The sequence below is a fragment of the Cataglyphis hispanica genome, chromosome 25 (assembly GCF_021464435.1).
Source record: "Cataglyphis hispanica isolate Lineage 1 chromosome 25, ULB_Chis1_1.0, whole genome shotgun sequence".
NCBI lineage: Eukaryota > Metazoa > Arthropoda > Insecta > Hymenoptera > Formicidae > Cataglyphis > Cataglyphis hispanica.
The window spans coordinates 2,353,852-2,930,567 of NC_065978.1; the positions used below are offsets into that span (position 1 = coordinate 2,353,852).

General features: G+C 39.3%; 34 protein-coding genes, 1 long non-coding RNA gene and 1 pseudogene across 89 annotated transcripts; 19 read left to right on the forward strand and 17 right to left on the reverse strand.

The window, feature by feature from the left end:
- Window positions 1-9,231: 9,231 nt before the first annotated feature.
- Window positions 9,232-19,050, forward strand: LOC126858437 (radial spoke head protein 3 homolog B). 5 transcript variants are annotated; one of them, XM_050608771.1, is made up of 11 exons: window positions 9,232-9,411; window positions 10,078-10,967; window positions 11,654-11,737; window positions 12,920-13,001; window positions 13,076-13,249; window positions 13,359-13,487; window positions 13,562-13,765; window positions 13,921-14,083; window positions 14,260-14,346; window positions 14,510-14,686; window positions 18,941-19,050. In XM_050608771.1, exons 2-10 carry the CDS (start codon window positions 10,180-10,182, stop codon window positions 14,680-14,682), a joined length of 1,884 nt encoding a protein of 627 aa, XP_050464728.1. In that variant the 5' UTR covers window positions 9,232-9,411; window positions 10,078-10,179; the 3' UTR covers window positions 14,683-14,686; window positions 18,941-19,050. The 5 variants fall into 5 exon arrangements, with proteins under 5 accessions (XP_050464728.1, XP_050464729.1, XP_050464727.1 ...); XM_050608772.1 differs by lacking the exon at window positions 18,941-19,050 and adding an exon at window positions 18,304-18,393; XM_050608770.1 differs by lacking the exon at window positions 18,941-19,050 and adding an exon at window positions 15,418-15,893.
- A 2,606-nt stretch (window positions 19,051-21,656) lies between these two features.
- Window positions 21,657-33,191, forward strand: LOC126858365 (PR domain zinc finger protein 13). The gene is made up of 4 exons (XM_050608611.1): window positions 21,657-21,965; window positions 22,553-22,814; window positions 23,375-24,216; window positions 33,090-33,191. The coding sequence occupies exons 1-4, from the start codon at window positions 21,657-21,659 to the stop codon at window positions 33,189-33,191; spliced, it is 1,515 nt and encodes a 504-aa protein (XP_050464568.1).
- On the forward strand, window positions 25,565-26,696 carry LOC126858477 (ATP synthase subunit delta, mitochondrial). The gene is made up of 4 exons (XM_050608841.1): window positions 25,565-25,706; window positions 25,918-26,046; window positions 26,128-26,325; window positions 26,391-26,696. Exons 2-4 carry the CDS (start codon window positions 25,927-25,929, stop codon window positions 26,556-26,558), a joined length of 486 nt encoding a protein of 161 aa, XP_050464798.1. The 5' UTR covers window positions 25,565-25,706; window positions 25,918-25,926; the 3' UTR covers window positions 26,559-26,696.
- LOC126858428 (zinc finger protein 148-like) lies at window positions 26,813-32,567 on the reverse strand. 3 transcript variants are annotated; one of them, XM_050608744.1, is made up of 5 exons: window positions 32,309-32,567; window positions 31,028-31,254; window positions 30,057-30,339; window positions 29,661-29,844; window positions 26,813-29,551 (listed from the first exon to the last, which is right to left on the reverse strand). In XM_050608744.1, the coding sequence occupies exons 1-5, from the start codon at window positions 32,542-32,544 to the stop codon at window positions 27,977-27,979; spliced, it is 2,505 nt and encodes an 834-aa protein (XP_050464701.1). In that variant the 5' UTR covers window positions 32,545-32,567; the 3' UTR covers window positions 26,813-27,976. The 3 variants fall into 3 exon arrangements, with proteins under 3 accessions (XP_050464701.1, XP_050464702.1, XP_050464704.1); XM_050608745.1 differs by lacking the exon at window positions 31,028-31,254 and having other exon boundaries at window positions 32,309-32,493; XM_050608747.1 differs by lacking the exon at window positions 32,309-32,567 and having other exon boundaries at window positions 30,057-30,402; window positions 31,028-31,153.
- A 3,021-nt stretch (window positions 33,192-36,212) lies between the features above and the next one.
- On the forward strand, window positions 36,213-40,852 carry LOC126858366 (uncharacterized). Its single transcript, XM_050608612.1, has 7 exons — window positions 36,213-36,649; window positions 37,398-37,546; window positions 38,717-39,009; window positions 39,080-39,148; window positions 39,884-39,982; window positions 40,488-40,704; window positions 40,793-40,852. Exons 1-6 carry the CDS (start codon window positions 36,213-36,215, stop codon window positions 40,539-40,541), a joined length of 1,101 nt encoding a protein of 366 aa, XP_050464569.1. The 3' UTR covers window positions 40,542-40,704; window positions 40,793-40,852.
- Window positions 40,853-42,512: 1,660 nt separating this feature from the next.
- LOC126858443 (orexin/Hypocretin receptor type 1-like) lies at window positions 42,513-71,042 on the forward strand. Of its 3 annotated transcripts, none has more exons than XM_050608779.1 (9): window positions 42,513-42,810; window positions 44,816-45,344; window positions 51,300-51,442; window positions 53,751-53,923; window positions 56,835-57,030; window positions 57,958-58,061; window positions 59,612-59,735; window positions 61,295-61,467; window positions 68,643-71,042. In XM_050608779.1, the coding sequence occupies exons 2-9, from the start codon at window positions 45,052-45,054 to the stop codon at window positions 69,033-69,035; spliced, it is 1,599 nt and encodes a 532-aa protein (XP_050464736.1). In that variant the 5' UTR covers window positions 42,513-42,810; window positions 44,816-45,051; the 3' UTR covers window positions 69,036-71,042. The 3 variants fall into 3 exon arrangements, with proteins under 3 accessions (XP_050464736.1, XP_050464738.1, XP_050464737.1); XM_050608781.1 differs by having other exon boundaries at window positions 61,298-61,467; XM_050608780.1 differs by having other exon boundaries at window positions 44,899-45,344.
- A 3,225-nt stretch (window positions 71,043-74,267) lies between these two features.
- LOC126858432 (extracellular signal-regulated kinase 2) lies at window positions 74,268-82,780 on the reverse strand. Of its 4 annotated transcripts, none has more exons than XM_050608758.1 (12): window positions 82,394-82,780; window positions 80,993-81,212; window positions 80,769-80,899; window positions 80,263-80,438; window positions 79,237-79,376; window positions 78,941-79,133; window positions 77,955-78,095; window positions 77,501-77,592; window positions 77,273-77,404; window positions 76,452-76,609; window positions 76,288-76,315; window positions 75,115-75,265 (listed from the first exon to the last, which is right to left on the reverse strand). In XM_050608758.1, the coding sequence occupies exons 1-12, from the start codon at window positions 82,607-82,609 to the stop codon at window positions 75,195-75,197; spliced, it is 1,698 nt and encodes a 565-aa protein (XP_050464715.1). In that variant the 5' UTR covers window positions 82,610-82,780; the 3' UTR covers window positions 75,115-75,194. The 4 variants fall into 4 exon arrangements, with proteins under 4 accessions (XP_050464714.1, XP_050464713.1, XP_050464715.1 ...); XM_050608759.1 differs by having other exon boundaries at window positions 76,284-76,315; XM_050608757.1 differs by lacking the exon at window positions 76,288-76,315 and having other exon boundaries at window positions 74,268-75,265; window positions 77,516-77,592.
- Window positions 82,781-83,390: 610 nt separating this feature from the next.
- On the forward strand, window positions 83,391-90,251 carry LOC126858429 (splicing factor 3A subunit 1). The gene is made up of 12 exons (XM_050608748.1): window positions 83,391-83,600; window positions 83,791-84,121; window positions 84,211-84,370; window positions 84,457-84,738; window positions 84,838-84,951; window positions 85,027-85,195; window positions 85,282-85,974; window positions 86,084-86,145; window positions 86,231-86,341; window positions 86,426-86,599; window positions 86,679-86,792; window positions 89,908-90,251. Exons 1-11 carry the CDS (start codon window positions 83,414-83,416, stop codon window positions 86,778-86,780), a joined length of 2,385 nt encoding a protein of 794 aa, XP_050464705.1. The 5' UTR covers window positions 83,391-83,413; the 3' UTR covers window positions 86,781-86,792; window positions 89,908-90,251.
- On the reverse strand, window positions 87,361-92,487 carry LOC126858439 (xylulose kinase). Its single transcript, XM_050608776.1, has 12 exons — window positions 92,035-92,487; window positions 90,470-90,552; window positions 90,237-90,390; window positions 89,930-90,109; window positions 89,542-89,643; window positions 88,964-89,095; window positions 88,737-88,890; window positions 88,494-88,638; window positions 88,124-88,413; window positions 87,949-88,046; window positions 87,714-87,854; window positions 87,361-87,645 (listed from the first exon to the last, which is right to left on the reverse strand). Exons 1-12 carry the CDS (start codon window positions 92,086-92,088, stop codon window positions 87,550-87,552), a joined length of 1,629 nt encoding a protein of 542 aa, XP_050464733.1. The 5' UTR covers window positions 92,089-92,487; the 3' UTR covers window positions 87,361-87,549.
- Window positions 92,488-109,372: 16,885 nt separating this feature from the next.
- On the forward strand, window positions 109,373-148,827 carry LOC126858438 (mothers against decapentaplegic homolog 6). The gene is made up of 5 exons (XM_050608775.1): window positions 109,373-110,426; window positions 117,321-117,371; window positions 125,008-125,094; window positions 146,747-146,947; window positions 147,388-148,827. Exons 1-5 carry the CDS (start codon window positions 109,472-109,474, stop codon window positions 147,735-147,737), a joined length of 1,644 nt encoding a protein of 547 aa, XP_050464732.1. The 5' UTR covers window positions 109,373-109,471; the 3' UTR covers window positions 147,738-148,827.
- A 5,971-nt stretch (window positions 148,828-154,798) lies between these two features.
- On the reverse strand, window positions 154,799-161,453 carry LOC126858442 (synaptic vesicle glycoprotein 2C-like). Its single transcript, XM_050608778.1, has 10 exons — window positions 161,064-161,453; window positions 158,195-158,260; window positions 157,950-158,111; window positions 157,670-157,832; window positions 157,478-157,599; window positions 157,090-157,328; window positions 156,817-156,998; window positions 156,261-156,556; window positions 155,867-156,154; window positions 154,799-155,636 (listed from the first exon to the last, which is right to left on the reverse strand). The coding sequence occupies exons 1-10, from the start codon at window positions 161,098-161,100 to the stop codon at window positions 155,590-155,592; spliced, it is 1,602 nt and encodes a 533-aa protein (XP_050464735.1). The 5' UTR covers window positions 161,101-161,453; the 3' UTR covers window positions 154,799-155,589.
- Window positions 161,454-163,656: 2,203 nt separating this feature from the next.
- LOC126858480 (NADH dehydrogenase [ubiquinone] 1 alpha subcomplex subunit 2) lies at window positions 163,657-164,333 on the forward strand. Its single transcript, XM_050608846.1, has 3 exons — window positions 163,657-163,878; window positions 163,962-164,068; window positions 164,186-164,333. The coding sequence occupies exons 1-3, from the start codon at window positions 163,796-163,798 to the stop codon at window positions 164,272-164,274; spliced, it is 279 nt and encodes a 92-aa protein (XP_050464803.1). The 5' UTR covers window positions 163,657-163,795; the 3' UTR covers window positions 164,275-164,333.
- A 446-nt stretch (window positions 164,334-164,779) lies between these two features.
- Window positions 164,780-166,433, reverse strand: LOC126858471 (pseudouridine-5'-phosphatase-like). Its single transcript, XM_050608831.1, has 5 exons — window positions 166,247-166,433; window positions 166,047-166,170; window positions 165,590-165,808; window positions 165,286-165,518; window positions 164,780-165,220 (listed from the first exon to the last, which is right to left on the reverse strand). Exons 2-5 carry the CDS (start codon window positions 166,108-166,110, stop codon window positions 165,038-165,040), a joined length of 699 nt encoding a protein of 232 aa, XP_050464788.1. The 5' UTR covers window positions 166,111-166,170; window positions 166,247-166,433; the 3' UTR covers window positions 164,780-165,037.
- A 557-nt stretch (window positions 166,434-166,990) lies between these two features.
- On the reverse strand, window positions 166,991-171,263 carry LOC126858434 (gastrula zinc finger protein XlCGF26.1-like). 2 transcript variants are annotated; one of them, XM_050608765.1, is made up of 9 exons: window positions 171,032-171,260; window positions 170,307-170,922; window positions 169,268-169,802; window positions 168,803-169,070; window positions 168,523-168,720; window positions 168,242-168,409; window positions 167,946-168,138; window positions 167,638-167,871; window positions 166,991-167,486 (listed from the first exon to the last, which is right to left on the reverse strand). In XM_050608765.1, exons 2-9 carry the CDS (start codon window positions 170,433-170,435, stop codon window positions 167,238-167,240), a joined length of 1,974 nt encoding a protein of 657 aa, XP_050464722.1. In that variant the 5' UTR covers window positions 170,436-170,922; window positions 171,032-171,260; the 3' UTR covers window positions 166,991-167,237. The 2 variants fall into 2 exon arrangements, with proteins under 2 accessions (XP_050464722.1, XP_050464723.1); XM_050608766.1 differs by having other exon boundaries at window positions 167,345-167,486; window positions 167,642-167,871; window positions 171,032-171,263.
- A 1,524-nt stretch (window positions 171,264-172,787) lies between these two features.
- On the forward strand, window positions 172,788-176,623 carry LOC126858472 (uncharacterized). Of its 2 annotated transcripts, none has more exons than XM_050608833.1 (5): window positions 172,788-173,044; window positions 173,598-173,716; window positions 175,227-175,406; window positions 175,493-175,658; window positions 175,999-176,623. In XM_050608833.1, exons 2-5 carry the CDS (start codon window positions 173,602-173,604, stop codon window positions 176,198-176,200), a joined length of 663 nt encoding a protein of 220 aa, XP_050464790.1. In that variant the 5' UTR covers window positions 172,788-173,044; window positions 173,598-173,601; the 3' UTR covers window positions 176,201-176,623. The 2 variants fall into 2 exon arrangements, with proteins under 2 accessions (XP_050464790.1, XP_050464789.1); XM_050608832.1 differs by having other exon boundaries at window positions 172,795-173,044; window positions 173,595-173,716.
- A 129-nt stretch (window positions 176,624-176,752) lies between these two features.
- Window positions 176,753-177,901, reverse strand: LOC126858479 (peptidyl-prolyl cis-trans isomerase NIMA-interacting 4). The gene is made up of 4 exons (XM_050608845.1): window positions 177,874-177,901; window positions 177,457-177,619; window positions 177,159-177,278; window positions 176,753-177,068 (listed from the first exon to the last, which is right to left on the reverse strand). Exons 2-4 carry the CDS (start codon window positions 177,553-177,555, stop codon window positions 176,910-176,912), a joined length of 378 nt encoding a protein of 125 aa, XP_050464802.1. The 5' UTR covers window positions 177,556-177,619; window positions 177,874-177,901; the 3' UTR covers window positions 176,753-176,909.
- A 286-nt stretch (window positions 177,902-178,187) lies between these two features.
- On the forward strand, window positions 178,188-181,115 carry LOC126858447 (cystathionine beta-synthase). Its single transcript, XM_050608785.1, has 6 exons — window positions 178,188-178,305; window positions 178,658-178,779; window positions 178,996-179,105; window positions 179,220-179,823; window positions 179,928-180,198; window positions 180,294-181,115. Exons 2-6 carry the CDS (start codon window positions 178,694-178,696, stop codon window positions 180,741-180,743), a joined length of 1,521 nt encoding a protein of 506 aa, XP_050464742.1. The 5' UTR covers window positions 178,188-178,305; window positions 178,658-178,693; the 3' UTR covers window positions 180,744-181,115.
- A 245-nt stretch (window positions 181,116-181,360) lies between these two features.
- Window positions 181,361-182,556, reverse strand: LOC126858475 (trafficking protein particle complex subunit 6b). Of its 3 annotated transcripts, none has more exons than XM_050608839.1 (3): window positions 182,437-182,556; window positions 181,953-182,138; window positions 181,361-181,837 (listed from the first exon to the last, which is right to left on the reverse strand). In XM_050608839.1, the coding sequence occupies exons 2-3, from the start codon at window positions 182,076-182,078 to the stop codon at window positions 181,436-181,438; spliced, it is 528 nt and encodes a 175-aa protein (XP_050464796.1). In that variant the 5' UTR covers window positions 182,079-182,138; window positions 182,437-182,556; the 3' UTR covers window positions 181,361-181,435. The 3 variants fall into 3 exon arrangements, with proteins under 3 accessions (XP_050464796.1, XP_050464794.1, XP_050464795.1); XM_050608837.1 differs by lacking the exon at window positions 182,437-182,556 and adding an exon at window positions 182,211-182,430; XM_050608838.1 differs by lacking the exon at window positions 182,437-182,556 and having other exon boundaries at window positions 181,953-182,430.
- LOC126858460 (cyclin-dependent kinase 20-like) lies at window positions 182,481-184,563 on the forward strand. 5 transcript variants are annotated; one of them, XM_050608808.1, is made up of 6 exons: window positions 182,481-182,616; window positions 183,000-183,201; window positions 183,313-183,501; window positions 183,595-183,831; window positions 183,928-184,155; window positions 184,271-184,563. In XM_050608808.1, the coding sequence occupies exons 2-6, from the start codon at window positions 183,016-183,018 to the stop codon at window positions 184,424-184,426; spliced, it is 996 nt and encodes a 331-aa protein (XP_050464765.1). In that variant the 5' UTR covers window positions 182,481-182,616; window positions 183,000-183,015; the 3' UTR covers window positions 184,427-184,563. The 5 variants fall into 5 exon arrangements, with proteins under 5 accessions (XP_050464765.1, XP_050464767.1, XP_050464766.1 ...); XM_050608810.1 differs by having other exon boundaries at window positions 182,505-182,646; XM_050608809.1 differs by having other exon boundaries at window positions 182,562-182,699.
- On the reverse strand, window positions 184,546-186,598 carry LOC126858454 (39S ribosomal protein L37, mitochondrial). The gene is made up of 6 exons (XM_050608795.1): window positions 186,132-186,598; window positions 185,819-186,040; window positions 185,541-185,660; window positions 185,352-185,458; window positions 185,092-185,274; window positions 184,546-185,005 (listed from the first exon to the last, which is right to left on the reverse strand). Exons 1-6 carry the CDS (start codon window positions 186,308-186,310, stop codon window positions 184,584-184,586), a joined length of 1,233 nt encoding a protein of 410 aa, XP_050464752.1. The 5' UTR covers window positions 186,311-186,598; the 3' UTR covers window positions 184,546-184,583.
- Window positions 186,599-186,704: 106 nt separating this feature from the next.
- On the reverse strand, window positions 186,705-188,373 carry LOC126858399 (very-long-chain (3R)-3-hydroxyacyl-CoA dehydratase 2). The gene is made up of 5 exons (XM_050608677.1): window positions 188,149-188,373; window positions 187,776-187,890; window positions 187,305-187,540; window positions 187,036-187,217; window positions 186,705-186,953 (listed from the first exon to the last, which is right to left on the reverse strand). The coding sequence occupies exons 1-5, from the start codon at window positions 188,226-188,228 to the stop codon at window positions 186,871-186,873; spliced, it is 696 nt and encodes a 231-aa protein (XP_050464634.1). The 5' UTR covers window positions 188,229-188,373; the 3' UTR covers window positions 186,705-186,870.
- Window positions 188,374-188,866: 493 nt separating this feature from the next.
- LOC126858392 (glycerophosphodiester phosphodiesterase 1-like) lies at window positions 188,867-228,639 on the forward strand. Of its 2 annotated transcripts, XR_007688671.1 has the most exons (6): window positions 188,867-189,873; window positions 190,208-190,386; window positions 190,570-190,771; window positions 190,870-191,099; window positions 191,195-191,442; window positions 228,626-228,639. XR_007688671.1 is itself a non-coding variant. In XM_050608668.1 (5 exons), exons 1-5 carry the CDS (start codon window positions 189,538-189,540, stop codon window positions 191,331-191,333), a joined length of 1,086 nt encoding a protein of 361 aa, XP_050464625.1. In that variant the 5' UTR covers window positions 188,867-189,537; the 3' UTR covers window positions 191,334-191,589. The 2 variants fall into 2 exon arrangements, 1 of the variants encoding a protein (XP_050464625.1); XM_050608668.1 differs by lacking the exon at window positions 228,626-228,639 and having other exon boundaries at window positions 191,195-191,589.
- Window positions 191,696-196,112, reverse strand: LOC126858379 (dystrotelin-like). Of its 2 annotated transcripts, none has more exons than XM_050608646.1 (11): window positions 195,994-196,112; window positions 195,345-195,511; window positions 195,059-195,266; window positions 194,646-194,889; window positions 194,454-194,565; window positions 194,221-194,387; window positions 194,050-194,159; window positions 193,749-193,971; window positions 193,355-193,688; window positions 192,981-193,274; window positions 191,696-192,837 (listed from the first exon to the last, which is right to left on the reverse strand). In XM_050608646.1, the coding sequence occupies exons 2-11, from the start codon at window positions 195,442-195,444 to the stop codon at window positions 192,716-192,718; spliced, it is 1,914 nt and encodes a 637-aa protein (XP_050464603.1). In that variant the 5' UTR covers window positions 195,445-195,511; window positions 195,994-196,112; the 3' UTR covers window positions 191,696-192,715. The 2 variants fall into 2 exon arrangements, with proteins under 2 accessions (XP_050464603.1, XP_050464604.1); XM_050608647.1 differs by having other exon boundaries at window positions 195,345-195,478; window positions 195,994-196,079.
- On the forward strand, window positions 196,322-198,981 carry LOC126858380 (serine/threonine-protein kinase rio1). Of its 2 annotated transcripts, XM_050608649.1 has the most exons (6): window positions 196,322-196,796; window positions 196,973-197,868; window positions 197,929-197,988; window positions 198,069-198,268; window positions 198,376-198,660; window positions 198,727-198,981. In XM_050608649.1, the coding sequence occupies exons 1-6, from the start codon at window positions 196,732-196,734 to the stop codon at window positions 198,829-198,831; spliced, it is 1,611 nt and encodes a 536-aa protein (XP_050464606.1). In that variant the 5' UTR covers window positions 196,322-196,731; the 3' UTR covers window positions 198,832-198,981. The 2 variants fall into 2 exon arrangements, with proteins under 2 accessions (XP_050464606.1, XP_050464605.1); XM_050608648.1 differs by having other exon boundaries at window positions 196,323-196,796; window positions 196,973-197,988.
- On the forward strand, window positions 199,106-200,900 carry LOC126858396 (DNA repair protein XRCC3-like). 2 transcript variants are annotated; one of them, XM_050608673.1, is made up of 5 exons: window positions 199,106-199,459; window positions 199,567-199,761; window positions 200,064-200,194; window positions 200,424-200,630; window positions 200,688-200,900. In XM_050608673.1, exons 1-5 carry the CDS (start codon window positions 199,336-199,338, stop codon window positions 200,898-200,900), a joined length of 870 nt encoding a protein of 289 aa, XP_050464630.1. In that variant the 5' UTR covers window positions 199,106-199,335. The 2 variants fall into 2 exon arrangements, with proteins under 2 accessions (XP_050464630.1, XP_050464631.1); XM_050608674.1 differs by having other exon boundaries at window positions 199,589-199,761.
- Window positions 199,681-202,109, reverse strand: LOC126858395 (RNA pseudouridylate synthase domain-containing protein 1-like). Of its 2 annotated transcripts, none has more exons than XM_050608672.1 (4): window positions 201,832-202,109; window positions 201,520-201,763; window positions 201,156-201,432; window positions 199,681-199,758 (listed from the first exon to the last, which is right to left on the reverse strand). In XM_050608672.1, exons 1-4 carry the CDS (start codon window positions 202,051-202,053, stop codon window positions 199,713-199,715), a joined length of 789 nt encoding a protein of 262 aa, XP_050464629.1. In that variant the 5' UTR covers window positions 202,054-202,109; the 3' UTR covers window positions 199,681-199,712. The 2 variants fall into 2 exon arrangements, with proteins under 2 accessions (XP_050464629.1, XP_050464628.1); XM_050608671.1 differs by lacking the exon at window positions 199,681-199,758 and adding an exon at window positions 200,653-201,085.
- On the reverse strand, window positions 203,358-283,948 carry LOC126858402 (uncharacterized). 2 transcript variants are annotated; one of them, XR_007688672.1, is made up of 4 exons: window positions 283,850-283,948; window positions 283,683-283,751; window positions 209,823-210,041; window positions 203,358-203,654 (listed from the first exon to the last, which is right to left on the reverse strand). It is a non-coding gene; the product is annotated as an uncharacterized LOC126858402 (long non-coding RNA). The 2 variants fall into 2 exon arrangements; XR_007688673.1 differs by lacking the exons at window positions 283,683-283,751; window positions 283,850-283,948 and adding an exon at window positions 210,595-210,666 and having other exon boundaries at window positions 209,823-210,120.
- LOC126858381 (pro-resilin-like) lies at window positions 204,209-207,396 on the forward strand. Of its 2 annotated transcripts, none has more exons than XM_050608651.1 (4): window positions 204,209-204,372; window positions 205,013-205,975; window positions 206,207-206,612; window positions 206,977-207,396. In XM_050608651.1, exons 1-4 carry the CDS (start codon window positions 204,229-204,231, stop codon window positions 207,114-207,116), a joined length of 1,653 nt encoding a protein of 550 aa, XP_050464608.1. In that variant the 5' UTR covers window positions 204,209-204,228; the 3' UTR covers window positions 207,117-207,396. The 2 variants fall into 2 exon arrangements, with proteins under 2 accessions (XP_050464608.1, XP_050464609.1); XM_050608652.1 differs by having other exon boundaries at window positions 206,980-207,396.
- LOC126858375 (storkhead-box protein 2) lies at window positions 211,113-281,514 on the forward strand. 4 transcript variants are annotated; one of them, XM_050608633.1, is made up of 8 exons: window positions 211,113-211,735; window positions 247,964-248,211; window positions 256,345-256,540; window positions 275,489-275,944; window positions 278,273-278,479; window positions 278,921-279,105; window positions 279,419-279,895; window positions 280,163-281,514. In XM_050608633.1, the coding sequence occupies exons 2-8, from the start codon at window positions 248,011-248,013 to the stop codon at window positions 281,336-281,338; spliced, it is 2,898 nt and encodes a 965-aa protein (XP_050464590.1). In that variant the 5' UTR covers window positions 211,113-211,735; window positions 247,964-248,010; the 3' UTR covers window positions 281,339-281,514. The 4 variants fall into 4 exon arrangements, with proteins under 4 accessions (XP_050464590.1, XP_050464593.1, XP_050464592.1 ...); XM_050608636.1 differs by having other exon boundaries at window positions 278,942-279,105; XM_050608635.1 differs by lacking the exon at window positions 211,113-211,735 and adding an exon at window positions 216,159-216,331.
- A 235-nt stretch (window positions 283,949-284,183) lies between the features above and the next one.
- LOC126858374 (cohesin subunit SA-2) lies at window positions 284,184-300,475 on the forward strand. Of its 2 annotated transcripts, none has more exons than XR_007688670.1 (19): window positions 284,184-284,644; window positions 284,738-284,898; window positions 284,990-285,168; window positions 285,258-285,431; window positions 285,520-285,724; window positions 285,807-286,136; window positions 286,217-287,165; window positions 287,274-287,507; window positions 287,604-287,787; window positions 287,871-288,057; window positions 288,126-288,430; window positions 288,509-288,720; window positions 288,792-288,958; window positions 289,638-289,689; window positions 291,408-291,440; window positions 291,577-291,753; window positions 291,874-291,958; window positions 292,043-292,125; window positions 293,933-294,118. XR_007688670.1 is itself a non-coding variant. In XM_050608631.1 (19 exons), exons 1-19 carry the CDS (start codon window positions 284,469-284,471, stop codon window positions 300,465-300,467), a joined length of 3,870 nt encoding a protein of 1,289 aa, XP_050464588.1. In that variant the 5' UTR covers window positions 284,184-284,468; the 3' UTR covers window positions 300,468-300,475. The 2 variants fall into 2 exon arrangements, 1 of the variants encoding a protein (XP_050464588.1); XM_050608631.1 differs by lacking the exon at window positions 293,933-294,118 and adding an exon at window positions 300,422-300,475 and having other exon boundaries at window positions 292,043-292,056.
- LOC126858368 (centromere-associated protein E-like) lies at window positions 292,437-300,141 on the reverse strand. 3 transcript variants are annotated; one of them, XM_050608614.1, is made up of 11 exons: window positions 300,001-300,141; window positions 299,517-299,605; window positions 299,376-299,434; window positions 295,026-299,188; window positions 294,650-294,942; window positions 294,386-294,564; window positions 294,137-294,291; window positions 293,910-293,999; window positions 293,765-293,827; window positions 293,481-293,597; window positions 292,438-293,408 (listed from the first exon to the last, which is right to left on the reverse strand). In XM_050608614.1, the coding sequence occupies exons 1-11, from the start codon at window positions 300,040-300,042 to the stop codon at window positions 293,346-293,348; spliced, it is 5,313 nt and encodes a 1,770-aa protein (XP_050464571.1). In that variant the 5' UTR covers window positions 300,043-300,141; the 3' UTR covers window positions 292,438-293,345. The 3 variants fall into 3 exon arrangements, with proteins under 3 accessions (XP_050464573.1, XP_050464571.1, XP_050464572.1); XM_050608615.1 differs by lacking the exon at window positions 293,765-293,827 and having other exon boundaries at window positions 292,439-293,408; XM_050608616.1 differs by lacking the exons at window positions 293,765-293,827; window positions 293,910-293,999 and having other exon boundaries at window positions 292,437-293,408.
- Window positions 300,476-300,627: 152 nt separating the features above from the next.
- LOC126858400 (protein cornichon homolog 4) lies at window positions 300,628-302,141 on the forward strand. Its single transcript, XM_050608678.1, has 4 exons — window positions 300,628-300,776; window positions 301,024-301,092; window positions 301,174-301,427; window positions 301,516-302,141. The coding sequence occupies exons 1-4, from the start codon at window positions 300,696-300,698 to the stop codon at window positions 301,580-301,582; spliced, it is 471 nt and encodes a 156-aa protein (XP_050464635.1). The 5' UTR covers window positions 300,628-300,695; the 3' UTR covers window positions 301,583-302,141.
- Window positions 301,515-305,039, reverse strand: LOC126858401 (prostatic spermine-binding protein-like). 2 transcript variants are annotated; one of them, XM_050608679.1, is made up of 2 exons: window positions 304,977-305,039; window positions 301,515-304,559 (listed from the first exon to the last, which is right to left on the reverse strand). In XM_050608679.1, exons 1-2 carry the CDS (start codon window positions 304,994-304,996, stop codon window positions 304,223-304,225), a joined length of 357 nt encoding a protein of 118 aa, XP_050464636.1. In that variant the 5' UTR covers window positions 304,997-305,039; the 3' UTR covers window positions 301,515-304,222. The 2 variants fall into 2 exon arrangements, with proteins under 2 accessions (XP_050464636.1, XP_050464637.1); XM_050608680.1 differs by lacking the exon at window positions 304,977-305,039 and adding an exon at window positions 304,901-304,969.
- LOC126858372 (1-phosphatidylinositol 4,5-bisphosphate phosphodiesterase classes I and II) lies at window positions 304,553-379,094 on the forward strand. 16 transcript variants are annotated; one of them, XR_007688660.1, is made up of 21 exons: window positions 304,553-304,722; window positions 305,046-305,192; window positions 305,752-306,023; window positions 306,117-306,201; window positions 306,298-306,715; window positions 306,801-306,921; window positions 307,006-307,201; window positions 307,298-307,625; window positions 307,693-307,872; window positions 307,965-308,174; window positions 308,258-308,577; window positions 308,657-308,971; window positions 309,096-309,140; window positions 309,202-309,403; window positions 309,500-309,722; window positions 309,783-310,104; window positions 310,191-310,382; window positions 323,378-323,481; window positions 337,673-337,804; window positions 360,610-360,783; window positions 378,119-378,154. XR_007688660.1 is itself a non-coding variant. In XM_050608625.1 (20 exons), exons 1-19 carry the CDS (start codon window positions 304,621-304,623, stop codon window positions 337,779-337,781), a joined length of 3,891 nt encoding a protein of 1,296 aa, XP_050464582.1. In that variant the 5' UTR covers window positions 304,553-304,620; the 3' UTR covers window positions 337,782-337,804; window positions 378,119-379,094. The 16 variants fall into 16 exon arrangements, 6 of the variants coding, with proteins under 6 accessions (XP_050464582.1, XP_050464583.1, XP_050464585.1 ...); XR_007688663.1 differs by lacking the exons at window positions 360,610-360,783; window positions 378,119-378,154 and adding exons at window positions 310,461-312,423; window positions 313,757-313,862 and having other exon boundaries at window positions 337,673-337,717; XR_007688667.1 differs by lacking the exons at window positions 360,610-360,783; window positions 378,119-378,154 and adding an exon at window positions 313,757-313,862 and having other exon boundaries at window positions 310,191-310,397; window positions 337,673-337,717.
- On the reverse strand, window positions 320,477-322,515 carry LOC126858398 (juvenile hormone acid O-methyltransferase-like; annotated as a pseudogene).
- Window positions 379,095-388,702: 9,608 nt separating the features above from the next.
- LOC126858377 (dachshund homolog 2) lies at window positions 388,703-571,649 on the reverse strand. Of its 7 annotated transcripts, none has more exons than XM_050608639.1 (13): window positions 569,267-571,649; window positions 531,740-531,787; window positions 496,171-496,313; window positions 483,838-484,066; window positions 481,088-481,150; window positions 456,056-456,132; window positions 454,256-454,426; window positions 450,465-450,692; window positions 432,809-432,892; window positions 401,108-401,254; window positions 399,780-400,037; window positions 392,977-393,063; window positions 388,703-391,360 (listed from the first exon to the last, which is right to left on the reverse strand). In XM_050608639.1, the coding sequence occupies exons 1-13, from the start codon at window positions 570,046-570,048 to the stop codon at window positions 391,308-391,310; spliced, it is 2,370 nt and encodes a 789-aa protein (XP_050464596.1). In that variant the 5' UTR covers window positions 570,049-571,649; the 3' UTR covers window positions 388,703-391,307. The 7 variants fall into 7 exon arrangements, with proteins under 7 accessions (XP_050464596.1, XP_050464595.1, XP_050464598.1 ...); XM_050608638.1 differs by having other exon boundaries at window positions 496,171-496,319; XM_050608641.1 differs by lacking the exon at window positions 531,740-531,787.
- Between the last annotated feature and the right edge of the window lie 5,067 nt (window positions 571,650-576,716).

Genomic DNA, 576,716 nt, shown 5'->3' on the forward strand with positions numbered 1-576,716 from the left:
GCGTAGTATATTTCGCTGCTAACAACCACAATGAATCATTGAAAAATAGCGGTGATAATGAATTTGTGATTTCCGAAAACAAAAATAGCGCCCGGTGTCTCAAATATTCGGGCCCTTTCGAAGACCGTAAAGATGTCAGGGTAAAATTTTCGAAATCAATCCACGACTTCCCATGAAACTCCACCTGCGGCTAAACGATATTTCACCGGCGCCATGAGGTGCCTTTTAAAAATTTCGAAAGAAAACACGCAATTAGACATGTGACGCGAAATCGTTTTTTAAAAATCATGGAAAAGAGATAATCGTAACACATTGACGCAAATGTAACTATCATCTCATTATTGTGTAGTCATAATTAATTTTATTAATTATATAAATATTAAAATGTACAAGAAATATATCTGTTACATATTCACTACCAATAAATGATAGTTCAAAAAATGCGTTTGCACAGAATACAGAATTCCGTTTTATGTAAATAACTCAGACTAAATATTCAAAAAGAACCCGTTAATAAACATATATTTTTGTACCAGCGTGTCTTCGGCAGAATTGTTTACTAAGAAAAACTTTTAAAAATATACTTAGATATCCACTCTTAAAAAAGACATGTTAAATCGATACTTGCAAGTATTGTTGCTTCTTTTCCTCAATGTTAATTGGTTATTACGCTGTACATTACTTCATATTAATAAAAATCTGTCATGGCTGCGTATTTGACAATTCAAATATTATATATATATATATAATTTTGATTTAATTGATTTTGGAAAAATCAGATAATACATATCAGTTATACATATTATTATATTACATATAACTAATTTTATAATAGTTATATATATTTTATAATAGATGCGTGCCCTAATCGCGTAGAGTATCCTATATTATATATTATGTATTATTCAAATTTTTGATTACATAGCGTATTCTATATTATATATTACGTATTATTGAAATTTTTGATAATTTAATACCGCATTAATTTATAGTATTCTAGAAAAGTCTAAAAATAGCGTCTCAAGAATATTAAATACTGTAAAAAGAATGTGCAATTTCAATATGTCCTATAAATTTCGGTTGGCAAAAAAAGTACTGACATCGGAGCATCACAAAGTATGACATTAATCGACAGAGTTAGGTTTCTTCCGTAATAATTCCGCGACAAAATTAGCGCGCAACATCTTATAAGCCGAGATTTCATTCGCTTAAGCGCAACACCGAAAATCCTTTTAGCTCTTAAACAATAGCCGCGTCGCGTCAACTTTCTCATAAATTTCGCTGCCCATCCCATTCGGGGATTCTCTTCCATAATTCGTCGGGATTATCAAAATCACGTCGACTAGGACAAAATTTTCTGTAATAACCATAACACATTACCTCTCCTGTTGATCTAACACAAACAGAACTTTTCTTGGTAAGAGATGAAATTTTTTTATTCCTCGTAATATTATTAATATAGTGCATTTTTTGAAATTTTTCCATAAATTGAAATTGTTCCATAAAAATGATGTTAATTTGACAAGTTTCATAAAATTTTATACGAATGAATATTCACCGCAAAGAAGAAGAGAAAAAATTTCACTCTGCAAGACAGCTCGAAGAAAAATCATAAGACAAGAACGTTGAAAACATCAAGCCACCTGAAAGAATATAACATAAGAATTACAAGCAAAGATATGTTAAAACAAACCTTCCTTACAACGTAATTTCGGCGATAGAGCGAGAGAGAAATCAAGATATCGAATGCAAGAAAAGTGAAAAGAAAGACATAGAGAAGAAGCAGCGAATCCCCAAGGATCCAGGTAGATACTAATGGGCGCCCATTGTTTTTTCCCCACTGTTTTCCTATCCGGCATTGTCCTTACAACAGGTCCAGTTCTTCGTTCATCAGTTAACATTGTCCGTAGCATTAGATCGTCCTTGTTCCAAAATCGTGTTGAGGCGCGCGAGCGATCTACCGCTTGCGGGGAATGCAAAGGTTCGCCCTGCAAGGGGGGGCGCACGGTTAAAAAAAAGAAAGGACGAAAAGGGAGAAAGAGTGGAAGCGAAAAGTGGAAGCGAGAATGAGACGAAAGTGGAGAACAATGAGCAAAGGTGGGACTAGCGTGTAAACGAAATCGCCCGGGTGGCGAACACGCCGTGGCAAAGATGAGGGTTGCGCCACGAGCAGGACATACTTCCGTCTCATTTATTCGACCTGTTCGGTCTGTTTACCTTGGTGCGAACAATCGGCCGCATCGCGGTAAAACAAACAGCAGTTCGTTTTCACACCGCGTCAAAATATTGTACCGCGCCGATGCAGATGCAAATGCGGGGTTGGACCGATTCGTCCCGGTTCCCCAATTAACCGTGTTTGTGTGCGACGACGAGGATCTGAAAATATTTTGACTTTGTGATGACACAAAAGTCATGTTTTTACAAAATATGCGAATAGTATTGCGGGAAAAGAGTTTTTGCCCATGATTCTTAAATGTTAATATATGAATCATTTATCAGAAATTATTATTATATCACTTGTATCAAATTTAAGAAAAAAAATATCTCTAATAATATTTTTCTCAAACATCCGATGTAATATTTTCCATCAATTATGTTACTACAAAATATGTTATTGCCATAAAAATAGGATAATACTTTAATTATTGCTGAGAGAGAAAAATATATATGCACATTCTATTTTTATATATTACTTATAACTTTTTAACAATAGATCTTTTCGGGTAACGTTCAAGTAAATCGAATATCCTTCTACCTGCAAATTGTACCGAGCACGATAATCGCGGTGGGTGCTAATTCGCGGCGCGCAAGATTGATGTCTTATCTCGAGTCAGTCTCGACGAGATGAGACTGCCAAAGAAGACGAAGTGGGTTAAGAAGAAGAATGAGAGAGCTGAAGGATGGCCCCAAGGAAGGGGATGGTGTAGTTGTCTTTTAAACGGAGCAACGTTACGTACCCCTGACGAATGGACAGGAGGAGGTGCCGATATCTCAACCGTAATTTATCACCCAGCTAGACCAGCTAGAAAACTGGCGGGCCCCGCCACTCACTCGTTCGCTCGCCCGTTCCTTATGTAGACACGGGCGGGCCCACAGAGAGAAGAACGCGAACGGAAAATAGAGAAAGAGGAGAGACAACGAAAAAGGGTCCATGCGCGCTCCCAACTGCGCTGCATTCTCTCTTTCTCTCTCTTCTTTTCTTTCGGGCCCCTCGGGGCCCCGGGCCAACCCTCATTACCACGCCTCCAGACTTCCTAGTCATTATCTGGTGGTTCCAATACCGAGATCGAATTTCATCAGGAATCCCGACACTGACATTCCAGAGAGATAATCATACCCGTTCTTTGCCCGTATGTGCAAAGTCCTTTCCCGTAAAATCTCCATTTTTTTATACTCGGCATAATGCACTTTACATAATTTCACGGAATTACGCGCACTTTACGCTGCGCCGTATTTATCATTAACGCTCAATCAATCGGTGTAAACCATTGAATGTGTCGCGTAATTATAAATTTTGTTGATAATATGTTATGCGACCATTATTGATCATTCATTATTTGCACCATTAAACTAATATACTAGTATATATAAAAAAAAAATATATTATTTCTAAAAGTCGTAAAATATTGTAAGAAAAAGATTATAATATATATATATATATATATATATATATATATATATATATGTATAATGGCAAAATAACATATAAAAAATAAATAAAAAAAATTCTTCTAGAATTTCTAAGTAATATCAAAAGAATATAACAATTATATGTAATAAGAATTATTCATTACAATTTAATAAACATGTTATACACTCCATCTTACGAATTCTTTGCTATACAAAACAAAAAACTTGATTAATATCATACAGCAGATTCGATACAAACTGCCAGACAGGGATGAAAACTCAATCATTAGTCGGTGCGTGACCTCAATTTTCCCAAAAATTTTCGAACATCCTAAGAGCAGCGAAAATTTTCTCGAGATAGATCCCGGAAGATTCCGCTCATGGGTTGGTTGTAAATAATTAAAAAGGTCTGACAAAACAAATATATCGTTTCGCGCGTGTGATAGATGATGTTGCTTATTCAGCATCCTGAGTGAAGAGAAAGAAGAAGAGACTATAGTCAGAGGATGCAATGCGATAGATGCGGGAGGAGAAGAAGAAGGATAAGAGAGAAGAATCAAGGCTCTCGGTGGGCTTTTAGTGGGACCTTACGTGGACCCATAGAGGGTTCAAGGGCGTGCTGGACATGGACGTTGCCGAGGTAAGGAAGGCGAGGCAATTAGGAGGCACAGCGGGGTGCCAAATCTCTGCCCTCTTCCTCTTTCTCTCCCAAATCAAACTACCACCTCCTTACACCCACACGTCCACCTTTCCTTCTACTACTTCTTTGATGAGGCTGCCCCAACGGACTCTTCGCCATCGAGGAAAACGTCATCGTCCCATGAATAGTATATTATCTTTGATGAACTAAATCATGATGCTATTAATGACAATTTCGTATTACCTTCGATCACACTTTTGCATTCATTTTTAGAATTTGACAGAATTTTTTGACACCATTTTTGACAGAATTTTTAGAATTTGACAAGACATTCCAGAAATTTTCAGAAATGTGATTAAATTAAAAGATAATGTTTTTAATAAAATTTATTTTTATGCTCATATATAGTTATTAAAAATCTCAATTTAATTTATCAATATATTTGTAATTATTAATAATTTTTAAACCAAAAATTAACATTGATCACAGAAAAAATATTTATATATTAAATTTATCAAACTCCTCTGTGTGTGATTTAATTTATTTAAAAAATATTTATTTAAATTGCATTATATTAACAATTTTTTCTATGTACTTATTATTATTTGTAGAATTGAAACATTTTTAATATTATGTATATATATATATATATCCTTATTCAATTAATATTTATCATTTAACATTTATCACTTAATAAATTTCGTCACGCACCTATCGACAATAGACGCAACTCTGTGCCTAACTCGGTAAAGTAGAAAAATGCAAGTCTCACCCGGTATAAGTATCAATTTGATCCTACCCCCGGTATAAGCATTGATTTGACGGACCGTCTCCCGATAGAAATCAACTTTTTCTACAGCAGCTAAATCTATTCTGATAAAGAAATAATAAACTTTTTCTAAGCTAGATAATATTTTATTATTTTATTATACGTTATAATTTTATTATATGTTATAAAATTAAATAAAAAATTAACCATATTATATTAAAATATTTTTATTATTATAATTAAACATTATTTAACATTAAATTAGACTTGTATTGTTAAATTATAAAACTTTGCAATAAAAAATTACAAAAAAAAACAATAATATTTATATAAAACAAGATATATGTCATAATTTACATATAAATAATTTAAATTAAGACAAACTTGCTTAAAATAATATTCTTGTATAAATATATATATATATATATATATATATATATATATATATATATATATAAATAACAATTCAAAAATTTAATTTGCATTCTAGATAAATTTGAATCATGAAAATTTGGGAATTTCGTATCTTAGATACGGAAACCTGCAAATCGCTATGTCAATAAAAGGAGTTTCAGAATTGACCAGTTTCTATAGCAACAGACAAAGACTTTAGTAATGAATGGGATCCGCCTTGAGAAGATGGGTTTATCTCTCTTCTTAAAAGGTTAGAAGGCCGACAATTTCCGGAATAGAATTTCTCCGCAATTAAACCGTAAAAAAGAAACCAACAATGAATACCGCAAGAACGACGGAGCGATGTCGAATGTGCAGTCGCGGATTACAATCTTACAATATACCTCTCGATGTATGCGAGAAAAAGGAGACCTACACTTTCGTGAAGAGTCCGAGGGCGATATTACACATTCAAAAGAAATACAGACATCCTCCGATGTAAGTAGAGTCTAACTCTTTTCCTAACAAATAACAAAGTAGAATTGTGCATTACTTGTGTATACAATGAAGAATTTTGTTGCAACCTGAAAAATTACTCATCGTAAACATCGGCAAACTTATACAAATCTAAGCTTTTAAGAATCAATGTGATTTTTTTTTTTTTTTTTCCACAAAAAAGCATTAGAGAATACTTTTTCTAATCTTATTACCGAGCAACACTTAAATTGTTTTTCCAAAGAGACAACGTGGCGCAAATAATAATATTGCACATGCTGCTGATAATTACGCCAAACCATTTAGCATAATTAATAGAAAAAAAACAGCCTTTTATATTGATATATTTTCACATTTATTGTCGACGCAACAAGTGTACGCTATTCTTGTTAACCATATATGCTACCTGTTTAACGATCTCGCACAAATGTACACCCTAATCATTCCTTGAATTAATGAACATCGCAGGCATACTGTACGGAAAACAGATTATGTTCGTCTCTTTACATAAAACGTATACTATATATTTAACATTAAGCTTATGTAAAAGTGTGAACTTTCAACTTTATACAAAAGACACCAAGATATATATTAAAAAGTAGAGTTATTCTATTTCTCACGCATGGTCTATCATTAATTTATTTGCCTCTGTATATTTCTGGAATATTAATGTTGGACAATCAGAAAATCTTCAATGAACTTGTTTCAACTAATCTCGTTAAATTAGAAAATTAGCTATGTATAATTACAGATAATAATTCTGTTAATTTCACGAATAAAGAATTAATTTTAAAAATTTATCTATTCCGAGGGAATTATTAAAAATTTTTTTCTCTCTTTTCTTTATTTTCTAAAGCCAAAAGAAAAATATCAATAACTGGGAAAAAGCACAGCACATCGATAATGCAATAGCCATTTAATCTATACATTATTGCGCTTATAGACGACAAGAGCGAATGACCGCGGCAGCAGTTGATTTTATCATTGACTTATCGTACACGGAAGAATACAAACTGTGATATACTCGCTACACGCGATTTCCACTTCTATATGAATATTTTGTAGTATAGTTATACTAGAAAAATCTTTCTTTAGCAAAAATCTCGCGCTGACTTGATTTAGGACAATATTTAGGACAATATTTTTATTATTATATAAATTCTGTGAAAAAATATCTAAATGAAAAAATTAGCCTTTTGCAATGAATAAAATTTTAAATTTCGTAAAACCAAAATCAAATTTTGCAATTATAGCTTGTAAGCCCTTAAATTCGAATAAATTTATTATTAAATCTCGCTATCAATTGGAAAACTATTGAACAAATAAAACTATTGAACAAATAATATATAATAAACTAAAAAATTATTTGTACGAATATATTGTCATGAAGAACTACATACAAAAGTGAGTCACTCTTACATACTTTACCATTCTACAAAGTTCTATAAAGTTAGTGGACAGTACAGCTCTGTTAAACAACGATTTTTCTAACTGCTGGATGTACTATATTTAGCGTTAATCCCTTGCATGTTACATAATAAAATAACTTGCGAATGATATTGATTTGAATAAAGAAGCGTGCGCTTTATGTTGCATTCGGAGGAAACAATCGAGCATGAATTAATAATAATGACCTCTTACGTAAAGCTACCTTAAACGAAAACGTCAATTCTTTATTAATTAATTAAGAGATCGATGAATGATCTGCATGTTATCGAGAAAAATCGTGATATTAAATAAAACTATTGTTAATTCAGATAGATTAGAAAAATAAAAAAAAAAAACATACATATAGTAAAATTGTGCGCATAAAAGTGCCTTACCATAATAATATATTTTATCGTTTTTCTAACATCAGCTTTTTACGTGTATATATATAATCGCGCGCACGCGACGTTTTACAAAACGCGAGAAACCAGTCAGAAACTTCTTCAAGGACATCTGCAGCTTATTAATATTAATGTAAAATGCGATAAAAATTCACATCTTTAGTGCACATATTACATTAATATAAAATATAATAAAAATTCACATTTCGCGATTAATTACTTCTTAAATAAAAATTAAGTTGAAAAGTTAAAAAAAGTTTTTTATTTGCTTAGCACGGATAAGACAATTTTGAAGATAGAAAAGATAATTCTGAAACACAGTGATTTCTATTTTAGAAGCTGATGGAGCGATAACGTATGATAAACTACTTTCGACGATCGTAAATACAATAGCCGTGGGTCACTATTTGTGGCACTATTCGACTATATAAATCGAACTATCAATCAAACAATTACCCTCATGCAAGAACGAAAAAATGATCTCTTATTACATCGCGCACGAACTCAGCGACAAACTTCTATAAAATTTCTCTTATCATTTTTTGGATCTTGATGATGAATTCGTTATATCAATATTTTCTTGCACTATGTCAAAAGCTTTATTGATAAGAATACTTCATCATAAATCTGGATATCACGTTAAAATTTGCAAAAAAGTTATTGTCTAATATATTATTTGTGTAGAATTCGTATAAAGAACAATTTCTTTACGAAATCTTTCTCAAAAAATATCACTGAACCAACTTTATTTGCTGAGAGTAAATTATATTAATAAATATTACATAAAATTTCGGATATAATATGACTACAATATATAAATACGACACGTAATTGTACTTGTTTTTAAAAGCTAGAATTATAATTTAATATGATTATATATAGATATAAGTAAAAATTTTATATATATTTATAACGTGATAATGTTATATAAAATATAATCTATATTCATGCTATCCCCGATCATGTTCTAAATCTGATTTTTCATGCACATTATTTGCATAAATCGCGTGATAACAAAATGCCTTACTCATCTCATAATTCATTTTCCACCTATCGTTCTATCGCATGCATATACTTATTACGGCTAAAAAGCAAAGTAATCAGTTAAATCTTCGGAAGAATTTCGAAAAATAAGAAATCTTCATATTAATATTATTTATGAGCGATTTTTTTCAAGTCAATGCGACACACATACATATGTGTAATATTTCTTTTATTAAAAAATTCAGAATTGCGCATATTTTATTCGCCTAAATCGTGATTTGAGGTACAAGCCAAGTTTTCGTGATAAACCGACGCGATCAAATACACGATTTCACCTTGAAGCGTTGCTATTATAGGTTTGCAAGTTTCCGGACAGGTTCCCTAGGCGAGTGGCGGAACCCCAACCATATTCCACCCTCTGTCCGGTAGACTTAAGCATGCGCAACATTCGCGGTGGTCAGCATTATTGAGTGGCCGGTCGCGCGGTGAAAATATATGTGCAACCTGACTGCGGTCTATATCGGTCGATTCTAAGGACATTGTCCAGTCTCTGAACTCCCCCGCGAAACGGTCAGTAATGTCGCGACCGTACTCAACGAACGACCACAACATTTACTTTTCTCGATCTTCCACGACTAGCAAAACGGCCGATCCAGCACGAGTTTCGCACAGTACGTATGTCAATATAAATCGATTGATAAGGATATCGAGATCGATATAATTTCGGGAACTTTCCAACTTTCATGTTATAAATACGCAATAATACACGCAAAATGATTTGTGTTTATTCATAACGATAAAAACATAATAATTTACATAACAAAGGCAAACGTTATTTATAGAAAAATATTGCTAATCTAAAAATTAAAATTCGTCTAATAATAATAAAAGTTATTTGAAGCAGAATAATTCCTCTTGACAATAATACTGTTTATGTCTTGTAAATGTCTTATCGTGTAATTAACTGTCCAAATAGTATTTTAGTACAAAAAATGTTCACCTTTTTTTACATATTATTTTGTCCAAATTAATACAAATATATTTTTTCGCCATGAGCGTGAAGTATCGCAAAATTACTGTTCATATTTCATAATTAAGCCAACTTGGTCGTAGCTAAATCTCGTGATTTCATCGATGAATAATTAAAGATATAATTACAAACATCACGCTCGCGTGAACTTGCTATGTTTTCACTTTGCAAATGCAGACGATCAATGAGCGATCAATTGACTATAATTGCTTCACCTGAGATTTTCGAGGCACATTTCCCTTTTTATAAAAAAAAATAAAATAATCAAATAAAATCATTCGATTAAGTAATTTCTGAAATTTTAAAGGGAAACCACGCTTGAAAGGCGAAATGCGTCGCATAAATTAATTTGTCTTCGATCGATTCACGATGTCCGCCGTGCAATCGTGCGTCTGAAAAAATTAGAAGGATGCCAGCCGGTATTTCGGCTCTGGCGCCGTCGACGGACGCGGGATCTTTCGATCATGAAGCGAAAAATCCGCCGGCCTTCACGATCCTACAGAAGGATGGTCTGGATTCGAGTCTGCCGCTCTTGCACATCAACGAGGACGATGGAATGAATCTACCACGACTCACTACCAATCTCAAGAACATGAAAAATACGATGAAAAATGATCTCTACAATTGTAGGCGCATCAGCAAATCCAACGAGCATCTGCTTCTGGCTAATCTACAATCGAATCAAACCAATCCTCTGAAAAAGAAGCACCACAGCAAGAGTCAAGATGGCTTAAACGAGGAAAGACCGCCTATAATTAAACCCAGCATCATCCTATCCACGGAGGATTTTAACGAAATACTCAACGCAAAATTAAAGAAGATACAGGAACAAACTGAGGCCGAACAAGGTCACAAATCGCCCAAGAAATCTATTTCGCCGCAGAAAAAGCCATTTATCACAACCGTAAAGACAGGAGAATTTCTAATGCCTCCACCGGAAGTGGCGGCCCTACTCGGTATCGCGCCCAGCGGAAACGACGAGGAGGCGACGGACGGATGCCCGGTTAAGGGCAGATTCAAATCGTTAATGTCGCTGACCAAGAGACCGGAGGTACGTCACAGTAGTCACAACGCCAGATGTCCGGCTGCCCTCAAGGCTACCGTGGACTTCTCTCTCGGCATGATGAACGCCACTGCCATCGCCACGGCCTCGACCTTAGACGAGCGGGCGAGAAGATACAAGAGGAGTGAACCGCCGTAAGTGACGCCGAGATTACGTAATAGGTCACGTTGGTAGACATCGTGGTCCCGGTTATTCATTAGCATATCGTCACTATCTTTTTATAATCAGTCAGGGGTAGAATTATAAGAGTGATACTATTATAAGAGCGGAATTCATAATGCTCTCTTATTTCACAAAGCGCTTTCATTCAGAGAAACATTTTCAATTTTCTAAAGTTATATATTATATAAAATAAAAGGATTAATCTTTTTTCTAATCTCTTCATAAGTATAATTATGTTTTACTAGAAAAAAATTTTACTAGTTCAAAATTAATAACCTTTGACCCTGAAAAGTCTCCTTCTATCCACTGGATTTGATTTACATCGTGCGATAATGCGACCTCGAACCTTTTCGCAGATGCAAATCGCGATATCGAATCTTACGTTCGTTTCATATCATCTCCACTGAAAATTCCATGCCCAAAACCGCCGTAGATGTTGCTGAAATATAATCGATCGACCAAAGGAACTATGCAAAAAAAAATGTCACCATCTTCTCAATAAGCACGCATGTAATGTGAAAATGCGAAAGGTGTTTCTGACTTAAAAATCAACGTGCAAATATGATAAATTCGATTGAAGCGCGTGAATGAACAATGATGAGAGGCACTTCGAGAGGAGGAAAAGGGCGTATAAGAAGAGCGGGAATTGTTTTTCTAGCAGATTTCCGCAGACGCCGCGAGCTTTACCAAAAAAGTTGGCACCGATCGAGGGCATGATGAATATGCTGCCAAGACTCCGCGGGTAACGAAAATACCTTATACCAAGTGACACCACACTTATCACTGATCTTTTATTTGATAGCAGCTGCTTTCTCCGCTTTTTTTTTCCCCCTTGTTGGCCCGATTTATTCTCATGCGCTTGCGGTCGCATTCGAATTATCTCTCTCTTTCTCTCTCTTTCTCTAAGCTATTGTTGCTATCCTGGTGCACTACGTTTTAAATACCCATAGGAATATTATTTGATGATTTAATATGATGACCGATAATATTAACTTTTACCTTGCTTTTATTATCGAAAAGTTTTTCACATAATATAAATAAATCTGGTACAATACAGGATTACATATTTCAAACAAAATGCCCGATTTTAATCTACAATAATTTAATTATCTTTTTAATAAAACAAAATAAATATTTAACAATTAATTAACAATAATTAACAATTGATTTTTGCTATAAATGTAAAAACGCAATTTATATACTCTTTTAAGAAATTATCACAAGTCATCTGTAAATGTACGCAAACCAATCTAAATGTGCTGTGTACGTAAAAGTATGTTGTCAATACATATTAAATTTTACGCTTTTTAAATTTTAAATTTTATGCTTGCGATGGACATTGTCATGATTATTATCGGAAGCATTAGCGTGCAGCAGAGTCATAGACACCACCGATGTTTTATTATTATGCGATTAGAATCCATGCTTCATTAAATGCGAGCAGACAGATGTACCTGACACGAATATAATTTTTAATGACAGATTGCATAGATACATTTAAAATCCATTTCTTTTTTATATTATAATTTGCTGCATAGCGTGACATAATCTTTTAATCATTTTATTTTATATAAATATATATATATGTATATATATGGTTAGTATATATATATACTCATCGACAATAACCGAGAGAGCAATTGGATTTCGTATTATTATACATCTTAACTCATAAATTGGAGAATTGGCAAAACTAAACGATAAAAATGGCTCAATCAAAAGATTGATGAAATCTTTATTTATATATATTTTTATTACAATCTTAAAGAAATTATTATTGCCAAGTTTGTCGATGTTTGCCCAAGAGTGACGGGTGTTGCAGCAATCGTTACTCAGCATATTAAACTCAGCTGAGCTTTTTTTCAGATTTGTTTGGTGAGCGTTAAGAAACGCATTTCACTATAAATCGATGATTATTTTGCAGGGAACAATCGATTCCTTTCGGAAACATCATGTTTGATCGTCGCGTGGCTCGCGGAACTACATGCGCTCCCGTTCCTGCTCTAGTAAGTACCCTCCGTAAGTCTTTCAAATTAAAAGAATAATAACTTTTTCTCATGAAATTTATATATTTATGTAGATCGATGGGGAACAATCGATAGCAGCAAGGCATGCGGAAGCAAGACGAAGACACTTGGTGAGGAAACGTGCTCAGATGCAAGCTTGCAAAGCATTCGTTGCGAGGAAGGGTTCACCTCCTCCGGTTCCTGGGAGAAAGCACGAACCAGTGCAAACCGAAATCTTTCTCGAGGAGGTAAATTATATAAAATTCATATATTTGTTTTTCGTTATAGCAATCAATTGATATTTTTTATTGATTAAATAAGGCGTAAATTCAAGTTTTAATATTGATTTATTTTTAGCTGATCGAAAAGCCGGATGAATCCGAAGTAGCCACACAAACCGATTACTTTTTAGAAAAACCGGAACTACCAAGTTATTGTCCCGACAAGATTGGTCAAGACGCTTGGACTCAAATCGAACCAGGAGAGGTATATGCTTAATGTGTTATCATGGCATTAGATATGTTTTGTAGAACATAAAACTAATACTATAATATTTCCAGCTATTTAATTTTGACATTGAAGTTCAACCAATTCTCGAAGTATTAGTAGGCAAGACTGTCGAACAAGCTTTAATCGAGGTTTTAGAAGAAGAGGAAATCGCTTCTCTCAAGGAACAGCAGAGAAGATTCCACGAATTGTATGCTGCTGAGAAAGCTGAAGAGCAACGATTGGCGGAAGAGGAGAGGAGACGTAGAGAAGAAAAGGTATTATTCTCTCGCATTTGAATTGTTTAATATTTCGACATTCTTCGATCTTTTAAGTATTTTGTCTATTTTTGTTTACATTATCATAGATATAAAAGTGTATCGTGCTCTTAAAGAAAAGATTAGAAAGAAAATCTGTTTTCGATTCGTTTCAGGATCGATACATGAAACAACAGGAAAAAGAAATGAAGGCTCAGCAGGAAACCGAGGAACGAGTTGCGGCGGCTGTATTGTTAACGGGATACATTGCTGAACTTTTACCCGCAGTTCTGGAAGGCTTGAAAATGTCTGGCTACTTATTGGACGAAATCAAGGCCGGTTCGTGAGAGAGAAAATACTGACTACTTTTTCTGAATTTGTTAACTATAAAGGTTCCTTAATTTCTCTTTATTTGTCGATTGTATCTTTTGATTAAATTTCTTTTCGTCCTTGATTATTTTATTCTTCCCTTTATCTATAACTTATTAAGATGCCGCGAACATGACTTGTTGCAGATGTTGAAGAAGGTTTCATGCCGTGGTTGATGAAGGAAGTTAAAAAGGAGATGGGCAACATGATCGAAAGCAGAGAATTGTTAATGGGTAAGGCTGAGCTGATAAAGATAAACCAGCAAAAATCTATATTTATTTTTTCTCAAATTTTATTTAAAATATAAGAATGAAGTAAATTGGACAGAGGTAATTTTACTATAGTAATTCTATAAATAAATTTATAGAATAATTTAACCGCACAATTTTTTTACAGAAATTATTCGAGAAATTTTAGAAAATCGCGCACAGACATACAGGCAACTCGGTGAAGAATATGATATTTCAAAGGAAAAAAGACTAATAAAAATGGATGAATTAGAAGGAGGTGGAACTGACAGCAATTTCGTGAATTATGAATCTACGATGGAAAATTATAACATAATTTAACGTGGTAAATACATATATATATATATATATATATATATATATATATATATATATATATATATATGCGACATGAAGGTTGAAAGAGATTTTATTTAACAGATCAATCTAAATTAAAAAGTAGATAAAATTAAAATCTAAGAAAATAAACAAAGGCCAAATAAAAATGAAAATTGTAAATATTTAGTAATACGTACAATCCCATAATAATTTTCATTATCGCGCAATTCGATGGGCGTTAATGATGCACTTTGTCTAAAAAACGAGCAAATCGTAGTTAACTTTCGGATTTAGGGATTCACCTTAACCAGCACAAAAGCAATTTCCAAGCCTGATACCTTCTACATTAAGCAGTGTACACAGCTGTGCAACAAATCCATCTCCTCCGCTTGTACCCCCTGACAGGTCACCGCAATGCTTGCAATCCCTATCGCAAACAGTAACTGTCGAAAGAACGCGAAAGACCCATCGGAAATTAATTATTGATTCTCGAAGTCAGTACGGCATAATCTCTTCTAGAAAGAATGCAAAGGAAAAAAAAAACTAACTTTTGCTCATTGTCAGAACAATTTATCCCAAAATAATCTCTAAGCTTTTCTTCATTATTAGAAAATTTTAACACGTATTATCTAAAAAAAAAAAAACTTGATATTCTTCTTATACGATATATTAATATAATATATTATTCGTAAAATACATATGTGTGATGTTAATGATTCATCGTTTATCTGTCCGTAGTCTAGACTGACTTGGAAATCCATGATGCTGCACTAGAGATTTCAAGACATTTTAAGAAACTGATTACATTTCAAGATGTAATTTATGGTTTGTTGGAGCCAATCCAAAGATATCTCTTTCCAAAACTTTAGTATATATTAAATAAATAAAAATATAAAAAAATTTAAGCAAAGCATATTTTTCTTATCAAGTATTATTCTCGCTTATTAAATTAGAATATTTTTTAATGATCTTGCGAGATTTCAAGATAAAAGCATCCTAATCGGTATTTTAAAAATCACTGCTAGACTTTAGTAAATCGATTTTTATGGATTATCGTTTAATCCGCAGATTGAAGAATTGAAACAGCTGAAGATATTTATCTTACGTCAAAAATAACAAATGTGACATCGTGAAAACAGAACGTGTTCTTGCTATCACTACTTGGATTATTATTTCAAATAATAGAAATTTTTCGATACAAAGTACCGAATGTCGTAGAGTAATTATATTATTTAGCATCGCAATAACATCATATCGCTTAATTAATAAGAACGAAATAAAAATAGAGATAAAAGTATCAACAGGATGGCGATTAATACATTAGAGATTTTATCTAATAAAGATTTTATAATTATATAAATTGTATAATTTATATAAAAATTATAAAATTCAAAATTAAGTAAAATTTTAGAAAAAGTTAAAAATACAAATCTTAGAATAAGCTGTAGATTAGATTAAATTTTTTTTTCTTTTTTTTTTGTCAAAGTTACGCAAACTGGAAATAAATATTTTTAATTATATTATTAAATTTTTAATTCAGAAAGTTTATCTAATATTTCTTGTATAAATTTGTTCATGAAAAGTAACATTTTTCAAAATATGTTCACATTGTTAATATATGTATATATATTGTTAAAATCAGTTAAAATCATGCTTGCATATTCACTTTAAGCATGACAGATACTATATATATGTGACGAAAGATTATTTCCGAAATCTATCTATAGACACGAACACATACCACCGATACACCGCGAAAGTAAAAAAAACCTGTCCGCTCCAATCAGGATTAGATCAATCATAATGGGATGAGGTTTCACGCTGAATTGAGATCGGCACAGTTTTAAAAAGCCACCCACCCTCTTTAACTCACCCCTGGCGATGCTGAGGGAGCGGGGTGAGACAAGGGAACATATTGTATTGGATTAAATTAAGCAGGGGTCTACCTTCTCGTACCGAGCATTATATGCACAAAACTTGTGTGCCAAGTGAGTCGTGTTTCCCGGGGGCCAGTCTACCACGCGGAGAGGGGAGAGGGAAGAAAGGGGGGTAGAAAATGTCCAATGCACCGGGTCGAACACCGGTATATGCCGCGAGGGATCTGACATTATTTTGTCATGTGAGTCGTGTCACCTGCATTTCCATGATTTTTTTTTCTCGTTGCGAATACGACACGTGCGAATTTAAAAACACTTTTATTGTAAAATTGCGCAGAATAAACATAGCGCGCGAAAACGGCATACCCTTTCGTACAAAATATATTACTATCCATTTATTTTTTTTTTTTTCAATTTAATTTCACAATTTTCACTTACACAATAAAAAAAAAAATCTTTCTACAATTTATTACATTTTACAGAATTTTATATTTTGTAAAAAAGTGTGTCTCAATTTTATATTTTTTAAAAAAGTATATATTTCTCTCGACTATTCACTCGAGTGAAGATGAGACACTATCATATTTTAATATTTGCTGAATAGACAATCATAGATTGGATTGACTTTTAAAATCAAGTAAACAGCTCCTAATGGTTAAATACTGCCTTAAAGGCGGGGTGCGTGATCAGGGATAGAAATATTTGTGGGGTATTCAATGGTCACGTGTCATGTTACATGGCACTCGTTTCTGCGAGACAAGAGCAATATGTCGATGTGGCACGTGAACAGCGGAAGTGCACTTTAACTTTTCTCTTACGCGGAATGCAAGGCAGATAGATTTGTAACACTTTAGAAATATACATTACGTCTAAATTTTTTTCTGTATACTTTTTGTATACAAGTTATTCAAAACTGATAGTAATTATTACTAATTATTACTAATTAATATCAAAGACATCAACAAAAAGAATCGCGCCATTGTATATAATGTCACAGTTCCATACATATGATTTTATATATTTCTGTATATTTATAAATATTATAATTATATATAGATTTTATCTCGAATTATATTATTAACTATTGTAGAAAAAAAAAACAAATAGCGCACGTGTAGCGTATGCTTTGTAATGTTTTATTAATATAAAAGAAAAAAACCTGAAGAATAATCAATGAAGATTTTTTAACAGAATTTTAGGATAAACAAGAAATCGCTAAATCTAGTTGACGCGATTCGCAGCGAATATTAATAATACATAAGCCATCGTCTCGTTCGTACGCGACACCATTAGGGATAGACTTTTGACACTTGCAGAACCGAGACGAATTACCTTTATGGCCACCTCCCCGCAAAGACGAACCATAATTCAGGATTGCAGTAAAGGGACACAGAACAATAGCATTGGTTCCCTCTTTATAACAAAAGGATCCTCGCGCCACCGACGACAATCCGAACTCGATACGCATATACCGCGTCCACGCATTTTTAAATGTATGCAGAATATACTTATCGATAACGATGATATAATATAGAAAATTGTATGATTAATTTTTGAATAGCTCCATGTTTTGATACCAAATACTTAATCTTGAAAAAATGTGAAAATATGTACATGTGACTGATTGTAATATTTTTTAATGTTCTTGTAATAAAATAATACACAAATTACAAAAAATTGTTATGTTATACTATTAAAAATATATATTTTTAAAGTTTTCTTCTTTCATTATATATTTATTTTTTAGATAGATAAAAATAAAATTTTGCAAATTCAATTTCATTCAATACAAAATCGCATCCACTTGCGTCTCTCCTCGTACATCGTCATACCGGGTGCTTGGTGCACGGCTTGTGGTACGCGAATACAAGATCATGGAGGGTGTTATTGCGCGCGTGGGCTTATTTTGAGCATCTCACCCTGGGGCTGCAGCAATAATACGTAAATGATAATCGCGATATTAATATCGCATTGGGAAGCGCACACATGCGTGCAAGGGGCCCATTGGTCACGGCGAAACACTTGCTTGCGCTTGCTGGCTCCGCGGTTCTCTGAATTGCACCCTGATTTTAGAAAGAGATGACTAGAGGGTGACAACCCTCCGCCGCGATGCGGCCGACAGAAATTTATCAACAAACTGGGAAAGTATAATATTTCGCCAACATTTGCTAGATATTATTTGCCAAAAAATTATTACAAAATTAATTAATTATTTATCATTTACTAAATTATTTCGTAATTATATTATTGCGCTAAACAGCAAGCCTAATAAATTAACATATATATATATATATATATATATATATATATATATATATATATATATATAAATGCAGAAAGATTTCATAAATTTTGCGTACAATTCGCATTCCCTTCCCCGATAGGTACGCCTTTATTGGCAAGGTTTCCGAATCTTTCGTACTTCTGTTTACTACCCAATCGTGCAAGAGGGGCTGGAACACTTGCTGCATACATTTTGGGGGCACGATAGAATGGCGAAACACTCGTGCTCGAGTTTCCAGCGACCAGAGAGGGATTGCAAGGGATGGTGCGGCTTGTGAACACTCGTGTCATTCCCTGCTCCGACATCGTACACGTGGATGAATCACGTCGCCTATGTAAGAGATCCGCGGCCTGAAGGGACCATGCCCTTCTTCTGGTTCCGGATCAGGCTGGTAAGCTACACGTAGCTTAGAAAGCTTGTCTTAGGAGAATTCATGCGAAGATCGAGCGTAATTAACGAAAGAAGAGAGAGTACATTTAATATAGAGTAATTAATAAATATTCATTTAATATCACATTCAATTTAATCATCTCTTTCTTTACTTTTATCTTCTGTGACAAAATTTTTATTTAATATCAATTTTTAATATCAAATTTTTATTTTTTAATTCAACTATTAAATTTTAGATATGTGCGCATATTCATTTCATATATATTAAAATATTGAAAAAAGTTGACAATTTTTTTAATTGTTTTATTAGAAGAGAATTTTTATTTTTATTCTAAAGAGTTGTTAAAGAAAGCCCTATAATATATATTTCATGGCAAAATTGGTAGGTATATTTGACTTAAAATGAATCTCATCGAGTCATTGAAATTTATTGAAAAATGGTATCGTGTCTCTTTATAAATAATTCGTAATTGATATATATATATATATATATATATAAGATTTATTTTAGATGTAGATATTTTAGACTTCATATTTAAAATATATATTGATCCACAAAGTCTCTACAGATAAATAATTAGATAAAAAATGGTACATAATAAGTCATTTATCTATTTATGAAATAAAAAAATAAAGACTTTATCACTTTTATCACGCAAAATTTTATCACTTTAATCGTCACATTGATATTAAGTACGATATTCAATTGTCACATGAACAATTAATCTTGTCGTTGAAAAGGGATGTGTGTCATGTGCAACGAGATCATTTATCGCGCGAATGTAAAAAAAAAAAAGAGAGAGATACGTATTGACATAGCGCCGGATCGTGCTGAGTGCATCAAGATCGACGAAAGATTAAGCAAATTCGGACGATATCGCCTACGCGATCGACGGTCTGGACCGCCGAGAAGAATGAGCCACTTAATTTCCTAATCAACCGTTGATTCAGATGCACCTTTCAGTCGATCCCTCGTAATACGGAGACGCATAGTAGGCCGCAGCTGAGTCAAACAATGTTCTTTCACATGAGGCTTTTATAGCTCTATTGAACGTACTAAAAGTCCGCTACCCTGTCGATCCGCGAATCAAGCGTGCGTTTTCGTCAAAATCGCAAAAATGGATGATCATATCTTTTTATCATACTTTGCAATAATGCAACCGTGGTTAAGGCGCGTGTTGTCGGTTATCACTACTTTTGCAAAGATATATTTTATCCGTGCAACGCATTACATTTTCAGATATAGCATAATATTTTTATTTATATCTATATGAAGGCTTTTTATTTGCTGCAATAGAGATGCTATTTTTTAGCCACGTGGTATTATAGACACCTTGTATATCATTAATGTATAGAAAAAATAGACAAATTAGACAACAATAGACAAATTCAGATTTATATAATGCTCTTATTTATTAATTATTAATTTAAATAAATCATTAAATATTTAAATAAAGCATTAAATCTAAGGCTGCCTTCCGATATTAACTGCCAGTATTGAAAATAATATAATATAATTTACATCACATACACTATATATTTACAGTATTGACAATGAATATCGGAATGCAGTCTAAATAAATGCAATGCAAAATGTATTTAAATAAATTATTGCTATATTAATTAATTAATTAATTAATTATTTAGATGCAATATTTAGATGTAATATATTTAAATTAATTATTAATAAATAAGAGCATTATATGTATCTTAAATTCTCCCTATTTTTGTTTTCCTATTTATTAACAATATTAAAAAAAAAAATAATATAAATAACGATATACAAAATATCCTTAATACCACGTGGCGAGAAAGTAGCACCTGCTGCAGCAAATAGAAAACCCCCAGGAGTCTACGACCAGCTTGCTCCTCCTACCTTGCATGGTTGCACCAACGACATGATTCAGAAGTAACTGAAAGGCCCATCTATTACCGATTCTTAAATACAACTCCGTATATGTATTTACTCATACAGAGAAACATAGAGGGGAGAGCGCAACTACTACATCAATGACCAAAATTAGGCACCACCCCCGGAACATATTTAAAGCGTGCAGGAAATCATCTCTATGTTAGTTGATATCTTAACTTGGTGTCATGACTATGTGGATCATTAACGTGCGGTGATTTAAGATACTCTGAAAAAATGTTATGTTATGGCAAGAATACGCGTACATTTCGAAAATGTTATGGTGTATTTTTCCAAATTTTTATGGTGTAATATTTAGAAACTTTTATTATATCAATATTCTTAGTGTATTCGGAAAATTATTATCAAATGCCATCCAAAATGTATTTTCCGGAAATGTAATTTGTAAAAAAAATTTTTTAAATAAAAAAAAAATCAAAATATGCGACAGCCTTTCTAGAAAATAAAGAAGAAGCTTGGATTTTATAAGACAACAATTGTTCCACATGTTTTCAATATGAATCCAAATATAATCCCAGTAGTATATCCCGCAGCGACAGAAGCGAAATCAATGATGACAAGAAGCGAAAGAATGGAAAGAGCCAGTTCATCACAAAAGTGTCCGATGCAAAGGCATACAATACAAAGATATCCAGTACAAGAATGTCCAGTGCAAAAATATATTAATTTATCTATAAACGAAAGACCTAACTTCTTCATGAGCAGACCGCTCGTTCGAGCCGCTGGACTTCTTAACGAGAATTCCATGACAGAAATTATCGACGTGAGCACGTTGCCTCAAAAAAATACATCAATCATTCGAAACGTATGTATTTAGCAAGAATGTATGCAAAAAATATAAAAAGAATCATATTTCACAATATTCGAAATAAAAGTTCAAAGAAAGATAATATATTACAATGAAATAATTCAGAAAAATTTATTATATTTTTGTTATCAATTAAATAATTCTCAATTCATTTTAACATTTCTATATAATCATAACATAATTAAACATTCCATCATAAATTTTTGAATCAAAATAAATTTTACATATTTCTTTTTTCTAATATCTCAGTCGAATGTAAAGATTCATCTGAGAAAATTACACATAATTTTTTGTATTTTATATTATTTTTATAATAAACTCTCTTTTTAATTCGGAATAAATTAATAAATCTTAAATTTTAATTTAATCATTTAATAAAAATTAACTTTAATTTAGTTTCAATATAGATACAAATTTTATTTCATTTGAATGAATAATTTCTCTGACTGAATTACTGTTTACATTGATTTCGAATAATTTTTGCATTCAATGTTCATCATAGAATAATCTCAATATACACATAAAAATATAGAATATTTCACAAAATCATAGTTTTCTAATTATCAAAATTATTAATGATGTAGAGTGTCATCGAAATTATTAACATTGGTGGTCAACTCCATTGCCTCAATGAACCCATAAGTTCATCATATTGGCTGAAGATGATCACCTTGGCGACAGACTTTCAAAATGCTAATGTTTTACTTAAAGTTAGCAATAACGGACTCGTATTAAAAACGATAAGAGAAATTTTACCAGGAAAACCACTATTTATGTGGTTCGCAGAATGTGTTCTAAATATGTTGAGTATTCCGTTTTTGACACCGGCAAATTGTAATATTGAAGGTATGAACTCGATTTATTAAACAAAGCTTTTATTGTACTCTCAACAAACTTGTTAATAATAAACTTTTACTAATTTTTTGACGATTATTATACATGCTTTCTGAATAATTTCATAACAACTACTAATTTTGTAAAATTAAAAATTTTTTCTAATTATTGATTTTTAAATATAAAACTTTGTTAAGAGTCAATCCATTTAATGTGAAACATCAATAATTTTAATACGCGCGTGTATGTATATATATTTTTTTAATTATTCAATAATACATTTATATTATTTTATATTGTTATCATATATTAATGCAATTAAAAATTATTATATATATTAAATTTTATTTGTTGCAAATATTTTAATTACTCGCTGACTAGTTTAAATTAAACTTTCTACTGTGGCTCGAATAATCGTTAATCAAATTTAATTAAAACGTTTTTATAGCTAGTAAATTTCTACTTATAATTTCAATTTACATTTAATATATAATACTAATATAAGATAACAAATGCAATATAAATAAAACTAGAATATTTATTAATTGCTTGTAAATTTTAAATAATTGCAGGTCAAGTCTACACATGCCACATTTGTAATAGCTGCTTCGACTACCCGAATCCTTTAAAGCTGCACTTGCTATTAAATTGCAATCAAAAAGACAACAGTTACATTTGGACGCTCTTGGCGAATAAAATTGTTAGCTCTCCAAGAACGGATCTATCCTTCAATCAATATGCAGAAAGGAGTTTCACGTTCGAGCTGAATCCTCTGCCCGTTTCCAGACCGATAACGTTACCAGTCAATATTCCATCGTATTCAACGCAAACGGCAGACACGAATCGGTCACTAAGAAACGATTCGCCGTGTTCGTCGAATCAACTATCGCCTCTGTCCTCGAATAATCCTTCGCCGATCCCAACGTATCCCTTATCAACGGAAATTTTACCGAGTTCGTCGACTTACAAATCGTCCGTTGAGAATCTAATGGATCACCGTTTGATTTTAAGATCCTACAATGCTTTGACGCATCGAGATCGAATAATGCCCTACGTATTACCTTCAAATGTGCCAGCAGAATCTGGGAGGGAAACGGATCCCGCGGAAGTAGAGACGCGCGCCAGCGAGATCGGCAAATGCAACGAAGGGTACAGATGCATCTTTTGCAACAAGATCTATTCGAGAAAGTATGGTCTGCGGATTCACATCAGAACGCATACCGGTTATAAGCCTCTCACTTGCAAAGTGTGCGAGCATAGATTCGGAGACCCGAGTAATCTCAACAAGCACGTGAGACTGCACGTGACAGATGACAGCCGTTACAAATGCGACATATGCGGCAAGGTACTAGTCAGAAGAAGAGACCTGGAGAGACATAAAAATTCCTGGCATTCGGAAAAAAGTGACGACAATGTTTCCGATGTCGGAATCAACAGCGGGATTTAAGGAGGCGAATTTCGCAAACGACCTACATCTGGCGAACAATAGGCGTTTATCTCACGGTGCTGGAGAGAATATCAGCGATAAATCGGGAAAAACTCGAAAACGATTGTATTAAAATGTTAAATCAGGCGCGGAAAGATATATTATTTGAAAGCTAGTCATAAAAATAATATTGCTTTTCGCTACTTAGTACAACAATTTTATAACAATTATTAATTCATCATCTTTAGAAAAACTTAGTCAGAAATAATATTAATTGTCTATACATGTACATAATTTACATGTACATAACACGTACATATTTACATGTACATAAAGCTAGTCATAAAAAGAATATTGCTTTTCGCTACTTAGTACAACAATTTTATAACTATTTTATAACTATTAATTCATCATCTTTAGAAAAACTTAGTCATAAATAATATTAATTGTCTATACGTGTACATAACTTGAATGAAATTATAAATTATAAATTACCCTTGTCTATAAATATAGCTTTACATGCATGTTGGAAAAGTACAAAAAATATCATAGAAAACGATTTTTATTTATTACAAATTTCTTATATTAATGAGAAAAGGACATATTTTTGGTAAAATTGTTGATGTTAAAAATAAAAAATTCTACAGATTATCAATTTCCATTCTTAATCATATTCTCAGCATCTATATATTATCTTATATTTTGATAGAGCACCGATAAAAAGTATCATAAATAATGAAAATAATATACATAATTGACCTCTCTCAAAAATAAAAAGTTACGTGAGTCCTGAATTAAGCACATTAATACAAATACATGGATGCAAAACTATTTTTCTTTCTTTTAAGCAATATATGTATATTTTATAAATCGCAATTAAATCAGCTTTTTATGAATGAAAGATTTTTGTATTTTAAAGGCAAAATTTTTCTCGCAAAATACGCGGTCTATTTTTCGTGGACGTGTAAATAATCAATTTTTGCATGTATCTATAACTATAGCCATGCAATAATTATAAATGAATTCACTCACCGACCGTTACATAGTCGCTGCACGAGTGTTGCTAGCCGCTCTCCTCAGTAAATGCTGAAAAAGAAGAAAAGACAAGTTAGATATTATAAATTCAAGAAGATTTATTCTAAGAAGAGCGTTAAACAAAAGACGTTTATATCATACATTGACGAAATACGTTATCGAATACGCTAATGATTTTTTCCATCGCACTCAATGTTTTAACACTACTTTGCACTATGCACTACGGATAAAATTTAAACGAAAACAGTGCAGCCAACAGAAAAAAAACGAAAAATCAATCTTCAGAGCAACGTCAGCGCCACTTCCGTCGAAATTTCATACTTTGTTATCATTTTCACGTTCTTCATGCGCGGTCGGTCCTGTCAATACCGGTTGCAAAGACCATCCAATTTCTGCACACATCTATATAATATAAGGGTTTTAAACGCGGATATTCGAGATTAGTGAGTATTATAATAATTTTATTGCCGGCAAAAATATAAAAGACCCCGCTCAGAAAATTCGAGCAAGTTCCGAACGAGTCATTTAATATCAAAAACTGAAAAACGGAATTATAAGTGTATCTTTCCTGTACTTGTGATGTAACAACCTTGCCAATATCATTTAAGTTAATGTGAAGGAGCCGTGTTTCTGAAAAAGATTACTCGTTTTCAGTATATAGAAATGGCCACTCTCGCTCGTACTTTGCGTCCTTACTTAAGGTGCATCCGGAATCAAAGAAGAACCTATGCAGATGCTGCAGCCAATGACCAAATGAAGTTTACGTTTGCTGGTGCTAATCAGGTATAATGGAATGAAAATTGTGCAGTGTAATAAAGCATTATAATCATGTTTTAACACTAACACTTAATTTTTTTTTGTCAGGTATTCTATGATCAAGTTACAATTCGTCAAGTCGATGTACCTTCCTTCTCAGGTGCATTTGGCATTCTACCAAAACATGTTCCCACATTGGCGGTGTTAAAACCTGGAGTAGTTACAGTATACGAAGAAGGTAGTTCAGTCAAGAAAATTTTTGTCTCATCTGGCACAGTTACCATAAATGAAGACAACAGTGTACAGGTATATAATAGCAGTTTTCAAAATAATAAGTATAAATTCTAAAGTAGCACATCATCTATTTGTAGATTCTAGCAGAGGAAGCTCACCCAGTTGAAGACCTTGATAGCTCAGCAGCAAGAGATATCCTTAGCAAAGCTCAGCAACAGCTCTCCTCGGCGACAACAGATAAAGACAAGGCCGAAGCAGCTATTGCGGTTGAAGTTGGGGAAGCTCTTGTGCAAGCTACACAATAAATGTTATATATAAATAATATAAAATTATATACACATATTTCATGCTAAGAATTTTAGGAGAAAGCATGTGTTCAACATACCCTTATCATAATAACTGTAGAACAATGTGACAGAAATAAAAAAATATATTAATTCATATATGTATATATTTGATTAAAAATAGATCACTGTGCTAATTTTCATTCTATTATAATAGTGTAAAGTTAAATTGAATATAAGAAATACAAGGGATAATTGTTGTAGATACATGTAAATAGTTATTAAAACTTCTTTATTTATTATTAATGTTAGTTTTAATATTTGTTTATTAACAATAAATATGCTGCCTTTTATAAGCAATTTAGGTACATTGATTTTATTGCAAGTATTTATATAACAGCCATAACAATTTTCACGCTCTAAAACTGTTAAAAATTTTTTTTTCAATCTACTTATTATTATGATAATGCGCAAAAAAAGTAGCAAATATTTAAAATCTGAAACTTAGTACTGCGTTATTGTTATTATAACATCATAAATACTTTGGTGTTCACATTTGGCACCTCTTAATTATCTCAACGAATATAAAGTTCTTGATATGCAAAAAGTTTTTTTTGCAAATATCATAAAACAGCAACAAAATAGGATAATATTCTTAGAATTAACGCCATAACATATTATTTGGAAAAAAATACATTCAATTGTTAAATAAATAAAATTCTTAAATATACAAATATTATATATATATCATTTTTGGTATTATTTATCATTAATTTATCGTTAATAATCATTAATATTATCATTAATATATATACTGCACATATTTTTAACAAGTTCTCTAGCAATATTTTAAACCAATATTATATGGAAGAAACAGCATATATATTTGTGACTGAAATATATAAAAAAATATGACTATTTTTGCATAAACTGTAAAGTTTCATATCATATTTATAAAACATTATTTGTTCATATCAACATAATTGTATAAAAATAATTATATATTGTGCATTTATTTGATTGCATTCCTGTATGTGTGTATCATTAGTTTCATCTCAGCTCTTTTTTTATATTACATTTAAATAATATTTCAAAGTGGGCACTTTATTTATATTATCACAAATTATGCGATAGAGTACTTTTGTTTACATAAACATTTTTTGTAAAAAAGTCTACAAATATTTGGCACAAATTACATAACATATGTATAGAATCATTTATAGGATTCTATTAAATATAGATATAACACATATATATATATACAGTCATATATTCTCAATTTGTCCTAGATAAAACATTTGAAAGGCAAAAAATTGCCCAAGGCATCTTTAAAGCTATTAGCTATTAAAATCACATCTTTATAAGGAAAAGAGAAGGATTAACATGAAGATATAATATATTTTCTTTGCGTGACTAGTTAATGAAGAAAATGTTGTGATTCATGGGTTTCTGGCTAGTTGATATTTCATTAAGGATGGTAGCAATTTTTCTCTACAACACATATTTGTAGTATTGTTAGTATTCTTGCAGCAATTGCTAAATACTTTCTGTAGTTGTTGTAGTGTTTTTAGACAAATTACAACACAGCAAGAATCACAACCACCGGACTCGATGTTGCAGGAACATCCACTTTGCAAGGAAGACACGAAGTCATCTATGATTTCTATCGTATCTTTTTTGGTAACTTCCGTGACGGGATTATTTGTACAGTTCTGACAATTTTGTAAGTTATCGCACTTGCAATCGACACATTTACATATATCAGCATCTGCCGTAATCTCCTGCAGAATATTTCTATTATCTTTCTTGTTCTTAATATTATTTATGTTCTTATGTTCGGCATCTTTTTGACACTGCACTATCTCAGTGTTTGCTAAAATATGTTCCGTATTCACTGTATTAATATTTCTCAAATTTTCCATAGATGGCAATTGAGAATCTATTTCGAGTGGATAAGGCTCTGGCCCTACTAGATCAACCAAGGAATGAACTGCTATGGGGAAAGCGTTTAACTCAGACCAAGATTGTGCTCTCAAAGCGGGTGCAGTTGCCAGTGCCATAACATCTATCCAAGGTGAAGGTAATTCTTCCTCAGTAGCTATCGCGAGTTCAACAGCTTCCGATTGCGCGTTTGTAATGACAGTATCTGTGCGCGGATCATGATTTGAAACCGCGTTGAGAGAGTCTTCGCTTTGTAAAGTCGCATCATTGATGAACGAGAGAGCGTCCATTCCATTCTCGAAAAGGTGGGTTTCATTCGAAGAACTTATAATATCGGGAATATGACTAGTAATACAATTGGTACTATATAACACATTGTCATCGTTGTTGGCTGTACTTCCTGTATTCGATTGGTTTGCAAATACATTGTCAGATATAGTGGCGGATTCGTTTTTGTACTGTTTTATATCACTTGTGAAATCTGTTCCTTCCGAAATATGCGTTATTGCGTTTTGCAAGCCGTCTTGCATAATCTTTTGCCCTAAATTTATCGAGATAGATTGATCCTGTCTATTAATACTATCACTACGCACTTCCGATAACGAAACTGATTTGTGCCCAACTATATCTGTTAAATTATTATGTTGCATATTTGATTCGGTCATTTGATTAAATACTTTAAATTTATTATAATCCTCATTATTGTTAAAAGCGTCAACTGTGTGTTCGTTAAAATTATCTAACATGATATCCGTTGCGAGAAGCGCAACTTCGGTTCTATTATTTGAATCTTCCACATCTTTGGTAGAAATATATTCGAGTCTTACGTCCAATTTGCGATGATTCATAATGTCCATTGTTACATTAGAGGGGACTACTTGTCCTATTGTACCATTTTTCGCAGAAACATATGATATGTTTTTACGATTTTGTGCAAGCTCTGAAGATATTGGTATGACAGCATATGATGGTATAATGGTGTCACTCGCACTAACTTTCACAAGTTTTAAATCTAATTGAGTTAACTTTTGCTGTTCCTTAGTTGCATCGTCATTTCTGTTGTCTTTACCCTTCTGTTAGGAAATTTAAAAAATGGAACTTAATATAATTAAGATTACAATAAATATTTTTCTATTTTATATTTCTGAAATTATTTAACTTATTATTATATTTAATACTTACCATTTCATTATTCACAGTTTTATTATGCGTTTTTATGTGGCTCTTTAAACTGTGAGGAGTAGTAAAACGTCGTCTACAATTTTCGAAGGTACAAATATATGGTCGTTCGCCTGTATGTGTTCTCTTATGTGTTTTTAAATGATGTGAAGCTGTAAAAGCCTTTCCGCAACCTTTCTCTCTGCACCTTAAAATAATTAAAAATAATATAATTTCACATATATAATTCTAATATACATATATGAAATGTACAATGTGTAATAATTTGTATAAAGAAATTAGTTGAGTTTTATATGATCTATTTCTTTCCATTCTGTTTATTTAATGTGTTTATAAAATAATGATTGTACTGTCCTTTTTTCACTATTATAGAGGAAATATCAAAAAAGGGAAACATACTTGTATGGTCTTTCTTGAGTATGAGTACGTATATGTTTCTTGAGATCGCTTAAAGTAGTGAAGAATTTAACACATCCCGTCTCTTCGCAGTTGAATGTGTTGCCACTATGAAGTCTTTGGTGAGCTCTCAGTCTGTAAAGGGTATTGAATGCTTTCTCGCAGCCTTTGTAATTGCATTCGAATGGTTTTACTTTTGTGTGTACCCTAATGTGGATCTTTAGACTGTAGGACGTGAGAAAGGCCTTGCCGCAACTCGGCTCTGCGCATTTAAATCGATACTCGCCTGAAAGTTTTGAGAATTCCCTCCACATAAAAAGATTGCAGGACTACTTATCTCTTGCGGTATCTGAAAGCCATGCAGGTCGAAGCGTTCCCTTTATACCAGCATTGATGACTTAATAATATCAGGTTGCAGCAAAAATATGTAAATGTGATTTTACTGCTAACATCAACACATGATAATATGATTTATACACTTACCTAGATCCTTTCATCCAATGAATATGCAAGAACAAGAGCACTTGTTAGTATGACACATAGAGCAAATTGCGTATTAAATAAACACCACACATGCAAAGCAAGATAATTTTCTTAACAGTTTAGATTAAACAAATATGGAGCCAGCCAATAAAAATTATGAAATTACGAAAATTCTTTGTAGAAATATAAATATATTAAATAAAATAAAAAATTTTTTAAATATTAAATATACAACTATAAATTGTATTAAAAAATGCTATGTTATAATATTATATAATATATTTTTTATATATTATTTATTTTTATTATATACATTTTATTATATATTATTTTTATTATTAAGTAATATTTTTTTCTTAGTAAATCATGTTAGAGACTTTTAATTTATGAAAGTTTTTTACTCTGAATTCTTATATCACACTCTATTATTTAAAAAATCATGAAAATATATGTATAATTTTTTGACAGAAAAAATTATTCTAGAATCTCACCTTTATGTGTCTTCATGTGAGTACGCAAATTTCCAATGGTACTATATGTTCTGGTGCAACCTTCGTATTGACAATTATAGCGATTGATATGTTTCTGATTATTATCTGGATCTGTAGTTTCAATAGTAGCAGTTTCATGAGAAGTATGATCTTCAAATAATACATCATCTTGCTCTTGATGAATTCGCATATAAGTTTCATCTGGATTGATTGTATGATAGATGTACCTATATATATATATATACATACATATATAAAATCGATTACATACATCGATTATATACACATATAAAATTGATATTTACTTTTTTTCAATTAAAAAATTATATAAATTATATTAGATTTTATCTTTCTTTCTAAATTTTATTTTTTTCCATATACTTTATAGTTTAAAATATTATTTAAATAATATTTCTTGTTTAATTATACAATACAATGTCTAAATACAATTTACACATATATTTGCTTCATTATTTCTGAGACTTAACAATTTCTCATATATGAAATATGTAATACATAAAGATAAGTATGCCAATTTTATTGCTAAATTTTGCTAGAAGATTATGTATATAATAGTAAGTATGAATAATACACATTTGCTATATATGTGGATATTACCAAAAATAAATTTATAACAAACAGATGCTTTTGCTCTCAGTGCAATAAGGAAATGCAAAAATCTCACATTGCCAATAATGATATCAAATAATATTGTGATAATGACATGAAAATAATATTTTTTATAATAATAATAACAATAATAACAATAATAAATCACACAATTATAACTCATAATTTATTGTCCATTCCATGAATATAAACTATTATCAACACAAATGGAAAAAAATACAATACATATATATATTTATATTTTATTATAACGAAACATATATTATATTATATTATATACATATGACACATGGCATTATTTTGAAATTTTGTTATATAGAAATAAAATAGTGAAAATTTTCAGAAACATATACAACGGAGCACATCGATGATGTAAATATCGACACACATCCGCGTGTCATTCAAACGCCAATTTTTCTCAGACGATTTATGAATTAAGGCTCTTGTTTCAATACTCGTTATAGCCTTATAAGGAGGGGACGAGAAATATACCGACGATCATACGAACGAAATATCGACGATACCTGATTTAAGACTCACAGATCTAATCGCTAAAGTAATGTTAGTGCGAGCGAAATAAACGGAAAACGGGAACGCGAGATCGAGGAAGCGAGGATTGTCGAGAGGATTTTCAAAACCAGAAAAACTCACCCGGTCGTGTTGTCATCGGCGGGTATCGGTCTCTCATTGATAGCAGCATCGTCGTCGGAGTACCTCTCGTAATCAAACACCGCTCTCTGCTCGTAGACCTTCTCGAAGCTCGACAGGTCTAAAGTGTCGTCCAGGCAATCTTGCAGATCGTGCGTCACGAGGATATTGTCGAAATTGTCCCCGATACTGTCGGCATCCTCATCTTCTTGAAACTTGTCGCTCTCCCACGTCGCCATACTTTCTTGGGGCTGCGCGACAAACAAATCCCGCGATGGGCTCTCTGTCTACGCTCCGATATAATCTGCGATCAATAAGGCAGGTTGCCAAATGTGATTGTTACCGATCCGGAAGAAGGTACAATCATCAGTAAATACAAATCAGTGAAATAGATGTCGGATAATGTTATTTTGTTGAGTGCCTCACTTCACTTTCGTTCTTTGAATTCGGAGGAAGAAGCAACTGTATATAACTCCCTTTTACAATCAGGTAAAATAATTAAAATCTGCCATAATTGTCGATATTTAATTGTTAACTATCAGAAAAATATCTATTATGAAAAGATTTTTTATTGGAAAAAGGTTTGAAAAGAATAATTTTTTTGAACATAAATAAAATCAAAGTAAACGAAAAATTTTAATTGATTTCCATAATTATAATTGCTTAATTAATTAAGACGATAATTGTTTTATTCACAGAACTTTATTGACAAGAAAAGTTGGAAAGTTAATCTATTGTCGGAATATTTGATGAGCGAATGATCCGTTTCGAATTTTCACTGAAGATAATTGGACCTGAATCATCTCAGGAATTCGCTAAAAGATTTCGCAGATATTTTATGTACATCTTCGTTATCATTTCTTCGAGTCTATTTCTTATCGCTTAAAAAAATTTTGTTCATTCATTCAACGAAAGCAAGGTTGAACTTTGGAAAGTTTTACAAAAGTGTTCGTTTTTTACGTTATTTCCGAATTTTTGAAACTATAAATTTTAACACGTGTGCGTATATATATAATTATTATTGTGATATTACACACACGCGTGAAACATATTATTGGGACTTTATTCTTTAGTTAAAAGAAAAGTAGCACATACTAATCATGAGCTTGTTCAACTTAATTCAATTAAGTTTCGATATTATATTAAAATTAAAATGAAATAATAAAAGCTTAATGTATCATACAAATATGAGGGAAGGCAATTAAGAGCCAGCGCAGTGATTTGTGTGCAAATTTAAATTTTATTATAATTAAATTACATTAACGTAACGTAGCTCTAGACTTAATAATAAAAAGCGTTTTATTATTTAATAATAAAATATTTAATAATAATAAAAAGCGTTTTATTATTTAATAATAAAACGTTTTTTACTATTACACTTTATGTTATTATAATTTGATTATAATGAAATTTGCACATAAATTACTGCGCTGGCTCTTAATTGCCTTATTCCCTCATCGCGATAGTTTATAATATCTTCTTAATAATCTTGTTAAATTAATCTTGTTAAATATATATCGGGAAAATTCAATTATCATATGATATTTATATGATATCTAATAATTCTAATGGAATCCTGTTTGTTGAATATTAATTTTTTCATATTTTCCCCTTTTTTTCCCTCTTTCTCAAATTTTATCAAAATTCTGAAAAAAATTTTTTACAGTTTTTATGAATAGCGTGTCTCAAAAAAAAAAAAATATAAATTTTGGAATACGTGGTTCTATTATTTTTTGTCAACAATAAGTAATTGACAAATTTACCCAATTATCTAGCTCTTTCTTGTATAATGTGACAATTTCAGAATTTTTAGCGAATACGAAAAAGCTTATATTACCGCGATGGTGGTACTTTCCTAACGAGCAAGCATACATTTTTTACACATGATACTGGTTACATATGTTTGAACGGATCGTTATAATGTGAGAAGATGAAAAATGAGGTCGTTTAAAATTAACAGGTAGATTTATCTATTATTATCATCTTTTCTGTATGTGTGTAAACTACAACGTAAGATTTTGTTAGTTTGCGTTAAAAGACCTACTTTGACAATCATTAATAAACGAGATAAGGTCGAGTAAAAAACGGCAATGTGTCGTTATGTATTGATCTTCTTGTCTGCATAATCCTTCCGTTTCTTTGTATTACATATTACATGCAAACGAAATATTTTTATTAGTTCGCAGATCATTAATGATCCACACCTATACTTCTCATTTCGTATCTAGCAATAATTGTTTATCTGTGCTACATATCACAAATGGAAAAACTAACTGACATTTCTGTTTGAGCAATGTCATCATAGTCTATCGAGCTTCCGTTTCGCACACCTTGATATTAAATTATAATGTAATGTATATATATAACCTTCACCCTATAAAAAAACTTTTGCTGCCAGATTATTATGTGTCAAGTTTTATCAATGATTGCAGCTTGTTTCGTACACGATCTCACATGACATATAGAGAAAAATGAAAGATTAAATATTTATATATTCCCCTTTCTTATCTCCTTTTGAAAACTGATTTCTCTTTAATTCTATATATACCTTTGCACAGACTGCAGATGACAATGTCTGATTATGATTTATTTATAATTCAAGATATCCGTATTCTATCATTATCCTTTGCTTATCTTTTCATCTCTCTCTACAGCGAACATGAAAGGTGCAATATTTTCTTCTGTGTCTCGCAATGATCTCGGAACGTTTAACATCTAATCACGATTATAAAATGCTACGTAGTGCTCTATACGTTCTCTTTATGATTGTGTCGATTAGCTTTATTTTTCTTTTTGTGGATAAGCAATAGTTATTTGAAGAATCGTCATCGTGACATCAGAAGATAGTTAACAGTGATGACCGAAACGTTAGTCTGTCATGCCGTCAAATTTTTAAACAAGACGCAGTCGTGCGTTAATTGCTCGCTCGTAACGTTAATATTTACACTCTATCGGTAGCAGATTAATATCATGAAACGTGAAGCACCGAAAGGGCCTTACATATATACACACACACACACACACATATCAGACATATTTTCCATTTATCTTACCGACATCGCAGTTAAAGCGACTAAGTGGAAGAACTTAGTTTAGAGACCGACAGTAGTATATACGGCTGCTTCTGGGCGGATACCGCCACTCATTGTTAGACTAGTTTTAGTATAGTTAGTATATAATATAGTTTTAATACAGTTATAATTTTCTTTAAGTGGCAATTTTCATCAATTTTGTGTTCTCTCTATTTGATGAATTTAGCATCGTTTGGATCGAAACTAATATCAAACTACTGTAATTTAGAATCGGTCATTTTCGCTCGCGAAACGACAGGAGTGTTATCATTATGAAAACTATTTCCAATGCCAGTGGAACATTTAGTTTGTGTATTGTCGCGTGTATATATCGGTGGGAATATGAGATATAATTGGTACGTTTCTAATAAAATTCGATGCACGAGATTTATTTTATATTTATTTTGAATTTTATACGCGTTTCATAAGCACAAATTATACGAATCATTGAAGATATTGAAAACTTTTACAGTTTCCTGGAAAAGTCAGAGAAATTACATCTCTGTGCCTGAAATATTTTTATTCCTATAAATAAATCTCTATCGTCTTTTTCATTTTATTAAATAAAAATGCACTTAGACGTCTTTTTGACATATTGATGTATACGAAGTCCTTGTCATGTCGACATGATTTTTCCGACTCAGCTTTGTAGCTTCGCGTTTTTCTCACGCGTATATCAAGAATATCATTAAGAGCTGAATAAGGACGCTCCGTATTAAGAATCATTTAAATAAAGATACCGAGAGAGATCGTGTCATGGATTTCGCGATATTTTTTCATAAAAGGAAAGATCTTTTCTATTTCTATTTTTTATTTCGCCCGTCAGGATCGATACGATGGTGTCTCTGAGTGATATACGACCGCTTTTGCATACTGCGAGATTGTTCGGATGCGGATTGTATGTCGTTAGCGAGGATGATATTGTGCTGATGAAATACAGTGTCGTTTACTCGGCTCTGTTCGCATTTCTGTACACGAGTTTCTGTGTAACGAATTTTTTCATGCTCGGTTGGATGAACGATGTGCTAGGGCCGAGGCTTTTGATGCTCACCATCGTCAGAACGTTACTCTCGTACTCTTGCGTCTTGAGCGACATTGCGATGACGTTCTGGTATAATTGGAAAATACGAGCTGCACTCTCGCATTTACGCATTTTCGATCAAGCGACAAAATACAAGGAGAATAAACGCTCTTGTCGTATACGTTACGCCTGTTGGGCCTTGTCCTTCATTATTTTATCGTTTTGGTCGATAGTCGGATACATAACATTTCAGTGAGTATTAATTATTTTTATCTAATCTGTTAACAAATATTAAAAAAAGATAATAATATCATATTAATTAAATACTTGTCGTGAGGAAAAATTTATACAAGAAAGAATTCAATTAATATAATATAACATTAATTAAAATTCTTTCAAAGGACAATGTTTACCATGTTTGATTATGAATAGAATATTACTATTCAAAATATTTTTAAAGTTCTTTTAAGTCCACAGATTTTTACTCTCCGTCTCTGAAATAATATCCTTTTCTTTTATTTACTGTACCTTTGCGTGTTTGTATCACTATGTAAGTTTTAATTACATGTATAAATAATTATAAGTTTTGAAACTCTTGATGCACGAATTTTATAGTGAATATTAAAAATGTAATGAATCTGTTCATATTTTTTTGGTAAAAGAGAAGTTTTTATTTTATATTTATTTGTAACAGTATAATATTTTATTATGTAAATTTATATCGTAATCTTTATTTATACTTAACTTAATTTATTTATATATTGCAAAATTATTTTAGACGCAATAATACACATTGTGTTGTGGAAAATTGTTTAATAATCAATTTTTTATCAGAACGTTTATTTAATTTACAAAATGCAAAAATTAATGAAATTTTACTTTACTAAAGAAATTAAGAAGAATCATATCAATATTTCTTTATTTCGCAGACATAAGACTACTTCATACTTTAATGATCTTCGTGTAACAATGCCATCATTCACAATTTCGTCATCCGTAGAGTCGAGCCCAGATTTTCTCTGTTCAACGGTGTAACTTACACGGTCGTTAATGTGACACTGTCGATGCAACTGATAACGTTTGCCAGCCTGTCATCCCTGTTGTACGAGAGATTTCGCCGTCTTTGTGAAATATTGCTGCTACCAGAAGGTGAGTTAATTGCGGACAAAAATATGTCTCATATTTCTCGCAGCGATTAATGCATCAATAACTAATTTTTTAATAAACGGTCATTAATGTCAATTATTACAGCTTCGATTGTAATTTTAAAAATTTCTGTCACAGCACACGTACACACACAAATCGTCACTTATACATAGATCGCTGTTTGGAACATGTGGATTTTTTAAACCGATTTCTATTGTACATTGTCTAAAAAATTTGGTAACAATGTTGCAATTTTCTGCTAATTAAAACTTTCTAATTATTATTCTGCTCTCATTAACTTTTCTTTTATGTTCTTTTTGTAAGCATTTATTGTCTTGTTATGCCATAGGCATTTGCTGTCTAAAGTCTAAGTATATTGACACACCTGCTTTTTCACGCGATTTGTCCATGAAGATAAAAAGAAGTCACGAAGGTCGAAGACCCGGTAAATAAATAATCGTGTCGATTTCTCACTCGTTTTAAGTATGAATAAATAATTTTTTCGATAGAATGAAGGAAGTATATTTGTGATTGTAGGGAATTATTAATAAAATCAATATTTAAATGATATGCTATTTATTCACAAAAAAAATTTTATGTAAATAAAATATGTAAAATTGGCGTGAGCAAATCAAATATAAATCGGACTTTTTCCAAAACATTTTATTCAATAAAAATATTTTTAGCTCACACCCAAGTCATTTTTCTACATAGTTTCCATTAAAATTTAAGCATTTTTGTCACCGGATTGGCAGTTTTTTTTATTTTCATGTCATAAAAAATAGCAGGACATGTCCGATTGCGCATGAATTCTTTCGTGCACAAGCTTCGTGCATTAGCTTTAGATATCTCCCATTACTTTTTATGATATGAGAATAAAAAACTGCCAATGCAGTGACAAAAATGCTTATAGATGTTAGTGGAAACTATGTAGAAAAATGACTTGGGTGTGCGTTGGAAATATTTTAATTGAATAAAATGTTTTAGAAAAAATCTGATTTATATTTGACTTGTCCACGTGTAATATAATACAACTGCCCTATTGCCCTATAAATTGCAACATTACAATATTTAATATGTCTTGAATAGTGTTTTAAATACACAAATCACACAAAATGTCTTCAACATTCACGAATAATTATCTCGTTGGTGCAATAATGCGTGTTCAAACAGATGGCAAAATCATGGTGGTGGATCGATCGAGCAGGCAGTTTCGCTTGCAGGAGGTGTGGTGGTTACACTCGTGTCTCACCAACGCAACCGAGATGATAAACTCTGTATATGCTGTGCAGCTTCTGCTATGGATTTCCAGTATGTCTTTCAACACTCTGACGCGCATTTATACAATTAACGATGGTGGTGCGATCTCGTTACCCTTATTGATAGCAAGGGAGGTGATGCTGGTATCCGCTTGTGTAACGAATTTACTGATCATCAGCATCATCTGTCACGTGACCGCATCTCAAGTATGTCACTTCATGTTAGGGTAGGAAGATTTCTCTTCACTGACTAATCTCGCTATTCTCCTTTTCAAAGGCAAATCGCGTGGGCAAGATCGCCTTCGCTCCATCGTCGGCTGTTCTTGCGAAGCGAAGTTTTATGCAGGTAAATTCTAATTTATTCTACGATAATATATATATATATATATATATTTTAATCTTTTAGATATTATCTCTTTTAGTTACATACATATAGTAATTAAAAAAGTAGTAATTAAATGTAATTTGTTTTAATTTAATTAAAATTGCAATTAGCTAATTGGCACACGGAAAGTACAAGCAGCATTTCTCAATTAAGAGTTTAGTTATAAGATTGCATAATCATTGAAAATCAATAAATAGAATACCAAATCTCTCATACTACAAATTATTATTTTTTTAATGTGATTTTTAAGTGATTCTATTAATTAATTTCTTAAAAAACACCTGGTCGGTTAAATGGATTATGGTGCATAATTAATTGCGAATTCTTGCAATAATATTATTGTGCCGTTATCTCTATCTTATTATCGCGTAATAAAGTTTGACTTCTGCAAAAAGATAATTGCATCAAGCTTACTTCTCTCGATACTTCCTATTTTTTTCTTGCTTCAGAAATGGCAAAGAAGGTTTTCTATCATTAATTGTTTTACTTAAAACTTCTACAAAGCAGATATTTATAATTATCATTAGAAATAAGATCTTGAATAACTACTGACATAATACATATTAAGAAACTTTTTAAATAAAATAAATAACAAAATAGAATTTTTTTTCTTTATCATTTTGTTTTCAAATAGGCAATTTTCTCTATCAGATATTAATCAATATATAAATAATCATTAATATTAAACGATTGCAGGATTGCAATGTGGAAGCTGTGACGTATTTTCAGTTGCAACAAGTGCACTATTATGCTCTTTTCGGAATTATACGCATCGATCTTCCATTGCTACTCTCGGTAAGTCTCGAAAAGAATAGCTTGAATCAATCTTCCTGTTTAAAATATCGGAAGTATTTGCATGGCATAAAGATAGGAAATATAATAATTGTGCGCGAAAGTTGTTGCTCTATGTGAAAATAATCTCTACTATTTCAAGCTTGAAAAGAGAGACGCTGCATCGCTTTGAAACACAAAATCGATTATTCATTTAAGCAGTTTTGTTGCGATACCGACGCTTTTTATCTCGACTCTCACGTGATTATTTAGATTTTCGTGAATTACATTTTGAACATTTTTGGTCATTTTTTATTTTTAATCGATTACTAAGAATTATATGGAATTTCTATTCGGAACTTTTTTAATTTTAAAGTAATATTTCTTTGAGTAATATTTCTGATAACAAGCCGCAAAATCATAGTTTATGCTTGGGATCTGTTTAATACTTTAACGCACCATTATATAAAGTCTGCGTAAAATTGTTCAGAATGCATGTTTTCATAACTTCGATCCATTACCTTTACAGATAGCCTCCGGTATAACTACGTATCTAGTGATCCTTCATAGCGCTAATATCTAGCGTAATCTCCGGGACACAACGTTACGTTCGCACGATCAATCGACCCATCGATCGATTTATTGTTCGAACGTTAATTCCAGTCTCATCTGTTCCCACAGCTTTAACGGATCGGTGATGAATAACATGTTGAAGGAAAGGGTACAGCTTCATTTCTACGAAAAAGGTAAAGAGATACAATTAGTCGACATAACGTTTCTGTCGCGTTTCGATTAATCTTTGATATCAAACGCTATACGAGCAACTCTGTGCAGGGGAGAACAAGTGTTTGCCTGTAACAGAATACACTTGAAATTCTGTCGCGGTCCCTTTTGCATTGAGAGCACATTGTCACAAGAGCAACATGAGTCGCAAGCGCGCGATGTCGTCTCATTCATCGATCGGCCGGCAGTGGATGCTGAAAAAAACGCCGACTCGCTTTTCTCCTAAGTCCAATACGGTGATCGTTAGTAATTTACTTTGAACAACGGTAGTAATCGCGTGGACTTCCTACGTTCCCACGTGAAAAACAGCAACTCGAAGAATCCTTGCGCACGCGGATTATCGTGATACTATGTAACTGATATTCTTTTTTTACTTTGAAAACTTTTATAAACTGCAAAACTCGGTGAGAAACCTAGTGAATACTCTTGAGACGTAATGCTTGAAATGATGACACGTATTTAGTGCAATAAAAATTACAAACATTTCTGAACCCATTTTCGTTTCCTACGATCGCGAGCTGACGCTTTCCAATGGCATCGGCTTAGAGTAGGAAAGATTGAGGAGGACATTGAATTTATTAGAAAGGAAGGATCGCACCCTCTTAGTGATGAATCTTGCTGACAACTGGAAGATTCAACCGTTCGTTAAACGCAAGATCTGAGGGAAAATTTCAGACCGCCATTCATTCAATGTTATAACAATATTATGTTGAAATCACAATTTTGCGATGCACAATATGTTAACAGACAAAATTAAACTTAGATTTTATATGAAACAACTAAAGCACTAGAAAAATAGTTTGCTAAAGTCGACATTATAAAATAAATTATGAAATGATGCTAACAATATTTAAACTGATAATAAACAGAGCAAGAAAATTTTAATTATTTATATTTCTTACTCATATTATACAGTTATTATTTTTAAATATATATAGTATTTTATATAGCATTTTCATATTCTTTACTTTCTACATTTTGAATGGATCGACACACGTTACGTTAGTAACAAAAGGTTTACATCGGTCTTCTATCAAGTTTTTTATTAAATAAAATTCGGTATCTGAATTGAGAAATCTCTTTTTAGATGAAAAAATGTATTGAAGTTAGTAACAATTTTGCTTTGATTTTGTTGTAATTTTATTTTCAACTTTATTTGGCAGATATGACAAATCTTTTGTAGGAACCTAATAATTGAAGAATGATCAAATCGTTTAATTTTTTTGATTGAAAGAGTAAACAATTTGCAAATCAATTAAAATAACATTAAAAAAATTCATTACATTTTTTTTTAGAATTTGAATCGAGAGATTAAATCGAGAGATTAAAATTAACAAATTTTTTCCGAAATCAAAATTTTTATCGACAAAACGTGAATTTTCTCTGTGAATATACAGATAATAAACTATAATTGCACAAATTGACTCTTGTAGTAAAGTATTTTCCCTTCTCGATTGAATAGCATATTATTTATTTATTATTAGCATTATTAATTGTATTCTTCTTTTGCTTTATCTTGCATCAATTTCAACGTGGAATTTGTCAATTTGTCACAAAGGCTTTGATGAAAATTTTCCAAAGCCTTTTATGGTTTCGACATATCTACAGAATCCGATTGCGCAGACTTCTATTCAGAGTGCAGCGCGTGCGGAGACGGACGAACGAAAGAACGCAAGCGCGCCGTGTGATCCATCAACGTGGGCCTTTAAGATCGGCGGCGGGAGCCGTGATTCTTCCTCATCAGTTTGCCGTAGACTCGCATCCGCAACTTTTCGACCGCAAGAGTGGTGGATGCTTCTTTCGAACAATCTTGTTCGCAAAATACCGATAGCGATACGTTTCCTGAACATGCATATCGCAAACCGATTGATGAAAACATTACGGACTTGTTGATAATGAAAAGTTCACATGTGATTGCGACGATTAATCTTGATTCTTGACGATATGGTGATCTCACAATGTGCATCTCGTTTTGAAGAAAATACTTTTATGAGATGTGAAATTTTATATAACGGAAATTAATTTTGTTTGGTTTATCTTTAGTTTCACGTCTACAAGGAATAAGTTCGGTGAGTTCAACTCTTGATATTATACGAAATAAAAATGCGAAAATTGACATATAATATAATATAGGAAGGGGCGTTTTATCGATATTAAATGTCAATATTGAATCAGTTATATTAATTAGCGTTTAAAATCATGCAACAACATGTAATAGTTGTGGAAAGACCTCAATGATTAATCGAGTTTTTGACAATTATTTTTGATCCGTATACAATAGTATTAGCTGTCGATTTTTACTTGGGCGGTTATTATTTTCTGTCTCATAAATCCGCATTACCGGGATAAAAATATACTTTCACAATAATAAGAAAGAAAATTCTACAAATTCTCGAAATAATACGTAATGTACGCGTCATCATAATAAAACAAATAAAAAAAAGAGATATCAATTGCATTAACATTGTGTGCATTCTTTGATGATAATTAATCATTCATCTTTTCATTTATGGCAATGCGTAGTATGGTTTTTTTTTAGAAAAATGTTTTTAACAATAAATCAGAAAATACTGTAGGAGGTACTTATTATAAGATGATTGACTATAAATATTTCGCAAATTCTCGGTGAACAATTTTTTTTTTCATTTTTAAGCATCAAGTCCTTCTGGAGGCATTAACGTCAATTTTCCTATAAATTATCTTAACATTATAATGATGCTTTAATGTCAATTCGAGTCATTAAAAACTTTACATCATTAAAAACTTAAATGAGAAATGGAAATGTAGACGCGATGTGTACTTTTATAATTAGCATACATAAGAAATTGATCCATCTCTGATACACACACAAATATGGTCTCTTTATTATTAATTTATAATTAAGCGAATAGAGAAAAAGTGTAAATTTCAAACAGTTAGGTCAAAAACATACAACCTTATACGATGATTTTCTAGTAGCGGAAGCAGATTTATCGATGTACATATTTATAACCAGTCGAAAAAAGACTGCTTTGCATTTGTATGAGCGGGCACGCATTTCTTTGCGATTTTATTAACATTTTTCTGGCGATATGACGCAAGGGAAGCTTATTGCTATAAGCTATACATTCGAGATTTTAATTTCAATTGCATTTATTTTCAATAGCATTAATTTTCAATAGCATTGTACCATGTTATTGACGCATCAATAGCATCGCAAAGTTAATCTCGCATCTACTCGAAATTTATATCCAGAGTTGAGAAATTCCATTTGAAATCCATTTCAAGAAATCTTTTCCCAAGTCGATAAACATCAGTCGTCTTCAAACCATCCTGACATACGATCGTTCTTGATAAAAGCAAATAAAAAAGTAGATTGCACGATAATCCGTTCTTGATTGACGTAAAAGATTTATCTCATTCCGTCGCTTATCGTCATCATTTCGCTCTACAAGGGGTAACAAAAGTTGCTACGCGCTACCTACGTGCCTACATATATGTGTATATATATATTACGCCCGCATACTTGTCATCGCGTACTTTGAAGAGAAATTGACATTTCTTGCTGTTACATACGATACGCGCGATATCAGTTACGATTTAATTGAAGTGACGAAAACTTTTTTGAAAAGATAAGTGAAGCTTATTATGCATTAATTATAGCTTGCAAAAGATTCGAGTGATAACTCTGTAATCTCATTCGTGTCTATATGTTCGTCTGTCATCTATCATATGGCAGTTCTTTATCCGAAAAACATTGAATAAATTATATAAAAAGCATCGAACAAAAAAATTTTTGGGAAACAGGTTTAAAAAAGATCTCAACGAGAGTAAGTCTCCATGCTATAAATACTAATCAAATTTAAATTCAAAAGTTTTACCTTGAACAACAAACAAAAGTGTACGAGACATTGCGGACGAAAAATAAAAAAAAAAGATTAGTAAAATTATTTTGATTTTAAGAATCGCAGTAAAAATTATTTGGATATTTTTTGCGCATTAAATTACAAAGTCTGTACGAAGAGATGAAGAGAGGAAATAATTAAGTAAAACCACGATTTTATATATCGGGCGACTTTTTCCTTGTTTATGCAGAAACGATCCGGTTGCATCCCCGAGCGACAATTGCAGTTCCATGCAATCTCTAAACGCGCTCTTCTTCTTTTTGTTGATTCAAGACACAGTCCGATCGGGATATTTTGTATGCTCGTTGAAAGTCGCGTACTCATTTCCACTCACGTAGCCGAGCAGCAAAATACGTAAACCGATGAGCTCCCCTTCCTAACTTGGTCCATCAGTGCTTTACTCCCAAGAGAGGAAAGACCGTAAGGATGAGGGTGAACGCGATCGGTGTTACATCGACGACAACGACATCGACATCAGAGGTGACCGCGACATCGAGAATCGAGGTCGCACAAAACAATGGAATATCCTCGTCGATCCCTTTCAACGACAGTGTAATGGAAATGGACTCTATGACTGACGTACTGTGGGATTTCTATGAAAAATTCAACGGAGAGACTAATTACTTACTAATCATCCTCTATGTGCCAGTTATGGCACTCGCAGTGACGGCCAATATTCTTGTGATCACAGTGGTCTTCAAATATCATTACATGAGAAGGTATGTAATGTAATCTTGTGTGCGTGTGTATGTGTACGTCAGTAAAAGAGAAAGAAATAAAATCTCTTCTCTTTTTCTCCTTCTTTTTCTCTATCTCTCTCTCTTTCTCTCTCGCTTGATGATACTAGTTCATTAGGATCTAAAATAAAATGATTTCTCTAAATAATGCTAAAATTAATAATGTCAAACCTTTAAATAATATTATTCTCTAAAACGGCATATATAACAATACATATAATTTCTAAATAAAAGAGAGCTTTTGATAAACTTAATGATAATATGTCTGCATATTTTATGTATTATTGTGACAGCTCTTGATGTAATAATGCTGCAATATTTTGAATATTATTTTGCGAAACTAACTCTTCTATTGAGGTCTGTGCCGGAAAATAATGTAAAACTTGCAGACAGCTTGAGAAAGAGAGAGAGAGAGAGAGAGAGACCTTCGGTTACCTGAATTTCGTAAAGTATTTCAGTAATGCGAACGCTGAGTTTCTCAAGAGGGATGCCTCTGAACATTAGATAAAGTTTATAATGTATAAATTTATATATAATTTGGGTCAAGTTTATCGCAGCTAAAAATTTGAACAAAAATGAGAGATATTTTCTTTATAAAATTATTTTTTGTTTTCTTTATAAATTCATCTATCATATTATATCATCGAAGGCCAACATAATTGTACATTCTTTTTATATTTATTAGATATTATTTATAGATTTGAAATATATATTTATAAAAATATATATATATATATATAGATTTTGAAATGCCACTGCTTTCACCGTTTTATGAAAACAATACAGTGCGAAAAAAAAAACACAAAACAATACAAAAACAAATCACAATCTTTTTAAACGAATGAGCACATATGTATAAAAATATATAAATTTTATTTCAATAACATCGTGGTTGTTATTTCATCAAAGGTGCTTCGAACGGAAGGATCTGACATAATAAATGTCTCGCAATACTTTAGCATCTCGTCAATTATGTGTATCATGTACATTCCACATCGTATGTGTCAAACAAAGAAAGAGAAAGAAGGAAAGAGAAAGAGAAAGCAGTAGTCATGATGCAATATAAAACAATGATATCAAATAAAGAAAGATTCTCTATTGATATAACGTATTGTTTATTGCACACTTGAGACTAGATACGATTCAGAATTTGCTACATAGAATAATGTAGCATTTGAATCAAAGTTTACGATCAATATACTTCAAACATTGCTATTGAGAAATATGTTAAAAAATAAAATTATAGTTTGTACTTGTTTATACTTATCATGTATATTTATATTTAAAAAAATATTACACAAATTTATTCTGCGAAATTAGATTCACAATCTTCAAAATCAGAAATTAGTTTCGAGATATTAAGAAGATTGAAAATTTAGAGGAGTTTGAAAAATAAAAAATACTAACGATCTCTTTTCTTATTTTATCAATTACAATATATTGTGTATATAGTAATTTTACGTCTTTCGAAATGCTTGCCACACGTGATGAATAACAGCATTATCCGAGTAAATCAATCTTTTCCCTTTGATATTGATTCTCCCACTGATATTATATTATTTCATATATCATGCGCGTATCATTATTTTATATAGGAAGATACTCTTAATGAACTATCACAGATATATTATGTAAACGTTACATAGTTTGTAGTTTGTTTAGACGTGTAACTAAATCCATGATTTCCACATATAAATACGTTTCATTTAGTTGCTTGTGAATAATATCTCAAATAATATCTATCTATAGTAAAAGTAAATAAAGCTTAGTAAAAGTAAAATTTATAGCCTTATACATAGGGAAAGATATATTTCGTCCTGCGCTTATGAACGGTATTGCATAATATATGTATGCTCACATAGTCTGTCAACTCTATATCTCCCTTTGTGTGCTCTACTCTCTTGAGATATTATATTTATAGTGTAACGTAAAATCTCTCATATATTTCGTGGTTGGCAGTCAGTATTTTAGTTATCTTTAAAACATTATCTCGGCGATCAGTCACAGGAAATTCACGCATTAATAATAATTTTTGTAGCTTTAGCTTTTATATTTAATTTTAGATATTTTATTTATAATTGATGACTTTTTATATTTATTTAATCGATTAATAAAACAATATCTTTTAGAATTTTATGAAATTTTTTACATGATATAAATATTTGATGTTTGAATAAAATATCTAAATGTTCTCTCTTTCTCTCTCTCTCTCTCTCTCTCTCTCTCTTTCTTTCTCTTTATTCGAAAGATATATAGAATATTTTAGCAAATTAGAATAATATGTATGTTATGCGACTATGAGGCACTGATGAAACAATATAAACATGTGCACATGGTTATCATATTAACCCATGTGGAAATTACGAAAGGATGAAGAGATTCTACGTGACAAAAATCTAAACGCGATTGGACGGACACGCTTATATGGAATTACCTTAATGGAGGCACGCACTAAATAGGATTTTTCAGATAAAGTGAGATCTACGAATAGTATTCGAGAAATATCAAGCATTTGAGATGCTTATGCTGACTTCTATGTATACCTAATACTCTATAGTATTTACTTAACACTTCTTTCATTAGAAAAATTTGTAATAACTCGATAAAAATATTTATAAAGTGATATTTTTACAATATAATCCTTAATAATGTCAACTATAATCGCATATAATATGACAGGTGTAAAAAATTGAGATGCAAAAAGCTTTCTACATTTATCATGCTTTATTAAAAATATATGTCACGCATCAATTTTTCGTTTACATTTATTTTAGTCGTGGAAAATACATTTCATTTTTATTTTTTTTATATAATATAGATTTTATATACATAGGTGCGATAAATAAAAAGGATTAATTGTTAGGAATTATCGGATAAACGCATTTGATCAGTACTATATCAATTTTAAACGTCAATTGCGACATATGAAACAACATCGAATTGAATAACGTGAGATTTTCGTAAATCACGCGCAGAGAATCCGGGGGAGTAAAATAACGATTCCCGAATACATGGACTTTGATTGGTCGAGCTATCGTTACATGCAGCTCGGCTTACCGCAAGATATTGCTTTCGCTACATATAGTATAGCCGGATCAAACAGCCAGCAATTATAACCTTGAGTAAGCCGAATGGTGATGATGTAGATTGTAGATAAAGGTCAGACACAAATTAGTTACAAGGGATCGACGTAATTAATGCGAAATGGCATTATCGTCTTTACCGCTGCTTTTAAAACTTTTATATTAGTAATTTATCACCCAGAGTTCGTGATTGCGATATTCAAATCTTTAACCCGAGACTCGATTGTTTATTACGCCGTAATTTGATTATCTTGTGTGCTTGTGTTTATACGAGAATATTCATGTTGACAACCTTGAGGAGGTAATTATTCCTACGCGCATAATAATGCATCCTTATAAAGGCTGCATTACGGACAATTTGTTTATAAATACGAACATGATAGTCTCGTTACCTCCAATTATTATTAATGATTAGTAAATTATGTGCAATTTCTCTTCCGAATTACAGCCATAATTCAACATATGTTGACCACATGTATGTTGACACGCTGTAACATTCCTACGCTTCTAATTATTTCACGGAATTATGGAATTAGTTAATTAAATACGCGGCAATCTTGCATCAATGTCAATAAGCATATGCGCTATATCGTATAATAATCTCTTCGAAAGTAAACAGAATTGTTTGCTTTATACATTTTCATAATTATATAATTTTCGCTTCAGGTTTAGAATTTCGAAACTTGCTGTGTTTGATTCCTGCAATCTCTTTCGATTTGCATTGCAACAACTTTGATTAAATTTGCCAATAGATACAATAGTTGGTGGCAATAGAAATTTTTATATCGCATACGAGACAGATTCGAAATAATAAATTTATTATACACGGAGCATTAGAAAAAAAAAAGGATCGCGTTTATCATTGTAATTATCGTTCGTGCAACTCGAGACAGGGAAAAATGTGCACGCGATTGAGAATCTGATAGCAAAATGCGGATCAACGTGATTAGTTTTAAAATTTTCACGAAAAAAAAACGCTCACAGTTGCTGGTTCCAATTTCACTCCTTTTTCCATCTCGTATTCTAGTATATATTCTGCAAGAATGTATCATTTTCTCGAAAGCAGAAGACTATTCGAATATTTAACACGGGCAGTTGTATTGCATTGGAGAGAAACATTAATTTTCACTAGAGTAGCTTGTCTAGTCCCAACCGAAGAGAAGATGCAGACTATTGCTCTAACGAAGAAGGATGCATTCCGAGTGCAGTGTTCAAGTATTTCGCGAAGCTGCATGTATCCGTGGCCGCTTATTTCTGACGGTGCACAGCAATGTACAAATAAACCACCGATGAGCCATTCATAATGGATGAACATACGTAACGGCTGGGCGAAATTCTTCGATTATTTTTCATTCAAGAATTGGCTCGTATACGCGATGCACAAGAATCGCACATACAATAAAACCACAATCAAATATCGGAACAGCTGTTTTGTATTGTCTGCTTTTCAATCTTGTCACCGAATAAATTCGGTGACAAGACTTAAAGTCAGAAGGTGATGTGTTCTGTTTCATTTCATTTCGGAAACATTTCTAACGCGTGTCCTGTTTATTAATTTTTTTTTTTTTTTTTTTTTGTCAAATATTTAATGAATATCTTGGAAAGATGAAAAATTTAATTGATTATTGGATGATGTACATATTATTTGAATTTGTTTTATAAAATGTCGGCAGATTAAAAAAAATAAAAATTTATTCTGTAATTTTATTATATCATTGTTATTACAGTATAATCACTTTTTTATATTTTTTTATATTATTTCTTTTAACTTGATATGCTTTATATTATTCTATATATATTTTTTATATATTTAAAATTATAACAATATTTTTCTTGATTGATATTCTTCTAGCATCTCTTTCTCTCTCTCTCTTCCTCTTTTCCTTTCCTTCCTCTCCCAACATAGTACATAATCAATTCTTAACCACAGTAATCGGATTTTTTTTATAATCAAAGTGTACTTATTGAAATTACAGTTTTTATTAAAAGTAGAAAATATCTCCGCCGTATTTCTTCTTCACCTAACAAAAAAAAATTGAACAAGTTTTTTACAACTATGTCAGAATTGGCAAAACGATTGACCTGCTGACGAATGAGGAGTAGAGTATTCAAAGATTGCATGAACTTTCCAGATGCTTCGGTAACTGACAATGATGTTTGTCCCTTTGAACAAGTACTTGTAATATGTAACGAGAAACTATCCTTTCGTCGATAATATTACATGTGAGTAACAAAGGACAATGCGCGCTTATCGTTCGTTCCATCTTCATTATGACCTTTGTACTTCAAGCGCATTTCGTCTACAAATAGCGACATTATAGGATATTTGATAAGGAATGTGATTTAAATTTCTCAAAGGAGAAACTAGATAACTGAGAGCAATTATATTTAACGGATATTGAAGTAGATTATATATTGTGCAATATTTCCAATGCATATTTATAAAAAAAAAGAAGACAGAGTTTATTTTTTAGAAATATGAATAGCCATCTCGTTGAGCCAGTCTCATCGTTCTCCTTTGCTGATTTATCGACTATCAAAATATGCTGTTAGTTGTCTATGTTTTTACAATGAAATTGATTCTATGAAATAAACAAAAAATCTAGACTGAATATACATATATATATATATATATATATATATATATATATATATATATATATATATATGTATATTCAGAAATACAATATATTACTAAGAATATATTATTTAATTAATATTGTTAAAAAATATGAAATAAAAATATTACAACTGGTATATAATCGAGCTTCAAGTTTGTTAATATAGTTGAATATATACATTATAAGTTACAGTTTTTGTATTTCTATAAAAAGAAAACATTTTTTTCTTACAGTGTTACAAATTACTTTGTGGTGAATCTTTCTGTCGCCGATTTATTGGTTACCATTATATGCATGCCAGTTGCTGTCAGCCAGGCCGTGTCGATGGTATGGAGTCACGGTGAACTTATGTGCAAACTCTCTTCTTACCTCCAGGGTGAGTGTGTTTCAAAAATTTAGAAAAAAAAAAATCGAATTAATCTTATCGATCCGATCACAAATCTGTCGCGATGTGTTACTAATCATTGTTTCTTTTTTTGCAACGGTGTACTGTTATTGATTTTTACAGTAGCGTATTTTTTGTCAGTATATTACATTTTAATGTTTTTTCTTTTTTTTTATTTTACACAAGCTTGGGAATAACAAGCAAACTTTTATTGCGTATTATTCCATGGCAAAAAATGATATCAAATCGATAAAAATTGTACGCTTATTTTATTGTTGCTTCGCTCGTGTCGTGATTACCACATCGGATGTTTATCAGATAACTCGAGTCTCTCTACGTAAGCAACTCAATTATGCATCGTTCTACAGTAATAGATTTCTGTTTTGCAGAACGCGTTCGGTTTTAATATCGTAACATTTTTCCAGCATCAAATGAAAAAAGCTTTCGTTTATATTTTCATCTACAATAATATCACCATTTTTTACACCATTTTGTATATCTTGGCGTAAAACGCCAAATAAGTTATGCATTTCTTTGAAGCGTCTATTAGCATTTTTCTTTGCCTTGAAATATTCATAACTAGTTGCTTTTAATGTAGACGAAAATTTTTCTCCACACGATTTAGAGAAGAATAACGATTCTTGTCGCGATAAAAGAGCAAGTTGCCTCAAATATATCCTCGCCAAAATGATTTATTTCTCGTGTCGCCCAGGTAGAATGTATACGTGGAATTTCGTACGTATGTAATTTCAAGTGATGCAATGTTGGCCAAATTCTCTCTCTATCTTTGACAGTTTGTGTTCTAACATCTGAAATTCAACTCACGTTCATATTTCACGTTTGTTATACAAGTCATTATTATCATAACCAGACATGCTATCACCGTTCATGCATGCATACGTGAAAGAGCAAGGAATGGAAAAGTAGGTGAAGGAAATCAGAAAGCACTTTGCTCTAAAAACAGTTTTCGCATTATTAATGAAGATTTATGGAAATTATGATTTGAAACGACATGCATTATGCACGATACGGAAAAAATGATTGCATAAAATATTAATTACTTAAATTTGACATTATTGTATATACTTTTAGCTTTGATGCTTATATCAGTAATTTATGTGATCTAGAATAATTAAAGTCAATTTTTAATAATTTTTATTGGTATTTTTTTCCGCGAAAAAATATCTACAAAACTCATATGTATAGGAGAGAGAATTGATATTTCTAATTTAAAATTATTGATTCTTTTTTTGTTTCTTTAAACGCGTATTCGTTCAATTGAAAAAGAAGGAAAAGTAATAAATATATATTATTCTATAGGAGATTTTATTTTAGCACGACCTTGTTTTTTGCATCTATTAATCTCATATAGCGGTTTCAAAATGCAAAAGCGTATAATTGATTTTGCGTATTCATTAAGATACATCTTTTTGCAACTTTTCTCTTTTTTTTAATAACTTTCATTTTATATAATATTATAAAAACAGGCGGGAATCTCTGATGAATTATTCTAACAACAAGCTGGTAAAAATCTCGAGCGAGTGTTCTGGTAAAAGCATGTAACAAAATAATGTAACATATGTATATATTAATAATTAAATCTGCGTATATTAATAATTAAGTCTGTCTCTTTATAACAAAGCTCTTCAAAAGCTCGTTAATTATGTGAAAATCAAAGCACATAAATGTCCGTTGTTGAATTGTTGACAAAATGGGCAAAGAGAGACACATATTTTTAATAACTTATACATAAAAAATGTTATTTTAATAACTTATATATAAAAAATGTTATTTTATTATTTGTGATATTAACCACATGCAATATTAGCTTGTAATTTTTAACAAGCAAACGCATCGTGAAAATAATGTGGTATTGCTACTATATATTTTATATTCATGTATAATAAGATGATGTTTGCATATTTGTTGTGTTTAAAATATTTTATGAATGTTCCATAAAACGTGTGAATGAGACTATGAAATTAAAATTTACAATACATAACGATTCAAGTGAAAAACATTAAAAATTAGCAACAAGTTCAAGCTCTTTTGAATTAAACACTCGCAGCTAAAAAATGACAGAAATAAAAATAAATTTTTAAATTGAAATAAAATTTTATTAAAAATAAATTACCAGAGCAATTGTCTCTCTTTCAATAGCGATTTCATTAACATAGTCCACTTCACACGTTTACGAAATTAGATTAAGCGAGCGAGTGATTGATTGATTGAGAAAGAGCGACGATGATTTTTATTTGAAGTTTCTATTGTCTGACCGAATAATCATTCGTGTTTATAGGTGTTGCGGTTGCAGCCTCGGTATTCACTATTACGGCCATGAGTATCGACAGATACCTAGCCATAAGGAGTCCCATGGCGTTCCGCCGTGTATTCAATCGCAAGAGCACCGTACTCGTTATCGTCGCTCTCTGGCTGGTGGCCTTGACTATCTTCGCTCCCGTTCTCAGAGGGGTAAGTGAAATCTCTTCAAGATTGATATATATATATATTGAACTTCGAAATGCGTTAATTGACGAGCGTATTGACATTCGTCACAAAAACAGTATGAAATAGCCCATAAATTCGCTCACATATTGTGTGCACATAATGATATTTTTTGCTTGATGCAATTGGTGAAAATAGAATTTATATATTGAAGCATTTTTGAATATTATTTTTATTTTGGGATAATGTAGAAAATTATGTATTTGTTATTTGTAGAGTACAAAGAATATTTATAACACGATAAAATATTTATAAACTTAAGAATTTTTTGTTATACGATACCGATCGTGGATTTATAAGCGAATTTATCAAAAGGATCGTCCGGTTGCTAAGGATCTACCCGCGCGAGAAGTATAAATGATATACACGCGAATTGGGATGAATTTTTTATTCCTTTGAGAGAGATGAGATATTGTAGGCGACCGTATACTTTGCGGTTCCATCACACCGCTGGGATATATTTATCTTCCTATATGCAAATCTTTTTTTTGGTCAGCTAAAAGGGAACGTATTTGTCCACGACGTGTACATTCACAGCCGTTAGATCCGATATGTCTTTACGACAAAGTTGGCAAATATTTGTAATAAACGCTCCAGCTTTCCTCATCTCGCTTGTGTATGTCCGTCATAAACAGAAATTTGGAATAACATTCTCAAAGAAGTAATGGGACATGGGAACATCTAAAGAAAATCTTGGAAAATGCGCGGAAGGGATACTCGCGAGAAAGCCGAATATTAATATAAATATTCTGGACGGAGACGCAAATAAGGGAGCAGCAAGCTCGCGAATTCGTACTAAGAAGGGGAGAAGAGGATTCGGCAAATATAGTTTATATGAAACTAATTCAAACAAGACGAGGGAAGTGCATACTCTGCAGAATGGAAACGCCGTCGAAGCGGCATACTAAAATCGACGTCGCGTGCGAAACGCAAGTCGAAGTTGTCGTGACCCGATCGATCCACATTAGTACCACCCTTCCGTATAATGCGCCCGTGCTTACATCTGCATTTCTTGTTTTTCCAGAGAAGTCACTTTGCACACAATGTACCTGTGACGTATTGTACTCCATTCGACTGACGATCGCTCGAACGTACATAAAGCAAAATATTTAGTTAGCGTAAAGCAAAATAAACCACTCTCTCTTTTTCCTCTTGACAATCCCTCTTGACGAATCTAAAAACTGATTGGCTTTCGAGCGAAGAAAATACGATGGCAATGCACAGATTTGGGAGCAATACGAGAAATTAATCGAAAGCTTTCTCGTAGTACGACTACATTAAGATCTCATTTTTTACAATATATATATGCAATAATACCTTTTTTTTTGTTGTATATAAACTCTGTGTTATTTAGATGACTACATTTTATATAAAATTATTCCATTTTATGTTTTTGTCATCATATCTCATTTTTCAGGAGAAAAATATACTTAGAATCTCTCCTTCAATCCGATATTGAACTCATAAGTCAACGTGCAATACAGAACATATTGAGAAAACAAAAAGTCTCAAAAGTAAAGTGCTTGATATTTATCTCTGAGAAATGAGGAATATACATATAATTCACTGAATACACTAATTTATATACGGAACGTTAAAAAATTAGACCGACAAACTTTGAAGATAAATAGAGGACTTCAGAAGAAACATTTTTTTTGTTAATACTATTTTTCTTTCCGACGTTTAGTTTTAATACTACTCGTGGCAGCATTTTCTTTTACTTTTGCCAAAACTTACTTTTCAAATCAAGTTCGTTCTCACTGAACATTGTCATCCTTGTCCATCCGATCTTTTAAAAGAACCGTTCTCTCGTAAATGCCGAATGGACTAAAGACCTCTATTCTATTGAGAGTATGATTGTGAATATGATATAAAATCAAAACAAAACGTCACAGAGAGCAATGTCATTAATAAAAAATATTTATTTTTCAGTCCTCTATTTATCCTCAAAATTTGTCGGTCTAATTTTTAACACATTATACATTGCAACAAGACACTTTGTGAATGAGGATGTAGCCTTGACGTCATTTGGATGAGTGGATCGATTATTAAACGGCGATACAATGTACTAATTGTAAGCGTTATCTGTTTGGGAATTATAAAGTCTAGAGGAGGGTTAGCTCTTTTCTGAGAGAATGCAATAAAAACGATGCGTTCCTTCCTTCACATTCACGTATAAAAGTTTTTATGTTAAATAAATCGCTTACTTGATTAACTTTGCTTACTCCCTTAATAGAATCAATAATCGAATGAAGTCATGTAAAATGCAGTGACGTTTAATTTAATTATAAAATATAATTAATTTAAACAATTAACAACGTATCATTAACTTTATCAATCATTAATTTCACTACTACCTTTGTTATAAAGTTAAAAAAAATAAAGTGTATAAATTAAGAATTGAAATAATAAACATGACTATTCTTTCAATTGTACGAAGCATTGTTTGCACCAAGGATTAAAGAATGGCATCATGTTCACTATCGTTAAATAAATTCTAAACATGCCGCGCAAAAAGATTGCTGAAAAAAAAAGAAATGCAAATGAATTGCAGACAAATCCATTAGTTAAATTAATCATGTGCACGTCATGGGGTAAGGTTATTAATTATTCTAGTTCTTTAATCCGTGATCTATTTAGCGCGTTGATGGCGGCGTAATAATTAATCTGCTGGAAAATAAGTATCTAACAAAGAAAAATTTATTTTTATTTTATTTTTTTAAGATCTTATAACGAATTATTGGTAGCTATCATTTGACATGACAGAAATATATTTTGTGAGAGAGAATTTCGTACTGAAAACTACTGCAAAATGAAAGTGACAGTATTATGTCCACTCTACTGGCCATGCTGTTACGAGTTTCATCTTTTCCCGCAGATGACTCTTTACAATCCGAGCACGGAACTCTTCAACATAACTGTGCACGGTTCCTGGGCGATAGCAAGAAATATTTCTCCTGATATCTCGCAGCTACCACCGGTTTTCTACATTTGCTTGGAGGATCTCGGTCTACTAGGCATCAGGGCGCATGTCTTCGGGGCCGCGTACTTCGTTCTTGTTTACGCTATTCCAGGTAAATTTGCATGATTAATAACGAACATTCTCTTTCTCTCTCTCTTTTTTTTCTTTTTTTTTTTACACGGCTTCGCAAGAAAAATGATATCGGTTATATTGCTTCTAGTAAACTTTATACGCAAGAAATAGAATGAGGGAGAGCCCGAGAATGTATTAGTCACGGTATTAAATCAAATATAGTTATTTTATTATTATCAATTGTTATCGCATATTATTGTGTGGTGTTAATTAACTATTATAATATGAATTATTCATATTTTATAATCTATAATTTGATATAATTGATTGAATTTATATGCTCTTTAATATCTTAATTTCCTTGAATTTCTGCAAGCTTTATAAATTGTTGCTTTTAATTTAGCGAGAAAATTTTTAAGAATTGAAAATCTTGCCTTCTATTTCGCAAAGGAATTTCTTAATATCTCAAATCATCTTGGATATATACATATTCGTATATACAATTTGCTTGTCACTTCTCGCAAACCTAAATACCGAATCACTTTGTCGTGCTTAGAAACAAATATAATTTTTTCAGCTATGAAGATAAGTCGAAAATAAACCACGCGTCACTGATCGATTTAAGAAGAGTGACAGGGTCCCGCACGTGACATGGTACCTGAATATTCTTAACACGTTCATTGCCAGCGACGCTTTTTCCCGCATATTTTTCTCTCCCATTTCTCAATATAATATCTCCAGATCCAAATTTGTTATTCCACTCCAGAAGAAATTGTTATTTTGAGAGTCAGATGTCAATTAATGCGACAGCAAATTTTAGCCTTGGCATTTAATGGTATTAATTACACATTTATCATTGTATCACAGCATCGTGACTTGGGTGCGTGATTTGTAAAACCGGTCATTTGTCTTCGTTTCCGTCTTCTTTTACAACGCTCTTGTTTATTGCGTGTTTTGGACAATTTAGGTTTCGTTGTAATACTGGCCTACTCGATGATGGGCCGCACCCTCTGCTCTAGGAAACCGCCCTTCGACTGCGATAGCGTCGAGGGAAGCGCCAGCTCACAGCAGGTTAGATCAAATTGTCTTTAATGTAATATATGATGTTTAATGATTGTTAGATAAGGTGAAATGTTTATTGATGATCAAGCTGTCAGTTTTGCAGTAAATATTTTCGACTTTTTTATTTATCAAATGATACAGCATATTTTTTGATACGATGTAAAAATAAATAAATATAAATATATAAATATATTATATATATATATATATATATATATATATATATATATATATTACATTCTTTCTTTCGTTACAATACAATTATTTTATTTTACTGATAAAAAAAGATCTGCGATTTTTCGTTTATTTGTCATATCGTAATATGTCAATCGCATGGCACGTGATTGTAATCGTTCGAGTGGAAAAAATGCGAAACGTTATACAACGCGTTTATTAAACGATACCTGAATTTGAGCGAATTATTTGTCGTAAATCTATTTTGCAACTGCCGATTGGGAGAGTCTGTCGAAAGATATTCTCCTGTCGAGTTTAATTGAATAGCATCATTTCAGATGCTTTATGACAGAAATCCCACTCTAGTTCGTTAAAGTCCGTCCAATTCGTACGTGAGCTCGTCGCCGATAATTGCAATTCAATGACGGGAAATTTGCCATACATATTATTCTCTCTCGGCGCCATTCGCGTTCATTATTTCAAAGGTGTTATATACGGTTTAACTCGACTTTTATTAATATTCAATATTAATGAAAACTTTATTAAAAATCTCTTGTGGTAAAAACGGTTTTTTTATATTTTAAAATTTCTTGATCATAACTTGGAAGTAATAAAATTTCACAGAATAGGCAATTACGCCTGATTTAAGGCATTTCTTCTCTTAATTTGTCGCTAATCGATTCGTCTGTAAAAGATACGTTCAAAGATGAAAGCAATTTGATCTATAAGCTACTTATTACACCGCTCTGAATTAAAATTAACGAAGAAGAAGGTAAATTGCAATAGAATTTAATTCTTTGCACAATTTTATTTTGTGATATTGATGCGATCTTTTTCTGCACACGTTGTAGTACCATCTGCGCTGCGGTGTGAGAAATTAGTTACAAATAAACTACAAACGAGCTTCGTGAACTTCATGAGATTGTACTGTATGTATGTACAATTTCTCTCTCCGAGTGTTACCGTGCAATTTCCGCAGCGGGAAATCGCTGAAGAATACACGTGCGCACCTGTGACTACTAGTGACCTTCCATCGTATAAATAAAGGCTAATAACATAATTTCTATGCGCGGAATATCTTTACTTTCTCTAAAATTATTGCGATAACACGTGCGAGACCTATCGAAGCGTTTATCGATAACTTTTTCGTAACGTGATCAATCGGTTTCGTCGTGCATTCATTAAAAAAAGGAATGTCATCCGCCTAGCCGACAAAATTCAAAATACGACAATCGATCGATTCTAACCGGCCGATTGGTCGGACTCGTTTCGTTTGTTCTGTAATTGTTCGAAATCTATCTTATGCTAATTCTCGCGAAATTCATTAGTCGTACGATTAATTCCAATCTAAACTCAGTAAACGTGCTGATACCTCATATTCGTAGAGCTTCAGATTGGTACGTGAGAGGAGGCGAATTGCCTGGATATTGCTGCTCCTTGCTGTTCTCTTCGCTCTATGCTGGCTGCCATACAACCTCCTCAGATTGTTAGTGGATTTCGGTATTATCGGTAAGTGTAACTTTGTAAAAATCTTTATTTTCCATGATAATATCTTGCGGTTAAAATATATATTTGTCAACATGCATATATTTGAAACATCTTCCACTTTACTGACTATATATACATATATGTATATATGACTATATGTATCCACTTTTAAATTTCACGATCTGATTACAAATAGGCTATGAAGCGCACTCTATTAATTATGAAATTTACAAACTTTATGTATTTTTCATGATCTTTTGCACTTTACAGATAATAACATATTTACATGCGTTTGAAACACTGCCTATTATACATTTTCCTTTTATACAATGTAAACCGTGCAGCTTTTTATGATCAACCATGTGTGTATTCATATCCATTATGGACTTCCACTCTATTATTCATTGTAGAAAAAAACATCAATTTTGTTTTTTTCAGGCGAATATATTTTTTATAAATCGTCGATTGTACGCGTAAAAAGAATATATGTGGAGAAAAGTGCAAAGAGATTCAATCTTTTTACGGATGGATTACTTAGAAATTTTATCAAGTTAACGAGCCGATATGTCACTTTGACAGTTGCGAATGGATGAAGGATGTTTCAGTTGATAAAATCCTTAGAATTACTCGAGTCGAGAAGCCTTTCAATGCAGCGATAATTTATCATCTATTACCTAAATACGCGAAGCCCGAATAATATTACTACACATATGAAATCATGCGCACTGACGATGATGATGTATTAATTTCCGAAATGGGAATGAAGATAATTACATATATTTTGCAGTTTTACATTTTTATCTCTCTCTTTTTTTTTCTCTTTTCTTCAGTAGTATAGCATATATTTTACTTAAGCCAAAGTACAAAAATTGCGTTTGTAGAATTACAAACAAACTGTACACTTATAGAAATTAATCCAAGTTTACAAACTACGTAAAATACGTTGGCTTAATTCTCCGAGTTACCTTGTACTTACTTTATTATAAGCAGTGGTATGCTAGTTTGTTGGAATGAATATGTGAGGTTCATACCGTCACAACTTATTTACTTTAAATCTTTGTGCAAACATATTTATGAAATTCGGTGCCTACGAGCTTTTATATTATTGCGACACAAATGCACTCGCGCTTTTGTTAACGATGTTTTGACAATCCTTCTTCTGTTACACAATCGTGCTCCCATCAACCGTGTATTCTCTCTACAATTCAAATTAAATTGCACTAATTTTTCTCATTCGTGCTTATGTTCCTGTTAAAATAAGATTTGACAAATTGATTAAAATCAATACAAAACGGATACATCATTATATAATAATCAATAATTAGCTTACTGACAAAAGATACAAAAAACAATAATATATTAGGTGATTATATAAAAAATTTTATCGTCTCATTAAATTTTCTCATAATCTTTTTATATCACAACATTTCAATACTTTCGCATTATTTATCTCTCCTCGGAAGAGAAAAATTGGATCATTTTCATATCGACAACATGCGACGACGCATTAATTTTAATTAATCCTCCATACCCGTCCAGAAAAAAAAAGCGACAAAAAAGTCATTGGAAATTGTTCGCAGAAGACTGGAAATCGATAACGGACGCTCTCCCGTACTGCCTGTTCCTGGGACACGCAAATAGTGCCCTGAATCCCATCGTCTATTGCTTCATGACGCGCAATTTTCGTCGTAGCGTTTCGGAGATCCTGCGTCGCACATCTCATAGTCTGGCGCGTCGTAAACCTTGTCGCAAAGTAAGTACCAGTTTTTATATACCACGATATACACGGGAATGCCAATAAATAAATAAAAATATATATATATATATATATATATATATATAATATGTTTATGTTTATGGGGAGATGTACGTTAAAAGAAATATTTCCAACCGAAGGAACAAAAAAGCTTTTTGTTACGCGCGATATTGACATAATTGAATCCAGGACATCAGGACTTCTTTTCTGTATATAAGAATACATCTTCCTGTAATAATAATCATTTCCGTAGGAGTATATTTTAATAATATTTTTTAATAATATACTTTTCTGATAATAATATTGATTGATCATTCAACAAAATCACAGGATTGTAGTATAACTGATATAATTTTATTCTATAATGCCGAAGAAATAAAGATTGCGAATGATTGCTTGAACATTTGCTACTGGTTACGTCTCAAATAAAAAATAAAATTCTGCATTCATGAAAACTGCTTTACTTCTGAATATTTATATTTAGAAATAATAATTGATATGACATAACTGTCATGTTTCCGAGCATAAAATTGGAAATTTAATTTTGCACGAATGACGACGTATTTTGTGTTTTAAACTTTATATAAACATACATTTTAAATCATATTTAACAAACGAATATTATTGTAAATACAATATAGATTAATTGTTTTTTTATAGGTTAATTGTTTTTTTTATATCTAGTTAAAATAAATGATATTTGTAAATAAAGAGAAAGAGGGATTTGATGAGTAAGCCAGTAATAAATCACTGGCGTTAACAGATAAAATTGCTGGTCTGAAATTCTTGTCGGTTACAAGTTTTTTATCATTGTTACCATTGTTACCAAAAACACTTATTACTAAAATGAAGTTTATAATTTAAAACAAGTAATCAAAATCTTTCACATCTATATTATTACATATTTTGCTGTATATTTTCTATAATGTTATCTGTATATTTTTACTAGTGTAATATAATTAAAAAATTTTTTTTTTTTTATTCTGGACTTTATCTGATGATTTTTTCGTTTTCTAAAGAAAAAGATAAATTTTTTGTTGTTGCTACATAGGTGTTTATGGGACTATCCAAGTATTTCTCTAAGCGAATTTCTATATTTCACTTGAGAAAACATCTATATGAGCACATATAGATTTTCACATATCTTTCAATTAGATCTTTTTTTTACCCGCATTATTTGCTCATCTTTCATGAGTGGCAGTAACAATTTCTTACGGATTTTTCGATTGTACGATAGAAACTCATCGAGTTTGCGTCTTTCAATTCTAAGCTTTTCTTCGCTAAACAAAATCAATTACACAATATGAGCGCAATAAAAATAAATCCAATTATTTTCCCATTGATATTTAATATTTCTCATTCTCTTAACGAAATAATAATAATCTCTTGAGTTTTGAAGCTTTGCAGTGGAATAATATTCTAGTAATTTATATTCAATGCGTCATAATTAACGAGAATGAAGACAGATCTGAAATACTAATTAACGTATGTTTGATATACCTGTTGGCGCAATAATCGTTATTGAGCCCTTAACTATATGGCTTAACTATATTGCATTAACTACAATGAATACTAAACTTGCGCCAAGTACTTCATTGCAAGTTCCTTATTCCAAATAGATGTAAGCAATTGTTCGCCAGTTAAATGCTGCTGCTATGCCGAAGGCTATTGTTATTGACGGATAAAACGAGAGAAAATTGGGTGCTTCGCGCAACTTTTAAATTGATCTCAATGCGGCTTTTAACATGAATAGAATAAATAGTGATTAGATTATTTCGCATACATGTTATTTGAATGAATAATGTTATAGCTTAAATTTCTTTATATTCTCTTTTTTTTTAAATTAAAATTACACAATAAAGTCTTTTACGAATGTATTATACAAAGGTAAGGGAAGACAATCAAGAACGAACGTGGTAATTCGTTCGCAAATTTTATTATAAGCAAGTTATATTAACATAAAGAAGTGAAACGTATGCTTTTTATGATTAAGTCTATCGCTATTTTATGTTAATATAATTTGATTATAATAAAATTTCCGCACTGGATTTTAATTGCCTTCCTCCATGTTTGATTTTTCTTTCTATTTTATACTCGCGCAAATGCAATAATTCTAAAAGAATTGAAGGTAATCTGAAACATAAAATGTTAAATTTTTGCACACACATATAAATAACTTATATAGACATTTTCTCTTTTAAAAAAACAATTTTTTAAATTTAATTTTTATATTTACGATACAATAACAAATTAATTCTTATAGCCTTATATATTTCTTGTAAGATCCCACGTTCGCAAAAATATGTTTTTACATCTTTTCTTCATTTTTTTTATGCAAATTCCACAAATTAAAAAGAAAAACTCAATAACAGCGCTCTTAGGAGCATCTTTACTTTTTTTTTATTTCGACATGTATTGCACAGAGCTTTACAAGAACTGAGTTTAGAAAATTCTTTTATCGTTGGCATAAATTTATATCTCTCGAACTTTATTCATTGCGAACATATTTCAAAGTAAAATGGAAAAAAAAAGTTTAGATTTCGCTATAATATTTCTAAGATTTTTCTTCTCTTCGTGGTTAAAAGTCAATTTTTTTTTATTTTAGAGAAATTCCATATTTAAAAATATATAAATAAAAAGAATTACAAGTATATAAGAGTACAAATATAAAATTATATGTATAATTATAATTATTACAATTATTACAGTTATCAATTAATGAGAAATAATAAAGCTAATAAGAAATATGATGCAGAGATGAATAATTTTCGTTATTTATGTAATTTTTATATAATTAAAATTTTTCTGAAAACGAATTAAAATTAATAATATATAAATATATATATATATTTTATATTAAATTTTGACGTGTATGTAAACTATTGCGAGAAAGTTTAATGATGACTGCTTAATTAAAATTTAATGGAATCGATATTGTATGTATGATTAAATCATAAATTATCAGCTTCACTGATTTTAATTGTTTGTTCTGAAATATCGGCTAGAATATTTAACAAAGCTTTAATATGTATAATTCGTATCGCGCAAAATATCGGATACTAATCTTTTACACCTTAAGTGTGTATATCATCCAACTTAAAAGTCTCTCACGATGAATAATATATCTTGATAAGATTGACAATATTCAATATAGATTTCAAGGTTGCTCTTTTTTAATAATTTATTATTTAAAAACCATTGATATGTTTGCTGAAAGAAATCACTAAAATTATATCATCGACACACACACACACACACACACACACACACACACACACACACACACACACACACACACACACACACACACACACACACACACACACACACACACACACACACACATATATATATATATATAATATTTGAGATACTCTACTTTCTATAGACATTAGAATTAAGTGTCCAATCCAAAGATGATCCAAAGATACGACGATAAACAAATAAATGGCTAATGGTTTGAGATTTGCCAAAATTTAATGATAGAAAATATGTACGAGAAAATATTGTAGATGATATCCTAAACCATAATATTAGTTTAAATTATATTAAGTTATATATAAATTAATTATAATTTTTTTATTATCTCGCTTTCTATATATAATTTGATAAAATATTATTTTTGTAATCTGATAGAATGAAAGTAATAAACTGTAATTATCGCAATAAATTACAGAGATTATGATAGATATTTTCGCTATACATTGCTCAATCTCCGAAATTCTGCTGGTAAAACCACAATCGCGGTAATAGATTTTTGAAGCGGAGAACTCAGTTTTTACACTTTTGCGCGTCTGTTCTTTTGTTGGTATTAATTACAATTTCTGTGACGAAATACTTTCTGTACTAAACGGATCGCCAAGGTACTCGCTTTCAAAGAGCTGCTCTCATTGTAAAATTCCTTTTACAGCCCTTTTATTTTCTTGAAGCAAATTTGCCGCTGAAGTCAGATTTAATTTACTTCCTTTCGTACATAAGAGAGAACTATGTAATAAGCGAGAAAAATCTTTCCGACTGGAACTTCAAGTATTTAAATTATAATAGTAAAATAAACTTGAGATAATTAACCCATTTATATTACCATCAACCAGAAAAATCATGTATATTAAGCAAGAAAATAATGCGCAGTTAATGAGATATTTTTCCTGCATTCTACGTCAAATATGTAGTCTCATTTTCCTCAGTTTCACTTTCTGCTATAAGTACTGTATGTGCAATATTTCCTACATGCATATATTCCTATATTATGGACGAACTCTAAACTTTTAAAAAATTCATTTGCTTTCTACGCAATTTATGTAAATGCACTTCTTTCTAAACTATATATCTGTTTATATAAAGCAATGACATTTTAATTATCTTTCAAAAGTTTTAAAAATTCATAAGTTTCTCGGTACTTCTCTTAATTTCCTGCTAAGTACATTGAACAGAGTTGTACAGAATGTATGTTTCATAACAACAATTTGGAGAATACCATTTTATTGCAAAATTTATATTTGACAAAAAAAAAGAGATTGAAACAAACAACTCATATTTTCATATAAAAATACAATACAGTGCACCATGTGTATACATAATATGTATACGTGCAACGGCAATGTCGTATTCTGAATATATATATATATACACGAGTAATTCGCAAATTCTATATTTATCATTACTGTACGTTACTTGTTCAAACGATTTACTTTATTTCATATACGCCAAAATGTATATTCATTTTGTAAATTTCCTCAACCTCTAGAATAGAATTAATTATATGTCATTTTGTATGTATACATTTGACATGCAATATTTATCACTTTGAGATTTCTTTGTTGTCATTTTAAATGCATCTCAATTAATGCACGCATACGTTATATATTTTTATATAAATTATAAAATATCAATAATAGAGAGAAAGGGAGATGCGTTTTTTTTTTATCTGTGTTGTGTATTATCAAAAGTTTTATGTTTATGCATATTTTATATAATCATTATTATGTATCAGATATAAACGATGGACATAATGTTTTATCATTTTCTTTTTCATTTATCATGCATATTTAGAAGAGTATAAAAATAACGTTAAAAAATACGTATAATAAAATTAAAATACTGCAAAAGATAACAATTTCATTTTTTTTTTAATTTCATAAATTGAAGCAATGCAAGTGATTGGAATGGAATTTTCCGCGTATGTAGAGATGCTGCTGGGATTTGGATGAGGTCTCTTAACTCCAACGGAGTTGAAAATATGCGATACGACTTTCGGCTAAAAGTCGGTTCCACTGCAACGTTTCCATAAAAATGTTATATAACAAAAATATATGTCATCGAAAAGAAACTTTTACACGAATATAAAAATAGACATTTAAAATAAAAAAAGAAAATTTCTATTATAATACTTTTTTAATTACAATAATAAAATTGAAGACAATATCTGCGTTTTTACATGAATATATTCCTTGAATTTTATTTTAAAAGTTTAAAACTAATTTTTAAATGAATATATTGAAAGTTTAGAACTAAACAAATATATATATATATATATATATATATATATATATATATACATGTATGTATGTATGTATGTATGTATGTATATAATGGTAAACTCTTATGTTATATGCGTCAATTCGATAAATCCACAGACACAACAGATGCATATGAATTACAAAATAATACTCGATAATGCGGTTTAAACAAAAATTTTAGTGAAATTTTTCAGCTTTGATTTTTTGCATAAAATCTCAAAACAAACATTGTAAGCATTTAATATAAATACATAACGCTCTTATTACCCGCATTCACGAAATGAAATATGATAAACGCCAAATTGTAACGTTCATGTGCGATATTAACACACTAAATTTAATTCGGAATAATTACTGCATTAATTATGCGAGCAATTAATTGCAATTTGTGCTCGCACGTACACGTAATGATAATGTCGAAAATATTTAAGATAAATTATTATCCACACACAAAGTACTTGAAATTTATTATGAAATTCACAATTAGACTGTATGTGCAGTTAAATATATTTTGTTATCGAACGTCGTGATAAAATCATTTATTTATTGACAGATACACGTATACGAAAAGCTCGACGCAACGTTGTTGTCATGCATCCCATCGCATGTTCATGCACTTTTTATGTGCAAGGCATTTACGTATAAACATTCGCGCACACATTTTTACGAAAATCAACGGTTAAAAGATAAACGCACGCATTCAATATCGACGAATTATTTTAAAATACTGAGGGTGCTGGAATTTATATGACCGGGGAGTTACTTAGCGTGCTGCCAATTTTCGAATTGGTGAGATATGCACGACAGTCTCGTATGATTCCATTAAATGACTCAATATGAATTCCTCGCGTAAGCACGTGAAATTATAGCGCGTGCGTGATGAATGTACGTAACGCTTTTGCAGGGGTCACAGCGTCCCGTTTGACAAGGAAATTTTGTAGATGTGTGCGTTCGGTTTTAATTCAATTTCACTCTACATTACGATCATTTTGATTATTGTTATTATTTCACGGCTAGAATTATTAAAGATAATGACAGTGCACTGAGTGCATGCTTAATGCAATTATTGGTTTATTATCGATAATGGAATCTGGTTTAAATTAATGATCGATTTTAACTGTTGCTTGGTTTAAAGATTAAGAGCGAAGAAAATCTGCTTCTAAAATAGCTCTAAAATAAATCCAAGCTATTATAAAGACATTATGAGGCAGCATAAATGTGCGATACAAAGCGAGCATTATTATTGACACATAGTGTCGATATGACCTCACCACATAAATGAATCAAGATAACAGAATTATAATACAGCCATGCGCAGCCGATATAGATATGCGCAGCGCAATTCGCATTGCATTATCGTTGACGCGATATTTTGATAAGTAGAATTCTCGATATCACTTCTCGATAGCCCAATTAGATAGTTTGACGTTACATGAAAGAAAAATGCACCATTTTTTTGCTTTATCCAAAACTAGTTTTCTAAATCATTGCTTCTCGTAAGACTCTTTTTTACTATCAGCTAAGTCTAGAACAACGCTTTTTCCATCAATTTCATCATTTTCGCGCCTGGTTGGACAGAAATTGAACTCACATGCCGTTCATGTCATGACCCGAGGATCGCAATCGAAAGCCGATCGGTCTTTAACACTGTTACAGAGCGCAATTATCGATGACGGCTGCGTCGGATGCAGCGTGCCAGCTGTCAACGGCGGCGCGCGACGTAATCTGTCACATCAGCGAAGAATGCTACCCGGATGCGGCTGCGGCATCCCCATGCGCGGTAATCGTAACGCCATCCTGGCGTTAAGACGTACCGCGACGTCCAGCAGCGGCTACGACACTTTCTACAGCCGCCACAGTCCGCATTTGCATTGCTACATGCTGAGGAGTATCCGCGACGTGCCGCAGGCGCAAGCCAATAATCCGCCGGAAAATTCCGATGCCAGACGGAATCAGCAGCAGAAATATGGTAAGAACAACGGATTGGAGAGCAGCCAGCCGCAGCCGAGCACATTGTGTACCACGGACGGACGACGTCCTTGTCCATGAACCTGAAGACGACGAGCGTCACGAACGGATCTCCCTGCGCGACTATATGTTTTTACGTTCGATTATTATTTCTGCGCAATGTCTAAATATATATCTATTTATTCGAATATTCTTCGGAGGTTAATACCGTGACATATACCGTGTAATATATGATGAGGATCATTTTTATCATTTTTTTTATCGGAGAATTTTTAGCCTTGCTTTTTTATCATGCATTGCCGGATATCACGATGATTCGTAATAAATTTAATATAAATAAATAGTAAATGAAATCTTCTATCTAAATCCGAAATTTCTTGGATTTAAGATTACCACTTGTATCGCAACGTTAAACATGGTTCTCGAAGGCGATTCAATTTGCGAAAGTGCAATTTTATAGAGGTTGTTCTTCTAGAAATTTCTGTATGTTTTGACAGTTATATAGCTGCGAACACAATGAACTGAAAGCTATCAAACATCATACGTGCAACGAGCATGAAATGCGCTGTACTTTATTGATTACTTGTTGAAGTTTTATTTTTGCAAGTGGCTGTAATACGTTTGCCGGATTATGAATTGAGATTTGATGGGACCAAACGGAGCGAAAATTAATCAACATCTCGCGGCATATTTATTTGTTAATATATTTAAAAATAGGAATCAGTAAAATATGTAAAATTCATGATTAGCGAAACAAAAAATTAAAGTCAAACTTAATGTTTTAAAAAAATGAGAGCTTGCAATATCTTAAACTTTACATCAAAGACTTTGGCTGAAAATTGCTCTCAAGTGAGAAACACGGTATGACTGTATTCTATACGATAGTTTCGGCAGTTCGATATATCTGTGACGGATATGTCACGAGATATATGTCTGACTAAGATGTACTTTTTCTACTGACGCGCGAAATATTTATCTCACTTGAGCACATAAGCATGAAATTAAGCCCGTCTATGATGCTCATGCATTACGTATATATTTCATAACATATGTGTAAATGTATGTGCTAATAGCGTTTTCGTTAATAGCATTAATTAATCATAAGTCACTGTTAGTGTGATTATCGTATGATCATCTTCGCTATTTGTCATCATTAGTGACAATCAGCTGTAATTGTCTCTAATATCTGTCGCAGTAGATTGGCACGGAGGTGAAGGCACAATTATACATAAACGTCAAATTAAAAATAAATTTCTCTCTACGTAAACTCTCTAAGGAAAGAGACTGGATACAAGGCAAGTATTTTGTCATATTTTTTAATAATGTACGTCAGAAATATTTAGATCAAGGAAATAAGTGTCAATCGCAACCAATATCGCGCGTATCGTTTCTCGTAATCGTTCCACTGCATATAATTTTTTCTTTTATGAATTGTATGATTGATTTACGAGAGCGTGCGCGATATTGTTTGATAGAGCGCGAGAATGAGCTTTTTAATCATTAATGGCCGTTAGAATGTTGCGCGAAAAAAAATGGTGACGAATCGAAAGTCCTACATACATATAATAGAATCGCTGATAAATGACGGGGCTATTAATTAATCACCTTCCGAGAAGTATCGATGGAAGAAAAGTACGTTGGAAAAATAGTAAGGAGAAAGAGTACAGAAATATAATAAGATGATTTGAAAAATGCCGGCGACTGTCTGACGCTTGTTATCGTTAATGCGATAACTACCACTTTGATCCCATATAGATTAATTTTCGACGGGGAATTATTGAAGAAACCTGCCAATAATACACATCACGTGTTTGTGCCCTGTAAATATTTGGTCGTCGCAAATAAATTTTTGTCACGTGGCATGACGAAAAGGAACGTATTTCAATTAAGCAACTTGAAATTTTCGATAAAGTTATAAAGCATTAAAATGAGGCTTTCTGTACGCGTGAAAATATTTGGCTCTTTGCCGAGGCGAATAAAGTCGATATCTCGAAAGGGTGCTAAAATTGTAATGGCAGGAGGTTGTGGGTTTTAAACGCTGTAATAATATACGTGTATTTTCAATAAAAAATGAAAATTGTTGGATAATTTGCGTTGAATAAATTATATATTAATATTTTTCATTGTTACAATTCTCAGAAAATGCCTATAAAAATTCAAAAACTTATTAAAAATCTTCCCTTTACATACATATATATATATATATATATATATATATATATATATATATATATATTTCCGCAAAAATACACTTGAATAATAAAAAAATTAAACTCAATTATATTAATTAAGTTATTAAAATATTTAAAGAACGATAATTGTGGCTGTATTTTTTTAATAACAGGAAAACTTAGGCTCTTACAGAAGAAATTTTATCATTTCAATTTCCTTCTATCCTCCATTAGCATTCATTCCACGAAATTTCGTCTAAATGACATTGAAATAATGCAATAATTTTATCCAGACTATTTTTACGAAGATTCTCTTTTTCTTATATCAGCTCAGTTTTAACACGACACATCGATAAATGTTCTTAATAAAAGAAACGTGGAATGTATGACTATTAATAAACACTATCGCAGAAGAATAGAGCGTAGATCAAGCGATTTTTACACTCTTCAAAAAGGGAATACCTGAAGTCTAAGTACCTGAAGATTCGACCGGGGATGTATATATAAGCTTGCTGGAAAACAGAATATAAAGGCATAGCGTGTTTACTAACATGAATATGAAATAGCTCGGGATTTTGCCCGCTGGATGGCATGCGAGGCATGAGCCGAGAGGATCTCTCATGTTTCAGATCTTTCAGCTCCGACCCACGTCAAGTCGTTGGATCGTACGGCAGGACATACGAAGGAAACTGTCTGAAACGGGCGATTCGACTGACCACAACAATGGTTTATTTATATCACATTTATAAATCGCACAGAAAACGACTTGGCAGTTTGACGTAAGTAGACGTTTTATATATGAAGCTCGTATAGATTTTTTTGAAACACTGTATATTCTTTGCCGATGGTATATTGTCTAAAACCAATGAGTCGATTTTATTGATGATTAGTATTTTTTAAAAACACAGATTTCATCTATTGATGCGTATAAAATAATTTGATAAATAATTTAAAGTGTCTTGCATTATTTAGCTTATTAAAAAAATTTGTTTTCAGAAATCTTAGAAGAATCTTAGGTACGAAATAATGGATAAAATTAATTTTTTACCACATTCGCGAAACAAAAAGTTTCACCGTTCTCCATGCATTCTCAGATTTCAAAACAACTTGTTTATATAATCATATAATCATATATAATCATATGTGAAATGGTGAAAAGATATGGGAATAAGTGTTAAAAAATATTTCAAACGACAACCTTGATAAAAATAATGTTAAAAATTCAAAAACTTCGCTTACAAATTGTTATCTCATTTCATTGAGAGATTTTTAGAGACGAGAAAAACTAGAAGAATATGAAAGTATCCTTACATGTACTTTACGATAATGTAAATTATGAACGTATAATTTTTTATGAAAAAAATCCTTGTTACTCCTATTTTGAATTGCTTGTCCTTTACAAGAAAAGTTTTCTCGAAAGATGTCATCAGAAAAAAAAACGATAGACTCTGAATTAACCGGTAATATAATATGCGCAGCATGCATTTGCGTATGTAAGGAAAATTATGTCTATGCGACACAGATATCAAAGGAACGGAGAGAGATAGTGGAATGACTAAAAGAGACGACGATGCGTATGCCATCGTACAGGAAATACCTTTACGATAGCGAGGAACGTAGACCAGAAGCAGACAAGACGATCCGTTTTCACTCTCCGAGCTCACTTCACAGGCGGAAGCCTCATCCAGCTCGCGTTACCGCATCGGGAGGAAAATGAAAACGGATCCGATTTTCATTTAATGAAAGACGCAAGTGTAACTCCCTCTTCGTTGGGGTGCTATTGACGGTTTGGCAGATAAAGAGAGCTCAATTATTCTCGGTCGAGTAATTCAGATCTGAGATACCAGTTACAGTCTCTAATAGCTTTCTAGATTCACACGGTCTGTCCCATAAGGATCCGGTTGGAATTAATAGCAATATTCATGAGCCCATGTTCCGATTACGTGTCAAACATGGAAATTTGAATCCGAACAGAATTTGGAATTATGTAACATTGATTTCGAATTAACAGTCAAACACGAGCTCGAGAATCATTAACAATCGCTCTTTACATATATATGTATACATGAAACATATACGGCTTATAACATGTAAAAATTTGTTAAAAAATTAATTGATTAATTGGAAAAATAGATCATTTAAACGCGAATTATTTATTTACTATATAACAAATGTATATTAGACGTGTTCAGTTTCTTTACTAAAACTTTATTCTTTCATGATACGTATAGTATACATATGAGTCTGAGCGCTGTCGAGCGTCGCTGCACAAAAGTACGACGACACAGATATGGTACAATGAGATTTGTGACACTAAATTGACGGATATATCTACGTATTGCGTGTATATGTGTGTGTGAATGTGTGTATGCGTATTATATATATATATATATATATATATATATATATATATATCCGTGTCGTATAAATAAAAATATCATAGAAAAATGTGTGTCACGCGCGCTCCAATTTATGGCCTCACATGAATCGACTCGCATTGTGCGCGCGCTACGCATTTACCTTATGTCCTTAGCTTCTACGTGTTCTTCGAATTTCCACGGTGTGAACTCTGCGAATTCTGCCCTCTACTTCGTCAAGATGAATGTCTCTTTCCCTTTCAAATTGGAAAAAGAATTCGATCTCTTATTCGATCTCGTTATTGTCGCATTTTCGTTATCGAAAAGGGGAAGAGAACGTTCGCGGCACTTATCTTCCACTTCCCTTACCAATATTTAACGCGGTATAAAAAGTTGAGGTAGTCGTAGCAGACTTAAAGATCGTATTTACTTCCAAACTTTGATGTTTATGGGGCCGTTCTTGGCCGGTCGATTATCCCCGTGAGAACTCGAAGCATCGAATGCACGCTTGATAGCATTTAATTATGCATTTACTTCGTGCAAAATTTGCTTATTTACTTAGAAACCTTACTTGTTTGCGTAAGGTGGTGGCTTGTTTCTTACATGAAGATTAACGAACGCGGAAAGAGCTTTGCAACGACCGTCGGTTTCTTATCACGGAATTATTAATTCGACAATTTTTTCGGTTGTAAAATTATCTTTTACATTGTTCCAATAAATTATTATATATATATATATATATATATATATATATATATGCGTGTGTGTGTGTGTGTGTGTGTAAAGAAATTGGTTTAGAGAAAAAATAAATATATAGGAGAAACACATAGAACATTTGTAAGTACGTTATATGTTTTGTATCTTTTCTGGCGTAAATTGAAAGAGACTTTAACCGCAGATTTAATTTATCGGATTGCAAACTTCCCACGAAAGTCCTCGGGACATTCACACATATATGTACACACACACACACACCAAAATTCAATCGTATCGTCGCCATCGAAATCACTGAATGGATCTCGTACATTAAATTTTCACGCATCTCATTTCCAGATCCTGTGGGATGTCATCCAAAGAAGAAGCAGAACGATCGTTGCGCAATTATCTCATTTAATTTTCGCTTCTCCATGAGAGAAACCCGTCCACCGCACGCTTACCAGTTTATAGTTCCGTTACAAAGATTCTTGTAGATTGATGCCGCTATCACGCCGTGGCTCTGATTGTGACTGTCCAAGAATCCCGATCTGTCGCACGTCGTTGACAATCTTTTCTGGATGACGCAGCTATTGTCGAAACTGTGTCTTGATTGTAACCGGCTCGCCTGATTGCGCGCCACGCTTCTGACACGATTGTTGATCACCTCGGTATCGGCACTGATGCACGATCTATCGACGAGATTGCTCCTGTTTTGGCAAGACATGCGATTTCGTTCACGAGACTGTTGCTGCGCCGGCAGTGGCATCGTTTGATTTAAATAATTGCGGATGGCCTGATGATGGCTGACGACATACGGTGACTCCGGACTACTGACTCTTTCAGTCCTCGCGAAGTGTCTTGTGATGTTGCTGGATATCAGCGGTTGTCTGATATCTTTTGGACTATTACCGATTATGATTGGCTTCGCGGCTATCGTTCTAGGTCGATGATCGTCACCGTGGCAATGAGCGATCGCCGAGGTAAGAGACTTCGGTGCTTGAGCGAGGATCTGCTGTCTATAGCCCCGTCGTAGTTTGGCGCGAGGTGCCGGCATCGCTAATTGATTCGATCTGCTTCCGGCACCGCGCTGAAATTGGACAATTTTCAGATCGGGAAAAAATACTTCTATAAGACGCGATATCGCGGAAATTGCGATCGCGAGACACGCCGATTGCGGCCTTGATGTAAAATATAAGCAGGTCTGTCTGTGATGAAAGTGCGATAAAGCGAACGAGTATATGATACGAGAAATTTCTAGATAATAGCTCGCATTTATATCGCGGACTCCAAGTTTGCGTTAGCGCATCATCTCTGATGTATTAAACATTTTCTTGAATTGTTTTTTCTTTGGAAATGTGCACCGTGGAAGTAAAATAATTCTCATATGCCAACAAAAATACGAGCGATTATATACGGATGAGTTATTATACAGTGCATAATAATGTATATATAATATGTACACGATCAAATATAAATATGATATATTACATTTCTTTCCATATATAACATTTGTACGATATGCAAGCACATCAATGTCATTTACGTAAAGTAAACCAGAGAAATAATGCCGGTTGAAGAGGTTTTGCAAATAGTACGTATCTGTCAGTCACAACGTAAGGTACAACGTAGAGTGTGTTACTATTTCACTTGCTAGGTAATGCAATCATAAATTTTTATCGCTACCACGCGAGGGAGACGTGAGATATGAAAAGCGTCTGTGTACAATCAGTCCGAGGTGGCATGTAAATATGACAAACTGCATATTGTCATTCTCTTCTTTATATGCATGACAAAGACTCAGGAAATGACGCGTTTAACCCCGCAATAATAACATGCCATCGAAACGGACCATAGCATTTTCAGCGTTAAGAATTTTTAGAAAATACAGCAAAATAATTTTTATGCATTAAAATTTTAAATTTATTATTATTTTCATTTATTTTCGTAAAATAATAAACTGTTCAAATTTTGCGTGTAAGTTGATTGCCGTTATTGCAGTGCTAAACGTACGCTCATAAATGAGTGTCCAAGCACGGTGGAAGACATGCATAAATTAAAGTTGCATGCGTTTACTAAGTTGATGCATGAATCACTGATTACAGTACCTACTAAACGCAAATCCCACGCGACATGTAGCCTGTAATAACAGAATTCTCCGTTTACCTACTTGCACAATGTAAGTCGCGAGAAGGCGGCAGAGCGCGAAAGAACAAACACAGAAATCAGCTGGAGAGAAAACGAGCGGAATGAGAGAATTACAATATTATGCTCACCATTGCTATCTGATCGGACTGTATGGAACGCTGGGATTTTGACAACTGCGAATTCTGTTGTTGGTTAAGGTAGAAACAGCTTTTGGCCGCTGCTGGAGGTACGTTTCCCAAACTGCCGTTTGTCAAGCTACAGGCGTATTGCGTTGCTACGTTCCTAACTGTCATCGATCGCAAATGTAGAGAAGAAAATTTATTTGAAAATCGATAATAATTCTTATGTATTTAGTTCAGTTCGATATGTTACAAACACGTGCCAATTATTATTTCTATATTTATTCGTAATAATTTATTATTCGTAACAAGCAATAATCGAAATATCGATAATTGCCTGAGATGGATATCATCATATCTGCAATATGTATTTTTCTGTCCTTTAATAATTGAACACTGATGTTTGGCGATAACGTTGTTAAGTACAAATTAACTTCAAACAAACAGTGGTTGATAAAAGGATACAGACACAATCTGGGTCATCTCGTATATATAAAAAAAAGTGTGAAAGGAATTCTTGTGCGCCAGAGTAAAGATTCATGAGATAACAGTATATATATGTAGAATATGATGCTTGGCAAAATTACGTAGGCGGACGTGCGATGTTGAACAAGAATCAGAGCAATCTATTTTCTTGAATCCGTTCAGGAAAAAGCTATTTGTTTTAATTGAAACTTTTGAATCGTAGGCGTTTAGAATAAGAAAAGCTATCACTATCGTAAGTAAACTTGTTTGAAGTTGGATTAGGCGCGATTTAAGTTAAATGATTGTGAGCGAAGCTTTAAGTTGAATTGGAAAGAAAAGAATTGTCATTATTATGAAATACTTACCATTGTGTCGGGAATTTATTAAGGTTTCCTGTACCGGCGCCATTACATTTATCGTTCGTACTTTCGTAACGCGCGCAGTATTGTCACCCAGAGATGATCTGATGGTCTTTCTATTTGGCAATGACGGGCACGCTAAAAATAAAAGAAATCACAGATAAAAGACTAAATGTTAATCAAATAAAATTATGCCAAATAAAAAAATCTATTTATTTAATGTATTCCTCTTACTAATAATTGTGTCACCTTGGCCGATTACCGGATTACTTTTACTAGTTTCTTTCCAGATACTTTCAGATAATCGCCGCAATCTAGACTTTGACCTATAAAAAAGTTATTGACGTGACAAAAATGTTTAATAGAAATATGCAGATATATTGCATAACAATTCTGTATTTGAATATTCATTACAGCTCAACTTTGAAAGCGGATTGGGGACTGAAATCAATTGTAACGCGAAAGACAGAAGGATTTTAATATATATCCAGAGAATTGCAGTCTTTGACAAAAATTGAATTCTTTGACGAGATTTTAATCACGTTAACATTGCTATTATTTATATTAAACTAAATTAAACGTCAAATATAAAGATAAAAATCATCAAAATCATATTTTAATAATATAATACAATCACAATTATTCGAGATAATAATCATCGATTGCGCGTAATAAGTAATAAACTCACATATTCTTATGCTTCCTATGTTTTTCATCCATCATCGCGTAAAGCTTATTTCTGTATTCGTCGACGGAAAGCTGCACATCATCACTCAGCAATGGCACAACGCTGGAGCCCCTTTCCGGTTCGTTCCCTCTTCGGTGAAAACTATCGAAGAAGTTCTCCAATTAAATCTCCATCTACGTGCTATCTACTCGCGTTACTCCATTTTGATATCAAAAGACATGCTTTCGTACATTATTCTTTTTTCCTCTCTTTCTCTCTCTTTCTCTCTTTCTCTGCTCAAATAAAAATACGAACTAGACTGGATACAGAAAAACGTATTAAACGCGGAATTTTTGTAAGAAAATTGTATTAGGAAAAATCTAATTTTGATATTTCAAGATCGGTGAAATCTTTCTCACATGAAAAATTATTTTTTGTAAGAATCCAAAGAAGGAAACATGTTTCCGATTCATTGACAATTCTTTAAAAGTTTTTGTTGCCCCTTGTTATCGAAGATCGATATTTTATCGTATATAACTAATATTTCACCCAAATAATTTTTTAATAAAGGATAATGACAAGAATAATGATAAAGATAATAATAACAAAAACAAAAAACTCCTATGCTTCAATTGTGTAGTGAGCTATCAGCCTCATTAAAAATTGTCAAGTAAGATAATAGATGCGAACTAATTGTAAGCTCACGCAAAGTACATGACAAAATAATGATACATTTCTCATATTTTTGCAGCAAAATAAAAGCCTTTTTAAAATTTTACGCTCTAAGAAAAATAATTGTTTTACGCTTTCTGTAGGCATTTACCAATAATAAATTACAAACAATCTACAAGACACAGCCTACAAAGACTAGATTAAAAGAAATTCATGTATAATTCTACAAAGATAATAAATTTAATTTTACAAAAAAAATAATAAATATAATTTCCGTTTCTTTAAATTTATTTAACTTTTCCAAAATTATATGTATATATGACAAATACACTCACTCGGCGACGTAGGGATGTTCTAGCGCTTCAATAGCGGTGAGTCGTTGCGTAGGATTAAAGACTATCAAATTGCTGATAAGGTCTAAAGCTTTCTCCGACACTTCCGGCAACAAATCTTTTAAAGTTCTTCTAGGTCCATTAGGCGCTTTCTCCAACAAATTGGTTCCGTAACCGGCGCTGACCGATATTAGATCTGAAAAAATAATCGGATAGTAGTCCAGCCGTTTCTCTTTTTTCTTTTTTCTCATTTCTTTTTTCATCTCTTTACTACTTAAAAGAACTTTGAGAAGAATTACCTTCGTCTGTCGGCGGGGGCAGGGTCGCCATTATTCTCTCAACTTGGTTTATCGTCGATGAACCGGGAAAGAGCGGCTTCCCCAATAGCATTTCGCCGAGAATACAGCCTAAGGACCACATATCTATTCCCCTTGTGTACCTAAAAACATTTATATTGTCGTGAATAAAGTCGGATTCCCGCAATCGTCCAAATTTTGCAGATAAAAGAAACCTAGTAGTAATAATGATAAAGTCTGCGCACATATGCGATACAATATATTTCGATGTATTACAATATTTTTTTCTATTTTTATTTGTCTTTGATAAATTAGTCTCTATTTAAATCAATAATTGTAATGCTATTTAAATCTATTTAAATTAATAATCGTAATGCCGCTCTCTTTTTTCTCTTGATTAAAAAGTTTATTTTTATTCGCATAATTGTTCTTAAATGATACGATGTAATTCTTCATAACATCCTGAACCAAAATTTGTACATTATCTTATTATCTCTTAAAGCCTTGTAAATTATGTTTTAAGATTACCTTCTTAGTTAAGAAGTTTTGGTAACTCCAAGAGCTTACTAGAATATCACTTGGCTTTAAACTGCATACCGCGTTAATTGTAAGACTATAATTACATTGAAACTCTATATAGTAGTTCATTATATTGTTGTGTTCATTAAGTATTAAATATGCTTTATCATTTAATTTAAAGTTTACAATTTATCAATCTGAATTTTTTTGATACGGCAAATGATAAAAAATAAATTATAACTGGCCAATAAATTAGAGTGCCAATTTACAACCTATTGTATAACGATGTATGTATATTGTTGAATATTTAAAATATTTAAAAATTTTAAAGAAAAGTATACATTTTTAACAAACAAAAATAATTTTATTTTAAAATGACATTTGATGTTTTCTAAGAGGGTTTTACTCGGAATTTGAACGCGAAAGATCATAAAAATGTCAGAGAGAAATAAACATAGCGATGCGCGGAAAAGGCGTTGAGGGAAATGCGTGAGCTAAATAAATATGTACCTCTTTGAAGCAATGAGAATTTCTGGCGCGCGATACCACCGAGTGGCGACGTAGTCTGTTAAGGTAGGATCACTTCCAGTCTCGCCGTCACCTTCACCGATTTGTGTCACTGAACGTGCCAGACCAAAATCTGCGATCTTGCAATGGCATTGTGCATTCAGAAGCACATTGGACGGCTGCAATAAAAGGATAACGCAAAGCTCGACACGATAAACATTGCTTCACGATAACACGCAGTAAAATGAAAGAGCTTGATGTGAGACAAACTGCAAATGAAAAGAAAATATATTTCACGAACTACTTTTCTAAATATTTTTTTTTTATTTTAAAAATATATTAAAAGAATACTCTACGCATTAAAACCTTTAAAAAATTTACGTATAATTAAAATTAAAATTGAAAATATTTTTAAAATGTTTTCTCTTTTAAGAATTCAAAAATCTATGAAAAAGAGAAAACTTTTAACGCTATTGAAATTGTAAAAAGCCTGTCAAACTCTAAATCACCTTCAAATCTCTATGGATAACGTTGCCCGAATGTATGTACTTGATTGCCTTAAAGAGTTGGTACATGATGAAAATCTTGTGGATGTCCTTAAGGATGTTGCCCCGCTTAATGACATTGTGAAGATCAGTTTCTGAAAAAATAAAATGTATTTCAGGCCAAAATTCATATGTATATGTGTGTGCGTATACATGCGACTTTTTTCTTTCTATTGAGTAAAACTTACCCATGTATTCGAAAACGAGGTAAATGTCCCGATCATTGTTCGCCTTGTGGAGCCCAATCAACTTGATGATGTTCTCATGATTGGCGAACGACAGTAAGAACATAATCTCGCGGAATGTGCGCTGCGCATCCGTTTGGTTTCTGAAGGCGTCGAAGATCTTCTTCACCGCGACGGTGTCCTTCCTTTTCTTTTCGATCGCCTTCCATACTATACCATAAGCCTGTGTAAAAAATTAAACGTTATTATTATTGTCACGTTACAGGAAATTTACATAAAGAAACGACAAATTTTTAAATCCCATCTATATTTAAATTACAAATTACTACATTTTCTAGAAGACGAAATAACTTGAAAAAAATGTACATTAATATTAACGTAATTGTTCCATTGGATTTTTCATTCTCTCATTTTGTGTTTTGTATATTCACAATTGAAAATGATTTCTGTCAAATAGTGATTATGCGGTGAAATACGAGTACAAGCGCAACGCATATTGCATTATACCAATTTGCATTATTACGATATAAATGAGAGACTGCCTTGCAGCCTGCCATCAGGCTTTAAATTACGCAAATACGTGTCTGATAAAAGTTGGCTTATGGTACCATGATCCGTTTGTCATCGTTGCGACGGCGACAGCTTTTAACCGCACCGCTATCGATTTGCAACTTTTCCTGACGAAAAGGATAGTCATGACGATTATTGATATTCCTCGCAAACTGCAGAACTTTAATAAAAGTTTTCACCATCGTGTATCATACCATGCATATCCTAATATCATTTCACTCAAATATTGATATAAAAAGATATCTTCGTTTAAAGAAATAATTTTAATACATAAATCTAATATATATAATAAAAATAGCGTAAAAGAGTGAAACATGAAACTTGAGTTCAAAGCAAATTGCATATAAAAAAATGTGTAATCATAAACAATTTCGATAAAATTAGAAATAATTTTTTTTTATTTTTCGACAGAAATGTCAAATGCACATCAAATTATATATCGCTTTAAATTATTAAACAAATTGATATTTATGATATTTATTTGAAATATTTATGTACATATTTCACATCTAAAATACATGTGTCTCTCCCGCAGTTTATATCTGAAATATTTATGAACTTCACAACTATACACACATCTCTCTTGCAATTTGCATATTAAAAAAAAAAAATAAGCATTGCAATGTGTGCAAATAAAATGCAACGTAATTTCCGACACGTGCAAACTTATAATTTTACGCGGGTGCATTTTATATGCAGCCGCAAATATTTCTTTCATTGGTAATAGAAGATACAAATTCGCGACCACACTCATCATCCGCAAATTTCCCCGGAGGCGTGAAAAAAAAAAAGAAACAAAGAGAAGGAAGAGAGATACGGAAAAAAATAACTTACCCCTTTGCCAAGACGTTTCACGATATCGTACTGTTTGCTAATATGAGCATCAATTTCGGAGACTTTCTCAGCGGTCTTCTTCTCCGACATCGTCGCAGCGGCGGCGATGACGGAACTTGATGGTCGGCGATAACGCGGTCCCGAGACGCGAGGTCTTTGCACGAGAATGAATCTTTCGGGCGAACGCGGAAGGAAGTGCGAGCCGTCGCGGAGCATTCACATCTTCATACATCGGGCGGGAGGCCTTTTTTTCGTGTAACCCTCGGCACACGACAATTCGTGCTTGTGTTTACGGAATTGAATTTATGCCTGTTGCCGAGGCTACCGTGTCCACGGCTGCCAACGATTTCGCGTGAAACGATACGTTACAATCATCCGGTACGAGCAGCGCACTTCAATATGAACAGTAGCAACGTATGCATTGCAGGTAGGTATGTTAAGGTTTTCCTTATTTGAAACAAAACAATTGTATAATATATGATTTTAAAGAAAATACATAATTATATTTGTCTTTATATTCTTTCTCCAACATGTGTTTGTATATGCATATATTTTGAAGAATGTATAAAAGTAATGCAAATAATGTAAGAAAAATAGACGATAAATCTCATAATAAGAGAGTATAGTTGACAGATTCAATGTTATTTTACAAAATAAATTTATATTTTATTACATATTAATTTGTTTTATAAATTAATTTTTATCTATATTATTATACTATTATACGCATTTATAAATGTATGTGTATATATATATATATATATATATATATATATATATATATATATAAAATCATTATATAATAATATATAAGTATATATACTTCTCTTAATTATCGCCACTCAATAAAAGTACGTCAACAATGATTTATTCCTTTTAGATAATTTATCGGAAAATATTTTTAAAATAAAATGGTCGATATGTATGCATTCTATTTTATTGATAATTTGATGATTAACTTCAATAAGCTTGTCGAGCAAAACTTGTGGTGCCGCTGTGATCGTTTTGTAATTGTCCGTAATGGCGACTATTTGTGAAAATGGTATAGAACACGCGCTTTTTGCAAACGCAAATACACCGGTTACAAGTAAAATGCCTGCGCAAGAAGTCGCAGTGCCGCAACCGCCGGCCACCGAAAGTGAAGAGAACAATGTTCCTTCTTCGCAGCCGATCGTAGGCATCATTTATCCGCCTCCTGAGGTTAGGAGTATCCTTTGTCAGAAACATCATTGCGCGAAAAACATTTGATAAATATTCGTTACAAAACTGGGAAGAAACCGGCACGACAAATGTATTTCATATACGATACATTTGAATAAATCCCGATGCTGGTTCAGTATTGTTTTTTCTCGATATATAAGTTATTTATTTGTATTTTTCCTTATACAGAAATTCAGATATTGTTGACAAAACCGCAAGTTTCGTCGCTAGGAATGGACCGGAGTTTGAATCCAGGATCAGACAGAATGAACTGGGCAATCCCAAATTTAATTTCTTAAACTTTGGCGATCCCTACCATGCTTACTATCAGCATAAAGTAAAAGAGTTTAAGGAAGGGAAAGGGCAGGAGCCTACAGTAGGTTTAACTCCTGGAAAAACTGTTAATCTTACTGCGCATCAGAAACAGCAGGAAATTTTGAAGCAAGTTGAACAACCGTTTGTGCCCAAGGATCCACCAGTTGAGTTTGAATTCATCGCAGATCCTCCTTCTATATCCGCTTTGGATTTGTATGTAATAATTATATTTAATTATATATAATTAACATTTTATGCTTCAGCAAATAAAATTTATTTATTTTTATTTTTTTATTTTTCAGAGACATTGTGAAGCTAACTGCCCAATTTGTTGCACGTAATGGAAGACAGTTTTTGACCAATCTAATGAATCGAGAACAAAGGAATTTCCAATTTGATTTCTTGCGTCCTCAGCATTCTTTGTTTCAATACTTTACTAAACTTTTAGAACAATATACCAAGGTAAAGACCAATAACAATCTTTTGTTTTAAAGTATGACATTTGCTTGTAAATAATGAATAAATAATGAATCTTGATATTTGCACAGGTATTGATTCCACCTAAGGATTTGTTGCCACGTCTCAAAGATGAGGCACTTAATATGGATAAGATCTTAGAGCAAGTGAAATATCGCGCCGAATATTTAAAATATCAGGAGGCACAAAGACGTAAAGAGGAAGAGGAATTAGAAAGAGAGAGAGTTGCTTATGCGCAAATTGACTGGCATGATTTTGTTGTTGTTGAAACTGTAGACTATCAACAATTCGAAGTCGGTAATTTCCCAGCGCCAACAACGCCAGATGAAGTTGGAGCGCGTGTTCTAATGCAGGTATGATCATAACTAATCTTGTGATTAGAATCCTCATTTATTTTTTATTAATTTATAAAATATATATTAAATATATTAATTTATATCAAAAACTAATAGGAACGTATAGAAGATGGTGAAGATGTGGAAATGCAAATCGATAGTGACGCAGAAGAAGAAACGCAGACGCGTACAGACGGTGAAAAAGGCGATCGTGCGAAAGATAATAATCAGGTAAGTTATATTTTGTTATCTATTATGTGCATAAATAAATTCATGCGTTGTAACGCTTTTTGTTAATATTTCAAGGTGCAAGATATGGAGGAAGATTCTAGTGATGAAGATGATGTATCTCCACCAGGTGATACTCACAAATCTAAAGAATCCAAACCACGCGAAACAAGCATGCAGCCTCCTCCATTACCGCCTACACCAGGAAATGTAATGGTTAAGAAAGGATATGATCCAAAACAACATGGTAAATATGTTCTATTATTTTTTAGTTTTCATTAATTGTTCTAATTCAAAATTCTAATCAAAATTTTACTCAATATATTTTTACAGCGGCTAAATCTGCTCGCCCCGTTGCTTCTGATGAGTATTTGATGATTTCGCCGCTTACACGAGAACACATTCCTGCTAACAAAGTGCAAGAGCATATGCGTATTGGATTATTGGATCCTCGCTGGGTTGAACAACGAGACAAACATTTGGACAAACTTGCGCAAGAGACTGTGTTTGCGCCAGGCACAGCTATTGAGGCAAGTCTCAAGCAACTCGCCGAAAGGCGTACCGATATATTCGGTGTCGGCGACGAAGAAACGGCGATCGGTAAGAAGATCGGTGAAGAGGATAAGAAGAAGGACGATAAAGTCACATGGGACGGTCACACGTCGAGTGTAGAGGCAGCAACAAGAGCTGCGCGCGCCAATATCACACTGGAAGAACAGATTCATCAGATACATAAGGTCAAGGGTCTCCTTCCTGACGAAGAGAAAGAAAAGATTGGTCCAAAACCTGTAAATCGCGCGACCGAACTTTCTCACATGGCCGCCGCCGCTTCAAAACCACAAGCTACGTTGAAAGCACCTCCAAAACCGCCCGCACCAAAGCCTATACCAGTGCCCGCCCAACCTCCTCCACCACCAACCATGAGTATGCCAACTATGGGCATACCTCAGCCGATGATGCCACAGCCGCCGATGATGATGATGGCACCTATGCCACCTATGGCACCTCGCCCACCACCTTTAATGCGTAAGAAACTTTTTTACTTATATATATATAATATTTCAAGAAATATTCTATAATAGTATTTTTCCATATATAGATAAAACACTAATCGAAATAAAATTATCTATCGCAGCTCCAGCGATGTCACCGTTTATGCCGGCGCCACCACCGATGCAGCCACCAATGACATCCCCTGTAAGCAATTTGTTATAAAATAATTTGTGGACAATTCATTACTTTTCTTGTATTTTAAGATTTAATTTTTATTTTGTTTCCAAAGATTGGATTAAAACATCCTGCTAGTAAACCACTAGAAGAAGAACCACAAGCTAAGAAACTGAGGACTGAAGACTCGTTAATTCCAGAACAACAGTTCCTTGCTAGAAACAAGGTAAAGAAAACATTTATACATATATTTATCAAAGTTTGAATTGTAAAGGAGTTTCTAAAAAAAAAAAAATAATTTTTTTTCCAGGCACCTGTACAAGTTAACATTGCTGTGCCTATGATGACAGAGAAAGCTGAATGGAAATTGAATGGTCAAACATTGAATATTACTTTACAACTAAGTGATACTGTGGCAACTATGAAAGCACTTATTCATGAACAAACTGGTATGCCACCTGGAAAACAAAAGTTGCAGTATGAGGTAATGATAGTTAAACTTTTCACATATACGCATGATTATTAATGATTATTAGATTATGTTAATGCGATTCTATTTCCAGGGAATGTTTTTCAAAGATAACAACACTCTTGCTTATTATAATTTAACATCGGGTAATGTTATCAATCTGCTACCAAAGGAAAGAGGTGGTAGAAAGAAATAAATAAATGAAAAAGTAAGTAAATGAATAAAATTAAATTAAGAATATAAATTATCTTATAAGATATATAAGAATTATTATTTCATTAAAATATATATTGCATTTTTATTTAAGATGCATTTATAATCACATATGCAATTAAATTATATAATTCTCTTATAACATAAATTTAATAAATATTATATTTTAAATATGATTTTTTTTCATTATAATTTTTAAACTCGATACTTTCACAATCTAGAAGAATCAGGCTTAAATTTTAACATATCTAGTCTTGCATTTCTTATTTGTACAATAATCAGAATAGAATTTATTTATCGTTGAAACAGATAATATTATTATCTATTAAAATTATTAATTTTAGATCAAATATTAAATTGCCAACATAATTTAGAAAAATATATACACTTATGATTATTTTATATATTTTTTAAAATATAGTTATTTCATTTTTAAAGTTAAAACAAAGCTTTGAGGCCTATATATTAATACAATCAGATAAAAAGTTAATGTTATAAAAATATTTTATATATTCCTACAAAATATTATATAAGAGATTCTCATATATAAAATGTTTTCCTCCTATGAACTTACATAATTTAATATATATTAAAATATATATAAATTTTATATTTGAATATATCCTAAATAATTTAAAAATATATGTATAGAAAAGTGTACTGTATCTATTGAAGAGTACAACAAGTAGTCACTTTGTATTTGCTTTGCAATGCAAAGGTATAAAAGGCCTCTTTTCTTAAAAAATATTTTGTTATGTACAAGATTTACATTTGCTTTTCTGTTCTTTTTTCTTTTTCAATATCTGATCTACAATCTTGCGATAGCGTATTGTCATAGGTTTATAAATCTAAAAATATCAAATAATACATCATCAAGTATGATAAAAAGAGATATTTAAAAACTAATTTTACTTACGGATTCGGCATCATCATAAGGTTGGCATACAGGTGTCAATTCTGGCAAGCAACGTGTAATTTCATCAAAGCTGCAATTATTCCGTAACAAACCATATTTGGCTTGATACGCCGCACCCATCATAGCGGAATTAGTTGCTTCCTATTGAATAAAGTTATAAAAAAGAAATATTTAATATTTTCATATATGAAATTTTTCTAATAATAATAACGAGATTATCGCACGCTATATTTACCGAGATATATACCGGTGAATTAAATACATCGGAAAGCACTTGCAGTATAGCTTTATTTACAGATGCCCCTCCCGTTGCAATAACTCGTGTATTAGGCCCTATATATAAAGGAAAGAATATCAGAAATATTTACAAAATAAGAATATGAAAAAATCACTTTTCGAAAAATACTTGCCGATGACAAAACCAAAATCTTCAGCGTGTGCTCTTTTTGCGACAAATTGACCTTCAATCAATGCTCTCACTTCTACTTCTTTCGAACTATATCGAGAGATTTCATCATTGGCTTTATTATATCTATAGTCACCGATGACGAAAGGCAAAATCTCTTGCGTATCAAAATATAATGCAAAGTTACCGAAATTTCCTCGAGGCGTGCTTTCTAATAATTCGTTAAATATCTTCCAGCTATCTTGCGCAGTCTCGTTTCGTATTCTTTCACGGGTCAAAGAAGCATTTTTAAAGCTGTACAAAAATTATCGCTGTTTATATAAAATTATTATCACTTGTACATTGTGTTTTAATATAACAATGGTGAAAGATACCAAAGCAATGCCATGTAAGCCTGATCGTCTATCGGATTGCATAATATATGGCCATCCATTACAGTCTTTGGTTCGTTCAACCACAAGAATAAAGTATCGCTCGTACCCAAACTGCATGCGATATCACCTTCTTTTAATCTCATACCTATGTATCATTTTTGTCATGAGTATAAGAGTCTACAGTTTACAGTGTATTAATGAAACTTGTTGCTAAACATATGTACACAAGGTAATATTACATACCTACCAAGGACCCTGGATTATCTCCGGTAAACGCAATTATTCTACATTTTTCTTTAAAATCAAATCTTTCTACGAAATAAGGCGATATAGGACCGATATCACTATATGATGGAACAGGTTTACCCAATTTTTCTCTCAGTCCCGATGCACAAGTCTATTAAATATATAATATATAGTGAGCGCAAACATTAAACATATATACAAGCGTATATGCAATGTAATTTTACCTCCAGTAACAGATCATCCCAATCTTTCGTACGAATATTTAACAGATTCATACCAGAGCCATCGGACCAATCGATAGGTGCGTAATCGCCCAGAAACAAGGAGGCGAGAAAGTTGCTCACTAACGAGATTCTCTAAAAAAAAAATAGCACACGAATAAAATAACATTCGCCTTAGATGCGTTGTAGAAACAGCAGCACAAAGCGTACGATGCGTAGTTTTAATTATCGAGATATAATTAGAGGCGTTAAATCATACGACACACGATTATGTCACAGAAATTTTTAGATCGAAAATTTTTATTAGAACCGTGAAAAAAAGGGAAGTAAAAATACGTAACCAGTCAAGACTAATAAGAACGCGAATAAAATCAACGATTAATTAATGTAACTCCCGATTACTAATTGTTACAAATAATTTCTATAGTTTACATACTTTGTAAAATTATTAACGACACATTCAAAAGCGAGACACACTATTGTAATACAATTCAATCAGTATAACCAAACGTAACGGATACCTCGGTTAATTGCCGTTCTCATTTTTTTGAAGGAAGCCACGAGTTTTTAGTAGGTAATACCTCAGTGTTACAGTAGGCTTCCGGCTTCGTGCGTGCTATTTTCGCTATCTGCGGTCCCGAGAACCTCTCGTACGCCCGCGAACCCGTTATTTCCGCTAATTTCTGAAATCACACGCTGCGTGGATAAATATTGTCAATCTAAAGAACTTATGTGTATACTACTCTGAGGCAACTACTTTAAATATTTGGCCAATCCATTCTCGCATACTTATAGTATCAGTCAGTCGTTTTACGATATTTTACATCACAGAAATAAATTTTTGTGAAAGTTAATGTTAGATCATAAACGTTCATCATAAACTTTAATATATATTAGGCCAAAAATGCATGTATATTTGTCTTAATCTAGCCTTATACATTCCACAGATAAATAAGCAGGGATGCTTACGAGAGAGCCACCCACAATCTCCTCCAAAACGCTACATTCTTTCGATGTACTGGAATCCATCCATATGGGTGAATGAGTCACGGAAAAGGACGTAGCAAATTGTTCATATAAAAATTTTATGGGATTTAACTGCTGCAACCGACTTTGGCTGCCTTTGCCCCAATAAACTGTGCCGTGTTGCTAAGTGTACCATAGAAATGTAGAAAAACGTTATATTATATAGTACATTTATATGTTTTTGATGGTTTGTGTGATATATTTTTAAAATAATCGATATTATATTGAGTGTTACATATATACGCATTACCTGCGCACATCCAGAGATGGCTATCACTTTACTAAAATCGACACCGCAGACGCGTAATTTATCAAGTATCATATCTAAGGCCTTAACCCACATTAAAGAAGGCACTACCACGACATGCGGTTCCTCTTTCTTCTGTATAACTCCTCCGTAAGTCCTACAATATTCAAATATTCGCATATTATAAGATAAAATGTGCACAACTACACTTTTATTTCAAATCTCTTTAAGCGTACCTAAATTCCGGTAAATCATTATCGAATTGTACACTAGTCTCGTGAAGGACGGCTAGATTATCATCGACTACTACTGCTTTCAGCTGAAATTGAATCAAACGCAAATTCAACATTTAAAATATATTTGCGAAAGTATTCTATTTTTTTTCAAATTTTACATTATTACATTTTTATTTTACATTATATTTTTTTTATACATAATGTCATATGTGCTTTTCGTTTATTTTTTGAAGTGTTCTCAGGATATTAATTATCCGCTCAATATTTCTATATCTCGCTGCATTTTGCAGATACGCTTCCCTCGCGAATATCAATAAAGTGGTTCATATGTTATCGCGCATTAGATAATAATGACCTGACAACATCAGCGCGCCTCGTGACGCTTCGATTCACTCGTGTTTTCTGTATAGAATCGTTAAATACTTTACGAAACGATCATTATATTGACACGCTTTGTGCAACTTGTAATACGCGCGTTGAAGGAACTTTCGGGTCATCTCTATTTGAAGATAATGAAATTTGTAAACATATTTTGTAAGATTATCATCACTCTCTCAAAGTGAATAGAGAACATGGATGGCGAAATATAATAAAACAAGCAATCGATAATTGAATTATATGATAATTGAATTATAATTGAAGGAAAAAATTTGTGAAAATCACAAATAAAGAGTATATGCTGCAATAAAAAATATTTCCCCAAAGATTCGGTTTACAAACTTTTACGTAGATGATCAGTATCGAAATCATCGCATCTTATTGTTTTTCTCTCAGTTATGATGTGATATCATTCTTGGAAAACAAGATCTACATCGCGTATAGTAAATACAGACTTGGCGCGAGACACTACCGTGTTTCTTGATAATATTCTCCGTGTAATCATAAGTTAGATATCATGAGTCTAATGAAAAATTCTTTCATGATTACTTTCCACGAAAGATTTTCTTTTCTCAGAAAATTGATAACTGACGATTCCGATGCTGTAGAAAAACATCTTACGTTACGTATCATCTTACATCTCGTCTTATTATTATTTTTGTCCATCCATTGTCATCAATGAATATAAAAATCATTTCGCGTGTTTGCGGCGAAGTTCTCAAGAAATTATTTTTTTATGGCAATTTTCTCAAAAAAAACGCATAAGCGAACAGGTATTGGATAAGGTATTGGATAGGATAAGGACACAGATATTGTTTCGTAAAGTTTTCCAGATTGTTAAAATATGATGTAAAGTATTATACTGTCATGTCAATGAATATCATTGCGTCGCGTAATTGGATCGATCGAATTCCACGTGGTTACCGAAACTTAACGCATATACAACTATATACACCCTAAACCAAAACTAAAACTCAGAGTCCAAAATATTTGAAAAAGGGACTTAAGAGATTATATATAATATATTCTTTTTCGCTCTTGCTCTTAAACGTGTTGTTTGTATTGTTTGGATGGTGCATTAACACGCCGTTCACCGTTCGAACTTTCACGCGTTTCAATTTCGCACATATATTCGTATCTTTATGATTGTATATTTTCGAAATACATCTGTGCGACTGTCTCTTTACCTGCTGCGTACTCAGGTCTAGACCCAAGTACGTTCCTGTCGACGATTCGTCCATGTTTCCGGTGTGTAGAATTGTAGAACGATGTGAGATCTCGTCGTAGAACCAAGAACAGAAAGACGCGACCGTAACAGCTGATAACTGACAGTTCGCTCGACTCGATGCTCTTGGCGACGTGCTCGCGCGTCGCTTTACTGCTCGTAGAACTAAATGCGAGGAACGCGCGGGCTTGTGCGTAGCCTACGTACATTCTCGGATGAACTTGGATGTCGGCATTACGTTACGCGCTATTTCCCGCGGGATGAAAACGCGTGATCTTATCATTCTCGCATTATGTAACGCTGGATCTGCCTGGAGATAGATTTGTTAACGTGGCACGGTGACGAGGGCGAACGATACTCGGAATAATAAGCTAGCATAGATACATATATCTTTAACGTATCTGGAAGATCGGCTTAAGGTAACTGGAGGATGATAATCGCAGGTAAAAAGCAGATATCACGCGAACTATTTTACCGGTAGAGCTTGAATCGTATCATCTGCGCTCCATCTGCAGTTGCAATCATGCGATGCATATTTGAGGATATTTTAGTCGATAATCCAGCCATTGAAAAGTAAATATGGTGTCTAATTGTGAGCAGAGTTTTAGTCGAAGTTGAGTTTTTTGTCCAGCAAAACTGTCAAGGAGAGATATATTTATTATTTAATAACTTTGTAATTGCAAAAGATCGAGAGCTTTTGAAGTGCGGAAATGAATATTTCTCGATTTCGAAGAATATTTCAATTTAACCAACATCATTCAATTGAGATTTAACTATAAAGATATTTGAAAATGAAAACCACGAAGTAAGCAGAGATCATTCAAACAATTAATAACATTTCCTTACTTTGACTCTAAATTATAACATTATTTTTTGTTTTTTCTCTTTTATTAAGTAGAATGTAATGAGAATAATATAAACCTAATCAAATATGTACGTTTGAGGGCCAATTTCACCACCTTCGGTTAAGTTAACCGACGTTAAATCAGCAGGGTGGCAACAGAAAATAGAGGTGAATGAAAACCAAGCATTCTTATCATTTCAGTTGCCACCCTGCCGTCGGTTAATCTAACCGAAGGTAGTGAAATTGGCCCTGAAAGATAGAACTTGACGGCGATCCGAACGCGGGATGCTGATGGTAGCGCATTGCAAACGACGAGAACGGAAACGTGACGGACGTTTGGAGAGGCAAATTGTTAGCCGGTGCACGAGTTTGTTTGCGTAGTTGAGGACCGTATGTGCTGGTGCTGGTGCATGCAGGGCGGAGAACAGCTACGCCGGGGGTGTTCTGCATGGGCGCCAAAGGTAATATTTTAGGAGGAAGTATACAGATGCATCTCTCCGTTCGAAAAATTTTCATTGGATAGCATGGAAGATTTCAATAATCATAAAAATGTTGCTATTTCGGGACACAATAACTGTATGTCTTAAGAAAAAATAAGAATTTCCTACTATAATTATAAGAAATAGTAATAAATTATCTAATAATTATTATCATTTTTTGTTTTCATAAAACAAATGCAACTTTGGCGGTGAATTCTTCCAATAAATAAAGATCTCTCGAATTATATTATATGTTAAGTGTAATTATATTTAACTTTTATAATAATTATATATAATTATATTTAACTTGAAACGCATGTTATGCATAAGAATACGGTTTTCCGCTTATAATATACAAAAAATCTTGAATTAATTATAATCTTGGAAAAAATGCGATGAATTGACACACGTACATTTTCGATTTAGAAGATTCTTTAATTTTTTGAAAAGTTTCCAATTATATGAAGGAAATATATATATGATATCCTTCCAGATGACGCTTTATTTTTATTGAGAGATAAACGTGATCTATAAAAATTAAAAACGTCCCTTCTTACGGGCGCCTATGGATTAACCCACGCTTGTTTGTCGGTCCCGTTGCCCTATAATCGTGCGGTGTACGGATAATGGTTTGGGTTAAGGGACTCCACATTAGACTGGCACCGGGGGAAGACGGCGAGGAAGAAAGAGAGAGAAAAAGAGAAATCAGAGAGAAGGAACGCGTCGCCAGCAGCGGCGCCGAGACCAAGTTGCCTTTGTAAAACATAGCCCCGATAGTTTCAGAGGGCCGATTTCTTCGTGATGATGGGAGACGATCGGCAATCGGGACGAATCTTTCGCCAACCCTCGAATCATGTCGGCTCGGCAACGTTCCATTATTCGGCTGGCTCTCAGTCGCGAAACAATCTGCGCGTTCGATTTCTGTTACGCACCGTAAAATCGTGATCTAATTACACCAAAAGATTATGGCGTGCCCTGTAGCATCAGTTATTGAATTGATACCTTGTTTGTTATGACAATGGAATTCTGGAACTTTGCGCGATCAATTCCGTTCTTTTCGCAGAGAATAAATATATGTAAATTAAAAATTAATTAATCTTTATAAAAAAAATTATTAAATTATATTAAATATAATTAAATTATATTTGATATAAAAATTAATTAATTAATCTTTTAAAGCTACTCTCTCTTTCTCTCCATCTTCGCTTGAAACATATAATTGATTGAAGAAAGATTAAAATACATTAGTTTTCTTATTATATATATATATATATCTAGTATATATGTATATATTGTCATATTAAAATTTATACTAAATTGATCACAGAGTAATCAAGAGTTCTTCAAAAGTTTTCAAAGTTTCAATCACGGTGTATTGCTTTAATGTATGCGATAAATGTGACGAAACAAATATTCATTTTGTAAAAATAAAAAAAAACAGAGCCCAAGGAATGCGAGTGAGTGATTATTACTGTATGAATTTTTTTATCACCGAGCGATATCAAATATATATATATAAAATATCGCTGAGCACATTAGTATGCGTCTGATTGAAGTATTATCTTAATTTTGTATTGTGACGATACGGATAATATGGGGCGGCTCGTTCTACAGTGCGTGTGCGACGCATCGGATGGCAAAGCGGTAATTTCAACGCTCGGTGGTATCGCGGACTGCGTGTAATGTATAACGCACGGCGGACGGCATAAGCAGCGTTAAATGTCAGAGTGACTATTTTTCGATGTCGGCGTTTCATTACCCTAAACGCATCCCGTGAAATAGATCGACGGTGAGTACGGGCAGGCAGCCGGAACGCGAGCGAAGGGGTTGGGGTCGCGCGAACAGCGACGGCGACTGCCGGCTGGCAGAGTCACGTCGTCGCCGTCGAACGAACAAACGACGACGACGACGACGACGACGACGACGACGACGATGATGACGATGGCTCTGCTCCTCTCTCCCAGCTGCAGACAAACGAAATCGAGAGAGGGACAGAGAGAAAGAGACACCCAGGCGCCGATTCCAGCGACCGGCCGGCGCTAACTTCGACGCCAAGCGTGGAGCGTCGTCGTCGCCGTCGCCACCGTCGCCGTCGCCACTACCGACGACGACGAAGACGACGACGGTGATGTCGACGACGACGGCGACGACGACCAATGCAAGAATACTTCTTCTGGCACCGCTACGCCGTACGATAGGGTGGGACGCGTTGCTCGTCCAACGGACGCCAAGCCGGGGGGACAGACGTCGCCGTCCATATCCTCTCTTTCTCTATCTTTCATGATGCACTGACACTCTCATCCTTTTCTTCGGTATTGTCATCCAAAATTTCCGATTTCTACACGCGTCAATGGCAGTATCGCTTTCTATACGACAATAATTGAAGACAAATAGTCGAATGATGTCCAAAGATGATTGATTGCAAATTAATAAGAGTTGTCTTCCCTCGATCACTGTATTTGAATTATATTTATTATTTGGTACTTGGATTTATTAATAATTCAAAATAAAATTTTAATAAAATGGAACAAAATTTAAGAGTGAGTAAAGTATCCAAATACAATTTGATAATTTTTTATTTTTTTGTTGATATGATAAAATAATTTCTGAACATTGAAACTCTGAATCATCTGAAAACCTTTGCTATTCACATTATTCATAGCGCAGGATAAATATCGAGATTATATTCAATTAGTCATATGTTTTCTTAACCCATAGTGTCATTTAATTTCTTTCTCCTTCTTTCCAGTGTCAACTATATAATTTCCTGTTGATTTGTACATAGTTTACAACTACGGGAAACACAGGAAATCCCGGTGATCGCAATCACCGCGCTCCTAGATCCAGGACGATAACTCATTTTTTTTCGGAGTTGGTATAGACGGCGCCTGGTGTGGATAGGGGGAGAGAGAGAGACACCCCTTTCCGCCGAGAGTGTACCCACCATTTTAACCCATGCCAGAGCGCCTACCCCCGACAACATCCGCAGAAAGTAGTAGAAGCGGCTACCACCCAAGAGGGGACGGAGGGGGACGACTACGACGGCTCCAGCGTGGGGCGCCAAGTGTTTTGATGCTTGTTATGCGAAGGGGAACTTGATAAACAACGGGACGTAGAGAACGGAGCCGGACGGACTCGGATCATCACCGTCGCCCATACCGCCCCCAACTCCCGGAGACGGGAACGGAGACGTCCGACCGACTGGCTGCGCTCGTGTCATTACGAAAGAATTGATGTCCTGACACTACGGCGTCATTCCGTTTTTCTAACTTGTTGTCTCGAACGCTTCCCCCTCAGAGTCCCGACCGGAGAGACAGCCGTCGTTAGTGGCGGTGCCGAAGCGCCGCCGATGCGATTTTTAAATGATTGTATGATTGGAAATTTCCCATCATAGCTCACAGACCGGAATAAAAATACAATAGTGGTTTTTAACCCGCGAAAGAACATAAATGAATTAATAGCACGTATATATCACAATATTTTCATATATCACAATATTTTAATATTTGATATCAAATTTTTTCATATCATTTAAATCAATTAAAACTGAAAGAAAATTTTTGAAAAAGTAAAATATAAATTTTTTTTTTACTCAATAAAATTCCGTTTGATTGCATTATATATAAGAAGCTTAATTTGTATATAGCTCTTTACTCTCAATTTCTTACAAAAATTATAAAGTGATAAAGAGCTAATGATCGTTTCTAGAAACGTTTTAGAATGGTTCATCTCATTCTCTTCGTTATCCGCGTTCCTTTCTCACGATTCGTGCGAAGAGAAGGAGAAGAGGTTTGAATGCGTATACTTTTGACGGAAATAGAGAGAGCTCGGTTTTGCGGGTAAGCAATGTGACGAAAACGAGAATGGTACCGATGTTTACTCGCTTCCCGCCATTAAGGCACAGGAAATACTGCGGGCGCCCGTTTAATTTGCATGTCATAAAATACCCAGGTTTTGAAAGCATACATATCGAATCGGGAATCACTCTAATGTCATACGAATCGAATCGCGCATAACTTGTATAGACGTTGGGGCGGAGAAAGAAAAAGAAACGGCGCTACGTGCATTAAGAATAAAATTATTTGGTCAATAAAACATTGTTTATTTTAGTTTAAAGAGATTAATTAATATAAAAAATTTATATTTAACAAATTATTATATCGAGAGAAGAAAATTGATATTTTATATATTTGTATATCTGATTTTCAGGAAATGTAATTTTTTAGCCTGTAATGTAAAATTATCATGTAATTACAATGTAATTAAAAAAAAAACTCTAATTGGAATATGACTTGATTCCAGGGTTCTATAATCTTGATTGAGTTGGTGCTGCTTTTTTGATCCCTCGGCGTGCGATCGAACAGTGGTGAGGCAAGGGACGCGGCAAATGACATTGTTTATCCACCATCGGAGCGAGAAGAATCGTCTGAAACATATACCGTAGTGGCATCGTCGATCGACGATTTGGCTTGACTCGGTCAAGCACCCTTGTGTGTATCAGCAGTCTCAACGTCCTCGTTGGCCATGCATGCGCGCCAGAACTACCCCCTTCTTTCCGCACATGCCACCGCTGTCGGTGCCGGTCGTCGCGCGCACACGTACGAAGGCGACGACGTCGTCGCCGTCGTTGACGTTTGCACATGTGTACGTATCGGCGACGAGGGTACGCGTACATGTTCGCCGAGTGGCGTCAGGAACCGCGTCGCCACGTTATACTGGCGCGCCGCCGCTCCGCTCGCCGTGTCGCCGCGGATTCGCGCCGACCGCCCTTAGGCGAGCCACACAGCGACGACGACGACGACCAGAACAGGGGTGGCAAGAGCCCCGACAGCGGCTCCAGTCGTCCGTATTTGCAGCACGCTCGCGCGTACTGGTGTACGCGCTACATATTGCGCGGCGTTCGGTCGTCGTCGCGATCAGTCGACGCTCGACGACCGAACAAGTCGAGTCGAGTGTTGCCGATCGTGCAACTTCCATCGAATACGCGAATACGTCTTCCTTGTGATGTCAGTCTCCGTTGTATGAAATACGAAGAAAACGCGATTTTTGTTTCCATCTCCTTTCTCGGTATAACTCATTCGCGTTAATTGAAAAGCAAGGTCTCGTTGTTTACATTTTATAAATCTCTTTTCCGACTTTGACGCTTGAAATCTCTAAATGCTTTAAAATCTTGCTCTATTTTATTTATTTGTTTTTGTATTTTCACATTTATATATTTGTGAAAAATATTAAATTTTTTAATATATTATATAATCGCGAGAATTATAACGACTTATTAATATATTTCTTATCGATAAATAGCAGTTTAATATGTATCGAATAAATCAATTGTTCGATAAAAAAAATTTGTAAAACAAATTTGCTTTTCATTAATTATATGCTACGAATTATAGAGATTATGCTGATTGTGAGTTTTTTCTATGCAACTCGTGATACCTTTGTGTAAGTTCCAATTCAATGTGGAAAACATTTCTACATGTGTTTCAGATATACGTGCCTCGTTTAATTGATGGAGTAAGGAGTACGCGTATAATAAAATTCAGCGGTATTTTTCACGCGAAATTCTCCGTTGAAGATTTCGTAATCGGCAGTGTTTTATACGCCGGCGTAGCACGTGCGCAGTATCTCGACCAATAGCGGAAAGTCTGCAACAGGTAAGACACAATGAGTGAATTCTGTGATATTGCGAAAATGCAAACCCAGAATGCATATAGGGGGAAATTTTCTAGAGTAAAAATTTAATTTGTGAACGATGTAAATCGTTATAGAAAAATAATATCTATTTATTTATTACTATTATAAAATTTAAAAACATGTGCGTACATACAAAAAGAAATAAACGGGCACACATAGATTGCCATAAAATTTTTTAATTAAAGACGTAGACGAGGGATTTACTCTAGCTCGCGATAGAGAAATAAATATTTATCGTATTTGAATAGTGATAATTATGCTGGAAACATCTCACTTCCTCCTTATGTAACAGCCACCGAATAAATTAGCATTGCTCCCCCTCCTTCAACAATGTTGTATCTAATATCCATTTGGTATCGCACGTATTGCGTCAGACGCGATTGGAATGCGTCTCGAAGGCAGAGCGATGTAATCGCTTTACCTGCATAGTTTCCGTCAATTGAAAAAGCATTAGTGGCAGGTGTAAATATAGCAATGCCGCAACGCGATTTGTAAATATTGCCACCTCGAAAGAATCAATTCTCTCTCCATTATTTACGTTAATATGACCGTCCTATTTAGATTTGGCGTGCGGGAATTTAAATACATACGTCTCGCGAGCGAGAGGGATCGGTGCGACTTATTATCTCAAATCGCTCGAAGCACTAAAATTTTCTAATTATAAGTTTCACGTTCGCGCGAAGGGAGGGAGAGGAAGGTAGGAAGGCTCCGTAGTCGGCTCCGAAAATTAGATCTATATCGATGTTTGCTCGCTTCGTTATAACAGCATATATACACAGATATACGTCAGATTATACGCGTACGTGACTTCTCTCAGTCGAGATTGTGTTATACTTTTATTTTTCTCATCGAGACATATTTTTCTCCGTCTCTGTCCGCCTATGCATATCGATGTACCGGGTGCACCGTCGGCACGAAAATCGCCGATCGTGGCAACCGCTGGAAGATTAGATTCGCCACGGCATAATTTCACATGCATGCACCTCGGCGATGTGCTGTCGGTCTCGCTCTTCTCTTTTCTTTCCTCTCCGTCTATCTTGGACATCTTTCCGGCAACCACGGCGTCCACGGCGCGCATGAATAAAGGTGGCATCGTTTTCGCCGGCGGCCTCGCGCGAAGATGCTTCGGTCGGCGAGCGAGAGAGGAGGCCGGGAAGCGCATTCGTGTGCGGGTTATAACGCCGGGCCAAAGTGGTACGGATACTTATGCGGTGCGGGGTAAAGAGCGAATGGTGGAGCGAAGAATACGGAGAGGGGCACGGAGGGTAACAGCCGGGACGGACAGGCGCCTACGGCGCGGATCCGAGTGGCGCCAGCGCTACGTAAGCGTCAGCGTAGCGCCGGACGCTCGCTCGCTCGCGCGCGCGTCCGGACCGGCGATATCATCCAGGAAGTTACGAGCCGCACCTGTCCCGTCATACTTCTCCCCCTCCGCCCCTCCTTTCTCCTCCTCGCGTTAAGTATCCGCTTTTGCTCGCAGGGCCGTCGTAGCCGCGCGTTCTCATCGCGCCTGCCGATATCCGTCGCGCGTCGCCGACAACGTCGTCGCAGGTGTTTCGTTTCACCGGCGATTTTCGCGTCGCTCCAAAGTGGAGACTTCCGCCGGCAATTACACGTCCGGTATAAGAGAGGAAAAAAAAAACAAGCGAGGAAGACGGGGTGCGCACGATCGGACACCGTGTATCCGCCTTTCGGAAGGTCATTGCTCACGAATGTATGCGGACTTCGAAATAGAAATTATTTACCGCTCATTATTTATTACGATAATATGTTGAAAAATATGGATTCTGGAAAGGAGAAAATATAAGAATCGTTCATCTTTCTCCGTGCCTCGTATATGTTTATATATATTTCCATATTTCGCATTTCTACCTTCTCCGAGGCTTAGATTAACTCGGGTTATATTTTATCGCCGCACGTATTTCCTCGTGGCAACCACTGGCAGAAATATCTCGGCAACACGGAGGCGAGCCGGTACTAGTGGCTTTCCATGCCCGTGCATACGTCTGTGCGTGTCTCTCGTTTTTATAGAACAATCATTTTAATCGTTTATTTATATAAATGTGTATATATATATATATATATATATATATATGTATATATATGCGCGATCATTTGATAATATATTTAAATCTGCGATAAGAGTTAAGTAGAAAGAGAGAGAGATATGGCGCCAGCGATGCAGACGACGATTACGCACCCGAGTCCGTGGAGCGTGCAATGCGTCGCGTCGCGTCGCCCGAAGGTGGCGACCGACCGGGTTTTTCCATTTGTAAACGGACATCGTTAATGCCATCCGAATTTCCATAACCAGCGGAGAGCTCGTGTACTGTCTGACTGACAGGTGCGCAACATAATGTTAGCAACTAGTGTGAACAATGAAGCGTTCGTCTCGGTCGAGCGCCTTTTATCCTTTGTAGATCTGCCGTTAATTACAATGGATATTTATTTTCCTTTTCCTACTTCTCATTTGCAAACGTAAATTAAGATATTTATATACTCATACATTCGATAATTGATAAATTACTCTACGTTCGCGTAGACAAGTACCGAGTCATGACTTTATTTAGTGAGCCACATGTGCCTCTCTCTCTCTCTCTCTCTCTCTCTCTTCCTGTCTCTTTTATGTGAGATAATATATTTTTATAAGAACTGTTTATCGCGCCCGTCTAAATCTTTACCATCGGCGCCGTGAAATAATATTAGCTATTAGCTGTAAAGACCCACCCAAAGTTCTCGATTCTACGCAGATTCTACGCAGATACGCACAAGATTTTACGCAACACGCAACGATAAATAACTAGAAGCTCTGAATGATTGGTCATCCTCGACATGCGTTCCAACACGTCGTCTCGGTCCATCGGGGAGTTACTGAAAAAGATTCCACGCCGGCCCTAAGAATAGCCCGAAACGTCTCCGCGCTTCGCGGAAGATGAATTATAGCGGAATCGTGAGCTGGAGCGCTCGCTGCCGCTTCGAAGAACGACGACGATCGCTCTCCCTTGGAATTTGGAGCGTTGACATCGGCGCCGACACTATCTACAGAGTAAAGATATTTGATTATCTTTGAATGCCGGGCCAAAAATCTGTCGTTTTCAAGTCACGTAAAATTAACGAGGAAAATCGCCTTTCTAATCGTACAAAGGAAAATAAAATATGAAATGCGTTTAAAAAATAACATTAGTTCTTTTTTTTTTATTCAAAATCTGCAGACATTCTAAAAATAGTATATATAATATTTGCGTATACATTATAATATACAGAGAAATTAAAAATAATACTTGACGTTCCTATTGTTCGCTTTTATTGTATACTCTTATTGTTAGCGTTAGTTGCTTCAAGCGCAAAAATACTACGAACTGAAAATATTTTCTATGCGAGAGAGACCGCCGTTTCCTCGTTTGTGCGCGGCATGACAAAGTCAGCGTGTCGTCAATCATATTCCTCTGTCTCGGCAAACGGTGCCGAGTATTCTCAGAAAATGTAAGAAATTTATTTCGCGCGTTTTTTTGCTTTTCGTGATGTTTCTATTAGTCACAGAAGCCGTTAAAATCAGTTTATCCATTATAGTTATTCTACGTGTCGAATTTCGCAAGCTGCTTGTCGTAAACGTTTATCCCATTTCGCGCCTCTCATCATTATTTCTCAAAGTTCGAAAAGCGCAATTAATGCATGTCGCGATCAATCGACGAGATACGCAGAATTTCAAGTAGAGCTATTCGCACTCGCGCGGATAACGAGCGTGCGCGCGTGTTAATCACGCGGAGTGGAAAAGCACGTCGTTTACCAGCAGTAATTGGCGGAAGGCAGTTTACCGGGCGTTCATTAATAATCCTCTTCGACGAAGACAGGAGAGGCTGCGACGTGCAACGAAGAGCGCACACGAGCGTCGCGAGTGAGGATGTTCGTTGAAACGAAAGCTAATATCACGATCTTTCGGAAGAATGGACAGACTCCTTCGGTCTCATTCTATTTCCACGAGTTCATCATTCCCATTACGTTGCATTATTCTAGCGGACTGTTTATATCTGGTAATATCCATTTTAAGAAACAAGATACAAATATTGTCAATGTCCCATAGCCAACTATAATCCATTTACACAGACAATAATTTCTATAATCAATATTTCAAATTATAACAGAAGTAGTGCAAAAAAAAATATATATATATAATGTATATATCATTCAGTAATGCCTTAATATATCTTTTAATATTCAAGATACATCGCATAATATCGCGTCTGATACAAACACATAATTATATTAAAAACTCTAAAAATTAATCCCCTTCTTCCTGTTTTAAATACAGAAATAGTTCTCTTTATCGATGCAATATATTACATCAACATTGCGATGTTCCATCGCATAGCATTACTGTCATCCGTCCGCCGCCAGTGCCATCGGTGCGATATGTTAAGAATGGCGCCAAGGAGTAGCCGGCATGCGAGTAATTTTCGCGTTTGAAAATAGAACGAAAAAAAAATATGATTGCGCTATCTTAGGCCGTTTCACATCGCATGTTTGTCGCTGCTTAAATCTCATGACAGCTGGCAACCCGATTAGATAATAATTATTATTTATGGCAAAAAAAAAATATGAATAAATATTTAAAAAAATATTAAATAGTTCAAGTTCTCGAAGAGAGGCTACATATTTTATCTTTCACTCTCATAAATTTCAATCTATAATTTTCTATTCTTTTAATATATAATTTTATATTATAAAAGCATGCGAACGCGCGTAAATTAATAATTATACAAAATTATGAAGTTTGTTTGAAGAGAATTTTCATTTCCTCTTCTCTTACTTATTCCAGTAAAACCTAGTTGCTAGAATAAACACGATAGCTAAAAGACATCTTGTTTACTCGAATCGGAATAATTCGTGCGTCTCGTTGCGGATATACAGACAAACGAGCACACTCCACCCCATCCTGTCTCTCTCTCTCTTTGTTTTTCTTAGCTATCTCTTTCAGACTCAATGAATTCTTCTTATTCCGTACATTGGTTTACCTTGAGCTAGGGCCGCCTTGATCGACATTTAATTGGGCCGAGACATCGAGGCTCCGAGAAACGCGAACGGCCCTGAAGAATTTACCGAGAGAGCTTTACCGGTTGTACGAGAAGACGAGAGGAAAAGCAAAGAAACAATAGCGATGGTCCACTGTAAACGAGAAGCGAAGCAAGAGGTAAGGAAGAGAGGAGACAAAAAAAAGAGAGAAAGAGAGGAAAAAGAAAAAGGAAGAGAGAGAGAGACAGCGCGGAGGCCAGGCGTCTGATTACTAGCCAACACAGGACACCAGACGTACATAACTAAACAACTTCCTAAATTCTATATCATTTTGGAACGTGTTCCGACGGGTGAAATAACGCGTCTAGACCCATGTCGCGACTCGTCGTGAAAGAAAACATGAGAGAGAGAGAGAGAGAGAGAGAGAGTTAGTAGGAACATTCGCGTCACAGTCTAGCAAATGCGTTTTCTGTCGCCGTGATTTTTGGTATTCAATAAATTAAGAAATAAAGAGAAAGAGGGAGAAAAATATACAAATATATACTTTTGTCTTTTTACATTTGTTAATCCGATCTAAATATTATGATATTATTTGTCAATATTATTTTATCCTATTCTAGCTTCCCTCCTTACATTCACGCAGTGATTTTATGAAAACTTATTAGAGATTTTATGGATGCTCATAAGATCCAGTCGCATATCTAATCGTATTTATCTAAGAATAATGCGTAGCTCGCGAGGTGTCACGCAAAATGCGAATTACGCACAATATAAATATCTAATGTCTAACAATAAGTATTAAACAGCTGATTGTGGAACGAGATACTAAGCCGGAACGCCGTAAGCTACTTCATCAATTTAATTGTCGTTGCGTAAACTCTGACTCTTCCAACTTACCAGGCTTTCCAGATTACGATCCTTCATCAGTCGCATATATGTTTGATAGGAAAGCATTAGTCGAGAAATCTGATTTTAACGAAATTTTTCGATACGATCTCGCCTCTTCAAATATCGCTACCGATGCAGGAGATAACGGAAATGACGATGATATCAAAGAGGATATAATGATCGGCAAAGGATCCAAGCGTGTCGTGCTACGTCTACGACTACGCGTTGCGATTATAGAAAAATGAAATTATAGGCTCCCGTAACTTTATAAAGTGGGCTTTGCCGGACGAAGCTATGCAGCCGCCTATTACAAAATTACGTTCGCGAGATCGCGCGAAACGAGTTTCTAAAATTAGAAAATTTATGAGCGACGAGCGAGATCCTTTCGACTCCGATGGTATGGCATTCGCAACCCTTTTTTAGTATTTCGGTCAACTATTCGACCTCGTTCTCTTGTATACCTGGCCAGTCGACGCGACGATCCAAATTAAACCCGCCGCGCAACGTCTCACCTTCGGAGATAAATTGCACGATTTACGCATTATTAAACGACTGATGCACGTGTATATACACCGATACAGCTTTCTCGCGAGCTAAGATCGTATCATCTACCGATTCAGGATAGAAAGATTTTTCGAGGTCCCATCTTTGAAAATTAAATCTCGCACAAGCTTTCGTTTGCGATAAAAAATCATATTTTTAAAATTAAGTAAGAATGCATGTGTGTACAGTCAACAAGGATAAAAATAAGTATAATATAAATTTTTGTTGCAGATTAGGCATCTCTACTTTTATAAGCGCAATCGGCAGTGCTATCATTAAAATTTTGTAAGTATTTCAGAAAATTAATAAATAATTTTATTTTCAAACATATAGGAAATGCACTGGCTTATTCGGAGCGTGTATTCAAATTTGAGATTATTTTTCATGCTTTTAATTGAAATATTCCGTTCATACAATCTGGAAAACAGAACGACGATGCGTCTTTCAAAAAATCGGGCGTCGCGCCTCCTTGCCATTTTCTTCTTGTCATCCGATGATGCGTGCGTTCCTCCACCGACGTTTCTTTGTCGTTTGTCGGCGAATGGGTAACTCTCTTTTACGAGCGATAACGTGACTAAAATTTATCCTGGAATGTTGACCCTCGAAGGTGGAGCGCGACTCCGTCAGTTTGGCGTTGAAGACGCTGGCGTCAGTTTTAAGGACAGACAGTTTGACATCTCCTTGCCATTCCATTCCTCCGCAATTATTTAAATTAAAAAATTTGCTATCGAGATAAAAAAGTTTTGAAAATAATAAAAATCTTTTTTCTTTATAACGACGAACATTTTTGAATACGAAAACGTGACATAATCTAGCGACTCTGAAGGATGGCAACATGCTATTTATTCAAGATTAGGTAAATAAATAGAGATGTATAAAATTATATATTTAGCATATCTAAATTCTATTTCATTTTAATCGAATTTGGCCATTTAATCATGACATCACGATGATTCACGCATTTGCATAAGGTTGTAAAAGTTTCGATTCAAATTCGTGCGACGAGCCGAGACACGCGGCCTACGTATATATATATATATATATATATGTATGTATGTATATATCTCAATCCCTACGAGGCGCCGCTGAGAGAGATAGGAGATAGGATGGATTCGAGTCTTCGCCACCGCTACTTGGCGATCGTGGCGCCGTCACTGGCGCAGCCATGTTTGACGGTCTCTTTCTCTCTTGTGTGTTTAGTATGCTACGGTCGTTGTATCGGCGTGTCGTCGGCGCGAAAAGGACGAGACGAGACGAGCCACCGAGGCGGTGAGACACAAGGGGAGAAGGAGGGTGAGGCTGCGTGCTAGCAGCGAGAGGGAAGGAGAATCGGACGACAGCAGTGGTGGGGGGAATCGGTGCGAGAGAGAGAGAGAGAGCGCGCGCGCACCCGCTCGTGACGGCGAGACCTCGTGCGTGCGGGCCAGTCTCATTGCCGAGCTTAGCCGAGTCGGAGTGATCGTGCCGCGTCGGACGATCGTGCGCAACAGTTCGTTTCGTCTGCTGATGACGTTGGTATTCGTCGTGCGAACGATAGAAGGAAAGGAAGATACGGAGGAAGAGGGCAACGAACACTCGAGGCATAGAAGATAGGAGCCTAGACACCGGTGACGCCGGGAAATGCGAGCGGCGATTCCGTTTCGAGAACACGCACGTCAAACATTGCTGAAGGTGATCCAAGAAGCGTCGCTTCTTCGCGCCACTGAAGTTGCCGTTCTCTCTAGCGTGAACCGTACGATCTCTCTCGCCCTCCGTACAGTTGCCGGTCTTTCCCTCTCCCAATTATTTACTCGATCGCGTTCTCTCGCATCTCACCTCAACTTCGCGAAAGTATCGCCCCTGCGTGTCCGCTCGCGCGCTCGCTCTCTCCGTCGTTCCGCGGGGTTCAGCGATTTCAAGAATGTGACAGTGCGCGTCCTCGCGACCGGTTGAACGGACGAGTGTTTCGCAGTACAAGTACTCGTCGAAAGAGCAACGATAGCAACGGCGATGGGTGTCGAGAATCGCGGCATCGTGTCACGGTGAGAGGAAGAACAGAGCGCGTGTAAACGTAACGCGAGGAGATAAAAGAAGAAGAAGGGAGAGAAGAACGGACGATGCGAGCGGAAAATGTCACTCGGTGATACGCGCGCACGAATGACGGGGAGTGATCGACGGAGCGACGATCGCGAGTCTGAGGTTGTTGGAGTGTCGTCGCGGCGGCGGTGGTGGTGGTGGTGGTGGTGGCAACGGTCGTCGTTGTCGCCGTCGTCGTCCCTAGACGGTGCCGCCGACGAGGTGGTGGTGCCGGCATTGGCGACGGCACGAGCACCGGATCATCGAGAACACGAGGAGGGACGTTACCGCGTTCTTCTGTCACGAGCCTCGAGATCGAATTACTATTATTTGACAACAACGTCGTCGCATCAGCTGTCGGCGAGAGTCGCGGCGAGTTCTTGTTCGTGAAGAGGATTCAGCGGCAGCGCCGCGGCAACGTTTCCGCGACGCGACGTCGCCGGTGTATATACATACACCGTGCATACATATATATCGTACACATATAACATACACGTGTCTCGCGGCGTTTGTGTGTGCGTCGGTTGTGCCGGGTCGCGAGGTTAAGGCACCGCATCGCCCTCGATACGTACGCGACGGCCGAGGAAAATAAAGGCCGGGTGTCGTGCGTGCGCCGACCGATTCGTTTCGTGCTTACCCTCCCTCTCTACCTCCCTCCCTCCCTCCCTTCTCCCCGTGTCTCTTCTTTCTCCATCCTCCACTTTCTCTCTCTCTCTCTCTCTCTCTCTATCTCTTGAGAACGCGTGTGTAACGGATAAGAAGTGTACAACGATATATCCAGTAGCAGTGCTCCCGCGTCCGTCGGTAACCTCGACGGTGACCAGAGTTGCGTCGGTGTGCGTGTATACGGAGTGCGTGTGCGTGCGTGCACGCGCGATTCGGGCGCGTGGTGCGTTTTACGTCGTCGGTCGCGCGCGGACGACGACGTCGACTGGCGTCCGCGGCTCGTCTGTCCGCGATGCTGACAGTGGCTCGCGCTCACGGCCGTCGTGCGGATTGTTTGTCCCCGAGAGGTGTCCGTCGACGATAAACGGAATACCCCGGATATTTACTGAGCGAGAAGAGAAGAAGAGAATCGAGAAAACGAAGACACATTAATCACGATAAGTCGAGGAATAAGAAGAGAAGAAAGAGGAGAGTGGCCGAAAACGAACGAGAGGTAAATCAGAGTTCAAGGTCAACCGGTGGTGGTGTTGGACCCGAGCTCGTCTACGCGGCCAAAAAACTTATCCCAAGAAGGTGGATCGTTTCTTGGTCGCTCGTTGGAAGTCGGAAATATCCACACGAGAGAGAGAGAAACGTGTACGCACCGATGCTTTGCTAGCTGGTCGGAACGAGAGAGAGAGAGAGAGAGAGAGAGAGAGAGAGAACGGAATACAAAAGAAGCGAGAGGAGAATCTGCGAGAAAGAGAGAAAGAAGGACCGTGAAACGGAGCTCCGCGCGTTGGACTGTCACACTATTTCGGGACCGTGATCGCGCGCGAGATACATGCGCGCGCGCGCGCGAGCATAAATAAATATACACGCTTGCGCGTCGAGCGCGACTGTGTTTGTGCATGTGTGTGTATTTGCTCCGTATCGTCTGTGATCTCGCGTGGTGCGCGAAAAAGTGTTTTCAATTTTTGACAGCGCGTATTTGTTGAAAGGGAGAGAAAGAGAAAAGAGACTTCGCGCAGGAGAGGGTGCTGGAAGAGGAGATCGCGGCGGGTGTGGAATTCGAAGCGGAACATCAGCGTGTTCGTTTCTCGACCGACCCGCGTGTGGTCGGATCATCACACCCCCCCCCCCGCCCCGCCCCCGCCCTTAACCCCTCTCCCTTTGTTTTCCTACGGCGGCTACGTTGAAAAGGACTGGCCACCAAATGCGCGTACCGCAAATCCTGTTTCATGTTGATGTTCTGGAGCAAACGGACGGTGCTCACTAGACGTCTGCTGAAGGCCAAGGTCCGTGGGGAGCATGAAACCGAGTGTGAAGCTCAAGAGGATTCATCGTCACGTACGTTTCATCGCACGAGCAGCAGCAACACGAGCGGCGGCGCCGCCGCTGCCGGTTACGACAACAACAACACGGCCAGTAACAACACAGCGACGACGACGACGACGGGCCGACAAGTGAGCAGGGTGAGCGGAGCGGCGGAAGGTGGAGAAGCGGTGGTGTACGCGAGTCGCAACACGAGTCGGTTACAGCAGGGCTGCTGCGGCGGCGGCCACGTGAGCCAGGATGACGACGAGCAACAGCAGCAACGGCAACGCGACTCTGGCCGTTTGTTGAGGTGCAAGGAGCTCCTCAAGACGCTTAAGGAGAATCAACTGGAGATGCTGCTCACCGCCGTCGAGAGCTCCGGCGCCGACCTCGGCTCGTGCGTCCTCGTGCCGCGTCAGAAGCGATCAGCTGACGATTATCCCATGTACGATCAGCAGCACGAGCAATACCACAGCAGACCGCATCGTCATCACGGTCGTCACTTCCATCAGCATCGCTATCGTCGCTATCGGCACCGCTCCAGCAGGCACCATCGCTCATCCTCGGTCGAGGACGAGCAGGAGAGTTACTGCTCCGCGTCGGAGGACTCGTTGTCCGCGTCACCGATGAGATTGGATAGGTGTTGCGTCGGCGGGAAGGCGAGTAACGGCGACAGCGGCGTCGTCGTGCCAGTGAGAGGATCGACCGAGGGAAGCAGCGGCGCGCCGAGCGATCCGCATCTTCTCTGCTGCCAGATCTGGCGGTGGCCGGATCTCGAGCACTCCTCGGAGCTCAAGAGACTACCTATCTGTCATTCCGCTAAAGATCCCGTCTACATATGCTGCAACCCTTACCATTGGAGCCGGCTCTGCAAACTCGGTAAGCGAAATGCTCTTATTTTCTTTCGTAGCTTTCCGTTTTTATAATATCGAGAGATAAACTTAACACAGACCGACCAAAAATCTTGGTACGACGTACGAGATTACGTAATACTTGATACGTAATACTCGTTAATTCGCACTAACATCTCCCAAAATTGCCAGTGGTTTGTCGCTTGTGATCGAATTACAGTTAACATATTTTATATTTATAATAATTTTATCAAAATGAAAAATTAAAAATTTAATATAAAAATATAAAATTTATAAATTAAACTTATTTTATAAAAAAAACAAACATTTCTTTTCGAGATATAAAATAAACTAACGTTCTATAAAAATTAATAAAAGCATCGAGCATGTTTATAAAGTTTCGACGTAAAACAAATGTCCTCTAAAATTTTAATTTTTTAAATAATATTTCATTCAAAATTGCTATGTGTAAATAATTAGATGTGAATCTGTAGTCGCCAAAAATACATAAAAATCAAGTCAGGTCTCTCAGTACATACAATATAACACCGTTTAAAATGTGTTCAGTCTGAACGCATGCAGCAAACGTGTCGTCTTGCCATCGGTAGTGTCGGAATAATTTAACATTGTAACGCACAGCTGGCTATATTGTAACGATCGTAGACCTCAAACCAAACGCGCTAATCGTCACCTGTGTGCGCGCCGCCCAATGCTAACAAGTCTAAAGACTCGAGCCAGTGTAAAACGGAAATTTATTACAGATGGGTGTGAGGTTTTGGGCGACACGTCTACCTGGTTACGTTTAAAATATAGGTAAATATAGGCAATATATATTCCGAGGAGAAAATCACGGGGTGTCAAATGTTAGTACATTGACGCTTTCCTATCGCGAAAGCCGAAGAGGCGAATGAGAAATAAAAATATCTGTTAGTGACATGAAAAATAAATTTTATCGTAAATTAATTACATCGCGAATTGATTTTTTACAATATACTAAAATGACACTAGAATAATAATAATTATTATTATTATAATGATTACGGAATCGTGATTCAGTTCAAATAAATGAAAGATAATTTAGTTTGAATGAACGTCGAAACATATTCGATACGGTGGTCGTTCTTTTCTTCACACAAGCGCTAAAGATATATTACGGCAGGTATAAACTTTCAAAAGCCGACGACAGGATTCTTTCAGGTCTTTCAAGTGCGCTTTTGTGTCTTAGGCTCAAGCAGGTATATAATCGTACGATACATAATTCTCAAAAGTGGCCACCGACAGATATTTATTTTGCGAACTGATCCGTGTCATTGTAACTCTATTCTTCCGCAGAATTCAAATTTCATCGTCTAATCATATCCACGAAAAGAATTTCCTTTAATAGATTAAGAAGATAATCGTATGTGTTAAAAAAGGAAGAAAATCATTTGTGTAGCTACGTGACGTTAACAGTGCGAAAATTAGAACTAACGAGTAAACTTTTCAAACGCATTGACGTACTCCTGCGGAATCTTAACTAATGTTTATATTTGTAATGCTTATCCTTAATGAATGTGTGTGAACATTGCAAATATAAATGTTGACTTAACAAAATATTTGCAATTTTAATGAAACTTCAAGTATATAATGTACAACTTATTGTATCTAGTTGCACATTTTGAAATATAACGAGAGATGCGCGTTAAAAATTTATTTCAACGTCGGCCTTTGTAGAGTTTCTTTGAAGACTCTTTAAAAGTATTACGATATTTTCTCGTACGTCTAATAACTGTTCTGTGACGCATGACTTTACACCGTATTCATCGGTATTCGTCACTTTTAAAGAAAGTAAGTCGAATTTATGGATCCCGAGACCGTTCTGCGTTGTCTGCGCGTCCGGTGACGTGACTTTGATCGCAAAAAAGCGTCGCGCCCTAATAAAGGAGAGGGGAGAGAGGAAACGGGCGGAGTAGGCGCCAGCAAAACGAGCCTTTACGTAACCCCGGCGATCATTTAACCCGGTCGTCGTTGGGAGGCCCAAGCCGAGGGAATTCGATCGTGCGAACCACGGTGTACGGTGTTTTAAGATTGTCACGCGTTCCGAATCGAAAAATATTATCTCAAAAAACATTATTATGTCAAGAAACATCCTTGAGATCGAAGTAATGCGTACGCTGCAGAATTTCAAAGAAAAAATGGATACTTTCCAAGATATATATATATATATATTTCTAAGACGTACACATTAATAAAACGTGGTTATTTAAAGAGCGACATATTTTACATCGCGACATCATTTTGAAAGGTTTAAAGAGACGACATCTCGTATGATTGCCGAGTAAGAAAAAATACGACTTTCTACGTCTACGCGATCATTCACGCGAATGCTCACCGGCGCCGGTGGTCTAATCGTGACATCGATTCGTTACAGTCGAGCGCGCCGCGTGTACGATTTATTGATAATATCGAGCGTTTATTGCTGGAAAATCGCGTCGAACAGGCGCGACCGATTCGCTGCCGGCGCGACACCTTCGCGAGAAAAAAATCGCGATGTGAGATAAAATCGCAGAAGCATGTATATTTCGTAATTAACAGCGCGTGATGCCGGAGAAGGAAGGGAAAAGAGGAGAGCGGGGGAGGGGAGGGGAGGGGAAGGGGAACAAGCGGATCCTTCGAATTCCATGCTGAGGTTTCCACGACTAATAATAGCGAGCGGTCGCGCCACGCATGCACGTATGCCCGAGGAAGCCGACGCATTTGGGGAAAGAGAAACGAGAGAAAGCGCCCGCAGAACGACGAAATAGACGCGTCAGCGTGCAGACACCCCGACCGAGCTCGGAGAAAGAAGGGCGGGAAGGAGGGGAAAAAAAAACTTGAGACGAGCGATGCATGTTGAAGGGAAAAAAAAGAAGACGAGCCAGTGTAGGATCGTGTTAGAAGTGACGAGAGAAAGAGAGAGAGAGAGAGGGCGAGCACTTACGAATAGTCGTACAATCAAAGTTATGGCCAGAAGGAAATGAATCTAAAAATAAAACGTATATTGGGCGAGTCAGTCGCGGCTGGCGGAAAGACGACGGTGATGCGAGAGAGTGGGAAGGGTTGGTCGACCGGCGAGGCGACGACGGCGACGACGAGAGAAGCAGAAAGAGCGAACGAGCGCGACGCGACGCGTCGCGATGGTGAAAGAGCGAGGGGCGAGATCGCGCAAGAAAGAGAGAGAGAGAAGGAAAGAAGAGACGGGTGGGAGAGGAGAGCGGATGGCAGACTGAGGACGGGGTGCCGGCGAGCATGTGCGGTTAGGAAGGGCAGCGATGGCGAGGGGATCGGCGCGCGGAGACACCGTCCGTCGCGGGATCGCGCGAGAGAGAGGGGTACGGATGGGACGCGGAGAGAGAGGGGGCTGCAGCCCGGCGCCGCTGCGTGTCATTGCTGGCGCCAGCTAATTGTCGAGGCCAGCCGGCATTAACCGAGAAGCTGACCGAACTGAGGCGAACCCCACGAGAGCAAGCGGGCGAGCAAGTCCGGTACCCCCGGCACTTCAACGAGGTTTCGTCGGCCGGAGAATCGCACCGACCGAATATCCCGTATCGGTGGAAACTTGATTGGCATTCTTTTTTTTTTTTTTCAATCCGTCTGTCCCTCGCGCGAATCCGTGTTTGGTATTTGATAAAGATCCTGAAGAAATGATATGAAGTATTTCAACTTTAACTCGTCTTAGATAATTTGTTTGAAAGTTGATAACGTTGGGTTATAAAGTTGAGAAGGCTTATTATCTATTCTCTTAATCTTAAATTCGTTACAATTTATATATCCCGAATATTAAATGTATAGTTAGAGATTTCCACACATATATTTTTACAAATAAAAAACCTCGAAATTTGAAGAATATTATACTGTCACATAAATTTCCCAAGATTATAACTTTTAGAAATTTTGAGTGACTATAGCTAGTTTTCAATTTTTACAAACAGAAAATTCTCTCAAAATTCGATCATGAATATATCTCTTATAACTATTTTACTGACATATAGATTATCTTTGTGAGACAGTATAAATAAATACACCCACTGCAATGCTGACCTTCGATCGAACGAAATTTTTGAGATTTCGGAATCGGGGGCAGCGAAGACGTCAAGAATCTTTGGCTGGTACCAATGTGTTATTATATTCTCAGTCTTGTAGAACGCGCATGTTTCAGAGTCGTTTCGGCGGATCGGGAATAGGTTTCTTAGAAATTTGAATTTGCTGCACTGTAAATTACGGAGATACTTAAATTAAAGTTTCTTTGTCGAGACAAAGACTGTTTACGCACTGAAATGTTATTCGTGGTCCTCCACGTGTTTGCATTCGCGATATAATTTCTACATATTGCAATCATAATTTTTTTATGCCTATATACATATTATATATATATATATATATATATATATATATATATATAGAGAGAGAGAGAGAGAGAGAGAGAGAGAGAGAGAGAGAAATAAATTCTTAAAAAATACTTATTGCTAACGTCAAAAAATCATATTTTAATATACACGTGCATAAGACGCACATATATATATATATATATTTTATATTCTAATGCACTATTTTCTTTAACCTACATTTATTTTGGTCGACTACATGTACTCGTAATTTAGTCCGCATCGCTCGAAATAACGCGCATATTCGATACGCAATGACGCATATATGCGATGACCGGTAATCGCGACGCACTGTTTTTCTCGACTTCGGTTCAATTTACGCGCAACACATCGCCGGGGCTCGTAAACGGACACCGGACGCGACCATTGTTAGCGATCGTCGATAGCGTACGCTAATTTCGTATCGGATCGCGCGGCGTTTTATCGCGCGTAAATCACTCCCCGCGGTGGCGCCTTGTTTTCGTAACGCCGCGACACAAGCTCGCCGCCGCCGCCGCCGCCGCCGTCTTTATCTGTTTTTGCATTCGGCGGTCGTTCGTTCGCGTACCATTGCCGGGACGGCCGGTTAATAATTCACGCCGGCGAATCGATTATCATCGGCCAACCGGCGACAGCGGCGGCGACGACGTCGACGACGACGACGACGTCGTTACGCAAATCGTCGCGGGGCAGGTTTTTATCATTACAACGCAATCCGACGCTATATAAATGTTGTACACCACTTTCTCTTCCGCGCTCCGAATATTCATTCACGTCCGAAAACGCTAAGAGCCTTCTACATACATTTTTTTTGTCCGATTTTTATCAGAAAATCGTTTGTGTATATATATATATATATATATATATATATATATATATATATATATAGCGTACGATTCTTTTTATATGGAAGATGATAACTGGAAACATGCGTATTGTTTGGCTTTTCCGTTTGGAGATCAATATATGCGATGATCTCGATTCAATAAACGTAATAACATTTATCTCCCTGTGTGTGCGACGAACGGATAAACAGACCTAGAAATAGGCGCGCGTCTCATTTCGAAGAGACATTTGGCGGCGCGAGTTATGTAATGGCCACGGGAAACGCCACGCATTTATTACAAGTGCCTTAACGGGGGGTTAATACATCACCGTTGAAATCGTGTTCCGCGGATCTTGTTATTCGAATCGTGCCAAACTCCGACTCCAAGTTTGAAGTGCGTCGATAAGTGACACACGCCGCGCCGGCTTTATTAAAGCTCGGCGGCGACGCGGCGGCCAGTCGATTCTGGAGAGGGATTGAATTGAGTGCGATCAAGAGAGCAAAGAGAGAAAAGAGGGAGAGGAAGTGAGGAAGCGATCCGCAAGAGAGGATCCATCCACGTGTAGGCGCGACAGGCGGCCATTACGCATCGACATCGCACCACGTTTATTATCTAGGATTTCGACATAATTTCTCTGTCGCTTAACTTTATTTTTGATACGCCAATGTCAATATTTGATTACAATTTATGTTATATAATATGATTATCCGATGATATAATAATATTGTTGTTTCTCCTACGTAAATTTTTATTTAAATGATGACTGAAATAATTGATAGAAATAAGTAAAATTTTTTTAATTAAATCATGATATACTGCAAAGTTTAAATCATTAAAAAGATATAATTTTTTAAATCAAAATATCACATTCTCTCTCTCTCTCTTTTCTCTCCCTCATAAGATAATTTAATTATATATATATATATATATATATATATATATATATATATATATAAGTTTCTTTCTAAAAAACTATTTGTTTATTAATCTTACTTAAAGTATAATATTTCTTTGAAAAAATTGAACGTTCAGGAAAAAACAAATTAAGGAGATAAGGTTTTTTTGAGACGGGCGGCAAGTATGTAATTATCTATCATACATACGTGTGTATCTCGGCTATGCGGTACGAGCGACGAAGGCAACGTTCCGTTTTCTTAAGCACGGGAAGCATCGGGTTACCTTGACGCTTGAGATATTCGCGCCGCGACTTGTCCTCTATACTTTCAGGGCGCGTATACGTAAAAGGACGAAAAACGGCATACCGGTTTCGCAGGCGCTCCATGCCAATAATAGAACTTGCCGCTTTTGGACCTGGACTTCTTTCTAACGGAGCGCCCGTCGTGACATTTCGCTCCGTCACTTGGCGTTGATGCCATTAATTCGATTTAATCGAAAAGCATCGGAGCCTCTTGGATCCGTTTCCCAATGACTCCGCGATCATATATATAATTATTAAAGAGCCAAACTATTTAATAATTATATCGCTCTCGATAAAAGATGCATACCATAAATTAAAATTAAAAATATTTATTAAAATAAATAAAAATTCTTTATATTTTAAATAATGCAAATATAATATTCAAATAAAAAAAAAAAAATTACTTTTTGCGATATTTTATTTTATTGATTAAATCATTAGATAATACATATCGTAATTTCATTGCAAACATTTCGAGTTGCGGAAATATGACAATTTTAATTTTTTTATTTCAGAGTCGCCGCCACCCCCATATTGCCTTATCGCCGACAGACTGAGACCCGAAGGTGAGTGTCTTCGTCTTTCACTGTAATTAGAAATGTCTGCGAATGAGTGTGGATCATGTATGCATGCGTCGTGTGTAAATGTAAACACGCGTGCGTGTTGTCTTCGCGCAACCGTGCCGATGATAATTCATGTTTATTGCTTGGAAATGTTTACCATACAAGCAGATTCGTCTTTCCTAGCGCATGTTGTGTCTCACGACCTAGCTGAAGGCAAGGTTAGGGATAATCCGGGACGAATGTGACATCGTTTGACTATCTTATGGAGTTTATGGTGAATCCTCCGTTTCGCGTGCATTTAAGATTACGCGCAAATAATGCTTATAATGTGATTTAAAAGTACCACTTTAGAAATCTATGCCCCGATGTGTGTGAAAGAAACCTTGACATTTAACTTTTCTTCAAGTCACGTTTTTTTAACACGCTGTTTTTATTCATTTAGCTCTTCGATTTAAAGGAATAGCTTTCGAACGCGATTACAACTTATGGGATTGATCTCTCTCTTTCAGTATGTTATTATTATACTTAATTGACATTTGTCACGCGTGGATGAGATCAATAAATAAGATATCAATATATTTTTCTTTGACATCAAGGAAGGGGGAAAAATACGTGCTATCTAATCTATACGATGGCATAAATATATGATAATTTTTAATCGTATAGGGCTTTTCGCACTTTTCATGACGATATCACCTCAAATGCTTGAAAAATAAATAGATTATTCTATCGTGAATATAACCGATGATTTTATTAGATGGAGTCAAACAAAATCAAATGTATAATATTCGAAGAGAGATATTTTAATCATATATGTATCAAGAGTTCTCAATCTGCTGTCACATAATATTACATCGCGAATATGAAACTAATATAGTTTTGACCAATTTTTGCAAGAAATAATATATTTTTAGATGTCTAATAAAATAAAGCTTAAATAAAAAAAAAACCAAATTTAAATAGTTATAAAAAGTCAAAGTATAACGTATATTCGTCTTCATAGTTCTTTATGATTATAACTACATGCTGTAAATCGATCTTCTTAATCGCAATATGCCGATTGATTTCATGATATCGCTATGTCAGCGGTTGATCAGCGAATGTATCCAATATTGGATCACTAGGTAGAAGCAGATCAGTCTCATTGCATCGCGAGAATGCAAAACATTAGCATTCAATAATATTCATTCTCAATTATAATTTCCAATTAAAAATCAACTTCTGCAATCAAAGATCTTAAATAGTAAAACTGCGATTTATTTTACCTTCTTTTTTTAATTAACGCGAAAGAGATTCCACAAAATATTTTGATGCAAAAACTCCGTGTAAAAAATTATTCACGTTACTTTTTTCTCAAGATTATACATTTTCAAATAAATTCAAGCCATAGAATATATATATATATCATGAAGAAACAAAGCGCAAATTATGAAATTAAAAAAATAATAAACAAAGAGATTGTAAATCGCAAAATTGAAATGGCGGTTAAATTTTCTTCCCGTTTCCTGGCCGCATCGTTTCGTCTGACAAATTTTGACTATTGCCTCCTGAATACGCGTTTCTTTTCTTCCTTCACCCGGTCCTAAACTGGTTCTCTCGGAATCGATGCGAATATGCGAGTATACAACACGCGAATCGACTGCGTAGTCATCGATAGATTCGCCTTTAGCTGCCTTTCGTTCACCGAGAAACTTCTCGAGATCTGATTGCGAAATTATACGCGAATATAATAGACGTGTCGAGCCTTCTCATTCATCAGTATCTTCTTTAAAAGTGTGCCAAGCGTCTAATCAGGTAAAACAATAGTGAACGAGTATCGTTAGGATGTGTCGCAAGTGTGTTATATTATAAATATTATTTTACAAATATCGAGGATAAAATAGCGCGATATCGATATAATTTTATATTTATTATCTAGACTTAGCTTTGTTTAAAATGTCATGGAAACTAGGCATCTCTATATCTGCTCGCATATTGTGCGGTAAGCTTGATATGACGAAATAATAGCGCTTGCAGCCGGGAGAACCGCGTATTTGCGATGACGTTACGTGTGCGTGTGTGTGTGTGCGCGCGCACGTCTATGTTATGAGATTATAGTGGACGCACTATCATATAGTAAGGAAATATTGCTGGACGCATAGTGTGTATCGCCTGGGGTCAATATCTCCTGTCGATAGAAAGGATCGTGTGTCATACCATATGTACCGCTCTCGCCGCTCGCATTTATATAAAGGAAGATCCTGCTAAAGGTTCCAACGTTCTTGAAGGTATTATTAAAGCCGCAGGGTGCGTTATAAATACGAATCCGTCGTTGTCGCCGTCTTCGTCGGCCGCCTACATTGTCGTCTCGATCGAGGTCAACGCATTTTTCGCGCCTAAATACAATATAATCAAGACATAATTAATTTTGAAATTAGCGCAGAATTTAACGATTTTTTTTAGTTTTTTTTTTTTTTTTTTAATGTAAGATACTTTTATTATTATTATTATTATTTATAACTGCATTAATCGCGGCGTGGTCGATCTTTTTGAATCGCAATCATTTCTAGTATGAAACTCGCGTTGGTATTACATTCTTTTTAATCTTAAATAACTCATGACTTAATAATGACAGCTCTGCTTTACTCCTGCATGCATTGTTACGATAGAATGGAAAAGGCGCAACGCAACGTATTCATTTCGATGACGTGGGAGGAAACGGAGGTGCGGTTTGTTCTCGTAAGAAGATTCGCCTCTTGTCTTCGTCGTAAATCTGTCTTTCGGGCGCTCGCACGAATTTATGCTCCGTCGCGGAAACTGGGCCACCGCGTGCCGAAGCGTGCGACGACGGCGGATAAAAGTCCGCCACTTGTTGCTGCTTGAGACGCGATATTCGTACTGCATTCGAAACAAAGCTGTTTAGCCGGAACAGATGACTCGTGAAGAGAATGCGCGAATACACGAGTCCGCGTGCTTTCGTTGATTATAGAAGGAAAATGAAGGAATAAAAAAGGAAGACGACGACGGGCATCGAGATCTGTCATTTCCACGTTTTTCCGGGTGTATATATCGAATGAATAATTTATCTCTTTCTTTTAAGTATCGTTTTATATATATTTCATTCGCAATATCGTGCATTTTTTACTTTGTAACATTAATACAAATACTCGAAATATGTTCCCTTGTTATTAAGACTGATCGGGTATTTTTATGGCGAAGCTATTTGATTTTCGCACGTGCTACTCGCTCTGTGTCAGACACGGTGTCCCGCCAACGTGGTTGCGCAAATTTCAACAAATACGACGAAGGACAAAACGCGCCGCCGCAGTCCCTTTCAAACGCGCGATACGAGGACAAACATCGTATTATAGCGTATTACGCGACATTACGCACTGTTTACGTTTTTAATTCTACTCTTTTCGCAATATTCGTCTCTTAGATTAAATCTGATTTTTGCCGTAAGTTGCTCCGAATGCTTCGTTGCTTCGTTTTCTCAAACTTGGCACCCTGCGTTGAAAATAAAACGAGTAATATTCGTTTGGAGAGAGAAAAAAATTGCGCGAAAAGATATAGAAAGTTCAGCTAAGCGCACTCGCTAACGGTCCACCTGCCTCGAAAGAATGTACAAGGCGATAGTGTGTGTGTGTGTGTATCAATATAACCGGTTTTAAAATGGGCTGCTTTTGTCATTTTACCAGGAACGAGTCATTATGAGAGGGAAAAATACGTTAAGAGATCGAAAGAGAGATTAAAACAATATTCGAAATATTTTCCACAAGTACGAGAGTGTGTCGCGTTAATAGAAAATCTCGTGCGAAACCATTCGGTACATTCGTATGTTGCCTTGAAGGAACGCGACAATTCCGATACGCTGCGCTAATCCGTGAAAGGTTAAGGGCACGTAAAGGGCCCCTTTAGCGCCAGCCAAAGGGTGGGGCTGACGTAGAGAGAGGTAACGTGTGAGGCCCCGAGTACGACGAAGCGCGGTGGGCGCCTGTCGCTTGGCTTGCCGCACCGTCGTCCTTGAATACATCCCTTCTCTCTTTCCTCCCATCCTTCTCTTTCTACCTCCTCGTTTCTCTTTCTCTGTCCTCTCGTCTATTTGCTCCATCTCTCTCTCTCTCTCTCTCTCTCTCTCTCTCTCTCTTTTCATCTTACTCACTTTGCTTGAAAGAGCAAACTCAAGCACGCAACTCTCTGCTTCTCCTCTACCGACTCTTCAGCATTTTTTATCCGCTCTTCCTCATTTATCCCGCCTTCCTCTGTACGCCTTCTGCACGCCTTTTTTTTTAATTTAATCTTTCTTTCCCTCTAAATATATCCAACTTTCATTGCATTTTCTGTTGATGACAAATATCTAAACAGACTCGTTCATGAAATTTGACATATACCGAGTAGTGAAAATTGAAACATGTTGCAACGAATTTTATAATTTATCGTCGAATTTTAGAGAAACGAGTAAATTTGTTAAAAAATCTGTTATCGATAATCTCCATGTGCCGCAGATAGAAGCTGCATATTCCGTATAACGAAATCTCTCTCTCTCTCTCTTTCATTTTCTTTCGCTCTTGTCTCCCCTGAATCGACCGCCACGAGTCCGCTGGCGATCGGCGGGAGTGGCTCTCTCGCATTCCGGTACCTCCTTGGGTGCACCGATTGCGCCGACAGCGTTTGCGAACCGAACCGAGAGCACTGAGCGGCAAGATACGCCGATTTCCGGATCGGGGGAGCCCGACGAGATGCCGCTTTTGATGATCCGCCGACGAGATCCTCCTAATTCGATGCAGCTTGTCCGCTCGGCGAAACGCGCGAGCGTTGTAAACGCGTGACGTCGATCGACTTTCAATGTCACACGATACTCGACTTTACAATGATCTGCGTTGCCATGTATTCGCTCGTTATTTATAAAGTTTATTTATAAAGAGCGGTACATTTATTCATGGCATTATATAAACTTGGAATTGTAATATTTCGTTAAAAAAAAAATTACTTAAACGTTATAAAAATAGAATTTTATATATATATATATATATATATATATATATATATATATATTTAGAAAATTTTTTGACATGCCACTTTACGATTGTGGTTCAATCAAATTTATATCGAGATTTATAAACAATGCTCTTAACGCAGTCACAATTCCGTGGGGATGGATATCATCTCTTTTCCGTCTTCTTTCTCTTTCTCTCTCGTGGCTCTCTTTCCAAGCCAAAGCCCAATAATTCACGAATCCGCTCACCTTGGATGAGCGAGCGAGCGAGCGAGTGCGGTGGCGCCGCGGGCCGAATCTTCTACGTGGCTATATATTTTTGCAAATTCGGCGGTGACACTATCTCGCAGATTCGTGCGGCACTTAACGGCTTACGGTGACACGCGTAATTCGCGGAATTATATTTACGTTCCCTTTGTGGAGTGACACGCGTGCCAAAAACGCGCGTCGAGCTCTCCCGTCCGGCCACTTTGTAAATAAATTGTGTTTGCGCTCGTCTCGGTGCGATGTTGTATATATTGGACGTTGGCGAATATATAACAAACCGTGAGTTCGCGCGTCAATTTGTTCCTTATCGGCTGGACAAATATTTTCGTCGATAATTGTTTGCGATAATTCTTATTGTTTGCCACGTTGCATGATGCGAATCTGAAAATTATATCGGAGTTAATAAACATATTTAACATCTTATAATTGAAATTTTGCAAATTGATGGAAATAACTTGGAGAATTATTTGTGGAAAACTTTAAAATACAATCAATTATATCAAGAATTATACAAGAATTATATGGAGATTAAGTTGAAATGTTGAAAAAATATTTATTTGCCTGGGAAGAGAGAAAGAGAGAAAATGTCAGGCGAGTTTCGGTTTCTATTTATGTAACAAGACGGCGGAGATAGTCTCTCGCGTGGGAAACAGGACGAGGATTCGGCGAAAGACGAAGGAGAAGAATCTCCTGCGAATTCGCTCGACGCGACGACGGGAGCGAGGCCGATGGATTTTTAAATAATTGCGTCCTAAAAATAGATGACGCCTGCCTTCTAAGTCCTTGAAAGGAAGGAGCCTCTTTTTCGTATCCGCCCCTCTTCACTTTCTATAATGTTCTCGGGTACGATATGGCAGGAAATGCTTCTCCTGCAGGAACGATCCTCTGGAATCCAAAAGGAATGCGACCGCTCTCTCGTCCAACTTGTTCTTCTGACGTCATCTTCTCTTTTAGTGAATGGACCCGGTCTTCCACAGTCTATCCCTAAAACTATTAGCATGCCACTGATTATCCTTAAGAAACTCGTCGAGCCTAAAGTCTTTTCCAATATAATCTCTGCAATTGGCAATTTGTATAAAACACTATTAACAAAAAAAAAAAAAATAATTATCACTAAAACATTTTACTTTCAGTTATTAATTTTTATATTTGTCTTACTAAAATCTGACTCTCATTAAATCAAATCAAAAATTAATTTTAATGGTTATAACGTTATTATTAATGTAATTTTTTTAACAAGACAAATTTAATATTTACAAATTCTCTCAAAGACGCGAATGAGTGATAAAACGTAAAGAAGAAAAGTATCTCGAAAATTATTAAAATTGTACGCTTTGTTAGGTCTTTTACAAAGAAAACGGACAGATTAGCATTGTCACGTTTAGCCGACGTTTTGTTTATACAGGATCTTTGCCACCAAAGCGCAAATAAATTATCCGTCACAAGCGAATCATTATTTTGGACGATTCTGTCACCTCCTTTGTAGACATTACGAGAGAAAGACAGAGATGCACGAATTTCCGTGGGGTTTATGAATCACGCGTCTGGCGATTACCTTGGCTGTCTCTGTCTTTTCTGGCTGGCGGAAATTGCTGCACTTAATTATCCACGCTTCACAACCTATTGTCAAGTATTACGAATAGCCAGCGCGCGCGCTGCTGTTTAATTGCAATAATGGCTACTAGGATTTAAATTAAATAGCAAAGTGCAATTAATCTTTTTTTTTCTGACGATATATGTAAATATAATTATTCACGCTCTAGAAAAATACCGAGACTTTTATTTGGTACTTGATTCGCTTTTTTATTTGCTTTCCATAAGATATGATGACGAATCTTTTTACTGTTGACACGATATATCTCTTTCACAGGAACTGTCACGCACCTGTGTCGAAAGAATCGAATTTATTCTGTCGAACGAAACGGAGAAATCCGATTGATATCACGTCAATTAGTTGCGCGCGGGAGAGACAAGATGTATAATCATATGTATGAAATTACGTGGAATCTCGCTGCCGGTGTTTACTGATCATAAGTCTTTTATGCAACGCGCGTCGCGAGATTTTTCACCCGATCCGGATGAAAATCGACTTCATCCGTCCGATCTTCTTATGCGATAACAAACTACGCTATTTAATGATGCATTATGTTATATAATTACGCTATTTTGTATCGCTACAATTCCAAGATACATGATTTTTTGTTTGTTTTTTTCTTGTAAGTGCAGCGATTATCAACGATTAGATACGTGCCTGTATAATTTTCTCTATTCAAGAAAATACGAGATATGCGCGAGAGTGAAAGAAAGTATGAGAGAAAGGGGATAAGAAGTTGAAAGAGAGGAAGAAATAGTCTTGAGGAAAACAGCTTCTCAAAAGGGTTGCCCGTTTATTTTCAGATCGGGCGCCCAGCGAAGGGGATCAACGACGGTGCAAAAACAGCACGCCCCTGCCACTTCCCGGCTCGCTTACCACCAACGGAGAAGGTAACTATGTCCTCAAGGTTATACTCCATATGTGAACCGATCCTGTGGCGAGAGATATATACAGGGTGTCCCGTTGAGTCGTTATAATGGTAGCAAATTATCGAATCCCGAGTCAAGTTTCAACCGGCGTGAAATTTTGGCAAAATAAAATTGTTCTCACGGGGAGACACCTTTTCTCCTCGTATCACGTGCGATTTTTTTTCTTTTTTTTTTTTCGAGTAATCGTTAAACTTAACGGTCGATCCGAGACTACGCCATTGATCGATGGCTACGCCTCGATATCCACGTGGTTAACCTTGATCGATGCCACAATCAATTTTTTTGCATTTTTTTTTTCTGTGTGAGAAAAAAACATCTTAATTTTTTTGCGAAGATTCTAGATTCTTCATTCAGAGTTTCATATACATAGATTTTGAGAAGGGAGAGAAATTTAGTATTTTTTTCAATTTCTTGTAAATATATTTTCTTAAATCGCATTCTTTTCATAAAAATCATAATAATTCTGACTAATGTCTTACATACATGCGTGATAATTATTTACTCATCATTCCGACATGATACTCATCAAAGTCACGCGAGATTTTCTCGAAAGGGCAGAGTGATGCATTATCGTGTCGGCCGGCGGTCGCCGAAGAAATTTCCTGAGCACGCACGTTCCACGAGGCTGACGCGCGCGTAGGTTTTCACGCATGACGCACCGCACGGATCGCGGACTCGTCGTTTTTCGGGTTGCTCTCGGACTGCTCTCGCTCGCGTTGCTGCTTCGTGGAACCTCGCCTGAAACGCTTTTGGCCCCGACCAGAACGAGGAAAGTGAACGCGCCTTGCTCTCTCGCCACGATGATTACTCTCGTTTCTTTGCAATAATTTTTCGCGATAATAGCGTTGAATCAAATTCGAAATTTTCTTTACGAAATTCCGAATAATATTACTATGATAAAGTAGTCTTTAAGAAGCAAAAAATTTTTAGAAAATTTATTATAATGATTAAATGTCCTTTTTTAGTGTTATGATTATTATTAAATCTGGGTTTTTTTTTATCAAAAAACAATTTTGTAGAAATATTAAGACCCGGATAAGAGCGTGGCATTAGTTCACCTTTCGATCGAACGTGAATTTTCATGTCCGTGGAAAAAAAAAATTGAATCATAATATTCGTGACGACATGGACGGCGAGTTTTCCTCCGGTGCGTCGAGGTCTTTACTTTTACTATCTGCCTTTACCAATGCAAAGGCCACTACTACTCTGACGACGTCAGACATTCCCCGAGCCGGCAGCAAATTGCGTCTCTGCGTGGCGGTTCTCGCGATTTTACAAGACTGAATAACAGACGACATTCGCGTCGTTTGCGCATTTAATCCGGGAGTGGTCGCGTAAAGTGCAATTTACCACAACCATCATAAATTGAAAAGACATCTCCGCTATACTATAACAGTATATGCTATTAAATGTCACTTTTAAGCAAATCCCTCTCTTGGATTCTTGGAGCTTTGATGCTTGAATTACGCTTTTAATTAAATATAAACTCTTCTAAAAATTACACTATTAAATTTCTTTAATTTTGATTATATATACTTATATAAAAACTTTAATTTTTAATATATATATATATATATATATATATATATATATATATATATATATAATATTCATTTACAGTAATTTAATTTCTGGTAAAAGTCAATTAAGATTACTAGAGTATGTGTAGATATGCAAAGCTGGTCATTAAATCATCATTAAAAAAAGAATTCAGTGGCCATGATCAGTTTCACACATACATATAGATTATTATAACAAAATATGAGTAGACATGTATTATCAGTAATAGAAAATTTAATGAACGTTTTTCATTCAGACTTGGAATTCCTGAGATTTAATAAAAATGACACATTGCACAGACCCTATTCAATATTCAACCTATCTTCTCGAAGCAGCAGCCCCGTTTGCGGAAATGAGAATTCTTTTGACAATTGCATTTTTCGGCTTAGTAAATATCCGCATATATATTTGCGCGATATTGCACACAATCAATATAATAGATGATACGTGAAGTTTAGAGCGCGCCGGAGAGGATGGCACGGAATTATAAACATGCGCGCGGTAGTCTTTTTATTTGAGTCAGTTATAGATAGAACACTGCTTCCGGGAGAGAACAGAAATATCGCTTGAATTAGAAATGTCAAAATTCAATTGAGCATTATCCAACTTTTGTCGCTATATATTCAATCTTTTTCAAAGCTTCGTTCTTATTTTCTTCATATATTTTAAAGCGATAAAATATATATGTACAGCGGTCATAATTTAAAAATCATATAAAACAAGAAAAAAATGTGAATATTTAACGATTCAATCATTAAATAATTGTATATATATATATATATATATATATATATATATATATATATATATATATTAAATTATTCTATTATTTGTGATAAAAATGCTTGCAATTTCTCTTTAAACGAATCTGCGGCAACGAAATCATCGAAGTCTGTCAAACGTGGACGCGTTGTCAGCTGCATCAGCAGCAGGACGAATGGAAGACGATCGCAGGAACGTGAAGTTAATGCGTGCGGAAAGGAAAGAAAGGAGGAGAGAGAAAGAAAGAGAGAGCCGGACGGGCTCCCGGGAAGCAGGCAGGTTTGAGAATGGCACGATAGGTCGGTCGGTTGGCTAAGGTGGGTGGCATTCGGCGCGACTGTTTGAGGGAACAGGGGGACCCCTGGCGCCAGACAGCTGCCGCGTGTCTCGACCTCGCTCGCTCGTTCGCCTGCTTCGGCTCTCCTCTCTCCTCGGCCGTCGCGCCAGCCCACGGCACTCTCTCTCTCCTTCTCTCTCTTCACCTCACCTCTTATATCCATACGTGTACATGCAGCCATACACGTTATACGTGTATGCACCTACATGCCCGACTCGGGTTCGCTATTTTATTGATTTATTTTGGCGCTAGGTCTCTCTCTCTCTCCTTCTCTCTCTTTCTTTCTCTTTTACTCTTTGCTGCCTGCCGTGCCACCTTCGGCCGACGATCGATCGAAATGCGCCCGTCTTGTCTCTCAAGAATCTCGAGCGCGGAATGAGAAGCTTTGTGCCGACGTTTTATCCGTTCGAGATTATTCTTGATTAATTTTTTGAAATATACTCAAACTCCATGAACGTGATTAATCTTTAAAAGAAGCCTCTGATAGATTCTAATTAAAATTTATAAAGTATCTTATTAATATGTGTTCTCATTTATAAGCAACATAGTTGATTTTTTTCTATTAAATATGTGACTGTGTATAGTTAAAATTTGAAATGTACAAAATTTTAGATTCGTGTTTTATTTACGTGTGTTTGAAATAATTTAATTTTTCAAAATTCTCGACAAACATAATTTTTCCTTCGTTTTTTTTTTATTTTTTTAATTATTATGTATTACATGTTTTTTCATTATCATATATTCTATCAATGTCATTACATATATGTGTATATATATATATATATATATATATATATATATAAATTATTCTATCATTTGTCATAAAAATTCTTGAAATTTTTTGCCAAACGAAAACGCGACTGACCACAGGGTCAATTCTCTTCGCATTCCTGATTCGCGCAAGCACAAAATTCTCGCTTCCCGCAACGATAAATTGTCCACCTACATGCACGACGCGAGAATCGAGGCAGCTCTCGAGCGTGTAACTCGGAGTACAGTGAGTTGCGCGCAAATATTTTATAGTCGTAGGTTCGGGGATTGCAACATGTTGCGTGTGGGTGCTGCCACGCGGAGGAGAGGCACGCGGATATATTCCGGCACCGTATAAATGCAACAGGTTGCTCGTGTCCGCTCCTCTCCTTTCGGTACACTCGACGTCGCTGTCGGTCCAGAGCACTCTTTCCCTCTTTCTCCTTTCTCAATGGGGAAATCATTACTGGCGCCATCCTTCCGTTCTAACGCGATAACTGAGGAATATAGAGACGGCCGCCGCTTCCATTCATCTCGGATCCCAGAATTGCTTTTCTGAATTGGGATCTCTCGTAGAGACCGTCGCGTCGACGATGCTTGACTGTCGGAAAACAAAAGTGTGAATGCACAAAGTATTTCTTCGAACGTGATCAACAATAAACTGCCGCGCTACTATTTTCTTTCAGAAAAGTCTGGAGACTATTGAATGATTTATTGCAACTTTTTAATATTAAGTACAAAACAAGTTTCTTATATATATAATAAAAGTCTCGTTAATTAAAATTAAATTTAAAAAATCAATTTCAAATTTACAAATCATTTTTTTTTTGTATTGTGTCATTTTTTTAATTATACAAGTTAATTAAAAAAATGACACAATACAAAAAAAAATTGATTTGTAAATTTGAAATTGATTTTTTAAATTTAATTTTAATTAACGAGACTTTTATTATATATATAAGAAACTTGTTTTGTTTTAATTAACAACACATCTATTGGAATTCGGTATTTTATCAAGTCACAAAATATCGTGCAGACTTTCAACAAAATTATATCCATCATGGGTATTTGTTCCGATACGAGTTTCTCAGTTTCATTTTCATTACAGTTGCATCTTTCGCGTTTTTCTCGCGGATGCGAGAGGGTCAAAGTCACACTTGTAGTCTATTGGAAAAGCCAGATCAAACTCCTTCCTTCCTTAAAGGGGAGAGATTTCTTCCCAGCGCATGTTGAGAAGAGAAACGAACATCAAGTTCCCGTTTATTGGAATATGACTCGCCCGAATTACACGAAACATATGAGGTTTCCTTGAACGCGTCAAAGAGTTAAGTTGTGCACATAGATAATAGTGACACGTTGTTCATACAAGATAGTCGTGACGAGCCAAGTATAAAGTATAATTTTTATGCAGCTGTTAACTTTAAGAGTTAACGGTTCGTTAAATGGGAAAATAAGTGGAAGAGTTAAGACGCTTCAATTAGCGGCTACGACGCATTCGGCCGCGAGATTTATCATTCCTAAGTTTTGCAAATTATAGTGACTCATGCAACTCGTATTTCTTCAATAATTATAGTCTTATATCTTGTCAATCTATTTTTAACAATTGTCTGCTTTTTTTCTACTGTAACTTTTTCACATTAAACATGCAGTTAAAATAAATTATCAAGTGCGTTTTTAGAAACACGAACGGATATCTTTTATATGAAAATAATAAATCCTTAAAGTATATAATAAGTCAATATTGTGTGGCATCTTTCTATCTTATTTGTCGGTAATTTCGAAAAGACGCCGCCCCGCTGTAAGATTAAAGGATAATTTTATCCATCGTGTCGCGTAACAAGGAGTCACGATTGCACACGAGCCGGTCATCAATGAAAAAGAGCTAAGCGACAACGCACGCACGCACGCACACGCGCGCGGTGAGGAGCGCCATGAAATCGAATTGGATCAGGCCACTTGAGAGGGAATGAAATCGCGGCGCGAAATAAGCCTCTTAGTAAAATGACGGATTGATTGCCCCTCGTCTCGTCTTCGTCGTTGTCGTCGTCATCATCCTCCTCGTAGTCGACGAGTGCGAAGAGAGAGAGAGAGAGAGAGAGAGAGAGAGAGAGAGAGCGAATATCGCGACTCGCAAACCGTGATCCAGTGTTTCTCTCGCTATCTCTTTCTTTTCTCTCTCGGCTCTGTGAGATCCGTTTGGGTCGACGGCCTCGATCTTTCGATCGAGCGAAAATAGATCCAGAAGTGCTCTTCTTTAACTGTATATTCGAGCGTCACGACATCGTTATCGTTTGGTAATCGCGTAAATGCGTCAGTTTTCCAAATTACGTCTCTTGATGCGATCGGTTTAACGATTTCCTAAGTTTTATTACCGATCGGATGGCCTGCGTCATGAATTTAATTAAACAGATGAAACAATATATTTTTATCCGCGATCCTGAAAATTTTATTTTCCACTATTATCTATTAGAAGAGAAAGGGGGAAAAAAAGCTGGTGTTCTTAAGGATTCCTATATTTTGTCTTTGCCGTTATATAATAGCTACGGTCCTGATTCGAGGACCGTCACCACCTCGCCGGAGAAATGCTGCGTGCTTAATAAAACCGCGCAGACGTGATCGCGATGCTTATCGATAACATTATTGACCTATATAATTACGTCGAGTATCTTGGAGGAATAATTTGCATACTGCGCGCGCGCGTGCACGCAAGAAAGACTGTTCCGCTTAACTCTCCGTAACGAGGCAGATTCACTATCATTACTATCATATCGAACGCATTCTGCGTGCGTATATAGACTCGCTACATATATACATATATATATATATATATATATATATATATATATACAAGTGCATAAATACCGGCGTAAATTATAATGCATCCCAGAGTTTATGTGCTACCACCACCACCACTATCACTACACTACTATCACGTCGCACTGAGATAATCGGGCCCCCTCATTGTCCGCGCGATCGTTATTTTGTCGTCGTTAAATTAATAATTAAATTATACCGCACCGAGGCCGCCGGCGGCGGCGCTACGAAGCGAAATAAACGTTCTCTGCAGTTTTCGAAGGAAGGAGAGAGAGAGAGAGAGAGAGATACGTTATACGAGGCCATCTGTCAAAGTTCGCATGCTCTTCCGAGAAGCTCACTCTCACGCCTCCTCGTCTATCGAGACGCGGCCGAGTGTTTCAATCAGCAGCTTCTGATATTACGAGGCGCGATCGGAGCGTCAGTGCGCGTTCGGAAAAACATCGCGACGAAATAACGTTTTCGAAAACTCGCCAGCAATATAATTCCACCTTTTTTGATTATCTATATCTATAAAATTGTATCTCTCTCTTTTTTTTTCTTTCGCGCGCGCTTTGGATTTAGAATGTCTATTCTATTGTGTTTAGAAAATACATGATTATTTCATATCCTATTTAGTACACGTGCTTAAAATATGTAAAGTAATTTTATATAACTTGTTAAAAATTTAAGCCGGAAATTTGTGCGGTGATTTTTCCTCGAATCAACGTTCTACGCGCGCGGGAAATAATTCATCAGCATTATATGCATATTTAGGCCCGGATGAGACGAATAGACATTTCGCGTATCGTGTTTGCGCTCCGCTGCTGCGTGCTCGCGGACACACGTAACACGAAAAAATAGAGAAAACAAATAGAAGAAGAGCGTTCGTGACGGGAAGGGGAGCGACGAAGGGGAGAATATAGAGAGCAGTGCTCGCGCATAAGAGAGCAAGAGAAAAAGGAAAGAGATAGAGGAGATAGAGAAAAGGACAGACTCGAGAATTAAGTCTCGCGTAATGGCGAGCATGTACGTTTTTACGCTCGCTAATGATTGTCAAGCAATCTTGTTATACACGCTCCAGATTTTTTGCCATATCGTAATTTCGAACGGGCGTCAATCGCCGTTGCGCGAGACTTGGTGACGCGGATAAGTCATTGCATCCGATAGATTTAACCCTTTCGCTTTATGACTAAAGCGACTAGTTTTTGCGCTGCTCGAATCGATACGGTTTTTTTTTTTCACTCGAAAAAAGAAAACTGTGGTTATTGAGCCATTCGTTTTATCAAGTATAACTTTCTTCAGTAGATTTTTCTTTAATTTTTCTTTATATTAATAAATATATTTTTATAAAAACTAAAAAATGATTATATATATATATATATATATATATATATATATTCTCATCATATAATTTATTTATATTATTTATATATAAACGATTATGGTAAATTCTTTCATTCTTTGCCTGAATAAAATGCAATCATTTCCAAATCATTGAAATATGGCCGTGCCGATTAATAGAGACATTCTGAGTCATGATCAACTCATTTAGCACTATCTATGATTTTTAAATGAAATGATAAATCGAGAGAAGAGATAAGTTTATACTATTTCGTAGCACACGAAAGTTGTTGGCAGATTCTCTCATGTTTTGCATCAATCTTCTTTATATAATTACACTCAGAAAATGATATTGGCTTATCTCTCTCTTTCTCTCGCTCTCTCTCTCTCTCTCTCTCTCTCTCTCTCTCTCTCTCTCTTTCTTAAACGTCACAGAAGCTGCAATTCTAAAATACGAGAAACGACATAAATATAAAAATCAATTTGTCCTAGGATTAATTTTGTAAAAAATTTTGTAACTGCTGTAGCTGGAAAAAGAAAATATTGAGATATTAGCGCTTTGTCGCATATCGAAGTTACACGTGTTACGAGATTATATCGGTATCGAACATGTCGATCGATAGAAAGGCGTTCGCTCGCGCAAGGACCTACACGCTCCGCTACCGTTGCCATAAGTTACGCCTCGTCGTTTAGGGCCGAAAGGATTAAAAGATCGCGGCCCCGCGACTTGTTTCGTAACTATTAATAGGAGATAAAAGTTCTCCGAGAGAGGAACGATGCTCGCGCGGAATTTATCGCGTGTGTCTCGACGATTCGGACGACGGTGACGATTTAACGGACCGTGCAATTTTATTATTTTATTATTCGCGATATAATTAACAAATTTCCTTATATACATTACGCTGCATATTAGATCGCTATCGTCGACATTAATTGGCGACTCAGACGGACGATCTTCGCGATTCGTGCCGATAAACGATTATTATACGATGATGACGTTATCTATGCTTATCGAATAACACTCAATACTTTGCATGCGCTTCGCGGATTCAGCAAAGTCGTTTTGATGCAATAATCCTGTTTGAACAGAGTTCTGACACATTATTTGTGGATAATTATAACACTAATAATTTTACGGCCCTTGCTTTGTAATATCCAACGAATTTCTAGGGAAAATTGCATAAGGACAGTTTTATTAAAAGGAAATTAAATTATATATTATATTGTTTTTAATGTGTTTGTACAAAAAGACGAGAATTGTTAAGATTTTAGAAGTTTAAAAGGGGATTCTTACTAGAATCAAAAATTATAAGGCAAATTGGCTATGCAACATAGGTTCTTTCGATGTCTACGATCGCGCAAACAAACCCCTTTTGTCGACGATCGGAGTGACACGACGCGCATACCGTGCATCACGCGATACGCGTGTCGCACGCGAATACGCACGGAATGAAAAAAAAAATATATATGAAGGTCGTTCGCAGGAATTCCGTTGGTGCAACGACACTCTTCTACAGGCATATCTATCGATTGCAATAGACAGCTCGGCTTGCGAATGTTGCGTTACGAAAAGATTCAAGTTGCATTGGCAATTTAGTGAAAAAAATCGCAACGAGAAATTTAGACAAGTTAAAGTTGTATGTATTAGAAAAAGAAAAATTTCAGATTTATACGAAAAGTATTTTTCACCAAATGACTTTTCAAACTAGTACGATACGATTTTTCCTTACAACAAAGACGCAGGATATTTTATCGTCGCTGTTGTGTGGATTTCTAGCGGCGTATTTTTTAATACATTTATATATTTGATCCGAGTCATAAGTTTCTATAGAAAATTACCGTGGAAACGTGTTATGGAATCTGTACGAGCGGAAAACGCGACCAAAGAGCTCGTTACGCATCGAATCCGCGATCGCGCGACGCTAAATCAATCACGGGACACGTGCGCGCTTCTTCCGACGCGTGTACGCATACTTTCGCCGTCTCGAAAGTCGTTACGACTCGGCATTCCTTTTCCGCCCAAGGGGCGCGCCGACGACACCGTGTGATTTATCTATGAGACTATACGTTATATCTCTTTTTTTTTTTTTCTACAATAGAGAAAATCGGTGCTATCAAAATCTCGAATATCTCGAAAATGAACGATTACGTAGTTTAATTTTATGAGTTTTCCGAGGAAGAATCTGCAAATTCCTGGTTCCGATAAGACTTATCAGAGAGGAAAAAGAAAAGCCGAGTTAACCCGCCGGTGATAAAGACGATTCGATGTGTCTCGTAGCTTGTTATAATTCGAATTGAAACTTGTCAGTGCAATAATCTTTCCGATTTTATAAGAAAGATTTGGTTGATTTACGTAACGTTTCGCCTGTTGGATCCCTATAAATCTACGATATCGATCTTTTCGCTTGAAATTTTCTCAAATTCTGCGAGAGAAATTCCTCAACTTCCTCGTGCTACCGACGCCACTGTGCGACAGAGCGCTCTTGCAAAATTATCGAACGTGGTTTCAATGTGCGTATCTCTCGAACGAGCGTGCGAGAGCGAGAGATAAGGAAGAGAAGAGAGAGACGGGGAGGAAAGAGAAGAAATGAGTGCCCGCCGTGAGTATAACGTTCGGCGAAATCTGCGAAAAACAGATGCACCATATACATGCACACATACACACACCACGCATACGCACACTCGTACGAGCCCCCACACATTCCACTATGCATACACACAGCGGTCCTGTTTGTATTAGGGTCAAAGAATTGGTCAAAGAAAGACGGAAAGAGACAGACGATGCAGAGGGATGGAAGGATAAGCAGGAAAAGGATAGAAAACTGTGCCTTGAGACAGGATAGGGAGTGCGAGAGAGAAAAGGTGCTTATTTACTGAGGAGGAGAGCGAACAGACTATCGTGCGGAGATGAAAGCAAAGAGTGGAGAGGGAGAAGAAGAGATAGAAGGAGGGAGAGACAGCTGTCGTAGGAGAGGGACATAATGCACAGCGAGAGATCGGACGGTCGAGAGAGAAAGAGAGACAGAGAGAGAGAGAGACAGCGAGAATGGACCGTGCGCGAGAAGGACGGAAGAAGAGTGGTTAGGCGGCGCCTGGTATGTGGCGCCTTCACTGGCGTCGGGCCATCTTTTATTCTGCCATTACAAAGCGTCAACACGTATCTGCCTTGGTACGTCTCGTGCATACACCCACACACACACATATACGTGTACAATCTGTGCGCACACGTACGCATCTGTGCGCTGGGACTCTCTATGCGTAGTATCTCCTTACGGGCGCATTGTTTGTGGACAATACGAGAGGCTCCGTGATGACGACGATGACGGTCGTTAGGTTTCTGCCGTTGCTAGCCTTTTTTAGGATCATCTAGGAGGCCCTTCGTTCCTCTCTCCGTCCCCATTCCTTTCTCTCTCTTTTTATCTCCGAAGACCGCACTACACGTGTGTCCTACGTTATGGGGGAGCGCTCTTAGGAGAGCAGCGATCTCTCAGGCTTAAGAGAATGAGTGACAATGAGAGAAAATCTCGGGACACGCGGGCACGGTTCTTATTACGAGTACTGTCTTCCCTGACGAATTCTGTGCTAGTTTTTTCATACTTTTTTCCTGCCTTGTCACATTCCGATTTTTTTTTACGATTCGACATTTATTGATACGCATCGCAAATATCTTGCAGTCACGTATTTTATATACCATATATGCACATTCAGAGGAGACCTAAGTGTGTCTTTTTTCTTTACCATTGCTGATTACCTATTGAAATATTAATTTTACGTACCTTCTCAATGCCATATTTCTTAGTAAGTTATATATGATATTATTATTCTCAATTTTTTTATTTTTAGTTTTACATCATAGAGAAATATTTGTCTCTGTTGAATTTTATTATATATATATATATATATATATATATATATATACACACATAATATACAAAATATGTAAAATTTTATACTATACTCTGTTAAATTATATATATAATAAAATTCAACAGAGCAAATATTGCTCGATATAATCTGAACACTGGTGGAAGAGTATGAAGACTGGTTATTAATATCGATTCTCCGAAAACACGTCTATCAAATTCTAACGGCAGTGGATCGGGAAGGCGCGGGTGCGCACAATGGGCGATGTCGATAAGGGCCAACGAAAATATAAGCGCTGCCAAGTGTCCTTTTCAAATCGAGCATTGCCGCCTCTGCCATGCGCGCGTAATAGAGGTGAGGGAATCTTTTTTTAGCCCCCGTGCCGCGCGGCCGACACTCTCCTCTTGCAGGGGAACCAAAATAAATTGAACGATTTTATTGCGATACTATTCGCGGTGTGCGCTCGCCTACTTGTTTCACAATGCCCGGTATGTGTTCCGAGTGGAGTGAGTTTTTTTGGGGGGGGGGGAGGGAGGGAGGGAGGAGGAGGAGGAAATATATAATTATGCCCACATAATTTTTGATTAGTATATCTAATGGTACGATTAAAAAAAACAACTAGACATCGGGTATAGCTCGGATACTTCGGATACGTTAAACCCGACTACTACCAACTACCGTGAGTCCCTGAGGAAATGTATGTATGTGTATTCCGCGATATACGTGTGTCTCTGTACGCGCGGGTTCTCGTTTTATTCAGATTCCGTATGCAACGCGCGCCGCCGCATTCCCCTGCCAGGCAGGCGCCAATAATATTCTCGCTGTACCGTTTTCTAATATGACACGCACTTAAGCAAACACCCGACGACTTTATATCTTCACTTACTATGCGCATACTACGCACGTACGTAAGCGTTGGGGCGCACGCATTTCGCGAGCGCTCCCATGTGTACGAAGTGTCCCGCTGTTATCTCGTTAAATTTTTAACGATAGATTCTCGACGACGGATACGATCATCGATTTTTCTTCGACGAGATTGTCGCGAGTGCGATCGGCAATTTATTCAAATTCAAATTTGATTGTTTTCGTTAGAGAATTTCGTTGAAGTTTGATGCATTTGAAACGAGACACTCTGTACGCACAGTTCTGTGCTTTCCGTGTAATTTTGCAAGCCTGCAGTGGGCGTTCTCAGGAAAGATGCAATTCTTAAATGCGAGCCTTATCCGAGTCCGATCTATCTTGCCTATTCAGCGATGCGTGCCGCGGCGACATTCTGACGCCATTAAAGTCTTAATAAATGCATCACATTGCTTCGACGATCTATTTTTATAGACGCGCCGTTAAATAATTTACAACGACATAAATCCACTTAATCATGCTTTGTAACTTGCATTCATTAATATATCATTATATATATATATATATATTATATATCATTCTCACATATGTGTATAAATAATCGTTATAAATAGAATTATCTTTTTCTTTTCACATACACATATGTATATATGATTGAGAGTGTCTCATCAAAGAGACCGCGGGATATTTGTTTTCTCGGAATGCGTGACGCGATATTATTTCGCTAATATTTATGCCACGCGTGTCAAGAGTTTGCGTGTGCGAGTGGAAATCGGCGACGACGACGACGACGACGATGTCGACGTAATGCATTCAGAACCAGGCGGGCGACGCGACGCAGGAAGCGAACGGTTTATGACTTTGTTGTCGTCGTCTTTGGCCGCGCGTAAGATCTTTTTTTTTTTCGGACACTCGTTCGAAGGATCGACTCGTGAATAGAATCCCACGTGAAAGTCAGCCGGTGCGCCTCGCCGGCGCGACAGACGATCCTTCCTTCCCGCTAGTCTCGTTTAAAAGGCGTCTGTCCTCGACTTGGCGACTCGTTGACGCGGTCATCTGTCGTCTTCTGACGCGCGTGGCCCCCGATATCGTCACGTCACCTCGATTGACATGGAGAGCTTTTCGCCATATATACCTGTGTCCTTACGTGATTTTTTTTTTATTGATTCTACCTACGTATTCGAGCGTGTGAGTGAATCCGTCATCTACCCTAAGAGATATGCAAAAATATAATCGGAACAAAAAAAAAACTTTAGAAAAAAGGAAAGTTAAGCCGTGTCGTTCTAAAAATCTCACTTTTATATTATTTTTGGATATATTTGAAATTCTACTTAAAAAGTATGTTTCTCTATTTTATCAGAAATTTTTAATATCGTTAGTAATATTATGATAGTTGCAAAACACTTGATGCTTTAGAACAATACTTGTAAATGAAAAAAATCATTTCAGCGTTAGATATATCTATGACTCGATGATAAACTGCGCGATCTCCTGATCTCTATTCTCGCTAATCGATTAGAACGCGTGAGTTGCTATTGATTTCTACAAAAATTCCGTGTGAAGCTCGCGATATGAATTTAATCGCGATTATAATCGTTTTCGCAAGGCCGCGTGATAAATTTCGATGAATGGCATCACGGTACTTTTGCGAGACACTTGACGCAATCAATATTGACGCGTATTACGCGATTACGTAATGTCGAGTTTATCTAATGCAACTTGACACGTCGCTCGTGGTGTAAAGTAATGCCGAGATTTGCGAAGATATTTGAAAAAGTAACATCGCTTTCTTATTCTTTACGAAAAATATACCATTAATTCATGGGTGTACATATCTTTCTTCATTGATCTTTTCGTGCCCCTCTCTCTCTCTCTCTCTCTCTCTCTCTCTCTCTCTCTCTTTCTTTCTCAAGGTAAGCCGGTAGCAGTTCCTGGCCGTCTAGTCGTCTAGTTTCTTCCCGTTTCCGATTACACGCGAGATTGCGAGATTGAAAATGATTCCTTGTACGCGCACCTGCGTGTCCAGTCAACGTTTATGATATAATCGATTTATTAAATCCGAGAAAGCGCGTTCTGTGCTCGACATTTACAATTAGTGATTATTACTTTTAATCATATTTATTGACGCACATATTCTTACAACAGTTTTTTGTTGTAACAAATCGGAGAAACGCCTATCAATCTTCACGATAATTCGTATTTGGCTGATTTCTAGTAGATGTATTTTAAAACACATCTATAGAGTTTAGCGCCACTGGTTATGTAAATATTTGCGGATCGTCGTGATATTTGGAAGATGGAACATTATCGCCAGAACTTTAATCGTTTGTACACAATTTGCAAAAAATAAGGATGAATTTTATGAAATTAAAGAATACAATATTTTAATAAAAAAATTTAATATTGAGAAGAATAATCTGAGACTAAAGTAATCAAGTAAAATATCTCATTTTTTTTAACGGAAGGCTTATTTTATAATAAAGAAGAAATTTGAGGAGATTGTGGATTTTCTTTAGAGGGAGGGGATATAATTCATTTTTAATTTACAAAAAAATATTTGTTAAGATGAAAAGAAATGTTTTCACTATCAGCAATTAAAAATCCCGAAGGTATCTCGTAATTTAGCGAGCGATTATGGATTAAGGATGTAAACGTGTGTTCTGACAGCATTTTTTGTATTATTTGATATATTGAAATTCCAAATTGTCGAACTATTATATTTATATTATATTTATAATATAGGCGCCACTGGCATGCTACGCGCATCTTATCGCGGGCAAAACCGCTCGGCTAAACTTGTAATTTCTATCTCAGTTTCTCGTCTATCAAACTACACACACACACACACATACACGCGCGCGCGCATGTTATAATAAATATAAAAGAACCGCGCACATCAATACATATATGTATATGTATATATAAATCTATTTCTCGAAATTGTGCAATTGATTTATTTCACATCGCAATGTGATATGTGATACGGAAACTATTTTTATTGTTAGCAAAAATTGTATTACTATGAGGCAAAAATAGACGAGTTTCCCCGTCCATTACGCACGAGAGAGAAAAAGCATATTGCGTCTTCTTTTCTTGACGCAGATTAGTCCGAATGGAAATCGCTTCTTAATTCGCGTCATTAATAGATGAATGTATTAGCGTTGCAACATAAATAATATTGACTACTGCCGACAAAATATTAATGTTTAATGTAGTCTAATAATGAATAGGATTAGAACATTATTCTTCACGAATATTGGATTATCTACTGTCATTATTATTATTCCTTTTGCGGTATTTAATTTTTATTACAAGTAAAAGAATCTTACGTTTATATACTTAAGCAAAAAAGAATAAATTTATGGAATCTCATAATTTAATAATAAATGAATATTCTTTATGGTGCACTCTATGAAACTTCATATTATTATCTCATATAAAAAAAAACTTTTAAAATTATATATTATAATCTTTAAAAAAATGAAAATACTAGAATAATATTTGCGAATATCGCTTTTGACACGACAAAATACACATGGCCAATAAGTCGCGAATGAGTAAACTTCAGCCGCGTTGCAAGGAATTTATCTTTGCGGTTGCGATTCGGAGGTGAGGAATTTGACAAATACGTCCCTGGTAGCGGAGAATCTTTTTTTTTTTCTCGTAGGATATAGCTGGAGCGCGGTCGTTGCGCTCATATGTACGCGACACGATCGGTCTGTACGCGTAATACATGCACACGCGTGATACATACATACGCGTGACGCGATCGCAATGGAACCGTCGTCGGTGGCCGGCTTTTCTTACGAGAGCGCGTACGTCGTTAGGTATGCAACGCGCACCTATACGGAGTGGCGCGCGCGGGCGCATGCACGGTCGTAGAAAGGCCGTTTGAAGGACAAGGGTCACGTCTCTCCGAGCGCCGATATATATACGCGACACGGTCACTACCTTTACTACCTTTACCGTATAGCCGTCGACCCCGATGCAGTGCGACTGCCTGCCTGCCTGCCTGCCTGCCTGCCTGCCTGCCTGCCTGCCTGCTTACCAGCGTGTTCTCACGCGCGTTCGCGGACGAACGGATCGCGAAATTCTTTCCTTCTTTTTGGAATAAGTAGAATAGAGAAGAGATTGCCTTGGGAATCGGGGTCAAGTAATCAAGGATTTATAATGAAATAAATAATGTAAATTAATTATAAAATGAAAAAAAAAAGATGAGCAAAGAGCAAGGAAAAATCCCTTTTAAAATTATATATGTGTACATATTAATATACATCGTTTCAAAATCAATTTGTAGAAATAATAGAAATATTTAATAATTAATATAAGGAAATATGTATATTATGCATTATGTGCAGAACGCTTGTATTTGCATTTCTATTATTATTTACTTATAACTTTCTGCGTGTGAAAACTTTGAAACGTAATTAAATGATTTATCATTTTTAATATATGCATGAAGGAAAAATCAAATACGTTGGGATATTTTTAATCACGACAAATGAGGAAGATGAAAATCTGAAATTCTTAAATTATTTTTTTCTACAATCTACTAAACTACTTTATGTTGATGCATGCAGCTTATCTTTTTACGTGCGAGATCGTTAATGCCGTCGTACGTACGCGGAACAAGTGCGATTCTGCAATGTGCACCCACGTTACGCAGTTAGTTGGCTCGGCCATGCCAAGGTTGGGAACCTTATCTAAGCCTCAAGGTGTTTGACCCAACTGGGAAAACACATTGGCACTCCGCGGTGGCTTTGCATCGCTACGGCTGCTCGCGACCGATCCGCTTAAAGCACTGTTCACAATTTGCTTTCCTTATCGAGCGCAGCGATATAAAATGCGCGCTACAAACGTGGATTTTATTATTCGTCGTCGCGGAGATAGAATATCGCCGATATTAACTCTTTCACTATCGAGAAATAAAAATTGCAGTTCCTCTTTTATGCCTTAATCTAACGTGAAAAAAAAAATATTTCACTTTTCCAATTATTGATTATTATAATTGCATTAAAATATGATTTTTCACGGCATTGAATTATATTTTACTTAACTTTGTTTTGTTCGCATCAGGCGCTTTTTTTTTTTTTAAATGTTTTCCATGGAAATGTATCAACTCCACAAAATGCACCGCGCCATACTGTGACTTTATGTTAAATTCAGCGATGTATCGATCGAAAGTACGGCCTTTGAACGACCACGCTTCTTCTCGACGACACGAATTGAATTCGCGCGAGAAACGCGCAGAGATATAAATCGCCGCGCCGAATTCATTTACGAACGTAAAATATTGGATCGATCAAAACAACATACTCCCAGCCGTTCTCCGCGAAGAGATGTGAGGGGGCGGGCGGGGCGGGGAGGCGAGAGGGAGGAGACCGTCAGCGATATTCTTCGCAGATCGCGCTGCGCGGCGCGTCGATAAGTAATTGCGTCCAATTTCTCTGGAATTCGCTTTTGGGCCGAATGCTGCGACGATGGAGTCGCGTATCCCGCTCCCTTTTCTCCCCTCGCCGAAATTTATTATCCACCGTTATTCGCTTCATCCTTCCGCGCGAATCGTTCCGAGCGGTCGCGCATCCCAAAGAGCTACTCCTATCCTAAAAGATCTAGAGTTCTTCGCGCGAACTAACATTTTTTATTTCTATTTTCAATAGTTTTAATAATCAAGAAATATGACAAAGGAAACTTGTATCCTCCCCGCAAATGATCGATCAATCGATCTTGCCGCTGATCATTCATTCGAGCAATGTGCGTGATTTGATTCTTTTAATCGCGTAATTCCCCTCGCGATCTCGCGTCTCGATTTTATGTATATTGACAGATAACAATTTTAACGTGCCGTATCTCTTACGGGATGTATGCATATACGCCCGTTTCGTCTCGGAGCGGGACGATTGCGGCAGCTATACGCGCGATCGTATCGCATTCCAAACGAGATACTTTAGCCGGCGCTGTCGCGTGTCTCGGGACGCGTTATTTTTCTCTCATCCGTGTTTACACACGCTGCCGTGCAAACACCTTGCCGTATCGCTCTGCACGGCGATTGGTATGCAGCTGGGAAGGTCGACACTCGAGATCTGCGTACACTGCGCAAACGATAAATATCTGCGACTCTGTGACTCCGCGTTAGCCATTAGATGCTCGCGCGATAGAATTATTTTATTATTTTATTACAGCAATGTTTGTAAATTCGTATATGCCCCGTCAGTATTATATTTTACGAAATATAAAAAAGAAATCTAAGACGATTGTATCTCTGCGATTGAATTGAGATGAGATTCTCTCTAGTATCCAAAACGCGAATCGCGAGTTTCAGTTTTATAATAAATATATTAAAAAACACGTTAAATATATATCATTAAACAAGCTTGTAAAAGCATTTCGTGCCTCTACGTTTTTCGTAGAATTAGAGAGTTTCGAAGAAAATTAGTCTGGCAGTGCAAAGAACGGCGAGTAATTCTCGGCGCGGTCGCCGGCACCGATTCATTGAGGGATTTTTCTTAATCGGAATCCTTGGAAACGAGAACGGTTATGAAAATAAAAGGCTGCGAATGTACAGTCTTTAAGAGACAACCAGACAAAATAATACGTCTCTCTTCCTCTCTCTCTCTCTCTCGACGCTAAGAAACGAGGACACTTAAGAGTCGCGGCAAGCTGCAGTCAATTTCATAATTGCTTCTTTATCGCGATCTTCAGAGAACCGACAGAATTGCTTTATTACAGGGCTTTCAGTCAGTCTGCTTCCAATTTTCCAAGCACATGCGTCGCGTCGGCTCGCTCGGCATGCGCGCTGCTCGCTTGCCTTGCGGTGGCGTGGCCCACATTTAGTGACTGCGTTTATTGTATCGCGACCGTAAGATCGCAGGATGCATCTCGCGAGTGCGATCTCTCGTAATCTTCGTTTCCTCTCTCCTCGCGCGTTATTATCCTCCTTCCCCCTATCCCCCGGACTAGTGGCGCATAGTGATGGAAAGATCGTTTACATTAACGCCAGGCATTGTGACGAAGAGATATAACTTGAGCTGTATTAAATCAAATTTCATTAAAATTTTTCATTAATTATTTACATGTATTCTCAACAACGGAGCACACGATACTCTTTCGTACGCGATCTTTAGCGTCTATATGATTTTTGATAATTATTGCGAGACACGGCGTATTTATCTCGCGTTTGATTCGTCTGGTCCACGATAATAATTCAATGGATGAAATAAAACGCGCAGCGGCGATCAGTCATCAGGAATTGCTGAAAAGACTGCAGACGATCGCAGATAAACATGAAAATTTGACGACGACGACGACGACGACGACGACGACGGCGGCGGCGGCGGCGGCGGCGGCGACGGCGGGCGACGCGACAGGCGTCCTTGCTCCAACCGCTCGCGCTACTACCGATGACGTAATCGTCGCGATACCCCGCAATCTTGGCGCCGTGGTAAACTCGTAATATCTATTTTTATCTGTAGTGGAAGCAAGGGGCCTCCCCGAGTCCCCCGTCTTACCGTCACTCTATCTCTTTCTTTCTCTCTCTTTCTCTGTCTTGTGTGGACACCGCTTTTACGCCACACGCACCGAGCCGCAAAGAACGAGAGAAAGAGAGAGAGAGAGAGAGAGAGAGAGAGAGAGGGAGAAAGGGAGCCAAGCTGAGTTGAGCCAAGCCCCAATATCCGAGGAGACTCGAAATCGAACGACGCTTATTGCGGTCGAGATAAGAGCATGCTTTCGGTCGTACTTTTCGCGTTTTCATGTACAACGAAGTTTCTGATCTGGCATTCCGAGCGAGTTCTTGCAGTTAATGTTTGATTAGCTCGGCGAGACCGGTCATTAATCGGCTTACCAATCATCGGCAAAAGCGAGTAGCGAGAACGTGGAAGCTGTCTCCAACAGCTGTGCACTAGGTAACGCGAAATTTGCTGACTCGAGAACACACTTTGCGATAATTAAATGTTGTGACGCAATAAAACGTAAAAGAAAGAGAGCAAAAATACATGGTTAAAGTTAAATTAATTTATGTCGAAGTATTTAGTTAGATGCTAATTTAATATTTAAATAACTAATTTTTATATAATATTTCTGTAAAGTTATCTATCTTTTTTTTTTTTATTAAAAAAAAAGTTTCCATCTTCTTTCTAATTATCTATTTTCCAAATGAGATTACTTATTAATTATTGGCAATATATTAGTTCAAATAATTCGTGATTAGTATAGGATATTATAAATAATCTAGCATTATGCACACAAAAAATATCATGTTGATATAAATTTGAGTAATCATTTCATTAAATCATTTTAGGCTTTAAATTCGTACATTTCACATATTACAGTATAAAATGTAAAGACTATAATATATTATGAATTATATTAATATAAATTAATGCCATTATTGTGCATATTCGTTTCTTTCTTTTCTTTTAAAATGGAATTTAATATTTCACATTTCACGTTATGCAATATACATTACCATCTATATTATAGAATATAATATTAAATATTAAATGAATATTAATTTGAAATATTAAAAAAACGATGATAACAATATGGATTTTCGATGTTAATTCATAATAAAATTTATATCATTATTCTGGATTTATAAAACGAAAAGCAATCTGTATTCGATTGTTATGCGCCTTGTATACAATTCTCACGAATCCTTTTGTACTCGCTCGACTGGACTCGACCAGGCTGAGGGAACTGGCGCCGTCTCCGCGACAACGCCATCGGAGATGCCGTAACGGCGACAGCGTGGGACTTGCCGGCAACCGGTCCTTTGTAATACCGCCCGCAGTTTCTCTCCTCGAATAAACCTCTTTACCGAGAAGGAAGCCCTATCGTTAAGAAAGGATCTCGCCTGGGGAAATCTTTTATCGGGCTAACATCCGGGGATGAAACGAATTTTTGGAAAATCGAACACTTCCATCGTGTAACACACGGAAGTATTATTGTATTAAATGTGACCAAGTGAAACACTTAGGACTATAAAAATCCGAATGTATTAGAAAGATTACGATCTTAAAAATCTCTTCTTTCGTTCGTTAAGATGAATGAAGTACCGCATTCATTCCTTTCCTCGGTTTTAATCCATATCTTTCTTTTATTTAATATATTTCGGAGAGAGAAATTTTTCATATCTAATTTTGATACCGTGCGCCAATTATTTTCTAATTCCTTAACGACGAGAAACTTTTATAGACGTAGATTAGAAAGAGCGGCGCGAGCACGAGATTAACATCTTGCGCAATTCTTGCTAGGATAACGATCACAATAATGTCATTTGTAAATATATTGATGAAAAAGAGAATGAATGTAATGTTTATCTTCTTTCTTATCTTCTGTCCACAGGTGAGACGGGGCAAAGAGAATGGTGCACCCTGGCGTACTGGGAATTGGGTGGTCGAGTAGGTCGTCTGTATCCCGTGGAGCCGTCGACGGTGAACGTCTTCGATTCACTCCACGACGGCGACGGCCTCTGCCTGGCGACACTGACCGAAAATCACAATGCACCGCCCGCGGTCCAGCGTACACGCAGCAAAATCGGCCTCGGTAAGATTTTGTCTTAAAATTTTTTAATCTGTAGAGGAATGACGTCTTTGAAGAATACTGCTGCTATTTTCTACTTTGCTTCAAAAACTGTCCTTTCATATCACCTCACATCATCTAGACTATATATTTAATCATTAAAAGATTATTTAATAAAATATAATATCACTATGTAAGATTTTTTCAGTTATCAGTTATATTACGCAAATAGAAAGAAATATTAAAGTATATATTATATTTAATTAACAAAAACAAATTTTTTAATGTGATTTTCATAACAATATGGAAGGAAAATATTTTTATTCTATATTATTTTTATCATAAAAACAAATTCTGCAACGAAGAATTAAAAACAACGTTGCTTCGTAGTATTGATTTGTTTATAAAATTACCTGACTCTAATGGAATGCATTTCCATGACGGATCTCTCTTCATTTTCGCAGGACTAACGCTCAGCCAGGAAGCGGACGGTGTATGGGCATACAATCGATCAAAGAGTCCAATCTTCGTGCACTCACCCACTTTGGACGAACCGGAATCGAGGACTCTGTTGGTCTACCGGGTGTCGCCGGGTTTCTGTCTCAACATCTTCGATCGCGCCAAGATCCTGCAGCTTCCATACAACAGCGGTAGCAGCAGCGGCGGTCAGACCGCCGGATTTGCTGCTTCTGGCCCCGTCGACATTAATTCCGTCCGCATCAGCTTTGTCAAGGGCTGGGGACCCAAGTACTCGCGACAGGAAGTTACCTCTTGTCCATGCTGGCTCGAGGTGCTCTTGGCGCCGTGTAGGTGATCGTTCCCCAAGCTAGCCGGGCTGAAAGGATATCGTCAAGTCTCATCCCTAACTCGCGTCTCTTCTTCCTCCTCGTTGTCGTCGTCGTTGTTGTTGTTGTTGTGCTCGGGGAGGATCGCTGATAATGATGTGACAGTGGCCTTTAGCTCCGTCCTAACGAGAGCTTGTGTTAATAATGACTAAATAAAACGAAAAAAATGTGCCGGGGGCGACGTGCCAGCGGCATGTGCCGGGGTCGCCCCAACAACCCCAGCAGTCTTACCAAAGTACACACCGTAAAAGTAATACGTCTAGAAACAACGTCGCGTTCCATTTCGACAATAGAACGAGAGATAGAAACGAAGATCGGAGATCGCTTGCCGAGCGTGTTTATTGAGCGGAGGAACTTACATGACGAGTGGTACATAGGATCATTTTTATAAAGAATGCGTTTGATTCGATTTTAGTTTCTTTTATCCTCTCGATTGTTTAGGTCCATTGATATTATTCTTGAGACTCATGTGAGAATTTTCGACAAGGGAAATGGAGAGTCGGGCTTCCGGTAGATCTAGTCACTTGCGTTTATGGTCTGCATGCGCCGACTCGCGAAATCGCGCGCGTAGATTCTGTATTCGTGGCAGGGAAAATTCTCAGTTTTATAAAGATGAAACATGAAGCAAAGAATAATATCGATGAAACAAAGAGGTATGTAAATAAAATGTATTTTACGATTGCTCCGTTTTTTTTTTTTTTTTTTTTCCAGTGATTATTCAAAAATAAATTTTTTGTATAGTAGCTTTTATTTTATCAAACATTTGATAAAATTTATTAAAATAATGCAATATATATATAACATGTAAAGTAATTAAATATTTAGTTGCTTCTAAATAATTTTTTATAAATTATTAGGAGAAAATTATTCTCTTTTTATTGTAAATTTAAGTTTCGCAAACTCGTTATATCTCCTAGAACTTATATTACTGAAAACAAAAATAAATTAATATATTTGTTATTTATTTGTATAATTATGAGACTAATAACTAAAACTATAAAAAGTGATTATGCGTTTAACATGCATTTAAATTAGTTCTTATAAAAATTAAATCTTTTCTACATACAATTTTTATACAAATTGTAAAAAGTAGAATGTTATTATTTTTTTAAAATAATAAAAATATTTTAAAATAGTACTTTAATTAATGCAGTAGGATTTTAAATAATATGTAATTATTTGGTAAATATATATTTTTGTTTAAATAAAATTAATAATTAAAATTAGACTTAAATGCAACTTTTAAATTGACTAGTAGTATAATATGCACAAGCTCTTGGAAATTATTACAATGTGGAGATCGAAAAAGAATTTCTTGATAAACCGTGAAGACATTTAGTAGGCTAATTTTTTCTAATTGCATTTGTATTCTGCTCTAATTGTGTTTTGTTGCTATTAAAAAAAATCCAGAGACAAGGATTGAAATGTTTGTAATTATTATCGTCTTGTATCTTGTATTTCTCCACTAATATTGCTAAATCAAGCGCATTTAAGTCCATTTAAGCATAATTTTAATTATTTATTTGCATTATTGACGTTTTGACTACTTGAAATAAGATTATTTTTATTAATCTGAGGGATGTGCTTCAGTAGCATAAGTTCTATGACAAGTTATGAGATAAAATTGGAATCGAATAGTTTTGATTAGTGTTAAAACAAACGTGCCACGAGTTTTGAATGTATTATCTCCGGTCGTCGTTCGGTGCTGTACATACGTATAGTATATGTACATACACTGTGCCTTCCCTCCGTGGTGCAGCGCGTATTCTCGGGAAATAAAAGTGCGCCACGTGCCAAGCTCGTTTCGCACGAAAAATATAATACCTCCTCCTCCTTTTCCAGAGCTTTGTACTACAGTAATACAATGTACTGTGATAACAGTTCGACGCAAGTCTTTTGGTTTTTCTTCCCTTTTTTTACGGTTGACGCGTTGCGAAAATGAGAGAGAAACAATGCAGAACGAGATACGTTCACGTATAATGATTAAACAGAGGAAATTCTCCACATCGAAAATGAAAGAAACGGAATATTATTAATTTTGCGAAAATTATTTTCTCAGCTTATCGCGCTAACCGTCAAAATGTTTTGACTAAGATGAAAAAAAAGCTTCTGATTTTTTTTCTGTAAAACGCCGTTATACATATTTCTGGTTTTCGACGTGCAGGAAATTTCCTCAAAGAGATTGTACACGAAACGCATATATACAATATATGCGAACATTTTTTTTATATATACTCTGTAAATATGAATCGATTTTTTGAAAGAAGGAAAGAGCATACATAGTGTTCAGAACAATATGTTTAAGTACATACGATGTAATATGTACCAGTCATACGTATTCATTCATACTCGCGTACATAATACATACATGCATACATAACATACACACACACACCCACAATCGACTGATCGATCCGTAGGATTTTTCCGACCATTAATTTACTTTTGTACTACCGCTTTTATCGATGTAAAAGTGGTCGTTACTTTGTAATGACGATTGAACGGATTGAGAGCTACGAGAACGTTATATTGTAATGTGTATACGCCGCTTGAATGTTATATTAATATGTATACAGAGACGTATACACAAATGTTCATAGGTAGCTAACTGTGACAGAGGGAGAGAAAGAAAGAGATTGAATGAGAGCGAGAATCGGGTTAGATCATCAGCGAAAATAATTGTAACGACGATAAGAGGAATTCCGCCAACAAATTATTCACTTTGAGCGACTTCGCAACTTGCTTTTCGTAGTCCCTTTTTCACTGCCCCCAACACGTTATTGTGGTCGAGATCTATCTAACCGCCTCCTTTTTCCGCAATTAAGACCGAGCGCACTGCTGCTCATGCACTGCTTTGGAACGCGTTTAAAATGGTATTACATATATATATATATATATATATATATATATATATATATATATGTATGTATGTATGTATGTATATATGCTGCCGCGCGATGTAAGATGGTATTTCATGATTTACGAGACATGTCCGTATCTTCTCGAAGGAATGTAAGTTATCTCGATGTCATCGTCTTGAGCTCGAGATACTGATATTTGTCAACGATCTTTACATTTTTTTATACATATTTTTCTCATCACACTTAGCTAATATATCTGCAACGACATCTCTATAATGTTTTAATTTTCATTAAAGTTGCAGTAATTCGAAAAAAAGATAATGATATAATAGAAATAATTGAGGAATAAAAAAAATAATTTTAATTTTAAAATATATATTAAAGATAATACACAACGAATAATATAATACGAGGATCAATTTAATGCTAAATGTAATTTGTGTTGAGATTAGCAGATTGAGCATTGTATATGTTAACACGCACAAAATGCATAATGATACGTGCGGATATTTGTAACTCTTGCTCGCTATATCGCGCTTAAGCATTCAAAAGAGAGCGTACGCGGCCGTCGCGCATTAGGAACAAAAAGGAACTTACGAAGGCAGGCGTACTAAAATTAATGGTAAGACTGTCTTACGATGTAAATACCGCTACGAGAACGACTGAGCGCTTCTTCTTCCCTGCGATGCCGGTCGCAATAAATGCAAGAACGATTTCTTCTCTGTTTGAGAAATTTCAGGGAAGAAAAGATTCCCTTGTCCAAAAATGCGAAAAAAATTATTTCCGAGAAAACTTTTTGAAAGAAAAAAAGCAGATTGACGCTCGCAGACTGCAAAAAATCCAATACCAAACTCGCAATAATAAATCCGTTTAATAAATTATTAAAGAAGAAGTGAAAAAAAGTAAGAGAATACTGTGTTTAATTCATAGATCTTTTTGTCAAAGTTTTTTATATTTTTCGTCAATTTAAACTTTGCGGAGTTTTATTTTCGTTTGTTAAATTTAATGTAATTTTCGTATAATGAATTATTATAATTACAGTTTCTATATCTCTGTCAATCTTTCTGATATTCTTTGTACTGTTCTGCTTTTCTTCAATTTTCTTGGAATATTCATGGATATAAAAATATTATTTGTATATTGTACATACATGTAAAAAATTTTAAATTTAAGAATTTGATGTAGTATCGTAAAATTGTTGAAAACACGAGAGTCTACATTGAGATCTAAGTTAATTTGAAAAGGGAGCTCAGATGCGTGTGAATAATGTAACATCTTCGATGAAGATTTTCTCAGATAAGAAAAGCTAAATACATCTGTTGTATACATTCGTAATTTGCGTGAAACATTTTTGCATTTTGATTGAAAACATAGATTCATATAATGCATGGATTGTCTTTTTTCACTTTACCTCTATTCGTTCTGCGTTATTTTTTCCTTACATCTTCCCTTCATGTTTCGCCATCTTCTTTTTTTCTATAATCCTTGTTTTCCATCTATTCAAATCTTGACGTTCTGTTTAATTTTTTTCAATTTTTTATTGACAGCAAATCTTTTTATTTAAAAAGAATATTAAGATATTCAAGAATATTTTTTTTAATTTTTAAATTATATTATTATTGTTTTTTTTTACTTCACAAGACACTCTTTTGATATAAAAATTTATATATACATATATAGAGTCTCTAAATTTTGTGATATATTGCTTTTGTGACATTTGGTAATAAGCGAAATTATGTCAACAAATGGCTGTCTATCCCAAGCGCGTCAAGCAAGACTGATGTTTCCGATTACAAATAATTCATCCTATACGTCTATCCGCTGCGAGATTATTTCAAACAAAATAATTAACTGTCGTCAATCATAAAAAAGTCGGTCACTTGTTTGACGAATTACCGTTTCTCTTGTGCGGCACGATATGCCATTATTCAATAATACTAATAACAAGAATAATAACACTAATGTTAACGATCGAACAATAATTAGAGTCGTTTGTTAACGTTTACTAATTCTTAATTGCTATCGAACGACCGACCACTCCACGTGTCTCTGCGGGGCTAGGTTTAAATAATCTTTAAACCGTAGATATATACATATATACACATGCAATACGAAAGTTCCTTGTTGGCGAGATTAGATGCCTTCGAATCAATTAACAATTAATCACCGCGTTCCGAGTTTGACTGAAACTTTTTTGCTTGGAGAGAAAAAAAAAAAAATTACGCGACAAATGAACATTGCCAATTTCGTAAAATATTCGTATACAAAAATAAACGAGATAGAATTGAGCAAATGAACTAATGAAGGCAGCTAATTTCCCTATAAGGACTCTACGTCTGTGAAACATAGTGCCTTTACATAGCCGTTCATTGTTACATTAAATTAATGTTTAGAGCGACAAACAACTTAGCGATTATATATCACGCGATTATCGATAAAAAAACTAACTGTTGTTGATAGGTAAGCGCTTTCGGCATCGGTACGGTATTACTGCCCCCTTAATAAGAAAGCCTTCTTTTCGTCTTTTTTTTTTTTTTTCTTTTGAATTTATTGATTCTCTCTGCTCTTCCTTATTTTTCAGATAATTGATATATATACCGGATTGAAGTTTTGATAAAAAAAAAGAGAAACAAATTTTGATATATTTAGACAAATTTCCGCGATTTCTGCCGCGTTCTACGTTCTAGAGATACGCTTTAGGATGAGATACGTCCGTTAGGATGTAATAAATAAAGAAATAGTGCCTTATACCACGAGATATTGTGCTTTTCAAAAGTTCAAATAGAGAGAAAAGAGAGCGTTCTAAAACGAGCAATTTTTAGATTCTCCTTTCAATCGTATTTTTAACTTGTAATCTCGCAAAATTGATAAGACGTCATTCTTCGCCGTCGAAAAGAACTTACGTATATTGTTGACGCATTATAAGAAGCGATCATTTCGCCGGAAATCATTGCGAGCTTAGAAATGATTTAAAAAGGATATCTTTCTAGTTCGATTAGGAAACAATTTTGCAAAAAATTATCGATATTTCGGAAATGCGAGTTATACATACCTAAAAAAAAATTTTTAATTTTTTAATTACATAAGTTTGTTTACGCGTATCACATATTGCATTCGCCATAACAGCACTTTCGAAATTCGTCGATGTGAAAACAATGTTGTGCTGATCGATCACTCTATATGATTTCCGACTTAAAATCGAGTCGCGACGAGCGAAGGTTTTAAAGTTTTTATACCGTTCATTTAAAATATTTATAGGTAAAAGAGCCTTCGATAGTTGCTATCCCAATTCCTCATTTTCAATCACGCGCAATAAGATATACGCTAAACAAAATATATATATAAGATATGCATATTACATACATATAATTGATGCACGAAAAAGTGCACACGAAACGAATCGAAATGAAGTAAAGCAACGCGCTGCTGTATATATTGTATATAAAGTATGTACGCATGTGCGCGCACATATGCATACGTTATACATACTATGTATATATTATATATTATGTCGTCGGCGAGACGGCGATAATAATGATAATAACGAATGGTAGTAATAATATTATAATAATAAAGAAATCGAATAAGATATCGAATAAGTGCGAATAACGTAACGAAATAACGATATTATTAGATACCACACTCCCCGAGAACTCACAATACCCAGACAGCACATGTCCCTAAAAGACGACTTAAAGACTTCTTATTATCCTTTTGATATCTTTAAAATGTCTTTTGGTTTTCTTGTGCTGTCTGGATATATATTATTTTCAATATCATTGTATTCGATTCCGAAATCAAGTAACACATACTTACTAAGCGACGATCGTGTGTCGACGATCAAGAAAGAAGTTTCCTCTCCACTCATTTTTACGAGAAAGAAAACAAATATATGAAATTGCAAATTTGTACCTAACGTGTTATTCATGATCAAACACCAATCATATCACAAGTCCTATTGTAAATTTATATATATATATATATATATATATATATATATATATATATGCTCACATACATGCTATATTTTATATTAGTTATTATGCTTAATATATTATCCTACATTTTTTCTTGGCAAACAACACGCAAAACTTTTGCGAAGAGCATTTAACATAAGGAAAAGAAGGAGAGCAGACTGATGCATTTTCCAAAAATGCATCAGTCTGCTCTCCTTCTTTTCCTTTTTCACCAACAATTTAATACAAAAATAATGTTTCCTGTTGTGGATTGTTGTGCCATTTATTTTACGTAATTAGACACCGACAAATTAAAATGCCGTTTCTTTCTTTGTCTTTCTCTTTTCCTCCATCATTTCATTTGTAACATTTAATATTTTATTTAACGCTTTTTTTTTTAATTTCAACTATCATAACAAAGAGACAGATCGCTCTTCACATTTCTCTCATCACTAATTGAAACACGCATCCAAGACTACTATATACATTCCACACGCAGATGTACAAGATATAATTTTATAAATATCTGTTGGAATGGTTATTTACAAAGAAATGCGCAATTTGATTGACAACTGCTCGTTAGATATGAAATATATCATCGTTCAATAAAATCAAAATCATTAACGAATTGATTAATGATTGATAAAAATTAAGATTTATTATTTATCATTTAAAATTTTTTATCCAAATAGATATGAACAAATGCGTTAATTCTCAAAATAATTTTAATATATTTAAAAAGATAAATCTCTTTATATGTATAATTGTTTTGATTTCACTGAACATTGATATAAGATACAAGTTGAAAAAATTGAAATATAAACTTTGATAAAATCGAGAACTTGTTGATCGATGCTAATAATTATTATTTACAAATTAATAAGCGTGTATTTCATTGTGCATTCCAAATTGTGCGCAAACATCACAGCACATAAAAAATAATGGAACACTTTATTTGACACTTTTCAAGTTTAATATATCCTTTTCTTTTCTAGTTTTGATTTTCACTTTTTTTCTTTGCTCGGAATCAGAAAGCTCAGCATTCCGCCAACTGGAGAGAACAAATTGTTTATTATTATCCTTTTTGTTTTCTATTTTAGCACCACTCAATTTTGATAATTTGCTACTATTCCTTTAATCTATTAAAATCAATTTTTGCAAAAATTATTTAATAAAATTAAATGTGACAAAAAGATGATTACGAGTTTTTGCAAATATTAATTATATGTAATTCTTTTTTAATTTTTCTTAAACGAATCTAACATATTTTACTATACTCACATATGGTGATACCGGCCAGTAGGAATATCGGAATCTCGCAGCTGAGATCCAGCAGCATACCGAACGCTAGATTACTCATTACCGCGCCACATCTGCCCAAGCAGGCCATCATGCATAACGCAACGGCGGATATATGCGTGGGGAAGATGTCGACTGCCACGCTGGAAAGCACGATGTTTGCCGTGGCCACCATCAAGGAAAAAATGCACGCTGTTATAAGAATCTGCAGCGAGGATTTGACGAAGTACATACCGAGACCAGCGATTCCAGCTATAAACATTGTAGTCACTATAAAGAAAAAAATAGTCTTGTTAAAAAGATAAACCGCAGATCTTGAAAGAAGTAAGTTGGCAATAATAGTATTAGTGATAATAATTCATTGAATTCCATTTACCGGGCATTGTTCGACGACCAACTCGATTTGCCAGATGTCCGGAAATGACATTCCCGAGTAAGCAAACGGCGTTGATCGTCAAAGAATTAATAAATACCCGCTCATCTATGTGCGGCTTACATTCCTTTGTGGCTTCGCTCGCCAAAAGGACAAACGGTTCTTCCATAATAGTAACATTTTTTGACTGCGTATTGTATATCAACTCACAGACCGTCACTGATACATTCGGATGCGATTGATAATAGCTCTCGAAACGATTGAATAATTCCGGCTGCCAGAGACTAAAGCCATAGTACCTAAACACGCCGGTTGAAAAGATTGATTTAAAAAATATTAAATATTAAAAGATAGATTTAAAAAATATTTCTTTTTATATTAGTACAATTAAACATTTTTTATATATTATTATTAAATATAATAATATAATAAAAAGCAATAATATAAATGTAAGAATAGAAGACTTTTTTGCTGATAAGACTATGTAATTCTAACAAATATTTTTTAAATGATATTCAAGAGAGGGATGTGTATGCTTTTATAATTGAGAGAAACTCACCCAAACATGTTCGTAAAATAAATCGTCCACAAGAGAATGGCGTACTTTAAGAAGGGTGGTGAGGCAATGGTACGCAATTGCCACCAAATATTTTTCAGCAATTCCGCTAACATATCCGATGAGGAAATTGGTGTCTTATCCTTTTTTGATTTGAACCCGACTTCAGAAAGGAGTTCCTTCACCTAGGTAAAGACACATTGCGCCAGTTAAAGAAAGATATGCAATTTAATCCAGAAATGTTATTCAAAAAGTGATCATTATTTTCGCACTCACTGGAAATTCGCTTTTATCACGTCCAGTGTTCACCGCATAAATCTTTTGGAGAATCACGAGCGCTTCGTCGGTTTTACCTTGCGATAACAGGAACTTTGGACTTTCAGGATATAGAGCAGTTATTGCTGCTATAATGAAAATCGGTATGCTAATAACACCAAGGAACATTCTCCAAGAATTGTATCGAATGCCGTAGAAGTCGAAGGATATTGGTAACGGTATAATAATCCATGCCAAGCCTGGATAAAATTAATGATTGTTATAAATTAATAACTTATGAATCTATGATAACATATTTAATAATTTATATCAATAATATATCATCAAAAAATGTAACGCACATTTGATATAAGTTCTTTATATATTGATAATAATAAAAAATTATTACCAGGTAATATCAACCAAGCAAAAGTGAAGAAAAAGCCCAGGAAGCAAATGCTTTTCGCTCTGTATTTCTCTGCATAAAATTCACCGAGGTACGCATATAACAAAGAACCAGGTGCACCCATTCTAAAATTAACAGAAAAATTATATGTGGCATGACAATGTCATGTTTCATCCACAGATACTTGTTACTCACAAGAATCCGCTTATGATTCTAAACATTAAGAATATCTTGAAGCTTTGCGAGAAAGTTGCAATCAGCGTCAAGATACTATCGGAGAAGAGAGTCAACAACAGGATATTTCTTCTCCCGTAGGCGCCTGCCAAAACTCCCCAGAAAAGAGCGCTGATCACCGAACCTGAAGAGATCAAATATAAATGTTAATAATTTAAATGTAAACTTCAGAAGTCTTTATGATTTAAAAGAGTAAATTTTGAGAAAGAGAAATGCAAGTTTAATAATTCTGGAATTTTACCTAGGAGAAAAGCGACGTTCAAGAGCCCTTTTTCCTCAGATCCCATGTCCAGATCACATTCGGCTGACGGCAAAATGTATGCGTTTGCACCATATTGACAGCCGACACAGACGAACATCACGCCGCAAACCAATAGTAAAGTGTACTGATATTTTCCATTTCCTATGAGCGAGAAGTCTAATTTAAAGAAGCTAAACATTATGCAAAATGCATAATTATAAATCAATAATGTAGCAAGAATTTACCGCATATCTCCATCGCTTTCTCAAAATCTGTAGTTTCTTCTGTGGACGCATTGCGATTTTCTTTTTCTAAAAAAATCAAAATTTTCTTAAATTTATTTAAAGAAAGACAGAAGTATGATAATTATTGTAAATAAAATGCCGTGTTTCGTAATAATACATTAAATCTAAAATTAGATTTTCTTTATCCGATATCTGGTTTGTGTTATGAACACGTATTCGTACCGTATATCGCACCGTCGATGTGCGCGAAAATCATGTAAGATTCAAAGTTTTATAAGCAAACATATGCGTACATTCACAATTTGACAATAGTCACAATTTTGCGAAGATATGTCACGTATATACGTAAATCACGTATATGTATATATTAATAATGTAAATTGATTACGCACGTCAACATTTTCCTATATTTGATCGCCTGCATTATGGAATCGAAAGAATGCGCGTGTCATTCGCATTCCTTAAATGTACGTTTATGATCCACTTATTAATTTTCATAATATATAGGCATATTTACAAAAAATGATCTTGGAAGAAGCATGGAGAATATTAGGAGACATACTTTTTTTCACACGGATTCGGATTAAATAAATAAATGTCGACAATCACCGAATTACACAGGTGCGTATGCTAATCACTTCATTAATTGAGCGCAATATCGATCAATAAGGAGTTGTTACAAATATCGACAAGGAAGAAATAATTTGCTCTTATTATAATTAATTATTTTTTATAAATGACGCGAAATTATATCACGATAAATTATCAAAGTGCGGATTTTGTGTAATTAATTAGTATTTCGAATAAAAATCAAAGTGTGATAAAAATAAAAATTATAAATAATATAAATTTTTTTATAACAATTACTTTTTATTAAAATATAAAAAATTATAAAATATTGATTTGTTACAATCCTTACAATCTTTGCAATTCTTAACAATAATTAGTCTTCTAATGATATGGGGTTAAATATATTTCATCCAATGCTTTAAATTTTTCACGGACCTAAATATATAATTTATCATTTAGATTGAAATCGCATAATAATACCCATATTGCAAAATTGATTAAAATAATTATTTAAAATAATTGATTAAAATAATTAAATTAAATTCATTAAAATAATGAAAAGTAGTTAATTGCTTATAACAAAAGAATCAAGCCAAGAACCAAGAAAAACCATAGAAAAGAAATAGCAATAAATTTCGAGTCTTTCGAACGAATTTTGATATATTCGAATACACATTTTAATTTTATTTTTAGAATAAATATAATTGAGTAAAATAAGAAAAATGTGTAACGGTTCAAAATGCTCGATTTCAGATTCGATTATTGTATTAAATTATCGTGATTCATTTCAATGATTTTGGATTAAATTATTGAGATGCGACTCATTTCGTCATTCGTATTTGTTGAAATAAAAGCACATTTATACCTTTATGTTTGCCTTCTGCGATGCAATCTTATTTTCCAATTGAAATAAACGTAAACCGATATGTTGACGCAAAACCGTCTTTATGCATGCGCCTTTCTGTCCCAATGTCGCAATTCAATAATTATCTTGCGTAGAGATGAATGCTAGCTCACTAAACGTTACATTGCTTGTTGCATAAGAAATTTTACTGTCGTTACATACACGAAATATAACAACAATTTGTCACAGTAAATCAAGCTATTTTTAAATTCAAATTATTTTAATAATTGTGATACTTTTTTCACAAAAACTTATATGCATAAATATGCAATTTAATGCAAATTCCACTAATTATAAGAGCTATTGAACAATGAGACAAAAAATGCAAACATGAAGATGACGTGGGACTGAACGATGAAATGCACGTGCGCTCGACAAAGAACTCGCTGGCATGACTTTGATCGACCGATTACACGTAAAGTGGCGAATTAAGGGATAATTACAGGCATAATTGTTCTTTACCATTTCGAAGGAATCGATGACGCAATTGTTACATTACAACTTAGCCGACGTTGAAATGTGGCCATATTTGATAATATTTGATATTTAATTAAATTAAATGGATATAAAATGGATATAAAATGGATATTAAATGGATATAAAATATAAATAGATATAAAATATAAATGGATATAAATAAAATAAAATTATTATATAATGAACTTGTAAATATGACAAAATTGTTTAAATGTATAGATAAAAAATATAATAGATAAAAAACATATTAGCTCATTGTTGTAATGCTACTAATTATTCCATAAATCGATTAAAAAAGTTCAGCATTTTTACGAGATTAAAGACATTACATCGATGATATTAATGATAATGATAATGAGAAAGCAAAATGTTTGTTTTTGAGAGAAAAATATATATATAAAATTTTTTTAATATTTGCTTTTCTGTTTACATAGAAAAGCAAACTGAAAACTTGGTAGCGAGATAATAAAATACGAAAGCAAGAATGTCATCGAGGCAATGTTAAAGAATCAGATTTTAATCAGCAATCAAAAATATCTCATCAGTTGTGCCAAAATAAATGGGAAATGATTTTAATCTCCTGACACTGAAATTTAACCTCACACAAAGATTCTTGCTAAAACAGTTTCAACAATTTAATATAAATTCTATGTGTATGCGTATGTGTGTGTGTGTGTGTGTGTATTTGAGATTAATTTAAAATTTTGTACATATACATATATTAATATATATAATTTTTATTTTATATATATATTAATATTAAAATTTAAAGAAATTGTGAATTTCTCGATTTTATATAATTCAAAATATATGATACATATATTAATACATATATATCGCAACAGGATAACTTTCGATATCTATTTCTTATATTTTAATCAACAAGTCCCATAAAAAATATACGAAATAAAGACTGACCTACTGACAGGGAGATGGTGGAGATGCGGCTGACCATGATGCAGCACCGGGAAAAATTTCCAAGAGCAGTGTCCGGTACTACGATACAGGCGCAATCTCCTAGGTTGCACGACGAAGAAGCCTAATCTGCGACTGCCGATTGTGGGTGGTATAGAAATGTCGTGACCTGCCTTGGATGTCGCTCGTCGATGACGATGGATCGACACGTCGACCGAAATCGTCGCCGCGACGCTTTAAATATTATGTCATGCGCGAGCGCGAACGCGAATCCGAAAATACTTCCCCACTTTTTTGCGCCGATCACAGTCATTAATCGGAGGGGGAGGGTCAAGAGCTCATTATTCCACGCGAATATCACCTGTGTGTTATAATTACATATGTAATTATTAGCCAGAATCATAAATACACGCATCATAAAGTACTAAATCTCTTTATCGTGATTCAATTAGTAAGAAAATTTAATATATTTTTTTTTTAATTTAATATATTTTTATTATTATTCATTTAATATTAACTATGCTGCTATTACTTTGTGACGTAAAATACACGAAATGGCAAAGATACTTGTAATATTTTATTTTAATAAAGCTCAATAAAACCAATGTTTATTAAAAGTTGCAAGGAATTTCTGAAAATTAGTTTCTAAAAACTCTTTTTAATATATGTACATATAATTTCTTAAAAATTTCTCTATTCATAAAAAATTTTTAATATTATATTAAATTATTATTCTTTTATTGGAAATAACAAAAATAGCGTTTTTACACAAACCAGAAAGAAAAAAATAAAAATCTTATAGCGGTGATTTCCTAACTTGTTGATGTTCGACTTTGACTCGATGTATTAACATTTCTTCAAATTTCGTCGCACTTCTGCTTACGCATCATTAACTTTCGATAATCTCGAACTAAAAAAAAATCTTCAAAAAAAGATGTACATCTGTTCACGTAGGTTCCCATCTGTAACGGAAATCACGCGTTACAGAAGGTAACTGAAATGAGGAAGAAACTGAGGAAAAATACGCGAAAGCGAAAAAATTTTCGTTTGAATTGATTTGTTTAATTAATTCGTTATTACAGTTTGCCTTTATGCGAAAAAGCTGTCAAGAATCCGTCAGGTGGAAAAGTCAATCGGCGCGTGATCGGTTGGATAATATTTGCTTTAATTGCAGACGAAATTGCTCCCCGGCGAACATTTTATAAATAATCGCGCTCATATTCGCGATCCATTCGATTTCTTTCTCCGCTGCTCCAAGTGTGTTTTCTCTTTCGCATTTTAAGCTTCGACAAAGGGCTCCATTAGCGAACTCCATTAGTATTATTCGCTTTGCCGCTAGAATGCTTCGTATGATGTCAAGTGTAAATTCTTTGCAAAATCCTTTTTTTTTACATTTGAAAAATTTGGGACGTTTTCCGCAAGAGTTAAAACAAAAGAAATTTTTAACACAGAATATACAATTTAAGCTATATCTCTTATTGCTCAATCTTATTGCTCTATCCAAAAATATCGAAGATTTTTAAACGTTAAACAAAGTTAAAAAAATTTTCCGTAAAATCGATTGATTTTACTTGTCCATACCCGTAATAAAAAAAAACTTACATTCTATCTAAAGTTGCTTAGATCTTTAATTACGAGTAACGTTATTTAAATGCGTTTATTTAAATGCGCTGTAACTTTATACTAACAATGAGTATGCACCAATCATACATACATAAGTGCCGAAGAGGACGACGTCAGCAATTATAATGTTTGTCATGGGTGCGGTTCTTCTTTCATTAAGGAGGCCAGAAACCCTTGAAGAGTTAAAAATTGACGTATGTATGTCCGTTGACCTGAGAATTAAGAATCGATATCCCAACTCTTCGCTTTTCTCTTATTATCATTCAATTGTGATTATCTATGTATGACAACTGTTTCTCTGCTTGCATAAATAATTCCTGTGTACGATAAAAAATATATAATTAAGATTATATAAAGTTTGTAAATGTATAAAAATAATATATATAAAAATGAATGCCAGTGATGCGAAAAGTGTCCATCTCTGATTGTAAAAGCATTTACAACTTATTTTATTATACGCACTCATTTATTAAAATGGAAATATATATCACGTATGAATATTATTAATATTAAAATGTATAAAGCTAAATAAAGTAAAAAAGCTCTGTATTAATTTTAATTTATTGCTTTGATGCTCATGCTTCTCTCTAGAAAAATCTATTCGCCGGCAAATACGAAAATTTTATGTGCATCTTTAGATCACGTGTTATGTGTAGGATGAAAAATTGTTAAAAGATTATTAATCATAAATGGACATAATTTTTCATTATATTACATATTACGTTTATAACAAAAGATTAATACAATTGCGACAATATTAGGAAACACCGAATTCGATCATTTGTGTGTTTCCGATCCACAATTAATACAGACGTACACCAAATGGTAATTTTATCGACAGTGTCGGAAATGAAGGCTACTATAATTCTATGTAGCTTCTGAAATGAATGTAGATGACGCAAGAATATCACGAAAAACGTCCAGGATGATCGCTCTCAGATCCTCGTTTCTGTACGAGGTTTCGAAAGATAAAAATAGATTTAGATGGCAGCCGCATACACAAATTTAATGACATAATAACAGAATCCCTATTCCCAACGTGAAATATTGCACAGGATTGGAATTGTGATAAAAGTGGTGTGTTTTTAAAAGGTTGTAAATAATTGAAAAATATGGCTACTGTGAAATTTGGGAAACATTTGAAAGAATTGAGAATCCTCCTCTGCCAAACATCGAAATCTAGTCAAGGTGTTAGGTAAAATCGATACCGAAGCGATAGAGGCGATGGTCTGTGATCTGAATTAATTTCAATCCTGTCAACTTTTGTGTATGTTACAGAGACTTTATTGAGCAGCAATATTTGTCGTTGAAGAAAAATAATCCAAGATTTCCCGTTTTGATTAGGGAATGTTCGTCAATCGAACCGAAACTTTACGCGCGTTATGGTACGTTAAAGATGAATATTATAATTTTTTATAGATAATATCAATTTACAAATAACGCTTTTTTCCTCGAATAGAAATACTTGTTCAAATGTCTTTTATTTTTACATATTGTTACAGAATACGGTGTAGAACGTTGTGTGCCCCTGTCAAATCTGAAACCTGAAGAAGTACTCGGAAGAGTTCAAGAGTTAGCATCTCAAAAATAAATACTTTCTAAATATATATTATATGTATAGTATGTTGTAATAAAATAATTATATCAATATCTCAAAGAAGAATAGTATAATATCAAGTAAGAAATTAAAATCATTTATAGAAATCTTGAGAGAAATTGTACTTTGTATACATATTAAAAGTATACACAGATAGAGAAAATTTTACAAGATTGTAAAAAGAATTATCATTTTCTAAAACAGAAAAATATTTATTTTATTTTTTTATGTATATATTAAGCAGTTGTTCTTTTAGAGCATGTGCTATAAAAGATTCTTTGTAAGTTTATTTTGACAATTATAATCTAAGAAAAAAACAATATTAAAAAAAAAATTGAATTGAAACATTCCAATTTAAGTTAGTAAATTATATATATAAATATATCTATATTTAAACTTTGTACTGTAATAAACATAAATAGCACAAGATCTCTTTTATACAATTACAATATATGTAATTGATATAGGTTTTAATTACATTATACTCACATTAAACTCATTTAACTTCAGGCAGTATGATAATTCCTCTGCAAGTATGAAAATATAATCTCTTTCGAACATAATACTTTTCACTTTTTTTTAAGTGAACATTAATCTAGGTACATTAATCAGATTTCACATCTACATGTGCACGAAAGCCTGCCTGCAGACTTTTATCTTTTTTGTCATAATTATATGCCTATAATATGGCTTTAGTTACACAAAATGAAATCTAATTCATTTCTATATTCCTTTTGGTGGACTAAAACAAATAATTTCAGTCTACAAATGGTGGTAATCCAAAATCTTCTGGCTTAAAGTCTTCCAGACTTTTTAAGACCAATGTAGCATTTTTATTAATGAGGTCTTTAGGAAGCTGAGGGTCCGGCACCATCACCACTTGCATTTTAGCAGCTAGAGCAGCCTGCACTCCATTTGGTGAATCTTCAAAAACTAGGCACTACAATGTATATAAAGAAATAGATTAATTTCAAGTAGATCTAAAATATATATAAGTCTACAAACCTTTGAAGGATCAGGATTATCGGGAAAACGTTTTGCAGCAATCAAAAATATATCTGGACTTGGTTTCCCACGGAAAACCTCTGGATCAGTACCACCATACACTTTATGATTAAATACGTTGAATATGTGGTTCCATTTTTGGGTTTTCAAATCGCTACTTTCTTTGCTTGAACTTGTAGCTAGTGCGAGAGGTACATTATTTTTTTTAAGATGCAACAGCAGTCTTTCTGCACCTATATGTAATGTCTGTATTAGAATCAATTAAAATATAATGCTAAATTATTTTCAATTTGCTTCAACTCACCTGGCATAATTTTAGATTGAGGAAATATTTCTCGGTATATAGAAGCAAGCTTTTTCTCAACTGCTTGCAATGTAATTGGCAGTTGTAACATATTTATTATAGCTTGCACACCTTCAGTGCCTCTTAAACCCATAACTTTTGCTTTGTGTTCCCAAGTAAACGTTTTCCCATATTCTTGAGTAACACGATTGTATGCTATTGTATATAGCGATTCTGTATCTACAGAAGAAAATATCAATTATATTGTTTTTTCTTATTTTTTAATAAAATATTTCTGATTTCTATAAAAAAAATTAATTCTAAAAGAGAAGTTAATATTCAATATTAAGATATTGATATTATGTTATGCTAATATCAATAAAGTGATGTAATAAAATTTTTATCGATATAAAAATATTTTATAAAATCAAATACACATAAATATTATTTTTCTCGAAAATTCGGAAAGTATCTTTACCTAATAACAGACCGTCCATATCGAAAATGCAATGAGTGACGCTTTTGAAATTCGTTCTATCCATTGCACACAATTTAATTTCTACTAGGTTATCCAAGTACTTTGCCGAAGACTTCGTAGAAATCTGTATTCAAAAAACTATGTAATATATTTTTATTTCGAGGAAAAATAAAAAATTATTATAAAAATGAGAAATATACCTTAGAATATGCGACTGATTAATGCTATATTTTTCGTTTCTCCTTCGTGATTCCGTGATAAGGTACTTTGTACTTGCACTAATACCCGTGTCCTGCGACGTGTAACCTGATTTCGATATATAGATGTGGTATCGAACGATAGATGTCTCCCTCCTTGATTAATATATCACTTTCTTTAACCCTCTCAACAGAATCATTGAGCAAAGAGGAAGCATCATTGTTGTTAAAACACAGATGTATATTTATTATAGACATCTGTGTTAAAACACAGATCCTTAGTGATTATCTCAAATATATTACATAAAATATATGTGATTGCACAAATTATTTACAATTTACATTAAAAAGATACTGTGAAAAAACATAATTACAAGAATGCAAAATTATATAGCATATATAAATTGTAGCTACAATATAAATTTTTATTATAAAAATTCTTGAAATGTATTTAATAATAAATGTAGTTTAACAAGTGTACGTGTATAAATATACACATACCAATTGTAATATTCTTAATACTAATTATGGTATACAATATAAAATGTATGTGAATATTTTATCTAGATTTTTTATTCTTTTCTTTCATTCGTTATTCTAATATTTTTTATTTCTTCTAGTTTTTATTCTTATATACAAAAGACTGATACTTATTCACATAATAAATTTTTGTAATTTCTCCATATTGTTGTGCAATCTTTTTGTTTTTTGGAGGTCTACATCATTATAAATCACTGTGACCAAGTATTTATAAAATTCATTATTTTAATTAATTAAAAGTTAATTTCATCAAACTAATGGATTCATTTAATTTACATTTGATTATCAATAAAATTTCTTGTTCCTCAGTTTGTAATTATATCTTTGTATGTATTTACGTATATTGTATTATGTAATTTTAATAACATTACATTATTATTGTATATATTTCGATTCATAATCGATCAGCACAAAAACAGTTATCTTTATTTAAGCTTGGTCTTAAGAAACAATTTTATCTATGTTGGATTAAATCATTTTCCGTAACATTTGAAATGCTATAAAAATTATACGGCAAGTTTGTTGGCAAAAAACTTTGAAGTGCGGTCGGTACTGCATTGAAATAAGTCGTGTTTCGTTCTCTGAATACAGTTTCTTGAACAGTACCATTGACGTCCGTTTGGAAAGTCTGAATAGTAGTTGTTGGAATAGCTTGGATAACTATGGGTTGTGATGTTGAAGCATAAGGAACTGCTTGTATTACCTGTAAGAATACAATATTTAAATATTGCATTAATCAAATGTACATAAACTATTGTTCCAAATATTTAATAATTTAGTAATATATTATTATTTTTGCTTTACTTTATTATTATTGATATATTTATTAATACTAGAAAATAAACATTTTATACTTGCGCTGTCGGAGATTCTGTTTGAGGTACAGAGAGCGGATTTTCTTCCTCGAGAGGCTGTGTTTGTTCTGTCGTCTGTTGTAATTGCTGATTGTTGGTCAGATGTTTAGTGTGAGAAGTATTGATTCCATGTCGACGCTTCATATGCTTATTATAATTTGGCCAATTTGTAAAGTGATGCTGACATTCTAAACAACTATACGGACGCTCTCCCGTATGCTGTCGCCTATGTGTCTGCAATTGTGAAATAATAGTATTAAATCGGTATTTTAAAAACGTCATATGATAAAAATCTTTTAATAGCTTACAGTTAATATTCCTTTGAAACGGAAGCGTTTCCCGCAAAATTCACAAGTAAATGGCATAGCACCGGTATGTATTCTATGATGTTCCCTTAAAGTTCCTTTCTCCCTAAAGGTTCTTCCGCACACATCACATTGATGCGGCTTGGCACCTGTATGCACTGTCTCATGTTTCTTCAATTGCAAAGGTGTTTTAAATCTGTACAATATCATTTCATTCTTTTTAAAATCATATATTGTATATATCATGTATATAATGTACATGAATGTAATAATGTGATATGTTTATGATATTGACTCACGCTTTTGGACATTGAGAGCAGCTATATGGCTTATCCACAGAATGAGTTAAAAAATGGGCTTCTAAATTTCCTTTCTGTATAAAACTCTTACCACATTGATCGCATGTAAAGTTTCTGACACCAGAATGAATACGTTTGTGCGTTACTAGATTTGGTTTTGTAGAAAATCTAAAAATAAATGTTATCATCTAGTTATATAAAGATTGTAAAATATAATCTAGTTATATAAACATTGTAAAATATAATCATTCTGAAATATAAAAAAAATATATTATATTAACCTCTTATCACATTGATCACATGGATATCTGTTTTTCACAGTATCGGGTAAATGACATCGATTATGAATATATAAAGCACTTTGCTGTCTAAAAGCTTTACCACAAGTTTGGCATACAAATGGCCGTTCTTCACTGTGAATTGTCTTATGAGAGTCTAATACTTTTTTATGTACAAACGACTTTCCACAATCTTCACAGCTAAAATTAAATTGAACAATATTAACAAACATGTTCATATATCCAAAATTTTACACAATTGTACACAGCAAATAATTTGTACCTAAACTTTGCCTTATTCTTGTGCCTCTTAACATGAGTAAGAAACCCATAGTATTTATCATAAACCTTACAACATTGCACACACATATACTTGGCTTTTTGATTATGCACTGTTTCATGGTGTTCCTCTAATGCTTCTAGACTTGGTAATTTGTCATTGCAATCGGTACACAGCCAAGGATATCTCTCTAAACTTTCTGTCTTTTTCCTTCCATGCTTAGTTGTTTCCATTGTCCGTGTTTCTCTCATTTCTAAATTAGATTCTGTCTCTAAATTAAAAGCATATATATTGTATTAGACTTATAATAGATCTATATTAGCATTAATTATATTTAAACATGATTTTAAAGAAACAAATAAAGGAAATAAAATTAAAAGTATATATTATATATATTATTCTCTTTTATATATATATATATATATATATATATATATATATATATATATATATATTAAAATATCTTACCAGATATATAATTATCTACAATCTTCAAATTATTTTTCACAGCTGCATCATTCTGTTCCTTGTCTATCTGGGAAGACATATGGAGCTCAGATTCTTCTTCCATTCTTTGTATCTGATTTCTCCTCTTTAATCTTTTCTTAGTCTGTTTAGGAGAACTCTTTTTCATCTGTATCTTACACTTCTTCTGTTTTATATTATCTTGTGTTTCCTGAGTTTTGGAACTGTCACTTTTATTACATCCTTCAATAAAATCATAAGTATTCAAAACATTGACTGTATCATTGATATAATTGTCAGCTGATTGACACTCAGCTATCTCTTCCCTGTTGTTGACTTCATCCTTTGGAAACTCTATAGTCTCTTCCACGTAATCTATATTTGGTTCTATCGGTTGTGGTTCAGGCTTTAAATTAATTAATAATTGTTTTAGCGATATTTGTGCTTTATTGGTCTTTTCAAAAAACTCGCTGCATTGATTCAACAAATCACAGCAATCTATGCAAACCGTAAGTGGCAAGCTGTCTGTTATTAGAACCTGCATAATTATAATAGTCATTATTAAAGATAAAAAATATATCAGAAATATCAAAATTTGTGTAACTTAGATTGTAATTAAATCTATACATACATCGTAATTATATTACTACAAATACGTAAGTTATTTTATCAAATATAAAAACAATTTAATTTTATTGCTCAATAAAATGGCAAACTCAAATTGCCTTTGCAAGATTTACATTAACTTCCTAATAGCATTATCTAGCAGTTATCTAAAATCCAAGAAAAACAAACATTTATTTTGATTATACACACATTAAGATCAATTTACATTACACTTATTATTTATAGACGCGATTCGAAATTCATGGCAGTATTAAAAATTTATAATATATATAAGTGAATTATAAATTAACAGTGAATCTGGGCAGTGAATCTTGGAATAAAGCTACAATACTAAATAAAATATTTCTGTTTTTCTGAATTAAATACATTTTACGGGAGCAATAAAGAGAGAACGTTCGCTTTATTAAAAATTTACCTGTATTTGCAAACACTTTGCAATCTTAGCCTCAATCGCGAGTTTCTGTCCCTCAGCTTCGTAGATCCCGATGAGATTCGTCTTGGTCTCGGCACACAGCCGGCAAAGTACCGGTTCCGTCATTCTCATTCAATGCACATACAGAATTTTCGTACGCGTAAGATCGTCGTACGGCGTCACTGCGCGAAGATGCATCGTGCTCGTCTTAAAGGCCGTTTACAGGGTGAAGCAGCTGATATCAGGTTCGATCTCGAACCCTTAACCCATACAAGAGTTTCTCCGTGTCAGAGATGTTTGAAGAGGAAAAGGCAGACAGAAGTGGTGTGCGTATCGCGTCTCTACGAGACGATAATTCATTCATAGTATGGCAGCTAGACAAAAAGTCGTGTATATCGCGCGCGTATTATCATATCGGACCGCTAGTAAACAAACGATCGCCACGGACGACACCGATTCGGAACACAGCGGACATGTTGTTCTCGCTACTCGCCGTGAGATATCATAATTATGAGCGCTGAAACGAGGCGACTTGGGGCGATGTGTAACTTTAGAGAATCGATGACTGATAGTCGATAGATTCAAATCCACTTGAACCTTATCCCTCCTCATATGTCTCCTAAGAAATTCAATTAAAAAAGAATAATGAAAATTGATTGATTAAAAATAATACGAGGCGACTTGTTGCGCCACGAACGGCAATTGATCACGACCGAGTCGGCGATTACCTTTCCTCGTCTTCGAATAGCGAATAAAAGACCGCGAGTATTCCATAATGTTTCCACGAAAACAGATATATTTGTCAGAGCTTTGAGTGTTGTGTTTGTCCTATCCTAGGTCAAAAAAAAAACATCTGATTTGTGATTCATACGCATAGCACATGCGCACGCTTTATTCCCGCGGTTCGGTATTGTCAGCGCCTGCATTCATAGCATAGACGGTCGTCATTGAAGATATCCGCGTTTACCGATATGGGCTTTTTATTTATGCGTTTATGCAAAAATCTGTGCTCCCGCCCTAAAGCGGGGAGCACACACTTTTGCATAAGCGCATAATCACAAGCATAAGGAAATTGATTGGTTCATTTCCTTATGTATATGTATGTAAATCAATCAATTTCTTTATGTTTATGATTATGCGCTTATGCAAAAGTGTGTGCTCCCCGCTTAAATATTAATCAATGGATGCGTTCAGGAAACACACCGTTGCATATTGAACGTTTTTTGATTGGTTCTTTCTTCTAGGACCAACAAATCAACGTCGAGGATTGATAAGACGATGCTCAACGATTGTGCAACAATTGTTTCCTAAACGCGCCCAATTCTGTTGCGTAGTATCACATCACATATCTCTGATTAGCTGATCACAGCTTTAAAAAGAATTCAAAAGCAAAGAAGCAAAATAAATTCGCAGACGAAAATTTCTCTCCATGTCTATCTTGCCATTTTAATTATAGCGAAGAGTAATTAGAACATTAAAGAATGAAATTCCTTATTTTTTTGTTACATTTTTATATTCATTCGTCTCTTATTTTTAATTTATAAAGTCAATCTCTAATCTCTTAAAGAATTAAATATCTATAAATTTCAAAAGAAATATTTTCATAATTTTTTAATTTATCGAATTTCTGATGTGAGAAAAAGACTTAAAGAATCAAACATGCAATGTTTCTATAATGATTTTCAAAATATAAAAATAAATATATTGCAAATTGATTAACTCGCATGTAAATAGCAAAAAAAATGTTCGAAATTAGAGGTCATTTAAAATTCCATGGACGTACAAGCGAAAGTTCATGTTTTCTCAGAAATCTTCAATAAGTCAAACGCAATCAAAAACGGACCGTCTTAAACAAATATTGCACGCCGCTAATTTCTTTCACATATTTGAATATTACAAAATGTACTTTTTCTGAGAACTTTTGACGCAGCGTTATTTCAATTTCCATGCTTTCGTGTACTTTCTTTTCACTCACATCAACATAGATTTTACTTTCCACTTTTCATATACAATCTGTATAAAAATAGTAAACTTTAAGGAATTGGAGAAAAAATCCTATAAATTATGTTCTAGTAAAAAATCTTGGAATTTCCTTCAGGAATATTGTATTATCTTCTCTAATTCTTTAAAAATTGATCAAGCTTATGCATGGAATTATTTTCGACACAATATGTTGTTTTCAAAATTTTCTAGAAAGTATTTATGGTCTCCGCGGAATATTGGATACGAGTTAATGAACTCGACTAAAGCCAGTTTAATCAGCTACCCATAAACGAGTGAAAATCGAAAGCAGCCATTCGAATAATCATGTTTGAGAAAAATAGTCGCAGGGCGTATTGCATTTTATTGCAAGAAAAGGTGCGATTATCGAGCATCACTCTGACAATGAGAATCATCAGATTCGCATCCAAGGATGACTCTTGCACAAAGACAAAGAGAAGGAGGGATCGAACGATTCACAGGAAATGTATGGCTCGAAATCTTCAACGGGCGAATCATGGAGACTTCGACGCTCGAAAACGTGGCACTGGATGGAAAAGTATTGACGCGATGTGTCCTCATTGTGTATATATAGGGGTGCCTGTGTCAAGAAAACACTGCAGTTCTTCGTTGAGCATCTGTAGGACAGCATCAGGTGGAAGGTACCTGTCCGGTTGAAGTTTCTTCTGTGGAGATCAGTGCGTTTGAACTTTGGAAACATCTAATCTTGCTGATTATAATCGAGTTGCTGATCGTATCAGGTAAATTCAACATATTTCTGAAAAATAATTTGATGCAAATTATATCACACATTTCACACATTCCCGTTTTTGAGTTTTTTAAAAAGCATTGTTCACTTTATTATTTATTTACTATATTCCGTACTAAATTATTAAGAAAAAATTCTATGATTTTTTAATTATATTTTATCTATTTTATGTATATAAACAACAAAAAAAAAATAAAAGGAATCATAGTAACATTAGTTGAATTAAATCTTATCATCTATCATATAAAATAAAACTGAACACAAGGTACCACCCTATAGCATTGGAATCATATAGAACCGGTTTGAGGACACCGCCTCTTCAAGAAAATTCATTTAAACTTAAAAATAACGAAGAAAGCATTTCTACCAATCAGAATATAAAAAGATAAATTATTAAAAATTTTTAAGATTTTAATTAAGATTTCTTAAAATTATTAATAGATTTCCGAAATATATATAAAATATATAAATCTCGCTCATTATAATTAAATTTCAATATTAATTTTTTTGCATTTCTTTTTTATTGGTCGTAATATGAAAAGAAGAAAAATGATTCCACTCATCGTGTATTTTGTTGCTCTTGTGACGCTGTCCTCCGCCCAATTTCAACCACAACCCAGCGGTCGGATTCTGGAATCGCCGAATCCAGCACTTTGCGCACAAAGTAAGTCTCACTATTTTTATCAGAAATTATGCAAGCAACTGGAGCTTTTAAAATTATCTCCTAAGCATTAAACATTTTTAACATGGATCTTTTACTCATTTTTCAAATTTTTATATTATGTTGATGTGAAAATATTTTAATCATATAAAATAAGGCTCTTTCATTATGCTATTGTGTAAAAATTAAAAGCATAAATTATTGATTCAATGCTAAATTAATTTAATTGTCGACTATGGTTCTCAGAAACTTTATGCAAGTAAGTTGGCCGTGGAAACTATCGCTTAAAATTTTTATATAAATTGATCTTCTGTTAGGATGTAAATAATACAAGCATTCCCAATGCTCTCTCTAAAAGTTCGTCGGAGAGAGAGAGTCTTCATTCTATTTCCCTCAGCAGTCAAACATTCGAGGAAACTACAAATCGGAGAAAGTATTTTCAATATTTGTCATTAAAAAGAAGCCGCGACCCTATGGTGCGGAATCTTCCTCCTTCAACCGTTTTTCAATTTCCTACTCCGCCTCAAACCTTCGATTATTGTATCTTCCGTCTCTGTCGCGGAATTATTGTATCTTCTTACGCCGCATCGCGCTAATTATACGTGACCGTTCATCCTTTACATCTTGTGCATCTTGCTCGATGTTCGTTATAGAAAGTGTGACGATGACACCGACGGCGGTATAACTCGAACGCATTTGAATTGTAAATATCCTCGTCGTAAGTAGTACGGAATGTCGGGTGGCACTTTCACGTTCATCGCGTTTTTGGTTGGTTCGAACCAGTGAGAATAAATCACCATTAATTATCTAATCTGGAATGTCTTTTCCAAATTATCAGCATCTCCCAACATTCTCTTGTCCTATCTAAACAGGAATTCATAGATGGAAGACTTATCAATTTAACTTAACTTCCAAGAATGCATCAAAATTATCTCAAAAGAAGAGATTATTAAGTTTTATGTGAAATATTTGAACTTCTTTTTTGGTGTAAAATAAATTATGCTAATTTTTTTTCTTTTTCATCTTGTAAAAACGTTAAATTCTAATAAATTATGTAATCTAAATTATTTAAATAGATTAAAAATCAAAGCAAGAGAGAGATATCCGCCTTAAAACATCATTGAGATTCTAAACTAGGAAGAAATGGAAGAGAATATGTTATGTACGGAACCTGATACTGATTATCCATTCATTAGGCGTAGCCGATTGACGCGCGTTCCAAAGACGCGCCCCTCATAAAAAACTTTCTTCTTCTTTATTTGGAAAGTGACGCACGTGATAAAATCAATATACAGTGCGGGTGCCAATGTCTAGGTCGTGACTTACCCGGGGTCGCCGCCTCGACTGACACTGATTTCGCAACTTTCACTCCGGGAACAAGCAAAAGACCTCGGTTCTTCCTATTGTAAACATATCTCTTAAACATTCAAAGCGTTCTTAAAGATTATTGTCTATTGTCTAGTGCCTGTGTGGTTTAATTCACTCGATTTTCTAATTGCGGTTTTTCTCGCAGGGACCATCCATGAACGATTCAATGGAAAAGGCTATTATTTTTCGTGGGCTGATCCGAGAACGGCCGGACAAGAAGTGGACTGGTTATCGGGTAGAAACTTTTGCCGACAACGTTGCATGGATCTAGTTTCATTGGAGACCTCCGTGGAGAATGAATTGATCAAGAGCCGCATCGTTCAAAGTATTGTCTGCAAATTGATTCTGCATTTCGTGGGTAATCGAAGTAAAAAAATTTAAAAATGTTAATGTGACACGCTTCTCTTGCAGACAAGGTGAAATACATCTGGACTTCCGGTCGCCTCTGTGATTTCAAAGGTTGTGACAGGCCGGATCTGCAGCCTCTTCATATTAACGGTTGGTTCTGGACCGCCGAGTTGCAGAAGTTAGCACCCACCAATGATCGCGGTCAAAATGATTGGTCCGAGAGCGGCGGGTAAGATTTATTATTTGCAATATTACATATCGATGATGTATACCGACCTATAATTTTGTATTGTTCAACGTTGCTATTTAAACGCTTGTACATATCGACATATATCGAAATGAAGATCGTGCATACGCCATCCTCACTTTTGAGCTCAAGGATATTGAACAAGTTGTGATTAAATCTTTTTTATCCTCCCGCTGCAATTCTCTGTTATTTTTTGCTCTATAATCAATGATCGTGCGTTTAGTAGTCAAGGTTTCTAAACGTATACTATCAAATGACAAAACGATAATGTATATATCTCGATTCATCTTATGAGAATTCGTTCTGTATGTGTTTTCTTTAGTATCGGCAAACCACAGCCTGACAATCGCGAGGCCATTCAAGGCGGCGCTCCCGAGAATTGCTTGGCTATCCTCAATCAATTTTACAATGATGGAGTGAACTGGCATGATGTGGCATGTCATCATAAGAAACCATGGGTCTGCGAAGACAATGAGTCTCTCCTGAGATATGTTCGGTTTACCAATCCCAACATTCGCATATAATGGAAAAGAAACTTTGTAAAACAATAGTTTCACTTTTGTTCAAATCAGTTTTAGCACCTATAATGTTACAATATTCAAATGTGTATCTACGCCAGAGAAGCGACTGAGTAGCATATAGAACATCTTATTTATTACTATTATATATAATATTATAACATCTCATACTCATTAAACCTCACATAGTATGAATTATTTAATTAAACTTATAGGCATTATTTGAGTTCAGGAAATATTACTATTTATATTCTTAGATATAAATCCCTAAAGATAGATGGGAAAAATTAGATAAAATAGAAACTATAGTTTCTATTATCACACATACATTTCTTAGATTATTATAAAAAGATGTATGAAATAACTACATTTCTAAAAAATACTAATTGATCAATCCAGAGTAGCAATAAATTCGTAAATAATAAATGATTCTATATTTTTTCATTATTAAAAAACATAGCAGTTCATTTATAACACACATTAAGTTTTAACTGCTTGTTACATTGTTTGCATAAAATGCATAAACTATATTTTTCCCTCTTTATATAAAAATTTAAATTACATAAAATTATGTTTATTAATAAAAAAATATATGCATATTATACAGATGTTAAACAAGAGACTTTCACAAAGTGTACCTAATAATATATATCATATATTTACTTAATCAAATATAACAACTTTATAAAAGTACTTTAAAAATATGTACTCAAAACTATTTTTTACCTTCTACCATTATGATATGATATCCAAATTTTGTTTTTACTGGTGGATCTGTATAAACTGGAGATGCTAGATTAGAAATTGGCAATGCAAAGGCAGCATCTTGAAAAGGTCCTACCATGGAACCACGTGTCATCCAACCAAGATCACCCTTTAGATAATAAACAAAATGCAAAATTTCAGACACTATTATTTTCAATTAATTTATTAAGACAATATTTTTTCGATATATTCATGTTACCCCAGATCTTGCTTTATCTTCGCTGTATGTCGCTGCAACTTCATTGAACTTTTGACCAGCTTTTAATTTTTCCAGTGCTTCCAATATCTTCGATTGTTTTTCACACAGTATATGTCTAACCTGTATTTGCACATAGAAAAATAATTCTGTAAAATAAACTATACAGAAATGATAAAAGCTGTAACAATATACTGTATACAATATTTAAAATAAAGTGTTCGATTATCATAACAATTAATAATTCACAATATAATTATATAGTATACATGTTACTTATCGATACAAAATGTTTTCTTACTTTCACTGCATTTCCACCTTTTTTTTCTGTTTTGCCACTCTCCTCCGAGGATTTACCCTTACTGGTTTTCGCGGCACCAGCATTCTTTTTCGGCGGCATGCTCGTGCAATTTCAGGTTATATCAATATACCATTGATGAAAAATAAATAAGTTTCTTCCGTAACTATAGAAAAATGTCCGTGTTTTAAATATACGATATAATAAGTAAATAATTAAGGAGTAGGATTGATTATCGATGATAAAATTTATAATTATTTATGGGAATATCTAGGAGAATATAGAGAATATTTAAGAGGAATATATAAGAAGTATATGCATATCAAATCTAAACACGATACGTCTAATCCGAAAATATTTATTAATATTATTAAATATTTATGAATAATAGTTAATATTTATTAATATTATTTATCTTACAATTGCATGAACTGCTTTAGATTTGTAAATTCATATTTCAATTTATTCTTTTATTAAATTTTTTAAATTTAACTTATCATTAGTTGATAAAATAGAGATGCAAATTAAAATTATCATAAGATGATTTCCTATTATAGTTATAGTATAAATCTTCTGAGTTTTTATTTATTTGTTTCTTTTTTTTTGCTTCAAAAGAAGAAAGATTTTTATTGTTGTTTAAAATTGTTAACAAATTTACTTACTCCTTGTATATATTTATATTATGAAAAATATTCAAAGCTTTTATCATGAAAATAAAGTAGTAATGTATGATAATATGAACACGAGGACAGCCACGTGCCATTATGTTTAAAATGCAACATATATATATATATATATATAATGATCGATAAGCGACTACTGTGACTACTGTGATACATCTGGATATATCTGGTGATTTGGATTTTTATATTTTGCGTTTTCCTTTACATGATATTGTTTAATAAGACGTACTTTTCTATTCGAATTCAAGATTAATATTAATACAACACACCGATATTTTCTTTACATCAATCGTTCTGTTTCCATTTTTTAAATTCTTCCTTTCTCTAAAACATTGAAATTTTTTCATTTGTATTACAAATAATAATAGATCTATATAATCCATTTTATCTAATCTATATAAGCCAGAAGTTTACATGACATATTGAATTATTACATCATTGATATTTTTTTTTGTACTTTAATTTTGTATAAGAATATTATAACTGTACAATTTATTGCAATTTTTTCTCTCTAAAAAAAGGTTTATTTGATTGATAATAAAAAGACGAAAGTTTTAATGATGGAGTTAAAACGACCAGACAAACCAGCTAAGTGCACATGGAAAGCAAATGAGGAAAATTCACCCCATACAAAACGAATAAAGTAAGTTTATTGGAATTGAAAACTTTATTAGACAATTGGAAAGATACAATTTATTGTATCATAGATACAATAAATTTATATGTCATTGTAACATTTTAAACATTGCAAATTTTAATATCATGTATTTTATATTGTATGTATAATCAAACATTATATTAAAATATACAAGACAAATATGCTTCCAATAAATGTGTCTTATTATTTTGTTTTCTACAGGATGCCAAATCGCAACAAAATATTACCTAACATTTTAAGTGCAATTGGTCAGACGCCTCTCGTTCGGTTAAATAATATTCCTAAATCTCATGGAATTAAATGTGAAATGTGTTGGTAGAAAATTTCTTATCATATTTTATATATCTTGTAAATGAAGGAAAACTTGAAACTCTGATGAAAGTTCTTATCAACTATTGTTATTATATTACTATTTTTTTACACAGATGCAAAATGTGAATTTTTTAATCCTGGGGGATCTGTAAAAGATCGAATAGCACATAGAATGATACAGGATGCAGAAGAAAAGGGACTGATAAAACCAGGATATACACTCATTGAACCAACAAGTGGCAATACTGGAATTGGTCTAGCAATGGCTGCAGCAGTCAAGGGCTATAAATGCATCATTGTGATGCCAGAGAAAATGTCTAATGAAAAAGTCTATGTGCTTCGTGCTCTTGGAGCAGAAATAGTGAGAACGCCAACTGAAGCTGCTTGGTATAGTCCGGAAGCGCATATCAGCGTTGCTCAGAAATTGCAGAGAGAGACACCCAATAGTATTGTCTTAGATCAATATACTCATTCTGGCAACCCATTAGCACATTATGATCTAACTGCGACTGAACTTTGGGAACAATGTGATGGCAAAATAGATTATGTAGTAGTTGGTGCTGGTACTGGAGGGACTGTCACCGGAATCGGCCGCAAATTGAAGGAACTGTCCCCTGATACAAAAATTATTGGTGTGGATCCAATAGGAAGCATTTTGGCACAGCCACCTGAGTTGAATAAGGAGGATGTTGGTTTTTACGAAGTAGAGGGAATCGGGTATATATCATGTATATTACAAAATAATATAGCTTTTGATAAAATGTTATCATTTTTTTACATAAAATAAAAAGTCGATTAAAAATTTTTTTTACATCTTGCAGATATGACTTTGTACCAACAGTCTTGGATCGCAATGTTGTTGATATGTGGATGAAGACAGAGGACTGTGAGTCACTAAATGCAGCACGTAAATTAATTCGTCAGGAGGGATTATTATGTGGCGGTAGCAGTGGAGCGGCACTTTCAGCGGCAATTAAAATCGCTAAAAATCTGTCGGCGGATAAACGTTTGATCATTCTTTTGCCAGATGGCATACGTAATTACATGACAAAGTTTGTATCGGATCAATGGATGGAAGCCAGAGATTTTTTGGTAAAATTATTTGTGATATATCTAAGATATCATACATTTAAATATAACTGTAGAAGTATATAAAATATTTACTAATTTATAATTTTTTCCTTCAGACATGCAAAACTTCAATAGAGATGAATAAATGGTGGTGGAGTATACCATTATTCAATTTAACATTAAATAAGCCTACAATATTACCAAAGGGAATGTCATGTCAAGATGCTGTGGATTTCTTTAAAACTGCTAACAACATTCAACAATTATTGGTAACTGATGATGAGAAAATACATGTGAGAGGTGTTATCACATCAGACGTACTCCTGTCTAATTTGATTTCCGGTGCAGTAAAGCAAACAGACTGTGCCGAGAAAGTTATGATCAAGCAATTCACGAAAGTTTCAGTCTCGATTATATTGGGCAAACTATCTCATATTCTTGAAAAAGAATCTTATGCCATAGTTTTAAACGACAATAATGCTTTAGTTGGGATTGTAAATCAAAATGACATTTTCAATTTTATAATTAAGGGCGATAATACAGCGCAGAATAATGGCACTATGTAAAATTCATCCATGTAGTTACATTTGCTAAAATAAGATTGTCGTTTATGCAATATATTTGTATAATTGAGAAAATTAGATATAAGAATGGTTGAATTGGAATTGAATTGCTATATTATATTAGATGCTATTATTTTTTTTATCTATAGAATCTTGTAAAAAGTAATTCATTATTTATATCTGTGTAATGAAAAAATCAATGAAGAAAATTATATATCTATTAAAAATTTTTAATATAATGATAAAAGTTTTCTTAGGATTTCTTAGTATTTGTAAATTTCAAGCATTTAAGTTTTATACATCCAACTTTGTAATAATTTTATAAAATTATGGAATTGTGCAAAAGTGAAATAAAAAATAAAAATATATCAAATATTCAATTGTTATAAATAAATGTTATATTTGAATGTACTTTGGAGTAAAAACATCAATAATTCATGGATATATTAAAAGAAAAATGTGTTTGACTTTATATATATATATATATATATATATGAGATCTTTATAAAATTATTCTCATTCTAGAAACTAATGATCTCTTTTAACTAAACACAAAAAATGTATGTGGAGTATATAATAAATATCTATTATATTTCTTTATATTAGATAAATACAAGAAATTTTATCATATTTAAATTTCTTTTTATATATATATCTCTATATATCTCTTTGTTTCTCAAATGATAGAACAGCTATTAAATTTTTTGAACTTGAACATGAAATTTGCAACTTGGTAATGTAGTAGTCTCAGCTGTAACAGTACTAATAATTCCAAGATTTGCTAAACTACCTCTGAGAAGACCACAAGTGAAAGCCAGCAGACGAGGACTCTCTTTAAGATACTGTTTGCTGTTGCTTGTACCAACTTTATCTAATAATCTGAAAGCATTATCTTGCAACACATATACCCCATGATGATTAGTTCTGAGATTATCAATTTGTTTGTGATATAAGCTGGACCAGAAATCTGTGCAGATAAACTTGATCATATCTAGTTCATCCTTGAATCTGCTCCATTCTCTTGTTAGTCGTTCAATAATTCTGTATCCAACACTGAATCCCATCCATTCTAAACGTGAAAGCTCTTCTTCGCCTTCCTATTGAAAACAATATATATTTCCAGTCAGAGAATTTTTTTATAGTAAATAAAAGAAGATATATATAGTATATGCAAATAATACATATTACTATTATCTTATGTTCATTACTTACCGCGGTATTAGATGATTTGCTCAAAACATAATTGACTAATTCAGCATGCAAATATTCAAAGAGACAATCGTCGGCTTCTCCAGTTGCGTTAGGATTTGCTTTGGAATCAATTATTTGTTGCTTCATTTTTTTCGTTGATATTATTTCTCGTTTTACTCGATTGTGTATAATTTATCCATGTGCAGGCTATTTTTTTAAAATATGTATGATACGTGTATTACATTTACATAATATATTTTAAATAACCTAGATACATACAGTCATTAACTTTATGTTTAGATCGTTCATTGAAATAATCACAAATTAAACAAATTAGTGGCCTATATATTTGCGATTGTAAAATATTATAAAGTATGTATACTAATACATATCGTATGCATATAGTCGCGCATGCATCGTTAACAATAGGTGTGTGATAATATCTTGTCGGTGCAGTTATCATGGGCGCGTTCCACTTAACGCTTGCAACGTTCGCGAGTATTACCTGTCTTTGTTTAACTTTTGATGAACAACAAGGATGAAATAATACTGTAAGTGTGCGGACGTTAGATGGGACGTGCCTCATGAAATAAGCACAGAGAAAAAATCCAATCAGCATCGTGGAAAAGAGACAAAAATATCAATATATGCCATGAGAGGAAAAAATATATACATATATATACATGTATGATATATACTTTAGTATATGTACCTGGTAACTATGGAAACTGTAAAATACATTTTCCATACATACAGGATAATCGTATTGTATGCACTAATAATTAATTTCCTAAACATCAAAATATAAAATATGTTAGCAAACAATTCAATCTTTCAAAAATATTTATTTAATAAATATAAGGATCCTGTTATAAGATTTATACACAAGGATTTTAATATTACATTATTTAATTAAGTATTTAATTTGAATTATGATATATATATATATATATATATATATATATGTATATGTATATATATATATATATATATATATATATATATATATATTTAATAATATATGAATATATTATATCCATAATAATATTTCCAATATAAATGTTTAAGATAAAATAGAAGATATATGGAGAAATATATTATCAATGGTCAAATTGGTGAAGGAGCGCAAGGTTTGGTCTTGAAAGCACATGATGTATTTAGGGATAAAGAAGTGGCATTAAAGAAAATCCTGATTAAAAGAACTGAAGATGGCTTACCCGTATCCATTATACGCGAAGTGAAAAGTTTACAACAACTTGAACATCCCTATGTATATTTTTTTTCTTTTTAAAATATGAAATTAGTTGTATTTTTAAAACATTTATTTATATTTTAATTTAACATTGTTATTACATTTGTAATTATAGCAGTTTGCTTGCAGGTTGTTGTATTATTGGATGCTTTCCCAAGTGGGTTGGACTTTATAATGGTATTTGAATATATGCCTACAGGTTTATGGGAAGTGTTGAGAGATGCTGACATATCCTTGACAATGGGGCAAATTAAAACATATATGAAAATGTTATTGGAGGGTATGGCATATGTACATGGAAAGCACATAATACATAGGGTATTCGAATACTCAAAAATTATTCCTATTTTAATGAGATTTATAGATACAATTTCTTCCAAAATATTGAAGTTTTTTTAATTGTACTTTTAGGACTTGAAACCTGCAAATTTATTGATCAGCGCCGAAGGTATATTGAAAATCGCAGATTTTGGCTTAAGCAGATTGATGTGGCAGGATAGTACAAAACCGTATTCGCATCAAGTTGCTACAAGATGGTACCGGGCACCAGAATTACTCTATGGAGCGCGATATTATACATCTGCAATCGATATGTGGTCGATCGGTTGCATATTCGGCGAAATGTTAAACAATTCTCCATTATTTCCAGTAAATACTCTACTTTCATTGAAATAAATTGATAAAATATTAGTGTTTTATAATATATGATACAAAATCTTGATGTTTTATAAAATTATGCAACAGGGTGAAACTGATATTGAGCAGCTAGCTATAGTTTTGAAGTATTTAGGCTCTCCTACATCCGAATCATGGCCTGGATTGACTTCATTACCAGACTACAATAAAATCAGTTTTCCTTATCACAAAGGTACAACATGGGAAAATATTATTCAAGATGCACAACCTGAAGCTATCGATCTAATCAGGCAAATTTTGATTTACAATTCGTCAAAACGCCTGACAGCTGAGCAGGTGCTATAACATAAAATTGTTTTTGCATGTGCATATATATATTCATATATATATATATATATATATATATATATATATATATATATATATAAACAAAACTGATAAATTGTTACAGGCATTGTGTCACATATATTTTTATTCCAAACCTTATCCATCAATGAAGAATTTAATAAAACCACCACAGAATCATCGTTTATGTGTAAAACCAAAAGAAATCAACCCAAATGTGCAAGCAAGCACGCTTTTCGAGAATCTTCTGAGAATCATATAACAATTTCGTACACATGCTGTATATTAATGATATATATATATATATATATATATATATATATATATATATATATATATATATATGATAAATGAAAGATGTTGCATATAGAAACAATTAAAAATCTGTTAACAGTTTTATTTAATTTAACAGATTTTATTTAATTGCCATTCCTGTAAAAGGTCAATATCCTTTTGAACACCTCTGGATTATAACCCGTTACTACAGGCCTGGCACTATCGTATTCGGCTTTTTCGTAGAGAGTCAACGGCGGTAGAGCACACCAAAAATTTTTCACGTTGGCATCGTTAGCGTCTAGCGAATTGAGTTGAAATATGAAAAAGTGATAATTCTTCCCGTCTGATTGAATACACTGCAAGGTAACGGGTTCTGGCAATTTTTTTACGGATGAGCCGAATTTTTGTCGTGCACGAAACGCTGCCATAGTATACGATTTTATCAGGGTGCGACCAACAATCTGGCTTTCTGTCACAGCCAATTCCGTCAAATTTTTTACTTCCTCTGGGTCGTAATGTACAAAGATAGTGTGGACATTTTTCCAAGGTGTTGTTGCACTGACAGCTGTTGGATGTAATACAACTTATACTACTACTTGTTATATTATAAGGTCAATGTATATATTGAATATAATAAGCAGTTAAACTCACGATATACGTCTTCAGTTTTGTAGAAGTTTGTCTGATCCAAACTGATAGTATGATGCATCGGATGGATGTTTGGAAGATCTATTTCTATACTGCAATTAGAACTTTCTAATGGTTTTAGGGGGCTTACTGACATGATCATCACATCTGATCTTAAGGTGAATTGAATAAGATCTGATTCTTTTTCTGGAAAAACATTTTTATATTACGCAATGTTTAAGTCCAAAATATTTAATATTTTTAAACATATAGTTATAGATTACCTAAATTTAATTTTGTAATTCCGTCATACAATATGCATCGTTTCCTTGCAATATCTGGACCAGATAAAGATTCACAAAGTTGTAAGATCTTTCTGGATAAATTCCGCCTATAAAAATAAAAAGTATGCATTAATAGAATAAATGTGTAACTTGTTATATGTCAAAATACTTAATTCTTAATTTGCTAACATTTTTCTACAGTTGGTTAAGCCATAATCTCTAGGAAATATCCATGCAGGTCTTGTAGGATCTTTCCTTTTTGGTAGCTTTTCTTGATGAGCATCAAATATATTTGAAGTATAAATTATCCTAAAAATAACAAGAAATATATATAAGATCTGAATGTATAAGGCTGATAGCAGGTTGTATAAGGCTCTTACGTCCACAACTATAACAGATGTAAGCACTTACATCTCATTCTCTATTGTCAGCCTAATATATGTATTAAAAAACTAATATTAATATACCTTTTTACTATGTCATCTACATATTCTGGTAGATCTAAGAATGAATCTTGTATATAATTTGAAGAGCTGTCTGGCAGACATATAGTGTTTGTTAATATCTGTGCTTGACGAAAACCTTCTTGCAGAACGTTATGATCCTTAAAAATTAAACAAGCCTGAGCTTTCCAATCAGGATGTGTTTCGTCAAACGATATTTTTGGTTTGAGTGTTTCTATTTCCAACCTGATATAAAATACAGTTTTCAATTGATATTAAATGCATGTGATATATATAATAATAATTTATAAAAAAAATAGATTTTCTTTTTAAGTACCTTGAACGGATCGGTTTTGAAGTGGTCAAATCTAAGGCATTTTTTACCTGAATCCCATATTGGTTGGACAAATAATCATCTATTTTGTCATTGGATATCTTGCGTTCTCGTTTTATATGCCATAATTTAGTAATCTGTCTGCCTATGTGTTGCTTGTATAATATTTGCGTGATCTTCATTGTATATCTTAACTTTAAAATAGATAGATAATAATAATGGATGTGAGATCTCGAAGGTTATGTTTTTCACTGGGAGACTTTCTTTTTTTAGTAATACTAAATTCTTATCAAATAATATTGAAATGAATGTTGATATTCGTGATTACATCAACAGGATTAAACGGAGGATTTCCGTTTTGTAATATATTTACTCTTTTTTTCAGATAATATGTAAAACATATAATCTTTTTTTCTATCCTATGACAGACTAGCGCTCAATCGATAATCGATATTCTATCTCATTCTATCGCGAAAAGAAAATTAGTCACGATTGAGATAATATACAAAAACTTATTGAAAATAATAAGAATAGTTAGCATAGCAGCTTGGACAAAATAAATAAATACACAATATAAATATTTCATATATTTAATAGTATGCATATCATTTTAAATTAATAATATGCTTTAGTACAAAAGAAATTTTTCCTCCTTTTATATCCCTTTTATTATCTCTCCTATCCCCTTTATATACATATAGCAATTTTTAATTTAATTTTATTTTTTATATAAATTTTATAGCTAATGAGCCTTCTTAACCGTTGCACTAGGATTAAGCATTTTTCGCCTTTGTGTAAACATGTGCAGATAAAGATGAAGGAAAACTGAAACAAAACATTATAATTCATAGTTTATAACTTTGTTTTCTATATTATTTTACCTACATCCTATAATATGTATACTTACATGGTGTATAACTTATCATAATTCCTATCAAAACATACAAATAGCTAAATGTGAAATTCCATTTGTTTGGTAAAATGTAACTCCATGAGTCAGAATTATCGTTAGAGTATTGCACAGCAGCATAGAAACATAATAATTCACCAGTTACCCCAATCGGATACAATATAATAAACGTAGTATATCTAAAGACATATTTTAATTAATGTTTACACAAATCAAGCAACAACTATATAAACTTAATATCTTTTAATTATAAAAAGATTGATTACCTGAGCCAGACTAATATATATGGCACAATACCAGTAAGATTCGCAAAATAATAGAAGTATCTAATGATTTCTGTGATAGACCATGCAATGAGAGCTAGCGGAAGTCCTGGAGATGCAGCAGCATACGAATCAGGAGTAGCCAAGATAACTCCAACCACAACCATTACACGACTAAAAACTTGCAATGTTGTGGTTATAACATTGGAAGATACAATGCCAATTGCTGCATGTATTATCTGAAAAAAAGTAAGTTTTTATAATAAACCATTCATAAACTAAATAATATATATAATTAGTATGTATGTATGTATATATAACTAATTATGTAATACTATATTATGTAATTTTTATAACACTTTTTCAAATATTGCTGCTAATAACATTTTCATTAAAAATCTAAAAACTATTAACTTTAAAAATGACCTGTTTATTTCTGTTTATATTCTACCCTTAGTAAGATGTTATAAATACCTCTAACACAGCTGCATTCTGAAAAATAATTACAGGAAGCTGTGTTTTATCCCACAAAGTATTATGAGAAGGATTTATGTAATGTTGTATAATTAGATACAATATGTAACTCCATCTAAAATAAAAGAAAAAAGATTAGTTTTGAAAGTGAGCATATGTTAGAATAATATATATAAAGAATATATATATATATATATATATATTTATATATTTATATATTTATATACACAATAATAAGTATATAAAGGAAAACTCTTAATAAAAATAACCGAGTAATAAACAAATTTCTATTACATAATGTTTTAAAGAGCAAATATTTTAAGTTACTCGTTTCGTTATTCATCTAATATTACAGAAAAAATTAATAACATACCCCAAAGTTTGTCCGAGATTATATAACACCAGATAAAGTTTCGAAAGAGCGCCAGGTTTTTGGGATTTCGTTCCAGGCATATCTACGTAGAAATTTTTTCAAACGTTTCGGCGCTCCGTTCTTGAATGTTTGCAATGGAATACTTTATTGAGAATGTATAATCACTTTGTAAAATATACATGCTAAGTCATTGTGAAAATCCCTATTCATGTATGTACGTATGAATGCTCACCAATCAAGCTATGTATTTGTTACCAATCAAGAATGAAGTGTACTCTTTCACGAATCAAATTACATCTTTCGATAGCGAATTTTTTTGTTTCTCATAATTTCATGCATATTCATTTTTTTAACCCGCAAGGTTAAGCGTATGCCGATTTTAAAAAATTTTTTTTGCATTACATGAACAGACGTATATTATTTAGAGTGGAAAAAAAATATCCATTTTCCACACATGCATTAAAAAAAAATCAGTGAATCAAAATTTTATCAAATTAATTCGAATGTTTTTCGCGCAAAAGATTTTACATATACAGATTTTACAAATCAAAAGATTTTACACATTCATGAAATGACTTGTCCGAATTTATCTCCGTCTGTCATTGCGCTGTGTAATGGAAGATTCACACTGCGTTCGTGTATGTATGACAGTTTGACCCAATAGAAAATATTCTCTTTCTAATTATAATGATATTTTAATCTCTAGAAAGCAAACTCTTCTATTGGATGTCGTGTGTCAAACATTGGAAACAGTGTGAACCCTTCATAAGGGAATCAACCTCGAGATTGTGTACTCGTTATCGTATAACAGTTTTGTTGTTAGGCATGTGATTTGTGTGTGATTTTCTGAGCGAAACATTCATCATAAATAAATTGCGCGCCAATCGATCGAATGAAAGAAAAAGAGTATGAAAGACTCAATGAAAGAAACGAGGTGAAATAGAAAGGAAAGATCGATAAAATCATTATGATTTTTATTGTGAGAGAAAAACAGCTTCTCGTTTGCATAGACGTCTAAATTTTACATATGAACGCTCTGCGATGTTTTAGCATTTAGAAGCTCTAAAATCCGTACAAATCGACACACCCGTACAAATACACACAATATAAAAAATTGAATAAACGACTTGCAAATGAAAAGAATGACGTGTTCCATACGAATCGCCGATGAAATACTTTTGACAAGAGTTATCGTACTTGATCGCGCGTATTTTTCGATGCTTATCAATTTCAATTATAATTTTGTATGAAGTAATAATTTTTGCCTCGCTCTTCTCAAATAATAATAATATAAGATACGCAACCACGCAATATTCGCCTAATTTTCTCATATATGTTAAGGAAATTTTTAACATATAATTGTGATAAAGAAATATTAACACCAAAAAAATGCATCGATTCATCGACTTAATCTTAAATAGCGCCTTACTATGGGTATATTTACAAACGTTCCTGAGTATATTAATCACTATTTTATGCGAATTTTGTATTCCTTGGATTGCTTGGAGCTCATTAATTATTATGATTGCGCTGAGATTAGTCCGAGTATCCCCTCTGCCTGACAAAACTATTCAAGAAGTGCTTGGTGTGGATCCACTTCTCATAGATAAAAATAACTCTGTGTCTGAAAAACATGGTAATGGAGAGCAATACTGCATGCGAGTGGTGGCTCATCGTGGTGGAGGATACGATTTTCCTGAAAACAGTTTGATGGCTTTACGAAATGTAAAATTACAAATATATTTCAAATATATTATATATAGTATCTATTATATAATATATATATCTATATATAGTATCTAGTTATACAAAATATTCACAAGCAAATTTCTGTTGGACTAATTCAACACAATACTGAAATACTTTTTGTATCTCAGTTTTGCTATTGATTTATTTAACATAATTGCTGTGTGATAATATAAAATAGAAGAAATTAATAAAGTTAATGTTATTTATCAATATAAAAGATTAATAATTTAATTATCTTGTTTAATCATTAAATATTTCTAATGCATTTTCAATTGTTTAATAGAAATATTTATACATTACCTTTTTACAGGTAAACAAGATAAAGGGCTGCAGTGCCGTAGAGATTGATTTAAGACTAACAAAAGATAACATTCCAATATTATTCCATGACAAAACAATTGAAAGAATTACAGGCCAAACAGGAATAGTTAATGAGATGATGTGGGAAGAATTGAGAGAGATAGATATAACTTATAATCATCCACTTAGGTATTATATAATTTTATAATTACCTGTTTACATAGGTATACTTGTGTATGTATACGTATATTTTTTTTCAATCTAATTAAAATTTACATATAATTATATAGTTTATATATAAAATGCACCTTATAGTAAATATATATCTGAATATTTAGATAATAGAAAAAAAATATATATTTTATCACAAAGGAACAAGTTTCCTGAAGGTGAGAGAATCGCGCTGTTAGATGATGCACTGCAAGTATGTCTGAGCAGCGAGAAGAGAGTAATTATAGACATAAAAGAAACAAAGATGGATGTTGTGCAAATTATTCTAGATGCGTACAAAAAATATCCAAAATTATTTGAAAGATGTGTCGTGTCGAGTTTCAATCCAATCATGATATACATGGTACATGTGAAAATTTTATATATATTCAAATACTAATAATTTATACTCCTAAAAGAAATATCTTCCAATTATGAGTATACTCTTAATTTAACGTTCAGATTCGAAAAAAAGAGCCACGTATTGTCTCGAGTCTTGCTTGGAGGCCGTATTTTTTTTCGAGATTGTCGTATACCGGTCTGGAAGCGCTCGGTGTGGCACGATTTCATAATCCATTTAAGCATGTGGCAGCTTGCATTTTGGAAGTTTTGTACGAGTGGTTATTACCTCGCTTCGTTTATTATATTGCTGGCATTTCTGTTATACTATTGCACAAGGACATAGTCAATCCGTATGTAGCGTTATTCAAATCAAATATTTAACGATTGTATATATATATATTTGTAAGAATGAATAATACATAACTGTGATATAATTTTATTTCAGACGCGATGTAGAACGATGGTGCGAACGTGGTATTCGCGTGATGGCATGGACAGTAAATCGACCGTCAGAAAAAATGCATTTTTCGAAGCTCAAAATCACTTATATAACTGATACGCTACATTTAGAGAAGAACATGTAATAAATGTTCGATATATTTGTTCAGTATTAAATTTCAAAGACTTGTCTGCTGATATTATATATATACAAATTTTTCTATTTCTCATCATATAGATTATTTGTTATATCTAGTCGAGTCGTAAAATTGACTTAAACTTAGAATATAAGACATTCCTTTTATAATTGGAAACAAAATAATATTTATCGCCTTCACGCTTCAATCAAATGCAGTATTTTCATTTTATGAAAAATAAAATATACTTTGACATAAAGTATAATATATTGTACAAATGTATATGTATCTAAAAAGAATAATAACAACTTAATTCATTGTATTAAAGAAGCTTAAATGGATTATAAATGATTTTTTTTTGCACTATATATAACGAGGTTTATTATAATTTTTTAATTACAAGTAAATTATAACTTTTGAATAGAGTTAGATGCACATGAATATATAAAACTTATCCATATTTTTTTATAGACAATCATAAGACATAATTCTTTGTTAATAAGAATATTAAAATAGATTACTTTTTTCATGATTGCACAAATATTATATAAATACATATACATATAGAAAACATATGTCAAAAAATGTTCTAGTCTATCAAATATAATGGTTATAATTACATTTGTAATCATTGTGTTAAGTATAACTACATGATTATAGTGTGATATCTCGAATGTAATCTTTGTCCATACATTATTGTTTATAAAAACTAAATTATTTATTACATTTATTTATTACATTCTTTGGATAATGCATAATGTCATAAAATGGCACATTTATACAGGATGGGTCCAAACGTTTTGGCCAAACTTTCAGATTTTAGGAAAATTAATTCTAAACAAAAAGTTTCCTATAAATATAGGTCGAAAAATGCTTTCTTAAAAAGTTAGCGCCCAAAAATCTCTGAAATTTTTCTAAAAAATCGTCAATAACTAAAAAAACATTTTTTTTGTATATTTGAAACTAAAAATATATGAAATGTACTATAATCGTTTTAATCTCATTGAAATATTATTTAATTCTGTACAACTTTTATTTCGGTGCTTTTTATTAAAAAAAACGTATGCTTTCTCTGATATTGTAAACATGTATAAAATAATAATGTGTGAGTTCGGAAGTTTTTGAACGTTAATTTTTTAAGAAAGCATTTTTTCTTACTATATTTATAGAAAACTTCTTGTTCAGAATTAAATTTCCTATAAAATTTGGTCAAAATTTTTTGGACCCATCCTGTATGTAGTTTCATAATTATGCCACTAATGATCACTAATAAAAGATAAAAAAAAGTATTTCAGATTTTTATTGAAATTATGCATAAACGAAAAAATTATTGCAATATAAAAATGTTTAAATTACTATACTTAGATTTTTTATTTGAAATATTAATCCCTTCAGACAATAGTAGTAAGTTTACTTTTACGAGACTCCATACCTTCAATTAAACCAGTTAATAGATCTTCCATTTCTGTTGTAGCACGTTTCAATTTACAATTGTCATTGCCGTCATACGATTCTACAAAAATTGCATATATTAATTTTCTACATATACACATGCATTGCATGTGTCATAAATGTATCGAGATAATTTTATTATATTTAAAAATCCAATATTTCCCCCTTTTATATTTCTGTTTTTGATAATTACTAAAAACTTACCATCAAGCAAACAGTCATTAGCAACCATATTTTGCAATCTGTCTAATATATCATTAAGATCTCCTTGAATATTTTGCAAGCTACTGTGTTGTGAATGTTTGTCAGGCCGTTGCAAGGAAGATGGAGTATTGTCTCTATGAATGCCTGTAGGGGATTGAGAAGCTACCAGCGATGAGTCATTATTTGTATTACTAATTGCTGCATTAGCTACATAATTATTCTTGCAATTTGAATTGCCAGCAGCCAGCCACTGAGAGAAATCACTGTCAGTTGTACTCAATTCTCTCCTTGTTCCTAAAATTCAATTCAACATGTATTTGTATTAATCTGTCTATCATAATTGTTTTTAATCACGTTGATAAACTTTGATTCACCTCCAATCCAAGTACTTAATTCCATACGACTGTTTTCTGGTATATTACCGAACCCAGAACTCGTAAAAGTCTCTTGAGCGCAAGAAAGAGCATTGGTGTTATCTTCCTCTCTTGTATGTTGTATAGGTGATGAAGTATTAAAACTATCTGATATTAATTTGTCTTTTCTTTGAAGTGTTTTTTGTTGATCTGCAGTATCTTGCCTGATAATTGGACTTAATTCGAATTCTAAAGGCAGTGCTGTAAGTCTGGATGATAAAGGCGGTAACATCGGGGTGCTTTGCATACGAGTGATAATCTGTGGTACTTGAGTCATATCAGTAAATAAATATTTCTGCAAAAATTAAAACAGAATTAGTGAATAATGTCTAAACGTTGTCTTCGATTAATATACCTTAAGCGTTTTCAATCGTTGTAATTGAGATTCAATGGTCACTCTATGACGTTGTAACCTTTCTGCTTTGGTGCCTTGTATATCAAGCAATTCAATTTGCAATTGTCGATTTTCCTCTTCCAAATGCATTATGATACTTTGTAATTCTTTTTGTGGATCACTGAGAATCTTTCGTTTAATAGTACTCCTTACTGAACCATAATCTATATGTCTTGTTTCATTACTATAATATAAAAAAAATCATTAAAGAATATTGTGAAAAGATATAGAAAATTGTAAAGGAGTACTTTTTTACACGAACCTAGTAGCATCTATAATTGGATCCTCTATTGTGATTGTTCTGGTGGGACACAGTCTCAATTTGTTTCTAATTAATTCAATGATCAATTTTGTAACTTCGCGATGTGAAGTCTGCAAAAGAGTTATTCTTATAAGCAATTTAACTCACATAAAAGAAATTTAAACAATATACCTTCACGCAAAATTCACGAATTGGATGCTTCAGCTTGTGCTTGTTTGATGTCTTGCCTAAGAAAAAACATTCTTGGCATTGATGGTATCCTGTGCATTTCAAACATGTATATCTCGGTCCCTGTACCGGTGTTACTTTACATGAAGAACATCTGATATTATGTACAACTGCAAAGAAAAATATAATTTGTGTTATTATATTTAAATATATAATAATTTTATTATGTTACTTACTATGTTCTGCAGATTTTATTCGATTGAATGTTGTTATCCAAACAAGCAGAGGAGGTTCCTGCATGATCCATGCAGCAAACTCTGTTTCAGTAACTCCAAGACCACCTTGAGACTAAAATGTATTTTAAAAGATGACTTAATAGTTCATTTTAATTAAAAAACTAATGAATAAAAAATAAATTATTATTATACTTTTACAAAACAGGCATCTATATGTGTCTGAATTTGTTCATATCCATATGTAACAGTTTCTCCAAACATTTCTGTTATTTTGCAGATATTTGTTAATAAGGTATGCAAACCAGCTCTAGATAAACATGCATTGTGATCAGCTAGCTGCTGATACAAATATCCATACTTTTCTTGTAATTTACCATTACTTAATAATACCAATGCAACTTTTACTGAAAACACTAAAATATTTCCAGTATTTTGTCTAAAATGTTAAACATATTTTTATATTTTATTAGAACTTTCTTCACTATAAAATTATTTATTACTGAATTTACATACATATACTTAAAAAGATATTTCAAAACATAACAAAATAATTAATATGTTAATATTATTTATAGATATACAGAAAGAAAACAACAAAAACTTACTTGTCAAAAGTGTTTAGAATGTAACTTGTAGCAAGCTTTGTTACAAAATCAACATCAAAATTAAAATTACTTTCTTTCTGTGCCGCAAAATAAATATCAGATAGAACATCCTCAATCTCACTCGAATCTAAATTAACACTATTTTCAGTGATTGAAAGTCTATGACGTTCAAATACTCCAGCTATTAATTCCAATTGTACATGTTGCACTAGATAAAATAAAATAGTTAAAAAAAAAATAGTTCAATTTTTTTATTTTACAGACAATTAGATAATAAGAAACTTACTCATCAATTCTTTATATAATATTTGCATTTTTGCAGCAGTTCTATAAGATATATAACGAATGACATTACATCCTTGAATAGATCGCATAATATTGTCCATGGTTGAATATTGTCACTCTGAGCTTGATATTTGTCTGAAGTTATTTTTCAAGCATATAACTTTGAATCTATGCCAATGGCAAATTAGAAAATGTTTTTACATTTATATAAAGCTATTATCTTCTCTTACTTCAATGTATATGTTATTAAAAAAAATATGTTAAAGTTATGAATTATGTTAAAGTTATGAAACTTTATTAAAGACAATACATTTCTGGTGAATCTGCTTTGTATACATCTGTTTGTACAACATATACAGCATTATGTAAAATAATCTTATTTATTGCTCTAATGCAAGAAATTATGTTACAAAGAAATGTTAACACTAATTTTTAAAAAATATTATATTTAATTTTCTATTTATACATTAGCTTTATAAACATACACTAAACCATTTATATATTTCTCTAATTAATTAAAAAATATAATCAAAAGATATTAATTGTACAACAGGAATAATAGATGTAATAAAAAATATATATAAAATATTATAGATTATAATAAGTGTATTAGAGAACAATATTAATACAAAAATTTTAAAAAAACTTACTCTCTATCAGCTCAACATAATTGGATAGTTTAAATATTGATGTAAACAATAAATTTACGTTTATCATAGATAACAAAACATATAGATAAGCAAAAATGTTACAAAACAAACGAATTTACTAGAAATCGATTAAAAATCGAGCCTAATATAAATCTTGGAGAATAAACCAATGATATTACGTTACTATAATAAACGAATTAATTTTGGGTATGTTCAGTTTGATGCCACAAAAATATTGAATCGTTTGATTAACCAATTAGGACAAAAAGTTTTCTTTCCTCTGATTGGTCAATCAAAGGATTCGAATTTTTTGTGATGTCAAACGAAACATACTTTTTGATATTTTTCTTTTCGGAGCATACTTGCATTCATAAAAATCCGATATATATACACACATCATACATGCATATATATATACATACATTCATACATAACTTTGCGCAACATACGAATTTTGCATAAGCACGTGTTATAAGAGGGCATGTAACGTGTCCGAGTAGTTATTTTTCAGTTTTTTTGACACTTCCATTTTTTTGTCTTTTACTTGAATATTGATGATCTTATGTGTTATCATATGATTTCTGTTTGCGATTTTTGTTTCCAAACAATTTTTAAAAAGGTTTCACACTAATATTCTCCACTAATATTCTAACCTCTCAATATTATACACGGAATTTCTAGTCTTACCAGTGGAACATATAAAATAAGTTATTGTTCAAAGAGAATATTCAATTAATCATGTCAGAAAAATTCGAAGAAGGTCAATTTAGCGACGCCGAAGAAGAGAACGAAGTATCTTACATGTAAATATATTTTAGGCCAATATATTTAATTCTCAACAAAAGCATGAATAAAATAATCATTCTAATTTAAAAAATTAGTTTATTAAAAAACTATTTTTAAGTTATTTACAATATTACAAATATCTTGCACATTTTTTTAAAAAAGCCAGTATATATTTAAATTTCATTTTCCATAGACAGAACAAAATCAGAGAAACCTCGTTTGGTATGTATTCTCATGTGCAACTTGAAACAAAAGTGGCCAATTTGCATATTACATGCAATGAAGAGGCTATTGAAGACAGTGACAATGATGAATATTATTGTAACAATGATTATGATTTGTATGAAGATAAGAATGCTGTTATAAAAACGAGTTCACAAAGATTCAATACTCAAGAAGCACCTACTAAGGTAACAAATTATCAACCAAAACATAAGTTGTTGACTCGTTATGCAAATAAGATTAATTTAGAGAAATATGCGGGTCCGTCGTTGCCAGATCATGTAGCCAATGTACTGATTGAGAATGACAAACGTGTTGATAAAGATCGCATAAGGATGAAAGATAAGAGCGATCATGCGACGACCGAGAATGTATTGGATTCTCGTATCAAGAAGAAATTGCACAAACTGTTTGAGAGAGGAATATTAGCAGAGATAAATGGTTGTATCTCGACTGGGAAAGAAGCCAACGTATATTATGCCAAATCGAAAAATCAAGACGAGATTGCTATAAAGATATATAGAACATCCATCCTAACATTTAAAAACCGAGAAAAGTATATTAGAGGAGAATATCGTTTCGATCATGTTTACTCTTTGCACAATCCACGTAAAATGGTGAAAATCTGGGCGGAAAAGGAATTCTCTAATTTAAAGCGCTTGGAACAAGGTGGTGTCAGAGCACCACAGCCACTTTTATATGGTGGCCACATGTTATTGATGGAGTTTTTGGGTTCAGATGGCTGGGCAGCACCCAAATTGAAGGATGCTGTACTTACAGATTCAAAATCAAGGATGTTATATAGAGAATGTATCGAAATTATGTGGAAAATGTATAATAAGTGTAGGCTTGTTCATGCTGATTTAAGTGAGTATAATATATTGTATCACAATGGATCAGTTGTAATTATTGATGTTTCACAAGCAGTAGATCGTGATCATTGTAATGCGATTGAATTTCTAAGGAATGACTGTAGCAATATCACAGGTATGACACAAAAAGTATTTGACATTTTCACTTAGAATTAAAAGCATTAATCTTTGATATATTTAAATTATTCTTTTCAGCATTTTTCAAAAAGCACAATGTGGGTGTTATGTCACTCCAAGCATTATTTGATTTCATAACAGATCCAACTATAAATGAAAAAAACATGGACGAATATCTGGACATTCGGATGCAAGAGGCAAATAAGGAAAATGATCCACAGCAGCAAATAGAAGAAGCAGTTTTTAAGCAAGCTTACATTCCTCAAAGATTAACACAGGTATCATTGATTACTATAAATGCATGCATGTATAATTTTCATTTGAATAAAAAGACAAAATTTCTGTTGATAAGATACAAGCTTTTATTTTGTGTATTTTTTTGTAGGTGGTCAATGTAGAACGTGATATAAATCTTGCAAAATCTGGAAAAGATTTGATTTACAAAACATTAATTGGCTTGAAAGCAGACTTATCTAAGCCTGCAGAAGCACCTGAGATCCTAGTTGACAAACATAGGAAAGATAAAAATATAGAAAAAGAAAGCGATACTTGTTCTTCTTCTGAAGATAGTGATAATTCTGACAGTGAAAATGATAGCGAAAGTGAGGATAATAAGAGCAAATTCATAAATTCGGCTAGACCGCGAAACGAAAGTCCCGACAGTAAAAAAGTAAGATACATGTATCTTTTTTTGTACTACTGTTTAAAACCATATATAAATTATCTTTTATTTTAGGCGCGTAAAAAGGCGGTTAAAGAACAGCAAGCAGAAAAACGAAAAACTAAAGTAAAGAAACACGTGAAGAAACGAAAACTAAAAGTATCAAGAGGAGGAAAATAAATAAATAAATTTATGTAAAAAAAGGGATATGAGAAGATTGTATAATGTGTTTTTAGTTTTCACATTGATAATAATAACTTATGATAATCTGAGTCAAGCATTGTTCTCTTACAAGTAATGCAAGTATATTTAAAAAAACAAATACAAAAATATTGTATTAGAAATAAAGATGTTCAAGCGAAATTTGACTTGCATATAATAAAAATATGTCAGTACATATATCATTGCATATACAGGCATTTTTTTATTAACACATTTATAGGGACTTTCTTTTTGTCATTTGGTAAAATAATCTTCTTTATAGGCAGAAGATGGCGCCTTAATTGCAAGAAAAATAACGAGCATCATCTAATATTCCATTTACTACTTATGACTGATGTATCCTATTTAAAAAACTAACTGTCCTATTTAAAAATCGAATTATTATTTATAATTTAATAATAAGCGAATAATATAACAGTGATGTATGTATATATACGCACAAAGATCAAAATATTTTAATGTATGGACTTAGGCAAATGTCAACAAATTCATGTGTTGAAATATTTCTATTCCCGGTGTATGCGAGTACGTACTCAATATATCAAAATAGTATTGAAAATGAGCTTCAAAATGGACGATTTACTAGGTATTATTGAGAAAAGATTCTTTTTTATGATTTTAAAATAATATTTTGATGTACATACATATATTTATATATAAAATGTTTTTTTTTTAAATATAATTATATGCTAGTGACAGATGCAACTGTTATTAGAGAGAAATTTCTCACAACTGGTTGTTCGAAATTGGACGCGATATTAAAAGGCGGTATACCTTGCCGAGGTATCACGCAGATTTACGGTGCTGCTAGCACTGGAAAAACGCAGTTGGCTTTGCAGTTATGTCTCTCCGTCCAACTGCCAGTAACCGCAGGCGGTCTCGGAGCTGGTAACAATAAAAAAAAAACAATAATATCCTAATTCAGGCAACAAGCAATAACAAATAAGTCTCTTATTTAATCTTGAATTTGATATGATTCATCACCTAAGTCTTTGACATAAAAATCTAATAAATATTTCAGATATTATTTTTTAAAATAAAAAAAAATAAATTTTTATTAGATTTGAAAATAATAATTTTCTATAACGATTTTTTCTCTTTTTTGCTATCAATTATCATATATTTTTTTCAAATATTCATAATATTGTGGGTTAAAATATATGTATAATGGAATATATTAATGTTAACAGGTGCAATATACATTTGTACAGAAACTGCTTTTCCATCAAAACGGTTGCAACAATTATTGCATAATTCAGAAATAGCTAAGACTCATTCTGTGAATGGAGATGTAATATTTGTGACCCACATAGCTACTATTGTAATTATGATATTATAAAATTAAAATTTATTATATATTTTTATATTATTAATTATTCATATATAATATAATATAATATAAAAGAAAGTTTAAAATTAATAATATAAATGACATAACCAATTACATTACTAATTCTCAAAATATTAACTAAAATATTAAATAAATATCAATGATTTTATTCTCTTCATTATGTTTATTTAATAATTGAAATGCAATAAATGTGTTAAAGGATGAATTAGAACTATGTCTACAGCATAAAGTTCCAACACTGATGAATATTCATAAAATAGGATTATTAATTATTGATTCAATAGCAGCCCCTTATAGAGTAGAAGATTGGAAAGATCAAATGCAAGGCAGAAGTAAGAGGAATGTTGGAAGACAATTACATGAACTTTGTAAAAATGATGATTTATGTGTGATCTGCATTAATCAGGTAAAGAAATATTAAAACGCAATGTAAATGTCAAATTTAATTTTTATACATTTCTAGGTTTCTGCAGTTATAGATAATCACATTATTATTTCTGAAGATGCGATTGAACAACCATCTTTAGGATTTACTTGGTCAAGCATGATCACTTCTTCTATATATTTTTACAGAAGAAATTTCGCGCGATATGCTTGTATAATGTTAGCTTCGCACTTGCCAAGAATTACTTTTCAATTCATAGTGAACAAATCTGGAGTCAAAGTGATTCAATAAATCTGCGCACCGTATATAACAAAAATTCTTCTCAATTTTATTCTATTGATTTACTTATATCGTGAAATATATTTTCATCCAAGATTTTTATTACATTTGTCGTTTTATAATCAGACAATATTGAAGCATTAAATGGATCTACTGTTTTTACATCTATATTTTCAATATCACAGTTTAATATTAATCTGGAAAATAAAAGCAACATTAGTAAAATAATTATATAATTCAAACAGCAAGTTTCTATATAAATTTTACCTGAGAGAATGAAGATAGGTTCTACGAGGCTGTATATCTTTGCCATCACTGTATGTATAATCTCCTATAACTGTATGGCCAATATAATGACAGTGTACTCTTAATTGATGCCGTCTACCTGTGGTAGGTGCTAGTAATATTTTAGTAGCAGGTTTATTTTTCCAAAATCCATGTTCTAACACTACTAGTACTGTGTAAGAGTTACGTGGCTTTTCACAAAAAATACTGTCATTTGTACACATTTTATGATTGCCATTTTTTTCACGGACATCATCACCTAATTATAAAAATAAAAAAATAAAACTAAATTGTTTATTTTAATCCTGTTCCAGTATTATTACACTCCATTACTCCAACTGCTAACCAATAGGCTTATCGATTATGATGTGAGGTTCATGTATATGACCATGTACCAATGCTAAGTAGAATTTTTGTACTTTTTGATTTTCAAAAGCAGATGATGCTGCTCTGGCTGCCTTTTTATTTAAGGCTATGCACATGATACCACTTGTGGGATAATCCAATCGATGCACAAAATAAAATTCGTGGCGCAATTTTGAGTTAACCAAGTCTGGTAGCATTTTTCGCAATTCTAATTGGACAGTATTCTGAAAATGTAATATCTGGTTAATATAAGAATACTTTATACATGCTTGTCAACCAAGTAAGTCCTCACCTTTCTGTCAGGATTATTACTATTTATATACATATCGTAAGGCTTATTGATCACTAAAAAGTTCTCACTACGATGCACAATCTTGACGGATCCATATTTCTTATTCCAATCATTTACTAATCTCTCGATATAGTGTTGTATTAAATAAATTACAGAATGTATGAGATTATAGATAAATAGTGTGCACGCGTATAAAAATCTATCAACGTTTATTCTAACCATTGTAAAGTAAGATATTATTTATCTTGACTTGACGATGTTTCCATTTCGCGGCCATTTTAGCCAGATAGAAATGCCAAGAGAAATATAGCATATGAATCTATATTCTACATGCATTATATTAAAAAAAATTTAAATATATAACCATAAATCTCATATTTTTATAAATTTCCCTTTACGTTTCAGCGTGAGATTATTTTTAATGTCTCAAACATATGGATGAAGAAAGTCCTGTGAATTATGCATGAATATATATCCTTACGTGCGAAACTGTACGATATATGTAACAAGGATGCGCGAGAGTGCATAAAGAATCAGGGAGAATGTGTATGCATTTTCGTCTTTTTTCGTTATGCGCACAACCGAGAACAAATAAAAATGCTTTTTTCGATTGAAATTACTAATAATGATAAGTGTCCTTTAACGTATTTAATAAAAATATCTAATGGTTCACACATTTTCATTTTTTATATAAAAGAAGAAAAGATAAATTATTTTTTTTGAAAAAAATATATATCTCCATATAATTTTTTTTTTCATCTGTAATATCTCAGACACATATCAGCATAGTGATAAAATTTAATAAGAATTTTTTAGCATTGCATATAACACGGATAATTGATGACGATCGAGACTCATTGTCAGTGTAGAAATTTGTATGCTAGTATATGAAGCGGCTATATATATATATATATATATATATATATATATATATGTACGTGCATTCTTATTTACACTGATGACACAAAGCCCGTACTAAGAGATATGTATCTAGAGAAGAATCGTGTTCCATACAAAACATCTCTCGACATGTATTCGCACAAGGGGATTGCATCTACCTGCTCAACATAAAATGTAATCGAACGATCGAACGGATGAAAGAAGGATATAGTGTACATACATACAAACGTATGCACGATTTTTTTTAATTTTATTGTATGATATTTTATTTATTTATTTTAACCCTGTTTTATACTATAGTAGAGGTAGTTAAAGATAATCATATGTAAAGAGATGAATCTCTTTTTGTATCATAAATTACTCGAATTAATAATCAAAAGAATTTAGAAATAAAATTGCACATATATTGCTTGCGTTTAATATAATTTTACGTGTTAAATTTTATATTGATATAAGATTTATTACGTAAAATTATATTATTATTTACAGAGATTCCAATTTACAAGTCATCATGATTTACATATCACATAGTTTAAACCGAATATATATATATATATAATAAGAATAAAATAAATTAAAATACAAGAAAATTAAATTGAGAAAATGAAATGCTTCATGATCACTATAATCATAGCATTTACTCGATGCTCTATATACAAATGTGTGCATATAAGTATGTACATATATCTTGTCCGGATAAAATTTGTGCAATCCAAGCACTCGCATGATGGCAATGCAGTAGACTGGATGAGACAGAGATACATTATGCAAGTTTGCGTCACGCAGGTTTATTGCATCAGCTTTACGCGCGGACTGAGAAGCTGCGGCTGTTTAGGCTTCTTATAATTGGAGGACATTTCACGTGTACATCAACGGCATCTTGACACGTCGATCGCGGCATTAAAGCCTTTCTTTTGATCCTCCTGCAAAATTATTAGAAATTGTGTAATGGAATATAGTTATATATGTCAATTAAATACGATAGGCATTGTGCCATAGTTTTAATTTTATAAATATTACGCAACTTTTGTATAAATATTAAAAATTTTATTATATTTTTCTATTTGCCTCGATAAACTTTTACGTTGATATCATTATGCGGTTTCTCAATTTTATGTTAAGAATCTTAGAACATGTAGTACAAATACATTCTTATGGTTGTTTATAGAGAGGCGATGCTATAGAGTGATATGTTAAGGATTGTTAAAAGCTTCACGCGAGACAATTTAGAGACGTTCAAGATTATTATGTGTTAACGATTCGCCGACGCAACACCGACTTGAGAATCGCGATCGGAAAGATATAGAGCGCAAATCTGCTCGTGATTACGCTTACTTGTACGCCGATCTAGCTCTTTTCCATCGTCACCGTCGATTCCGCGTGGCATCTCGTGACACACTTGCATCGAACTGTTGCTGTAAATCTTACCGATTGCACCAAACTATGATCTAGAAACGCGGATGAGCCCCGGGATATATAAAGAGCGAAGCGGACCCCATGTTTGTCATTCCCTCGAGACTATCCTGTGCTGGAAGGGTAGTAACGAGAGCAGGGAGAACGACTCTCCCTCGGAGAGATAAAGTAACAAAAATTTGTTTCTTCTGCCGCTGGAAAGCACCGAGTGTCCTCAATATGTTTAAGGTAATATATGTGTGAGAAGAAAAAATAAAATGATAAACGTATATTCCGATTCTAGTGCTTAAAAAAATTTGGAATTAATAAATTTTTGTTAGATTTTTTTTTGATACATTTGTAATTTAGAAATGATTGCCGATGAGAGGAAAAATCAATCACAAGTTCACATGAAAATATCTGTTCTTGATGTTAATAATAAAGTGCTATATATTTCGATAAATTTATAAATATGTTTTATAAATATTTTTTTAATTAACATGTAATTATGAATCTATCTTTATCTTAGCAAAAAATATGCAAAAGTATTTTCATAATATCATAATAAAATATATACATCATATAAATTCACTATATTGATATTAATTTTATAGTAAAAATCATTTAATTTAGAAAATATTAAATAAATATTAAATATTAAATATTAATTATTTAATTTCAAAAATATTTAAAAAATAAGAGAAATTCTTTATAATTATTTTTCACATAAAAAAAATATTTTAGATGATAATTTAATTTTCTGATGTTTGATGCCAAATCAACGTTGTTGATATAATCTTATTACAATTTACATGATACGCGTTCTAAAATTTTCCAAGATTTGTCAATATTTACATTCACATAATAATGCATGAAATTCTTATTACAGCTCGGTATAATGACGTTCATCACGATGCTGGCGATGACGCGTTCGGAACCTCCTGTCAATTCGTATCTACCTCCACGAACAGGAATCTCTGTGAATAGCGGTCAAGCCGATTTATCCACCCATGGAACGCCGGATTTTGGTAACGGAGGTAGTATTAATAGAAACGGTGGTGCAACAAGTTTCGGCAGTAATGGTCCGTCGAAACTTTATGGTGCACCCATCGGGGAAAATGCCCGCGTAAATGGTTTAGGTCAATCTCGAGGAAACGGATTTGGGGATGGGCAATCCTCTAACTCTTATAGTGCCTCAAGCTTTGGAGATTTTAATGAAAACAGCGGTAATGTAGTACCGTCGAGTAGTTATGGAGTTCCTATTGCGAATGGAAACAACGGAGGTGGTTTTCGAAATGGAGGCGGCAATGGAGACAAACCATCGATTAATTACGGTGTACCTGGTACGAATGGAAACAACGGACACAATTTCAGGAATCGAGGTAATGGAGTGAAACCATCGACCAGCTATGGTGTTCCTGGTAGGAATGGAAACCACGGAAGTGGTTTTGATAGAAACAATGGTAATGGAAAGCCTTCTGGTAGTTATGGAGTACCTGGAGCTAATGGAAATACAAACAAAAAAAATCACCTCAATGGCGGAAATAATGGTGGAAAATTTCCGAGCAGTTATGAATCTTCGAACGTACCGAAAACAAACGGATTCGGCGGTACCAACGGAGGATTATCAAGCAATTACGGTCCATCTAATAAAAATGGACATGGAAACAACGGCTATCCATCTGAAAGTCCAAGAAATGGCGAGAGTTTCGGAAATGGCAATGCTAACGGCTATCCATCTGGAAATGGTATAAATGGACAGGCAGGAAATTTTGAAAACGGAGGTGGAAGTTTCAAAAATGGAGGAAGAGGAAGTGAAGGTTACAACGACAATGCACAAGAAGAAAGCACCGTAAGTATATCTTATTAAAATAATTGTGTATATTAAAGGCGGATATATGACAATTATTAATACAAAGCGAATCACAAAATAATCTCCAGAAATATTTATCCCGTCAATATTTCTATTAAATAATTTTATTATATAATAAAATAATTATTATATAATAAAATTTTATTATATAATAAATTACTTTTATTTTAGATGTGTATGTCATTTAAAAGTCTGGTCTTTCACTTTCAGGAGCCAGCAAAATACGAATTTTCGTACGAAGTAAAAGATGAGCAATCCGGCAGCAATTACGGCCACACGGAAACTAGAAACGGTGATCGCGCTCAAGGCGAGTTCAACGTTTTACTTCCAGATGGTAGAAAACAGATTGTCGAGTATGAGGCTGATCAGGATGGATTTAAACCGCAAATTAGATACGACGGCGAAGCAAATACGGGTGGAGGATACAACTCCGGCGGACCGAATGGTAACAACGATGGTTATTCTTCTGGTAGACCGAATAGCAAAAGCGGTGGCTTTGCAGACTCAGGGTTTAATGGAGGCAGTGGTAATGGTTATCCAAACGGTGGTCCCAGTCAGGGAAAGTCCAATGGATTTAATGGAGGAGGCGGCAACGGTTATCAATCGGGAAAGCCAGGTGCGATAAGATTCATCGTTTGTCATTCGGTTAGACACGAATAATAAATGATAATTTCAAAAGAAGACATTTTGTGTTAAAGATTACTTAACTTTTGTAATAAAATGTAACTGGTTATTTAAATTCTATTTACATCTTAAGTTTTATATTAAAAAACAATTTTTTAGTAATCCTATATATAAGACATTAAGTGTACTATAATATTTAATTTTTCTTTTTTCCTTCCAAGAAATAATTTAAAAAAAGAGAGAGTATATAAAATTTTCATTAAAATAATAAATTAAACTACATATACATTTAATTACATATATATTTTATCTGTTTTTGTGAAATTTTTGGTTGAAAATCGTTTTATATTTTGCAGCAGGACAATCCTTTAGCCAAGATAATGATAATAATTTGAGTGGAGGCGGATTCTTCTCCAATGCTCTTAGCAACAATATTGGTGGCAACGCGGATATCGACAGTAACAGACAAAATGGTAATGGTGGATATCAATATTAAAGAACATATAATTTAATAGAATTAAATATCTTTATCTTGGGTAATTTTTAAAAAGGATGAAGAAATGACTGAAAAAATTTATTTCTTGTGAAAATTTATCTGTATATTTAGATAATGGAAAGTTTTTATAAGCTTCTATCATCCTTTCACAAAAATGATAAATTTATCAGAATGTGAAACTACAAATTATAGAATTCAAGAATTGATATTTTATTATTAAAATTCACATCGCATTATGTGTTCATAGCATGATTTATTTAAGTCCATGTAGTAGCCTTTAGTTGAGCAAAAGAATAAACGCATGTATATATAATCGATACAGATAAAAATTTCCCCTTCAAAAACAGATACGAAAAGAAGTAAAATTAAATATTAAATCTTGGTAAAATTAAGTACTAAATCGTTATGTAGATTTGAACATTAATAGATTGCATGCAATTATACCGTATAGAATAATTTTGTTCTCTTTTACGTCGAATTAATTTTACACTTCCGCGGCGTACTCAAGGGCGCGCGACTTAAGAGCCGCTTAACGCGTTTGTGTGATAAAGGCGTAAAAAATTCGGCCGATGTATAATTACGCAGCTCCGTATCCGGCTTGCGTTATATCGTGCGACTTGTTTGCTCGGTCGTCGACAGGAAGTCGAGGGCCCGGTCCGCCACGTGTGAAGCTCCGAGTGTTAAAATGCGCGAGCGTTGCACCGGTTGCAGTTTCCCAAACGGCCTCGCGACCAGGCCTCGACGAGACACACCTGATCGTAAAAGGTAAGGTAGAAATCACTTCTGATTTCATTGTTGTTAAACTAACCCGAGCGCAACGATGCGAAATAAAATCCAATTCTTTCGGAAAGATAAAAATACTCCATCTAGACGTACAATATACGTGTATATAATGTTCAATCTACGATTATTGTCTATTGCAAAGAAATTGCAAAAGTTTGAGATTATCTATATGTTTGATGTGAAATTTATGTAAAAATGTCTTATCTTTCTTTGCCTTCTTGAAAGTCATTGATTTAAAACCTTGAGATATTTATTTCAGCGCCTTTTTTATTTTCCTCGAAAATATATTCTATGAAAATATATATATATATATTTCTTTCTTAAATTTCATAAATTCAGGTTTATATAAGAGATAAAATTTTTATTTTTGTCATATAGTACTATTGTGCATCTTAGTTAGATGGTGAATTACGTGTCGCAGCGTGAAATTCTCGAGCATTGAAACGGAGCGGCACATCGGTAATATTTCATAATTAGTTGCGATTCAATTTGTACGGCAACGAGATATGCGCTGCGTGTATGCGTAGACGCACGCGCGCAAATGCGTATAAATATAGCCAGTGCAACCAGGAACAAGAGAAACAGGTTCCAGCTACGGTACCGTAGATCCTTAAGGCATCATTGAACGAATGGTAAACTAGCTGCGCCCGTTGCTCGGGATTTCACTGTAAATGTCAATCTACGGCACGTAAAACGTCCCACCGATTTAAAGGAAAGTCGTTCGGTCGAGCCGTTGCACGATTGCGAAGGGCTGGAAGACGCGAAGAGGGTGTTCATTCAATGATACACACGCTCGTACACACGCCCCTGGAGAACACTTTATCTTTCGCAATCTCCGCCGAAGAGAAATTCCAGCAGAAAAGTTCTAGCGGAGAAAAATGACCTGTTTTGCGTTGAATCTTTGAAATTTAAAGCACATATAATATGTTTTTTAAAAAAATACAATTACAACTAATTAATATTACACAATGTCAAAAATAGGGAATAAATATATAATAAATGGATAATATTCTTAATTCTTTATCGGTGGATGTGTTTCATATAAATAATTTGATATAAATTAATTTATGAATATATAATTTAAGAATCTTGTTAAGTCATCAAATATCAAATCACAATTAAAATATAACGTGAAAAAACTGTAGCTCTTTTAGCACAGCTTTGGCTATTTTAATTTCGAAAGATGAAAAAGATTCTTAGAAAAAAATCTGCGCATTGAAGCAACGTAACCCCGTTACGCTTAAATAGAGATACTTATCGAGCACATTAGAAAGTTCCGGACTTTATGAAAGTACACGAGCTCAAGCATCGTTAATTACCGTTGCCTCGCAAGTGCGAAGTAGTCTAACGTCCACGAGGATGCTAAAAGCCGCCCTTGCCATCGAGAATCGGTCTAATTATTTTATAATACTGTGAAAATTATGAGACCAATACAAAATAATTTCACGCTCCGTCATTCTTCCTACTAGTAAAGTCTCAAATCTTTTGTCTGTAAAATACCTCAAGCTCTTTCTAATTGATATTTTATATTTCTATATCCTCTCATTTCTCTATGTAAATTAAGAAATATTTTTTTAATGTTCGTTACGATATCTATTACTATAATACTAATGATTTGAACCTCGATTCGAGTATTGAAAGAAATACTTATTAACATTTATTCCAATTAACTTGATAAAGATTTAGACTTTAGATTGAAATAAAGATCAATTTTGCAAAAACAAAAATGTGGATTACATCTCGATAGAGTATCACAGCATAATTCATTATCCTATTTTATTATATATTAAGTATCCTATTTTATTATATATTATCCTATTATCCTAGCAAAAATTAATTATCCTATTTTTTTTTAGAAAAATAATCTGATTTTGTTAATAATTTTCGCAACTTGATTTATAACTTGTTACCAGGCGCACTTACATATGGATGTTTTCGGCCATATTCGGCGATGCGTCCGGTCGTCTTTACGGTCCAGGACCTGCCGGTAATCTCCGGCCATTCTTTCTCTGTCTTCCCCCTTCCACCTTCCCTCTCTCACTCTTCTCGAAACGTAATCGTTTTTGCAGCCGGTCCGGTTCTTGGCGTCACCGACCTACCGGAACGCGTCGCGCCGGGCTCGAGAGCACGATGTCCGTCGGACTAGGACCAGAAAAGACAAAATGGATACGTGGAAATTCTACGGTGGCTCTCGCCGGTGGCTCTTGTGGCATTTGTGCACCTGCAAGTGTCAATGAATATTCAGGAATGTGAAGGTAAAATTCTTCATCTCCTCCGCGTTTTTTAAAATTCGCAAGAGATAAAATCTCTCGTGAATTCGAGCAACTTTTCCTACAAGCTTTATATCTTTGCACTTTGCATTTTGCATTAAAATAAAAATATGAAAATAATTTGAATTGAAATATATATATATATATATATATATATATATATATATATATATATATGTTATTTTTCGATATATCCATTTATTATAAAATACGGATTTTCTTAATTTTCAGAGAAAAATTCTTTGTCAAGATTTCACGCAATATCTTGTTTATATTATTTATGCTGGAATGAATCGTGAAGAATATTATTGAAAAAAATGCTGATTTCCTCCTTAGCAACAGTATTGAAAATTGTCTTACTAAATTAAGATATATAATGGAGACACAGAAAGTACAAACGCCGAAATATATATCTATATACACACATTTCATTCTACAATTCGATTCCTATATATAAATGCGAGGAATCGCCGATGTGAATTCGCTCGATGTTGTCGCGGCTATTTCTCCGGCGAGGATTTATCGAGAGGATCCCTCCGAACGGGTCTTAAACCGGGTGACTTCTCACAAGGCGCAGGACAACGTATCGAAAGAAAAATCCAAAAATATCTCCAGGACCCGTTCGCGATTCCATACGAAGAAGGAGGAGAGATCCCTGCATTGGGGCAGACAGAAAGAAAGAAAATAAGAGAGAGAAAGAAAAAGACTGAAAGAGAGAGAGAGAGAGAGAGATGACCCCTCCTCCATTCGGCGGATAATAGAACCCCACCACGAATGGCAAACGCACGCAGCGAAGGGGTAGAGCGAGTGATAGAGGACGAGAGCGAGAGGACGAAGAGAGAGATTCGAGGAGAGAAACGGAGAGGAGAGATCGGCGCTGCTGCGAGTTTTCGGAACAGTCAGCGGCGGCGGTGACGGCGGCGGAGCGGGGCCAGTTTCTCGTAGCTGCTCGTACGGCGGCAGTGGCAGTCTGCGGCAGGATCGTGCCTGCCGTGCGTATCTCTCGCTTTCAGTATGAAGCCGACGATCGTGCCAGCTGCAGCGGCTGCACCTGCCGCAACGTCTCGCGCGACGAGGCGCGACCACCGTGCTGTACCGTGCCGCGTCTGCGATACGCGTTGCCTTTCCTCCTGATCAGTGGATATCCCCGCGTACGTCCCGAAATACTCCGTCCTCGTCTCGTCGAGGGGATCATCTCGGCGGGGATCGTCTCCCCAAAAGCGGATCGATCGCCGGCCGTATACCCGGAAGGGGAACCGCGATCGTTGACACTCTTTCTCTCTGCAAAGAGTGCCGAAATTCGCCGAGGCGTGTGCTCGTGCACGTGTCCCACCCAGATGAACAGAGATAATCGCCCGTGCATCCAGTATACGCCGGCGAGTTGTCGCGTGTGAAAGAAACTGTGCGGCTTGAGGAGACCGGCTTGGACTAAAAGTGAAAACTCCTTCGTCCTTCAATACTGTTCAATACTGCCTTCATATCGGATCCTCTTCATTCACTGAAGAACCTTGGTAATTAGACAAGAGCAATAGACTTCCTGGATAAGACGATCATAGCTACGGCAAGGTAAGTCCCGAGGGGTCAAGGGCAATCGGCTCTTCCTCGCGCGTCTAGCGAGATCATTTCTATCTCAATTCGAAATCTTATGTAATATAACGTCAGAAAATTTTGATAGATTAAATCTTATAATTTTGGAAAACTACAACGGGCTTACTTAAAAAAATTTTGCTTTTTAATAGATTATTAAAATTTTCATGTAATTTAATGATGTAATTATAATTTAACTTGATTTTTTTTTAATTTGAAAAAAAGATTAGTTTAGATTATTACATTTGTATTATTAAAGTCTTTATTTTAACTCGTTAATAGAATTTTATTTCTTGATTTATAGCATATAAAGGATTCATTTCTCTCTCTTTTTTCTTAAATGTTTTGTATATTTTAATGATATTATTATTTATTAATATATATATATACGGTTTCTGAAATTGAGATATGAAATATATAAAGATAGAAGAGAGCATATTCTAACGGGATGTTGGGAAAAAAAGAATATATTACTACAGATAAACTAGAGATATATTGAACGATTAGTATTAATTAAATCTATTTGGATATTCCTCTATCTTTAGTTATATAAAATTTGTTTAATTGATATGATATATCATATTGATTATCATACTGGGATTTAATTATCAAGTCAATCAGAGAGAACTCGTTTTCCAACTTGTCTTCCATCATATAAACAATTAAAAAATTCTATATAAAAATTCTATTTATAATTTTATTCATGACTCTATTTATGATTCTATTTATAAAAATAAAATCTTTTATTATCTAAAAAAACATTTTATCTTGATTCTGCACGCTTGTATAACATAGCAATAATAGCATTAACATCGGCGAGCCGAGCGAGGTCTTTATTAAAGCTAATCGACGAGAGATATAGTCCTTTGAGTCCCTGAGAACTCGGATGATTTACCGTGTCATCTTGTCACGACGAGATCGTCCCCGACGATTTATTCGGCGGAGGTCGATGGTCTCCTTTTCCACGCGAACCGACGAGAGATCTGCCGCGACCTCGACCTCGGCAAATAACGCGGAATTACCATCCCGGATGGTTCAAACGACCAGGAATAATGTAACGTGGGACTTTGAGACCAGAGAGACGATCACTAGCCCGTTTGCATAGTCCTAACAATTCTCGCTAATGTGTTGCATTAATCGCGAAATAGTCTCTCCTTTCCCTCTTTCTCTCTCTTTTCCCTTCTCTTTTCTCCGTCTTCTAAAATATATGGATACATTACGCAATATGCGGAATTGAAAGTGATATTTTGTTTTAAATTGTAGAAACGTGTGAAAAGAAATTAATCCAGGAAAGTTTAATTCTTGAATTTCTCCATTGTAATGTGACATTTTACTTAAATTACTGCGCACATTTTTTGAAAAAATTAGTTTATCTGGAGAGAAAATCAAATCTTTAGTATAATTTTATTTACACTATCGAACTATTGCGATCTCGCCTTTTGAGAATGCAAAGTTAAAATTATGATTGTCGCGTGTAAGACGCTCCAATTGATTTGCGTAATTCCAATTTCGTCGCGACGATGTAAGAAGCACGATTTCTCAGCGCTCAGTAGCGCACTCGTAACGTTTCGTTTTCGTGATCCACGCGATTCGCGTCCGCTCTCCGTGCTTCACGCGCATCGTAATTAAAGTTGCGTCGCAACTTGTCTTGAGCGACATAGCTGTGCACGGTGTGTTCTGAGAGGAAGGCAACCGCAGTCATTAACTCCCGCGACACAATGCCGGGCAATTAAACTGTGGATTGTATGTCCCTGCTCGCGAGAAACTCGCTTAATCTAATTTCCATGGCAATCTACTTAATTATCTTGACGGGGTCTTCGGTCACATTCGCCGTCTAAAGGGTACCTCGGGAAAGCGACCTTTTCGTCGTATACACAATGCAGCGTGGCGTTTAATGTCGTTAAGTGTCGATCGCGTGGGGTATGAAAGCAAGCGCCAGGTCGTAGCCGATGCGGCGTCTTTCATATAAAGTGCCTCGTACAAAAATGTTAAAGGTAGAAAATGACATTTCGAAAAAAGATCGCTAAAGTCATCTTTCCGTAAATGCACTTTCTCCCTAAGAAGCTTTAAGAAAATGGTAATTTAATAATAATAAATAAAAATAATCAAAAATATAATAAAAATTATATCCAATTTTTTTCCTTTTAGGACACTATTATATTTAACGTTTTGATTTGTTTAGCTTTCGTGGAAAATTTACCATATTCGCAGGCCTTTGTGAATGTATTCAGGCCATGAGAGTTACAAAAGTGGCACGTAAACAGGTGAAAAATATAAAATGCCGCACCTGCGAGTACACAGAGACATTTAATGCTATTAATGGTATTAATTGAGAATATTTTTAACGCCTATATATTAGCGCGACACGAATAAATTTCATACGAGGACGGTGACGTACAATGCGCATTCGATTCCCGTTTTGTGATAACAGCTGTACGAAACGGCTGGCCAAACTTGTTTCCTATTATCATTTAATAATAATCGGTGATTTGTCTTGGGGAACGGGACTAACGCGTATGGGCGAGAAAATTGTGTAACGCTTGATTCAGGCGAATCGAATATAAATCCATGTACCGTTCGACGTCTTTTACGAAAGATTGGTAACACCAAGTGCAGCGTGCGTGTATGTGTGTTTTTATTATACAGGATTTTTTTATACAGGGCGATTATATCAAACACATAATTATGATTAATGTGGGAGAAACTTTAGCTTTTCATTGCTAAACTGTAAACTGCTTTACGTAAAAATAAAAAAAGTTATGAATGAATGTAATGAAAAATATAATGAATAATATGAAATATAATGAAAAATATAATGAATAATATAATGAAAAAAAAAAATAATACTCTTTTGCATTCTTTAATAATATATAGTATGTAACTATTTCTCTCAGTATACACTCAACTATTTAAAAAAATGAGGAATTAATTTTTTTCGTTACTATAATTATTTTCAAAGGAAAAAAATACACATATATATATTTTTCTCTCTCTCACAAAAATCTATTTATCTCACATAAAATATATTTATTTAAAAAATAAAATAAATAATTATGTATTGTATATGTTGCGCGATTATATATAATTACCGTTGTTTATAATTATTAGATACATATGCTGTGAAAGACATAATAAATAAGTATAAAAAATGAAGACTTTCGACAACGATACAAGATTATTCGCAGACGCGAAGTCAATCGTTACTTAAGTCGATGGCCAGTCGAATCGTAAAGATTAAGTGCGCATTGCAGTAGCTAAACGTGAGCGTAGCCGGCGCAAAGAAAATTACATTTCTCATCGAGTACGTCGTTATGCGAAGTCTTTTATGTCTAGCTCAAATCACCATTTAAGTTCTGTTTACAACGATCTCCAAGTTATAGTCGGGCTATGATCGCGAAATGAACTTCTCGTCGCGCCCGCGGGGCTTGATCGCATCGATAGTGAGTCAATTCAAAGTTAAATCTGTATTTCAAATCATTTGAATTACGATAAAAATTCGGGAAAAATCTTTATACAGGATGTTTCAGGGCAAGTTAGAGAAACTTCAGAATCTTAGGAAATTGAATTTGGAACAAAAAAGTTCCTATAAATATAGGTCCGGAAACGCTTCGTTAAAAAAAGTTATAACTAATAAACAGCATTAGCTTATTTGTCGTGAACTAAACTGATTCTGAATGTTCATGTTAAAAATGTAAGCAAAAGTGCCTATGTGATCTACGAACGCTACAAATATATGTAGTGTTTACATAAAGACGTTCGAAAGTTTGTTTTCACAGTTTATTTTCGTTGTTTTGAGCTTTCATTTTCTTTTGAAAATACTGTCTTATCAGAATTAAATAAATGAAAATAATATAATAATTTGACTGCTGTAATATAAAAATTATTTTGTAGAAAGAATTATAAAATTATTTGTATGAACTGTCAGAACACATCATATTTCAAAGTAATTATAAAAAAAATTATAAAAGTTTTATGATAATTAGAAAATTTTCACGCAATTAATCGAACAACTCGTATCACGTTGTAAGCTAAATTATAGATATGATTGATGAAACAAAGTTGCGATCGCGTTATTTATTGCCCAAGTGATGTTTTGTGGAAATATACGCCATTAATAATATCGCGTTGAATTTAACCGCACTTCTTAAATAGATTTATTTTATTTCACTTATAAATATATTACATCTGACAAAAGCATGAGCACTTTTTCGAGACTTAAAAGCGTCAAACAAGATATTTTTTTTTTTTTTTCGATACGACATCTGATTATCTCCGATATAAACATGACGAGACGCGCGATTCTCCAGCGTGCGACCTTCACGAATGATTAGTTCTTGTCGCGCGTTCGCACACGCAGTTACGTTCGCCGTATTCTCGGTTTATTTATAGTCGACCTTTAACAGTACTCTTACTCGGAGATGTGAGGATCTTTCATATATCCCGAAGGAAAGTTGGACGGTAAAAGCCCATTTTACGGGCGCAGCCGACGTGTGTATCGAGCTCGTAATTGATCGATAGATCCTTTCCAAGAGCGTTACGTGGTGGAGAGACGGTAAAGGAGAAAATTACTCATGTGTGCGTGTCTATTTAGCAGTTTCACCCTTCCACCCTGCCGCGTGCAAAGTCATTCCACACTTAGCGCGCAATATACATTTCGAAATTTAAAAAATTTAATTGGTGAAATCGATATTTCGAAAGATTCACGCTGGACGACGTCATGATAATTAATGTTAATTGAAATGGAAATGTAAGATCTGTTTTATGTGAATTCTCAGCCATGTGTACGAGACGAATTTCTTCGATTTCGTAAGTGCGTATTGCTCATTTTTATATAATATTCTCCAAAAATCTTCATCCACCGTCACGCAACACCCGTTCGCTGACCTTACAATGACGTGTGGGCCGAGGGAAAGAGAGTTCCTCGACCCATTCTCAGTGGTAACGAGGCTAATGAGAGAACGATCGTGTCGGTCGGCTTTTCGAAGTACGCGCGCATACGGATAATTTCTCCTACGCTAGATTCCGCGAGAAAAATAAAACCGTAGGAAGAAGAACAATCATCGACGATAACCGCTCACTTATCATCGGTTATCTAGCTGATCATTCGATTAACGAGGGAGTAGCCTCCAGCATCGTACGCGTCGCGTTTTACTCTTATAATTGAAACTTTTAAGCGTAATAAATCAAAGTTTTTGCCGATAAATTCAATAAGTAGAAATTACATTTTTTTTTCTCTCTCGTAGATATAAGTACTCAGCCTCACATACATCGATATACTATATCATAGGAATAAAAATATTATTTTAAACAGATATAAGAGTTATAGCTGTCTCTTACTCGACTTAGCTCTATACAATCTCATAATCCAAACTAATCTTTTATACACACAAAATCTTGTAAAGACTCGTGCAATCGTCGCTCTCGTCGGCGAAAGACACATCAGCCGTTTATGGTCAAGCAGCTTATATACGGACAAGCGGCGAGGAAACTCTGACGCGCAGTCAGAAAGCGGAGATCGGACAGCCTAGAAAGATGGCACACACATTGGTTGTCGATCGACCACGCGCGGCGAATTTTCTAAAGTGATTAGAAATAATTGCGTCGACGCCAGCCCGTAGGCTGGAAAAGTAAGGACGTCGTACTATAAGTCAATGCACGCCCGTCAGATCGCTGGACTTAATTAATCGACTCGCGCGACTCCCGTTCAAACAAGAAAGAAAGAAAGAGAGAGAGCGTGGAAGAAAAAAAATCCGCGACGCGACCGGAAGTAAAAGCACGCAGAGACTCGTCGTCGGATCTTAGGATCTGCTAATGCAATGTGACACACACGTTTGACCTCGGGCTTGCGATGCCGTTAATTAGAGATCGTTTCCGACATGCTGATATACGCCGAAGTATACATGGAAAAGAAACGTAAGATTATATAAGCACGAAATTTGAAGCGATCTATGAAAAAAGTACACATAATGTTTTATCAATTTTTCTAAAGATTGATTAATTTCATGTGTTGAGTAAAATAATTTTTACAGATTACATGACAGTATTAATTTAGGGACTCGATATATCGAATCGATTATTTGACATAATTGATTTTCTTTTTAAATTTAAAATGTACTGAATATTTTGCAAAATATAAATTTAATAAGAGTAAAATTATATGTGTATTAGGATCTATGTATTTTCTTTTTCCGCGATTTCAATAATGCTATTCAGAAAAGAGCACTCATATCCGTGAATCATTTTACAAAAACGAAGAGCAAGATAGTAAGCAGATCGGCCATTCATCTCGCAGACTCTGTAATCGCGCATTTTCTAAACCGATTAGAAATAATTATATCGGCAGCGGCGTGCAAATCGCCGGCTGGAAAAGCGAAGACATTCGCGACGATTCGATACCGTCGTTCATATCGATTTTATTAACGCACAACGTCCTATTGGCAAACGGTGAAAATGATTTTAATTAATGCGTATATGACCCGCTCGTGAATCTGTTAATCGATCATAGACCGGCAGATACTATATATTGCTCAGGTACCATGGGACGAAATTAGAATGCTCTAGATGTCTGACTGCTTTACGGCACTTGAAATTAAATTCTACAAATGCGCACGGTGCGTAAACACACATGCGTGTCGATGCATTTACCATAACGCAAATCACGCTCGCTCGCCTTTATCGCCCGTTATTTACCGTGTCCGCTTTGGCTCTCGCGAGGAAATGCGAGATAAATTTTCAATCTACGAGCCACGTAATGACAGTAATCAGTCTCTCCCACTCACCGCGGCGGAAGCTTTGCATGAAAAGGCCACCTGCGAAATTGACAAACGCGCGCTCGCGCGCGCGCGATTCGGATGGATTTGAAAGTTTCAATTAAAAGGAGTCTCCCTCGCGCCAGAAGTTTCTCTGCGATAGAGATCACGTATTTCATTATGGTTCACAAGTGCCGCGCACATACGATTCTCGTTTTATAGACGAGCGATTGGATCGCCGTAAGCGTTCCTCTCTTGCTTTATGTCTCTTTGCGCTTACGGAATCGCTGGCGACGTGTAAAAGTGGAACGAGGCTTCTGCGTGCCGTATGTCTTCGTTTACGATGCGCGCAATTCCCGTCGCCAAGCCACCTACAAACTATTTTACGAGCTAGTAATGGCATAATCCACCGCCCACTCTTTATCATTATTTCTCTCACCTGGATGCAAGAGCGCGGCTTTCATGCGCGTCGACGCGCTTTCGAGATCAGAAATCGCGCGAAGCACGCGATTTTGCTTTTGTATACATTTGTAAATCTTCAGCGCGAAATCCTTATCATCTTCAATTATCTCACTTTATACTTGAAACAATGAAATACGACTTTCATAATATTGGAAATGTAGTTAATGATAATTACAGATAACAAGTTAGACAGTTTTCTAATTATTCGCTCCGAAATATCGCCTATTATTAAGAGAAATTTTACATTGCATTGCATTGCATGGCTATGAATGTCAACTTTACGAATAGTATGAAAAGATCCGAATGCAATTGGCAAGGGTGTTGGTCTATGGCTAATTCTCACCGTGATAACGAATTTGCTAAATTTACACGGCAACTTGCAACTTGGTAACTTTCTCGAGTGCGTCATTACTTTATCGATCGTACGTCAAGCTGGAAAACACGTGCTCACTTGCAATCTTGTCTTGGACGGAAAAGCGCTTTTCGCATCGCGTTCGTTCTGCGTGCCTGGAAACTATGGAAAGTATGAGTTATCTCGCTGTCTTTGGCTTCCAATGTGTATAGGGCACTCGGCGTTTGCGGGCTAAAGACTTTCGAACCTCATAACGGGAAGGAATTCTTATTATGTGCAACGTTAATGAGCGTGACCAGCGTAAGTGCGAATGACAATAAATTATTCGATAATTCAGCGGGATATAATATTTCATTCTGATTGGATCAAAATCATAATCTAAAAGATTCGCTGTTCCACAAAATCGTATTAGAAATTATACAAAGTGTGTAGGAATATCTCTGTGTTAAAATATTATTTGGAACTTTTTTTTTTTTTTTTTTTTTGGGTTTGGAACAATATTTGCGGAGAAAAGCTTCATCGCTATTATTTAAATTCATGTCTGCATGCACGAAAAATTTCAATTAATCTTAGAATCAGTAGCGAAATATTTCAACAATCATCACTATTTTATATGTTATTATTAGCGAGTCTGCGCAAATCTCTTTACTTACAATGAGATTTAACATGCATCCGCGGATCCATAACACTGTATTATTTACGCTTACACGTATACATGTCATTAGACTTTTCATGTAAATTGTTATGTGATTATAGACGATGAACTAAAGAATTCACCAGTAAAATTACGTAGTTTACCAACGTAATTATAAAGGTTGCCCGGAGTAGCCAGAATGCAGAACGTACGCGAGACTAAGAAATGGACGTTACCGGTTGAAGGGTAATATTAGCCCTAGGATGTGTGCGCGCGCGTTCTGGGATAAGAATGATCGTAACCACAGGGTGTACGATTATTATTTTCTCTAATTATATAGAATTTTCGAAACATCTGACTTCACTGATATCTTTTTTTTTTTTATATTTATAAAAGCAACATATACAATGTGTAATTTAATTCTTCAGTTAGTTTAACACTTCATTATATTCCATTTAATTTTTAATTCTCGTTTGCACCTATTTATATAATTTATGTATATAGACACGTGAAATTAAAAATGAACACATAATAAATCCTGAAAATATAATAACCATTTTTAATATTTTTTCGAATGTATCATTTTGTGCCACGTTATTGCGATTGTATAGAGAATCAAGAGCCAAAACTAAATAAGTCCGAGGGAAGATGTTATCTATCATAAATTTCACGCAACCCCTTGCCGTCCCGCTCGAAAATCTCACTCGCGAGATTCTCGTACACCGCGTCGTGCCGCACAAGGAAAGGGTTAATGACGTTCCCACGCCCTTCGTCACGATCATCCTCCGCTTGAAAAGCGGGAAGCTGGCCCTGCGGCCAGTGCAACTTCACGTGCAAAATGAATCTTCTCTTGTAAGTCAAATCGCTTGCTTTGTGCGAGCGACACTTAAGTGACAAATCGTGTATCGTTGTCGGGAGAAACTCGCGATATATTCTTATTCTCGTGTTCGATTTGCTTTTACATCCTCAGCGATGAGATAAGCGCAGAAATACCTAGGAATCAATATTGTCTCTCAATATAGTCTCTCTTATCTTAGACCTCGACCAAACCAGACCGAACGCTCTACCTTTTACTCTTGTAAAATAGAATTTCTTTGATCAAAATATCGTACAGATTTTTTTTTTGTCTTCAAACGTAACATCCAATTCGCGTATACAGTTGTATAGTGACGATTTCCGGCGATAGTTGTAAATTTGTCAAAGGTTGTCGTTCTATGCGGCGCGTGAATCACTTGCTTGCGAATTACCATAACACTGCGGGCGGCGTTGTATTTCGCGAGGATATTTACGAGTCGTTTAGCGTCGGATACGGCGGCTTTATGGCATATCTCCTTATTAAACGTACGCACCTTGTACGTTTCCTCCTCAACGTTCGGCTGACGACGCGTAACGCGTTTCAGAAATAGATAATAACAAGCGGGTGGATAGATCGAATCGCGCACGAGGAAACTCGTCGAAATGAATGAACGTCACGGGGAATTTTCGTGTAACGAAGTATAAATCGTTTCTCGCCTAACTTTCTACGCGAGTCGCGGTTAAGATTGCCACAAATCATGCTCCGAAATTTTATAAGCGGTTTTGCCAGATTTATGTATTGTTTCACAGTCGCGAATGTTGATATCAGCAGTAATGAAAAATAAGGAAAAATGTATAAGATTAAAGATATGCCGAGAATACATTTATATCAAACGAGAGTGATTTTTTTTTATATTTGATTGGATCTTTGAATCTCTTCCCCGAATTATAAAGGCTCTAAGAAAATTCATTAGCGAAATGTCGAAAAATTTAAATCGGGCAATTTTGGAAGATTTTTTTTGAAATCTAGGAATCCGATATTTCGATTTTAAGTTTAAATTTTGATATTTTTGAAGTCTCTCGAGGCCTTGAAAAAAATCGTAGAATTTCTCCTCGATAATCAACCGTACAATCGATCATTCTTTTAATGAGAGACTCTATTATCGTCGAATTAAATATGATATCGCTCATGTTCCAGGCGAAAATTTAATATCAAAACAGTTATTAACAATAGATCGTGTTCGCGGCAGTATCTAGAAAGTAATTTCACCGTGAGAACGTTTCCGTTGTTGACCAGGATATACGAGAGGCATATTTACTGTAGACGACGAATCTCACGATCTCGTACGTCGGCACTCGGGATGGCGAGAACGCCGTTGACTCTGGCGGCGGCGCGTTAGCCCCCGTGAACTGCGATAACCACGCCTAGAGAGCACCGATCATCCTTCAAACGACAGCGTGGAGAGCCGTACGGAGCGGCGTGGTTAATGCGATGAGAGCTCGGAGCTGCGGGACGTTGTTTCTCATTCCGCTCTCGCCAATTTATGCATCGTCCGCGAAGCGCACGGCTATAGTCCCAGTTTCAAAATCCGGTTTCGCGCAATGAAAAGTAAGAGTGAGAGAATAGAACGGGCACACACGCTGGTGCGATACCGCTCGCGCGTGTGCTGCCGCCGTTACCGTGCGCGATCTCTACTTCGCATGTAATTTACTTTGACGTCACCGCCGCCGCCGCCGACGCCGCAATGTTCGCACGTATGAGGCGATAGATTTCTGAGAGAAGTGAGCTCTCGAATTTCCAGCTTTCTCTCCGTTCCGGACAAAACGGAGCGCCCGATCCCCCGCTCGTTCGTTGATTGGAACGGGCCCAAATAATTGCTGAGCTGTTTTAGAATAGTTTCGATGTAATAATTGGAAAGCACGCTCGGGATTATTGCCGAAGAACTACCGGAGAAATTTTTGACAATCGAATAAATAATGCGTGTTTACAATGATATATCGAAATAATAAAAAAAATATATAATATATAGATGCAACAATATAAGTAAGAAATAATATATAATTATTATATTATAGGAGAGAGAGAGAAAATATTTTTTTAATGAAATTAAAATGAGAACTATAAATGCAGTGTTTTCCATATTTAAGCCTCATTATTATCGATCTCGCGTAAGATCTAGCATTATTCTTACAGAGAAAATTCATATTACCAATACTAGAAAACGGTATAATTATTTGTGGATCTCTCCAGAAACATAAACTCTCTATTGATAGGTGTAATTTCGACGTAGCGGAGTTGGCTTGTTTAAAGTCGAATAAATGAGATACAAGTAGCACGATGCATATCTTAGCATACTCACTTAGCATATGTGATTCGTCTGAAAATAGTATTCCGAAAATAGTACTCTTGTTTGATTTTACTAACGATCCAGTTATTTCAACACTCCCACCGTCCTTTTTGTGTTTACACTCTATTGTGTTTACACTCTATCGCTGACACTTCATTCGTTCACACTAATTACATAAAACTCCGTGCAAGCGGCGGTTGCATTACAATATCTTGGATTATCATTGTTTCAATATGATAGAACTTTAATCTCATTCGAGCGACACAGTATCGCTGGAAAGTATCGCATTTTTGGAGCACGTGGTTGCGCCAAATCGTACGCCATTAAAGCGACTGGCGTCGATTAATAGCCGATGATTCGTCCTCCTAACGTCCAACGTCGCGACCCGAGCGTAATTTAGCGACGCTTTATCTAGCGTTATTAATCGCGCAGTCATCCAGCGCTTTTCTTTGTATCGCGCCGCCGCTACCTTCCGCTCCGAAATCCTAAAGTCGAATTCGTTCCGCGTGATACTTGGCGCGCGGAGACTCGCTTACCCTCGATCGAGGCTTAATTACGAGAGGCGGTAATGAGCCTCGGGTGCAAGGGAATATTGGCCGATTGGCGTCAAGTACGCGATGGGCGACACGCCGAGCCCCCTTACTGGGCCAGTAGGCCACATAAGCCGCTCTTCAATCATTGCCTCTCGGCGATCAGCTTGGCTTCGGCTTCTCACCGGCATCGGCAGCGTAGCTATGACAATGTACTAATAAAACTTTAACGATTTGCGATTTTTTTTCATTACGCCTTGCTGATCCGTGAAATTCGTATACTATTATTCGTAACTCGCGCTCGCGATCTACAGCTTTTATTCACACACGATTCACGATCATTTGAAAATTCTACGTCCCGTTAAATCGAAATCTTCTATGATAAAAGATGATTGCCAATATATACACACAATAAACATTGTGTAAATCCACGAAATAAATATATACATTAATAAATATACAAATATATTAGTAATATGTATAAATATATTAATATATGTATAAATATATTAATTATATAAATATATTAATAATTACTTATTATAAATAATACATTAATAATAAATAAATATATACAGTAATAAATATATAAATATATATATTTATTAATGCATATATTTATTTCGTGGATTTACACAATGTTTTTCAATCAGATAGTCATTTATACATAAAATAAAATTTATTTTTAACTTAAATTAGATATTTTTTAATTTATGTCCGAGTAAGTTAATTATATAAAATGCAAAATTGTTACATATATTAGACGTATTAAAATATATTAAATATGCATATAATTATCTCTCTTCTCTTTTTACACACTTTAAAAATCAAAAATATTGTTTATTTTTTTTCCTTATTTTGCTTTTTTTCGGAAAGACATATTTGGCGCTTCCGAGAGCGATCTTTGATGATTCTTAATTCTTTCCCTTCCCGCGTAAAATAATTCTTGCTGATCACCAGCGCCAGACGCAGGATATCCTTGAAGCCTCCTAACGGTCCTGCCGAGACCTCCGCCGCGTCTGCACGGAGAGATTCCTCGATAGTGTTTTCTCTGCTGCGTATACGGTATACGGGTGCGCACGTATTACGCGCGTATCACGTATCGTGTAGCCATACAACCTGCATATTCCGAGGGCATCGTGCATCTACACGCGACGAAATATCGGTCTATGCGTGCCGTGCTCGCTCGTGTATATTCCTCGATTTCCGTGTCGGATCCGTTACGACAGACTGAATTTCGTGCTACCGACGATAAATCGGCGACGGATCCGACATAATGATATTCCTTTTTCCCTCCCTTCTCTGATCTCCTCATGCGGTTGTCATACATCCGGAAATCATGACAATTATTCGCGTAATTGTAGAACTCCTGAATTTTTTAATCCTGAAATTGTACGATTTTTAAAGCTATCTGGAGTTATGAATTGTTTTTTAATTTTTGGATTTCTTTGATTTTTTGAATTATTTAGTCTTTGGACTTTGACGTTTGGAATTGTAAAGTTTGTATTTAGAAGTATTGCTTCTTTGGAAATATAAAAGTCTCCGACTGTATGTAGCAACTATACAAAGATATATTAGATTTTTTCATCTTTGAGATGTAGATTTTCCGCAGTCTCGAATTCTTCGTTATTGTATATATATTTTGCATATGTAAACGATTGCAAGCGAACATTTGCATATGCATGTATTGCTACCGGCGATCATGCACATATCGCGCCGTTATTTCCATCCCGATTCCCACACGTGTACTATCGCCACTATCGTCATAGATTTTGTTTATGTTTGCAAGCAGGAAAGAGTTCTGATTGGCAACGACGGAAGTTGATCCGTTACAAAGTTAATTCTTTCTCGTCAAGTGTACATCGAAAGCGATATTAAGTTAAGCAGAGAAATATATATAAAGGAGAGAGAGAGAGAAAAGAGGAAGTAAGTTACAAGTATTTAAAGAAAGGAAAATATTATTATTGAAAACAGTATTATACTTGAAAGAAATATTCTTATATCCTTTACTACGAAATAGATTCACTTCGAAATAAAACTATGCAGTATATAGTAGCGATATTTATATGGAGTGTACCATGACGCGCCGTTCTGGTTCCCACGTGGCGGTCTGTCAACGTCTTCTTGAATTTCGATACGAGAGTCTCACGTCGTAGGTCGAGAGATCCTACCCTTCCTCGCGCTCGCGGATGAGAGGACAACGATCTCTTTGTTGAGCATGAAAAAGGTTGAGCGATACCGTAAGCACGAGGTCAAATGTCACGTCAGTCTACCAGCCAGTGTTACTTTTGATAGTATATACACATGATCGTCGTTTAAGATCTGGGACACGATTTACTTAATTGCATCGCGACGCACCGATCGATTGATTCGATCGTGCGCGACAATCGCGAATTTAATTGTTACTAGCTCACACAATCCCGTAACTCACGTGTAATTATTTCTTTTTAAAATTTTATATATAATTATAAATTTTATATATAATTATATAATTATTTTTTTAAATAATGAATTATGAGAGAGAGAGAGGGATAATAATTATCATTATATATTAAATATTATTATTGCATTAATATCTGACAGATATATTAAAAACAGTTATATTAAAAGATAATATTGTTTTATATGTTACATTTAATTATGTAATATATTCTTAGCAGAGAGAAATCGGATCAGACTTTTTAATATCTCAAATAACTCGTTAATTTTTTTTGCGACTTTAAAAAACGCGAAAGAACAGTTGCTGTGACGCGACGTAGGATTTCTCATCGGCGGATTGTCTATCCCGTTAGTTGAGAGAATCACCGTGCATGCGTTTGTCACGAGCGTCTTACGACCAATTACTTAAATACTAACGATGCCCGAATGAACAAAACGCTTTTACGAGGGAAACGGTTCTACGTGCAGTTGCTTATTGCGTTATTTAAAGAATAACGAGACGCGAGAATACATAAATACTGACTGGCTAATTACGTTGCATATGGCATTACGCGTTGCTTCCACGATCCGGTGACGTCGCAACACGAATTATATTAAAATACAAGTTACTATGCGAAGGATAATAAATAATTTTTACTTCGTCGAAATTAAACATTTAATATGTAAGTGACGTGTGTGTGTGTTAATCATGAGAAGAAATACGAAAATATTTTTAAGGTTTATCCGCATGCAACGTGATAAACTAACATTTTCTAAACATTTCAAACAATTAATTTTGTACTTCTAAAAATAATTAATTTTTTTTTTATATTAGCATTTGGAAATTAATTTAGAGAGAAAGAGGGAGAAGGGGAGAGAGATTATGTATAGATTAGAGTTTAAGTAGATTATATCCATTTAAAGTAATCTAACATAGAAGAGTTAGAGGATAATTTGACTTCTAAATTCATAAAAAAGTTTTAACCCAGATACACATCCATCAGATGTATATCTATTAGGTACATGATGTTAGAAACACCACGATCACATTTCTTGTAGCGTATAAAACGAACATTGCCTGCCACAACACAACACTCGACAGGTTCGAGCATGGCACAGCATCCGTCTTCGGGACCAGATCGCATCTACGAATCGCAAAGAATCGCGTCCACGACTGGTCCGGAATGAAGTCCTATGAACCACCAGGTGGTCCCGCATCTCGGTCGTATGCAAATCGCGCTTCATAACTCATTAACCCGCTTGCCGTTTTCGGGATTGAACGTGACAGTTCGATCGTGTCAGATCGCGTTTACCGATTTTTATTTTATAATTTCCCGAATATTCATCTAGTAGATTTCAATATCGATAGACGATTACGTGAGAGCACGATTCTCGAACGATGACCAGTGACTTTTGTGCCACTGACACACAATGAAGGAATTATCGACACCGTTCTTATCGCGGAATCGCGAATCGAATCGATTTTTGCGGTCGATCGATAACGAGAAATCCGGCTACGATAATCATTATTACCGCGATTAATTTGACCGACGTATATCATCATTTCTCGGCGGACAAGAGATTCTGATGAATAAATCTATCCGCGTGCTGTTTCGTCGAGATGAAGTTCTCTTCTCGTGGCTTTATCGTGGTCTTGCGATCGCGTCCTATGATCGTGACGGCGTAGAGGATGCCGTGGAAAATCGATTAAACGCCAAATTGATGCTTCACAGTGAACCACGAAGCAGAGACTGAATCCGAAGAAAGATATTTGCTCGGTAAACGTCGCGTTATTTGCAAGCCGTCAGAAATAATGTTTTCATTTAATTTCAAATAAAATAATATAATAAAATAGTAATAATATAATAACAAAAATTCGATTAAAAATTTTGTTTTTATATATAAAATTTACATATAATATTAGCAATGAAGATCTCTCCTCATCTCTCGCGACGTTATATTCGACAGATCACCTGTTAACTGTTCGTCAATGAGCAGCACACGCGTTCCTTAAGCGGTCAATAACTGCACGTTTTACGCTATGACACTTAAGTCGGGCAGGTGAAATTTTACTTTTCACGTGGCGGCCGCGTTCGAGAGAAATTGGGCAAACGAGGTTGCCTTCATCATCAGCGACTTCCTTCTGCGCATATGAGATAATTTTTCTTCGTCGCTAAATGTGACGATGTTATCTTACGATATCGGTTAAGCCGATGTCTAAAACATGCACTTCTATATAACGACTGCTTTTTTTTTTTTTTTCAAAAGTATCGCCTATTCAAGCATCACAAAAGATATTTCCACAGAAAATCTGAAAAATTGACACGTGTCTTTCAAAACATCTTGCCGACATCTTGTATTGTAAGACGTTTATCCCGCTAAATTCCGAATCTATATTCTTGTCTGGACCTTTTGTATATCTGAATAGTGTACCTGTCCTTCGCGATTTCTCAGATAGGTAGATAGACTCGGTCGATGGTGATTTGGATTGTTGCCGGAGTAAGTAGCCGGCGGATATACATGAGTACTTAAGGGTTCGTGCACGATGGACCGCTGCCGATATGCGGTTTCGAGCGCGGAGAGAATCTAGTCGAGAGGAGTCGATCTTAGCCTACGTTAGGTTGGATTAACGCAGGGCGCGACCACCGACTCTCATGCCACCCAAGACTCTCCGCGGTCGGGTCGCCCTGTGTAGAACCTGAATCTCGAAGGTTCTCAACCGGCTCTTTCTCCTTACGAGACGTTTCTCCTTACGGGACGCCTATAAGGTATCCCTTCGCTTATTCTTGACCGCCGATTGATGCTGGCAAAAAAATTGCAAATTATCAATCTCGTAATTACATCTCGTATATGAAGCGTTAAAAATAAGTCCATAATTTGTAACATTCGTTTTTAAAAAGAAAATCGGATTTATACGAACTTCATTCAGTTTTTGCTCTAAATACTTCAAGACATGTTCATCTTTATAATATTTTATTCATTTAATTAAGGAGCTTGATTATAAAATTATTACTGAGAAAGTATTTGCGCACTCATGGTCGGAAAATCGAAATATTTCGCAAGTGCATGAAATTTCTTCTCTCGTATATATTTTTCGCCCGGCATAGCATCGTCATTCAAATTCGCCGAAATCCTTTTACGGACAGTTAACACTTTACGTAATACGTTATGCCACATGCCCGCTTTTGGTCAAGCCCCCACCAATCGTCATTAATTAACATTCTTCGTCGTCGCATTTTTTGGCGTGTCGAAGCAAGCTTGAGAATCAAGAATGGATGTAACTATGGCCGATTCATCCAATTTCCATATAAAGTATCTATATAAAAATAGCTTGACTTTATATTATCAGGAATTCTTACAGAGAAGTTTCAACTTCTATAGACTATTGAAATTTCTTTTAGACCAGATATAAAATATTGCCAGGAAAGCAATAAATTGCTTTACGATTTGCATCTAAATTGCAGTCTATTATTAAACTCCAAAATCAAGATATCATATAATTAATCTTTCATTTAATACATTCGTAATATTTAATTTGGCCAATAAATTTATGGCTTTTCATGTATTTTGATATTTTAAATGGTGGTCTCCCTTGAATTTTAAGTCAAACTTTCGCAAGATTCGTTCAAGCTATTATTTCGAAGAGTGGGGCGTGGCGAGAAGAGAGATGCTGGTGCAGTTAGCCGGCAGTGAGAATGGACCGGCCGACATGTGAGAGTAGAGATCGATCCGCTATTCATAAGTCGACAGCTCGGATTTCGATTGCGGTAGAGGAGAGAGAAAGAGAGAGAGAGAGAGCTCGATGCAACTGAGTAACGTAGCGCTTTTCCTGCTACTATTGCTACGATTTGTTGTTTAGATTCCCTCTCCCGAACTGCTGTCAAGGCCAGAACTGGCCAACCGTGGCCTCGAAGGTCGCTGTGAGCGATGGTGAGAGGCGCCTAGAGAGGAACCTAATCGCGGGAGAAGTACGCGCGGTATACATAATGGGTGAAACTTCCAGTTTCTGCGATAGTTTACAGTATCGTATAACAGCCAGGATTCTCATCGATCAAGTCCTGCTAATCGACCGGTATTGCTAGTCTTGCCCTCAGAAAAAATTGTGCAGATATATTGTGTGTAAAAATACATATATACACGAGGCAAGAGATTTTATTTTTTAATCTTCAATATGTGTAAACTTTCTCAGCGACAAATTTTTAATAATTATAACTAATCTATAATTAAATTGGCGAAATTATTATAAAGATGAACACGTTTTAAAGCATCTAGAGCAAAAATGAATTAAATTTGTAGACGATTTTATATTAAAAATAAATCTTACAAATTGTGGATTTGCCTTGTTTTGAACGTATATAAGATATGAATGCGACATGGATAATATCTGTAAATATTCATCGAATATTAATTTTCAATAAATTAGGGTTTGAATACCAAAAAAAAAAAATTTATATTAAAAAATAGCTATGTATATAATTTTATATTTTATTCCACATCCACATAGTTTTTAATATAACTATTTTTACGTTTTATATCTATTTATCCTTCTTTCTAATTTTATATTTTTTTTTTTTTTAATTTTTTGAATTTAAGTGTTTCTATTTTTTGCACAATTGCTTAATTGAGTATTGGAGGAGCAGGATTTGTCTGTAAATGATTTCCTCACTACTATATTTAGAATTATGCAAAATATTTAGAAATAATTGGCGATAAATTGCGAATTTTCGAGGTCATCGATAAAATGATTACTGCGCAGACGGCCGCGTGACTGAACAGATTAGACGTGGATAGACGTTGCGGGCTTATATGGCCGTCCCCGTTGGCCTTATGGCGACGCCAAGGTTTAAACTTTCTTGGAGAGTGCCTTTTATGTCTCCTCCTGGAAGCTGGCTTGACTCGCCGCAGGGACTATCCGGAAGAGTCGCCCACGACTCGATCTAATTTCCGATTGAGCGACTTCGTAGCGCAAACGTGGAAGAAATGATTACGAGAGGACTACTGCTTTCCTTCCTACACTCAGATAAAGTCGCGTGTCTGTCGAGACAGTTAGAAAGTAATGGATCTCGCGAGAGGAATCTGTAAATGCGCCGCGACGCTGAGGAGAACAACAATGACGCCGATGTCGTACAATGTCGGCCAACGGATGACATTGACGATTGACGATGACTGGCGTTTTGATTGAGGCTTTCCTTTTACCTTCAACGAATTTTCTAACATCGGGAAATTGCTTCTATTCAAATGGTAAATGCACCTGCACGCTTAACTCTTCATCTATCAGCTGTTGTCTGTGTCCGTTAGACCTACATTTGTTTCTAAAAATGTTTTTGTAGATATATACTTGTATATATTAGAATGAATCTCTCTCCCTCTCTCTCTCTCTCTCTCTCTCTTTCACATTTTTTATTTTTTCTATTTATTAAAAAATATGTAATATTAATAATTAGTTAATGAATAAGCGTAATATTTCGTTCCACTATATGAAAAGGAATTTTTAATAAATAGAATTTATTGTAATCTTATTTTATATGTGTCACACACCACACACACACACGCACACGCACACGCGCGCGCGCGCATTTCCTAAGAGATTTAATATAGCTACATAAAATATACGCAGCAACGCGGAACTATAATTTCTTTTAATTACTTACAATCTGTTACAATTGTATAAGTGTGCATAAATGTAATCTCAATATGTAGATCTAATAGACATTAGACAGAAAGTTAATCGATTTCAGCGGAGAAGATATTGTTCCGTAATCGGTATCGTAGAAAAGTAGGATCGCGTATCAGATATAGAATTAATGGGTAACGAACACATATGTATACGTGGTTGAAAGATTAAAGATATGTGCATATACGTGTATACACACACACACACAAACACGTACACGTGGATATTTGCAGGAGCAATCACCACTCTCTCGTCAGTGGTCCTCTCTCTTAGCTAGTCATCGCTCTGCTTATTGCTCTCTCGCCCTCTTATACGGTAGAAATACACGCGGTGCACACTTTCGCGCGACTCCACTCTCGGCGAGCTAAAAAACATCAAATTTGCGCGATACGAAAGCATCTGCGCATGCATGGATCTCTGTGAAAACGACCGCCGCGTGTCGTTACTTTTACTTATAAATTTACATCGTTGCCGGTCGCTTTTGCAAATAATAATAATTGCGCTTGAGAGGTGATGTACGGAATCGAGGGCGTCTTTGCACGAATGGCCGCGGCGTAGAGTAACACGTTGAGAGCGCTAAATAGAATGTATATTAAATGTTAAATAGAGGAAAGTAATGATCGCGCGCACTTGTGCTGGTGCAGCCTTATCTCGCGCGCATATCCGATGATGATACATGATAAGAGATAAAACAGCTAATCACTGTTCGTTTCATCGTAGGATGTTGTGCGTATCAAGCACAGCTTCACTAAGGATTCTTCTTTATGGGTTAAAGGCGAAATTTTATTTCTAAAAAATACAATAAATATCCTACGATACTGACGGAAGAGAGAGTATGTAATTATTATCATTATATGACTAATTATACGAAAAAAATTAATATCTGCTGTCATCAATTTTGCAGTAAAGTATATTTAAAGATTCATAATATTTTAATATTTTATTTTATATTAAAAATGTCAAAACATTTTTCATCCTTTTGGTAAAATAATTTTAATTCTAGATATGTGTTATTATTATTATTTAAATGAAATCAAGTGTAAAATTAAAATAGCAAGGTTTTTATATCGCTGAAAGAAATATTCACGAATACAAAGCGAAAATCACGCTTCGATGTGAGATTTTTCATGGGAGATGAGTCCGGGAATCATCATCCCCCGGAGCCACGGCACGAAAGTCATGAATTACCCCGCATAACGTTCGAGATCAAGCGGACCGACCTCCGCGAGAGGAAACGGCCGGTCGCTATCGCTCTCGGGGAACGGTATCAATCCCGCGCGCGGATATCGCGCGTAGAATCGATCATTCACGTTTGCGGCGGCATGGCAGGTCAAACGTGCCGATCGATTCTGCCACGTTGTAGACGATCGTAGCACGCGTAGGACGACGTAGAACTCCATTTCGTTATCGCGCTTTCGCCCTCATATCCGCCGCGCGGTCTGTAATCAAGGCAGAGCGCAACATATGCGTCGTGATTTAAATCGAGATCCAAATCGAATTATCCATTCGTTGAAAGAGGAGGAACCCGATATCGGATCGCGGCGTGAGTTATACCATTCGAACGATTCGGAATTCGATCGCAGGAGCGGTTGTGATCCGGTATCAGTATGTATGCGAATTAAATTCTTTTTCGCTGTCGTTAGTTCTTTGAGTATCGTTTACGTAATGCAACGCATGAAAGAGATCGTTGCCAAGTTTCATTCACGGGAAATTGTGTAATACGATTAAATCCGAATGGCACTCTGATTTTATCCGTAATACTTATCTACATATCTCGCACATATGCTGTTCCAGCATGCCAATGTATTGTTTGAGAACAGATTTTGTAATTTTTTTTTTTTATTTTATAGAGGCTCCGAGCTAAAAGAGATGTCCGCTAATAGATGCGAATATCAAATCGGTCAAGTAGAATTATTCCCCGGTCGCAGTCTTCGTTTTTAACTGATGAAAAATAATTTCCGCGTAAAGTTTTCGCACGTGATACTCATCGTAGACTCGTAATAATAAACGGTAACGAGAAGGAATCGTTTGTTCTCCTCTTGAGATATTAGCTCTCGCTGCCGCGAGTTGAATTGAGAGGAAAAGATCTTCTCTTTTCGGTCTGCGAACAAATTACCAGAACGGCGACAAAAAGCGCGTATAGTCTCTCTTTCTTTCTCGATTGATGGTTCCAATGCTCGAGCCTGAATAGAGGCGACCATTCAATTATGTACAGCCGCCGTTTAACACGTCCGTTCAAAGAAACGGTAACGAGCTCAACCACTTGGCTTTCTTGCCGTGTCGTATATAAGCGCCGCTTCCAGTACGGCGCTATCACGATTTTTCTACGACCGTTGTTTGTGACTTTTTTTATCAATGTCTTTATAGCTGCTAGTAGAACAGTGCGCCAATCTATTTTATGTCAATTTTACGTTTGCACCGGAAAGAGACTAGAGAGACTTCCACGAGACAATTTTGAATCTTTAATTTGCAGAATATAATTACGATATTTTTGTAAAAAAAAAAAAAATATATACTTAACGTATGTTAAAAAAATTTATTAAGCTCAACGCCTATTTACTTGTATTTTGATATATTAATTACTAATCTCTACGCGATGAAATGAAAAATTTAAAATATTTGAATGGACCATTATTCTGCCACCGCTTGCGCAATCGCTTGCATGCCTCGACGACTATTCGGACACCCTGTACATAACAGGGGCGGGAGTGCGCGGGACAGACAGAGAAAGAGAAAACCGCCTTAGTTAAAGCTGAGGAAAAATATTAGGAAAGAGAAGATTCCCTCTCTTTGAAGATAGCTGCCGCCTTCTGCACACGCGCGTGTATGTGTAGCATGGATAGAGGAAGGAGGAAGAGGACGCGTCTCGCCTTTGGGCATCGATCTCGCGAGAAGAGAGGAACCTCAGTGAGCCTCTTCCCTCTCTCGTGTATCCTCTCCTCCCTCATATCCTCGCGAGCATTATCCTACGATCGCGACCACACCCGAACCCTCCAGCGAAAATCCGTCGTGGAATCGCACGCGCATACGTTCGTACATCTTCCTCCGGAATTCTCCCTTTCGGACTGGCGTTGCTCGCCGGCGAGGACTCCGGCCGAAGATGAGCGGTTGGAGATTGTCGGCAGAGGGTAACCACCGATTCTATGTATACTATTGTTCGGTATCATCGCGATGCGAGCAGTAAAGTAATGCTACGTTTGAGTTAGCGACTTGCCTAGTTGGTTAATTTAAATATTATTATATAATATGTTGTGGTCGAGATACTTGAAATAGAAACTAGAATTTTTAATTATTTAGTATGGTAGATTAAGTTTGTTCAAAGTAATGTTCGTCTCATTTAAATAAAAGAGACTCAAAATAAGCAATGCAATAAAATTTAATTGAAACAATTATTTTTTTGGTGTAATTTCCGGTAAAGTGCGTATGTAGTCATCGCATGTGTTGTAGATCGCGGGAATGGAAACTCTAACTGTCGACTCGGACGAACGCCTCGAGGAAACGTCAGTTCCACTCGGGCGATCATAGTCGTCTTTAAGTTATGTAGGAATGGAGTCTTCCTTGCGCCTACAGCTGTCTTCGGCAGCGAAAGGGTTAAACATCGTACTCTCGTCGTACTCTTATCAACGTTGAAATATTTTCATTGATATATCGATCCCTAGAAGCGTGCGAAACGTATCTCGCAAATCTCTCATTCAATAATGCGCGTATGTTAATGTACGAAAAAATATTTGTATCTTTATATTAATTTCCATTTTCTTTCATTTTTAATATTTTCAAGATTTAATAATTTTATAGATTTAATTACATCGCAACTTTATTTTTAATTTATTAAATAAGGTATGACAGAGACATATAAATTATATGAAAGATTTAATTATTTTATAATTAATAATCTATCTAATACTTTCAATTATATATATATATATATATATATATATATATATATATATATATCCATTGATTCTATAATCTGCAGACATTTGATCAACGGACTGCATTACGATCGACGCGCGAAACTGCGTGCAGTTTTTTATTTTTATTTTTTACGTTATCCCGCGTGTTAAACGAAACATCTTTCTCGTTAATCTATCTTTTACTCAGCTTCTCGTGACATATTATCTTATGATCAACCATATTCGAAGCCTAGAGCGGCGTAATATTCATGCGCGCGTATTCTCCTTCGGAACCCCCGTCATTCAAGCTGCATCATCTTTTCTGGATCTTCACTACTTCCGGGAACATTTGCATTTTTCCGGCCGATAAGTGCATCATCTACATGCGCGGACGGATGGATTTTTGACGCGAATTTTATGATCATTCTTCTCGCCGTACGGTTTAAAAATCTATTTTCCCTCATTTTTTTTTTTCTCGATATCGGTCAGGCAACACGAATGCCGGTTAATTAAACAAACTTTGGAAAAGAGATCTATTCAATTTACGATCGAATCAAATCATCGATCATGAATTAATCGCTTGATCATTTATGGGGAAATCGTTTCGCGATTATTCGTATAACTCGAAGTAATCAATCGTCTCTTTATCATCTCGTTTCTTGACAAATCATTCCGCGTTTTTGACGATACATAATAATCCAATCCAGAAGCACTTTAACAGAGTGAATAGTGACGGAGCAAAGCATGTCTAAATCTGATTTTCTTTTTATGAACGCGCACACGTCCGGTATCATCTTGACAAGCGACTTTAGAGATTATTCGGATTATAAGTGAGATCGCCATATGAAGTAGAAAGTAAGATTCTGTTTGACCTTTTATCGTACGTCGTTTCATCCTTGCACATGAATACGAGCCGTAACGAGACAGATTAATCGATTCGAATCATAGAAATCTCGGGAACTTTAGTTAGACGACTAAGGGAAGGACGCTAATCACGATCAGTACGGCGATGAGCAGACCCCTTAAAGAGGGTCTCGGCTTTTCAACCCTCTTCGCTTCTCGCCTTATTTTCTGCCGAGGGGTGTTTCCCTCGTATCTCTGAGCAAGACGTTTCGCAAGATTTATAAAAGCACCGTTTACGCCCTAAGGCTGTTGGCAGGCCTTAAATAAAGTCGTGGAGCGAGGAATATTAACGCTAAACAGGCCGAGATTTATCTAGAATGATGACAAAAGGATAGCCTCGTGTTTGTCAAATAAAGAGGAAAATAGATCGTTTCTATCTGAGTAACGATACACATATCGATTATTTTTTGTGCGATCATCGACATTATTACCGCGGCGGAAATAATCTCGCGTCGGCTTTCCTGATTTATACAATGAGTGATCTCCCCAGAAGATGAAGAACGAGCATCGTTCTGCGTGTTCACGATAACGTTACGCTAGACTAACGGCCGTGTAACTGTGGCATTACATCACGCCGACAGATCAGAGCATAGAATTACAGAGACAATGTCACGATCATGACAATATTTAGATATTTTAGATCAATAATACACTAAAACAGTAGCGCGAAGGCGGCTCGCGGTCATTAGGATCTCGCCCCGGTTGCGGCTTGCAGTTAGCTCATGTTTAAAACGAGGAGGAGGCTCTCGATGAGACGGTTCTTACGTTGCTCGCAGGAAACGAGCGGTCTCGCTTGTTTCTCGCGAGAGAGAAGAAAAGGAAGAGTGATTTTAACCGAGAAACTCGCGTGTTCCGCGTTTATTTGCGGCCTCGTGCTAAGTCGCGCCTCGCTTAGAGAGTGAAGACTTAACGGAACGTGAAAAATTAATGGAATGGAACTTGTGCCTTTTTTTTTTTTTTCTTCGCACAACGCGCGGTGACCCGGGATACAATGCACGCGTGATTAATCACGCTCGTTCACCGATAATGTAATGGACGGATGCAACGCGAATTTACATCGTCCGCGTACGTATGATCGCTTGATCGATTGGCGCGATCGATCGATTGAACAAATAGCGCTTAATTTTCCGTACGGCGCCGTGAAATTTATCGTTAAGCGTTTAGCGCTCGCGTATCGCGAGATTTATCGCGCTTGCAAGATCGAACGTTCTGCTGTCCGATACGATAATTTCAAGCACATAATTATACGTCGTCACTGTTAATTAATTAATATATTGCATCGGACGAAGTGTTTCTTGTGCGGCTATATACTTATACTATGTGGGATATTCGTTCATGATAAAATCGAGAACTAATACTCGCTTGATCGTCGATATTGAGCATCGATCGCTCGTAAAATATCCGCGCCGAATGTAACGCGGCGATCGAAAGTAATTTATTAACGCTCGACTAAACGAGTTTCGCAGAGGGATAAAAACTGTAAATTTGCACAGCCGAGTGATAAATACCCGTGTTTATAGCAAGAAATGTATGAGTGCCGGTCGCGTATAAACTAATTTCACATTAGCTATATTTTCGAGATTAATATCCCGTATCTATATCCTTTGAAATATAGCAAATGTTTTTTTTTTTTTTTTTTCCAATTAACTTCTTTCTAATTTAATCCGTAAATAGGCTAAGAAAATTGAAAACGTTTGCTGCTCGAATATTATAAAGAAATAAAAAATTTGTGCAAGTTCAAGGTATATCATTTACTGATCGGCGTTATCGCCAGCGTGATTATCGCCGCACCGTCACGGATCCGCTTGAGATATATAAGCAGAGAGAATAAATGTTTTGAGATAAATTGACTGTGGCACTGTAAAGGCACGTACGTACGTACGTGCAGTCAGTCGATCGCGACACGTTTCGTACAAAGATACCTGTGTTGTCGGCAGAAATCGAATAGGTGCGAGGGCGTTTCGTGCCGCCAGTCCCGAAGGAGTTTTCAATAAGCTCGCGACTTGCTCTAATAAATCCCGCGCCCGAGAACAATTCGCGATAAATCATTTTCTAACGGCATCAACAGTGTTTGTGCTATAACGGTAATTGGTCCAGTCGCTCGGTATCGCGGGTCTGGAAGCAGTGAGATATTAATGATCACGCTAGACTAGCGCCTATAACAAAGACACACGTTATTCGTTTTGCAACACCCGTTCAACGTCTGATCGGTTTCCTCTTACGACTAACGCTTTCCTTTCCAAAAACGACCACGAAGGGATGTATTCGCGGTTAATATCACGCGTGTTCTCCACGCAGGAAATAACACGATCTGAGAATTCTCGTTCAATTTATTCTCAACGAAATTAGCAACGTTCCGTTTCCATTTATCCTCGAAAAGCATGGTTTATAGGAAGATTAATATTTAATTATAATAATTATTAGAATTTTCCTTTCCCCTTCTCCCGAAACATGAATAATAAATTATAAGAAATTTAAAAATATAATTATACATCTATAAATTATGAATCACACGTTTCTCCTCAGACATTTCTTTTTATTCGTGATTCATTGAAAGCAAGGATGTTAGTCAATGGTGATATTTATTTATTCGTCGTTAAGGATTTCCGATGACTATTTGCTGTTCGTTATACAACTAATTCAAACGTACTAATATATGTACACCCACATGCAAGTAAATTGGTTTCCTCCTACGACCGCACTTTCCTCTCCTCGAGCGACCGCGGAAAAATAGGCTTTCAACTCGATCTGTCGTGGTTCGATCAACCTGACGGCAAGTAATGAAAATAATAGCCGAGCATATATCGGCATTGATGCACACTGTACCGGTTAGTGCTGCGTGAGTGGACACATGTTCACACAACCTCGAGGTCGATGGAAAGTGAAAACTGGCTTCTGAGTCTATTAGATTGTCACACAATACCACACGTCACGCATATGTCTACGCAAAGAAGAGCTCTGTTTATTAATCTCTCATTGAAGCATTTTTGAAGCGAAAATTTAATATTTGCTAATATTAAGCAATGGTTATATAAAATTGATAAAAGTATAATCAAACACTAAATAGAGATAAATAAAAAAAAATAAAATATTTTAAAGTCACCAAATTTATACGAAAAAAATCAGCGTTATATATATTAAAAATAAGATTATTACGTGATTGATCAACGCGATACATTACGATAAAGAGAAATTATATATGTATATATTAAATATAAAATTAATACAGTTTTATGATTTGGAGATTAAATGTATACAATAATAAACTCGCATACCACGCGCTATTGTTTACATTCCGGGCTCAATGGAAAGGGCGGCGTAGTGGGGAGTGGGACACATTCCTCGTTTCGCGACGAAAAATATCGAGAATACGGGAGGATACGGGAGGATACGGATCGAGCTGCAGGAGATGAAAAAGGATCTTACTTTATCATGTGAAAGAGGTATGCATATAAAATATTATACAGGGTATTTCTGGGTTAAATGGCCAAACTTGAGATATGAATTTAGGATCTCAAAACAAAAATAATTTTCTTCAGAAAATATGCTCGCAAACACTTCGTTCAAAAGACATTGACTTCTTAAGTTACAGAACTATAGGAATAGATAATATCGAAACGTTTCTTTTTTCATTTTGTAAATCAAAGGCTTCATTAAAACGAAGGATATTACAAGCGAAGAAATTATAAATTCACAATGTCAATCAGCTGTTCTTTCATCGATAGTTGCAATGCTTGTCTCCGGGCTGGAAGCCATTATTTTGAACAAAACATTTAATAATTAAATTTTGATTACTATAAAGCAAAAAAGAGGATAAATCTACCTAGATTATTTTGACATTATCCATTCCTATAGTTCTAAACTTAAGAAGCCACTATCTCTTAAACAAAGCGTTTGCGAGTATGCTTGCGGAGGAAATTTTTTTTTTTATTTTGAGGTCTTACATTTATATTTCAAGTTTGGCCATTTAATTCGGGAGCATCCTGTATATAAGCATTTTTTAAAAATATTAAATAAAATATCTTTATTTTAATTAATTTTCTTTCTTACTTATTTTCTCTTTTAATTTTCTGATTAATTTATCTTACAGTTATTTAATCATTTTAATAGCTCCTATATGTTTTTATATATGTGAAAATTGATGTTTTATGACACAACGCATATCATGAAATCTTCGTGATAAGTACGTGTGTAGGGATCGTTGATAATGATCCACGTGCCAACAATTAAGCATGCATTGCCGGGTTTTTATTACAGATAGAAAGAGAAGCGGTGGGAACGATAAAGCGTAATTAGAATCGTACGTACGATGTACTATGCGCGCTTCTGTCGTTAATAATATATGTGAGTACGCGTCCTTGCATGATCTTCAATTCTTTTCAAGATTTCTCGTCATGATATGTCTCCGTAAAAGTCGTTCTTGCAGGAATACATACTTTCTTCGTCGCGGAATGTCTCTTATAATATGTAGTGTCGGTTAATGATCGGTATGATTTGATCGTTCGCATGTAGTGGCTTTAAGGTTTCCGGTAGTTCTCGCAAAGTAATTGTTTTACTGCCTTGGGGTATCAAGTCGGGTCTATCGGGAATGATTCCGCTGCATCTTTGAGAGATTCGATGGAAAGTAACGTTTCCGTGACCACGCTACCTTCGGACGAATTATTACGCGAAATTACGGCTTCATTACAATGTGCGCGCCATTCTCACTTTCTCTTTTATTTAAATTAATTAACAGACGTTTGCATGGCGACACGAAAACACATAGACAAATAAATTATTAAATTAATTATTGATTTATTATTAAACAAATATTATTAATTATTAATTAATAAATAAGATTTTTTAAAATTAATTAATTGAAATAAAATTAATTAAAAAATAAAATAAATAATAAAATTAATTATTGATTTATTATTAAACAAATATTATTAATTATTCTTGAATTAAATACCGTTTTTAATAAAATAAAACTTTCGCAGTGGATTTGTGTATTCATTTAACATATTCATATGCATTTTTTTAGTAACGCATCGGCGCGTCTAATTTCGCGCTTGATGTAATATATATGCAATAGCATGATCGATACGTATTAAACCGCTTCGGAAAAGCTTGTATATACACTTGTATATATTAGAGACCACCATTCCGCGTGAAAGTTTCGCCGATCGATGTTTTGCAATTATGGGACTGGCTATTCAACGAATTAACCATCTTATCTATTACAACGGAGCGTTAACTGCCGTCCTGATTTAAATTGCAATATAAATTATATATATTGCCGCTGCTTGTACTCGCACGTGCACACACGCGATCTGTATCTTGTATAGCTCAAGATGAATAAGATATGTTTCTGCATCAAAAGAGGAGAAGCGTCTTTTTTATATTCTTTATACAGTCTTCTTTTTTTATATAATGCGTGTGTATATATCACTAAAGCAATTTTATTATCGCGGAGATATCGGTCCTTTAAAATGTGTCATGATTTTTCTTTAAATAATGATACTTGAATATAAAATAAATAATTCCTTAATATATTCAACCATAAAACCTTATGCATTTATTTTCATGACATTTTCATGGGGTTACGCGTTTGTATCACGTTCTCTATGACAATGAGTCCTATTAACGGAATTATTATCGCGAGTTGGTCGACGCGATCATTATTCGCCGCGGGATTCTTCAATCGCGGAAAGTTACGCCATCCCAAGGACTCCAACCGTCCTTACGTCCGGTATAATTTATCCTACCAAGTTGAACCACCTTCGTCGCGAACCGGTACGAGTCACACTTGAGTGCGGTTGACATCCTTTAGTCGCGCAGCCGACTATCCTTGTCACCTCTCGCTTGAGTTTTTTGCTTTATATTCGTTGCTCGTTAACACGTTACGAAACCTGATTTTCCACAGTGATATTTTCCATCTCGCGGAGAATCGCGCGCGAGAGAAAAAGCTCGTCATCGTCGCTCGACATTATTATTCGATGGTATGAGAATTATTTATTTACCGGCAACGCTACTCGAGAAATCGCCTCGCAAGCATTTATTTAAAACTGGAAATATTCCAAGCTGCGCCAATATTACTGAAAACAGGATGTCCTAGAACTATCGCATTTCCGGTTTAAGAATATAAAATCTACATATTCATATATACGAATAATATTTTGTCACAAAATTTTTAATTCTGGAAACTGATAATATCTAATAAATGTTCGATTCACTACATCATTATAATCTTTTTTTAATGAGAGACGAGATCCTTTTTTTATGCATAATTTATATATTAAATATTAGATTAATAATATTCTTATGGGAAAAGAGAAATTTATTTGTTAAAATAAAAATCAAAGTAAAATAAAAATTAATAAATTAATCCCTTGTTGCATAAGAATATTATTAACTTAATTACTTAATATTAAAATATTACGCGATAGCTTTCGTGAAAATCTATTTGTCTCTTCGTATATTTTCGAAAAATTGGAAGAGAAAAGAATTGAAAGATAGCACGTTTTAAAACTTTCTAATATGCATGTGTCAGCGATACGGGATAATACTAACGATATCAGCGACTTGGATATCAAACGAAATCGCACTCGGAATGCGTGCTTTTTCGGCAGAAACGATTTCCGCGAGATGCGGTAGTCTGCGTGCCGTTAAGAATCGTTTGACTTAATCGCGGCAATGTCGATGCCGATATTTTCCCGGCTGAATCGGAGTTTTAGCTGATTGGTGTGCGACATCACTTGGTGCCACCAAGCCTTTCTCCCCGTCGTTATTTCAATAATGTTCACGTACGGCGCGCTCGCAATTGACATCCTTCAAGCTGCGCCAATCCATTCGGCATCGCCCACGTGTTCGCATCCTTTACCGTTGCTTGTCATTACGAGAGAGGAATCGCGGGATATCGTGAGTAGTTCTCGATACGATTTTTCACCTGTCATTACGAACACGAGAGTCTATCTTAAAACGAGTGAAACGTAAGTAAGGCGACAGCGTTTGCCGATATTTTCTATAATTTTTCACGCGTAAACATCGTCCGCTTGTATCCTCTGATTTTTGCATTTTGCCGCGATGTTCCGGAGATGAAGGCGTGAGAACCGGGTCTTCATACATTAGAATATATACTCTTGACCTCCTCAGCATAATATATGCCATGAGGAAGACGGTCGTTTTTCCTCGTAGAGAGTCTCGTTTTGAAAGATTAGATATCCGACCGAGTTGGCAATAGATTCACATTAAAATTATTATAATTTAATAGTTGATTAATTAATTGATAAATTTGTATATTATTATTGCTATAAATATTGTGTATTTTGTCTGCAACTTAAAGCGTTTCAAAACATGCGCACGCATTCCGATGAACGTACCAGTGTCCGCTCGGTATGAAATGATTCGGCGCATATAACGATAATGCGGCAAAGTCTTTCGATAGAACTCCCTGCGTAACGCTAATTAAGCCCGGAATCTAGAGGATACAATTATGTGATTCTTAAATGGAAACTTGGCGTGTGTGGTAATTTCGCATCTTGAGTTTCTTGATACATCCTATTACGTTGAGCTATGTCGGTCGCGCGAAGCGAGAGTCACGCAACTTTTTTTCCTCCCAGAATCATCGAAACGTGAATCGCGTGGTATGGCTTGAAGTGAATTTCTATCTTTTCACTACATATTTTTCTACCTGTCTTTTGTGCCAAGACGATAATTCGCTTTCGTTCCTCAGCAATAATTCCCGGAGACTTATAATAATATTCATATCTTTTTACTCACATTATAATATAAAAAAAAAAAAAAAAATCTCAGACATTGACAAGCCTGTAACAACGTCAAACGAGAATGAGGACCGATCGAAACTTTCTATTTACGTTCTCATCATCGATGATAAAAATTTATCATACCCTGAGACTTGCAGTAAGTCGCGATGTAGTCATTGATAACGCTCGTTGAGATCTCAATGGCCATCTCGAGCAAGATGAACGGCGGCACGGCGAAGATTTGTCTTTATTTGGACTTCCATTAGGCCGAGACGTTGTTTAATCGTTCCCGTTACACGTTTTACGAGAATGGTCCGCCCGAGAAGTACTTTCTAGACACACTTGAGTCCGGGGTATGCGGCTGGTTCGTCGAGAAGATCGACGATACATCAAAGGATCGTACAATGACTACGTAAAGGATGAATTTGCTCATCGTATATGAAAGTTTGTTTTCTTAACAACCCCCTACGGCCTAGCGGATATTCTTTAAAGTGGTATATCGTACGCAGAAAAAAAAAAAAAACGTAAAATGTCTTAAAGAGAAAGACGGCGGAGAGATTTTGTTTGCGGACGATATTTTGCGCTTCGACAAATTGTCGGACAAGTTGTCTAGCAGGAAATTAATGACGCGGCTATTTCTGAAGGAGTTAATAAAACGGCGTCGGGTTATATAAGGCGCTTTAAAAAAATAATGCAAGACTCCGATATCCGATATAGAGTTCTAAATATAGGTGAACATTCCAGATTCGAAAAGTGACAGATTAGGATGGAATGTGATTGGAATGTATTACTTTCCAGTATTGAACGTAGATGGTTATTATTCCGAACGTAATAATTTTACTTGTGACTTACGAAGCGCGTAATTGGATTATAATATCCATCGTTTCACCACGCAAGGATCTGTATGTTTTGTAAATGTATCAATCTCACGCGATGAATTACCTCCGTCTTTACGAGCGATCGGATCGCGATCGATCACGGGAAAAATTATTTAATGCATTCCTCCCATTTCCCGACGAGGCATCGTCTGATTATTATCATTACAATTGTAATAAACGAGATCGAAGAATCCAGGTCGCTTCGTGACTCGCGCGTTATGAGGAATCGAAGAGAAACCTTCCGCTTTTCAGCGGCGCGGAAAAGCGCGGAGAGGAAAATTAATGGCGAGAGCGTTAATTACTTGTCATCGTGTCGCATTCGTGTCGCGATTCGATTGACGGCTGCGGCCGCAGATGTTCAGGTTCGGGGATGCACCGGCGTGCATCGGCGCGGCGCGGGTGGAGTTACAATTGACGAGACATTAATGAGAATCGTCGTGCGAGCGCTTCGGCGACGAGTCGCGCGCGGCGAATGAATCATGCGGCAGGAAGTCCTTTTTCCGCGACGTGGCACGGTCGAACACCTTCCGCTCGGCGAACTGGTACAAGGTGAAATCGAGCTTGGAGGAGGCAGGAGGAGAGGAGGCTTATAATAGCTCGCGAATTATTCGCGCGAGATGGATCCTTTCTTCCTTCCCCTCCTCTCTCTCTCTCTCTCTCTCTCTCTCGAATTCCATCTCGTTTTGGAATAATTTCTTTTGCATCGAAGTCGGTTCTTTGAGATAAGCAGAATAAACTATTTGCCAAGTACGCGCTGAGGAAATTGCTCCATTGTATCGGTGAGAATGAGATAGTCAGAGATATACCGGATAAAAGTACGCTAGACAGTCGCGCTCAAAGAGCGGATGGCACGATAGACAACGCGAACACGGGAAAGATTAGATCCTATTAAATCTTATTCTTTTCTCTTTCCATCTCTCTTCCCCTCCCTCTCCCTCTTTCTATTTCGCGCGAATCCTTTTTTCTCGATATATACCCGCGGGATATCATCAGCGCGACGCGATCGCGTGAGAGAGGTCGCTATTTCACAGGGTATTATTCAATGTCGTCTATTATATGTAGGCAGAAAGTGTGTACCACTAACTATCCAATTATCTTCCGATTAAAAAATAATGCGATAGTTGCGGTACATCAGCGTATCCCGTACTCTCGTTACGCATCACAAAGTATCTTATCTGCGTTATCAAATATCTATTCATGTCAGGAAGTAAACTTTTGCTATTATTAACTGTAATATGTACAATTTCCCAATAAAAAAACAGCGTTTATTCTCATATGCAAAATAAAGTCAGTGGAACATAAGATAATAATAGTCCGTTCACTAAATTATATTATAATAAAATTATAATATAATAAAATTTCTTGTATTCTTGATTAAATCTGATTTTATCATAAAATGTAAAATATTATTTTAGATATTATTAGTTTTCTAAAGAAAATTTTAATAAGTTATAGAATTTGAAAAAGTTAGTTTATGCTTGCTTTTATATTTTACGTAGTTTCAACTTAAAAAATTGTACAGTTTCTCTTTTTTATACCGGATATGCTGCGATACATTTGATGACCGCTCGAGGTCATGTGGCAATTAAGGTCAGATCGAATTCGCGTGTATACGAACGGTCGAATCGATGAAGCAATCTTTTGCCTCTGGCTCGGTTCCAGAGAAAGAGCCGCGATAATGCAGGGCGCGATGATGACCATCCCTTTTCTTATTACTCGACCCTTCATCTCTCACGAACTATAGTGCCACGTGGATTTTCGCGAATAAGGGCGTTCTACCCTTCTGCCTGGCGATGAGCGGCTAAATCAATTAGATGTCCGTGATGGAAGGCGTTGATACAATATATAGGGATACGTGATGTTGCCTTTTGGCTTTTAGAAGATGAAGTATCGCAGGTTTTTTCACGTACTGCCAACAATTCTTGTGTATCTCTAAACGCTAAGATTTTTAAAGAAATATGGAATATTTTCTTTTCCAAAAAATGAAATTATATATATATATATATATTTTTTTTTTTTTATCGATTTTTCTGGACTAGATAGTTTTTAATATCAATATAAGCTTACATAATTTACGTTTGGACAAACTAACAATTAAATAAAAATTTTTAATAAATCGAGAATCTGTCTCTCTCTCTCTCTTTTTCTTTAATCTTAAATCCTGCGAGCGAGGTTTCCAGCAACGCACGCTCAATAAAGGAACTGTCATATTGCGTGTGTATGTGTGTGTGTGTGTGTGTGTGTGTGTGTGTGTGTGTGTGTGTGTGTGTGTGTGTGTGTGTGTGTGTGAAAGAGAGAAAGATAGTTTTGTATAGTCTCTCACGTCGTCTGCAACTTTCGTGAACTCGTATAATAGTGCGATGAACTCGCCTCCGCTTTATCTCTTTCCATGGTACGGCGATAAGAATAATTGGACGTAAGATGGCAAAGCGCGTTAGGAGAGATGGAGGTCTTCGTTGCGTAAAATTACAGGTCACCCGCAGTCCTCTGTTATCGAGCGTATCTACAGTTTTTCGGTTACATAACATAAAATCGTCCGGGCGTTTTTATATACGTAATTTTACGGAACAAATCCTTTTGCTAGCACCTCATTTAATTTTTAATATTTCTTTATAAGTAATCAATTTAATTATTTATTTCTTACTTATTCTTTGATTTGTTATATAAAATTTGTTAGTTTGAAACATAGAATTAATTGAAGATATATATATAATTTATTGTATTATTTTATTTAATTTTTTAACAAATATTTTAATTTGTAACTTTTTAATAGAATTTATAATTTCGAAGCAAAAAATTATTCAACGTATTTTTTTTACGTTACAGATTTCGCAATGCCACCACCGCATCATCATTAGTGGTGGGCCCTCGTAATGGCCTCGATTTTAGGAGATGGAACGGGTCCCGGAGGCCCCGGGACCTCCCGATGCCTCTTGCTTTTACAAAGATCCCTAGCGATTCAGCTGAGCAGAGGTCCACCTTCTCACATTGCAAACGCCAATCAGCGGGAAAGTCCGAAGGAACATCCAGCCGATGAAATGTGGATGTACGACAAAGGTTACAATCTGTTTCAGGTGAGTTATCTTTGTTTTATTTATATCTTTGTTTATATACCGTTGATGTTTTTCTATCGCGTCGCCCTTTGAGCTTTTTTCAATTTTTGTCAGTAAACAATACGCGTGTTTGACATTTGCGCGCTTCTCTTTGCTCCGGAGATCACTGGCGCCGGAAAAGTTTTGCGGAAGCGAAACGTCGGAACGGAAAAAGAAAACGCGACGTCTGTCGGCGACGAGACTTCGCTCTTCGTGTCCTCTGCTTTGTTCCTTCCTCCTGTGTCGACGCGCGGATCCTTTACGGTAAAGCGGACGTTGATTGCCCGCACCGTTACACCACAATGAGACAATGTGAATTACGAGCAATTTCGCAAAAGTAAGCATAATCGAGGAGCGGCAGGTTAAACGGCGGAAGCTCGTTCTCGCGGCCGAGAACGTCGTTCGCGACTCTCTTCGGCAATAAATTTTTCCTTTTACATTTAGAATTTTTTTCCCCGGATAAAAGGAACGACGGATGAAAACAAAACGAGAGATGTGCCGCCGCACGACGACGGCGACGCCGTGCGCGTCGTAATCCGGCCCGCATAGAATTTATTGCCACCAATGCGTAACGTGTAACCGCTGAATATTCAACAGCAGGTCTATTGTCTGGCTTGGAAAATTGTATTAATCCTTCGGCCGATATATAGCCTGCATTTACGAGAGTGAAGCATACCGATATAGGTATTATTATGATCTATGCATCGATATGAGAGAAAAAGGAAAAAATTAATAATAAACAAGTAATATAAAATATTATATTTGTAATAAGTGATAAAATATAATATTTTTCATATATTAAATTGATGAATTCTAATATAGAAAAATATGTTGGTTTTTTTTTTTTTTTTTAATTAAATAATAAACTGTAAATATTTATATAGTAGATAAATTATTTTTTGAGATATTAATTTCTTCATGTCTTTGTATACGATCATGCGAGATATGGATAAAGATTATTGGTGAAGAAATAAAACTGGAACGTGACTGTTCGCAATAACGAAGTGCTCTCACTTTTTAACGAGTACGTACTCAGCGAAGAAGCACCCTTGCGGAAAAGTCAACGAGCGCGCTTCTCGCTTCCAAAGTTAATAATAAAGAACCTCGATGATGGTGATAAAACGGGGGTGCTGAATCGTTGAATATGCAAGAATAGCATTTTTAGGGGATTCTTGAGCGATGACCCACTCCCGAAGCATCCGACAAAATGTCGAGAAAATATCTTTCATGCCAATATTCTTAAATTTTTTATATCTTTTATCGATAACAAACTTGAAAGTCTAAAAAAATTTTTAAACTAAAAAAAAAATTTTAATTTGATTTAATAAAAATTAAATTAAAAAGAATCAAATCTGCGTTTCGATATTTCTGTTAAAGATAAATCTGTAAGAAGAATAAACTATAAATAATATAATGTGCAAGAATGACTCGGAAGACACTGTATATGTAATATATAAAAGCAGGAAACCGTTGAACGTTCGTATGAGAGGAGATATAATCTCTCGAGGTCGCGGAGTGAATTAGACATTCTGTAATTGTTAAGTCAATTAGATGTTAGTGCAGAAATCGTACCAATAATATGTTCCATTGCTATTGTGGTTCCGCATGATTTCGCGTTCATATACTGACCGCTTTATCGATGTCGGTGGATAATAATCGATCAAGAATGAAGATACGATCGCTTTTCAACGGAGTGATCATCGTAAAAGCATCCCCGTGTGCAATGCGCAGATCGCATCGATATCGCGATACACGTTGTCTAGAATGTTGTATCAGAGCTTTATATTCGATCGATGCATTTTATCAGAGAAATACAATCGAATGAAATTCTGCAAAATTCTTATCGACAAAAATAGCCAATAAGCTAACAATTGACAAAACAAACCGGCGGAGATTATAAATTTCTGCATCGTGCGAATTAATAATAAGATTGTGATAGCGATATGAATCGAGATATTATTTTCGTCTTCTTTTCTTTTCTTATGCGGTAAAGAAGCGACAATGACGAAGGAGCGACAGTACGGGGGATCTATTACCGTGTAGCAAATCTCAGGTTACTAAATAATAGGGCATTGTGTTTGATGCGGCTTTTCGATCCGTAAAGTTTATGTTTGCAAGATTTATCGGAGCCTTTCAGACGGTGCGCGCGGTCTGTATTCGAGAAAAGGCACTTTACGCTTCCTCTCGCGGATGAGTGTATTGCCGGTCGTCGCCGCGCTCGTTGTGACGTTTTTAAATCACTGTTATTACGATACAGCGATCGCGCGCGCGTTGCCTCGGGGATGGTCGACGTAGCCAATGATCTGGCGGACACTTTCCATCCGCGTGGCCATTTCCGCCACGAGCACGCCGAGTGCCGCAAAAAGCATGACGTCTAGCTACTCTCGGCTGCGGCTCTAACCGTTGTCTGTGCGCATTAATTTGTTACGTTCGCTCTTTTACATCACGTGTTCGGATCGATTTCATTACAAAAATATCAATTATCTCGTGAAGATGTAACAGCTCTTGTGCATGATAAAACGTAAAGTATCTAAGCTGATATGACTTGAATATATTATGATAATTCTTAATATTTAAACGAAGAATAGTTTTTAAAAAGTTTGAGTAATTACAGATTTCAGGATCATCAATCGTGCGCATTTCAGACAAATCGTTTTAAATTTAAAAAGAAAACCCATAGGCGGGACTTGGCTCGGTTACACGATCGAACCGCGGATATCATCGAAGCGTAATAGTCGATGGGGACGGACGGGCACCCAGAACGTAACTAGTGCACGGCATTAAGAAAAGAACAATAAAGTCAAGTGTATATCTTTCAAACGGGGAGCTCAAGTTAGAGAGGTTGGCCAAGATTCTGCCATTTCTCTCTCTCTCTCTCTCTCTTTCTCAGGTTTTTCCGTTCATCCAAATTTTCGCTGATTGTCTCTTTTTCTCTCTCAGTAGAAAACAGGAATCGATCATCGTTCTCATCCTCGTCAACTTCGTAAATCAGCGCAATGCGACGTTCGCGAGCCAGTCCGACTTTTATCTCCCTATGCGAAAACTCGTTTATCCCCGGGATGCCCATTCGTCTCGAAACGACTCGCGTGTGATTGTCTATTTGTTTGCCGATTTAATTGCAAAAAAATGGGCGAGAAAGAGGGACGCCTCCCTGTGTCTATCCTTCTTCTTGTCGCGCGGTCTCGTCTGCGAGTCTCAGATTAACGATGACATAGAATGCCGGGGCTTATCCGCCGCTTTACGATATGTAGATACCGGCGGTATCACAGGCGTCAGCTAAGGATATACAATGTCTATTTATATCTACTATCAGATCTCTTTACGAATGTTGCCGATTCTGAATATTTTCTTACAACTTTTTATTTTGCATCATCCTAACGGAGGGTTTCTTAGAGGGTTTCAAGATATAATGGAAGTTAGTCCCGCGGAAATGTAGTATTAATTTATTAAGATGAAAAAAGGAAATTACGATTATTATACAAGATGGGTCTAAATGTCTCGATCGTATTTCAAGATTTTATAGGAAATTTAATTCTGAACAAAAAGTTTCCTATAAACATGAGTCGAGAAATGCTTCCTTAAAAAATTAGCGCCCAAAAATCTCTGAAATTACGGTTAATTTACGGACATTTTTACAAATATCAGGAAAAATATACGTTTTTTAACAAAAACTACCGAAACAAAATGAAATTAAAATGATTTTAAGGAAGCAATTCATGTTTGCAGGAAACTTTTTGTTCAGAATTAAATTTCCTATAAAATTTCAAAGTCTGGCCGGAAGATTTGGGCCCACTCTGTATATTATTATCATAACATAAAAAAATAGAAATTTTAATAATTTTATCTTTTAATCAATTTTTTTTTCTTATAACGAGAGATGCGATTTAGTTTAGGAGATTATGTTTTTTGACTCGGTTAGTCAAAACAGTCTTATATTTTTCTTCTGCAAAATATCTCACTATGTTGACACGTAAACCAGAGTGAGAGGCGACGCCTATGTGTCTGGATGTGTAAGTACATCCAGTTAGAATGAGAGATCCCCGCGTCTCCTGTTCAACGTACTATTCGTGCGAGAACGCACGCTGCACTCGCGATATTAGCATATAAATTATATTATCGTGATTTATGTTTGCAGTCTTGCGTATCCACACAGGCTATAGGGGGTTGCTGATTAAAATTCGAGACGACGCGGGCGAACGCCCTGATGCTCGTCGTCCAGTAATGGCTGATAAATAGATCAATTTCGAAACGATTTTTAAAAGAGCTAAACGTTAAAATAAATTTTTTTTTTTTCGAAAGCGTGGCGTCTCGTAACAGAAATATAGCATTTATCTTAATTTTACCCGCATTTCCACAAACCAATTAAAATTACTTTATCATATGCTTTACTTTATCATATACTTTATAATAAAATATTATATGGATAAAATATATATTTTGATAACGTGGATTATAAATGAAATGAATATCGTTCAATGGCTGATAAATAGAACCATTTCGAAACAATCTTTAAAAGAGCTAAAAATTTTAAACTTTTGGAATCTTAATTTTATCTCCGTTTCTACAAACCAATTAAAATTACTTTATCATATGAATAGAATACTATATGAATAAAATATATATTTTGACTATAAATAAATTCTAACGGATTATGTAAAATATTCTCAATGTAATAAAGATTTTGATAGGTCGATAAAGGGGAGGTTATTGCCGTGCAATAATATCATGGAGCGAATGACGTTGGCAATAAGTTTCTGTTACATTTCGTTCGACTCCGTTAACCGCTCACGTTCGTGCGCGCGGCGTCTCAAGTTAGGGCTTTAAAAGGATAAGCGAATACGCGCGGCGCGAAAGCGCACGAGTATATTGCATAATAATTAACGGGCAGCCAACGACCGTACAACACCCTATAGACCGTATTGCCACAAGTTCATTGCCGGCACGGAAATCGCAATACGTACATTACGTGCGCCGAGCACCGCGTCGCCGATTAACAATCGATCCGTTCCTTCCACATCTTGGGTTAATTTATTTCCTTCCTCTTCCTCCCACCTTTCTCCCTTTCAAAAAGTGCGTTTTTTTTTTTAAATCGCGAAAAATGTAAAATAGCACAACGAGAAAGAATTATATCGTTGTCGCAAAATGTTTTCCATTTCTTTTTTCAAATATCATCTCAATGTATAGTTGAAGAAATCACAATTCCCATCAATTTGATTTCAAATCCATATCATCTTTTCTTTATCGCGATTATACAAGTTTCTCAAATATTCACCCTCGGCGATATCCAACAGTCGTTTTACTGTTCCCTTGGAATAATCGATATCTGTAGCTTTTAATCTTTTGGGTAGCTTTAGGGAGCAGAATATCATATATCCGAGATTGAGATTAAATATACAAGAAAATCGCAGGGATGATTCTGTGAATATATTTAATACGCTATTATGAGAAAACTTGAGGTAATTCCCTGAACTTTTATTACAAAATGTCCTTATATTTTTTTACAACTATTTTATATAATTCTTACAAGAGACAAGCCACTTGCGCAACGATTATTATTTCCGTAGATTGAACGAGATTTCATTATATTTTGCGGGTGACAGAAAGAATGCTATTGCGCAAGACATGACGAACATCGCGATACGGTAACGCCAATTTGCGTTTAGCGATCAAAGCCCTCTTTTTCGCACAGTTAGCTGGCGTGTCGTCGCTGACTGGATACAGGAGACATGGTAGCTGGGTTCAGCGCTAATTATAGTTAACTCCGAACTGTCGCACTCTCACGGTTAGATCCTCCCATGCACAATAAGAGTGTCTATTTTATCAGCATATCCTGTTGCCCACCCCCCGGCACATTCCGCGACGCAACGCGATATTTTTCCATATCCGCGCGACTTTCTTGTTGACGTTTCAGGCTTATATCAACAAGAAATGTAATAAAAAAAAAAATATAATAATAAAATAAAATAAAATTTTTGTCTTGATATTGTTTTTAATGGTATATAAATCTGATATTGATATTTTTGACGATTGATATATTTTTTTAATAGTAAATAAATCGATAGATCCAAAAAGAGTTTTTGATATAATTATTATTAGCGTGAGTCAATTCGATTCAGGATGTTTTTGTAGAGTTTAGCTGATTACGAAAGAGGTAGACACAAATTTTTTTTTTTTTTTTAAATAGCTAAAGTGGCGCTTTTCTCCGTTCATCGTGTTCAGCCGAGCGGAAAAAACAAAGCGTAAAGAGTAATTCGATTGTGTGGAAGGTGTCTCGAAGAGAAAGAGATCGGTAGGAGGTCTCGCGACCTCGTGAAATTGATCGTGTCCGCTTGGCTGATTCGACACCGAGACTCAGCTCCCACGTGGAGGCTGACGCGCGCGCTCGCTAACTCTCGAGAAGAAGCGCTGCTTGACGTAACCGAAAAAGTTTCACTCGCTTGAAAATCGCATCTCTCGGCAACGATTTAACAAATCGGCCGCGGCGCGCGCTGCACCTTTATTATAATTTCTTCCTCGCCGCGAGCGTCGAAGCGTCGAAAATCTGCGTTCGTGACGTAATCGACACGGTTACGAAAGTCGAGCTGCCGATTATTCGCGCGAGAGATTATAATGTATATCTCGGGAATAAAAGCATTCGCATCGAAGCGCCTTTCTCGTGACATTAAGTGTCATCATTACGACGAGTGTTTCAGCAAATGGGGATCGCCTTGGGACAAAAATATTTTGTAACTAAATTTGAAAAAATCCATGCGCTCATTATATAATGCCGAGCGATGTCTCGTGTCGGTGAAATGTTATTGCGATCGTGAAAGCTTCGTGGAATTATTTCATGGAAGGTCGATATATAGAGAATGGAGAGGAGAGTGAGATCCGCGTAACGAATATATATTTACGACGAAATACGGGAACACGCGCAGCCTTGGCAAGGGTAGATGTTTGCGCCGTGCTCCGTTGCACAGACACAAAATGAGGCCTCGTCATTTTCGCGGTAGATCAGATCGATCGCGAACGTGTAATTTGCGACGGAGGTTCCGTCATTTGGCAGCAACTCCGTCATCGCCACGGTCTGCTATACGGGCGACTTCCAGTTGGTGAAAGTCCGGAGATCCTATGCTCTTCTACTGTTAGATGCAAAATTGCCTTATGCACACGCAGTACGCATTGTGTTTTTTTTTTTCATAAGATTAAATTAAGCTCGATATTTCAATTTCATTTCGTTTCTCTTCGTTCGAACGAAAACGTCATCGGGAAACTCGGATCGACGCCACTGTGAGATCTTAATCATCGCGTCCGTGCATACCTTCGCATTATCCTACATTGTTCCACCTACGTTAAGAGAATAATTTAAATCGACGAGCTAGCAAATTATACAATTTAGTGAGATTTTTATTAATGAGATATATTGCTAAGTGTATTGAAAATAAAGTTGCGAAAAACCGATCATCCGAACAAGGGCTGTTATAAATCACACCCTGGTCCGTGTCGATCGATTCCAACACTCCGCACTAATTTCATGGTTTAGCCCGGACAAAGAAAAGAGAGAAGACAGGGTCAGAGAAAAGTTGTAAGGGGCGGTACGTTTATGAGCATTGTCCGGGGCTCTCTCGACCCTATCACGGCTTATTCTGTGACGCGGATCTATGCGGGGGGTTCTAAGAAGCATCTGTAGAGGGTGGAACTGCGTTTCGCTCCGAATTACGACGAGGGTGAAACGCCATACGGCTCCACGGAGAGATAAACACTTAGCGACCGCGCTATATTTTAGGGGGCAATTTATGGACTTTTATATGGTATGACGTGTAGCGGCTTTTTTTATTGGTAACGGAAAATACGAGGAAGATACGATTATTACATAATCGTATAGACATGGAACGTGAAAAATATTTTTCTTATTAATTTATAAACTTGGAAATATATGAAAATAAATAACACAGAAAATCAGAAAAATTATTTTAGAATGATAATTGCCTTGCAAAAATAAAAAAATAAAATAAAATAAGGAAAAGATAAAAATAAAAAAAAAAAAAAATAAGGAAAAGATAATTTCTCGTTATAAATTTTTGATAGATTTTCGACAAATCTTGGTAATTGAAATTGAACGTTATTCTTGTACAGAGCTTCTTGGAAGCAAATTCCAAATGCTGGTGGAACGCGGCTCTGGTGGATGCGACACGGCAGCTCAGGTACAAGGGGCACGTGTCACCGGGTGTACTGATGGTTAGCGGACCGCCCTGCGCCCTCGAGGTTTTGAGGGCGGCATGGGCGCGAAACGTTTTACGACCACCCGCGGACCATTCCATCACCTGCCTCGGTACGTACTATTCATTTTATTCACTCATATATTGCCTGAGAATCGATTTAATCCAACGTCTATGTCATCAGGATTAAATCCGTTTCATTCAAATTGAGATAACGAAAAAGTTTAATTATAGATAAAGCAATCTGTGAAAGTGAAAGTGAAAGCGCCAATATTTTACAAGAACGAGTATTTACGAGAGAGGATATAATATTGTGTGACCTCGGTTCCTGGTGCATTTGAATTACAATGCTTTAATGCGACACTTTATGCGCGAAAATGACGTATGAGCTTTACTTTGTGCATCTCTTTCTATTCATTGCCTTCATCAAACACGCGACGAAATGTCACGAGTCGTGAATGCATATCTAAAAACAAACTCGAATACCTAAATAGCAAAAATAAATCAAGCATATATGAATGAATTATCAAATGTCAAAGAAGATGATCTAAGGATTAGTGTGCTAGATACTGATATAAACCGACGTTTGCTTTGCAAGCAAAACAATCGAGGATAGTAGAAAGTGGCCGATCTTTACGCGTTACTCTCCTTATCCGTTTATCGCTCGTAATCCGCGCCTGTCGTCATGTGTACATTCTACAGAAACAGCTTCACATATCTTATCAGGTAGCCCATGCACCCGTATACACCCTTATTTCCCTGCCATGCTGTTTTACGTCCCTTTAGTCGGTGTCCCCGGTCTCTTTTTCTACCTTCGTCGTTTCTTTCCAATCTTATTGCTCCCTTTTATGCCCCGCGCACTCGTATCTATGCACGCCTACGCTCGACTATCTCGCATACCGGGCTTATGCTAATGCACGCGCGTATCTGCGCAACGGCGTAGGAGCTTTGGAGTCGCTATTACATTTCGCGCGATGCGAAAATGCTCTCGCAAAAACGAAAGAAATTTATTCGCGCGATAAAGAACGCGTTACGTGACTTTATCCGCGTGAGAAAGCTGCCGGCGAGAATATCGAAAAATTACGTCACGAATTGAAGCATGTTTTATAGGCTCCATAAAATTTATTATTTTCATTCGCTTCATACTTATATGCACAGTTGACCAAGTATTTAAAAATCTATTAATATATTAATATAGATACTTAAGATTATTAATATAGATAGATACATATATTAACATAGATACAGCACGTATTTTGTATAAATATTACATGCCGATGATATAATAAATAATGAATAAAATTTTGTGCTAAATCAGAGAGATTAAATCGGAAATATATTGATTCGCAATGTTTCATAATTAAATTATGATGAACCGATTTCATTTGCCGAAATATGGTTAATTGCGATATATTACGAGAGAGGCAGGAAGATTAAAAAGTATTTTTAAAAGATCATCATTGTAAAACAAATGCATAATTTTCGGGCTACGAGCTTATCGACTCAAGCGTGAATGCCTCCGTGTAAAACAAGATTGGTTAACATTCCGCTATTTGCCGGATCGGGCGGGGCATCATAATACGCGCGTCTTTATGCGCCTTTATGTATGCACGTGCAACAACGCGAGTTTCGCACTGCCATAATTGGTCTGCCGTCTACTTGGCGGCGAGATAGCCGGTGCTCCGGTCAGACCGGCTCTTATCCGACTACCCCTTTATTCCCCCACGTTCCACCCCTCTTCCGAGCTATGACAACGACAAACGCGACTCTATAAATATTATAGCGGTTGCGCGTGATTTTTTAATTAGCAATATCGTTGATTTTCGTGCGAACGCATGCTCTCAGAGTGACGTTCGAGATGTGTATTTAGGTTCATTAGCAAGAAAATCACGTGCTCGAGCGGTCATCCGTTTAATTTGCACGGTGTTTCGCAAGATTGTGTGGGTCTATAAAATTAACAGGAGCGAGTTATATAACCGATTGAGTTGATAAAATGAAACATTTGGCATTATAAGTTTATATTAATGCCGATTGTTGCAGAATTCTGCTCAGCTTTTAATATCGTTTACGTTTATTTTTGTTTATTATTGCTCCCTTTCGCTTTTATTATACATATAAATAATATAAATATCAAAAATATTATAAATATTATTGAGATACAGAAAACGTACGATCGTGTTTCGAATTGCGAAAGCTTTTCCCGTAACATGGCTCAGGAAAAAGAAGATCCAATATATACGTATGTAAAAAAAAAAATCGACACAACGCGCTCCACATAGGAACGACTTGATCGGTACGCGAGTCGCATGCCATCGAGTCTCTGCATCCGCGGCGTCGATGGGCGCAGCGAAAGGGACGTCGACGCGCGCGCGTCTGGAATGCCAGACCTTCCCTCTCGCCGCCTCCTCCTCCTCCTCCTCATACATACCCGGACTGAAATCCATACGGTGAACACTCGCGGGGTAATAAATCGGCCTCCTTCGGTGTGCGACAGTAGCGGCATTCCTGGGCGATCGATTAAGCCGTGGTGCCCGATTGGACACGCGTGGTCCGATAAGCAACGCGTTTTCCACGCATAATTTTCATTTCGCGATTTATCTCGAAGGAATCGCGAACGAACGTGTCATATACACACCAATCACACTCGTTATTCATCGACAGTGCGATGAATATTTTATCCTCGTATGCGAGAGTGATAATTGAATAATTATATGAGCAATTATTTATGATTAATTAATGATATATGTAGAATCATTAACTAACACTTGTATAGTTAATATATCTCTGCTATTATCAATCTTTTACTTAGGGAATATTTTTGCCAAGTAACAAGAATTCGCGGCGCTTACAGCGGTAATGCGAATTCCAATAGCGGGACATCATACATATTATACCTGTTTTAGACGTTCAATAGCGCATACTTAATTAAAATGCGAGTCGCGGATGCTGATGCGGGGGCCAAGTCAAGGGGATAAGGAATCCAAACGAATGTGTGTAACGACGAAAAATTCTGTGGGACGTGCCGCCACGCACGTGGAAATTAATAGCGCTGTATTGACATCCAGTTATTTCTATACTTTGTCTATACTATAAATAGACACACATGCACACACACACACATATACATGATCGATGCAGTAACGCGGAATGCGCACTCGTACATACGTAACACATCGAGCTGCATGATTGCGATTCAGCATTTTTGTTTGCGCCCTGCCTCATTCATTATGTATATTGAGTAGCTGCAGACGTTGTTAAAACGCGCGAGGCTCCGGTGTTCTCTTAGCGCTACTCTGCGCAGACCTCGACTGAAGTATGCAACCGCATTTTATGATGATGAGCGAATGGCAAGCCGAAACGACGCTTTATCATGTCGGGAATCGCGATTGTGCCATCCTACTCGGATGCGCCAGTGCGCGAGAAGTATATCTTCAAACGATCTTTGTTCACTATTTTAAATCTCAATTATTTGGTAAAACTGTGTAAAATGTGATAATAAATTGCAACGCGATTTGTCGCAATAAGACATCAGGAAATACATTTACATGTATAAAGAGATATTTATTAATTATCTGCAAAATTGCACTAGATGCAATGAAAATTATTTAAAATTTCTCATGGATATATTTATCATAATTTTATCTCTTCTTCTTAAAATGTATAAAGGAAATTATAAATACCTGACATTTCGATACTTGGAATCTATCGATGAAAAAGGATAAAAAGATACTCTAGGACTAGGATTACGAATCTGATAACAGAAAGATTCTCGACTCGGTTCGATTGACATTTCCCCGACAATTGTTTATCGATTATTTTCGATTAAAATCTTTCATTTAGTTATTCAGCAAATAATAACGATGACGTATACTTATATAATTGAATTTTTAATTGAATCTTTGTGTTGATTTAATTCAGAGATTTTGACAGTCGTCAAATACGATAAATATCGAAACGAAAATACGGTGTCGATATCTTAAGGTCACGGGTCGCTCTAAACACGTCTCTGCAATCGTAAAATCAGTCAGTCTCTCTCACGCCTCTTCTGTCACGATTTAGCTATTTGCCAGATCGAAATAAGCTTTGACGTATGATTACCTTCTTCGCGTCAGAAAAAATTCTTTTCATCATTCGATTAGTGATGAAAGATTTGTACGCGAGTATTACCCTTAAACGTATAATCAAGATATCAACGAATTAATAGCGAATAGAATAGAATAGCAAGGAGAGTCAAACAACATTCTTTAAATATTGTATCTCGAAAGATATTATGTCGTAATCTTGAAAAAAATTCGTTGCAAAATAAAAGCATTTTATTTTTTTATTACTTATTATCGCAGCGTTCTGAATTTCAAAGATCCAAATTATTGCTTTACTTTTAAATTTTCTAAATTCTGCTTTGAGTTTAAAAGAGAAAAATACAGCACTATAAAATTAACTGGCGTGCACCTGTTGTTAATTAACAAATTATAAAGATCTTAAGAGGGCCATGCTCGCGATCCTTTAGCCCTCGTATTTTAAAAGGGGAAATTAAGAAGTTGGAAGCTGTAGAACGCCGGGAGGAGGAGGTCCCACGGTACTACACGATTCCTTGATTCGTTCCACGTGTGTGCAAACGTGTATATGAGCGAGACGGTAGAGTCGAGTAACGAGTTATCCGTCTATCCATCTACCAGCGCAGTGTAAACGTTTGTAGGACCATCGATGTATGCCACGGTATTTTCGAGTGGCAACTTCCTGTCGAGTGTCAGCTGGATCCTAGCGGCCGCCTCGTCGTACATCGACGATTACTACGATGATGGTGGGGTCGAGACACGACATACTTTGCTATTACTTCGCTTCTTCCTGCCGTTCTCGAGGCGTTACTCAGGCGGCTCTTTCCGTCTTCGTTTACTGCTTTTTAACGCGTCTCTCGTATCGCTGTTCATATTCATAAGTCATATTCATAATTCGTCAACGACTTTGTGTGATTTGCAAGAGACCACGCTTCGCTTCGACTTTCTTACTAGATAAGCAATACCGCGCGATGCTATTGCATGATTCCGCGAAAGAAAGTCAGAAAATGCAGATTTATTGTTAATAACTGCCAATTATACCGAAATCATTTCTTAATTAATAACACGTATAGAGATATATTGATTGATGATTACTTAAACGAATTAATTATGCGTAATTCTTTTCACGTCAGAACATTGATGCGCATCACCTGAATTTATAGTAAAGATCAGTATCGTAAAATATTAATCATCGTGTGTGCGATTACGAGTAGTGTATGTTACTTCGAATGATGAAACATGCAGCTACTTTGCTTTAGCAGCTTATTACGCAGTCAAACGGTGCTGCCGTTTACGTTGCCGAGTGCGATCAGTACGCGGTATATGAGAAGGAAACGGATTGGCGTTTAATGCGATCGTAATTACACGGGAAATTTAAGACCGGTAGCGCGAGAGAGCACCTTCCGACGAGATAATTCGCCGGCTTAAATCAACAAGGCGTCGCGGAATACCGAGAGATGATGTTAACAACGTCGCGAAATATCGAGAGTGGTAAGAGCGGCTTGGAGGCTGCGGCATTGAGTAACGGATAATTGCATCGACTAATAAATTAACCCGCGACCTCCCCCGTGGACTCCTACGGGAAAGAGGGAGAGAAAGAGAGAGAGAGAGAGAGAGAGAGAGAGAGAGAAAAGCGCGTAGTAGTATCGTCTAAGTCTCGCTATTCTCGTAATCATCTTGCGCCACTCCGAGCGATTGTCTAGGTCAAGGCATTCGCTTTTAAACGCACCTGCGAGCCACGGTAATGCACGGGTAATGCGTATTCGTAAAGGCAGTCTCTACGTTTTCTTCATTATGATCTGAAGCAGGAATAGACTGCTAGTTCGCAAATTAAATTCATCGATGCAAAGAATAATTTTTAAAATGCAAATTAATAATTGTGATTATATTATAATTGTAATTATATATATTATAAATAATTTTCTATTATAATTCTCACCGCAATTTTGAGAATAACGAACATTCATATTTTAAAACAAATGTATTGACAAATGTGTTGACAATTATACGAGGCACTTTTAACGCATTTGCTTCGCATTAATCGCATTTCGAGAAGCGAATGCGGTGTCACGTTGTTGCGTGACACATGTGTCACGATGTTCAGCGATGAGTATCAAATTTTAACGTTTATTACCGCGATCTCATAAACGAGAGGATCGCTTCTCTTTGCTTACCCCGAACCACGTGACGTATAATAAATGCAAAGCCACCCTCTCGCAATCACAAAGCGTGCCCGGTTAACACGACATATGCGCAGCTGCGGCGATTCTCTCTCTCTCTCTCTCTCTCTCTTTTTCCAGCGACATACATTCGCGAGGGTAATGTGATATATGCGCGTCATTCTATTCTTCTCTTTTTACCACGATAATGAACGACTCCGCGGGAGCCGTTTCGAACGAAACGGCGACATAAACGTCGATTGCAAAAAGGTTTGACGCGCGAAACGCTAGAAATGTTTAAGCAGTAACGCGAATAATAAATCGGAAAACGAAATGTGAAAAGGATGCCCATAAATACGCTGAAAGAGCCTAGCCTCCGGGACATACGTCTCTACGAGATGAAGACGCGAGAGTCGGTCCCAGGGAATCCGGCCAATCGGCCGCATAATGATGCACCACGGGAAACGAGTGGAAAATTACACATTGCCGAAGAGACCTACACCACTCTTCGTGTTGAGGAGAGCAAGGAACGTGGCATTCTGGCCGCGAAAGGGAAAGGCTTCCCTCGTTATCGAGGCGCATCGTGCCTCATGCAAAACTGAGCAGAAATTCAGCGAGAGGATGCGATGTATATGTGTGTACACCGTATATATACCTATCCTGGCATTTTACCTTTTCGTCGGGATGGAAAGCCGATACCCATACCAGAGCCCGATGTGCTCTCCTCGCGCGCACGAATCGTGCGCGAGTAACTCGGTACTTCTCGCCAAAGAGGTGGACAATGTTTCAACGGAGATCATAATATCGCCTCGTATTACCCGAGAGAAAATCTATCCCGTTTGTATTTCCATATGTTGTGTTATTTCGAGCGTCATTTTCGTAATCGAGAGTACTAAGTTTTTATTAGTGTTCGTCGAACGTCATGGACCGAATTCTATTTTTAACGAGACATTGAAATCCCCGATGGTTGCGAATAATAAAATTAATTCGCGCGCAGTCATATCCTCTCGTGTGATCTTAATTATATTTGAATTCATCCGGTATATTTAGATCGCAGACTAGGCTGCGAAAGTTGTGAGCAGAGAGAAAGAGAGAAACGGAAAAACAATATAACGACCGATCACGCGTAAGGCGTGTATACGCGACATGACACGCTCATTTCCAACTAACTGTTCTATGTGCAGCGGGAACAGTTTATGCATTTGTGCAAAACACGGGCCACGATGAAAGAGCGTGCGAAGATCTCCGCTCGCGCCGCCATTCCAGTATAATTGACTTAGAGTGAAACCTGCGCTTTCGAAAGCGACGTCTTGTAGCTAATAAATTCCCGAAAACAATGCCACTGTCATGGTTCGCCTCTATCTCTACCGCATTATCAGCTGATATATCATTCGCGTCCTTGTGAAAAGTTTCTTGCGCCAATTTTCATAATACTGATTCGAATCGGGTAATTTGTTACACTTTATGCGCATTAAATATGGCATAGAGAAGACGAATATAATCGGATATAAAATCAAATCACGTTTCATTTTCACGCGAACTGTCTGATTGTGAGATTAAACAGGGCTTATCAGTCTTGGTGAAAACGCGCGCGCCGCAGCATCCCCGAGAAATTTCTAAGCGGCCAGTAAAAAATTCTAAAATATTTTATTAAAGGGGATATAATTCTTGTACATATTACACTTTCTCAACGGTTCTGTATCCAGTCTGTCTTAAATTTGTTGCGAGAATTTTACCTTCATTCGCGAGCTATGCGATCAAGATATCTTGCGAGAATAAGTTTGCTAGTCTGTTGGTATGTGACATGGTAGGTTGAAGAACATGGGTTTTGAACGCAGAAAGAGAAAAAGAGACGGTAGATTCGCGAAGAATGGGTTTCTCCTGGGATTCGTGATTCTATGTATATGTATGTACGAGCGAAATTTATGGCATTTTGCCGCGGTAATGCGGGTTAGTATCGCCGAACGTTAATTCGAGTAGAAGCTACAAGCTGTTCCAACTTCTTTCATATAAAAATCTTTTTCTCATAATTTATGAATAAAATAATAAAAACAATAATAAAATAATAAGACAACTTGATTGACACATGGAATTTAGAAATGTTTTGTTACAAAATTTTGGCAAAAATATGAAATGTCAAGGAAGAAAACAATTCGATTTTGCATTTGAAAATACCGATGTAGAGTTTACGGGAAAAGATCAAAACATTGAATAGCTTATGAATAAGAAATAATCCAGCAGACCAAGCGAAGTCAAGCAGTCTTATGCCATGTCTTTAACCATGAGAACTGGAAAGCTTTATCTCTCTCTCTCTCTCTCTCTTTCTCTCGCGTGAATATATTTTTCTCATCTTGCTCTCTTTTTCTTTCGCAACCTTCCTTAATGTTTGTAAACGAGAAAATGTATATTCCTCTTTCTCCAATACTTTGTGCCGATCGTCGAGAAGCAGACGATATAGATATCGCGTGCGAATCAATGGCACCAAAAGTGCTGCCCGATCTGACACGATTTGCTCTGAGAAAATGGTAGGGAAATTGTGGCATCGTCGACATGTCAGTCGTGAATGTGAATGTGACATTGTCGATTGATAATAAAGGATATGGGCTGGAATTGTGAGATGTCGCTTGCAGAACGACAACATAAATTCGCTGCGGGATTACATCTCTCGTTGCATCTCGCAATCGCAATTCCATCGTAGAAGTTTGATTAGAATCGAACCGAGTGTAATTGCGAAGAAGCAAAAGTATTAAAGTACATAATACTTTCATATATTTTTTTGTTTCTTAAACGATGCATACCGAAGAAAGACGGACAGAGAAAAAACATTTCGATCGTTGGGCATATTCTAATAATGCTTTTTAGATGCAAATTGCAAGGCGGTCGGAGCGCGTTGATATTTCCTGAAATAGCTATGAAAGTTGTGAATGTTTATCACACATGGACGGTTTTTAACCGGTTTCCTCCGGCAGCACGCGCATATTCTCCGAAAATAGGCACGAAGGTATCTTTTACGACATTTACGACATGAAGCGTATGCACGCGCGTTGGATATCGCGTGGTCATTCGCGTTGTTAATTTTTCGCGTGGGTATATGATCGCGTTGCTATTGTTAGTAGCCGTTAAGGAAAACGGGTTTCTTCGGGTGAAACGCGGCCGTACGTTCATTACGACTAATCCATTATAACGACACGGTATTACGACGTGAAACAGACATGGACGATGTAAAGTATCGGGACAAATCGTGTCGCAAAACTCTGCAGATTGGAGTGACTTATTTTTTTATCTTGAAATTTTATGTATTCGTATAGGCTTTCCTCTTACAGAAGAGATTTCTAAATATTTTCTACTTTATTATTTTTAGCTTATTCATTATATATGTATCAATTTTATAACTATATCGAGAGAAATGTATCGGAACGCTGGTGTAAATAACCATTACAAGGATGAAAAGATGCTTGGATTAAACACCTCGCTTCCATTTATTATCTGATTTAAACGACAGAAACGATGAAAAATTAGATAGGTAGAATATACGAGCATGGGATTACAGGTGGAAAGAAAATCGAGAATCGCGCGCATTAGAGCGACGCGACGACGGGTAATAAAATAAATTCCGCAACGGATTATTAGCATTAATGTAGAGTGCGTATAAGCGGTTTATATTTAATTCACGCATCGGATATATATATATATATATATATATATATATATATATAAACACTTGCATCGAATGGATATTATTGATCCCGATATATCCTACCGGTGTATCGGGACTACTTAGACGTTACTACGCGAGCACGACTGCCTGTATTCGTTGGCATCGCGTGATTTCACACGTCCTGGAATTCGATTGAAAGCCGAGCGACACGAGGTCGTATCGTGAGACTCATGTTTTAAAATTCGCATCGTCCTCTTTACCGTTTCACTTTGCTTGCGATCCTACCCGCCTCTAAATCAATCTGCGCGCAGATCAGTGGCTGTGAGAAATATAGAGATATTTGCCAATTAATATCAATGTTTCGCATATCGAGAGATTTTATTAGAGATAAATATATAGAGAAGAGATTAGACAATTAGATAGCATGTTAAAACAAATTAATAACGATAATTTGAGAATTGCATTTCCTATTTCCTACAAGAGACATTTCGGGTTCGTCGACACTGATTCGGCGGTTCGCTTTGTTCGCCCGGGCAATATAACGTGTGACGATAATTTCTTAGGTGCGACCGACATAATTATAAAGGCGTATACCGCCTGTCCATAGAGACGACGAAAGGCGTGGTGTTGCGTTTGTAAAATGTTGATCCCTGCAAACGTAAGTCGCATTATATTCTCATATGTAGGTTAATGTCAAAGGGGTACGCAATAATCCGCGAATATATCTTCGGGCATGATTGATGACACGCCGGTCATCGCCCATTCTTTCGCACGATATTGAAGACGCCGGTTTTAATTTACAATGGAGAAAAAAAAAAAAAAATTCACCAACATACAATCTGTACTCTAAAAGGATATAGGCGGTGATCTTTAGCCGAAGCCGGCAGTGATTCACTTCGTCAAAGAAACATTTTTTGCGAACTTTTTTTCTGAAAGTCTTTTTTTTTTCCCGTTTTAATGTATCGATTGTATGACTCATCGATTTCGCTTATTTACTTTTAACTTATCAGAGATATAAAGATATCTGCCTGAGAAAATAACTGAAGGATAAATTAAACGACGCAATTAAACGAGATCAGATTAGCGGTGTCGTTTAACTGTTAATATCGCTGCGTTTTTAGGCACATTCATCGTCGTACATATTTATGGTCACCTAATCTCCGGTTAGTGAATTTCATCACTACGGTCGTGACATTTCACCTGTGTGCTCCGTTGACCTCGATAGCATTAAGCGATCACATTCGCCTCCGCAGGTAAATACGTGCATCGCTTCCGTGTCACCTTACGACCTATCTTAACAAGAAATTGCTGTGGCAAATGTGGCATATAGAATCCTTTATGATCTTGGATTTTGTACACATATTGTTTTTTAAATTCGTATAAGCTAATGAAGTAAAAAAATATCATTCTCGATAATCTTTCAATTTTACGTCAATAAAAATTTTAATTGACAAGTGATAATTTTAAAAAAAGTGTTTATTTATAAAATTACTTGTAATAGTCATTTGTCAAAATTTTTAATAACTCTCTATTAATGCAACAGCTAATATCGATTGTCAAGAAAAAAAAAACGTGGATTTAATAACTTAATCTGGATAATGTTAAAATTTACATGGAAACGTACCGATACCTTTCAGTCTTACACAACTCGCAACTGAGAAACAATAGGCAAGAAGATTATAAAACTTTCCCGATTGGGAGTGGCAGGTCGAAGATGATTTATTTCAGAGCATGGTGCAATGCTTCATCGTGTCGAAAATCTTCCTAATTATCACTAAAATTGCGCCGCCTGAAATCGATCAACACAACGAGTGCAATGTGAAATTTATTGCTTGGATATACTCGAGGGACGCGATCCCTTTCCGTTTAACTCAATTACGCCATTATCAGTCGTGATCAACGATGAAGTAACGAAAAACTCATACCTGTATATGTATTTTGTACATAATAATACATCGCATTGAATATCGCGTACGAAGAAAAATTAAATATGCAATATTAGTAAAATTGATATTAAGATATAAATGAAAAAAAAAAAAAAATACTATATACTGCAACTTAGTAAGTAATACAAATATAGAAAGTGATAAGAGATTAGCGATGAAAAGTTGAAGTTTTAGAATGAATTTATTAAAATCAGAATAATAAGATACTGTCGAATTACAGTGAAATTGGCGGGCACGTCGGAGCAATAATCGTAGTTGCAAAATGGTTCATGTCAGACGCGAGAACGAGCGGACGGCTGCGCCCTTATCGCGAAGAGAACGAATGGTATCGGCGCTGCGCATGATGCAGCAGCGGAATCGAACGGCGGAATCGAGGCTATGAGTCGATTCTCATGGCCTCGGCTTATATCGTCTTTCCGGCGAACGAAAAATCGCACGACCCGCGAGGTCGGATTTTAATCCGAGCGCGATCTAATCGTCTCTCTTAGGCCGCCGCCGATGGCGATCCAAACGAAATTTAATATCACCGTAACGGGGGATTCGCGCAAAAAATGCCGGATAAGCACGAGCGCGCGTTCTCCGCGCTGATGATTCCCTTCCTTCTTTCGGTTGCGGTTCTCTCGACGACGAAGGATTAAAATGCCTCGCATTGTTATACCGTCCTTTTGATACGCTAAGACAGCTGTAATACGAGTATATGGCACGACAGAGATATACAGTGCGCATCGCGGACTCGAGAAGGAAGCGTCCGGGATGGAAAGCGGCCGCGCGTGTCACACGACGACGTTCGCGATGCATAGCCCACACGAATATATCCTGGAATGGAATTTTATTTCTACTTTTGACTCAATTTTTATTCTTGTTTAGTTTATAATTCTGCCGAAAGTTCCTCTTTTCAATTTCAAAGTGGGAAATTCTTCGTTTACTGCAAAATAGCTGCTCATTTTCTTACATAAAGTAAGCCCATATCGAATTAGAATCGATTTAGAATCAATAAATGTGAAAAAAATTGAAATCGAAAATAGTATTAAAATATCTTGATAAGAACACAAGTCAAAGTTATTCGCATTCTCGCGGCATGATGTAAAAATGAATTTTCTGATATAATGGTTCACCTTGGTCTGACGAGCGAAAACGCTTGACCGCAATCTATATCACATGCGCAAAGACACAATAGAACCGCGATTTTTTTTTTGCATATCTTGCGACATTAATAGCTTCGTGTAATAACTTCGCTGTATTGTCTCCGATAATATATGCGTCCGTCGCGCGTATTTGCGCACATCAAGAAGCATCCGTGTGCGCCTTCTCGCAGAAGTAAGCGGCTTATATTCGATAGATACGAGAGGCTAGAGAGAAAGTCCGTAAGCTCTCAGTTCTCATACGAATGATAGTGCAATATTACACACGGACATATTTGGTATATATTAGTGTGTTCGAGATTCGGATAATAAAAATAACATATTTCTTGTTAATAATCCGAGATGACACTTTACGACGACGTTTCGTCGGATGATTAAGGACACGCTTCCGAGCTCTCGAGAGCTTTATTTAAGGCGGCAGTTAAATGTGCATGTATAGTCCGTTGTTGGCGCGATATGTCGTCGCTCACCACCTGCGTAGGATCGTAAGAATTTGCAGCCTGTGACACCACGTGCAGGTTGTAGGCGTGCGCGTGGTGTAAAACTGGGTCCTGCGAAAAGCAAGATACTTCCAATCTCTCGCATTTATTAAATTGTAGCTACATGATTTCACACAAGAGAGAGAGAGAGAGAGAGAGAGAGAGAGATCTTTTTCCAATATAAAAACTTAGAGAATATAATAACGTATAATCTCACATATTGTAGCATGAATATTTAGTCATGAATTTTTCGCACGATATAATGAATTCTGCTAAATTTTGCCTACAAATTGAGGATATGTATTCCACAATTCATTTTAAAGAATTCTGATTTTAATTAAAAAAAAAAAAAAAAAATTTCTGTGAAATAGATCTTTCTAAAAAAAATTAATTTTTATTTCAAAATGCATTAATTAATATTCTACAATACATGACGTTAACCGTCAATTTAACGGTGCTTCTTGTTCGTAAATCGGATATTTTGCGCGATATCTGAGCAATCATCGAATCAGCCTTAAGCAAAAATCATTTACGGATGCAATGTTCGTCGGTGTGCGTAATCGAGTGATGGGCACATTATCGCGACTCGAATTCGATAAGTCTTTGAGAAGATTACGAGCGCGATTATTCTTGTCGTCGCTCAAAGGTTTAGCCTTTACAACTTGCACGCTGCAAAGTGTCATCCAAAAATAATAACGCCGAGATCCGTATCTCGTCAGGGATACAGGCCGGATAATTGTACGACTTAATTTTCGGAACAACGTGACACGCGGTACACCGTATGTGCAATGCTCCGGATCGTGTTCTGCGACTGGTGTAACGTGTACTTGGGCACGATCACGGCGAGCAGTACAGTTCGTGTTACAGCGAGGTCTCTATTTTAATGAGTACTCTATTTGATATCGACTCGCTTCTCGTGTATACCCTCGTGTCATGACGGGAATTCATATAGCGCGTACCGTTTTCAAGTCGGAAAATTTATTTCCGTCAATGGAACAGGAAGCGGCAGCTAATGCAGCACGCGCTTGTCTGTCTACTTGTTTATAATTTGACTCGAGCCTCTTATATAACTGCGTTCGCATTCCGAATAACAAAGCAGTCGGTCAATAACTTGACTGGATTATTGACTGTTGATAGCGACGCATAAATTTGATAGGAACGAATGAAATATTTATGTGCGCAAAGGTGCCACTAACTAACCACGCCTTGTCTGAAAGGATTGTATTGTACATTCTTTTATACATTTTATTTTTATGTACAAAAGAATTTTTATGTACAGAGTTTCATTATCGGTAGCTTCCCTTAATGTTAATTCCAATATCGTTTAGCGATATTCATATTTAATTAAATTATTTTATCTATCTATTTATATTATATAATCTATTTTTATTATTTATATATATTACGTTTTAGAAAGGAAAAGAGAATTATTTAATTTGTGATTAGAGATAATAATTAGAGATAATCAACATTGATGGAATTAAACTTTAAACGTTTCTACAAAATGTTGATTAAACTTGATTGATCTTTCATTTTTTTTCTATTGTGTATGAAGCCTAGAAAGAAAGTAACTTAAATCAGTTAAGCTCTACGTCAATTTTAATCAATTTAATTTTATTTATATGAAAACACATAGTTTCATATAAAGAATAAAGTTTCCAAGATTGTTTAATTCCTTAGCTAAATACAGTATATAAAGAGTAAAATAGCTTTCGCTTATGCTATCAACGCTTTTTATACTGTATAATCAAGAACCTAACATATGATTAATCTAATGTATGATTTCCGTATTTGCTTTCGCACGCGCTGACGTAATCCGACAAAACAAGGCCGCCGTAAGGTAAACAAATGGGAGAGAATAAATCGCATGATCGATATGTAGCCGGCGGTATAAAGTGTCTTGAGGATTTACATATAATCAGGCGACTGAGAAGTCGCCGACTCTCGTGAGGAGAATATACGCGACTCAAAGGTCGTCTTGTTACGAGGTGATTCCTCGAGTGGCGAGTGGTCTTTGCCATTTCCCATGAGCGCAGCTATAAAGGCGGCGGAGGTCGAGCGAGCGACCGACACGATGGATCACAGCGATAAGGGTATATGCAGCGTGTTGTGCAGCGTGTACAGTACCGGAAGTGATGGCGCGGCGCGCCGTATTCGAGGAATGGCTCGAGAAGTCGTCGTTCTCTCCAGCCGGCAGCCTTCGTCGTCTCTTGTCTCCGCGGCGTGTTTCTATTTTACCCGCGGTGATATTTTCGCGATATATTTTCGCGTGGGCGCGAATCGACCGAATGCCAGTCTCTCGACACTACCTTTTACTTCGAGACGCCAAACGAATGCTGTCTACGTGGGCAGCGGAATATTATAATAAAGCCTCTCGTGGAATGATAGAAAGGTGCAGGCTGCTAATAATAGCCTTTCGCAGGGTCGCCGCAGGTCGGCAGGTGTGCTCGGCTTCGCGTTTATCTCTACTGTTCTCCGTATCGGAATCGGTATCGTCGACGTTTTGCGTCACCGTTGCCGAAGTTTCGCATCGCGGAATGACGTACGTGCTGCGTTTTAGCTCTCGGGCAATAAAAATGAGATGTTAAATGCGATTCAAGGAGGAATGATCTAGTTATTTAATTTTATTTAGAGCACTCTGTACTGCGATAATAAAAGCGGCTTTATACAAGAAAATGACGTTGCAAATATTGAGATCTCCGATGGAGAGAAAGCTGCGAGAGACGATGCAGACCGATGCAGAGATCGAAACAGTCGTCATTGCGAGAGATCGGTTCTTTTAAATTCTACCCATAGGCATATACAGACAGGTTATAAAGCATCCTAATGAAAAATAAGAATAAACCGTTAATGGCCATTTACACAGAGAGCCGCTAGTTGGGTGGTAAATGTCCATCGACCATAAATTGTCCGTCTCGATCTCGCGGCGGTTGTGGCCTTATATCACGCGCATAGCATTGAAACAAAACGACAAGTGGAGCGGTTTGACGCATGCAGAACGCTTTCCGCAAAATTTATGACGCGTATCTAATTGTCGATGTTCTCGTGTATGTCTGAAATTGCGCGAGTACGCTTCGCCGATTTAATCTCGAGCGTTAAAACAAGTTAGAGAGATTAAGCTGCGTCTAAGAACGGACATGGTTTGATCGTTCGAGTAAATTGATGTCGCATAAGCATAAAAGAAATATGCTGCGTGAGAAAAAGATATGTAAAGAAAGAATGTAAAATCTCGCGAATTTGTTGCGCGAAAGAGTTCCCATCCTGACGTGTTCGTCGCTCGAGCTCTCGAATTCGGAGCACACGTTGATAATGCGTGCCAGATAACGTAGATATACGCGCGGAGAACACGTTCGGGGGACACGTTCCAGATGAGATTCTCACGACGAGGAGCGCGAGTCAGCCAACATCCACGCCCCAGAGACGTGTATCGGGTTCCACGATCCCGCTGGCCTCGCTCCGACGTCCGTCTTTCCGTCTGTCGTCGACAGAGCTCCTTGAAAATTGTGCAACTGTGTGGTACATGGCTCGTTTTCTTCGCGATCTCCCGGTACAATGACGTAGATTGTAGATCATGTTTTTTTTTTCGTGCCACGAAGCTAAGATCTCGCGCGCAAATGAAACTGAAACTGAAACTGCTTCCATGTGAGCGTTAGATGTCTTCAATGATGTTTATTCAAAATTGCGCGGCGCAGATTTAATTGACAACTGATGTGTACGCGTTCGAAGAAAAATATAAACAGACGATGATGTACGAGGTCAAAATAGCTGTCAGAATTTTGCTAATCGCATTTTACCATGTGATTAGTAAAAGAGATAACGAGATCGAGTATTAAAAACGAATATATCTTGTGAATGAACAAGGACATTTTATATTCCATTAAACTAAATTGCAGACAGATGAGCGTCGAACGTGAGAATAATTTCGTCAAGTTTACGGTTGGGATAAGTAATCGAAGTCTAAATAGGCACTTTCAGCTTATTTTCAATGAACATTGGACGTGAGAATAATATTTAAGTCGAAAGTAGAGGCACATTGTCGAGACTGTGCGCCTTTTGCATATGACTCGGCTCTTGATGAAACGCGTGTATCAAGCGTCAAGATAGACATCAGCGTAGAAACGGAGAGACAACGAGACATCTCGGCCTGTCAGCCGAGAAACCGAAAGAATAAGAGTGAAGAGAAAGACTAGGAGAGAAGGCGGATTTATTCGGCCTATTTACGGCAATTGTTTAACGGGAGCTCGCGAAGCGGGCGTTTTCTACATGTTAGTTACACGCGTAATTGGAGGCCTGCTCTTTCCCGTCCTGTTCGCGAACAACAAAGGCAACCGTTGACAGACGAGGCAGGGAAATTGCAGACTTGCGCCCGCAGAGAAGGTGGGCCCACGATCGCACGAACTTTAAATAGAGTTTCTCTGTCGGCTGAAACCGTTAATTATACGCGATCGGCGGAGCAAGTGGATCGCTTCGCGAATACATTGTTGAGTCTTGATGCTCTCATCCGGGTGATTACATTGATTAAAATATTTTAGCGATTTAACATAAAAGAGCCTCTTATATGCGTTACGTCAACATCGTCGATATGAATACATAAAATCAATTTTCCCGCACTTTAAATCAAATCTTTTTATCTATTGAGACTTTTAATTATATGCATTGATCCATTCTGATATGCTTTTTATGTTTAAAATTATATATTAATTATAGTAAAAAATATCTTATTATAAATTAATATTATTATCGCGATACAGAGGAGTGTCACGCGTTTCGCATCGTTGACATTGACTTTCTCGGTATCGACATCGAAAGGGACATTAGAAATTCGTCGCACGTCGAACGAAGTACGGGTCTCGCGGAGAATTTCGAGGTCTCTTGCCGACTCTCGGGTTTAGAATAATCCATATTCTTTTTATGGGCGTGAACCAGATGTAGAAGAGCACGCAGTCGCGGTGTCGCCAGGTTACCGTAAAACGTGACTGGAAGAATAAGAATTTCGATTCTTCCACAATAACCGAGCCACGGCCTTCCCGGAGCTAATAAATTCATCGTCTTTTTCATATTCACCGATCGCATTTGTTCTTTGACTTCATTCGCGATAGGAATCCGACTAGCTTGTAAGTTGAAATATTTTTCTTCTATTAAAGAATCACGAATGCAGCATAAAATTCAACATGACTCTTTCGTCGCCGTGTATGTTTCTTAAAGAAATACACAATACGGTACACGTATGAAAATACGAGAGATTGAATCGAAAAAATTTTAACATGAATGCAATGTCATTGAATTTGAGTAGCTATTACGTTCCAGTCTTGAAAATATAATTACGCGATCGCATGATAAGACAAATAGGAGTTTATTGTGGCGGCAGTATAAATAAATGGAAAATATAAAATTACATTGTCGTCCCAACGTTCATTTTATCCCCGAGGGCTCTAATGTATGACGGACGGTCGTAAAATACATGACATACGCGGCACCATAATGGCGCAAAATTGGTATTGAGGCATAAAGCAGATTACGTAAGACACGGGAGATGATAACTCGCTGTTCAATTAATTTCTAGAAAAATAATGCGATCCCGGATTGATCGTATATTAACTTTGTACATCTGCTATTTCACAGGTGATATAGAGGACTGTCTGGTAGCTCCAGTTTCTCAAGGTCAGTTCACGCCGCTGCCAGAGGCTCTGTGTTGGGCCATTCTGGAATTGACTTCCCAGAGGCAGGCGGCGACCTTGGACACCCTCAGATCAGCCCTGAGAAACGCCTTCCCGGCCATGCAGAGGCCCAGCCGAGAGCTCGTTTACGACGCGCTGGCCAAGCTCATGCAAGAACGAAAGATCTATCACACGTCTCAGGGCTACTTCGTCGTAACACCCGAGACCAAGAGGCTTAGACGCGACTCCGGTAGCTCTAGGCGGTGTTCCAGGGACGTGAACGGGTCCAGAGGTCAGGGTAGCATGCTGATGAGCAACGATGAGGCGATGGCACTCGTACACGGCGAGATGCTTACTTTGCGAGACGGCGATGTTACGCATCAGGCCGTACAGACAAACTTGGCGGACGTTATTTGCGGAGGTAAGACTACTCTCACGTTGATTATTTTCTGAGCCTGACGTCATCTCGAATCGTTCGTTTCTCTCAAGAGACGAAGTTTATAATCTGCTAACGGCTCGTGTATAATTTGCATCGAAATGCGATGACTCTTTTCAAAAAAATTCTTTTAAAACAATCTTTTTTGCTGTTTATTTTAATTAAAATATGAAACCGCGCGAAGCTAGATAAATGTTGCTAAAAGAAACAGCTATTAATCATAAGGCTTGTAGGTATATGTTATACATGTGCCCCCTATAAGTTGTCGTATACGGAGTTAATGTCGTGAAAATATCAGCTGTACAACTCGCATATGAAAGAGAGTGTCGAGTGTCGACGCGATTAAACGTGCTTTCGTCTTCATTTAGTAGTAGTTCTTTGCGTCTTATTAGAGTGTCGCGTTGTCTCCCGCGCGGTGCGCGCGACTTATCCGCGAGGGAAAGTTTCCCGTTGAATAACCGTCTCACGATATCAATCGTTAATTGTAAATTTATAACGCGTTGCTGATCCAATTTAACATTTTAATAACATTTCAACGATTCACATAAACATACGATTAGAGACTAAAATTATGTTTTAGAAAAGTATTAAATTTAGTTCAACGATAAGATGGAGAGAAATTCTTGTTACAGAAATTATTTCTTATAATGTAGTAACAATTTCTTATAATATATTATAACAAGAATTTATAAATATTTCGCAGGCGCCAACATAAAATGTACAAAAGTGTATTCGTCTACATTTATAATATCTTGCGCAATTTTCGCGATGATGCGCGCAAAAAGTGGACAAATAAATCGGTGCGGTCGAGACCGAAGTCGAAGAGATCGCTTTCGCCGTGTTTCACGGCAAGGATGCACAGGAAGTCGGAGCTCTCGTAAACTCGCCGACGAGGAATTCGCTCGCACGGCAGACCGGTCGGTCCAGGCAAACTCGTTCGGCACGTGTTCGGCAAACGTTCCGTTTGTGTCCAGGAGGAGAGCAGTCCACTAGCTGCTCGCTCTCCGAGGCCTTTTTCTCGTCGCGACTCGACGGACGGGTCGGGAGAGCGTTTATGTTGTTGTCGTCCTTGGTAGCCACGCAAGCCCCGCCGCCGGAAGATCCGCCGTCAATTCCTCTCGCGACCGCGTACGAAAAATCAGCCTGCTATCTTAATTTCCCTTTTTTTTTTTTCTTTTTGCCACGTTCACGGAAAGATCGCACGGCAGAATCGTTCGTCGTTTCGCATATCATCCACGTTCTTATTCTCGATCTCCCTTTTCAACAACTTCTGTATCTAAGAAACGTTGAGATCTCGAGCTGATCCGTGATTACGTAACTAAAAAAATCGCGATACAATTGTTATTCTATTAATCGACGACGCGAATCCGGCGAGCTGCTTGTGCTTTTTTTTTTTATTCTCAATAAAAAGCTTTTGCGCCTCGCGATATATCGCTTCACGGTCAATTATCGTATCAAAATGACGACGCATGCGGAAGTTTCTTGCGGCGATTCGTATGTTTCTTTTTTTTTTTTATATGCGTCGAGTGTGTGTGTGTACGCAGAGAATAGAGTGCCACCAGCATCGGCATGGCACACGGTTGGGATAGAGAGAGGTAGAGAAACCGACGATGCCTGGAAAGCGTTTAACGCAACCGATATATTAGCTATTGGTCACGACATTGTCTACCGTTACATACGCTGTCGACATCGCGCGGGGAGGAGGGGGAGGGGGAGGGGGAGGAAGAGAGGCAGGGGGGACCACACGTATATAATCTTCCTACTTTTCTCTTACTCGTTTCTCGGCTGATTCTCACGCTGGTAACCCACTCGTCGTCGGTCGGTACGTCGGCGTATCGCCCGTGGCTATGTACCGAGATGAAACTCTCAGGAATGAGGGTATTCCACTTTTTTTTTTTTTTTTTTTTTTTGAGAACGTAGTTGTGCAGCAGCCGCGAGCATACCTCGGGTATCATATTAACCCTTTTAGCCGAAGCGATGTGTCGTCTCGCCGTTCTGATATTTCCATCTCACGCGCGGAATTTACTCTCCCTTTGCCCGCCTGTCTAATGCTGCGTTTTTCTAACGTACTTTCACGAATAGATGTTTGTATTTTATTCAAAGATTATTAACGCCCAGAAGATGAAGACAATTAAATTTGAGAAATGTAAAAAACATTGTCAGCTTTTGTCATTCTTTTCAAATTGAACGTTATCGGTTTCTTTCCTATATATTATAATAATATTATTATATGTACATATAATGATGTGTAATATGGTAACGTTTTTTTTTTTTTGCACGTATTAGAAATAATTTTGATTATCTCCATTTCAGGAAATCCCAACGACAAGGTACTGTTCGCCAGGTGTCGGTCGATGCCCGGTCGTCTCGAGAGGCGACACTCGTTACGGCTCTGGGGCTCGGCCAGACGTTTGCACAGAAGCGGAAGTTCGCGGTCCCTGCCGCGAAGACCCGAAAGGAGCGATACGTCTTCCAGCGCGGAATACGCCAGTACGGACAGTGCGCCTCACAGTCCAACCAGTAAGTTTGATCGGGGAAGGGATTGCGTGGTGATGGGTGACCGCTTTAATTTATAAGCGAATCGGTTTAAAAATGCTTTTTTAATTGTATGTAAAACTTTTTTTTTTTTTTCTTTCAAAAACAGAATTTTGCGAGGGGGCTTTGTATATAAAAATTCGAGCAGTATGAAGTTAAATCGATTCGCAAGCTAGATATTTATTCGTTGCATTATGTCGTGGTTTTTTATTAATTTTTTTGCAACTAATAATCATCCCGATATAGTGAAATAATTACAAAGCAGGTATTATGTGAATGTGAAGTATTTCATGTACATGTATACATACATCGTATAACAACTCAATCCGAAATCAAAGCTTTTTAGTCACCCTGTAGCTGGCAAGCCCTTCCTTGATCCTCATTATCTTCTAACAAAGCGCAACAAATCCAAATCCTTTCCTCAAGGCTTTTCTGGGATTTTTTCAGAGAAGATAGGCCTGCTCTCCAGGCTCTTTCGGCGGAGCACACGGAGGAAGGGCACACCATTAATGGGCACTTTCAGTGCTCAGTATCCCCCCACCGAGTGGTTTAATCCGCGCGTTGTGCATTTGCACAGCGTTGCCACGCAGACAAGGGCCGCCAGTCCTTCGGTAAGTCGCATACAAGTATATCCCTCGACAAAAAATAGTGAAATAAAACATCTTACATAGTACTTCTCTAACACCGCAAGGCTAATTAATCGATTCCCCCCGACAGTTAATGAAAAATCTTGAGGCGATAACATATTCTAAGCTATTAATAACAACGAACTTAAAAACTTGATAATATTGCAGACAGCAAACAATCTGAATAGTTTAGTTGGAACTGAATTAGAAGCGAACAATCACTAGAATTGAATTGGAAACAAATAGTTTCCAAAAATTTTGTAATAAAATCAAATCGATTGAATGAATTTGTTTTCAGATGATGGAGGGTCTCAATCAGTCGCAGGCTAGTTTTCAAGTATGGGACGATTCGAGCTCGGTGCGATCAGCCACTCTGCCGAGGCGACATCGGCGTCAAGCGAGCGGTGATTCCTCGAGCTTATTGGCCAATTCGACGCCAAGGAGCTCTCGAAGGCATCGATCACCGTGTTCTACTCTACCGAGATCCAAGTGTTCCAGCTTGAGCAGATGCACGTCTAGAGCATCCGTTTTACCGCCTGGCACTACCAATCAGGAGGCCTATCAAGCGCGTAATCAGGCGCAGAATGATAAAAATTCAACCAACTCGTCGCCAAGCAGAAGCGGCGGCAGCTCGGGTTCGGTTAGGACAATGACTGCGAGTCCGGCTAAGACGACTACGTTGGGGAGGCCTAACACAAGGCAGTCTAACTCTAGAAGACCGAGTCACGACTTTAGCAACGGCACTAAATCGGCTAACGGCTCTCCACAACATAAAGTAAATTTAAGTTCTATTATAAATAAATTATAAATTAATTCCATTATAAATATTTATAACAATATCTTCGCGTAAATGTATATTTTCTTTAAAAAAAAAAAAAATTTATAAATGTTTCTATATCGCTTGTTTAAAAAATATGTTGAAAATTAAATTTGTATTACGTAAATTTTTTTTTTTTTTACATAGCAGTTGGATGAATTAATCTTTGCAATTTTAATTTTTATTTTCTATTATCTGTGAATAATGAAATTTTATTGTCTCAAGGTATTACAAAAAACTTCATCGGGTCACTCGTCTCACTCTAGTGGCAAGTCAGTGTCCAGCACGAAGCTGACTTGCTCGCCATTGAAAACAGCCACGCTGTCGACGAAATCGTCACCGCTCAAAGTCGTTCAGCAAAGTTCGCTAACTCCTCTGCAAGAGGCACAGAATTCAATAACTCTTCAGGTGTCCACTAATCTGAGTCCGTCGTCGCAAGAGCAACGAACGATACAGAATAGCGTGACGCTAGCTTCTAATACAACCAGCACGACGACCATTTCCGGCTCGCCTGGCACGAAGATCTACGTTCAACAAAACAACTCGCCAATGAGGTCCGTGATCACCTTCGAGGATGGCACGGTAAAGACGAAGATTGCCGAGAAGGAAGTAATCGATTGCAAGGAAAAACAGGAGAGAGAACTGGTAGCCGAAAAGGCCTACAAGACTCGGGTGGATGAGGAGAAACTCTTCAAATCAAAGTTAGATGACGAGAAGCTGAACAAATGCTCGATCAAGGTTGAGCGTCCATCGTCACTCTATGCCCCAAAGGAGCTTAAAACGAGTCTTCTTCTATCAGAATCTGATAAGGAAAATAAGCCGAAGATCGAAGAGGAGGTGCCTAACAAATTGAAATTGACGAACCGTCTGAACAATAGTCAGGTTCATTTGATCGATGGTTCTACCAACAACGTCGAAAAAAATTCTTTAGTACACGAGGCCGCTGCTTTGTCCTCTACGAAAAATACTAACGACGCAATGAACAATTCGCGCAAACTCAGTCTGTCGTTATCGAAGGACGCGCTGAGCTATCGTAACCTGCTGCGTCCAGGTTCGAAAAACAATATTGCCTCGAATCCACCGTCGCCCACGAAATCGTATGACGGTTTCGGTGGCTCTTTCAATGACGTTTACATCGAAAATTTGGAGACAGTAAAACAACAACGGGCTCCGCAAGGTTCCGAGCCTAATCTGGAAAAGACCGTGAGCCGAGGCTCGGATTTGCACTCTTATCCCAGTCTTAGTGACATGCAAGTTCAGTTCACCAGTCTGGCGGCACAGAAAATTCTCAAAGGCTGTCCGATCAACAGCGTGGATACTCTGGTGGAGGTGAACATGGCGGCCGCCGATAAGCCTAACAATTGCGACGTCACTATTCACACGGATTTTGGTCTTGTTTGAAATTTTATCCTTGTTGAGATTAATGTCACAAATGAAGACAAGAAACTGTCAATCCTTCCATCTTACTCTGGCATATTCCATCCATGAAAAACAACGTGCCTCGAGACGAATAATATCGAAGAATAAATGTCGCTAACGCGCCTTGCTTTACATCAAGATAGGGAGCTATTTTTTTTTTTAATAAAAAAGCTATACAATTTGCGTAAGAATATTATACGGTACACGCCTAACAGTTACCAGTAATCTGTCATTTATGTATATCTCTTTCCTATTTTTTATCGAGCGTTCGTGTTTTCAAACAATCGCTGTGCCAATCCAATTTGTATTATTAGAACAAATACTATCATAAGAAAAATCACATCAGGCTAAAATGTGACCAAGTTTTTAACCTTGCTTATCTTAATATTAAAATTCTCTTAAAAATGTTATCTCTAAATAAATTGTATCCATTATTGGATACATTAAATTAATGAATTTTTTAAATTAAATTCATGTGTAATTTGTAACTAAATAATGTGAAAATGTAGGAAACACGTTTTATTTTCATGCTTTATACTTAAAATGTGCTAAAACATAAAAAGATCTTCGGTTTATTGTTGAGACAAGTGGTTATCGCTCATTTCCTATTTTGTAACTTTAAAGATCGCAAACATAACGCAAGATTGATTTGGATTCTGGATACTCGAACATATATATATATTTGATTAATTTTTTCAAATTTTGAAATATGCGCGTTTGGTAGTTTTGCGTCGCTTTACTCCAGCTAAAGCGATTTGTCAAAGCAATATCTCATATACAACAATTATACGCGACCAACAACTGAAAAATTTCTTTCACAAAAAATGAAAATTTTTCTGAATTGTAAAAAAAAAAAACTGCCATTTTTTATACACGTATACATTGAAGACATATTTAATATTAATTATCTTGCAATATAGCGATAAAAAGTCACTTTCTTATAGTAAAGTACATATGTGTGCAAATGGTACAGCGAAATTTTACATATAGCGATTTTCGACGAAATAATTCCTCGAACAATAATATTGTAAGAAATAGCGGGGAAAAATGCCTTTTATTAGCCATGCATTAAGTGCAAGCAATTTATAGATTAATCGCAATGCCGTCCCCAAGAAACCCATAATGCAGCAAGGAGGAAAAAAGACGAGTGTTGTAATCCTCGCTGCTCTACACAGCGAAGATTTGATATATCACGAGTATATATATATATATACATATATATATATATATATATATATATATATATATATATATATATATATATAATATATAGTGTAGAAAAAGGGCGTTTTCTCTTGCAACGCAGCCGGTACCATTCGCAATTAGTGCAATCGTAAATCTATAAGTGCCAAAAAACTTATCGTAGTACTTAATGAATCAACCGCCTTAATTAAGAGTCACGGCGATTTCGCGGCATTCGCCGACGACGATTTCGTAAACACGCAAATAAATGGCGAGAAGAAAGAAAGTAATGCATAGCGTAAATCGTAGTGTTAAAAATGGTAGGCAATTAAATAAGAATGGGAGAAAAAAGAAAGAAAGGAAAAAGAGACATATTTGTCTGCTTTGTACATTTCATACTCCGTATTGCAAATTAACCGATCGGTTGGATTCAGAATTACCATTCACCCTATTTCAAGGATGAAGACGCCGATTTTTTATTTTCATGATTTTTCGAGTACTTCAGTTACTTATTCTTATGATTATTGTTATATATAAATACTTATATTATTGCACTTTGTCAATTATATATATTAATTACGGATTATATATATATATATATATATATATATATATATATATATATATATATATATATATATAATACACGTACAATCTCACATTCTATGTTTTGAATCAATAGATAAATTATAAATAATGTTTTATAATAATAATTCATAAATTGCAACACAAGCAACATAATTTAATATATATATATATATATATATATATATATATATATATATATATATATATATATAATGAATCTTTTGACATAAATTTTAATAAATAAATGGAAAGAATCTTTTTAAAATTGAAATAATTTCACAGAAATAGAAAATATTGAAAATATAAAATGTATAATGTGATGAAATTCTCAAAAGTAAAAATGTCATTTTTATAAAAAAATCAGCGTCTATGAATAGAGTAACGGTTTTCTTGAATCCCCGCCTCTTATTTCTTATCAAAACTAACTTGTAGAAGATCATTGTATAATCTTACGACTCATTATAACAACGAAAAAATATATATATACATATATATATATATATATGAATAATAAAGAATAAACAGTGGTATTGTTTTATCATTAATTTAGACTCACCGCCTCAAAAAAGCTTCGTTTATTTGCCATATTCAGCCAAGAAGCTTCCGGAAATTAGTTGGCTATTTTCTGTAAATTAAGAATCGGTCCTTAACAAAATATACATTATTACAGATTTTGTAAAGAATTGATTTCTTTAGTGTATAGAGGCATTATATTTCAATTACTTTTGACTTTAGATGCTAATTAATAAATGCAGGAACACTTCTCCATTATATAACGCACACGAAATTTTATAACACTACTAAAAACGAGAGAGAAGAATTCAAATTATAATTGCAATGTGCAACTGTGAAAAAAATGACGTCATCTCATGAAATGGCGCCATCTCATGAAACGGTGAATTTTCATGAAACATAGAAATTCACTATCGAGTAGCCAATGAAATCGCCCATTACAATCGACGATTGAGCAGTCTTGGAATATCCCTATATCTCTTTGCCGCTTTGTAAGTTTTTACGTTGGCGTTTCTGGAGGTCGTTAACTAATGTAACTAGCGAGGAACGCAGAAGAACGCAAAAAATGGATACAATTCAAGTTTGACAATTTTGTATATTTCAACTTTATCAAGCAAAACTATCGAGGAATACCTTTCTCACAAGAAACTGTCTTATTAACGAATTGTCAGAACAATATATATAGTTGTGATTTCTAACATTTTTAGTAAAGAAATCCTGATAAATCCGCTTCGTATACTGCTTCATGGATTTACTGCGGTCGACCGCGCGTTTTTTCTTCAGATATGAATTTTGTTGTTGGGCACATTAAAACGTAGAAAACGTCGAGATGATGCATAGAAGAGGTGGTAAGCGAATCCGGATGGATGATCCGGTGCCGCCAGAGTACGAGACACCAATGACGCCTATGACTCCGATGAATGACAATTCCGGCGGAGACGCAAATGACTCTTACAATGCTTACACACCTTATCAAGCGTCTCAGACTCCGCTACATAATCCCACGTAAATATCTAGTTTTTACTGTCATCTTTATAAAAAGGATATAAACTCATTGAATGTTAAGCGCAATTGTAATATACTATTGTATATTTGTAGTCCAGAACATTACTCTTCTGAGAGCTACAGTTCACCGGGCACATCTCAACAGCAATATCAGGAGCAGGGCAATTTTGACAATCAAACCCAATTTGAGGCTCCTATGACGCCTGCTGCTTCCAACATGAGGATTACAAGGAACACACGTGCCAGGATGCGTGGTATATACAAATATACATTTTATTTATATAAAACAAATATGGAAAATGTTATGGCAAATGATAAGAAAGATTGCATTGTTTAATTTTAAAGGAGGCATAGTGCAGCAACCCAAATACAAAGAGATTGATACGGATTATACTCCAACATCTAGCAGCAGAGGAAGAGGTGGTGGGGGACGAGGACGAGGCAAAAGGGCGCATCATTCGCATAGTCTGGAAGATGAAGCTAGTCTCTACTATGTTATTAGAAATAATCGTTCGTCACTCACTGTAAGTAAATTAATTATGAATAATATAAAATTAACAAGAGAACATTCCTGTATAGAAACATTTTATAATATAAATATTACTGGTTACAGACTATTGTTGATGATTGGATAGAAAAATATAAGGGTAACAGGGAAAATGCCCTGCTTATGCTTATGCAATTTTTCATTAATGCAAGTGGTTGCAAAGGTCGTATCACTTCTGAGATGCAACTGACTATGGAACATGTGGCGATTATTCGCAAAATGACTGAAGAATTTGATGAAGTATGTTTGCTAAATCATAATATATAATATTATAATATATTATAATAATTTACAATATTTTGATTACATAATTTTATCTTTTTTGTAGGAAAGTGGTGAATATCCATTGATAATGACTGGACAACAGTGGAAAAAGTTTCGTGCAAATTTCTGTGAATTCGTTCAAATTCTCGTCCGTCAATGTCAGTATTCTATTATCTATGATCAGTTTTTGATGGATAACGTTATTTCTTTACTAACTGGACTCTCGGATTCCCAAGTAAGAGCATTTAGGCATACTGCAACTCTTGCAGGTAAATCTCAACAAGAGACTATGTACTTACAAATTATATTTTGTGAGCAGAATGCATATTAACAGAACAATTTTATTTGTAGCCATGAAATTAATGACAGCTCTAGTAGATGTTGCCTTGACTGTATCTATAAATTTGGACAATACACAGCGTCAATACGAAGCGGAAAGACAGAAGGCCCGAGAAAAAAGAGCAGCAGATAGATTAGAATCTTTGATGGCAAAGCGAAAAGAGTTAGAAGAGAATATGGATGAAATAAAAAATATGCTGACATATATGTTCAAGTCTGTTTTCGTTCATAGATATAGGGATACTTTGCCGGAAATACGTGCGATTTGTATGGCGGAAATTGGAGTCTGGATGAAAAAGTTTCATCAAAATTTTTTAGATGATTCATATTTGAAATATATTGGTACAAAGAATTTATATATTATTATATATATATTAAATAAAGATAATATACATATTTTCATATTTGATATAATTTTTCAGGTTGGACTTTGCATGATAAAGTCGGAGAAGTTAGGCTCAAGTGCCTTCAGGCGTTGCAACCGCTATACGCTTCAGAGGAATTGAAAACGAAACTCGAGTTGTTTACAAGCAAATTTAAAGATAGAATTGTGGCGATGACATTGGACAAGGAATACGATGTAGCGGTACAGGCTGTAAAACTGGTTATCTCAATCTTAAAGCATCACAGGGAAATTCTCACTGATAAAGACTGTGAACATGTGTACGAACTTGTTTATTCATCGCATCGCGCGGTTGCGCAGGCAGCCGGAGAATTTCTGAACGAACGTTTATTCCGTCCGGAAGACGAAGCCGTGGTGGATGTTAAGACCAGACGCGGCAAGAAGCGATTGCCGAATACGCCTCTTATACGCGATCTTGTTCTATTCTTCATCGAATCCGAATTGCATGAGCATGGAGCGTATTTGGTTGACTCCTTAATCGAAACTAATCAAATGATGAAGGATTGGGAATGTATGACAGATCTCTTGCTGGAGGAGGCTGGTCCCGACGAGGAAGCGTTGGATAATCAGAAGGAAACATCCCTTATCGAATTAATGGTATGTTGCATAAAGCAAGCTGCTACAGGCGAAGCACCTGTAGGTCGCGGACCCACTCGGAAAATTTTGTCGGTGAAAGAACTTAAACAAGTTCACGATGATAAGCAAAAACTGACAGAACATTTCATTCAAACATTACCACTATTACTTGACAAGTACAGAGCAGATCCTGAGAAATTAGCAAACTTGCTGGCAATTCCACAATATTTTGATTTAGATATTTATACAAAATCTAGACAGGAGATAAACTTAGATTCTTTATTAACTAAGATCCATGTGATTGTTGAAAAAATGCATGATAACGAGGTTTTAGATACGGCGGCTAAAACTTTAGAACATATGTGTGTAGAAGGCCATGCTATTTTTACCAGGTATATATATTTTTATTACTTTTATTTAAATTAAATCTGTTTTGTTAAAAAGTTGTTATTCTGTTATTTGTTATTTTGTTAAAAAGTATCTAATTTATTTTCTTGTAGATGTGATGTCGCTCGTTCCACTTTGATCGACTCCATTGTAAATAAATATAAGGAAGCGATCGATGAATATAGAAATTTGATTGAGGGGGATGAGGAGCCAGATGAAGATGAAATATTTAATGTCGTCCAATCACTCAAAAAAGTTTCTATATTTTATTCTTGTCACAATATGAATCCATGGGGCATATGGGACTCATTATATAAAGATATAGAAGATGCAAAGGATCCTTCAAAGTATTTTTATACTTATACTTTTTTTATACTATTTTATTTTATATAAAATTTAATACATTCAAATGTATCATAATATAAATCAAATTGTCTGCACAGATGTTTACCATCAACTGCAGTTAAATATTGTATAAGTGCATGCTTCTTTGCCATTTTGTGGGGCCAAAATCATTTGATGGAAGCTGTAGATTCGGGCAGCCACGGTGAGGATGAATGTCGGCAATTGAAAGAACGATTGCACTCTTTTATGGGTTCAATGCGCCATTTCGTCAATGGCGATACGGTAATTATACTATTTTTTAGTAATTCGAAAATACAATTATCTTTTATGATAAATGATACTTACTTATTTTTAATATTAAACAGCCTTCACCACCGATTTTAAGGGAAGATGCATATAATACTATATGTGACTTATTAGTAATATTCTGCAATCAACTCACTACGCATAGTAATCCTCTGATGCATCAATTAGTGTATGAGCCTGACCAAGCAATGCAAAATATGCTCAATAGATTTATACAAGAATACGTCTTCTTTGAAGAGGAGGATGGTAAGTAAATATTCTAATATGCATTAATGAATTTTTATTGATTTATATAAGATGAAAATCTTTTGTAGATGAACACGATGAACATTCTAAAATCGAGGAACTGCATAAAAGAAGAAATTTCTTAGCTGGCTATTGTAAATTGATCGTCTATAATATGATTCCTACGAAAGCCGCAGCCGATGTATTTAAGCATTACGTTAAATATTATAACGATTATGGCGATATTATTAAGACCACATTAGGAAAAGCAAGAGATATCAACAAAACAAATTGCGCGCTCACAATGCAACAAAGCTTAAATATTTTGTATAACGAGATAGTGGCCGAGAAGGGCAAAGTGAATAGAAATAGTGAAGAGTTCACCGCAATCAAGGTGTGTAATTATTATTGTATTATTCTACATACAATGCAATGAAATGTATTAAAACCTGTGAAATATAATTACTCCCAGGAACTGGCAAAGCGATTTGCTTTGTCCTTCGGCTTGGATGCCGTGAAAAATCGCGAAGCAATTACAGCCTTGCACCGTGCGGGCGTATTATTCGCCATTACTCCACCAGATGGTATCGAACAAGATCCTACAGGTCCACCACCGAATTTACCATTCCTCGAGATACTGTCAGAATTTACGAATAAGCTTCTCAAACAGGATAAACGTGTTGTGTAAGTGCTTATTATTGAATGCAATTTACTTTTTATAATATTTCTTAACATTTATTATGGTGTTATTGCAGACTCAATTTTCTGGACAGACGATTACAAGCTGGAATGCCATCTTCACGAGGAGAAGATTGGCAGCCTTTACTCTTATACAGAAATAGTTTATTACATGGTGAAACTGATCAAGTTCCAGTGACAAGTAAACGAGCTTACACGAGGCGCAAGAAAGATCACTTGGCTGGTAAGAAATAATTTTATTATTGGTCTGTTTTTTTTTTTTATAGTTGAACTGACTGCTAGTTCAGACTTTTTTTTTCTCTATATTGGAAGGAAAAAGATAAATTCTTAATTAGTTAAAGGAAAAAGATAAACTCTTAACTAGTTAAAAAGAGTTAGGTTTTTTTCTATTGGAAGGAAAAAGATAAACTTTTAACTAGTTAAGAGTTTATCTTTTTCCTTCCAATAGAGAAAAACCTATTTCTTAGCCAGTTAAGCTCAATTTCAATTATAAAGAACAGACTTATGATTATCTTAAGAAGCATTTTTAATATATAAATGTTATTTGGATGTAATTTTATTTGCTACAATTAAATTAAACAAGGAAATGACTAATATTGATAAATTTATTGTAATTTTGAACTATGCAGGTATATATATATATATATATATATATATATATATATATATATATATATATTAATTTTCCCTATTATTTTTCTTGTGAAATTAAAATTATTTTGATAGATAATGTAATTCAAACTTCAACTCGAATTTTGGTAATCAAAGTGAAACCAAATTATCATGAACATCAATAACTGCGCAAGCACGATTGTGTTTATAATTAAAGAGCTATAAAATTTAAGTAATAATTTTAGGCTATCAATTTGTTTACTATTTAAATGATTTTATTTTTTTTGCAGAGGAAGAGGAAGCTGATGAACCTGATGAAGGTTCTGATCATGAGTTTGCAGGGTGAGTTAGGTGTACCCGAATAGAATATGATATATCTAATTATTCCATTCTGTCAAATTTATCATTAGTACAAATTCAACTGTAATTGCAAGTAACTGTTACATATAACTCGATAACACAAAAAAATCAGCAATGATTGATACTTAATTGTATTTAGTTATCATTGCATTCTAAAAACTAAATGCTTGTCTTTACTTGCTTTTGCAATGTGTGTAAGCTATGCTATATAGATAATATGTAATATTTGTAAAACTGAAAGAGCAGATACAGTTTCTGCATATATGAATGTATTTCTTCTCTTACTATTGCTATTAAATATTAATGTTGCTTGCAAAGTGTAGATCTGTAGAAGTAGAATGGTAGTAGTTTTATACTAATATTTTTTTCTATTTTACTGCCATTTTTTTATTAATGCTTTATTAATATTTATATAACTTACGATTTTTTATTTACATATAATTTTAATAATATGATGATTGTTATAATGAATTTATAGAAAAATCAATTAGGATCTAACACAGCAAGTTGAGCATGTAGCTAAACTTAATTATTATTTTGATATATATATACTGAAATATAATTTCATAATTATTGTAATTTTGCAGTTTTTGAATATTAAAATTTAAGCATCATTGCATATAACTAAATATCGTAATCTACATCTTTTCTTATAAAAAAGATATTTGCAATCTTTATTTGCAATCTACTTTTTGCAGTACAACTGCATGCTCTTGTGCTTAATATATAAATATTATTTTTTAAACATTTATATGAATATGTATAAATAAATGTAGCACAGAAATTGTATCTGTGCTATGTTTGCATGTTGAGTAGCAATTTTAATCGCTTGTTACAAGTGATTCAATCATTATAAAAGTTAAAGAGTATATTTTTAGAGAAATGTATATCTAAAAATATGTATGTAAGGGGCAAAAATTGTACAAAATATTCTTGTTATAATTTATTATACTTGGTGCCTCTTTTGATAACAAATCACATTCAAACTAGAATAAGAAATTATTAAGGGATATATAATATTGGATCATATTTAAGGATTATAATGTTGAATCGAATTGAATCATATTTTTTAAATATATGAAAAAGATCGTGCATAGAGAACGATGTGTGTATTTTATCGAGTAAACTCAAGTAAGCTTAGAACTTTGTATTCTCTTTATATATAAATAATATAAATTGGTGATAGACATGTGAATAAATATGTGGGATTACTTCAAATAAGACCTTCTACTCCCAGCGCTCCTAAATCCTATTTTATCAGAATTAAAAATTATCAGAGAAGCGTGACAAATCTTTTTTGTCAATCATTAATATAATATAAAGTACAAGAAAATTAATTATTTATTTTTCATATTTCCTAAAATTAATAATATCAACATTTTCTTTTTTATGACATGCCGTTCTCTATACCCATCATTCTTCACAATAATATGTATCATTTTCATCTCTATATTTTTTCTTGATATTATATTTATTTCAGAATTTTACTCTCACACACACATTCAGAGAATGAATTTAATAATTTAAAAGATATATGTGTATATATAGATCAATTTAAATATCAGCTTGCAAATTGATTATTCATATATATGTATCAATCTCTTAAAACATTTTTGTCCCTTTATCTCTCTAAATAACCAGATAAATTTCTATAGCAATTATTGTACTTTCACCTGAAAATGGACGTTTTCACATTTCAGCAAGCAAAAAAAAAAGCGTTCACGGAAAAATCAGTGAGTAATTTATTCTCTCTTAATATTATTTTGTAAATTAGACACACAAAAAGTAACAATAATGTATGTAATTTAATATATTAATTAGATTTAAAGGCAGCTATCTAATAAATGAATTGATATGATTTTACTTCAGATTACCAGTTAATAAAGTGGTGATAACACGTGGACCTAGAACAAACACTTTCTATGAGAATAATGACACTACACAAATGCAAACATCTCCTTCTACGACTCTAGAAGATACAGCGACGAGTCCTTTGCAAGATCTTGATAATAGATTTAAAGCATTACAAACACAGTCGTCACGATCGTAAGTATGGAAAGATAAAAAATTTATTCTACTATATATTATTATGAAATTATATAATAAATAAAATATATAAGCAACTATAATAATAAGTAATAAGTAAAATATATAATCTTTGAATAGACGAAGAAACCAAGAGCATGTAGAACACAGGGAATTGCGTAGAACCTCTAGGAACTCGGGCAAATATGTCGAGGGGCAATATATGGTAAATTTGTGCAATATTGCAATTTCAAATTGTCATAAATTACATGATGTTAATTATATATTAATGTAAAATAATATATTACAGGAATCTGATTCTGAGTAAGAAAACATAGTCTATAAAAGCTTTATTTCTTAAATTTAGACAACTGGATTGTGATATGTGTTCAGGTATGTCATTTGAGAATTATAAAGACATACTTAACTATATGAATGGCTTTCAAAAAGCAAATATTAATACATTATTATAATAGATCAGCATATTATCATATAAATAAGTCAAATTTAGTTTTTCTATCACATTTATTTTATTATACGTTATATTATACATGCAAATGAATTTTTCAGAGCTAGTATTGATGTTATCTATAAAAAAAAAATTTTTAGTCCTTTTGTGAGAGTGATCATATTTCTCTTTATACATTATATTCTAAGTAATACAATATATATATATATATATATATATATATATATATATATATATATATATATGTCATAAAAGTTTTAGTTTCAGCATTTAGTTACATGTATTGTGATATGTGTTTATAACATATATGGCATAGGAAAGCTTTTAGAGAGAAAGTATTGACAAATTATTCTAATAGATCAGCATTATTATATGTAAGTGAAGTTTTTTAGTTTTCTACGAGAGATTGAATTTATCTCATGATACATTAGACAAATAATATGCAATATTTGTATTTCTTTTATGTAAAAATGATTGCTTTAAACAAATTATTTCTCTTTTTATTTTAATTATTTAATAATTTTTTTTTTTAATAAACAGATACAATTTGTTGGCATAAATTTATTTGTGAATGCATTGTAGAGACAGAATAGACCAAATATACTTTTACAATTTTTAACATAATTGTAAAAGAGTGTAAAAGTAATTGACTTAGTAGTTGGCAAATATCAAAAATAATCTTCGTCTCATTACAAGCGATTTGTGTTTTTTCCCACATAGATTAAAGCAGAAAATAATTTTATCTCATTGTTCCTATATAGTTTGCAGTAACGCTTTGTACATTGAAATGAATTTATAAAGTGTTAATTAATTATTTATTAATCATGTGCTATTTACAATTATTATATATTAGAAGATTGAAATGATTTTATTTATCACCTAACACAGAATAACATTATGAGAAAGAATAAGAATGATTGCAGAGCAAAAAATTATAAGTCCTTATTTTTTCTATTCATCTACAATATAAAAAACATCTATATAATAATTAGATTAAAATACTCTGTAGGATTAATTATAGTAGGAAAGTTATTCTTTGTACAAAATTTGATCATATATATATATATATATGTATGTATGTATGTATGTATGTATATATATATATATATATATATATACATCATATCTACTCATCCAATTAATCCTATGGCATTCGAGATTTACGAAAAATATTACTGAGTCTGCGTTTGGGTGTGCTGGATGCATTCTGTTAAAAATATGTTTAATACATAAGATATAATAACTTAATACACAAAGATTTATATTTCTCTGTACTCACTTCATCTTGTCGTTTTAAAGAGAATATGTTTTTTAATGAGTGAGGAGTGATCATTGTTTTTCTATCCGTATTCCGTTCTCTTAATATGCGTGAATTTGGGCTTTTTAATTCATTACCCTGTCACAAATTGTTAAAAAGAACTTTCAATGATAATTTTAGTGATATGAGAAAAAGACATAACATAATGAAAGTATTATAAAAAATTTTTATACAAACTTTCTCTCAATGGATTTTTGAATTACACATAATATAGAAGATAACAACACATATGTGGAAACATGTACCTGCAATGACAATCTTCCCCCATTTTTACTTGGAGTTGGAGGACCAGGTTTTTTATATGATATCTAGGACGAGCATGAAAATGATCGCAAACATCGAAGAAGGAATAAAAACAATGGATTTTTAGTGACACAATTTGATTCTTACCTGAGATCTATCTTTTTTCCTAGGTTTTTGTTCTGGAAGAAGACTTTGGCTAAGACTATCGTTAAAATTATCTTCTACTGGAGAGCCCGTCTATAAAGAAGAGCAAAACTATACACATATGAAAACATGCATAACATTAGTGTAAATTACCAAAACATTTAACATATAGATACAATAAATACACAAGACATAGCATTGCTTCTTAATAACATTAAGAAGTAATTTACCTTAATCTCTTCTTCAGTCAAAGTTGAAGGAAGAAATTGCATTTCCGCTGGATAAGATGATTTTAGATGAGGTTTGCAGAGAGAGTTCCTCATTTGTAATATAGACAAACGGTCCACATCCGCAATAGGTAAACATTTGCCTCTCTTTATATCAGCTGAAATAAAAAAAGATATTGATTTAGATATGGAAAAGTAAAAATTTGATTTTTATTAACATATTCATATCTGTAACATGTGAACTCTCTATACCTAAATAAACATTATCAAAGATTTCTTCTTCATCCTCCGTTTTAAACACATTACCCATTGCTTGCATACTTCTAAGACTATGCCTTCTTTCGAATGTTTCTTCTGTTATTAGTGTTGTCACTTTTTGTGACATAGTTGCTTGTTGTGTATTTTCAGGTGATATCTCTTGCTTCTCTATTCTGCAATAGATTTGAATTAATCGATACTATTATAATTTGATTTAATTTTTTTTTATTAAAAAGATATTTTAATTTGACTGCATACTTGCAAGTTTTGCGCGAAATTGTAGTTGTTGGTTGATTTACTTCAACTTCCTTGTGCTTGGTTTGTAATTCTTTCAAACGGTGTAACGCATTTTCCTTTTGTTGCCGTTCAATCACGAGCTGATCTCCCAAAGTCCAAAGTCGTGAGTTTAAATCATCAGCATGTGCTTTATATTTATTGATTTTTTCTTCTTGTTTCTGACACATTATCTCCATTTGAGTCTGTAATTTTTCCTGTATGACCTTTTCGTTATCTTTATATAACTTCGTCATTTTCTCATTGTAGGCTATTTTCTAAAATGGATTTAACATTAGTATTGTAATAAGTATTAGAATTTATGTGAAAAAATTCGCAAATATAAACAGGTTTTACTTACCATTTTTTGCTTCAAATCTTCAAATTTCTGTTCGTATGTAACATCATATTCTTTTTTTATCCTATTTTCAAATTCTTGCTTTGCAATCTTGCTCGACATATCCTTTTCTTCACGTAATTGCTGATTCTGTTCTTTCAAACATTTCAATTCATCCTTCAGAGATTCCACTTCTTCCAAATTAATTTCCATTGGCGCCTTCTCCGCTGATTTTAGCTTTAGCTCCGTCCTAAGTTCGTCAATACTCTTCTCTAATTTCACAATTCTCAAACGCATGGTATCTATTTTATTTTTTAGATCTTTATTTTCGTTTGTCAATTGATTAATTTTTTGTAGTTTCTTCTCTATTTCTGTTTGATTCTTGATTTTGCTAGATTTTAAACTATTCTCGTAAAATGTGGCCAAAGTTGCAAAAGATTCTATTTCTTCATCAGATTTCATTACATCAGTTTGCAATGTTTTATGCTTTTCCATCTCTACATCAATTATCACTTTTTCGTCAGCAAATTGATCCTCTTCTACACTTGTTAATACATCGAGACATTCCTTTTCATGAATTGAACATAAGTAAGTATCATGCAATTGTTGTTCCGTCCACAAGAACTTCTTCCATAAAATATCGAATACAGATTTAATATTTTCTGAATAGACGATTTGAGATTTCGATAATATATTTTCAAGATTTGCCTTTTTAGCTAGCAACTGTTTAAATTCGTCACAAACAGAGCTCTCGATATGAAAAATATGTTGAAACTTTGTTAGTATTTCATTCCACTTTTTCTTGAACGATGTTAAAACAGTATCTAAATCGTTCTGTGAAGCAATCACTTTTTGCAAAGAATTTTTGAAAGATTCCTTATTTTTTATAAGGTTCTTAAGATATTTATTTCGCTTCTGAGCTATTATTTCTAATTCTCGTATTTTATTCTTCAAACTGCAGACTTCCTCTTTGTCTTTTATATAGTTATCTATAAGTATTTTTTTATCTGCCAAAGTTTTATTCAATTCAGCATTTGTGCAAGACAAATGCAGAATAACTCTCTGAGATTTATGTAATTCATCAAGAGTCATCTTAATAATATTTGAAATATTTATGACTTTATGATCTGTATACTTATATTGAGGTAAATGATATAAATCCTGGTCGAGAAAATCAAAATCCGAACATGTTTCTATAATTGTAGAATTTAACTTTTTTGTTGGATGTTCCAATTCTTGACACAATTTTACAATTTCCACTTGACTTGCATCTATTTGCTTACAGTGTTCCTTCTTTATTTCAAGCTCTGCACTCATTTCTCTTAATGCTTCTTGCAATTCTGCTGTAACCTTGTCTTGATTGTTAATCTGATTTTCTAAATTGAAAAATTTGGTTTGATACTCATGCAATGACGATTTTGTGTCTTCAAGTTCCTTGTTCAGTATTTCCTTAGAGTTATCAAACTGCTCCTGAAGCTCTTTTATGTGTAGACACTTTTCTTTCAGAGCTGCTTCCTGAGTTGCCAAAACAGCATCCTGGCTAGACCTTATTTCTTGAAGATTAATAATTATTTCTTTCATCTTCTTTTCCATAATATTTGTTTCGTTTGTTAGCTTTATCATTTTAGCTTCTGACATTAGTAATGCTTCTTCTTTCATTTTTATCTCTTTATTCTTTGCTTCAAGTTTTTCTTCATGTGACTGCTCCAAATATTCTTTTTCTTTTTTTAAAGAGGTAACATCCAAAAATAATTCGTGAATCTGCGTTTTTTTCAATTCCATTTGTGTGTTTGTGTCGTTTAATTCTTGTTGTAATAAATTGAGCTTATCAGTAGCATCTTTGAACTTTAATGATATTGTAGCGTTTTCTGATTTAAGACATTCCAAGTTGTCACTTTCTTCAATTTCTATAGTTTTACAGCGTTCTTCCATTGCTCGACTTTTTTCTTTTAAGTTTTGCACAGTTTGTTTAGATTCATTTAATTCGTTGCAGAGAATTCTATTCTTTTCTTTCAAACTACTTATTGTTTTTTCACTTTCTAATAAATTTTGCTGTTGTAATAAAAAATGCAATTTTGCATTTATTATTTGATTAATTGATAATTCCTCTTTATTGCAATTGAGATTACATTCTAACTCTTTTTTTTCTTCTTGTATTTTGTTATAGCTATAATGCATTTTCTGATAATCACATTGCAATTTTTTAAATGTTGGTTCAATATTTTGTTGATATTTAATAAAGATTTGTTGAGTTTCTTCTTTTATTAATTTTACATCTTTCACATTCTGCAACTCTTTCAACTGCATCATAAGAGAATTTAATAATAATTCTAGATTGATTAAATTATTTCTTAACTCAAGTGCATTTAATTCTAAAACAAGTTTTTCATCTCTGATTTCTCTTAAAACTTCAACTTCCTGTGAGTATTTGTGGATAGTTTCTTTCTGTTCATTTAACAATAAATCTTTTTGCTTTTTATCTTTTTCAATATCAGCTAGTTCTATAAGATATTGCTTATTTTGTTTTTCTAAAACTGTAATAGTTAATTGTTGTGTAGATAAGTTTGTATTTTTTTCATCTATTGTCGATTTTAGTTCATCAATATCATATTTATATGAAACACATGCTGCGTTGTAATTATGTAATAGTGTGCCAATATATTTCATAAGATCATTAAGTGTCAAATTATCTAAATTGTCAGTTTCAACTTGTATAAATTGATTGTCAGAACATAAAATATCTTTTAAACTTTTATTGCAATTTTCAATAGAAGATTTAAGTGAGTCTCTTTCATCAGTAAGTTTATGAATATGTGTAAGATGTTCTGTTATTTGCAATTTTGTTTGCACTAGAATATTGTTTAAATTTGAAGAATTAATCTTTTCTTTTTCAAGCAATTCATTCAAATTCTTCATGTCTGTTTTTGAATTAACCAATTCTGTATTTAATGCAGTATTTGACTCTTCTATTTTAAACAATTCTTTTTCCCTAAATGAAAGTAAGTCTTTCAAATCTTCATTTTGTGCAACAAGAGATGTTTTCTCTGCTTGTAAATTTATAATATCTGTATTTGATATTTCTAATTTTTTTTGCACATTATTTAATTCTACTTGCACTCGATCCAGCGTTTCCACCTTTTTCTGCAAATCTCTATTTGATTCCATTGCAGTTTTATAATCCTTTGTAAGAATATCTAATTTCCCTTTTAATGTATCAAGCTGAGCATGCAATATAGCAGATTCTTCTTTAGCTTCCTGAAGTTGAATTTCAATCACAGAACTTAGAGCTTCACTAACATTAAGTGACATTGTGGTAGAAAATGGTAAATCTTCAACTTCAAAACTTTGTTCTGTACCGAAATTTTTGTCCAATTCTTTGATACGTGCGCGTAATTCTTCATTATGTATTCTAAGTTCTACCAATTCTCTATCTTTTGCTTCAATTTTGCTTGATAAAGATTCTAAGGACTGTTCACAATTTGTAAAATCTTCTTTATAACGTACATATGTCCTTTGCACACAAGACAGCTTTTTCGATAGAGTATCTTTGTCTGTCTCTAATTTATTAATTTCTTTTTGTTGTTTGTTCAATTGACTTTCCAAATCAATAATATATTTTTTATAATAATTCTCTTGTGAATCATCCTTTGTCTGAGAAGGCTTTGGGGTACTTGGTCTCATTTTTTCCTCTCGTAATGCCTTTACTTCCATTGATTTTTCATTAAGTTTTTTCTGTAATTTCTGTATTTTTTCATGCTGAATCATGATGTCATCCCGTAAGTCTGCATTAGTAAATCGTTCTACTGCTAAACTACATTTTAAATCTCTTAGTTCTCGAATTCGGTCAGTCATAATTTTTTTACTACGTGTAGAACAAGCTACAGGAGAACTGGAAAATTTCTGCATGGGTGGTGTTCTACGACTATTTGCAGTTGTTGATGTATCTTCAACCTCCATAATGACTTCTTTTAGAGTTTCTTTAGTGATGTCTCTTCCAAGCGGCAAAACATTTTCCAGAAAAGCTTTAACTCTAATTTGTGTTTCGTTCTTCAAATTGTCACACATATTGTATTGCAGAGAATGATGTATTGCAGACAGCATTCGGCATGCATGTATCAGTAATAAAGATGCAATATATATATGTTCTGTGTTATCATCTTTGTTGACTTTAAAACTAGGATATTCAGCTATAAAAATTGATAATATAAAAAAATGTTATTTTCTAAAATTATAAATAAATGAAAGTTTTATATCTATATTGCTGCTAATGTTTCAATTCATGAAATTTTTTTGATTATAGAAATTTAAAATCATATATTTAGGAAATTTAATAACAAAAAATATGAAATATATAAAATTATATGTATATGCTACCTTCTAAAAATTTGATAATAATATCTTCTTGATTATAGCTCTCATGTTTCTTCCATTTTCTGTAATACAGTAAATTAAATGATGCATTAAACATAGATTATATACATATAATCTATTATAACATGTGAATTATATACTTACATTAATTTTAGGAAATTGATATAAAATTCTCCATCATGTAGTTCTGTTGTACTTTTTATTGATTCTTTTTGCACTTGTAAACAATCAATCTATAAAATTTAAATGTTTATTCATAAAGAATTTTTTTTTAAGAGTGCCTCGAATTTCTAAATAAAAAATTGTAAACTGAATCTTAATATGTATTAACCACATAAAATATAGCCACATAAAAATATGTAATATACAGAAGGTCAATGTAGATGTAAGGTAAATAGGTAATGGATACTATCTCACAGAAAATATGAAAAAAATTATATCCTTATAATTTAATGACTTAAACATTGCTTAAAAAGTTGCAAAGATAAAAGTAAAAGTTATGAAAAATTGTGTGTGATTGATTAGTAAACATTAATAGAAATTTATACATTTATTTAGCAAAATTCCATATGTAATGAAAATTTATATATCGTGTGTTTTAAGCATACGATATATTTGAAATAATTACCCATTCTATGATAATTTTTTCCCACAATTCCATATTCAACATGCGCTATCGTATTTATAGTCGTAAAAAGTTTAGAATACGCGTAGCGTGTAAAATTTCTTTCATTGTACAGTTACAAATAACATCGGATATAAAGTTCGTTTGATTTCGAACAACGGATACATTGCAGTCTGGACAACCGGATCAATGTAATGCTTCTAGATCAGACCAACTAAGTAATCGTAAATTTACTAACATTACCAATGACCAATCATTTTCTGTTTTGAAAAGTGCAAATAAGTGCGAATTATCAGAATTAATTCGTAATTAATTTGTCAATATCTTTGCTTCTGAGAATATTATATTTATTGTTGCAGTTTGACAATTTTTGATCAACGATTTAATATCATTAATCTTTCCCCTCTTTTTTAAATTTCTTTAGGAGTGCAGAAGTCCAAATGAAAGAAGTCTACATGTGTTGTGCGTAGTAGGGGATGTAAATTTTAGAAGTGATGCCATTGGTAACACCGTGAAGTGTGTATTTTTTTTTTGGAGGGGGGGGGGTCAGTGTTTCATTTTACGGAAGTTTACGACGGAACTCAACCGGCGAACGGGGATTTGCGTGACGAAAATTACGAAGGGGATATTCAACGATCATCGTAACTGCAAATCCCATATGATCCGCCGTTTTTTTTTCACGCGGAAATAGCAGCGTTATGGGCCTAATTTCGGATCCGCTTCTATTCGCAATTGCGTTGATCGACACGGGTTCTGTTTTGTTTCTCCTCGTGTATTATGTATCCTTTATTATATCATCAATGTATTTAATATAAATCTCCTTTATATGTTCATTAAAACTAAGGACAAAATAATCGGCTTGATATATGGATAAGGAATTTTTTTTTTTATTGAAGGTTATTTTCTTATTGGCAGCCATGCAGTGGCGTCTTTTTCAAGTTTCTTTTAGGAGATAATCGAAAATATAATTTACAGTCAATCAATTGTTATTGATGGGCTATTATTCTCCTTGACCGAATTGTAAAGATTATAACGTTATCGGATCTCGAGTGTGATTATTTGAATGCGCAAGAATGTTGTTCAAAATTGAATATGGTAATATGTTAAAATAGAATGTACCTATTATATGTACATAAAATGCAGTATAAATTATTTATTCTCAATTTTGTATTACAGGGAGTGTTGCCGAAATTAATAGCACATACATTTTTGGTATTTCTTTTAATAATACATGGACAATTAATATTAACACTAATGAACATACCAATGACGATATGGCTGTTTTATGAATATTTTGGTGTTCCCAGTGGTAATATGGGTGTTTATGATCCTACAGAAATTCACAATCGCAGCCAATTAAAAAGATACACACGTGATTGTATGATTCATCTTGGATATTGTCTTGTATTCTTTTTCATTTATCTTTATTGGTAGGTATTGCATAAATATAAAAATTTTTTATATACAGCAAAAGAATGAAAATCGAAGGGAGAGATTTATATTTTGTTTGTTCTTTAGCATGATTGTGGCGTTACTCAAGGGAGATCCCATCAATAGAAACGACGACACTATAGTAGATTTATAAAGACATTAAGGCGTTATTATAAATCTTTTTTATATTTTTTTTTATTTTTTATATATTTTTTTTTTTTATGTTATATCTATATAAGAATATTTTAATTCCATTGTATACATATTTAATGCATGGTACATCACATTCTCTATATAATTCAATATTATCCAAATAATGATATTGTTTAGCAGTTTTTCTTTTTTTATCATTGTTTAAATATCTAGGTGAATATATTGCTCTTGAATATAATTGTTATAATTTATGGTTCTTATTTATTTCAGACTAGAAATAGATAACTTAAAAATAAATATTTTTTATTTTTATCTATTCTCTAACACTTGATCTTTCCTCTGGTTTGAAGGCCTTAAATTGTTATGCTAAGTCTAAGTCTATGAAATAAATAGGAACTATATAAATATCAAATAAATACCAAATATACCAGTGTATCCATCATATTACTGTTTGTTATAACTTACATGAGTAAGTTTCTAGTCGTAAAAACGTAAGCAGAAATTTGTGTTATAGCAAAGATTGTGTTTATAATGATAACAATATAATTGTAATATTTTAATATTACACATTTTATTGTTTAATTCATATGTAGTATCTTCGAGGAAGCGTGATTCTATTGCAAAGATACTCTTTGTGGATAAAAATTCCTTTTCAAAGGATTTATTGCATCAAAAAGTTATTCTTTCAATCCAAATGCGATAATAGTCTAAAACGAATATTTTTCAGGAGAGACGAACTGCGACCCGATTTCTTGATCGCCTTGTATCACGCGGCTCTTCCTATCGACTATCTCATTTAAATGAATTCTGAAAGCGAGATAAGAGACGCTATCGTAGGTACGAAAGAATAAACGAGAACACGCGATGTCGTCGTCATCGTCGCCGCCGCTCTATTTCACGTGTTTGTCATGTCAAGTTGATTTAAATTTAACGGCAGTCAAATGAGATTGGATCGATTTAATGGGCGCGGTGAAGGTGATTAGTCTACACTCCCTCATTGTGGAAGGGGGCCTGTTTATTTTTAGATCAAATTCAATGCACAATCTATACAAGTTTTGTGTGTGTGTGTGTGTGTGTGTGTGCATATGTATGTATGTATGTATGTATGTATTATGTATGTATGTATGTAATACGCATGTGTTACTTGTATGTTTGCACGCGCGGATTTTTATCTCGTATTTTCCCGAAAAATCCAGCACCCTCGTTGGAGAGCGGTGAACCAGACTATCGAGAACCTATTTAATTTTCGTTGTCGCTGTTGCGTCGTCGCGCAAATTACTCGGAACTAATGCAAAATCGATGCTACGCGGCGGAATCTCGGAATTTGCGGAACAGAGAGAACCGCAAATCAATCGCCGTGTGTAATAATGCGCTGGCAATATTGTGAGATAATATCGAGAAGGGGTTGCGCAACCCTTTAGTGCCGTTAACTCTCGACGCTGTTCGCGCCCTCGTTTACGCTTGATTTGTCTTTCTCTCTCTCTCTCTCTCTCTCTCCCTTTCTATATTTTTTCTAGGTAGGATGTTTATACCCATTTTCCACCGATTGAAGCAGTCACTTTCCACGCGGGAAAGTGATACTGCAACACAATATCCGCGTATTTTCCAAAGCTAAAAAAATATGAGACTGAAAAGAAAAAATGAAGAAAATGATTTTTCTTCTCGCGAGAGTGATATATTTAGAGAAAATTTCCTATAATTGCGTTAGAAATAAGATTACATTCAATCCAAAAATAGATGAAGAATCTTTCGATTCAAATTATACGATGTCATCATTTAATTAAAGCCGAGTTAAGAAAGTTTCTGTAAATTATAGTATATAATCTATAATCGCACGATTCAGGGTCGATGAATCAGCGGTTTCATTTGTAATAAAGTTCGATTGAAAAAAATTTCCTTTCTTATCTATGCAATTGCGCGATAATGTCATTTGAAAGTGATAAATTAACAATAAGAGAATTCGTTTTTTCTTTATCTATATACATAATAAATATTGTATAATCTTCAAAGAGATAACGAATCGTAGGAGATCAAGGAGCCGCGATACGAATTCGAGCGCAAGAGGCAAGCGCGCGCCTCCGTAGAGCGCCTCCTGGTGTTGACGGTGCGGACGGCACGGTGCGTGCGCTCGGTGTTCGGTGACAGTGCTTGTCTTCGGCGCGCGACAGCACAGAACTCACGGGAGGATGCTGCTGTTGATACTGATTCGGAGGGAGCAGCCAATTTGGACGAGCACCGACGAGCGAGCGAGCGGCTGAGAGCGAGAACGCGCGCGAGTTTTCGCGGCTCTAAACCGCAGAGATCGGAGCAATTTTCGTCGTCTACCTCGCGTGGTGAGTCCTGCGCGCGCGCACGCGATTAAGGACACCCGATTCGTTCTCCGGACAATCGGCGCGCTTCCCCTGGGTGGTGAATGAAATGTCTTCGCGGGCGACCTTCGCACTGTCGCGACCCGGTTGAATGTGACTTGGATCGACAAACGGGTCCGACGTACATCTTTATGCTCCTCGAGGACACGTCGAGTGTACGTCCTTAAAATATATATAACCGCGAGATATATCCAGATTGCGACGACGACGACGACGGTGACAGTCGCCTTGGTACCAGCAGCAGCGACTAAGATACGGTGATCCAGCTGTTTCTAAATGCTTGAAGTTTCAATGAAGCTTATGTCGTCGACGTCGGAGTCGTCGCCGTCGGAGTCGCCGTCGAAGTCATCATCGTGGTTGCTATCGCTATCGCCACCACCGTCGGAGTCGTCATCGTCATCGTCGTCGTCGTCGTCGTCGTCGTCGTCGTCGCCGCCGTCGCCGTTGTCATCGCCGTCGTCATCGTCGTCGTCGTTCTCATCTTTGTCATTATCGTCATCTTCATCATCATTGTTACCGCCGTTGCCATTGTCTTCCTCGTGGTCAACATTCGCAACGTGCTCTTTAACATCGCTATTGCCGTTCACCATGTCACTTGTCGGTTTGCATCTATAAAAAAGAGTCAGTGCTGAACAGTGTGGATTTGTGATAGCAAGGAAAGAGAAATAAAATGCAGGCGAGTAATAAGAATATAAATATCACTATGTATACAAAGGCTGTGGAGGTATCCCAGCAACTGCAGGATGGAGAGAAGTTTATCAAGTGGGACGAGGTTTGTGTGTATTTTTAATGTTATGACTAGTTAATAGTTTTAATGTCGAGCGCTAGTAAAAGTATAAATGTAAAAGGTCACTTTAGGCATAAAAATGTTACTTCCACTTTGCTTAGTAAAACAAAAAAGTCAAATAGTTTACGATGATAGCTCTCCAAGATAATGAAATATTATATACCTTTCCTGAAACATCTACTTAAATGTATTGCTTCTGTCAAAGAAAGATTAATAAAGCATTTAAAAGAAATACATACATATATAAATGGAGAGTCATATGATAAAAATAAATCTTTCATAATACCAAATGTGCTATGTAATCATAGGATTCTGGAATGGCAACGCCAGTGACTTTGAAAGTTGATAAATATGGTTTTTACTTACATTGGGTGGATCAAAATAATGAAATGGATATGCTGGACATAGCAATTATAAGAGATACACGAACAGGAAAATATGCAAAAATACCAAAGGTATTAATTTCACATTTATTACTTTTAATAAATATTTTATGTATCATTATCGAGATAGAGAGATATTCATAAGTTATTAGCTTATTTACTTACATCAATATAGCAGAAACAAATACTCAAAGATGAATAATCAAAGAGTGTCTCTTGGTTTTTCCATAATTATAACAATGACGCACAGAGAGCATCATCACATAATAATTATTGACTAATTTATAAATAGAACATTACCTACTTTACATACCATACATAGCTTGCTTTTTTTATCACATCTATTCGAACCAATAGCAGATAAAGGTTCCGTATTCATTCAAATAATAGCATACCTTGTTAGATCAGTTTTCCTATAAATCAATAAACAAAACTTTGAATGAACTGACATGCTTTTGCATGTAGCATTGTGATGTTTAGCTCATTATATAAAACTTTTTATTTGTATTCATTGCGACATTCAACATTAGGGGGATTATATTTATTTATAGTTTTTAAATTTTATATGATAGAGGATTAAAAAGACATGTATATGTGATGTATATACAATTAAATTAAATTTCTCTTATAGGATCCAAAATTACAATCTTTAGTAACAATGGGTTCTCAAGATTCCTTGGAAGACAAAACTTTAACAATTTGTTATGGCTCTGACTTTGTCAATTTAAATTTTATTAATTTTTGCACAACACGTGCAGAAATAGCACAACATTGGACAGAACAGCTTTTTCAACTAGCATATAATTTGATTCAACTAAATACTAGCACAACTATGTTTTTACTCAAAGCGCACACCAAACTGACACTTACAGCTGATAAATCAGAAAAAATACCAGTAAAGAAGTAAGTATAATATTGTGTACAATATAATGTAATTTTAGTATTATTTATATAAGAGAAAAACTGTTATCTTTATATTTTTGAATCTCTTTGCAGTATAATAAAAATGTTTACGCAAAACAAAGAAGATCGCAAGCGTGTTGAAAAAGCACTCGATATTTCTGGCTTTCCATCTGGCAAAGTGAGTTTTGTTCTCACTATCGTAAATATTATTCTTGAAAGAAAATTTGCTCCAAAATATTTTGTATATATCATTTATGATCATTTTGTTTCTTAGAGCGACGTTATACCATTGTCAAAATTCCAATTTGAAGATTTTTTCAACTTTTACAAATCTCTCACTCAGAGATCAGATGTAGAAAAAGTATTTGAAGGGATTGTTGGCAATAGCAAACGCAGATTGATGTCTGTTGCACAATTCGTGGATTTCTTGAACAAGACACAGAGAGATCCACGTCTCAATGAGATACTATATCCATATGCAAATGAAGCGAGGGCAAAAGATATTATAAATCAGTATGAACCTAACAAATGTAATGCAAATAAAGGCCAACTCAGTTTTGATGGATTTTTGAGATATCTCATGAGTGAGGACAATCCGATTGTTGCTATCTCTAAATTTGAATTGTCCGACGATATGGATCAATCGCTGGCACATTATTTCATAAATTCTAGTCACAACACATACTTAACAGGTATGAATATTTTCATAATTATTTTTTACATGCTGTTTATAATTATTTAATTTAAATGATTGTAACACATAAAATTTTCTCTTAGGGCATCAACTCACTGGAAGGAGCTCTGTGGAAATTTACCGTCAATGTCTTTTAGCTGGTTGCCGATGCGTCGAACTAGACTTTTGGAATGGCAAGTTCGATGAACCTGTTATTGTTCACGGGTATGAATAACCATCAATAATTTTCTGTATATAAAGAAAGCATATGAGTAATCTATAATTAAAAATAAAAATGTCTTTTTATAGATATACATTTGTACCTGAAATAAATGCTCGAGATGTGATAGAGGCAATTGCTGAGAGCGCTTTTAAAACTTCTGAATATCCGGTCATTCTCAGTTTCGAAAACCATTGTAATCCAAGGCAGCAAGCCAAAATCGCTCAGTACTGTAGAGAACTTTTCGGGGAAATGTTACTTGATGCACCACTCGAATCGCACAAGGTATTTTTAGATATTACGCTTAATGAATACATTTTTAGTAATTGTATGCAAGAAAAAATTATGATTGTAAGAAATGTTTTTTTTTTTTATTCTCAGTTAGAGCCAGGTCAAGAGCTCCCACCGCCATCATTACTAAAGCGCAAAATAATAATAAAAAATAAGAAAAAACATCACCATCATCATAAAAAACATCAGAAAAAGCAATTAAATACTGCTAAAGATACTCCCGAGAATGAAACAAATGGGACTGCGAATCCATCCGCTGTGGGAGAAAACGGTCCACCGCCGGATATAATACCTCAAAATGAAATGGCTGATGATGTTGCACCTGAAAATGAACAGCAAATTGGGAATGGCGATATTCCTCATCCTCCCATGTTACAACAAAGACAGGGTAGTAAAGATAGTGCTCAAGATGATGAAGGTTGGTAATAAAATAAAAAGCTATAAATATATTTATGAAAGCATATTTAATGTATTTGTTTTTTTAGACGATGAAGATGAAACGAGTACAGAAGAGGATGAGTCTAATGTGGAATTGAGAATGGGCGACAAAGGATCTGCACCAGATAAGCCATCCGCGGCCAAAGAGACAGAGGCAGGTGCCGAAATTTCTGCTTTAGTTAATTACGTGCAGCCTGTACACTTCAACAGCTTTGAATCGGCTGAAAGTACGTGATGTATCTTAATGAGAAGAATTCTAATGCGTTCTCTTCGTATATTGCGAAGACGATAAATTTTTATCATTATATCATTTGCACAGAAAAGAATCGTATGTACGAAATGTCATCTTTTGACGAGAAACAAGCTACGACTCTCTTGAAGGAGAAACCACTAGAATTTGTAAATTACAACAAACATCAATTATCCAGAGTTTATCCAGCAGGAACGCGATTCGATTCTAGTAATTTCATGCCACAAGTATTTTGGAATGCGGGCTGTCAGCTAGTTGCATTAAATTATCAAACACTTGGTATGTAAAATTTTAGTATATTATTTAATGTATTTAGTCTTGCTTTTTACGTTAGTGAGTTTGATTAATTTGATTGGTAACAGACCTGGCGATGCAATTAAATTTGGGAATATTTGAATACAATCAACGTTGCGGTTACCTGTTGAAACCGGAATTTATGAGAAGAAAAGATCGGCGATTAGATCCTTTCGCCGAATCTACCGTTGACGGTATTATTGCGGGAACTGTTCACATTCATGTGATATCTGCGCAATTTTTAACCGACAAAAGAGTAGGCACTTATGTAGAAGTGGATATGTATGGTTTACCGGCGGATACCGTAAGAAAAAAATTCCGCACAAAAATCGTGCCGAATAACGGTATTAATCCCGTATATGATGAAGAACCATTCATATTTAAAAAGGTGAAATAATATTATTTACATATTCTGTTTTGCTAAATAATTCGTTTCTATAATAATATGTCGTTTTTACATTCCTCAGGTAGTTTTGCCGGAACTTGCCTCGATAAGGATTGCCGCATATGAAGATTCCGGACGTTTAATCGGTCACAGGGTACTACCCGTAGTCGGATTATGCCCAGGATATAGACATGTAGCACTAAGAAATGAATGTGGGCAACCGCTACCATTAGCAAGTCTATTTTTAAACGTTATCGTAAAGGATTACGTTCCTGATGGTTTGAGCGAGCTTGCCGAAGCTTTAGCGAATCCTATCAAGTATCAGAGCGAAATCGAGAAGAGAGAGAATCAACTGTTAGTTCTTACGGATTGTTTGGAGGCTCCAGAAGAAATTGAAGTATGATTTAAAACAACGCTAAATGATTGAATATTTCCTTTCGTCTCCTTTCTCTTTCCTAATAACTAATAACTCAAATTTATTTTTAAGTCTACTAATACACTACTATCACATTTTTTTGTAGGATAAGTGTAAAGTTAGCGATGCTCCTAGTTCTGCTAAGCCAGCTGTAAGTTTTCTGTATGATTTAACTATCCTGTAAGGTGTCACTAACAATGTTATTTTTGCAGGAGGAAGTTGTAAAGGCTAAACGAATGCAGTCTATGGGTGAATTACCAGGTCTTGTACCTCCTTCCAGCAGTTTACATAGTAGACCATCTATTGGTGGCTTAGGTAGTTCGGATACAGTGGATGTAGAAGACGACACTCCAAGTCCTGCAGTTCAAGCAGTTGAGACATCTATAAATAAAAGTCCAGTCAATGCTAGCAATAGTGAGTGTTTTTGTTTTTTTTTTATCTTAATTATAAATATTTTTACCTTTTTTTCTTATCTTGTACTATATATTTTGACAACTCTTTTCTTTATAGTAAGTGACGAAATAGTGGCTGAAAGTTTAGAGAAACTCATGGAAAATAAATTAGTCAGGGAGAAGAAGATAGAACTCGAGAAGAAACTTGAATCTCTAAGGAAAAAGCATGAGAAAGAAAAAATGCGAATGCAATCGCAAAAAGGTTCGCTCGATGGCGAGAAGCATAAATCGAAATTCTACATGAGCAATAAATTGGTGAAGCGGCTATCAAGCAAAAATATGTAAGCATATAAACGAGATGACGTTAATTCCGAATTTTACAATTTTTAATTTTATTTTAGTAGCTTTTCGAGCGAAGTGGGTTTAAGTACCTTAGCTATAGCTGAGTCTTCTGAGTACTCAGAGAACACAGAGAATCGCGAGGGAAATGATGGGGCGTCCAGAGGTTTGCCTAGAAGTCAAAGCGAACGATTTTTGGCCATATGTAAGGTGCATGTTCAACAGGAACGTGAACTTCAAGAAAAATATTACGAGAATCTTTTTACGACTGCCGAAAAAGTGATGAAAGCATCGCAGGCCAATCAATTGAAAATGCTTCAAGTACTTTTAGAGAGAGAAACCGCCGATGTTAAACGAAAACTGCAGGCTACAAGACAAGGCGAGGTATTTTTAGTTAATATATTCTCTGTACGACGAAATATATAAAATAATGAAAATTAACATTGCATATCTTTTATTATACATTTAAGATCAAACAATTAGCCAAAGTACATAAAGATAAAGCCGAGCTGGAACGCATAAAACGAGAAGTTGCAAAATCGACCGTAGAGAAAGCTGTGAACGAATGCACGCGCTTAACAAAAATTTTCGATAAGAAGAGAGCGGAGTTGGAAAGACAACATGAAGAAGTACGGCAAAGGCTGGAAGAAGAGCGAGCCAAGGTTTGCATTTTAAAAGTAATGAATATTCTTGCTCGTGCAATATCTCACTACTAAATTTTTTTCATTTTAATGCAATAGGTAAAAGCTAATTTGCTAGCAGAGTATAGTAGTCGCTATAGTAAATACGAAAGTGGTGAGTTACCCTTATCACCATCTGGCGGAGCTAGTTTACCAGAATCACTTAGCGAAAATACGTATTGACTCGCGAAACGGATCATCTAGCTATGTGTTAACTAAAGGGGTGACATCATTCATGATGTTTTACGCCATTATATGCGTCGTTTAAAATCCAGTTATGGAACTCGATATACGGAACGTCGCGATTTGTAATGAGAGGAAGGGAGTGGGAAAGAAGAAATCGGATATTATATATAAATGCAATATTTCTTCAACATATAAGAATATGAATTCATATAAGAAAATGAACCAATAACGACTAATGAACTGTTTGTATACAGTGCTTATCTATAGCTATTTGTGGCAATGATTTTTGCCATCCCTTATTGGAGATGTCAATATGAAGACGTTGATGTTGTATCAAGGAATCGTATGATTTAAGGCAACTTGATGCTACATAAAGCACAAGTACTATATATATACATACTGAACTTTTACCATTTAATACTTTGGAGAGATTAGATGTCGAATAATGGATTGAGGTAATTTTCTAATACTTCAATGCTGTGTCTTTTACTACAATGATCATTATTCGATTGATGCGTTAATTGCATACATGTTGATCAATTTTTTAATTGATCGTGTCTGGCTAGGTACATGGAAACACTATGTCATGATCTCTTTACAATAAAACGGCTGCTTATAATAATATGAAAGAAAAAGAGACAACTTTAATATGAACATGATGAATATGAATTTTGCATTATTTGCACACAGTATTAAGCAGTCTGAGAGATTCCGAAATCTAAGTCGCTGACATGATACAATTCGGTTACATATTCGTATGATCTTAACGAGCATTAAGACCGCGATAGATAAGCGTATGAGAAGTATATATATACATATATATATATATATATATATATATATATATATATAATAAATAAGAGAAAAAGAATATACAACCTTCCTAAGTGCTAACATTTAATATTGTTGTTATATGCATAAGTCATCGTTATTTAATCAACTACATATAAATTAAGTCTAATCGCGTTCCAAGATGCTCTGTTTAGATTGATCTTCGATTATTAAGAAGTCAGATCTCAGGAGATTCCAGTCAGAATAACACGAGAGATACATATACAACTGAGAGGGCGAAATCTCTTTGGCCTAGAAAAGAAAAATTCGACAAATTTGCACGAACGCGCGAGTGATCTGATATATTTTTGACTGAAAGTACTCCGTATATAAACTTTTTTTTTTTGGAGGAGATGCCCGTACTGTGGCAAAAACCGTGATATTTTCTTGCCGAAGGCACGAGAATGTCTCGATATCTCATTACAATAGGATCCGGTTAATTGATTATTCTATTCTCTACATATACATTTTTTCATTAATACTAATGTCATATAATGTCATAATAATAGATATAAAGGTAGATTCAATATTGACTATGTATATTTTTCTCAAGAGAAAGAGAAAATTATGAATTATTTTTTTTTTATTTTTACAAATTGGATTAATCTTTTATAAAAAATGCATAAAGTTTATTTTTTTTTTTTTTTAGTGGAGAGAGTGTTTCCAATTTGGAAGAGTTATCTCGCATATATTTATATTTAGAGAAATAGAGAGATATTGTTTCTCTTCTTTATTCATTTATATATGCGATATAATTATGATAGATTACGTGAGGGGGCGCGCGCAATCGTACTGTATTTGCGCAACTACATTCGCGCAAGTATATGGCGATTTGTTGTGATTGTTGAATCGCGCGCGGCGGTATAAGTACTTTTCTTTTTTAAAAGTTTTCCGCTTTTCTAGCCGGATTCTACTGTATGTAGATCGATTCTTCGTATTATCTTCGTATCACGAGCAGTCCGGTCGGGCGAACCTCTTTGAGGAAGACAATCAAAAATGTTACGAGGTAACATTGTCCTTGTTGTTTCTAATTGTAACGATATTTTAGGCTACGCGCTACGATACATGTACACAGATATCTATATGAAGGAAAATTATCCGTTAATTATAACGAATTTAGAATTAAAACTTATTGTATCATAAGTCTGCATCGTATAAATCCGCTATTTATTCAACAGGTTAATTGAATGAAAAAACAGAGGTTTGCGGGATGTATCGTAATTTTTAGACGGTAAAAAGTCGCGTGAATATAATGATTTGAATCAAAAACTGCGTTCCGATATTACTATGAGTACTGAAAATCTATAGTATACATGACGTAAACTATACTAGTTTTTAGTACTAGCAGTAATGTCGAAACGCAACCAAAGGTGTGAAATTTATGAAAAATATATAATGTTATATCTACTTAAGTAATCTACTTACGATCACATACTTCGTAATTGTTATTTATATTTTGTATTATTTGATGCATGTATCCTTTGGTTTCAATTTTTCATGAATTTATCTATGGTTAAATATCTAGCAAACCGAAGTAGTAATTATTATTAATTATTTACTTGCACAAGTTTATTGCACAAGTGATCTCGTGGCATTTAGTATTTTCGGAATTTAGCTGCTTTTCTTTACATGTTATAATTCAATTTAAATATATTCTTTTAATGTATGCACTTATACATTGAAAGATATCGTTTTACGATATTTATCGAATAAAAGTATATGTGTATATACATACGCGTACAAGTACATGGAAATTATAGTTACCTGTATATCTGAATGTCAATCTCGATTATATTTTGATATTATATTTTATATCAAGAGCGTCAAGAGCACACAATCGGTTTATAAGAGAATTATTTATCTTTTAATTATATATATAAATATTGTATATATATTATATATATAATTTAATTATATATATAAATTTTTTGTACTATTTTACAATTTTGTCGAACTTATATAATTTCTATTAACGTATTTTTAATTATTTGAAATTATTTTTATATAACGGAGAAATATAATGCCGTTTTCACAAACTTGTATAATTAAAGTTTTATATTTGTTATATAAGAATTAAAATAATAATTTATTTTTTATTATTATATAAATTGTACCATTGGGTACAATAACAGTTCAATATCTAAGTGTTATATGATAGAATCTTAAATTTATTATTATTTATTTTTATTATATAATCACGTGCTCTTCTTGTATATTGTTTTACGTAAATATTATGAAGGATGAGAGAGAAAAAATTGAAAGAACTGCTCGCGATTATCGTACGAGTCCATCTAACAGGCAGAGAAAAGCAATTAAAGCATATGCATTTATTATTGCAGACGATAATGCGCATCCCGTATACTTAAAAGAATGATGGATCCTGAAGTAATATCCCGTGCACCTCCTTCTGATGTAATGATATTTGGTTTGCTGTAGATGTAAAAGGTATGACATTTGGTTCTCATTTTAAATAGTCATAATATGTCGCGTTTTTTGAGATAGTAGCTAATATATATGTACATATATTTCCGGTAAATTTAGAGATTCACATAAACGCATATACATATATATACATGCGCGCTCGCGCACGGGGAACCAGAGAGAATGCAGTTACCATTTCTTAGACGATGCCAATTATCATGATAGCATTTCTTCCGCAAATGAAATTACCGATCGTTCGCGAAGTTATAGAATGTTCCGTGGCGAAAGCGACTGATTTTATCCGATCACGGGGATTGATGGTAGAGATAGTTGTATACCTAACGATAATACAGACGCGATATTTAAGGCAATATATTTGTAACTCTATCCAGTATGTCTGGAACTTATGTGAGGAAATCGATAGCGTTTGTTCGTATACTGTATTAATCGTATGCGTGTAAGTGTCGATATTTTGCGAGATTGGGCAGATTGTTGCGTTAAGTACGCAATCCTTCGCGACATCAAAAAGATGGTAATATAATATAATAGAGGAAATTGATTAAACGATGTATAAATTCTATTCAGTTTGCGGGATTTTTATTTCGTTTATTAATAACATATGATCTTCCTTTGCATAGTGATACTTATTTCGTGTTTTCCTTCGAAAATGTTAATTTATTATATATTTTATTATAAATGTGTTTCGTCTTTCTTCGAAAAAAATCACTTCCTTATTTTAATATAATAATTTTGCTTGGCGAATGTACCCCGCGCGTTTAATAGAAAATCTTGAGTTTTATCTCTCATATCGCGAAGCGCATGAACATTTAGAATGTATATTTTGATTATCTAAACTACATCTAGTTAGGAAAGATATTGATATGCATACGAGATAATTGGAATGTGAGAGATAAGAGAGTGAACGAGTAGAATGCCAATGATATTTCCAATTATACTTACTCTTCCAATTATATTTTCTCTTATGTTCCTTAATAGTATTTATTCGAATTTTATGTCGAGCTTTATTATCTCCGTTATCTAATTGAGGAATTGGAAATCGTTTGTTCCCTATTAATCTGAATCTGAAATATCTATGGGGTAAAAATCTGGATATTACAAGTGATTATGAAACTCACCTTTCTCTTGCTATTGTCTTTCATATTATTTAAATTTTTGCTTGAAGTTCATTCGTTTTTCAAACTACGTACAATTATTTATACTGTTTTATATCCAATTCCTCAATTACAGTCGTTTCGCGGATAGTGTGATCTACCTGTGCATTTATGTCTTTCATTTAGATCAAATTTCAAGTTTAATGTGTGTATTTTGTCAAAGATCTTTTTCTGAATATTATATATAGATGGATTATTACATACTTTCTTAAGACATGTGATCGACATCATATTCTCTTCCTACATTCGTGTAACGTACATATATATATATATATATATATATATATATATATATATATATATATATATATACGCGTATATGTATGTACACATTATACGCGCATATATACATAAGTATATTTACATTAACGGGACATAGATATTATATTCATGTTGATATATTATGTGTTGTTGCTGTTGATGTTGTTAATCGTAGGATATAGTCATAAAGATGAAAATAGTAGCGTTAACATAATCGTTGTTAATATAGGAAGTACGGGGGAAGGGGAAAAGGGAAAAGAAACACAAGGGTTCTCTACGTTACTTACGACGAACACGTTCGCACGCGGATTATTAATCACGCATTATCGATTTATTTTCGCGGATGCGTGCGTCGCAATGTTACCAATTTGTACCTGCGATATTATCTGTCTTGACCGCACTAGCGTTGATTAATGTTATTCTAGATATTCTGCTTTGAATGAAGGACTCCTAATTCGAAGATTACTTTTAGCATTAGCTTTTTAGAATTCTGTGTGATGCTTCACGCTAAAGTGGTTGAGTCTAGCGACGAGTATCTCCGGAGATGCTATACGAGCTTCTCGAGAGATTTGCCAAATAGATATTTAAAGAAGACGCTCAGCATCGAAGATCTCTGTAACGGACGTGTTTGTCGTTCTAGAATAAACGTGTGAAGACGCGCAGGCGTATTATATTAAAATAAGGTATGTGTAGTTTGAAACGGCCTACAAACTATCGTAGTGATTTGGCTCAGCTATATGATATTGTTCTATTGTTTTGAAAGTATTGCATTCGTCGTACTTGTCGAGGTTCAAATTGTAGCGTCTAAACATCCGCCGCTGTTACACAATTCCTGTCGAAATTAATTATAAGCATAATATTATCCGCAGCAGGCTTATCTGAGGATCTTTTGCTATTTATCTCTTTCTTTCTATATATATATATATATATATATATATATATATATATATCGCGTCCATCCTTCGAGTTCACTGTAATGAGGATCTCCTAACAACGATTCTTCGTACCTAACCGTATTCCTCGATCTTGCGTCCTTCTTTGATCCTCTTTGAATCTCTTCTTTTTACTCTTAAGAGAGTTTTTCAAGTATATGAAGAAATGGCGATCGATTAGGCTACACCGATATTATGTATGAAGATATTAGAATTTTATTGTTGCGCAGTGTTTTTGAATTACCTATCAGTTTTCGCAGCGACATTATTGCCAATTTTCAATCGACAATGAAATAGCGTAACTCGATTTACATAAGATGCAACGACGATATTCTTATGGATCTATAAAACTTTGTGTTGTTGATCTGAGTTGGAGAACTTTTTATTCCGAGTAATAACTTATGACGCTGCACGGTGGCAGTCGGTAGAGCATCTTGATTTATTTTGCGTAAAATGCGAATGTTAAACGCACTTGAGTGCGTTAAACACAGCGCGAGTCTTGACAATTCCGTATCCGCTTCGTAATCGAGAGCACGATTATCGAGATTGTAATGTGGCTACATTGTAGAAATTTTGCGTTGTAGATGGTTTACTCGCTAGATATAGCTATATGAGTGTGACTATTTATAATAACGAAAAAGGAGAAAAATGCGTCAAGAAAAAAAAGGAGAAAGATAGCGCGCGAGGAGGAAAAAAAACAAACTTATGGAAACGATTGTAATTGTAACGATTGATAACGCGAATGTACAAATGCCTAACGGTATTGTACGCACAATAGAATATGTATATGCAGATGTTATCTACATTATGTATCGGGAGTGTAATTGCATCCCGTGCAAATGATTTTGTCTTCCCTCTTAAGCTTACTTGCAATAACTCGATTTACTGTGGGAATTTCATTATTCTTAGCGTTCTCGATGATTCTACGTTTGATCATCTCATCTACGTTGACTTATCTTTATAATGCAATATAACGAGTCTGATTTCTCGGTTATATGTCATTTCGTCATTTTTTAATCGGCGATTAGTTCCGTTTGTCATCAATCGCGTATTTCCGTTTTGTAAGCGAGAGATTATAATAATTTGTTGTGTTCACATTATTTTTTTTTTTCCCTTGTGATTTTCCTCTCCTATTTTCCGTTTATGATAATCAAGAGTTAAATTTAAGTCAGGAGAATACTAATCAATACCGTATATCCATGAGAACTTTCTCTATACGCTTAGCATTATTTCTATATATAACTATTAACAGGAAATATTCAAATTTAGTGCTTACGCGCACGCGAGTAATGAACCGAGACAACCTTATGGATTAAACAATATAATTAATAATATTTATTAATTAATTTTCTTAGCATATATTTATATATATAAATTATTTTGCTGATTATTTTGTTATACCAATATCTTTCTATGATAGATTAAGTTTTTATTTTTTAATTGTTATGCGTGATGTGTTTTTCAATTAATTTTCATTTATTTTCACTAAGTTTGATGACAAACATTTCGCAATAAAAGTATCTAGACAACAAAAGTTTAAAACTTTCAAATGTGTAATTAACATGGTACACGCTATTCGCGTTCTATAGCACTTTTATGTAAAAAGGAATTATAGTAAGCGTGGCTTTCTCGAACTGTATTATACATAGTGCATATTTCGGTATATCGATTGTATTAAATATGTGACGGAAGAATCAGATTGAAAAATAAAAACGCTATCGAAACTTAAGATATATGTAATTTCGGCTATACATTTGGCACGTAATGACTTTTTCGACGCGTGATATTAATTGACCGAAATATCAATGCGGTGATGTCTTGTATAGTATAGTTTAGATTTTGGACAGACATCTGATTTCTGCAGGTATTTAAGAGTTTACGGATCATTAAATCAGGATCTGAGAATTCTTTTTTATAATACGACTTTACGCGCGAATTCCTCGTTTCATGAAGAAAAAGATTTTTTTTATAACAAATCTATTATCTTTTTTTTTTTTTATAAATTTTCGATTTCTTTCAATGAGCGATTAAAATTTAGGGAGACTGCTTAATTTAATGACTATTTCTTACACAATTAATAAAAACTGCATTCTCTGCAGATCTAGCACTTCGTGAATTTTGAAATCATAAATCTGTCGTTTTTACAATGTTTGGAATTTACGATAAATAGAAAAATATAGATACAAATCTTACATTTTACTTTTGTCATGTCTTTGCTGGTTTTTCAAATTATTCTTTTCAGCGGAGGTCTATTCTATATATCGCATATTCGATATTTTTATTTTGAAAGATGAATGAATTATTAATCGTTACGTTGAAATAAACATGGACGAGGAAACACGTGGGTGAAATGAGGTGGTATGAGATAAGTAGAAATGAGATATTTGTCCCGTTATTAGCAATAGTTATCGATTAATCACGGCGATGATGTCTGATTATATAATATATATATATATATATATATATATATATATATATATATATATATATGTATGTATGTATGTACATTTCGCGATGTCCCGAGTAATCGCGGCGTAAAAGAAACGTAATGAAAATGACTAAGACACAAGATATTAATTTCATCCAAAATGATTTCTCCTCTGACTCACTTGTGCCTTGCCTTTGATCATCCTTCGCTGTTCTGTATATCCAGGTATAATACCTTTTTTCTAAATAATCGTCTTCGATGTTCGATGTCCTTTCTACGAATAAGAGAATTATTAATTAAGTAGGTCGGTATACTAAGAAAGCATTACTTATTCCGTTTACCGTAATGGTACTAGCTCGTAATCGATAAATGTACACCGAATAATCTTACGATTTTAAGACATTCAGAATGATTGCATTCGGATTATGGGCGCTGATAAAACAACTCTGCTCTCGAAAATATATTTAGAGCATTTAAATAATGTAAAATAATATCTCGATGTGTTACAATTCTCGTTTTGTAACCCAAAAGCAAAATGATTAATGAACTTTAATTTTGATGAGACTTTCCCTATAATTTCAATAATTAGATTGGCGATATTTCAGAGCAGATTGATATTTATAAGATTCGATGCTTTACGTTTACGCAATTATTATAAAGAACGCTGCTCGATTAGAATGTATTTATTAATTATTTTCTATTCACTAATTAACAGAAATCATTATACGGATTATGGGTGGAGGGCTAATGTGGTAGATGACGTTCGTGATAGAGAAAATAGACGGATATTTTATTTTGAGATGATTAGAATATTTATTAAATTACACAAAATCATAATAAGGAGAGTAAAGTATGCGACATATTTAAATATTTTGTGTTGCGATTAATTATATGATATTAATTAATATGATGTAATTACCTGTCTGGATATTCGATTTGAATATAAAGATTTCGATACCGATATGCCATATAATAAACATATTTTAATTGAAATTTATCTGTGACCGGCTAGCTCGATGTACAGAGAAATTATTTTTTGAACTTGATTTTACGCAGCGATTTTATGAATTATGCGGATGTCACAAAGAGGTCACGAAGAGGTCACGCTACATGTGTGAAAGATAGTCTGCGATATCATACGAATGAGTATAGAGGAATTTTGAATAGAGAATATTTCATGGTACAATGATAGTTTGGACTGCTTCTATCTCGATAAGTTTCGTTGTCGCTTGGAGGAAGCACGCCTACTTTTGCTCTTGGATCAAATACGCATTTTGGATCGATTTCCGGTCCTTTACCGGACTGAAGTGACTAGCAACTGTAGAAGAAAATTAATTGATTATCGCGATGCTTTATATAACGGAACGAAATGAAAAATCGATGCTTGCTTACATATGTTTGCATGATCTTCTCGCGGTCGCGAAGCTAGTCGTACTTTCTCAAAAGCGAACATCGGATACCAAATACGATCGATGAGAAGCAATTTCAAGATTATTTATAAACCTGGATGTATTTTTTAGAGAACAGAATTAGAGACACATTGTTATTACTTACTGTATGAATATCGGTACCATTAATGCCCACTTATATCCATACGATAAATCCATAAGTTATAATAACGATATTCTATAAATGGCTGTACTATTGTAAAATCAAAGATATAGCATACAATAAAGTTTAGTGTTGTAGGAGAAGATGATGTGGAAAGTGGCAAGATATTCTTCTCTCCTTTTATCATGTTCTGGGGAGCGTTTGTCGAAAAAGTAACATTTTATTTAGAGGACACCGATAATGAATATAATTTCTCGCACATTTGCAATAAACTAGTATTTTTTATTTATTCGTTTCACAATATAATCAATTGTTCAATTGCTAATTTACAATTATATTAAATACAAAGGATAATTAAATAAAAGACATGCAGCTTAATTCCCGTTAATTTTAAAAATGTAAATAATTAATTATCTAAATATATCTGATTTTTAAAATATTAATAATTAATTATCTAAAAATATATTTAATTTTAAAAATGTAAATAATTTATAATCTAAAAATTATCTAAAAATAATCTTTGCACTTTACGCCTCAGGTAGATAATGATGGTTTTTGCACGTATGCTACTAAAAGATAATATTTCAATATAATGTTATCTTCTTGATTATTCATATTAAGTGGAACGTCACGATTCGAACTTATTATTTCGTTTACAAGTTTTTCCAAAAAAACCTTCTTTAGATCTTCATTGGGAAATCGCTTGATGAAAGGGTTGATGGCGCAAATGTGATCTGCAAAGGTACAAATATAGCATGAACAAAAGTTTTAAGGAAATTCTAAATAAAGAAATAATGAATCTTGTTGGAATGGAGTGAATGTGTAATATTAATTAAATTTTGATTGTCTAATTTATTCTTATCTTTATCTTCAAAAAATAGAGCAAATTGTCTCATTTAAAAATACTCATTTAAAAATACTTGTGTAATATCTTACTTGTGAGGCTCTGTTTAGTATATTGAAAGCTTTTTTCCCTATTGCTGCAATGCAGAATTTCAAAACCAGTATCTTGTAACAATTCTTCTAGACTTGCTTTCATATTTTTACAACCAATTCTTTGAAAGTAAGGCAAGTAACGCTGCGCATCCTTTGAATAACAAATTAGACATTTGGGCGTGGTTGTTATGCGTTTATTGTCGTGTGTGTTATTCTATTTTAATTAAATTAATACCTGTAGATAAGGCTGAAATTGCAGATTCTCTTTCAGTCGTATATATGCTTTAAATCCCATGTGGTATGATATAAACATGACTAGCGCTTTCCCTCCTGGTCGTAGAAGCTTATAAATATTTTCAAAGGCGCGCCTAAAAGAATTTGTAAAGAGAATCGTAGAGAATTAATATTTTTTTTTAAATCTCTATTATAAGTGTTGCTAATATAATCCGATTAGTTTTATTATTTTTGTATGCGATTTTCGTCCATAGTAAAAAAGAGTTATCAAACCGCGATTTGCAAATGGATTGTCACATTAAATAAAAAAAAAATACCATAAATAATTATAAATACACCAACCGTAAATCTAAACACCAATGCAGACAATAGAATGAAACAGCGTTTTCGTATTGTTCGATTTGATTCTTTGGTATATCCAATGATTCGATATCTAGAACGATGTAGGACAAACGATTGTCAGCGTTGTTTTTGTTTGCGTAATTCACCATTTCTTGCGATATATCGGCACCTAATAATCCGCATTTAATTGTGTTAAAATGCTGGGCATTGCGTCAATTTTTTATTCATACCTACCTACAATTGTTGCCTCATCTGGCAACGAAGATAATAGTCTCTTTGGTGATTTGGCCTGGGCCGCATCCGATGTCAAGACATTTCCCTTGCATCAGTGATAATTCGCAGTTGAATTCGTCAATTAGATTATTGACATCGCGATGTTGCATACTACTAGCAGTAACATATTTCTCAGCCGAGTTCATGATGCGTTGATATAATGATACTGTTACTCAAAACGTGCGGATAGAAAGAAACGGATATCGAGAGTAATTAAAGAACGCGCTGAAAACATTGAAAAATTGTTAAAGTTTCGAGGACGAAAATATTCTTTCAAAAGTGATTTTTTTTATTATGTTTAATTTTAAAAATGTCGCCAGTAAATAAATTAATAAACAAGTGTTTATGCGACCAAACTGGCAATTTATTGTTTGATTATTATATCACGACGTTTCGACCATATGGTTTTGGTCCTTATCAAGTGAAACTAAAATAACAATACAATAAATAATGATAGTCACGTTACAATAAAATAAATAAAATTAAGCAACTTACGTTATAATTAAAAAGTAGAAAGAGAAAAATCGAAATGTTAAACTGACATTGTGTCAACCACTATGTTTGGAATACTGAGATGTTTTTTGTTTTTTATTAAAAAATTTGACAACACTATTAATTCCCAAAAAGATACAGAGAATTTAAACAACATATACGATAAATTAATACAGGTCGTTTAGTTGATCTCAGTATTCCAAACATAGTAGTTGACACAATGTCAGTTTGACATTTCGATTTTTCTCTTTCTACTTTTTAATTATAACGTAAGTTGCTTAATTTTATTTATTTTATTGTAACATGACTATCATTATTTATTGTATTGTTATTTTAGTTTCACTTGATAAGGACCAAAACCATATGGTCGAAACGTCGTGATATAATAATCAAACAATAAATTGCCAGTTTGGTCGTATAAACACTTGTTTAGTGATTTTTTTTTTTTTTTTTGTTGGTTTTATTTCGAAACAATTTATGCAGAATTAAAGGTTACATAAAGACAAACAATTAATTAAGAAAAATAAAAAATTATATTATTTTAATAAATTAATTAAATTACTTCGTACAAGAACTGATAATGTATATATGTTAGAAAATCTGCCCTAAAAATGTTTAAAACACGGCATTCGCAATCTCTGGCGCACGCAGGCTACGTCGGTAGAATCGCCTTTAAAATACGCTGTGACGTATAAATACAGTACGTGAATTTTCAATAAATTCCCTACACACTACGCTGACTTCTAATTATAATTACGTTTTTTGTTGGTTAATATTTCGGAGCTTCACTAATCAATTTTTGATTTTCATTTTATTTTATCATGTAAAATCACTTTTTAAATTTTGTCCCACCTGTTGCCGAATGTCCTGTATGTATGCTTCTCTTTCGACTAATATGTTTTACGATTTTTATTCCAGTGCCAGCACATCCGCAAGATGTCAATCGAGGAATGCAATTGCGTTCGGTCTTATAACAGAAAGGAAACAGGAAAGCTGTCAGAAATTTTCAGGAGTATCAAAAGGTAATAGCTCACAATACTGATTTCACTTCTCTACTGCTGAGTTTTTAACTTCGTCTTTGGTATTTATATTCAGCGACTAGTATAAACGACGCTTCTTCCTCCATTCTCCCATTTTATTCTCATCTCCCTACTCAACTTATTCTATTCTTTGTTGCCTTTTCTATTTTCCTATTTCAACAGCTGATAAATCTTTCTTTCGGGGACTACCCCACTAGTGCATCGTTTTAACTATTATAGGCGAAAGTTCAACGACCTATACGCGATCTCTGGTCGTTTAATTGCATTTATTAACGTACCATATCAATATCAATATATCTGTATCTTGATATTTAGTGAGATTAATAAATTAAGCAGGGAGAATTGCACCAAAAATATATACTGAGCTATATATAGATTTAACAGGAGTGTTTAATAATATTAGGAGGACGCGCCATACGGCAGCACGAATATAGACAGGACTTAATCATGGGTTTTAAGGGATATGGTTTTTGAAGGAACAAAAAACTTCTGCTAGCTATTTCATCCTATTTATAGTAACTTCAAAACTATTTCTGATTCTATAAAAATCTCTTCTTTCAAAAAACTTTACATAAGCAATATTATTTTCATTCAAATACTTTATTTTTTTTTTTTATTAATGTCTAGAATAATTAATGATATGAAATGCTAAAAAGTTTTCTTCTGTTCAAATAATCTTTCTCTTTTTTATCTTTCGTTCATTTTATATTTTTTATTACATTGTTTGTGATTTTAACAAAGTCAAAAGTGCGGCGCAAGTTTAAATTCAATACAAAGTTTAAGATATCAGGAAAATGCGTAAAATGAATCTTACCGTAATCTTACTCGGACAAAAGGGCTTATCGTTAATAATCCGTAATTCGATCGACTGCGAAACCCTTGGATCCTTGTCAGAACGTTCTGGAGAGCCCTTGAATTAGTCTTATCTTACGGCCGCATGTATTTGCCTTTTGGACAGCGCCGTATTTGCATATGCGCGGACACACTCCATACACGCTCGCTGATAATATACAAGGTATTTTCCTGATCAAACACTCGTATTTCTCGACCGGGGGATCCTTCGTTTTTTATCTTGCTGAATGGCCCTTAAATCTTGTCTGAAACGCGCTTACTTGCATACCGACGGCTTTTATCCGATCGCATACTGGAATCCTTCGACCTACTTACCTTATCGCACAGAAATCTCGACTTAATTCGATTCTGTTAATTAGTCAATGATTATTCGATTTTGCCGTGAAAAGATTATAACGATAAGTTTGATAAAAATTTATTCTTTATTATTTATACATGTCGAAGCACGTCATTTTTCTGTAGCGTGTACTTGACGAATTTTCTCGAGCGATTGACGGCAATAAAATGTGTAACGAGTCTCGTTACGTTGTATTCCGCTACCTTCAGCTACCGTAAATCAGTTTGGCGACGCGCCTGTATAGAAAATATTTATGAAACTCGGCGGGTTGACCCGCACCCTCTCCTCTCACGTCGTTGTCTCTCTTTTCTCTCGCACCGTTTATCTCCATTTTCTCTGCGCTCTGCGCAAGGTAATGCAATATGCACTCGCGCGTCTCTTTCAAAGGAGATAACAAAAGGTCGTAGCGCTCGCGTTCACGCACTACCACTATCATCCGGAGTTTATAGAAGCTCGGAAGCGTCGCGCAAGAAAGCAGAGAGGGAGATGTAAAGATGCGTTGCCGGGTCCAGCCGGAAACGACAGTCTGCTGCAGCCGCGTGTTATTTTTGTCACGCTCAATAAAATTCACCTAAATTCTTGTTACAGATTTTTAAAGATGATCGAATTGGTTTTTGTCTTTTTTATGATAGAGCGAAATTATGCGTCGCACTTTTCTTATTACGAGTCTACTACGAATCTCTTTAAGTCGTTATATAAAGTATAGAATATAACCCCGTTATAAAACATTATAAAAAAAAATAAAAAGAATAGGATAGAGGATCCGCGAAGAGACGAAATGGGCCAGTTAATGTTGCGACTTTATTATACATCCGCGAGTGTAGAAACTTTACGAGAGCGCGATGTTGTATTTCGTTATATTTCGTCGAAATCTTCATCTCGCGAGATTTTACGATGGCGGCATACATAAGAGTTCTCCGGAAATAGGAAGATGCTACGGATTTATTGGGCAGGTGTGAGTCTTGCGCGCGCGTTGTCGTAGCTGTTGGAGGATTTACGTAGCGTCGGTCTCCTTCGTTCGCGCTAAAACCACAAGCATCCTCGATACTCGATCGAGCTTTTGCGAAAGGGAACGCTGCGGAGGACGGAAGTGACGGCTCTTGCCGGAGGATGGGGATTGCGTGCGAGGACGTGGCCAAGAAAAAATTGCTCGGGTTAACGTTGAAAACTGCAGCCTGCGAGCCGCTGAATTTTTCCAGGATTAATACTTCGGCTTTAATTACCATGTTCGCGGCTTACATCGTACTTTCCGATACGTCCGTTTGTATTTTTATCTATATTCGTCACAGCCAAAAGATTTGCACGCTGAGCGCGGAAGAAAGATGGGTGATGGTCAAATCGTCTCGTAGATATTGAAAGTTGTCACGATTCTTTCGTGAGTTTGTGCAATTATAAATATTAATAACGATGGACAAGAGGCTTGGGGATCCTTTGGTATCTCGATCCGGTACTGTCGGATGTGGTCCGAGAAAGGGCATATCCCTTCTTCCTGTCTTTCATCAGCCCTTTCCTTTTCCACCTCTCTAGCCTCCAGTCTCTTTGCCTAAATCCTTTGGCCGGATCCGCGTGTATCGAGTGGGTGGGGTGCGGCCGAGAACGAAGGGCTTTGATAAATGACTGACGCGGAAAAAAATCCGCGTCGATACGTCTTGCTCAAGGAGATGCGCGTGCGACAGAAAAAGAGAGAACCGTCAAGAGAGACAGAGTGAAAGAGGAAGAAAGAGAGAGAGAGAAAAGGACAGATGGAGGGCGAGAAAAAGCCGTTGGTTCGTTCCCGCGGTCCATCGAGATGTAGCTATCCTATATCTCGCATGTGATCTGCATTCCCTTCGCATGCTCGTTTATTAAAACCAGTGAACAACGCGCCGCGTTCGCAGATCGATCGGCGTATAAATGTTGCCGCGAGAGTATCGGGAGATTTTACGCTTCCGAAAATTCATTAATCTCCCGTCGCGCGCGCGGTGTCGAGTTTAATCGTGGCAATTTAAGTTTCTCCGCGCGTATCGTGAATACAAACGACGCGTACATTTTCCGCGCCGAAGGAAAGAGCCGCGGTTTTTAACAAATCAAATAAAGCGCGGATCTCGCAGGTCTCATATACTTTAATATATATATATATAGCACTTTAGGATAAATTTAATTCCATAAACGTTTATATTTTTGTACTATGCATATATACATATTTATATATGTATTTTTTCAGTCAAATGTGACGTATGGTTCAGAGAAATTTCGACGCACACTGTATGCGCGGATATTCTCGAACGATGGTCCTTTCGCGGATGCGTGCTTTATCGGAAAACACTGAGTGAGATATATGGAGAGATTATGCGAGATGGCGTTTCGGAGTCGAACAGGCCGCTATTCTCCGCTCCGTCAATTATGCTAATTTCGATTGCCGCGAGATTAATGGAAGAAGGCGGCGTCTCCGCTCCGAACGCTCTGCGTTCTCTGCAACTCTCTTTTCCTTCTCTCTCTCTCTCTCTCTCTCTCTCTCTCTCTTTCTCTTCCTCTCATGAACGTTCGGTCGGTGGGAGCATGACGTTCTTTCCGCACTCGGCCGACCGTGCATAATGCACTCGACTTGCAATTATTGCAGATCCATCCTCGGTCGGTTTCAATCCCGCAGCCACGTCTCTTGCCCTCGAGAAAACGCAGTCAAACAATACCGCGCTATATATAGATATAAACTGCGATTTTAATGGAATACATTATTTTTCTAGATTTTTTTTATATGTATCAAATAATATACATATTATTGTAGAAATTCTTTAAAATTGCAAAACTGCAGAGAAAATGTTCGATTGTGCATTTTCCTCGCACAAATAACGCGCGGAAGGCCAAGTGCTTGATTAGAATATGAAACGTTGAGTTCTAACTAAAACTAGAAAGGATTTTTTTTTTAAATCTGCATGCGTGTGCGTAATCGCGAGAGATATCGAATGACAGGGACGACGGCTGGGATTCTTGGCGGAATGTATCGGAAACTGGAAGACTCGCATGAGTGTTTTCATATGAGGGGAGGGGGCGAGACGGGAGGCGCAGATACTCGCAAGAGCGGAGTGGTAGAGACAGGTAGAGAGAAGAGAAGAGAAGAGAAGAGAAGAGAAGAGGCAGAGGCTTGCCGGCGACACAGGCACATCAATAATACATGTCGTCTGCCGCTTGCTTCACCTCTTGCCCCCTTTCGTTGTCTTCCATGATCTCCGAAGCTTATAACTGGCTCTGACGCAAGTAATCTCTCTCGTTCTCTCTCTCTCTCTCTCTCTCTCTCTCTCTCTCTGTCTCTTATGATGACCGATTATTTTCACTGTCTTTAACCCTTATGACTGATTTTGAATATGTCAAACGAATCGATGACGCTGTAGATAAGACTCAGTTGAATTAATTCTATTATAAGGCAGTCTTTGAAAAAGATAAAGATAAATCAATATCTAACGTATATGTGAAATAAAATTTGACGCCAGTGCGTATGCAATATTTTGGGAGACTAAAATGTTCCTTTATACATTCTCTCTAATTAATAATCTTTTCGTGCTTTAATGGTAATTTTTTAACAAATGTAATCGAAAGTTTATCTCGGATTTCGCCCAGGGATATTCCGGAAACGCGAAACGCCTTTGCGAGGTGAGCGCGATGACAGAGCGAAAGGGATTTATCTCCTTGCAGGTTTCCGCGAATCCCCAACGCCCGTCTTTTTCTTTCTCTCTTTCCATTTTTATTAAAATGCCAACGGGGAAAAGGCAGACAGAGAGAGAGAGAGAGAGAGAGAGAGAGAGAGAGAGAGAGAGAGAGAGAGAGAGAGAGAGAGAGAGAGAGAGAGAGAGAGAGAGAGAGAGAGAAAGAAAGAGAGACCCGCAAAATATGAAAATCCATACAGTCGCGCGGAGAAAATATCCGTCATTTAAAATGGATGGATTTAGGTGGATATAAAAGTGGAGGGGTGGTAGAAGAAACCGGTGGTAGCGCGCGCGAGGGTGGCACCTACTTCGGTCCGGGAGGGAGGGGGGGAGGGGATGGCCCGAGGGTGAACGAGGGGGTGAAGGCGGGGGCAACTACTGAAAGTCGACGATGGTGGTGGCGGCGGTGGCGGTGGTTGCCGGTGGTGTTGGAGATTTAAGGGAGACATTTTAAATGGATGGTTCCCTCGGAGAACCCGGGGCCTCTGGTATTATCCAATAGCGTAGCTCGTCTCTCGCGTTTCTCCGCAAGAATTCGCGAGAAAGCGAAAGAAGGAGCGCGAGGATGAAAAGGAGGCACCCTCTCCCCCTCGTTGCATGCTCTTTCGCGCAGGATGCCGTAGGACGTTGTATTTAACCCTTGAGATAACCCTTGCATAAGGTGCCTATAAACGCGGCCGTTTGCCTTATGTGCAATTATGCAACATAAAATATTCACTCGAGGAAATATTATATTTGATTTAATTGATTTAATCGCATGTTTAAGAAATTGAAATGTGTCATATATATATTATACGAGAGATGTTTTAATTTTTGATTTTCATGAGATATTTCTATGATAATTTCATTTTCTATTAATTTGTTTGCATTGCATTTGTACATGAATAATATAAATTAAACAAAAGATACGAAAGATTTAAAAGTTTCGATTTACGAAAAAATATAAAAATGGGATTTTTTTTTTAAATATATGATTGCAGTAAAGATATTGATATGCTATCGGAAAACAAATCTTTGCGAGTAAAAGTAGATGCTTATATTTCGGCGATCTTGCCGGATCGTACCGCTAGCGAAGGTAGTGTTCCATCTCTTTAAGAAGCTTCTGTTTTCGGGATCGATAGAGAACGCAATCGCATTCAACACCTTTAGCATTTTATTCGTCTCGCACGAAAGTAGTCTCGTGAGATCTCCAAAAAAAAAATTGATCATCTCGTTCTTATGCCTGGCGTTAGGATAAATTTTGCATTCGTTTGTCTAAATTATTCAACGCAAAAGAGAGCTATCCTTTTGTTCGCCACTTTGGTAAGCATATAAGGATGATATATTACACTTGTTATACAACGTGTTTGTCGAACTTAGCGATTGGCTATCGAATTAAAGAATTTTTAGTCTTTCTATCAAGATTTTAAAGCTGATAGTCAATTGATATGTCTGACAAATACTTTGTCATATGAATATAATATTAGATTAAGATACAAGAAATCGGTCAAAATGGATTCGCCAAGGCGATGCAATAGCGTTCGCGCTGTAACCTCGAGCTTTGCTTCTCTGATATAACTCGGGATTAATGGCCACCGTTCCTATGGCGGTCCTTCAGGATCATGCTCGTCCGTTAATCCCGAACTCGATAACCTTCTGGCAGGATCTCCGTCTTCGCGGAAGTTACACGATGTTTCATCATTGATCCTTCGTATTCGCCTTTGTATAGGAAAGAGAGAAAACGTCTTTTATATATTATGAAAGAAATTAATTCTTATTGTTAAGAGAGAGAGAGAGAGAGAGAGAAAGAGAGAGAGAAAATATAATTAATCATTTATTAGAAATATTTTTTTTCCTAGGGGAAGAGCTTATTCTCTTATCTCGAAAACGAGACCGCAAAATACGGTGATTAGTCAAAAAATTACATATTGGAAATTTTGTTACATGAAATTTCTCACTTTATTGCCTTTACTGAGGTCTCTCTCTTTTTCTCTTTCTCTCTCTCTCTCTCTCTCTCTCTCTCTCTGTGTCTCTCAGAATAGCGACCTATCGAGATCTGCTTGGTTTTTCGCGAAAGGAGGAAAAGCACGTCGGATCGACCAATCGCGACTCGGCAGTTATTGCGACCAATCGTCGAGTTTCCAGCATTCGGATGTGACTGCGAGCAGGTGAAGGCGGTATGCGCGGGGGGGGTGCGAATCCGGAGGTCGAATCCCGCGGCGGAGACCAGCGGAAACCGGGAGTATGAGCGCGGTCCTGCGCGATTTGCCGGGAGTTTCCCGTATTCGTTTCCACGGACCGGAAGTCGGTATCGTATTTGCGCTTTCCATTGGATTTCCGAGTATCGTCTGGGGCCAATGGCACGGCGAAATGCCGACTGTCGTTGGGGCTGTGTGGTTTTCCAGGGGGGTAGGTTACGCCCCGCGCAGCGCATACGTATATAAGCGAGTTAACGCGTAGTAGTATGGATGGAGAGAGAGAGAGAGAGAGAGAAATAGAGAGAGTCGGATAAATCCCGACGGAAAGAGACGGCGAATTTCGCAGCGGGAGATCTCTCACCGTCTCTGCGTCTGTCTGTGTGTCCGTTCTCTTTCCTCCGGCAACGACCATGCTTGCGTCCATGAGGGAAAGAGGGATTTCTCCCTCTCTCTATGTCGACGAGCGCGTTCGTACGTACACGTGTATATATACGTACATTTATACATACACATACACACGCATATGTATGTATATATGTATATATATGCGCGGCTTCGAGCTATTCGAGCTCCGTCGGCGAGAAAGAAAGAGAGAGGGAGAGGGGGTCGAGAAGGAGAGATAGATGGAGAAAGCACGGAGGAGGTCGAGAGACGCCTTGCTTCGATCCGAGAAAGAGACGCAGACAGAGTCGGAGAGTCCTGGGTTCGATCCCACAAGGAGGTAGACACTCGGCGGCACTTAAACCCTCCGTGTACCCTTCCTCCCTCCCTCCCGCCGCCCTCCCAATCCCGCTCGTATTCCTCGGCGCACTTCATCCCTCGTCGTCTTTCTACCGCGAACCTCCGATCTCCCTCTCACCTTCTCCTCTTCTGTAATTCGCTCTCTCTTTCTCTCGCTCCGTTTGCCTTGCACCCGGAATATCTTGCTCCTCTTTCTCCCTTTCTCCCGCCCTCCGTCGCTATTCTCTCTCTACTCTGGCGTTCTCTACGAGCCTCTCTTCCCACTCTCGCGGGGTTGGGAGGGAAAAGGGTGGGAAATCCATCCTAGAAGCAGAAGCGCGAAGCTAAGGCCGCCCGAGGATCGTCGAGGGTGGTTGGAGGATTTTTTTGTTACTACCGGCAGATGCTGTGCCTCGTGAAACGCAGCGAAGAAGGACGCGGCGGATGGAAAGAGAGAGGACAGAGTGTCCGGGGGGGTAGTCGGGGATGGCCGCGGACGGCGAGAGGGACGAGAGGCTCCAGTGCGGAAGGTCGGAGGAAGTGGAATGGGGAAAAAGCTCGGCACGAAGCACGATATTTCCCTCACGGAGAGCGGTCACTTTTTACCTCGCCTCTTTCGGAGAGTGCTCCGACTGGAGCGTCGGAGAAAGAAATTTCGTTTTTCTTGCGCGTAGAGGAGGTAACGCGAACACACACACATACACACATACACATCCGCGCGCGCCCACACTACACTTTTCGTGTGGCGTTTTCGCAGCCATCTCGAAGAGACGTATCATCAATCGGTTACTTGCAAGTAACTAGACAACTAGATCTATAAAATTCAAAAAGATCGTTTATTTTGGTTGCTTGATTTGAAATCTCTTTGATCCAAATTAGATTTAGATGGAATCTCTTTTTCTCTTTTTCTCTCCTTGATATATACAGTTTTTATCTTTTCTTTTTCAGTGTTTTATAAACAATAGACATGCTTTTCTGTTAATATTAATGTCTAATATATAACCATTTTTTTAGCCATTATTCAAATAATATTTTGAATGAATTTTTAAATAAAATTATACATTTTTTTATTTAATTATTAATTAATTTGATTTTGATTATTACGTGTCCGAAGCTTTGGTCTTTTATTCTAACTTGGCTGGATTACTGATGCGCTGATAGTTGAGAGATACGCTTGCGACGCAAGCAGTCGATAGGATGTTGCGCATTGACACTCGGGTGGAGCGACGATTTAATCGAATTACGGCGGCGTTGCCGCATCACAGATAATCGTTATTAAATTATCGAAGTTATACGTGGTGGCGGCGACGCGGGCGCGTGTTCTTTAATGGCGCAGCCAACGGGGCCGCCTTCTCGGTGCAATTAAAACGTCCGTTACGGTCAATCGACGGGACGGTTCGTTTATTTTTATAAGTCAAGGTTACCGTAACACCTGTGCATACGCCTCTCGATGTGCCGGCGGGAGGATCGTGAAAGAAGCGAGAACGTGCCGAGCCATTTGGCGTTGACATTTTACTCGCGCTCCCATAAGCCGCGAGGCGCTCGTACAATATGTCGTTAAAAACGAGCTAATTGGTTTCATCAAAGCGCCCGTTGGCTTGCAGGGGCGCCGCCGTGTCATAAGGCGAGCCGAAACCGATTCTCCTCTTTTTCATGCTATTCTCCGCGTAAAAATATTTTTACAAAAACGAAAAATAGCCCGGGCTATTTTTCAACTGTGGATTTTTCTTATCGCTCTCTATCACCGCAAACTTTTTTACTTTCGCGTTTCTCTCTTGTCGATGTAAAGCTTTCTTCCCTCAATCGCTAGATTCGGAGGAAATTAATAACGCGTTTCACTCTTCGCGCCATAAGAGTGTTTTAAATGAGTTTTAAAGTCGCGACGACGCACTCCCCTTATTTGTCCTTATTTATGGAATCTTTTTTTAAATTTCCGAGCATCGACCACCGCGATGACGACGACGACAACGACATGGTCGGCTGGGTTACGATATAAAGAGAGGCAGATAAGAGAGTGTGGGTTAAAACCCTTTAGTCTGGATCGCAAGCAGGGACCGGTGGACAAAACCACGCTGGTCGTAGTACTCTGTTTCTCAGCGTTTTAACGCGAAAGACTGGAAATAAATTCGCCGTTGGAGCCAGAAGCTGTAGTTAAAGCCGGAAGCGAGAGGACCAGCCGAGCACTCGAAGACGTTTCTCTGTTCTCGCGGCGCGTTTTGCAATTTGCATTGCAAAACACGAGCCCCCGCGGTTATCGACCTACTTATATACGCCGCAACGTTACAAGAGCGTTATTACAGCGATTGTCGGTTCGTCTTGCAATTCTACTACTGAAAGAAAAACTTGTACGCGAGTTGCGGTAAAATCGAATTAGTTGGCGTTCGATAAGTTCGATAACGTGTGTCGATCGGTACACGCGAATTCTCCGCGATGCCATGGTGGCAGCGAGGGTGAAGGAGCAGCACGAGGGGGTGAGCAGAGGGATACACGGAGAAAGACGCGAAAAGAAAGCAAGAGACAAGGGGAGGGAGGACGAGGGAGGGCAATCCTCCTCCGAGAACGAGAGAGGCATCCTCCCTCCATTCCACCCCGGTCGGCAATGACAGATACAAATAAACGATCCGGCGATTTCGCGCAAGCGCCCCCGCGACTGCGACGACCACCCTCTCCTCGATCTCGCGCTCGCTCGCGGCGGAGACCGAGGTAGGTAGATGTAGGTGTAGGTAGGTGGCTTCGCGGAGGCAGCAGCGGAACGAGGGGCCCGCCACCACCCTGGGTGGAGCCTGGCTGCTGACGTCATCAGACGTACAGACAAACGGCACAGACGTAGAAACCAATGCGCGCCACGGTGGTGGCCCAGGTGGTTGCTTTACGTCTGCGTACAAATAACACGGCCGTCGTCGTACGCCCCCGCCTGGAGAACCGCCTCTCGTCTGTTTCTCTCTCTTCCGCGGGGTCTCCGGATCCCGCCTGGCTACCCGGCGACTGCCATTGCTCGTCGCCCCGTGAGAGCTCTAGAACTACGTAAGGGGTACGTCCTTACGACCAAGGGAACCTGCTGCCTCTCCGCCAGAAATCGTCGAATCGCTCAAGATGGCGACTTACGAGTGGAGGGTAGCTCTTGTCGCCCTCGCGAGTTACCTCGACTACTTGGTAACGCGAAAGACGGAAGGTGGATTGGTAGAGGGTAGATTTTTACTTCGAGAAATCTTATCATTTTTTGCGTTTTATTAATGCTCATAATCACGATAACTCGTTATCATAAAGTCTTTCCACAAGATATCATTTAGATTTCTTAATTCAATCGTAAACTCGAGATAAAGTAGGCTAGATAATCAACAGAGACAATTGTGAGTATGAGAGAGTCGACCGAGATTAAGTTTGATATTACGACCGGCGAAGAGTCTAGCTTTGACGCGAGCGCAAAAGTGAATTCTTAACTCGTTATCCCCGACCCTCCGTAACTTCGATCGTGGTTGCGAGAGTCGAGACAAACTGGTAGCGCCCGATACGGCAGCGTGCGTACGGATGTACGGTGGAATAATGTGGTCGTTGGGAAAGTTGTATCGAGACCTAGTGTCACGACCGCAGCAGCAGCGACGGCAGTGGCAGCAGCGGGATGGACCTTCGAAGAGAAGGGGGGAAAGGGTGGAGGACGGCGGGAGCCGCGGGTCGGTAGGTAACACCGTGGCGATGCTTGCGGGGAGAGAGAGAGAGAGAGAGAGAGAGAGAGAGAGAGAGAGAGAGAATAGAGGGAATACGGCAGATAGAGGTAGCTTGGAGTCGAGTGCCCGGGGCTGAATCGACCGGGCTACACACAGAGCACACCCCAAGCCGAGGTCCCTCTCTTACCCTCTTCCGTCTCTCCCTCTTTCTCGCGCACTCTTCTCCTTCCCTCTCTAGCCACATCCCTCGCCGTCTCTTCCGTACCGTCGTTTCTTCTTCTCTCTCTCTCTCTCTCTCTCTCTCTCTCTGTTCATTTCTCGGCGGAGAAATATTCGCTTTCTCCTCCGCTCGGTTCTCCTTCTCCTCCCTGTTTTCTCTTTTGCCGCTTTCCGTTCCGTTCGTTTTCTCGATGCTACTCCGAGTGGTGTCGGTCCTCTCGGCAACCACGTTGCCTACCTTCGTCGTCGTCGACGTCGACGACGTCGTCGTCGTCGTCGTTGTCGTTGTCGTTGTCGGCAACGGCAGCGGCGTCGCTCGACCGCCATCCCCTCCTGCCTGGTTGGCTCGTTCTCTCTGTCAACCACCCTCTTCGTACCTTTCCTGTCTCACCACCGCCATCCCTCCGCCGTCGACCACCCTCCCTCCGCCGACATGTCCGCCTTTCGTATCGCGAGCGAGAGCCACCCAATGGAAAATGCAACTAGCAAGTCGAGGAGAGGATAGAAACAGAGAGAGAAAAAGAGAAAGAAAAAGAAAGAACGACCGTACGTTCTCTACGTCTCCCTTCTCACCTTTTTTCTCTATTTTCTCCCTCGGCTCTTTTATGTATCTTCTTCGCTTTACGCATAGCTGCTTCGATTCCTCGTCTCATTCCCTCGTCTCTTTCTACCTTTGAAATTTCTTTTCTCTATTTTCCTTTTTTTCTTGTATGTGTTTTCTCCGCAACCAACGCATCGTGAACTTTGTGCTCTAGTTGTCGATATGTGACGGAATTTTAACTCGATTCGCTAGCGTGCATATCGTGTCGCCTTTTTTGTCCGTGGTCGTCAACTTTTCAGTTTGTCCACTTCGTGATGCGATTATTTGATAACTTAAATTATATTTCAATTCTATTATTATCACACATATACGTGAAAAAAGAATATATATATTTTTTACTTACTTTTTTCAAATAAATAAAGGATTGTTTTTAAAAATCATCAAATAAACATGATTTTTTTGACGTTTATTAGTTATAACTTTTCAACGAAGCGTTTCCGGATCTACGTTACAGGAATTTTTTTATTCCAAATTCAATTTCCTAAGATCCTTAAGTTTCTCTAGCCTGACCTGAAATATATACACCCTGATATATATATATATATATATATATATATATATATATATATATATATAATATCAAATTGACATTCTAAATTATTCTATATATATCAATTTTTATTAAAAATTAATCGATGTGCAAAACGAAGTGCGAAATGTCCTCGAAGAAAATTGTTATCCTGCAATTTAAAGATCGAGGTCCCTTTGAGGGTCTGTATCCTGCTGATTAGGCGCATATCCGATCCGGGAGAATTTGCTTAGATCGCCGGATAGTAACTCGAGAGTGCGTCGTCCCATTCGACACTCAACGAGGCGTCGAAAAGCGGGTGCTCGCGCGGTTTCCCTCGACTTCGTTTTCGATGTTCGGTCGGTGGGAAAGGGAGTGCAGGGAAAGGGGATTGTGTCCGCAATCCCCCAATCGACTGCCTATTTACCCGCCAAACAGCGAGAGCGCGCGGCGTAAACGATAGCCCTCTCTTTACAGATTCACCCCTTTGAGTTCTCTCACGGCCGGCGCCTCGCGCGCCTCAAATATTCCACACAGGACAAAAACGGTCTCATTCCCATCTCAATCTATATTCGCACGTCCAACACACTCGAGATTATGAATGCGTGGGGTTAATGAAACCCCGACGAAGGCGTCTGCCTTCCATTGCCACCACCGAGCGATTCGCGGCGACCATCCGACGTCAACTACCCTCCTCTCCCCCAGCCCCTGTCCGATCTCTCTTTCCAACTTCCTCTTCCTTCTCTCTGTTTCGAGTACACATATACAGGGACATCTCGTTCTCCATACCTGCATGCTATTTCTTTCTCCTCGACTTTCTCCGCGTCGCGATGCCGGGCTCCGCTCATTCCCGGGGTGCAAACATCGTAGACTCGGGTGCGAACCCGCGTCGAACTTTAGTTTTTAAAGAGACCACGCCGGTCGGTCTTTTTATACCATTTACTTGAGAAGCTACGTGTTCGCATGAGAGAGCACTTCTTTGCTCCGGGCGAGATACAGATTCGCTACTCCTTCTTGGATTTATAGCTTCTCTCGCAATGTGTGAATAATATTTCTGGGAAAGATGCTTTTCTTTGGAAAAATAAAGTTGATTTTTTTTTTTTAATAAAGATTTTTTATTTATAAACTACTGAAAATGAACGATTTCTGGTTAAACTATTTAGTCCCATCGTGCAGAAAATAGAATATGATATAAAAAAGACGAATAGAATATGATATATAAAAGACGCTTATTATTTGATTTAGATTTTTTAGGACAGAATATATATAATATGTGTGCGTATTTGTATGTATATGTATGCATCTTTATGATGGTTTAATTGATTTAAGAATTATTCTTATATCTGAGCTTGTACAAAAAATATATCATAATTTAATATTTATATGTAACATTCGCATTACAACTTTGTTGCAGCGCATCCACATCAGAAGATTTCCACAATCATTCCATTGCGTATCGACCGAGTCCCCCATTTGCTTGCCTTGCACCAGTCCTCTCCAGATGCCTCCACATACAGCACTAGAAAGATTCTCATTCATATAATTCGTGAGTTTTTTTTATTACCTTTATTAAAATCTACTCCATCTGGTCGATTAATCATTTAATCGTCTTGATAGCCATTTGCTTTTCTCGATTGTTGAAAAAAAAATTAAATTATTCAATCTACCATAAAGATTCAATATATAATTTAATCGCGCTTTTATCAAAACGCATTTTACATTTTTTCAAATGCTGAAAAATTGCTAAATATTGCTACAATCCAGAAAAAAAGAGGAAAAGAAAGATTCGCGACGCGTTACAAGGTTTGCCAACGAATTTTGCGGCAGTAAATGGGAATCGAGCGGTGGACCAGGTCGAGTTGAAACGATCATGTCATCTCATAATTCGCCTTTCCTGCCGTAAATTATTTCGCAAAAAGAGACGAGGTGTGGAGACGAGGGGGCGCATGAGGTGCTCGCGGTTGCGGTAACACCGTTATTATATACGTAGGAAATGGACGTCGGCGGCGCGGGGGGAATAAAATGGATGGAAAGTGAAGTAAGGTCATAAAGGTTTTTATTCCGGGGTGTTATCCTCGAAGTAATGCACAGTAGTAAACCACGGGAGCCCCGGGAATACCCTATCGATACCGGGCGAGAACCTTCTTCCGCGCTCTGTGTACTTCTTATGGCCCCGTGAAACACGACGATGGACCTTGCATTACCGTGACTTACACGCGGTTACGCCGCGTTTCTCTCTTCACGCCTCCTTCTTAGCGAGAGAGATATTTCTCTGTTATTCACCGGCCATAGTATTTATTTATTATTATTGCGCGATTGTGTGCGTGGCAAATGTGCAGAGTGCCGAGAAAAAGGGATCGCAAGCAAGAAAAAAGTTCCTCCACCGTGTAATTAACGCTAAATGGGTCTATATTTGATTCTCGTCTTGCATTACTTTTATTAAAATTATCTACATAACTTTTATCCTCTTCTATAAAAAGAAATAAAAAGAGATATAAAATTGTGTGCGTAATTGTTTTACGCGTAACACAAACGTTGATGTAGGATAATTCTCTCAACGACTCGCGTGTAATTTACAAAGACAGCTTTATCAATTCAGTCGAAATAACAAAATTTATTTTCGTCTTTTATTTTCCACGCTCACGATTATATTCGCCGGCGTGTTTCCTCGTGAGTAGGATCGGCTCTTACATCGAATTCGATACCTTCGCGAAGCTCTCTCTCTCCCGCGGGAGGATGGAGCTCGATATCTGGAATACAAAAATAATGAGGGCCGAGTGTTTTGGTTCGATTAGACGACATCGATTTTTATCGCAGCTCCGGCGCCCTCGGCTTCTTTTCCTTCTCTCGACGGAGGCTTCTCTCGCGGCTATGCAAATACCGTGGGGATGGAAAAAATTACGCCAAAGTGCTAAACGATCGGCGAGGAGGGCGAGCGCGCGGTGTGCGTGTTGCACGCGTGTCACGCGTGAACGTGAGCGTGTGAGTGAACGGCACGGGGCCACCTTATGTCGAGTGGGTGACTCCGAATGGCAGAGGGTGCGGGATTTTCAGGTCGGTATGCAAATAAGCCACTCCCGGATGTCTCGGGGGTTCGATTCGGTTTAAAGTTATTGCTCGTGTCGGCCGGAATCATCGTTATTGGCGAATCGTCGTTGCCGACGGCACGTCACCCCGCCATCATCTAAACCGTCATCATCAGATCACCACGATGAAGGAAAACGTTTTAGATTATTGTCGAGCAATGCGCGTGAGTTTCATCGAAAGATTAAGTTAAACGAAAGAAAATAATCGAAATGTTTTCGTGAACAAGCGAGGTTATTCGCCGATATGTCGCTTTAATATACCTCGCTCCTTCTTCGTTCGCGCACGAAGTTCGCGCGCGTGCGATATAAGGGAGCAAGACGATCGGAACTAATTACAAGATAAATGGATACCGTGTCGAGTGGAGGAGAGTCTACGAGAGATAAGAGAGGACGGGGAAAAAAGTGGGAAAGAGAGACGGAAGGGACGAAGGGGGCTTTTTGAATGGTGATCAATCGCCGGCCAGATGGAAAAGATAGTATCGTTATTTAATATTTTTAATCGTCTCGATATAATAGTTTCTCCATTATAATCGTATTCATTAAAATCATTTTACAAGTTGAACTATCGTAATTTAATTATCCGTTATTGCACGATTAAAGTACATGTTACAAAGTAATTGATGATATTAGATTATAATTACATCTCTAATTTTTATTCTACTGCAGTCGCAGTTATTTGAAGATATTCGCTCTTATTCTATTCCGACCGTATTGAACACACGAAAGAACGCTAAAATCATTTTTTTAAATTTATGCTTTCTCTAATCCCCACAAGATGCTCTAGCGAATTTTTTATTCTCGTTAGAAGCGAATGAATTAAAAAAAAAAGGACACGCGATATCGCGCCGAATTAGCGCGTCTTGTAGACAGCTAATTCTTTACAGCACCCTCAGCGGTCTGCAAATGAATATTGATTACCGCGGACGAGAAGATCCGTCGCGTCGGAAAGAATCGTATCTCAAAACCGCAAGCGAGTGCCTCTAAATGGGAAATCAAACGGAGCGATCTCCGTCCTTCGGAGTTGACATCGTCGCTGCGCCGGTAATGAATAAAAATTATAATTACGTTTCTCATCGTCGTCGTCCCGGGGAGAGGGAGAGGAAAAAAAAGTAGTTAATCAATCACGAATGGAGGGACCCCGAGACGAAGTTTCGTCTTTTCGGGGTAGTCATCGGTCGCCCCCCCTTTCCGATGCCAGCCCTCCTTACGGCTCTGCTCGACGAGTGCCATTCGCAGGCCACGAGATCCGCAGGCTAATCTGCACGAATAATTATAAATTCTCATTTATGCGATTTAATCCGTTTGTCCATACATAAACCTGGCTTGTGTAAGGTTTTATTTTTTTTAAATCATTAAAATTATATTTATTGCAATGGAATTTTTATAAATAAAATTAGTAATTATATTTGCATATAGAGTGCACATGAGACAAGTTAAAATTGAATTGTAAATACGCATGGGAGTTATAGAGTTGAATATATTTAAACGTCACGTATCCTTCGAATCAATCATAAAATGCAGCATAGAGAATATTCTTCTTGACTGTCAAAAATTCCATATATATTGTATCCCGGGCATAAAATGGACGGAAAAGATTGAAAATTTTAATTCATGTTTGAAAAGCGTGAGAATGAAGCCGATTTATACTGCAGGTTATCGAATCTGCATATACCTATTAATAAGACGGTTAAGGCTGTGCGAGAATACAGGCGGGGGAGGATGCACGAGAGACGCTCTCATCGATGCGAGCTGGCACGGGATAAGGAGGCGAGCGAAACGAAGAATATGCAAACAACCGCGTTACACGCATCGCTCACCGCGCATCAAACGTTTATCGCGTGAAGCCATAAGAGAGCAGTTGGCACGGATGATTCATGGTGGCTGAAGAGCGTCGGCGACGTGTAGAGCGATAGAGAGAAAGGAAAGGGGGAGGGGGAGCAAAACGCGTGAGAAGGAGGGGGGGGGATACACGAAGGGAAAGAGGGATAGAGAGTGGCAAGAGAGACTATCGACTGTATATACCTACATCATGCAAATGGTTCCAATCATAAGCGAAGTCTATAATCGATCTATAAATCTGCTTACTGGGAGGAAAGGATCCGGGGTGCTAGGCGTCACGACTCGTCGGGGGTAGTGTGCCCTTTCACAAACACCATCGCGTGCTTGTACGCGCACTCGCTAACAACGGGGTACACACACTACCATAGACAAATGTATCTTGTTAGCATGTCATTTGTATGCATGGAGTTTTGTACATTCATTCGCTCTCGATTTTCTTCCTCTCGCTCTCCTTCATCGGAACTCACTTAGATATGCCTTACATATGAGCGTTTAGCGAATGACTGCTCCGGAAAATCAAATCCTACTTTTATTCGCTTAGTTGATGATGTTATTTTTCCGTATATTAACGATGAGTCAGCAATTGTTTGGCATCGCAAGCAAAATTAATTATCAATTAAGACAATTTAATTTTTTAATTTAAAATTAATTATATTTTGCAATATTTAATTTTGCACTTTTAAAGAATGTTATGATTATAGTGAGATAGTAATTGTATATGTAATAAATAATAAATCTAAATCTGATTTAATTTAACTTTATTGTTAAAAGACGGAGTCTCTCTTTACGGAGAGAAATTTATAAAAAACAATAATTCAAATAAAGTTAATTATTTACTGTGCTTAAAATTGATATATTATTATCGGACATATATTTATCCGATTCCTCGAAACAAGTAGCCGAATTAATTATTTGAATCAGGATAGGAAAAATGGATGCTGTTTATGGTGCGACGAGAAAAAGGCACCTTAAAGACGCCCCTGATAATTATAGAAACTTGCGGGGCTGTCCTGCTTTCTTGAATATCAAAGCACTCGACGAAATAATCAGCGAACCAGAGCGAACGGACGAAGGGTTTGTGTTGGCCTCGAATAGGAGGGAGAAGAGAGTCTGTAGCCAGGCGATATTCTTTGCGTCATTATCGCGATTTAATTATGTCGAGTTCCTTTGAGTCTCTTAATTTGGGTTGCTTTGCTTTTTCGATCTCTTTCACTCTTTTTCCTCTCCCTTCAATTGTGGACGTAAATATTTTCGAGATGAATTACCTCGTTAATCAAAGATTTCTTTTAATCAGACGTCTCGGTGACGTGTAATTTATTTATTTATCATTTATTAATTATTTGAATCGCGTAATGTAGCGTATTCTGAAAGAATCGAGTGAAAAACAGACAGTGTATACCTGAAAGATAATTTAAAATATTAAATAATAATTTCTTATATTTATTAAATATTAGATTTTTGAATAATAAATTAATGAAATTCTTTCTCTTATCGTGAAAACTGCTATATTGGATAATTGATTTTGCGAAAAAGAGTAGGAATCGGACGAAAGGCTGGCAAATGTGAAAACTCGCGTCTTAGCGGCGGCGGCCACCTCTCGGGGAAGAGAAATTAATTTTAACTTTAAATTAAGACTCGTTCGATACCTGGCTGCCCCTTTGTTGCCGCGACCGACCGACGCGCGGGCTAAATCATCCGCGCGAGGCAATCGGCGGGGGACAGAAGCCGGGAGAGGATGCTGAAGAAGAAGAAGAAGAAGAAGATGATGAAGATGGGACGCAGTCCAAGTTTTCCCGTGCTTTTGTCTAGCGTTAGCGCGAACGTTAATAATAAAATAACGATCTTCCGCGTGGTAAAGAGTTGTCGCGCGCTTCCTCCCTCGTGATATCATCGATTTCTTCTCTTGGAATGACGACGAGTCCTTGTCTCTCGTTCAAACTTTCTACCCTCCCATCTCGTGACGGAATCGATATCTAACGAATTACGAACTCAAACTACTTTACATGCGTACATATTAATCCATTAGATTCTATTACATCACGTACGTATAAAGGACAATTTAATTTTTAGAAGACGGAAACGCGATAGCTTTCATAACCATTATCGAAAACGTCGCGGGAAAATAGACGAAAGCATTTGATAGATGACATAAGAAAAATAGAGCAGAAGAAAGAAGATATGGCATTGGGATGGCTCTGGGATGCAGGGGCGGGGGAGGGAGGGAAGGAGAGAGAGAGGGAGGATGGAACCGATGCCGAGGGTGGAACGTGGAGGAGGCCATCGGTCAATTAATCAAGATAATGAGTGCCACCGAGTCAAGCCGTGAAGCACTAGTACGTAAGGAGCGGAGGCGACCGACAAGTGGATGGCAGAAATAGAGGGGGGGGGAGGGTAAGAAGAGGAGAGTATGGTATGAAAAGATGAAGAAGGAAGAAGAAGAAGAAGAAGGACCACTGCCTGGACGAGACATTCGACACCAGACTTCGTACACCAACAATACTAAAGATACGCAACTTTGTGGTAAACTTGGCTAAGCGAGGCCTCCGGATAAGCTGTCCAAGGGTTGGAAGGGGTAAGAGGGAGGAGGGGGGGGGGCGAGGCGCATGATTAATTAATTAGCCCGGGCCAGTTAGGACGACGGTAGTAGCTCTACGCATAGCTCTATATGTAAGTGTGTATACGTATCCGCTTTGCTTAACCGTTATTGCCACGGCTGGATCGATAATCGTGCCTTCCTTCCTTCCTTTCTATCAATTTGACGACGACAATATATCTAGTGATTCAGAGGCCGCTAAGGCTAAGGATTGCGCGCGCTAATTTACGCACTTGAACCGTTCTGAGTAAGAGCGAAGTAAGCTGGCGGCGGATCTTCTTACGCTAGCGGTTCCATTTTGAAAAAGGAGAGGATAATGCAAGAAAATAATTTTTGTGAATTTTTCGGAAATAATATTATTTTATTTTTGACACTGAAAATATATGAAAGAGACAAAAATATTCTTAATCACTTTTTTTTACGTTTAGAAAGACACATTGAGAATAAGTTGGCAGCGTCGAACTAAAACGCGGACATATCACGTTCGTATCTTTTGCACCGTATTGCATTATTTTGTTGGTGGATTGCGGGTCTGGATTACCGTCAAGTAGTCGCATGAAATATAGATCGGACAAACATGGCGACGGAGCGGCGGCCGGCCGTTATCGCAGGTATACAAGTGCGCAGGACGAGATGGCGCACAATCCTATCTCGGCGATCCTATCGTTCGGCAAATATAACCCTGAATGACCAACCCTTTGGATATTAACTTTCCCAATGTCTCGGACTAAATGTCGGCGTATCTGCCTCCATTCGATGCCGCAAGATCCCGGACGTTTACTCTAGATACCGGCGAAAGAGTACTCTCATCAAGAGTATTCGTAGAGTATACTTCGTTTCTCGAAAAGTCGAGACGGACTCGAAGGGTTGACTCGTCGAATGATGAAGTAAACTTTGGCTTTTAAATTGAGTCGCGTATATCGTGAACAGATTTATACATATAATATTATTTAATATTATAATATAAAATATTAATAATAATTATCCTTTAATAATAATTTATATATATATTAATTATTAAGATGCTCTATGCACATTTGTTGAGACGTTTCGGATCGGCGATACGCGAACTTGTATCCGGTAACCCAAGCTTCCCCCTTAGACTCGTACCTCTTTGAAACCACTGATGTTCGTGATGAGGGGGTTGCCGCTGTTGGATGGCTGCCTGGATGTTGCCTAGAACTTGCCATAGTCCAAACATAAGGCACAAACACCGCTAGAGTAGTTCGCGGACGAGAAGACGGGTGGGAGGAAGGCAAGGGGTTGGACCGGAAGTTCTTACCCGAGAGAGGGAGGGAGAGTGAGAGAGAGAAAGCGGTCGGGTAACGTTGAGTTACCCCGATGGAGGCCACCAAACGGGTACAGCCGCCCAACGCGTCACGCATTAACATAATGCTAATTATCTTGCCAGCTCATTAGCGCCGGCAAACTGTCCGAGGAAACTCGGGGCCCCCCTGAGATAAGAAGGGGGGGTGGGGCGGTCGGTGGAGAATAGGGGATGGCGGATTGTCATGCCAAGGGCTAGTCTCGACTCCTTGCACGTGCCTCTCATCCGTTCGGCCGTGTGTACGCGTTTCCTTGTCTAAAGCTACCAAGATTAAGGTCCCTCGCCTCCTTCTTGGATGCCTTGACGTGGATTCGCGTCGAGTTTCGCGAAACTTCTCGGAAAGTGTTTCGGACGCGCATCCTGATAACTTCCTCCCGCGCCGTGACTGCATTCGACGATCGCATTTATCAAATGCGCCGTCGAATCGTCCTTTTATCTTGTGTCCGCCGCCAGATGTTTAAAGATAGTTAACCTTTGAAGATAAATACTTTTTCTTTCCAAGAATATACTAATTACTCTTTCTCTCTCTCTCTCTCTCTCTATTTTTATTAATTTATCGCGCCAAGAATTTTTTGATCATATTGATTTCCAATTATAATATATGCCACGTTCGATACGGTATGAGTAAATATAGGTCTGATGTAAGTATCGTCGCGTCCGATTACACGTTTGTAACGCGCGTTGTTTCACTCGAGACGACGACGAGAAGAGTCTCGTCGTCAGCAATACGATTAGATTTTTGTGGCAAGTCGAAGAATGGCGTCTTTCGAAGAGAGAGAAAGGGAGAGAGAGAGAGAGAGAGAGAGGGAAAGAGAGCTTTAGCCCGCCGGTGTAATAACCGTAAAGTAGTAACGCGTCCGTCCCTCCCCCGCCATCGCCACTCTACTACCCTCGTTCGTTCTCTCCTCTCCTTTCCTCTGCCTCCCAGCGCATATGCGCGCTCGGGGGAAAGGGCGACCCCCGTGGAAAAATCATGGCTTTACGCGTCAAATCGCGTATGCATATAAAGCGGTATTATTTCGCGCGTTGACGCACCGCCGAGTGTACCTAACCGATATATCTATACACCCTCGGTGTATATTATGCGGCGTACTATATTTACTCGCAGCCAACGGGATTGCCGTGGAAAACAAGTCTGCTCGCGATTTTCCACCAAAGACACAGATATCGATTATTATTATTTGCCCGTAATTCCATTTATTCGCTTCGTTTTCTTCAAGTCTCACTTATCGCTTATCGTAACGTTGATTCGCATTACTTTTCACTGCAGCCGCGACAACTGCAGATACTCGATGTGATAATACGATATCGTTTGGAATGGAAAGAGTTCTGCTGTCGTTATTATCGACGTCATTCGTTCTACTTTCTTCGCCCTCTTTCCTTTTCCACAACCACGCCTTTTTCTTTCCCGCGCGTAGCGCAGATGCATCGCGGAAAAAGCTTCTATCTCAAAGCCCGACGTCGGCCATCTTGCCTGCACTTGAATTGTTTCGGCCTTAATAGGAGTTGTGCAAGCATCTGTTGTCTCTCCTTGCCTCCTAGCCTTTCTTCTTCTTCTTCTTCTTCATTCTGTTCGCTTGTCCGCGTAAAGTAGCGAATAACAGGAGCAAAACATCGGGAAATACACATTTTTATCGCGCATCGTATCGTAATTTGTATTGCAGTGAAGAATACACATATAGCGTATTCAATTTTTCGACAATTTTTGTACTTATTATTGCCTTGAAATTTATATCTTAAATTTACATCAACTTTAGTGAGCTGCGAGAATCGTCATATCTCTTAAATAAATTTATTAAATTCTCGCAAATAAATTTATTTAATTATTTTTCGTGCGAGCATATATGTAGATTGATCCCTTGTCCGATCTTTAAATGTAGTTAAGATGCCGCGGCGGGTTGCGGCGTGGCCGATTAAAAACAAAGCCGATAGTTAAACTGTCATCGTGTCCGCCGGACGTGAAGCTGCGTGAATGTAACGAAAGCGAACTTGTGACGCGGGTTGATTTATTCGGAGTAACTCGTTACGAGTTCACTTTCCCTGGTCCTGGTAGTAGTACCACCGAGCGACCGAGCAACCAAGGACTCTCCTGCTCGCCTCTCGCGTTGCTCGTAGACGAGTGGTGCAGTCAGCCGAGCGACATCAAAGAGGGCGCGGAGCTTCCGTATAATTAGTGTCAGTCATATTTGCATATTGATTGAAGCGAACGTATCGTCACGGCGCTCTCGACTCACTGGCCTCTTTTTCCATGACGCCTGCGCTCCTTGTTCACCCTTAGCTTCGTCTTTCCTATCGCAAAAGAGACTGCCTTCGAATCATGTTGCGATCCGAGTCACTATTTCTAATCATGCCTATACATATGTATGACTGTATGATACAAAAGTCGTTATTTTATAAATAAAATTTAAAGAACAAATTCTTATATAACAGCATTTAAATAATTGAGCGAGAATTTGAATTTTAGAGCTCGATCGAATTTAATCTGAATTGATAGAGATTTGACTTAATTCATCTGCAGTTGCGCAACGTGCTTGATTATCATGACCGTTCTATCTAGAGACCAAGACTATTATCAATTATTCGCAATTCAGTAACTATAAATTACGTCATTGTTGCTTTATTGCTTTGCTTTAACGGAATGCGGGATGCCGCGAGCGAGAGCATTACGAAATGGCACCGTCACAGCGACAGTACATTGCAATCTTGTTGTCACGGTTTACGTGATTTATGAAAATGACGGGAAACTCAATGGAACTTCTATGACTTACGAGTGTAGCCGTCAGCTATTGTCGTATTTTTTTGCGAGCGAACACGATAAATCAAAGGGTTTCTTGCAATCATCGTTTGACTCGTTCTTAGCATCGCGCCACTATCTTATCGTTGCGGGTTCATTACGCTCGTCGCAATTTGCCCTATTTGACGTTTCGAAGATGCACAAGACCGTCGTCAACGTGCGTATACATATTTCATTTTCATATTAAAATTTTAGATCAGATTTCAATCTTAAAAGAAATTGTAAATATTCTATCGATGGATTATGTGCCCAAAAAAAAAGAGAAATTGATCTTGAATCTATTTATTCTAATTCAATTGAATCCACGAACAATTAATTGAGCTGAAAGTTAACGACTGTTGAAAATGTGTTGTGAACAACTCGGTGCAGATTCTTACCACAATGCGATTATTATTTTATTATCCGCTTCTCCGGCCGAAGATTGCTCGTCGTGCGCCGAGCATCTTGCCACGAGAAGTGGGTCGGAAAAAGCGTTCCACGGCGCGATTCGCGCGCTCCTGCGCCGGACGGCTCTCGTTGCGGGGTTGAGAAAGGGCGCGCACCCTTCCATCGCCTCGTGCCGGCGGCTAACATATGAGGCCTTGGTGACTCCACGGTTTTGCGCCGTCGATTCAAATTCAACCCGGCACGGACGAAATCGGCGCGGATTTAAAAAAAGAGAGTGAGAGAGAGAGAGAGAGAGAGTGAGGGGGGAGCGGGGGTGGAAGAGCGCGAGAAAGAGAAGAAGAGAAAGGAAGAGAGAGACGGAGGGTAGCAGAGAATGGTAGAGCAGAACGGGAAAACGGGGATAACAATAGAATGCAAGTCACTGGATAAACGACCGGGAATCGTTAAAACGCGAAGCTCTATTTTGATTTTATACGTCGCGTCGCAAGGATGGGCGGGCGAACGGAGTGATAAAGGACAAAAGTCGACGAGGGTCGCAGTTTTTAATTCGAGCGATGACTGTCGACATTTGTCCGGACGCAGCGAGGCTTTTTTTTTATATGTATCATCGAGATACTCGAAAAATTTCTTCACCGGATTTTCTGGAAATTTCGTGAAGAGAATGAATCTCGAAGTCATCTTCAAAAAGCTCAACAGCGTAAACGTGAATTAGAAAATTAAAAATTTTTTATATTATATATATATTGTATATTTTGTATAGAGATTTATTGTTAAGAAGAAATTAACTCTAAATAACAGAATCTCTTTGATTAACAGGACATTCAATAATTTTAATATTTTTTACATAATTCATATGCCATAATTTTAAGTTATGACATTCACTTTCCTTGTTCACATTTTTACGAGACGTTGCACATGAGTATTTTGCCTGGGTGAGTTCGATATACGAGAATGCCCGCGTCTTGACTAAGAGATCCCGCGGGATGTGCGCGAGTTCGATGCCCGTGAAGGATAGCCGTGGGTCAGGGGCTATCGCGGAGTTCCCTCATCCTCTCGCCCTGGTTTTCTCTTCCCTCAAGGATAGATCGAGCCCTCGAGACCCCCTCGTCAGTCATGGCCAAAGAGCCTCCGGGCGCATCTCTCCACGGGGGCAAGACAAGTCTATATTTTTTATTGATTTCGATTACGAGCCAATTCCTTTGCGAAACCCACGCAAAGTCGAAGGGACGATTCGTTCTCTCGAGGATAATCAATCCGATTTGACCATGAAGATGTAGAAGCGAATCGCGCGAGTCTCGCGGTGCGCAATTTACAACGCGTTAGATGTAAAAGGCGAGTGCTACATTTGGTTGGCGAATTTGGTCCGCGATCCTCTGTATTGCAAATCACCTCGTGTATTCCGATCGGGTCCACTCTTCGTTCACGGCGCAATTTGGCGGCAGAGATTCGTCCCCGCTATCGTTATCGCAATTTTTCGATCGTGTTTCCGTATGCATATATATATTTCGCGGGCGGCGGTATGCACGGCAGTATGCGGTATTTACAGGACGGTGGGCGCACCATCGGCCCGATTCAAAATAAGCAATTGACCCACGATACTCTCTCTCTCTCTCTCTCTCTCTCTCTTTCTCTCTCAACCACCCTACCTCTTTCCTATTTCCCTCCGACTGGCCCCGCGCGCCCACACCCCTTCAGATCCCATCCTCTCGCACTCCTCCGTCTCTCACTCGTGGTAACAAAACCCGTTCGTTCGGTGCGCCAATATGCGGCTAATTTGCACAACAAATAAAGCTTATTCTCCGGATTTGCATGTGTTTGAACTGCAGTGTAATTGGGTGGTACGCTCGGCTCGGCGTTGTCCACTCTCTCCCCCTCTCTGTCTTTCGCTCTGTCCCTCTTTGCTTTTCTCTCTTTCTCTCTCCTTGCATCCCTCGCTATTCCTCCCTCCTGTGTCTCTCTCCCCCTGGCGCCGTGTACAACCAGCGAAGCGCCGATCGACGGATTTCGCAATATCGGCACCGAACTAGCGTTAAGTCGTTACTCGTGCCGTTGCGGAAAGTCTCTGATATACGCTGATCGCCGAGAGATCAAATTTCAATTCACGGCGAAATCTTTTTATTAACTAATCAGCTGATCCATATCACATGGAGATCAATTCGCGTTTTCCTTGAGAAACATATAGCGCTGATAAAGTAATTAACGGGGAGAAAGAAGATAATTATTTTTAAGTAATTTACTTGCACGCGACTTTTGCCACTTTTTAACATGCCACTAAAATAATGTAAATTCCTTTCGAGTTGTAAAAAGAACCGCGATATCACGTGTGATTAACATTTTAATACAATAGCCTGATAGCGTTTTTTTCTTCTTCTATTTTTGCGGACATCTAACTTTCATCCACTTTATGCAACAATCCGAAGAAGATGCGCTCTAAAGGCGCGAAGTAATTCTCGTTAAAGAGGATGATTATTTCTGGACGAGCCATGAGGCAAGTGCGTGCCGATCGTCTACCTCGTCGAGTCGCCGCCGCTATTCGTGACCGAGACCGATATTCGTGCGTAAAGAGAGAAAATGGCGATAGGGAACGAATCTCTCCCCCCCTGCCCTTTCAAAATGGCGAGTCCAGCACGCGCCGAGATCGATTGTCGGATATGAGAGTTTCGTGGCAGCTGCGGCGCACCACGACAGACTTCCGACAGAACGAACGATCGACAACGACCTCGCTTTCAAAATGGCGTAAATTCGGCTAGTCCGTTATCTGCATCGACGCCTTGTACATTCAAGGCACGACGTTTTATCCTCGATTTAAATTTTATATTTGTTTTTAATTATTATTGTGAAAATATAATATAATTATAGAGTGATTAATGCAAGAAAAAACCTTTCGGCTTGAAAGGAACATTTTTTTTACAAGTCTCATCTTATTATATCAATTCTGTCCTCTATATCTGTTTTATATAGACAATTTAATAATTTCTTTTAATTTGTAAAGATAGTAAATAATTTCAGCATGCACTCTATAATTATTATACGATAGCGTCTATTGCCATCCGTCTAAATCCGTTTGATCTGAAAAGTAATTCTGTCGCATCTCCGCGCGCGATGCGATTGAAAATCTCGATTTTTCATACGATACCCGATCTTATCGACTCTTTCGAACACGATGACGGGGGGGGGGGAGTGAACAAGGCAGAGCGGTGGGTAGTCAGCTCCAGACAGGAGCATCGTGCCGGCGCGCGGAGCCGGCCGGTGTGTCGGTATAAAGTGATAGTGTGCAATGAACTTGTAAACCAGTGACTGAGCATACAATGGCCGACGACGAACAGGGCTTTCGGCCGGTTGGTGACGTCATCACTTTGTGCCCCATGTCCGAATTGCATCGCATCGGTAGGACCCTTACCCACCCCATCTCACCCCCTCCGTTTGTTTGCCCTCTCTTTGATGTGCCAAGCCTAGAGCCGGCGGACTTTACAGAGAGAGAGAGAGAGAGAGAGAGAGAAACAGACAGAGAGAGATAGACGACGGCCCGTAAACTTGATCGGGAGAGCCCGGTTAGGACGAAGCGATATGCCGAAAACACGAGTTTTTGGGAATATCGTGCACTGGACGGAATTACTTTCGAGCCAGTGGTATACACCACCGATACTGGCATCGCGACGAGCTGCCCTGTTCTCTTTTGCGAATTTACTCCGTCGCCGTTGACGCGTTAATCGCGATCTCACGACGCGCGTTAATCGACGACGGAAATATTCGTCCTCGTCGACGACGGCGCGATCGATCATTCTCGTTTCATATCTCTCGATATGCTACATATGCGCGCGCGCGCTTATGGTCATTGTCATCGTTGTCATCATTGTCACATTGTCGATGCACGTCGGCGGATCGTTAATCTACGGCGAGTGCAAGCCGAAGGTAGATGGAATTTCGCGTTACAGCACCATGCGCGCTCTTCGAGCATTTTAATTTCATGTACATTTTAATTTCGAAAAAAATGTGACAATTTATAGATTATCTTTATCCGTTGAAATTTTGTATTTTCTGGCTTCGTTAAGATCTAGATCGATGATGTCTTGGCCCACGATGCTGCGTGGCGGACTGGAAAGGGCGAAAGACATACGGCTGAGTTATCGAATGCGAAAACAAAGAGACTAGCGCGCGCGATGTAAGATCTAAGGGGGATCGGCTCCTGTAACCCTATCCGTACTCGAGGCTCTCCGCGTACGGAACAATTACATTTTAATTAATATTTCCTAAAGAGCCTGAAGAGGCTCCCTCGTCGAATTTATGATCGTTTTATCCATTATTAGGGGCGGAGGCGGGCGAATCTTGCGAAAAGCCATAACTTCGTCTTTACGGCTCTCTTCCCCCTCCCTCCCGTTCTCTCTGTCGTTTTCTTCGTCGCTCTCTTTCTCCCCCCCGCGAGTTATGTAGCCGCTTCTCCCGGTTTTCATTTCGCCAAATCTATCGTTTGCTTCTTCGCGTATTTCGCTTTTAGTCCCTCGATCTTGTAATAAATATAATGCTATTTCTTTGGCACAAAGAGAAAAAAATAGATACTTTTATAATTTTTATCAAATAATATTTAATCAAATGAATTAATTTACCAAACGAAAGATGGTATACGCTTTGCTCATACGTTCGGAACATCTAGTTATCTTTCGATAATTGAAGGAATAATTTTGTATAATCGTGCGCGCATGTTCGGCGCGTTAATCGCGTTGTAATTACTTTTAAAAGTCGATCGGCAAATATAAAGACGGATATCGTGCCAAGACGGCTAGGTGGCTATTCGTTGAGCGAGCGGCGTCCGTAAATACGGGTTGGATGGTGGGAAACATGCATCGGTTTAATGCATCGTGCAGACTTACATACGCATGTAACATATATAGTCAGCCGGGCTGCCTCGGACCGTAGAGAGGTTCTCGGAGTTACTCGGGCTAAATGTTTCGAGTTGCCGATGAGCGCGCGGTATTATATTTCGATACGCCGTAAATGCGTTATGCGATCGATAAATGCACAGTGAGCGTCATGGACGCTCGGCAGACAGCCTTTCGGCTCGCCCGCGCCGCGGCACACAAGTCTGGTACAAACTTATTACTATTACCGCGAAAGCGTATCAGATATACGATGTACGCGCGGCGATGTGCGCGCGCGGGATGCTTTAAATTCATAATTATGCACATACATAATTATGCAAATATCAATTATTACACGCGGCAACCGAAAGTTCCGCGCCCGCGTCTCGCGTTTCGGTCAGTCCGCTGCGCGGCGAGGCGTTTTGTTGCTTTTTTCTCCGAGCCATTAGGCTCGCTGATAAAATATTTCCTCGGCGTTCATGCTACCGCGGGGCATATTCCCGAATCTATGGCGGCGAGGGTTGTTCCCGGGATGTTTAAGGCGAGCGAGCGTAAACCCCGAGATATCGTGCGGTCAGAGATTCCGCCGTCGTCATCGAGGTTGAAACTTCGCGGTCCCTAAGACGAGAATGTCTTTGAGGATCCCGGAAGGCATCCCCGGTCCTTTCGCAGTCATCTCCCCGAGACTCACCCGCGTCTCCGCTGCCGCCCGCCAGCTGCCGCACGTCCGTTCGACCCCCTCGGGGTCAAGTGCCACCGGAGGTTTGAGGGCGCGAAAAATGCGTTTCGGATGAACTATGCCGTGCTAGTCGAGCTTACACACAGGTATGCGTCTTCTCGCTGCCCCGGGGCGTCGCGATGCCCCAGCTACGCCGCTGCAACTTTCGTCGCGCGTTCTCCGCAGAGACGAAATTTCCATCTTAAAGCAGGATGATCTATCTCAATTAGTATCTTTCTGAAGAGGTCCATTAATTAATATTTAGAAAAAAATATGATTGTTTGAAACTGCAGATACATGCTCAGTTTACTGATATCTTATAAGATACATTTCTATACAGGGTGTTTCAGGTCAGGTTAGAGAAACTTCAGGATCTTGTAGGAAATTGAATTTGGAACAAAAAAAGTTCTGCAAATATAAGTCCGAAAACGCTTCATTAAAAAGTTATAAATGCCAAAAAATCATGTTTATTTGAGGATTTTTAAAAATTATTCTTTATTTATTTGAAAAAAGTAAAGAAATAAATCTGATAGGGAATTAAATAACAAATATAATTACATTATATTTATTTCTGTAATTCTGATAAAACGTTCAAAAGAAAATGAGCTCAACGAAAAAAAACAGAAACTATGAAAACAAACTTTCGAACGTCTTTATGTAAACACTACATACATTTATAGCGCTCGTAGATCACTTAGGCACTTTTGTTTACATTTCTAACAAAAACATTCAGAATCAGTTGAAGTCACGACAAATAAGCTAATGCTGTTTAGTAGTTATTTTGTCGTCGTTGTCGTCTGTTTCCTTTTCCACTGCTCATTCGCTCGCGGAATTTTCGACACTCTGCGAGCGAACTCAAACGCCTCCCTCGCTCTTCGTTTCGGCCACCCTCTCGCTCTTGCGCTCCTCTTTGTTTCTCGAGTTCTTGCCTCCTCGGCAAGAAGGAGGGAGTTTTCGAAATATGATCTGCTACCTTAGTGAGGACGCCCTACCGACTACTACCCGGCGGGGTGCTCCTTGCCGAAGCTTTAAGGGTCGATTGGGGCTGAATAAGGATGCTGGGTCGGGAGCAGCAGATTGACTAAGTTTCCGCAGCGTAGTTTCGACAGGTTGATATCTGCCAACCGATATCGAGACGCTTCTTTCTTATACCATAATAGGTCTTAAACTATTCGTCCGCTAGAGTCGATCGTCGGTGTTGTGCTACGAAGGTGCAGTGAACTTTCCGCGATCTTTCATTCGAGCCGCGGTAGTTTTGAGTTTCGCGAGTGAAATCATGTAATATACTTTACACGTGATATTTTTTAGAATATATATTTCTTAGCCTGTTACATATAAGATACATACATATACTTGACTACACGAAATAAAAATATCTACAGCAGAATCATATTCCGTCGTTGTTATCGTCGCCGTTGATTCCAATCTAAACAAGAGTCGGAGAGGGCGAAGAAACTAAAAGGGTGCGCCCGGCTGGTTTCGTCGCGAAATCGGTGCGGCCGCTTTCTCGTCCGTCGTCGTGCGGAAAGGGGCGATATTGTTGACAGGCGTCTCACGAAGTCATCCGGGTTTCGGTACAGGCGATGACGCGCGCTTTTTCCCCGTCGGTGATAAATGGCACGCACCTCTATCCTCTAAGCTGCGTATCCGAGTCGGTCGAGAAAGGATGAGAGAAGGGAGGGAGAGGGGAAGGGAATCTGTCGGTTGACAAGAAGCGTGAGAGTCATAGCGGAGAGAGCAGGAACATTTGGGGGTCGTTCTCGCGTGTATGGATAGAGTGGAGGAGGGGGGAGGGGAGGGGGGGGGGTTGGAAGGATGCGTGGGCAAGACATCGCTCTGATTGATATGCCATTCATCCTCCTCGCCGCACTCCGCGTCTTGTTCTGTCCTCCTCCTCCTCCTCGGTTTGTTCGTTCTCCTTCTCTGGAAATCTCGAACGCAATTAGCAATGAGTAATCATCGAAAATTAATGTATCGCATCATTCGATAATCGTGTACTGTAAAGCGAGGTTTTTATGTCTGCGTTTACCTTTGCTCGAAGGTATGGAATTTTCGCTGAGAGACTTTGATAACATTTGGCATTTGTCGTCGCGCATACATCTATGTATAATAAAATTAGGATGAGATGCGCGCAGATACGCGAAAGAGAGAGGGAGGAGGGGGAGAACGGACGAGAGTAAAAGAAAACGGGAAAGGCGATCGAAAGCAAAACCGAGGGATGAATTTATTCATGGATGGCGCGGGGGTATAAATGCAAAATTGGCAATACATACGAAATCTGCGTGGGTTCAAGTAAAAAGGGGTGAATATATTAGCCCCGGAATTAACCTCTTTGAACTCGGCTTGCATTGGAATAATTGGACGTTGCAGCGCGCAATGATCTCTGAATGCTCATATAGATCAAGAGATAGATAGAAAGAGAAAGAGAGAGAGAGAGAGCGAGAAATATCAATTCCGTGGCAGCATCGAGGGAAGAGAGCAAGGAGGAAAGCGGGCAAGAGACGATGAAATTAAAGACTGCACTAACGAGAAAATCGGAAAAGGTGAAATAGACAGAAAGGAAGGGGAAGATCGAGATCGCGAGACGAGTACGTACAACGTCGCGAAGTGCAATTTACGCGAAACTTATGCAACGGCATACGGCAGACATCCTCGAAAGTCCACGGATTTATTCCGGTACATGCGGCTGCGACAGTGCGAGATACTTTGTTTTTATTCCGCATCATGTGGGCGCATATATGAAGTTCGTGTCGCGCGTGTTGCTCCGCATGCCGCGTAGAAGAAGAATTCTCGCCTTTAAAATCTCGAAACGAGACGGTTTAAAATCATCGAATTTTTTCGCGCGCCCATTCCGATTACTCACGATGATGCAAATACGGTAATTTGCGCGTACCGGGGATAATATCTCGGGATAGCGGGTCCAAGGGTCATTCGGAAATTAGTGATACCGCGAGGGTTCTTCATCTCTTCGATGCGACCGCGCTTCGCATTCGAAGGGGTTAGCTAATCCGATACCTCTGTACGCGCCCGTTTCCGAGTAGCGGCTCCGAGTGGATGATTAATGGCGCGTTCTCCGCGGTTTTTTGTTAATTACTTGATTGGGAACGCCTAGTATGATATGCAGATTCTGCCGCGGCGATATTATCAGACGCGGCTTTAATTTCGGACGATGCTGCTGCTGCGGCGCTTGCTGCTGCCCTTCGATCGCGTTCTTCCGATTTGAGTGGTCTCATCCAATTGAACCCTCATTTCCTACCTCCTCCCCGGCTCGTATCTTTTTAATCTTCCCGATTTTCGCGAAATAACGCTCCGACTCTCGTAATGAATTGCGGCGCACCTTTATTTCTGCCAGGATGACGTCAAAAGTTGCGATTTAATATGCGTCAATGATGTATACATGTTTTGTAAAGAAAAAAGAAGGAATCAAAAAAGTTTTTTGACGAGGAAAAGCGACGGCTTGTTCGAGCGGAACTTGGGATTTCCCCTCCCCCCCCTTTTTTTTCTTTCTTTTTATATCGATAAAAGTGCGTTATGCGTTTCTCAACATCGCCAACGGGACGTCATCCGACGTGATTGATTTTGACGGCGTGCTTCGCTCCCGGGAAACGAAAGTGGATACATATGTTGCCGGGCGTGAAAGGCCTCGTCTCTTATTCGTCTCTTCCTCCGCTCGTCTGTTTCTTTTTTAATATCCGTCCGTTCCTGGCGATTCTATTGTTTGATCGTTCCGCGTCCTGCAAACGTGTCGAGTAATCGAATAGATTCTCGACGTTTTCATCGTCATTTGTCATAGCAATATTCCTGTCTGAATGAGAATCTCTTCGAACGAATCTCTTCGTGCTCGCATTCCACGTACGTACTGAAAATAAAAATTTCCATCAAACGATTATACTAGAATTTGCATTTAATTTTGTTTCAAACATCGGCCGCTGTAGGTTATAAGAATTTCTTTTGCTTTTGCGGCCGAATTTCGGGATGATTGCTCGGGATGAAGCAGACATCACGTGCACGCGCGCGCGCGCGCGATACCGATGACTTACGTCTGCTCGATCGTGAATTAGGTTTCTGCGGTACGTATTCCAATTTTGTTTAAATCGGAATCGCTTCTTCTTTTTTTTTTTTTTCTCCGACCCGTCAAGATGAAACCTCGAAAATCGGCGGGCCCCGGGCTATCGTGCCCTCCTAAATCTGGACCAGCAGGTACCGAAAGGCTCTCGTAACGCTTGCTCGCGACTCGGAAACGACCGGCCAATTTTTGGCAATTACCGAGATTATCTAATACACCTCGCGGCTAATGATTTCTCATTACAAGGTATAAATCTCGGTGGTCGATCGTGCAAGAATGCTTCATCTCGGAACCGATCCGTATATTTTTGTCGAAAAGTTCGACGAGCTGCGTATAAATATATGATGCATATGATATATTTTATAATTTTGCAACATAATTTTGCAATAATTTTGCATCGTGTAATATCGGACGAAATTTATATCAGCTAGTTTGATAATGTAGTTATTCACTTTTTGCATTTGACGAACGTTACGCGTCGTTGCGTCTGGAATAAGGAAAGTGTCGAAGAATAAGGTAGGAGAATAAGAGGTCGAGGGCAACTTTAAAAGAGTCTTCATTTCTTTTTCTCTCGATGCTGTGCCCCGCTCTTTTTTCTTCGTTAATTACATTTATTTCAATTATATCCAACACAAAGCCGACTATAATTAGGTATCGGATTAATATCGGTTACCACTTTCGGGCTAATGAAAAGCAATATCATCAGTCAAACGACATTTTTGTTCATTTGCGCTGCGATATAATATCTCTTTTGATCGCGAGATTTTCTATCGTCTCTTTTTCTCGCGGTGTCTCGCTCGCAGATTTTGTCAATGTTGAGAGGCAGCGAAGGTTGAAAAATCTGAACGGTTTGAGAACGTATAATTAAATATAGCATATCCTTTCTATTTACATTCTGACTTTTTGCATCGATACGGAGAATGGGAAATAATTGCGTGGACTTCTTAAGCCTCTTGATGCAGCTGTTTGTCAATAAAATGCATGGTAATACAACAAGAAATGGTTTCCACTATCGGCGTATCGATACTATTATCTCTAGATTGTGTTCATTATTCATCCTGCTGAGTAGATTCGAACGGAGCGATATGTGGCGGCCTCATTTGCAGTCCGACTGCCGTGGATGGCGCGCGTTAATATCCGCTAATTTCCAGACGATATATTCCCTTGAAAAGGGAAATGCGTAAAAACGGCATGACGTTCGTGCGAGCGTAGCGGGTTAAATAATTGAATGCGCGCGCTCGTTGACGGCGATTAAAGTTTTATCGGCGTCCATGAATAAACCGATATATGCGTATCGTGCGCGATACTTTTTTCGCGATTTCCGAACGGCATCTCGTCATCGAACTGGCAAATTATCGCCAATTGTGCCGGAGCATGTTATGTGTGTGTGTGTGTGTGTGTGAGCGCGCGTTATTTTTAATTTAATTCGAAAATTTTTATGGTCAACACAAAGAGGGAGGAGTTTGGAACTAGTAGAGCTTTTGGCTCGACCAACCGCGCCAATAAACTACCCATAATTACAAAGTTCCATAGAAAATTGCGTCCATTCGAATCCCTTAAATGGACGCGCGCACACTGTCTACACGCGCGCGCACACAGGGGGCCTGAAGCGCAACTTTTTTAAGGGAGCCAAAATCCTAGCTCTCTCCGTCCGAGCGTCAGAGCTCTCCGGCCAGTGTGAGCTTTGATTTATGAGTTTTCGGTTTCATAGTAAAAAATACGAATTAGTTTTCGGGATGATGATCGCGCGGGAGATAATGGGCCCGATTAAGAATCCGTGCTGGGGCGAGGCGAAACGGAGAGAAAGGGCGGGTGGAGGAAAAAAGAAAGGGAAGCGCGCGGGGAGAATCGACGTTTCGAAACAGACGAAAAAGCAGAGAGGACGGTAAAGAGGGAAGAAGAGCGAAGAAAAGGTGGACTGCCTTGAGAGCGAGGAGGGTGGCTCGTCCTTTCTCTTTGTTTTTCGAAACTCGGGACATCCTTTTCGAGCGAATGTCGATCAGCGATCGATCTGTCCGACTTTGCGAATAAACGAGCTGTTCTCTCAAATGCGAATTACGTTCCACCGCGAGAAATAAAAATCGCCGATCGCCGTTTCTTCGTCGAAACGCAGTTAACCAGGTCGATCAATTTGCTGCAGACTTCTCGAAGAGAGATGGGCTTTCTTTCGAATTATTTTTATTGGCACAGCCGCCGCCATGGCCGTAACTCGTGAAATAAGATTTGCGCTCGATGTGAATCGCAAAAGTTTTTTTAGTACACGGGAACGATCGAGAGAAAATTGATTTTTTTTTACCTCGTCAATGGGAGAGTATCACGCGTGCTGGCAACCCGCGACTTATGCACGGGTATCGCGAATAGAAATGTCATATTTCCGCATAATAGCCAGTTATTAACATCGCGACGCCATTTTAGCTGGGGGACCAGCCATTTTGAATTCATTTCCACCAATCGAGTCGGCTATTTTTTTCTTTTATCTTTTCTCCTCTTTTCTTCCTCCTTCACTGCTCGCCTCTGCCGCGTTCGTTTCTTCTTTTCTCCTCTTTTCCTACCTTTTTCTTTTTTTCTTTCCTTCCTTCCTTCTTCCTTCTTCCACGTGCTCAAAAATGTTGTTGTACATATTCGCATATACACATATACATATACTCGCGGCTGCTTGTAAATACGCCAACGATGTTTACGCAGACACATACACCAATAGTGCTACTGGCTGCTGTAAAGGCTTCAGAAGGATATGGCGACGGAGGAGGAGAAGAAGGAAAAGAACGTGGAGAAGAAGGATGAGAAGGCGGAGGACTCTCGCGAAGTGGTGGTAGTAGCAGCGGTCTTAAAGGGGGAGGGGGAATGGGGGGATATAACGTAAGCGAGCACACGCTGTCCATCGTAATGCCGTAACATTTATTTTGCCCTTTCCCGCGCCATCCGACGTCGGAATATTTTAAACGCGAGCGCGGGCGATGCCTTGCAAACCGTATAATTTGGCCGCGTTTAAAACTGTAAGTTAACACGACTACCTGCACCGCCGCGCGATGCGATCCGATCCGATGCGATACCGACCACGTATATAACGCGGCGCAACATTCTACGTTTATTATATTATCGATCCGAGGTATGTAACTATATATAAATTATGAATGACGTCTGGGAATGTACGCGATGAAAGAGCGACATTGAGGAGTTGTTCGTTTGAAAGAACATGTTGAATCCGATCGATCGAGTTGCCGCTATCAGAAATCCCGGTCCCTGTCTCCTCCGAATCAATTCCGTTTTAACCAGAAACTCAACGTCAATCGCTTTCTCTCGCACCTTATTATAACATCACTGCAGCTTTCTTGGCGAATGTTTTGATTTTTTTCAAAACCATTCCGGCCGAAATTATTTGATACATATTTAATTGTCGACTGAATTATTATGTATACATTTGATACATTCGATTCGTTCATCTGCATTTCCCGCATTCTGATAACACAATTCGTTTGTCTTGTTGCAAATTGTACGCGACTTTGATGTAAGACGCCAGTCGCAGCAAAGGGTTGAGCCCTACCAACGATGGAAAAGAGGGTGTGGGTGGCGGGTTGGGGGAGGTAGAGAGGAAGGTTGATATTACTAGCTGACTGTACGGAATGGGGCGTGGAGAGAGCGCGTTGCAGAGAGCAAGTGCATGGAGGAGGCAATAATCTGGTTATAACTTGAGAGATTAGGTCCGGATTCGATTACCGGCGAGGTATCAAACCGTTAAACAGTCTCCGTGCTAATCAAAACCGAACCTCATTATGAAGGAACCCGGACCTGGCTCTCACCTATCTACATCTTATCCTGTCTATCTATGCGCGATTCGTACGCGAAGGAAGCCGCGCTTAAAAATATCTCCACATCTCGCATTGATCCTTGAATCGCATAGAAGCTGATTCCAAATTTTGCTCTTTGATTCGATAAGCAACATTTCTATATTTTTATAGAACGCAATTATCGATTTATGTGACTTTATAAGATTTTTTTCCCTCATATGCAAAGAGGGATATATAAAATTTTTAGAAATAAAATTTAAGAAATATAGCTTTCGCTATTTTTTAATGATTTTAGTATACTTTTCGAAATCTCGTCTCGCTCATGTGAAGATCACCTCGCTTCGAATATTCCCAGATTCCACGATGTCTAATAGACAAGTAAGCTGGCCGACATGCCACGGATATTTCGAAGTCATAATCGGCCATTGCTCGGCAACTTTGCCGTTCCCTGCATGGCCTTAGTCGCTTCCGAATTTGCGTCACCTGACCCTATTATAAGAAATTTGATAATGAAATAGACTAGATGACGGATCAAAACGATTGTAACGAGCAAAAAAGATAGCGATAAGAATATATTTTACATATTTTTTTTTTTTTATAAATTTAAAACATTTTTTCAACATCTAGGAATCTTTACACAGGAATACGCTAATAATTCAACAGATAATCTTTGTAAAACGAAACTTTGACATATCAGTCTTAATTCTCTTCTCTTCCTCCTGCTCGTGTTTTTCTTGTCTCTCTCGATCCTTCTTTTCTTCTCGATTTCTCCGATCGGCGAATTTTTGCGAAACACGGCGATTACACGCGAGAGAATATTTTCATAGATTACCCGACCCTATGGAAATTCGCTTCTTCGCGCCACAGGCACCGGTATATGGATGGAAGCGACGTGTCGGGTTGTACCTCGACAAGGGACAGGGTCCGGTTATTCGGTGGCGGGACGATTTTCTAATTATTGCCCCGTCCTCCGGAGCCCCTTCGGGGCTTGTTGCCGGCGAGCCGCGTGTGCGTGTACACGTAAATCCGTGATCCGTAGGTATGCTCGGTCCAATGACTCGATCTCGCGCATACGCATCGCTTATGAGAACTCCCGCCTCCTCCCCTTCAAATAAAACAGCGCGCAATGAGAAAATACATATTCACATGTTGCCTTGATTATTATGGATTATGCAAGTAATGAAAGTATAAATACACTCAGGCAAAAAATTTATTAACGTTAAAAATATATGTTTACTGTTTTTTTATTTAACCGACATTATGTGTTGTAATAATGGTTCATTCTCTTGAGTTTGAATAAAGTAAGAGTTTGATTATATCTTGTCTACGAGGAGCGTGAATTCGTGTCGATGTTGCCGGTGCAGTGCAACGACTTGCACTTATATGCACATCCCGCGCCTGTCTGCATCCATTTCTCTCCCATACCGAGGCTGCGTCGCGTTATCTCACCTCACGATAAGTACATTAATACTACTCGTATCTTCTCTAATAGTTTTCAGCCGAGGCCAGGAAAGTGCTGTCCCATGCAGCCGATTTTAAGGAGATATATATATCGCGAATCAATCTACTTCGCGAGATTAGGCCGTAGGTAGATGAAGTATATTACTGCATCTATTGTGCGTTCTTCTCGCAGTTCTCGTCGTCGAACGTAATATCGACGCGATTCTCAAAAAAAAAAACGACGTTCATGTTAGTATTTTATATATTCCTAACATATGTTGGTGTGTTACGACATCGACAACAACAATGTCGGTTGATATCGCTGCATCAGAAATGGTTGATAACACATCGGAATTCTTCCACGACGAGAGTTATGCGTAAAATTCACTGTCGCGGAAAACGAGCGTGCGCGCGCCTTTGGCAATTTTTCTTTAATTACGGCTTTATGTGCGGCGATAATGCGGCTGCTACATAGCGATCGCAATCTACGAAAATGGTTAGTATGTACCTCTATGGTACAGAGGCACACACACACACACACACACACACACACACATATATATATATACACACATGCATACACGCATACAGATGCGAGAAATTGGCCATAGTCGGTGTCGAAGTTTGTGCGGAAATTAAGTGCGAGAACTCGCGCGACGCGAGACTATCCAGTGGCATGTCAGAGTCTAATGCGATTACAGCCGAAATCAGATCCCGCAGTTAGCCAATTAGGAGAAAGTGAATAGCCCGCGTGTGCCCATTAAAACAGTCGCATGTTCCTTTTCCGTTTTCCCGCAAACATAATCACCCCAACGATGTGCAGCAACCTGATAGCCATTAAATTAGCATTCAATATTCCGTCGACCTTGCTCACTTCTATGAGATCGAGAAGTTACATTTTTGCGTATTACATGTGCTTAAGAAAAGAAAAAAAAAAATAATGATTCTTCAATATTTTTGAGAAAAAAAAATAGTTTTCTCATTTTGATTATTTTTTTCTTGCATTTTCTTGCATTTTTTCTTGCATTTTGTTCCAAATATTATATTCTCTATTCATATTTATTTTTTGTTGTTGAAATTTTATAAATGTATGACTCTTTTTATAATTTATTATGTTAATATAATTCAGAGCGAAGGTTGTTCGCTCGGTGATTCATATCTTACTTCTGCAAAATGGAAAAGATTCGAGGCGCGGCTCTCACTGACGCGCGGAGAGTTTGCGAAGCGGAGTTCCCCGTAAAATCGCGTCGAAAAGCCATAAATTCTGACAAAGTTGCCCGAGGTCGTCGTATATACATGTATATACTTTTATATACTATCCACGGGGCTCGTCGACGCCATAAAAATTAGATCGGGCATATGGTAACCGTGGAGGTGGCGAAACCCCATTACCCCGGCCTCTTCCACTTCTTCCGATCAAAGCCAGAATAATCGAAAGCCTTTGGCACCTGCCACCTTGCGCTACCCGGTTATACGCTTTGACAGAATGCCGCGTTTATTTCACGCCGGTTGCTACCAATTTCGAATGGACTAACGCGTGCACCAGGATCGACGCCGATCAAAAGTGTTTCATATCTTTTATTAATGCTGAAAAAAAAACACATTACAATAAGCATTAATATTATATATAATAATCTGCGAAAGACAAACTGTTTCGTAGTTTTAAAATATATTTTTTGTTATTTCCATTTTAATGTCATATTACGAGCATTGTTTTCTTTTTTTTCTTGATTTATATTTTGCATTAATTAGCGAATTATTGTGCTAATGTATATACATGTATAGTATGTTGCGACTTTATCGAGCACTTTTATATACGGTGCGAGATTTTATTACTTTCAAAATGGAAACGATACGGCTCCGGAAGGTGTCCGTCTACAAGGAAAGGCTCTCCTTCAAAGTGCGCTACATTAGATCGACTGTAAAATTTACCGGGGTGCGTAGAACTCGGCGCTTAAGGGTGAATAAGGAGAGACAAACCGGTATTCTTTTTCCACAAACAGGGACGGATTTAAGCAACACAATCGGTTAAATCTTAGTTTTAAAATTAATTACAAATTATCTTTTTTTTTTTGAAATATATAATACAATAAGAAATATATTTTTTTATTATTTATTTATTATTTAAGAAATTTTTTTTTTTTTTACAAAATTGCGGGAAAAAAAATTTGCAAAAATATTCATCGAGATGATTCTTGTTTCACGCAACATTTAAGAATTGCCTAATTGTGAGACGAATTATCTTTCTAGCAGGTAGATGAGTTTTCCGGCGAGAAAACCGCTCCTGCGGATTAACCGTCAATGGTAACGCATGGACACATTGTACGACGCGGCAGATATAATGCCATAACACGCACCGGACTGTGATGAGGGGTGGACACGCGAAACCGATCCCTTCTGGGAACTAATTTTCACCGCGTAACGTTGCTTACTTAACCGGTCGGACAACAGGCACGACGAGTAGGTAGGGTACGTAACGTAAAAAGCGGTCGTCATCGTCGTGTCGTCGGCGTTGTCCTCTCCCGTCGTCGTCAAGTAACCGATAAAGAGTATTTTGTCGCGCGGCTAATTAATTAATGCTCGATAATTAGCGATTATCCCGTTTGCACCCGGTGTTATCGCGACTTTTCCCGCGCGACTGTCGTGCGTTTATAATCATAACCCACGTCGATGTGGGATTTAATAAAACGAGTCACGTCACTCGCACCGTATATCGTCGCTCCCACCTTCTTCGGTTCGCTCGCTCATTCGCGAAATTCATGACGTTAATACGCGCGTCGTACGTTTTCTCATTCAATAATCCGTACTTTGTGCGAACGACCGATTGGCGCGGGGAGATATGCCATCTAATTTCTAATAACAACGCGTCGCTATGATGACGGGGACCACAGGCTGTAGTCGGAACGTGGTACCGCGTAACGAGAACGTAAGTCGGTTGTGTGCGTGCCGGATATGCGTTGCCAGGAAGCCCGGAGAGAGAATGCCCGGCACAGAGCAACGACGATCGGATGGCGTTGTCGATGCTGCCGTCGCCGTTGTTGTTGTTGTTGTCATTTCTCCGCCCGCCCGCCCGCCTGCCTGCTTGCCTGTCCCCGAATCCCTCGCGACTGGCGAAGGATCGAGAGCCGTGCGAGGGGTGAGGGAGGAGGGGGGGGGGCAAGGGGGACGGAGGAGAGAGGAATTGGCGGCGAGGCCAAACGACAGGAGGGTACGGAAAGGGAAGACCGCATCGCCGTGCCGACAACGCGGACAGCATCCAACGACAACATGGTCCACAGCCGATCATCGGCCGCAGCGACCGATGCTGCCCGCGCGCGTGCACAACGCATAACGTCAACAACAATAGATAATGCTCTAACGTGGAGCACAGCGACGGAGCGAGCGAGCGCGCATCGCGTCGCTCACACATTCGCGCGGTAAACGCGCGCGTTACACTACGTGTCCGTCCGCTGGAGCCAAACACGACCTCCTCTCTCTGAAACCCTTCCCGCCCGCAACCCCGATTTCTCACTCTCTACCTCTCTCTCTCTCTTTCTGCCCCCGCGCCGGCTCTTCTCTCTTCTTCCCACCGCCCATCATCAGTGCCCCTCCGCGTGAGGCCGCTTGAACGATCGAGTCCAATGAGATTCCATTGTCTCGAGTAATTAATATTGATTACAATAGGTTATACCTGCTCGGCCGCGTCGAGCCTCCCTCTCGCTCTGTCCCCTCTGGCTCTGCAACTCTCGCCGCCGTTCCCCCTCGCATCACCGCGTTCCTTCCAACCCGCTTTGCGTCGTCCAACGCGACTAGCGGCGCGACGGCTTACCTAGATGCTCATATTCGATGCGTATCCGCGCCCGTAATATTAGGATTTCATGGGGCGGCTCTGATCGCAATTATCGTCACCCCGCCGCGCGTCCCGACTGTACCCCGCAGCCACCTCGTCTAGTAGTTCTTCGCTCGATATTCCCGGCTAAAGCGTCGTTGATCGACGTGGCGAAGAACGCGGCGATCATCGATTTTATCATCGGGCCGGTAGACCGTCCGTGAGAACTCTCTCAAATTGGAAAGAGAAAGAGAAAGAGAAATCTGGAGATCTCTATACAGGAGAGTAGAGATTAAAATATTAATGAAAATGATTATACACACGTGGAGTCTTGCAAGTGTATTTGTAATTATCGCAAAACCGGATCGGCTAATGATACATTAGTCGGTCTTGCGATTATCGTGGACCCCTGCGATTGAGACGCAAAGAAGCGCGTTCCGTAAAGCGACCGGGAAAAAGGCAAGAATGCTATTTCGCCCGATTGACTTTACTCGCGCATCGTCGCGTACCATTAAAAAGTTTTTAGCGATATTAATTAAGGACGTTAATAACTGTTTGCGGGCGTTATTGCGATGAGAGAGGGGTTCTGAAAAAAAGAGAACCATCCGGTCGCGATGATTTATCGATCGCACAATGCGACACACGATACTACCCTTATGGCGAAGCCGATCGCACGGGCGGACTGTCATTGAATATTACGTGCCCTTCTTGTCGTATGTGCCAATCTACCGGTTTGCAATATACCACCTGTGTTGCCCGCATCGTGAAACAAAAGACTGCGCCGCCAAAGATCTGTTTTTTTTCATGAAATATTGAATGACGCCAAATGGAATTTTGTGATACTCGAGGTCGCTTCCGTTGACATAATAAGGAATCGTTTGTCAGAATTTTTACTTAAGCATCGCCATCGTAATGATCGAAATGATCAAGATTACACTGTACAATCTGAACGTCTTTGCTTCTTCTCTCGTGTAATATGTAATGCAGTTCTCGTGAGCCGAGTCAGCAAAGCTTCGTGCCATTCAAATTCTTTATGGACGAGACTGGAAGGTGTAGGCGCGACGCAGGCCGCGTACGTCAGAGAGATTAATTAATTCGCCAAGTGGACGTTCTCGCCGGCGGCCAAGGGACGAGATAAGCGATTCGACGGTTCGCATGACGGAGGCGGCGACTGTGCCATAACTCGCTCAAGACTCGCTCGCGATATCGCACACGCGGCTACCGCCGACACGATGCACAACCGCGCCGCGTTTAGCATATAGAGTGCAACAATTAAGTGGCGGAGAGAGAAAGAGAGAGAGAGAGAGAGGGGGGGGGGTAGAGTTTCCTAGGGCGATTTATGCCGCGGCGGTTTCGCATTTCATTCGACTTTACTTTTATTGTCGTCGCCTTAATAATCAGCATCGGGGGCAGATTAATGCACGCGGTAATTGCGCGGCTCGGGGCATTCCGCCTCCCTACTCGTGACTAATGGCGACCTCCTTCGCCGTACGCGATATCCGCGTAAAATGACGGACTGACGGAGGACGTGAAGTCTTTCCAAGTTATGTCCGAGATTTTTTTCTTTTTTTTTTTCTTTTTTGCCACGCGGGACTCTTTCTATGACATTGACACGCTTCGAGGAGCCGCGAGACGGCTTTAGATTCTAGAAGCGATCGTCAATGATCCGTTCGCTTGATAAAATATTTATTTTTTCCAGCAAGAAAATAATAGAGTTGTCTAGTTAGCGGAAAAGTTTAATTAAAAAACTGCGTGTCCTCCAGCAATCGCACGATGCGGCGATTGTGGAGCACATTGCCTTCGACATATTATTTTTTTATATCTATGTATCGTATAAATACCGACTCTGCTGCCCATAAACTAGAGAGGGTCATGATTTTACCGCACTTCGCCAGATACGGGTTATCGAGACTTAACCCGCAACTGGCTCGTGTTATCGCGAATCCCACCTATTTGCTCGCATGCGCTAATCACTCGCCATATATCTGCCATTTAGCGGTCGAGTTACTTCACAAATCGCTTCCTGGTCCCGGGAATCTCGCAGGGCACGCTTTTTATCGCGCGACGAAAAATTGAATTCAAATAGAATTAAAATGTACGCGAGAGAGAAAAAAAATGCAATTTCTTTTCCAAAATATGTCACGTAAATATATGGATAGTTAGGCTTTAAAGGAGGCTGGCGTCGGTGCGATCTCGATTGTATCGTGAAACCTATTACTTGGGAGAGCGAGATGTGGGCGTACATTTACTGGTAACTTTACTCCCGTAACGCGGTCCATCTCCGAGGCATCACTTTACAATATGCATTTTTGCCGCATTGTACGCTCTACGAGGCAGATCGTTCCGGTCGCCGAACAGTTGAGATTCCGGCGGCGCAGGTATACACGCTCCGAAATGACTTGACAAATAGGATCGTCGACCTGAGACGCGGAGGCGCATCCCGGCGAAAATGACGTTTCGTAGCATACCGGCGAAACAGAAAGGTTCCAATAATGAAAGTGGAGGAGACAATGGGCCGCCATCGTCGGCGAAATATCAATTAAAATTGGGCCGACACGCGTTCTCCGTTCTTTGTGTCTCTCGTCGAGGATTAACGTACCGAAAAGGGAAATCGAGATCGTGGCTACCGTTCGAGGGACCACTACCGTCTTACGTTCCGTAACATTTGATCGCGCCATTAAATTGAATCTTTTCAGTTCTCGTAGAATCTCTTTCAAATTCCATGGGAAAGATTTTTCGCGCCATATGAGATTCTTGTACGTACTCTAGATTGCTCTCATCGCGGTTAGCTATTAAGAACAGCCAGGATGTTAATTTGAACCATTAAGAAAAAGAGGTCGAGGACTACTATGCGCGGGAAAATAAGCAGCGATGGGAGCGGCTCCTCCCATGTCGCAGCACGCTCGAAGACGAGTAATGACATTACTCGCGACTAACTGGATAAAGCGCAAAGTGTACGCGTAAGAGACCGAGTCTCGACGAAAGCCGTAAGCCGAGAGCGCATTGTGAGGAACGTCGCGGGGAAATACCGTTAACGTTAGGAACCGCGTTACGAAGGCGCTACGTCGGTGTAGCGATGGCGTTGCGGGAGGGAAAAAAGATATGTACAAGGGTTGGCCCTTTTCCTTTCCCGCGCGAGCCTCTAATGGCCCGGCGGGTCTTAAGGGCGATTTAAAAGGCTCTTAATGACATCCACTGGGCTGGCGCGACGCGGCTCTAATTTCATCCCAGTGGAAACTGAAGAAACAAGTGAATTAAGCAGCAGCCCGCTTAATGACAGATCGGGTTCACGGACAGGCAAGGCGTGTTCTGACCTTCCGTGTGTAACGATATTCCGGCAATTTATGCGTTCTCGCGGCGCTAATCCGTTTTAATAATTTCTCCTCCTCCTCCGGCGAAAAATTCGCTCATCGTCGAGGAATGTGCGGTCCTGCCTTTGTGCGATCGCTCGAGACTTTCTTGAAAATTTATTTTCAGACTTTTGAAAAAAGAGACCTTTCATTTCAACGAAATATATTTTAGACTCGAAGAAAATAAAATAAAATAAATTTAATGATTGAGTTTTTATTCGTAATGTAAAAACATTGTTGAAATCTATTTTCGTCTCTCGCTGGCAAAAAGTATGGGAATGTACGGTAGAAATTAAAGAACGTTCGTTCCAACAGTCGGTGCACGATCGAATCTCCGGGAGGTAAACGATCTGTAGGTGGAGAGGTTAAGGCGGATCGAGGATGAAGAGTTTAAGAAGAAAGGACGAGGAGAGAGAAAGAGGAAGAAAGTGCTGAGAAAAAGGGCGGGGGAGGAGAGGGAAAGGCGGAGAGGGGAAGGGCGAAGAGTAATCTACATAGGCCGAGTCACCGGTGGAACCTTTACGCCCGACAAAGGCCAGTTCTCCCCCTTCATTTTTGTCTCATTTGAATATCTTCATTAATATCCTACCGGCTACAATCACCCGCCGCACCACCAGGCAAACCGCATGCATTACTCGACTTCTTGCCACCATTTAATCGATCCCCGTACGTAGATAGTAGGGCCGAAGGGGCGACTTGTCACTCGTCACATTGTCATTCCTGCGATCGAATAAACGAGATTTTGTAACGCGCGTGTAGGAAAAGCGTTTCTCTCGAGATAATGAAATTTACAAGCGAGATATCGAAGAACTTCTCTCAACGAGATGAATTCGTATACTCACAGGTTCTCGGGCCGGTAATGGGGCGATGCTATTATCCACGTGCGCTCGTTTGTATCGGGAGAGATCGTGCCGCTTATAATCGTTACGGTTCGCGTTTGAAGGGCAGCTTTTCGACTGCCGAGGCCGTTGTTCTTCATCCTGTCCCGAGTGTCGCGGGTCAAACCGGCCACGGATCGGACGATCTATCAAGTCCGGAACGATACGGAGTAATTATTCGGCTCTTAATGACTCTTACCGTAACGAGTTCGAACGTGCGCCGAGCAATGTATTATAAACGCGCCCCTTTCACAATGCAAATTCCGCGGCGGCGATTCATTAGGTGGAGCTTTCGCTTAGGCGGAATTATCCCTCTCCGGATATATAATTCCGTTCGTTGCTCCAGGATGCAGTCCGGAGAACAACGGTGATGCCGCCAACAGGCCATTGTTTACAATTTTTTCATAAATTTGTTGTTTCCATTATCCGTCAATTTACGATCGGCGCGTAAAATTAATTTTATGTGCGTATCCGACGAGCACTGCCAAGCGAATATCGTCGTCTCGACGGAGGGTCGTGAACACGCGTAATTTGGACCACCTATATTCCCGACTAATCATAATAGAGTTTTGTTTCGGAGGGAGAGAACTTTTTGTGTGCGTTCGGAGAGGATCTCATTCACGATCGCTCGCCATCGAGAGTACGGGTATCTACGGGCGCGAGTACGTAGATGCGAACAACCATGTCCTTGCATGAGTGTGCGTACGCATAAGTAAGTTATATATACACTATGTATATTCGTATATCGCAACGTAGTGACCAGGCTGTATGAAAGAACGAAAGCGATTGAAAGCCAAAAGAGGATACCGTAGAGAGAAGAACAGCTCTGGAGGCAGGAGAGGTAGAGAAGAGAGAGAGAGAGAGAGAGAGAGAGAGAGAGAGAGAGAGAGAGGGAGAGAGAGAGTACCTGGGGCCGAAGAAGCCAGCCAGTCGGTCGGACTCTGGCCACATAATAATCGCCCGGCACCATTAAACTAAACCGGCGAATAATATTATATTAAGCTGTAGTCGAAGCCGAGAGGGTGGAATAGTGGATCGGCTCCGGGGAGGTAGAGAGAAGGGGGATCAGGGGGAGACAGAGGAAAGGGATAGAGGAGAGTGATCGAAGCTTCGGAGGAGGAGGAGGAGGAGGACCGGGGCACCGGCGCTTCTCAGAACTAAGTAGATTCGAATTTCGATACGGATGATCGGGCTGAATACAAATTACTCATATATGCCCCCTCGTCCCGAGTAATCACACGGTGGCTGCTCCACCGCGGTCCAAAAGAAAAATGCTCCTCGCCGGACGCCTCTTTTATTTTCATTTTACCTCCCCCTCCCCTCTTTCCTCGGTCTCCTTTTCCATGGTCGTCCTCTTCACCCGGTCCATCCCCGTCTCGTCTTCTCTACCGTCTTCACTTCCTCCCGCTCTTTTTACCCTTCGTCGTCTCTTCCTCTCTCTCTCTCTCTCTCTCTCTCTTTCTCCTCTTTCTGCTCTTTTCCCCGCGAATGTGCTCGCCGAAAATTTCTAAGATAGATTGCGAGTCGAGTGATCGCATCCCATGGGGAGAAAAGAGAGCAGTGTCGTTTAATTTCGCATGCGACGAGATAGATGCTCTCGTCCTCGAGCACTCTTTATAGTTTCTTCGAATTGCGCCTGCATACAAAGTATTTTTTACGAAGAAGCGCGATCAAGAGATAACGCGATTTATTTGATACGCACGATATAATCAGGTTCGTTTCTCCTTTATTCTTTTTACTGTTTATAAGTTTATATCCGATAGGTATAAATACCTATACTTTTGCTTAATCATTAATCATTGGTTTCTTCGTCGGATCATTGATACCATTGAAGGATCAGTCGGCGAACGCAAGGATGGTGCGAGTGTGCAGCTTTGCGCTTTTAATATGACGTTTTGAGAGGCGACGCGCGCGCTCAAGGGGACCGGAGAGTCCTGCCCCCAAAAGTCCGGGCAATCCAATCATGATTATTATTCCAGGCGAATCGATTGCAGCTCTCGATAGGATTGGCCCGGTTCTCCCCGATCCTCGGCTCGCGGTACCCGTTTCTATAATGCCGATACCGGCGCGGCGCCGCGGCAGCAGGGGCCCCGATTCTCTCTCGCTTCGCGGTGCAACACACGTGTGCGGCTACGACGACGGGGTTGGTAACGACGCGCGGAGCGTAAGCGTTCTCTCTCGCTCGCAGCATAAATAATTAATAGTAGTCGGAGAGCCGCGAAGTGAAGTCAGCCGGTGTTTTGCGGTTCCGAGGCTCCGCCCAGGCCGACTACGGGGCTCCTCCTTGTACCACCGGGTAGAACTCGATCTCGGAGAAGAGACCGTCAAACCGAACCAACAAACATGATGTCCGCGAGGAACTAAGGAATCGCGCCGCTCTTCCTTTTCCCGGCGAATTTGCCAATTATCGTATCGCGAGCGATACGTCAGTCTCGTTAAGCGCAATTTTACTTCTGCCACGATCACAAACGGCAAATGTGACTCGTACGTGACTCGTTTATCGAGGCGAAATTGTAGCTCGTACAAGCGCCTAATTAATCGTTATGCAAATGACGTCTTGAGCGCGAAAGACGATATATTGTTGCTCGAAAAAGTATCGAATTTTTTCGCCGACTTATCGCGATCCACTATCATTCCTGGATAATTACTGGCTCCCCGATGTTAATATCACACAGAGTTTTTTACTTCATCTTGCAATTTTTATAACTATGAAGAAGAGATGTTAATACGCGATATATTTGCAATAATGATCCTTCATCCGCTATAAACGATTTCCCGGTTTTTTTTTTTCCTTTCTTTGTACATCCAATTTCAATGCGACTTTGACTTATCTCGAAGACATTTTTAGGAGCTACCATGATCCGCGGAGACGTTTACGTAAAGCGGAATAAATGCGATCTCTACGCTGCCGGTCCGATAATCGTAGCGCGAATAAAGCGGAGATTCAACAATCTCTGTCCTGGTCGGGAGAGGATCCTTACGTCAAAATCTCGTAGGATCGGCGTCGAGAGAGAGAAATAGGACGAGGTACAGGAGGGAGCTGAGCTGGCGATAAGGAGTCGTAAAAAATAATGACCGGAAAATTAATCGAACTCGACGTCGGCCCGTCGCTTCGGCTTCTGCCGCCTCGTGAACTTTCGCCGCGGCAGTTGGAATGTAAAGCCCACGTTACGTATGATATGGCTACTGGAAGCAAGCAAGATTTGATGCTTGTGATCGCGAGACACTATCGAGCGCGATGCGCGATGAAATAAAGAATATCGACTTTGAATATAACAAATCATCCTCTTGTCGCAATCTTATTAATTTTAATTATGAATTTGACAATGCATAATCACGTTGCTTGATTCTTCAATGATGTATTTTGAGGGAGAGGAATTTTTTATCATTTTATAACACGTTTCTGGAAGAAAGAATGTAGACGTGTGCACAGAGGACTAGATATATCCTCTGTTTTTAGACGATTATTCATACGATTCTGCGCATAGCGGCGACGTAACTTTTTCCGAGCTGGCGAGCGTCGGATGGGGGCACGATCGGAGGCGAGGCATTATTTCCCTTTCTCCAGTCGAGCGAGGGGGTATTATCATTATCGGACGAAGGGACGGAGAGACGTCGGAGGATGACGTTCCCGTAAGAAAGGGTCGAGTTTACACAAGAGTTACCGGCGATTCGACGAGCGGAGAGACGAGGCGCTTACCGAATCACTTAAATGATTAAGGAAAAGGGTTGTGTTTAGACAGCGTCTCGGATCTCGGGCCATTTCATTCTTCGGCGCTCGATTCTGCGTCGTCCTCGACGCGGCGCATCGCCACTCCTCTACGCTGCCGCCCGACGTCTTAGGGTAATCCGTTTTGTCAACGACTCCCCCGACCCTCGCTTGCCTCATTACCTTTCTTTTTATTCGTTTTCGCGCGATCGTACCGACACGCTCTTCAACGCCCCGTTGTCGTTTAAACCGCTTCAATGTCCTTTTTCACGTTGCGATTTTCTCTCGCGATGCTGAAAATCTGAAAATCCTTTCTAATCGCATTTCAATTTTTGTCCAAAATAATTCTTTCCTCGGAACATGCATTGAGAAACGATATAATAGTATCGGATAAACAAAACAGTGCCAAGTATAGCATTGTTTTCTCGGGTCGCTCCGCTCGGGGGAAACATATTGATCGATGCTGTTGTTTCTCGCAGCCAGAGCGAACAATAATGTGAGAAAAATAAGAGGATGAAAAGAAGAAGAAGAAGAAGAAGAAGAAGGAGAAGAGGGAAAAGAGGAAGGAGATGAAGATCCATCCGTCTCTCGACCCGGAGGCCTCCGAGCTCTTTTCTCTTACCCGTACCAATATACATTGCCTCGGCAATGTCCGCATTCAGCGATATTTGCAGTGCTCGAACAGCATAGCTTCTCTCCGAGTAAACATCGTGAGAGATAAGGCGCACACCCAGGCGCAGCACCTTCATTTAACCAACATCGTAGCACGTCGGACGGCAAGGGCGAGGGGGAGCGCTTACGAATCTGCGAGAAAATTTTAGTCTCGAAGGAGGAGTTTTCTCTTGAAAGCCTGCGCGAGGAGTTGTTTTTAATCGCTTTTCCCGCAAACGTCAAAGGAAGAAAAATCGTTCGCGAAACTAGCGTACTATTTCATTTTTACAATACACACGTTCTCGCGATTTCAATTAAAGTCACTCTAGCGATACACCCGAAAGCTCCGAAAAATCGCGCGCAGAATGGTAGAAGGGAAGAGTAGGGAAGGGGTGAAGGAGGAGGCGTACGTGTCAGTAGTTACGGCTATCGAGAGTCAGACCCTGAGCGAACGACGGACATTAAACCTATTAAGACGGCAGAACCGCGGCGTCAAGAGATGACAGTGATAAACTCAGCCCTCTGACACGGAGGTCCCTCTCTCGGGAGAATACCTTCGCGAGGAATTAGCGTCTCTCTCTCTCTCTCTCTCTCTCTTTCTCCGACCGGCCGTCGTCTCGTTCGCGCAAGGCGCGTTGGGGATTTCTCGGGAGGCTTACGCCGAGAAAAAGCTAGAAGGATGCCCTCCTCGGTTGGTCGTAGGCGACCCCGATGAGAACGAAGGCGAGCCCGTAGAAACGGCCGGAGCCAGGAGGGCAAGCAAAGATAGCTGGCCTCTCGTATATATCGTTACAGTTTATTATAATATAATTATGTATCCCTCTCTCCCGCCCTTGAGGAAAAGGTATACGTCCGATCGGCGGGGCGGATAGTCTCTCCAGCTTCACTCCCCGGCTCAAATGGCTGAGCAAATACAAAGTCACGAAGTCGTTCGGGATCATCTGATCGGGTGCGGGGACGGGTTCACCAATTCCTACCTCACGAAGAGTCACGTTCCCTGCTTGCACGAGGTCGGGAGTCACCCCGACTTCTTCTTTTCCCGTATGTGCTTGCGCACGATCACGAGGCTCGTGACAAGAGCCTTACGGCGTATCGGTGTCTGATATATCGATGCGATCTTACCTCAATTAATGGTCATACTTTTAGAGATCCTCCGAGGGAAATAATCGGTCGTTTACTTTTCCTCGTTATTGAGGTTTTTCGGGAAATATACTATGCGAGCGACGTTGGTCAATGTACGAGATTTAACGATGAACGGTTTTTACATGATTTCCTGCGGAACCCAGGTCCCCCCCGATCGATATTTAGCGTTTCGAAACTTCAGCATTGCGGGATACATGTCGGGGTACATGGTCCTCCGACCCCCCTTTTTCCTTTGGCACTATTGGCTGCGGCGCGAAATTTATGCAACCGTCAAAATATGGCTTCGCCGCACTATGAAATATATGCTTTAATAATTCTCGATATCAGGTGCCTTTAATCACCTTAAATCCACAGTCCGGGCACACCCCGTGTTCACTTAACTTCAGGGTTATCTTAATCTTTCGACAGCTGTCCAGCGCCATCGTTTCTGCTCTCCTTCACCCTCGGCCATAGTGCTCCTTTATCCTTCTACTCTTTTCTTGTCTCGCCTCGTTCTTGCCCCGTTCTTGGCCCTGGCATACAAACGCACTTGCGTACAGGGAATTTCACGTCTGCGAACGACACAAGGTGTCGACGAGCACGTCGAACATTATCGATATATCATCAACGCGCGTTCCCTGTTTTGCATAAACTTGTAAATTCTCCTACAAAAGCCATTGTATTGGCGAATGGCTGCAGATATTTCTAATATCTTATTGCAAATAATAAGATTTAATATAAGATCTTTCTTTTTCTATATTAATATGATAGCGGTAAGATAAAATATTCAAATTATAAGCACAAAAGTAATTTTTAAAGAAAAAAATGGTGAGAATATACAGGATGTCCCACCAAAAGTGGCCACCTCCTTTCATTTTTTAAACTAAAAGAGATAGATCATAATAAATATATATCAAATTAAATGACTCAAATTGAACCCTTGTAAGCATAGTAGTTGCTTACAAAAGATCTGTATTAACGAACGGAGAGATGTGCATAATTTTTTTTATAACAACGTGGATGTTTCAACATAAAAGTTGTAGCGTTGTTTGAAATAAATACAACGATGTATGATTTAATGTAAATATTTTGCATATTAGATAAATTTTATAGGTTTAAAATCGCGGGCGACGTCTATCTTTTTATTTTCAACTTTGCAATATATCTATCTCTTTTAGGTTTAAAAGATAAAAGAGAGTGGTCACTTTTGGTGGGACACCCTGTATATATAAATTGCGAATATAAACTCGAGAGTTTTACAGTCATGTTCTTCAATCACCGATAATGTTAATGATAATTTTATTTTAAATCATACGTTGGTAATAAAAAGTCTCTTGCTCCAAGACAGTTATGCGATGGAACGGCGATGCGTCTCGTATCTGGCTTGTAAACAAACGTATATTACCCCGGAACGTGCTGTCTAACAAAACTTTTACGTGTGTCCATAGGTTACGACCGGCTTCACCTCGTCTTCGGTGCCAACGAGAGAAGAGGAGGTGCTAAGTGATGCCAGTGGGAAAGATGCGAGATAACTCGGCAGGTAACTAGCTGCCAGAGAGAGTTCGCTCGCCTCTATTCGCCATTTCATTGCCATGGTAGGAAATTGGAATTGTCGGATTCGCGTTGACCAGCTTCGCAACCGATGTAAGAATGCATCCCGATGAACGACGAGATTCAGTTGTGAATTCTTCTCTTCTTTTTTTCTTCCCTTCCCTTCCCTCCCCTCTTTTACTTTGCAGGTCACGCTTCGATGCGTTCTTGCGATATCGAGAGAACTGATCGTAACATCTGTATCATTAGCTTGTCAGCATGAATTTGGAACCGTTTGGAAAGAAGCATCTCGCGAGGAACGCGTAGATATTTCAATATTTGTTGACATTTAATTAAATTGATTTGGTCAAGACACGTTACTTCGATGCGCATAATTGCGATATCGATACACGCATTCGCGCATAATATCGAAATTGACGGCTTCGACATCCGCAGGAAGATAGCGTTGTTTCTCGCATTTAAATAGGCGCCGACCGCTGAACCGAAGAGGAGGCATCGCCGCCGGCCCGAAAGAAACGACCTAATTGTCGGCGATACCGTACACGCGCGTATTACACTACCTAAGTATGCACTTTGGATGCGCGGTGGCGGACGTTGATTGTATGTACCTTATTACGCGATGAATCTTTTCAACGCGAATAGATGCAGAGGAAACGATAGTGATTCCGGCTTGTTAAGCTCCTCCTTTAATTGCCCTTGGCTTTTCATCGTCCGTGCGTATACACGCCGCGATATCGTCTTAACGCGTCTCCCGTGTACGCCGGGCGTTGAAGACGAACACCTGGACGCGGAAAACATCACTTCCGCGTTTCATCTTCCTCTTGCTCAACCTCATCTTTTTTCCTTCTTCAAAAAATTAATTTCTTTTTTACGCGTGCATCTTTAATAAAATAATTAAATTTTTGTAAAATTTTTGTGTTTACATGCTTCCTCGTTCATTTTATTCGTCTGATTATTCCTCGAACAGTGTATCCTTTGATCGATCGAAGGGCGCCGATTTCTCTGAAATCTGTGCCTCGCGCCACTCGGCGGTGCATTATTTTCCAATATTACATCAACGAGACGAGACGACGGGGAGCGAAGGACGTGTATAGGGCGAGGAGAGAGACTCCATCGGATCACGCACGGTTGAATTTCCTAGTCGGGGGAAAACGGGGGGGGGCGGTGGGCGAGGTGGGCGAGGGGATACGGGGGTGGGTGGAGGGTCGACGAGTAGGGGGTTAAGCGGACCCGAGGGACACGTCGTCTCGGGCTTCGAAATTCCCTAATCGATCGTGCTCTCTCTCTCCCGACTCGAATCGAGATTGAAAGGTTCGCGTGCATTGCTCCAGAAATGAAGGAGCAATTTCAAGCGGCCGCGCCGCTCGCTCGCCCGCAGCCACACGGATAATCTTTTAATTCGCTTCGGGAACGGCACGTTCCGTGGCCGCGAATTTTTCCACAGGCGGTCTAGAGAAAAGAATTATCTGCACGTCGTCGCGATCGATCGCACTGCGCGACCGAAATTGCCGTGCCTCGCTCGCTCGCTCGCTCGTTCGTTCCCTCTCCCACCTCCTCTCTCGGCGGTCCCTCATTGCGTTCCTCATATTTTTAGTATGAAATAAAAAATTATTCCGCAATCTCTCTTCTGGCGCGAGATCGATCTCTCGTTCGATCGTATAAATCATAGGCGTACCTTCGTGTTAGGAGATTCCCTCCTCTCCCCCTCCTCTTATTTCATTTCGCCACCGTAGCTCGAATAAAACTGCTTCCCTCTCAGCCCCGCGTCCGCAACTAATAATAACGAGCGATCTCGTCGTTGTTGGCGAAATAATAGTCGGCGAGGTTTGCGCGACGGAAAACAATAATCCGGCCCAAAAAACAATCGGAGTGGAAAAACGGCCGGCTGGAAAAACGCGTTTATATTTCACCGGTTGCGAGAGTGAATTCCCTTTGTGACTGTAGGATGACAATTTCACGGCATTTAGCCGCGACGGACCGGGGCCCCGTGGCGGATGGACGCGCGAGCGCCAAACAATGCTCGCCGTTCGTTTTTTCCTCTCCGTCTCTCGTGTCCCTCTCCATCCCATTCGTACTCACCTCACCCCCTTCCATCCCCCTGGCTCACCCCCGTCTTTCTCTCTTTCCCTCGTATATCCCACCTCGTTCCACGCTCTCTCCACGCCCGATGGTCTCTTTCTCATCGTACCTCTTTCTGTTTTTAATCGGTAACAAAAGCGTTATTGCGGAAATTAAATGACACGTCGTATGGCAGCGCGCGCGCGCGCGCGGAGGGCGAATTGTCGGCTTAAAAACGTTGGTGCGCGAAAAGCCCGCAGCGATAGCGCGGCCACGCGAATGGAATTTCAACGTTCCGCCGGTAAGTCACTTTTTGGCTTTGTACCGAGCCCGGACCATTCACAAGCGGTCCCTACCACTCTTTTTTTTTTTGTTTTTTGTTTTTTTTTTGTTGCTTTACGCACGACTCGCGTAGCATTTGAGTGAAAGGCGCGTTCCCGCGCGTCCGATGTCGCTAATTAAAAAGAAGAAAAAGCTCGGCGAAAAATATCGCGCAACATAGTTTACGGCGGATAAGATAAGATTTAAGAACGAATTAAAATTAAGAACGTACATTCTCTTTCACGAAAATATATTAGAGAATAAGACAAATTGCATTCTCTCTCGAGAGAGAGATCGATCATTTATCGTTGTTATATTTCACGGCGGTTAGGCGGAGAACAATATTTCAACAAGAAGATTCTGCGTGTTCTCGACTTCTCACGCTGCCGGTGCGATCCAAGTGGAACGCCCAAGGTTTGAGCTTGCTTGTAATTTCGCGGATGGAAGGACTCGCTCGCGGTGCAGCGATCCGACGCGAAAGTCGAGCCGCGCCGGTTTAATTGCACATGCAAATCCGTTCGGTGGGGCGAGCTAGAAGTCGACGCGGGTACCAATGCGGAGAATCCGTCGAGAGAAACGCGGGGCCCAATTCTATTGTCCGATCTAGGATCTCCACTTAGGAGCGAAGTAATTGATAGATCCCTTGGATCGAGCGAGGAGGAGGGATCGAGGAATGACAGGTTACGGGCCCCGGGGATGCCGGGTTCGCACGACCCTACTTCGCTGCCGTGTTATTAGTTAATTCTTACAATTACTCGTCGTCCCTGTGGTTATTCCATTACGGTATAACTCTCTCGTAGATCACCTGGACTTGTTGTCCCTCCCGCGCGGCTCATCCGACCCGGCACACACGTACACATGCACACGAAAAAGAATCGCCGCCACGATCGGACGACATCCTCGACGAGCGGTCTCGCGTTGCTCGCTCGTTTGCTTCTCCATCGATCGTTGATCGACGATCCTTAATTCGCTTCCGCGTGATGACAGATTGTTATGTGCGCGCGGCATCTTTCCTCGTTTGAGCTATTAATATCGGCTATTATTTTACTTCAAACGCTCCGAAAATTTTAACTATGAACGTTAGATAAAAATGCTGATGTCGGAGAGAGATAATGTCGCGTTATAGTTTCAGTGTTTCTAGATTTTAAATGGGACGAAATAAATTTAGTCCTTCTTATTCGCAGGGATTTTGCGAATATCTCGTTACGGTCGGATCGAAAGACGAGTCGTTTGCCGCGTTACTATGGTATTGCAAGGGCCTTGCATCGCACCGGTACCGGAGAAGAGCAGCAGCTTCGACGTGTAATCCGGCCGACGCCTCCTCGCGACGCTGCGCACACGCTAATAAATTGAATACTAACGAGTTGTAGTAATCTTGCATATAGTCCTCGTCAAGAGAGGAAGAGAGCCGATGGCGTTGCAATTGGGAACAGCAAGGTATAGGCGCGCACATCGAATCATAAAATCTGACAAAGGTGTATTATTATCTATGCGCCTACTCTGAATATCTCGCGTTAAATGGAATTAATTTCTGAAATAGAGGAAAATAATTAGGCATCGAGGGAGGAAACGTAACCACGCACAAAGTAAATGTAGCATGGATTTAATCTAGCCCACAAAATCAGTAGCGGATCGTGAGACTCGTCCGACTCGTCTTAATTGTAGTGTAATGCTCGTTGTGCGTTAATGGTGTGAATGAACCGAGTATTTCAATTACGAGGAGATGAAAGGAAGCAACGATCTAGGCCTGCTCTCTTATTCGAGAAAGGCTCTCGTGACCTACGTTAATCTACGAACAACGATTAGAGGCTCCTTACGTTACGAGTGAAAATTGCCTGGCGAGAGAACGCCGTGTTCGTGCGATCTTTGCATATTCTCCGATTCGACGAGTTTTCGGTTCAGGTCGCGTTCGCATGGCGCTCGCCAATCAGACACGGGAAGGCTGAGAAAATAATAAGGAAACGAATGAAAAGCGGGCATTAACATTTATTCGCCATGACGTGCGCGGATGTTTTTCGCGGTAATTAGATGCATTAGACCTTTTTACGCACAAGGCTTATGAGAAAGAACGGATAATGCGCGCGAGTTATATGATTGACGGTAAAATGAGGCTGCGCAGGAATTATCGAGAAATGAGAGGAATTTGGATGTTTCTTTTTTTTTTCTCGTCATTCTTTCATCCATCATTTATTACGCGATGTACGATGACGATGGAGCGTGGGGAGGAACGTTGTCGCTCATCGACGTCTTCGACGATGATCACGGATCGCGATCGCGCCGCGTACAACTTTTTTTTCATCGCTGGCGCCCGGGAGACCTTGACCAGGCCGGGCGCCTCTTCTTACGCCTCTTCTTCTTCTTCTCCGATCGGCCGGATCGTGTTTCGAGACGAGTGTTACACGCGAGAATGCTGAGCGATTGATGAGTGTGCGGCGGCGCGGCTTGGTAAACGATCGCCGGATGTGGTCGGCGCTTAATCGGGGGCAGACGGAAAAATCTCTTCCGTGAGAAACTCACTTGCAGTGGGCAAGTCTCTCTTCGTGTATCCCCCCCGACCTTCCGCTCTTATCTCATTTTTCTGAGAGCAGCGGCCTGTTACATCGGCGCGCTCGACGAGAGCACGGGCGAAAGTCGCGGTTACGGTTATTTCGAGACACGATTATAAAGTCCGGCGATATGATTATCGTCGATGCACTTTGCGCTTCTCCGCGCGTGTATTCCTTGGATATTTCACGGCACCCGTCGCGCTTTCCTTCAATTCTCGATTACGATAACGCACTCTTTCTTACCCCGAGTCCATAAAGTCCCTCTCGATACATGCGCCTGCCGCAATGAGATCTTAACGGTCGATCGGAACGAATCGTCCGAGTGCCGAATTTTCTGGCGTATAATTAGCCGTTTTTCGCGGTGAACCGAGCATTCCGGTAACCGGGGGGCGTCTTTGCCCCGGAAGGGCAAAGACGAGAAGGAGAAAGAGGAAGAGACGGAGAAGAGAGAAAGACAGATATCGGGAGATATCATGTGTGGGGAGGGTGGGGCGAGGAGGGGAAAGAGGGAGATGTGGATCGAGCCGAGGGCTCTTTCGAGTTTTGAATAAATTTGCATTGCCATCCCGCCCTCGTGCCGCATTCCAAACGAGTTAGTTTAGCGAGCGTTCTTCTAGCATAAGACCCGTTTCGCCGTGTACACGCATGTGTGCCATTTCTGTACGCTTTCGTATCGCGAGTGCCGCACCCTGCGCTTGAAGGAACAGGACTCGAGGGATTTTATCCCGTCGTGCAGTCGCAATCGCTGTTAGTCATGGTATAGCGACGTCACTATACGTTCGCGTACGAAATTGCGATAGGAAATTTCGTGTGGGAAATTTCATTACAAGTCTTTTCCTACTTTTCCTATATAAAAATAATTTTTTTTTCTTTTTTTTAGATATAAATATTTTACTCGTATTAAATATTAAAATTTGTTGGTTAAATTTTTTAACTTGGCAAGGAATCCGGAAGGGCAAAGAGCGTGAGGAAAGTTTGAGGGGAGGAATATATCGAGAAGCGGAGAAACTTGAGTCTCGAGTACGTTGTACGTTTCATTAGATAGGCGAAACGACGTTCCTCGCTCGGTGTCGGATGCATTGATTTTCGTTTACCCGCCTCTCTCGTCCCGCCGCCGTCTCTATCTCTCGGCGGGTCCCTTCTGCCCGTGAACACCCCCCTAGGGGAGGGATGTTTCGTTATTTAAACAGATTAGCGATACGATGGTCCCGGGAGAGCATCTTATGTGTTTCCGATGCGGTTCTCGTTCCAGAAAATTAATCCTTCTTGGAGACTTGCTATCCAAAATATCTCTCTCAAATATTTCTACAATATTTTATATTTTGAACACAAAAATTCTAAATGAGAAAGAAAAAATAATAAATTTTTCAGAAAAGCGTGCAAGCTATAGAATTTTCGGAAATCTCATAAGATTTTATTATTTTTATAAATTAATATTTATATGGTTTATTATATCAGATATAGATCATTTCTGTATGAAAATGCAATTATTTTTAAACGATAGGCCGAGAAAGTCTATGATTTTCCTCACACATACACACACACATACGCACACAGAAATTTTCAATTCAACAAACCAAGATAATCGGGATATCGACGATTGCAAAAATATAAGTGTGTTCGATAATATGAAAGCTGAATAATTATCCGATACTCAGGTACCAGATTGACGCCGAAAAGTGCTTGCCCCTCAACCATTTAACGGTTCCGTCAAGGTCTCCGCGGTTTCCTGCGTAACAAAGTTTCGGCGAAACTCCGTCAGTATAAGAGGATCGTTCCCGGGCAAGAGAGAATCGGCTCTCTCGGAACCAATTCTCTAATACAAATTCATGAACGTCCTAGCGTTTACCCTCCATTAGAGGGAAGCGCAATCAAAACGGACTCCTCGATGGACGACGGCGGGATCCGGCCAGCTGTAAATCAAACTACGAAATTCCTCGTGTCTGTTCGCTCATGTTGGCAAGTGTTGAGCATGGACGGTGAACCGTACTCTCCACTTTCCTCTCTCTCTCTCTCTAGCTCACTCTTTCGATACGCAAGGGTGTAATTATGCGTCCGTGAGTCCGAGCCAATCGCGCGAGAAGGCCTATCGAAGACATGCTCTCGGCATGTCTGCATGTTTGATCCCGCTCGTTCTCGCGCGTCAAAGATATTTTCGTTCCAGATGACAAGACAATTTCCTTCTTCTTCTGCAACGCGGCTTGCATCGTGATCGAAATAACGCTCGCTTGCACTTGGATCAGTAGATAACGAGGAGAAACGACATCTCATGCCCAAAGGAAAGGCCTTCTCGCGCGCGTTGTCGCGAAGATGTGCTTTTTTAATTTTCATTCGGATCTCGCGAGACTCAGGATCTCGCTCCAGGACGAAGACGCTAGGCGCGAAGACGCGAACCTTCGCAACGAAGCATCGAATTACCGAAGGATTTATGTTCGCGTCGCGAACGTCAATGCCGCCCGAAGTCACGTTGTCCCCTCGTAGTTCAGCATCGGGTTCATCGTGACACGAGAGTTGCGCGCAAACGGGGGACGATTCATCTCGTCCATCCCGACACTCTGATTACTGGTTTCATGCTCGTGCAAAAGCGAATCGAACCCCCGCTGCCGTCTCATCGCCCCCTTACACGCGCTCGCTCTCCTCTCCGTTCCGTTTTTGCATTTAGTCTCTTCGCGGAAGCGTAAATTAACTCCTTTGAGATTTTTTGCTCGCCTCCCACTTAGATACGGCACTTAAGGCTATCGGGCGAGAGAAGCCCGGCTCCTTGTGCGCCGCAACGCGGGCATTGCCGGGACAACAACACCGGCTATTCTACCGCCCTTCACAGCTTGACGTTACAAAGTGTGTGTTTTACCTCGTGTGCGTTGCACGCCATTGTGCATTGTTGCTCGCTTATTCCCGATACCTGTCAAAGTATTATTCTTGAAAATTCTCATTCTCGCTGATATACGAGATACTTTTTGGATATTTCGGTTGAAATCGTGGCCAGAAGTGATTAAATAATTCATAGTTATTAACGAGATGTAGTTTGATGATTATTCAGACCCTACTGACATATAATTTTAGCGAGCCCGAAATTTTTGATACTATAAATATGGAGATTTGATTTATATACGAACCTTCGGAAAGCAACGAGAAGGACGACGGATGGCTCTCGCTTTTCTCCAGCGAATTTGTGCTTCATTTTTGCGTCCCCGTTGGTTCGGTGAAGTACGATCGTCTCTTCGAGGCGGACGCGCCAGAGGTTCGGTAAGAGCGTTTAGCATAATTCGAGAATGTTGCGAGGGTTCCAGCTCCGCTCGTCGCTGAGCAAAAATGCCTTGTTTTGCTTCGCTTAACTCTCCTCGTTAACCGCGTTGACATCTTGACGAAAGGGCAAGCCGGAAAATAAGAACGGTAAAAACAAAGCTGCGAAAAATCCCGCGGGAGTTACGTGGTATTTGTCGCGCAGACGTCACACGATGGGGTGTTAATTAAAAATATAATATTACCACGTAATAAATAAAGAATTCTTTTGCATTCTCCGGAAATCATAGGTGAGATGAATGATAATAAGAATTCAATTTCTTTTGAATCTCTCTCTCTTTCAAAATTTTTATTATTAAGAAAAAAATCGCCCAGTAGATGATTGAGTAGCATTCATATTCTCTGCATCGCAGCTGCATGTGCATTTCGCGATACATTTAATTATAAGGCACATGCATTTGCGCGATTCGCGTGGACAAAGCATTTCCTGGTGACTATACTGCATACATGAAAAAAATTATGAGCAAAGTTCGTCACTAAAGTGCGTATTACAAGTACTTAAAAAATTCATTGATATAATAGCATCCATTTATCTGATTTAATTTTTTTAGATTAAGGGGCGTACAATCATTCTAATAAAATACCGTTCAACGATAAAAAAAAAATCGTCTATACGCGAGTCGTAAAGAGAACGTCACTCGTTGTAACTCTAATTAGAAGGGCTCTGCCATTTTTTCCAGACGAATTAAGCTAATCGCTCGCGACTGGAAGACAGACGAAACGCCGTTTCTCGTCAGGAGGACGGGCCGTTGTTTCCGAGATAAAGACGCTAAAACGCGAAAGCGTGCAGCCGAAGGGTGAAGGAAAGACGTGACCCTCGAAGAGGACGGTGTTGAAAAAAAGTTGGAGGACACGAAATTAGTCGTACTCGCGGCAAAGGAGAGCATTAGACGCACCCCCGGGGTCTCGCCCCCGCTTTCGCGCGCAGTCCCGTTTTATTCGATAATTATGCAAATGCCGGAATGATTGTCGGGCAATATGTCCTCGGAATAAAAGTACCCGGCCGGAGCAATTCGGTTATCTTTATGATTTCGGGTCGTCGAATGACGGCGTAGGAGGGAGAAACGGCGGGGGCAGAGGCGCTCGTCAATCCTCGGCGACAAGAGTCAAGCCCTTCATTTGCATCGAAACGTAGCCCTCTGGCTTCACCTTCTTACGCACGAATACGACGATGCCATCTGATCAAAGTCTTATATTATAAAAACAGGTATTATCGTTTTTTATATATCGCTACATCTTTGATTGCAAAAGAAACAAATCTTTCATTGAAGTTTACCAGAAAGATGAAAAATATTCAAAATATATATAAAGACAAGAAGTGCCATTGATTTTTCTTGTAAATTGATAAGTTACTTTTTCGGATAAAAAAATAATGCGATTAATTGATTCGATTTAACTGATCAATCATCTAAATATCTTTGTTAATCTTTAATTAGATATATTTCATACAATTAGCTTCAAGTTTCGGTTCTAAGATAAGTTTTCTCGATTTTACTCGCCACTATTGCAACATTGACAATAAAATGGTAATGTCTAATTAACGCGCAAAAATAAGTAATTAAAAATAAGTAATTAAAATTGATGAAGCGATATTTTCGTACGACTGATTTTATTAAGAAGCCTCTAGTTTTGATACCCCGACAGATTATACATAATGATGTACATATTATCCTTACATTTAATATTAAAATATATTCCTCATGCCGAGAAAAAAATGGAGCCTGCTTTGACCAATGGGATATCGTTGTATGCCTTGAGTCGTTACGGAATTTGCAAATTAATAAGAATATATACATGTACTCTTCATACCTTTCCTCTCGTTCCTCCGTCGGCGAAGATGTCTGATACAGAATATATTTTTCTTTACATTCCGAGCGATTGCATTCATCGCGTTGTTCTTGTCAGTATCCTTTTTAAAGGTCTCATAATTTATTTATTTTCTAGAAAAGAGATTTGACACATGCGTACGAAGCGAGAAACGTTTACGCTTTACGCGCTTCGGCGAGCTGAAAAGCTGAAAGCTTTGATCCATTAGCCATGGAGATCTTTTCCATGGTTAAAAAAAATTAGGGGAGAGAAATCTCTTCTCTTGTTTTTTTTTAGCAAAGGTTTAATGAAACGAATATAACGTAGAAGAAAAATTAATACTTTAAGATTGAAATCTAAATACTTTGTCTCGTTTCTTAAAATAATCGCATCTCTTGATGATGTTGAGGAAAGGATTGTGTGATAATTGAATGAGGTAAATCCAACTTACAATAACAACTATTTATTTATAGGTAATAATGCTGAATTACAATGAATACACTTCTTGCCTCGAGATACTAGATTGTATAAGTCCGGTCGAGAAATCGGCGTCGCTAGTCGCCGTGACTCGCAGTGGCGACGACGGTGTTTTCCTCTTCCCCCCTTCCCCCTTCCCACCTAACCCCCGCCCCGTCACGCTCTTCCCTTGTTCACACACTTCATCTTTTATTATCATTTTCAATCTAATAACGTTCCTCCTCGATTAAGAATCGCCATACGGCAATTATCTCAGTTTGTCGAGCCGAAAAACCAAACGATTTTGGAGACAAAATTTTCGTCATTTTTTTCCTTTTTGAGTCTTAAATATCTACAGTGATGGTTTGCGCGTGATCGGCCCGATAGCCGTCGGATGTTGCTTCGTCTGGCTGAGAAACAGGTTCGATCGATTGCTCTCTGTCCACGAAATTTAATTTGTACTATTTGGTATCGGCAAAGTTGTCGTTGCTGCGACAATCAAGCGATTCTTGATCGTGAAGAACGCTATGTGAACGCGCCAAACCTCTTGATTTCCTTCCCTTCTTTAATCGGTAGCGGCGATGGCAAATACGGATCAGCTATCGGTGGTTAAATTTTCGTTTCTCTACGTTTAGCATCGTCTTAACGGGCTTTAGCTGGTACGATACTAGACACTATGATTATGTGAACTTTACAACACAAGAACCTTACGGCAAAAGACTTTGTACATGGATCTTAAATACGGGGACCGCCTCCCTCCGGGGAAATATCCTCAGTCTTTTTCCTAGTGCATTCGGCGCGTTCGCCCAATCTATCGAAATATCTTTTTTTCTCTCTCCCGTTAACTTTTCTTTTTTTCTCTCTCTCTCTCTCTCTCTCTCTCTACATCACCGCACACGAGGATCATCGTGCCAAGAGATATTTCGCCGGATCTTCGGGCGGTCAACGCAAACGCGGGACACACGCAATATGGATTAGACTTACTTGTTTCGGTAGTAACTAAGTTATTTATATAAATAAGGTGTTGTTACGATTTATAAGACGCTAGGAGAGAATCCTCCGTTGTGTTTCCGTTTTCGTCATTCTCTTTCTTTCTCTCGCTCTCTTCCGCTCTCATTTTCTCCCCCTCTTTCTCTCCCTCGCGATTTTTCTATACCTATCGCTCGTTCTTTCTCTCTCCCGTTTACTCGCTCATTTTCTCATCACGTCATTCTCTCTCTCTCTCTCTCTCTCCCTTTCTCTCGTTTTTCTATGATACAGCGCTCGAGTCGCGGTTCTAATCACGTCCCGTGCCGAATCCAGAAGAGATATTCGTTACTCTTTGCGCTCTTACGCGCATTTTACAAAAAGACGGCACGTCTTCGCGCCTTCGTCCGGCGAGAGATCGGCATTTTCGAAAATCATCGCGATATCCGCCTCGATCAGCGCGATACAAGCGCGACGTCTTCAGCCGACGTCGATTATCGAAACCGGTTATCGCGACGAACAGATCCACGACTCGACTATTCGTTTCGCAATGGCGATCGGATTGGGCCCCGCGTCGCCGCGATGTATAATAATATTAATAATGATAATAATACTCGAAATATCGGCGCGCGCCTCGCGATGCGCGCAACTGCGACACGGCGCGCCCGATCGCCCGGAATCTCTTAAAAACGATTAGCTAATTAATTCGCTCGATAATTAGGAGATAGGTACCTCTAGGAACGCATGCACGCGCGCACGCACTCTCCAGCAGTCTTTAGAAATATGCCTCTTTTCTCTCCCTCTCATCTGCTTCTCTCATTCTCTCGTTCTGTTAATCTCTCTCTCTCTCTCTCTCTCTCTCTCTCTCTCTCTCTCTTCACTCTCGCTTTCTCTTACTGTCTCGCCTACGATCCGCGATCGTCTCGGTACGAGACAAAATGATGTGTTCGGTCATCATTCACGGGTATAATCGATGATACGTACATTTAGAGAGAATATCTCTATTTTTTTGTCGTCAATCAAACGAACGGCGCGATTCCACGATCACCGCGAACGCGAATCGGGGAGTCGCAGGTAGCGTGGCGAAAATATCGCGTCCGTTGATGATATGTGTGCGATCGGTCCGCGTCCTTCTTATCGTTAATCGCGAATTTTTGCCGGACCAATCTCGGTTCGAGGGGCCCCGCTTAATTCTCGAGTGTCCCTTTCGACCGTCGGTCGAACGCTGCTAATCGTAGCTCTATACAAGGTGTGCGAAAGCGGTCGCTTATTGTTTGCTTATCGCTCATCGATCACGTTCGCGTAATCCTGTTCAGAAAAACTTACGCGTCTTCCGACGATGTAAGATACTCTCGTAGCCTCTCGATACTCGGCATTCTTGACACTTCGCACTGTTGACACTCGCGCGAGTCATCACATCGGAAGTTACGAATCGTCTCCCGCGCGGGTTTCCTGTCGCGGTCTCCCGTCACGGTTCTTCCTGCGAAGATTTTCTCGTTGCGTAGATTCGCTCATCTCTCTCGTAGCCTCTCGAATCCTCACTTCCCTTTCGTCGTTCGATCGATCACTCGCTTCGGCTGCTCGCTGCACGTTCTGCCTGCTGCCCTCGCCTGCCCTCGTCCGGCCTCTTCTAGGTCGCGCTCGTAAACAAAACGGAGTTCTTGTAGTAACCCGTTCGCGATTCTGGAACAGAAGCGATCGCAGGTGCACTCTGGAGTCCATGTTCGCAATACCTTCGATTAGCGTAGATTTACGTTAGCGTGGCTTCCGAGATCGTAAATTTTATTTATCGAATATAAAACATTGCGCGCAACTATTTGATGCAACAATATGAAATGAAGGATAAGACAGCCGCTATTTGACAGCCACTAAATTTAGATCTTATGACGACGGCATGAGCGTTAGGCGTGTCGCGAGTCATAATGGGAATACGAGAGAGAAAGAAAGAAAGAGAGAGAGAGAGAGGAGCGGATGTCTCGCGGAGACAGGATGAAGATGCATGCGGGAGATGAATGGACGTGGGCGTAATTCCGCTACGGAGAGCTCGGGAGATTCGGTGGTAGGTGATTGCAACGGCGAAGATGGACCAGCTGGGTCATTCGATGATCGTTCATTCGGAGGAAGGCGCCGCTCACTAATTATCGTTGGCTCTCGAGACTATAGATGAACGCGAAAGGTGGATGAAGAGATGGACGAACCGAGTGGAGAAAAAGGGTGAAAGAGAGAGGGAGCCAAGGCCCTATCGCAGACGTTCGTAAATACGAGACCGGCCGAGTCCATCGGCCTTAGCGCGGGCCCTTTGTGATCGAGCCGCCACTCTACTTTTTATCGAACTGTCGCTTATGATTGAAAATCACTATACGTTAATAGTCCACGTGATTCGGTTTACTCTCGTCTCTCCGCGCCCACTATCATCCGAACCGTTTCAATCTGCCCGCCCTGATCCTTTCATCATTCTGTTTGATTCAACTATGCGCGTTTTAATAATAATTTATTTTTTTTTATAGTAATTCACTAGATATTCAATGAAAAAACCTTTAGACTCGATCAGCAATGATACGATTGTTACATTATATTTAATTGTCAAATTTTCTTAATAAAAGTAAAAGTTATAATATTTATTATATAATTTTTATGAGGGGATGCTATTGTTTTGTTACTTTATTTCTTTTCACGACAAATCTTTGAATAAGATTTTTACCTTGATAAAAAGCGCTCCACCAAGACGTGGGAGTTGATTTTGCAAGGACGTTGCCAATTAAGAGCGGACTTGTTAATTCCTTTCGAGAGCCCCCGAGAGGGTGGGCGGGCGGACGGGCGAAAAACGATTATTTACGTGCAACGTCACGCCGGCCGGGGCCTTGGAGCATCGAAATCGCGCTACGGATATAGTTTTTGCGCGAGTTGGAAACTTCCTTCGGACAAGTTTCCACGGAGGAGAGCGAGGCCAAGTTTCGAATATGTCGGGGCTATGCCGCTGACGCCTTTGCAAGAACCGCCGTCTCACCTACCCCTCTCCGAGGGACGCGACCGCCTCTGAAGAGTTTCTAATTAAAGATCCGAACTTTATTCCGTATAGCAAGAAATCGCTCTCTATGCGCGCTGCACGAAAACCCGCGCTCAACGAATGCGAGGAACTTGAGAAAGAGATGTTCCGAGAGATGTATCGCCGTAAAGTACGCCGACGCAAATGGCACGAAGTAAAGAAGGGGGAATGAGACTTTTTATTTTTTAATTTTAAACTCTATGAAGTACGTACGCGCGTAACGATAGCTATTTTGTGCTTTTGCTAAACGCACCTTGAAGAGGAGACTTGACTTGGTCCCTCTCGGCCGCTTGGTGCTGCCGCGATTTTCTTTCCAGCTCGAGTTCCTGCACCAGTGATTCTGCGACAAAAAAGGAGAAGAAAAATTGATAGACTAAATAATACAGAGAGAAAGAGAGAGAGAAAGAGCGTGTGTGTATACATGTATGGCAGGATATTTATAATATAGTCTACATAATACAATACTACATCCTACTATGTAATCTACGCGCATAATGCGATCTCTTACTAGAGTTCTCGCGGCTCAAGATTAATATCGGCGTTCGGATAACGCGCTCCGCTGCCCCGGCTGTATTGAAGATATCGCCTCGAGGAGAGAGAAGTGTATCGGCTCTCGCAGCAACGCACACGGACGCGGGAACGACGCGCGGATTCGACGAGGCGTGAACCACGCGCGCGAAGGATGAAACGAAGCGGTAATTAGTGCAAAACCGGCAGCTACCGTCAGTCGCGCGCAACAGGGGGAGAGGAAAAGGGACGAGCCGGATAACGCACGAAGGCAGGCGTGAAAGGATCGCGGGTTTGCTCACTGAATTTCGCAAGGATTAGGGTGAAAACTGGAAAATGTCCCTTTAATGATATCGCGTCGAATTAACCGGGCACACGCGTCTCGCTCCTTCCGCTTCCGTCGTATCTCTCTCCGTTCTTTCCAACGATTTATGCAATGGAATACTATTGGAATTATATAAAGTTCGAGCACGAGTGTATTTCGAAAACTTTTCAAATTTTACTTTAAATTATTTTTCTAATAAGAAAAGAAAAAAAGTTCTTCGTAATCCGTTGGTTGATTTCGGTTACGGTATGAAAATCACGTAAGCGGAGGATTAAGCGAAAGGACGATGACAAATATCACGTGGCGCGACGAAGGGATGCGAATCTGATCGGTAAGCGTGAAATGGCGCCTCCTTGGGCAAAGAGCAATGGTAAAATCCAATTGCGAGGCCATTAAATCCCGGTTAACCAGCGCGAGCGGACGTGCGAGAGAAGTCGGCATTGACGGTGCTCTCTCTCTCTCTCTCTCTCCCTTTTCCTATCTCGCTCCATCTTTACCGCCTGTACCGGGACTAGAGACGGTGGGGCCGAGATTCCATTATGCTTTGAGCAACAATAGCTGAGGGCTGTTTCGTGGCACGTGGGTGTGAATTCGTGCGTTCGTCAGGGCCGTTATATTCCACGACTTTGGGGCACGCGGAGGGCAATGTTTGCGTTTCGCTGAGCCAAATTACCTCTCGCGCCCTTATCCGCGCGCGGGGTGTCGCGTCCCTTTGATATCCAAATGACAATTTAACTGCTCCAGATATAACGCCGCTCGCTCTCGTTCGACGAAGAAGGGTGAATGGATAGAGGAAGGAAAGGCACCTCCGGCACGAATTTAAGAAAATCTTCTTGCCTCACTCGCAATAATTATGAATATGCCCCCTTTCGCTGCATCGAGCCAAGATAAAGGCTGCAAAAACCGATCCGATTCATTGCAAGAGTATTTTTTTATTTCGCAAGGCTCGCGTCATTGTGCTCCGTTCTATATAACTTGGCGGACATTCGCCATCGTATTGTCTGTCAGTCCATCGGCGTAAGAAAGTGACGTGCGTGGCGCGACAACGACTTGGAAATCCGGATTCGCGATTTCTCGCGGGTATGCGTTGCGCGCGCAGCGTATCGAATGAAGAAAGAAGCGAGCTCGACGTTCGATCCCGTGGAATTTTGCGGACGGTGCATCTCGAGAGTCCAGGAAGAATGAGCCGCTAATAGTTTCGCTACCGTCTTACACACCCTGACAAATCGTCCGGACAATAAAAACAATTTCAGACCGAGCCTGTACGAGGCTCTCGGTTGGGGCCCTAAACGGTTCGTATTGTGTGTGCCACTATATCGGCCCATCTTTTTGGGAGAAGGGACGAGGGGGTGGAGGAAGAGGTGACGGCGCGACGCGACGCGAGGCGAGGATCCCTAAAAAAGACGTCCGCTAAAAAAGAAGAAGGGCCCCGGGTGGCTCGCCGCCCCCCTCTATGACTCCGCATTTATCCGCACGTAATTAACTCCGGCACAATACGGCCGCGAGGAGAGGCCACCTTGCCTCTCTCCCTGGTAGAAGAAGAAAACGAACCGAATCGAAACCGAGGACAGGACGGACGAGAATGGGCGAGAGGAGGCGCGATAGCGCGCGGTCTCGGCAGTAGTCTCGCAAGAACTGGAAAAACTCGCGCGCATTGTTCGAGAATACACCGTGTGTGCCGCTCTTACGAACTTCATTATTACAACAACCGATCCTGACTAGGTGATGGGATTCCGCGAAGAAAGCACGATTGATAAGCACTCTCGCCGGACGCGCGCGGTCCACATCCCGTCGCGAGTTTTTGCGATTATGCAGCATAAAAGAGAGAGAGATCTCCTCTCCTGCGAATCCGTCCGAGGACGACGTCCTTGGGATTTAATCGGGTTTGCCGCGGCGGCGCCGGATATCGGATATAACCGTCAACGTGATCAAGTGCACTCGACATGTTTCGTTCTTGCGCGAGCGGCGAAAAAAGCAATTTAAGTATCACATCGAAGCGACGGTAATTGGCTGAATGCTCTCGCTCTCGAGGATCGGGGCCTGAGGGTTAGTGACGTTCTGCGAGCAAAGAAATGATATGGAGCGCGCGGTATGGGAGGGGGGTGGGGGGGGGTGGACGAGGGGCATCTAGAGGGTTGATTTCGTGTAGCATCGCGTTTTTAATGCTCTGATCTTTATGTAAAGCAGACGAGGTTCGAAGGGCAGAGAGGAGCAGGCAGCAGACGAGGCAGGGATAAAGGGAAGAGATAGAGAGCAAAATATGGGGAGGAGGGTGAACGAAAGATGCGAATAAAGGTGGGGATAGGCGCTTGAGCGTCAAGCCGACCGTGAAATTGTATGAATCAAGGAGCCGCACGGAGCAGCGCGGAGACACAAAAAGCGAAAAAAACTAAGAGAGAATAGAGTAGGAGAAGAAGGAAGAGGGATACGGAGAGAAATCTCTCTCTCTCTCTCTCCTCCGCTTTCGTATCTTGCGCGACATTTAAAATTTCAAATTTCCGTGGCTGCGATTCAAGCTATAACCCTCTTCCAACTCTCTTAATTTTTCTGCCTCTTCTCTATATATGGCGAAATCGCAACACGCAAGAATGAGAATGCAATTCTTCTTCTTCTTCTCTCTGTATATGTCTCGAGAAAGGTTTAGGTTTAGCGAAAAGAAGAATTTTGAAATTTATTCGGAGAGATATAAATACGACACATTAATGCACGGTTCGGTCGACTTGTCAATCAAGTCTGCTTCAGCGACGTCGTCAATATTGTTTGAAAAAAAAATAGGCTATATCGAGAGCGATCGATTCACTCGGTAATTGTTCTTTTTCCCGCGTATAAATCTCTCTCTTCAGTACGCCATTCGCGTCGCAGCTCTCCAATAACGAATTTAATCCCCTCGCAATCCGCGCGCCTTCCAATCGGCGCCTGCGGCAACGCAAAATCATAAGTCGGGGCAGACTTCTCTCTCTCTCTCTTTCTCTCTTTTGTATATACACGGCGAATTTAAGGGGTTGCGAAAACAACATCCATAGTTGTTCTTTATCGTAATATTCAAATCGATTATAATCAAGTCGCTTCTTAAAACTCGTGCCACGTATACCTGAAATTTATTTGTTATTTGTCATTCTTTGCAGCGCATAAAGAAGGAAGAAAATTGCCCAACGAAATCGTATCTCGCAATCGCCGTACGGAGAGGAGTCTTAAAGCCACCCCAATATTCCTGCCAACACCTACCTACTCAGCTACAAGCACGCAAACTAACAGCGCATATAGATAGAAACTCTGCTGCCCCTGCTTCCTATCAACCTTGCCGATTTCTCCTGTCCCGGCTTGTTCGCCGGAAAACCACGTCGTCGTGTCTCGTGGATATATTCAGGACGAGAGGGATGTTTTCAAACCCCAGTTCCTCCTCTCACGTTCCCCTGCCGCCCACGTCGACGCTTCCTTTATATCGCTCGTACACACGCGTCACGCTTTATCACTCTTGCACACGGGGGTTATTGTCTCTCGCGTAATGGTGTACGCACGTGTACGCACAGGTGCGACGCTCGCATTTTCTCGGCCGCCGCGTTGGCGGCCGGAAAGCTGGAAATAATCTGGCGTTCAATAGAACCGCGTACATCGTCGTCGTCGTCGTCGTCATCGTTATTTTTCTTCCCGAGGCGACACGCTCGATTTGCTGTCGCTTAAAACTTTTTACTTCTCTCAACACAACGTTCGATACTTTTTTTTTCCCCCTTTTTAAGTTTGTAAATCACTCGGTGCATTCAAGGTTAATTCATTCGTGAGAGTGCGTTCGAGTGGGCAGCGTATAAAGACTAAAAGAATGTAATCATTTAAGGACGTTGTAATCGTAAATGTATGCTGATGTTGATCTCAAAAGATACCAATGAAAAATGGCGCGCCTCGATGTCTCGATCGCGATTATTTTCATTTTGAATTAATTCTCCAAGACTTGGTCCATCAAATATTAATGCCCGCGCGGCGATTTAGAATGATTGCGGTCGCAGGGTGGAAGATGAAGGTACGCTGCACACCGTGGAGCAATCTCAGAGTCTCTCGTAGATGTGTGTTCGTGCCATGTCTCTACGTGCAGTGGAAGAAACACGGTCGAACAGAGGAAAGAAGGGGGGAGGAGGAGGAGGAGGTAGGAATACAGGGGGAGCAAGGCAGGGAGGAGGGAATAAACGGTAGAGACGGCGAAGCTGAGGACGATGGTTTGCGGAGGAGGACAAAAGAGAGTGTCGGAGCGACAGAGAAAGCGAGAGTGCTGCAAAATCGGAAGGGAGGGACAGGGTGGGCACGGGTAGGGGGCGAGATTATGGCTGCTGCGAAATTATTGCATATAGTCTGAATATTAAAGCGTGGCGGAGTACTTCGTCGTACTCTACGGATGGTGGACGTGGAGGAATCGCGCGTCATACATATATATATATATATATATATATATATATGTGCGCATGTCTATATGCATGCGTGTATGTGCAGGCGCGTGAGGGAGGAAGGAAAGAAGAGAGCGAAGCAATGCGAGGTAAAGGCGGCGGGGGTACAGGGGAGCTGGAGGAAGTTTAAGGGAAGCGCGGAGGGAACGACGTGAGTGGAAGAAGGAGGGAGACCAGGTAACGCCACCGAGAGCCACGGTGGCCGCCGGGGAAATTACGGCTCCTTCCTTACTTGCGAGAGATGTGCATAAACTCTGCATTACACTCAGTGGCGCTCATGCGAATGAGCTACATGAAATTCGAGCGAGACACCAATCATATGATCGACAGACCGGATCAAAAAACGATATTGCTAAAATCAAGGGTTTCTTTTTAAAAAAAAATTTTCAGGCATAAGTATCTAGAATATAGACGAAGAATTTAGCTGCGGCTAATAAAGAGAAAGATCTCGATTCTCAAAAAAATTGGTCTCAAGACATTCTCTAAAAGTATGATTAACATGAATTTATATATTTTTTGAAGTTATATTTTTTCGCAATCATGTTTAAAGTGATCTTCAGATAAATACGTTATATCGCAAAGATATATCGGTATATCACAAAAGACGCGTTTCTTCTATCGGTGTCGCCATGTGACGGGAATGAGAGCCACCGTTCGTATAGAATGCATGACTCGAAGACGCGGCGGCGGCTCTCCCGCTCCCTCTCCGAGGTCCCCTCAGTCGCGTAAGTATCCACCTCAGACGACGTTACGTCAAACTACCTCTTTCCCCGCGTTCTCTCTCTCTCGATGGCCACCCTCCTGCCCTCTCGTTCTTGGCGATACCGCGTCGCTAGTCGTTGTCTCTCCTCTCCCGCGCGTCACCCCCGTCTAAATCTCCGTTGTTTATTGCAAATGGATTCCGCATCATGATGCCCGGGTGGCTGCGGGACCCTATTCAAATACCTCGTGTTTCCTCGTCAGGGCCAACTCGGTTCCTTCCTCCCCCCCTCCCCTCCTCCTCCACTCCTATTCTCTCTCTTCTTCTACTCACCCATCCTGTACGGGGTTGTTATTGCCGGCGGCGTGATTGCTCTCGCTCGAGATCTTTCGAATAATTTACTTTGCACGATACCACCACGACACATACCTCCGCTCCGTCGTCTCCCTCGCCCTCGGGGTCGATCTCCTCCCTTCTTTTTTCTCTCTTTTTTCTTTTTTTTTGTCAGAGTAACCGAGGATCGAAAGCACTCGGCCGGAAGATCAGAAAAATTGAGTGGATTCTAATACGGGAATGCGATTATCCGAATTAGCGGATCCCGCCGCTGGATCTTCATCGCCTTCTCTCCTCTCCCCGTGCTCCCCCTGACTTCAAGTTTCCAATACACGACTCCTACTTTCTCGTATTACCGCAAACATTGCAATGTAGTTTACATGCTAGCTCTTTCTCGAGTAGTTTTATTTTCTCTCGTCAAACAACTTTCGCGTCTTTGAATTCCTCCCGGGATATCTCGCTGCGAGAATGTAATTCGACGCGATGAAACTCGAGCAACACGATTGTCTTTATCGTTTTCTTTGGCAGACTCGCGTAAGACATGCGCTGAATATTTCGCGAATATTTCAGGAAGGAAGAAGAAGAAGAAGCTGAGGCGGGAATGATAAGGCGATACCGCTGCTCGGTCTTCCGTTAGACGATAAGTGGCTTAAGTATCGCCTGTTTATTTTTGGGGCTCGCGCGCGAGGTTACGTGGAAACAGCGTGGGAATCGACGATGCACGAGGGTGAAATAGCGTGCCGTTGAGAGCCACTGACCTTGGTAGTTTTGCCAGAAAGCCGACGCCTGGCTACCGATGAGATCCAGCCCGTATCCCCATGCGGGCTTCTCCGGCGTCGATGGCTGCTGAGACGGACGCGGCACTTGCGCCTCCCGGTATTGCTGGGCCGCTGTTTGCTGCTGCTGAAGGGGTTGCTGCGACGGCTGTTGCTGCGAGGGCTGCTGTTGCGACTGGGAATGCACCGGGCTACCCTCCGGCGCTTCCGAACTCGTGCGCGCTTCCGCCGTGACGTTTTCTGCATTATAGAAAAAAAAAAAAATAGCAGCCGCTCGATTATCATATACACGTTTTTGCCTTTAAATCTTTTCACAAAACTTTCGAGTATTAACAAACGGCATTTTCGAAAAGAACGAGACGCGGCAAACTTTTGAGATAGAAAACTCTTAGGTATTTCATAAGATCGTAATCATCTTTCGTGACTCACCCCGAAGCCGACGCCAAAGTGGCGGAGTGGCGTGCCGTTTGATTCGAAATTAGTATCGCGACTCTCTTCTCTGGATTTGACAGGATTAATCAGCGGTACCGGTGACGGCGGCGGCGGCGGCGGCAGCAGCAACAGCAGCAGCAGCAGCAGCAGCAATAGCAGCGGCGGTGGCAGCGACGAAGAGGTAACGCGAAAACGAGGTGGAAGAGATGGCGGTGATGGGGAAAGGGGGGGAGGTGAGGCCAGGACGAAACATTATATCGAAATAAGAGATTTCACTTAAAGGGTTTCGCGTTTGAGTTTTGGTAGTGACAGGAAGAAGGGTGGCGTGCCGCTTGTTGCTGCTACTTCTACTGCCGGAGGATCATGGGGCGAGACGCGCGATGCCTAGTCAAGGTGCCGCTGAGACGATGGGAAGAGGGGGGCGAGAGGGTTGCAGGGGGGAAGGAGGCTGCCATCAGCCAGCTCGACGACGGAGAGGGATTGCATCGCCGGCAGGGGGATAAGTAAGGAATCATATTCTGCCGGGTGTCAGGCTGTTTGCTCTGCCTCGGCGTATTAATTAATTTATTCCGAGATCACCGATGGCCCCGGGGCTCTTAACGAAGAGACTGACGACGAGCTTGAGAAATCCTAAGAAAACCCGTCCATTTGCAGCGATAGCCTGAGTCTAATCTACGCGATGAAAATCGTGACGTTATTTCCCGACACACGGTGGTGTTGAAGATAAATATTGTCAAGAAGCTTTTATGGCAAAAGTAATATTTTAAAAAAAAAACAAGTACTTTTTAAATTCTTTTTAAATTTTCGTATACGATTTTCAATGTATTTTAATCTCGAAATTTTCGCCGTAAAAGTTTGTCAAAACAATTCGAACTTACCGGTGATCGCTCTGACTTGTTCCGAGGATGCTCCCGTAGCTTTGAGAGCCTCTTCCAATTGTGTGCGCCTCTTGATCTCCAAGTCCAATTGCTCCTGCAGCCGTTTCCTCGCTCTCCGTTCCTTCTTTAACCGTTTCTGATAAACCACTGTAAGCAGAAAAGAATAACACGATCGTGATTAAAAAAAAATCAATACGCTCTCGCAGACGATGCCGATAAATATAATTAACATATCGTGTATTTCGCGAATGTGCATATGTTGATACGCGTTCCGAGGTGCGATACGATAAGAACGTCCGCCAAACGTTCTCGCTGACCATCTCCGTTCCCCAGGTGGTGGAACCCCGGCGTGGTCAAAGTCCGATAGAATTATCCTGGCGTATCATTCTACAGCGGGGGGTTTCACACTGCGCACGGCGGGCCCCAAAACTCAAAGTATACGTCTAAGCGGGGGTCCGATCGTCTCGTTAGCTACCGTGCGCGCGGATCCGACGGTAGCCAGACGAGTCGAACGTCCGAGACGAATCGTTTATCGATTTCTCTCAATGAGTCACGCCGCAAAAAAGATACTGGGCACTCCTGCATCCGCAGGATAATAAATGATAATAAATGTAAACATTAAGCTAATGTAAATATATGCAAATGCGTAATGTTTTCTTTAGAAAAGAAAGATCGCGTTCTCTGTGCTTTACTATTATCTATCAGTCTTTGAATTATTTAATTAATGATGCTTGTATCTCGTTGAGATAAGTAATTAATTATGTAAAGTAAAACATGAGAGAGAGAGAGAATAAGAGAATAATAAAATATATATTTTATTTCTCGCGATATAAATTTCATCCTACGGTATGAATTCAATACAGAATGGAGAACGTGATTTAGTTAAGCCTAGAATAGATTTCTAATCTACCGTAAAATATTTTTCTTTATACTTTGTTTAAGATCGCGGAGGGGCGATTGCTTTGAAGGCAGCTTATCGTTGACGCGGATATTACGACAATGTAGGTTACTTAATTATTGTTCGTTTTTGCATCAAATCATTCATTCCTCATTTTCGTCGTCAAATTTTTATACTTCTTTCCCGGATTTCAATGACTCATTCTTTGTTGCCGATACGGTCGTACGTGAAATCAATCCGCCGTGATGCGCGCACACAGATTTGCGTTTGGAACTCTCATACGCACGCGCGGCTTTAAATATGAACATGTATAGGAGAGGCGAGCATTCGACACGGCTGTACACGAGGTTCGCTCAGATACGTACAGGCCGATCGGTTTGATCGTTCGAGAACCAACGCGTCGGCGTCTTTGAAAGAGAGGAGAACGAGCCTTCTCTCTCTCTCTCTCTCTCTCTACCCGCTTTAATTATTTTCCGTCATTGTGAAACGGCGCGTCCGGCTATTGTGTCTTCTCCCGAAGTGCATCGACACGTTTGACTCGATCTCTTCTCGCGAACTCTGGCTTTGTTCGACGACGATCCTGCCTCAATCGTTCTCCGAATTCTCCTTGCGCCGAGTTGAACGAATAATAGAACGTGGCGGGTCCTTCCATGGAGACGATGACCGATTACTTGCGTGCGATTTGATCCTCCCCGCGAAAAGATAGAAAAAGAGGCAGAAAGATTAGGACCGGATCGAGAGAACGCTATTTTCACGATTTCATCGTTCTTTAATTTATTGAGACGGTCTTAAAAATGATAATAAAAATGATTAATATTACATATATACGCGTTTTAAGTTATTCAAGATTAGAAAAAAAAAAAAACATCGAAGAAAATCGTTAAATCATTATTCAATTCTTTTCGATATCGATATTTTTAGATCAGATTCTTCGTATAGTCGGTGCATCGAAATGGATCTGCCGCGATTCTTCTGGAAAACGAAAGACGGTAGCTACTCTCTTTCTCTCTCTCGATTTAACATCTTACACTCTGACAGGTAAGACGGTAGCGCGAGGTATCACGTCGCCGTGGGCGTCCTCAAGTACGACGACATTACCTTACCTTACAGTCGCTTTCGCTTCGGTATAGCATGGAGATTAGGCACGCGGCTTTAATCGCCCTCCCTCGGGCGTCATTTCTGGAACGGTAATCAGAGATCATATTGCCGCCGTGAAAGTAAATCGTCGAGAGCTCGCGCAAAAAAGCATCCATCTACTTTAGATGCAAATGAATTTCTTATTCGGCCACACGCAGCACATCGTGGAATCGCGCTAGGGAAATATCATTTCCCTTCTTCCTTTGGAATCTCTCGCCGCGGGTGCGATCAAGCGTCGTGACAGCCTCGTCGCTCATCGGAGATCTCTCGGAGGTCCCTTCTCATCTCTATCAAATTGAACAACTACGGATGCGTCGTTCCGAGGCGCGAAATAACCGGCGGATGGCCATCGATGTACCATCGCGATCCTATCGATCGTCTCTCGCAGGTGGCCACCTGCGGTTGAGCATCACTGATACGTGATTGATTCCCGGCAGACAAGGCGCAGACAACCCCTTCGACCCTTCTACCTCTTCGCCATAACTGTGTGCCCCTCCTTTTCCTCCCTGCCTGTGTACTTCTCTCTCTCTCTCTCTCTCTCTCTCTCTTTCTCACTCTTTTCCTTATCCCCTTTGGCATAACGCGCCTCCGAGACGTTTCTCTTCGTTCCTTTTCTTTCGTTCTCTTTCCCTTTCTCGCTCTTTCACCTGATGTTTCGTTTTCTTCGCCTTCTCTCCCTTTCTCTCTTTCCTACGTGAAACGAAACAAGGGTGGAGAGAAAGTGGAAGAGGGTGGGGGGACGGGAGGACGAGGAGGGCAGAGGGAAGAGAAGGTTGCGGGACGGCAGGGAGGAAGAAGGGAAGGGGGACAGACTTCTCGCAGTGACGAGAGGGTCGGTGAGGAGAGACGTGGAGAGGAGTGAGCGAGCGCCGGGGTACGGGGGGGGACAGCATTATGATGCAAAGATGGCGCGGCGGCGGCACCCTAGAATTAGCTCGAGCACTCGCCATTGGCCGCTCAGCAAACCACTCCTTCGGTAACAACCGACTGCATACGTTGCATACTAAGGATACACGCGAGCCGGCAAAGAATTGCCCCGAATGGGGCTGCTTGCTTTCTCCGGGGTCCGACGACGTTGTCCACCTACGGTGCCAGCCAGAACGAACACTATATCTCCCTGCGACGAGTCGCGACAAGGGACGCCATCCCTTTTTTTTCTCCTCCTCGAGATTCAGATGATCACAGATCCTCACGATCTTATAATCTTAGACACGATTCTTTTATATTGTTGCAGATTTTTTTTCTTTTAAATATAGTCTGAGTAATAATATATTTTCTTATTTTTTTATATTTATGCTATAACAAAGAGCACATTTGTGAATCCACGTGATAAATTTGAGATTATTTTAATTTATCATTGTTGAATTCATCCGTATTTTCCGCCCTCGCAAACTCGACGGAAAATATTGATACAATGCGTTCCTTGAGAGGAGACCAATCGAGCGACGAGGACAGCGGGAGTAGATCGCAGATCGCGCAGAAACTAGTAATTTGATGATAGCGGATACGAAAGAGAGAGAGAGAGAGAGAGAGAGAAAGAAATTGCTTGGGTATCTCGGAATAGTGTTGAAAATGGCTGGGCGCGGACGCTGCCGCATAGGGGTCTAAGGTTATAGGGATGATTTCAGAGTCACGGTCGCACGATCTCGCTCTCGCTCCGACAAGATGCGGGAGTTCGACGACGGACAATACTTTGCCGATCGCGAAAAATCGCTCCGCCGTTCCACGGCTTGTTTCTCTCTCTTTCTTTCTTCCTTTTCCTGTTTTTTTCCCCCCTCGATACTTCATCAGAGATACTTGGGCTTTTTTGCGCGTTACTTGGTCTTGTAACTGCGACGTAACTACTTGCGCGATCAAAGCGAGTACGAGATCTATACCGAGTGCTGTTTATAACCCGGCCTATCGTGGTAATATTATGCAAAGATTTTAATGCGGCATTTTTTTTCTCACATTTCTATGAACATCGGATGAAATCTCATTTGCTGGACATATGATATTTTCGCGTAAGCGAACAGATCGGCGTCATCCGCGCGTATCTTCTTCTCACGTATCTCGTTTCGATCTTAATTATCATCAAACGTAATTGCATACTTTGGTATCCGGTGCATACGTCATTCAGCGTTCCTGTTTTTAACGCGATGTCGAACGATGTATCGCATCTACCCATCTACATCCGACACTCATTCCGAGTATCTTCATTTGGACCTCGCGGCGATTTTACCGCATTGAGACTGACTACCGCATGATGCAATACGTGCGTAAGGATGACATCGATGATTACGTAAGGCGCGTAAGGGAAGAAATTTGCGGTCGATTATGAAATCAGAGCCGATGCAGTTGGGGACCGCTGTCCGTTGATGCGGCAGATCGCAGATAATTGAAACGCCGAGTCGTCATGTATCGAGAGCAAGCGAGAGAAGTGGGGAGAGGGAGGGAGAGAGAAAGAGAGACATGAAGGCGGAGAGGGTGGTCCATTAGATAATGCAGTCAACAGAGAGAGCGGCCTCTCTCATCGGGCACGTCAAAATACATCAGCTACCACTGTGCGCTCGCTCAGAAATCCTCTGACCGCTCTCGGCTCGGCGTGGACTCCCCACGTCGAAGACTCGTTGACCGGGGACTCTCTCTCTTCCCCCTCCCTCCCTCCCTCGAAGTTCACCGTGGGTTTAACGCTCGTTCGCCTGCCCGACACGACACGATAGATCTCGATCGTCGATATCGAGTTCCGTGGCGACGGGGGTAGATCGGAAATCGGGTACCGAGGCTACTTGACCGCGGTCGCGATGAAAGTAACGACTGATTTATTCGCGAAATATTCGCGCGAGAATGTTTTTTTTTTTTTTTTATATATATCGATTTTCTGTGGATTCTTTGAGTGACACGTTATTTTTCTCGACAAACAATATAAATTTCGGTCTCGGCAATCTGTAATTCTAGAAAAGCAACATGCTCGTATAAGAAAAATAAATTATGACTTTGATGACACGACTCGAGGATGCTGCTGCTGTCGATTATATATAACGCGTCTACCGAGTACAAACAATCAATTGTGGGGCCAGGAAACGTAATAGCCGAATCCAATCAGGAAAGCCGCGGAAACTAATATAGAGCCAGGCCGTCTTACCCGGACTGTGCTTAATACCCGTAGCCCGTGAGCGAAAGAGAGAGGGAGGGAGAGTGAGGGGCCCTCCGGGAATAGCAATATGATTTACATTTTGCGGTTATATTGACCATTCTCGCCACCTGCAGCACTCGCTCTCCTTCGTGGCCCCCGGGCTGCGCCAAGAATGACCGGCTTCCACATTCCGGAAAAATTAATAATGGCTCGCCTTCGGGTTTCGTTAAACGATCATCGTTCTCGCGCGCGCTCTCAGCGACTCCGTCTGACTTTTTTTTTTCCTTCCACGATATCTCGACTTCGATAATAAATAACAATTTTCTAATTGCTCTCTCGCGTTTCTCTTTTAAGTGTTTCGCCCTCCGGGCCGCGGCGAATGATATCGGTGTTAATCGGTGTATCCGACAATTTTTCCGTCTCGACGAGACACTTTTTTTCCCCGATTATCTGGCACATGTTCGCTCGCGGTGTCGTGTTTCGCTCGTTAATTATTCTTATTTACAGATTAATCGCGCGAAAACGATGTCAACGGCGCGGTCACGAATCATTACATGCTCGAGAAGGTACGTAGATTTACGTAAAAGGAGCAAGACGGGTATAACGCGTGTAACGCGGTAATTACGATTCATGAAGGCGAACGAACTGCGTCTGGACGAGCTCGTAATCTCCTCAGGACGGCGTTCTCGAGGGTCCAAAAGCAACCGAAACACCCGTTATGTCCGGGGAGGGAAGGGATGGAGAAAGACGGTTCTTAGGCACCTACTAGAAAAGCCGCGGTCGCTCCAGCCAACGCGCGCTCGCGCGCTCTTCTCCGACGGACAGCATCTGTGCTCTACGGCTCTCGATATCCATACAAAGCTGTGTGTGTTGAATAATATTACACTTAGCCCGTACCCAGTCGGACGATTATTATAGTTGGCGGCAACGTCGATAGTAGTAGTTGGACCGTGCATCCTGTGCGAATGCTAATTTGGAGGGCGCCGCGCTCCAAGCCAACTCGAAAGAAAAATTACGACGCGTGCTTCGCTCGCCGCCATCAATCGTTCAGCGTAGCCTGAACGGAAGATTAAAATTGACAAAGTTGCAACATTGAAGGAAAGGAACGCGCGTGTCCTAAATGTATCGATTTCGAATTTCGAGCCTCGCAGTTAAGACAATCGACACGAGCAAGATTCTCGTCGTCCACCCTTCATCGTCGTCGCTTGACGGGGCTGCGGTCTCGTTCAAATATCAATTTCCCAGTGACAACTTCTCCGTGGCTTTCTCCCGTCACCCCTAGGCTCGCGATCCATATGGAAATGTAGATCGGTCATCGAAATCCAGTTTGCGAGTGGAAATATCCCGAGAGGGTCAGCCGTCTTATCCTCAGCTCTTCCCTTCCATTTTTCAGAGCGAGAGCTCAGTCTCCCCTTTTTGCACGGCATATATAAACCGTCATAAAGTCGAAAGCTTTTTTCGCTTTTGCGTATTATTCTTTTATCCGATCCGTCGCGCGCGATAAGGGTAGCAGCATCCGGCGATGAGATGGAAGCTATACTCGCCGTCTCTCGAATGGAGTTGGCAACGCCCGAGGTCGAATCTATCGCGCGATGCGGAGAGACGCGGCGGTTCTGTTTCATCTCGCCGGGATGTTTTCGTAGGATAAACTAATTTATCCTATTAACATCCGCCGTGTACTTTATCCGCGGGCTCCGTCCGCTTCCAACAGTTCTGCACATCGTTTGCGTTTCTGTTTGCTGCGTTTATAACGTTTCAGATCGAGAAGGTGTTGAGTAAGAGAGAGAGAGAGAGAGAGAGAGAGAGAAATCGTGCATGTTGTCGCGGGACTGCTATCACGATTGTTCGTGATCGAGAATTATCGCGAGTATCGTTACAAGAAACGGATGTGAGTAGAATAGATACATACTTTCGTACGGGAATCTCCTCGAGGACTCAGCCGAGCTGAGACGTTAGCCACCAGCGCAGAACTCTTGAATTACATGGGTAAAGTAATATGAAAATATTTACGTCCCCCCCTCCCGCATTCTTCCTTCATCCCCGGATGAACGAGTGGGTCATTCGAGAACCCCCGATCTGGTTACCGGATTCTCTCCAGTATGCAGAAACGTAATAGCCGAATAGCCAGGCGTTTTGCCTTGCGGCCACCGAGCGGACCTTTTGTGCGCTTCGCCATCCCACCCGATAAGTACTCACGAAGCGAGGAGGGAGGTCTCTCCTCTCGATCGAGTCTTAGGTAGGCCGTTTCAAGACGGTCGATAATTTCGAATAGCGCAGCGCTCGCGACCCGATACTGTAATGTCGCGAAATAAAGATCATCCGTGTATGCATCAAAGATTTATTCCGGATACTTTGCGGAGCGTGCGAACGCGTTAGCGCGACGATTCCGAGACGCCTCGATCAAAGGGCGGAGAGGTGTCGGACAGTCGTAGTCGCGATAGGTGTAATTTTCCCATGATAGACACGCGGGGATAATAATCTAAATGACGGCGCGTTTTACATCTCTCTAAAATCACTGTATTCTCTCTCGATAATAATACTTATTTTTCAATATCAGTCTACGCGACAGGTTTCAAGTTACAAAATTCTTTGGGCTCTCCCGAGCTCTCCAAGATCGGCAGGTCGATGTTACGTCGTCCTCCAACTGTCGATTTACGAAAAATGACGAAAGTCGATGACATCGGGGTTTGGCGCGCGTTATTCGGATATCTCGCCGCGCGTTTCTTTATCAGCCGGAAGCAGTAGCGATTCTCGGGGGGGCTCCGTCTGTATGGGACGCGTGTTTTATTGCCCGAAAACCGACAGATATCAGGATTATGTGCTCCGTCACGGGAGAGACTGGGTGGAGCGCGCCGAGAGTGCGGCCGATACGTGTGTTTGGGGTAGAATGCGATGCGCGCGAGGGTGCCAACCCTCTTGCGAAAGGGCAAGAACATTACAACGCGCGTCACTCTATACCTCCGCAAATCTTTCGCGCCAGAAGAGCCTTTTTTCAGTCCATTCGAAGCTATAAAGCGACGCGATAATTAGACGATCCAAGACTACGGAAGCTTAAAGTAATCTCATATATTCTATACGAGTTATATAATTAAAGCGTTATTAAAGTTTTACAAAACATTTCAGAAAAATAATAATAATAATCAAATGTTATATTTTTGCCGCTCTCTTTCTGTTCAATTTTAATTAAAAATGATAGAGATGTATCCGAATGAGATCAGAATTCTAGTTGTGATTTGCGCGATTAAATTTTCTTATCAATCTTATGATATAAAGAGATGAATGGTTCCTTAAAAGAGGTATGGATCTCGGACATTCGATGTACGCGAATACAGACGAACGGTCGTCAGTTACTTCGATATGGTTGCGTTTATTGGCCATAACGGATATTGCTTTCTGGCAGAAAATAAGCGGCACGAAAATGTTAGGCGAGGCAACGGGAGAAACGGTGAGGGGTAGGAAAGTAGAAAGGGACGATAGTCGAATGAAACGTATCATGTTTGCTGCCCGCTACGATGTGGTGGTGTGATGATAGTGTATGATGCCGAGATGCCGAGTCCGAAAAACACTAGTTGGATGGTTATCGTCATAATCGCGGCCCAGTCCATAAAATAAGACGACTCTCCTCTAATGCCCGGTTATTCTTTAAATGGTCGTCAAATGGGACGTGCCATATATGTGAACGAGAAATGTTAAACCTTTATTTATGTATACATCCGACATTTTTTTTCTGCAATTTCATATTCCATCATAATTATATACATCTATATTATGATCTTTTTTATTCGAAGAGATAATTATAATTTGTAAATACGATACTCATCAAACTTTTGTCAAATTCTGCCGATTTATCTGGGCGCGATCTTTATTATGTTTATAATCATACAGAGCTAAGAGAAAATTTCTCTTTCACCGGGGTAGACATGTGCACGTGGATACGATGCTGATAGCGCGCCAGTTTAATTGATATCGATTCCCTGGAAAGATACACCACGCGTGCATAGATTACGCACGATATGCGTGCGATGTTTATTCAACTAAAAGCCAGGGCTCGTAGTTGTTTTTTTCTCGCTCGTCGGAAAATAACAACCCGCGGTGACGGTTCGCGCAGTGTGGCGTTCCCCACTGCTCTCCTTGTCTCTTGTGTAGTCGAGACACGTGGTCGAGCCGTGCCAATGATGACGTTTCATTTTTCCGGGGCATTTTTTCCCTAAATATCCCGAAAAAAAAAAAAAGAAAAGAGAGAACACGCGGCGCGCACGATGAGGGACGATGTGGATTCGAGGGGTGACGTGACGGGGAGAGACCCCGTGGAGCGCATCGACGAGAAGTGTTTTAGCTTATCGCGTTTGTACGTTTAATACCTCTTCCTCCGTCGCCTCCGTATGATGTAGGGTCCATCCCCGGGGAGACGTACGGCGGCTTAATGGTGATTTTTTTGTCGCCACGCAGTCGTTTTCTCTTCGTGACGATACGAATACGGGCGCGCGATACACGTTCTTCTCGGAGATACGGAGGAGACTTTTTCCGCCACGTCATGGTGGGCGGCAAAAGTTGCGGCAAGCTAACAATCTCGAGACTCGCAAAGTTCCTAAGTAACTTTACTTTCTATCCTTGTTACGTAGCCATGAAACTTGTGGGTATATCTTAATTTCAAAAAGTTGACGGATAAAAACACAATGTTGTTGGTCAGAGAAAGAGATTTCATGCATATTTTTTAATTTCGATACGGTTGGACAACTTCTCGTCGCGAATCTCGCGAAACAATGCGAATTCTATCTACCGGCAATGTTAAGGTAAAAGCAACTCTTTTGTCTTGTCTCTCGCGAGAGACAAGAAAGAAGAGAACAAAGGGCGGGTCGAGATCGCGCGGCGAATGAAATTATGCCGTGGAGCTCGCTCGAGTATCGTTTCAGCGAGCATATAAGATGCTGAAAGTCCCGTGTGTCTTTCTTCGTGTAAGGAACAGCAAAGACGAGGAGACAGAGAGAGAGAGAGAGAGAGAGAGAGAGAGAGAGAGAGAGAAAGAAAGAGCGAGAAAGACGGGAACGACGCGTAGGAATTAAATTCTTAAAGTTCCCTCCGATGTATGCCGGAAAGTCGCATTCCGCGAGTCCCCGAGACATCTAGAACCAGCTTACATCTCCCGCTCCCCCTCCCCCCCCCCTTTCCCACCCGCTTATATCCCGCCCCTCCCCCTTCTCCCTGGGGAGCCAATATTAATTCCCATAAATTTCCTTTCAACGGGTACGCATATTCCCCGTACCACTAGCGAAGGACTGTTTGCCTTTTAATCCGAGAATATGCAAAGAGCGTTATTCTTCTTTTCCGCCGACACACGATTCAAAAGCCGGAAAATGGGGGATCCGCGGAGAATAAAAGTAGTCAGGACGAAAGACTCTTCAGAATTTGCATTATTTCTTTAATAGTTTCGAAAATCACTTTTGCATAAATTTTGACATAAGTTCTCAATTATTTTTTGAAAAAAAAAAAAAATCAACGATCATGATAAATTGAGCGACTGCACTTGTATATTTTTCTTTAAACAACATTAATGAGACGAATGTAACTTTTTTTCGCGACGCTTTGTCTCGTAATAAATTAACATTACAGAAGAAAAAGGCGAAAGATTACAGAAGAGTTCTTTTAAGTGCTGCCGTAAAGGGAACGAAATCTTTGTGGTTTCACGTTGGAAAAAAAGAGGAAAAAGAGGAAAAAGAGAATCAGAAAGGCAAGAGAAGGAAAGAAAGAAAGAAAGAAAGAGCTTGGGACGGAGGGAGGAAGTACCGGAAGGGTGCAAGTGGTTTCAATCGCCGAGTGCAGCCGCAGCTTTCTCTTCCTGTGTTTCAATTTCTGAAGTGGCTCTCGTCCGCCACTCTTCTGGGTAGGAGAGCCGCAGAGAACCGCGTGTTTATACAATGTAATGGCTTGTGCCAGCATTGTATATACCGGCGTTTAGCGGTGTACCGACCGTGCTGTGCCGTAGGTAGGCGCTCACTTCGCGATTCCCTTTCGGCATTCGTTTGGCACTTTATCACGCCCCTAGATTGCCGCATTAAACATCCAGCAAAGGGAATGTCAACCCTTGCGCGACGCCGCCGCGGCTCGCGATTCTAAAAGGAGATTTCCATTTGCTTTTTCTTTTCCTCTCTCTCTTTTTCTCCGCGCGAAAAGAAAGAGAGCTTTGCGTTCCATTTCCATTCTCACTAGTCCCGTTATTTATCTTTCGTCGGGGAGTCTTCCGCTACTTCTTCATTCGTTTGAGCATTCGCGCGAATGTAGGCGAGGAATGTAGGGGTTGCCGAGACATTAATCGTTTCATCAGCTATCGCCGCCGATTATTTCCCGTCTTTTCGTTCCCGCACGCGATCGGAATTCGATATCGGAGTTCTATCTCCTTTCGCCCGATCGCTCGACTCGAAGATGGCGCGTTTCGAAATTCAAGAGGGCATTCGCGAAGACGAGACAACGCGGAGAAGGGGAGGGAGGATCTACGAAATGATGGCAGGTGGAAGACGGGCGACCTCCCTGGCGATCGGTCGTCTCTTGGTCGTCGTGTAGCAGGTATACGGTATCGCGTTACACGCGTGGCTGGCGCGGAGATCGAAGAAAGACGAATCGTTTTACGTTCGTGCTTGTAGCCATGAATGCCTCGGTACAATCTCTCTCTCTACCCAGATAATATTGCCACGGGTACATTGTTTACGTATAACGAGATGCATATCGTCATTATTGCCGCTGCCGCCGCGTCTCCTGCGCCTCCTCTTCAGCTTGCACAAACGAGCGGGAGGGATTTGAAGCGGATAGATTGCTAAATCGATAAAATAGCGGATTTATCGATGGCTAAATAGATTGATAAAGATTTACCTATACGCCTAGAGAATATCTCTGCGTAACAGTATCCGGGTATTAGGAAATAACAACAATCGCTATACGCAACGTCTATCATTGCAGATATATTACGGGAAGAATATAATCAAATTAAATCAACGGCAGTAAAATTGTCATCCTTTCTGCGTTGCATTTAATTGCTCTTTGCAAACAATGCAATTTATCGTCTATCTTAAATTTTATTTGCTTTTATTGAATTATTTATTTTTAATTAACATTCATTTTACATCATCGACTAAATCATCTTTGAACAAAATTCTCAATTCAGTTACAAAATACGCAAGAAGCACCCACAGATTATAGCGGATGTGATATATCGCCTTATTTTACACAAAGTGTCAAACATTATCGGCGAACGTGACGCCGATGATCGGTGATGAATAAGTCCGGTACGAAGGTTCCTACGAAGGCGATCGAAGAGAAGGGCTTCTTATGATACGCATCTTCGGGGCTTCTTTTCATATAACGATTTCCGTGAAATTTTGTGAAGGAACCAAAGTCAATTTACTCCTTGCCTTCGCATGTAAATATCGATCGCACGTTTGACAGCTGTCATCGCGCCAATCCGAATTAATTGGACGACCCGACGTGCTAGATCCATATTATAAAGGAGAACGAGATATAAACGTAATTTACTGTGTAAGTCGATTCTCGCACGAAAGATGGAGTAATTTCTCTTTTGGCGGCAGTTTACGGAGCTACCAGCACAGTGAACACCGTCTTCAGAACAGAACGGTTCGGGTAATTGTGTCAAAGCGGCGAGTTTCCAAATTTCAATCACGGCCGGCTCTCCCCTCCGGCGAGAAAATCATCGAGGCATTATGTATTTGCTCTCAAGTATAACCGGTTCGACGGGCTCACCCTCGCGCGGAAATAGTCGGCGTCTGCTCCGTAGCGGCCGCTCGCTCTCTTTGAATCCGCGTGAGCTATCGCCTCTTCGTCCTACAGTTATTAATATTTGCCGACAATTACCGAACAGTCTACCCCTTTAATGTCGCAACGTCGTCGGCAACACGTCGCCAACACGGACACGCGCGTTTCGAGGACCAATCCGTATCGATCGTCTCGCGAACGTTAATCGCTTCTTTCTATGTAAATAACTTAGTAAAATGCGTTATTAAGATTGTCCGATTATTAATTAAATAATATCATCGTTTCAGCACTTTTCCATCGATAGAACAGATAGAATAGAAATGCGAAAAAATTTTCTACTTAATTAATTTTCTTTCTTTCTCTTTTTCCGTCTACTCGACGGTACGAAAACAAGGGGGAGACACTACGAGAAGCGGCGCAACGATTTTCGTCACCGTGTTCGCGTAGCGAGCGATCCATCATACCGCGTCGGACGGCGGCGACGGCGGGCCGATGTCTCGTTAACCGAGAGGGCTGAGTAATTACAATCAGCGGTAGCCAACTTTGTATACGGCGGGTGTCTCGAATTCAAAGAGGAGAGAGACCGAGTTCGTTTGTGAAACATGCGATCGGCGGAGGTGTCGGCCGAGTGTCACGTCGAGAGGGTCTCGCACCTGAAAGCCCACCGGCCACCATGGGCGCTTTCGCTCGAAAAGCGGTGAACGCAGCGATAGTAGACACTTACGGAGGAACGCCGGAGTTTGACACGCGAGGCGAGACGAGGTGAAGCGAGGCGTAGGTAGAGCGGGTCGAGACGAGAGACGAGTCTCCATTGGAACGTGAGCGGCAAAGGTGTCTCGCTTTGGAACGTGAAACCGTCGCGTCGCCGTCGTGAATGAGCACCGTCTCCTACCTGGGCGTTATATTTTGCGGGATTCTATCTATTCGCTCGCCGGAAAGAAGGCGAGCCGCGCGGCGCGGTGTAAGAAGACGCGGCTATTACTTTATTACTTTTCGTTCGTTCTCTCTCTTTCACTCCCCCCCCCTCTGTCTCTCTTTCTTTCGAGGGATTCTTCCAACACCTTTCTCGCACAGCAATCAACGAACGCATCGACGAATCAATCCCATGAGCACACTTTGATAACGTAAGCGTTCGCCGCCGCTGTCGAACGACTTAGGGCGGATCCCGGGAACCAACCTACTCCTTTGCTCAAATATGTCTCTATTAGTTTCTAAGCTCTGTGATAGAACCTCGCACCTGGTATTCTAAATCCTCGTTAAATCTCGGAGGGAATCGCCGTGATATTTTATTCTCGATCCTATCTGATCCTAAGCTTTTCAATAATTCTAAAAACCAAATGTATATCATTATATATATATATATATATATATATATATATATATATATATCATGCTTTAGTGTTTCGATTAAAAAAAAAAAACTTTCATCAAATTATAATTTTATGAAATATTTTATTTCATATCGTAATAATCTACGAAGTATTCAAAAAAAGAGGAAAATAAATAAAAAAATTTCCACGGAGAGAAGGTAAACATTTTTCGATTAATTAATCCGACAAAAGATATATAAGAATAAAAGGGAACTAGAACCTCCCCCATCTCTCAACTAACAACGATATTGCCCAGGAGTAGCGAGTTCGCCAACTTGTGGAAACCCAGAAGAGAGAAGACTATGCCATTATAGGTGGAAGCTGGCTTCGATTTCCTCCCTCTATGCTTCTCTCTCTCTCTCTCTCTCTCTCTCTCTCTCTTTCCTTTCTCCCTTCTCCCTTCATCTCTCTTTACGTCTGTGCCGGACGTTGGAAACTAGATCCATAGTTTAAGTCGGACCTGGCCAGGTTCGAGCAGCCAGGTCCTAGTTCAGGAAGGAGAGGGAAAAGAGCAGAGGAAGAGGGTTGGAAAATCCATCAAGGCCCAACAACGAAAGGACAAAGACGGCAGGACGCTTCGATCCCTTTCTGATTTGGAGATGCCTGCTCTTCTTCTCTCGCTCCTTTCTCACCGATCGAAGAGATCCCCTTTTCGCGCCAATTCTTCGATCGAGCAATAAGCGAGAGAGATAGCAAGATTCGCTAAGTACGTTTTGCATCTGAAATTGCTTTTGAATCGCGATCGAATAACTTAAAGATTTTAAAACAATTTGCTTGTTGAATTAACTCATATTTATTTACAAATTTGATTGTAGCTTCAAAAAGAAAAATCCACAATCTTTTTATTTATTTTGCCCTCTCTCTCTCTCTCTGTTATACCGCGCGTTTATATTTTACACTAGAAGCAACGGTAGTACACGCGTCGGCGCTAAAAAAGCAAGGATCAACGACAACTACTCGGGCCCGCCTAGGAGCCAGAGTATAAAAGCTCGTAGAATGACGTTTTACAAAGGGTCTATCAAGCGCGGAGCAATGTTGATGGCCAACAGATAGGCGGAGGGCCGGTGCAATTTCGCTCGGCCTGCACCGCAGTCAGCGTCGCTGGCGTTACGATTTTTACGACGTTCCCTTTACAACCGACAAAATGTAATTTTCTGCGATATGTGTGCGGACACGGCGATGGGGGACGAAAAAGGAAGGAGAGGAGAGAGAAAGAGAGAATCGTGCTCGAACCATGCGCGTGGAAAGTATTGTCGTTGGAATGGGAGCTTCGCGGTGGGAGGGTTATAACGAGAGATTGGCTATTTTGTCGATAAATATTTTTCGCCGTTTCGCACAACGTTCGCAAAGCGAGTTCTTGTTGAACGGCCGCTGGTCGCGATTCTCGCGACCGACTCGAAGTGACGTTTCTACTAAAGTGCTCGAACTCCGACTTTTTGCATGCCGGGAAAGATCTTTCGAAGCGGAGAAATCTTTTGAGACTCGGATGCGCCGGACGCCCATCGGGCATCTACAACGACGATCGAATTATTGCGAAGGCTCCGCGAGCTTCTCGGTGTCGATCGTAAATTTCGTTCGGACAATAAAGAGACGCGGACGGGGGATATTCTTTGTTAAAGGGAGCGCCGAAAAAATTCCGCACTCTGTGAGAAGAGCGGGAGGATTGGGGATTGAGGGCTTTCTCATGCCGGATCGGGCAACGCAATGACCCGCCAACGAATATTTTTTTCGGCATCGTCGAGGAATACGGAGGATGATGGCGTTTACCTCCGTTTCGGGCCCTCCCGCGTCAGAGGACCGAAGGAACGGACTCGTTTGCCACGGAATTGATTTTCAGAATTTATCGTGGCGAGCTTCCGTTCGCCGGCGCTGCCGGCTCCTTCTTACGCGAGTCGCGCGCGTAAAGAAGCCGAGTTTACGACAAGGTTGCGCCCCAAAAGCACCTTCGACCAGTTAATTGGAAGACCTGTCTAATCACGCCGCGAAAGCGCCACGAAAAGGAAGAGGCTTTGTTCTTTGTTTCGACCGAGCGCTTCTGTCCCTCTCCCTCTCTCGCTCCCTCTCGCACTCTTTATAGCTTAGCTTCCGGTATATAAAAGAGTCTCTTTCTCGACTCTCCGTTCTCTTTATGTAAAATTTCATATTCGTATATGAATTTTAACCGTTGCTAATTACAATTAGCGAAATTCTTTTAATGATATCCAATAGTATTCATTCTATCAATTCTCTTTAAGATTATTTATCGTTTCGATCTCTCATAATTATCGTTTGAATTTGATGGCGTAAAGAATGCATCAACGCAAGATTTTCAATGTAGGTGAGAACGCAGGCGAGTCATCGACATCATGGAAACGCTCGCGCATGAGAATCGGGGACGAACAGCGGCGGCAACGCAATGCGCCAGTCGCAGTTGGGCCGAGATAATTAGGTTTGAGTGCACTCCGGCCGCCGCAGTCAGTAACTCAGTTATCAGTGGACACCCCGCGTACAATGGCTATCACAACGGCATCAAACATAACGCATCAATTAACGTGAATGACTATACGATCGCGAAATGACAGCTGTTGGCTGAATACGCGCGATGACGCGTCATCATCAAATGTTCGACGGCATCATCTTTCGTGTCATCACGCGAAAACAAATCTAAATCGAGAAATTAACAATCGGATGATAATCGACGATGCAACTTCTTACAAAGCGGATCTGTATTAAGCGTAGATGAATATAAAAATACAACAAATCCCTGCAATAATTGGCTTTGATACTCGTTGACGTATCGCGGATACCAAGTGGTTCGTGACAAATTCGCAAAAGAGCGAGATGAAAAAGCCATTTTCGAAATCGGCGAGGGCGAGGAAGAGGAGGAAAAGTGCGAGGAGAGATGAATCTTATACAGTGGATCGCGTGGGCGCTGGATCGCTCACACGTGTGAACGGCAATGTGGCGGATAGAGAAGGGAGAAAGACACGGGGAGAGATGCAGTGGCAGCACAGAGAGTGTGTACAGACAGAGAGGCGTATCTGCGGCGCGCTCGCGCTTTCGTATGCGTCGTGCACGAGATCGGGAGAGCCCCTCTGGCCGTATTCAAAGCGCGCATCGTCGTCTCGAGGAATGCGGCAATCGATTATCACGGTCCTGCATATCGATACTACCGTCCAACATCGGACCAACGCGCACACACACACACACACACACAGATGCTGATCGTGCCACCTTCACAAACGCCCGCTTAGCGCCGCGCTATCTCTCTCTTTCTCTATACCTCGGCCACACGCACACACCGCGAACTAATGACACCGCCTCGTATAATACTCGTGCCTCGAATATCATCGGCCCGATATTGCCACCGCGAGAGATTAATGTTTCGTCGTAACCTGTCCTCTCTCTTTCTCTCTCGCCCTCATACGCATATACGCACACACACACACACACACACACACATATGCACATGCGAGCGTATTCTCTCCGGTTCTCCACTCTCGTTTCCCCGTCGATCGTTCCCGAAAGCGAGTGGACACGTCGTCGACGATCGAGGGCGAGATAATATCGTTTCGTGATTCGCGGCACGAAAGCGTCCGCTCTTCGGGAATGAGAGGCATCGTCGATTCGATCCTCATCGAGGAATCGATGAGTCTCTTCTCCCGCAACATGTTGTAATAATCTGCGGTCGAATTTTGATGGATGTCTGAATTATTTTAATATTATAATCGTGCGCAAAAACATAAATCATGATAAAATCTCGAATGATCGTGAAGAAGAAAATATATAATATTGTAGAGGAAATGCTTTCATAAAATCAATCGACGTTAAATTCTCTCTTTCTCTCTAACACGAAACATTATGTGGGAAAGCTCCTCTCCGACGAAGGTACGGCTTCGACAAGGAGGAGTCTAACCGTCAAAGCGATTCACGGGCGTTCATCTCGAAAGTTTGGGACAGGCAGAGTTTCGGGTGCAGTTCGTCCTACGTCAGGAGCAGAAACGATAATGGCAGCTATTAACGAGCCGTAGCGGGCGCGAAAGCACCTGAGCCCAAAATATCACCGCGATTAATGCAATTACAGCTTACACATACAAGTCCCTTCGGCTTTAAGACCTCCGCTATTACTAATTCAATGCGCGCGTAGAGATATGTTTCCGGCGAGTAGAGCGACAAGTAAGGGGTTCCCCTTCTCAGCGGTCGGTTTGCAACCCTCTTGAAATAGTCAATAGACCAATGCTTATAAACGTGCGTGTTTGCGGCTCTTGTTTCCGCGTTATCGTGGAAGACGCGTCAATCACGGTTCGTTTGTGCTCTCAAATCTCCCGTAACGAATCGGTGTAATTTATCAATTATACTTATTCATCGTGTGCGTTTGTTCGTCGATAAAAGAAAAAAAAATCAAGCTATCCATTAAATTGCAACATTGCCAACAAATTGCAGTCACGCTCGCGTAATTCCGGTTAACCCGCGATTCCACGACCAGTAGCCGCGCGCGTCTCTAATTCGACGGCAAACGTTGTAAGGGTAGACGAAGTGGTAGGTTCGAGCGGGTTAGGGCACTTTGGGACCCCCTCGTGCCGGTGTTTGGCGGTTGCGGTTAACGTAATTACGGCGAAGGACCCCCGTCGGCCTCTTGCGCAAAACCGCGAACGTCTTAGCTCGCCGTCTTGCCCTCGTCTCTCCCACCTACCCCCTTCCTCCCCCTCCCTTATTTCCCGACCTCCGCGATTTTCCTTCGTCTCCACCCTTTCCCTTATCGCTCGAGCGTGCGAATTGCTCGAATGCCGTAATCGCGAAATCGGCCGCGTCGATAAAGCGAGACTCTTGAAGAAGATCTTCTTGTCCAAATTCCAAATAGATTGTGAGATCAGAGCTCCCAAGATGCCGTTAATTTTGCTAGCCTGAATCTCATTCATATCACAGATCTTTCATTTTTTTTTTTTTTGTGATTTATATTTATTTTTATCGATGTCTATCTTTTTTCATTTTTTCTCTTAGCATCTTGTTTTGCATTTTTTTTTTTGTTCATGTTGAAATTGTAATTAAATTTTTCTTGTACTAAAAGAACTTCTTTCCTGTTTATAAATAAATAAATATTTTCGTCGAGAAAAATGCAAAATCTCAAAATCATGTATCTTATATCTCAGTAAACGTCAACAATTATTAGATATGTAATGTTATAGATAAATTTCTTTAAATTGCGTTACATGTTATACGCATATATATATATATATATATATATATATATATATATATATATGTACGGAACAAAATATTCGTATTTGCCTCATAAAGATACGCTGCTGTAAAGTGCTTGATCCAGCTTTGGTTTAAAATAATGATCGCGAAAAGTATGAACGTCGAACGGGATCATCGATGACCACAAAAGTTACGCTTTTCAGCAATTACCGTCGCGCCATTATCATTGTCATGCACACGCTCGCGCATTGCGGAACGTCCTCTTTCTCTCTCGCTCTCTATCGCGCTTTATTACTCCGACGACCGGTACAATCGATCCAATGATTACAGCCGAAAACATAATCGTTAACGCGTACGACCCATTAATGACTATGGACCATTCTCGATGCCAAATTGGTAGCGGTTCGCGGATAAAGCGGGCGTATTCCGTCGTAATCGCGCGTGTAACCGCGATGCGAATGCGTGCGCGCGCGCGCGCGCGTCCCGAATTGACATGCGCGAATGACGAACATATTTAACGCGGACGTTAATTCTCGTTATGACAAATCAAAATTTAAAGGCACCGCACGTTATCGAATTAAGCGGGCGAGCGTGCTGTGGCATTAATAACGGCCACTCGAATCAACTTTCCGCTCGATCGCGCCACAATGTTCATTTAACGTCGCCATGAATACGTACGCGCACGGTTTTCAATTCACATTTTTTTTTTTCGTTTATTACGCTGCTTACATACTCGCTTTTAGCGTGCCCGGCGATTTTTCTACCGTTTGTTAAACAACATTTCTTTTTAATTAAATCCGCTCGTACTTTTTTAATTAAATCCGCTTTCACAAGATAGCTCGTGTGAGATATATGTCGGTTACCAAGCGCGGTACTTTTTAATCTTTACGCTGAAACGTTTAATCTTTCTTCTTCTTGTTTTCCTTTTTTTCCGCGGAAATACCGTTAACTATTGGTAGCGGTGTTACTACCTATAAATCGCTTTAAAAGGGCTGTACTTCCGCGTCGCGGACGCCCATCCCTTCTTCATCAGCGCCGCGTCCCTTGGCAAGAAAGTAGGGTGGTTCTTACCGCCGGGCAGAATGCCCGGGCGTTAGTCTCGGCTCCTACATAATTTATGGAATTCTCCGTCTGTCCGTGGGTAGTGGTGGTGGCGGTCTTTCCTCGCGATCTTATAATTAGAAATATGCTTACGACCGTAATTCCAAATACTGCGGAGTGGGTAGCACGAGGTACGAGCGGCGATGACGACGACGGTGGGGCGGCCTAGTCGAAGGAGGGTGAGCCCGCGTTTACTGCCAATAAGGGACGCATGCATAATAGAAAGCCGTAGATGGTAGCCAGATCGACCGACAGAAGGACTTACAAGAGAATGCTACTTTACGACGACTCGTATTACGGGGGGTTGCGCGCATTCGTCGTCTCTCATACGCAAGCGCGCGTCCCTTCCGTGAGATCTTAGTCGACGACCTGATCCCCGGCGGCTCTTCTTCAAAGATATAACGGCGAGATGTTGTAGGTGTTTTGTATTTTTTTCGATAAATTTTTGGCTGACGATAAACCAAATTTACAATCGGCGTTTCTATCGAACATCGCAAACATGCAACGTTTTAATGTATGTTCGGTCGCAAAAGTCATCGAGGGTTTCGATAACGTGATTTGAACCACGCGTAACGATAACTGTAATTGTTAATGGACTCATCGGATGGTTAGGACGTGTATAGGCGCGAGAATGATAATGTCCGGAGAATTGAGCTTAGCGTGATCCCCCGCATTGACATATCCACGGTGTACCGATGGGAAAGGGGGGGAAGCTCCAGGGAGAGACGAGCGAGGGAGTTGAAAGAGAGCAATCGGGGAGGGAGATTGAGGGTGTCAGGATCGGTGTCGCCGAGCTGGACGGCACGTAATAACCGGTTAGCAGTTACGTATATGCGGACATTTATTTATTTACACCTTCCAGCGAGTAATTTCGCATAATTCGAGGTTCCGTTCTCATGGGGGAAAATCACTTTTAAATAACGGGTTAGCCGCCGCCGCCGACGCCCGGAAAAAAATCCCGTCCCGGGGAATCCTGAACTCGAACTTGCTCTCCTGTTCTATGCGCGGCGCAGCGTGCGAGAGTGCGATTAAAATCTAATAACCAGTTGAAACTACGAGAACCGCGGCGCTCACGCTCGCGCGCGCGATCGTTATTATTAATAATTTCATTACGCAATGCCGGTCGGTCGCGCATTTAAATATTACATCTCCATTAACGGTCACACGGTCGGCGAGCGAGCCAAAGTCGGTTATGCGCGCGACAAAAAGAAAAAAAGACAAAGGCTCGAGCGTTACATTATTTTTTTTCAATTTTTTTTTTTCCAACCATATTTCGTTATGAATTGCATTAGAGATTCAAAGCTACCGTTATATTGCATGCAATAATCTTATTCGTGTTACCTCGGCGCCGCGTAAGGCTAGATTTCCGCGCCAGAATATTAATATTCGTTGCATCACGTGTTTTTTAATCGCGGTCTTTCGCCGTGAAAGGAATCCGATGGAAAACCGATAATTTCCGTAGCGATACAAAATTTCGCGAGAGATTGTGAAAAGTCTACTTTCGATGAATGGCTCGCCAGTCCGTTTTCGAGTCGCTAAAAAGTCGGCTCGGTTGCAATCAATTGCCGTGTCGTTGCGAAATGTTGTTTTTTCTTTCCTCGTTGGCGCATTCCACGCCCGGAGCACTTTCAAGCATCGCAAGACGAGACGATCAGAATTCCCGTCGACGCAAGAATACACACACACACACACACACATACATGTATATAATCGCACGTTTGCCATTCGCGTGGAATCGACGACGACGTGAGAGCATCATTCGCGCGTGTATTGGCGCGCGCGCATATAGCGTGTATCCTCTCGTGTGCACGAGCATAAATATGTGTACGCCCGGGCTCCCAAGTAATTCGCGCAATTTCATCTAAATTCCGTAGCGACGAAATTTCTCGCGCCGTCGTCTCCTCGCACGAGCGAGCCTATGTAAACGCGCGCTCCATACGAATGCTCTATCTTCGCATATATGTGCGTGAGAGAGTGTGCGCCCGAATTTATGCCAGCACCGGGTTTACACATCGCTCCTCCTTGTGTACGTATGCGCATATCTATGTACACGGATGTTTCTTACGCCCGCTTTGTTTATTATAGCTCGTCGACGCAGCGCGTTATTGTGAAATATGATTAGGTGCACCGCACCTCCCTCCCACCCATCCACCCTCTCTCTCTCTCTCTCTCTCTTTGTCTTTCGTTCCGCCTGTGTCCCTCGGCGACTTTTCGCGCGACGGCGATCCCAAGCATCCTAGACATTCGAGCCTTTGTGCGCGCGCGCGAGACCGATACTCCAAATGCCAACCGCGTAAAATATCCGCGGGAATGCTTATCACGAGCGAGACACGGCGCACCCTTTATGTGTATTAATTCATGCACTTGTCGAACCCTTCGTACTTCGTGCCCGGAGGTCGCACAGCTACCGCCGAGGTATTTAAATCGCCGACGAGCCGAGTTTTAGAATCTGCGTCTATTATTTCAGAGATATAAAATGAGATGATAAAACTGCAAATTTCTGTTTACAGGAGAATAACAGTATATCGATCCCAATTCTTCATCATTAACAAAATTAACAATGTAATACAGACGTCTTCGTGCCGTCGTTGGTGTCGTCGCGATGCCATTGTCGAGGTGTTAAAAATTGCGCGCAACGTTGATTAATCAGCAGGCTTTAAGCCGCCACTAACGTGCCATTAACGCCACGTTATCCGCAGCATTATCTTATATACCGATTTTCAACTTCTCGTTGCATAACGTGACTCGAGTAGAATAATCACAGCGGTTTTATCTCCAAGCGCTAAATCGTTTCCGAGCGCAACGCTCGTAACGGAAAATCGCGTGCTTCTATCTCGCGTCGGAATGAAAGAGCGGCCGTATATATATATATATATATATATATATATATATATATACATACATTATATATCTACGTGTGTACAAGTGCTATACGAGTCTCGCATACGTATATATACAGAAATCCGCGAGAAAAGCCGGAGCCACCGCCTATTTCCCGGCGGAGCGCTCGTGTGCGCCCGCTCGCGTAAATAAGCTCTCGCGTTTTATTCCTTTCTTTCATCGTCTCGCGCACGCGGGGTATATATTTTTCCCGTCCGCCTGCCGGGAATATTACGCATCGCGCACACTTGCCCAGGTAACCGAGAAATTCATCCCTCCGGCGTGTCAGCCTCGCCCTCGCAACCGTCCAAGTATCATCGGCTCATGTTCGGAAGCGCACTCTGAATTCATCAAACTCAATTTCCCTTTTATCAAAATACCGTTATGAGATAATTTCACCGACTCGTTTTGAAAGAGAAAAAAATAGATAATTGAATTTAATGTTATAATATTTCTCTAATAATTATTTAATTATCTTTCTATCGTACCTATGATCAGCTGCGCATGTATCGAAATGAACTGCTGAAGCGAAAAGAGGAGAGAGAGGGGGACGGTTCGCTGCCGCGTGAAAACGGTACCCCTTTGCCGGCGTGTATTTCTGACCCGCACGTATGTGTACGCGTGATTGTCGCGCTATCGGCGCGTTATCTTTAGTATAGCGCGAAGATATCCCAGGGTGAAAGAGGAAAAAGTCTGACGCAAATACCGTTGGATAACGATTCCTCTTCGCGAGCGAACCCCTTTGTGTGTCGCGCGCGCGCGCGCACGCGCCGCGTGTACTTCTTTAAAGAGCGTTCTCTCCGCTTCGCGATCAGTGATCATCCGTAATGCGAGGTGGCGAGCGAGGCGTGTCGTAATGGCTGTTGCTGCTGCTGTTGCCGCAGCGGCAGCTGCTGATGCTGATGCTGTGCGTCTATTTTTACGGTAAGGAGGGCTGGCACCCATGACGACGACGCGTCCAGCGCGCCGCATCGCATCGGCGTGCGCAATGTATAAACGCCGCCCGAGGTCCATCAGCGCATTAACAATTATATTACGGAAGCTCACTGTTACGCGCGAGCGAATTCATACGCGCGTGCCTCCGGGCGCCGAAGGAGGGCCGGGGAGTTAAGCATGGAGGGGAAAAAAATGCGAAAGGAGAGAGAGTTCTACGTACATAGCTCCCCCCTTCCCCTCCTTGAATTTCCATATTTTAGACAATAAATTGAAACATTGTATATTTTTTTGGACGGTGGAATCGTGAATTATGTCGCGAATTATGTCTTCTCGAAAGAAGAATCAATTAATTTCTTTGCACTTTTCTGTAAAACGAAATTTCATTATTCCTCTCGTTGTGTGTCAGTTACGACACTCGACAGTCGCTTTCATCTCTCGGATTCGTAGTTATTAACGGATCTCGACACCCTTTCCCGACTTTCCCTGCTTTGCCCGCGCGAGAGAAGGACCGAAAGGAAGACGACGGAAGGGCGGTTTCGGTTACCCTTTGGCCGCGTCGTAACAGTGGGTGCGATTTAATTTTTCTCTCTCTCTCTCTCTCTCTCTCTCTCTCTTTCTCTCTCCCTCTCTGCGTGTCCGAGAGACCAGTGTCATATTCACGAGGTCGTGGCCGGGCAAAGCGAGTGTCGTGGCTGGTCGGACGGAGGGTCGAGAGAGCGAATTCAAGGGAGGGGGAAGGAGGGGGAGAGGTATTCCTACCGGTGTGTCGGGAAGGGGCAGGGGTACGGAGGGCGAGTAGTCTAGGCGAGACTTAATTAAACAGCGGGCAAAGCCAGGTTAGTTCACAAAGTGACCGCGGCACCTACCAAACCCTCTCTCTCTCTCTCTCTCTCTCTCTCTCTCCGCTTAGCGGACGTAGCCGTTACCATCAACTCTCCTCGACTCCGGTGCAGCTTGCTAGTCCTGGGACACACGGTAACCTCGCTGAGTTCTACGAGGAAAGACCGAGACACGAGCTTGGTCTCCTTGATTGGCAAGACGAACATCGACCTCGAATAGCCTGTCCAAAATCACCGCTTCAAGAATCCGAGTCTTCGAATCGGGAAACAAAACTATTACGCGGCCAAATTGAAATTTTGTCTCTCAAAGTAAGCGCACGTTCGATTGACAAATTGACGTTCTAGAGAAAAAGGTCTCCCCTCTTCTCTGGACTTTCCGATGATCGCTTCGTTGAATTTGCGAGATGAACGCGGAGGTGGTCCAGCACCGGCGACACCTTTGACGTAATCCCCGCGCCTGGTTCCTGCCTCACGTTGTCGGTGGGGGTGGGTTAGGGAGCAGGAGGCGAGGGTAGGGTTTATTTTCGCGGGGTAGCGTTATACAGCACTCGCTGCTGGCTGGCGCACCGTCGCCGCCCAACGTTCTTTTTATCTCAAAGCCGTTTCCCTTTTGCGCCTCTTCTGTATTCCTCAATTTCCAATGAGTCGGAATACGACATGAAACGCTAAACTGCCACAAAGGGGGTAAGCCGATGAGCGCGGTCGAACCCTTTGCCCGGTCTTTCTCTTTCCCTCCCCCTCTCTCTCTCTCTCTCTCTCTCTCTCTCTCTCTCTCTCTCTCTCTCTCTGTGCGCCTCTCACCTCGCGCGCGTTCTCTTTCGCTGCTTTCCTCCCCTCGCACATCTCCTCTTCCCCCTCCCCCCCTCTCTCTCTCTCTCTCTCTCTTCCGTCGTCAACGACGGATCGGGGTGAAACCTTTCCTCTGCGCTCTCTTTGAATTCTTTGTCACAGTGCATTAGATACGCTCTTGCCGTGTCATTATTTGAAACGGGAGTACACAGAGAATTATGCGACAAAAACGGCAGCGCGGGGCATTCGGGAACGACGAGCACCATCTCGTCGTTGTCGTTATTTTTGGTACCGTCGTCGCCGTTCGAAAGTTCGACCTTTTTCGAGCGGCGGAGGGCCGCCGCCTCGTCGTTCGTTTCGCCACGCTCGGCATATTCCACGCGCTCATTTTACCGGCAATAGCAAGCCGGCGTTCTCGTTCCACTCGACGGGCTAATACCCTCCAACTTCCGGTATGAGCGCACCACCCGCGCGGACTCTCTCCTAATGTTTGTCCACTGCGGTGACTTCGCTCAGTGCGCAGTGAACAGGATCGACATCGCGCTCGGCAGGATTCAATGAATCAGAATACTCGCGGTGAGAAAGATGAGGCGTTCCTTCGTATGCGCGCAGAAGGGTGATGGTCATCGTGGCACGTTTCCGCGTGTGTGAATTTGTGTGTGTACATACGTGCACATCATACGACCATCGACTGACGGGGGGATGAGCACCGTTGCGTCCTCCACTCTGGTTTTACGTAGCTGCAACATCGAGGAGGGTTCTGTCTCGATCGCTATAAACGTACACTTCAAAGCGAATCAGCTACCGTTACGCACGAGGGCGTCGTTGTCATCAACATTGTCATCGTCGTCGTCGATTCTTCTGAGAATTAGCTTTCGACTCGTGGCAAAATAAAGAGAACAGAAACGTCTGTATTAATCATCGGTATGATTTTTTTTAAAGGTACACTGTTTGGCATATCAATGCAAATTGTTCTTCCGAAAAGAAACGATTAATTTCATAATAATACGCCGAATCATTCCGATCATCGATCCGGCATTCTCGTAATTTTATTTGCGACAAGCCAATCGACCGTGCGCCGACCTACTTTTCACGGTCCTCATCCCCTTATCGATATTTCGCAGTCGTCGCCACGCTAGCGTGAAATCATTCTTAGTCCATCTCTTTGTCGCGACGTTGTCGATCGCGGGACTTGGTCTCGTCCATTGCCAGGAACGATCCGGTGAATGAACGAGAGAGGCATCGAGAGACACAGCTCCGGGGGAGGACGTTGCCGGCGTGGGCGGCGCGGCCGAGCAGGGGTTGAAGCGCGGCAAAGTCCCTCGGGTCCCAATTACACCGACACCCGATCCCAACATTACGGCCCGGCTAATTCGAGGGGAGAGTCGTATATAAATCTCGGCGAGTTGATTGTGCAGTTTCAATTCCGTTTGTCGCCCGTACGACGCGGGAGATAACGCGTCGGCAGGTCGTTACAGTTACTTTTTTTTTTTCCACCGGAGAGATTAATTCCGCATTAGAGCGACGCGACGCGCTCGTTCGATCCAGCGTGTCTCATAACCGTAACCGGATACGATTGAGCGTAATGTTTGTCATTAGAGATAACCATCTCGTCGCGTATCGGAGATATACTGCAAAGATATCTCCATCTAAAGATCGTTTCATCAGAATGATACGCGATGTTTGTCCGTAATAATTTTTTTTTTTTTTTTTCACGACTTTTTCTATAAGAAAAAAAATGGCTTCTTATTTAATCGCAAAGATGATCAAATCGGTAAGCATCACTTAATATCGGGACAGGATTGATCGAATAACTGTCACGTGGAGCTTCTGTTTTGCAACGCACCTCTCATAGATTGCCACGAGAGTCGCCCACGAGGTAGATACGAGAGGGTGTGAGAAGGCTTGAAAGGGGTGTTCTTCTCGACGGGTCTCGCGACAAACGACTCGGCTAATTACAGGGAGGCCGCAGCTCCGTGTAAACCGACGATAAAAGCGGCTGTCGGTTCCCAGGCTTCCGCGGTTCCAAAGGTTTACGCGTGTCGGAAGCTTTTTGCTTTTGCGCGAAAATGTCGTTCGTTCATCCGAGATTACGACGGGACATACCCGGCCAGAATATCCGCCAGAGGATCGAATCCAGAAGCCGTCGCGCGTTTCTTTACGTCGTGTTTGTTATTCTTTCATCGTTCGCGCGTAACGTTTCGATACTAATATTAATATTAGCGCAGACGGGTAAGTAGCAGTCGCGTACACTTGCCCGGAGCGTGATTTCATAATGATTCGAACGCGAAGTCTCTAAATGCGATCTTCCGCGTTTGCGTAAGCGTTGGAAAAAAGCGTGGGAAACGAGCTTCATAAGCATTGATACTGATTCTTCCTCATACGATCCCGAATACAGAAAAAAAAAATTTAAACAATGACGTCATTTTAGCGTTTTATAATCGTTTGACGTTTATGGCAAAAATAAATAATATGAAAATAGTTATGTTTCTCTCATGAATCAGGCTTAATTAAGTAATCGGAAATCGAAATGCGATTCGTGGATTTTTCAATTATTATTTCTTTGGAGAACGAAATCCGAGTTCCAGCATAGAGATTGGTGATCTTTCGTATATTGTGTCCAGAATTACGAGGCGCTGCTGCGTATTCGCCAGCTGCGAAAGGTCATCTCATTGTTCCATCGTCTCAACAAAGTCGCGCATTCAACAACTCTGACAACTTCCCTTGCCGTCACGTGATACCACCGAGGCAATGGAAGCCGGATTTCTCGCAGTCCCTGCTAAGATAATACCAACTTACCCACCCGGCAGGAGGTCGAAGATTTCAACCTTTACCGAAATGCCAAGCGGGGCTTTAAACGGGCTAATAACGTTGCTTCCCCCTCGACACGCTGTCGTCGTATCGCGTACGATTTCGATTCCATGAGCACAAATTGCCCGTAGAATCACGCATAAAGCGAGCCTCCGTCGACGTCGTTGACACTCGCGCGTCTCTCCTAATGATATCGTGTAACGAGAACACGTAATTGACAAGACATTCATCCCCGGGGAACGACAAATTCCTTTCCGAATCGGTATTGCATTCTTAATTAGTATTACAATTTGCTGCGCGTATTTTTCAACTCGTTAAATATTTTTATTATTATTATTATTATTACTCAAAGTTTACCCGACAATCGATTTGAGCGAATGCACGCGCGTGGGCTGTTTTCCTGGTATTTTAAACTCCTGGCCGGATGGCTTGGCAGAGAAGCTTCGCGCACGTGTGCGTCGCTTCGCGGGGAAAAAGAGGTGTGTAACGTGGAGTACTCGATCGGAAAAACTAGCGACGGATACGCCCTCGTTAAAGCGCCCCGAGGTCGTCGTCGCCGTCGTCGTCGTCGTCGTCGTCGTCGCCGGCCGACGCGGCGGATGGTAAAGGTTGACACGGTATCTCTTACAAGGCGGTCATTAGTCGAATGAGAGGAGGAATCTTACGAAGTGCCTGCGTAAATATCCGTGGGACTGGCCGATCATCAATCATCTTAGAATCCTGCGAGCCGCGCGAGCAGCTACGCACGAAATTATGTATCGCCTTACGTCTTCGTGGCGGCCGCCACGAGATCCGCCCTCAACAGAGACGAAATTACACCGGGGGCTTCTTAACGAACTATTATTTTTTACGAGGAAATTCCTGTTTTAACGCGCCACGAGTCTCGGTATTTCCGATGCGGAATTGATACATTACCTTTGATGATATATTCATCATCAGTCATATAAGTACGGAGAGATGTGTGTGTGTGTGTGTGTGTGTGTGTGTGTGTAAATGGAAAATACGTTTGAAACCATTTTGAGAATTTCATCTATATAAAATATCTAAAAGTATTCTAAAAATATAAATAAATCAATGATGACACACGACACGGGATCGCCGTTTAAGTGATAACGTAATGTCGTACGCGTGCGAAACATGCACTAAGAACGCATACATCGCTCGCACGGATAAAGTTATCGATAGGGCGCACAATGCGGGCAGACTATTTACTATATTTGCCATATCATAGGGCGAGTAATGGTTTCGCTTGACGTTACGGTCGGAAGGACGAAGCAATAGAGGAAAGAAGATGAGGGAGAGAAAGAGAGAGAGAGAAAGAGGATGGATAGGATATTCCGTGAGACTGGCTGTCATATTCATGTATTGACACCGAGCTGGTTGACTAATGGACTGCTGTTGTCACAGGCTCGTGTTACCGCGAGGGCCTGGCCTCGCCGAGTCGTTTTTCCTGAGAATCGACCGAAACTCATTCGCGTCTATACGTTCGTCTCGTGTTTATCGAAAAATTCCAACTTTGTGCGAATCATTTTAAACAACAATATGGAAGAAACGCTGCATAATTGAATATTTTAATTTCCTTAATCCTCTCATGACTATTGAATTTATCATCACGCACGTCTCGCGCTGCGAGCAATATTTTAACTGCATTTTTTTTCTGAGGCGTGGTTACGCCAGTTTTTACCGAGAGACCATTTCATTCATTATTCTTGAATAGAATAGCACGTCGCGTTTCGTAAAGCCACGAATATGGCGTGAACGTTCTTCCCGACTTTTACATATTTATCGAGTCTCGCATTGTTGTCACGTCAGACGAGACGTCGACATTGTCGAGCCTCGAAAATCCGCGATATTATATCTGCGAGCGGCAACCAAAGATCCAATTCTGATCCCCAGCGCGGATGTTCGCGTTCATGAAGGCGGATTGAAAATCTGCGTATTTAATGCGCGTTCGTGAAAAACTATAATAAACATAAATAAAACGAATGAACTGAAATTTTCGATTAAAGCGACAATAATTTCATGATACGATGTGCGTTCTCTTCTGTCAACTTGTCAACTTGCGATTTACGCAAATTCAAATTTATCTGATAAATTTTACAGATTAAGTATTAAATCGAGAGCCTTGTATATCTTTCTTATCTATCCGTTTTCGATATTTCATCTCACGCCACGACACGTTCGGCTTTTGAATAAAATTTACAAAAATTTTCATTTTTAAAAACATGGTCGTCTAAAATTATTGTAAAATTATACAAAATAAATTCAAGATTATATCGAGAGAATCCTACTAAATAATACTTCGAGGAAAGGATCGAGAGTCGTAGGCATAAGACGTAGGATCGAATGACTGATTAAAGGGAAGTGGACTACGCAGCCGTTAACTATTCTGTTACAGTTTGACATCTGATACGAGCTCGATTAGGCGATCGCGGTCTTTGGTCCGATCTCGCTTTCCTTCCATTAGACCAAAAGACGCGGAGTCGGAGGCGAATCTGAGAAAATGTTTAAGTCAAAGATCCCCAACATAGAATAATAAACGCAGAATTGACGGACAGACGCGAGCTAAGACTTTAAAGCGCAGAGTGCAGGTTCTCTGCGGCTTTTTGATTTATCGGCGAGTATATAAGCCTCGCTTCGAAAACCCGCTCGAGGCACTCGATGAATTACCGTGTGTGTCGCGAATCGCGCGCACGGCCTGCCTATTAATGTGTATGTGTGTTTGCGCCGGCCAAGTCAATTTTCTTAAAGCTGTAAATGCGAGAGAGGCGGACGGGTTAGGTGGCACATCGGTAAACCGGCAATCCCGATTCGGCGGTGCAACTCCGTATAAAGGCACACCTTTCGTGATTTCGACCAAGTAAAATCGACTCCTGTACTCACCTCGCACCTTCTGCTCGTCTTGCAACTGCCGCTCCAGGCTGTCCTTGACCTCCCGCTCCCGTAGAACATCCATTTTCAGCTCGGCTGTAACACACACAAGATAATGGAAATTTATTTAAACGTTTTCACACACTCCGCCTTACGAGAAGAGGGCGATCTTTCATTCAATTCGACTCCTCGCTCTCCCTTTAACATTAGTTTTAATTACTCGGTTACCTAGTTTGCGCGAGAATGCTTAAGACGACCGAGTGTCTCCACCCTCCATGAATAATTACTAGAAATGGTCTCATCTACTCGAGACTTTGTCAAGAAAACTGAGTCCCCGTAAATTTTAGAAACGCTTTCGAAGGATTTCAAGATCAGCTACAAGCAGCGGTTAGTTTGACAATAAGAGTGTCCTCTACCCATCTCTCTCTCTCTCTCTCTCTCTCTCTCTCTCTCTCTCTCTCTCTCTCTTTCCTCCGTACTCTTCTACCAAGAGGTGCTGCGGGAGGATATCGCACGGTTGGCTGAGTTCGTGATTAAATCCAATGGCGATGGGCAGACCAGAGCTCGCATAGTTACCTCTAATAGAATTATATTAAGACATGGAGATCCCGTCTCTCCATCCTGCCTCCCCCCGCTTCTTCAGCCTCCACCCGCTTAGTCTATGTTTCGCGTACTACTACTTCGCGTCCCCCGCTTCCACCTCACTTCCCTCTCTGTCTTCTACTTGCAGAACTCCCCTGTTCCCGTGGGAGCCACCGCGCTAAATTAGCCATTTCGAATCTCTGCTAGAGGGTCGTTAGGACGAGTCCAGAAACTCGCCGAACGGCAGGAAGAAACCTGCGCGCGGCAACATGGTGACCAATGTTCAGTCATTCCTGCGGAGAAACTGACGCATTGAGATGCGAGGGTAAGCATATAAATGAGAAAATTAAGGAGTATGTGAATGTATATGAACAAAGTCTCGAATTGCAGAGCCTCTTGGAAAAATTATACGTGCTTCTCCAGTGCTAGAGGGTGCGCGAAATCACTTTTCAGACGGTAACACGATAAAACGTTTCCGGACTTTAAATCAAGCAAGCTAATTCGTTTTAACGAAAGAAAAGTAACGCGGCAAAAGGGGCTGCTTCTTTGCGGCGGAACGCCCTTCTTTCTACTTCTCTCTCTCTTTTACCTTTGGCTCGTTCGCTTTTCGAATTACATTGGTGGGTAATGAGCCATGTAACTCGTAATGTACGTCAGCCCGCGACCGATCGGACGATTCAAATAATTTTTCGTTATGCCATTTACAAGAAATTGCTATAAATTAGAATCGAGGCGATAAAATTGGACATACTGAAAATGACAAGAAAAGAGACTTTTAAAGAAATAACATGCTTAAAATGCTCCACCTATCTCCATTTCTCATGCGTGACGTTTTCATACCTCATCGAGGAAGTTTAATAAAATTCGAAACAACGTTTTAATCCGTTTATCACATTTCGCAAGCTTTTAAAAGACTCTTTCGCAGGCCGATATACATACATACGCCATACCGTCGCATTAGCAGCAATTATTTTACGACCCGGGCTCTCGTCGTGAATCCAAAAAGTTTCGCGACATACGTTCAGGTTGGAGCGAGACGAGAAAGAGAGAGACGAGAGAGAGAGAGAGAGAGAGAGAGAGAGAGAGAGAGAGAGAGAGAGAGAGAGAGAGAGAGAGACCTGACGGAGAATCAAGCCGGTAGATTAGGGTAGGGCCGCGTCGTCTCAGCAGTCTGCCAGCAATTTGAGAGCGTTTGCGAGGTCCATTAACGGCGGTAACTCTTCACGACCGGCCGCCACGAAGATTCAATTTGAATGCTAACCAGAATAGGAAGTTCGCGCCGGAGCCCGTGGTATATACGCCGCGCGCTGTGTTTCCCCCTTCCGCCCGTTTTGCCTTCCCACCCTCCCCCTCTTAGCCCCCGTTATCCCCTCGCCACCCTGTTATTGCCAATTTCGGCGCGTTTCTGCAGCCCACTTTGCGATCGTTTAGATTATCATCTCTCCCGGTTTCTCTTTCTCTCCACGGCCCTGGCACCCTGCTCTCCCATCCCCTACCCCCTTTCCCGTATCTTCTACATTCTGCTGTTCCCTTCCCCCTCCCCCCCTCCCCCTCCTCTCCTTGCTTGCCCCCGCCGTCGCTCTTCCTCTCAAACGTTTCCGGGGATAATTGAACTTTATTAGAGATCGTCGTCGACGAAACACCAGCCCTTGCATTCACCCCGAGGCTTATTCCGGATCGACTTGATTCCAAAATGCTTTAACGATTACTCTCGTCCGCTTATCTTTCTCTCACTCGCGAAAACGCCTTTCAAATCTGTGTAGCGACAAACGTCCTTGTCAGAGTATTGGCCTCTGTTTCTTTGACGATACTTCGAAGAAGAGTGTGCTTGAAGAAAAGATTTAATCGATTTTTCAGACAATTGTCTTTTTTTAATCAATATAATATAATTTATCTAAAAATATATTCTTCGAAGAGTTTGGAGAGATTATATTATATAGTCTGAATTTTAATCTTTCCTAAGAAACAGATGTTACGCCATCGGTGAAATATCTCTTCGCAGATTTTACGTTTTTCTTCTCGTGGCGCAAAGCAGGGCACAAATCTCGCGGGCGGAGGCGACTGGAAAAGTTTGTCGCGATGGGAAAAAAAAAAAAAAAACTGGAAATCAATTATGCGAGCTCGGCACGGCGTACCTCGCGCCCGTGGGAGAGGAGCGACCTTATTGAAATTTGGCTGCGGGGTCGTGAGCATTAAAATTGCAGGGATTAATATTAGCCGTGGTGAAAAGCGCTTTACGCTTTCCTCCTCGTAAGGAAATGATACCGACACGCCGCGGCGCTTATAAAAGCCCGGCCCCCGTTCTATCATTCTTATGTCAATTAGGGACGAGCCCTAATCGCGACCCGGCTCATAAACCGAGAATTATATCTTTAATTTTAGCGGCCGTATTCAGACGCGCTTGCGAAACAGAATTCTGGGATCGTACGCGCGCTTCTTCAACCGCTGCGGGCGAGTCCGCTTTAACCGCTCGACAGATAGATGGTAATTAATGACGAGAACTGTCCGTCGGTCAATTTCGTTTCCGAGTCTGACGTACGGAGAAATATATGCAGCGAACGGACCGCGGCGTATATTTTACATTAGTATTATATTTCTATGCTAATTGATGCCGGATCATCCTTCTTGTGCATCAGCATCCAAATTATGCAAGCATGTAAATGTAGATATGTATAGATTAAAAAAGCGTATAAAAAGTGCAATTAATATTTTGGCAAAATTATTGTAATGTCATTTCGGAAAATTTCCGTAACTAAATAATATAAGTTTTTCTTTTATATAAATGCGGTTATTTTTTTTTTTTTATACACGTTTTTTTATACGCACGTCTCTCATACGCCATGATTTGATGGTGCTACCTAGCGGATGCCAGATTTCCTAGAGCCGCGCTCGTCACGATTTACGAGTTTCTCGCCGGATGGCGAACGATATCGCGAGCGGACCTAGAATCGCTAGCGATAATAATTTTCACGGTGGCGCGAGCACTCGCGTAGTAACAATAACGGTGCAACGGAACGTGCATGGCACTGTTACCGGAGCGATTCATGGTTATTGATTAGTATATACGGTCGCAGGAAGACGAGAGAGAGAGAGAGAGAGAGGCTGCGGTGTAGCGTTCACAAGCCCCGAGGGCTTGTACCACGACGCGGAGTATGCACACGTATCACACACACACACACACACACAAATGTGTATATATATATATCTCGCATATACGTAGCTGTACGCGACGCTAAGATATTCGCAGAGCCCTTGGGCGACCCTCAGAAACAACAATGTCAACTTGCCCGGCGCGGCCTGCAATCGTTTGAATAGTATAATGTAGTTTTCGTGTTATACAACTCACTCTCCTTCGTATACGAGCGTCTAGCTGAGCGCCTTCGAAGCACCACAGCACCTTCTCTTTTCGACCTGCTCGAAACATCTAACCCGTCGTGTAGGCGCGACGACCTTCCACGGGTGAATGACGCGCGGAGAGACGCGAAATATTTATGAACGAAAGAGACGAGGCGACACGATTGTATAGGGAGGGAAAAGGTCTCGAGACCAGCGCGAGATTGGCGGGTATTTATGAATTTAATTTTAACGGATCAAGAGCAGTAATAAAGCGCGGGTAGGAATTAACCGCCGGATTATTTCGGTAATTTACAGCCCCGGGGATCGCGCGCGTCTGGTATTCTCTTATTTGCATTGCGATATCCTCGGCTACGGTCTTGCGTCTGCCTCTCGCTAAAGTAGAAACTTTGAAAAGTTTCGTATAAAGTTTACACGCGCACAACATCTCTTCTCTCCCGTGCATCTTAATTGTACGCGCAGTCTCGATTTCGTATCTCAATCATATTCTTCCAAGGAACTCAAAGCCCATGGCGGATGGGAATTTCATAAATTTCGCATCCTAATCCTCATTAATCCCGATGTTGCACTATTTGCCTACGAGAAGATCCGTTGCGGGCCCCGCGGGGGCATCGAGCCGCTGGAAACGAGAATATTGTTGTTTCTACCCTTGCACATATTACAGTTGAATAATGATTAAGTATATACTCGGCGAATTAGGCCTGTCCTCCGGGCATGAGTCCTTCGCGGCAGATTGCATGCGCTGAACTTTAATTGTCTGCCGATGCCAACGATATCTCATAGCCTTTACGATCTTTCGCGCCAATAATGTTATAAACAAAATTCAGATTTTTCATTTATAATTCACTTAATTTAATTTAATATAAATGCATTCGTATAAAAATATATCGCCCAATTGTGGATTAACAAATATGTAACTATTCAATTTTCCGCGAAATAAGCGTATCTCATCGCTCGGAATGTACCGGAATACCGGATTGTCAATAATAATTAAAACTTTGTCGCGCACTCGGCACAGTTTGACTCGCCGAAGCAACAGCACAGCCAATAGTTATCCCATGCGGATTACGGTCCTTGGCTAAGGGCTACAAGGGTTTCCCTCCTCCTACGGGATTTAAGACGGACTTAGCCCTTGTTCCGGTCGCTGACCACTTTGCCTCCCATTAACCATTAACGGATCTAACGAAAATAGGATTAGATCGCAGCGGAGCTAGCTTTTCGAGTTCGGTACGCAGTAAAACTGCCGGTGCACGTAGGTGGCATCAGATTTCTTGCCCATAGCTTCATTGGCAGATTATCGAAGGTTCCTGTCTCGTCCTATCGAGAACGCGAAGAAGAGGCGCCTCTTCTTCGCCGATTATTTTCGCACGAACGGCAAATCAATGCCGGGCAAATTGGTTTTGTTTCACGATTTATTGCTTCCCGAGGATCGTTCAAAAAAATATTATCCTCATGAAAAGTGTCGAGATATCTTGTTTTTTAAATGATAATTCTTAAATTGATTTATTACAGAATTTTATTATGTAGTTTTGGAAATAAAAAAAAATTTATTTTTCCTCTACGTCCCCACTGACGTGTAATTTTCAATCTAATAAAATACATTTTTTTTACTCCATTTAAGTTTAGAAAATCAATTAAATAACAGTTGAGTTTTTTGCTAATAAAAATAAAAGGATATAAAGCCTGCAAGCAAGTCGATATTAGGTCGATACAAAAAAATCTAAATAATTTCCATTAACTCTTACAGACGTACAGATCCGCGCAATCGATATCTCGATGCGTAAAGTTCTATCCGCCCAAACTCTCACTCAAAGATATGCCAAAGAGCGTTTTCGCGTTTCGAGATAATCTCATCCTCGCCCTCCTTCGAAGATAGATTCTACGAGATATCCGTCGGAATTATTGCATATTCGAGTTACACGCGTACAAAGACTTCAAACTTTATCGATTCAAGAATAGTGTTGATATTAAACCGATAACGTCAACGAGCGTTTAGTTATGAGCTGAAATAAGAGCTAGTTTCTTGAATAATTTAGCATGTGATAATATTTCATGAGTAGTTTATCTTTGAAAATTAGACAGGGATATAATTTAGTATGCATGAGTGAAAGAATGGAGAAAGAATTTCTTGGGAAAAAGTCTAAAAAAATACATGTCTCAAAAAAAAAAAAAACACTCGATACGTTTTCGATATGTTTTCGATTCTTCCGCACTGATAGCTGCAAACATTATTGATTCTCATGTTAGATGAAGACAAAGTTGAGAAAAAATCAAAGGTGAAGAAAATGCATATTTCTCTGACTGACACAATCTGCAAAGGTCATTGGCCATTTTCATATTCACTTTTTGCTCTTCTCCACAACGAAGGATTGGCTCGTAGCTGGATCTTTATCATTATTACGACTGTCTGTCCGCGCGTGTGCATGCTATGGGCAGCGCGAGACATTAATGGCTCGCGATCGTAAAACCTTTGGTGCCCTGACGGGAACGAGAAAGAGGAGAGAGAGAGAGAGAGAAAGAAAGAGAGATTTCTCTCACACACAGTTTATCGAATAATAATATAATCCCTTAACGATCCATACAGAGAAAAGATGTATCCTTTAACGAGGGCACGCACCTTTCGCTTTCTTACGCGCCGCTTAATTATCGCCTGCGATTACAATTTAATCAGATTACGATTTCGCCGTTACGATAACGCAACGCACTGATTTTATACGAAAAGCCATTCCCATCTTATATCGGAGAATCTCAAAATAGTTCCTTCTTAATCCTTCTTAACCCTGCTTTATTGATTTGATGCACACTCGTCCGGCAATTTACGCGTGCTGGCCTATCGCGTGCGCCGGAAACGGCACGAATTGTAAAATCGCGAGACCCACCTCACCTCCGAGAGGCAGCTGCCCTGTTTCCTTCCCTCAAGCCCTCACCCGCGTGTCACTCGAGACCGTAATTAACAATCGTTTTAATGAATTCGCTCCGGCTATCTTCATCTTCGCAACACGTTCGAATTATGAGCACGACGGAGATGTGAAACAGCGACGCTTCGAGGCGCGCCCTTGAGAGAGAGAGAGAGAGAGAGAGAGAGAGAGTCTGCTTATTATGACCGGGCAATAATTCCCGGTATAAAATTATCATTAAGATTGTCGTTGCATCGCGCGGAGAACTGTCCCCGCTCGTTATCTCGACAGGTTGCGCAGAGTCGGCACGGCAGGAGAAAAATAAACGCACGAAAATGATTCCTCGCAATGTCTTTCAGATGCGAATGCATCGCTTAAAACGTCGATAAAACGTGCGCGGCCATACAACGTGACGTTAAAAGTGCCTTTATACATTATACATGCGACGCAGATGTAATTTGAAATTATATCGCAGTTCCGCGTTATTAATTTTATTGATATTACATGGATCGATGACACATTTAACATTAGCACCGTGCTGCCTTTATCAGCACGATGCTGCATATTTTAAGTACAATTATAATTTATAAAAAAAGATAGGAAATCTAAGATTAATAATCCAGAATATCAATAAAATTATTTATCGCTCTTGTAAATGTCTCTTTCTTTAAAAAATATATAGGAATTAATTATTACAAGAATAAGAGTCAATATACATATATATCATAATTTTTACATCGCGTGCCGAGAAAGTGTCGAAGAGATTTGGTTCTTGTCGGCAATGGTCAGCGTCTCGTTCCACGTCTTACCTTTCTGCATACGATCGTAAATAACCGTCCGATGTAATAAGACATCAACGAGTGCCTCAGCACCTACGCGCCGATACCATCTTTATGAACATGAACAGTCGGAAGTTGTATTTTCTTTTGAACGCGTCGTGCCGAGCAACCAGTCAATTATATATATATCAGCGAGTCGATTCGAATAAATGCACTTCTTGCTAAAGATAAAACTGATACGTTTCTCAATGCGAAAAGCACTCACAAAAAATTAATTAAAAAAAATTAATTAAATTATAATTAAATATGTATAAGTATAAGTGAATAAAAAAAAAGACGTGGGAAAGAAGAGGTACAAGCTAATGCATGCGATCTCTCTCTCTCTCTCTCTCTCTCTTTCTATTGTTTCGTCACGCTCAAGTCCGCGTCTCATCGTCTAATCCTTCGCTGATGTCGCGCGAGAAAATTAGCGTTGTAGGCGCGGATTACCGCACCCGTTATCCGCGATTAAACGCATTAGCTGACGAGGGGAGGCGTCGTTTCAAAATCCAATTATCACGTCACAGCGTGAAAAAAGAAGCGTCCGACGACATTTTCACGCGTCGCGGTAATCTCAAAACGCTCAATCTCTCCGAAAGCTTCTTTCTCTGTCTTATCTGTCTCTGCCTTATCTTTTTTTTTATATTGTATTTTTCATCAAAAGTCGACGGCAATAAAGCGTGCCCTCGCGTGCACCGTGCGACTGCTTGGCTCTCTAAGCGCGACTCGATCGCATCACGAGTCAAGCGGTCGCCGGTCTGTAACAAAATATTCGTTCCTCGCGGCAATAAACGATGTCGTTAACGACACACAAACATACATAACACATATACACAATGTTCCCTCTTCTCTTTGTACTTCTCTCACGCGCGGGGCCGTTACTACTGCCCTTTTATTGTCGGTAAATTACACGCTTTATTCAACCGCGCAACGACCCGAAAGCAAACTGTATAATTGAACGGTAGTTAAAACTGCGGTAGGTCAAGTTCCTCCTTTTTATCCTCTGGTCCTGTCCGGATCGCTTCGTCTTCTTCCTCGTCGTTGCTGCTGTCGTCGCCGCGCTTCTGTCATGTTTTATTTTCAACGTCACGCCACATCGATGTTGGCGTCGCGACGTTTTCTTTATAATTAATTTTTTTTTCGTCTCGCAGAGATCTTATCCGCGCGCGAACTCGATCCGGAAGCGGTTTTAATTTAATTCCACGGAAAACGCAGCGAATTAATTGATCATCGTCGCGGCGGCGACGATCCCGTGCGACCGTCTGATTACGAAATACGTACGAAAATTGCGATAATGCGCGATGCGTGCGTGTACGTCAGAATTACACTGGAATTACGCCACCGGGAGCGTAATTAATTTCGATCGTTATCGCGCGGAATCGGGACGATTCCGAGAAGGGAAGGGGAGCGCGAGCGGGAAACGTGTTGCTTCTCTATCTCCACGAGAACCTATAGAGGAACCTCCTCCTCCTCTTCCTTTTCTTTCTTCTCGCGATGATACTTAAATACCGACGGTGATAAAATCAACCACACGATGAAACAAAGTCGTCGGACCAGGAGAGAGAGAAAAAAAAAGAGAAAGAAAGGCTCGTACTTTTTGCTTTCGTCTTCTCTGCGAGTTTCCAACGCAGCTCCAAAAGACGTAAATTTTCATTTTATAATCATCGTCGATGAAATTACCGAAGACAAAGATTTCTTTCCACAGAGACATTCCGCGCGATCGTTTTCTCTCGTACAATCAGTTTGTTACTTAATTTCAAGATGTTGTATGTGCCTTTTGCACGGCGGTGTGACAATCGAGCGTCGGGATCGATGTCTCCGTGATCGTTAAATCGAAAATTTAAATGACACTCTTCGTCGAGGGAACGTCGGTTTATCGTTGTATTTCATGAGGTAAGATCTCTTCCAAGATTGCAAATCAAGAAAAACGTTTGATAATTCATAGTGCGAGTAATCCAATCGGCTCGTTAAAGGCAACGTGATTTTTCTCGATGAATTATTGCTTCTCGATGAAACATTTAATGTTACTTATATGATAAATCCACAAACGCACATGTAAAAAGAAACTTGTAGCTAGCTTCTTATCCCATCTGTGCTGTAGGATTTAGTATTATTTAGGACGTCATTAAAATGAAATTATATCCCCGCTAGACAGACGCACAAATATCCGTGGCGAAACGAACGCGGCGAAGCCGACGAAACTTATTTGCACGCTCCGGCAAGAAGAAGCGCGGCCGGTCCGAGGATGAGGGGAGCCGCGTCGTGTCCTTTTATTGTTAAATAAATAATCAACCAGTTGTTCCCCGTGTTAAGCATAATTTATTAGCCTGACTAGAGGAGAGCACACTAGGCTCCTTCTCTTTTAAATTCTTTCCTCTCCGCTTCTTCTTTGCTACGGCCTCCTTCCACTACCTTCCACCTCCTCCACCACCACCACCACCACCTCCTCCTCCTCCTCCTGCATCTTCTACACCTCCCGCGCCCGTTTCGTCTGGAGCGGTTTCTCGCGATGGTGCGCGTTTCAAACCGCAGATCGTTTATCCTCCGCCCTTTCTCTGCCCTATCTCGATTCTTTCTTGCGTTGGTGGCTTATGGCTGAGAATACAGAACACGATTTCCTGCTCCTGTTTCTTTAATTGACAATCCACCACGTCCTCCATAGCACGGTTCGCCGGTTGGGAACGTATCGACATCCATGACCGGCGACATTGTATTGTTCTTTGAGATTTTTACATTTGTACTTTTCTCTCTCTCTCTCTCTCTCTCTCTCTCTCTCGTACGAGATATCTTTCGCGCATACCTTTATCTGTTTCTCTCTCGCAGCGTGTATCCAGCATGCGTGCACTGTTCTTTGTGCATTCCTCGATTTACCTTGCAATTTACGGATAACAACGGAATCCACTGCGACTTGGGCGCCAAAAAGTCTCATTAGAGATGCCTTTCTGGAATCTCTATGTTCGAATTCGTTCAGAAGCGAATTTGCGATATTTCAATAGAAAAACAACGTCAATTCATTATCAAAAAATGTCTAATTTTTTTAAACAATTTGTTCCATGTAATTGAATTTTATTACAACGTAATGAGAAAAAAGAATATATATAATAAAATGCTACCGATTTTGTGAAATCAAATTAATTATGATTGATAATGGATTAAAAATATGCAAAGTTAAGAGACGTGTAATAAACGGTTCAGGTATTCTTCGACAATTTGTAGTCAATGTTAAGGCCAGACTTTTGAGTTATAAGCGCAGATGCGGAGGATCGTGTCGCGCGCAACGGGAGGATAGTTCCGAGGATACCCAAAAAGCATACACGATCGAGTCGATCGGATGCAACAAGAAGCGGCATCCTCCTCGTCAATTCTGTTACCGCCTGGTCAGCTGGGAGTTCAAGTGGATACGAGGAGCGAGAGTTACGATTTCACCGATCAATTTTGCAATAACATTCCCTCTTGTCGAGCGATCATTCTCACGTCGTTCTCTCTTTCTTTCTGTTGCTTTCTCCTTTTGCGTTCTCTCGTAAACTCTCGACAAGAGGGAATGTTATCTCGGTTTTGCCCCGAAGATAATTAAATATTTGTTTGCTTAACTATTGTCTCTGAAGTCAGAAGTCAACTCTTCCACAAGTTTACGTCCAAAACAGATAGAGATAGACAGATAAAGATTGCGTATTTATATATGCGGGGCCTCTTCTCTTAAATTATATATACATATTAGAAAGAGTAACGCCATCATGACGGCTATACGAAGCACGAAGAATAGCATGGGAACTATTATGCTTATTAAGGTGGAAAGTAATAAATTATAGGCGGCTAATAATGGGAACCGCAAGAGGCGTAATTGATCTATGCAAAGGAAGTTGTTCTGGTCTGGCACCGTACGCTCTTCTCGGATACGCGTGTAAATATATATCTATATAATACATGTAATGCATGCGGAAAATATTTAATGACTTAGAGAGAGGCCCGTCGATTCTTTGCCCTGCGAGCTTCCTCAGCATCTCGCTAACGCCCGCCGTCGTGCTGTTTAAAATTTGAAAACTAAATTGTTTACTGTACATGTGCTCAGAACGATGCGAGTGTTCCTTTTCTTTATTATTCTTCTCTTCGTTTTACTTGAGAGAAGATTAGCTTTCCTTCTTTCTTGCACAGGACAATAAAGATGCCTGCTAAGCGCCACCATGTAACGATTCCCCGAGATACTCTATGGCCATACAAGAGAGAATTGTGCGCGACAAAGGTCAATAAATCGATTTCATTCTTAATTAAATCTAAGACAATACCGGCGTTAATTAAAGCAAACAGTCGATGCCAATAAAAGTCGGCGAGATGCCATAAAAGCGGCGATTTACAGCTTTATTCAACTGCGTAATCATTTTTCGCGCTTCCCGATTTATGTTCGTTACACGACAATCATTTACGGCGAAGAAACAGTTTTATTAATTAAATCAAATTAATTCTGTAATGTGCATAGATGAAAAACAATAAATAACAATGAGAATTCTCGATCGCTTATTGATTCGATATAAGATAAGAAAAGGTAAGAAATAAAAGAGAGAGAGAGAGAGAGAGAGGCAAAGGAAAAAGTATAAAGGGAGGTAAAAAACAAGCGTGATGCACGTATGCGTACATAATTTGCGCGATAATGGCTGCTCGCCGTGCGATATAGAGATAGCTTCGGTTAAGCTAACGTATCTCTGTGTACGAGGAAGAGAGGAGGGTAAGAGGGTAAGAGGGTCGCCGGTTGGCAGGGTTAAGCATAAATCAATCAGTCTGCATTCAACCGCGAGCGAAGAGAAGGCAACCATCGGCTCGAACGTCTCGAAAGCACCACCGGTAGGTAGACGTCCGGAACGGTTGTTTCAATATTTCTGTTTGCACTTTGAAATATTTACGCCCACCATCCCTGTCTTATCAGGGATGAAGAGACATCAGAGAAGCTTCCGGTGCGTCGTAAAAGAAAAAATATATATTTAATATTCAATATTCAATAGTAGGTACACGGTTTCTCGAAAAAAAAAAAAAAGAAAAGTTTTAAATTTTTTTATAAAATATGCACAACATAATTTTTTCACAGCTCTTAACGTTTACTTTGAGATATTTTAAGCTCAAGGCAATATCGATAATCAAAAAGATTTATGATTGATTGGAAATTGGTTGCGTGACTCTAATGGCTCTCGATTGCAATGCAGTTCCCATCAGCGCGAAAAGCGATCTCATCTCGTTTGTATCTCTATGTATCACGCGACAACGGCGTCGGTAATTCGCGTTTCATTCGTAACGCGGATACCTACTCGATAGCCCTGTAGTACGAACGATCGTATCCTGCTTCTCCATCGTGCCGCACCGTCGCTCGCGATAATAGGATTTCACATGAGCGGAGCCTCCCAAGCAGCGACGGCCAAAAATCGCAGGATTTTATGTAGCGAGGTGCGGTTGCCGCGCTGAGCAGCCACCGCGGAACGAGGATGAAGGAGGAAGAGGTGGAGGGAAAAAAAAAGTCGCAAAAGAGATATAAAGAAAGCGGGGAGACGAGAAAATTGGCGAAGAATAGGACGAACAGAGAGAAAGAGAGAAGAGACAAAGGGGGGCAATGGCAGAGGAAGAGTTTCGAAGAGAAGGAGAAAGAGACGTTGTGGGGCTCCTACAATTTTAATTAACCCGATACCGGACACACAGAGCCGATCGCGATCGAATCGGGTGCACGATCTACAAGGAATCTACATAAGATCCTCCACTCGCGGCTACAACTCAATCCCCTCTTTATATTCCGCGTTCGAGTGGAGCCCTTTAACCGGGGGTCCGCGCGCCGGACACACATAATCCCGCTTCCTACGCTTCCCTTATCTCGTCGAGGATCGAAGATAGTAGCCTCGCTGCCGCCGCCCGCGCTCGCTGGCTGGCTTCTCCGCCAGGATCTCTCGGCGGGCTCATATTGTCCCTCGTGCGGCATGTAACTTACCAGCGGCGTGAGGGGGATGGTCTCCTCTCCTTCTCACGAAACTCTCTATCTTGGCTTCGAGAGTGTACTCGCCTCGCCCGTAACGAGCAAATATTTGAACGATAAATGAGAATAGCGCGCATCTTTGATAAGAACAGACGGGATCGTTGTTTTTTTTTTTTTCCGATTGAAAAAGAAACGACGCGTTAAACAGCGAGACTGTGCTTTGCAAGAATTTCTATCGACGCACAGATTTGATTATAATTCCAACAAAAATTATAGAATACGTTCGAAAGCCGCACAGAAAGATATTAAATCAACGGTCTCTTTACGGTCTCCTTTTTTAATCATTCATCTGGAAAATTATCTGCATGTGATTACCTTCGAGCCTATTCAATCGAGCATTCACTCCCGTGCTATTCCGCTGACATTAAACGCGTAACGCTCGGACGAGCGTCTTCGTAATGAGATCGTCGCGATCTTCGAAGCGTGTTCTGGGTTTTCGCGTTGCTCTCCTCGTCGCATGCATAAAAATCTTCGTACGTGTCTCACGGTGCATTAGCGCGTTTACGAAACTCGAGTCGAGGCGCGACGACGGGAGAGGATAAATAAACGCTTTCAGATCTTCATGCTTGCGAGAGCGCCACGATGGTATCTCGCTTTTTTTTTTAGGATAACAACGTTGACAGTTCTCAATCCCGTCTCTACGATAGCAGCAATCCGCTCGCATTAGAGATAGATAGAGAGAGAGAGAGAGAGAGAGAGAGAGAGAAAAAAAAAGAGTAATATCGACAATATTTCCTCATCTCCACGGATTGGCTTAAAACCGACGAGCAAATGCGATGTATGTACGTGGCTGCGCATTCGTGTGTATACGTGTGTATAAGAGTATGCAAGCGCGATGCACGTACGAAGGCGCCCGGATCTCGTGCCGACGGAGATACGAATGCATCCATACGGCTGAAGATTGGTAACACGATAGTGGCCGTATGTAAAACCATCTGGTGTAAAACGAGCTGCTCGTTCGAGTATTAAATCGGACCTCTCTTACTCTCTTTCCGATTACTTCCCTCCCTGTCTCACTCTGTCCTCATCGTCGTCGTCGTCGTCGTCATCGTCATCGTTGGTTGCCCGCCACGCCACGTTTTTTTTTTTTTTTCTCTTCCCTTCCTCCACATCGCAGCAGCGCCCTTTATCCGCTCCTCCCCCCCCCCTCCTCCCTCCCCACCAACCGCCCTTTTCTCATCCGGCCTGTCGATCGACTCGCGCTGAGAGATCTCTGCGTCGCGGAATCCGGATCAACAATAACCGCCGCGCCGCACATTCCGAGCTTAACGTCACAACGTGCGCCAAATGAATTCGTTAGCGTTCACGTGTCCGCGATTCGACTCCCCGCGACCACCCGATCGAGCGCGTCCCTTCTTATTAAAGTCCGCGTGCTTATGGAGCGGGAAACGAGGTCTCCCGCGTGATCAATGAATCATGGACTACCGATAAATAATCCGGTTGAAATATCTTGGCGAGTGACATTGATAATATATCAAATCGGAAATTGTGAATAAATGTATCTACTGTCATAATATTATTAAGGATTTTTCCGTTCGTCATTACGACTTGCTCGCAGGTGTCGCGCGATTTAATGGGAATCCACGATGTAGTTAGCGTCGTCGAGAACGCCAAAAGGAAGGCACGAATTATGCAAGTGAGTCGTGCTCGTGTACTTTGCAGCACAAGGAAAAGGCACAATCGTCGAAGACTGTTCGTTAAGTCGCGAGGTTGGCGACGAGCGGCCAGCGAAGGGGCCACCGGCCATGGGAAGCGAATCCTCGATTTCTTTTTATCTTTCTCTCTCTCTCACTCTCTCGCCCCTCGGGAATTTACTCATCTCCCCTGCGAATCCAAGCACGTGCAACTACGGGAAGCTGCTTAAATGCCGCCGCCAATGCCGAAGTCGCGATGCCCGACGCATTCCTAACGTTAATGCCGGCAAATGCATTAGTTAACGACCCTGAAAATGACACTTTGTATCGGTTAATGGGTAATTAAAGTCCCGTGGTTACGTTTCGCACGGAATTTATTAAACGCGCCGCTGCGACGCGCGACTCCGACACCGGATATCGGACGCGCGTTTATGGGGATTCGCCGCTTAAAATCTGCGAAAACGCTAAGATAAGGAACACGCTTGTAGATCGAGAGCCCGCCCCTTCCGCTGAAGATTGCGATACATCGTCGTTGGCGGATCTGAGAGTCTTTCTCTGCCGATCTGAGAGTCACTGATGCGCACGCTTGTTATTCGGCGATGGTAATTTTATTCCATTTTATAATATATAAAGTGTCACTTAAAAGGATTATAATTTTAAGAGGGAAATGTGTATGTGTTTAGAGAAATGTTAAACGTCATTTACATTTAATATATGTTTATAGTTATATGCTAGATGACATTTATATCCCAGACTTTCTAGATTACAGATAATTCAACACCGTGATATGAATATAAGATTAGACTTTGTAATTGATCGAAGGTGGCAATGTTGCAAAACCGGAAGCGGATATAGCCGATCGATGACAGTTCGCGGACGAATTGCCGCAAAAATGGATTTCGTGTGAAAATCATCTCGAGCATGTTCTTTTCTCTCTCTCTCTCTCTCTCTCTCTCTCTCTCTCTCTCTCTCTCTTGATGTACGATTCGCCGATATTACGTTGAAGAACTGCAATCGCTCAGCTATGAAATCAGCTTCATGTTTTGCGTGTCGTTTTACGTAGCGCATTTTATACGTTTTCCTTTTTCTCCATAATTGCATCTACGAGACGTTCGTGAATCAGCGATTATCGGCGATACACCTCGTCCTTTCGCTTCGCAACCGATCTTAGACAATAGAATTATCGCATACTATTAGCACTAACAATTAGCGACTATAATGGCAACTCGTTTATATCTAATGACATATAAGAGATACGTAGAGAGATACAGATCGTTGGATATACGCGTTATCATCGTTTCCATCATAATTGCGACTTTTTTGTCATAATTAAACCGTGATGATATTTTTCGATCGATATTTAATACGATTCGATGATTTACATGGAAATATCTGTTTTATCATAGAGTTATTAATTCCATCTCAGTGTCGAAGAAATCTCGACGCGTGACAGACGACTACGCGCCCTCTCTTTTTTCGCGTGAAGAGCGTTCTGAGATGATCTCGCGATGAGGATATTTAATAATAACGCCGGCGTTATTTATCACGCGCCGTTAATGAGAAAGAAGTCGTATGCTGCACGTCATCTCGCGCCGCACCGACTCGTTCTTAATGGGCTTTGCCTACGTTCATCGTAATCTACGGTACAGACTCTATCTACGCGACAACGACATTTAATTTTATCCTCCGAGTCGCTCGCACGCTCGCGAACGGCACCTTGTCTTCGCGATGCACCAAACACAATATCTTTTTTTACGAGCGATATCTCACCGGAAAGGTCACGTCTCGCTTCTTCTTGCGCAAAATATTTCATTTGCATGAATCACTTTCGAGAGTCGCCACTCACAAAGGGGGGAACGCTCGTTTTATTGACTCTAGAATTTCGCAATAATAATATGCATCTCGAATTATTATCCTACATTATACACACTTTAGCGCATATTAAAATACCTTGTGCGCGAGGAGAAGCATCGAGTATCGACATCGTGTACACTACAATTAAACATCAAGATAAAAAGCAAAATTCCACGAATTACATCATTCACCGATACTTGTCCTCGCGTTCTTATCCTACGAGTCTCGCTTTCGAATGTCCAGCTCTCCCCGATTACGCACGACATATTATCTCCATTTCGGGTGTTCAGCATCTTAGCGTGATGCAAACAAGACAAAAGTTGAAGAGTAAGGGAGAGGAAAAACGGTAGATGAGGCTGTGAAATAGAGAGCAAGGAGAGGAACTCGGGAGGGGAGAAAGAGCGATGAGTCTCGGTCGACGGGATAGGGACTAATGCCTCTTAATGTGATTCTGGGAGAGCTGGAAAATAATGAAATTGTGGAGAGCGCCCTCAAGTGTCTTAAGAAAGCCCTGCCACTGACCTTTCTCGTAGTTGATTTGCCTCTCCTGCTGCCTCGCGTTGTCGGCCGCGACCTTGAGCAGGCCCTGGATATTCCTTAGCAGGGTCTCCGTACTCGAGACCGAGGGGTCCTGGGCGCTCTGAGACACGGCGACCGCCGCCGAGGCTATCTGCGAGTAGTTGAGGGCCTGGGGTGGACTTTCCGAACCCGGTGCCGGCAACGGCAAATTCTCCGGCACGTCCGACAAATCTGAAAAGCAAGATTTCTCATCTCATTTCCGTCCGAAGAATGTTCGGCGAACGCGGAGAAGAACGAGAGGCCGTCTGCGAGAAAAGCTCGCTGGCGATAAATAAATGCCGTCTATTCTGTAAAAAATGCCGAGCTCATTTCGCGTGAGATTCTTTTCCCGCCACGTTGTCGGCAGAGCAAAACGTCAATGATAAATTCGCCGCAACGAACGTCGAACAACGTCCGACGTAAGGGAAGGGCGGGCGGGCGGGCCCCTCCCGACGTGCGAGACTTATATCGCGTGCGTGTCTCGGAGTCGTAATCTCGCGACGACTACTTGTTACCCTTCGCCACTTTTTGATTTAACGTCAACACGGGCGAATTAAATTCACGGTTTGAACGCTACACGGCGTTCCTCGGACGATTAGTCGCCCCTCTCGGCTTGACCTGTTTAGCATCTCGCTATGAAATATCGAGAAACATCATTATCCATGATTTTGCAATATAATTTACAGCTCTTATTCGATTATCTGCACGAAATTATTTTTACAACTTACGATGAGACGTTTACAGATTCCTTATCATATTGCTCTAAAAAATTTGCAGCAAAATAAATTCCAATTAAAATATCCTGTATAATAATAGAATTATCAATATACGCTTTGTTAAAAAGTTTTAACTAATAAACGTCAAAATATCATGTCTATTTGATGATTTTTAAAAATAATTATTTATTCATTTAAAAAAAGTAATGAAATAAATCTGATAGATAATTAAATAACAAATTAAATTACATTATTTTCATTTATATACTTCTGATAAAACGTTTAAAAGAAAATAAGCTCAAAACAAGGAAAAAAAAAAAACAAAAACTGTGGAAACAAACTTTCGAACGTCTCTATGTAAACACTACATACATTTATAGCGTTCGTAGATCATACAGACACTTTTGTTTATATTTCTAACATGAACATTTAGAATTCAATTTAGTTTACGACAAATAAGCTAATGCTGTTTATTAGTTATAACTTTTTAACCAAGTGTTTCCGGACTTATGTTTAGAGGAACTTTTTTATTCCAAATACAATTTTCTATAAAATCCTGAAGAATTCTCTAACCTGAAACATCCTGTGTATATGTATGTATGTATATATATATATATATATATATATATATATATATATATATATATCTGTCTTTTTGATAACTAAGAGAATAGATAAAAAAAAACTGGGCGCGGGACGCTTCGTGGAAACATGCTTTATTGACACTCTGCTGTTGCACACGTAGTCGCCGTACTTTAAGATCAGCGAGAAGAATGCAGCGGAATCGCGCGCCGGAATAAAGGATGCCTTATGGTTATTGCCAAAGAGGCCGGAGAGAGAGTGGCGATGAGACAAGATGTCTGCGTGGGTTCCCCAGACTTAAGTGATCGCTCGCGGAACAGACCGGCCCGCACTGTAGGCTTTAGCAGCTCGGCTGCTTTACGGCTGGTGATACGTGGTTTATTGTATCGTCTTTTAATTATCTGCGCGCACCTACAACGCCACTCGGTGGTAATCGCGGTTACTTATTGCCATTGGCCGATTTATAATGCTCGGCGCGCGTCTTCGATGTTGGCCGGCGTCTTTTGATAGGGAAGCGCGTCGCTTCTCCGTTCCTTTCGATTCCTCTCCGTCCATTTAAAATCTCGCGCACGATCCTCATTTCCTCTCCTTTTTTTTTTCAGCGCATCCCGAGCGCCTACATCTTCCGCCGCGGCCCATTACAATTATCAGGAGAGAGAGAGAGAATGAGTCTCTCGGAATCTTTTCGCCGCGAAGGCGCGTAAATTTGTTCTTAGTCTTTCGAATTTCTTTCTCTTGACAGGACGATGGGACCACCCGATGAAAAAAGCGGTAAGCAAGCAAACGAAAATTATCCACGGACATAAGTCGTTAAGATGTATCGCTCAAGACTTGAGAAAAAAAAAATTTATCTTTATTTGTAGCGAATGATCGGTCTGGACTCGATCGAGGATTGTCAGATGCAGAAAATCGAGGAGAAATTGCGGTAAATCCGATTCCGAGAATAAGAGTGGGAGATAGTGGCGCGTCTCATTAAATCAGAACTGCATTCCACGGGCGTGTACACTCCCACGGGCGTTCGATGGGGGTTCTACTTAGATCATCCGTGAGCACACCGTAGGTAGGATGATATTCACGTTGCGTACGACACGCTGCGAGACACACAGATTTGATCCCATCCCCTCCTCCCATCCTCCTTCCTCCTTGTCGTACACGGATTGCGCCGGAATTTATACGCCTAACTCGCGCCTTTCGCGGAATTTAAGGGACCACTAATTTGGGAGGGATATACACGGGATCCCCTAATTTTGCGAGCGCGCGGCGGTCCCCGATATTTTCCAATCCACTTGTCAGCCAGCCAGCCAGCCTCTTCGCAGCATGAAGATCGAATAATCTTACGATTTCTGTGAATTCTACTAGCGTCGAAAACGTAATGTCCCGATTCATTCATAAATCACCGAAACGCGCGAATGCGCAAGACTCGCTTTCTCTTAACGATTCGACCGCTCGGTGTATTAAATCACAAGAAACAAAATTAATTAAGACAACGCGAGATGATCGAACGCATCCTCTCACAAATGTTCCTTTCTCTTTCTTTTCCACAGGAAACGCATTCGTGGAACTGATCTCACGTACAAGAAATAGATCCACGGATACGCGACTTTACAAGCGACCCTATGGATTCATTAATTGGACCATCCAATTAACATGCCGACGCGACAATGGTCCAGTCGATTAGAAATCAAAACGATTATGATGCTTCGGTGAGTCGCGGAACGCCGGAACAAGGCAAGGAATGAGATAGCGAGACAAAGCTCGGACGAAGATTCTATCTCTCGATCCATCTTTCATTAGAAAAAATGAAACTAAATATCAAAGATGCGAGTCTAATGATCGCTTTGCGCCGACAGTGACGCTTCTCGCGCGGATACCGCGCATTTTAGAGAACACGGCTAAAGAAGAAAATAAGACCGCATATCGCAGAATGCACACGACGTATCCACGATAAATTCATTAAGAAGCAACAATTACACATTTAATCTTTCTATTAAGTATTATTTTCTCGCGCTAATTCGCGCGAGGCAATTAACGACGCTCCGATTTACATGCGACTTGGCAACCGCTGCGGCGTGTTTCTCAGAGCACGATGAAGGAAGACGAATCCCGAAGCGTCCCTCGCGCTCTCTCGGTAGAGATGATGGATGAGAGGGCCTGACCTGCCAGCCATCTAGAAGAACTCGTCTTTAAACGCGGCGTGTCCGGCAAAATCGATATAATTATTTCACGAGCACGAATCCTCTCGCATTCTCTTTTTCTTTCCTCTTCTGTTTTTCGAGTCGGAATCATCCTTTCGACTTTCGTCGAACGTCAAAAGCGAGAGAGCGCGTTTTAATTGATTGCGCGAAGCGAACAATCTCCTTCGGACCCATCGCTTTATCAGAGATATAAGTATCTCTGGCGGCTCGCGTTGCTGTCACATACTTCGCGAATGTATCGTGAATAAAATTAAAAACATACCTTCGTCCTTTTCGTTGTCATCCTCGAGGTCCTCCGATAGATTATCGTCCTCCTCCTCGTCATCTTGAGAACGGTGCGACGCGCCTGCCTCGCTTCCGGATTGCTCGCCCACACTTCCGCTTCCCGCTGTTTTTGAGAGATTTAAGACTGGGCTGTGACCGTTTGAGGAACCTGAAAATATAAAGGTATCGCGGTCATTAATAAAACAACTCGCATTTAATATAAATACATATATATTAAATATCTAAAATATATATATATATATATATATATTACTATATTTATCCGTTATAACGCATAGGATCGATATCAGACTCGCATTGACATTGCGTCCATGTTTCTAGCCGGAACGATAACGCCGCGGAGAGCGGCGTCAATCTTTCCCGAGAAACGTTCGGTCACGAAGAACGAGATGCGCGCGTCCATCGACCGGACTGACAAGTTGATGGATTTTATTTGCCGCCGCGCATCCCCGTTTAGACGAGAACAAGCGGACTATCCACTTTCCGAATCTCCCGGCCGCCCCCTTCCATCCCGGTTGCGACCCACCACCTCTTTCTCTTTCCGCGCATCCCTTTTTCCTTCCTCCGACCGCCTAAGCGAACGGCGCGCGCGTATTTGATATCCTAGTATTTTAATCCTGACATAGATAGATACTGTTTGGGCAACGGTCGTCGGCGCTGACGCATTGCTTCGGGCCACTCGTGATCTCACGAGTGGTAGACGCACGAGTACCGAACCAGTACGTGTATATGTGTATATAGAGTAGTAAAGACCAGCTCCTCGGCCGTTTACACTCGTACGCGCCCGGAGCTCCATGTATCTCGTTGGCCATTGAAAGAGAGGGATCGCGGTTTTCTCCATTCTCTTCCCAACGCGCGATCTAATGAATCGTACATCTTTTACGTTAAATTGACTCCTGCACACTTCTGCTGCCATTGGGGACTAAAATCACGATAGCGAAGAGTCTCTTGCGTAAATTCCAATTTTATATCTCGTATCATATAATCGCGCGTCTGTTCATATCATATATATTAAAATATGCAAATATATAATCGATCGACAAATTCACATTATATGACAGATTTAAAGATGTATAGTAAACGTATAATAAACATTGAATTGTGTCTCGTCTTTGACGTAGTCTGAGTCTATCCGCGGAAGAGAAAAGGGGAGAGAGAAGGATTTCATCGGATAGATTATAATATTATACGAAATCGGAAAAAGAGGTATAAGGACCGTGCCAGGGCGTAACCCGATATCCGACTTAATCTCCGAGATCCTAAACGCCCGAGACGCCTCTTGGTCCTCGACCGGTCCGCGCGGGCAAACACAAGCCAGATGGAAAGGAATATAGAAAAGGACGATCGCGACTGTGTCGGACCGCCGCGTCGGACTGTGTCGTGGTCAAAAATCTTTCTGCGCCGCTTGACTTTGAGTCCGCATCGATCGACCGTTCTCTGGCAACTCTGACGATTAAACATCTCGCGTTACCGACTTCGAATCCAGGTGACAGACGCCGCGACGAGACAGGTAGAAATACGAGAAACGGTATTGAAAATTATAAACCCGTAAGAAATGTCAGCGAAATAATTCATATTGTTCTTTCGAAACCAATTTCTTCGCTTTAAGCACATTGACATAATTAACTAAAATTCAGTTTGATATTTGAAGCGTTAATTATTAATTGATTTAAAATGCAAAATAATATTGACGTGATTTTTTACATAAAAAGAAAAAAAAATTACTATGATTAAACTGAAAAATGGAGCTTCGAAAGGTTCGCTTATGCAACCTTACCATTGTGCGAGCTGAGATCCCTGGGTTTGTGGTCCAAAGCCAGCGCTCTCTCGGCGTCGCTTCTCTCCTCGCGGAGCCTGTAACAGAGAAGGAAAGAGAAAAGAAAGGTTTCGTATTAATCCGAGGGGATTTAAATCGAGCGAGCGCGGAGGTGGATTCTCCGCCGCACTACGTAGGGTATTAATTAAATAATTATTCTAGTCGCTGGACGCAAGGGATCCGCGTAGGAAGATAAGTATCGGTCTCGCGCACACCGCGACGGTTCTCGGTCGTATCACACCGTATACCATGTATCGTTCTCAATCGCCTCGTCCTCTGTGACATCGCATTTATTTAATCCGCCACAAAGACACCATAAAGAAGAATCTCATTTTTGACGTCGCCAGCGATAAGCCGATGAGATTTATTCAAACATAATTGCAAAACAAAATATCTGCAAACGAACGGAGCGGAAATCAATTCGTAAAGCATATTTCACAAAGATTCTGTGGTTTTTCCGCTTTAAATTTTACTTCGATTCCTTCGAGCATCCCGCTTTACGAGACGCTCGTTAATGCGGCGCCGGAGCTTTACGCTCCCGCGCCACGAGAAACTTTTAATCTTGGCTTTATATTGTTTGACACTCGTGCCCGCGGGCTCCATCGCGTGGTTTTACCAGCAATCGTTAAGATTTCTGTCTCAATGTCGCATTAAGAAGCAAGCGAGGATTACGGAATCGAATAGTTTCCGTCGTAAAGCCGAGAGGGAACGAGCCAAATAAAAGCTTCTTGCAAAATTATATTTTAGCATGGTTCTCCTAACATCAACACGAAAGGTATGATTGATGTTTGTAGATTTTCCACAGATCGCGATTAACAGAATAATTAAAATTATCAGCCCCATCATTGCTTAATGAGCGTTTGACTACTCCTCTGAAATAATATCACTTCGCGGCAGAGAGAAAATAATTTTCGGGTGACAAAAGAGAGTTCCGTGGTAGCCAAGCCCTTTGGCTAAAGAACAGGCGGGCGGATTCCTTAATCGTGAGTAAAGAGTTGAGGGCGAGAGCGACCCTCGACAGGATTGCCGCAGAAAAAGGGGGACGTCCACCGATGCCACGGCTTTTATCATGAGGTTTATAGCGCAGGTCATCCGCATAGTCGCTTTATATTGCAAGGAGCGAAAGAAAGCAAGAGAAAGAAAGAGCGAAGAAAATAAAAACGTATCTCACGTGCGATTATGCTCTTTCACTATTGATTCACTTCTCTTCTCTCCCATTCCCCCCTCTTTTTCCCTCTCCTTCCTTCTCTTTCTCCTTCTTTCTCGCCTTTTTCCTTTTTTCTCTCTCCTCTCATACTTCTCCACTCGCCAAATTATTCTCCCGGGTATATTTTTCCCAGCTTCTACGGGTTGTGGTTCGGAGGGAGGGGGAGGTGCCTCTTTCGCACCTCGAATCGAACCGCGGACCATTAAGTAAGAAGTTAATATCATTAAACATAATATTGGGCGCATCTGGGAGCCGCAGAGCACTTACCGACCCCTCCGTCCACCCTCGCCCCCGCCCCTTGCTCGCCGCCGCAAAACCCTCCTGTCTCAGCCCCATACTTCGTTTCTGCACCGCGAACTCGGTCCCCCTCGTCCCTCCCCGCTCGACCCTCTGCAACCGCTTCGCTCCTTTTCACTCCCGTCCGTCTCCACCCTCCTCCCTCTCTATCCTTAATTTTTTAATGAGAAAATGCTTTCAAAGAGCCGGAGAGAAATACTGTGTCTACGAGCGATAAGTTACGGCGGTGTTAAGGGAAACGGAGAGCGGCTTTACGTGTGCGATTCACACAGGCCGCAAAATATAAAGATTTTCCGCGATAAGGAAGAAAATCGAGAAAAGGACTCACTTCTTGAGGATAATAATGTCAACAACATGACATCGCCACTGGGCATTGCGATAATTCGAATGATTGTAACAATTTTAATGATAATTAAATTTTAATTGGTAATGCGAGTCTATTAAGACAGAGGCAGTCGAGGCGATAAATTTCGCATCTTGTATTCTTTTATATTTCGCCCCTTTTTCCCATAACAAAATCATCGACAATTTTCGAAGGCGAAATGGCGAATGAGGAAAACGTCAGGCGGAAGTGGATGGAATGAGACGCAACGCGCAGAGTCGATTCATTTAGACGTCGCGAGCTTGCAATAACCTGGCTACGAACCCGGGGTTATTAAATTTGTAATTAGTCGAATATTACACGCTCGACGTCGCGGCGCGTTCACCGTGTCTACGGTTACGCCACGGTGTCCGCCGCGCGCATTTTCGCGTCTACGTGCATGTTTAGCGTGTATCCGCGTGCGCTATTGCGTTAATACGGCTTTCATTATGCGCGCGTAATACGGCTCCTCCGCTCGCGGATCTCTCTCTCGACGATATCCGAATAATTAGTGATCGCGGCCCTACCTCGCTCGAGGCAAAGCCTCGTACACGCGAGAGAAGGAGGGAAAGAGAAGCCGCCGTTTTCCTGACATTTCGGTGAGGAAACAGCGGCGTATCCACCAGTCGAAATTACGATCTCGTTAATCGGAAGAGGAAGCAAGAGGGAGCAACATTTATATTAAATTCGTCGTCGCAATAATTAATTCCTTCATAAATAATCGCGGTCACGAGCTCTTGCGAGTCATGCCCCGATGGTGCTCGCCCACGCTTTGCGCCTCGCGAAACTAATAAGCCCCGTGCCCAAAACGCGCACCACCCTCCTGTATCTTTAGCTTTAATTTTGCGTCAGTAATGACGAACTCTGCGGGGATTCCCTATCCGATGTTCAGAAACGGCCGCTTCGAACAGCGGGAGTTCATTAAGAAACGGGCGAGACTTCGAAGGCCGAGAGAGAGAGAGAGAGAGAGAGAGAGCGGCTATGATTCCAGATCGTTTCACGAAATTAGATCGCGGATCCTCGTGGACGGATATTGCTCGCCGCCTCGCGGATCCGACGCGCGTTCACAATCCAATACATAACGCGGGCTTCCTCCCGATGCTCTTCTCCACCCGGTCATATTTTTCCGGTCGGCATTCCGGAGAGACGTATGTATGTTTTTTCAGTCGCTTTGACGTTTTCGATCAAAACGGGACGCGCGACAAACAATGGGGTGGGATTTCCGCGTCCACCCCAAACGCATCGTGCGCATAACGCATCCGATAATGACGATAGCAATTGTAATTTCGGCACGACAAAGGGCCTCTGTAAAATGGCGAAGGTATGTCCCCGCGCTCTTCGATCCGGCGCGGCCGTCCAACAGCTTTTTTAATAAACGATACACGTGCCATCGGCGTTCCGGCATTCACATACGCCAATGAATTTTTATCGCGACGCGTCGTCGCATGTCGCGGCGTGTAAACATTTTTTTTTTACCTAAATCGCGAATCCCCAATTATTCGCGCGTTTATCCCGTTATCGAGTAACGTAAAGCCCGAACGTCGTAACGCCGATCGACACACTGTTACATTTATAACCATCAAGCGAACGAGACGAAAATTTTGCAGAGCCGCTAACTGACATGAAAATTTTAATCTCCGTCAAAAAATTTCAGTCTACTTTGTATACGATAAATTATCAAGAGGTATGCTAAAATGATTCATACACAACTTTTGAATTAAACTAAAGTCAAAAGATATATATATATATATATATATATCTAGGTAATGCTAACTTAATACGAGTGATTTCGTAACCGTTTGTTTAATTCTATATACGAAATTAATCTTGTAGGAGGGCGCAACACATTTTCTCTCTGTACACGTATATCTGGAGAAGGGTCGCTTTCTCGTAGTTATTTCGTCCAAGTCGAAATAATAAACGACCTGGATCTGTGCGGAGGGTCGTAACATGATCCTTAGCGCGCGCGCTTCTACGAGTCCAGGAGTGAAAATTCCACCCTTAGGACCGTGACATTTGAAGCGAAAGGGGTTCCGCGCGACTCTCTCGTAACGAGTGTTCTCGTTGCAGAAGCAACGCGATCTCAAAAGGATACTTGCAATTGTAAGGCGGTATTTTCTCGAGTATTATGTCAATGATCGTATATATATTACGATTAACGAATTAAAGAAAATCTGAAAATCTCAATAAATTATATCGATATCAATTCTTGTTTCAAAGATATAATTTCGTGTTCGCGATGCACGTCAATTTAGCGAGGGCGCGCGATCTAATTCAAACAAACGCAAAGGGCAGAGAGGAAAAATGGGGGACTTAATTCGGGAACGTGGCCGAGACCATAAATTACTGACGGGAGATTCCTCGCTGACGTACTACAAGCGTTGAAACTCTGGTTCCTTCGCGCGAAGGGCGATGGATTCGAATTACAAACGATGCCGTCGCCGACAAAAAGGGCCAGGAGAGTGGGCCGATCCTCTGTGTTCTCTCTTGCCAAATCTTTACAGATATTATCCGGCATATCGCGAGAGACGGACAACATTTATCAAACTGTGCGCGCGACCCGTGGAAGGCTCTCTCCCGAATTCAATCAGCGGATGCCTGACATTCCACGAACATCAATAGGGCAAGTGAAGTAAGACGTCTGACTTTCTCACATTAATTTCCCATTTTCTTCCATTCTATCTCAAAATTCCAAGTTGCAAGGAAAAAAAATCATATTGTTACATTTTCAAGATATAATTACTTGAATAAAAATTTCGTATCATTATAAGTGATTAATAATTATCTCTTCTCAATTCTAATCTATACCGTATTATTTATTATTATGTTTTTATCGTAAAAAATTTCAACGGATTCTTTGTTCTTGATCTAAAACAAGGAACATTTTTTTTTTCCGTAAATATTAATTCGATCCTCGACGATAGCATCCGTACGATACTCGTGTAGTATGCCTGCGATATTGACTAAACACTGAATGTGTATCTCTAATAAACACACTTCCCGCTTCGGAATTTGTCTATCGGAAAATAATCGCCGGTATTCGACAACAAGAGCAGCGCCATCGCAAAATCCATAAACATCATATCGGCATTCTCGATATATGCCGGATGTAGTAACTGACACATACTACTATACTATATATACATATTACTATATACTGTATTCTCAAGAATGCATAGAAACGCGTATAAAAATCATAAATCTTTATTACGTTAAATTAAAACAAAAAAAGATGACACGAGAGATACACACTTGGAACATTTTTTTTTTTAAATATCGTTCAAGAGAGTACCTACGCATTTTTTAAATTAGTTCTCACTTCTTCGGACCCTCGTCGTTTTGACTGATAGATCCGAGCGGCGGTCACGACGCAATCGTACACAGGCTACCGTAGCGAACTCCATATCAATCCGTGTGTATTCGCCCTCGCGCCTTCCCGCACGTAACGAGTCATGATAAATGACATGAGAGACCCGCCGACGATTGAGATTAATTCACCAGCGTGCGTCTTGCAATTGACTTTGACGTCTGCACAATCCGAGGCGGTTTCCACGCCGGAAATCGCGCCGCTCTCGCTTTCTCCATCGTTTCACGATCCTCCGAAATTGGCCCAACACATTCGGGGATCCGAGATTAATAACGGACGAGTCATCAGGCAATTGCATTCGCGGCGCACAAAGCCGTGTGTCGTTAAAATTCAATTCTTGACGGGAGTCGGAATTATTTCGAGAAATCGATCGAAACATCTCGCCGAGAAAGGCGAAGGAGCGGAAGATCGCGGCGAACAAGGACGCGCGCGGGTCGCCCCTCCTTTCGTTTCCGACGAATCCAGCTAATTATGTATCCCTTGCGGGACCCCCGCGGACAGGAAATGAGACTCCCCGAGTTCTCCTCATCCGTTCCGTGTATATGTATATGTATATATATATATATATATATATATATATATATATATATATATGTATATATATATAGAAGGATATGTCCGCACACATCTACGCGAGCGACGTACCGTATTCCCAAAGTGAAAACGCAGTTGTATTAAGCCGAGGCCGAGGGGATCAGATACGAGACGGCGGCGATAACCTCCGACTTTATCCTCGCGCGGGACAGCGGTTTAATTAGACGACGCCCGAGATTCGCCTAGAAATGTTGATTGAGCTAAATTGTTTTCCTCGGGGGCATGCACACCGTCTTCGCCGTCATTCGACCGAGGCGTTTTCCTTTAGCCGGCCGAGGGACACCTATCCTACGCGTTCCGGGGGTGCTAAGGAGACAATGCTGATTAAGCGACGAGATAACCGGCTGTTTAGTCAAACGACTCCCGGATCGTTTCGACGACCCGATTGTTTCGCCTCGGATTTTGGCCGGGGACAGGCTTGTTAATTCATTCCGCAGAGGACGATCCTGCCGGGAGGATTTAACGCCAAGTACGGTTACGCGAGTAATCTTACGTGAGGATTCTCAATACGCATTCGTATCTCAAACTAAATGCGAAAAGCAAGAAAAAAATATAAAATGTAAACATCATTGACGAGTTAGCTTACCTCACGACGATACGTTGATGACGCACGAATAGAAGCGTTAATGTGAAAGGTCGTAATTTTTCTTTTGGAAAGCAAGCGCTTAAAATGTGAACACGCAGCAGAACGATTTTTCTGTCATCGAGTTACCGAAAATCCGCAGAGTACTCGCAACCATTAACGTCGACAGTTAGAATGGAAATAGAATGGTAGTGTGTAACGCGGAGAAGGACTGAAGGAGACTGAAATGATTTCTCTTTCGTTAATAAACACAACCAATGTTTATGTTTATGTTGATGTTCTTTCATCCGGTTCCATTCGTTCTCGTAAATACGTGTATACCAAATTTACATATGTATGTGTAATCGAGTTCGGCTAATTTTATATGACAAAACGATATTCATCTTCGTACACTCGAAAATCTATATAATTAACCGAGGCTTTTGCTGGCAAGATTGATGACTTTGCACATAATTTGGAACGTATTAAATGTGCAAATTTTAATTAATTAAAATATTCTTTAAAAATTCAGGAATCTTTTAGAAAAAATAAATAAATGCAATAAAATTAACAAGCACGAATAATGCAATTTTGAAATGCTACAATTAGGCATAAGAGAAATAATGTATAAACATATAGTCGGAATAGAATTCTTACGTAACACTATCTCTAGTTAATATTTAATGTACCGTACAAACGACTGGACAGAGCGATAGCGCGTCAACGGAGAACATATTAGGTTTCCGTAATAAAGTGTAATGCGTAAGACAAGCCCCGAGTAGAGAAGCTCGTTAACAGATAGCACTTTGAGTGCACCGGCACTATGCGTCATACATCAGAAATGACGTTCGGGGTATGCGAAGTAGGGGTGCCTAGAAAGGGTCTGAATTATGAAACACGGACCCACCCGATTCTCGAGGAATGTACTTTGCTGTTACCACTTGTGTATGTATATGTATAACTATGCTATACATACGTACGACTTAAGTAACGCGTAACATGGCCATTTTATATTTTAAGGAAACATTTTTTACACCTCGCTGCTTGTTTTTACGATCTGACGTAAAACATTAGATGTGAAAATGAAAGAATACCGATCACGATATTCTAATCATTATACAAAGTATTTCTAAATAAGTGCAAAAAATTTTATGAGATGATTCTTTGTCGAAAATTACGAGGGGTCTTTCATATGTACTCCTATATACCTCCCTGAAGAGTCACAAGAGTATACCTTCAAAATGGAAGGTGAAATTTAAATTTTTATTTTTTTTTTTTTTTTAGATTTTGAACAAGTTAGAAAAATGAAATTTAGTGGACATTTTCCGCTGGTAGAAAGGATATTTATTAATATTTTTTTAATCTTCTCGTTATTGTTATAAGGGAATGAAATTAACAACCCTTATTCAATTTTTTATTAGAATTTTTTAACAGACCGGAATGTAATCATCTAAAAATATACGTTAAAAAGTTTGATTCCTTTGAAAACTTTTTTATTTTTCTACTTTTTTCATAAAATCAATAGTTTTCAAAAAAAAAAAAGATATATATAAAATACATTATTATGCACAGCACCGTCCTAAATGTTATAGGTTTCGAGTTACAAGAAATTGAATTTTAGAATAAAAAAAAGAAAGCAAAAGAAAATTAAAGTAAATGTTGGAAAAAATGAAACAAAAATAATACAAAATTATAATTAAGAAAAATCTAATTTTCACGTTTTCTTTTGAAAGACTGTAACTTCTCAGGGAACGATATAGGAATATATGTTTATATAAAAGACTATTCCTAATTAAAGAATCATCTCCTAAAATTTTTCGATTTATTTAGAAACACTCTGTATACTCGATTCGTTCATTAATCTTTCCGTATTATTTAAGGCGCATCGCGGAGAAAAAGTCTTATCGCTCTTGAATGTTTCGTCGAGAAGCAAGCACAGTGATCTGTGACCACAGAGTCTTTCCCCTCCCGGTCGTCGTTTCACGGACGTAAAAGGGCGACGGTTTTCCCGCGGCTGATTCGCCCCGTGTTCCATCATGGGCCGCGCGCGAAAGCCTCGAGAGCATTTTTCAATTCTCCGCAAAACTTTACGATAGGCATCTTCCCCGGGAGGAGAAACGGGCGCACATCCCGCGCGAAACATTTGTACATAAATCTGAAAATTATGACCTTCGCGCTCCCTACCTCCGCGCGCTTCCTGCACCCCTCGCGCTCTATGTCGCGCCATCCCATCGGGAAGCAACAGCAGCATCATCGGGGGGACATATGCCTGCCAACGCGTAACGGAGAGATAACCGCGGGCTAACCCCTCGATCTGAACGCAACGCGTACGTACGTGCGTGCGTGCGTGCGTGCGTATATACGAGGTCGCATATCTTGGACGCGTGGTGTGCGTCGCGACGCGTTACCGTTCTGCCCCAAAGTCGCCCATAAAGGCCGATATAAATTAGAATCAGTGGAAAATAAAAATCACTTTCCAGCAATACGTCGAGCTGCGCGCACGGATCGTTCGATTAAGGGCTATCGATGGTCGTTACGGGATCACTCTTATCCACGATGTGATAGAAAAAAGAGATACACAAAGATAGAGGTCGGGAAGGGGGAGTGGGGGAGAGAGAAAGAAAAAAAGATAGAGCATGATGGGGCTTATCGCGGTTTCGGATGGAGTCTATCTGCGGGGGTTTCACGCCGCGCGTCGGGACGTTTTTATCCCAATTCCAGTCCCTCGTGGACTTTTTACGTGCCCTAACCCGCCGCTACTTCGTGCCTCTTTCACGCCAAAATAGCGGGAGACTTCGTTTCGTAGGACAGGAAAAAGCCCTTCGATACCTTTCGGAAAATGCTCTACGTCCGAAAGCTGTGCGTATCTTCGTGAGCTTTATCCGTTATACGGATTTACAAGACGGCATCGAAACTTAACATTTCAATATATAGAAAAATAGATAAATACTGGAATTTGACGCAATGAGACTTTCCCTCTCTCTACCCTATCTCGGATGAAATTCAACATCTGACGTACATCGGTACAAAAGAGAAGAGAAAGTACGATAAGATCTTTACCGCAGAAATTTCAATCGTAGGGGATTAAAATCGAAATCGTCGAGGGGAAGTCGAGTAAATCAATTCTTTGGCGAGATCGCTGAAACTTTTGACGCACCATCGATTAGACGGACTATCGGAACCACGTGCGCGCATATAAATAATTCCATTCCGATTTACCCCTATCGTCGCTTCGAGGCTGGGGGCGAGATGTGCAGACTCGGGCGGAAAGGAGGGTTGTCGTAGAGCGACGGTTCTGCTCCAAGTTTGGCGGCGATAAGTCTCCGCTGTTCGATCGCTTCCCGGCCTTTTCCGAACGCCTGGATGCTCAGCCGGCAGGCAAAACGCAAATAAACTCACGGATACCGGCTCCTCGCCGCAGCTTCCAATGCCGCCAGCCCATCCCCATCCTTTCCCACCTCATGTTCGCCCCCTCTTTCTCTCTCTCTCTCTCTCTCTCTCCGTGTATCCGGCAGAGTATATTCAAGAAAAATACGTTGTGAGAAAAAAATCGGAAATTATCGCGCGATGCGACGCCCAGGCTTTTCGTTTTCGCGACATAAGATGTATATAGATCAGAAAATGTTCTTACTGTTATCAGGAGATTATACCCGAATGATAAAATTAACATATTTTTCTCTCTCTCTTAAAATCTTTAATATCATCTTTCATCATCTGAACAATTTTTTTGATGAAATCTGTATTCGTGAAAATTGTATCGATTTTAATTTTTTTTTTTTTTTTTGGAGAGTAAAATTTATTGAAACATAAAAATTTGTTAAGACTTTTAATTCAATAGAGATTTTTTTCTAAAGAGAGAAACTGATTAAAAAATATAAAAAGGAAAAGGGATAATACATTTGTGATCTTCCATCTCTCTTTTTTTGGTAGATGCGTATATAATATACATAGTATACAATGACATAGGTGCAGGCGACGCGTGTGCAAAAATATACGCGTAAAAGGGCCCTTATCGGGTTTGCGCAAGAATAGGATTCGACGACGCTTCCGAAAGCCATAACCGAAACGGTAACCGCCACCCTCTGACTGATCGAACTTATTCTTTTCCTTCAAACCACCCTCTCTCCCTCCCTCCCCCTCCCCCCTTTCGTCGCGCATTCGAGTTCCAGCGATAATATTTGGCTGAAAGAGCGGTGGGGGCCCTCGAGAAATGGCGGCCGCGTCATTTTTCTGGAAAATTGAATAGACAAAATCGAATATTTGCCTACTCAGCCGACGATTCTCTCCCTATGTCGATTTTTCGGCGAGGAATCGTTTCAAGAGATAAAGATCGGAAAGAGATAACGGAAAGATTGAAATGGAGACAATATCGTGAGTAACAATGTTGCTTCGTTTAAAAAAAATAGCATTTGCGCGCGATAAAAATAAAGGCGCGCTTAATTACTGTTTATTAGCACCAAACAAGATGACACTCCACACCCCTTCGCCTCGCACCTTCGCACTTTCTCATCAACCTACGCTTAATTTCTAACCCTTGCGCACCATCCGAGCGAGCGAGGGGAAGGCGGAAGAACGCCGGGAGTATATTAAGCGACACTCGGAATTACAAATAACAAATTGCAATTTGATTCCCCGTACGCCACGCTCGTACGAGGTGGGGAGTTTCCGCAGGGCCGAGGGCGCAATTTATCATTAGTCCGCCGACAATTTGGTGACGGCCTTGCGACCTTCTCGGTCGCAGTGAGGGAAGTACGTTGCTCGCACGCGAATAGATACGCGTTTATATATATATGTGTATATCAATATTTGGCATCCGAGTATTTTGAGTTTAGATAAAATTTCTTTTCTTAATAACCGTAAATATATTAATTGATATATAAATTTATATTAATTTTCAATTGACAAGTTTTTTTTCTACGTTTTCACAAGAAACACGCGATATTTATATAAATATTCTTCGAATTTGCCAATCGAGAGAAAACAAACAACGTGAGCAAGTGGCTCATATCCTTCGCGCATCATCGCGGTGAAAAATACGTCGCTCGGAATCATCGCGTACCGGGTGATCCCGAATAAACAGAACCGGGGCTAAGCCGATGGCGGTGAAGGGACCTCGAAGGACGAGCATCCACGGTAGGTGGGTGGAACGCGAGGGAGGCGCGGACTGAAGCGGTTTATATGGCTGTATGGCTAAAGGCGCATCCCCCGAGCCGTATCGATCGTTGACTTTAAAATTCAAAGAGACCGACAATAGCTTCCCTTTCCGACGAGCCTCTGTACTACAATATCATATTCCGTTCCTTTCGTTTCATTGTCTGGTAAAGCCTGCGCTAATAATAAAAGATTGCTACCCTGGAAGCTATGCTCAGAGAGAGAAAGAGAGAGAGAGAAAGCAAGGAAAAGCGTGTAAGAGATAAAGAGAAAAGATGCGACCAGCAGAAAGAGAGAGAGAGAGAGAGAACAGGGGCTCGGCTTGGAAAAGTCTTCCCAACTTCGGTGCTACATCATCCAGATAGCCGACCCATAATGCGCCGGTGAAAAGTTCGTCGAATTCTGCGCGAATTTAATATGCCGCGCACGACCGCCCCTTTGTGCCGCTTTTGTTACGCCGCTGTCATTCCGCCGCGTGCTGTTTGGTTTAACTGCGATTTACGTTGCTCTAACTATGATTAACACAGTTTCCAAATTTACATCCTAGACCATTATCGGGGTATTCTTTTTTTCTTCTGTACGAATTACATTATCTGAGAACGTCATCATTCATAATCCATGAATCTAATTCGATGCACGATTGCGAGAAACGTGAGGAAATAATACTGGATAACGGGTTAAGAACGATTTGCCGAGATAAAAATGAAAGGGATCGAGGAGAGAGATACGATAGACATTCTTCTGGCAAGAAGCAACAATAAAGCCCGTCAAATTACATAGGTAACGAGGACAGAAAGCGAGATATTTGTACGGGAAGAAAGGGAGATGGTATAGCCGGAGGGGACGTAACAATGGACGATCATATTAAATCATAAATGTAAACGAAGATGGGGAGGTGGAATGAGAAAGACGCAACTATACCGCACAACCCCCAATAATGAAACTCCTCGATCAGAAATATGACCGCGTTTCTACATCTACGCTTTATTATCTATGTAACTTGTCGATAAAAGTTATTTTATTAGCGTATCAAATAATTTTTTTTTGCACAGAGAGAAAGAATCCTTAGTTAATTTTTCATTCAGAAAAATTAACTAAGGATTCTTTCTCAAAATTTTAATATAAAGTTATATAAATGCTATATTTTCTCTTTCATAGAGTAAAAATATTCTTGTAAATTTTTTTACATACACGATGACTTTCGGCAACACATCAGTCGAGAGCAAATCGAGAGCCACCTGCGTGAGTCGCGCAAGAACACATACTCGCGATACCTGAATCGAGATTAAACGTTTCGAGGGATGCGAAATGAAATATTTAGCGATCCACAGGGCCGCCGAAACGAACCCCGTGCAATCGGCGGAACCCCTTTGTCAGCACATTATAGACATGGAAACGAACAGGAATGCAGTGTAACCCCTTGTCACCGCGTATGTCGTACACGTTGAATTATTATAACGTCGAACGCAGCAATGGACTTTTATCTTTCGATCCAACTCTCTCCCCCTATATAAGTACCATGCTCTTCTCCCTCTCATTTACTATTTCAAATATCTCGCAATGTCACATCCGTGAGATTTCTATTTGCGCATGAATAAAATCTTATATGTACGGTCAATCAATTTTTAGTTATCACTTAATTACCTTTACAAAATCTTCGACTTGCCTATTTCGTTCATCAATGTGTATTATCGAGTGAAAGAAAACGACCGACGATTGTATCGCAAAATGACTGCGCATGGGAAATGTAGAAGAAAGCGAGGGAAAAAGGAGAGGGGGAATAAAAAAAAAAGCTGACGAGTCATTCGCCGAAATGGATTAAGTCGTGCGAATATTGACGCGCGGTGTTGGTTAGATCGATCGGCCGTGTGTTTCACGGAAAGACGGGCGGGCGGACGGACGCTGAATGGACCGGATTGAAATGTCGGACGGCGTGAATGGCGGCTTAAAAGAAATACATTAGCGCAATGTGAAGGGTTACTTGAAAATAAACTGGAATAAGCGAGTGCTGCGCGCGCGCGGTTACACTCAAACGCCACCACCGGCTGATGGTGGTTGGTCGGGCGCGCATTCGCCCTTTCGGGCGCTGGGTACTCGATCATTCTTTCAATGCAGAAACGACACGCCACCGAGGGTGAGCGTCGACTTTATGGACAGCCCGAGATTTTCCACCCGACACTCGCTCGCGTTTTATCCGCGACGAAGAACGCGCGAACGATCTCCATTCCGCAACTAATGCGCTTTTTTCCGCGAAAGTGAGAAAGCGTTTTTATCGAGCAACGTTTACGAATTGTTTTCATGCAAATCGCGTATAATAAAATTATGCATATGAATATTACCTTTGAACAATTAAAAATTAAATATAATATGTATATGAACTCTCCTGCATAATTTTTTTTTTAAAGATGCGCGCGAAAGATTTGGATCCATTTAAATGAATTGATAAATGCAACGAGCAATAATTTGGACCGAGTCAAAGTCGCGCCTATATGTCAGTCAATTGCAATGGATATTACAACTGTCAAACAGGTGCATTATTCGAACGTATGCTTTACGACAGTTTTATTATCGGCCCCCGGTGTTCAGCGGCAATATTTAACATTTTATCCCGCCGCTTCCAGCTCCCTCACCTTTATCCCTTCCGAGAAAGAGTTAAAATTTTATTTTTCAACTATACATATACGTAAAAGAGCGACGGGGCGAAGGAGCCCCTTCGAATCGTTTCATAAAAGTCGTCTGGCACATTCGTTCTCCTAGATTATTGCCCCATCCGCGAGTCGACAACGCATGGGAGAGAGAAACGCGGAATATATTATTTTATTTATTATTTCATTTTAAGGCCACATCGCAACCGTTCTCTTCTCTCTCACTCCGCATCTTCGGAGGATTAAGGCGGACGGGCATAAAGTACGGAAACGCCTCGTTTTACGTCACCTTGGGATCTCCGCGAATATTCGAAGTATCGGCGAGAGACGTTCCTTATGGGACCGCTCTCTCCATAGAAATCGTTCATGTGCGTGATTTTAATTAAGCCAACGTTTATCGTAAAATGCGACTGTACAAAGTTTCGATCGTCGTCTGTGCACGTCATATATGTATGCGTGTGGTCGGCCGTAATATTTTCATTTCTAATCTTTGTTTTTTTTTTTTTAATTCAAGTAGATGATTGTTCAATGATATGACTCAAAGAGGCAAATAATTCTAAATATTAAATAAAAAGAAGAGGATATATTCTGACAAAAATTCGAGAAACAATATTTTTGGAATATTGCCTGAATCGTAGCAATCTTCGCAATCAAACGGAAATAAGTGGCACTCGCTTACGCTTTTTACGACGCTCATGTCATCGTGTCGCGCGCGTTATCGCATTAAGTCGGCTCGCGCGAGCTTCATTCAAATTCTTATTCCGCGAGGGAGAGACGACTCTTCGTAAAATTAAGGGAGCCATAACACGAAATCGTTGTAACACAGTGTCTTTCTGCAAGGGTGAAGAAGAAGACTGGGGAACAGGGGGGGAAAGAGGGGGGAAAGAGGGGGGAGAGACGGCAAACGCTCCCGCAGCTGCGACATCGCGAAATTACGAGGTGGCGGGTGGGACTCGCCGTGTCGCTCCTTAGAGGAAGCGTTGACAAATGACGGAGGCAACTTTTATTATTTTAGATGTCGGCCCATCAGACGCGCGAGCGGTTACAGCCTCACGAGCCGCGGCGTCGACTGGATGTGTTTTACATACATTTTGTAGCAGCGCCCCCTCCCCACCCCCGCCCGGGGCGAGCTGCGCACCCCCGTTGACAAATGGCCTTGGGGTTTTATTAGACGAACTTTTTAAGGTACTCCCCCGAGCGCGCGCGAACGTGTGGTTACACTAAATAAAGATAAGCCCCGCGCGCACCGTGCCGAGCACGGTTTTTCCTCGCTTTTCCTCGCGTGTTATTTTCTATCGTTACGAGATCGACATATTTCGTATAGCATTTGAACGAATCGATTCATCATTCGTCATTTATCGCGACGATGAGCAATTTTTTTTATGCATAATAAAGTAAGAATCGTATCTATCTTTGAAGAATTTCTTGAAACGGGGGTTATCAGTTTTCCACAACAAATTCAACAATCTTCTAAAATTACATTTCACGCGGCTGCGTCAAAATATCAGAATAATCCTCCGATTTCTCGCGAGAGAAGGCAAGTCGAATGCACGTTTCGCTCGGGGAGCATATTTACGCTGGCGATGACAAATGGTTTTTAGCACTCGCGGTGGGTGGAGAAGAGAGAGAGAGAGAGAGAGAGAGAGAAAGGGGGACAGAAAAGCAGAGGGCAGAAGAGAGAACTAGAGTGCTTCGCAGATGCGTCGTGACTGATGATCCCTACTTCCAGATGTACTATATACTCCCGGGTACTTTTATCGGCGCTTGTTTGTTCAGCGAGCTCCGAAATACCAGTGGCAACGGCGTGCCGTCGCAGTGGATCACGCGTGGTGTTGCGCGGGGAGAAAAAAAGGAGAGAAGAGGAGGAGGTGGAGAGATGATGGTGGCAGCGAAAGCGAAGCGAGCGACCGCGATTATCGGCGACGGGAAGAGAGGAGAAAAAATGATAGTTGCATCAACACAGCGCGTCCAGGCGCATATATATTTATATGTCGCCTCGCGATGTTGGGCTTTCGTCGTACCCGATGATGGACGTCTATCACGTGAGACAACGTCCGAGGCATTTGCTTCATCATCATCATCATCATATCGTCTCGTCTCCTTCTCCCTCTCGCATTCTCCGCCTCTCTTTTTCTCCCCTGTCGGCCTGCGTCTATTCCTCGCTACCGAATCTATTTTTCTCGACAAACGCAAGTATCCAAGAGACGAGAAGATTGCTTAAAGGCTTAAATCTCCTAGCGGAAGAAGCGACCGTGGACAGTTTCGCGCGATTGAAAGATTTTCTTCGTCTCGAGATGTGTTTACTAAAGGTAAACGTGAGAAGTCTTAGATCCACATTCAGATTGCGTGTAATCGTCTCCGTGTAAGAGCCTCGAGAAACATGAGAGAGAAAATAGAGAGCGAAATTTTTTTATTGCGATACACGAACGGTAACATTTGTCGACGATCTCGGCGGTGGCCGAGATTCGACACTGTTTGCTCTTGCTCGCGCAATTTTCTAGCCCGGAGCGAGTATAATGTAAAGAGGAGAATAAAGTACGCGAAATTATCAATTAGCGCGACGAACGGCCACTCTACGTACGCAGATCGCGGCTATGTAAATTGAAGAGGCTACACGATTTTACATATTTCAACAGATTCATGCGTAGCGGGGAGAGCGGCGGTGAGAAAAAGCAGAGGAGGAAAAGTACGGTGGAGAAAGAGGAGGAGGAGGAGGAGGAGGGGAAGCGACGATGGAGGGCTCGGTGGCCACTCGAAAAGTGCGGGCGAAGCGTTTTGTCGAGTGTTTTATGGAAAGCTTTAGAATTGTAGATTTTCTCTCTCCCGTAACGCCCGGCTGGATTTATGACGGCCGACGTACGCGCAAACGTACGAGCGCGATGTCCCCGCTACTTGTGCGGCGCGCAAAGCGGCTCCGAAAATATAAAAGGATATTATTTAAATTCTTGAAAAAGTTCGCTTTTTACGCCGGCGACGACGGCGAGAGAGAGAGAGTACTTCCTGAGAGTGTGATTGGGAATCTTTCTCGTGGAGGAAGTAGACAGCGGAGGGAAAGGTATTTCAAGTCGATCCTCTTCCGCATAATCAATGTCAAAAACATTTTAGAAGCATTGATCAATGTGGGATGCAAGGAACATGAGAGAGGGACGGCCGCGAGCAGCAGCCACACGCCAAGTTGCTATTGGATTTCAATTGGAAAACGATTATTCTTGTCGAGTGACCGTGGCTGCCACTTTGGCTCGTTTGTCACCGAGATAGAGAACTACGTTACTCTTTACATCGCGCTGTCACACGCAGAAACTACCATACGCGTAAAAGACGCTCCTTTACTCTCAAAATTTTCGCAATCTTAAAAAAAAAGATTTAAGCATGATTTAATGTCGGAAATAATCAAAGTATCTAAAGAAGGCTTTCTTATTGATATAAAAAAAAAATGATTTATACAATACTAAAGTTTAATTTCACAAAGATCCCTTTCTCGTGAGTTTTCTATAGACGCCCCGAGGCAAAGGAACGGACATCTCAAAAGAACGCGATGCATCGCGCGTTTCGCGCATGCAAAGCGTCGCGCTGATCAAAGAGCACACGGGGCCGTCCCGAAGGTAGGGAGAACGTGGACGACGAAAGCAGAAGAATCTGATTTCGGCGGCGCAATTGTCGGGAATGCAAAGCACACACGGAGCTATTTGATCTATATGCATATCGTAACAGCTCTCGCTCTCGAGCCAGACCGCACGCATGCAGCGGCGATGTGCATGTGCATCGCAAGGGAGGAGGCGGGGGAAACGGTGGGTTAGGTAGCGGGTTAGGTCTGGTTTGACCCCCGCGGGGCCAAGCGTGTATTTACGGAAGGGTCGCTGATAACACGCCGACAATTGTGTCCACACACGTCTCCACCTCCGCGTCCGGTTCTCGGGGCACACGCACACGCACGCACATCACGCACGTAAGGGACGCGCCGCACACGCACGCGAACGGAAACGCTCGCCCGCGCGGGACGGACACTGCAAATATTAGTTCATTACCAAAAGTGCCAGTGAAACCGAGGCTGCGAATGGGTAGCACCGCGAAACCGCAGGAACGTTCGTTCGCGGTTTATTTAACGGCGCCCTTCCGGCCGCTTTTCAATTAACCGTCCGCCCCGCTCCCCCCGCTCGTCCGCCCCCCCGGGATCGCCGCCTCCGCGCTTCGAGAACACGCTTCTTCGTTTCTTATCTACGACTTAGACATCCACAATTTCTCGGCGAGATTTATTCGAGAAAAGAATATCGAGTTTCTTGTCTCTTCCCGTTATACTCGAGTGTTTTGGGAAAATTACTTATTTACCCACGACTAGCTCGATAGCGAGAGAAAAACTAACAGAATGAGAAGATACGGAAGGTAACCGGAAGTGCAGCGAGAAATCACATGTCGCGAAAATATAAATAAGAGCACATCAACGCCAGTACTCCGACTGTGTCTAGAGTATCGCGCTACGCAATATACGGACATGTGTGTGCGCGCGCGACGCCAAAGGGAAGTCATTTAATAACAATATATCTTGGCCGACTGCGCGATATCGCGCAAAGTATATACACAACGGCAATGACGTAAAGACAAGGATATTGCAGCGTTAAAATCGATATTTGTTCCGCTTAATTAAGACGCACGGCGTAGACGATTGTCGTAATTAAATTCCGATTATGGAGGGTGCAAACTCGGGATATAAATACGAATCGCGCGAAGTGCAATCAAGCGTAAAGAGATCTGCGTTTCATATAAACGAGAAGCGGCGTGAATAAAGGCTAAATATATTTTCAACGCGAATCGAATGAATTTAAAGTAAATATGTAAAAAAAAAAAAAAACTGTTTCTCTTAAATGTCACGATAGACGACAGGCTAAATTTTGAAACCTCATCTACGCGCATTCGACGACACAAATTACATGACGATGATCACAAGCTCGTTAGTCAGCACCGATGCCGTGACACAAATAGCTCTCGCTGTTCTCGTTCGAGAAAATATCCGACGAAAGACGGCGGCTTAACGAGACGAGAGCGAAGAGCGGAAAAAAATATTAAGAAGGATGACAATTTCACGGTACATTAGCGTCCGGTAGGAGTATCCGAAGACATGTTTGCGGACGACGCGACTAATTATGTTTTTAATTAATCATCATTTTGTCGGGCCGCGCCGACGATGCCGACAACGTACGACGACAACGAGAATGCGTTGAAGTCGCCAACGTTCCAAAGTTTGCTCGGTTTGGCTCGTTACCAGCCGATGACGTACGTTCTAATAATGCACGTTGGCACAACATGACACCTGCCCCTCTTCCCCGGATGATTCCCTTCGACCCTACATAATACCCGTCGTCGCAGTTCCTCCACCCCTTGCGTAACGCTACGCTTGCACCAAAGCCGCGATCATTCTCGTCACTTGTATCCGCGTCAACGTAAATGATTGTCAAAATAAGCCTTTTCCGCGAAAGACTATACCGTTATATTCTACGAAGGATAATCTATTTATTATTTGTTAATGCTTCCATTAAAATTCTTGTGTTTTCTGGCGAAATACTACGTAATATTAGCAAAGTATTTGCATGCAAAAACAAATTATTATATTGACGTTCTCAGAAAGCACTTAGAGATTGATTATCTTTTTGGACAAATAACGTCACCGCACACTTCCTACGATAAATGTGACTCACGTTTAATCGATAAATAATTTAGCCGCGTTAATAAAATAAATGTCACTCGGCTTCCTGCCTTCTTCGTATTCTCTTCGGGAATGATCTTTTCTTAAGAAGGCGTTACTTTGGCTTATATTTGCTCGGCGGAGAAGTTTGATGAGCCGGAAGATTTACAAGTGCATGCTTCTTTTTTTCAATTCGCGCTGTGTCGCCTTTTATCAAAGCCTGCTCTTATATCATTTTTCATTATTTGCCCTGTATCTATTATTAATCGGTCCCAAGTTACTTCATTCTCTCGCTCCGCACTCTCGATTGACGATTCCTTTCGTGCTGCGTCGCAATCAATCGCGGATGCGGTATTATGGAGCATCCCGTGGAGGGATGATCCCATTATCGTCACACGCAGAGGATGCGGGATCCACCTCACACGATCGTTTGGTCACGACAGTAACAGGATGGTGATGTAACGCGATCGTTCCAACATCGTTGGAACTTAGAGTGCGCGCCATCATCGATAGACAACTAATAATCGGTTCTGGGAAGAAGGGAACGGCGCCCGATCGATCAAGTTCGCCAAAGTTTTAACCGTACGGTTGTCGCGAATTGAGAATATTTTCGGCTGACCGTCCACGCCGAGATTTCCGTCCGAGATCCGTGCGAGATATTCCTTTGGAATCATGCGAGGGAAGAAGAGATGCGCCGCGTGCAAAAAATCGTCGGGCTAATTGTCGTCTAGATTCTTGTTGGGATTAGATCATAGAAACGTTAGCATAATCGATAGAACGATCGAAGGTGACCAGACGTGGAATCCGTGAGCGATGGATTTTATACCTGCCTGCTGCGTTCGAATCGCTTTCGTGAAATTAGGGTGACCTTAACGCCGATCAAGCATCCTCTGTCTCTCTTTCTCGAGCGCCAAGTGCACGGATCACGTTTCTTTAAATATCCAAGTAATTGCCCGGACGAACAAGCGCGCGTACACTGGCAATTACACATGAAAATTATGTCGGAAAATTACAGGGATGTAAAGGAGAAATAGAAGAACGGTACAACGCTGAAGAGGAGAAACGAGAGAGCGAGAATGATACGAGCGTGACTAATACGCTCTTTGTCAACGCCGGGATAATCGCGCAACGATTTTCGCGCATATTTCATTTTACTCGGCAATTTGCCATCTTGCAATCTTACTTGGATCAAGTCTTCTATGAATATTGAGACGTGAGAATAAGCTCCATCATTGACAGACGGCGTTCTAATCGCATGTAGCGCACGAATTATATATTTAAAAAAAAAAAATGGTATAATTGAAGAAACAATCATCATACTCTCTTTAATGATAATAACATGGTAATAACACGTCATAATAATTAACCGATCGCACAGTAAGGAATAAATAAAAAAAAAAAAAAAACTGACACGTATATAAGTGCCAGGAACAATTGAGATAATCTCTGACAATCAAATTCACGTTGATATGCGCGATTAAGCGGACAAGGCGGAAAACGTCGCGCCGCGGCACATCGCGTAATTATGGGATCCTCGTTGCGGGATGCTGACAGCTCCGAGCCTGGACCGGTTACCGCGTAAACAGTATTAATCACAATGCGCGTATTTGCACGCACGTCGCGCCGCTGCAGCTCTACGTGATGCTCGTAGTTACAGTAGAGTTACCTCCGTAGGTGTTTGCATCGTTCTACGTGTACGCGCACTGACAGTTCGTTTGAACGCAATTAGCGTGCCGCCTATGATGGCATAAGAGAGGAACAGCGATCGCCGAGGCGAATTGAACGTTTCGTCGCGTTCGTCGCGCCGCGAAATGAACGTGAGGCCAATTGTTTGACAGTTCCAAGTATTTTTTTAGCTTACACTTATTCGCGGTGATATAATAAGTATAAATTTTATTTTCATATAATTTAGGAAAAATAGTGTATACGTACGTTTTTCAAGTGTCTTGTTCTTGAAAGAATTGTAGTTAGTTAATACTTTGAACTACATGATAAATTAGAATAATAAGATATATTTCAAAATTAACGTGCATGCCATTGCTTAATTAATAAATAATAAAATTTCAATTTATTTAGACACTTGTATTAAATGTTTATTAATATTAATATGCATTTCGCGTATTCTATTTCTTTGTCTTCTTTTTAATCTAATCGATAAAAAGTTGACGCATCAAAGTGAAACAAATCGTACATTAAATTATTATTTTAAATGATTATGATAATATTGATCGCGCGTGCTATTCTCATGATATAACTCGACGTCGATGCCGGCAGTAATCGAATGTGGTTATCAAAATGGGAAGAAATATGTTCCAAGTGTTTGTTTTGTGTCCGTCGATACTTTTCTTTGAGAACGTAGTCTCGGCAGCCACGAAATCACGACCGTAAAAGTAAATGGACGACGTTATCCCGTTAGCAAGAAGAACAACGAAAAACGATAAAGAAAAAAGAAGCAAAATCAAATGAGATAAAGAGAGAGAGAGAGAGAGAGAGAGAAAGTAGAAAGAGTCGATCGTAACGACGAGGCTCAACTTTATGAATATTATTTTCCAGCAGATGTCCTGGACGATAGGACGTCGTCGCCGTCATCGTCACCGTAATTAATGACATCGCGACAGTACGACGAGGAGGGTGGCTCCCAAGTCCGGGACTGGTCGAAGTGAGATGACGGACGAAAGACGGGGAGACGCAGAGGCAAGGGAGGGAGGGAGGGAGGGAGGGAGGACCGGTGTGGAGATGCGCAGCCAGCGCGTAAGGGGATGCCGACGACGATAAGGAACTCAGCGTAGGAAGGCAGCGAGAAACTGACGGCGGATGATAGTCGGACGGCGACAGACAATGCGCGGCTGAATTATGCCGGAATGACTGGGTAGTTTTAAAGCCAGGAAGCCGACATTAGCGCATTGATATCGAACATTCTGACTGCGCGGGGAACCATTAATATTACTTACTTCATAACGCGCGCGGTGCCGCCGCCGCAGTACGCCGAGGGTCGACCGGCAACTCCGCAACTCCGCCTTCATCCGCCCGTAACGACTGCTTATCCGCCAGTCATATATATCCGAAATTCACTTCTATAGCTATCACTCGCGATGAAGAGAACGATGCATGCAATTATGATAAATAAAAATTGTAAAAAATTTAAATTTAAATAAAAATTTGCAGCTATAAGCTTTTAGTTTGAGTACGAAAAGGTGATTATATTTTTGGGTAAAAAAAAAAAAAATACTCTAATAAATCTTATTTCTCGTATAGAAGAACCATATAGACAGACTTACTGTGCCGTAAGATTAATGAGATTTAATTGACCGAACTGGCGGATAGACTTAAGGGGAAATCGGACTTTTCCTGCGAGTAGATCAACTGGATTAGCGAGAACAAATCATCGAGATTAAAACGCGACGGTGGAGGGAGAGGAAACTAGAGGCGACAGAAGGAGTAACGCGGTCTTTGGTCGTTCCGGCTGCGTTTCGTGTGCTTGTAAAATCAAAAGAGGACAAACAATTAATAAAGCCGGCGCCGTCGATTAATCAGAATTTAACTCGCAGTTAAATACTCGAGGATCGCCCTCGGCTGCGCGGCTGCCTCTCGCGCGTATCTCGAGGGAACGAACGAGCGCGCGGGCCACGCAGGATAAACAAAGGTTTACATCAGTGTCAGTCGCAACAAGTCCGAATTCGTCTAGGGTTCTCGCCATGAATATTCACGGTGTGCTCGCCGGTCCGCCGCCCTTCCACAGCAAACCACCCCCGTCGCTCTCGCTGCTTCGGTCCGTTTCCCGGCCCCTCGTGCCTGCCCTCCCCCTCCCCCCCGCCCTTCCCTACCGTCGCGGCCGCCGACGCCCCCGCATCCGCTCCCCGTGGCCTCGTGCCCATTTACCACCCCCTGCGATATCCATCGAACGGCCACCAGTCAAAGGCTGAAATCACAATACGCGTTTGTCCGGTTGACGAAGTCGACGGTGGGGTCGACGGTAAAGCAAATAGAACGAGAGAGAGAAAGAGAAAGGGTGGCGTAGAGTGGAAGTGGGGAAGCGCGCGCGCGCGGGGATCGCGGAGTGAGTGGTCGGCGGCGGGGCTCGACCAGTGGTCATTGCCTTTGAATTGGAAATTACGTTTCGGACGGCCAAGTGTCGATTTTCACCCCCTCATATTAACGGCTCTCTGCCGCTCGTGGCGCGTAGGCGCGAGGACCGACTCCTCCCTCTCGCATCTCGCATCTCCTCCTACAAGCGAGGGTAAAATTGAAGATGCATTCGGCATGCTTGATCCGTTCGTTTGGTATTGCCCTCGTCTCCCTCGTATCGCTTCAACTTTTCGTTTCGCACCAAAGTACCAAACATTGAATTCAACGCGAAACAGTACGATAATATAACAGAGCACGCTGTTTCGCGCCCTCTCCGCCAAGGCTGACGAGGGGAGAGGAGAATATAGGAGGGAGCTCGAAATTCCCTTGCCGAAATCAACCCTTTCGAAGCGACGGCTCTCGCAAGCGCTCGAATGATTTAATCCCCGAATGATGGACGGGCACGTCGCGACGATGATCTGCGTGCCGTGAAGTGACAAGTGGTTAGGATCACGCGGAAACCTCGGTGCGACTCCTCGGTGGCTCTCTCCGGCCACGACAGTGGCTGTGTGTTGGTATCGGATGAAACGCAGGAGTCGCGGTGGATGGATTTTGCGGCGGATAGACGAGGGGTGGAATGACGAGGCGGGGCACGCAAAGAGGAAGGAGGGGGGGGGAGGGGAACGTTACGAGCTCTCGCACCATACAAATCATGTTGGCATTACTACGTCAGGCCTGGACTCAACTTGTCGCGCAACCGGAAACTCGATACCGTTCCCCGATAATACTGATTTATCGGAAAGTGCAGCGGCGGCCTAGGCCGCCGGCGTCATCGAGCCCGCTCCGCTGCGTTTTGTATTTTTGGCGTCGGTGATGTAGCGCGATTTTTCCGGCTAATCGAGAATTACGGGTTCACGGGTGAACGGCGCGAGAACCCCCTCTCGCACGTCCAAACACACGCATATCGCGGAGTTTCTGCGTAAAAACGCGATGACCGCGACGAGCCATGATTCGGCACAATTTTTCTATTTTTTTTTTCTCTTTTAAATACGGTTTAGATGTCCTACCTTTCGAGATGTTTGACAATATCTTCGTAGGCAGCTCGGCAGTTTTCCCAAACCGTCCCGGACCTGTGGAGCACAAAATAAAAGACGATTACGACAAAAAAATGGAAAAGAAAGACCGAGTCTCCATCTCGGAATATCGCAAATCAAAAGGAAAACGAAAGGAGAAACGCGTCGAGATTCGCGTCGTGGAAGAAATTGCATAATCGCGAGACGTCCTCCTGTAAGAGAGGACACGCTTGATTAAGGATCCTCGTTTCGTCTCGTCTCTCGACTCTGGCGCGATTCGACCGTTGCCGAACGCACCGAGAATGAAGAGCCTTTGATGTCGCTGATTAAAAAAGAGCGGAAGGAGTGGAGTTAATTTGTACCTAGTATCGTGCGGAGAAAAAAAAAGATATAACGAGAGAAGAAGAAAGAGCGGATATAAATTAATCAAAAGGGAGAGGAGAGGGTGGAATAGAATCTTCGTTGGCGCGATTTAAGAACGGAACGGAAATTAGATGGCATCGAGATCGTATATCCCGAAAAAAATATTTTACCCTATATCTCTTCCGCCGACCGAGAGATGTTCCGGCATCTAATGTCAATATGCCTGACACAATTTCCACGGTTCTCGTTGGCGTATTTGCACAGCAGAAAATGAACGATGTTGATGTCGATGGGGGAAGGAAAGTGAGGAGTTACAGATAGACACGAAAGCCGTACGTGTCATTTGTGGAAACTGGTCGAAGAGGTCACGGAGTGATGAAAGGTGGTCGGAGGGAAGGAGATATACGTCGAGTTAAGGGATGACGATATAGATGGGGCAGAGAGAGAGAGAGAGAGAGAGAGAGAGAGAGAGAGAGAGAGAGACAGGCGGGGGGGACGAAAGGGACGTGGTGTCCCAGGATGGGGTTGCGTTGAATTAATCATATTCCGGTGTTTGTCGTAGCGCCCCCAGACGTAATCCGTCTTACCTCCCGATCTCTTTCTCGCTCGCTCGCTCGCTCGCTCGCTCGCTCCTCCGCCGCGATAGATTTGCATTTTAATTAAAAGCAAAGCGCTGAAATCATAATGCGAAACGTGCGGCGCCGCCTTCGCCGTGTCATTATACACGCGCGAGCGCGGGTGTGTGCGTGCCGCGTGACGTATACTCACGCGCCTCGCTACATTCGCTCTCACGCTGCGTCGTCAAGAAAGATTGAGACGCGTTAAAAATCCTGAGCGTCGGCTCTGCATTAAATAATCTTGCCCAGCGTATGTTGTCAAGTTTGCATTCAAAATGCGCACCAGATAGCCTTAGCCAGGATGCGACATTAAAATGTATTCTCGCGTTCTCTCATTTGTTTTTGTCATCTTTTTATTCCCGATCGTTGTCTATTTTCCGATCGCGTTTACGAGAATTCCTTTTTTTCGAATCGCAGAATCGAGTTGAACGCTCTTGAAAGGAAGAAACGATCGGATCTGTCAAGTCCCGATTTTCCAAGCGCGCGCCGCCTAAAGCAAACTCTCAGGCAAAGAGGGTAATGGTTGGCGGAACGGGGCTAATTACACGGAGCGGATGTAATCGAAAATTAAGGCGAGTCTCCGTATCCTCCAAAGCTCTGGCTGGCTACGGGAGCGTTTCGCGGCGAGCGGCAACGTACCGAGAGCATCTATTAGAAACGCGTTAACAAATGCCGGGATTAGTGCCGTGTCTACCCCCTCGAGCAAGGACGAGGATGCTATTCCATTGGTTTCCTTCTCTCTTTGTCTCTCTCTCTCTCTCTCTCTCTCTCTCTCTCTCTCTCTCTCGCCTCTCTCGGTTCTTTGCGGCTCTCTGCGAAACCGAATAAGCTGCGATATTCGTCTTGGGACTACGGGTATAAGGCAGCGAGGAGATTTGCCACCTTCTCAAGAAGGGGCCCTCCGCTCATCTTCAAAGGTGATCTAACGCCGCGTAAGGATAAACTTGAATGATCGTAGGACTTCAAGGTCGATCCGAGTCATGAATAATATCATACGCATCCTTGAGACAATACGAGGTTCTTCATGTTCTCGTAATATATAAAATCAAATTATTTTTTTCAATATTTTTCAGCAAAAAGTATTACTATGATAAAACAAAATTACTTTATGAAGAATGAAAATTTTATAATCAGAAAGAACTCGTTTGATTTTAAATATTCAGTATAGAAAAGGAGATTAATCGTCAATGGTGCGCAACGCGATGAAATGTAATCCAAGCCGAGTAAATGATGCGCGTCTAAGAAAGCGAAGTCGAAGGAAGACGCGAAGACAAAAAAAGGAGGGATAACGCGAGGAAAGGTGCAAGAAGGGGGAAGAGATCAAGCGGTGTCGAAACCCCTCGGATTTCCACGGCTTCGCCGTCTCTTTAAATCCTCTTAAAGTCGTATTCCTTTGGCCTCGCCGGCCAAAGAGCGCTGATGATAAACTCGAAACGGATAAATCCAATTTTCGAATGAGCCACCGATCTTGCGTGAGAAGAACGAAAAGAGCGAAAGCGGAAGCACACACAAGCTTGAAATTTTAATTTTCCGACAAGTATTCTGAACTCCGCTTCCATCCTTCGTCGATACACTTGGCGTGTATCTCTTGCATTACCATTCTATCCTCACTTGTCCCCGGTCGGCTCGTAAAGCACGAGGAGGAAATTAATGAAAATGTTACCCGCTGCGAGAACGCGCGCAGCTTCCGGAATATCGTCGCTCGCAAGAGTGCTTGCTTGCGACCTGACACAGCGAGAAAGGAAGGGAGGGAGGGAAACTCACCTCGCGAGGGCTTCCATATTGGTCATATTCGGGTTGACCTTGAGACCTTGCTCGGCACGAGCCTGCGCCTGCGCCTGCAGGTGATGAGGCAGACTGGCCGGTGACAGGATGGCGGTGTGTCCCGCACCTGGGTGTCCGCCGAGTTGCATGAACTGCATGTGGCTCAGGTGCGTGGGTGGATGATTGTATCCGTTCGCCAGAAGCGGTGACTTCTCCATCCTCGGTACGTCTGCAAATAAAATATACACGCGTGCTCTAGTGAGATCTCGTATAGTTACCATACGATACATACGTAAACAAAGCGGAATATATTATGATTATTCACTCTTCCACGAAGAAATTGCATAAATTCAATTATCGATCTTTCTGCGCTTCTCGTGGTTCCAGTAATGGCCCGAGGGGTAAGGGAGAGGGCGAGAAACAGAGAAGGGAAGCGAAGATCTGTGAGACGAGAGAAGGAAGGATTGAACGGAAAGGAGAACGTGGTGGTACGAGCGTGTATCCAGATCTCATCGGAATCGGGTGAGACGTGTTGCTCCCGGCGAGTCAAGGATAAAGAGCGCTTTTACGGGCTTGATGGATCGCCGGCCGCTTAACCAAATATCAATCACACAACATGCGGCGGCGCGTAGCCTCTGCATATAATCTATGCGTTGATTCGCGCGTCCGTATGTTTGCGCGACGCCTTAGCAAGCCACCGTGATGGATTCGCGAACGAATTGTGGGGATAGATCGTAGACCTGGGGTTTCATCGCCTAGCTGTATCGATAATTTTCTCCCTCTCTCACTTTCTCGTCATATCGGGCTTATTGCCATATATTCGATATCGGATATGCGACAGCGCGCCTGTATTATTCTTCGCGGTTCGCCGTCACCCCGGCGAATACTCGATTTTTCAAGACAAGCGCGACCGACTCTCTCCCTTCCTCTCCGCTCTTTCACTCTCTTTTTAGTCGATAACGTAACACGATAATGTATGCGCAGTCATGTTTTTTTGATCGACGTCACGTACCTTCGACGCGTGTCTTTCGTTGCGGGGGAAACGCGAGAGAAAGGACGCGTCACCTTGCTATTTGTTATGCCACTGTCAACATATCGATATATTTTTCTTTCTTGAATATATTTCAATATGGATGTACGATCTTATAGATTGAGTTGAAATTCAGTTTCGCGTTTAAATCGCACATCGTTCTCGGATTATAGGCTCGCAGCAGCCTTCCCTCTGCACATACGCGTTCGAAACTTGTCGAGGCCATTCCTTCTCGCTTTCGGGCGAGGATGAAATCTCGAATTCTTTCTTAAGTGGTCTCGCTTAAGTTGGTCCTGGGATGCTCGCGGCATCCCGCCGCGATTTATTGCGTCTTTCTCGGAACCGTCATCCGCGCGCCGTCCTATGAAATATTAGATAAACGATGTCATTCGGCCAACCTGGACGCGTCCTTTCGGGGCCCAGGTCGTGCGCGAGAGAGAAGTAAAATAAGGAGACGGAGAGAAATGGGAAGGGAATGAGTAGTGCCTATTCATTACAAATTATCTAAATGGCAGTGATTTCGGCGGACCGGCTGGCCGTTTGACGAGTAAGTGGCGGGTTCGCCGGTCCCAGTGACTGTCATTCCGCGCCGGCCTCGGGCCAAATAGCAGCCGACGACCGGCGAGCGACCGAGTCGCTCGACAACCACTGCGGGACCCGGCCCATGACCGGCCCTAAAATTGGACTTATTACAACTTATAGAGCGCGATTTGAACGCTCCGCTCAATAACATGCATTATCCCCAATCCATATGATTTAATGAAATCTCTCTAAACTCGCCACTTAGCCTCAGTACCTTCTCGCGCAGTGCCCCTTTTTGTATATGTGCCCTCACGCAGACTGGTATGTGTATGCGCGAAAGCGAGAGAGAAAGGGATGGATGAGAGAAGCATCGAAGCATGTGTTTCGATCATTGTAAAAACCTAAATGCATGTTTCGCAATTTTGTAGCTCTGACAATACGTATTTATCGGATTCACAATGCATGCAGCGTTTCGACGTTTGATCGATGAAGACGTTCTGCGATCCTTGACGCGTGACGCACAATCTGCCGTCTCTCTCGAAGAACACCCCCTCCTTTTTCAATGCACATCGAGATCTCGATCTCTTATCCGCTTTAACTCGCTCCTTAATAAGCGAGCACTCTCTCGCAAGTAGAACAAGCGATATATCCAGAGATTGGCATTATGTCGCGTCGATGGTAAGAACGGCTATTCTATTCCGAGAAAATCGCGCAAGAGGCCCGAAAGAAGAGGTGCTTCGGGCGGCTCCATCACCCTCCGGGTCGCCGATCGCCGGGACCTTAAAAGCCAAATGCGAAAGACGATAAAACACAATTTGAGCTAAAGACTGCACTCCTATAACCTCCCGTCCCCTTGCCCCCGCGCAGACGAACGCGCCGCCACCTCCCCCGGCCCCTCCCGGAGGAGCTCTGATGAGGTGACAACCCATAATTATACAGACCGCTTTCTGTCTGGGGCTGACTGCGGTGGCATGCAGAGGAGAGGCCTCCATCATCCTCCTCTGTTCTCCTTCACGTCGCCTCATCTCTTCGCTCTTATTTCCTCTTCTCTCTTCTTCTCCCTTCTCATCCGCGTCTCCTTCTTCCTGCGTTCCTTTCCATTTTCTTCTTCTTCTTCTTCTTCTTCTTCTTCTTCTTCGGTTTCTCATTCTCGAGTTGATTCTGGAGGTTCCGGGCCTCAATCCTGACGCTTAATAGTGATACGTACGTTTTCTTCACGTGAGGAAGAGTCGAAGGTGGAGCGAGTCGAAGCGAAATGACGATGGGGGAGGAGGCAGACTGACCGGAGTAGTCGCTTCCACCCGTGCCACGCCGTGCCCGTAGGAGAAGAATAACTTCTGCTACTTCTTTCTTGGTGTTAATTACAAAACGCGAGAATAAATTGCCGGACTAAATGAGTGCCCGGTATCTCTCGTCACGTCTTTTCCTTCGTCCTACGACTCGCCGCCGCCACGACGCGTCAGATATGAATGAAGCCTCAACCGCACACGTATACACGTAGAACGCGAAATGAGAATTTATTAAGCATCATAAAATTGACTATTCTTGCCGCAGCTATTATTACACGTGCTTCATCGTATATATTTCAATATAATTCAAAAAAAATATATATATATATATATATACTTAATAGAAAAACAATCTCTGTAGATTTCAACATTAATGCCAAGTCGATTTATTTGATATAAATTTATCAAGAACTAAAATTTGCATAAATTTTATCTTAGCGATCTGAACGTAAGAAAATAATGTAGTCAGTTTGAATATATTTCCCTCCGAGACCTGCGCGCCGCGGGACTTCGATTCGTTGTTGCGGTTCTTTTCGTCTTCCAAACGGAGGATACGCGCTTCTTTCGGTCGGCAAAGTACTGGCGAAAGGAAGGGTCATGTGAAATTATTCGGAAAATATGCCCTTTGTGCCCGCCGTCCTCAACGTAACCGCCATTGTTCTTACCAAACGACGAAGAAATCCACCGAGGGCCACGCTCGCCCGAATCCGCCATAAGCGCGTGTTTGTGCTTAGGCACGTATATACATATGTTTACCCTCGACACCGACTCCCTCAAAACCCTTGGATTTAACCCTCGAACACCGACCCTCCGGCTACGGCCGATGACATCGCGACTCTACGAGTACCGGAGCTGTTCTCTTCTGCTCAAGCTCCGTTCGCTCGTATAGTCGCGAATCTCGACTTCTGGCTCAATTAAAAGAGTACGTAAATAATCGCTGTATATTTTATCTATTTAAGCGTGCGAGAGCGAGAATCTGGACCGATCGAAGATCAAAATCGAGCGCAACGAAAAGACGCGCGGATGCTGCGTACACACGTGCAACGGAATAACCAACATTGTTCCATCCGTGCGTGTGTTGGTACATAAACACAAGACGGGAAACACAGTTTCGCGCAGGAGGAATCCGGTTTTTCAAGTAATCGAAGCAACCAGCCAGCGAGCCAGGCCAGCAAGCAGGGCAAGCAGGCGGGCAGCCATCGAGGTAGCTCCCAACGTCGAGTCTGCAAAGAACGAAGGAGAGAGTAGATGCCATAGGTATCCACACCTCCTCGCTCCTCCTCCGCTTCCTTGTGTATTCCTCTTTCCTCCTTTTCCCATACTGTATACTCTATATAGCTCTCTTAATCGATCGATCGAATAATACGAAATATATCTCGTGACTAATGAATAGATGCGTCTAAGCAATTATAGAAATTAATATTTTCTTAAATGTAAATAATTACTTGAAGTACTAACAAATGAGAAATACTTTGTCTTATTTATCGATGTTTCTAAGTGGTCGTAAAGAGCAACGCAAGAGTATTGAGTCATAGACGAGACATCTCAGTTGACAAATACGAGAAGATTACGAGCCTCGACGAGGAGAAGAAGCAACTAATCTTATTCGCGGTGTGTCGTAACGACAATAATGTACGAGAGAAGCTACAGGACTTTCTTTTTCGAATCCACTGCGAATCTTCGCATCGCAGCTTTATCGAGTCCTTCTTCTTCCTTCGATCTCCCCTTCCCCCGGCCGTCAGCTTTCTTCCCACTTCTCTCGCACACAGCGGTCCAGTATTTGTTCTTCCAGCGTCTCTCCTCCGCCACGGAGGAAGAAATCATCCAAGGGCAGTAAACCCTTTGATATATAGTCGAAGGTTTTTAGAGTTCTGTCAGCCACGCCCACAATCAGCCTTAGTATTATTTACACTCCTCGTGCATCGTAGACGATCGTCTCCCTCGTCTTTCTCACTCTCTATCCATACTTTTCTCTCTCCTTCTCTCTTTTCTTTTCACTCTCGCGTCTCTTCTATCTTATACTGTCCAAGTCGAAACTAACGTCATCCTGCCCTCCCCTCTCCTCCTCTTCATCTTGATCACCGTCCACTTTTTAACGATTTCCCCGACGTATCTTGTCGCTTTGTCTTCGGGCGTTCTGCATAATATAGCAGTGCCAACCCGGAGGCCGTTGGGGGAATCTTGAATCTTCTTTTGTTCCTATCCTATTTACTGCCTCGTTCATCTCTGTTTCTCCGCGAGATCTCCGTCCCTTTACCTTGTCCGTCTTCTCTCCTCCGGGAGGGCCGAGCCCTCCGATGAACGTACTCCGAATTTATAAAATTAGGTACGATCGCGGCTACGTCTTTCGCGAAATTATCTATCCCCGGCGAATATACTCCTCTTCCTCTCGATCGTACCCGCGGGGCCAGATTTCGGGTTTCGCTCCGCGTCTAAAAGCGCGCCCCGCGAAAAGAGGATCGGCCGGACCGAATATAAATCGACGCATATTTTATACGATGCGAAATTTATCGGCCTGAGGAAACGGCCTGAAATTTCGATGAAATGCGATTATTATCGACGACGTTCGAGTATATATCGATTGATTTTCATTATTCAACGATTGTGCGCTCGAAACAACGCGACTCGCGTATGACTTCGTTCGTACACGCGAAAACGCAACGATATTTCGATCGAATTTGTTTCTGTCTCGAGAGATAAGAGAGACGGAACCTGGTGAACGGTGCGAAACACGCGTGAGACGACAAACGGGCGAAACATTACGTTTCGAAATCGCTCGGGCCGTCACGAAAAATCGTATCCGGGCCTAATCTCAAAGGTAAATCTCTCCCGCGGGCTAATCAAAACCGAGGATCGAAACCGCCGGGGCCCGTGTTCCCGAACCATCTGCCCCTGCTGCCCGCCGGCCAGCATTGCAATAGTCCGGGCCGGCTAGCCGCGTGGCGAACGCTCGGTCGCTCTCAGCGGGGTCGATACTTTTCACGTGATCTCGCAACATCGCTTAATCCTCTGCATAAACATTGTATTGTATTTCGCGCACAGGGGATGCTCCCATTATATCATATTTTGTTATTAATATCTTCTGACTGGATGAATCTCCCCCCCCCGCCCCCCTCCTTCACCTCAGAAGCTAGCTGGTACGGGCCACTTTTGTGCGTAAGGCTGGCGGTAAAAACAGAGAAGACACGAGGTAAAGAGAAAAAGGGAGAGAACGATATCGAAGGAGAGACGGAGAGCGAACAATACCGGTTTTCTCGATTGTACACGATACCCGCCAGGTATTTTCATTCTTTCACGATCTAGTTTGAAAAACATCGGATTTACGTACAAACCAATCATTTGTATCGATTATGTTTGTAATTCTCTTAATTTTATATTTTCTCCATTAATATAAATGTATTATTAATCTCACGTATGATGCAACGATAAAATGATATCAAACTGAATTATCTCGGTGTAAAAAAATCTATTACAAATATTATTGAGATATCTCTGTCACGAACAAGTGATGTGTTGCAGAATTGCGTGTTCCCAGCCGCAATAAAATCACGAACGTTCATAAAGTTTTTACGGTGACCACAGGAGGTTTATATCCTTTGATGCGCCATGTGAGTCCAATTGTCGAGCGTTTTAAAGCCGTGCGTCGTCGTTGCGCTCGCGTGTAACTCGTCCACTCTTCGGCGATATATCCGCCATTTATGCGATTATTAAAATAAAGATCAAGCCCGTGCGCCTCGTTAAAACGACGCAACGTGCACGTGCGACCAACGTGTTTCTCGCAAGGAGACATTGTAATAAAAATCGTCATTTTCAGGTACGAGAAGCCGTGGACTAATTTGCAACAAGGACGGTTGTTTTCACGCGTGTAACACCAGGCGCGACGCAAAACACGATCCATCGTTTTTTGATCGTTCTCGAAAGACATTCGCCCACGCTGCTGCCCGGGCCACATCGACCTTTCACGGTCGGAAAACAGCGGCCGGTGTCAGTTTTCATTTGCTCGCACCGTTATTTTTCCGTTAGCTCCCTCCCACACCCCGCGATGGTTGCCCCTGGCCGGCCTTCTTCTCTCTTTTTATTTGCCGCATCCACGCGCGTTTGTTGGTCACGAGGGCCAGTACGAATTACACAGAAATATTCGCGCGCGGACAAAGCGGCCGGCTCGTTGATTCGCAAGTTAATTGAGCGGCGCGGCACACTCGTCGGCCTGCTAACGAGTAAATTGTTGACCACCACCACCACCACCATCACCATCATTCGGCCATCGCCATCGCCAACCACCATTCGGGCCGGCGCAGCGCGAGACTGCGCGGAAATTGTACAGATTTTTGAACCAATTAGTCGCGGTTTTAATCGCAGGAAATTGCCGTCACTTTACCCAAAAAGCATTTCACTTTCGCCGATCTCCTCTATCAGCATCAAATTTCCACACAATACGCGATCGGTGTAATATACCCTGTCGTCCCGTACACGAATCGCATTAAAAATGTATGGATTTCAAGAAATGTCGCCTTTTCTACTAAAGAACAATATTTTTTCGAATCTTTCCACAAAGTGCAAAAGGATTCTCTATAGACTACAAGATACTTCAAGACTCGATAAATCTGTACACAGCAACGTGACCTAAAATAATTCACAATTTCACAAAATATACGCAAGATGTACGATTATGATTTTCAAATAAATCGGCAGCTCTGAATAGAACTTCTCAAAAATCCTAGACTCTAAATGATTGGGTAAAAGCCTTGTAAAAGTGTCTCCGAATCTTCGTGAAAATAAGAAGGACGACGAAGCAAAGCGCGAGGATCGTCGTAATTAAATCGTACTAAAATTTGGTCGTATCTCGCGAGAGTTTTGAGAGACGGATTTTATGGCTGCCCTCGCAGCTGGTGTGCGTGACGCGTGCACGTGTTGTTTCCATCCGCCAGTTGCTCCTTTATTTTTTCTAGCGGTATCGACAAGTCGTATAAAACACTGTTGTCAAACATATCTGTCGCGAAATCAATGTTTTTACACAATGTAGCATGATGTTCGCTATTTCTACCAATTTTATCCACATTTTTTTGCGCCATAAAAGAGACCGGAATATAATCAGAGAGAGACGTGGCGCAATTTAATATTCATCTGTTGACGCGACGATCCTGCAATCGTTTTTCTGACACACAAGTTTGAGAAGCAGGTGCTATGTATAATGGAGATTAATAATACGTTATATATTAATAACAATCTTTTTTTCTCGTCAAATATAAACACCTCATTCTCCCTCTTTCTCTCTTCGTCTCTCTCTCCTCGGCTTTTTTGTCTCTCTGTTGAGGTCTTCATTTGCGATAGGATTATGCGCTGTCTCTTTCCTTATGACGCAAAAAAACAATGAAACGCAAAAATTCTCGACGCGATTGATTTAGTCATGCGAGGCACGACAAAGATATAATGGTGTTACAAAAAAAATGAAGAGAAAATTTAAATATGCCAGAGTTTTTGTTACTTCACATCGGTCACCTGATGCTACCATCACTTTCTTTACATTTCTCTGCACAGCCTCTGCTTTTGCCATCGTTTTTTCGCCACTCTGTGCACGCTAGTTCGTCTGTTTTCTCTCGTAAAAAACAATCAAGCGCGGCCGTGCCGGGCCAACACAGAGTAAACCTTGATTGTAACTAATGAAGGGTAGAAAATCGAGCGAAACGGCCTCTGGAGATGCAGAGGCAAAAATAATAGATCCACCATCGCGATTATATCGTATAACCCTCTCTTTCCCCAGTTATTTCGCTCGCTTATGCATTAATACCGAAAAGAATCTTCACTTCGTACTTATAGTGGCAATTAATAATTTAATAATAAAATTTTTGAATTAAATCGAGTAAGGAAATTTTTTTCTTCGCTCGAATATTAAGTTTGATAATTTTTTTTTTTTTCAAATGTTAATATCGTTGATATCCTCGTAATAACGTAATAATTATTTTGCATTTGATAACATGAGTGTAATTTTGATTGCGCGACTGAAACGGAAAATCGTTTTTTGAACGCGATAGATATTTCAGTAAGTTGCGTTTTTCCAATTCGTTAATTATCTTGCATCGCACCGATCGGTATCATTTTGACCGGTATCATCGTAATTCTGTGACTTTGATAATCTGCAGAAGTAATCTGGATGCGAATCTTGTGTAAACGTTATACTTGATCCTTCTGTCAGCAGTTATAATACGCTATTCTTGATATATTTAACGTTTTTTGTTCCCGAAATTTTGTATGTTGATTTTAAATTTTCTTTTTTGGCGTATAAAACAATTTTCTTCACAAATATATTATGGAAAGATGCGAGACTTCATTTGATAATTAATACAAAATATAACTACATATGAAAAAGACCGGTTTTAATAACATAATCGCGACTATTTTAAATATTAACTCGTAATTACCAAGTAAATTAGTAATAACGCTAGTTATTAAGTTCTTCACCAACCAATGATAACACCTAATTATAAATATACAAGTAACCTGGCCGTAAAGAAAGGGAGATACATCGTTCATAGTAATCTATTCTTCTTATCGAGCCATCAACAAAACATAACTGCTCATTAAGTACTCATGCGCGCCGACAGCAATTAAAATCTTGTATATGCGCGACTCCCGGAAATGCGTAAAGCAATTTACGAGCGAGAGTTCTTAAAGTTAGAAACGGAAGACGCAAAGGCGCATTATTTCGACCACGTGTTGACTCTAAAAATCCACGCTACATGCTTTTCTAAAAAAAAAAAAAAAATACTTTTATTTCATTAAAACTTTATCAATTCGAAATATCACGTCGCTTAATAATTATGTTTAAAAAGTGCAATGAGAATTAGGAACGAGGGGAATCTTGAAGCGACTTTTACGCGATTACTGTTTTGAGCGTGAAAATTGTCGTCGACGCGGACAATCAACGGGAGCTTTCGGGATGGTCGACGCATGATATTGAAGCGATGTCGGGTCACTATTAGCCGGATTTTATTGGTACACGAGCCAGCCGTGTGCCGGCTGACCTACGACCGCTAACAGTTAATCAATGCTTTTATGAGCATTCGCTTGGCAGTACACCGTCGTTTCAAGCCGCGGCCCGTCCCGCCGCCCAATCGACCGACCGACCAACCAACCACCCATCCAGCCACCCAACGAGCGCGACACGCTTTCCACACACACACACACACATTCTCTTTCTCTCTCTCTCTCTTTGTTTTTTGCACATGTGTGTGTGCATATGTGATGCTCTTGGAGCAGCTATCCGAAATTTGCGCTGCCACCACACCGAAGCGCCGCTATCCGTTAAACGACCGAACGATTACACTAGTCGACACAATGTATTAGTATAGTTATAATGCGCGAGCATCGCCGATGAAATCGAGTTCATGTTACGATTACGCGTACATTTGTAATACGCTATATTCGACGAGTGCTATTGAGGAGAGAAATAGAAATTATTTATTAACGGCAAATTCGTTCATATTTAAGCTAATGTTCGTTCAAACCGATAGGATAATTGACTTAACTCGCGCGCTAATAAACAATTCGATATATGCATTAGGTCGTGTAATATAAATTGTGCCGGGTCAATTTGATTAATGATACCTGCGCGATTGATGCATTAAATGATTACGGCGGAATTCCGTTAACTATTTCAAAAAATAATTAATTTATATCATCTTTAAAAGTGTTTGATTTAAAAGTAAATATGACTGGCTTGTGATCTCATTTTTTTTTGATTCCCATCGCGGCAAAACAAGCGCTTTCAAAACACTCAATTTCGTCATCTCTCTCTTCCTCTTCTACAGCCCACCTATGATATATATTTATTTTTCTCATGGCTTTTAATTTCATAGAGATAACACATGCGTATCTGGTGTGATGGACTTATACGCTCACATAATGTCGATCCATCGTGCGTCACGAATGTGTTTCGCGTTCGTTATCGCGATCAGAGATCTCGCTTATTGAGTTTATTAATTGCGTTATGTGAAAAGCGCCGAGATTCATCGCGTAAAATTGAAAAAAAAAAATCATTCGTCCGCAAAATTTCTCTCTGCATCTTCCTCTCACGCAACATGCCTGACCTTATACGATTCCGCAATCGGGGGAGGCGTGCAGTTTTATTCTTTTAATTCATCTGTCTCTTCGCAGGGGCACCGATCGTATATTCCAAGCGAACAGATCGGGCACAATCGGGCAAGATGAGAGGCAAGCGACAGAGAGGGGAGGTGGGAGGGGACTACCGGCTCCAATCGTAAAACAATTATACAATTACCGCACGGCCGTAATTAATTGCCAGCCGTTTCAACATTTACCCCGACGAGAGCAGAGAGAGAGAGAGAGAGCGAGCGCAGGCTGGCTGCAGGCGCGAACGCGCGCGCCGCGGCATTAATTCATTAACGTTGCACCGTGAAACGTATTTGCCCGTAAAATTGGTCGGCCGGCGTGTTCGCGATTATTTGCTTAAACAATTTCCGAACGTCGATCGACGCCGCCGCCGTATGACGTGATTTAACGATTTCCTTCTCTCCACGTTGACGGCAATAACGTATCGACGTTTCTCTCTCTCTCCCTCTCCCTCTCCCCCTTTCCCCTCTATTGCTCTCTGTGTGTCCCCCGATGATAATATATCTGCGAAATAAGCGCATCCCAACGAACAGCCTTCAAAGCGTTATCGAGAAGCACAAAGAGTCCGCGCAAATAAACCAATGAATATTGTATGCGCATTTATCGATCTTGCCGATGCTTCTGGCGGATGATAAATATCGCGCAAGGTTGAACAAAGTCATGCAAGATTATATTATTAATTTCGTTGTATATGTTATTAATAATAGTAAATATTATTAATTATTAATTAATTAATATTAGAAATATATTAATTGTATCAATAATCGATTAATTACGGCAATGCGCGATGCGTAAAGAACGATACGACGATACACATGAAAAAAATCGAGAATAATGAAGCAACTTCCTCTATTCGCGGAATATGGAATGCGAAGACAGCGCGAGTATGCACAATTTACATGAAGGGATATTGTACGATATCGGCGCTGCTGATATCCTGGGTATCGGTGACCGCGCCACCGCAGGCCGCAACACGACGGTGCAGTCGCAGTTAATTTGTTCACTCCAAGTGTGTTTGATTCCCCTAATTAATTGATCGGTAGGGTCACCGTGTATACCGGAACGCATGTACGGATGGCAGTAATCAAGCGCGTGGGTCTCGCTTATACGTACGTTTATTTGCACGTATACGCTCTATTTGGCATAACGGCGCTCAACCGTTTGCGCATTTGTGCGTCTAAATCTTTTTTACAAAAAAAAAAATTGTAACTCGAAAAGTACATCGCGCTCAAAATTGTAATAACATTTGCAATTAAAAAAAAAAAAAAACCTTATAAAATATCAATATTTTATATTATTTTAAGACACAGAGAAATGTATATTAGCTCTTTATGTTATATAATATTTTGTGCAGGCACTTACCGAGGTGTCCGTTCTCGTAATAATCGCCGTTGTCCATCCTGTGCTTCTTCAGGGAGTGTTGAGGATGATGGCCAGCCGCCGCGGCTAGGTGGCTGGCCGCGAGGCTCAGTCCAACGGAAGCTCGCTTTGGGGGTCTTCCTGGCCTGGAGCTGTACAGTGAGAGAGAGTTACTGTGGTTAGAGACACCTGTCATCGAGGTAATGTCTTACCCCGATCGTTGTGGTCGCGATATTCATCGCGACCGATTATCTGCTGGAATTTCAGGAAAAAATATCAGCGCTAACATGTCTCTCGATTCATTTACGCGATAGCGATCTTCTCAGCTGATTAGGGATCGCAAAAAATGAGCGAATTATTAATGATGATTGTAAACTGCGCGAATCGAAACTGCCGCGCGACACGAAATGTATGCACATGAACGTTTTAACGGTTTCGCTGGTATTTTCTTTAAAAAAATAAATTTTTTTTTGCAATGCCTCGAGTGGATCTCGAGTTCAGATTTCGAGATTTGAGAAAGGAGAAATTTCACAAGACAGGAGAGAGAGGAGGCGCAAACCATTAAAGGAACACCCGGCTTACTAGCCGAGAAACCAATTTGAAAACACTAATCGCTAATCTACGTAGATCGTGCGAACGTTTCAAGAGCGGACTCTTACGTGACTAAGGGAAAATGAAAATCATCTGGAAAAATAACATTGGACATTTTCCCTGTATATCGTATAATTGTCCATACATTAAATTAAATAGACAATTTATTTTTTTAATATTTACTGACAAAATACTAATACATATAATTTCTCGATTACGTATACATATAAAAAATTAAATTGTACAAAATTATGTGTATAATTTTAACGAAAACTTTAAGCTTATTTGAAAATATCTTTATATTTTCTAAAAAATTCCACACAATCTGCACAATTACTCTCTATAGACTCACGCTTTAAAATTAAGTGCGAGTGGCCGGCGTGTTTCTTTTGATGAGCATCACTGGTACCTTTCGAGCTTTGTCGGCGGCGAAGCAGACAAGAAAGATCTCCGTTGAAACAATCTGTACGATAGTGGCGATGATACCGAAGCTTGGGAGGGAGGTTCATTTTTCATAGGCGGTAGGCGCCAGAGAGGCGCTCACACACACACACACACACACACAAGCATACATATATACATAACACACGTAGCTTCTACGCGTGCATATCACACTATTCTGCGACACGACGCACGAAATATATACTCCTAGAGCCGCCTTTTGCTTTAAAGCAATGAAAATATGTGGGACTTGTTACCTTCTTTACTCTCGATATATCTAACTATCCGCCAATGTTCTCAACTTTTCTCAATCAGCACCTTTATATAATCAAAATACCAAATGCTCTATTCAATTACCTCCGTTTAAATAGAAAGAACAAACGTGTAATAAAGTGTGTTTCTCGAGACTCAAGATGCTTTTCTTAATTACGTACACGCTTTATACGAGCGTGCGCGGCTATATTTTCGCGAAGAGGTAGGATCATTAGGGAATAACGAGGCAGAGGCTGAGCACCACTAACCGGTAAGCGAGCAATCTCATAGTAGTCAAGACAGATTTGTAAATCTAATTTTTCATCCCATCTTTCTGCCCTCTCTCACTTTGCCTCTTCTACCAGAATCTTTCTCTCTCTCTCTCTCTCTTCTCCTCGTTCTTCCCTTCCTTCTCTTCCGTCTCCCTTTCTCTGTCCCGTCGACGTTCTTTTTCGCCTCGCTACTTCTCTCGCTCTATCTCTTTTTCACTGCCGCCTCTCACGCACGCGGGATCCCCAGACGATTCTCAGACGGCCGGTTTATACGGCGTTGATCTCTTAAACCGCTTAGCTTCAGGTTACACCGAAAACACGAGCGCACTTTCTGAGCGCTTAGACTCCGCATAATGCGCATTTGTTTGCGTACCGCACACGATCAGCGAAATAAGAAAAGGCACCGCCGACTGGCGCGAGCAGGTCGCGTTCATCCTCTTGGCGATTTGAAATATAAGACGGACAGATCGGAACGATATATCCTTCCAAAGATTGCGGCACATCCGTAAAAACATTGACGTTTTTAAGCACTTGTTGAAGATAAAAGACGTAATTTGAACAAAATCTTTTTGCACGTGCAAATTGAAATCTTTTCTCGCAAACGAGTAAATTATTTACGTAATATCTCCTGTATTATCTTGCGGATATACATCGTGACGAAACAATAGCGGAGCAATGCCGAGACGGGCATGGATCAGATTATTGACCAGAGGATCAAGAGATCGCTAATAATCGCGCGTTGCGGCAATAACGTTCAACTGGCATTCTTTTAATTTTATCTCGAGAAAACTGATTTATTTCTCCGAGCGAGTAGATATCAGCTGGTAATAACCTACCTACGCGATCCGACCACGTCGATTGCGATAATTTCAATATTTGAGACGTTTATCGCGCGAGATAATTAAAACATTAAAAAATGAACTGAAATGTAAACAAGGTAAAACAAAGTGTGTTTAAAAGAATATATTTTTTTTTCTTTCCAACACTGCCGCGACACGATTTTCTCGTTCGATGAGCTTGTCCTTGTTATTCTCGCAGGATCGCAAATAATTATCGAGCAAGTACTTTTAATTTCATGCTCTCCTATCGTAAGAAAAGTTTCGGATAATTATACAGGTTGAGTCATGGCAACTGTCCCTCTTTGGACGATGTCCTCGAAAAAACATCTCCGCGAAGATCGTGGCGATCAAGACGAGAGTATTTACGAGTGCGCGGCGTATCGCGTGAATTATATATACGAGTAAGCCGCAATTAGAGCGATTTAATCGTAAGGAGCGATCGAATACTCTGCGAGCGCTTCTCTGCGTGCGACTCTCTTGTCGCGTGATTTATACAGCCGGAATGAGACAGACACATCCGGAGCAGGCTTATTTTTCACAAAACGAGTCGCGTCTCTCGATATATATAGTTCTCTGGCGGCCGAAACGGCTGGAAATTATCGCCCAAACGATCGTTTTGTACGTTATTCGGAGCGGTGCGATCGATCGATTAGATTCGGCCGTGCACACACTTCTATATTGTACTTGGCCGGGTTCTCATTCGGAATTGCGTGTGGGCATTAAGAGTTGCCGATGATCGGGCCAGGTGCTATGATCCCGATCGTTCCCCGCCCTAATGATCGTTGCACCTACGGTGGAGAATCAGATCGTTCCACGGAAAGAAACAGACAAATCGACGGTGGAATCGGCGAGAGGAAGAGAGGGAAGCATTGGAGAAATGTATGGAGAGAGAATAGGCAACACGAAACGCGAGAGGAATAGTAAATGGATGTGAGAGAAAGAAGGGAAAGAGAAAGAAGGACCGATCGCGCGGTGCGACTCGCGCAGAATTACATGGCTTTCGTAAGCGATGGGGCGTTTAACGATCTATCGACTTCGAGGAGAGTCTTTACCTCTTTCAACCGTTCCCTCGCCCGCGTGCGTATCCGGTGCAGTCGCGCTGCGTGCTGCCGCAAAAAACTCTCAGCGCAACAAAACGCAGCGAGTGAGGCCGAGATCGAATCGAATCGATCTCGAGTCGTCAATTCACGATGCGAATTCGCTGGAAAGGTGTCGGCCATTCGATCGGCACTCGCTCACTCGCAGGTGGAGAATTGTCTGCGCCTTAATACGTATTAAACCAGCGCATTCGAACGGAAGAACGGAAGAATTCACGAAATCCAGCGTAAAAGAAGAAAAGGAAAAGATCGTGCCAATGATGAAACGGAATAGAGATCGCGCATTTAGCTTACGTACGTGGATGTGGTACTCGCTTAGATCGCCCATCTGATATTAGCCTTAAGTAGATGAGCGCGCGGTGTGATTTATAGCGGATACCTTAATTGTCTTAATTATGCGGCAGCCGCTTCCGTGGAAAGCGCGGCATCGCTCCGCGCGCAATCGACCTCCATGTAATTTAACGCGAGCGTTTCTCGCGATTCCTGTTGCATCTGACAGCTCATGCGCCCATTATGATAAAATCTGACGATAAACCACAATAATTTCCCGTTAAGATCAATGTGCGAGAGACATGTGCGCGTGTATGTATCACCCAAACTTCCTTCACACCAAACAAATGGAACGAGATAAATATCTATTTTTTTTCCCACACGAAGCAATTATGCCATTAATTTTTAATAATAAAACAACGCATATCTATATAAATAGAAAACTGCTTGTATTCCCTGCTCGCGAAATAATTCGGTACACGAATAATCACGGTGAATTAACGCGTTAATTAATATTCTCGAGTCATGTTACAATTGTTATATTTTATAAACCAAATTCTATTTGATTTTTTTTTTTTTCGTATATTTCTGTCGTACACTCGCTCGTTATTGGCATAACGGTGATTATATTGTAAGACAAATATTTGCCACTCGTGTTTCGCGTTCGGAGCGATGCGTGGGGAACAATGATGACTGTAAGAAGGAAAAGAGAAGAGGCGAGCCAAGTGCGTAGTGTGTCATGCGAGCAATATCGCGTGCGTGTCATTCTGTGACCCTACCTACGTACGCCACATTAAATCGGTATACATTGTGTGTGCATAGAGAGAATACCTTCCTGTCGATGTATCTTGTCAATGTAACGGGAAGTCACTAGCCGAATAGAAATAAAAATTTTTCTCAAGTATAAGGGAAAGAGATTTGATTTAAAAATATGATTTTGAAATAATATGATTTAAAAAGCTTTGCCGTTGATAGTCAAAAAACACTTTTCGTTAAAAAAAAAAAAACATTTGAAACTGGTTATCTCAAAACGTATGGAATGCACCACAATCATTCTTATTTCATTTGAAAGATAATTTAATTCTCTACAACTTTTGTTTCGATATTTTTGATTAAAAAACGCATACTTTTTCTAACATTTGAAAAAATGTATAAAATAACCGCGATTTCAGAGATTTTTGGACGCTAACTTTTTAAGGAAGCATTTTTCGACCCATGTTTATTGGAAACTTTTTGTTCAGAATTAAATTTCCTATAAAATTTCAAAATCTGGCCGGAGCAGATTTGAACCCACCTTGTACAGTGTATTTAAAATACATGATGCGATAAATATATTATCATTTAATATCTATACAAAACAATTCTCAATCGTGAATGCCATGATATTTTGATAGATCCAACGCGCTGTTAATGCCAGAAAAGAGATGAAATACGAATAAAACGAGACGAGAAAGTAAACGAAGGAGCAGACGCGCGCGGACGAACGATCGTAAATTGTCAATTTCGAAGTCAATTTGGCCAGGCTTACCAATCGGCTGCCGGTTAATTTCAAGGTGAATTGTGTCCAATATGGGTATATTATTAATGGCCCGCCGAGGGATAGGGTGCACTTGGAATCGACGAGGGTTGCAACCCCGTTTTCGCGCATTGCCCAAATCTATCGCTCGGGGCTGGCGATATGCTCTCGCGCATTCGGTATTCCGGATTAAATGCTCTCTGATGTTGCTGCAACACGGCGGTCAGTTGCATCGTGCGTTCCTCGCACACTAACGTCTAACGTCTGTGTGTGTGTGATATAAGGTGTGTGTGTGACGTATCGTCTCTTGCGATAAAACTAGACGAGTAGAGTACGAAGACATATTTTCTATGCTAATTATACATATATTTTCTTGATATAGGAAGAAAAATTGTTTGTTTAACGAATAGCGATAATATTATCTTCATGTATGTATATTTCATAAAATATATTATGCTTTTTAAAATATATTCGCTATATCTCTCCACACAGAGATTTAAATATATTATATATAAATCTCTCTTTCTCTATTTCTTTCTTTTTCTCTCTCTCTACTTGTTTCTTTACGGACTTCTGCACTTTTCAGCACTATTTTATGAAACTACAAACTGCCTGACATGTCCTGCTGTTGGTTTCCTGTTTCCAGGCACGGCCGGAACGCAAATATCGCGCCTTGTCTCTTACGAGACTGGCTACAAAGCTACAAAGGGGCCACTATAGCGCCGTGGTCAAACACGACGCTATCTTTGAATTACGACGTCGGTTGCCTTATCGCATCCTGCTGCTACCGTCTTGCGCCGTCCAAATATTCCGTCTTGAAAACAAGGGCCATCTACGACGGGTTATGGGAAAATAACCCAAGTATACTCCTCGAGACTCGAGAGAGCTCCTCGAGTCTCTTACGCGGGGATCTTTGTCAGGTTAAATCTCACGAGAGTCTTCGTCCGTTGTACTATAACAGAAGCATATCCTGAATACCGAAAACTCGAGCAATCGGGGATCAATGAGAGCTCCTTGTTCCTTTACGCTTTGCCACGTGACCTTGCGCGTCACAAAAACGCCGATTCAGTCATGGCTCATAGAATCCCACCCCGACTTTTCCCCGTTGATTTGATCTATATATTGCGGAGTCAGGTTTCGTGTGACCTTACATCTGGTGAAACCATACAGTCGTTTGACATTAAGAGCGTTTACATTCGGCTGGTGACGATAAAAAACGATGTATTATTATTAGAAGAATAATTTAATACCCGCTGCATACACACATTGTCTTGTATGATTTTTACTCATAATCATTAAAAAATAATTATAAAAATACAATTTTCGATTTAAGTAAAATTCATTTGCAAATAAAATAATATAAAAATTTAATTAATTCGCTCGAGCCATCAACTTTTTTGTGTTTAATTAAGCACTTTTTACAAATGGGACTAATTTCCAAGAGGCGTAATCCTGGTTTCCTAAAATGATTATAATTTTGAGAACCGCTGTTAGATCGATATTATGATAGGTGGCACGAGCATTCTGCTCTCGAATTATTGTCTTCCGCGTGTCCCTGCCGATTCCCCACGAATTCTCTCTCTCTCTCTCTCTCTTTTCCTCTCATCCTCTCAGCCACTCTGTCTTTTTTTCGGAACTTGCGAGAGCGTCGATGAGAGCGTCCCCTCGTAAAGCCTCGTCGCGCGCAATTCCCGTCATAACAACGACTTCAATTTTCGTCAAAAGTCTTTCGCCGTTATCGTCGTCGCCGTCGCCCCCCCCCCTCCCCTTTCTACCCCTCCGCCGCCCACCGCTTTCTCTCTCCCCGCCTCCACGGTCTGGTCCTTCGATTTGCCGCTTTATAAACCCGGTCGTCATGCCGGACGAAAATCGGCAGCCCCATAGCCGCGCGCGATATTTTCCAAATTATAAATTTTTACGAGTGTGCTCGCTCTTCGATTCCGCGTACCTATCTCTCCTTTTCCGCTTACGACGTTTCTTCCCTTTTCTCACATGCCGCGCGCAATGTCGTTAGTCAGATTGGATTTGTCCGATTTCACGCGTTGAGCGAAAAAAGAAAGACGAGGTAGGGGATTCGCGTGAATTCTCAAGATCGATACATTCCGTCTATGGTCTATGTTTCTGTATTTTTAAATCATCTCCACGTGATTTTATATCTAATATCGCGAATAATATTGTATCACAATCGCGAGACTTCTCATTTCGATTCGATAATGCCTTATCATTTAATAGAAAAAAAAAAAAATCAATCGAATAGTGCGAAAGCATATAGGTTTGCAAGCCTTGACCGTTACGATCGCGGCTAGATAACATAATGAAACATACCGCTATCAATCCTCCACGCTCATCAATTATACCGCAAGTCGACGCGAGCATACAAATCTAAGAATAAGAATTTCCCAGTAAAATAGAGAGACAAGTGGAAATAAATGACGTTCACGTGAATATGGCGGATAATCATATGCATCCTTGTGCCGTTACATGGAAGAGGAATAACGAAGGAAGCTCCCCTCGATAATGCGCTGGTTCGGACAAAGAGAGAGAGAAAAAAGGAGAAAGAGCACTTTCTAATAACCACAATGTAATGCTGGGGTGCGTTATACAAAAGAAATCTTTTTCTCTCGGGGGTGGGGCTCGAGACTTATCTTAGTAATATTGGATTAAAACTTATGCCTCTCTCGGTCGCAATATGTTATTTTTATTGCTCATAGCTTTGCATAATATTCGCTGGGGTGCGCGAGCACCTCCTTTCTCCCTCTCTCTCTTTCTTTCTTTCTCGATCTCGCGAGCTAATTTTAATTTTTATGTCGTGCCCGCGTTGGAGGGAGCATTACGATTTCGTGGCCTACTTATCTGCGTTTTAAAGTCTCGCGGATATGCTTCGTCAGTTGTATTCTCGGTGAAGATTCTCGCGTGAATTAATGAGGTAAAAGCTGTCGTTTCCGTTAATTCTTAAATAAATCTGTTTTTTCATATTGCAATAAAGAAAAAATTTTTTTTATTAAAACAAACGATATTAATCGGTTATTCGAAAACGCTCATCAAAAATATCGCGTGGAAAAAAATATCGCGATAACTTCTCATCATTCTTTATAATTCTGACAGCTGAACATTTCACATCCGGATCTAAGATATACGCGTATTGCATTTGCTCAGCGGGAATCGATTAATGGTGCGATAAATATATAAAAAAATTGTGGGAGATTGTAGTCGCGGTGCGAGACTACCATCGACGCCGGCTCTATTAGCGACGAGATCAGAGCAATATATCTATCTCCAAGAACCAACACGCATGGTCTGTGAACCAATTTCGATTTCGAGAACCCTAGCAAAGGTGTAAAATATCTCTATTACTATACAACAAGCTCTCGTATTAGATACATTATTTTTCTTTGGAGAGAACACGCGATGCATTCACAAAAAAAGATGAATAAAAGATCAATTTAAAATAATGTAATTATATATAAAGCGTTGAGAGAGAGAGAGAGAAAGAGTGCAAAACATGAATTTAATTCCGACCAAATAATTCCGAATTATTTCTCAAAATATAATATACTTTTTTAATACGCGGATGATTTTCTTTCTCCTTCGAGACGATTTCGGCGGCAAATCCACTTGGCGCGATCCATGAGATGACAGTGACGACGACGACGACGACGACGACTACGATGTCGATCCTTCACGCATACGTACTCGGTATAATACCCGATAATACCTGTATTTGCACGTGGCGGGCGCGACAGACCTTACTCGTGCGACGTGCGTTACAGCCGCGTAATCCCGGCAATCTCGAGGACGTGGCCAGGTCTTCGGCGGTAGTAATCCTGCCAATTTGGGCCGCGGATTATCTCCGAAGAAGAGGGCAACGATGCGATGCGTCCGCGTTGCGAAAACTTTAATTCGATTCCTGCGCAGCAGCACAATCGAAATCTTTGCGCGTCGACCGTAAGACGCATCGAGTCCCGGGATTTAATTCCGTATTACTTAGCCGGATCGATAATAGAAATGCGTTAAAAATTGTCTCTGCTACAGATTACTCTCCGAAAAATGCCATGAATTTCGCGAAATCTGATTCATAAAAATCGTGATTTATTTACTCGACGATGATGCGTAGGATTGAAATTTTGATCCATATTTTTTAAAAATATGATTATAAACGTATGTTATTTCATTCCTCACGGTTACCGAAAAACGTTAGCGGCGAATAGGTTGATACACCCGCGAATGTCGCAAGATTCGCTAGCATAGCAAAAGGAGATAAGTGCGGGCTGAAGCAGGCAGGGCAGGACAGGAGGAGGTGAAGGTGTAAGTGCCAGGACGGTGCTTACCTCGAATAAAATATATCGGCTCGTAAAGCGACTGCGGTGGTCAGCTTTTCGTCGGATGCGAAGCAGATCAGATATATGTAGCTGGGCCGGTGGATGACTCGTGTATATGTTGACACAGAGTAAGAGAGAAAGATGATCACACAATCTTTTGCTCTCTCTCTCTTTCTCTCACGATGAGTCTCGCGGCCAGTGTCTCTCATTTCAATATTTCCACGATAAATCCGCGTCGCGGCCTTTTTTCACGAATTGCGACGGAATAAATAATAAAGCAGAGACCTACACATAGGTCGTAACTCTCACACTACGCGACAACTAATGTTACACCTTGCCCGCGTCCTTCTTGCCGATTTTCCTTGTTTCTTTTCTTTCCTATCCCTACCCCTTTTCTCTTTGCTCAGCGCCATCCCCCTCTCCTTACTCTGGTTTTTACGACTGCTACAAGTATGTTTGAATGTCAGATCGAAATAATAAGCTCGAGAGGAGAAATAGTCGACGGCTGATGGAGAATGAGAAAAAAAAAAAAAAAACATATACCTACTTATGCGCGCGAACACGTGTGTGTGTATACGAGACGTATAAACTCACGCCCCGACTTATGGCAGGTCCGTACGGCTACGTGGAGGATGCCCGATCCTTCCCCTCGGGCCTGACCAGTCCGTTCCTGCTCCCCCCTCGTCTTGCCCACGTTATTCTCGTGCGGCTTTATTAAGTCGTTAAATCGCGAAATCGTCGTCGACACTCGAGGTAACATTCCTCGCGCGCGCGTGTTCGAGCAAAGTCGTCTCGCACGATCGTCTCGTTTCCAAGACGGGTAGCCTTTGATTACCATCAATTAACGAAGAACGTATTCTTATCGATAGCCATATACATTCTTAGCGGGAACAATCATGGACAATCAACCTCTTTTCCCGAATGGAAATTTTGCCGATGACTATTAGTATTCGCGCGCACATATGCGGATATCGCGAGTGAATTATACGCGCATTACCGCGCGGTTCGCTTCATTTTATTACCCTGTAAAACGCATGCAGACATGTTTACATGTGGCTCAAAGTCACTCCTTTCTTTCCATGCCTCGTAGACGGGCATTTTTTTTTTTCTTCCTCTCGCTTAATCGACTTGGACGGCGCGGATCTTGCACGAAACGCTCGCCGACTCGAACGGTCTTCCGTGTTTAAGCGCGATAATTAATAATATAATTAAGTCGAGGCTCATAATTCAAAGAACGTCGCGTTTGCAAAGCATTGGAGTATAATTGAGGAATTATATTTTGTTTCCGAGGAGAGAGGGAGAGGGAGAGAGAGAGAGATGGTGAGAGAGGGTGAGAAAGAGAAAGACCTCGAGATCCCATCGGACAGAATGTCGAGAGGCTTCGCTACCAGCACGTGCGCTGGGCAAATTGTAATTAAATATCAAACGTTTGCAATTACCGCACCGCACCTGCTCGCATTTCCTTTTCTCGTCGATTTCGCGGCGCATTTAGCGATCACTCGAAAGGCAACGTTCCTCGACGATAAATTTCAGACTTGAAATCTGGAGACATCGATCGCGAGATATCTTCGAAAAGATATTATTCCGCGGCCGTGAGAAAAGCAATGAATATCGAAGACATCTTGTTAAGATCTCGATTAAAGTATACACAATCAAAATTGAATGATTAATTTGATACAACTCGATCCCATTAAATATGGGATTAAAAAGATGTACTTTACATTAATTAAAAATCTCTATAAACAATAATATAATCGCATACTTTTTTCGTCTAAATGTTTGTACAAATATTCCCTATTTGTACAAATATTGTACAAAGATTCTTTTTAGATGGAAAATTTTTTCGCGGTGAAAAACGACGACGCAAAATTGAATGACGATTGATTCGACGCCGCAGCCAAGCGGAAACCAGGCGTCTTCGTCTTCCCGTGGGGAAACGCGATCCTGTTTCTTGTATTGCTGCGTTCCTGGCGTTCTCTTATTAGCACGCGTCCACCACGAGAGGACTTGATTTACAGCGACGTAGCGGAACGAAAGCGTGTGTGTATGTGTGTGTGTGTGTCGTGAGTACGAGTGTATATACATACGTATGTCAGTCAGATAGAACCGAGAGAACGCGCGCGTGGACGGTTGTCGGTTTGTGGTTGACCCGTGCCGTACCACACTCCGATACCTCTGCGGTCGCAACCATGCCGACACACCCGGGCTACCACAGGACCCATAACAATGTCCGCACGAGAGGTCTAAGAACCCGACTTTTACCGTTAAAGATGCGTCCCAGCCTTCTGTCATCGGCCGTAAACATATGTAAGCAGATCTCCGAACTAGCCGCGTACACTCAAGGACAAGGCACTATCTCGTTTAGAAAATGCGAGCAGGTATAGCAATCATTAGATCGTTAGAAGATAAAATGTTCGCATATTCCGTATATATTTTAAATTGTTATCGTTAGTTTTTGGAATTGAATTTTTTATTTCAACACATATTGATGTTTTAGCGAGTCATAAATGTAAAATGAATAACATTTAATTCGCATGCCAAATGTAATAAAAAAATTAATCATTTTCGCACAAAAACCGATCATCGATAGATTAAAATTCACTCGTACGTGCAAAATGCTCACAACGTAAAATTTCAAGGAAGGTATTACAGTATCGATAATTATAACCAATTTCGTCCACTGATAAGTCAAATTAACTCTCCGCCGTGTGGTCGAAAATGTCACGTCGTGTTTCGTCAATCGTCACGTGTTTTGAGCCGCGCATAAAAAACATGCTTGTGTTTACCCGCAATGCGTATGTTACACGCATTGTTAATGTTGCTAATTATGTTATGATTCAGTATATTTCTTCAAAGAAAAACTGTAAAAATTTTTATAGGAGGCAAGAAAATAAAAATACACACAATTGAAGGAATGAAAAAGATTTCACAAAATTATTAAAGGCGATATTATTGGACATAAGAATATATTTTTATAACAATAAAATTTTATAATTTTTTAAAATCCCTTATAACGCGTAACATTTATGAAGAGACCCGCGTTATCGTTCTTTCACAAAGAAGTCGAGCATAAAGCAATTGTTTTAAGTGCGATCGCACGCGAGAGCGAGTTTCGCACCCTGCCGAAGCGGCCAGTCGCGAAAGATTAACCGGACGATTCGTCAGCCTCGTTATACAAATAATCGTCGCTGCCATCCGTTGCGAGTCATCCGGATAAACCGATCGAAACTTCCTGCCACCTATTCAGCGAGAGTTTCTTCGCGTCACGTCCATTCACTCGGCCGTGTCAATTTAGTCGTCTTCGATCTCGAATTGGACGTTAACATCGCCCACGCACACTTCGAGAAGCATCAAGACGATTGGGGAATCATCGTCAGATGTATCGATCAACGGATAAATCGTGGCTGCTCCTCACTTTTAGCAAAACAGATAAACTTGTCTTTTCCTGTCTCTTTTTATGCAATATATATAATTTATAATAATATTTCAGAAAGAATGTGAGGGGGACAGTTTTATAAGTTTTTGTCGTCACATTAAGAACCCTTCTCGCTTTAAATAAATTTATTATCTCGTACGCGTTTCTTAAAGCTTTCATTCATCGAAACGTACATATCGCCTAGTGACACGCCGGTCCCAAAGGGGTTAAGAACGGTAACATTGTTATTATAGTTATTGTTATCGCGTTTCGATTCCCCGGCGTCATTTCGGAAAGCGTCCGTTTGTTGCGAGAGAGAGAGAGAGAGAGAGACCGGCAGAACAGCAGCGAGAGGGAAGATCGAAGAGAGTCGCTTTATCTTAATGCCGAAATCGAATCAGCTCTCCGCGCATGGAATTAGAGATGGCAATACGGGGCTATCAGCGCATATGCACTCTGCAATCGGCAGCAACCCCTGCCCGGTGCCGTGAGGCATGCCCTTCGTCACAATGCCGCGCGAGAGGGGCGCGAGAACAATGCGTCCAACGTGGGGAAACACGAGAACACACGTATCGGATGATATTACTCCGACCCTCTCCTCGTCGTCCGCCGAAGAGGCCTTTCGTGCTCGCGAAATGTACCGGCACGCACGCGGCGCAAAGTCGTCGTTTTCTGGAAACGACAGGAGAAGAACGCAAGCACCAACAACGATCTCGCGCGGAATCTTTTTTTTTTTTTTTTTCACAAAAAAGACGAATTAAAAATTTATCGCGCACGACTGGGAATGAGACTGAACGATCTTCTCTATTTTCGACAAAGAAAACTCTCGTCTTTCATCCCGCTACGTTGATCCGGTTTTCGTCCACCGCGTCCCTCTATCGTTCTTTTTCTCTCTCTTCCTCTCCCTCTTTACATTTTTAGTCGCGCGAGCGCCGCTTCCTTATAAACTAATTTCCCGCCTCGCCGGGACCTCGACGGCCGGCGCCGAACAATTGAATTCTCTCTTTCCATTTACCTATCCGTTTGTATCAACATTTACATTTATATTTGAATAATGGGGAAAATAAAGAGGCCCAGCGCCGCCGACGGTTTCGCGTCGGACGTGTTCAGGGCTCCTCGCTATTACATTTTTAAGCGTTCGCTTTCGAGCCCGCGGCGAGAGAGCTTATCCACCCCCGACGGCTTTTTTTCTCTCTCTGCGTACTCCGCTCTCTCTCTTTCTATCTTTCCACGAAGGAAGATAGATGTACGCTGGGGTTTGCGAGAACGAGTAAAGAGAAAACGATCCCGCGCGTGGTCCTCCCACCGAAAGCTTACGTCCCGGACACCCTGGGAATTCTCTGTGCGTGATATTTGTTCGGAGCAAGTCGATACGATGGCCCGTATTAACATTTAGATAAAGCTTATGTTAATATTATTTCCTTTCCACCGCGCTGCCCATCCCTCTTCGCAGTTATCTCTTTGAGAAGTCGAAGAGACTCACTCGGCGCCTTGTCTCGAGCGAGCGATTTCGCGTAACGACATTGTTAAGAGCGGCGGATCGCGGTCTCCCGACAATGAAAAATTCAGAAAACTCAGAAAATTCTTCGATATTAACGTGTGTAAATTTCGCATGATTAATATTGTATGTTTCACGGTATTAACGCAAAGCGTAAATATGCATATATATATATATATATATATATATATATATATATATATATACATATAAAGGCGATAATTACTCGTAATAAAATAAACCGTTCGATTAAACGGGATTGTTGTTAAATACGACGAAATGGCAGGGCGTTTTGTTCGACGAATTATATTTTGCCTCGAATTTAACGCGAGACGTGTCTCTTGCGGCATTGAATTATCAAACGAGCCATAAGTTATTCAAATGCAATTCGCAAAGTACACAAATTATTATTAATGTACACGGATATTTTCACGCGTCACTTTGCGCGCCGTCGAACGAAATTCAAGTATCGGAATAACGCGCGGTTGTAGCGATATATATTTACATAACATATGTATATAATCCTGATATATGATTTCAATATTTACAAAATACGGCCGATTGTTATCAATCGTAAATGCGATAGATTAAACGATAACAATATTATAAATTAGATTAATTTGGTTCGTGTATTTTATGATATATTCATAACAATTTCTTCGATAAAATAAGTTTATTGAATTTAAGAATCGGGCACACAAGCGACCCTACGTAAAATTGACCAGCATGCGATTTTACGGAAAATTTACACAATTCCGCGGCCAATTGTACGCAATTTTGATCACGCCGACTGTCATTAAACCACGGACAAAGTGTCGCGAATGCGATACTCATGGTGGCCGGTGCCTCTCTCGCGCTCTACACAGTATCGTGGGTCGTCTTTTATGGGCGAGGCGTGTCTCCGGCTCTCGCCGTGGCATTATGGGGAAACGTTAACTAGTGATTTACCGGCGTCATGTGTGCGCTCGCGGATCTAAGGATCGTGGCTCGAGGCGAAACGATTTTAATGTCGTTTACTGCGGGCGTTATTCCGCGATATTGACAGTCGTGTTAAAACCTCGATATTACGACGTACCGCCCCGCTTCTTAACGTCGAAAGCGGGCGAAATTAAAAGCATTTCTCGTCTGCGAATTTGCACGGATAGGGCGCGATATTTATGCATGAAAGAGAAAAAGAGAGAGAGAAAAGTATCGGAAAGTAAAGGGAATGAGAGAAGGATTGATATTTCGCTCGTTCTTTTTCAGCTACGTGTTTCCCGACGAATTTATTTGAAAATTGAGACCGCGATTACACTTTAGAAGACGAAACGATCGATCGACGAGTCTCTCCTTCATTTTTCTAGCCAACTGGAAAAGATCATCTGAGACGTGTGTACCAAGTTTTTCAATTTTCATTCGAACGGAAAAAGCAAGCATAAGAATATTTAATATGAGTGACGACGAGTCTCGCGATAATTTCGCGACGCAAGCATGTCCGCGAGAATGAAATCCGAGGAAGAACGGGATGTGGACGGGTAAACATTTGATAGACAGTTAACAAACGCTCGCGGCGGTAGCAACGTGTTAGGTGAAAGGGTCTCCTGCTTTTACGAGGTAGCATATTTCTGGTACTGTTCTGCGCTCGGACCACCCACGTAGAGCATTCAAAATAGCATCCAAAATCATATAACAGCCGATTGTCCATGCTCCTCCGGCCAAGTTATGAAGCAATAAACGCGTACTCTCCTCCCCACCTTCTCTGTTTTTCTCTCTCCCTCTTACGTCAATATCGTGCTCGATTCTGGTGGCCGCTCGCTTCCGGCTCGTATAGCTCGTTTCCTTTATACGCGCGCCGTTTTCGCTAGCTACACCCCCGTCTTCAAATGGAATAATTTGGATGATTGCGTATACAGGGAGAGGGACGCGTTTTACGACAAGGTTGCCTCGTGTTTCGACAATGATGTCCCTTCCCCCCTATGATACTCTTATGATATATCTCTGTCTCGAACGGAAAATATATTTTCGCAGTAAGAGATAATAACTGTGTGACGTGCGAGGCACACTAAACAATGCATACCTTATTCACGCTCTCATTCGTCGCTCTCGAAACGTCGCATCCCACATGCAGCAGAAAAATGAATCCAATTCGTTACGTACCTGAAAAAAGACGAAAATGGAGTCTATTAATTTTTTGCGGTCATCGGTGAAATGAATTGGGGTAATCAGGGATTGACGGTGCTCCTCCGCTCCATTCAGTGAACAACATTATATTCGGTCGAAAATTGCGATTGATCGCGAGCACGAAGATAATTCGAGACTCGAGAGACAAAGACGCGCGCGCGGCGGGATCTTTGATTTGTGGAGCGCAATCTTTTCCTCGCAATGTGTCTAGCGGCTCCGGTACGAGAGAATCTTTCGCGTCGGCGAGAGAAACTGCCGGTTGCGCACGGCGGATCGATAAATCAGGAAAGCATTAGGCGCCACTTCATATTGGATCTACGATCTCGCATCCTCTCCCATCTCTACGTCTTCTCGTTTTCTCGCGCGCTCTCTTTCTATTCGCTTCCCTCCTTTCCTTTCTCCGTCTCTATCTTTCTACCGTTCTCTCTTTACCGCGCGCGATACTCGGGGATTTATACGGGGCAATATCGGGGCGGGATTAGCACGATCGGACGGACTCGAGTCATGCTCATGGCCGATACCACGTGGCTATTAGTGTCAAAATAAAAATGTGGCCGCAATATATGGCGGGAAGCGTAAGCCCTCTGTTATTGCTACAGCCGTGATGATAGAGAGACTCGGCCGCGTACTCTTCGCGCGAAGGAGCGCGACGAAGAAAAGGAAGAAGGGCAGGAAGGCAACGAAGATGGACCAAAAAAAAAAAAAAGAAGAAGATAAGGACGAGTAGCCTGACTAAGGAAGGAAGAGAACCTGACTCCTTGCGCAGAATGGGAACATCGTTGTTTGTGTATGTACGTATGTATCCGGCATTTCGGTGTCTCCTCTTCATCAAGCACGTTCTCTTCTTCGCATCTCATTTCGTCCTCGCACTTTTTATCAAACTTTCAAAAATGAGACATACCCGCAGCCTTTCAACGGTCATTTCACGAGAGTCGCTCGATAATCAGCATAAATCTCGCCGAACTTTATGACGCGCATAATCCGCAATTCTCTTCTCTTTCACGCGCGAGCCAATCGAGACTCCTCTCGAGAAAATGCTTTTGTAATGCGCGAACGTCATAATGAAACATTTTGTCGCGCATTATCGATTTGATTCTTCGCGATCAAATTGCGTAAACGAGTGTGTATCCTTCAAAACGGCTAGTGAAACGGGGTTAACGACGATGGAGAATAGCGAGGCGCGGTGTCGTGAAATCGCATTTCTCGTTACGTCCTTGTCCTCTAAATAAAGTAACCCGGGGATCAGGGGTGGCTAGTGCGGCGGTACCGAAGCACACCGACGAGTAATAAAATGCCATTTGCCTCGTCAGCTTGCTCGGACAGAGCCGGCGGGGGAGGGCCATAAAACTTAGAAACAATTGTCTTTTATCGTTTTGTTGTTATTTAATTTTCTCCCGGATTGGGCAGCGAGAGCCAATCGAGACGTCGAGCCCCGACACCTTGGACCCCGGTCCTAAATAATTTACGAGCGCACCATCGCTCCTTTCTCCCCTCTCTCTCTCTCGGTTGTCCGCGACAAACGCCCGGTAGATTTGCGGAAATCGTCCCAACGTAGTTATATCACACCCCGTCTTCCCGGATATTCTCGCGAAGAATTACGACCGACCAGCCCTAGTTCAACCCCTGAGCGAAACGTGTACAAACTGAAATTCGAGCTCGTCGCGACACCGCAAATAAAACATTGCTTAACTGCGCACTTTACAGAATATTTCCCCGTCAAAGAGAGGCAAGAGTTGGAGCTTTCGCATTTTCAAATAATAATCACATTTTTGTGATTAATTCATATAAATTAGTCATTATTTTAAAAGTCAATCTTTCAATTTTGTGTCTAAGAGTGTTATATTACTCTTAAAATAAACATTTCTTGATACGAGCGGCTTATAAAGAGAAAAAGTATTGTTGTTGAAGTTTGAATTGACTCGACGGTCGCGCGCTATCGTCCCGATGCACAGAGAGCTCTATTTTTATATCCGTTCGTGCAGGAAGTTGGCTATGTGTGGGATAGGGGACCGCCGTGTAGCCCCCAATGAAAATAATTATTAGCGTTAAGTGGACGTCGTTAGGCCAGGAGGAGGCCACAGTCGGTGACACAGACCGAGAGTGGTTACATGGAATCAGCCGCGCGGCCAGCCAGCTTGGAACGGTACGTGAATCTGCTCGTCTGTCAGAGGATGCGGATCCATTGACCGGGCAACTAGATTTCATTGCGTAATACTGCGTACGGACAGACGGCCGGAGCGCGCAGGCCACCTATGAAATTGCGTTCGTTTGTTTCGTTACGAGAGCGAGAGTGGCATGATGTTGAGCATTATTTTCTCGCTCGCTCCGCTCGTAAAATTGATCAATTGCGTAGAAATTGAATCGTACGACACGCTGTCAGCAGCAGCAAGTGCCCCTTGCCGAGAAGAGAGAGACGTGACATTTTTTTTTTTTCGCCTAGTTAATTTCGTGCTATTAAAAGTTTCAAGCTCATCTCGCGATCGCGATGTGCTCGATTTTGCTCTTTGTTGCCCTCGCATACCTGTGATATATTTAACGATCGTCTCTTTAACGTCTTTCATTTAAGAAGCCCGATTATTTCTCCCGGTTCGATGTTTTACGAGTGCGCGGTTATAAAATCCAAGATGTAATTCGCGAAAGAAAGCACAACGTTGCCGGAACGAACGATCGACTATTCGATACCGTCCTCATATGAGGCAACGTAATAAATGAATCCCACGAGAGGCGACGCATAAACAAACATTAAATGGAACATATAAATAAACGGCTTATGTCCGAAGACGAGATCCTTCCTACTTTGGAACATTTCCTGCTCTTTCACTTACCCCCGTTTCCGTCTCTCTATCTCCATTCGTGAGTTATGAATCGTAAATGCTAGATCAGCAATCTAGAGGAGATGGCCCCTCTCACTACCGGGGGTTAAAGCGCACGCGTTAACTCTTGACGATACTATTGGCACTGTCCCGATAAGTACTTATGTAGGTAAGTCCTGTCAGCGATTACAATGTTACGATAGGTACATCGATCGGTCTTTCTGAAGGAAAATGGTTCAACGACCTTTTGATTCCCATGAATATCCGAAGAAAGAGATACATATATATATATACTTATTTATTATCTCTTGTCTTTTTATTGAATATAGTTGGAGAAACGTGTAAGAAAACGCACAACAGTCTGAAGCTATACTAACAAGATATAAAGTACATAACGAGGTATTATTAGTTGGAAGAATTAAATCTTGTAACAATAATAATACACGAAATTCTATCGCGGAGAAATAACTCGTATAATTGCGTAAAATGTTTTTCATGGATATTACGAGTCGGAAATGATACAAGAACGAGCAGCTCGTTGAATCTGTCTTAATAATGATTAAATTAATGTTATTAATTGGTACGACACAATACTCGTGACTACTTACCCCCGTGATTTCTCGGTATCTATCTTCGCACGAACGTATCAAATTGCCCGGGTACACGCGCGTTGATACTTCACGAGACTGCTTATTAACTCTCGTCGACGGCTAATTGTCGGTTTTGTTCTTTGTCGCGCGTGGGGAAGAAGATCCCTCTATAATAGATAAGCCTACATATCTCTTTTCCTCTTTATGCGTGTCTCCTTATATATTTTCTATTTTCGCTACGGCAGACACTCAAGTGCGTAAAAGATGGCTATAGCGAGTCTTTCTTTATTAAAAAATACATTGTTATTTTTAGCAACAATCGTTCTTTGTTAAAACGCGTCCTTCTACGCTATTAAAATTATTGTGCAAAATTATATCTGTCTCCGAGATACATAACAATAATATATTTTCTTTACATAAATATATATCCGGTATCTGTATTATCATGAATAAAGTCTTCAAAAAATATGCCTTTATAACGAGACTCATTATTACGACTGTCGGACGAAAGAAGCGGGATAGCTTGATGTCTTATCGTCGCGAAAGATAGCTGAACGGCCGCGCACCTGTCGTACCGGATCTCGAAGGTAATGACACAGATCTCGCGTCCGGAAACGCGTCGCCGAGAGTTGACACCTGCGGCTTGAGAACAAGCTCGAGGCGCGCCAGTTCTATTTGAACGGAAATTGTCTCGGGATACCACACGGCACCCACCCAGCTCCCAGTATTGTGTGAGAGATGGCTTTGTAGTCTGGCAAAACGAACACACACACACACACACACACGCACGCATACACATACACATGCGTGCAAGTCGCACGCACTCGAGAGAATCATCCTCGCATCTCTTCACCTCGGTTGTAGTATCTCGTTCCGCTCTCCCCTCGTATATTTGTTGGTCGCTCCTTCGGTAGCTATATGCAAACGAGTGGAATCGTGCCGCCGCGAAAGTCGTGGAAATTAACAGCCGGAACATCCTTTGGCGCGCGGAGGAAATAAATAAGTTATAGATACGAAAAATTTTGCTTACAAAAGCGAGAAAAAGAAACAATGTGGAGGAAAAGCCAAAGTTTATCAAATAATGTATTTTTAAAATATGAGATTCGCTGGTTTCTGAACAATCTGTATGATTAGAGAGAACCGGCGATAAAGGCGAGTGACAAAAAATATTCAAGTGGCATGTACGTTCGGCGTGCTCTAGCACGCGTAAAACTCATATATTCTATTTATATTCTCCGTAACTTTGAAGTGCCGTGTATGGATGTCACGTCTGCTTTTCGTCCTCGTTGAACGAGGAGAACGTGATCCTTTCTGGCGCTCGTATCAATTCGTAATAGTCGGCGCCACTCGAGACACAACGACGACGACTGTCACTCTGGGCCCTGAAGACGCAGGGCTTTAAACGATAAGGGGCCCCTTCAAAGGATCTTCAACGAGATTAAAGTCAAGCTGCTCGAAAGTATGGAGATTCGAGAGCATATCGTCTAGATTCTTTTAATTTTGTCGAAGGAAAACGCGCTAATTTTAAAGAGAGAGAGAGATGAAAAAAATCGAGATATATTAATATAAATGATAAGATATGAAAAATTGAAATAAAAATATTCCTGGCATTGAGATACTTAAGGAAAGATGAATAGGAAAAAAAAAAATAGTCGATTAAAAGAAATGAAAATCGGAAAAGACAAGGAATAGAATTCCGTGCCGCTTCGTGACGTTCAAGAAGCTCCTCGCCGTGTAAGCAGTTTCGCACGATAATTTCTCCCTTGTAGGAGCGAAAAAAAATGCATCGCCGGCGTAATCTCCCGCTGCCATCGGATCGCACGTAATTCCGTATCATTCTTTCGACCGATGTAATTATCCCCGGACACGCGGTACCGTACGGTCGCATTCGTTATGCGCATGCGTTTATTATGCGTCGGCCGGCGCGGTACATTGCTCGAGCTCTCTCGGCAACGCACGGCGGCGCGGAGATACCTGCGCGTACAGGGTGTCGCAAATATTTCCGAGTTTGTTCGACAAGTATCGCGTCTGTTCACGGTCGACAGAGCCGCAACGACGACATGAGAACCGAATACGGGAAACGGCGCGCGGGCGCGCGCGTCCGTGTCGGCATAATACACACTCTACTTGTGCGACAATGCGCCGCGTTGTTTCCGCGTCGTGTGCATATACCCTCTCGTCTCTCTCCTTCTCCCTTCTCTGTTTCTGTTTCTCGAGACCGCGTCCTCTCGAGGGAGCCTCGAGTGCGTTACACGTATGTAGAGGAGCCGGATCGAGCGGCGCACGCCACGCACCGGCTCGCGTTACACGAGAAGCCGCCAACGGAGGGTAATTTCTCGGAAAAGTCGATCGACCGCACGCTCGAGAACGTGTACGCATCTCTCTTTCTTTCTCTCGAGAGAGAAAGAGATCTAAAGTCACCGCGAGATCTTCCGCGAGCCTACAATCTCGTCGACCTACAGTATCGATCGCCTCTCTTCCGGTATCGGTTAAGAGAAACGAAGATACGCGCGTTTCAACAATTTTATGAAAGTAGCGTGATCTCTAATATTTCGAATGTTGCATCTGAAAAAAAAAGTCATTCCTTAGTCGCAATGATTACTTGATTTAATTGTACGTTTATATCGTTCAAGAGGCAAATCATGTCCGTCATGGTTTCTTCCGCGCGATCGATACAAGCCGAGGGAAAGGCTGGCAAGGCGGACGGCGAATAACAGGCGGCGTTAACGCGATCGCGCTCATATCGCCGGAATTACAGGCGGCAATCGAAGCAGCATAAACTCGAGAGATGGACGTACGTATTACACACCGCCGGCGACGTATACGTGCGCGCGCGCTTATGTCGACTTACGTCAACTACTCATCCCGGGAATATTATGTGGCACACGTGCGGAAGGGAGAGACAGAGAGATTCCGCTCGTCTTCCGCAGTGATACGATCCTCATTTCAGCGGGGCGAAGAGCCTCGAGGATCTTCGCGAAGGGACTTAATCAACGATCCGAGTGTTTATGATTTTTGTTATTGGTGTCATATCTCGAGGTAACTCTCCCAAATCTCGCACTCTCTTCGCTTTCGTCTCTGTTCCTTCCGCGCATCCTTGCTTCTCGGTGCTTCTTGCCTAAGTCCTTCCGACCCGGATAAAGTCTCTGAAATTTAGGGGTTCGCTGGAATTGCTCGCGCGGAACGTGGACGTAAAGAAGCGTATCTCAGATGGTCGGCTTAAGCCAGCTGACGGAACGGTCAGTCGAGGTGGTGCCTTTAATCGAATTGCTATAATTGCTAATGTAATTCGCGATTTTGCCTGTTTTTTTCTGAGAATTTAACTCGATGACGACGCATAATTTGCAAATTTAAATTCATTGAAAATAAATTTTATTAAAAATAAAATATAAAAGAATTATGTTTGATTTCAATAATTTTCAAAAACCTCCAACAAGAGTTACGCTTTGATCCCGAGGTCATTGCCATGACTCTTCACAGTTTTCATGGGAGAGAGCCGGAAGACGCGCGAGAGATCAAATCTCGCGGAAGAGATTGCATTTAGAGGAAAAGAGGGACACGATGAAGCTTCGTCGAGTGATCGCGCGAATGGCTTGGCAAATAATTTCGTCTCTATCTCTCTGGCACTTTCCTTCATCACCCTTCTGTCACGTCCTTCATTCCTTTCTGTCTATCTACCGTGTAGCTAACCATCTCCCCCATCCCCTCTTTCTCTCTCTGCATCGGTTACAAGTTTTGCTTTGTCTTTTTTTAACCAGGTTTCTTAAACATTTCGTGCACGCTGAAATCATTCAATCGTGAACAGCTGTTACATATGTTGTCCATTTCGTATTCAAACAGCGCGGAAACCAGTAGATTGTATTCGTTTCGTTGAAAGTACGCTATTAAATCTTACCTGCAACCGATGAGTGATTTTTAATAAAATACGATTGTGTTGCAAATAGATGAAATTATGTAAAGACTATCATCTCGTCCAGATATATTTCTTCAAAAAAAAAATTTATAAAAATTTCACGAAAATTAAATAAATAAAATTTAAGCTACCCATATTTTTCTAAGATTTTTCTCTAACAGACTTATAAATAGATCATTAATTAATTTCGCTAACAATAAGGTACTTCGGAAAAGTTCTCCTGAGAATGATTTTATCCGAGGAGATCGAGACATGCTTGTATTCCATCGTCATCGAGCGATGCGATGTATATACAATTGTTTCACGCGCACGCTTACCATGAAGGAAGTATGTATGTTCTAGGACTAGGAATCGCAAAGGCAACAACAATCGAGAAACGCAAACCGCGTGCAAACGTTGTTTCGCGGATGGCGTGCTGGTACTCGCATGTCGGATACTCTCCTCGACCTCTTTTCCTAACGACAGTCGAGCCTCCCTCTCCGTCATAATTTCTACCTCCCCCGCGGCAAAAATTCGTCTAGTATATTTGCATTGTTCAAACAACTTTACGTATCTTCCCAGGCATTTACGATGGCAAATCATAACTAGCCGTTCGTCATTTCTCGCTTTCGACGAGAGATTGATAAACGCTACGCGTACAATCGCCTGAGGCAAATGTTGCGCGTTTAGAAAGTATCGTGACAGATACGATACCGGTACCAGGTAAAATCTTTTTCTCCCTCACTTTTCACCGTTACAAGATTTCGCGATGCATCGTCTTTCAGTAAAGCTTAATGAAACGCGTTTTAAAACGCCTCACGCCTGAATTTACGTGTTCGATATGACGCTACCCTATCGGGAGGCTGAGGTGAATCTTCACGATTGCCTCTTGAACTCGTGACAGAGCACTCCAATCAAAGAATATCGTAATCTCCGGACTTTATGTGTTCACGAAGCTCTTATGTAATTCATGTCTGACGAGAACCACGTTCGCGTGCGACAGAGAAAAAGACGGAAGAGAAGCGTTAAAGAGAAAGAGAGGGAGACCAGAATCGCCAATGAGAAGGGAGCGCGAGGACTGCCCTTCGACCCCGCAAACGCCAACATATATATATATAGCAGAGTAATTCTTACAAAAGTATGATTAATCGGCCACGCTCGGCTCTCATTTTCTCTCTTTCTTTTTTTTAGAACTCGTCTTATCCTTCGCTCTCACGAGACGACATACCGGGTGTCCTTGTGGTCTCAGACGATATACGAAAATTAATGCGACCAATGCTCTGGACGAATGGCAATATTCGCGTTTCAAGTATACAAACTAAATGGCTAAACGATTGCGGTAATTGTGAGTTTCTTCACAAGTTTCTTCTCTCTAACTACGTGTATAAAATATCTCTTGGTAACCAGATGTGATTGGAGAAAGCACTTGAATTGGCTGTCGGGTAATTTCTACGCGATATGCCTCGCGTAATAGAGTGTACTTCTAACACATATCTTGTATCTCGCGGAACTGAATTCGGATCGAGCGTGTAGCTATCCCAGGCACGATCTCTGCAGGTAATTTTGTCGGCGAGAAGCGCGCGAGAAGAAGAAGAAGAGGAAGAATAAGAAGCGGAATAAATTCGAAGGTCTCGTGACGTGGAGTTTCGAGGCACCGAACGTTTCCTCGGCACGTCGGTCGTCGAGACCGCGCTCGGCCCCGGTTCACGGGGTTGTTTCGGGGGCAAGCGAGGGCAAGGGGGGTCGTGCAGTTGCCACGCGGACTGACTGACAACCTGACTTATGCAAATACAGCCTCGCTTCGCCGGGTAATCTGATCGTACGTACCTACGTACGTACGTATGGACGTAGCGCCGAGCCTTTACCTCTGCGGATAGCATTTAAATTACTTGCGAGCCACGCCGTTTTACGGTAATAATAATATAACGGCGATGACTTTATCGCTGAGCCTCGGTCATCTGGTTTGTTCTATGGAGAAACAAACACGCGGAGACCTCAAAGGACTCACGTCGCGAAACATGAGCCAAGGATTGCTTGAAGAAGATAATTATAAAGTGAAAGAGTTTACAAAAAATTTTATTATTTAAAAAAAAATTTATTTTTTTCATTGTTTAAGAATTATTTCCAAAATTAATTTTGAGCTATTTACGGATAAAAACGCAAGTGACTACGATAAAGTGTGTAAAAGAAGATGAGAAGGGCGAAAGAGAATGGAAAAACGAAGCGCTGACGGTAGTGACGGTGGCTTCTATCTATCGGATCCGCACTTCTGTTGCACCGACACTGCTCTCTTCCGCCGTATAATAATTACGCCTCTCAGTACTCGAGCGAGAGAGGGAGAAACAGTTCGCGTATGGCGGGGAGAAACAGGAAACAACAGCGCGGTTCGTCCATTAGTCTCGTTTTTTACGATTACACGTCGTGCATGACGCGACAGCGGCGACGAAACGCCGGTAATTGCAAAAATTCGCTTGGACGACAATCAAATCGGTATAATTAAGGCGCGGTAAAAATTTTAATATATCATTTCTCGACGCCCGTCCTTTGTCGCATTTTCGCCATTTTCCCCGCTAGATTTTTACGACCACAGAATCTCTCGCGAGACGAACCGCGTAAGCGCGACTGTCCGGCATGGTCGAGAATATCGACAACAAATTACGCATATTCCGCGTAGATGCTCGCTTACTTTGTTCTTTGTCATCTAATCAGCCGCTCGTAAAAGTGAATATCGTGTATCGATCGCGATCGAGAACGCATGTCATAACTTGCTTAAGTTGTACCCCAGTAACATTAAAAAATCCGGGAATTTATATAGTTTTGTAGAAGAAAATCCTCAATTTTCTCTTTTCACATGCTCTCTCTCTCACTAATATAATGTCCAAAATTTTTAAAAGATATAATATATTCAAATCATTTAATTAATAATATATATTTATTGAAGCTTCTCTTTTTTTTTTAAGAAAAAACGCGCGCTTCAGAATCGAGCGTAACAAGAAATATTGTATACTGACAGTTAGCTAGCTATTGCCGGACATCCCCGATTATCGTGCCAACATTGCGGAGTCTCTCGCGCTAATCACAACCCCTTCACTGAATCTCCGGGGTAACTATCGGGTTCTTCGCGCCGAGTTCTCTCTCTCTCGATGAATCTCCAGTTAACTAACGCGATGGCAGGTAATTAATTGAAAGGGTCCTCCTGGACACTAGCTTACTCTGCCGCTGCAAGTGGGCGAACTCGATGGGGTGTGAGTCAGTTCCGCGCTGGTCACCTCCGGCTAATCATAGACCACGGACACGTCGGACCCCTTGGCACCCGAGACTCCTCTTTCCTACCCTCCAACGTCCCTCCCCCCTTGACCATTCTCCACTCGAGCGAGCTGTGTCTATCCTATAGTTCGTACAAGGGTGTCTGATTGTAATTACTTTACTCAAGTGCGGTGATTAAAGTTCTCCGGTGACTCCGATGCTTGACGATCCCCTTTTCATTCTGCTCGCGATAATCGCGGGTTCGCTTACGCTTCTTTCCGTCCCATACGCGACAAGATTCGTCACGGTCAAGAAGCTCGTGGCGACGTCTTTCCACAATGGTCTTTTCGCGGCGATCGCAAATAGTGGACACGAGCAAAGTCGACGTTAGACTGAACATCGCCTTTCATGCTTTCAAAGAAATAATCCTATACGCGATTTCATACGGATTAAACATAGATAATACAAGCGATACGGCAGACAAAGAGAGAATTTTTCATTAATTATATATCTACAAATTTATCGATCATGCATATTGTTCATTTTTCAATGTATCTTGGACGCGTATTCAAAGGCAATATTCAAACACATCAGAATACATTGCACGATCCAACAAGCGTATCCATATATTCTCGTCAAATTTCCGTTGATTATTCCCTCCTCCATGCCCGACGAAACAACGTCGAAACGAGGTGAGAGAGAATGAGAAAGAGAGAGAAAGAAATATAAGCGAGCAAATGAAAGTGGTGAGAGAGGTAGACAGATAGAAAGAGAGAGAAAGGGAATTGTAGCAAGAGTCCATCGAAGCGTTTTCTCCCTGACAGAGACTTTTCATCGGCTCTGCAACATTCTGACAGCTTATTCCGTCGTTCCCATTCGCCTGCCCCAAACTGCCAAATGCCACTGCGCATTGAATCTGAACAATCATTCTGTCGACTCCGCGCCCGCGCGCTGTCAGAATGCCGGATTAACGCGCCAACACGTAATTCCCTCGTGTCGCGGTGAAAATCGTTCGATTGAATCCATTTCCCCCAAAGTTACTAAGTACCGGAATCGCGCGAGAGCACACAGAGTTGCCTTTTTTCTCTCACCATTTTTCTCCACAGGCATTCGCTCGAGTAAGGAAAAAAAAAAAAAGAAAGAAAAAAAAACAAGATACCGCATATTTTTTTTATCTTGCATTTTAATATCTATAATACCAATTTGTATTGTCTTTGAATGTACAGAATGGTTTTTGCCACGTGCGCTTTTATTATCGCAGTTATTCATGTCGCAGTCAAGATTTCGGCATTTGCTGAGAAAGCGCGGTGCCGAGAGTTGCCGGACAACGTCGAGAACGATCGAGGTGCAGAAATTAATGGATCCTTCGCACACCTGAAGGCGCGAGGCAATTCGAGCCGAGGTGCAGACTATCGATCCTCCACCTCCCATCGACCTTCCTTCCATCTTTGCTCTTTTGCTCTGTCTTGCCAGAGAGCATTCATTCATTCCCTCCTGCTTCTTCTCCTTCTCTTTCTCTCTCTCTCTCTCTCTCTCTCTCTCTCTCTGTCTCATTGCCTCTCCCTCTTTTCCCTACCCGAACGCCGCCGAATTCGTCGACCGTTTTCCACCGATACACGTGTAGTGTACACACGTTCACACCTACACGTCACGCGAAGAATCGCGAGATTCAGGCCAGAAGCGATAGCAGGTGCGATTATCGCAAAAGCGCGTGCAACGCATGCAACGTCGAAATGTCATTCCGTTCTTACGCACCCGGTGCGAGCCGGACGAGTGTCGTTAACGACCGACCATGTACACGGGCACTCGCGTGCGAAATGCACGCAACTGTTTGTATGCGCATATACGTAAATCTATTCGCCAAATGGTTACCTCATCATGAATATATTATATTACAAACATATCTCTTTTATTGATGTGATTCCAAATATAATAATATTATTATTAATATTGTTATTAATATTATTACTAATGTGATTACTAATATTATTTTACTGTCATATCTCAAAGCTTCCGCGAATTCTAACGCGAATAATTCAACCTGGCAAAGATCTTCATAATCTCAGATCTTATGTCAAGAAGAAGAAAAGCTCTCGATGACGCGGGCGCGACGAAACGAAACGAAAGTCGTTCGAATGCTTTTAACGCATGCATTATTTCTGAACGCGCGCGTGTGTCAATTGGCTGTTTCCATTTGCCGCGGCACCGCGGCATCTGGGGCCCCGAATACGGCCCGGTAAAAATTATGTCCCGCTAAGGAACAAGCTCTCCCGGCATCGTCAGCCGGCATCGTCTGCGTCCGCAGTAGACGCAGCTGCGCTTGCACTCACGACGAGTAGCATCTGTATATCTCGGACGAGCACGTACGCATGCGGTACGTATACCAAGAGATAGAAGCGAGTTAGTAAGCGGCGATATTGCGGCGTGACGTTACAATGATTGCGACTAGAAAATCTCGATCGCGGAAACAATTTGCGCCTCCTGCCCCTGTCGCTGGATCGAGATTTCAACGATTTATTTTCTACCGATCGAAGCTCGGAATTCTTCAGATATCGAAGAAGATTAATATAAAGTAATCTCGTATTCTCCATAAAATCATTAAACGTGCGGTATAATGCAAATTTCAAACAATAATACGGAGAATACTCGAATACTGTCGATTCGTGAAGCAAATTGAGGGAATGACTTGTGGCTCTTAAGGACGAGAGAATTAATAACGCACGGTGTAAAGTGTACGTGCAAACATAATATCAAGTCGACCAATCGGAAAAAGAAGCCAGTGTGAACCGTCCAGGTGCGTAGGTATTGCGCGCAAATATATCCGTGAAGCGGACCTTATCATCGGTTATTCATTCGACCCGGATCAATCGACCCGACAAATGGTTCTAAAATAAACACTCGAAAGCGCTCGTTATCGAATATTAGTCCACCGAAGCGAAATGGCAAGATTAAATGTCCATTAACCATAACGAAATGTTACCGGGGTCGAGAAACATATGTGTGAATATGTTAAATGCTATCGAAATTGGACGAATACATGTGGAATGAAAGGAAAAGAGTAACCAAAGATATAACAGCTGAAGGCTCTCAATATAACATCGGCGCTGGCACACAACGGTAGCAACAACAATTACCCGCGGTTACGGTATTTAATCTCGTGATAATCATAAATTATTATCATGTACACACGGCGCAATATAATTGTTACCACTTTGACAAGACTGTGAATAGCGTAACTTATTCATAATTGATACACTCTGTAAATGATATACGGCAATCATATAATATATATTATACATACATACATACAAACATACACACACATATATATATGCATATATCATGCGGTGAATAATTATTACTAAACTTACATTGTCGGTTTCTTATTCCGATACACAATGTAATTTCTTTCATCTTCATCAAAAACGTTGCCCGTGTATTTTGACGAGGGACAAAAGTATTTTAAATCGATCAAAAATAAAACGAGCAATTAAATTGGATGAAAGTCTTAATCGCGTGGGCACGAAAATTGCGCAACGACATTCGGCGGTTTCCCAAAGGATTTCCAGCCTATTTCTCCGACATTCATCGCGGTTCGCTTATTATTATTTTAACGGGTGCAGAAGCGCCGAACGCCTGTCGGTAGGTGTTAAATTAATACCGGCCGCTAAATGCGCCGTGTGAACAGGTCAGGTGCTCGTAAAGCGTGTCGTCCCGCGTTACGAAGCGACGCACCCGTTGTGCTCTAAGTCGGCTCCGCGTCGCCTTTCGCGACCCTCTCCAGAGTCGTCCCGACGAGACCTTAATGAATTACATGATTAGGCGATTTTATCGACAGCGATATAACGACCTCGATTTTCAATCGAAGGATCCAGGCGTCCGGAATGAGCGCACCTGAAAGGTAATCTTCGTCGCCCTTCAGTTTTTACCGTGTCAAATAATCGATCGATACTCTGTTGATTTTAAACGCTTTTATGTGAATTCGATCGAGCCACAAAGAAGTTGAAGAAACTCGCGATTCGGTTGGGAGAGCAAACTTCCGTTCTCTTCGAGTAAGCGACTCGATACATTTTTAATCGTTGTTACAAGACTACACGGCGCATCGAGTGCCGTTGATTAATCGGCGGCATGTTCGAGATTTTAATTAATCTCCGAGAGAGAGAGAGAGAGAGAGAGAGAGAGAGAGCGCACGATCGACTCGGTGAAGAAATTGCTTTGCCCACGATACCGCAGGAGCAATCGGCAAACGAACCCTCGATTCCCGAAGGAACCCGACGTATCCCGCCTGTTTCGTGCACGCTTTATCGACTATCCGACATTCTTCGAATTCCTCTCCAAGTCTGTCCTTTATTCTTGAGAGAATCAACAACGGTAATCGCGCGTCTTGACATTCGTGATCGAACGACACGTAAACTACTTCCTTTAGAAGAAAAAATGTTTGATAAGCGTGAATAATCAGAGCTAAGAAGTCAAAATTGCAAATACATGCTTTGCAAATTATAGTCATAATTATGTAATAATAAAAAGAAAAGAGATAGAGCATACAATTGAGGTTACCGCTAAGTAATGTCGGAGAAATCGATTCCGACTGAAATCTACACATTCCACTAAATTATGCGCTATACCGAGCAATCTTTTGCGAGAGAGACCACACTTCGGCTCGATTTAATAGCGCTCGTGCATGGCTCGGAATTTAGAAATCGCCGATTATCTTACGATAATACGCGCCGCACCGCAATAATTCATTTTTTCACATCGGCAGCGTACGAAGAGAGAAATTCGTCGAAACGAATTTATCGATTTCCGAATTAATTTCTCGCTCGCTATCTGCCGACCCTCGGCTTTCGCCGGAGGAATCGGGGGGAGAGGAGAGACCGGGTAAAAGGGCGGTGGGGAGGTGGAAAAGTATTCCCGGGAAATATTTCCGTTTTTACGTAGCACGAGCAGCGCGAGGGGCGAGTATAGAGACGGAGATGGGATGGGAGTTCTGATTTCATTAGGCCCTGTGTTATGCGATTAATTAAGTCGCGAGCTTCGAGGAAAAATAAGAGGTAGAGCGCGGATTGGACTCTCTTTCTCTTTCTCTCTCTCTCTCTCTCTCTCTCTTTCTTTCTTGCTTTTTTTACATTGCGCTCGTCTCTCCTTTTTCACCTCGTTAGAACAAGAGGCAGAGAGATCCGTATAGAGGAGTGGGAAAAAATGAACTCGAGACATTTCTCGCTGAGGGATGGGCGTTATTAGCCAGCTTGGAGAAACTCTCGAACCGTCGACCAACGAATTAACGGATAGTTTCTAGACGGAATTCAATTCTTTATGCATTTTTAACTCGCTATCGGACAAATATCTCTTCGTGGGATAAAAATACAAAGAGCACTCTTATATATTCACTCTTTAATTTTCAATCATTATTCGAAATATTGAAAATGACAATAAAAGAAAGCATACGGTCTTTGCGCGAAATTGCGAGCGATGATTATCAAAATATCGACGCGACGCGACGACCTCGTAAAAGGAGAACATCGTCCTCCAATCTGTTCGCCATTTTCTCTGTTCTCTCTCTCTCTCTCTCTCTCTCTCTTTGCCGGATGACTACTTTCGAGCCCCGGAAAATTCCGTCGTAACAATGTGACACCGGCGTTCGCAACGGCGCGCGATATTAACGACGCGCGGCCGTATTCGCTTTGTGAAGCGAACTATAACTGAATTTGGCCCCGTCATTTTATGCATCAGACTCGCCATGCCCGTATAACTGAATTCGATGGGTAACGCAATTACACATCTTTGCCCGCGCGTCGCGCAGATATACGCCGCGCTCTGCTCCAATACATGTGTGCGGACCACACCTACGCGGCTACCATTAATTATTATACATGCGTATATAGCGACGTGTGTCAACGATACGCCCCAGTACAGTCAGTCCCGACGACAGAAGTAATGCGGCGAAACTGCCAGATCGCGACGCGCTTCCGAGGAATCACCTGAAATTTGACGTTGAAATTCACGAACATTCGCGACGAATGTTTCTCTGAAAATGTTTCGCCGAAAACAATTAATCTCGATTCAAGATTTATATCTTTTTATTATTTCTTGATCTCTTCCTGAATTTGGATTACTTGAATGACTATAATGTGATAAATCGCGCTGTCATTTTTACGATATCGTCGATAAGAAACGTTGTACGCGGCGTGTGTGCATAATGTGTGTATATATATATAAAAAAAAATATATATATATAAAATAAGAAAATTCAAACAGCGCGAACTGTTGCGAGCATGATAGCAAGGAAGGGGAAACGAGGCATCGGACGGCAGAGAGTGCCGCCTGGTATATGTCGGAGCACGAAGCGTAGTGGTTCGGTATATATAGACACGTAGATATAACGCTCGACAGCACTCAATCAGAAGTCATAATACATTTACCACGACCTAATGAAGACTTGATGAAAGGCTACCGCTGGGACGGAGCCAGTGGTTCTCGGAGAGAGAAAAGAAGAGATGGCATGATTAGCAAGAAACGATTCGATCAAAGGTAGTTAATCGCAAAGGAGGACACCAAGTGTTGAGGAAAATTTGTGAGATCAATTTTAATTATAAAATAAAAATAAAATATTTTTATGTCGAAAAACGATATATATTACAACGCGTGTATATGTCTGCGAACTGAAACCAAGAAAGAGAGGACACTTTTATCGTACATACGGTGAAAAATGCGCTCTATAGAAGCAAAGGTATTAGCGTCGAGTGGCAAATAGACTTTGAGAAAAACACAGGAGGTAGCCAAAGCCGCGAGATAGCTGTCGGAATCGCTGTATGCAAAAGATCTACGCCGCCCTTTTCCAGTTTCTTCGTCCCGACCGGCATATACGTAATCCTCGGAAATTAAAAATTCCCGCTTTTTCAAACGGTCTGAAGTGTCTGAGGCGAGCGAAGGGACTGACAGAGAGAGAGAGAGAGAGAGGGCGACCCGCCCCGTGGGCACTCAGCTGGACGCGGCTCCATTTACAGAAACTCCATCAAAGGGATTGTGGCATTACGCTTTAGAGTTTCGGTGTGCCTGGCAAGACGGCCATTCTCTCTCTCTCTCTCTCTCTCTCTCTCTCTCTCTTTCTCTCTCTCTCTCCGCGAACGAGGATAAAGTGACTGCGAGTGTACTCTCGTACAGTGACTTTGCTGGTCGCGAAACGTTCATCGTGTCTCTGCCGTAAATGAGTATTTGCCTTTGTGAATAAATAAAATGCATTACAAAGTTTCCGCGAGTTGTTCGGGAGAGGCGAAGAAGCGGTACATGAAGACGACAAGGGAATTGCATAGGTAGAAAGTTTGTTTAGAATCGGAAATAAAATTTGTAATTAGTCTAAAGAGATAGTTATTAATATCTACGTTAACATTCATTTATCGCGTTCAACTTCTATAAGAAGGGCAAGAGGATGAAGGGCATTGGCGACGAAGGGAAAGGGAGAGAGGAAAGGATCGAATATACAGAGCAGGGAGCAACATCTAAGACAATGAGATACGGGCCTTTGGAGTAATCCTCCGGTCTTCCTTAGCGTATCGACATTAATTCCCTTGCCCCCAGCTTTTAACCGGAACAGACGCACCCTATAATAGGCAAGTTGGAATCCAATCTGCAAGTTTGCAAATTCGATTCGGCTGTCTTCAGCGAGAAGAGAGCGTCGAACGAGCGAAGCTCTGCGCGAGATGCGCCTCTCAAGCGTGAACCTTACGACGCGTGTGCAGTAATCGATGCACGACGTCTATGATGCCTTTGGACCTGGTCTTTGGCGCAAGATAATCGTGACATATGTTTATTCTATTCTTGGACCATCGAATCTCCACCGATATCAAAGTCGCATTAGCCTCATTTTCGAAGAAAGCGCGATGAAACTGAAGAATGTCAATGACCGGCTCTTTGTTCGAAAAAGCATTCCCGATCTCGTGTCATTGTCCTCGTGCATTCAACGCAAATGTTAATCTCACCGACGACCTTTAGTCAATATAGGAAGTTACAACAAGCATGCTTTATAGTCGAAAATCTTTATAAAAGATGTTAAATTAGAAAGAAACTTTAATTAATAATTTTAAGGAAAAACCGCCGCAAATTTGGCACTCCCATTCGAGAAATCAAATTTAAATATATAACATAATTAATTGTTGATTTTATTTAAATTTTTGAAAAATTTCTTTTGTTATGGTATTTATTATGAGAATATAGAAACATTTTCTGTATACATTTTTCGAGCAATTTATAGGAATAAATAACGCAGAATGTTCAACTGCTGCATCATTAAAAATTTCAATTTTTAGTGATATATCTGTGATATAATACCTTGGCATTAAGATAAAAAAATAATTTATCACTTACCGGTACGATGTAATGCGCAACGACGGAGTCGAAGAATACCAAGTTGATCTGTAAAATACAAATATATTTAAATTATATAAAATAATGTCCAAAATAATTAATATTTCGAAAAATAATTATTGCACACCATAAAATTTTTATTTCTCTCTTTTCCCTTTAAAAATATGTTTGATAAAAGAAATTACAGAATTACCCCAACAAAAATTTTATAAACATTTATAAAATATGCTAAATAGATGCTTAATTTTCTTATATAAGTAATCTAAATAATTATAAATCTAAAAACAATATTGAAATATTATATATATATATATATATATATATATATATATATATATTATATAAAAAAATTAATTATTAGAAATATTTTATAAGTATTTTAATTACTTCAAGTATTTTAAAATAAAATCTAAGATATTTTATATGCACAATAATATAAAATGAATGACCGCAAAACTAAGCAAACACTTAATATAAATAAAACACATAATAAATTAACTAAACCTAAATTGCTCATCCTATGGTTACTTTATCATTGCCCGATGCCTCCCATCTCCTCTTTTATTTTTTCTTTGCTGCTCCTTCATAACATTCAATATCCATTCGCGAAAACTCGATCAATTATGATCGCGCGAGCATTAATCAACAGAATACAACGATTGCGCGGCATTTTATATAGCACTCCCGATATTTATCGCATCCAACTTGCACTTTATTTTATATTGTAAAAGGTGAAAAGTAACAATTAGAAGAAACTGCGACGTATTCGGAAAATCGCGCGATTAAATTTACTCAATACTATCTCTGCTGTTAATTAAATAGTATATGCATGCGTTTTACAACAATTTTACTGTCTCATTATAACAGAAGCAAATAGATATACAAGTTAAAATCAAATATACATATAAGGTGATATCTCAGAATATATTTTGTCATCACTTTGGCAATTTGAGCGATATATTTGGAGCAATAGATCGAACAAATCGTATAAAAGATGCGTTTCAACAGATCACTGATGTACAAGTGCCAGATTTATGATACGCGAATGATGCATTAAAATAATAACGTTAACAGTTATGCGTATTAAACGTAATATGTCGATTAATCAATTCGATTTATTAACTCGCAAAGTTTTGTTAAGGACTGAAAAATTCCAAGGCGACATCGGCAATTTTGATGCTGCACGATATAATCAGCAATCGTAAAAGTTATTAGTCACACGGTTTGATAATCTCAAATTGTAATAAACATAGAGAATGATTATTCGACGCGATCGTACTTGGAGAAATAATATAATGTTTTATTATTACTGGCCATTAAATCACGTAATATTCTCCGCAATAACAAGATAAAATAGTTGATATCATTTTCGAACTTTTCAGTCATTAACAAAACGTTGCGGATACAAATCGAATTGATTCAAATATTATTATTATTAACGCCGAGTACTAGAATATTTATTATTGGCGTTTTATAATCTCAGCGCTTGTACATTGGTTGTCTATCGAAATTCATGTTTAATATGATTCTTTCGAATTTAATGCTCGAGTCGGCAAAGGTATATCTTGCTAATAATTATCTGTGATTTTTTAACTTGTATATCCATTCGCTTGTATTATATATCGAGAGATAGTAAAATTCTTGTAAAATGCGTGCATATACTATTTATTTAACAGAGATAGAGATTGTATGAATATAATCGTGTGATTTTTCAAACGAATCGCAGTTTCGTCTATATTGTGATTATCCTCCTGTTACAATATAAAATAAAATGCGCTTCGTGTGCGGTTAACATCGAGAGAGTTATGTAAAGTGCCGCGCGATCGTTGAATTCTGTTAAAGAGTGCGTGCGCGATTGTAATTAATCGTGTTTTCATGAATGTACTATGTGAATGCCATAAAGGAGCAGCAAAGAATAAACAAGAGAGAAAGAGAAGATTCCGGGAAGACATCGAGTTTTGGAATAACCATGAAATGAGCAATTTAAAATTTTGTTAATTTATTATTTATTTTACTAATAAATTAATTGTTTGCTTATTTTCGTGGCTCCATTTTACTATGTCACTATATCACTATGTAAAATAATATATGCATATAAAATATTCTACATTTTATTTTAAAATCTCTAAAGTACTTAAAGTACAAACAAAATGTTTGTAATAATTAATATTTTTAAATAAATAAATAAATATATATATATATATATATATATATATAATATTTCAATATATATTTTGTTTAAGATTTACAACTATTTAAATTCATTTATATAAAAATTATGTACGTTTTATTTGGTATATATTTTATAAAAACTTTATATATATATATATATATAAATTTTTTTTCAAAATTTCTCTATAATTTCTATTATTAAATATTTGCTTGTCAAAGAGAGGTAATAAATATTTAATCGTGCGCAATAATTATTTTTTAAAATATCAATTACTCTAGACATTGTTTTACATAATTTAGATATATTCGCATTTTACATCAACATTGTGTATGTTCTACAACTCCACTCTTCATCATCTCACACATCCCGTAAGTGTTAAATTATTTTTTATCTCGAGAGAATAAAATATTTATATTATTTATATATTATATTTGATACGAATACGCAAAAATTAGATGGTTAGTCTCTATTTGTGAATTGCAAATTCTGAATTTATTCTTCCTATCTAGCAGAAAGTAATATTAGAAATGAGAATGCTGAAAACATTACATTAGCTCCGCTTCTAAAAAACGCAGATAACGAATAAATAAAAAACATCACAATCGAATTTGATTTCTCGTGATGAAGGTAGCAGACTAACATGAAGAAATAAAAGGAAAATAAATTTTGCGATCTATAAAAATCGTTGTCCTTATATATTCATTATCTGCGTTATCTCGGATTCGGCAAATGTTTCGAAGAATATCACGTATACAAGCGTATTGCAGGAGTTAGTATTCTCGACGGAGTCGTGTATTATTCAAATTAGATTCCTCGGGTTGAGCGGCGTCGTAAGGTTTGATATAAAGCCCAAATAATTCTCCGTGAGGCGGTAGCGTGATGTAAGTACAAGCAGTGCCGTCAGGGGAATCCTCGAGTCCACCAGCAGCAGCAGCAGCAGCGCACATCGCGAGAGAAGGGCTCATATAACCGACGATATATATCAACATCAGCAACGGGCCGTCAACCGGGAAAAGTTCTCGCGGAAGATAGCGACGTTGAGTCGACTCTTGTCACACCGGTGTAACTTCATATATACAGTTGTCTCTCGCACATTGATCTTGATTACTCGTCGGGTTAATAAAGACCTTCGAAATAAAGCGAGTCGCTCCGGGTATTTATATCGCTTTTATACGAAGCCAACAGGGAGATAAATCAAAGCAGCTCGTGTGTTTATTTTATTTTTTTTTTTTTTAATATAATAGAAAAAAGAAGAAATTAATTACTTTTCACGCAGCTTTTTTCACAAAAACTCAGCAATTAAAGGGTTAATGTGAATGTCGACATCGAAGCGACATGGTTCAACTCGATAAAAGCCGCGAACTTTATTGAAACTTTCTAAATTTCCCGAAGACGGCACCCTCGTGGCAAAGTGCGCTGCGAAAGCGGAGAAACGCGGAGCATCTTACCCCTTGCGTTCACATAAACGCAATAATTCGGAGTGGCGGTTCGCAGGGGTCGAGAAGAGGAAGGAGTTGCCGGGGTGGTTGGCATGCGCGTAAATGTAGTTATAAATAAATCTAGAGGCTCTTAATGTTTGCCGTACTCCGCGGAAGCGGCGGTGGATCGTAGTGAAGGAGAAATTCGGGGTAAAGAAGAGGCCAAGAGAGAAGGAGCGGGAACACGGAAGAAGATGGGTGGGGAGGGGGGAGGGGGAGGAGGAGGATGGACGATAAGGGCAAGGGCCCGAAAGGGTAGAAACCCGAGGGTTATATATGCTAGGATCCTTCGACTCGCTTCTAGAATACTCGCTAGGAGAGTATTCCTCTCTCCGTTTATGATGTAAAGAATTAAGCGGCTGTCGTCGGAAATAAACACATCGCGGGAAGATCGATGTTCCACGCTTCCTCTTTTACGGCGCGAATTAATGACTATCGCGGATGTTAGGCGGGGAGATTGAAATTAGCGGTGTTCGCCTTCTCTACATGCATACAATTAAAAGAATACCTGTGTGCACGCAGCGCACTGCTTATGCCCCCGTCCGTCCGATTGTCGGCCGAGTCTTTTAATTTCTTTTCCTGCGTGGCCGCCGACGATCTCGTTCTCGGATAAGAGGGCACTGTATTACAGCGCATTCGCACGGTAGGCAAAGAACTCGTTACTTCGCACGCTCTTGGAAACGGTGTTGCAATCATTCCGTGAAGAACGTAAACGAATGAGCAAAGACGATGAATGAATCTTCTCGGACAATTCGCGCGACGTAATATATAATTTAATACATATGTTTTCGTTTTTAGAGCGACATTGTTTCTTGATGTAATGTATGTAAATTAATCACAATCAAAACAAATACATAAATAGGCATAAGGAGCGCGCAAAACATCAACTAGATAACATATTATATTAAATTTTATTATATTATTGCGACATTTTGTTTATATATTTTCGATCCACGCTATTTCGTTATTTATTTGTTAAGATTTGCGGCGCCTACAAGTTATTTATTTATATTTTTTTTATAGTTTTACGAAATTTCAAGATTTCAAGATTCCAGAGAGAAACGAATCTTAGACAAGATAAAAATGAACTCTCAATTTGTCGTTAATTTCGCGGTCATTTGTCGCGATAAGTTTTTCGCCGCCGTGGATTTCCGCGCTATCTATTCCCCGCTCCGTCTCCGGATATCCGAAGGCATAACAAAGGGCGCCCTCCTAGTGAAATGAGTCGCGAAATTGTTCCGGTGGAATTTATCAATTTTCTTTGAGGGATTCTAATTGTACTAATTTGTTGGCCTCCCCCTGGGAGGGCACGCCACCGACTTCGCGGATTCGCCGCCGTCGAGGGGGAAAAGGATACGACGGAATCCGATCGTTTAATCTCCAAGATCGCTCTCTTTCCCGCCCCTCCGCTAACGCGGGAGACGTTCGCTGGAGATGTATATACGTTACATACGATATCCAAAGACGAACGAACGCATCTCTCCTCACCTTCAGCCTTCGGCGGAATGCTGATTCAGTCTAGCGTGAGTGAAATGGGTTGCTCGTTTCATCTCCGAAATCATCGATCTCCGATCTTCTCCTCGAAGAACTACCGCCGAATTTCCACTCGAAGGAAACTTCACCCCGCGTTAAATGCAATCGGACGTAGCGTCGAGTGAATCGAAAAAAATAAATCACATCTAATTAATTTTACAGGCCCCTCTCTTCTTCATTAATTATTATTATCGATTGCCGGGGATAAACGAAACGTGATATCTAACTTTATTTAAATTGTTCTTCCGCCCCCTTCCCAGTACAATATTGTATAGCTTGCGATCGGTATTTTGACACGGACGTGACGTCAAGCGTTCTCAGGTCACACATTCCTAGCTTGGTGTTGGAAAACATGCGTGAGAGTGCACGAATTAGATGTACCAGGATGCATTCACAAGCTATATGTAATCTCACGTTGTTTTTAATTGATGCGCTCTGCATTTCTGTGCCAGTGGCGAGACCGTGCCTACTCCGCCCACATCGCGGATATTCATGTGGTAATGTTACGAATTTATCGCGTCTTATTATCTATACGGACCACGGAGAGCTCATGCTCGCTCCATATCTGCTTTGTCTCTTTCTCTCTCTCTCTCTCTCTCATCGATCTTTTTCTCGACTTCATACCAAAGTTCTCTTTTGCTCTTTCTCATTTAAACGTACATCTTCATCTTGCTCTATCCCTTCTTTTCGTCAATAATATATAATATTACGTCTTTTTCAAGACATTATTTATCATCTAAATATGTCAATCTTTCATGCGCGCTAAAACCTACATCTTATCGTATGATTAGTGGCCGCTTGTGCTCACCGTAGTCTTTCTCGCTTTTGAATTTTTCCTCTGGATAATAAAGCGAATGTAAGACGGAAATAAGAAGAAAAAAAGAAAAAATTCGCAGGAGTGCGACTGTGCGAGGTTGACGCGAGGCGAGATAAGTAGAACTCGGCCGTAATTAGCGTTACTTTTGCAAAGTTAATTACGAGGAGGATTCCGCCGTCGGCGAGATTCGGGAAGAGGGAAGACGGGAAAGAGACAGAGAGAAAGAAAAAAAGAGACGGGACGAGAGGAGAATGTGAGAGATGATCTTTGGGAAAGAAAGAACCCGCGGCCAACGAGGAAAAGAATCGAGAGCTCGGGGCTGATATCAAAGCGAGGCAAACAATACGGCGAGATGCTGATGCGATTGTATTACGGCTAGTGGATCGGCGATCCATTGTCTCGTCACGTTCTGCCCACTCGATTCCTTTATCTCGATCCCCAGAATACTCGTATCGTGTCATATCGAGTGAGCATCCATCGAAAGTAGCACGCTCTCTCGTCCGCGCACCCAGGGCTTCATCGTAATACGAAATCTACCGGGATGCGATACAGTTACACGCATTCGCACGCATGCATCGTATCGGTCTAATATGGGGGCGTGCGAGATACAAAAAAATGCGCTAAAGATATTCAATTACCGATCGATCGTCGATTCCCTGTCGCCTCCAGATAGACGGAGCATGAGATATTAAGCAGATAATGGCATCACTTCTCCGATTGATCGTATCTATACGATTCCATCTCTCATATTATAATGATAGGAAATAGACGCGTCACGATCCGAATCGCGAGTCGCGCGATTTATTCAGCGGTATGTAATTATATACGGGGCGCGTACCGTAATTATATGATAAATCCAAATGAGCGGCGGAGACGCGTGGCTGTGCGCGGCTAAAATAAATGAAACCGGCGTGAAAACAAAATTGGATACACACGATCCGGCTGGAACCGGAGTCGCTGGCGGAATTTATTTGTTTTTCATTCAAATGGCCTCATCTCGCATTTATGTATTCCGTGATATTGCACTTTTTAAACTCGCCTGCTTTCATCGCGCGCGCCCCGCTGGATATTAAGACCTCCGGCAGCGGTGTATTAGTCGTATAAATTTACTTCGAATGACGTTGGATTCTCGTTCTCCGCACCACGGTACATACAACGCCCCTCGAACCATTTCTCTCTCTCTCTCTCTCTCTCTCTCTTTCTTCTTTCTCTTTCGCTCCTTCCGCCACTTTGTGGCGTTTCTCGAGCACGCTGTATAACGACGATTTGTATTAATTATAGTCGCCTCGCGAAATACTCGAGAACGACGATTAATGACGCCGATGCATCGCGCGAGCGTATACAAATAAGCTGCTCGATTATTTACATAATTGGCCTTCTCTCGCGCGTCAGCTGATCGCCATTCGTCAATCTCGTCAGAAAAAAGCCGGCGGAAGAAAGTCGACTGAAAAGCGCGCGCAACGCGAACGACGGATTTAAAAACACATCGATTTTTATAACGACAACGAACGCCGCGTGAGAAATATGAAGATTGGAAAAAAAAGTGTAAGTGGTAATAAAAAATTGGAGGAGAAGAGCGCTCGAGAATGAGTGGCGGCGCGAAAGGGCGGCGGACGGGTGTTGCGGAATAATTGGTCCGAAGTATTTTTTAATCGAAGCCGAAAAAATGTACACGGCGGCACAGCAGTATAGAGTAGAAGCAGCGACTACGAAAAAAAAAAAGCGAGAAACGTGCGGATGGATCGAGGGTGAAGGTGCAAGAGAATGGGCAGGCGAACGAGCGGAAAGATGAGAGAGAGAAAGAGAAAAATACCGAGAGGAAAAAGAGAGAGAGAGAGAGAGAGAGAACGCGCGAAAAATTTCCCTACCGTTTAACTGTAGGCGTTGCTCGCGTTTTTAATCGACTCCCCGGCGTACACTCTGAAATTCCTTCGGTTAATTACGCGGATTTCCAATGCATCCAGACCCCGTGGAATTTTTACGATTGCCTGACCGCCGCCCTTCCTACCTATACCAATGGAGGTGGGATTTGTACGACTGAAATATTCCAGGGATTTAATTTTATAAATGACCATCCTGTCCCTGCCGCGGGCTGACGATCCTTGCTCGATCGATCACCTCGGCTCTTCGCTATTTTCTGTCTTTTACGTTCCGTACGAGACACGAAGGGTTGGCTCACGTTACGCGATGACTTTCGTCGAGTGTAAAAAAATGTCGTTGCTTCAACTCGGTTAATTTTTCAATTTTCTCGAAAAGTTAATTACAGCATACATATGTAGATTCGAAAAAATTGTTCAATCCGAATAAATCCCAACAACATGAACGAATCACGAGTCGACGATAAATAAATCGACGTCGAAAGCATATGAAAAAGCGACCGGAGGAATCTCAACGTTATAAATAATTCAACTCCTGTCCAGGACGAAATATCGTTTCCCTCGCACACTTCTCCTTTCCCTATCTCGCCAAGTTCTACGCGACGGTCAAAGGGGAACGTAATCTTTTCGCGAAAGGGTTTTCGCGAGAGCACCTGAGAACCAGGCAAAAGTCTTCTCCGACACCCCCTAAATACTTAATTCCATTCTCGGCTAATTGGACAGTTTTATTAAGGGATGCATATTTCAGATGGCGTTTTTATTATGTCTATTGGGAGCGAAGCGCGTTTTCTCGCCGTCGACGACGCAGAGAAAAAAAAAAAAAAACAGAAGAAGAGAAAGGCAGAGAATCGCGTCGCGATGCTATGTATAGAGAAGGGTTGCCGTTAGGGGTTGCAGGAATTAGATTTTAACCCCTTGAAAAGTATTAGCACGCTCGAGAGAAGAGAGATTCTCGGATAAAGAAAGAGAAAGTATAAGGGAGGAAGAAGGAAGAGGGAGGGAGCGGGGGAGAGGGCAGGGTCGATGCGAACGCAGCCCTTTACTCCCGGCCTTTACAGTCGCCCGCGGTATTGTCTCGCAGATTAAAGTAAAAGTGTAATTTTTCGAGAACGAAGACCGCTTTTATGCCTTATCTTCTAACCTTTTCTTTCTTTTCTTCCAGGCATTATATACTATTATATTAGAAGGAAAACGCATAGTGATTTAGTCCTCTGTAATCTTTTTTCAAAACTTTATCTCGATTTTTTAAAAAATTCAAGAAAAATATTTCTATAATTGCGTAAGTTTATAATAAAAATGGATTTAGTATGAACGCGAAATGTATGTTATAAAATAAATAAATAGTAATTCTCTTGCCAAATTTTCGCCCACAGAATGAACCTCCGGTAAACTTGGGTCGTCTCGTTTCCAAGCAAATAAGAGAATCTTTCAAAGATTCCGAGTAAAGAAGACTCGCGCGATCGAGGAAGGGAGGAGATGGGCTGTGGTTGTACGCGCGTGCACGGCTCGTATAAATTTTAATAAGTCTCATTCGCCGACCCTTTGAGCCCGACGAAATGAACGAATTAAAAGTTTCTCTCGCTTTAGTGGTCTCGCGGTTGACATTTTGTCGCGCGGCATCATCTCGCGGAATTGCTCAACTTTCGCCGTTTCGAGAAAAAGTGAGCGCGCTGGCCCACGGAAATTCGCCAAGAGCATTCTGAATTACTCATGTAGAGCGTCGCCGGATTATTGAAGGGAAGACCGAAAGGAATATACCGTACGCGTGTGTTCTATTAAAGTAATTTTAGGTCGTATCGCGATCTTACGTCTCCGACAAATCGAGAATAATTGAAGCACGGTTAAAGATACTTGAGAACAAAATTAAACGTTAAATCTTAGAGATTGGAACTGTGCGCGACATATCTTTAGATATATCTTGATATTCGCGCGATACGAATATCTTTGGTTAATGCGAAATTAGATTGGCCGCGTTCTCGTATCTGAATACACGGTGTAAAGTAAATCGGCGAAGCGACCCCGGCACGCGTAACGCTCCCTCGTTAACCCCTTTCCCTTGGAGTGCATCGTCTTCTGCCCTCGCGAATCCGAGGAACCGAGTAAGATTTCAATTAAAACAACCCCCCGGCAAGGCGAGGATTAGCTGTACGAATCCGTTCCACAACCCCCCCGGCGCAGGCTCGGTTATGACACGGCATAAATATCAATGTAAATTATCCCGGCAAGAGAAGCGTCATGCGCGGAGGAGAGATCGCCAAGACGCCACGCGGACTAACGCGGGAGGCCTTTATGAACGCAATCATCGCGCGATTTTGCATTTATGAGGTTTAAATTGGCACCACCTACCGTCGCCTAGTTCCGCATCAACTCGTTCCCAATTTTCCATACTCGCGATAAGACTGGTTGTATAAAGCGCCGAAAATGATACGAATAATTAAAATTAAAAAAAGGAAAAAATCACATGGTATTAAATAACAATTATAATGTGAAGACGAGGAAATGAAAACGAAAGAGATGCGTAATGGAATTAAATTTTTGCCAATAATTTTAATTTTCCTTCGCGTTAAATTCAAGATGGTATTCTGGACGCAATATGAAGATGGACTATAATAACTACAGAAAATGCGCGATCGGAATATACCGGGTATGCGTAGACACGTTTACTCTACTCGCGTTACATAGCGATACATTACGGGCGGCACGTCAAATAATAATTTTCCCTACGGAGGCAGGGTAGAGAATCGCAACTGCGCTCGTTCGAGTCGACGGAAAATCATACTACGAAATCATAATTAACGGAATTATGTCGGAGGTAACCCGATACGTTTTCGAGTGGAGGGATGTAGTCGCGAGTGAAGTAACAGTCGAGGGACGAGACGGCGAAGAGAGACGATGTTTTCCAGGGGGCTACATCTAAGAAGGGTTGTGCTCGTCGAGAGACGCACCCCCAGAGCCGCGTACATACGCCAGCACGCAAGCACGCATATACTCACGCACGCATTCGCGACGTAATGAACGTGAAATTAAACGACGCGCTTCCGCGCTCGCGCGAGCCGGGGAGATTGAGTTTTGCTTTATTCAGGAGGTTTTAATTATACAATGCCTCGGCATATCGGCGGCCGAATATCGCTCTACACGCTCTGTTTCGAAACATTTCGAGAAGTCGAAATAATCGCCGGTTAAAAATGCGCCACGTCGGAGAAATCCGAGTTTAATATGCCCATCGTTGGCATTCCTCGCGGTGAAAATAAATCTACGAAGCGATGATAAGTGTTGGAAGAAAGACTACCGTTTTGTATAAGAGAGAGATTATAAGAATTATATATAATTTTATACTATTCAATTGCGCGCGACTAAATGGACAAAAGTTGTAAAACTCGAACATTTTTTTCTAGAGATCAATTCATCTGACATCCGCTTTAACGCACGGAATGCGGCTAACTGATTGCTCGATTTCTCGCTCGAGCGTATTATTGCAAACTTTCATCTACGACAAATGTTATGTTATGTATGTACAAGGAAAAAGAAAGAGGCATTTTTTTCTACTTTTACATTCACATCTTACAATTAGAGGACAACGTGCGAGGGAGAAACGTAGAAAGTAAGTTTTACAAAAAATGCACATTTTACGTGTGACGCATAAAGCAAAGATGTATAAAACATAAAGGGAAAAATAAGTCTCATATTGAATTCGGTAACAGAGCGATAATAGTGACGTATACGCGAAAACGCGTTTTGAAAGGAATCATCGGAGGAGAAGAGAAACTCCGTTTGAAATCCGTATCCACTCTCGTGAAGAGCCGAGTTAGGGCGTAGCGAGAGAAAACACAGATAGATGAAGAAGACGAGAGAAAAAGAAAAAGAAGAAGGGGGTTCTAGACGGGAAAACGAAAGAGGGCCAAGAGGGCGTTAACTGAACTTTAATGGAGATCATAGATAAAACGTTCTGGCGGACGTTGAAAGAACTCTTTGACGGATTACGCCTAAATCGTATCTACCTCCTCTTCGCGTCTCTGCGCCGTCAAAAGAGAGAGAGAGAGAGAGAGAGAGAGAAAGAAGGAAATCGCTATTGTGTATACCTGAAGAACTTACAAGTCGGCAGCGAGGGGTCGGTGGGTAGCTAAGGCTAAGTGTTATAATACCTGAAACCCGATGGACTTACGAGAGGGGAGGAGATAGAAAAACCGACGAGAGAGCGCGAGCGGGAGGAGAGACTCGCTTACTACCGTGCGAGAGAATATTCTTCGGAATAACCGGGATTTCAAGTCTCTCTAGTCTCTGCCCTTTCCTCTCCCCCTCTCCGCCCCGGGCTGCCTTTTGTCGGTGGCGTTTGGATCGGTATCGTTGTCACGATCTGCCAGACCCGACTCCTGGATGCAGCATCGCGTCGGTTGCGGCCGCGACGTGCAAACGTGCTTGATTTCACCCGGAGATTCATACCGGCGATTCCGGATAACGGAGTTGAAAATTTTATTACACCTGTGATAGCGCGATCAAGGAGTAAGGAAAGGGGGAAACGTTAAAAGATCGCGCACCGCGCTTCGTTTAGAGGCGGATTTAATCTCTCGTCTGTGTGCGAAGATTCCTTCCACCGACATTTATTATGCGCAGATAGTTGGCGAATATTGTGCAAAGACCGGCCGTTTTATTATCCTTATCTCGTTGAAGAGCTATAACCGCGTATTAAAGGCGCGCGTTGGTATTCGGGAAACTGGGTCAAGCGGATCATCATTCGACCGCGGCAATCTTGTACAGTTTTGTTAAATATTTACAAATTTTTCATCATGCACATTAACGCAATGTTGAATGAGGCACGAAGTCGACATTCAGTATTAAAGAAGGACTAATGTCTCGAAAAAAATTAATATACAATTTTGCTCAACAACTTATTTCGTTATTCTCTACGGATATACATGTATTATTCGGCTTACGGATAAAAGCTGCGACTTTGTCACTCTGTCTCTTTATGCGAAAAATCGGCAGGCGCGACCCTACCAGCTACGCGGAAAAATGTCGCATTTTTTCCGCCCCTGGCAAACGAGAGATTTCCGACACCCTCTCGGGCGGAGGAGTGCCGCTACGCGTACTTTTCGCCCTTTTTCCCATTCTCTCTCTGTCTCCTTCTCTCTCTCTCTCTGCATTTGTACTCGCGTTGGTCGAGAGGACGAAAAAGGAAGCGAGAACGAGAGCTCAACAAGTCGAATAAAAAGCTCATAAATAAAGAGGAGGAATTCTCCCTTGCTCTCTCTCTCGAAGCGCCCGGTTGCCCGCGCCGTTTCCACCCTCTCGCATCCCTCGCAGTTTCTGCGAATGTCCCCGCGGACACCTGTTGCTGTTGCTCTCCGCGCGGCGACGACAAAGAGAGAAACGTAGAAACGGTAATCGGCGATCGTGGAAGCGCGAGCGAGACGCGACGGGGAGGAAATTGGAGCTATTCGACGTCCTGATTCCTCCTCACTGCCGCCGAGTGTCGACCGAGCGCGATCACGCGTGCGATCCTGCAACACGTCACCGATCCACCCTCGACGAGCTTCAACCGAATGTGTTGGGAACGGAAGGAGGTGAGCGTGACGCCGTGAATAATGTCTCTGCGTTTGCCATTCGCTTTGGGTATTTTCGTGCGTGCTCTTTCCGACTCCACGTATCGTATATCATTCCGTTTCAATTTATCTCAACCGTGAGAACGAGATTCTACAGGTTGTACAAGCGTAATATAAATGTGTCCTTTTATTTAATTTCATATATCTTACAATTTTTTTTTCTACTACATAATTTCTTTAATTCGCGATTTTTATACGTATAATTGAAATGCATAATTTTTTATATTTCACGCGAATAAATTCTCTTACAAAATTTCTCAGTATTGTTTCATGATCGTTTTGAATATTTTAAAAGATTCGACATGTATGCATACGAGCTGAGAATAAAGATTATGCTTCCAATTAACGTGGATTGGAAAGAGGAAAAACAAAACGCAAAACTCTAATTTTGTTCACGAGCTTTATCAGAATGTCATGTCCGACACCATGACAGCACACCGCAAGCGGGGCCACGGGTATCCGAGGCAGCTGCTGATTTGTGATAAATGGAATCCGGGGAACGCGACAGGAGTGGGAATAGTATGCCCGTCGGGTCGTCCCGCTAATTACGGGGTGGCCTCGAATAAATTACAACCGAAAACTCGTTTTGTGTATCGCCGTATTATAATTCCGTAGCGTCGCTCTCGCTGCGGGCAGGAAAACGAGAATTAATCCAAGAAGCACAAGCAGGGGTATCCGATATTTTCGTCTCGACCTTTTCGACGTGTACGAAAATATGCGAGGTATTTTATTTCCCAATATCTGCGCGAGCGTATGGGGACGACGAGTCGTCGTCGGATGTTTCAATTCCGGACTCACCGCGACCCGATCCCTCCCCACCCGACAAATTCAATCGAACGCCGAGAAGATCGCGTTCAAGGTCCAGTTTTCCCTTCCATTGCGCGGCCGAAATGATTTTTCCAGTAGCGTCGGAAAGACAAATTGAGAAAATGATGAAATATATCCAACTGACTTTCGATCCAGCCAAGACGTCTCGATTTTCTAACGAAAGCAATCTTATACGATTTGGAAGGCGGAAGTAATTGCCCGTTTTTTTTTCTCAGAACATGATAATAAAAGTCGGGAAATAAAAGAGACGAGATCTTGTTGGCGAGATAATGAGGTCCATTTGCAAGGATTAACTCTGCGAAATTGGACCTCTTTTAAACGTTAAACAGTTCGCGTCGGAATAATAAGACTCTGACATTATTCCGTATCGAATGCGTTTTCACTCTCTCTCTTTCTCTCTCGCGGGGAGACGAAAAAAAGGAAAGAAGAACGAGACGAGAGTTTTGTCTGCACAAGCGCCGGCTTTTATCCGGCTCGCCCGGTCCCTCGGGTATATAATATTCCGGGTATATAACCGACGCCGACTCTCGATTACAACTTTTTATTGCATTTCCATTTCATCTCTCGCCCAGCCGAGAGCAAGGAGAGAAAAGTCTCTCGCGAGCGACCGGGCACCCCGGAGTGAGATTGAAACGAATGCGTTTTAAACACGATTATTGCGCCAAGTCTCGGGCAGACCCCGGGGAAAGCGGACGTTTGCAATATACGTTTGTGACGCGCGCACGTCACGATGAGGTCTTGCGACAACAATTTTAAACAGAGCGAAATCATTTTACGGGCAAATATTTTTTCAGCATTTCTACGCGCTAATTATATATAGGCACAGAGATAATAATATGTAATCCAGATAGAAGAGCAGTATCAAATTTCACAAGACGAGCCAATTTTATTTTAAATCTGCGAAATATCGATGCGCTCAACATCGCTTCGTATTCTTCGATAGCATCTAGGTCGCGAAAGTATAAAGGAAATGTACGTAGATAACGACCAGTTCGAAACACCATCGCATTTCGAGATAATAAAAGCGAAGAGGCGGAACACCCGCCGTGTCATGCCGCTATTATTTATTGAGTTAATCTTGGGCAAACACACACACACACACGCAACGGATACCATTTCTTTTTCGTTCATTCTTTGCTTTTCCCTCTCCTTCTCCCCCGTTCCGTTACTCGCCATAGACGTACGAGGAGCACTAGAAGTTTCAACGCTACCGGAAGCTACGATGAGATAGCGCTAAGGGCAATTTGTCGGAGCGAAAGATATAACGCGCGCGCGCGTGTGTTCCTCTCGTCCGCGAGGCAAATCAGCTGGTCGAGCACACGCGCTATTTGATGCGCACGCGTGATTCCGCTGAACAACGTTGCGGGAGTTTCTACGACATGATTGATGAAACATATCTCACGGCGCGGAAGAACTGGGATCGTGAAATCCAATGGTTGGAACAATTCTCGCGCTCAGAAAAAGAAAATACCGTTCAAAAGTAATACAGCGTAATACATATATCAAGATAGAAATATTGTGTTACCTTTTTTTTTTTATCTATATTTTATATAGTGTTCGTTTGTCAAATTCGAATAAAAAAGAAATAAATATCTCGTAGACAGAAGGATGACAATATGTCAATAAGTACGACCGAAGCCATATTCGCGCGCACCGGTAGTTACCCTCCTGCTGATGTCTTCTTTTTCCGACGCGTATCCGAGATAATTCGGGGATGCGTGAAATCCTGCTATTTACCGCGATAATCGGGGCGTGAGCGATATTTGCAAGAGAAAGAGAGAAGCAGAGAGAGAGAGAGAGAGAGAGAGAGAGAGAGAAAGAGGAAGGCAGATGGACCAACGACAGAGACGATGACAGTAGCGCGTAAGCAGCGGCAAATATCTGCCTCTCTTTCTTTCTTTTTTTTTTTCATTCTAGAAGCGGTCCTCGGAGGTTTAGAGAGTATTCAGAATGCGTTTAGGGCATCGCCCGGATGAGAACTGTCGCGCAACCGAATGTCGGCCACCCGTGGCGATCGACGGGGGCGTGAAATCGGGCGCCTCTTTAAACGCGAGGTGACACCCGCGGGGCGATTATGCGACAGGATGACAGGAGCGGGCCGACGAAAATAGAGTGCGGTGCCTTTCAGGTACTGTCAAGCGTGCCGAGCGCGAGAGTGCAGCGCGTGAAATATTAAGGGCAGGGCATCTCGATCCGAATCCGAAACACCCTCGTTATACGAGACAAAGGCGTATTTCAATATCAGCCGTTTTAAGACTCATTAGTTTAATGTAGATCACTGATAAGCAATTTAATGGAGATATTGGAAGAGAATTAAATATTATAATTTGAGAAAAAGCACTGAAATTAATGCAAAGGCAAAATCTTATAAAGTTAAAAATATTTCACAGACGTGAGTAATTTTAATTTCAGCAAATCCGACATGAAAAAAAAAAAAAACAACTTGATACATTGCTCGAATATAATTTAAAGGAGAAAGAAGACTAGATGAACGACTCTAAAATTTCTAAGAGGAAAGAGGAGAGAGGGAGCGGAATCGCTGTGAAGAGAGGAGACGTGTGTTATTAACGTACGAGCACATACGGTATCCGTGGCGTTGTCGATTTCCGTTGGCAGCCCGTTTACCATGGCCGGCGAAAAATAAGCGTCGCCGATAAGCATCCGGCGCCGGATAAAAAGGTACGTCTATAATAACACAGCGTCCATCTCCGAAGTCTCGAGCCGAGACGAGTCGCGCGGCGCGAGTAAATAGCCGCGCGTCGCGCACAATCACGATACCCGGCTCTCGCTCAGGTATTGCCATTACCGTACCCGTGGGATTATTTACGGTTACTATAACTCCCAGGCTCCGTTGCGCTTAAGATCTTAAGAGAGACCCGTACGTACGCACGTACGAACGGACGTAAGTGGAAGAAACATCACGAACGATTTATTCGCACCGGCTGGCGCGAGACTTTTCTACGCGTCAGCGTAGAACGCCGCGAAAGAGTCTCGCGTTGACGAAATTACGGCTAATCTCCATCAACGACGCTAATCCTTAAAGTATCGATTTCCTTTTACTCTCGTTAACATTGTAACCTCCAAATATCGACTCTTTTTATTTATTTATTTTTTTATTTTATTGCGATATATCATGGCATTTTCGAAGATAACAACTCGTCACTCAAAGAAGCGATGATCTTGCACACGTAAATTCTCACATCTTACGCGTCGTCTCGTACATATGAAACGGCATAGAAACAATGCGATTCATGCAATATAACGAACAAATTCCAGCTTAACACATGTAGCCACGTGTGACAATCAGGTTTGTCGAAATATGGGAGAAATCACATTGTTAACCAAAAATGGACAAAGATGTACGACAAATAATATAATCGGAATAATTATCATATAAAGATTCTCTTGTGAACGTGAAAAGATCGCGATAAAAGAATATACGAACCGTCGAGAAAGAGCGACGAAAAAGGGAACGAGTTTGAAGGATGAGAAAAATATATGTCTCGCATAACGCCTCGTAATTTCAGCGTCTAGGATGTAGTTTAATAATTAAGGTACGCCTCGTATATATAAAATATATATATATATATATATATATATATATATGGCTTGTCATCGTCGTATAAAGTGGAAGGTGAAAACGGAAATTCTCTACGCTATTCGGCATGACGCTCCGACTTTTACCAACGGCACGATCGATACTTCGGCAAAGGTGAATTCCGTTGCGGCACTCGTGACATTACGACGGAACGGTACACGTAGCGGTATCTCGCGAATGAAACTTTGAAAGGTACTTTGATACTCTGAAAGGCGAATTCATACGAGGCGAGAAATTCAGAAAAGTAATTCAAAGTTTGATCTTTCTTTTATATCTTTTATATGCACATCGCTTGCACTCTGCGTCCTTTTACGGAGCGGCCAGGATGCACTCATCGTTGTATATGAACGTATGCTAATGCCTAAACGCACGAAGGCTTAAAGAGTGCACGCGTAACGTTAATGCGCTCCGGACTGGCCCGTATTAACGACTCGCGTATTAACAACCTCGCTAGGGGCATTACAATGTCGAGAGCGAGGAAACTAATTAAGAACGCACGGGCATTCCGGAAAGAAGCCAACTCCGATGCTCGCACGGTAGCACTCGTTATCAGTTAAACGAGTATTAAATGCAAGAAAATTTTATGTTACTCGCTACGGCGATTATCAGCGGCATTAGCGTGAAATGATTAAGTGATGACTTCATTACAAGTTTCTAACGTTTAGAGATATGAAATGGTCTAATAATTTAAAAAAAATATTACGACGCATAAGATACATATATCACTTGGTTACAAAGTTCTGTCTAAAATAACGCTTTCGGTATCAATTAAAAATCGATCAGCGTCGAGTAAAAAGTTGAGACTGAAGACAATTAGCATAATGTGAAATGAAAGGTGTCTCCGCGACGTAATCGTTTAACCGTGTGCCTCTGTTGAGACGAAACGTCTTGAGTGCACCACGTGCCACGTGAACGCATGTTACGCGCGCGAGAGCGTGACCGGGAAAATAGGAAGGACGCGCCTTTTTTTAATCGCAAAAATTATCGCAATGCAATGTTGCATTCACGCGTCGACAGATCTGCGTAAAAATCGAACGCGGAGCTTCCGCAAGAAAATTGCGGAAGAAAATAATGATATATCGCGCGAAAATAATAGAAAAGAAAATAAATTGCTACGTATTCGCAGGTATATTCATTGGCGCATGTATTCACTGACGATTCGTAATAGAATTACAATTGCACTACAGAATTAGCGCAATTAGTGTTCATGTCGATGGTGAAATTGAACCGGCAACATTTCCGCTATATTTCACAACCGGACAGGAAAACTGCCGACTCTCACGCACAACTACTTTGAGATTTCGAGAAAAGAACGTGACAATTATATAATTATATATATTTTTGCTATCTCAAAAAGACACATTGCAACGGGATCTTAAATAAGAAATTGACAAACGTGGACATACGGCAATGTAACAGTCGCAGCGAATACGAGAGAGGCTAAAAGAAACGTAGCCGTACCACGAACTCGCCAACTTTCGCAAGAATTTAATATATAAGATACCGCTTTTATGACGGTTCGATACTTTCAAATTGCTATCGCCATCTCTCTAGTGTGGAATGAGGAAAAACGCGCGCGCATAAGACAGAGTGGGACAATAGAAGTTGCGTTATATGAAAAAAAAAAGAATGGAACGGAATGGAATAGAGAATCCTCGGATATTTCTATGTATCTTGCTCGACGCGCTGCCAACAACCCGAGGAATCGCAGCCGCGCTGGCGGTCGGTATCATTAAAACGTAATCACTGCTCTGTTCGCTAACCCCGCTGATGCTAATTTGTACGTTAATTAATGCCGAGTACCATTGTGTTCGCTTATGCCTACAGAAGCGATTATTTAGCGCGTTGCCTTAGATGCTGGTTAAGCGCGTTTGCTCGCTCGCTCGCTCGCTCGCTCGCTCGTCGATCAAGACACACTCGCGCGCTTCCTGTTTTCTATCTGAAACGATTATAGCGCGCCGTTTCTCGAGCGAGGTCGGTTCAATGTGTTCCCGCCATCATCGGCCGCCGTGAAATTCTGATTATCGAGGACACAAATGCAAATGCACGCATCGCGTCGTGCAAAAAGCACACTAGAGATTTTTTTCCTTTATCGATTCGATGCACAAAATGTAGAGAAATCCTATTTCTCTTTCAAATAATATTCTGTAGAATTGAAATTTATATTTTGACCAAGATAGATGAATAAAAAATAAAAATACGATCGTTGCAAATGTGAACATTGGAACGAACAAATGAGTTTGACAGGATCCTTGCAACGCGACTGAATATCCAGACTGCTCTATGCATACATACAAAGCCGAGAAGAAAAGATTCCTCGATCCGACAATATGATCCATTCTGTCGCCTTTGTAATTATAAAGCTATTACCGAGGATCGAACACATTGTCTAGTTGAGACGAGAGAGAGAGAAAACAGCCGGCATCCTACTATCCTTCCCGGGTGGTAAAGTGCTCTTCTCGTAGGTGCTCGAATGAGGCGCGCGTTTAGTTGCGAACACGTTCGTTGTTTCCTCTCGGGGCATTCGCGCGTTCTCTTTCTCTCTCTCAGATGTTCTTCATTACCGAACGCTAAACGACCGCTTCCCACGACAATGGGCTCCCTCGGCTACTTCTTTTGAAATTCCTTTTGTTCCTAACAGCCACAATGATTCCCCTGCCTCGAGAGGACTCGGCGCGGAGGAGACGCGACCGTTGCTCCTGGATACAATTTACAGGGCCTCCTTGCCACCGAGATTCATCGTCACACGCGGGGCCACCCGGTAATTAGGATATTTGCAAAAGTATAAGCTGAATACCCGTTGATCAGATGAAGTATTGTAGGCAACAATAAAAATACACTCGACACATTCTTCAAGGTGTTCTCATATTTCTCTTAACAATACGCATGAAAAAAAAAAATATATTTTTTAAGAAAATACACAGAATTGTGCATGCACTCGATTTAAATTAAATTTGACGTTTATAATTTGACATGTATGAAATTAATGAGCGAGTGTATTTGACGAAAATCAAATCGAGCTATAAGACTTCAATTTTTTGCGCGTCAACATTACGCGACAACGCGTAATCCCTTTTTATCAGATAATAATCGCAAAAGTCGATTTCAGATCGTACAGAATCCATCGAGATCGGCGCACCCCTCGATCGACGATATCGGTCAGCTGCTCTCTCGTGTATTCTTTGTGCCGCAGGCTGACGGTGCAATTTCGACCCCACCTCTCCTAGCCGTCGAGGCGAGTTTTTTAGCGAATTTAATATTTATACCGAATGACTGATGACTATAATAAAGAAACGGGGTCGTATTGTTCGAAAGATTTTTGTCATTGATCGATACGACGTTCCGACTGGCTGCTGGGAAGAAATGCTTTCATGTATGTACTCTGTAAACCCCGACGCGCCAATGTTCCGAACCGTATGTCGGATGTATCGAGCGATCATTTTCAGATCCGCAAGTTGAGAAATCAAAGTGAAAAAGTATCGCGCGCGATTATCGTGTGAAATGTTCCGAGTCGAACGAAGCGCGTTCTACCTTCAAATCAATTTTAGAAGGCTCTTGTGTAAATTACAGCGATCTTAAAATTACCAAACAATCATTTGACAGAAATAAACGTGACACTCAAGGACGTGTAGTAAATTGAGACCGTAACAAACAAGGATGGATCTGTTCGTGAGGAAATTATCACGAGAAGGCCGATGTGGTATCGCTTATAACGCATGTAGTTTAAAACACTTTGAAACATTCGTGCTGAAAAGTCGATGATGTACGACGCGGTGTTTTTAAGGGGCTCAAAAGCTACCTGCTCTGACTTCCTTTCTGTCCTGTCCGTTATACATCGTGATCTCGATAATTCGAGTCGAGACCACGATGTTACTCGATCCGCGTGAAATCCCGATTGTTCCATAGGCCACGGCGTTTGTACTTGCGGTCGGCCAAGACAAAGTCGTTTCCACCTTGCGAAGGAAGAATCGAATTTTGTAGCGACGACGTGGCACGGGCAATCATTAACGAATCATTATCGTTCCGCTCTGGCTCGAGGCCGGGACCGAGCTCTCGAAACAAAACCATTAATGATTTCTATTTGTATTCGCTCGTTTGGGTCGTTTCATCATGGGGAGGGAGGGGCCCCGGGCCCTCAGTCCAAGTCCCCAGTGAATTATGTGAGAAGTTTGCTTATTTTCGTTAAGCCGAACTCCCGCGGCGCGAACAAATCGTCCTTCGCTGCCGCTTCTCGAGAGCGAGCTTTGTTTCTCCTATTTGTTAGCCCTTAAACTTTTCGTTCGAGAGATGTTGCTTTCTCGCTTTTTTTCCTTTCCCTCTCACTTGTATTAAACTCATACGAAGAAGATAGCGCGCGCGAATTATTGTCAACCCTTCGATAACACTTATCTCGAAATCTTTGCATTACTAATATTTTTATTATTCGATATTAAATATTTAAATCATGTACAAAATATCATTGTACAATAATCGGCCTCTGTATGATATAGCTGAAAACGGCTGAAAACAAATTTAACGACCGTTCGCGCTTTGCATCCCAATAGAGCGGTAAGGATGGTAAGACAGAGAGACGAGACGGTGACGTGGTGGATAGACGGGGAGCAAAGAATGCAGAATGAAGTGAAGTAGGAAGAGATGCTCGCATCGCGAAAGTGAAAGAGAGAGAGAGAGAGAGAGAGAGAACGTGTTGCGTTTCGCACGCATATATTTCGTTTTCTGTTGTTGCCTGAGAAAACAGACGGGCCATAGCCGAACGTCGGCCCGTCAAAGCTGGGTCTTCCTCGTTCTCTTCCTTACGCGCGTATCCCGAGAGCCCGCCACAATGCGCCTTCCTTCTCTTTCTTAAAGCCGGCCAATCATCCCCTCCCGCTCATCATCTCAGAAGCTCAGCGAGCTCCTCTCTCGTTATTTATTAGTAATCGCAGGCACAGTTACGCCTAAACCAATATCGTCAGAGGCGCCGCGCTCAACGTTACTGCGTGTCGAGCTCGATGACGTTGATAATGACGATGATGATGATCACGGCGCGGCGGTACGATTTCCCCCTTTCCCCCCCCCCCCCCTCTCCTTTTCATGCGAGATATTGCAACACAGACGCATATACATGCACACGACCGGTATATATATCAGGCGCGCGTATCATCTGTGAAAACATTCCTTCTAATTGGCGCTCAATATTTATTGTAATTTCAAACACGTGAGCTCGCGCCGGGACCGCCTCCGTCGAGGGCCTCGTAGAAGGCAGTGCCCGGTTCTCCGTCTGGTTAGACGAGCGTTTTACGACCTCGTTGAACCATGGATTTATTCCTTCTCGATAGGCAATTCACATCGTGGACCCGGAACGCGATGAAATTCGTTTGTCGATCTCGTTAACCTTTCGATACATAATTCTAATATATTCTCATCTCATATGTGTATCAAATCGTTTATTCAGAATGACAATAGAAATCGTATTAATAATAGCGGTGATAACGTAATAATAAAAGGCGATCCGTTCGCGAGAATTCGATACCACGAGAATGTGTTCGCGTCACTGAAACATAACGTTAAAGATTGATACGTGTGCTTGGGAGTATCGGATACCTGGCGCGAGAGGGTATCGGTACCATCACACTACCCTCCGTGTTCCAATTTACATCAAATCAGGAAGACAAGCTGGAAGAAGAACTCGGGAGCGCGAGCGAGAGTTGCCGTAGAGACAGGCCAAACGTAGCGCGAAAGTATCGCTCTTTCTCCGTCCCCTCCCCCCTCCCCCTTCTCTCTCTCTCTCTCTCTCTCTCTCTCTCTCTCTCTCTCTCTCTCTCTCTTTATACCTGGCTGTAACCTCGGAGGCACTGACAGAAAGCGACCCGCCCACAAAAGTAATCTCGCTCTCGGTCGAGGAAGAAAGAGAAAAAGCCACACCTGATTCATCAGCGAGGAATAAATCGAAAGACGAGCCAAAAACAAAACGATCCACCACTGCGTATAGTTCTCGCTCTTTTCTTATCCTCCACCCCTTCGCATATATTCCTTGTCTCACATCTACTCCTCTTTCTCTTTGTCTCTCTTTTTCTCTCATGCAGTGGTCCACTCGGTAATTTCAAACGATGCATCCCGGGATGGTTTCTTCCGTCTAATGCTCCACGAGGAAACGAATAGAGCCGCGTGTGTAGGTGTAGCTCGCCTGCATCTCTTTCCTTTTCTCTTTCTTTCTCTCAATCGAAAGACCGAGGCCAGATACGCCCCGGCTATCCGCGCGCGCGCGCGTATATAAATTAACTTTTTAATTTCCGTCAAGACAAATGATTTAATTTATTCTATCAATTATGGATGAAGCGAGGCGCGGCAGTGCGAGGATCGGGCTGGCGGGAGGTGGGCTTGTTTGGTTTTCATTTCGATTCGTCGATATCTGATCGGCAGTGAATCTTTTTCGCCCGTGTCCCTCGATCGGCGATCTCGCTCGCCCTCTCTTTCTCCGTTTCTCTCTATCTCTCGATGCTCCATACGCCTGATCTTTCTTCTTTTCATTCTCTACGCTACTATGTTGCGTATATACCGAACGGCAGCCGTTGCTTCTTGTTTGCCCGCAGCAACCTCTCGTTTCGATCGACCTGGCACTCTTTTCTTCCCTTCTTTCCCCCCTACTTGGCCGAATCTTTCGTCGCGAAACACAGAACAGCCTGTCGGCTGGTCCGGTCGATGAAAACCGCCTATTAACATGAGAAATGATCGGAACTCGAAAAGAAAAATTATGTCGTTCCTCTCTCTCTCTCTCGTCAAGATCAATCTCGAATCCCGCGACGCGAAAAAGTAAAAGGAAAATATTTGATCGCGTCCGTACGATTTGTCGAGCACTCGTGCGCGTTCTCTTGTTACGCATCGCGCATGATGTACGAGAAAAAACGAGATTCGACAAGGAAACTCCGTGGCAGAACAGGGCGGCAGAGAGGAGACGATCGAAGCGTAGGTAGGCACCTACACGTCCGAGACCGAAACGGCCATTAGGTACCGAATCGACCGGATGATGTATGCAACGCGCACGTATAGTACGCGCGACCGATAAAAGCAGCAGCGAAAAGGGGAAAAGGCTGTATAGAGGTGCGCGGTAGTTATAGGAAGATACTCTAGACCAGATGAGCAGATACGCATGCAACGCGCGAATTATGAGTACCGAGCCGATAAAATCGGGAACGAGCGCGCGTACAAAGCGTCAGACAAAGGCGAGGGGGGAGGGGGAGGGGGAGGGGGGCCGCTCTGAGACATATGTTTCCACGGGTAGACGCGGCCGAGACTGCTCTCTCGGAACCGGTTCGACGTGTGTGTATCCTTTCTCTCTCTCTCTCTCTCTCTCTCTCTCCCGGGCTAGGTCAGTTATTCAAAAACTAAAATATCGCCTCATTAACGGCGGCAGCTCGTTTGCGAACTCTCTTAAGGAGCTGAGGCGCACGGCCGTGTCGCGTCCTCGGCGACATCATCGTCCCGCGGTTCATCGGAAGCGAGGTATCGAGGAAATAGCGATACATTTTTTCGTGAGTTTGAAATATTATAACATTTTGAAGAATATTAAAATCAAAATAATTCCATGCACACAATTATTGTCATTTAAATGTCTTTCTTATTAATGACAATATATAATGTAACAAATATAAACAGTTTTAAATGTCTATAATATTATTTTAGATGTTTTGTGATTAAAACGCATCGCGATGTTGCGAGTATTCTCGTCTACGCATGCTGCGGGAAATGAAAATGAAAAAAAAAAAGGTTCGAAAAACGCGGAAAAGAGGGGCAGATGGTATGGTCCGTTTAGAGTACAATCGCGGCTGCAGAGATTGGAAAGAGAAGAATGAGAGTTGAGCAACGAAATATTCGCGCCGACAAAACTCTGCTCGTTCCCGACAACGGAGCGGAATTCTTCGCTCTCCTATTTCTGTGTCCGCTTTCTTTAGCTCGCTCTCATATCCGAAATTGGCCGAGCAGAAGATTCCCATAAATACATCGCATATATAGGATTCCTCCCTCCCTCCCTCCCTCCCCTCACAACGCGCCCTCGTATCAAGTTTATACGATACTGATATTCGCGGGCAACGAGTGTCTAAATTCTAGACGGCGTGAGATACGATCGAGTCAACGAGAAGCCTGGCTACGCGTTTATATACTTATGGTTATACGAAGGAAACCGCGTATTAAGATAACGGCTACACACACTCGGATACGTTTAGGCACGCGCTTCATCGTCGTACGGTTCTTCTCGCGTTCGCGAGAGAGGTGAGTTCTCGATATCTATCGTATGTGTCGATAGATAAATAATTCAGCGTAAGGTATTACACATACATAGGAGGTTTGCAGGTGTTTAAGTTACGATCGTTTTCTGGCACGTACAACCGTCGTCTCGTATTCATGCCTCGAGGATGCCTGCGATTTATCTTGCGGCCTGTATTCGAATACTTTGGTACGTACCCAGATTACGCCCGACTATTCCGCGATTAATCATCATTCCGTCGCGATTAAAAGCCCAATTAAGTCCCGTTTTTGCAAGTCTGATTGTCCCACGATCGCGCACAGCATATCGTATATATTCTCTCTAGATATGTGTACCGAGCACGCACGGTTAGTGCTCGGTTAGCCGGTCGGCCGTTCTTATCTCGCGCGATGTGCGCGTATTAAAATGTATTTTATGGCCTATGTCAAGCGATAATAATCGCCAGCGAAAGAGCGCGCGCGAGGATCCTCGTTGCTACTTTCTCGCGAGTGCGTTCAGGATATATGCGCAAACTTTCTCGATGATCGCAGATCGTCAACGGGATTAAAAAGAAATCGGCAGCGCTATCGCAATCAAAAAGCATGACCGGAAAGCGTAAAGTTAGTATAATTGAGGCAATTTCAACGTAACTGCAGGCATAACTTTACTTGCAAAACGTCAAACGATTGTGCACAATTACGTTATAATTTATTTACAGCGCGATACAATCCGATCGTTGCTCTTTATCAGGATTGATCACGGTATATATGTTATCGTTAATGCCACTAGGGATTAAATCGTTTGATAATTTTACAACAATCTCGATGAATATAAACCGCGTGTGCCAATCTCGAAATTTTGACAATTACAACTCGAATCGAAACGCCGCTCGCGATTATTCTCTCCACTTTTGCCAGATTGCTCTACCCCGAGAAGATGCCATAACGAGCGACGTTGATAAATAGCGAACGCTTTCGAGATCCAGAATCCCGTAATTACATGCCTAAGCTCGCTCGTGGATATTCGCCGTGCGCAACAGTTAACATCGCATTCGAAGAGATTGTTTTGTTCGATTCTACCTTGATCGAAAATTATATATATATATATATATATATATATATATCCTCGATTATTCCTGAAATATTAAGAAACAGATATTAAGAAAAATAATAAAAATAAATTAAATAATAATTAAAATTAAATTAAAAAATTTATTAAGAAAAATATTAAAAAAACATTAAGAAAAATTGCATCGTGAATTAGCACTAATTAGCAGAAATTCATTAATTTTTTCTTTTGCCCTCCCGAGTATATACAATAATATTTTAATCCAAATTAAATTATTAAAAATATTTTTTATCTTTAAGCCATTCCTTGCTGCAGCCGCCCTAACTAATTCAGGCTCAGTCGTAATTCGTTATCTCCCCCATCAAAGCAAGACACGATAAACATCTGCCTGCGGAATCGTCATCGACGCGATCGACGAACCCGATCGGATATAACGAAGCGGATAACGCAATATCCACGCCATTGCAAGCACGATCTGTGGTCGGATGTATCAATGTCAAGCGCTAATAACACCTCGACTGCTCGTTCGCGGGGCCGCGTCCAAACTGTATGTAACAACAACGACTGCCAGCTAATTCCGAACAATGATATAATTACATATTATTTGCCATTATCTCGAGTGCGCGATGTACATGGACGCAAAGAAATTAAAAGATTACACGACGACCGGTTAGACACGACCGTTGATAGGAAGAAGTAATCCTCGAGATGCTGGAAAAACATAAATTAATTATGAGAACGAAATTTTTTTGTCCAACGCGCGCGAACAACTTGCCGACGATCGCGACCGTGCAAGAAATCTACCGCTCGTACATATAGTTGACGTCCTTGATTAAAAATGAACTTAAATAACAAAAAGAGATGGCTTGACAATCCTTAGTCGGCGCGCGCTTTGAAGAAATGCCAATCAAAATTAGATACTTAACTAGCTGAGGAAGAAATAAAAAATGGAAATAATCGCCATATGTTTTTTTTTTTTTTCTTTTATCGTCAGCACAGGTCATAGACCGGATGAGTTTATATTATTTGGCTATTATTATGCTTGGACTGCGCAAGCATGCACGGGATCTCTTCTCTTTTGTCAAAAATTTGACAAAATCGCCTAGATCTAGATCATGGAGAGAGGAAGAAAAATGAAATTGGATGATGCATTCCACAAGATTACATTAGAAATCTAGACGTGTCGATTTAGAGCTCGTTCAGTTCGGCGTCTTAAGATCACGATGTCAATAAAAAAGCGATTTCGGCTGATTCTAAAAGCGATGCAGATTCGACGAATTTCAATCGTCGAATACATGTATTTTTGAGCTTAATAGCCCGACAATCTCGTTCATTTAGAGCAAATATCGTTGCTTACGTTATCGCGAAACAATAAACTATCCGTATTTTAGTATGTATCGACACGCGATCGTCTGTTTCTCTTTACTCGTAAATTATTCAATTTCCAACGACGAGACCTTAAGCAAAAATGTACACAAATCGCGCAACTTGGGTAAACGAATCACTCAATCTAGGTTCGCGAGACGATCGATGTTAGTTGTACTATTTTTCTCTTCATTCTCTCTTTCTCTCTCAGCAATAGCTATGAAGACTATCAAGAACTTAGAAGCACTAACTCCGCCGCGGATTCTCGCGTAACTTGTTCGATCGATATCTCGTAATCACGTGGTATTTATCCCGTAAGCCTACATTCGTGCGCGAAAGGGAAAAGCGCGTAAACGGTCGCACGTAAAGCTGAGGGTTGATGTAAGAAGGCGTCCGCGAAGATGTATATAGAATCGAGAGGGAAAGAGAGAGAGAAAGGGAGAAAACTACAGACGACGAGTCGCGCGAGGAAGAGAGAAGGAGCGGAATACCAAGGAGGAGAGGTGGTATGCGTGCATCACGCGAGCGGACCGCACGCGTGTAAAGATGGCTCCTCGCCCGACAAAACCGGCAAACACCGCTCGAGTTGGCTGACTGGGCTGACGACTCCGCAGTCGGCGGGCACCCTTCAAGGGTATATCATAGGGGCTATCAGGCGTCCATGTACGTAAGATCGACTCGACATCGCGCGGGAATCATTACTATAGGGAGCAACTACTCGAAAATCCCGATTTTGATTGACGCACGACGTTGCGCCAAACTTGGCGGCACGCGAGCTCAACGGACGACCTCGCTCGAAAGAAGCTGCCACTAACTTCTCCATCGGCATTGTTTTCACCCTAGCAAAATCGCAAACAATCGCGATTTTACCGCCATATGATGACGTCGACATGTCCTCGAATCACGTCTCTAACTAGCGATCGCAATTTAAATATTCTTCCGCAATACAGTCTCATAAAGAAGCAAAAAAAAATCGTATCAATTATGCTTGATGCTAATCGCGACGTTTGCACAATCGATCCGAATAAGCGTATACGGTGTATGGAGCGGAGTCGTCTAACAACGACTTGATTCCTCTTAAACGCCCAAGTTCTAACTGCCACCTAGCTTTCTCGGGGTGGTCTCGTGCGTCGTTTAATTACCGTGTGTAACGAGTTGGAGTGGCTAGCGTGCACACGAAAGCCCTCTCTCGCGAAAGGGGTGCGATATGCTCGCTGACGTCGTCCACGAATCACTCGAAATTACCGAGTATCGTTGTGACAGGCTGCCTCGCGAGAGGCGAAAAGGACGCCTTTCGTGCAGTTTGCATAGGACGGCCGTGCCGACGAAAACTTGAAATTCGTTCGGACTGCGGCATTCCGATGTAAGGCCGTAATATGCCGGCTCCGATATTACTCCGCGCGACGCATAATTATGGCAATTATACAGTGCAAATGCGGCGACTTTGCTGCGGATTAAGAAGTTCTCCAGTTTACCGCGTATTTTTGTAATTCAGCGAGAAAACATATATCGCCGAATAAATTATTTCTTCTAGTTGTGATATCTGCTAGTTAATCGCAACATAATAATTCGATGGTTGTGCGACGCGTATCAAAATGTTTCTCATATCATTTCCAGCCGTCAATCATTCATAAATTATATGTATGATAAAGACAATCTCTCTATCTCTATGTGAATCAAACTAGATATATTACCGTACGTTTCAGCATTCGATTGATCAACATAATCTAAACAAGGCACAAGCAATTTCGTAATCTTTTCACAAATAAAAACATGAGTAACGATATCGTGAAGATAATGATCCGTCCTAGGTAAACAAACACAGAGAAGTATGAAATAAAAAAAGGTAGAAGAAACTAATCGTCTAATGCAAATCCCCACTATAGAAGATATGAGTGATTACAATAATAAGATAACGATATAGTTGAGGTAGAGAGAGAGAGAGAGAGGATTTGTATTGACCTTCGGATCAATTCCGTTAAATCCGCGGTCGCATAAAATTGTTGCCGTAAAGGATTTACGGACCTGAGCGCGCCGGTAGCACGACACGTCCACGACGAGGTTCGGCTCTATCGAGGCACAGCTTACTCGACGAGAACACGCGATTGCATGTACAAACGCGGGATTCTTAAACGCGTCTCCCGAGAGAGATGGTTAAGAACCCGCGGTGCCCACGCCGAATGTTTTCCGTAATGCAGGAGACACGAGATACTACGAGGAATCCATAAGACAATATCGATTAAAAGGAAGCACTTTATTGCGATCTACTACATATTTCTCTTAAAGCTCCCCGGTCTACCTTGTCGTTTATGATGAAATATGATCGCCCTGATTGATAGAAAAGTAGAAAATTTTTTACGATTTTTCGATTTATAATTGATCAATCTAATTATATAAATCTATCTCGAATTATTTGCCAATTTATGTGGATATTATGTGTAATAAATATAATATATTCCTATGAGAGATGGATTCCATCCAATCTGGGGTAATGATAAAAATACAGAAGGATTAAAGACCCTTGTTTCACTCGACGAGTTGTATCGCGCTTTAGTCAACGGGCGAAAGCAAAAGATGCGCTCTTGGGGATAGTTCTTTACGAGGGCGGCGGTATCGTCGCAACAAGGGTGAATCAAGGGGAAAGAACGAAACAGGACGTCGTGGGTCCCGCCGTCATAGTCAGCTGTTTTAATATGGGTCACTGGTTCGTGCAGAAACAATCGATTTTAGCTCCTGTGACCCAACATGCGTGGGTCATTGTTAAAAAGTGTACGTGACGCAATCCAATCGCTCTCGTCGAGAGAAAATATTTCGGCCAAATCTTGTCGTCAATTCTGTTGCCCGTTTGTCTCGGGAATGCGATCGACTTGTGAGATATTTTGCGCTTTTATTCTATCTACGATAAAATCTATGAGGATCGAGGCTTGATATGGCCTGCATTTGACCATCAAGCGGTTAAAGATTATTTAAAAATTTTATATATATATATATATATATATATATATATTATAACATTTACAACATACAATGTATAACATTTATAAAAAGAATTAAATCTTTATAGTTTTTGAGTTAATAAATGACAGAGTCAAATAAAAATATAATATCGTTAAAGTTGTGCGACAGAAAGAAATTATACGCAATGTATAGACGGTTTCAAATAGCGCGTATCATTTATAAATAAAATTCTGTGAAAGAACCGTTTGTCTTCTAAATGATACGAGAAATTAACTTTCGCAGTTCGATCAAACCGTATCCACCGACCCATCATGATTGGCAAGAATTAACGGCACAGCAGAAAATATAAGATATCAACGCCATATCGCCGCAACAGTCGCGTATTTAACGCTTTAAATTGGGAGCCTTTCTTAGGTTCCCAATCGAATGCACGGCAACGATAGAGAATGCATCGGGGAACGCCGAAAGGGAAACGCGGAACGGGAGCCTGGCGCCATTGCGATACAATACGGGGCCCCGATGACTTGCATTTGTATCTCGCCATCAAGAGGCCTCGTGATTATAGCCATGGGCCCGCTCGCATCCTGCTCTCTCTCTTTCCCGGCTCTCCTCTCCTTTCTGGGCGTACCGTACACGGGTTCCCATCGTCCTCGAGAAAGGATCTCGTCTTACCGCGTGCAGACGGCCGGCAGACGATACAGATCGCGATAATAATATTGTGACTTTATCATTGCACGCGCAGCCAACACACACTCCCTCTCCCCTATTCTTCTTGGACGCAAATTAACGCTCTCTTTAATTACTCCGCGCAATAAAATCGCGCAGTTTGATGATTCTCAAATTACTCGCGATCAAATGCTAAAAAGGACGACAATTAAATTTCGCTTTAAATCGATTTGCAAATAAAGCGGCCAAATTTACAACACGTTGCGATAATAATTCGGAATAATTCTAAATATAATTATAAACATATTTTAGCAAGTATTTTCTCATATCTTATCGCCGAAGAAGGAGAATCGCCAAATTTCATAAATTTTGCGAACACGGGGAAAGAAATAAAAGAGAAGTGGCGAATATCTCGCATGGCTGCAACGGTCGGCCATCTTTGGCCAACGTTATAGAACGAGAAGCGAGCATCAGCGTTAAAAAGAGGGAGAAGTTCGGAGAAACAACGAGAAAAAGAACGGTGGGTGAGTAGCTGGATTTTAATCCTTCTTGTTTGTCTTTGCATTAATTATCCAGAATTAAGAACGCTGCTCGACCGCGGCGCCGCGCGCAGCCGGATTACTGCCTTTATTATTACTTGTTGCAGATTATTAATTACCGAGAATTATGAGCGAAGCGCGCGGAATAGACTGTGGGTGGTGATGGCGAACGGCATCGTGGGTGAAGGGCGGCGGACGGATGCTGGGAAGAAAGGCACCCCTCTCAGATTTGTGTTTTCAATTAATTTCCGTAAATTAAGAACGATTGTGTAAGAAGAGATTAGTGACCGCTGGCCGTGCTTCGAAAGCTGCAAAGATACTATAAATGGAGAAGGTCGCTCTCTGCGCTCCGGTTTCTCGAGTGTGGTGTAAAGTAATTAAACAACTCGATAAACTACCGCGACTACATCTGCTGCCGAGACCGATGAATAAACAAACGAACAAATAAATAAATAAATAAATAAGCGATAGTACATCCTCTCTATGTTAGCAACTCTATATTATTAAATGGCCCTAGGACGAGCACCGCGAAATGGCTAATAACTCGACCAGCGTTCGAATGCGTTATGATGCACTCGAGTTTTCCAATCGAGGCAACAAAACAGTTTCCACTTTTTTATCAATAAAAAGTCAGCGCGCGGCTGCGTTTTTATCGCATTACTGTATTTTACAAAGTTCAAGGCTCTATATCCGCTTCGCGGTTTTCATCGATTGCAGTTGCCTGTGAATTATTCTCACGGCAACTAGTACACGGCAAACGCGCGGACTTCGTTTTCGGTTATGGGATTAATCGACAAGCAGATTTAATGGAGAGACACACACACACACCCACACACACGCATCGTGGGGGAGTCTACGGACGCGTGTACATACGTAGAAGCGCGGCAGCAACACACGCGCATATATATGTATCTCGATGAAAAGTAATGCTAACAATGGGGTCATGCGAGCCTTTATAATATCACGCTGGCGGCCCAATTCCCCGTGCAGGATACGGAACGGGGAAAAAAAAGGCCGAGAGGCCTGCCAGCTGCTGTAAACGATACAATTACCAGATAGATACGTGCCCGTGTGTACGGAGAGAAAGAAAGAGACAGAGAGAGAGGGAGAAAAAGGAGACCGATCGTCCTCCACTCGGCGTCGCTTCGGCAAAAGAATCGAGAACGATCCCTTTTCGAGACGTCCGACCGTCGAATAATATCGCGATGCTTTCCGTGAGCCACGAAGAGAGCACAGTCGCGTTCATACGAGGACTTTACCAAGCCCTATTTGTGTATTCGTGCAGTTAACACGAGCGCATAGATATTAAAAGCTTACGTAGCCTATAACCACGCATCGGCGCACGGCAACAACCAGGAGCTAGGAGGAGCAAGCAGAGGAAATAAATATTAATAACGGCTTTCTGCTATCATCTCGCTCTCTCTCTCTCTCTCTTTCTCCCTCTCTCTTTCTGTTCTACTCTTGCTCTCCCCCTTTTCTTCACCCCCTCTCTTCTCCGATTCTATTCTCTGTGTACAACCCCTTCTTTCCTCCCTCCTCCCTGTGTCTCTCGCTCTCTCACAATATGTCTGTGCATTGTTAGAGCCATTACGGGAGCCAATTAATCTATGCACAATTTTATAATTAAACGGCTAATAGCGCATAGAATTATAGTCCAGGGCCGCGCGCACTCCCACGTAGTTTCTGGCTGGCTGTTGTTATGCGAGGTAACATACTAAGCGCCGTGCTAGCGAGGAAGAATAAAGAAAAATTGCGTTACGCCTGTATGTTTCTCCTCTATGCTTTTTCCTTCTTTCCTCTTTGTCTCCCCGGCGCGACCTCTTTTCGCGGATTCCCAATTAGAGGCTCAATTCCGAATAGGTAGTTTGCGCGCGATCGTTCGTTCGTCCGACCGAGTTAGGCGAATTAATTGATATAATTGACTCGTCTCGTTAACTATGCGCAACGCGGCCGCATTATTATTTCCTTATCGATTACCGTAGGGCCCGCATAAATGTATATATATATATATATATATATACGACGCGAGCAATCAATTACTTTTATCAGCTTGTAACAGGAATATGTCTGTTGGCGTTCTCGATCAAGATAACAGCTCCCCAGATACAATGTCTCAGATACGCGTCTCTTCAAGAAAAGTCAAAAAGCAACTGTAATGTTGTCAGAGAGGCAATGCCTCGCGATGAAAAAATAAACGCGGCATTTAAAAATACACCAAGCGGCAGTAACGATTCACGCATTGTGAGCTCGTTACTACGCGTGCTCGTTCGCGCGCGCGCGGTTCCGCATAGCAAACTCGGCACGCGGCTCTCTCCGCCGCATTCGTCGTTGTCGTCTGCGCATAGCCTGCTTTTTAACGTTATTATTACTCGGGAGAGCTCGGGAAATACAGCGTGTCCGGCGCAATTCGGTTCTATATCTCTGAGCCGTCCGGACGGAACAACGCAGCCGGCGCCGCGCAGTAAACCGCAAGAAAAATCCCCCTGAATTATCGGTGCGGTTCTGGGCACATGCTGTTGTATCGGTCCGGGTAGAACGGCGTAGAACGGCGCCGGGGTCGATGTGCACTCGTATACATGTAGGTGTGCATGCGCGCGCGATGCTTGTGTATGTGTGTGTGTGTGTTTGACTCGTCGTAGATGTGGCTCGCCTGTGTGTATCCGTTGCTGCCGCTACCGTTGCCGTGCATTATCAGAATGTAACGACGTCAGCGGTACACGCGATCGGACCGCACAGGAAGGCCGTGTCGCAGCCTCTTGATCATCCTATTTTTCAAGCCCGTCGTCTCGCTCTTTTCCGATCGACATTCGCGCGAGCTTCCGCGATCGAAATTCGTGAAATGTATGAAAGAATTTGACAAAAAACTAAGGCAATTCTTTCATTTCCGAAACCGAATGCGGCGATGAATATTACTGATAATGAATATAATATAATTGTCATTACATATACGCATATATATAATAATTAATCGTCATAATTGTCACCTTTCGACATTAAAATAATTATAAATACGGAAAGAATTTCAAAACTGTTGTGGATAAAAAATTATCTAAAATAAACAATTCGGTCGCTCTTTTTAGATTGAAACAAATTTTATAAGAGAGGACAGAGAGAGTTTATAATGAAACGGAGAAATAACATTATTTAATTTACGAAGAACAAATATGATGCCGAGAAAATTGGTCTAGCTAATCGAGCTACGCTAATCCGACGTATTGCGAGAAAGAGTAAACTGTACGATAAACGACAAAACGAGCTCGAGAAAGGCGAGACCCGCACGAGCCGACGGCTCGCGGAGTTCTGTTCTCTGACTGTTACGGATTATTCGGATCCCTACGATCCCTACGAGTTTCCTCCTTCTTCCTCTCTCTCTCTCTCCTTCTGGCTATCTCCGGCTCTTTCACTCTGTCCCTCGGGATATCCCTCGATTCCCTCTCGCTCTGTCCTTCTCTTCGTGTCGCGTTGAATCCGTTTCCGTTGTGACTGCGCGTAGCTCGCCGAACAAATATTGCCCACTTGCCATGCGATCTGCCGTGAATCTCGAAGAAGCTCGTTCGTTTCGCGATAATTAAACGTACAAATGAAATCAACAATTATCGAGATTGTATCGCCGAATTTATTGTCTGAAACGAAGACTTGATCAACGAGACGGTTCGGATTAATAAACGATGTCGCGCGAAAGGACAACACTTTAGCCGACGACCTTAAATCCCCTCGTTCCGTTTACCATTCCGTTTCGTCTGTCGTCTACCTCGTGGGTGGGGGAGAGAGAGAGCTTGTACAACCGTGCTCTCCTCCTCTTACCCGGCATCCTCTCTTTCTCTCCCTCGTCGGGGACGATTCATTCAGAGAAACTGCCGTGAAAGGGACACCTGTTGGCGCGGGAACTTGGTGACAATCCTAGAAACGAGAAGCACGTGCCGATGCTACGACTCGGATTCTTTTTCTTTTTTCTTCGCCATATAGTGCAACGGTGCATGCGATTATTCCTACTTCGAATGAATATTATTTTACAAATGGATGCGATACGTCTCACATTTTGGCATAATTTTCCTGAATGTAAATAAAGCTATTGCCGAAACGGCATTCCTTTCAAATCGTAAAATGCAAACTCGATGAGCAGATCGCGAAGCAATTTCGATGCATGAGGATCACTCGTGAATCGCCTATACGAAAGAGCCCGAGGGTCACCGGGAGCCGTTCTCGATGATGATCAAGTCTTAAGGAGCGGTAGGTGGTGCACAATTAAAGTAGTTTTTGGCCGACTGGTAGCGGGCGCGAAAGCCAAGCCGAGGTACAGGCGAAGATAAAGTGTTGCCCAGCGGCGACACCACGCGTTATTAATGTATGCGAGGATCGTAGCTTCTGTTTGCAACGACGAGGCCCGCGCGTCAAAATATGCGCGCAGATGTACGCGAGTTATATTTCCGGAATCTTCTTCTCCTCGTTATAAAAATTGATTTGCATCAACAACCGATAATAAATAAATATCCACTATTATTCGTCACTATTCTGATTCGTTTTCAGATTCGTTTGCAGAAACGTCCGAAATATAGCAATGGCATGATCGCCACGAGGCAAAATGAAGAATGTCAAAACTGGTTTCATCGAAATTACCAGTCATCCAGATCCTGAGCTCTGTTCTCTTCTGCTCGTACTACACACTCGCTTCGTTATTATCGAACTTGGAGGAACGCGAATTTTATTCGCGAGAATGGCAACGGACGATCTAATCGAAGGAGAAACAGACAACTACGAGAAGAACCGTCTTCGTCATCTTTCATCATGAGCGTCGTCACCTACCTGGCCGTGGTGCAGTCCCTGTAAAGAACGTCGAAGTCCTTGCAGCTGAGCAGCTTGCACCGATTGACGCCGGGTTGAATGGCTCCGAGACCACGTAAGATTCTAACTTGCTCGACGTTACACACCAACGGTACGATATCCAGCCGCTTGAGCTTGGTGTAGACTGTGTGAAGGCCGCCCACGAGATGTTTGAGAAATAGCTCGAAGGCCTGAGGCAGACAGAGCATCGTGTCGCCGGCGATAATAAACGCCGCGACCTTCTGGCCGCGATAATCGACCAACTTGCACTCGTTAGCGGTAGGATCGCTAGTACTGATCGGCGGCGGGCTGTTGTATGATCGTGGCGGTAAAACCGCGTGATGAGCCGCCATCAGCTCCAACGGCGAGCCATGGTGACCGCTCAGCATACCGCCGAGCTGGCCCAGTAGTCCCAGTCCCGGCGGCGGTAATCCCGGCATACGAGGGACCATTCCCGGCGGTGCCCCAGGTCCACCTCCGGCCGACAACGGCGGTGGACTCAGAGGAAGACCCTGAGGTGGCGAACCTCTCGTGGGCGATCCCGGTGTCGGTACACCGCGATGCTGCTGCTGCTGTTGATGATCGCGGATCTGATCGCGCCCGTGCGACTGCTGATGAGACGGCGGCGCTTGATGCTGATTGCCGTGGAGCTGCTGTTGCTGACTCTGCTGCGTCGACGGGCTGTGCGGATGTTTCGGACTGCCGGTTACGGGACTGGCACGGCTGCTGTGATCGGAAGAGCTGTCCATCGCTCCGTGATCCATGGAGGATCGGAAACGCGCGTCCCGGTTCTTCCTCGTAGAGACAACGAGACACGTCCTTGTCGCCAGCGATACGGTCCGTGTCTCTGACGTTCAATGTCGTCACTGTGTTCGCCCGTTGGCGAATATCGCGGTGCGACTATCGAACGTTGCAGCGTGAATCGTTTCAATGCATGTTAAAGCATGTTTCTTCCGATCCTCTTTGTAAGCTTTCTTCGATGACAATTAACGTGTTCCGCAAATTGATTTACGATTTTAAAATTGCGCTATACTAGCACTCTTCAAACGTGCCCCGCTTATCACTGCAAGTAAGCGTTGCGCGTCTCGGCACAAGTCAAACCGCACGATTTCTTCAATCCTCACACGCACGTAAACCTCTGTGTCCATAACAATTTTTTAGTCCACTACGCGGATATCTGATTTTTATCGATCCATCGCGAAAACTCGATAGCTCGCTTTCAACAACAACAACGACGACGACGACGACGACGATAACGACGACAGTTATTGCGTGAACAACAACAGTCCTCGGCACTGAGTTTATCAGCGAGATGTAGCAACTTGTTCACTAGCTCACGACGATGATGTCTTGATATCACAATAAACGAAAAACGGCTACACCACGACGATTATACCGGGATAAAAGACACGCGAAAATATGAGAGAACCGTGTATACGAGATATGACTGTGATAATGTCAATGATGAGATGACAGCGAGGATGACGACGACGACGACAACGGCGGTGGTGGCGGCGGCGGCGACGATGACGACGGAGGCGGCTGCCGCGGTAACTCGCAGGGACGCGCGTCGCTCGTTCTCAAAGTAGCAAACGCTCTCTCGGTCGAGTCGGGAGTATTTCCCTACCCAGTCACAGATGTAATAAATAAAAACATCAGTGGGAGCCCGACAAACGGGGAGGATGGGCGTTCTGTGCGCACAACCGACTATCCGGTTGGCGGAGCCACCAGGGCGGCTGTTCTCGCTATTGGACGGCAGGCTAACACTGTCTACGCCTTTCAAACCTTCCCTCCGGGTGGCGGCGGTTTGGCCAACCGCCCCCCGCATCCCCCACTATTTGCCAACCTCTGCCACCGACGTGGTAGACGACGACGACGACGACGACGACGACGACTACGCCGACGAGGACGGTTCCGGGGGCTACCAACACAGAGGGACAACCAGACGCAGACGCGCGGAGAGCCTGAGGACAGTACGACTGGAACGTACCGGCGGCGCGCGAATGGGGGGGGGGATTCTTCTTTTACTCTCGTCGGGTTTGTCTTCTTTCGCGTTGCGGCTCTTACGTTCTCTTTCCTGCCTCGGCGCGCGCTGTTTCCCCTCACTCCACTCTCTCTCTCTCTCTCTCTCTTTTATATCTTTCACTCTTGTCTCTTATTCGCGTGCTGTTCTTCTCTCGGGCGCCTTACTCAGTCTCCTGACCCGGCTCTTATTTCTCTTCTTCCTTTGACTGCCCGCATCATTTCCGTCATAGTGTTTCGTTTGTGACACCTCCGCTTCATTATGTCTGATATGTAATTCTTCATGTTTAACGATTCTTCACTTTTAATTCGTTTTATATTATTCTATACTATTCGCTTTTCTCTCTCTTCTTCTCGAGTTCATCATGACGCATTCCAGTCTATGTCTTTCATTTTCTTATCTTTGTTATCTTTGCCATCATCATCTGCTGTCCGATTCGTCGATCTCTCTTTCCGGTTCTAATCTGTCTCTTTCATCTATTCCTTCTGTCTCTACTTTTCCATTCTCATTGTCACTCCATGTTCTCACCCTTCTATCCTCCACGAACTCGACTCCCTTCCCTCTCTTTCCTCTACTACCTCGTTCACCTCCTCCTCCTCCTCCTCCTCCTCAACCTTCTCCACTACCCTCTCCTACTCTCAGATCTCCTCTACCATATTCGCCATCAGCATTACACGCGCGCACTTATTTCTTCTGTAGGTAACTCCGCTTTCCTTGCGATCTCTCTCCTGCTTCACCACCCCCTTACGCCTTCGCCTACCCTTAGTCCATCTACCCTCTCCGCGCCGTGCGCGCCTCTGTGTTTCCTCCGCCTCTCCATCCCCACCAGCTGACACACAGGATAGTCTACACGGCTCTCCGACACGGTTAGGGTATGGGTGCTTAATATCTTTGTGCCATACCCAAGGCGCCCGTATCCGCCGACAGTTCCTGGAGGTGAATTTTGCCGCGATCGAGTACCTCGATTCGCGGGACAAAGATGAAAATCACAAGTGCAAAACGAGTACAATTTTTATACGAGTAAATGTAACGAACAAAATGATTTATCTTTTCAAAAATAGACGTAAATACATCGCTGATTAAAAAGAACTCGAATAGAAGAGTAGCCACATATTCGTATTCGCATGCTGAATAATTTTATGCATACATGAAATGTTTATCATAAATTAGATTACAGAAGAGCATTAATTTTTCCTCTTGATGAGCTTTAATCCGTATCTTAAACGCGCTTCTCGGCTCCGCTCAAGCGGAATGTGAAAAACATGCGAGGGATGATTCGCGGAGACGTTCTCCGATTATCTCGTCATAGACGCTTCATGGCTGATAGCAACAGGAAGGGAAACAAGTCTAGCGTTCTCTCTTCTCTCTTTTGGCCAGTCAACCCCTCATCGTCCCTCGTCGGCCCGGTGACCCAGATTCGCTAGGGAGACCCTTCGCGATGCAAGTATCGTCGTATGTGTTTATACCGATACGTTCGCGCGCCCACATACACGCATAGATACACGCAACACAAATATGTACGCCCATGCATACTCACACACACATATGTACAGATTCTATGGTCCGTAAATACGTCTACTCAAAACAGCTGATCTCTACCTCGTAGATTTCGAAACGAAGCAAAACCCTCTAAGCTTATCTTTCAACACGGGCGCGATCATTCTTTTTACTTGTAAATCCAGCTTGCGTGTTAGTCGACTTGAATTTCATTCATCCTATAAGTTAATTGATATTTTGCATTTTCTACGAATCATGATTAATTACTCCGCGCTGTAATATTCGAGCGCAGATATCTCGCAAACATGTCTCAGATATATTACGATCATTATTGCATTGTAATTGTATCACACACGTAATTGCGCACACATAATAGATTCTAACTGTGTGTTAATAACCTGAAAAGAATTTACAACAAACGAGTTTGCAAAAGCGATATTATTGTAACATCGAACTGCTGAATAAATACAATAAATAGCGATATGACATAAACGTCGCGTCTCTCGATAAATATCTAGACTCGAACAATTTTTCCAGAATGGAATAAGAATCATCCTTTGTCTTACGAGAAGGCAATCGATCATAAGATCGATGTGCGTGGTCCGGACAAGTCGGAGGAGACGAGGGAAAGGGGGCAACCAGTAGGGGGGACCGATGTTTGCCGCGACCCAAACCACGTCCAATTAGTGGAATTAATACCGGCTGGGCTTTGGGGGAGCTAATGCCTCTGTGTGTGCATACCTACGGGTATGCGCGCCGATGACTGCACTTTCCTTCGTGCGTAATGAAGGACAATCCCGTCGTCGAACCTATACGTCGATGCATTCGCTCGTGGAAACGCGATCACCAACAGCCTCCTCTTGTTCTGCGGTCACCGATGAAATTCCGTAACTCTACAGATTGTGCGACGGTACTCCGTTGAATCGTTAAGAAACTCGGATATTTTCATCACTCGGTTATCGCGAGAAAGATTGGAAATAAACGGATCATCTCGAGATATTAAATTCTAAAATGTTACGCGATGGATCATAATTGCAAAAATGATCACAAACGTTTCTTACGCGTATCTCGTTATATTATGTTTCTCGAAAAGAGAAATCGACAAATTATCAGTAGATAAACGAGATATCGAGCTAATAATGATACGCGAAAAATCTAATTAACGCTGAATTTTTCTAATCCATTCTTTAGAGCATTTCAGAGACTGTCAATTATCGGAAATTTATTTCGGATATTACGCTCGATGGCACGCATATCGTTTCTTTGCTCTCTGTCTATCGTCTCTCTCTCTCTCTCTCTCTCTCTCTCTGTCTATTTTTCGAAAGCACACCGATATCGCTCTTGCTTTTCGCGTTTGGCGCGAGGCTTGGCACACGATGGGGAACGAGCGCCGGGCATTTTCAGACAGGCCACCATGTGATACGCATTGTTCGTCCTGGACGTCGCCGCCGTCGCCACCGTAGTCCCTGTTACCGCTCGTTGCTCACCCCGCTACAGATACGCGCTTAGCGCAACACGGTGTGTTTGCATCGTGCATAGCTGTTACGTAACCCTCGTCATTGTTTGCGCATCGTCGTTACACGCCTATATGGAGAGGGAGGACGGGGAGGGGTGGTCACTCTCTCACCGTTGCCAACGAAAGGCGGATGGAAAAAAAGAAGCGACCGCGCGCGCCAACGGATTTTTACTCGTCTCGCATATAGAATACGAGCGCATCTAGACGTAGCCGAGCAGAGGACTCACGTCGGGAGGACCGCATCGAGAACAGGCCCGATTGCACTTTTCGATGTTCACCGTGCGCACGGTCGTCGCGTGTTTTCTCCCTCTTGCAGCCTCTTATGCATTTCACCGTTGGATAAACTCCCGCGGCGGATGAATATCGATCGTCACGAAGCTCTCGTTGGAATATGTATCGTGCGAATGCCAATTCCACCGTTTTAATTTTGCATCGGCACGCGGCTATTGGAATCACAATCGCAGAATCAATCGGTACGCCGTAGCCAAATTTGTCCGTTCGCCGGGCGAGAACAACAAGCGAGCGCGATATGCAAACGAGCGAGCGTCGACGGAGAGAGAGAGAGAGAGAGACAGAGAGGGAAAACGAGCGAGCGAGCGAGCGAGGCGCGGAGGGTGGGATGGTTTACATTTTCCAGATTGAAATGTTAACCCAGTAGAAAGGTGGTCGCGGCGTGCGTGTGCATTACGGCCGATAACCCGATAACGCCGAGCCGCGTCCGTGTATGCATCACGCCCTTACATCCAGCATCACCGTCATTCTAGTTCGCAATGAAGCAATCACCGTCGATAAGCATTGTACAATTCCGGTACAATGGACAAGACTTTCCAGCCGCCCTGCCTCTCCCCTGCCCTCCTTTATCCGAACCACCATATCTCTGCCTCCCTCTGCCGATGAAATCCCAGTGTAATCTTCCGTGATCGAATAGCCGTCCGAATTATAAACAGAAACGATCTCTTAATTTCTTTTCTATCGTTGCCTTCCAAGTTTCCTTTTAATCGGTATATCGAAACGCGAATTCATCAATCGAAGCGATATATTAAAATTACTAATAATACTTTACTCGCCGAACATATTCATTTTAATAAGTGTAACTTTGAGTCGTTTTTGTTTTTTATTTTAAACACCGACGACATTTTTGTGCATTGGAAACATGACGAGATTAAACGCAAAAGTTATTGAGGAGACCTATGTTTTATGATCGCTTCATCCGATGCGCTATATAAGTAGTGGCCTATTTGCATACAAGCCCCCTCTTTCTCTCTCTCTCTCTCTCTCTCTCTCTACTTCATAGTTAAGATTAAAAAATCAATCGTGGATAAAATTGCCAAGAGTGTAATGTGAAATTTAATTGCACCGACTAATAGAATATGCACGATCGAAACCACGATCGAAGGTGTTTCTCTCGCAGACAAGTTGGTGGGGAGAAAAAAAGTGATGAGAGTCCAAATAAAGTAGACAAAGGGGCGCGATGAAAAACGACGGTAATTTTTCTCGATACCGATGTCGGCGTTCGGTTTTTCACTGTGGCTTGCGCGCAACTAATTACCCGTATGCCACGTGTTATTATAAATAGCCAATCGTTACCGGCACAGCCGCATTCACGATTCGCCCATAATGGCGTGTTATCGGATAAATAAAACAGATAGCCGGGAGAGAGAGGGTGCGCCTCGATTATACGTCGGCATCCCCTGCAAACGCAGCTCTCTACTCGCGCGGCCCGCAATTTCTCGTTATTATTTTAGCACATTCAGACGCGATAGATACACATTTGCGATAGATACACAAATTGCGGCGCGCATGCTCGCGCAAGCATTATCTCCTGCGTAAGACACAGTACCATTGCATTGGATGGCACAATGAATACATGTCAAATACGAGATAAGTAAATAAATAAATTTAATAAATATAAATATCTAGATAAATATCACTGATAGCGGAAAGACAAATTTATAAATGCCATTTTTTACTAATAATGGCATAAAATGTGTATTTTATATTTCTTATATTTCATACTTTGACATAATTAAGAAATTCGTTTTATTATTTTGACAAAAAGGTAAATCTTGATAAAAGAAACTTCTCGTTGATATTGATGGCAACGGTGGCAAAATGCGTCTCTCTCTGCGACACACACGGGGTAGTATAGTTTTCGCCACACGCGCTATTCAAGCTAAATACATTAGAAAGCTCATTTAAATACGACACAATGGCGAAGCCGGGCGACGTGTCGTCCGGATAAATTCGTCGGCCGAAGTAATACTGTCCATCGTGTTTCCTGACGCGTCATTCTCGCGCGAATCGATATCGTCGCATCGTGCAACCACGGGGAAACTCGGTCGTTATTCGAGATCGCGGTACAACCGGCAACCGATTTTAATTACTTTAACGACATT

Bases quoted from the DNA above. Each gene is read 5' to 3' on its own strand.
- LOC126858437 (XM_050608771.1), top strand. From the start codon at position 10,180: ATGCCAGCCGGTATTTCGGCTCTGGCGCCGTCGACGGACGCGGGATCT. The intron at 13,488-13,561 runs GTATATGCTTAA...TAATATTTCCAG, and splicing joins CTCAAATCGAACCAGGAGAG to CTATTTAATTTTGACATTGA. The intron at 14,347-14,509 runs GTAAGGCTGAGC...ATTTTTTTACAG, and splicing joins AAGCAGAGAATTGTTAATGG to AAATTATTCGAGAAATTTTA.
- LOC126858365 (XM_050608611.1), top strand. From the start codon at position 21,657: ATGAATCCAAATATAATCCCAGTAGTATATCCCGCAGCGACAGAAGCG. The intron at 22,815-23,374 runs GTATGAACTCGA...AAATAATTGCAG, and splicing joins GGCAAATTGTAATATTGAAG to GTCAAGTCTACACATGCCAC. The intron at 24,217-33,089 runs GTTTCCGATGTC...TTTTCACTGAAG, and splicing joins CGGAAAAAAGTGACGACAAT to ATAATTGGACCTGAATCATC.
- LOC126858477 (XM_050608841.1), top strand. From the start codon at position 25,927: ATGGCCACTCTCGCTCGTACTTTGCGTCCTTACTTAAGGTGCATCCGG. The intron at 26,047-26,127 runs GTATAATGGAAT...TTTTTTTGTCAG, and splicing joins CGTTTGCTGGTGCTAATCAG to GTATTCTATGATCAAGTTAC. The intron at 26,326-26,390 runs GTATATAATAGC...ATCTATTTGTAG, and splicing joins ATGAAGACAACAGTGTACAG to ATTCTAGCAGAGGAAGCTCA.
- LOC126858428 (XM_050608744.1), bottom strand. From the start codon at position 32,544: ATGGCGACGTGGGAGAGCGACAAGTTTCAAGAAGATGAGGATGCCGAC. The intron at 31,255-32,308 runs GTGAGTTTTTCT...ATATATATATAG, and splicing joins GCCGATGACAACACGACCGG to GTACATCTATCATACAATCA. The intron at 30,340-31,027 runs GTGAGATTCTAG...CAAAACTTTCAG, and splicing joins TCACATGAAGACACATAAAG to GCGAGTATCGATTTAAATGC.
- LOC126858366 (XM_050608612.1), top strand. From the start codon at position 36,213: ATGGTGTCTCTGAGTGATATACGACCGCTTTTGCATACTGCGAGATTG. The intron at 39,010-39,079 runs GTATGTCACTTC...TCCTTTTCAAAG, and splicing joins GTCACGTGACCGCATCTCAA to GCAAATCGCGTGGGCAAGAT. The intron at 39,149-39,883 runs GTAAATTCTAAT...AAACGATTGCAG, and splicing joins CGAAGCGAAGTTTTATGCAG to GATTGCAATGTGGAAGCTGT.
- LOC126858443 (XM_050608779.1), top strand. From the start codon at position 45,052: ATGAGGGTGAACGCGATCGGTGTTACATCGACGACAACGACATCGACA. The intron at 45,345-51,299 runs GTATGTAATGTA...TTTTTCTTACAG, and splicing joins AAATATCATTACATGAGAAG to TGTTACAAATTACTTTGTGG. The intron at 61,468-68,642 runs GTAAGTACCAGT...ACACTGTTACAG, and splicing joins GTCGTAAACCTTGTCGCAAA to AGCGCAATTATCGATGACGG.
- LOC126858432 (XM_050608756.1), bottom strand. From the start codon at position 82,609: ATGCTCCGCGACGGCTCGCACTTCCTTCCGCGTTCGCCCGAAAGATTC. The intron at 79,377-80,262 runs GTACATATTTAT...AAATGTTTTTAG, and splicing joins ATTCTCATTGCTTCAAAGAG to GTACACAAGGGGAATAGATA. The intron at 77,593-77,954 runs GTGAGTTTATTA...ACTTTTTTATAG, and splicing joins CATAGGAAGCATAAGAATAT to GTCAAAGTCTAGATTGCGGC.
- LOC126858429 (XM_050608748.1), top strand. From the start codon at position 83,414: ATGGCGACTATTTGTGAAAATGGTATAGAACACGCGCTTTTTGCAAAC. The intron at 83,601-83,790 runs GTATCCTTTGTC...ACAGAAATTCAG, and splicing joins TCCGCCTCCTGAGGTTAGGA to ATATTGTTGACAAAACCGCA. The intron at 86,342-86,425 runs GTAAAGAAAACA...TTTTTTTTCCAG, and splicing joins AGTTCCTTGCTAGAAACAAG to GCACCTGTACAAGTTAACAT.
- LOC126858439 (XM_050608776.1), bottom strand. From the start codon at position 92,088: ATGGACGAATCGTCGACAGGAACGTACTTGGGTCTAGACCTGAGTACG. The intron at 89,096-89,541 runs GTATTACCTACT...TTTTTTTTTTAG, and splicing joins AAGCCTACTGTAACACTGAG to AGAATCTCGTTAGTGAGCAA. The intron at 87,646-87,713 runs GTAAGTAAAATT...TGATATTTTTAG, and splicing joins CTTATGATGATGCCGAATCC to ATTTATAAACCTATGACAAT.
- LOC126858438 (XM_050608775.1), top strand. From the start codon at position 109,472: ATGTTGATGTTCTGGAGCAAACGGACGGTGCTCACTAGACGTCTGCTG. The intron at 117,372-125,007 runs GTGAGTGTCTTC...GTTTATTTTCAG, and splicing joins CGACAGACTGAGACCCGAAG to ATCGGGCGCCCAGCGAAGGG. The intron at 125,095-146,746 runs GTAACTATGTCC...TTCTGTCCACAG, and splicing joins GCTTACCACCAACGGAGAAG to GTGAGACGGGGCAAAGAGAA.
- LOC126858442 (XM_050608778.1), bottom strand. From the start codon at position 161,100: ATGGTCAGCCGCATCTCCACCATCTCCCTGTCAGTAG. The intron at 157,329-157,477 runs GTAATAATTTTT...AATTTTATCCAG, and splicing joins TGCTTGGTTGATATTACCTG to GCTTGGCATGGATTATTATA. The intron at 156,557-156,816 runs GTGAGTTTCTCT...CGGCGTGTTTAG, and splicing joins TATTTTACGAACATGTTTGG to GTACTATGGCTTTAGTCTCT.
- LOC126858480 (XM_050608846.1), top strand. From the start codon at position 163,796: ATGGCTACTGTGAAATTTGGGAAACATTTGAAAGAATTGAGAATCCTC. The intron at 163,879-163,961 runs GTAAAATCGATA...TGTATGTTACAG, and splicing joins AAATCTAGTCAAGGTGTTAG to AGACTTTATTGAGCAGCAAT. The intron at 164,069-164,185 runs GTACGTTAAAGA...ATATTGTTACAG, and splicing joins GAAACTTTACGCGCGTTATG to AATACGGTGTAGAACGTTGT.
- LOC126858471 (XM_050608831.1), bottom strand. From the start codon at position 166,110: ATGGATAGAACGAATTTCAAAAGCGTCACTCATTGCATTTTCGATATG. The intron at 165,809-166,046 runs GTAAAGATACTT...TTTCTTCTGTAG, and splicing joins TATGGACGGTCTGTTATTAG to ATACAGAATCGCTATATACA. The intron at 165,221-165,285 runs GTTTGTAGACTT...TATACATTGTAG, and splicing joins ATAATCCTGATCCTTCAAAG to TGCCTAGTTTTTGAAGATTC.
- LOC126858434 (XM_050608765.1), bottom strand. From the start codon at position 170,435: ATGAGAATGACGGAACCGGTACTTTGCCGGCTGTGTGCCGAGACCAAG. The intron at 169,803-170,306 runs GTAAATTTTTAA...ATAATTATGCAG, and splicing joins CAAAGTGTTTGCAAATACAG to GTTCTAATAACAGACAGCTT. The intron at 168,721-168,802 runs GTACAAATTATT...ATTTAATTTTAG, and splicing joins AAGAATAAGGCAAAGTTTAG to CTGTGAAGATTGTGGAAAGT.
- LOC126858472 (XM_050608833.1), top strand. From the start codon at position 173,602: ATGATTCCACTCATCGTGTATTTTGTTGCTCTTGTGACGCTGTCCTCC. The intron at 173,717-175,226 runs GTAAGTCTCACT...TTTTTCTCGCAG, and splicing joins TCCAGCACTTTGCGCACAAA to GGACCATCCATGAACGATTC. The intron at 175,407-175,492 runs GTATTGTCTGCA...CTTCTCTTGCAG, and splicing joins CAAGAGCCGCATCGTTCAAA to ACAAGGTGAAATACATCTGG.
- LOC126858479 (XM_050608845.1), bottom strand. From the start codon at position 177,555: ATGCCGCCGAAAAAGAATGCTGGTGCCGCGAAAACCAGTAAGGGTAAA. The intron at 177,279-177,456 runs GTAAGAAAACAT...GTGCAAATACAG, and splicing joins AAGGTGGAAATGCAGTGAAA to GTTAGACATATACTGTGTGA. The intron at 177,069-177,158 runs GTAACATGAATA...TATTATCTAAAG, and splicing joins AAGATAAAGCAAGATCTGGG to GGTGATCTTGGTTGGATGAC.
- LOC126858447 (XM_050608785.1), top strand. From the start codon at position 178,694: ATGATGGAGTTAAAACGACCAGACAAACCAGCTAAGTGCACATGGAAA. The intron at 179,106-179,219 runs GTTGGTAGAAAA...TTTTTTACACAG, and splicing joins TGGAATTAAATGTGAAATGT to ATGCAAAATGTGAATTTTTT. The intron at 180,199-180,293 runs GTAAAATTATTT...TTTTTCCTTCAG, and splicing joins TGGAAGCCAGAGATTTTTTG to ACATGCAAAACTTCAATAGA.
- LOC126858475 (XM_050608839.1), bottom strand. From the start codon at position 182,078: ATGAAGCAACAAATAATTGATTCCAAAGCAAATCCTAACGCAACTGGA. The intron at 181,838-181,952 runs GTAAGTAATGAA...TGTTTTCAATAG, and splicing joins GCAAATCATCTAATACCGCG to GAAGGCGAAGAAGAGCTTTC.
- LOC126858460 (XM_050608806.1), top strand. From the start codon at position 182,638: ATGTACCTGGTAACTATGGAAACTGTAAAATACATTTTCCATACATAC. The intron at 182,700-183,008 runs GTATGCACTAAT...AAGATAAAATAG, and splicing joins ACATACAGGATAATCGTATT to AAGATATATGGAGAAATATA. The intron at 183,832-183,927 runs GTAAATACTCTA...ATTATGCAACAG, and splicing joins ACAATTCTCCATTATTTCCA to GGTGAAACTGATATTGAGCA.
- LOC126858454 (XM_050608795.1), bottom strand. From the start codon at position 186,310: ATGAAGATCACGCAAATATTATACAAGCAACACATAGGCAGACAGATT. The intron at 185,661-185,818 runs GTATATTAATAT...TGTTATTTTTAG, and splicing joins GTAGATGACATAGTAAAAAG to GATAATTTATACTTCAAATA. The intron at 185,275-185,351 runs GTAATCTATAAC...ATGTTTTTCCAG, and splicing joins AATTACAAAATTAAATTTAG to AAAAAGAATCAGATCTTATT.
- LOC126858399 (XM_050608677.1), bottom strand. From the start codon at position 188,228: ATGCCTGGAACGAAATCCCAAAAACCTGGCGCTCTTTCGAAACTTTAT. The intron at 187,891-188,148 runs GTATGTTATTAA...CTTTTATTTTAG, and splicing joins AATCTCGGACAAACTTTGGG to ATGGAGTTACATATTGTATC. The intron at 187,218-187,304 runs GTAATCAATCTT...ATATGTCTTTAG, and splicing joins TATATATTAGTCTGGCTCAG to ATATACTACGTTTATTATAT.
- LOC126858392 (XM_050608668.1), top strand. From the start codon at position 189,538: ATGCATCGATTCATCGACTTAATCTTAAATAGCGCCTTACTATGGGTA. The intron at 190,387-190,569 runs GTATTATATAAT...TTTATCACAAAG, and splicing joins ACTTATAATCATCCACTTAG to GAACAAGTTTCCTGAAGGTG. The intron at 191,100-191,194 runs GTATGTAGCGTT...ATTTTATTTCAG, and splicing joins CACAAGGACATAGTCAATCC to ACGCGATGTAGAACGATGGT.
- LOC126858379 (XM_050608646.1), bottom strand. From the start codon at position 195,444: ATGGACAATATTATGCGATCTATTCAAGGATGTAATGTCATTCGTTAT. The intron at 195,267-195,344 runs GTAAGTTTCTTA...TATTTTATCTAG, and splicing joins ATTATATAAAGAATTGATGA to TGCAACATGTACAATTGGAA. The intron at 193,972-194,049 runs GTTCGTGTAAAA...TTTATATTATAG, and splicing joins CCAATTATAGATGCTACTAG to TAATGAAACAAGACATATAG.
- LOC126858380 (XM_050608648.1), top strand. From the start codon at position 196,732: ATGTCAGAAAAATTCGAAGAAGGTCAATTTAGCGACGCCGAAGAAGAG. The intron at 196,797-196,972 runs GTAAATATATTT...CATTTTCCATAG, and splicing joins GAGAACGAAGTATCTTACAT to ACAGAACAAAATCAGAGAAA. The intron at 198,269-198,375 runs GTATCATTGATT...ATTTTTTTGTAG, and splicing joins TTCCTCAAAGATTAACACAG to GTGGTCAATGTAGAACGTGA.
- LOC126858396 (XM_050608673.1), top strand. From the start codon at position 199,336: ATGGACTTAGGCAAATGTCAACAAATTCATGTGTTGAAATATTTCTAT. The intron at 199,762-200,063 runs GTAACAATAAAA...TAATGTTAACAG, and splicing joins CGCAGGCGGTCTCGGAGCTG to GTGCAATATACATTTGTACA. The intron at 200,195-200,423 runs GTAATTATGATA...AATGTGTTAAAG, and splicing joins TGACCCACATAGCTACTATT to GATGAATTAGAACTATGTCT.
- LOC126858395 (XM_050608671.1), bottom strand. From the start codon at position 202,053: ATGGTTAGAATAAACGTTGATAGATTTTTATACGCGTGCACACTATTT. The intron at 201,764-201,831 runs GTGAGGACTTAC...TTACATTTTCAG, and splicing joins GTAATAATCCTGACAGAAAG to AATACTGTCCAATTAGAATT. The intron at 201,086-201,155 runs GTAAAATTTATA...TTTATTTTCCAG, and splicing joins ACCTATCTTCATTCTCTCAG to ATTAATATTAAACTGTGATA.
- LOC126858381 (XM_050608651.1), top strand. From the start codon at position 204,229: ATGTTTGTCATTCCCTCGAGACTATCCTGTGCTGGAAGGGTAGTAACG. The intron at 205,976-206,206 runs GTAAGTATATCT...TTTCACTTTCAG, and splicing joins ATGCACAAGAAGAAAGCACC to GAGCCAGCAAAATACGAATT. The intron at 206,613-206,976 runs GTGCGATAAGAT...TATATTTTGCAG, and splicing joins TTATCAATCGGGAAAGCCAG to CAGGACAATCCTTTAGCCAA.
- LOC126858375 (XM_050608633.1), top strand. From the start codon at position 248,011: ATGGCCTCGATTTTAGGAGATGGAACGGGTCCCGGAGGCCCCGGGACC. The intron at 256,541-275,488 runs GTACGTACTATT...GCTATTTCACAG, and splicing joins CCATTCCATCACCTGCCTCG to GTGATATAGAGGACTGTCTG. The intron at 278,480-278,920 runs GTAAGTTTGATC...CCTTTCCTCAAG, and splicing joins TGCGCCTCACAGTCCAACCA to GCTTTTCTGGGATTTTTTCA.
- LOC126858374 (XM_050608631.1), top strand. From the start codon at position 284,469: ATGATGCATAGAAGAGGTGGTAAGCGAATCCGGATGGATGATCCGGTG. The intron at 288,058-288,125 runs GTAAGTAAATAT...AATCTTTTGTAG, and splicing joins CTTCTTTGAAGAGGAGGATG to ATGAACACGATGAACATTCT. The intron at 291,441-291,576 runs GTGAGTAATTTA...ATTTTACTTCAG, and splicing joins AAGCGTTCACGGAAAAATCA to ATTACCAGTTAATAAAGTGG.
- LOC126858368 (XM_050608614.1), bottom strand. From the start codon at position 300,042: ATGTTGAATATGGAATTGTGGGAAAAAATTATCATAGAATGG. The intron at 293,598-293,764 runs GTACATGTTTCC...AATTTGTGACAG, and splicing joins GGGGAAGATTGTCATTGCAG to GGTAATGAATTAAAAAGCCC. The intron at 293,409-293,480 runs GTGAGTACAGAG...TATTTTTAACAG, and splicing joins CTTTAAAACGACAAGATGAA to AATGCATCCAGCACACCCAA.
- LOC126858400 (XM_050608678.1), top strand. From the start codon at position 300,696: ATGGGCCTAATTTCGGATCCGCTTCTATTCGCAATTGCGTTGATCGAC. The intron at 300,777-301,023 runs GTATCCTTTATT...CGAATTGTAAAG, and splicing joins TGTTTCTCCTCGTGTATTAT to ATTATAACGTTATCGGATCT. The intron at 301,093-301,173 runs GTAATATGTTAA...TTTGTATTACAG, and splicing joins GTTGTTCAAAATTGAATATG to GGAGTGTTGCCGAAATTAAT.
- LOC126858372 (XM_050608625.1), top strand. From the start codon at position 304,621: ATGCAGGCGAGTAATAAGAATATAAATATCACTATGTATACAAAGGCT. The intron at 306,922-307,005 runs GTATGAATAACC...GTCTTTTTATAG, and splicing joins GAACCTGTTATTGTTCACGG to ATATACATTTGTACCTGAAA. The intron at 308,578-308,656 runs GTGAAATAATAT...TACATTCCTCAG, and splicing joins AACCATTCATATTTAAAAAG to GTAGTTTTGCCGGAACTTGC.
- LOC126858401 (XM_050608679.1), bottom strand. From the start codon at position 304,996: ATGACTCTCCATTTATATAT. The intron at 304,560-304,976 runs GTATGTATTTCT...TCTTTTTTATAG, and splicing joins ATGACTCTCCATTTATATAT to ATGCAAACCGACAAGTGACA.
- LOC126858377 (XM_050608638.1), bottom strand. From the start codon at position 570,048: ATGGATCACGGAGCGATGGACAGCTCTTCCGATCACAGCAGCCGTGCC. The intron at 400,038-401,107 runs GTAAGTTCGAAT...TCTATAATGCAG, and splicing joins ACAAGTCAGAGCGATCACCG to AAAACGTCACGGCGGAAGCG. The intron at 391,361-392,976 runs GTGCGTTTAGCA...CTTCTGTTCCAG, and splicing joins AGTCAAGTCTCCTCTTCAAG to AATCGCGAACGGGTTACTAC.